Source organism: Vicugna pacos, chromosome 16 (genome assembly GCF_048564905.1).
Source record: "Vicugna pacos chromosome 16, VicPac4, whole genome shotgun sequence".
NCBI lineage: Eukaryota > Metazoa > Chordata > Mammalia > Artiodactyla > Camelidae > Vicugna > Vicugna pacos.
Window position 1 is genome coordinate 44,631,862 of NC_133002.1, and position 522,081 is coordinate 45,153,942.

The 522,081-nt window shown below is 38.5% G+C and overlaps 8 protein-coding genes, 1 long non-coding RNA gene and 2 other non-coding genes across 36 annotated transcripts; 7 read left to right on the plus strand and 4 right to left on the minus strand.

The window, feature by feature from the left end:
• Positions 1 to 3,199: 3,199 nt before the first annotated feature.
• On the minus strand, positions 3,200 to 87,030 carry EFCAB5 (EF-hand calcium binding domain 5). Of its 8 annotated transcripts, none has more exons than XM_031685351.2 (24): positions 86,916 to 87,030; positions 77,122 to 77,171; positions 76,665 to 76,727; positions 75,511 to 75,595; positions 66,707 to 67,274; positions 56,842 to 56,998; positions 56,272 to 56,320; positions 52,230 to 52,300; positions 43,738 to 43,893; positions 41,899 to 41,998; positions 35,756 to 36,709; positions 34,066 to 34,143; positions 33,874 to 33,966; positions 31,647 to 31,861; positions 30,271 to 30,427; positions 28,040 to 28,329; positions 26,162 to 26,331; positions 25,455 to 25,683; positions 23,722 to 23,874; positions 17,980 to 18,083; positions 15,880 to 16,133; positions 14,382 to 14,668; positions 13,928 to 14,024; positions 3,200 to 3,800 (listed from the first exon to the last, which is right to left on the minus strand). In XM_031685351.2, exons 2-24 carry the CDS (start codon positions 77,161 to 77,163, stop codon positions 3,607 to 3,609), a joined length of 4,566 nt encoding a protein of 1,521 aa, XP_031541211.1. In that variant the 5' UTR covers positions 77,164 to 77,171; positions 86,916 to 87,030; the 3' UTR covers positions 3,200 to 3,606. The 8 variants fall into 8 exon arrangements, 7 of the variants coding, with proteins under 7 accessions (XP_031541211.1, XP_072795220.1, XP_072795222.1 ...); XM_072939119.1 differs by lacking the exon at positions 86,916 to 87,030 and adding an exon at positions 86,294 to 86,383; XM_072939121.1 differs by lacking the exon at positions 86,916 to 87,030 and having other exon boundaries at positions 52,230 to 52,297; positions 77,122 to 77,282.
• On the plus strand, positions 5,907 to 31,912 carry LOC140686158 (uncharacterized). Of its 4 annotated transcripts, none has more exons than XR_012059726.1 (5): positions 5,907 to 6,317; positions 9,372 to 9,465; positions 9,932 to 9,995; positions 13,475 to 13,633; positions 31,690 to 31,912. It is a non-coding gene; the product is annotated as an uncharacterized lncRNA (long non-coding RNA). The 4 variants fall into 4 exon arrangements; XR_012059725.1 differs by lacking the exon at positions 31,690 to 31,912 and adding an exon at positions 15,910 to 16,336; XR_012059724.1 differs by lacking the exon at positions 13,475 to 13,633.
• Positions 86,706 to 303,784, plus strand: SSH2 (slingshot protein phosphatase 2). 4 transcript variants are annotated; one of them, XM_031685352.2, is made up of 16 exons: positions 86,779 to 86,934; positions 143,150 to 143,230; positions 176,375 to 176,418; positions 245,695 to 245,798; positions 250,987 to 251,051; positions 259,038 to 259,159; positions 263,598 to 263,666; positions 264,451 to 264,516; positions 267,832 to 268,026; positions 271,302 to 271,395; positions 271,531 to 271,659; positions 277,479 to 277,525; positions 281,728 to 281,874; positions 285,049 to 285,249; positions 293,757 to 294,591; positions 296,734 to 303,784. In XM_031685352.2, the coding sequence occupies exons 1-16, from the start codon at positions 86,872 to 86,874 to the stop codon at positions 298,819 to 298,821; spliced, it is 4,350 nt and encodes a 1,449-aa protein (XP_031541212.1). In that variant the 5' UTR covers positions 86,779 to 86,871; the 3' UTR covers positions 298,822 to 303,784. The 4 variants fall into 4 exon arrangements, with proteins under 4 accessions (XP_006214468.1, XP_031541212.1, XP_015103525.1 ...); XM_006214406.3 differs by lacking the exon at positions 143,150 to 143,230 and having other exon boundaries at positions 86,706 to 86,934; XM_015248039.3 differs by lacking the exons at positions 86,779 to 86,934; positions 143,150 to 143,230; positions 176,375 to 176,418 and adding an exon at positions 209,125 to 209,408.
• Positions 254,200 to 254,276, plus strand: LOC116283783 (small nucleolar RNA U2-19). Its single transcript, XR_004193490.1, has one exon. It is a non-coding gene; the product is annotated as a small nucleolar RNA U2-19 (small nucleolar RNA).
• Positions 254,426 to 254,495, plus strand: LOC116283782 (small nucleolar RNA U2-30). Its single transcript, XR_004193489.1, has one exon. It is a non-coding gene; the product is annotated as a small nucleolar RNA U2-30 (small nucleolar RNA).
• A 3,018-nt stretch (positions 303,785 to 306,802) lies between the features above and the next one.
• Positions 306,803 to 314,206, plus strand: CORO6 (coronin 6). 3 transcript variants are annotated; one of them, XM_006214402.4, is made up of 11 exons: positions 306,803 to 307,020; positions 308,176 to 308,436; positions 309,842 to 309,964; positions 310,436 to 310,565; positions 310,659 to 310,840; positions 311,920 to 312,039; positions 312,481 to 312,585; positions 312,677 to 312,822; positions 313,185 to 313,242; positions 313,346 to 313,576; positions 313,659 to 314,206. In XM_006214402.4, exons 2-11 carry the CDS (start codon positions 308,239 to 308,241, stop codon positions 313,782 to 313,784), a joined length of 1,419 nt encoding a protein of 472 aa, XP_006214464.1. In that variant the 5' UTR covers positions 306,803 to 307,020; positions 308,176 to 308,238; the 3' UTR covers positions 313,785 to 314,206. The 3 variants fall into 3 exon arrangements, with proteins under 3 accessions (XP_006214464.1, XP_015103524.1, XP_031541218.1); XM_015248038.3 differs by having other exon boundaries at positions 313,662 to 314,206; XM_031685358.2 differs by lacking the exons at positions 306,803 to 307,020; positions 308,176 to 308,436; positions 309,842 to 309,964; ... (1 more) ...; positions 310,659 to 310,840; positions 311,920 to 312,039 and adding an exon at positions 312,121 to 312,296 and having other exon boundaries at positions 313,662 to 314,206.
• A 563-nt stretch (positions 314,207 to 314,769) lies between these two features.
• On the minus strand, positions 314,770 to 331,420 carry ANKRD13B (ankyrin repeat domain 13B). Of its 5 annotated transcripts, none has more exons than XM_072939127.1 (15): positions 331,289 to 331,420; positions 321,476 to 321,611; positions 321,248 to 321,372; positions 321,115 to 321,160; positions 320,384 to 320,527; positions 320,101 to 320,290; positions 319,960 to 320,026; positions 318,811 to 318,892; positions 317,981 to 318,045; positions 317,619 to 317,749; positions 317,342 to 317,499; positions 317,064 to 317,216; positions 316,783 to 316,946; positions 316,627 to 316,703; positions 314,770 to 316,152 (listed from the first exon to the last, which is right to left on the minus strand). In XM_072939127.1, the coding sequence occupies exons 1-15, from the start codon at positions 331,400 to 331,402 to the stop codon at positions 315,915 to 315,917; spliced, it is 1,890 nt and encodes a 629-aa protein (XP_072795228.1). In that variant the 5' UTR covers positions 331,403 to 331,420; the 3' UTR covers positions 314,770 to 315,914. The 5 variants fall into 5 exon arrangements, 4 of the variants coding, with proteins under 4 accessions (XP_072795228.1, XP_072795227.1, XP_072795229.1 ...); XM_072939126.1 differs by having other exon boundaries at positions 315,775 to 316,152; positions 320,375 to 320,527; XR_012059723.1 differs by having other exon boundaries at positions 316,016 to 316,152; positions 317,342 to 317,444; positions 320,375 to 320,527.
• A 3,944-nt stretch (positions 331,421 to 335,364) lies between these two features.
• On the plus strand, positions 335,365 to 350,795 carry GIT1 (GIT ArfGAP 1). 4 transcript variants are annotated; one of them, XM_072939132.1, is made up of 21 exons: positions 335,365 to 335,686; positions 341,312 to 341,445; positions 341,905 to 342,017; positions 342,139 to 342,244; positions 342,740 to 342,957; positions 343,043 to 343,137; positions 343,474 to 343,516; positions 345,285 to 345,311; positions 345,505 to 345,553; positions 345,942 to 346,014; positions 346,590 to 346,687; positions 347,113 to 347,224; positions 347,345 to 347,478; positions 347,641 to 347,793; positions 347,929 to 348,159; positions 348,251 to 348,304; positions 348,486 to 348,572; positions 348,700 to 348,773; positions 348,860 to 349,042; positions 349,177 to 349,240; positions 349,403 to 350,795. In XM_072939132.1, the coding sequence occupies exons 1-21, from the start codon at positions 335,635 to 335,637 to the stop codon at positions 349,613 to 349,615; spliced, it is 2,313 nt and encodes a 770-aa protein (XP_072795233.1). In that variant the 5' UTR covers positions 335,365 to 335,634; the 3' UTR covers positions 349,616 to 350,795. The 4 variants fall into 4 exon arrangements, with proteins under 4 accessions (XP_072795233.1, XP_072795232.1, XP_072795234.1 ...); XM_072939131.1 differs by lacking the exon at positions 345,285 to 345,311 and having other exon boundaries at positions 335,366 to 335,686; XM_072939133.1 differs by lacking the exon at positions 343,043 to 343,137 and having other exon boundaries at positions 335,625 to 335,686.
• A 431-nt stretch (positions 350,796 to 351,226) lies between these two features.
• TP53I13 (tumor protein p53 inducible protein 13) lies at positions 351,227 to 355,121 on the minus strand. Of its 3 annotated transcripts, none has more exons than XM_072939137.1 (7): positions 354,884 to 355,121; positions 354,624 to 354,692; positions 354,379 to 354,420; positions 352,646 to 352,774; positions 352,404 to 352,511; positions 351,668 to 352,223; positions 351,227 to 351,584 (listed from the first exon to the last, which is right to left on the minus strand). In XM_072939137.1, the coding sequence occupies exons 1-7, from the start codon at positions 354,953 to 354,955 to the stop codon at positions 351,472 to 351,474; spliced, it is 1,089 nt and encodes a 362-aa protein (XP_072795238.1). In that variant the 5' UTR covers positions 354,956 to 355,121; the 3' UTR covers positions 351,227 to 351,471. The 3 variants fall into 3 exon arrangements, with proteins under 3 accessions (XP_072795238.1, XP_072795239.1, XP_072795237.1); XM_072939136.1 differs by having other exon boundaries at positions 351,228 to 351,584; positions 352,314 to 352,511; positions 354,884 to 355,116; XM_072939138.1 differs by lacking the exon at positions 352,404 to 352,511.
• A 378-nt stretch (positions 355,122 to 355,499) lies between these two features.
• ABHD15 (abhydrolase domain containing 15) lies at positions 355,500 to 361,796 on the plus strand. Its single transcript, XM_031685350.2, has 2 exons — positions 355,500 to 357,929; positions 359,929 to 361,796. Exons 1-2 carry the CDS (start codon positions 357,052 to 357,054, stop codon positions 360,452 to 360,454), a joined length of 1,404 nt encoding a protein of 467 aa, XP_031541210.1. The 5' UTR covers positions 355,500 to 357,051; the 3' UTR covers positions 360,455 to 361,796.
• A 5,137-nt stretch (positions 361,797 to 366,933) lies between these two features.
• TAOK1 (TAO kinase 1) lies at positions 366,934 to 486,823 on the minus strand. Of its 2 annotated transcripts, XM_072939139.1 has the most exons (21): positions 440,844 to 444,165; positions 440,375 to 440,428; positions 430,883 to 431,104; positions 423,660 to 423,731; positions 420,968 to 421,069; positions 419,392 to 419,437; positions 418,763 to 418,859; positions 416,683 to 416,796; positions 413,935 to 414,026; positions 407,363 to 407,456; positions 405,646 to 405,727; positions 402,850 to 403,017; positions 400,894 to 401,097; positions 398,886 to 399,020; positions 394,845 to 395,081; positions 393,022 to 393,150; positions 389,138 to 389,341; positions 387,050 to 387,289; positions 382,971 to 383,183; positions 381,862 to 382,044; positions 366,934 to 376,277 (listed from the first exon to the last, which is right to left on the minus strand). In XM_072939139.1, the coding sequence occupies exons 3-21, from the start codon at positions 431,012 to 431,014 to the stop codon at positions 375,816 to 375,818; spliced, it is 3,006 nt and encodes a 1,001-aa protein (XP_072795240.1). In that variant the 5' UTR covers positions 431,015 to 431,104; positions 440,375 to 440,428; positions 440,844 to 444,165; the 3' UTR covers positions 366,934 to 375,815. The 2 variants fall into 2 exon arrangements, with proteins under 2 accessions (XP_072795240.1, XP_006214459.1); XM_006214397.4 differs by lacking the exons at positions 440,375 to 440,428; positions 440,844 to 444,165 and adding an exon at positions 486,656 to 486,823.
• Between the last annotated feature and the right edge of the window lie 35,258 nt (positions 486,824 to 522,081).

Below are 522,081 nucleotides of genomic sequence, written 5' to 3' on the forward strand. Positions count from 1 at the left end.
CATTCGTAGACAATATGGGCATGACTTTTCCCATAAAACTTTCTCATAACAGGCAACTGGCCAAATTTAGCTTGTGGGCTCTTTATTAACTCTTGAGCTAAAAGAATTGAAAATAATTGGCACAGAAGCAAGGAAAATAGGGGTGAGGTGGAGCTAAGAAATGTTCTGGCCTTGACTGGTCTCGACTGCCCTTGTACGACAGCATGACTCTTTGAACTATGAGCATATCTTACTTTGCTTAAAATAAAAATAATCAGTAAAGGGTAAAAATATAGCCCCTTGCTTCGGCTGTCTGCCTCTTGCTGAAAGAGACTGAATAGGGAATTAGTTACATACAGTTATCCAGCTCCATATAATGTGAGCTGAATTGGTGTATTGAATTCTGTATTCTCCTTTTGTCTTTGGGATATTGTAATGAAGCTATTATGAGATTTTCCCAAAGCTAGAAGGCTGATTACTCAGATGGAGTATTGCAGAGTTCGAGTTCTTCAATCACTTGGCAGCGTTTGCAGTAAGGGTGGTAGCTGCAACAGTGAATCAGAAACATGCAGAAGCCTCCTATCATTTTGAACCTAGGTTTGGGAACTTTAATTGAAGATGCTATAAGGACAGAAGCAGAATAAACCAAGAAAAGATAGCATCATCACTGCCATACTCCTGATTTTCAATAAATATATATTAGAGTACTACATGACCTGTGACTGGTTGAATCCTCAGATGCAGAACCGGGGATACAAAAGGCTGCCTGTAAAGTTATACGTGGATTTTTGACTGCACACAGGATGGGCACCCCTAACTCCTGTGTTGTTCAAGGGTCAGCTGTACTCACTCTCTACACCTTTTCTCTACCTACAGGTTTTGCTAACTTGTAGTGTCTGGAAGGCAGTAGGCTTCAACTTGTTTTAAGGCATGTCATGACACTTTTGGCCTCTCCAAACACTTCTAGACGCCGCTCTATTGCTATTTCCCAGTTTGATTTGTCCATGTTTTTGGTACTTTTCCTATTAGGCCATTTCACAAATTAGTCTCCCTTTGGCAAGCAGATGACCCCAATTTAAACAGCTGTGGCTAGAGAGTCAGGGTTACATGGAACAAAACATGGCCATCAGTAGGCAGGATAGTTTGAGCTCAGGCAGTATATTGAGGAGAGATGAAATATGTTAATGACTAGGAGACAGAATACCCACCAAGGGTAATTACAATGCCTAAGGACAAAGAAATAGGCACTATTTAATTAATTGATCTTGTCTGTTGAGAGGTCTTTATAATAAGATCATGTAGGGGAGCGTAAGAACACAAAGTTAATGATGATTTAGGGTTGGGGTAGGTGGGAGTGACATTGCGTAAAACCTTATGTAAGAGAAATGAAAATTCCCTAAATTACCTGCAAAAGGTCTGAGTCAGTGGATTGGGGAAGTCTGTGGAAGTTAAGGGCAGCTGGTTGCTTGATCACATCTAGATTAGGAGGGAATGAGAAGTCAGTCACAAGAGACCACGTAGTTAAGATTCCTTTTATATAAAATATCAGAAACAGGCAGATTCAAAGAGAAAACAAGATTTGTAGTTGTCTAGGTCTGGGATAGGGGGAAACAGAGAGTGGCTGCTTAATGGGTATGGTGGTTCTCATGAGGGTGATGAAAATGTTCTGAAATTGATTGAAAAGTTTGCACAATTATGAATATACTAAAAACCATTGAATTGTACACATTAAGTATGTGAATTGTTTAGTATGTGAGTTACATTTTGATAAAGCTGTTAAAGGAGCCAACAGGAGATTTTCTGTGATTCCAGTAGTGTTGTCTTGAAACCTTATGTTGTTCCTGGACCATGGAAAGCCATAATTATAAAGGAAAGTGGTCTGGATGGTCTAGAGCATGCAGTGTCATTGTTACCTATAAGCTGTGGAGAAAGAGCCAATAAAAAATCCACTTGATCAAGTCTAAGCTTCTGAAGTATATGTAAATGTAAGCAAATCAGTTAATCTATTGAGTCAAATAAATAGATTTAAATATAAACCTACATCTAAATTTTTGTCAAGTGTGTATGACATCCTCTTTACCAAAAAAGGAAGCTCCTGGTGTTAAGGGATAGGATTTTACTTGAATGATAAATAAATTCAACTACTCTTGCCTTGATGGTTGCTTAATTTTAAAGTCATTTCCAAAAGGCTGATAGCATGGTTGTTAGCCTAGTAAAGTTTGGAAAGTGTTGATGAGATGTCCAGGGTGCTGGCAAGGGCAGTAAATCAGAAATCCAGACACCTCTTGGTACCTCATGGGTACCTCTTTCTAGTTGTTGTGACCCAGGTAACTCACTCTTTGAGCCTATTTCCTCATAAATAAAATGGGGATAAAATATCGAGGCTGCCCGAGTGTACAGGTCACAGGGAGGATCAAATGAGCTAGTATGGGAAAATACTTCAAACAAGTTAAAAAGTCATGCAAATATATAACCTTTGCTATCCAAGCTAGATGCCATTTAGTTAATAACTTAATTCCCATGATAATGTTTAAAAAGCTAGCATTCTGCAAACATTTCCCTTCCTTGCTGCCTAAAATGCCATTTGTATTCACAGTGGACTCCTTATAAAAGCTTGTTCTGAAGCCATCAGGATATGTGGCTATCAGTTTAATATCTTCAAGAACATTGTTCCTAGAAATGTTGCAGCAAATGCCCTGAAAAGCCCACTTCCAAATATGAAACAGGCTTATAGGTTAAAACTGGGCATGCAATCATCCAAGAGATGAGGACTGGTAATAACACTGCCATCTTATCAGAAAAGGTTAAAAAGGGACGTCCAATCTCAAATTATAAGATGTTTGGAACACATCACATTTTGTCAACCAAATAAAGAAAATGAAGTTTAATTTCCCAAAATTTTATTAAAAATGGACTCTGTCATCAGATATCTTATTGCAAAGATGAAATCTCACAACAGAACAGTAAAGTTTGCTGTAATAACAAGCATTAAATAAATATAAATTCTTTTGCAGTTCTTGAACTCAAGAGGATTTTGTTATTAAAAAAAAAAGGTGTTTTCTTTTTTCCATGAGTCATGGACAAACATTTTCCCACAGTAATTTGTATTCATTGAAATAACTTTTAAGTTGTTAAGGTAAGTTGGGGGTGGGAGTGGAGATGAGGAGGAGGAGTAGGTAGTGCTCATATGTCTTTGAAAAATTAGAAAAACAATTCCCAGTTCATTTCTTAAAGTCTTTATTGGTTGGTACTCTTTTGATGTAAAAACTGCCCCCTTTTCTCTCTAAATCCTCAGTTTTTTCTTCACTTTGTACCTTAAAAGAATTAAAATAACTCTACTTGACCAACCATAATGGTTCCATGACAGATAAAAAGCTAAAACTAAAAAAAAAGGAAATTTGAAAATATATCCTATAACATACATTTGGTTTTGGCTACCTTAACTGGATATTTTTCAGATAAAATTTCTCCTTTGGTAGCACTTTTGGCTTTAGAAAGTGCTGAGGTAAGTGTCTAGAATCAGAATATGTCTATGTGGCACTCCTTTCCAATTGAAAATGTTTTATTTTACAATTAACAAACAAAACTGAACATGACAAGAATAACTTAAATACAGTAGCAACTTCATTAGCATTTCCCTTGCAAACTTTCCCCTGGCATTTTTGCATACACATAGGAGTCAGTCTTGGATGGCAATGGGGGTGTAATAGCACTATTTATTTTTTTGTTTAGCTTCACGAGAGCTAAACAGACGTGTGCCCACTGGTATAGGTATTCGATGGCAGTATTACCAAATTTCCATACTTCGATTCGAGAGTGATCTGCACCAAGAAAAAAAGTTAGTGTGAATAGTTTTGTACTTTCATTACTAAAATACAAGTTCCAGTATCATGATGAAAGTTCGTTAGACATATTTTAGGTAAAAACAATAGCAGAATCTTGTTTAAATATGCAATTTCAGGAAAATGGATAAAATGGTATGTTCATATGATGGAATACCACACAGCTTTTAACAATTAAAGAACTAGGGCTACATCTACCATTGTGGATAAATCTCAAAAACATCGTTGAGCACAAAAAGTAAGTTGTAGAATAATATGTTCTTTTGAATACAATTAAAAACAATTAAAAACTTGCAAAATAATATTATATTATTACAACAAAGACCAGGTAGTTGGAACAATTAAAGATTACTTGTTTTTTAAAGAAAAAATTATATTATTTATGGATTCCATAAGCATGTAGTGAAAGTAAGAAATCATGCATGAAACCAATAAACACTAAATTCATAACAGTATTGGCTCTAGGGAGAAAGCAACGACAGTGGAACCAGGGAGGGGTATAGAAGTCTCAACTGGTCCTGTAATGTTTTCTTTCTCTAAAAAGGTCTGACTCGAGGGGGGACAATATAGCTCAAGTAGTAAAGCATATGCTTAGCATACGCAAGGTCCTAGGTCCAATCCTCAGCACCTTCTCTAAAAATAAAATGAGTAAACCTAATTACCTCCCCCTAAAATTTTTTAAAAATTAATTGAAAAAAAAGGTCTGACTCAAACACACGTAATGTTGAAGCTGGATATAGACTATGGCTCTGTAATGACCACACAGGTGTTAGCCTCTAACTTGTGTTTGAAATACTTCCCAATTAAAAATTACTTTCTAAACATCAGATCACTGCACACCATTGTTTCTTTTCTTAAACTTCAAACTATTTAACTGCCATTCATAAAAGTTACTTTCTCCGAGGAGTCAATGACTAATATTCAGATAGAATGGTCCAATGGAAAGAGAATCTACCTTAGAGTTGAACAGATCTGGGTTTTAATCTTAGCTCTAGTTTTGTGAGCTTGAGAAAGTACTTAATAGCTGAGTGTGTTTCTTCTTCCACAAAACAGGGCCAATACCTCAAAATTGTTATCAGGATTAATGAGAAAAGATATGCAAAAATCTGTCACAGGTTAGTTGCTCAAAAAAATATTAATTACCTTCCTTCTTTCAGGTGCCTCCTACCCTCAGGTCTATGTTTTACTCATTTTTGTTACTTCCTGTGTCTAACACAGTTCCTAACTCAATGAATGTTTGCTAATTTGAGTTAAATAAACCATTAAATCATACTTGTAATCGAATAAGAAGTTTTAAATATTGCCCTCTATCCAATGGCTCATTAACAACAATGACAAGTACGTCACTCATGGATATCTATTAGAAAGACAAAACAGAACATATTTTATTTCCTATCTTCAGTCAACATGAAGGAACAAGGTTTCCTGAATTAGGTTTGGCCTTTCTATGATTTGAAGGTATCACTACCACAAATGGTACAATGTGGGATAAGAAAGGCACATAAAATATAGAAAACATACTCAAGTCTCAATTTTTATTTGAAGCTGACTTTTAAACACATGGGTACAATATTCTAAAATTCTCTTTTAACACACACACAGAGGCACTGTCTTTCCTCTCAGTTGTGAGTGTTCAATAAATGTTGATTGAAACAAAATTAAATTATGGAATAATTAGGTTTTTCAAATACTAAAAATCTTTTCAGATTATAGCTCAGTAACAGTAGTGACAATTATGAATAAAAATAAAAACAGATGCTGGTCATGAGAGCACATTAAAAATGCCTGATACAGGGCTCATATTGTGAGTCATTCTAGAACAATTAACGTCATACTTAAAATGTTGAGGTGCGTTTGTTATAATTGATCCCTTTTTGTATTAATTAGCTTCCTGGAAGCTTTAAAAGATAATGATATAGGCTGCAAAGATTACTCTGATTATCATAATGTTCCAATGTTGTGAATTTAAATTAAATAAAAGTTCACCCTAGAACACTCTTAAAACTAGTCCTAATTTTCTGAGATATAACAGCTCTGCTGCTCCCCACAGCTTTTATTCTGTCCTTCCCAAATCCCCATTAAGAATTCTGTTGCACTGATACCTGGCAGTGTCCTTATCTGATATCCAAATGAACAGACCCCTATCTGCAGCCATTATTAAGCTAGCCATCTCCATGGTGATTCAAAGACATGGGGATGGGGAGCAAGGTCGCTCCGTTTCACAATCCCCTGTTGCTTATTTCCTGCCTTATTGTTGCTGGGGACAGCAGCTCCGAATCTGTCTGGTTGGCGGTTCCTGTTCCCCTGCCCTTTCCAGTGAGAGGTTGATGCCTTAACAACTGGCTCCAAAGATTCGTCTAAGGAAGCCTCCATCGCTCTTGTTGAGTTCCCATTAGCAACGGTTGAGCACTACTGCCCTCTTGTGGTGGAGAGATGCCAGATTTTTAGCAGTTTAGCAGACACCACCAGTTTGCACAGATTTAGTAATTCTTTCAAGTAGGTGCTTTTATTTCTTTTCTAACCATAAGCAATTATGCTTTTTTGCTTTTCCTTGGTAAATTTCATACTATATTATCTGAAGACATCTGAGTTTAAAAATTTCTGGGTCAACCTTTGAATCTGTTTACAAACCTGTTAATTCAGAAACATTTTATGGTGCTTTTTGTAGGTTCTAGTTTAATCAAACTCTTAATTACATAGAGAATTCATTCTGCTGAAAACATTGGGGTATTGTAGAATATTTCTAATTAAAATTCCATTTATGGAGCTCTGCTTTAACACTGGGTTAAGTGAAATCCTTTGGGAATTATAGACAATTAGAAAGATGTGCGAAGCAAAAAAAGAATGAAGTTCTTTAGCTTCAAGTCCAAAAATAAAGGTGTAACTGCTCCTTTCAACTAACAACTAACTCAAGATCAGCAAATAGTGGCCCAGTGGTGTGATGTAGAGAAGATGAGATACAGAGACCAAAACACTAAAACAGAAAGAAAGAGAAGAAACAACAGGGAGAAGAAAACTTCAAAAAATAATTATCATTAATACCCTCAGAGAGTTAAGACATTGCATTCGTGAAATATGAAGAGATGTTGTAGAAGGCAAATATTTAGAGAACAACAGCAACAAAAGCTCTCACCATCAAAATGTGCAGAAACAGAAATTCAACAGGATTAAGACATTGTGAGAATGTCTCAGAAAGTGAAACAAAAAGATAAAAAGGTAGAAAATAGGAGAGAAAATATAGGGATTTTGGAGGCTAAATCCTGGAGATCCAATGTCTGAATAACAGGAGACATCCCAAAGGGGGAACACAGAAAAGGGAGGCCAGGGCCACCACTAACCTGTAGGTCATCTTTGTGTAATGAGAAAAAGACACCTACCATGGATGAATGCACTTTGTGAGCACACAGCTTGCTGAGCAGAAAAAGGTGTGTGAAGAAAGAGATGCCTTTCTTCCAAGCAGATGTAGCCTTAAGCTGAGACACAGTTTAGTGAATGGAATCCTGGTTAGATTTCAGCCCTCACCACCCCCTCAGCAGGGCACCTTTGTTGCATAGCCATAAGTAGCAAACTTGAGGCCATGGAGGAAATCATCAAGGACTGAAAGATCTGAGTTTCACAGCTTAAAAAGCCCAGTGAATGCTCAGATCAATGGATGAAAATAGACCCACATCAAGACACGACATGAAGTTTCATAATCTTAGGGATAAAGGAGTGATTCTATAGCTTCTGTAGAAAAACAAAATAAAACAAAAAATGTCACATGTGCAGAATCAGAAAGACTTCAGACTTCTTTCCAACAATCTTGGAAGTTTCTAAGCTGCTTCTGACAATGGAGCCATTTCCTCAAGAACAGTTTCCATATTATCTAGCAGTTCCATTCCTAGTTATATGTCAAGACACAAAACTTGTACATAAAAACTTGTAAACAAATATTCATAGCAGCATTATTTTTATAACAGACAAAAACAGAAGCAACCCATGTGTCCATCAACTGATAAACAGATAAACAAAATATGGTATATCCATATGGTAGAATATTACTCGGTTATAGAAAAAGGAAGTACTGGTACATGCCAGGACATAGATGAACTCTGAAACATCATGCTAAGTGAAAGAAGCCACATACAAAAGGCCACCTACTGTATGATTCCATTTATTGAGTGCCCAGAACAGGCAAATCTATAGAGACTGAAAGTGGTTGCCAAGGGTTGGGGTGGGGAGGGGCGATGGGTACTAGTACGATTTTCTAAAGTGTGATGAAAATGTTCTAAAATTACATAGTGGGGATGACCACACAACCTGGTGAATATACTAAAAACCACTAAAAGGTAAACTTCAAAAGAATGAAATTTGTGGTATGTGAATTATCTCAATTTCCAAAAAAAAGAAAATGGGACAATGTCTTTAAAATTATATTTCCCGGCAAACTACAAATCAAATGTGAGGGTTGAATAAAGATATTTTCAGACATGAAAAGTCTCAAAAAATTTACCATTCATGTACTCTTTCTCAGTAAACTACTAGCGATATGCAACCTCAAAACACGGGAGTAGACCAAGAAAGAACAAACTAAGAGAACGGCCACGTAAATGCCCATGACAGCAGCTAAATGAATTTCAGGGAGGCAGCTAAGTAGCGGATCTGGGGTGGGGGAAGGCCAAAGATGGAAAATTAAGATCTCTAGAAGGGATGGCTTCAGGAAAAAAAGAAAGTGGAACTAAAAAAAAAGAAACCCGATAAAACTCACCTTTTGAAAAATTACATGGAGAGACAAATGGAAGGGGAAAAAATCATCCAGAAGTACAAAGAAAACTAAGCAATTTTAAAAATTAAAGGCAATTATTTACTTCAGGAAAAACAAAAAGTAAAAAAAGGAACAATCAAAATATGCTATAATGCTAAGCTGTGGATAATATTTGCATAGGCAAAATCATGTAAACACGGCATTTTGATTTAACTCCAAATTGTAATATAATTACATTGGGAGGATAGGGTGACAGAATAGTGATGTAACAGAACTAAACTTTCATCTATAATGAGGAAATCAATTGACAAGACTTAAAATTGATGACTCAAAAGATAGCTATAGTGTACAATACATGGACAGTCAAAAATGTCTAAAAGAATTGCTTCTGGTGAGATGAACTAGGGAGAGTAAGAAGAGAGAAAGGAGATGGGCTAGTGACTCTTGTTAGAAGGTTTATAGCTCTATTTGACCTTTTAAAGTACTTTAATAAAAATATGATATAACTTTCTTAATCATTTTGGGATAAAAGATTGTTTTAACCTCCTCTGAAATAAAAAAATGAGTGCTAAAGGAACTTGGAAAATATGTTTGCCTCAAATAGAAAAATGTTCTCATTGAACTGATTTTTAACAGCCCTTTATCAGATATCAAAGCAGCAGTGATGTTACCCTGACAAATAAAACCATTTTTCTTTTAATTCAATAAACACTGTTAGAAAATGTCAAAATTTTAAAAAAAAAGGACTGATAAGGAACAGAAAGAGGATGGCTAATTAATATTTTTCTTTCTTTTTTTACCCTCAGGTGACTTGAAAATGGAAGAGAAATGCATGGGAAATGGCCAAGCATCTAGGCTCCAGGTCTTTACCAAATCCTCAGTCTCCTGAACAGTGCGTGCGTGAGTACTTGTCTCATATCTTAACTAAAAGAGCCCTTAAAGAGGTTCTTGTCAGGACAAGGGAATCTATTCTGAAATGGAACGGACATTTCCACCTCTAGTCTAAAGTCCATGAGCAACTCATAAATGGCAAACTCTAGGCTCCCTCTTAAATTGAGATCTAATTGTGATAGCAGCTCTTTTCCTACAAGGAGGAACAAATCTTGGAAGAGACCACCGCCCAAGAATAACAGGTGCAAACAGGTGATAGAGAACTGTAACCAAATCCAAGCCAATTAATCCAATCCAAGTAATAGGACAAAACGATGTTCTTGGTATCTTGTTGTCCATTTCATTCTGACTGATTTAAAAGAACTAGACACATCCTTGCTGTTACAAATTCAGTTCAGTGTTGTATTTAAATTTGCTATTTCTAGATGGTTGGTAGAATCTTGTGAAAAGTTTTTGTTTGATCTTTTGCCTCTAGGTCTAAGAACGTTTCCTGGTAGACAACATCTCTCCAAACCCACTGGGAGGAGGACATGGGACAGGTATGGGGCACCCTGCAGAAAAACCAGGTTAAGCTGGCAGCAGAGGTCCAAAGTAGAGTTGGGGGGACCAGATCCTTGACAAGGTGGTCAGGTCATGGGTCTTCAGGTAGAAAAGGCCAACTACTGGGAGTACTTTAGGCAGAGTAACAGAGGGTAGTAGGCTACTGATGTGCTGTGCCCAGCTGTTTGGGATTGGTCACTGGAGTCAGTGGGTCCCCCACAGGGAAGTATTCACATGCAATGGCATAGTCTTGGGAAGCCAAGTCTGCTGGACAAAGGGGCCCAATGCTCCTTCAAAGATGGCTGCTTCAATATAAAGGTGGGACACAGCTGCCCGGAATTACACCAGAATATAAAATAATCCTTTCTAGAAATGTAAATCAAGACCACAATGAGATATCACAGCACACTGGTTAGAATGGCTATTATCAAAAAGACAAGAAATAACAAGTGTTGGTGAGGAGATGGAGAAAAGAGAACCCTTATGGTTCATTCCCTGGTTTTGGCACCAAAAAAAAAAAAAGAAGAAGAAGAAAGAACCCTTGTGCATGATTGGTGGGAATGTAAACTGGCACAGCCACTAAGGAAACCAGTATGGAGATTCCTCAAAACATTATAAATAGAACTACCATATGATCCAGCAATTCCACCTTGGGGTATTTATCTGAAGGAAATGAAATCACTGTCTTGAAGAGATATCTGCACCTCCATGTTCATGGCAGCATTACTTACAGTGGCCAAGACATGGGAACAACCTAAGTGTCCAGCAACAGACGAATGGATAATAAAATAAGGAAATCCTGCCATTTGCAACAACATAGATAAAACTCAAGGGCACTAGGCTAAGTGAAGTAAGTTAGATAGAGAAAGACAAATACTATATGATCTCACTTATATGAGAATCTGAAAAAAAACTGAACTTGTAGAAACAGAGAACTGATTGGTCATTGCCAGAGGAAGGGGTTGAAGGTTGGGGATTTGGGTGAAGATGGTTGAAAGGTTCAAACTTCCAGTTACAAGATAAATAAATTCTGGAGGTGTAATGTATAGCCTTGTGACTAGAGTTGAAAATACTGTATGGTATATTTGAAAGCTGCTAAGAGTAGTTACCAGAGTGGGAGGGGAGGGAGGAAGGGTAAAGTGGGTAAAGGGGGTCAACTGTATGGTGACAAACGGAAACTGAACTTTTAGTGGTGAGCATGTTTTAGTGTATATGGAAACAGAAATACAATGTGGTACACAGGAAACTTATATAATGTTATTAACCAATGTTCCCTCAATAAAAATAAATTTTAAAAAGAAACACTTAAAGGATGAGAATATGCCTATTTTTTTAAAGCCTATTGATGGCTAGCCCCACAAAATATAATCCCTCTGCCTACAGTAGAAAGGCTTTAAAAAAAAAAGTTGTTATCACAAGAAAAAAAAATTGTAATTATGTGAGGTGAGAGATGTTAACTAAACCTATTATGGGGATCATTTCACAATATATACATATACCAAATCATGTTGTACATCTTTAACTAATGCAATATTATATGTCATTATCTCAATAAAACTGGGAGGAAAAGTGTTTTCTAAATATTAAAAAAAAAACTTTCTAAAACTAGGATGAATTAGAGTGAGAGTTGGAAGCAGAAGCCCTAAGAAAGTGTGGACACATCACCAGCCCTTACTCCACCTTCTTGGCAAAATCTTTAGTTTGGAAGGCTTCATGGGTTAGGAGATATGCCAACAGTCCATCTCCATCCTGGGCAGAACCTACAGATATTGTTGGTGACATTTCTTGATGGGTGGAGTCATTGAGTAAGGGCCTTACTTGCAGGTAGAAGGCTTAGATAAACGTGGGCAACAGACCGCCCTGCCAGAAGACTCCTCTTTTTCTGGCACAAACAGAAAGTTGCTCCACAGAGCTCCCCGCTTTCTTTCCCTAGATGGAAAGCTTAGAATTTCCTGATACAATTATATCTGGAGGAGTGAGGGTTGGCATCTGGGTGGCCTCTGGACTTTCTTGATTGCTGCAAAGACTGTGATAATGCTAAAGGCTTGGTACTGGAGGTAGCCTAGGGGCTATTAGCGTCTGGCTGAATCCAGCTCTGTTAACTGCAGTTAGAATTCCTGCCACCTGAGGACACTGTTGGAAAAGAAAGTGATGGGGAGCATTGGTGATGAAAGGTGCTCAGGAATCAGCTAGCGCAGTTCAAAGTAGTAGTAAGCAGAGGAAATAGAAATCTGCATGTTTTCCTGAAGCCAAAGGGCTATGTATGACAACAGGAGGTAGTTCTGATAGGCAAATCAGAGGTAGAGCCTGAAGATATTCCCTTGAGGCATTGGTACAATGCCTGGGAAGATGCCTTTGTCTGGGAATGGGCTCATTAAGGGCTGAGAGCCAATTCCTGAACACACCTTCAAGGTGGAGAGGGGAGTGGCCTCTTCCTCCCTAACTCCTGTCTGACAGAGAAACTGGATTGGACACTGTGGATGCCTGAGTCCTTGCCAAGAAGGGGAGCATCAGTCTGAGGGAACAGAAGTGACCCTGGCAGCAGGGTGTGGCTGTAGGCTAAGGGGCTGGCAGGTTGGGTGGGAGCCAAAGTGAAGTAGGGGTTCAGGGAGAGTGCCAATCAGACAAGCTGGTTACACATGGGGCAGTGCTGGACCCATGGCAGGGATTAGATCTACTCCAAAGGGAAGAGAAGCAAATAGGCACTGACATAGAAAACATTTCTTCTGGATTTTCCAGTTCTCAGTGGACAAATATAGACCAAAAACAGTGTATACAAGTTTATAGTGAACAACAACTATTCATTTTTGTTGTTGCTGTTACTGTTGTCCTTAAGCAGCACCTTAGAAGTGAAACCTGTAACACCTATGACTCCAGAAGCCCCTGTGAATCAGCCCACAGCCATGAGGCTACACAGAAGCCATTCCAAAGAGGAATTCTACCTCTACTTGCATCACTCCTGGTTCACATTAACTCATGTTAACTTCTATATGAATCTCGTGTCTGGCACTCCCAAACTTCTGGGAGTGTCTCTCCTTCCTCACCCAGAGGCTCTCTCTCATCCTCCTGCCCTGGCTCACTGCTTCACACTTCCACTGTCTCAGACAACCTGAGGAGTGTGGTTGTCTTCTCCTGGGTAGCTTTTTCCTTTCTCTTGTCCCATGAATCTGGTTTTGAGCCTCTCTGCCTAACATATATGTCCCAGAAGTCCAGAAACCCTTCTGACTTGGTCCAGAGTCTCCAAAGAGAGTAGGAGGGGGATTGGGGGAAGGAGGGATAGGTTTAGTGAGCGATTTCTACAGAGCCATTTTCCCAATTAATGATTCATTTTTTATGAGTTAAAAACAAAAAAGATACCAACTTTAAGTTCATTCTTAACTGTTTCCTATGTACATGGCCTGAGGTTTCTGATGGGGTAACATACACACATGGAGGAATGTGTGCTTATGTATTTTTATTTACTCTTATATGTGACCAGTTCTCTGTGACCAAAGAGCTCATCACCTTCTCCAACCTGGAAGCCTCACTGCTGTTGATTCTTGCTGATGGTCCTCCCCCTAAAGTCTACATTACTACACTATAAAGAATCATCTATTATTTTCTTCAGTTCTTCATGGGAACTGTCTTTTTGCTTAAGGTACTTGTCTCCCAGCCTCACTGCAGCCCCTGTTCCCTTTTGCTTTTTAACGAATAATGAGCATGCAGTCAATAAGTGGGAGGGAGAGGTGCTTCTGAATTCTCATAGTGTGGCATAGACAGTCACTGTGGGACTGCAGTAGATTATACACAATGTCCTTCCTTTTAGAAGACTGTTCTCCCCTAAAAACTGAATCTATGAGCCACCTGCTTTATTCTAATAGTGTCTCCAGACTGCAATTGTGCTTTATTGCTGTTGGTATAGATTTTAGGCCATAATTAAGTGGAAATTTACCTTTGATATATTCATCAATGAGCTTTAAATTAACTTCCACGTGCCCAGCAGTTGGATCAAAGTCACAAATATTCTGGACCAAGTACCTGTCAATGCACTGTGAACAAAGAGCAAAAGTTACGGAATCATCAGCAAGTGGAAGTAGAGCGCCCAATCCACCAGTTCACACATTTCCATTTCTGTGCATTTAAAACCAATCTATGGTTCTAGAAGTCAGGATTCTGGTCACCCTTGGGGTGAGCGTGTGTGTATGAGGTAGGTGATGGAGAGGGTACAAAGGAGGACTTTGGGGATGCCACTAATGTTCTGTTTCTTAATCAGGTGCCTGCTACAAATGTTCATGGTATAAAAATTCTTGCTTTTGTATACTGAAGATTTGTGCAATTACAATTTGTACATCTAAATTTGTGTGGGTTATTCTTCAATGAAGAGAGTATTTTTTTTAAAAACTTACCAGCTTGCACTTTTCCCAATTTTCTAAATCACTTGATAATTCCAACTCTGGATGAAAGAACAAGATAATCCCCTTCAGGATGTCTTGTACTAGTTTTATGTTGGCTTCCAACTCCTGGGACTTGCTGTCTGGTGGAGACTTGGGCTCTTCCAGAGGATTGTAATCAAAGAGCAACAGTGACACAAAGTCCATGGAGGTAAGCAGCCGGAGGCATTCTTGTAGCTCTTGCAGCATGACTCGGAAGAAGAGGATGCCTGCCCGCTGGACTTCTCCCACATTTTCAATCTCTGGAATAATAGGATGACATCCCACATTGTTGTTCAGTACATGCTTTACTGTTTCACAGGATTCTGAGCATAATATAGTCAACCTTTTTCTTTCAGGAAAAAGAAGACCATATCCTATGGTTTTTAAACAATCTTAGTTTCTCTAGTCATGAAACCAAAAAGCAAAAATGGAATTACAGCCAGTGAAGTTCACAGGAAGAGGCTCTGAGGAAAGGCAAAAACTCTGGTTTTGGAGTTAGACCTTGGTTTGAATACCTACTTCCCCCCTTATTGGTTCTGTTGTCTCTCTGATCTTCCTTTTCCTTTTCTGTCAGAATAGAGATAATCCCTACTTCCCTGGTGAGCTATGGGAATTAAAGGAGACAGTATATGTAAAAGTGCTTAGTCCCAGGTCTTACACATACTGGATGCTCAAAAGACGTGAATTTTCTTTTCATTTTTTCTTCTTAGCCCACCCTGTGTAATGGCTAGAAACCTTTCAGCTTTTCCTACTGAATGTTACTCTTCTAATTTATTTATATTAACTCCATTCTAGGTAGTCAAAGGTTTCCATGCTTCCTTCTTCCTTCCCTTCTGCCCAAACTGATTTTGTGCTAAGGGTAGCCTTAGTGGATGTGGAATCACAAGGACTGGGGTCTGCTCTTGGCTTTGCACTGGCTTGCTCTTCGACCTTTACTTTGATGGGCCTTAGCGTCTTTATCTGTAAAATGAGATGTTCCAATGAGTTAATGCTGTGTAATAAAGTGGAAAAAGCACCCAAACTAAGGTGTAAAACCAGCCTTCACCACTTGTTAACCATGTGATTTGGTGCAAGTTGTTTTGTTTCTCTAAACTTCACTTTCCTCGTTTATAAAATGAAATATCACCCACCATTCACCTCATAGAATTATGGTAAGTACTAATTGAAATAACATATTTAAAGTGCTTGAAACATGATCCGGTATTTAATAAATGCTAGTTCTATATTGCCTTTATGAGTCCTTCCAGTTCTAAAACCATGATTCTAGCCAAGAAAATGGGATTCCTTACTCTGCTCTAATTTATGGACCATACTCAACAACTCAAGATGGCATGAAGGAAATCCTTCCACATAGAAAGATCTATATGTTGCAGCAATTCATTTTAGAAAATGCATCCTTCATTGCATTGTCTGTGACTTCCCCCAAACTCATTAAACCCATGAATTCAGATGGTCACCGCATTCACAATACCTAAGATATAGTTTTTCTTTATTTCTCCAGATAATTCGCCCAGTATTTCAAAGCAGGCAACTTGGATCACCTTCATCATTTTCTGCAGATCTTTAAACTCTCGATACAACAACATCTTACTCCTGCCAATGTTAAAATCAAGAATTCCCAAAGCTTCTCCTGTTCTCTCACGAAGTGGAACTACTATGTGGTTTTCTCCACAGACAGAGGCCAAAACAACTTCTGAACTGTCTGTGCACTTAAAGAGGAAATCTCTGAAACCAAAATCAAATAAGCATATGGATATAAAACAACAGCCTGTTCATAACATTCGACCCAAACATACTGAATCACCCTCTCTCGTGCCTCCCACCATACCAGCCCTTGCTGCTGTTTCCCCTGCCTGGGCCACTCCACCCACTGAATTCACTGGCTCTCTCCCTCGGCCCACTCTTCTTCCCCTAGAGAAGCCTTCCCTGACCACGTACTCCAGAGTGGCTGCACCTTAGTCACACTCGCTCATGCTACTCTGCCTTATTGTCTTCACTACACTTACACTCATCTGAAGGCATCTGCTTTTTGTTTACATATTGTCCAATAAGTATTGATTGGTTGAATACCTGAAGGAACAATGAGTGTGTTGGGTCAGGTTCCCTAGAAGGAGAGCCTGAGCCAGGGGTGCTCCATGCAAATGATTTACTGAGGGAGGGGAAACCTGTAAGGGTCTGAGGGAAGCAGGATGGAGAAGGGTGAGAAGCTAAGTAAGAATGTGATTTCAGGTGAAGTAGCCTGACCCCAAGGAGAGATTTGGAAGGCAAATTGTGCTACAGAATCTGCCCACCTTGAGGCAAGGGAGAAGGTTTTTTGGTCAGTCATTAGAGCGCTAAGCTTTTCTGGGGGGTGGGGGGTGGGGAGTATGTTTATATAATTCTCAGGTACCTCCTAGTGAGGGGCCCTCATTGCTCAAGGGCGCTTCTCCAGAGAAAGTTACAGTGTGAGTCATTAGCAGCAGTACCTGCAGCTGCTGGCAAAAGGTATATGGGGCTCTGGGCAGGGCGTCGACAGCATTTGCTTTAGTGAGGGACCTGAGGTTTTCATAGAAATGTAGTGGCTCCTTCTTTCTCTAGTGAGGTATAAACACATCTCTTTTATCTCTTTCCTCCTTTCCCTCTCTACATTGATATTGAGATGTCATTCCTTTGGGGCATTTGTAAAAATATTGGTGCTTTGCATAGGCTCGAAAAGCTCGCTTATAGCTCATAACATCAATCCTGCAATGACAGGGAATATTATGTCCTCCTTTTGCTATTCCTACCCCTCACTGCTGCTGAACCACCACTTTGTCTTTATGATAATCAGATTAATGGTGCATCACACTAAACCTTCTTGGGCAACAGAGTTCCTCAAAGGGCACCTGCTCTAAGTTATACACAGGAATCTGGGGTTATAACTTTGTGTTACAAGGGTGTTACAAGGACTCCAGTAAAACTTCTGACCAGCACAAGGAGTAATTATATGCAAAAGAGTGTTAAACTGAATGAACATTCTGGCATGAGGCCAAACTAAAATTTAATTAAAATAGATATTTAAATGTTAAGTTAGCCTCCTAAGTCTGTGATAGGTTAATGCCTACTCAACTCCACTGACCCTCTAAGAAGCAGTTAGTCTCTTTTGCAACAGGCGTAGTCTCAGTTAAGGTCCATTTTGCATATGCCCACAGGTTAAAAGTGTTCTCTGCATTCCACAGGTAAGAGGCATTCAAAGTAATCTAGAACTGGGTACTTATTAAAGGCAACATTCTCTGCCTCCTCCCCATCTTTGCCCCAGCCTGTCTTCTTTAAATAAAACATACATATTCACAGGCTAACATTAAGATGATGAGCTCTGATAAGTGATGTGGGTGCATTTTTCATAATCATGGTGGGTTTTTGTTAATTCCATGTGTATAAGAAAATTATAGAAAATAAAGAGTAAATTGAAATATGTTTTAAAAAGGACTTGAGGGGGAAAGGACCCATGCAAAGGTCTACGGGAATTTCTCCTTGAAACCCAATTAGAATGAGGGTGTGTACTAATAAGAGGCAGATGCTGGCAGTCAGACAAACCAGACATGGCTCATACCTGAAGATGCACGTCTTCCTAAAGATGGTAGGGGGATTCCTGTGGATTTCTGTTAGACCCAGGTGCCCTGTGACCATCATGTTGCGTAAGACATAGTCTGAGTCCTTGAAAAGAGGCAGATATTTCATTACAGAGAGAAGTATTAGACTTCATATTCTCATTAGAGCTTTTGCGGTCAAATAAATAGAAAAAACACATGAACTCTAGCTTTAAGTACAGTGATATTTTTCTTATTCCATACCAGTAAGGAGTGAAGTGTTCCACAAGAGAAAATTTTCAAAATACAAGATTCTTTTAAATGTATAAACTTTTTCTTATAATTGTGATAAAAATTGTGTGTGTACATTATTTTTCTCATGTTAAAGCACATTGTAGAACATTTGGCAAATACAGAAAAGCCCAAAGGAAATAAATATGATAAAAATTCTCCTGTGAGATCTTTGTCTTCACCGGTTCACCAAAAACTGTTCTTGTCAAGGTTACTAGTGACTGTCTCGTCAAATCCATTGGTCCATCGCTAATCCTCATCTTTCTCTAACTCTCGGCAGCATTTGATACAGAGAACAGCTCACTTCTTTTGTTTTTTTGTAGGTTCTTTTTTTTGTATTGAGGTATAGCTGACTTACAATATTATATTTATATTACTATACTTAAAAACATTATATATTGTACAACACAGTGATTCAGTGTTTGTCTTTTTCTGTCTGACTTATTTCACTAAGCATAGTACCTTCCTAGTCCACCAGGTTGTTGCAAATGGCAAAATTTAATTCTTTTTTATGGCTGAGTAGTATTACATTGTATGTATATACATCTTTTTTAATTCATTCATCTGTTGATGGGCACTTAGGTTCCTTCCATGCCTTGGCTATTGTAAATGATGCTGCTATGAACGTTGGGGTGCGTGTGTCTTTTCAAATTAGTGTTTTTGTTTTCTTCAGCTATATACTCAAGAGTGGAATTACTGGATCATATGGTAGTTCTATTTTTAGTTTTTTGAGGAATTTCCATAGGAGGTTTTTGAGGAACTTCCACAGTGGCTGCAGCAATTTACATTTCCACCAACAGTGCACAAGGGTTCCCTTTCCTCCACATCCTCACCAACATTTGTTATTTGTGGTCTTTTTGATGATACGGTAAGTCCTGGTTCTTTATCTGTTTTATATATAGTGGTATGTATCTGTTAATCCCAAATTCCTAATTTATCCCTCCTCCCTTCCTCTTTGGTAACCATAAAGTTTTTGTTTCTGTATCTGTGAGTCTATTTCTGGTTTGTAAATAAGTTCATTTGTATCATTTTTAAAAGTTATACATATAAGTGATATCATATGATATTTCTCTTTCTCTGTCTGACTTACTTCACTTAGTATGATAATCTTTATTTCCATCCATGTTGCTGCGAATAGCATTATTTCATTTTTTCTTATGGCTGAGTAATATTTCATTGTATATATGTACTACATCTTCTTTATCCATTCATCTGTTAATGGACATTTAGGTTGCTTCCATGTTTATTGTTAATAGTGCTGCTATGAACATTGGGGTGCATGTATCTTTTTGAATTAGAGTTTTCATCTTTTCCAGATATATGCCCAGGAGTGGGATTGCTGGATCATATAGTTAAGTCTATTTTAAGTTTTTAAAGGACTCTCCATACTGTTCTCCATAGTGGCTGCACCAACATTCCCACCCACAGTGTAGGAGGGTTCCCTTTTCTCCACATCCTCTCCAGCATTTATTATTTGTAGACTTTTTTTGTGTGTGTGGCTTTTTTAAAAAATTGAAGTATAGTTGATTTACAGTGTTGTGTCAATTTCTGGTGTACAGCATAGTGATTCAGTTATACAAATATATATATTCTTTTTCATTATAGACTATTACAAGATATTGAATATAGTTCCCTGTGCTATACAGTAGGACCTTGTTGTTTATCTATTTTATATCTAATAGTTTGTATCTGCTAATCCCAAACTTCTAATTTATCCCTTCCCCCTCCTTCCCCTTGTTTTTTATGTCTGTGAGTCTGTTTCTGTTTTGTAAATAAGTTCATTTGTGTAATTTTTTTAGATTCCATATATAAGTGATATCATATGATATTTGTCTTTCTCTGACTTACTTCACTTAGTATGATCGTCTCTAGATATTTGTGGACTTTTTGATCATGGCCATTCTGATTGGTTTGAGGAGATACCTCATTGTAGCTGTGATTCACATTTCTCTAATAATTAGCGATGTTGACCATCTTTTCACGTGGCCGTTGGCCATCTGTATGTCTTGGGCTCTGAAGGTGTTTTGGTGTCTTTTTAAAAAACAGCTTTATTGAGGTATAATTCATACATAAAGTGTATGTATTTAATATATACAACTTGATGAGTTTGGACTAATGAGTCTTGGTCAACATTTTTCTTTTTTGATAGAGGTTAGATTGTAAGAAAGTAATATTAACATATTTTGTAAAACACACTAAATTGTAGGAAAAAACAAATTCAATTGGGAGAATTAAAACGAAGGTGTTTATGCCCTCCTTTAAAAAAATTATTTGACTGAAAGGGAAACTGTGATTGTAGGATGTATAGGGGCTACATGGTGAATGGTGTTTGGAAGAACAACTGCTTTGTAATGTGAAGCTTTCTCTTGCCTCTATAACTCCACAACCTAAGTGTTCCACCTAATTCTATAGATGAAAAATGTTTTCAGCAGAGTATTTAGCAAACTGTAAAGATTATCTCAATTGGCAATTGGGCATCTAGCTTCTTTTGTAAATTATTTCTTCCATGGTTTGTTACTTGTTTTATACATGCTAGGTTGATACAGTTTTTAGAATTTCACCATGATTGTGTTTCTAGGTTTAAATCTTTAGCCAAAACCAAACAATTCTCCTGTTCCCCACCCCCCAAATTATGTAAATTGACCACTTCTGCTATAGCATGATATAAAAAATAAGGGTCTTATAATAATATGCCTGAAAATAAGCTTGCTTTTCATTTAATTTTATTTGGACCAAGAAACTATTAATTCAGCAAGTGCCTTAGCAATTATCCAGTAATGAGGTAAATATTCCTAGTTAAAGTTTCCTAGGAAACCATTAGCAGAAAGAGCTGCAACTATATTCCCCCATTTTTTCTGCTACTAGCTCATTATTTTTACCTCTTACCTTTTCAATATCTATTCATTCCCACCTTTCTTATTTCTTATCAGGATACAAAATGTTTTTCAAACTATAGGTCAAGGTCAATAGAATTTTGAGCCACAATGATTCCAAACACTTGGAGGGTCTCAGGGCTTGGACCTCAGAATTTTTTTTTCTATCCTCGTTCATTTCATTGGTCACCCCATCCAGTCTCATGATGTTTGTTTTATTTATGGTGGTTTTGGTAAAATATATATTATTATCATTTTAACCATTCATAAGTGTACAATTCAGTGGCATTAAATATATTCACAATGTTATATAACCAGTGGAATGGTTTTAAATACCACTTATTTACTAGCCTGGATTTCTCCTAAACTCTAAGGTCATATATCCAACTGCCTATTCACTAACTCCACTTAGATGTCTAACGGACATTTCAAATTAAGATTAAAAAAAAAGTTTAATGCTCTTGATTGGGTTGAGGAAGTCCTCTTCTACTCCTACTTTGTTTAGAGTTTTTTTGTTTGTTTGTTTTAATTGAAGTATAGTTGACTTACTTACAATGTTGTGTTAATTTCTGGTGTATAACATAGTGATTTATTTATATATATAAATTTTTAAAATTTGAAGATTTAAAAAATCTTTTTAATTTAGTAGGGAAATGGTTATCTTTTACTTAACTTTGTATTTATTTCATTATGAGAACAACTGAACATTTCTTCCCCATGTTTATTGACCATTTGCATGAGGGTTTTTTTTTTTAACAGAATTGAATTTTGCTTAGTTTTCTTTTGTATTTTAAAATCTTGTTGATTCTTATATAACAGTGTTAATCCTTTGTAGCTATGTGGCAATTTCCTCTCAGTCTGTCTTAAGCATTTAATTGTGTTTATAACATTAGTGCAAGAAAGTTTTACATTTTTATGTCATCAGTGTTTCAACCTTGCTTTATAGTTTCGACCTTTGTATAGAATCAGCCATCCCTCCCCAGATCATGGTTGTAAATTCCCTCTCATCCTTCATTTTCTTAGCTATTCTCATGCATTTATTCCTCCTCCAGATGAAGATTAAAATCATTTAGCCGATTAAAAACATGCTGAGATTTTTCTTGAAATTTTGTCAAACTTAAAAATAATTTTGGATCATACTGTATAGCACAGGGAACTATAGTCAATAACTTGTAGTAACTTATGGTAAAAAATATGAAAATGAATATATGTATGTTCCTGTATGACTGAAGCATTGTGCTGTGCACCAGAAGTTGACACAGCATTGTAGACTGACTATACTTCAATAAATATATAAATATATTTATATATAGAGAGAGACAAAAAATAGTTTTGATAAGATATTATATTTTTTAAAAGTGATCTTCTTATGAAAATTATCATGATATGAATTTTTACTTTATGAGAAAAATTTATGTCCCTTAGTAAAGTTTGTAGTTTGCTTCAGGTAGGACCTAAGGGTGGAGTGATGAAGTGGGGAGAACGGGCAGAGTAACAGAATTTTTGAAGTCCCTGAGGTAGGAAAAAAATGCTTTCTATTATGCTGGGTAAGATGTGAAACATTAACTGCAGTATTGTATACCAGTTCCAGGGGCACTTGGAGGCTTCCACTCCCACCCCACCCCCAGGAGCAGCATCCACAAATAGGCATTCTCCACCTCCTTGGCCTGGTCATCCCATCAGAGAGCTCTGTGATTCTGCCCTCTTTGGCCGAGGCTTCATCAGCTTGGTCATTCCACTGAGGGAGGGAACTGGGACCTGGAGGGAAGGAAGGAAAAGAAGCCTAGAAGGGGAGAGGCACCTGCAGGATGGCCAGGCAAGGGACTGGGAGACAATCAAGATGCTGCTACCACCTGATCAAGCACCATGAAGAATAGTTAAGCCTTGAAAGGAAGACACCTTTCCATCCATTCTCATCGTATGAAAAACCCTAACATTAAAATCAAGTGTAAAGAAACAAAATAAGCATTCAGCAAACACTCATCACATTGCAGATAAGGAGATTTTTTTTTCTTTTAATTGGTGTGATGTAATGTGTCCTTCTAAAACACGAGTGCCTCATCCTTTCCCACTTCACCTGTATGATTCTGGTGGGGGCTGCCAGTTACTGTAAACTTCTCACCCTGGCCAGGAGGGGCATATCTCAGGATAGATCAAAAAAGATTTCTCTTTCTTGGGTTTTTCCAAATTGGAACAAGAAGGAAAGATTCTTTTTTAGTTACTAAGGATCTGGCTTTCCCTGTAAGAAAAAAAAACCTGTCTTCAGCCTGAAGGACAAAACCAAAGTGCAGAGGGAAGCAAACATGAGAACCAGGGAGAGGAAGAATATGAGAGAGCCCTGGTTGTATTGAATCCCTGAATCTGGTCATCCTGGAAGCCAGCTTGACTCCTGCCCTTTCTTCATTTTGATCACATGAGTTAATCAACCCTCCCCATTTGCCTAAGACAGTTTGAGATGGATTTCTGCCACTTGCAACCAAAGAACTTGAGTTGGGGCCATAGCCTAATAGCTAACTTAACATGGTTTTTTAATACAAGCAAGACAAACGCATCTAGAAACTGTTTCCCTGGGGAAGTCTAACACTGCCCCACCTTGCCTACCTGCTCTGGGTTCGGCTCAATGAAGTATGTAGTGATGGCAGTGATACTGGATGTGATGTTGTAAAGCCAGCCGATGCCAGTGATCACAATATGCAGGATGTGCTCCCGGCTGTGGACATAGTGATAGGCAGTACTAAAGACATTGGCAACACCCTGTAGAGACAGAAAATTTTAATTGCCTTTTCTTTTTAAAATAGCAAAACAATTAGTAATACAGTAATTGGATTATTTTTTAATCAATGATAATTTACTTCCTACAAATTATTCATCAGTTCTCAGAAGGCAGTGTTCCAGACTCTATTACAAAAAAAGGATCATAATGAAACTAAAAGTTTAAGGAGAGATCTAACACAAGATCCATCTAACTTTATTATGTTTCCTGATAATCCTTCAGTGAAATTTGTGATATGTGCTATCAGAGAATAGTGTCCGAAGAGCAAGATAAACTTTGAAATGAGAAAAAAATATTCAAAAACCAAGAACTTATGCCAGCCTTGGACAGATGGGTAAGAGCTACCCCAATCTGATGCAATATTAATGCCTGCATCTCTACATGGTTACTGTCATCGGATTAGCACTACAGGTGTGCTGGGTTACAAGGCCTGAAACATGATAGAATATACCATTTTCTTATATGTATCAAGAGACCCCGTTCTGCAGAGAAGGGATGGGAAGTCCTTAGTACCCATGTGGTCTTTTTATCAAGAAACTTTAGGAACCACAATTCTTCAAAAATATCACTTTTTTTTAGGGCTCAAGGCATCTAAGTGTAACCCAGGAGCCTTTACCTCCCAGGGCCAGAGAGTCAATATATATTTCACTTTGACATATTCTCTAATAAGACCATATATAGTTCACCTACTGATAACTCCATGCTCTTCCATTTTACTCCTTAACATCTTCACATCATTCTTATGTCAGGTGAGAATTAACCTTATTATTAAAAAGATGTCCAGGGGAAAAGATTCTACCACTTTCCTCAGTTACACATCCAGTAAATGAGATGAGAAAAATTTAAATAATGGTAAATAAACATCAAGAGCTTACAGGTAGAACAAATGATAGCAGCTTCCTGATTGCTGCTACATCCAGACCATTGCTTCCATAAAAGTTTTCAATCTTCCTTCACTGAAATTTCTATTCATAAAATTAAATTTAAATGCTTGTAGAAATGGTCTAGTTATTTTATAGTCTTAAAAGTCCCTTTCCTTTTTGAAATCTTATTTGAAAACATGAATACTTGAGAAATATTTAGGCTTTTCCCTCATTCTTCATCCTCAAAAATTATAATACAGAAATCAAGAACTGTGGCAATGCATATCATATATAGCACGATTTGTGGAAAGAGCAAAAGATTTCTAGATACCACTATTAATAAAATGTAAATGTGTCCCTTCTAAAAGTTCGTTCCTACTTTTGGGGTTTTAGTGAGTAGTCTAATAGTTGGATTTTGGTTCTATAGCAGAAAATGCTGTTCCTATGGTTAATTCAATGGGACACATATTAACGATCTTCCCAGAGAGGCTGAGGCATAGATTTGCAACTGAGGCTCAGTCCGTCCATGTATAATGGGGAATCTCTCCAAAGACTGATACATACACACGGGGAACAGGAACAAGTATGATGACACTATCTATATACATAGCTTTACTATCATCTGGTTTCAGGTTTTGCTTTTTAAAAAGTATAGGAGAGGCCTTCCACTGATCTTGAAGAATTTTTCTATGCCTTACCTGATAGAATCTGATCTCATGAGGTAGAAAGATGTTTATTTTCTTGGGATCTCTTAAGGTGTCAACAGCCAAGACCCCAAATATCCTCATATGTGCATCTTGAAGAGGCAGCGCCAGGAATGACCCATTTTGATCATTCTTCTTGCGGGAATAGTTCCAAAAGAAGATGTTCCCATGGTGCTGAACTTGCGGGACATGTATTGGCTTCCCTTCATCCACTACTGTAAAGCTGAGGAATAGGATTATGAGGATGGGAGACAAGCACATGAGGAGGCTTTAGATTAAACCATGAACGACTCAATCCATTCATAATCATTAGTAGTATATGTCAGAGAAGTAGATTGAGATAAAATTACCAGTTTGGAGGCTCTGACTGGAGAGAAAGATTAAAAAAACAAGCTTAGTTCATAATAGAGAAAACATATATCAACAGGATGCAGGAAACATAACTTATAGAGAAGACAGAAATAATTGAGCTGATACTGTGAAGCAGAGTCCTGACGTGGACAATTAATGCCTACGAGTGAGCTCTAGAAGCAACCAGGTGAAATTCAAGACTGGATACCCATCACCTCCCACTCTAGCAGCTTTGGTGACCTAGGCATTTCTCTTTTGGGCAGCTAACTAGGATTTTGATACTAGTTTACTTCAGAAAAGGAATTATTTCTTTTAGAAGGGTGAAATCAACCTCTTCAAGAAATTCTTACCTGATCCCCTTCATGTCCCTGTAGAGCACTCTATTCAATACAAATGGAGCATCGTCTAAAGTACAAGCTACGTTCCTCAGCATAACATTCCCTCTATCAGGCAGTAGTAGGTTTTCTTCTAAGAGGGAGATGTGAGCACTGATCTTCTTATTTCCATGGGCTTCAGCATCCTATGGCAAAATGTTTCTGACCATTTATTTGCCCAGAGCCAAAGAGCTATTCTCTTAATCATGTCTCCCTTCATTAGCCAATTTATGCCTCTGACCCCAATAATTTCATTTTCCTGAATAACTAATGGAGATATTACCATTCATGGGCAGTGGGAAAAAGGCCAACACCACAGCTGTTCCTGAAACCTGAGTTTTAGTGAATGGAATAGATTTACTTTATATGCCAACCAGACTGATTTACTAAAAAACAAACAAACAAAAAAGAAAAAAACTCAAGTCTACTTAAATTTAGAGGTTTAAAACTTTAATCCTTTTGAACCATAGTCATGTTGTATGGGCTTCAGTTAAAAGTGCTTATTTTAGAGAGCTGAGGCGAGAAGATGACCTCATTTCATATTTCTTGACCATGATGTGAATGTGGGAAAAAATGCTCTCAAGAAATTCTTAACATAGTTTGGCTATGAATTTGAATTACATCATTTCAGGAAGGGATTACTTGGGGCCCCAGATTGCAGACTTTTTACGCAACTACTATTTTTAATTAAAATAGAATAACTGAAAAGTCTCTGTACCTAAAATATTTTGTTGGTAACATTAGGTGTTAACACATACATTAAGTATGCCCATAAATTGGGGACATTAGAGACACTTTCTCTGATATTTGTCTCTTTTTTTTAATTGATGTATAGTTTACAATGTTGTGTCAGTTTCTGGTGTACAGCATGTTTCAGTCATACATATACATATATTCGTTTTCATATTCTTTTTCATTATAGGTTACTATGAGATACTGAATATAGTTCCCTGTGCTATGTTTCCTCTTTCTGTATATTTGGATTTGCTTTTTGAGCTTTTTTTCCCCCCCTTCTGCCTTGATTCTTCCTTTTCTATGTAGATCAAGAGACTAACAAAAATGTAGTAAGATGTCTCTTAGGATACTGTAGATCTCTGAAGCAATTTGGAGCAATACCTCTTCTTGATTGGTCTCCTGTTCCTGGTCACATCATTTCCAACTACGTTGGAAAATCCAACCATTCAGGAGATGAGTCCTACAATCAAGTGTTGCTATTTAGCTGAGATGAATGACAGTTTCCGTGGATCAATGGAATATACAGAAGACAGAGGTACTGTTCCTGCCTGGGAGGAGCAGCAAGCTGGGAATGTATGAGTGGGCAGCAGAGCTGTGGACAGTGGTCCATCCAGGTCATGTCTTTTAAGTGACAAGATTCTGTAATAGTCTCAGCTTATTTCTAGGTAGTGCTATGAAATATATTACGTCATATTGAATTCTACTTTATAATGACTTTATGATTTAAATAGTTCCTTTTAAAACTGACTTTCAAAACATCATACAAGGGAAATGTAGCTTAAACAGCTTGTACATCTCCTTACTGGTATTTTTTTTTATGTCAGTTTATTGTCTGTTCCAGTCTTATTTGACTCTCAGCACAAATGAAATTAGAAATCCCAAGATGTAATTCTGTTTCTTATACCTTTCCTCTCTGCATCTACCTTGGCAACCTCCAATCATTCCAGTTGTGTTCTTTCCTAGGTTTGTGGTCATTGTAATGTATTGGAATGAATAAAACATCTATAGTAGTACTCAGCGATTTCTCAAGAGAATTTAGTGTATTCCTCCTTTGCAACAATTGAACATCACCTACTGTGAGGAAATTTTTTCTCTTATATGTCATTTTAGAAAACACACCTGGGTGAGGGCCTTAAAGGTCTCTGTATACACTGGCTCCAAGGATACTCCACTTGTCTCTGCAGAATATTGGATTTGGTGTAGCCATTTTTGTCTGGCACAGTTCCTCAGACTTTCAGCATGGTTCCTTTCTAAAGTATTCATCAGAAACTCCACAATGCTTTCCAGTACCTGATCTTCATTGCCCCTGAGTTCAGATACAACCAATTCTATGTATTTCTGAAACTGTTTTGAAGACAACTTCACTTCGTGACCAGGGTGTGGCTTTGGAAATTGGATGTGTAGTTTAGCTAAAAGACATAAATACAAAACCAAGAACTAATCAAAGTTCATTCATCTCTGGGGGAAATTTTTTATTTTCCTCTTACAGCAAATCGAAGTTCCTGACAACTACTTCCCATGGAAAACCATGTATATCAAAAGTATCTCTAAACCCAGTGGAGTATCTTTCACTAATTTCTTATGCTGAACTGAAGATGACTCCTATGTCACCTGCTTTTATTTTTTTATTTTTTAAAATTCTGCCACTCAGCTGGGTGAAACTCCAAGGTCAACTTCAACTCCTTTCTACCTTTTACCTTCCATATCCAATAGACCACTTAATCCTGTTAGTCTTTAGCAATCTATCTTGCGGCCACAAAAGACGTACACAACATATTTTGCTCTTCTATGCAACATTATGCTACCATCTCCACCCAAGTTGTTCCTGTAGCTGTGGCTTGTTCATTTCCCCCACTACAGACTACGTCCTTCTGTGAGTATGCCACTATTGACTCATCTATCCTCCCATCAGTGGGTATGCAGGTTCTCTCCAGTATTTTATGAACAGTGCTATGAGCATTTTTGTATATGTCTCCTGGAGTACATGTGCAAGCTTCTTTGACATTTATCATAAAATAATAAGTCAGAGAGTATGTGCCCTTCCCCTTTGAAATTCAGAATCTCTCCTTTTTCAAGAAGGCTTCCATCATGATTTCTCCTTCCCCTGAAAGACAATAGTATTCATTTATTTGACAATGAACAAATATTGCCTGGTACTTTTAGTCATCTTATCATATGAAAACTTCTCATTTCTGTAGTTCTGATTTTTAAAATTTTTGCTCCTTAGTATCCACTCATCCTTCTGGTGGTACTTGTATCCCAATATTTGCTTTAAGGAAACCACTCCACTCCCATCTTGGTTTATGTGTTTGAGTGGGGTTCCACTCAGGGGCAATGAAGATCACGTTCTAGATAATGTTCATGGTTCTAGAGGTGGAGCATGCATCTCAAGCTTAAGCCAGTTGGGACATTCTATACCACTAGCCAGAGGGTTGATTTAGCCCATACTAATGCTAGACTTTTTGCTTGAAAGATTACAAAGTGGACGTTTTTGTTTTTATTCCACTGGACTTGAATAAACCTCTGAGGGTATGAGACTGCGTCTGGTCATTGCAAAGGGAGAAGCTGTATGAAAATGAAGTCAAAACATAGAATACAGGAGGGCCACTGAAAGAGAGAGAGAGAGAAAGAAGTAGACACCTGCTCTAGTGTCAGTATTTGAACTCCCAAACCCAGTTGTGTCGTCAGCCAGCCCTGGACTTATCCATTGCACGAACCGGTAAAGAACATTTTTGCTTAACCACTTTGGGCTGGGTTTTCTATTACCTAGACTCAAAGGGTCCTAACTGATATAGTCTCCAATTGGATTAAAAGTATCTTGTGAGTTCCTCCTCTTCCATTTCTTCTTCTCCTTTCCTTTCCCTCTTGAACAATTTGGTCCTAAAGCTATTAGATGGGGCAGAGCAAAGGAAGCATCTATCTGCTCCTGGTCAAGGGAACCATGGTGACCCAGACCAGGGTATAAGAATCTAAGTAGGGTAAGGAAGGCATATGTGTAGTAAGTGGCTTGACATGGGTTGTCAGAGTCTGAGTAGCGTATGGAAGTCACCATGTGTAAGGGTGATCTTCAGCCCATGTGAATGAAGAGGCCCTGCAGAAAGGTGGTTTAACTTTATATATTTCACAATATATAAGTGTATCAAATCAACACATCATATACCTTAAACTTACAAGGTGTCACATGCCAATTATATCTCAATAAAGCCGAAAAAATTATAGCCACACTAGTAGGTGTGAAGTGGTATCTCATGGTTTTAAAACAACCAGTTTTTAACTGTATATATGCCATAATACTGGGAAACTTGAAGCCAAATTGTTACCACAACTTAAGAAAATTCTTATATTTTTACCTTTCTTCATAGATTCTTTTTCCATTCCCTCCTTGTATGTGTACAAGAGTTCATCAACTTCCTTCAGATCCAGGAAGCCTGAGCCATCACTGTCCCACTTCTGAAAAAGGGCTTTTAGGAGAAGTTCCCTTCGGACTCGGGAAGCATTTTGTCTAGCCTAGTATTCAAACAGGATAACAAAGCACGGAAGATATATTGTTCATTGCGCTAGCTGGCATCCTATGCTTAGTCCCCTCAAAGTGCAGCACTTTTTATAGAAACAGCTTTACTTTGGGATTAAGCATGATATTAATGGGAAAATGAAGCATTTAATTTTAATCCTTTAAATATCATTTCTTTGTTTCACCTCTAAGCGAAAAAGCAGGCATTCTCTGCATTGAACTAAGACACATTAATTTAGGAAGGGGGCTACACTCCTTAGAAATCTTTGATTCATTTCTTCCCACTCCCTTGCTGGTTTTTCAGGAATGTGATAAACACATGGAGATACACACATGTGATAAACACACTCTCTCTGGCTTTTTGATGGAATACATTTTGTAGTGATAGGGGATAAATGACAGTGTTCAAACAACAGAAAATGACTATGTTAAAAAATTCTTTTTTATATTTAACATTGACCTAGCTAGATATTAATTTCATTTACCTTTCAGATTTTTTACTAGATTAATTATGTCAACTAGATAGTAATTTAATTAATCTAGGTAGAATTCATTGCTAAAAGAAAGTGAACATATATCATTTGGTTAAGTGGAGGTGAATTGCAACTGAGGATGCAAAAGGGATATCAACTTTTGGTTAGGTTGAGAAGACTCATAAGATGGATGAGGTTACTGAATATGCCTAGTGAACCTACTTTATGTATTCCATATAAGAGTATATAAATAGTTTATATCAGCTAATGTATTTCCATTTATCTATCATCCAAGTAAGTAATAAGTTCTCAAGAAATAGGTACTACCTTGGTGCATGTGAATAAAAATACATATTCAAGCCACAATTGTACCCCCATGTATGTGCACTTATTAATGCACTAACGACAGACAGTGCACACACATACACACACGTCTTTGTACATACACATAATCTGCTCCTCAGAATCTGCTCTTCAATCTTCAGAAGAGCAAACACAAAGCTGTATAATAAACCATTTCCCGCCATCAGCAATTATGTTATTACAGGGGAATGCGTTCTCTCGAGTGTGAGTTTAGAACATTTGACGATAAAATGAAGAATTTAATGGCCATGCTCGTTGAAGTAAAGTGATGCGTTTGGTTGTATATTATTTAAGAAGAACTACACTAGGAGCAACTGAGATTCATAGATTTTTTTTATAAGTGACCTCACTTGTTTCACTAATAAATAATATTACTTACCTGTTCTAAGGCACTAATTTTCTCTTCTTTTGTTTCAACAAAGCCCTTCTTGAAAAAGGAGGTGAGGGCCTCGCTGACACTCAAGGGAGCATCTTCACCAACAAATGTCTCCAGAAGTTGCACAAACTGGAGCAGATTGAAGGAAACTCCATTGAAGGCACTCCTACCTTTTACTTCCTTGTAAGACTGAATATTTCGGATAATTGCGTGTAGGTCTATCAAGCAAGAAACATACATCAAACAGTAAAATAAATAATTTTATCAAAGCTCAGGAAAATTATATGAGTACTGATTGTAATGTACGTTTACTACTTTTTGTCCTGTCAGGAATCCATGCCCCCTTCATGAGGACAGCACCCTCCTTTTTTTCCTTTGGGAAAACATCTCTCCCCGCGTTGTCAGTTTAGATGTATCAGGTAGTACTGAGCCTCCCCTTGCTTCAGGGACAGCCATGTGATATAGGTCTGGCCAATGACTCATATATGACAGCAATGTAATCTACTATAGGCCAATGAGAATTCGCTCCAGAACTTTTGGGGGAACTACTAGGGGAGAATCACTCTTCTTGTACTCTGATTCCTGAACTAGTAGGATGTAGGCTTAGAGATGCTCTCCTGGACATCTTTGCCACAATATAGAGAAAACTACCTAAAACTGAAATTTACACAGAGAACAGGGCCAGAGGCAAAGTGACAGTGTCCCATTGCTAGTATTGAGCCTTGGATTCAGTTTTGCCTGAAGCCAGCTGCCGCTTGGACTTGCTAGTTAAATAAGTATGTAAATACCACCACTACAACCTCTTCTGCAGAGTCTTGACTAATATATTTATCTTAAAGCTCAATGTTATAACATGAAGCATATTTCATGAAAGAGCCCCAGTGATTTGTTTGATTTATTAACTAATTCAATTATTTGTGCCCTTATGCCTTCCATATGAGATCTGACTTGACTTAAAAATGATCATTCATGGGAGGAGGGTATAGTTCAGTGGTAAAGTGAGTGTTTGGCATGCACGAGGTCCTGGGTTCAATCCCCAGTACCTCCATTAAAAAATAACAACAAATAAATAAACCTAATTATCGCCTCCTGCAAATGATCATTCATGCAATTTTCAAAGTGGTGAAGCTAAAATGAAATAAAGAAATTAGGCCAGGAGAGTAGGAACATGAACTAGCAATCCACAAGAGCTTGACCAATAGCATGCAACTGCACCAAATATTTTGAGAATACAAAGGTCCTTATTCAACCCATGTTTAAACGAGAAAATATTTGCAGATAGAAAGAAAATAACCTTGATCTTATAAGTTCTACTACTTGATGAAAGGTGAAGTGATAAAATAGCATTGTAGTAAAATATGAGTACTTGTTGGAATAATTGTTATTTTTAAATACATGGTTTACTGAGAACTAAAAGCTACTCTTTGCTCTCTCTTTTGAGTAGATCTTTCTTTATAAGTCTTCAAAAACAAGATAGATCCTCACCTGCCTCACACATTTGGATGTGGAACCACCAGAGAGAGGAATAGCTGGAATGATTTCTTTTGTTCTAATATCTAATATCTGATTCCCTTTGTATACCTGGATCATAGCTTCAAAGTGGTTTCAGTGACAGCAAAAATTATTGTATACAGTTGGCCCTCCATATCTGCAGGTTCTGCATCCATGGATTCAACCAATCATGAATTGAAAATATTGAGAAAAAGATTTTCCAGAAAGTTCCAGAAAGCAAAACTTGAATTTGCCACTGCCTACAAGTATTTACATAGCATTCACATTGTATTGATAACTATTTACATAGTGTTTACACTGTATTAGCTATTACAAGTAATCTAGAGATGACTGAAAGTATATAAGAGGATGTACATAGGTTATATGCAAATTCTGCCCCATTTTATATAAGGGACTTGAGCATCCTTGAATGTTGGTATTTGTGGGGAAGTTTGGGGGGTAGTATCCATGGAGACAATCCTCTGCAGATACTGAGGGATGACAATATTAATGCATATGGTTTAGAGAGCATTCGTCAATAGCACTATATGTACAATACCACCAAAAACAGTCATCTTGAACATGTTTAGATCCATCAGCTCAGGGACAAAATAATGCAAGTATCACCCTGTCATTGTGTCTTGGGTAAAGTCCAGTCTTTATTATCGGGTACCACAGTAAATTAAATTCATCAATTGGAGTGCTATCTATTACTCCTAGTTTTGTTGTTAACATCTACCTGTGAACCTGGAGTTACCATAGATTAAGTTTGCTTGTTCCTCATCTTCACATTTAGCATACTTCGTGTTCCAGGTACAAGTCAGAAGTTCACCTATAAAATACACGTTCCATAATATAGCCAACTTAAATTAACTTTCACAATGTTTTTGCTCTAGAGCATGAATGAAAGGAGGATTAAATGAAGAGTCACCTGACCATGACTTTCCTTCTATTTTTTGGGATTTGGGTTCACAGGATTTGTCTTTCTGAACTTCCTTTTTTGCAGTTTCTAAAAGGCACAAAAGAAAATGTCTATTAATTGGACATTATATACTCTATTATATATACTAAAGTTAATAAATGAGAGAAATGCCTTGCATGTAGAACACCAAAAACTTTCTTTCAGGTACTTTCCTATATATATGTATAGTGTCATAATCAACCACAATGGTATCAGTTAATAACTTTAGTTGATCAGAACAGATCTGTGACAAAGGCTATTTGTTGTACCCAAATTTGGCCATGCAAAATGAGGGCTATATTTTCTATCCTCCCTAGCAGTTAGGTGTCACTGTATGCCTCAATTCTGCCCACTGAGCTGTGAAGGGAAGTGATGTGATGCCTGTCCTTTCTCCTTTCTCCTCACTTGCTGGTCAGAATGTGGACATGGTGGTGAGCTACCTTGGACCATGTGGTTGGAGGAAACACAAGATAGAAGGAGCTTGAGTCACTGCTGATTTCATGGGGCTGAGCTGTCATATACCTTTTGAATTTCATACAAAAGAAACCCCTATCTTGTAAGACATTGTTATTTCGTTCTGTTTTTGTTTGTTTTTTAGATACTATCATTTAAAAAATTTTTTAAAGAGTGACATTTATTTATTCAGGTTTTGTGTGTATGTATATGGGGGAGGTAATTAGGTTTATTTATTTCTTTATACGTAGAGGAGGTACTGGGGATTGAACCCAGGACCTGGTGCGTGCTAACCATGCACTCTACCACTTGAGCTATACCCTCCCCACTAGACATCATCATTTTGGATCACTTACATATAGCCAAAATTAAGTCCTCACTAATATAACATCTGATTGAATAGTAACATCACTAATTTTTTAACTGTATCCCTACTATGTACAGAGAGCCAGAAATTAGTAGCTTTGTTTTGTGGAGAAATAAATATAACGCTGAAAAAGTGAAAGATTTTAAATTATTGATGTAGAATCTAGAACACAGGTTATCTTATTGCTTAGGAATTTTAAATAAGAATTTTCTTTGGGACTGTGGAACTTTAGAATTAAAGAGTAGAGCTAAAAAAATTATGCCTAACTGATGCTCTAAGTAGCATTGAAAATTGGCTCTCTAAAAGATTAGAAATTCTTCAATAAAAAGGGCATAAATTGGCATAGGTAATTCAGAGGGAAAGTCTTCTGCAGAATAAATATTTGAAATGCAAGTTGCTTTCTGTCTTAAATATGACTCCCAGAGACTCTTCTAGAACATCTTATATACAAACGAAAAAAGTGAGATACTTTTAAAATTTGAAATCAAATAAATTTTTAAAAGTGGTTTCTAGTATCAGACACCACATTTAAAACAAAAGGACTTCTACTTCCCTTTCATAGTCCAATGAAAATTTCCACATGTAACAGTACCAGAGTTCTTCCTTACAAGTGGCTTCTAGTGTAAAAGGAATTCTAGGTAAATTGACAACAGAGACTTTCTGATTTGCATGTAATTGACTGCTCAAGGTCTAGACTCATGTTGAGTAGCAAAACAAGTCTGAAGTTTGCGTGACCTTATATGTCAGAAAAAGATCCTAATGGAAATAAATATTTTCTGAAAAGACTTTAAAAATCACTCTACAAAACAAGGGGCTGATGTAGGAAAAATGTGTTACTACCTGAAAGATGACTTTTTCTGTTTGATACTGAAATTTTCTCTTGCAGTTCAGAATTCATGAATAGATGCTCTTCATATATTTGTTCCTGAGTCCTTTCTTCCTGTGGAGGGACTTTAATGTCCTCAAAGGAAATATCCTCCCTAGATTTTTTACTTTCTATTAAGATACCACTTTTTCTTGATTGTGAAGTGGAGTCTATGTCCTGTTGTTTTTCTGGAATTGTCTCTCTGTGTGGTTGTTGTTCTGCAGTTGACCCTCTGCGTGGTCCTTGTCCTGTTACTGACTCTCTGCGTGGTCTCAGACCTGCACTTGACCCTCTGTGTGGTCCTTGTTCTATTACTGACTCTCTGCTTGGTCCCTGTTCCTCAGGTGACTCTCTGTGTGGTCCTTCTTGTTCTATTACTGATTCTCTGTGTGATCCTTGTCCTGTTGTTGACCTTTCATATTGTCCTTGTGCAATTATTGACTCTCTGTAAAGTCCTTGCTTTGCAGTTAATTCAGCATGGATTCCTTGCAATAGTCCTTGTTCTGGTATTGACTCACTATGTGGTGTTTGTTCTGTTATTAACTCAGTACCTGATCCTTGTTCTGGAGTTGACCCTGTGTAGGTTCCTTGTTTTGCTACTGATTCCTTGTACAGTTCTTGATCTCCAGTTGACTCTCTGTCTTGTTCTTGTTCTTTGGTTGAAATTCTGTCTGGTTCTTGTTCTACAGTTGTCCCTCTCTGCTGTTCTGGTGGGCTTTGTGGTAGTGTTGATTTTCTACGTTCATCATGTTTATGCTGATCTTCCAGATTTGCTAATAACTTACTTTGGGTTTTGCTAGCATGTTTGTTGGAAAGTAATATATTCATCTCTAAGAGCACGTTGTCAAAGTCTTCATAAATGTGTTTCTGATTATCCATGTCTCCCCAGAACTCAGGCAGGTCTATCTCTCCAAATTCAATGAATGGCCCTAATGCAGAAAACAAAAAATTTACCTAAACAACTGAGCTTATAATGCAGAATCAGAGCTAGTAAATTAATGTGAAAAAGCAATAGGCACAGTGATTGTAATACAGGCCTATTGCTTTGAATAAATATCAATTACCTTTCCCAGCAATGTGATAAAAAGCAAAAAGGCATCCAGAGGAACATAAAAGATGCTCACTACTATAAATTAGAAATAATCCCTTCCTAAAAGGTATGGTTATGGGAATGAACATGATTCTTTTGCTACTTGGGGAGTTCCTTAGACTGCCAAGGCAAATAGAATTTATCCTCTACTCTTGGCCCTCCAACAATAAGCATAGCATAGGGCTGAGGAAACAGACAAGCATCTTCCACCTCAACTATCTTTTCAATATCTGCAATGTCAAAATAAAAGCAAGTCTCTGAAAATCTTTTACTGAGTTATATTTTTCCAATATTCATTTTCTCTATGTTCCCTTTTCCCTGTTTCTTTCTTCTTCATTCCTCAATTCTTTTTCTCCATAACTTATGCGGACCCCTGGTTCAGAATTTTAGGGAAAGCATTTATGAGAATCCCACTGTTAAAGAGCAACAACAGGAAAATAACCCTGATGTTCAGGGTTATAGACAATGGAACTCATGCTACAAGACTGTCCCTCTTCTTCCCAAAACATTTAGTATTTAAGCTCTAAAACTGTGATTCCCACAATTTTCAGGAATCCTCTATGTACATTACCCATAGATTTTTAAGTATTAAGTAATACATTTTCACACAGTAGTAAATTACTGACATTCTTTGGAAAACCCATCCATTCAAAGGCTTTCTCTTTAAAAAAATAAAAATACAGCCCACAATCCTATTTGTTTTGGTAGTAATATACAAAAGATATTTTTACTGTGTAAGCACAATAAAGGTGTATAAGTAAAAATGCTTGAGAGAGAGAGGTGTTGCCAAGATGCCAGAGAAGGAAGACCCTGAGCTCACCTCCGCCCATGGGCATACCAAAATTACAACTATTTACAAAGCAACTGTTCATGAGAATGACCTGAGACTAGCAAAAAAAAAAAAAAAGATTTTCCACAACTGAAAACATAAAGAAGGAATCACAATGAGACAGGTGGGGAGGGGCAGAGATATGGTTAGGTCAAGACCCATAACCCCAGGGAGGCAACCCACAAAAAAGAGGGTAATTACAATTGCAGAGGTTCTCCCCAAGGAGCAAGGGGTCCAAGCCCGACATCAAGATCCCCAGCCTAGAGGTCCAGCACCAGGAAGATGAGTCTCCAGAAGATGAGCCCCCAGAACATCTGGCTTTGAAGGCCAGCAGGGCTTATAAATGGGAGAGGCAGAGGGCTATAGGAAGCAAGAGACTGAGCTCTTAATGGTCATGTGCAAAATCTCAACAGTCTAACACCCAATACAGATGCAGTAATTTGAAAGGAGCCTGGGTCAGACCTAGTTGCTAATCTGGAGAGGAAGGAGGCAATTGGGACTTCTTTTGGAACACAGATGCTGGTGGCAGCCATTTTAGAGAGCTTTCTCTACCAGAAAGACACTGGTGCTGCCAAGCATCATTTTGGAGTCCTCTCTTTAGCCTGTTACCACCAAAGGCTTACCCATTCCCCAGTGGGCCAGCACCAGCTCTGGGTAACCCCTGGGACCTGCAGCCAACTACATGGCGACCCAGCCCTGCCCATTAATGGGCTGGCACCAGTCCTGGGACCATATGGGCTGTGCAGCCAGCCATGCTAGGACCCAGTCCCAACCATCAGTGGGCCAGCACCAGCCCCAGAACCCCCTGGGCCATGCAGCCAGCCACACCAGGACCTAGCCCAACCCACCAGTGTGCCAGCAGCCACATCATGAGGCAGGGCCTGGCAGCCAATCAGGCCAGGGTTCTGCCCTGCCTACCAGCACACATTCAATAGTCAGCCCTGACATAAAGAAGGGCCCACACAGCCCACATAGAGCATATAGCTCTGGTAAACAGAGGCGAGTGTACTGCTGGGATGTCTTCTACATAAGTCCACTTCTCTAAGATCAGGAAACATAAAGTACCTACCTAATACATAGAAATAAGCACAGAGAATTAGGCAAATATACAATAAAAGTAGTAAATCAATCACTTACAAAGGTAGTAGGAAGGTTAAAAGACAAAAATAGTAAAATCATCTATATCCATAATGAGTAGTTAAAGGATACAAAAACATTAAACATGAGTGGGTGAGTAAAACTGAAGGTTGTTAGAACATGTTTGAACTTAAGGGATCATCAACTTAAAATAATCATGTATACATAAGTAGTTATATATGAACCTTAGGATAACCACAAACCAAAAATCTGTAATAGATATACATACACACAAAGAGAAAGAAATCTATAAAGTAAAGGTAATAATCAAAGATAGTGATAATCAAATTGCAAGAGAAGAGAGCCAAAAAAGAACTTCAAAAACAGCCAGAAAACAAATTTTTAAATGGCAGTAAATACATTCCAATGAATAATTACTTTAAAAGTAAATGGTCTAAATGAATCAAAAATCATACAATGACTGAACAAATATAAAAGCAAGACCTGTATCTATGCTACCTACATAATAAAGGCCATATATGACAAACCTACAGCTAACATCATGCTCAATGGTGAAAAGCTGTAAGCATTTCCTCAAAGATCAGGAACAAGACAAGAATGCCTACTCTCACTATTTTTGTTTAACATAGTATTGGAAGGCCTGGCTACAGCAATAAGACAAGAAAAAGAAATAAAAAGAATTTAAATTGGAAAGGAAGAAGTAAAACTGTCACTCTTTGCAGATGACATGATATTATATACAGAAAATCTTAAAGGCATCACAAAAAATCTAAGAACTAATAAATAAATTCAGTAAAGTTGCAAGATATAAAATTAATATACAGAAATCTGTTCCATTTCTGTACACTAACAATGAACTATCAGAAAGAGAAGTTAAGGGAACAATACCATTTACCACTGCATCAAATAGAATAAAATACCTGGGAATGAATCTAATAGGAAGGTAAAAGACTGGTACTTGGAAAACTATAAGACACTGATGAAATAAATTGCAGATGACACAAATGGAATGATATACTGTGTTCATAGACTGAAAGAATCAATATTGTTAAAATGATCATACCACCCAAGATGATCTACAGATTCAATGGAATCTCTGTTAAAACACTAATGACATTTTTCACAGAACTAGAACAAATAATTCTAAAATATTTCATGAAAACACAAAAGACTCTTATAGCCGAAACAATCTTGAGAAAGAACAAAGCTGGAGACATCACATACCCTGATTTCAAAATATTCTACAAAGCTACAGTAATCAAAACAGTATATTACTGGCATAAAAACAGAATGGAGATCAATGGAACAGAATAGAGAGACCGGAAATGAACCTACACTTTTATTGTCAATTACTCTACAAAAAAGAAGGCAAGACAGCCTCTTCAATAAATGGTTTTGGGAAAAATGGGCAGCTATATGCAAAAGAATCAAGCTGAATTACTCTCTCACACCATATACAAAAATGAACTAAAAATGGATTAAAGATTTAAATGTAAGACCTGAAAACATTAAACTCCTAGAAGAAAACATTGGCAGTATGCTCTTTGACATCTTTCTTAGGGGTATATTTTTGGACATGTCTCCTCAGGTAAGGTAAACAAAAGCAAAAATAAACAAATGGGACTACAGCAAACTAAAAGCTTTTGTACAGCAAAGGAGACTATCAACAAAACAAAAAGGCCTACTGAATGAGAGAAGATATTTACAAATGATATATCTGGTAAGGGGTTAATATCCAAAACAAAGAATTCATACAAACCAACATTAAAAAAACAACCTGATTAAAAAATGGACCTGAACAGACTTTTTTTTCCTAAGGAAGATGTACAGATGGCCCACAGACAGATGAAAGATGCTCAACATCACTAATCATCAGGGAAATGCAAATTGAAACTACAATGAGATACCACCTCACACCTGTCAGAATGTCTATCACCAAAAAGACAACAAATAATAAGTGTTGGCAAGAATGTGTAGAAAAGAGAACCCTCATGCACTATTGGCGATATTGTTAATTGGTGCAGCAGTTATGGAAAACAGTATGGAGATTCCTCTTTAAAAACAGAACTGCCATATGATCCAGCAATTTTACTTCTGGGTATTTACCTGAAGAAAACAAAAACAGTAATTTGGAAAGATATATGCACCTCAATATTCATTACAGCATGATTTATGATAGCCAAGATATGGAAGTAACCTAAGTGTTCATCAACAGACAAATGGATAAAGAAGATGCAATATATACATACACACACACACAGACACACACACACAGAGGAATATTACTCACCCATAATAAATGAAGTCCTGCCATTTGCAACAATATGGGGGTGATAAATAAGGCAGACAGAGAAAGACAAATACTGCATGATTTCACTTAAATGTGAAATCTAAAGTGCAAAACAAACAAGCAAAACAAAACAAAAACAGACTCACAGATACAGAGAACAAATGGGTCTTTGCTAGCAGGGAGGCAGTTGTGGCGTGGGTGAAACAGGTGAAGGGAATTAAAAGGTATAAGTCTCCAGTTATATAATAAATAAGTCATGGGAATGTAATATACAGAATAAGGAATATGGTCAATAGTATTGTAATAACTTTGAAGGGGGACAGATGGTTACTAGACTTATCATGGTGATTATGTCCTAATGAATGAAAATGTCAAATCATTATGAAGTACATCTGAAACTAACATAATATTGTACAACAATTATATTTCAATGAAAATGCTTCAGGAAAGGAAACATTTTTCTTAGAAATCTTAGAATTCCAAGTTGGACATTAAAACTGGAATTACCATTACCAACTTAATTTCCCAAATATCCAGACTGTCAATAAAGCACTCCTTCAACTGAGAATGAATTTAAAATTGAGTTCTAGAAGACTTCTGACCTAACAGCTTTTAGTATTGCACTATAGTGAAAAATACATCTAGATGTGATGAAGAGTGAATTTTGGGGAATGAAGAACTAAATGCAGCTATCATGATCTAAGGGAGATGTTATATGAAGGGATTCCATGGGGATAGAATGACCTCGTATTATTGTATCAGTGTCCTGCATCACACCAGCTTGAGCATACTCCCTCTGGGTGGCACTTACACTGTCTTGGGTTTCTGAGTAAACTTCGGAGCACTTCTGAACTTTGGTCATAGAATGTTTCCAGCAAGGCCAATGTCCTCTGCCGATCCAAAAACCCTACCTAAGCAGAAAGTTTGCAATTAGCTGTTATAGGAGATTTAAAATTTTTATGTAGATGGAATATTGAAGATATCATCATCACCACCAGCACCATAATCATGTAAATAAAAGCTGCAAATCAAAATCAGGAAAGCTGTATCTTTCCTTTAGGCTTATACTCTACTTCCCCTTCTGTGACATGTCAAAATGCCTTGCACTTAGTAGGTGCTTAAATATTTGTTGTTACTGACTCAATTGCTAAAATCAATATATGATGTTCAGTTCTTACCTAATCTGATCTGTGTATGGCACTTGGAATAATTAACTGCTCCCTACTTGTTCTTGTTTTGCATTGTTTTCATCTTGAGAAAAAATTTAATTATAGAAACATACAGAAAATGATAAAACTAACACTTGTGTTCCCAACACCCAGAAATGATGTTTGTTAACATTTTACATATGTATTTTAAATACTGATATCATAGTACATGTGTCCTTGCTTTTACTTACTCAACATTGAGATCTGATTCATGTATGTAAAGAAATATATTTTATTCCTTTTAACTGTTGTATGGTATTCTATAATATGAAAACATCCTAATTTTTAGAAACATCCCTCTATGGATGACCATATATACTATGTAAGATCCACTCAGATAAAGATACAAAACATTTTCACCATCGCAAGAAGGTTTCTTCATGGTTTCTATTAGTCAATAATTCCCCTGAATGTACTTATTACCCTGATATTTATCACTATAGATTAGTCTTCTTAAATTTCATATAATTGGAATTATATAATATATACCCTTTTACTTAAACATAAGATAGGACACCATAAATCTCCTAGAAGAGAATATAGGCAAAACATTTTCTGACATAAATCGTAGCAATGTATTCCTAGGTCAGTCTACCAAAGCAATAAAAATAAAAGCCAAAATAAACAAGTGGGACCTAATTATACTTACAAGTTTTTGCATAGAAAAGGAAAGTAGAAACAAAACAATAAGACCATCTATGGACTGGGAAAAAATATTTGCAAATGACATGACTGATAAGGGATTAAGTTTCAGAACATACAGCTTTTAAAATTCAGTAACAAAAAAACCGAACAACTGAATCAAAAAATGGGCAAAAGAGCTAAACAGACATTTCTCCAATGAAGACATACAGATGGTCAACAGGCATGTGAAAAAAATGTTCAGTATCACTAATTATTAGAGAAATGCAAATCAAAGCTACAATGATACCTCATTTACACTGGCCTTACACTGGTCAGAATGACCATCATTAAAAAATTCACAAATAATAAATGCTGAAGAGGATGTGGAGAAAAGGGAACCGTCCTACTCTGTTGGTCAGAATATAAATTGGTACAGCCACTATGCAGGACAGTATGGAGTTTTCTTAAAAACTAAAATATACTTACCATATTATCCAGTAATCATACTCCTGGACATAACATCCAGAGAAAACTATAATTCAAAAAGACACATGCACCCCAATGTTCACAGCAGCACTATTTACAATAGCCAAGACATGGAAACAAACTAAATGTAATTGATAACAAATCAAATCTGAATCTGATGATAACAAAATACAGTTTGTATTTTGTATGTCCTATTCTCCTCCTAGTAATTCATTTTCATTATCAATCCACAACAGATTGGATATTAAAAATGTCACCATCAACAATGGCCTAAAAACTGGTCCTTCACAACAAATAGTCTGGGAAGCACTGCTTTAAGGGTCTTACCCTACCTTCCCACGGTCACAATGCAGGAAGAGTTCAGCGAACATCTGCTTCCTCATGTCAGTTTTGATGACTTCCCTGAATTCTTCAGCATAGTGGCAAAGGTGCTTAAGGAGCTCCTCAAACATTTCACTTTTAAAGTCTGCAATGTGTGAAGAGATGAACTGCAGAGAAAAAAAGGATAAATAACCGATACGAAACTGTGCTATTTACTTGGATTTTTCCCAAGGATTCAGTAGATGTGCATGAAATTATTGGCTGCAACTTTCCCCCATATCATCTACTTGTCACTTAGATAAAGCATTTTCCTGTTAGGGCTATTCTACAGGCTATGCTGCAGAGAGAGGCGAACAGTACAGCCCCAACACCATACACCAGTAAGACCAGGTATTTTTGGAACAACTTTCCTCTAGATCACATCAGTGTTATACGGGGCAGTTTTTAACCTCACAGTATGAAATAGCAACAGTCATAAAATGTTGCCTTTAAATTAATAGTTCTAAAACTTGAATGTAGTATTTCTTTTGATGCATGTGATATGAACATGTGTTTTCCAAGACTGGCTACATTTAACTGTTGGAGTATAAGGGACAGAGGATGTGGGGTTTTTTTTTGTTTTTGTTGTCTTCTGATATTGCAATAAGCTATCCTTTGCCTATGATTTGTTTTTTCTTTTGAAAGTGTAGAGTCTGAAAATATCTATGCTTTTGGGCCATTTCTCTGGAGCCCTGTTGAACAGATTCCCAGAAGGGGGATTGCTTGCTTAGAAGGTAAATGTATCTGTATTTTTGATAGGTTTTGACATCAGGCTTGTACCCTTTTGCACTCCCACCACTAATGTATTAGTTTCTCCTTGGCCTCATAATCAGTGTGTATTGTCTTCTAGATTTCTGCTAATTTGATAGGTCAGGAACATTACAATCTTGATCTACGCGTGACTGGAAGTCTCTTGTGGTAAAGAGAAATGGATCAAGCACTGGAAGAGTTTCTGAGTGGACTCCTGTTTAAGTGGTAGCCCAACTCACAAGTCAATGATTCTTCCTCTGCCACAAGCACAGTGACAGTCAAATTTGTACTGAATGATTCTGCTTCCATAGCCAGAAATAATCAAACCACGGGAAGATACTTAACCTAAACAAAGCCATTCAGATTCTCGACACTGGGAATTAGGAATTAGGACTGGAGAATGACCAGTTGGTCTCTAAGAGGGGGTGGACCTGTGAACATAACCTTAAGATTAGTTGGGTGTCCAGAGTCCTCCATGTGAACTAAGGATGTAGAAAAATCTGTAAATAGAGACAGATGAAATGGAAAGCAGAGAGAGAAGAGTCTTGTTCTTCCATTCCCTCTTCTAGTCTTTTCCCGAAGTCAGACCATATTTCTGCCTTTGGTTTCTGCACATTTCATTTTCAGCTATGTTAGCTAAGGCTGGTTTCTGTTTCTTGCAATTAAGGAATAACGACCAATACGGTTTGTTTAAAATGTATCATTTTTTGGACATATTTCATTAACATTTGAAATGAAGATTACAGCTGATATTTCACTTCCTCATTAATACCATCTAGGCAAATTTAGGATATATTATGTAAGAGATACATTAGGCTTGAATCCATGCTAAGAATCATAAGTCATTATTCAACTGGCATAGAGATCAAAAGAAGAAAATTTAAAGCAGACCAAAGGAGCTTTTCTAAATATTTCATTTCCTTGGATACCTAAACCTCCTAATTGTCATTATTCTTGATGGATCAATGAGCACAATTAAGTTCTTATCTGTTACCTTGGGAAGCAGAATAGCATACTGGTTAAGAACTCACATTTTGGAGCTTGTCTGGGTTCAAATACCAGTTCCCATATTTACTAGCTGAGTAAACCTGGACAAGTCACTGGACTTCCCAATTCCTTAATTTGTGAAGTGGGTACCACAGTAGCTGTCTCAGCGGGTCATGGAGAGGATCCTGTGTATGTACAGAGCATAGGTGTTTCACGCAGTAAGTTCTCTGCAGTCATTGCTCTTGTCTCCTCTTGAGTTAGGTAAGAAAGTGACCAAGAAAGTTTTCTTTATAGAATAAAAATCCTCTCAGCTAACATACGTATTTAGAAGGAAAAACCCAATGAGATCAATGGTTCTCAAAGTGTGGTCCCTTGGGAGCTTGCTAGAAATGCAAATTTGGGCACCCTATTCTAAGCCTACTGAATCAGAAATTGTGGGGAGACCCAGAATCTATGTCTTTAAAAGCCCTCTGGGTGATTCTTACGCTTAAATTCACTAAAGTTTGAACCAGATGATCTGGGGCAACTGGTCCTAATTATTTCAGCATTCTAAGATCCTATTATTCAATCCTTTGTGACTTTTTGCTTAAACAGGAGGTACTTTTAAAAATTACTGATAAGGTAGAATTATTGAATAATTGACATTTTCTGGCAATACTGTGGCTCAATCCTTTAATGCTGAAATAAAAATTACTGATTCATGAAAAGACACATCTTGTTTTATATTAAGCTTTTGGGAATTGACCTCAAAGCCATATGAGTTCTCTGGCTGTGGAAATGCTATTAAATCAAGAATTAATTTAACTGTTTCTCCAGGAGACACTTTAACATTCTGGATTTATAGCCTATGGGTTTTCTGAGTGAGCATGTTCTGTAAGCGTGGGCTATAAGACTAAAAGACTACCAGTTGCCAACGGAACTACAAATCAAACTCCAGATAGAATAATTATAGCAGTTTGCCAGAATCTCTTGTAAAAACAGAAAAAGTGAAAACATATGGTAGGCTTTGTGTTTTCATATCCTCCCAAGGAATGAATCAATTAATATCTATAAACTCCGAAATAATTGCTTAGATTAATTTAAGAATATAATTAACTACTAATGTCCTTCAGTTTAATCACTTTGTGAGCTGTTAAACATTTGAACTGTACTTAATCAAATTGTCTGTATGTGCTAGTCCAAATGTAATGAATTATAGGCTTTTCCTTTCTGACTTGGAAACCAAACTGTTGAGAATGTGGTAAATGTCACATTTAACAGGTTGGTAACTACCATTAGATTCTATAGCCTTGGGATTCACACATATTTAATTCCCACTTGTCCTTGGTGAGCAGGCGATGGGTGGCCAGAGTTTCCTCAATGATCAGATGGGAGATAAGGTCAAAGAAAATGAACTCCTCAATTAGAGTGACCAGCTGCCTCATTTTGCCTGAAAGTCTCATGTACTGAGAAATCCTTCAGTCAGTTCCAGGTAAACCAGGATGGTTTTAAATCCTCTTCTCTGATCCATGCTAATGGTCTAATCCAAACCTCTGGAAGCATGCTGTGCTGTATCCTTCTTTATATAATAAACTGTCTCTGTAAGTATCTGCAACGGAAACTTTGCAGCCTTTGTGTCTTTGAAATCTTTTTATCTCCATCCCACTGGGACAAACATAAACTATATAAAGGTGTTATAATTCTGTGGTATGCATTCACCCATTCTTGATCCTTTTATTGTATTTAGATAATCACAAGATAAGGAATATCTAAATGTTTACTATAGATAACTGGGAATGGTGAACACAAATGACAATATGAGTCAAGATTCTGGTGCCCAGAATGAGCAGAACTGATAAGCAGGAAACACATCCCTGGAGAACAGTCCTTTAAAAGGATTCACTCTTGTCTGAGAAAACTATACTTTGTATTACTTTGGAGGCAAGAGTTTAGGGGACTAACTATGAAATAGGATCAGGGAAAAAACATCTATCAGTCCAGAGCCAATAGATAGCACCAGTAGAAACAGAAGTGTGTCAGTCTCTGAAGCCCCCAGAGTTGGGAAGGATGATCTGCATTGATAAGAGGTCAGACTCTTTCACCTCCTCACTCCAGGGTCTTTGGAGGCTCTCCTCTACCCGAGGCCATCCCTATCCTTCACTCCATGAACCCTTGTTACACTAAAGGTCTTGTATACAGTCATCACCAATGGTTTAGAGATAAGAAAGTTCCTTTCCCTGATAATGTGTGGTGATGCTCTCTTCTTCAAGGACCATTTTCCCCCACAGAAATAGTTACTCTTATTAAGAACTCCATTTCAGGAACTTTGAAACCAAACACCCCAGCCACTATGCAATATATTGCTTCTATTTGGAAATGGATTTCAATTTCCAAACAACCAATCATCTTACAGAAACTGTTTTTTGGAGACGGGATACAGCCATTTGTGGAACTACCATTTAAAAAATTATGGGCACTTTGACAACTCAGGGTAAACTCTGCCTTAAAAAGCACTAAGAAAGGGGTGGAGGAAGGAGAGATTAAGAGTTTGGGATTAACAGATACACATTTAAAAAAACAATACTAAGAAAAATTTAGACAGATTTACCTCTTAGACTTCTCTTGAAAAAGATTATTAGGAGATTCTTAATCAAAACAAAGGGAATTTGTGGAGTTCAAAGAGTCCAGGAAATTATAAAAGAACCCTCTTACCTAAAAAGTTAACTATATTTTCTATAACCACATTAATGATGTTTAGTTAAAACAAATATACCTGAAATGATTTTCTTCTCTTTTACTTGAAATAGCTTTCTTTCTTTCTTAATTTGCTTACATTTTGATCCTTCCACTCCCTGTAGGCTACTCTGGTTCCACCCGGTGTATGTATGCACATGGACATAAATGCCTGCATACACCCACCCACAGGCACACTCCCACACAACAATGTATTATTTGGTCCTTAAGGGTAAGAAATACAACTCTAATTTTCACATCTTTCCTAGCACAGAGAGCAAATAATATACCTTTAAGAGACTGGAAGCAAATATTCTAAAACAGTTATTTTTAGTCTTCATTTACTCAAATAAAACAGATAAAAAGTAAGAGAGAGGTTATAGTCAACAAAAAAGATCATCTGTTCATTTATCCATCAGAAAACAGACATGCTAGGAAAATAATATACATTTGGAGTATCTGTGACCATTCATTCTCTCCATTTGTCTTTTCTCTATATTAATCATTACTCAGTGACTCCACTTTCTCCAAACAGGCTCCATCCTGAATGCTAATCATACTGCTTTTTACAGAGGGGCAATTGCATGACATAGTATCTCCACTGGGTGGCACCTGTGTCTAATATGTTGACTTTAAACACGACATTTACAATTTCATTTTACTCCACTTTCATTAAATGAGTACTGACAAAATAGCCTAAAGCAAATCTCTTTAAAAGCAAGTATTCCATCCATGTTGTACACGTGAAACTTATAAACCGATGTTACCTCAATAAAAAAGAAAATTTTAAAAAACAAGTGTTCTAAACACAACTTCCATGTCATATGTCATGTTTTAATAATTTATTGATCAGGTAATTAAATATTTTCAATAAATTTTTGTATATAAGAAGTAGTTTCTTAGCTTCTTTTGATGTAACAGCTCTTCACTCTAATGAAAGTGCCTGAATATGTGCTGTTTGCATTTCAGGAAGAGAAATCGGGAAATGTCAGAAAAACTAATATTAATAGCCCAAATCATCCATTAAAACAAAAACGTATTCATACACACATACACACACATATAGATATTTACATCTGCAAAGGTATTATGTAGAACGTTAATGAGTTTGTATCAAGTATACATCACCCTCATCCATCTTCTCCTTTAATTATATGGACATACATACAAACATACACATATATACATATACATATCATATATAGATATATATGTTTATTCATATATGATATGTGTATATGTTTATATGTTTAATGTATATGCATATACTTGTTGAATTAATCAAATGAATGAAGGGAGAGAAAAGTAAAACTGATATCATTACTAAATCACAACATTCAATACCAGAAAATAATTAGGAAATGTCTATACTGTTTTGAGGTGAAAAGAAGATGTGACACAATTACAGTATACCCATTCAAGGTATAGTTTTAGAGGCAATATGCATGCATATTCAACATAAAAGAAGTTAGAAGATACAGTACCCTTGTGATCTTCCTGAAAAGATGACTTTACAGTGAAGTTAGCCAATTGAGAGATGAATCAAAATAAATAACTCAGAAATATCAAAGTCATTGTAAAAGGACAGAAAGTGAGCCTCAAATCCACTTGAATATTAGACTAAGATTAGTCAACTATGGGAACTGTAATTATAGAGAAGAAAGTGAATGGTGTAAATCTGGATAAAATAAAAATTTTAAAGTAACTAATTAAAATTGGGAAATACAAGAAAAAAGATACGAGGAAATGTTAACCTTCATCTTTTATAGTAGGATGTCAACTGTTGTTTCTATAACTGAAATATGTGATTTAAAAAAATAATGACTGCAAGCTTTTCTGATCTTTATCATATTGTCTTTTCCTAGAATGATTTTAGAATAACTTTTGGGCAGATATGTTCAATTTCAATAATTCCCTTATTTTTACTTCAATTTCTCTTTTTTTCTGTTGGAATCAAGTACAATTAAGTACTTTTTACTTTAAGTAATTAAATTTCTATAATAGAATTTATGATCATCTACATTGCTATATACTCATCTGTCTACTGAGACATAAAATGTAAAGCTGTTTTAAATGATGTTCACCTAAATGATGTTTATCAATGGTTATTTCTGGGTAAGAAATTTATGATGATTATTAAATCCCCTTCTTAGTACTTCTATGTCTTGTTTGAATTATTTTTTGAGCATGATAATTTTTATAAAACTGAAAATTTTTTCCTTAGAAAAATATTTCATGATGTTAACAAGAATTAATTCCAGGTTACAAGAATATATACATTGTTATTCTATTTTCATATTTATCTGTGTTTTAAAAAATCTTTACCCCATCACATTTTAAAAAGTTTTAAGATTATCATTTCTCATCTGAGTAAACATTCAGTAGCATTCCATAAAATTAAATGTAAGATTTTAACCCAAGAACTATTAGAGTATTTTTAAATTTCTAAGTAATTGGGCTTACATAATTTTAAAATTTATTATGTTCCAGTTTTATTACATAATAATAAGAGACTATAACATGTAAGATTTCTAGTTTTTGGAACTTATAAGGTTTTCTTGGTGGTCTATTTATGATAAATTTTGATCAATATTCCAGGAAAACTGGAACAGGGTCACTGTAGGGACTGAAGCTCTATGCATACTTATACAATGTCTTATTGATAATATTAACAAGTTCTTTATATTCTCATTTTTTTTTTGCCTCTTTGACTTATCAAATACTTTTTTTTAAAGTTTTATTTTTTCACATCATACATAAAAATTAACTCAAAGGATCAAAAATTTAAATAGATGTATATGTAAGAGTAAGCAGTTTAGGATTGGCTAGCTCAAAAAATCCCAGGGGAGAGGGCATAGCTCACGTGGTACAGTGCATGCTTAGCATGCACAAAATCCTGGGTTCAATCCCCAGTACCTCCACTGAAAAACCAAATAAAGTTAATTACCTCCCCACTGCAAAAAAAAAAATTATTAAAAAAAAAAATCCCTGCAGGCTTTGGGGCATAGGGGCAGTCCCTAGTTATATGGCACCTGGACTTGGGCTGACTTAGGGAAGAGGAAATGTTGACTTGGTGAGTGACATTTATATAAGGAGGTGGTTCAGAGCATGTGCTCTGGATCACAGAGGAGATACAAACAATTCTGGCCGTTAGTTGGCCCGGTGACTAATGGATGCCAAATAGACAAATATAGAATATAAGAAACCAGAACATAATTGAGACAGGATTGTCAAATTCTTATCTATCTGGTAATCATTTCAAGAAGGATTCCAGAAATCCTTCATACAGAACCTTGAAATTGTATATAATGCATAGACATCACCTTCAATGGAGCAAGGATGTAAGAGAGGAGAAGGAGAAAGTTATCTTGACTCAGTGACTCAGCAGAAAACAAGGGGAATTAGAGGAAAGACATGAGAGGAAAAAAAAACAGGCTACAGAAGACTTGGGACTCTGGTGCCATTAAATTGCTTCTTTTGTTCATTCCCTTACAATAGAATCATACTTTCTCAGGTGTAGACTTTGAAGCCAAGCTGCCTGAATACTAATTTCCCCAGCTCCACTAATTGTGAGACTTTGTACAAGTTATTTATCCTTTCTGTATCTCTGTATCTTCATCTATAAAAGTAGGAATAAGAATTGCTGAGATTATCTGAGCTAATATGTAGATAGCTTTGAACAGCACCTGGCCCATTGGAAATGCTTTGTAAGTTTTAGACCTCATTATTATTTGTATAATCAGATTTCACTGAATATGAGAAGGTGGTTTTTCTGATTTTACCCGAAGGTGTCAGTAGAAGTTCTTCACATACATCGTGAGTACCACTGATTGAAAGAAATTGCAAGATGCCTTTGATTAAAAGATGTAACCTTTCAGAAGGGTTAAAATATTTTAAAATGTACATCTTAGAATCAATAAAATAAATCACTATGCTTTCATTTAATTCTAAGTTAATGTATATGTGAAATTAACCAAAAGACAATTGAAACTAGCAAAATAATGTAACTTCTTACTTCTATAAATTCCATTTTGTTCAATCTTGGTTCCATTGAGTCGGTAATATCCAATTCTTTGCAGCATTCTTCTAATTATGGAATAAAGATTATTTGATAGTTTGGTTATAATACATTCATATTTTATATTCATTTTATAGTTTCCCCAAAAGAACATAAAATTCTTACTGTCCATCAATATTTGTAACAGAGTAAATGATGTTTAGTTAGATAACATTCTGATTACTACAAAATTATCATTTTGCCTGGCTTCTATTTAAGCAAGCAAACCAAACACTGAAAAGAACATGCCTACATTTTTAACAGCCATGTTAAGATAAAGCAGAAAAAAACAGGCACATCAGTAGTTATAAAAGACTAAAAATACCTGTGTTGCTTTATGTTAGCATTTATGCTAGCAAGTCCTAAAACAAAACACTTCTACAGACTTTCTTTCTGAATATTTATTTTGTCTTTAATATTTTTAGATTAAATTTTGTCTTCAATGTTTTATGTTAAATAAATAATATATGAATATGTTCTTCTGGTAAAATATTCAAATAATATAAAAAGATAAGCAGTAAAACTTGAAAATGTACCTTTTTCCCTACCTCCCACCAGCACTTTCACTCCCCTCTCCTCCAGAAGTAGCCACTGTCAATGGTTGGTTGTCACTCTTCCAGGAAACGTTCTATGCATTTTCATATGTGTGTATGTGTGTGTATACATTTTTTGTTTTTCTACACATAAAAATGATCATGTTGATCTGTAACTTGCTTTTTTCACATAACCATTCATCTTGCAGATCTTTTCAAGTAGGATTTGAAGCTCAGAGGGCAGGTTTGGGATGGAAATATGAATGAGAGCCAGCTAAAGTCATAGGTTTAAATAAGAAAACCCAGGGAGTGTGTAAAGTGATAATAGAGTCAAAAAGGAAACTCTGGAAAACAACATTTAAGGTACAAATAAAAGAAGAACAAAGAAATTAAAATGTTAAGAGGTGATCAAAAATAAAAGAAAAAATGAAGAGAAAGTGATATCACAAAAGCCAAGCAAAAAAGAATTTCATGGATAACAGAGTGATCAATAACAGTGAATGTGGCAGTTAGTTCAAATTTGATTTGAACTTCCATTTGATATGACAATTATATGATCCTACTGACCTTACCAAGACACAAACACATAAGTTGTATGAAAGCTCATAATAAAAGAATTAATACACCAGTTTCCTCTCCTACTTCCTACTTATTATGGGCTGGTACATAAAAAGATTCTTTAGTCACTCTTGATTTTTGTTAATAATTTATTATGAGATATCAGGTATCATCATAAGAGGACTGTATAAACTTTACTATAAGTTTACACATTAGATGCTCTTATCCCCATCCCAGAATTTCCCTCAAGCTCTGGAAGATTATACGAGCCAGACTCGTTTCTATCTACAACAGTTGTTATTAAGTATATGTGTCTGTCCCTTGGCTGGACTTGGAGCAACTTAAGGGCAAGAAATATGTTTTAGTCCTCTTTGCATCCTCTACCCCATCACAGTATCTGGAACTAAGTGAGGGCTCAACAAATATTGACAGAATGAAGGAATGGCACAGAAAATAAATACTATATAGTATAGGAGGTGAGAGGAGAAGAAATCATTGTCAATCAGAGTGTCTGAAATTTCTCTAATTTTATCACAGTCTCAAGTAGAGCTCTCTTAACTCATTCCTTCTGTACTTACATAAAATACTAAATGAATAAAAGAAGTTATTTCAAAGGTTCTCTGAAAGAGGAGTTGAGGTTGTGCTGTCTGTGGAGAATTAAAATTTTTAGATAGGCTGCAAACAGGTAAAAGGAGAAAAGGTTGTCAGCAAGGCCCAAATCATGTTTGGGGACCAGTGATTGGGAAGATAGGAAGCATATTTTATTTTTAAAGGTGAGAACATATTTCAGACATCTATAGTTATCAATGTAATAAAGTGGTCAAAATTCAATTGCTACTGTTGGTGGGAATGTAGATTAGTGCAGCCACTATGGATAACAGTATACAGGTTTCTTAAAAAAACAAAAATAAAGTTACCATATGACCCAGCAATCCCACTTCTGGGCATATACCCAGAGAAAACTCTAGTTCAAAAAGATACATGCCTCCCAATGTTCATAGCAGCACTATTGACAGTAGCCAAGACATGGAAGCAACTTAAATGTCCACTGACAGATGAATGGATAAAGAAGATGTAGTATACATAGTGGAATGTTACTCAGCCATAAAAAAGAATGAAATAATGCCATTTGCAACAAATGGATGGGGCTGGAGACTTTAGTATTAAATGAAGTAAGTCGGACAGAGAAGTTCAAATATCCTATATATCACTTATATGTGGAATCTTGAAAAAATGATACAAATGAACTTATTTATATACCAGAAATAGACTCACAGACATAGAAAACAAACTGTGGTTACCAAACGGGAAAATGGTGTGGGGAGGATAAATTTTGAATTTTGGGGTTTACAGGGTACTATACTCAATGATCTTGCAATAACCTATAATGGAAAAGAATCTGTAAAAGAATATATATATACATGTATAACTGAAACTAACACAACATTGTAAATCAACCATACATCAATAAAAATAAGTTCTAAAAAAGAAAAAATTCAATTGAAAGAATCAGTTGGGTATAAATTATGTAAATCTTATGACCCAAACTCTAGTTCTTATTCAACAAGTCATATTTTTTTGCTTAATCTCCTATAAAGAAACTTTTGAGAACAAAATCATCAAAACCTGTGGTTCTCCATAGGTGTAGTACTGTCTCCCGCTCCCCTCAGTGAGCATAGTGGAAATTGGCAGGTGAGTTTTTGTTGTTACAATGATGGGGAGCAGGAGGAGGGGCAGAATTCCTGCAATTCCTGCACAATAAAGACTTTCCCCCTCCTGCCAGACATTTAAGTAGGTGAAAAATTTGCTTAGAATAATTTTGAGTCTAGAATCTAATTCTACTTTACGTATAAACACAGACCATATTTTTGCTGTTGAATTTTCTTTTTTTTAACATTTTTTATTGATTTATAATCATTTTACAATGTTGTGTCAAATTCCAGTGTTCAGCACAATTTTTCAGTCATTCATGGACATATACACCCTCACTGTCACATTTTTTCTCTGTGATTTATCATAACATTTTGTGTATATCTCCCTGTGATATACAGTGTAATCTTGTTTATCTATTCTACAATTTTGAAATCCCAGTCTATCCCTTCCCACCCTCTACCCCCCTGGTAACCACAAGTCTGTATTCTCTGTCCGTGAGTCTATTTCTGTGCTGTTGAATTTTCTAAGAAAGTAACTACTAGGAAAATTTGACAGAAGATTGTACTTTGCTTCATGTTGGAACTTTACTGAGAGTTGTTCACCATTTTAATAAAGTGTATAATTGAAGGTAATATCCTAAATTGCCTCTGAACTCCAATGTAACACACCTGTATTAGTCTACATTTGTAGCTCTCCTGTTCATGGGGTTTCTACATATATATATAAATCTATTCATTTTGCCCATATTTCAAAATGGCAAATGCAAAGAAAATGGCAGATCGGATATAATTTTACTTTTCTTGTATCTAAACATTCATTATAAGTAGATACAAATGTCTGACTACTCCATATGTCTTTTAGTGAAGTTGTAACTGAGTTTTACATATTGAAATACAATACATATAATTGTTATGTCTTTCATTGTGCTTCTCCTTTATATCACAGTTATGACATATCTTTCTTTTAAAAGTCTGTGTATGCAAGCAATATTTTCTAGCAATTTGATAGAAAAATAAAGGGTTATTATAAAATATTTGTAATACAATGGGGCATTCAACTAAAAGAATTAAAAATCACTGATTGTTTCTCTGTTTTTCTACATTCTCCATCTGTTAAAAGCAAAAGAAATTAAGTACATCTATAAGAGCTTTGAATAATATTTACCTCAATATTAGCCATCTTAATTCAGCATCTCTCCCCATACCCCCCGAAAAAAGAGAGAGCAATATAAACGCTGCAGGAATGGGCAAGCTTACCAAGCTGGAAATCTGGATTTTGAAAAAATTCATGAAGAACATTCTGAATCTGAAAATCAAAGAAAAGAGGCCATATATTACTTCTCAATAACCACACATTAAGTTTTCAGACTAAAAGTCATCTACAGTCTTTCAACTTAAGTTCTGGGTAATTCTTCTAACCCACGGACAGAAATAGTAATTACAAATATTTAGTTTATAGAATATTTCAAAGTATATAAAATGCTTTTGCAATGTCCTCAGTGATTTCTAACCATTTTGTGTGAGAACTAGGATGCTAAGAGTGTCGCATTTTCACCTGCTCCAAGGACATTTCTAAGAACCCTCAGACACTGGGCATGATGGAGCTAAGGCACCTTTGGCAACTAACTTGACAATCCAAAGAATCCTTTATAAATCCTTTTTTTTTAACGTTCAAGAGACAATTGGCCAGACAGGTCAAGAATTGACTTACCTCAACAGGTAAATTTAGAAAATTTAGAGGGAGGCTTCTACCACTCTGCTCAGTATCGGGCAGTCAGCCTCTCATCACCCATCCCATCTACCCTCGAGAGATACCCTCTTCCTTACCACTGCCATAGGAATCATTCCTTTGGGGTCTAGAATCCACTCAGTGAACTGCTCCTGCAAAGCCTGTTTCCGTGTGTTGGCCACGTTGGCTTTGACTTTATTTAGGTGTTCTCTTTGTTCTCGTTTCTGTTTAACATTCTCCTTCATCTTGGATACTCTGAAGGATGTAGAAAAAGAATACATCTTGAGCTAAGACCACTGGATTTGATTCAGACTGTTAAAATGGCAGAACAAAAGAGTTCAGAGCCTCATCCAAACTTTGTACCTGTCTTTTCTCCACGAAATCTTTCTTGATTCAAGCCTGCTGTGATCCCTGCTTTCCCCAGCACTTATTGAATTCGGCATTAATCATAAACTGCTTTTTACTATTATTTGACTTTTTATAGAGGTAGGCCTTATTTTACTCAACTAAATACTATACTTAAAAAGTACTAAGAATAGCCCCAGAAGCTGCCACGTATACCCTAAAAGCAAGGTTGGATGCACTAAGGCCTAAATGTGGCAGACCTCTCTTTTCCTTGGACACAGAAATCATCTTGAAAGAACTCTGATTCCAAGTCTAGGGTGGGAAATTGGAATTTGCATTTATAACAAGTATCTAAGGTAATTCTGATGCTTTGGACCAAACTTTTGATTTCTACCTAGGAATGTTTATTGCCAATTTCCTTTATTCCTCTAGAGTCAAATACTTTTTACAGCCCCTGAGCATAACAATCACCCTTGTACTCAGAGTTGAATCACTAAGGTTAAAAATGGGGGGTAGGGTATAGCTCAGTGGCAGAGGTTGTGCTTAGGATGCATGAGGTCTTGGGTTCAATCCCCAGTACCTTCATTAACACAAATAAATGGATAAAAACTTAATTACCTCCCCACAACAAGAATTAAAAAAAATAATAAGGGGGAGGGTATAGCTTAAGTGGTAGAGCACATGCTCAGCATGCACAAGGTCCCAGCACCTCTTCTAAATATAGATAAATAAACCTAATTGCCTTCCCCTCAGAAAGCAAATAAGCAAACAAAAACAAAAACACCAAATCAAAACTTAAAAAAATTTTAATTGAGAGGAAAATTGTGATTTTAATTGTTTCTATGTTTATCACCACTATTAGGACTTTAAACCCCACAAACTGATTTTCAAATACATTTTCCAATAATGTTTGAGGCAGTCTTCATCCTTCAAAGAAGAAAGACTAAGGCAATCTGACAGATTTTGAAATGCAAAAGGATTTTCAGTAAGAACTGGTAAATTAGATACCTCTTATAATTCAAAAGAAACAACTAAAATCTAAGTAATTATTTTATGCCCATATTAAGGTCTCCAAAATTCTTAAAGAAAATAAGCTTTCAAAACTAACCTTTGAAGTTTGAAAATAAAAACAGGCAAGTTGTTCAATAGTACATAAAGGCCTGTTTCTGAACTGCTGAAAGATTAATTAGCATTTTAAAAGAAGTGCTAAGCTATTTACAATAGCCAAGACATGGAAACAACCTAAATGTCCATCGACAGATGACTGGATAAAGAAGTTGTGGATGGATGTGATGGAATACTACTCCGTCATGAAAAAGAATAAAATAATGTCATTTGCAGCAACATGGATGGAACTGGAGATCATTATTCTAAGTGAAGTAAGCCAGAAAGAAAAAAATACCATATCACCCATATGTGGAATCTTAAAAAAAAAAGACACAAATGAACTTATTTACAAAACAGAACAGACTCACAGACATAGAAATCAAACTTATGGTTACTGAGGGAAAGAGGGTGGGAAGGGATAAGTTCGGGATCTGCAGATACTAATTACTATATATAAAATAACTATACAACACGTTTCTTCTGTATAGGACAGGGAACTATATTCAATATCTTGTAGTAATCTATAATGAAAAAGAATAAGAAAATGAATATATATGTGTATATATTACTGAAATATTATGCTCTACACCAGAAATTGATGCAACAGTGTAAACTGACTATACTTCAATTAGAAAAAGACAATTTAAAAAAATAAAAAATAAAAAAATAAAAGAAATGCTAAGCTCCTCTGGTGACACTACTAAAGAGTCAAACCTCTACCACTTATCTCAGAGCCCTCAGTCCCTTTTTCCTTCTCCCTATCTCTCTGTCCTTCTCTCCCTTTTATCCTCTTTCTCTCCATACAGCACTCTCATTTTCTGTTTTCATTTCTGCATGACTCTCTATTCTGTGTGTGTCTATTCTAGCTTTTTCTCATTATTCATTCATTCATACTCACTTGCTAAGTCAGTTACTTATTCACTCATAGAAACATTTATTGAGCACCTACTATAGATTCTGCTATTATAAAGCTTAGGGTCCAACTCAGAACAGATAAGTAAATGACATTATGTAATAAGTACAAAGTGTCTCCATATTCTCATGTGGATTAACCAAAATGGACTAACAAAATTGGGTTTATGTCATATTTCCATCTGCCTGAAATGCTTTCCTCCCTCTCTTTGACTAGTTCCTCCACATCCTTCAGGTCTTAGATCAGGTATCATTTCCTCCCTCTTATTAAAGCCTACATTTAGAAACAAAACCTAGTTTTGTGCTTCAGGGCCACAGCACATGAGACTCCAAATATAATCCAAATGGATTTTTAATTGACTGTGTAACTCATTCAGGAAATAAATAAAATCTCTCTTTTGTGGTGTGCATTATCTCATTAGGACATCTAAATTAATCAACAGAATTCTTAACTTTGGGCAGTGTAGGGTAGACATAACCTGCAAGCAGATTCTAAATATAAGTCCAAATTTAAGGAGACTGGAAAGGATGAAAAACTACAGTGTGGTAAAATGCAAAAAAAATGTCAAAAAGTCTTCCCATTCCCTTATGCGTGTCTATTTGTAGGCAGTGTAACTTTTCAGCTCCTCCCATTAAGAACTGGAGTCTTATTTCTGTATCCCTGTGTCTGGCTGTGGCCATGTGACTTGCTTTGGCCAATGGACTAGTAGCAAACATGATACAAGCAGGAAGTTGAAAAGCGCTATCTATTATATCACAATAAGTCTTGGAGAAAAAAGGAAAAGTGCCTTAATCTTGGGGCTTGCCCTCTTTTACTGAACTTAAGAGCCCTTTCACGGCCACCTTGGAAATGAGCCTAGGCTAGCCCATTAGATGATGATCCAGTTATCTCCACTGCTTTTCCTAACAGTCAGCCAACTAACAGACAAGCAACTAAGGCCATCAATTGCCATTTTGCTGCAATGTATGAGTGAGTACAAGTGATACCATGTGGAGCAGAGATAAGCCACGAGTCCAGCCTAAAGTTAACAATTGACAAAATCATGAGCAAATAAATGATTGTTGATTTAAGCCAATAAGTTTTGAGGTATTTTGTTATGCAGTAAAGGTAATTAATAAAACAGTTTCTCCATCTTAACAACAAAAATTCTATCTTCTTTTGAAGCTATCAGTTATCGGATAGTTTAAAATGCATCAGTAGAATTATCTGGCAATCCTAGGAATTTCTGGACATCTTAGATAATCTTAGGTGTTAATGTTCCACAACCACCACATCTTGTCAGGCATTACGCCAGATATTGAGACCCAGCTAGAGCGAACTTGACTCAGGAACTCTACCTCTGTCTTTTTAACATTAGGAATGTTTCATGCTTCTGAAGCAGAACCAGAAACTCATTCAACATCAAGTTGAGGAGGGTGTGTGTGTATATATGCCATTAGGATAATGCCCAGGGAGATTATGATTTCTCAGTCTATAAGTACTCAAATTCCTAAGTACTTAATAATGAATATATATATATACAATAGAGTACAATTTAAAGATGAATATGAAACTAGTCCTTATATATACATTATTATTATGCTTCATGTTGAACAAAAGTAGAACTTGTTTAGAGCAAGTCCTACCACATACTTTTAGGTATAATAGTCATTCAAATACTATAAAAAAGCATTTCCTTTATCTAGCCCCTTACTTTTGGCATAATCTGTTTCACTGGATTGATAAAATATGATATTCAAAACAGACTGACAATACAGTTAATATTAATAACATAATATGTGGGAGAAGCACCTATGGGATTTCCTAGCATAATGTAAGCACACGGGTTTGGCTCAGTAAAGAGGTGGCAGCTGGTGTGGAGTATGAGCAGACAGACATCTGTCTAGAAAGTCACTGTCTCTTGGCAACTGAGGAAGACCAATATTAAGGATGAACATTCCCTCAGTCTTGCCAAGTCTTAGTGCTGGTGTCTTGTAAGGATGAGTTAAACATCCTTTTTTTTTAAATACCGAAAGTAAATACTTTGAAGTAAATCTTCGAACATTTTGCAGATACTATATTCCAAAAGAAATACACACAAGGACTTTGTCACATAAGTTCCTTGAACACTGAACACAAGTTAATTTTCAGGGAGTTACTATAGGTAAAATAAACATCTGTGTCTCTTTCCCTTTTAGTTTTTATTTGGTTTGTGTACCCATAATGCTTGAGCATTTATACTGACTTATTTTTCTTCTTCTTGTAGCTGTGGAAGTAATTTTCTGGAATATTTCTTTGTGATTCTCTTCACAGATTGAATGTTCTATTATTAGCCCTTAAAGCTAGTAGAGATGAGACACAGGAAAAATGCTGAAAAGATACCTTAAGGTGCAGCACAGGCCATATAGTGATTATGAAATAATCAACAGATATAGGGATAAGAGCTCATTACCTTACCACAATTGGGTATGCGTCACTATAACTGCCATACAGGAAAAGATCCAAGCTTTTGTCTTGGGTCTCTTAAATGTACTTCCTGGTTCATTTCAACTCATTCTAAGATCAGGACTGTGTATTAGAACTGGTGGAGAAAAGTGAGGAAATCTATAGTACAATAGGCCCTGCTTCTCTGCAATAGTGTGAAATTCTATCATTAATAGTCTTTTCCTTTAATCCTCTTAAAAATGTTTAATTCTTATGTTTAAAAATATCATGCAGTAAAATTAACCTTTTTCAGTGCTTTGTTATACAAATTTCAACACGTGTAATTATCACCATAGTCAGGCTGCTAAGAGTTTGTAATCCTATTTTAAGAGCAAATATTTTTCATTATCAATTCACAATAAGGCAGTAGTGACATAGAAGATCCATTCCCAAGAACTGGAAGGATCAAGAATTAGAGGGAAAAGATACTAAAAGAAAGATGTTAAAAGAAAAGAAAATATGAAGAAAAGCAAAATGACAAACCTAACTTCTTATCAGTTTTGTAAATTTACATGTAAGAATTAAAGTCCACTTCAATTCTATGCCTATCTTTCAGGAACCCTGAGGAAAAACAATAAAAGTATATTGCATACATAAAACTTATAAATAGCAGTGATATTTTATTTTTCAGATAAGTGGCTACTACTATAAAAATTGCTCCAAATCAGTAAGGAGTGCCTTCTCTATCTATTGTATTTAGACACAAAACAAAGATGAATCCCTTTTTGTCCAGGGAAGTAACAGATAAAATTTTTTCAGATCAGGTTGAGTCAAATGAACACTTTAACATTATCATCACAGGATAAAGTCTTGACAAATAAATTTTATTTGTCCTTTTTCTTGAACAAAAATAAGGAAAACTCTCATTCCTGAAATGAATGTACTTCACCAAAGCTCTCCAATGGATTGAGAACCCAAACAACAATATAGTTTAGATAATTTAAAAGCAGGGCTGTTTTTGTTAAGATTGCTGGGTATCTGAGCTTTAAGTCAACAGACATTGTACTGTTGTAAAGCATCCCTATGGTTTTTGAATATTCTACAAATGCCTACATCATATGTTGACATACTGATCTTGAATTTTTACCAGAAGGAGATGATTCTAATTCTGACAATCCAGGCAAAGAAAGCATCTTTGATTACTTTAACTCTTCCACGATATTCCTACAACAATATTGCTCCAATAGAAACTACGGTTCTTATTAAGCAAATACCCTAAATATTCAAACTCTCAGTTCAAGAAATATCAGTGAAATAAATTAATCCTCTTATGTCATGGGATTGGTTGACAGTAGAACCTAGACCAGAGTCCTAGTGGGCCCATTACTATTCTTCTTACAGATATTGATAAATTCCTAGAGTCTTATGTACTGGTTGAGATTTATATATTCCCTAACAGGAGGAAGGATCTGTCAATATATTGATTTACAGCCATGACATCAGTTCCCAAATTTTAAGAAATTTTATGGAAATAGATCTAAATGCAAAGCTAATTTCTTGCTCTGCAATAACAGATGGAGAATGGAAATATTCTTTAAGCTATTTATTAAATTTAATGACACTGCTCTCTGGTGCTGTTGGAACTTTTCACTATACTGAAACTCCCTTAATTTGGTTTCTCTAAATGATTGCTCCTGAAACTTTAGTGGCATAATAGCCTCTTTTGGAATCTGTTTTAAAGGCATTCCTAAAGGTTCTGAGTCAGAAGACCTGAGGAAGAAGCTAGGAATCTGCACATTTAACCAAGCACTCAGGTAATTCTGATGTCATCAGTAGGCAACCACACTCCAAGAAAGACTGTTTCAACTGAAAATAAAAATTCCATGTCCACACATAAAATAAAACAAGAGCTCTGTACATATCTCTTATCCAGATGGATATATGTACTAATTCCAAGGAATTATTATTCTAAAGCTTCTAATTAGTTGCTTACCCTATAGGAAAGACACTAAAACAAGTCACAAAGAATTTTAGGTTCTTTTATAAATTTTAGTATAAGCATCCATGCCAAAGTATATTCAAAGGAAAATAGGAATTCTCAGGAGGAAAATCAAAGTGTCCTATTTGGTTTTTAGATCTGGAAGAGACCTAATAGGTATTATTTAGACCAGGGGTCAGCAAACTACAACTTTGGGGCCAAATCTGGCCTGCTGCCTGGTTTTGTACAACTCAAAAACTAAAGTTGGTTGTTATATTTTGAAGCAGTTTTTAAAAACCAAGATAAGAATAATGTGTTGTGGTATGTAGAAATTCTATAAAATTCAAATTTTAGTACCCATAAATAAAATTTCATTGGAACACAGCCATACTTTTCATTTACATATTGTATATGGCTATTTTTGTACTACAACAGCAGAATCAAGTGTTGTGACTCAATTTTCTGGGCAAAATCGTTTAATTTTTATGTAATCAAATTTATCAATATTTTCATGATTTGAATCATGGTTAAAAAGGCTTTTCTCTGATTATAAAGGAAGCTAACCACTGGCTTCTAGTTTTTGTATGGTTTCATTTTTTTCACATATACATACTTAGTAGGATATATTCTAAGGATAAAAAAGCTGCAAGTAAATCTAAAATCTCATACAGTAATTCTGCTATTACTAGGCTCATTCTATTATTATTTTGAAGCTAATTTATGTTAATTATAAGATAAAACAAATAGGTAATCCTGTTAATGTTGTTAGGAACCAAGATTTTCAGTGTTAAAAAAAATCAAGGAATTAGTTAAAAATTCTGAAACATTATATTTGATATGAAATGATCAATATAAACCCATTATTTAAAAAAATATATTATCTGTGAGCCCTGAAAGAGCCTAGAAGAAAGACAATATTTTTGAGCATTCCTAGCTCCCAGATGAGTGATTCCCATTAAAAGGAACTAAAATCCTTTAAAAATTGCATGAAGTTTTCAAAGACTAAAGGAATAGTGTCAGAAAAACACAGGAGACAAAGTTAGGTCAAGTTGAGTATCAGAAAGAAAAAATGACTATAATGAATTAAAATACATTGAATATATATTAAAATCCATGTGTCTATAGTGATACTTAAACAAGAATATGTCCCAAAAGGGGAAACATCTTTCCTTTGTTGCCACTGTAGATGACTATTGATAAACAGATAGATAGAGATATAACCTATATAATATTCTGAAAATCTGTATTAAAAGGAAAGAATTAAAGATTTATTCTGTCTTACTAGTAAACATATTTCATTGTAACTAAATACACAGCAACCAAGTGGTATTTATTTCTGGAATTCCAAGATAGCTCAAAATTAGGAAATCTATTAATAAAATTCATTATTAATGGATCTAGGGTGAAAATCAAATGATCATCTCCACTCATTCCTGTGATAAAATATATCTTTCTCAGATCCAAATGGAGTAGTTATGGTACTAAGATTTATTTTTTTAAGAACTGTTCATGGTGAAGCAATAATACAAGAATCATTTCTACTAAAGTCATAAGCAAGACAAGGATGCCCACCTCACCACTATCATTTAACAGTCTATGGAGGTAACAGCCAATATAACTAGGTAAGAGAAAGATATTAGAAGTTTAAAATTGAAAGGAAGAAGGAAAACTATTATTTGCAGATAATATGGTTGTTTCCCTAGAAAACCCAAAAAAATCAACTAAAAATTTACTATAAACAGTAAGAGAACTCAGTAAGGTAGCAGAGTACAAAAATATACATAAATTAACAGCTTTCAAGTAGTCAAACTACAGCTAGCTAGTGAATATAATGGAAAAAGAAAGTCCCACTTACAATGGCAACAAAAAACAATAAAATAATTAATAGTAAATCTAACAAGAGATACAAACCTATATGAAAATCTTTAAGACAACATTGATGGATACAAAATAGATGAGCAAATAGAAAGATACGCATTCTTAGATAGAAATACTTATCATTTTTAAAGATACCGGTTTTCCCTAAGTTAATGAATAAATTTAATCTGATTTCAATAAAAATTCCTATAACATTTGTTTTGGTGTTCTCTACCCCCCTTTTTTTCTAGTAGATGAATCAATCCTAAAGTTCATGTTAAAAAGTAAACACACAAGAATAGAAAGTAGTGATTAGAAAAGAAGAAGAGCTATTAATGGGGACCAGAACACATTTGTTGAAGTATATTAAAAATTCTCAATAATTAAAGCAGTGTGGTACTGGCACATGAATAGGGTGATAGACCAATGGAATAGGATAGAAAAATCCATAAATACACTCCAAAATATACATGAATTTAGTAGTAAAAGTTTATCTCAAAACAGTGGGGCAAATACAGACTATTCAATAATTGTTATTGGATTCATTATGTAGCCATTTGGAAAAGGAAGAAATTAAATCCATATCTTATATCTTACACTAGAATAAATTTCAACTGGATCAATATTTTAAAAGAAAATCAAAATAATAATAATTCCAGAAGAAAATATGAGACAAGTATTTTAACATCTTGAAATGAAATGTAACAATGACTCAAAGCCTAGAAGCCACAAAATAAAGGTAGATAAATTCTACCTTATAGAAATAAAAAATCCTCTATATGATACAAGATAAAAACAGAGGAAAATATTTCTAACTCATTCACATGCTTTTGTATAAGAGAGAGAAAATCAAGAACCCATATTTGCATTTGCTTATGTATGTACAAAGAAACTCTGGAAGGATCTATTGAGAACTAAAAACAGTAGTTATAGCAGAGGTGGAGTAATGGGTGGAGAGAGGATAAAAATGGGAGAGAAAGTTTTCACTCTGTAAGTCTTTATACATTTTGGCTTTTGAACCAGATGAACATATTGCTTATCTGAAAAGTTAAATTTTAAAAAGTCCCTACTCCCAAATAGCTTACTTTCCAGTGCAGGAATATAGATAATAAACAAATAAAAACACACTTGGTATCCTAGTGAGATAATTAAATTCATGAATACAAGGAAATTTTTTAATATACTTTGTTAGTCTTCATAGTGCCTTGTAAATAGTGAAGCTCATAGTAGAAGCTCAATGAATACTTTTTGAATAACTATAGAATTACTTATTTTAAGTCCTGTTTGTATGATTATGTTATTGTTCTACTTGCTTTTCAATGTAAGGAGCTAGATCATCAGCTGAAAATATAAATCGTACCTGTTGTAGATAGTATTCGGAACATATATCTTCAGGTCTTCTGTGACATCTCTCATCACTCTCTGATAACCAGACATTCCTGAGTCTTTGATATAATTAGGATTGTTTCTCATTAAGTACTCCCCCAAATGATTAATTGGATCAAACTTGGTTGGAATATCAACTTCTGCCAAAATCTTCTTCTTTTCCACTTGCATTAATGTTTTTTCCACTCCAGGAACTAAGGTGGGTAGAAGTTTGTCAAGCAAATATGCACGAGTGTTCAGCGTCATGTTTTCAGTATTAAACCACTCTTTGGCCAAATTATCCTTGGGAAGGTTTTTTTCAGCCTTTTTTTCTAGTTCCTTCTTCAGATTTTCCTTATCTATGATTTTCTGCTGCATTGCCTGGGTTCTTGCCTGCAATCTTTCAAAAAGATTTTTCTTCCATGGTTGTTCTGGCTTTGCAGTTTGATCTAAATGGAAAATCACTTTTGCAGGTTTTCTATACACAGTATTCTTGGAGGCTCCAGTGTTAGAGTCCTTTATTGAACACCTTGAGATATCTGACTGCCCCTCCAGGTTTAATTCTGAGGGGACAAAAAGTGAAATGTAAGAAATACTAGAAGTAGATTTTAATCTATGTTACTTTAGGATATTATTGGAAAAAATTTTCACACCCATTTACATGGTGTCTGAACCCAGCTGAAAGCAACAGAAACTCAGACAACAGGAACTTTAACCATAAAGACATTTATTGTTTTCTTAATCAGAAGTCATTCAACCGCTCAGTATTTTCATTAAGTATCTAGCCTGTTTCTATTGTTCTTTACTCATTTCTTGTGCTTGTATGTTAGGATCACAAGATATTGCAGCTCCAGGCATCACTTCTTTACAGGAGAAAAGGATTGAGAACAAAGGGGCTGTCTCCTCCCAACATTGTTTTATTATCGAAGAGAAGATCCCAGACTTCTCACTCCAAGACTTTCCTTTACATTTTATTGGCTTTAATTTGGTTACATGCCTGCCCTAGCCCAAAAGCTGATAAAGGGAAAAGAGATTATTGGGAATAATTTTGACCAATCATAATTTATTCCTCTGTATCAGGGTTTAGACCAAGTTCTTTAATATCAAGTGATTCCCATCTGCTTCAAAACTGAGGTTCATTTGGCAGACAAAGGGGTGGGGAAATGTCTGCTGAGTAGGCAATGAAGAGAGTCTATCACACGTGTAAATATATCTAAATATATGTTTTCACACTCTCATTATTTCCAGCTTCTTTCATGTTGGAGATACTAGACCAAGATAGTGGACTGAGAATAGGCACCACATCCCCTCCCTATCTAAATTTCCAGAAATGACAGAAAAGGTTGTATATGTGTTTGTGTGTGTGTTTTAAAATGAACATAATAATGCTAACAATCATGAAGGCGGCCTTCATAGTCAGATATTTTGAGTCTCTGAAAAGTGTAAGGTAGGTGGGATTAGACTGACTGAAGAAACCATGAGACTAAAAACATACAGACAATCACTGTGAAATTTGGGAGCAGCTTTGAGGCACCCTAAGTTTAAAAAATGTAGATATGGGTAGCAGGCGAATGATTGACCTATTTGTGTATCTTCATCCCCGTTTGAGCTAATCGTCAGGCACCAGAGGCATTTATCCTTGCACTGAAACAGGGGGTTTTGGGCTAAAGAGGCAGCATAATGCCTCCACACACATAGAAAATGAATTACTGACAGACTTCACTGTCTGCATATCTTACCCCTCCTCCACAATCACTGGAAAGCCAAGCCTTCCATCTATAAGGAATTGCAAGGGACCCTGAATAGACAAAACAATCTTGTAAACATTAAACTTGGAGAATTCACTTTACCCAAAGTTCACTTACTACAAAGCTATAGTAATTAAAACAGTGTGGTACTGGCATATATACCAATGGCACAGAATAGAGAGAACAGAAATAAATCTTCATATTTATATACAACCAACCAATTTTCAACAAGGGTACTGAGTCCATTAAATGGGGAAAGGACAATGTTTTCAATAAATGATGCTGGGACAGCTAGGTAACCCATGCAAACGAACAAAGCTGGACCTTACACAATATATAAAAGTGAGTTCAAAGTGAATGAAAGACTTAAATTTAAGAGCTAAAACTATAAAACTCTCAGGTGAAAACTTGGGGAAAATCTTCATAATATTGGATTTGGGAATGACTTCATGGGATATGACACCAAAAACACAGGAAACAAAAGAAAAAAATAGGTAAATTGAACTTAATCAAAATTAGAAAGTTTTGTGCATCAAAAGACACTATCACAAAGTGAAAAGACAATCAACTGAATGAAAGAAAATGTTTGTAAATCATATATCTGACAAGGAATTAATATTTAGAATACACAAAGAACTTCTAAAACTCAAAAACAACAACAAATTACCCAATTGAAAAATGGGCAAAGAACTTCAATAGACATTTGTCCAAAGAAGATATACAAATGGCTGGTAAGCATATAAAAAATGCTCAACAACATTAGTCATTAGGGAAATGAAAATCAAACCCAAATTACGTTGAATCTAGGGGTCAATTCAGGGAACGCTACTATCTTAACAATAGTAAGTCTTCTAATTCATGAATAAGGTATATTGTTTCACTTATTTAGGTCATCTTTAATTTCTTTTGACAATGCTTTATAGTTTCAGCATAGAGGTTTTTGTTCATTTTTGGTTAGGTTTACTTTGAGATAATTCGTGTTTTTGATGCCATTAAAATTGTATTTTAAAAAATTTAATTTTCTAATTGTTGATTGCTAATATATAATAGAAGTATAATTGTTTTTGTATATTGACTTTGTATCCGAAAACCTTGCTAAATTTATATCGATTGCTTTGTTCACAATCGTGTCATCTGCAAAAAAAAATATTCCTACTTTTTCATTTACAATTTTTATTTTGTTTGTTTTATTGCACTGGCTAAAACCATGCATCTCTTAGGAGGAATTATCTGTTTTTAACTCACCTTTAGAAATTAACTTGCATTAATTTAGGGACTTTGTGTTGGTTAATACTGATTTCCCAGTGGTTAGAACAGTGTCAGAAACATAGTAAGCACTTAAATATTTAATAAATGAATAAATCTTGTGTTATAAAATATTATAGGCATTGGAATCAGAGATACCAGGGTTCAAATTCTAGCTCTAACATACAGTAGCCATGTTACTTATAGAACAAGTTAATCAACTTAGACTCAGTTTATACTTCTGTAAAATGAAAACAATAATTTTTTATACTTTGCAGGACAGTCATGATGAGAAAATTATGTATACATATAGCAAATATATCATAAAGAATTTATTATTATTATTGTTGTTGATGTTGATGATGTTGTTGTTGTTGTTGTTATTATTATTATTATATGAGATCACTCAGAGTGTCTAGAGTGAGAAGAGTACCAAGAAAGGAATCTTATGTAACATTTTAAAAGAATAGGCAGAAAAGGACAGTTACACGGGAGTTTGAGAGTGACTAGGGATTTGGGAAGAAAATAGGATAGGTTAGAATCACAGAAACTATAAGAAAAAGAGTTTTAAGAAGGATGTATTATTAGAAACCCTTTCAATCTTGAGCAATAGAAATTCATCTTACATAGAGCTTAAATTACAAATGCGATGCATTAGTTCATATAAATGTAATGTCCAGGAATACAACTGTTTTCAGGTAAAGCTGAAACCCATCTCTAGTCTCTGCTCTGTTGAAACAATTCTTAGGCAGTTTGTCCTCCACATGTTAATAAAAATGGTCACCAGCATCTTAGGAATTGCATAATCCTTATAAACATTGACATTAAAAAATCTACCATTAAAATTTCAGTTTAAGAAATCTAGGAAAGGTTTTAATTGACTTAGCATAAATTATATGCCTATTTCTGAACCATCCACGGCATTGAAGGGGTGGTGAGCATTCTGACTGGTCAGGTTTGGATCACCATCCATCCCTGGATCTAAAGGGGTGGGGTCAGCCCCACCTAAACCAAATGAATTAAGAAGGAAAGAAGGGTGGTTCCCAAAGAAATGCTGGGCTGACAAAAAGTATATATCACTACAGAGGAAGTGGTCAACAGTAGTAAATGCTGCAGAGAAATCAAATGACCTAAGAAGCAGGAAGTATACATTGGATTTAGTATGCAGTTGTTCTGCACTGACTTTAGGGAGAAGAAATTTCTGTGATGAGAATGGAACCTAAACTGCAGTGGGTTAAAGAGGGACTTGGAGGTAAAGCACAGGCTAGATAAGTGGATATTTCAAGGAGTGTGATTGTGAAGGGAAGGATTTTTCTTTAAAGATGGGATAGGCTTGATTATAGCGAGTGAGAGGCAAGAGTCAACTTAGAGAGGAAAACAGAAGCTACGGGAGAGATTAGATGTTGGTTCTCAGGGTCTGAGGAGATGTGAGGGATTAAGATCAAGAATATATATGAGACTTGGATAAGATGTTTCCTACAATATACTAAGGGCATTCCCTCTAACAGCCTCTATTTTTTGTGTAATAAAAAAATATTGCTAAAACTCAGGAATGGTGGGATCATGGGCTAATTATGCATGATAAACATTTGAAATAATTGTTGTGTGGGTGGAAAGAAGCAATCTACAAACACATAGATAGATTTCCAAATAATATGGACAGTCCATCTGAGACTGAAGATTGTATACTGTTGTTGCATCAGCATTCAAAATTGTATGATATTTTCCTAGCAAAACTGGGTAGCTTGACCCTAGGTTCCCAGGACCTAGCTAGTTCAAGGCTCTGAACAATAAGCAATCAGATGTTGTTGGTTTCTTTTCTCCACCCATGATTCCTGATGTGATTGGAATGAAAAATTCAATGAGAATCTTAAGGTTTTTTTCTCACATGGCCATGGAGATGAAGCAGTTTCAGGTCTATTCAAATATTATCCACTAGCCAATTTGTTTCTCTCCACAGAAAAAGAATACCCAGTTGAACCACAATAGGATCAGGGCCATGTACTGTTAAAATCTTTTGCTTCTTTCACTTTGTAGATGAAGGAGAAAACTAGGGATACAGTTTTCTGTAGATACAGAAATAGATACAGAAATTATTTTCATACTCATTAGTTTTAACGTAACTAGAAAGTAATTATTGAGTCATGCTTCAATCATTACCTATATATTAAAGCTTTTCATATACCCCTACTTTGATAAAAACACTATTCTGAATTTCATGTTTATCGCTTTTCTGCACTTATTTATTTTATATATAAGCAATATAATGTTGTTCTTGTTTTTAAATTTTACAAAAATTGTATCATACCATATGTATTCTGTGGCCTTTTAAATGCCTAATATTATGCTTTTGAAATTCATCTATATTGATAAGTGCAGTTCTATTTTGTTTTTCAGTTTCATAATATTTCATTATATGACTATATTGCAATGTATTTATTCATTCCCATTTGGGGGAGACTACCCATAAATATTTTTAAATTTTTTTACTTATTTAAAACTTTTCCTGAGCTTTATTGAGAACATCCTGAAGAATGCTTTTAAATCTTACCCAGATATTATCTATCTTTCTGCCCAAGAGAAAAATTAAGTAGTCTATTTTTAAAAACCCTTGAAAAGCCAACATTTCATCTAGATAATGTCTTAAATCCAACAGTGGATAGGTATTTGTCCACTCAAGTTTTGATTTCCTCTGTGGTTTATTCTCTTATTCCAATATGGGGTAAGTGAGGAGGGTAATACAATGTTATACCTTACCTCTCAGTTGGGTTTGCAAACAAGTTAATCACTTTTGGGGGAGTGGGGGAGGAGTGTTTCCATCCTGTTTTGTCACAATACTCACTATAATATCTGCAATACTTTTATTTCTATTTTACATAAGTGTGAAAGAGAACAATTCTTTTAAGTCTGCAGATTCTAATGTACTCTCTTTGCTTTTAACCCCTTCAGCATAACCAAAGTCAGGTACTCCTCTTCCTGCTTTAAGGGTAGTGCTACAGGTGCATAGCAACATAGTATCTAGCCATCTGCATGGTTCATTAGTAAACTTGCACATGAACTAGGACATTTTCTTATCTTTGCTGTAGGCTGCTAGTGCTCCTCTAGTGTACTTGACTATTACAGGTTGCTAAGCAATAAACCTAGTGTTCACATTGTCCCCACTGATAAGCAGAAAGGAAGTAGATGGGTGTTTGGTTATAACTCTAGTCAAATATTTCTCTCTTAGAGCCATAAAACCAAGGAAAGGAAAGGAGGCACAGCAATAGCAGGGTCAATAAATCAGGAATCCGAGCAAGCCTATCTGTAGCTGTCTTTTGATTGAGTGACCTCTGAATTCATAAATTACAGCACTGCCCCAAGGGAAAATTAATTCAGTGGTTCAACTGAATAGTTTCAAACAGGCACTGGTTTTTTTTAAGCAGGTCTGTGCTTGGACATTCCTAAACCTTTTACAGATAGATTGATTGATTTACATATTCACTAAATAAATAATTATTGATGTCATAGTGCCAGGCACTATGCTAAGTACTGGATCTCTTTTCCAGGATTGCCTTCCTAAACTTTTCATGGAATTAAGAGCCTTTCAAATTCTCTCCTAACATGCATACCTTCACCCCTGTATTAATCTACCTTCTAACATATGAAGTCTTATTCAGGCACTATGGGCACCATAAATGCTTTCAACTAAATAAGTAGGGACACAAAAGAAATTCTTTATTCATATTTTGAAAAGTCCAACCTTATAAGTGACTTTTACCATTTCCTGCACTTAGTGCATGGCCCACTGATGGGTATGGCCTCAGTACAACTCTATTTAAGGACATAAATAGGAATGAATTATAATCCACATTATAATAAGCTTTAGTCTACTCTTTCTTCACAAGATGGCATATAACATTAGAGAGACTGGCTGCTGATTAAACTGGTGAAAATTGACCCAGCAGGGCTACTCAACTAGATGTGTGATGTTCTCTGTAAACACAGTTGAAACTCATCTGGCTTGGTCTTATCAGGATTTCCTAACACTTGTACAGAATTTAGACAGACTACTGTGAAAGAAGGAGGAAAAGAAGCATTATTAAACACTACTGGAGTTAAAATTCAATAGCTATAGGAAAAGGCATTTTCCTACAAATTTTTTTAATCTTAGGGCTGGGTAATAAGAATAAAGCTGAGCATACTAACAGTACAAAAAAAATTTCTCAAAATGCAAGTTAAGTTCATAGCCTGAAAAATACAACAGCCAAGGAAAGAAATGAGGAATTCACATTGTACATTTAACCACAATATTTTCTATGCAAAGATATGTATCCTGGGAGCTGCCTGGCAGGATAACATCATTTTAATTTTGACAAGTATATAACAAGGATAAAGACACTTCCTTTGACATGTTGAAATTGGAATAACATTTCCTCTTCTCACTTGTTACACACACGCGCACACACACACACAAACATTTACAAACGGAGATTCAGAATATTAGGTTTAATAGTGACTGATCACTGACTAAATAAATACATCACATTGCATTTGATATCACAAGCAGCTGCAATATTTTCAGTATATGTCACATACTGGGATGAACAAACTTAAACAAACAAAACACACTTCCCTCTACCATACATTGGAAAGCAGTAAAAAACTGAAAGCACAAGAACAGAGAAGACCATAAACTCTTGATTTATATGTTTTCTAGAGAGGCAATAAATTACATGATGGAATACATGTGTGAAGATTTGTAGATGCAAATTTGGCCATAAACTGATTAAAGTGAACACCTAATTAAATTTATAACACATTACCCAGATCACAATTCTGTTTCACATATTTAAAATGAAAAAAAGAGTTCACTTATAAACCTAGCCCAGACAATTAAGGTAAAGGCAAAGTGTATTTATAGAGCAAGTGGTGAGGAGGGCAGGTAGGGAGGGGCTTGCCAAGGAACTTTTGAAAAATTAGTGAAGCTGTGAAAATAGTACAAAGTTTATAATAAAGGCAAAATAAGTGCTGGAAAGTTTGGTTCTTAATGTGTGTGTATTATAACACATATTAATCAGAAGAAATAATTATTTTAATTGGTTTAGAAGACAGAAAAACATTTTAGAGAAAAAGAAGGGTCTATAAGTTATAAATAGCATCTATATAGCAATTTATAGTTTAGAAAATACTTTAATAATTATTATTCTAGTTCAGCCTAGCACAGTCTAACACATACTAAACACTCGATAGCTGTAAACTAAATGGAAAGGAATTTCAATTGATTAAAATATAAATTGAAATTGTTAAATTTTAAATATTGTAAAAATTTCTATTGTATAGGATTTCACTAAGTATCTAAAGTCAGAAAAACTGTAGTAAAAGGCATGAATGTCTTGTCAATGTATTTGTTGATTCTGAACACATACATTTTCAACCTGCATAATTTATGTGGGATTCGGGTTAAGGATTGGGTTGAAGTCAAATAGAATAAATGTATGGTCAAGTACAGCAGTTCAAAGAGCAACAGAAGAACAACAGATAGGTCGAATCACTAGGGGGTCTTCATTTTACTTTTGTATTAATGAATTGTCTGCTATATGTCAGTCAGCTCTCTTAGATTCTCTTTAAGTGCAAGATAAATAGTCATAAAGTTGTCTCAAAAGTATCAATATAAGGTAAAGGGAATACATTTTAAACTATTTCCAAAATTGCATTTAAAATACCCTTGGAATTATATTTTTAAAAGGCAGACTCTTGAGGAATCCATCCTCAACTAAAACTTAGTAGTTTTACATTCTATTGTGTAGAAGAAAGGCTAGTTCTCTACCTTGGGATTTGCTTTTATTTGCTGCTGCTCCTGCCACATGGCTGCAGGTGCCTAATGCCGAACTGTCCAATATACTCTGTGAACTCTAAAAGGAAAAAACAAACACCAATTTTCTTTCACTGAAGTACAGTCAACTACAACATGTCAATTTCTGGTGTATAGCACAATGTTCCAGTCATGCATCTACATACATATATTTGTTAAGAAACACCAATTTTAAAATGAGTTGCTTTTCATCAAAGTTCCATCAACTCTCCAATTAAAGAATGCAGATAGATCCCTTCTAAAAGTTACCAAACATTCCTCTTTAATTTTGCTAGGATTTAATGCAGTACATTAGAATCAAATCAGTAATCACAGTCTATTTACTGCATTTACAAGACAAAATACATTGGCTCAACATATCACCAAATCTTCCTATTGCTAACAAGGTAATATGCTGAGAATACTATTCCAGATGTACATTAATCCTTGAATTATACAAAACTTTCTAGAAACATAATTTGAGACCACAATATAGTGAAATAAGATCTTTCAAAATGCTGCTGTTTTCTTTTACTATTAGAATCACCTTCCATGTTTGTGGTGGAAAGGAAAACATTTTCATCTGAATTGAGGAAAATAAAGGTTAGTTTTATGAAGAAATGGTGGCAAGATAGTTTTTTTGTACTCATGGTGACGTACTTTTAAAAGAATGATAACAGAAGGTTTTTAAGACACACATTAGTCAATTTAATAGTGAACCCATATAATTATTTTCAATTGCTTCCCTGTTCTATAAAATATTCTTCCTTGTTGAAATCCTGTATTTATTTAAACACCAAGTTACTTAAATGATTAATATGGAAATTATAGTTAAGTTCCCCTTAAAACTGGTGGTTATTGTACTTAGGGTATTAGTTCTGATTTTAGAAAGCAAACTTTATTTACCTGTATTTCATAATAGCTCTTCACAAATAAATTTACCTTTCTATGAAAGTTTCTTGCAACTGACTCAAATGAGTCAGCTTAATGATCAACACAAATTTGCCCTTTCCCATTTGCCATTTTGTTTATCTTTTTAAATACCTGCATCTTTTCTTTTTTTAATAAGAAAATTAATTTGTCCGGTTTACTCTCCAGCATTAATATCTGACTATTCATGAAAACTCTACCTTAATTGGTTCTTTCACTTCAGTCACTTCTTGTTTCCCTTCTTTGTCTTCTTTTCCATTTTCCTGAAATGAAATTAGTGTTAGTAAGTGTTATCTAAAAGGAGCTGGAAATAAAACTAACATTTTTATACTTTAGTATAGCAAGCTTTTGATATTAAAAAAATCAAATAATGAGTAAGCATCATAACAAATAAAATCACATAAAGTAGCTGTATTAACAAATTCAAACAGTAACAGACTTGTTATGTATAAAGAATGCCAAGCAACTAGAAGCAGGCCACTGTAACTCAACTATTAGTTGACACCATTTTTGTCAAAACTTGATGCAGAATATTTCAACTAAAAAAGAGAAATACTTCAATGATAGAATATGATATTGCACCTCAATTTTCCCCAAAATATTGAATCTCAAATCCTCCCATGATTAAATGGTTAGAAACTTATGTAGACAAGGTACCTGAGCAGGTTTGGGTTCCTCTTGAGATGCTGACTCACTCATCTAGACCCCTAAAAGATATCACCAAATGGTAGGGGAAAGTATTACCAGACCAGTATTAATAACAAAAGGAGAGAAAGAAAATATTAATAAACAACAAAAAATACGCTTGAAGATCAAAATCTGCCCTCCACCCCTACCCCATCCCAACATTCTACTGAATGGTTATAAGTTCTCAACTGCCAAACTTTTCAAACTGTACTACTGTTATTACTGTTGTTAGTGACCAAAGATAGATGGTGCTAGGCTAGTGCTCAGGGAGACAGGAAAACTCACCATAATAATCAAAACTATTAGCGTTAAAAAAAAAAAAAACCAAGCAGCATCAGTAATACAACTGAATTTTTTAAAACACTGTCATCCTCACTAATATTTGAAATTACAATCAAAGTGAGGTGAAACTTTCATGGCTACCTAAGTCATGTGAGAAAGACATTAGAATAATAACCTTGCTAAAATGTATCTTTTTGAGGGGGAGTTCTGAGAGGAGTATGATTTATCTGGCTTATTCATTCATATTAAGAAATTAAAATGGATACTTACCACCCCCCCACTTCATTGCAAATGACTATAGATTGTTTCAGATTATCAAAATCACTGCTATTCCAAAAATCATTTAAGAGTTTGTGTATATTTAGACTAGGCGCTATGTTAAAAGTAAATTTTATATTCATGGCCTCTGCCTCTAGGGGAGTTACAATCTAGGGACTCTTTAATTTGAAATGTTGTATTTATAATGTGCTGAAGTATTCACTTTTCTTTCAATCAACATATGTTCTAGCTGAATAAACCAAAAAGTACTGCCTTTGGAGACAACAGGTTTCAATACTTACAAAAATGCCTCAAAGCCTTTTTGAAGCTGTTCATAAATAATAAATAATATAAAATAGATTTCTTTGATAGGTTCCAATTGTACATTCTCACAGACTGCTTTCTTTGCTTATGGTGTCCATCTCGTGAAATTGCTAAAAGGCTTCCTCCCATTCCTTTTAAAAATTTGTTTTGTTTGGATGCACCCAGATAAATTCAACTCAATAAATCTTTACTGACTGTTTTTAAAAATTCAGTTGTATTACTGATGCTGGTTGGTTTTTTTTTTTTAATGCTAATGGTTTTGATTATTATGGTGAGTTTTCCTGTCTCCCTGAGCACTAGCCTAGCACCATCTATCTTTGGTCAGTAAGGCAGGCAGACACTGGGGTTAGATGGATAAGAACTGCTTTTGAAGAGTTCTTAGTTTAGTGAGGGAAAAAGGAATAAACAGATGCAATTACATCTGCAAGTGCAAAAGTAGAGGTACATATAAAATGTTAAGGAACACAGAAGAATAGCAATTAATTTTCCAAGGGAGGTTGGGGAATTTTTCACAGAAAAATAGATTTCCAAAATGGACTTTAAGGGACTAATGAGACTTTTTGTGTGTGAAAAGGAGGGGGCGGGGAAGAGTATGCGAGGCAGAAGGAACATTACATGCTGGGGTATGAAAGTTCAAAAAGTGTTTGAAGCATTCACAGCAGAGCATTGTTATATAAAAAGTGGCAGAAGATGAGGCTAAAAAGGTAACTTTTCAACCTGTAAAGAGTTATTCACACTAAATCAAGGAGTTTGAATTTTATTCTGTGCTTTTCAAGCATAGGACAGATGTGATCAAATTGGTGTTTTTCAGAAGTTAACTGTGCCAGCAAAGACAGGAAGTGTGAAAGACTGGAGGAGGGGAGAAAGGTAAATTTTGTACCTAAAGGCTGCACCTGAGTTGAATGCCTCTCTCTAGTCTAGGCTCTGCCAGACATTATCAGTACTTTAATCATATCCCTTCAGATTCATCTTTTCAAAGCATGTGAATGGTTTCTTACTATGGCCACCTGCAATTCTGTCTGAGGGCTTTCTGCTGGTTCAAATGCCAGGTCAGGAGTGCTTAGGAGTTAATTGCTTATAGGAGAAGCTCTCAGCCAATGATGGACAGGAAACTGCATATAGTCCCATGGGTGGTACATTGATGAGGTATGTTCTATACTATCTCCCAGAGTTCCCCAATGGGACTGACCCTCAGTTGCCCACAGCGAAACTAGCCCAATAATTCATTTGATACCTATCCAATAATAGAGGCTTACTTTACTTTCCTGTATTCCCTTACCATTGTTTCCTGGAATCACCTTCCAAATAAACTTGCACTAAACTCTTTGGATCAGGGTTTGTTCTCAGGGAATCCAAACTAAAACAGATAGGACTGGAAGAGGAATAGTTAAGGCTCACTGAGTGGGTTTTGTTTTTTGTTTTTCGTATTTAGAAGGTTGAATGGATGATTATGTCATTAAGTGAAATTTTTAAAAAGGAGAAAAAAACAGGTTTGAGGAATGATATGAATTTGAGTTTAGAGGTATTACATTTAAGAAACCTGTTCGATAGCATCCTGATTAGCAAGAGTGTAAGTCATATGTAAAAGAGTAGCCAATTATCCTTGAGGAAGGGATTTCCCAGCATAAGACAGAAATCATACATCATTCTGATTTCTCAGACTCACAGAGGATAAGAAATGCCCTTTACTTGGATTTCTTGTGAGTCTTGAATCCCTGGGTATTGACAGAAAGATATATTTGCATGAGGATGCTAGTGGGGCTCACCGATAAGAGTAGCCTGGAGAAGACAAAAAAGGGTGAAGATAAACCCTTGTTGATGAATACTTAAAAATAGGGCTGAGAAAGGAGAGCCAGTGAAAGATACTGATAACTACTGAGGAGCAGGAGACTCCTGCGGCTGTGCAGCTGCATGCTGCTCGCCTGACTCCCATTACCAGTGTCTACTGCTTTGCAGACACCCACAGCAAACCCCTGCAGCCCTACAACAGTCAAGGCCTCCACAGCTGCTGGAGGGCCAGGATTCAACCCTAACTGCTGTCATTGGCCTGCATGGTTCTGCTCACCTGCAGTTAACCCTATAGTTGTGCACCTGCAAGACACCAGCCCCAACTCCTGTCACTGACCTCCACTGCCAAGTACATGGCTGCAGCTAGCCTCTATAGTCACTCAAGGACACACTGACAGCCAGGGCTGCTGCAGCTGCTTGTGTGCCCCAAGTTGGCCCCAGTCCTTGCCACTGTGCCCCTGCAGGCAGCCCCTACAATTAGCCCTGCAGCCAAGCATGTGCACACCACTGGCTCAGGCCACCACCACTGGACTGGAGGTATCTTTGAAGGCTCCAACAACCCTACAGCCACTGTAACTGCCCACAGCTGTCACCAAAGATCATGCAGTTGTTCCTGTCATGGACCCCAACTGCCTGAGCCAACAAGACATCATGCCTCTCTCCCCATTCAGAGGTGCTACATGCCCTCACACTTTGCACCCTGCACCACTAGACACAGGGTCACAGCATGTTCCAGCATGTGCCCACCTGCAGGTGAAGGTCTTTCCATACCAAAGTCAGTCCATAAAGTCTGGAAAAGGTGACTGTTTCTTCAAATGCACAAACACCTACAAAAACTATAGGGATCACAAAGAATTAGGGAGACATGACACCTCCAAAGAAACACAATAAACTTCACTCTGTGGTGATTTTATCAGCTCTTGGACGTATAATTAGAATGGATACCTGGTAACTGGCAGAATTTCCATATTGGCTCTCTGATCCTGTAATAAGGACCGTTATTTATGAAGGGTCAAGTTGAAGCCCTTGGGAACAACCCCTCCCCACATACACACACACACAAGGAGAGTAAACAAAAATTGTAGCCTTGCTGGCAAGGCAGAATGGGGGATTACAGAGATTAGTGACACCAATGAAGATTTGAAAGAAGCAGGGGAGATGAAATCTATCTTGTGCCGATTAAACTTCCCTGTTTGGCCTGTGAAGAAGGCAGATGGATCTTGGAGAATGACTGTGGATTATTATGAATTTAATCAGGTGATGCCTCCAATTGCAGCTGTTCTTCCATATGTAGTAACTTTACTGGTGCAAATTAACACAGCCCCTGACACCTGGCATGTAGTTATTGACCCAGCAAATGCTTATTTCTCCAAACAAATTGGCAAGAAATATCATAAGCAATTTGCTTTTACTTGGCAGGGCCAACAATATAATTTCACAGTCTTGCCCCAGGGCTACATCAATTTTTCTGCTCTTTGTCATAATATAGTCCACAGGGATATTGAACCTCTTGGTCTTCCAATCAGCATTAAGTTGGTCCAGTACATTGATGGCATTATGCTGATTGGATCTGGGGTGCAGAAAGTAGCAAGGGCTTTAACTGTCTTCATGAGATATATGCAAAACCAGAGGATGGAAGATAAATTCCATTTCTGGTATCAATTTCCCCATCAGTCAAGTGCCAATTATTATTTTCTCAGCTCCAAACCCACCCTTTTGTACTTTTTTTTCTCATGCTGGAGCTGGACTGTGAAAACCACATATCTTTGCCTTGCTAGCTGGCTCTGTTAAGCTCTGCTAATTGGGGGCATCAGAGAGAGACCCCAAGGCTGAGGAAGGACAAGAGACTTGTTCCTTCCTGTCTACTTCATGACTGCTTCCCGTAGTGTTTTGGTTCAGTGTACTTCACTCCAGCAATGCTACTTTAGCCTGGCAGCAGCAGATGCTTTCCATAGCAACAGCTGAATCCAGTTTGCAGTTTCTCTACAGTTTTGAATTTTCGCTGACATCGGCCAACCAGTATTCCTGTGTAGAAGTCTAGGTCCCAGACTCCTGGGACCCATGGAGCAACCCCTCATACTCAGAGATACCAACACCAGCCGAGGAGCACATTCTCCTCAGAGATCTGAGTTTCAGCTCTGTGGGGTCACTCCTCTAAGTCTGTATGTTTTTCCCTTTGCTTCCTTTATTTAGGTTTTTTTCCAGCCCTTTAGGTAAAAACCATTGCTATCTCTGTCATACCTTAGATATCTCTTTTTAGCTTTTTAATCATCTACTTAATTTTATATCTAGTTAACAATTCTTATTAAATTATCTGTTCAAATAATGGGTGTGGTTTCTATCTCCTATCTGGACACAGATTCTTAAATGAAATTAGTAAAAGATTATTAAAATTTGAGAAAAATTACAATAAGGTAGAGGCAATACATGACTCAGTCATACTCCACTCACTCCTAGCTGTTATATATTCCATCTGTACTACTTGTTATATTACTTTGTAACTAGTCATTTCATATGTAAAGGACTGATTTATTCAGGGCAGAAACCGTGATTTCCCCCCTCCATTTAATAAGCTTAGCTATATAAACTATAGTCTTTCAAGTGACATACTTCATTTGGTGTCTGATGAATGAGTTACAGATGTACTCCAAGATAGTTATCTATTCAGTCCTAAGAATGGCCTGAAAGGGCTAGTGTAGTAGGTGCTTTTACATAATTCACTCCTGTCCAGAAGTAGTTTGACCTAAGGATTCTCAGAGAGTAGCCCAAAAGAATCAGAGTCTGATGATCCACCCTAATGTGCCCCATAGCCCCACAGAGGGCAAGCACAATGGAGGACTTGATTAATTAAAGCAAGTGTCCTTTAATAAAGGGGCAAAGCCAAGGAATAGTCTACCACCCAGGCATCACTTTCAGAAGCCAGTTGCAGTGTGTATTGCTGCTCATCAAAACCTTAAGCCTTGGAGCTGCTGGAGGAGTGCATGTTCCAGGTGCTCAAGGTGCAAGAGTCACAGCCTAAGGTGTGTCCAGGTAAGGCAGGGAGGCCTGCCAGATACTGCATATGGACTCTCCTCCCAATCTCTCTCTTCATATGTACATTGAATTCTTCTCTTTGTTTATGGCTGATGTGCCCTTTTAGTTACATCCAAGTTAGCTGCAGAATTATTGCTCTAATAACAGTCACACTCTGTAAATCAGAGCTTTGTCATTATTTTGTAAAATATATTTAATATAAAAAAGTTTGAGTGGACTCTAAATCCAGTCATACTTTCATAAGATATTGCCACATTACATTTGCCAGTGGGAAAAAGTAAGAGCGTTTAGAGTTAGATACAATTTATACTTGTGAATTTTGAGTTGTTGTGAGAACTTTTAAATTTCTCACCTATCTGTATGAACTAAGTTCTCATTAATAATGACTAAGTGATCACTGCTAAGCTGTCTTGTTCAGCAATTGCATGCTGCCATTTCAATCATAAAACCCTACATAGAAAATATTGTTTATAGAATCAATCTAAGGTTTTCTATTAGATTTTTGAGAGACTTGTACAAATTCAATATTTAATATTATCCTTAATATGTTTTTTCTCATTATAATTATATAAAGAAAATAACTTTTCTCATTAAGGCCCATATTGTTGCCTCCAAATCCCCTTTAACTTATCCCAGTGTGCTGAACAAATATCATCATCTCTATGGATGTCATGATACAAAAAAAGGTTGAGAAGCACTGCTTTAACTTTAGATCAGGATTCTTAACCTGGGGTTCCTTGATGGATTTCAGTGGGGATGAAATATGTAAGTGAATCTTTCTGGAGAGATGGTTAATAGTTTTCATCAGGTTCTTAAAGCTTCAATACCAGCTGACTGATCTCAAAAATTTCAAAAGTGCCCTCATAATTTCACACATGTAGAAGTGATGATACAAATTAAGGGTTAAATAAACTCCAATGGCACAACAGGCTTCCATTATCACAGGTGGGAAGAATAAAGGCACCATCAATAGAACTAGGAGAACTTTTCTCTTTGGCTCTCTTTTGGGAATCCTGCTGTTAGCCTCTCCTGGAATTCAACTAGCATATTTTGTGGATTCTAGGATCTTCCTTCATTTAGAAGTAGATATGTCTTCCCTCAGATCACCAGAAGACCAAGTAGGAACCAGGGTGCAGCCCAGGGAAGAAGAGGTATAAATGGGGCAGAGAGCATAGATTTCAAATGCTCACATGTGATACAGATCAGTTCACAATGTGCTATTTGGGACCTGCAGCCAAAGCCTGAAAGCCAATATCATAAAGTGTACCTTTGCCCAGAACTTCTCTGTTTCTAAAGCACTTTGTACATATCTAGACTTCCACATATGTATTTCCTTTGGGGCCTAGCAGATGTGAAGGTGACTGAAACAACAGTACCACTAAACCCTACTGTAATTATTTGATGTGTTTCCCCCCGCTAACAGGCTATGAGCTCCTGAGAGGTAGATAGACTTTTGTTTTTAAAACAGTGACTAGTATATATTACATGCTCTGTATTTTCTCAATCAATGGTGAATAAATTAATGAACATGCAACAAAGAGTTTCCTTAAAACATCATATACCAGGAAGATATTTCCCCCACAAATAAATTAACTTGCTGTTACAAAACTTATGTGAATTTGGGTACCCTATAATCTCAGTTTTGACCAGGATTTTACTACCTCAGATATGCTGAACAAAGATGTTTTATACCTACCTATAGATGAGACATGTCTTGATCAATAATCTACTTTTATTGTTAAGAAAAGCCATGGAATCATGTCTTTTTAGTTTTTTTTAATTCCATTTTTGCTTAATGTCATTTTCTACACATGGGATACACAACAAAAGCTGACTGAACTTGGAACAAACTTTAGAGAATAATAAAGTTATTTTAATTACACATGGGGCTTTACAGTTTCTACTACACTTCACAGTACATTATCTCATTTGATCACAGGAATCCTGTGAGTTACCGCTCCACTGTAGAAATGAAGACACTAAAGCTCAAAAAGTTTAAGCCATTTGCTCAAGGTTTTACAAAGCTGGAATTAGAAGTCAGGCCTCTGATTCCTAGGGTAGTGCTCTTTCCCACTATAAGGTTAATGGAATTCAGTCTCTCATCTTCCAAAAAAATTTAAGATTATATTGCTACACAAAAGTAGATAACAGTGCTGCTGTCCCTGAGTCAGTAAGAAAATTAACATATAAGTACATTACTAAAATCTATTGATTTGAAAAATACTTTTTTCTGGAATGAATCTTTGGTTTATAAAGCATGTTTCACTTAGTTCAGTTCATTCAGCTTTCAGCTATGTATATTTCTTGCCTACGCATATAGCTTCCTGTTTGATCTCCTAAGCTTTGGTTCAAAGTTCCTACCCCTGAACTTTGTCTTCTCTTTTCCTGTTTACTAAGTAGCTCTGGGAAAAACACAGTCAGATTGTTTAATCTGTGAACCACACATCTTTGTTTAATTTTGTCTCGCAGGCACTCTTGATCACCGCCAGGGGGCAAAAGCCTACCAGCTGGCTTCTCTGCAGTACATTCTACATAGGACTGTACAGTACAGGGACCCTCAGTGTCTGATTCTTGATGGAACCTCCCTGCTAATTACTTCAACCACAGGGCCCCAGGGAGAGAACAAAGGCTCAGCACAGAGGGCTCCAGTGGCATTTAACCATACAGCAGCCAGAAAGAGCTCATGACAGCTCTGTCAATATAAAAGAAGCAACAAGATCCAAGACAGTTTGAGTGACAAAAGAGGAGGCAGTGGGTTAATAACTGCAAACTCCTGAATGTGTGTTTTTACAGCTTTGATATGTATGATTGTATTTTGCAGCACACCCACTCAAACTGAGAAATAGCTTTGTCAATTCTCTTTCTCTGTGTAATCAAAGTGGTATTTGCATAGTGCGATCCCCCCCTCAACTTTTAATCTTGATTTTTTATTACATTCTCGGCTTATGTTCAGCTGATGATTTATCTTTCAGAAAACTATTTCTTTAAAATATTTAGTTGGCATGTCGCAGTCTATGAAATAATGAAATCTAGAGACAAAGGAGAAGAAACCCACCCCATTGAGCAAATCCTGCTTAGTCAAGAGAGTGTCTTCCCAGCAGGAAGCAAGTTGGAGGTAACTAGTAGGTTGGACCCTTACAACTCTTGTGAGCCCGGCTTTCTCGGCCTCCCAGGCTCACTCAGCCTCTCCGCACCTCAGGAATAATGAATGAGTCCTTAGACAGGGGCCAGGGTAAGAGAGGAAGCGCGAGGGTACCATGAAGACTTCCGAGGTATGAAATTTAAAATCTTTCTTCCTTTCGGAAAGTCTCATCATAAAACATGGACTTGGAGACAGAAGAGGGGGAAGGCTCAGAAAAAGCCCCCGACAGCCGGGTCAAAGGGAGGATCTACTAGCTCAGGAAGTCCCAGCCCCGTGCAGAGAGAGCTTTTGAAACCCCACAGCGCCTTTTCTCACCATAAAACGTTTGCCTCAGGATTTTCACCTCAGTCTCTTTTCACTGAGGTGGGTTAAGCTGTGCGCCTCACCTCAGAAAACGGTTGTCCCTCAGAAGTAGGGACTCCAGTGACCCCCGCCCCCCCAGCCCCGGAGCCCGGACCCCAACCCCACGCCACAGGCCCTGGCGTGGCCAAAAGCGCCATTCCAACGCCAAGGAGGAAAGCCGGGAGGGGGCGGCGGTCCAAGGCGCACACGCTCGGCCCGCTTCCGGCAACTCAAGGGTTACGGCGAGGCGGCGACGCGCGCGGAGGGGAGAGGCGGTTGCTGACAGGTGGCGCCTGCGCACTGGGAGCGCTCATTGTGCCCCGCAGCTGCCGAACCGCCCGCCCGCCCGCCCGCCAGCCGTCCGTTCGGCGAGTCAATCTGCGAGAGTCCGGTGGTGGGTGCGGAGTCTGTGGCCGTTCCCGCGGCCTCCTCCTCCTCCCGTTCCCCTCACCCCCACCCCACACCCCTTGCCCCATCCCGGCTCCGTCACCCTCCCGCCCCCCACACTCAGGACAAGAATGCCCTGCCCGGAACAGCCCAGCAGCGCCTAGATGGCTTTGGTCACGGTCCAGCGGTCGCCTACCCCCAGCACTACCTCCAGCCCCTGCGCCTCGGTGAGTGCCTCCCGGCGGCCGCTCCGCTCGCTTCTGTCACTGCGGCTCCGCTTTGCCTCAGCGGGTCCCGCCGAGCGCCACTGCGCACGCGCCGCGCCGCTTCCCAGGCCTTGGCACTCTGCTGCCGCGAACCCCCCACACCTCCCATCTTAAAAATGAGCTGCAGGAACCACAGGACGCTGATTTTGTCCCCATCACTCTGGGCACCTAGCGCCTCACAGTCCTCGCCCATAACCCCCCTGTGGCATGCCTTCCTCCGGCTTGAGCACTTCCTTTCGGGAATGAGTCATTCTTGCTTTTCACCCTCCCCCTTCCTTTACCCTCTGTTGCTGCAGGGAGAGGACCCTGGGACTCCTGCGTTGTCCCTTACACACACCCACAACCCCTTACTGGCACCCATTTCACGGAGCCGTTTACTATTCGCACACTGCACGCCCTTCTTCGGGCTCTCGGGTGTGTGCCTTCTCCCAGGACACTTGCTGTCTTTCTTGTGCTCTGTCCGTTCGGGCTTCATCGGACTGCTGAACAGTAGTTACTCGTGGGTTTCTTTCCTTCTCCTTTCCCCCAAAGGGTGGCCCTGGTCTCTCCTCCTTGAATCTCCTACCTTCCCTCTACGAGGTTCCTAAGCATCTGGCGCTGCTTGATGACCAGTGCCAATTCATTTACATCTTAGAGACATTTATGCCTTACACTCATTGCTCATGATCATTCTTGTTCTCGGGTCGTGTTTGTATGGCTCGTTACTTCAGATGCCTGTGCCAGTGAAGCGTGCTTCAGAAGGAAAATACCCAGTAACCAGCCTTTTCCTGCTGGGCCCGGCTTTGCCTTGGTTCCTCGCCCCACCCCACCCCCTCCTTTACACGCCATTCTTTTAGAATTTATTTCTGAAAATATTTTTTAAAATAAAATAACTGCACAGGGGGGCGAAATGGGATCTTTAAAAAAAAATCCAGATGTTTTAAAGGGAAATAGATTGAATGAAAATATGAGCTATTGGAAAAACCATTTTGAACTTCCTACAGAACTGTAATTTTAAAACTGTTGGTGGATTTTTAGTGGTTTCAACCCGCAAAAAAGGAATTCAGTCAACACTGTACCACCTTCCACTGTAAAAAAAAATCGAGTTACTCTTAATTTTTATATGTTAACTCAGGTGTGAGTTTTGATATCTTGAAAATATGCTGGTTTGTGATTTCAACATAGTTTCCTCAATTTCAAAATTTTGTTGTGTATAGTGGTGGTTTCCTTTTTTTTCCTGAGCTTTCTTTTGCACTTTGTATGACCAAATTGGCAGCTGTATCCTAATTCTAGAAATAATTATACTTCAGAGATTAACTTACTTGTGTTGGTCCAGAGAGCAGATCTAGCTAGGATTCTTGGATAGAAGTTCAAGGAGGCAGATTTCCAATCATTGTAAAGAAGAATTTTGTGACAGTGGAGTGGACTGCCTTGCAAAATAGTGAGTGCCTTTTACTGAAAGTTTCAAGTAAAGGCTGGAAAAGCTTTTTGCCTAGGAGGTGGTATAAAGAATTCCTGCAATTTGACACAACACTGTAAAATGATTATGAATCAATAAAAAATGTAAAAAAAAAAAAAGAATTCCTGCAATGGGGGATTTTTAAGCCTCTTTCCAACTCTTAAGATTATGTGATTTGAGAATAATTGCACTTAAAAGCTAGTAAAATATTTAAGGATCCTCTGAAGACAAATATTATAGGGATAGAAATTTAATATATGTTATTCTTATATATGGTACTTTATGCTAGTTTTTGGAAGGTCATCAACATACCATCGGATCATCTTAATTCACTCCACTAGTAAACCTTTTGAGGATAGTGGTTATCAGGCCTAATTTTGGATGAGAAGGCAACTGAAGGTTAGTTGAGTCATGCATATAAACTGGGAACCAGTATTACAGTGACATGATTTCCCTGGGCATTGTTGAAAACAGCTTATGTTGTAATAATAATGTATATGTGTGTGTGTGTGTGTGTGTATATATATATGTAGTTATCATACTGATTTTTTTTGAGGTGAATGATTAGTATACAGTAATACCATATCTACTTGATATGACTCAATTAGCCCAAACTTGGTTATTTTAGAATCTTGAGGTACGTTAATAGACACTTTTGACATAGGTAATTAAATTGATCGTGTGGTAAGCTCAGTTGTTGTGCTAAATGACTGATATTTCTCCATTGACTTGCTATAGTAGCCAGGTTATTTCAGTCATTTATATGTGGCCCTGGGAGCAAAAGAATCATAGGACTGGTGTGTGTGTATGTGTGAGAAACAGTCAGCATTGTTAGCATGTCTATGAGCCAGTTACCTTTCCCTTTAAACTGCCTTCCTATTCCACTTCACCGAGAGCTCATTCCAGCTGAATTACCTTGTGGTTCTTGTGTTCCAGTATTTGGCTACTGTCTGACTTGCATATATTTGCTGTTGCATCTCTTGCTGCATGAATAGGTTGAGTTGTTTGTTTTTGAAAAGAGCAGAAAGAATCTACAGAACTATGAAAGGAGAGATTTAATTTTGTGAGGTTGGAAATTTAGATTTTTTTAATTAATCATTTTAAGCATTCTATTATGCTTTTTTACTATAGGAGGTAAGACATTTTAATACTGTCAGTTCTTCTGTATTCTTTCATTAGAGATTAAAAAAATCTATTGATCATCTACTGGGTGTGAATGACTATTATAGTACTAAGATGTGTAAGATAATCACCCTGTCCATCAGGGTTATGTAATCTTGGGAGGGAGAGGGAGAGGAAAGGAAACAGGAGGAGGAACAAAGGTCAGGTGAGAGGGTAGAAAAGGAGAGTGAGGGGAATGTTACTGTTATGTACATGAACAGCCAGTTTGTAATGGCCGTAAGTATTGTCTGAATTCAAATTAAGATAAATTCACTAATAGCAATAGTAATACTAATGGTATCTAACATTTCTTGGGTCTACTTCTATGCCAGGCACCATGCTAAGTTCTTAACACGAATTATTTTATTTACTCTTCACAATATGCCTGAGGAAATTGCTATCATCCCCATCTTATGGATGAAACAGAGGCAAAGAGCTATTAAGGAATGTACCCAGTGACACTCAGCTGTTGAAGCTATAATTCAAACCCAAATGTGTCTAACTTTAGAATCTTCCATCTTTTTCCTTTCTGGTAGTCAAAGAGAAGTATATGTAGTTAATGCCTCTTAAACTAAGCCTTGAAGGATAGTTGAATTTTTATAGGCTGATATGGAAGCTGGGAAGTAGAGTATTCTAGGTGGAGAGAAGCTGTGTACACTAAGACTTTAGAGGCAGAAACATACAAGGCATATATCTGAAGGACCTAAATTGTGGTTGAGAAAGGATTTGTTTGGAAGGCTAGTAATGGATAAAGGTGAAGAGGCAGCTAGAGCTGCAAAAAGACTGCTGAACTTAGGAATTTGAACTTGATAGTGAAGGTAATGGAGAGTCCTTAGAGGTTTTTGAGTAGATATGATCGCAGTGATGTTTTAAGGAAATTAATTTAGCAATTGTGGGCTGGAGGGAATTGAGGGAGGAAGGCATGAGTGGAGCCAGCTAGAGACTTTTTTTTACAGTAGCCCAGGTGTGAGACAATAATGGCCTGGAAATGTGAAAGAAAGGAAAGAAAGGGACAGGTGTAAGTGATTGTGGAGAAAAACACAAAGGACCTGGAACTGACTGGATATAGTGGAGGAGGAATCAGAGACACCAACTCTTGGAATGTATTGTTCTTCCTAGATAATAGATGTTTCCTAATAAATTGGGGGCAATTTAAGAATTACCTTACCTTCTTTCTGGTATGAATCTTCTGAATGGATATCTATACTGATCCAGGGTAATGTAAACACAGTGAAATACCATAAAAATCTTTTACTTTTGTATAGTGCTTTACACTTTTCAGCGTGGTTTTGTGTTCATGGTCTAATTTAATTCTAGAATAGCCTCAAAAATTATGCAGGACAGATACCACGGTTAAAAGGCTTGCTAAAGGTTACAAAACTGGTTGGTATAAGAACTTGCACTAGAACTGAGTTTCTTAGCTCTGAGTACACATCTCTTTCCATGGTGTGATAGGAGAAACAGCATATGAGTTTCTGATCCTGAAAACTTGACTGCCAGTATAGTAGAGAAACCAACACTTGAGATACAATCAAGAACTCACACTGTCTTTGGAGTTCATTTATATACTGTCTGTTTTAACTGTCTGTCTTGACTGTCCAGGATGGAATCATGCAAGTCTGTACAAATCACAAAAAAGATAATATCCTTATTTGAAGCCTATTATCTCTTAGTTTACACAGAAATCTTATAAACTTGGATATTTAACTTCCTTACTCCTAGAAGATTACCAACAGCAAGATAGGAATGGAAAGTGGCAAGTGCTGCTAAAGGCAGCCTCCTTATAGTTCTGGGAAATGATAGCTGATGGTTTTACAGTAAGGGAGGAGGAAGAAAACCTACTAACAGCTGGCCTTAGAAAAAACTGAGTAGTTAGGGACTATTTAACGTATGGACAGATACCCCTCTAAAACCTAGTACTCCTTCAGAGCAATTATTATATGGTTATAATCATGACCCCAAATCATCATAGGGAAGCTTAATCTTGTTTTGTCTTGATTTAAGCAGTCAGGATTGAGTGAAGTATATTTTTAAATAGAGATCCATCCGATTCTCACCAAAGTTTTGATGTTTAAGATGCATATTTTAATTAATTGGGAAACTCATTTATATATATAAATATCTCATATCTGTATGTATCTTATATACATGTATCATTTCCTGATGATGTGGGATAAATAAGATATTATTGAATTATGTATATATTCAAATATGACCACACTTGTCTTCCTAGGCAGAGAAAATAAAACCATAGTAATTATGACATTGATTTATATAAAGTAATACTCAAAAGTTATACTTTTTAATTTTTTGAAGACAACTTTAGAAACTTCCTTAAACTATAGAAATAATACATGCCAACTGTAGGAAATTTGGAAAATATTGAAAAGCACAGAAGAGAGAATAAGAGATATGTGCTGTATAGCTGTGCATATATTTTACATAGCTGAAATGCTGCTGTATATATTAATTTTGTATAGTTTTTTAAAAGCTTGGTATATAATGTCATAGATGTTTTGCCAAATCACCTAAATAGCTGCATTGAGTAGTTATATTATAAACTCATTTAACCATTCCATTGTTGGTGAATATCTAAGTTTTTTCTAACTTTTGTTTTTGCTATTATAAATTACATCTCAGTGAACATCATTGTGCATAAATATTTGATGGCATTTTGGAACATTTAAGATTTCAAGAAATAGTTATTGGATCACAGAGTTTAAACAATTTTAAGACTCCTGTTACATATTTATACTTTCTAGGAAAGTTGTTTTCAGTTAACACTTATTCCAGCAAACAGTATAAGAATGCTCATTTCTCCTAGTTTTATTAACACTGGATAGTCTCATTTCATTGTTAATCATTGGTAATTTTTCAGGATAAACAGTAGAACCAAGTTGGCTTGATATGTGTATCATTAGACAAGTTGAATATTTTTCAGACATTTATTAGGCATTTCTGTTACCTTTTTAAAAAGATAACTTTACTGAAGTATAGTCTATAAACCCTAAAATAAAACTTCTAATAAGTGTACAATTCAGTGATTTTTAGTAAACTTATAGTATTGTACAACCTTCACTACAATCCTATATTTCCATTTTATAAGCTATTTGTTCATTCTTTTCAATCTGTATATCCTCTTGATACCTTATATTAATCCTTTATTATATTTATGAAAACTGTTTGCTTTTTAACTGTCTATATTGCTCTTAGAATAAAGTCTGCACTCCAGAGTTTTGCTCTCAAGACTTTTAGTGAACTAACCTTGCTTACCTCTTCAACCTTGTCTCTTCCCAAGTCCCTGCCTTGCACACTGCTCAGTCAAGCTGACATGCCACGCTCCCTTTGATCTCTAGGCTTTTGCACATGCTGTTCCCTTTACCTGGAACACTTCTCTTTCATCTCTTTCCCTGACTAATTCCTACTCATCCTTCAGGTCCCAGCTTAAATGTCACTTCTTCTGGGAAGCTTCCCTGACTCCACTCTCAGACTATGGTAGGTGCTCCTTCTATGTGCACCGTAGCACCCTATACTTACCCGTCGTGGCTCTTATCTCTTTATTTTACTTGATTGTTTGACTGCTTATCTCCCCAGCTAACCTTTAAGCCAGGGGCTGGGTATGTTTGCATATTTTTGAATTACCAGGGTCAAAAATACTGGACGTAGGGATCAATGGATGAGTTGATGGATATAGTCGTATTTAGCAGTTTTTTCCATTTTGAGTTCTTTCATTGTTTTTAAGCATTGTTCTGTTTCCAGAAGCCCACAAAGTATGACTACCCTTAAGAATTTTGATACATAGTGCTAAAGTGTCCTCCGTAAGGTTGAATCAAGCTTTGTTGTATAAACTGTATAAAAATGTCTGCTTCATTGTACCCTCATCAGCCCTGAGTATTGTCATCATTCATTTTCTTTATCATAAGATGCTCTTGTTTATTGAACATTTGCTGTGTACCAGACACTGTGCTAAGTACCATACATGCATTATATTGTTTAATTTTTACATCACTCCTGTGGTGTAGGTATTATTATTATGTCTAATTTACAAAGAAAATTGTGACTCAAAGAAGTAAAATGAGTTGCCTAGAATTATAGGTTTGGTGTCTGACACCAGAACCCTTCCTCTTAACCACTAGTATTTTGTTATTTTAATTTACATTTTTAAAATCAGATGTTAAACATTTTCCAAACATTTATCGTTATTTGTTTTATAGTCCCTGTTTTTTAACTCATTCATGTGATTAGTCCACTTTCTCCGTGGATAATTATTTTTGCCATACTGATTTATAAATGTTCTTTATATACTAAGTATATTAACCTTTTTCTGTTATGTTGCACTTTTTGCCTTGGTTTTCAGTTGTCATTTTGTTTTGTTAGTTTGTTTTTCATTCATTTTGATGTGCAGACATTTATAAAATTTTAATGCTGTCAATTCAAAGTTTGTGTGTGTGTGTTTCCATTGTTTTTCTACTTAGTTCAATTTTCCATCAATAGAGTAGAGAAATATTAACTATATTTTCTTGCTATTTTATAGTATATTTTTATATTTAACTTTAATCATCTGAAATTAATTTTACTACATGGTATGAGGTAAATATTAATTTTCTTCCAAATAGTGAACTTGTCCCAGTTCATTTTATAAAATGAAACTATAATGAAAATATAGAAAACTTTTTTCTAATGGTGTGTAATTTTACCAGTGGGAAATACTACATTGGAGTACAAACTAGAGTGTGTTCCAGTGTAATTCCAGCGCTAGACCCACAGGAATTTAGTTAATTTAGCACGTATTACTTAGTATTCATTGAACTGCTCTGACAGAAAAAGAAGTTTAAACTAATTTAGATTTTAAAATTTGACAGGTGTCTGGGAAGTCCAGAGAAAGAACAGGACTTTGGTACTCAAAAAATATCAAGTCTCTTGTCCTTTCTATATGCCTAAGTGAGATGGAGCAGATTTTAGACTAGGCCCAGCTTGAAAAAGGCACCATGCAGAGCCCACAGTGCCTTCCTATGTAGCACCATTAAATATGATTCCTGGTTCCAGCAGCTTAGAGCCTTGCTGTTTTTCCACTAAATGCCTGTTGTCCTGTTGGCTACACAGTGCCTAGCCCATTTGCATGTCTGTGTTTTTCATTTATTCATTCATTCAAAAAACATAGCTGCAGTAGGGAAACTATTTCCAAAAAAATATGTTATTGTTGATAAGACTCTTTACTCCATTTGAAATATGCCAGAGGTCAGGTGTACATAGGAGGAGAAACTTAAGGAATCTTGGTAATCAGCAAATATGTAATGAGTGCTATTTTGTGCAGGTAATGCCATGCATTTTCTCCCTCTGGTTCCCAGCACTGAGTCCTTTTCAGATACGTTTACCAACTGCCCTGCATTTTCTTGCCCAGCTGAGCAGTACAGCTGCTGTTCACAGTGTCCCTCATTTTCCTGTTTGTCAAGAGAAAGTCTGGTGATGTGATCTTGGCTCCAAAATGTAGTGAAAGGTCTCATGGTTCCCTAGATTTCCTGAAAGTGAAACATTTACTGTGTGGGGGAGAATATGCTTAGAAACAAATGGGAAAAGTAGTACTGTGCCTAGATTTTATGGAGCTGTTGGATTCAATTTAAAAAAGTAATTTAGTACCTTCTTGTTGCCTATGTTATACTTGATTCTGAAGGTATCCATTTACTTATTCCTTCATGCCAGGACTGGGGATCCAACAGCCAGTTAGTCGCTGGCCTCAGGAAGCTCAGAATAAAAGTGGAAAGGTTGGTATTAAATAAGTCATTAGAGTACAGTGTAGTAACAAATGATATATAAGCCTTGAGGAAGAGAAAGGTGGTGAGCAAGGACTTCTGAGTTAAGCCTTAAAGAGTGAGTGGAGTTGGTCATCAATCAGATGGTTAGGGGTGAGTAGCAGGAGGGAGGCAGGCATTTCTAAGCATAAACTTAAGGCACAGGGCTAGAAATGGCACATGTGTGCTGGAAACCAGAAGCAGTACAATGCTGATGCCATGTAAAGTGCAGAAAATGGGGCTGGAGAAGTAAAGATAATTTCTTCTAAATTGTAACATATGTGCACTTACTTTTACCATGTATGTATATATATATATAAAATTAAAGTGAATATTAAAATGAATTTGTTAAAATTTGTGATATGGGTGAGAAAGCTTAGAGTACAACTATATAGCTACCATGTTTTAAGTGTTTCCTGTGCCGTAGACACTGGGTTTGGTACTAACAGGCATCACAACAGCAATTTGAAGAAGTACTATTATTGTTTCCATTTTACAGATGAAGAAGCTGATTTTTCAGAGAGGTGTCTAGACTCCTGCAGCTAGTAGTGGCAGAGCTGGGATTTAAATTTTGGTTGTCACCCTGAGAGCAACTACTAGACTAAATTACCTTCTGTGTGTTAGAATTAGTCTTGGTGTTTGGTTTCTTCCTTTTTTTTTTTTTTTTTGACCATTTTGCTTCATATTTGCCATGCTTTCATTTAGTACTTGTGCTGCCAAAGCGAACACTGCCCTGCTTCAGTTTAAATCACCGCAATTTGAGTCATTTTGCTGCTTATGCTTTGGTACTTGATAAACTCAGTTCAGGAGAAGTTTGTTGAAAGTCTTCTCAAACGCTATGGGATGATATAAAGCATTATCCTTGCCTTAGAATATGCAGGTCAAATTCCTAGTGGGGGAAGGCAGCTAAAAACTAAACATGTGTTTAAAAAAAAACAAAAACAAAAAACCTAGTGTGGTGAGTACAATAGGAGAGGCACAATCCAAGTGTCAACGTGGGAAGAAGATATCACTTCTGTAGGGGATACTGGACAGGGAGAATGTGTAACAGACTAACTGGAAAAGATGGAGGAGCAAAAGATTTTTGCAGCTAAGAAAATGAAAGAAATGTTAATTACTTCTAAATGTTAATCTCTTTCAGTTCCATTCACAATTAGAAGCCGCTTTTTTTCTACAGGGTGATTATTGTAAGATATTGTTGTCTAAGGCATCATAGCCAGATACTGAAGCTTCTATCTTTGGAAAGTAAATACTACCTTACCCTTCACCTATTCTTCCCCTCCCACCTCCATATCATCCCCTACTTAAAAAAAAAAAAAACCCCAAAGCCAACAACCTCTTTTTTACCGCTTCATACAAGTGAATGTATGAAGTTATATTTATTAAAGTTTAAGGGAAGACAGTTCTGTGCAAATTAATTTTCAGAGCAATGGTTCTCCAATTTTTGCTTCAGACACTTTTATAGAAAGAGCAACAATTTGGGAGAACCCTTTCTTCACAATTACAATACTTAGAATGTCTCAGGCAAGAACTAAACCATAGGTTAGCATCTCATAACACATTATGTTAATTTATTAGGAAAGTTCATTGATTCTTTGGAGTTTAAGAAAGTGATTGTGGTTTATAAAAGTAGGAACTTCTAATGATTCTAATATAGACCACACGGGGGTGAGGAAGCCCTAAAAATATTTTCATTTCTCTCTTCTTAGGCCTTCAAAACTGCCTATAGCAACATGAAGCAGTCTAGCATAGTGGTTAAGAATGTAAGGTCTGAAAACAGCCTTCCTGAGTCTGAACCTTGGCTTTACAATTTACTAGACTTAGATAAATCACTTAAACTGTTCTGTGCTTCGGTTTGGCCATCTGTAAAATAGAGCTAATAATAGTACTTCTTTCACAGAAATTAGCATTAAATGACAGAATGCCTTAGCATCATGCCTGGCACCAAATAAGCATGTACTCATGAAGTATTAGTCATTTTTATAATGATTATGATTTAGGGTTGCTATTTGGTTATTAAGCAATTTTTCATTATAACACAAATTTGGTGGGGAGAATATTTGCTTTATGACAGTATAATTCAAGTGAATGGCCAATTTCAGGAGTTAGTTTCTCTTTTTTTCTTTAAATTTTTTTTAACTCAGTAATAGCTATATTTTTTAAATTGGGGAATCTCAGCTCTAGTTGCCAATCTCTATGACAAAGTATGTTGTGTATGATATTGTAATGACCCTGGAGCACCATACAGAATGATTAACACAACTATAATCTTAAAAACCTTTTTCCCTTATCAGTTTACTAGGCCATGCTTAGCAGCATATTAATCTACTGGATGCTTTGCTATATGGTAGCAAAGATCATTGCAAGTGGTCATCTCAGTTGGTATAGTCAAATCAAAAGCTGAATATGTTGGTGTTTTTAATGATCATGGTTGTGAATCGTGTGGCAGAACAGAACAGAAATTGACAGATTTGTTTAAAAATATGGAGAATCTGTGGATATTGAATGTATTCATGAGTTTAAATATATCTTCGTACAAGGAAATAAAAGGTGAGAAGAATGATCTGTCTAATCCAGCTATACCAAGCAGTTGGCAGTAGAAATTGAATGCAGCTTTTTGAAGGTGCATTTCCAAAGCAGCTGGATTAACTCACATATGGTATAACAAGAATGCTTTGGTTCAGACTTTGGTTGCATTTTGATTACAGTTTTTATTATTGAACTCTGCCAGAAAAGAGAGACAACTTATTTCTTCCTAGAGAGAGTACTGGAAAATATTATACTTAAATTTAAATTAAATTTAAAGCACAATATTTTGATTTGTTTTCTTGATCTGTTTTGTACAACTGCAACTTTCTCAACTCTGAGCATTTTTATGATAATTCTGTGGTTTTAATTAAACTTCAAAGGAAACTGTACTGGCTATAAAGGAAGTCTAGTTAGGCAAGGTGTGGCTGAAAAATCCAGGAACTCCACTTGCTTACAAAATATTCATGGAAGATACAGAATCTTGAAAATTAAATATAGGGCCCTTATGGGAAAGAAAATATCCTTAGAAGATTTCCACTTAAGCACCATTTTTGTAGAAAATAAGATTAAAAAAAACGAATTTTATTAAAATCAGGAAAGGTCTTCTTGTGTTTTTGAATTGTCTAATAGAAAACTATAGTTGTGCAAAACTCTAAAGGCACAAAGATGATTTGAACCTCTATGTTGCATGAACTTATTTAGAATACCAGTACATGGAAAGTTAGAAATAAGAGTTGTTGCTCGCCAAATTAGTCTTTGGTTTGTTTCTAGTCGTCCTTTCAGGTGATTCAAGGCACTTAGAAAAAGTTTGTGTTTTAACAGTTACCGGGCTTATGCTTTTTTTTCTGTAGATTTTTTTCACTTTATTGAATTGCATTAATTTGCAAACATTTAAGTCCCTACTGTGCATAAGACTTTATATCATTTAAGCTTCTGGTACAGTGTCCTCTTTTTTGTTTTTTAATTTGTTTTGTTTTGTTTTGTTTTGTTTTTTGGAGGGGAGGTAATTAGATTTAGTTATTTATTTTTTGGAGAAGGTACTGGGGATTGAATCCAGGACCTTGTGCATGCTAAGCATGCACTCTACCACTTGAGCTATACCCTCCCCGCAGTGTCCCCTTTATAAAACAAGTTGCCTTATCTTGAACCATGTGATCTAGAAAATTGGATGATTGAGGTTCTGTGTTTTATTCTTTCTTGGATTCTGCTGATTATACTGAAATCTCCTATTTGATTTTGTACTTTTAAATTTTGTATTCTCTTTGTGGCTCACAGTCCTGAAATAACCATAATAGGGATTCTGTAATTAGAAATAGCTTTTTGCAATGGTTGTGTGGACTCCAAAGTGAAACCTTTATAATACAGAATTGGATCATATATGGTCCAAAGATAAAGGAAAAATTATTGAAATGGACAGTTGCCTTTGGAAAATAGTTGAATATACAAAAGTGTTATTTGAAAATGTAAGCCTAATAAGCTAGCTATCTTTGACCCCTCCCTAAAATTGGAAAGTTCTCTTTTCTCATTTTGCTTTATGCCTGCTTAAGCATATTTATTTATTACTTACTTAAGCACTTTACTTATTACTTACTTTAAGCACTTTATTTATTACTGATTTTCTGACATACCATTTGGAATTTGCGAGCAGAATTTCTTCAAGATTGGTAGCCATGTGACAATGAATATATATATGTTCATGTATAACTGAAAAATTGTGCTCTACACTGGAATTTGACACAACATTGTAAAATGATTATAAATCAATAAAAATTTTAAAAAATAAATAAAAGATTAAAAATAGAAAAAAAAAGATTGGTAGCCATTGTGACAGTGATATTGAAATAATAACTTTTTTTTAATGCTGCTAAAACTTGATTATATTTCTGCGAAGAGAAAGTATTTTGTACACTGGCCCTCAGTATGCTTTTCTTCCCTGCCAAATCAGACCTAAAAGGACAACTTCCCTCTCTGGCTAATTTAATAATGATTTTATGTCTTAAGTACTTTTTCTTAAGGATGTAAACTATACTATAGTATAATAGTTAGATTGGTTTTAGGTTCTAGAGCCAAATTCTGGGTTAAAATCCTAGCTCTCTCCACCTAGGTGTAGCCTAGGTATAGGCTTAGGGCAAATCACCTTTTTAAGCTTCAGTTTCCTTACCTTACAGGATTATTGTTGGCTTTCATGAAATAACTAAATGAATGCTTAAAACAGTATCTGGACTATAGCATAGTGAATGTTCAGTAACTGCTAGTGAGTGCTAATGTTAAGTAGATTTAATTCTTTGCTTTTTGTATAGTATTACATAACAGTACTTAATTTTAAAAGATTATGGTAGCTTGGCTTCCAAAGCAAATTTATTATAGGTGATATATTTGAAGTCTTAACTGAATTGTGTCAAATATGTCTTACTGTCAGATGTGTCACTTTATGAGAAGTTGTACCTTGGATTGAAATTGGCACAATGATCTTTGTGATGGTAATGAAGTAATATTTAATGAAGTGCATTTGAAGAGAGGGAAAACTGTAGTTTGTGGTTATCTACATCTACCCTTAAAGCTATTAAAATTTTTTTAGATGAAGATGCAGTGAACTTTTTCACTAAGCATATGAGTCCAAAATTTAATGCTCAATGAGCACAAAAGGATGATATTTAAAGTAATTCAGCCCTTCATTTATATTATTTGTCCAAAGAACTGACAAGAAATAGTATTTGGCAATTGAAATGTGTGTTATTTCTTGAAACTGCTTCTAGTGAAAGTCTACATTATTTAGCTATCTTAAATGACAGCCTTTTTGAAATGTCCCACAACATCATCCCTCACCTGTGACATCTGAGGCTTTTTAAAAATTCTGGCTTGTAAGCTTTGGAAAGCAGAACCCTAAGCATTTTACCAGTAATGTGCAGTGGTGGCGCAAGCTCACCTTGCTGTTAAGATAACTGAATCACAACCCAGTATCTTGTTTGGGGGATTTGGGGTGCAGTGATTTTTATATGTCCTTGCTACTTCTATATAAGAAATCCAAGAGGTTTCTTGAACCTTTGATTGCTATTGAAATCTTGGGGTTTATTCATAAATATTGCTTCCTAGAGTCTCACAGAATTCCAGAACTAGAAAACTGACTACTCTTAACTCCTCATTTTATTGTTAAATAGTTTCCAGAGTTTGGTTCCAGGGATAAAGGTGAAAATAACTCATCTCTTGGGCAGTTTCAGGAAAGTTTTTGCTATAGTAAAAACCCTGTACTGCATCTTTAGTAGGAATTGATTGGAGGTTTTCTGAGATGCTAGGCATTCAAAGTGGCCACCTGGGTTCTAGGCAAGACATACACAGAGGTATGAAACAGAAGGTCACACATTTAAATGTGCTGGTGGGATTAGGCAGATGACTGAAATTGAAGCTAACCAAATGTGGCCTGTGGTTAATTGGAGACTATAAGCTCTATTGTCAGAGGCTGCCAATTGTGACCAAGTGAGGGTGTAAACCCAATGTTGTGGGAAAAGTCTTCTATTTCAAGAAATCTTAGTAATGCAGATTGTTATGTGAAATCTCTTGATTTTTAAATGTTGGCACCTGAATTGTCTGGAAATGGTTTTGGCTACAGGTAACAAAGACCAAGTTCAAACTATAAGAATATTTTTGGTTTGTCTAGCAGAAGTTCCACAGATACATAGTTCAGGGCTAACTCATTCAGCAGCTTAACAATTCCGTAAGGACCCAAGTTCTTTATATCTTTCTGTTCTGCCTTTAAATAGTGTATTGGATTTCCATTTTTATGTTTATCTCCAGGTAAAAAATGTCTGTTGTAGCTCCTGGCAGTACATCCATATTTGATGCATGAAGGGGACAGGTACAGTGCCAGCAGTTACTCTTACATTTAATTAGGAAAGCAGAAGTTTTCCTGGAAACCAACCTCCCCTGACCCCCACCATTCCTAGACAACTTCTCTTTTAAGTTTCTGGCCAGATCTTAGATTACATGGTTATCTAGCTGCAAGAGATCCTGGATATGTCAGTATATGACTTTCCATCTTAATCATTGAGTGGCAACAAGGGAGAAGGATGTTTGGGACAGCTATTGTCAGACTATGTCTATCATAACAGCTAATGAAATTTAAAGAAATGTATCTTGAGGGCTAAACAGAACATATTCATGGTGTAGATCTATCTTGTGGGTCACTCACTAGTTTGTGGACACTTTACCACAGTATTTTTTTCCCCATTTTAGTACTCTACTACACATTTTGGCTTCTATCAGTTATTTTATTAGATTTCCAGGGTAACCTTGTAGAAAAGAGATGAGATTTCTTTTTACAATGTAGAAAGAGTGTTTAACTTGAAATCAGAAAGCTTGCATTTAAGTCTTGGTATAAAGATTTCCTAGCAGTGTAATATTGAACAAGTTCGCTTAATCTTTCTAACCCTCTCATTCTTCATTTGGAAAATGGGCATATGTAACATAGTGGTTAAGTGCAGAGGCTTTGGAATCAGAAAGATCTAAGTTGGATCCTATCTCTGCCAACCAAGTTACATAATCTCTCTGCATGTTTATTCTTCTGTAAAATGAGGTTAATAGTTGTACATATGTCACAGAGTCTTTATGAGGACCAAACGAGATAGGTGAAGTCCCACCTTAGCAGGGTTCTAGAGTTAGCATATAAGGAAAAAATCAAATTATAGTTAAAGTTATCCTTGAGAAAATTTTCTTAAATCACCCATAAAGAACAATATTCAAGGTGCTGGGCATACAACTCTGTAAGAAACTGCCTGAGGGGGACATAGTTTCTCCCGTCTCATGCTCATTTTGTTGCATGCACTTGTTCAGTGCAGATAAAATTATGTACACCATAACATAATTTATATTTTCATTCATTCTATTCTGATCATATATAATCAAATTGCATAAGTTAAATGCATATTTGGTACAACTTCAGAGTTATTATTTGTGAGATGCTTAGCATAGAACCTAGCCATTTTAAGCTTTCAATATATGGTAGCTGTTATTTTTACCTTAGTTACAGCATGTGATGTTTGAGGACAAAGAAACTGAGATTGTCCAGGGCTCAGTTTGATTCCTGATGTGCACCATGCACCTATGGCGATTTTTTTTTCTGCCACATAAGCCAAAATTTATAACAGATGAGTGTGGCCAAGGGCATAATGTCACTATTTTAGGGATTAAGATGAGGGTTATGAGTTGTATTTCAAGGGAAAACTCTAACATAACTGCCTCCAAATTTATAGGCCAAAATTAACATAATCCCCCGAAATAGTATGCTAATGTTATTTTTTTTTTTATTGTTCACATTGTGAAGTATGTCATTTACACAGAAGAATATTTTGGGGTTTTTAATGCAAAATTTTTTTGCTTCATTTTAAATTTATGTTACAAAGATTTTAAAAGGACAAAATGATATTAGGTGGAATGCAAGTCAGGAAGCCCTAGTGATAAAACTCACCTGATAAAGCTACACTCAGGCATAAACAGCTATAGGTGATCTGTTTTACAGTGTTGACATATATGTCTATAAGATCTTACACCACTGACAAAAAGCACTTATTACATAGATAGTGGATATGATAATCTTTGTACACTTACTGTCTGCATAACATGCAGTTGTTACTTAAAATACTTTGGGATTTCAGTAACTTGAGTCAGACTGTGGTGCTTAAATATAATGAATCATATATAGAGAGTAAAGCATAAATATAGCTTAAGAAATTGCCATGTAGGAAGACAAATAGCGCCCCCTCCTTTTCTTAGAGGAAGTACTAATTTTGCAGGTTACAACAGGCAAGTGTGCAACCTCTGAACGTTTCTCTTAAGTATCCAAAATTTAAAAGTAAGAATAACAGTGATAGATAGGAAGACTCTAAGAGCAGTAATATGCTTCGTTCAAGTGCTGTCAGGTGTTTTCTGCTGAAGGTAAAGTTGTCTAAACTTGTACCTTATCACATGTTGCTTGGAATAGAGTTGTCTTGTTTTTAAACAAAGGAGGAAAATCTTGTTTTAAGGTGACTCATATACTGATGTAGTATGTTAGTAACGGGGTGGTGTTTCTCTGCTCAGTATGAGCACTGGTAATAACAGACACTGGCAGTTTTCCCGTAGAATTTAGCTCATTGGGAATTCTTAGGAATCTGTGTGTATAGGTAGGTACCTGGTTCCAGAAAGTTACTAGTTAGAATGGTTAAATATTACTACTATATGACCATGGGAATTTATGTGGCATTTATATGAGTTATAATTAGCTTATACTTTTAAGGCTTTAAATATCTAGCAGTCTCCCTTATCTGTGATTATTTTTCTTCTAATGTCCTTTGAGACCCATTCATCTATGATTGGATGATTTATCCATTTAAGGTTAATTAAATTCAGCCACTGAATCTTATTTTATGGGTTTTTAAAAAATCTTCCTGTGGTTATAGAACTAGGTCTTAATGGAAACTTGATTTTGGTATCTTTATAGCTGTACAGACATTGCCATGACACTGGGAAATCCTGTGTGCTAGTAAAAGGGAACAGGTATAGATAACTGGAAAGATACTTAGACATTTATTTTCCTACTTACAGAGATTTAGAGATTTTTATAATTTCCTGTTGGAGAAGTGTATTGAAACTTAAACTCAAGTCATTTTTATAGTAAGGGAGAGTATAGTTTTTAATAATAAATCTTCTAAAGCTAAGAGTGGTTTGGAGAAACTCTTCATGAGAAGCTTAGGGAAAGGATTGAAACATGATTGAGGTTTTGGCAGGCTTTGCCAAACCCTTAATGCACTTCGACTCTGATTGGCAGTCTTATCTTGGGAGAGAATTAAAAGAGTTTTTAAAAGCAGGAAAACATTTCAGGCAGATGTTGATGAAGAGTAGTCAATTTGGCTCTAGACTTTAGTTTTTTCTTTATTTATTTGGAAGATTTCAGTTAGTTAAGGAGTTCCAGGATTGGGGTAATAAGATTAATTATTTAGAAAAATAATAACAGAGCCTATACGTTCGAAAGACTGTTGTCTAATCCTTAAGGAAAGTGAACAATGTACTTAAGGAAATGATGCAACATTTGCTTAGCATCTTTGGAGCTCCTTTTTTGGCACTGCCTTCAGTTCTTTTAAATATCTCCAAAGGTGGCAAATTTTCCTTTGAAGGTGAGTTTGATTTTTGGAAATAGCCCAAAAATAACTTGTATCCATATCTGATGAATGTTAATTAACTAATCTAAAACATCTTAATTGAGTGTCTTTTGTATTTCAGACCCTAAGGGTATATAAGAAGGTTGAAAATAATCAGTCCCTGCCCTCAGAGCTGTGGGACAAGAAAAGGTGCATAACCCTGAGGCAGATGGCACATCAAAAGACTGTCTAAGGGATTTGGCAGGGAGATGCAGACCAGAGAAGGGGACTCTGAGCCGTGGAGCCCTATTCACAAAATTAATTATTTTAGTGAAACAAAGAAAGGAAATGAAAATACGCCTGCCTATAAGTTAGTGAGATGAATTTTTGTAAATCATGAACTGGCTTAAACACAAGTTTCCAAGCAGATTTTCCAAAAATGTTTCAAGTTGTGAGATATCATAGAACCTCTCAAGATGACCTTTTGAAAAGAACATTCTTTTAAAAGTACACATTCCATTGTATTAGTTAAAAAATAAACTGTCATTAGTTTGTTATTTTGTAAGCTTACATTGAATTCTGTTTTTATCTTGAGAGATATTCTCAAGAAGTATTCAACATGTAAATTTAACATAGAGATTGTCCATTGTTTCCTACCTCTCCTAGATGCCTCTGCCACTTATTTTTTACCCCTCTAAGGTTAAAGAAGACAGTCTCCTTTCACAGCAAATATGAGGGGAAGAGAGGGAGAAAGGTAGTAAAACTGAGGAGTATGTTGAGCTGATCCATCTCAGAGACAGAGTAGTTAAAATTAGATACTTTTTCCCCCTGAAGATGTTAAAGATGTTAAATGATAGAAACAACCTTCAGAGCAAAAAGAACAAATTATTTGAAATTGTTTTTAGGGAAACAGGAAGTGGCAGATAGATAAGGTGACCTTATAATTTATTCCAAACCAAGATAGTAATGAGAATGAAAGGGGTGCTAGTGATCATTTCATTGTGCAACAGATGTTACCTAGAATGTGTAAGTGGGACATATGGCCACCCTATGATAGAACTAGAATTTATCTTGATATTCATTGGGTGAGTTTTTACTAAGAGGGAAAATATTTTATTTGGAATTTGTTCCTATCAATATTCTTTTGAAATCACCTTATATAGGTCAGTTATTTCTTCTTTTGTTTTTTTCATAGAAATTTTCTGCATCTGAATATCTTTATAGCATTATATTGGGGTTATATGTTTAAGGATCAGCCTCCCCCATTAGACTGAGGCCAGGAGCGTGTTCTTTTTTGTAACGCTCTTAGTGCCTGGAATGTAATAAATATGTAATAAATACATATTAGTGAAAGAATGTTAATCTTATTTAATTATAGACTTCTTCATTATTAAAATAAGACAGTTCTGGGGCTGATAATTTTACCTAAGCAAATTGGATGAATTGCTTGTATTTCACAGTATTAAACAGGTTGAAAACAACTGTATAAATTTATAGGCTGTGTTTTATATCTGTTACAGAGAAAATTTAAAGGATAGGAATGAAATAATATATAATTAAACTCATGAAGAAGACCATTTGAAATTAACCATCAATAAAGTGGGTAGGAGTGGGGTTGAGTTGACTTTGTGGACAGAAGATAGAATGTGCAAAGACATGGCAGTATGATCATTTGTAGAAATATACATGATTTGATTTGACTGGAGTGGGGAGTATATGTCAGGGTAGGGCATGGAGAGAGGTGAAACTTAAAGGCCAGATCATGAGGAGCCTTCAGTGACATATTAGAAGGTTTAATTTTATCCTGAAAACCATGAGGAAATATTGAAGAATTTTAAGAGGAGGAGTAATGTGATCAGATTTTGCTTTTTAGAAAGATAGCCATCAGATGTTTTGGAGGGAAGCCAAGTCTACTTAGTTCCTAAATTTGTAAGCAGAGGGAAGGATAATAATTAAAAAGGAAGAGTCTAGAGTGTGGCTTCAGTGTTTCAGGTTTGGGCAGCTGGGTGGAGAGTAGTGCTGTTCACCGAGCTAGAGTATACGGGAATCAGTTTAGATGGTAGGGTGGGAGGTGGGTATCTTGAGTTTAAGGTATACATGAAACAATCAGGGGAAAGTCCCAAGTTGGATAGATCCATCTGCTACTCAGCAAAGAGATCTAGGCTGGAGACAAAATGTGATCATTTACTGAACTTTTGCTTAAATGTGTAAGTGTGTGAATACACTGTGGTAAAGACTTTATATATGTCACATCATTTAATCCTTATGAATTAGTTATCATTATTTTATAGATTATGAAACCAAGATCCAAGGTACACAAGCTAGTAAGTGGCAGAGTCACTTGTTTATTCTAAAGCTGTGTTGAAATGATGAGAATATGAATGAGATCATTTATGGTAAATGTATAAAGTGAGACAAGTAGAGGACTAAGGAGTGACCAAAGCGTGTGATGAGCGAAGCACTAAGAGTGAACTTTTGCGGAAGTTGGACTTTTGAGAGGCTTGAAGATCCCACAGATAAGACTGAGAAAGAACATCAAGAACAGTGTTACCCAAAACGTATTTCTCAATTAATTTGTCATATGAGATAGTTCTTTAAAAGGGAAGGAAGGGTTCTAGAGTCAAGTAAGTTTAGGAAACACTGCTGAGCCCATCTTGTAGAGTCATAATGCACATCAGTATTGATGTGAGAATTCCTGAGAAATCTGACCAATCCTGTAGTAAAGAAACCTGTTTAACTTTAATACCACATTTCCCAAATCTATTTGATCATGAACACTCCTCCCTTGCTTTTTTGCATACATTCCATTGACATCCCAGGACTGAAGAATCCAAGTGAGTGTGGCATCACAGACTCTAAGTAAAGAGGAAGTTTTAGGAAGGAACTGGTCACTGTTGGATCAGATGTCTCAGAGAGCTCAACAGAGCCAAGAGAAGAAAGTCAGTTAACTTTGGCAATTAGTAAGGCACCAGTGACCTATCTGAGAGCAGCAACAGTGGAGTAGGTGGTCAGAAGACCATTGTGTGCAGCAGGTTAGAAGATAAATGAATGTTGAGGAAGGGGAGATAGCAAGTACAGACTGTTCTTTCCAAAAGCTTGTCTCTGAAGGAAAGGAGAAAGTAACTAGAAAAGAGTGTGAGTGAAAGAAGGGCTCTTTTGTGTTATTTGGAAGAGACTTGAGAATATTTTTCTTATGAGGGGAAGGAGTCCTTAGGCAAGAAAGGGGTCAGTATATGGTAGGGAAAAGAGGATGATTCATGGAGTACGATTCTAAAGGAAATGAGAGGGAAAGGTTCCAGAGGATGTGGGAAGTTTTACACTGAGCTCTAATACAGTAATGCCCTTAGGAGCTTCTTTTCCAGGCAGGGTTGTTCTTTTGGGTCTACTTTCTATAGCCTTACTGAATCTTCTTCCTTATTATCATGATGTTGGCTGTCACCTCCTACTGTCATTCTGTAATCTAGTAGTTCTTCTAATTTGCTCTTTCATATATGCTTCCAACTAGAAAACCAGGAAATCAAGCTGTTCAGAGTTGAATAGGAAGTAAGAGTAAATAAACTGAAGGTCTAGAAAGCATGCTGCCCCATCCCCCCTTCCCCATGGGATGGAGTTCATAAGCTTTGGGACATGTCTTTTCTGTACTTAGAATCTTTTTTTAGGTGAGGTGATAGAGGGGAGTTACTTTGGAATTTCTACATTTTCCAGGTGAAATACCAGACAAGGGACTTCTAGAAGTTTTTTTTATTTATGCATATTTACTACTGAAAATGTCTACTAGTACTTTACTTATCCACTTTTTAAAATTCTGAAGACCATTTTCCTCATTACGAAAAGCTATGTATTGTTCATACAAAATCTCTTCAGTTTAAGGATGGTTTTTAATCAGAATCTAGGGAGGTGATGGGATGGGCAGGACATAAGATTCTGAAATATAACCATTAGAATGTTTGAGAGTAAGTATTCTCCAGTTAGTAGTACAAGATATTTGTGGTGTGGTCTATACTGAGGCCTTTTGATTTAAGTGGGTCACTATATAAGGACATAATCCTCCTCTGTGCTTTTATGGCTATTTTGGTTCTTTCTCTACAGCTCTATAGCCCTTTCATTCAAATGAGAAGTCTGGAAATTCTACAGTTACCTTTGGACTACTTTTCAAAAGTTGTAACTTTGGAGGCTTCCCCCCTCTTTTTCTGTAACTAGGGTATATGTTCAGCATTTTAGAATTTATTTAGAAATGTAGATTAAATCTGATGAGTTTCATCCAGATAGCATAGTACAGGGAAATGTTTGTATTAAATGTGCTTGCACATGTGGGAACTTAGCAAAGCAAATTCACAAACTTCATCTCTGTCCTATCATATCTCTCTTGATGGGGTTCAGGACTATTGTTAGCAGGCTCTTGGGTGATTCTGGTAGGCACTAAATGTATGAAAACTACTGGTGCAGGGTATCCAGCCTATGATTAAATCTGACCCAGCTTGGTTCTTCCATTGAGTGTTGGCAGAAGTATCTGTGGTTAGAACTTAAATCAGATGAGTTCATGTCCAGATGCTTTTCAGGGGATGATCTATTACAATATTTTTCAGACTTACTATTTTTAACAGCTTTATTGAAATATAATTCATACTATATAATCAATGCATTTAAAGCGTTCAGTGGTTTTCAGTATAGTCACTGATAGGTGCACCTATCACCACAGTGAATTTTTTAACCTCAGAAAGATTAAACCAATTTATCACCTCAGAAAGAAACCTCTTATCCTTTAGTTATCACCATCCTATCCCTTCCAGCCCTAAGCAATCACTAATCAACTTTCTGTCTCTGTAGATTTCCCTATTCTGGACTTTCATATGTGTAGAATCGTATAGTATGTTGTCTTTTGTGACTGGCTTCTTTCACTTAGAATAATATTTTCAAGGTTCATCCATATTGTGGCTTGTATCAGTACTTCACTCATTTTTATAGCAGAATGATATTCCAATATGTGGATATATCATGTTTTATTTATCCTTTCGTTCACTGATGGACATTTAGATTGTTTCCATCTTTTGGCTGTTATGGATAATGCTGCTGTAGACATTCATGTACAAGTTTCTATATGGACATATATTTTCATTTCTCTAGTGGAATTGCTAGGTCCTGTGGTAACTCTGTTTAATCATTTGAGTTACTTCCAGACAGTTTTCCAAAGCAATTGCACCATTTCACATTCCTTGTAAAGGAACTTAAGTGTGTGGGGGTTCCAATTACTCCACATCCATGTTAGCATTTATTATCTGACTTTTTGATTCTGGCCTTCTTTCTGAGTGTGAAGTGTTGTCTCATTGTGGTTTTGATCTGCATTTCCCTCGTGGCTAACAATGTTGAACATCTTTTCATGTGCTTCTTGGCCATTTGTATATCTTCTTTGGAGAGATGCCTATTCAGATACTTTGCCCATTTTAAAATTGGATTATTTGTCTTTTTATTATTGAGTTGTAAGAGTTCGTTATATATTCTAGACACAAATCCCTTGTCAGTATATGATTTGCAAATATTTTCTTACATTCTGTGGCTTGTCTTTTCACTTCCTTTGAAGCACAAAAGTTTTTAATTTTGATGACATCCAGTTTAATCTATTTTTCCTTTTGCCGCTCATGCTTTTAGTATCATATCTAAGAATCCTTTGCCAAACCATAGGTCATAAAGATTTACCCCTATGTTTTCTTCTTAGAGTTTTATAGTTTTTTTCCTCACGATTAGCTCTTTGATCCATTTTGAATTAATTTTTGTATATGGTGTGAGGTAAGGTCCAACTTAATTTGTTTGCAGGTGGCTATCTAGTTTTTTTAGCACCATTAGTTCGTTTTAAAAAAACTAGACTCAAGTTTTATATAAAATGCCATTCATCGTTTCAAATTAGAGTGATAGTAAATTACGTATAAAAATACATGAGTTATTTCAGTTTTCTTTCTTTATAGTAACTTTTCTACTGTTTATGTCATTAAGGTTGCTGTTGAAAATATAGAAATATAAACCATCAAAATATTTGATTTGTAAAAGTTACTAAGTTTTTACTTTGCATTCTTATGGATTGCACCCCAGAGGGTTGCCAATTTCCAAGTTGTCTCTGCTGTGGAACTAAGTATCATGTAGAAAGTTCCATCTCTGTTTTCTTGAATTTTGGTAAGAAAGGAATACACTTAATGTTTGATTCTCCTCAAAGTTCTTTCTAACCATTCCATGGGACCGTGAACATTCCCCAGTCCTAAGCTTGGATTTAAGCTTTTTCTTGCTGGTATCTGTCAGTTTCTATGGTGAGGTCAGTGCAGTCTCTGTCTTAGTTATTTCTTTCATTATCTTCATATATACTAGCCTGTTAAAAGCAATTCTACATTTGGTAAGATCATCCAGACTTTTATAAAAGGTAAAGAAAGAACTATTTTTCTTTACATTAAATTATGAAGCTGAAAATATTTCTTATCCTAAAATTAATATTTAGTAATAGCATCCCCCTAACCTCCATTTCAAAAGATCATTTAAAAATAATTCTAGTCCCTGTTCTATGATGACCAGAATGCTTCTTCTCTCCAAAGAGGAAGAATAACAATAACCAACATTTCCTAAGCGCTTACTCTGTGTTAGGCACTGTTCTGAGCTCTTTGTAGGTATGATCTGATTCAATCCTCCCAAAATCTTCTGAGGATAGGTTCTGTCATCATCTTCACTTTACAGATGAAGAAATTGAGGCACAGAAAAGGGGAAGAAAAGGATTAGAATCCAAGCAGTCTGTCTTCAGAGCCCATTGTCTTAATAGCTCATGCTGAAGATTGGCTTGCTTTATCCTTCCTATCTTAATCACCAGTCTTGAATTCCATCTCATTTTTGGTGGATCTGGGAAAGAGAATCTAGGAAATACACCTGATATTCCCTGTTTGTTTTTTCCCTACTGAAACTCAATCTTATTATCCATTAATCCTCATTAAATAATTCTATAATGATAATATTCCAAATGTACAAAAATTTCCATGCATGCTCCGAGACATTTTTATGCTATTAAATGTATTCTGTAGTAACAGTTTGCTTTTATAACATTAACTAATCACTATCCTGTGTATTATAATAAGTTGTTACCAAAATATCATCCATAGGGATATTATCAAGTGAAACAGGTGGTCCCAAAGTAACACAAGCTGTGTGATGTGGAAGAAATAACACTGGCCTGATAGGACAGCTGTTCATCTGCCTTTGCTACCGTTTAACTCTGTGACCCTAGCCAGTCTCTTCATCTATTTGACCCTCATTTTTCTGAGAAATAAGAGTTGAATCTCTAAGGTCCTGTCCAATTTTAGCATTCAAAGATACTATACACTCTTAGTAGAGTGTCCTCGGAACCATGGAATAGAAGTTGAAGGAATACTGTAATTGGGTTTTGTTCCTTTCATTTTATGGTCATTATTGGCAGGCATGCAGAACAGGCTGAGAGATAATGCTGTTAACTGACCTCTGGATCCATGGAGTAGAAACCTCTGTCCCTGCACAGGAAATGTGATTTACATGCTGTCTTGGAAATGTATTTTTAGATGCTCTTAGTGTTCTATTAAGGATCTACCCAGAGACTGTTCAAGGCTTAAATATATTCTCTAATGAATTAATATATTTCTGACTAAAATTAGATTTTTTAAAAACCTGTTTTTAAAATAATTCTTAAAAATGAACCTTTTGATACAGAGGTAAGAATAGGAAGGGAGATGGGGTTGAGGGATAATGCAGGATCCAGATTTAGTTTTGGCCTAGGAAACTGACAGTGGTTTCTAGAATATGCTTCCTTGCTTATTTTTAGTATACTGTGATCAATAAACCCATAGTAATAATAATAGTTACCACTAACAACCCTACTGCCTACTGTGCCTGGCAGCACTTTGACAAGAAGTCTGTAAGACCTATATGAAAGAAAACCTGAGTAAACAGAGATCTATGCATGTTCCTAAAAGAGAAGACAGTATTGCAGAGATGCCATTTCTACCCCAATTAGTTTATAGCTTCGATGCAGTCCCAGTCAGAATCCCAACAGGCTTTCACTTGGAACTTTATAAGCTTATTCTAAAAGTCATGTGGAAGAGAAAATGCTCAAGAATAGCAAGAGGCTTTTAAATGAGAGTGGTAGAGAAGATGTGCCCTAGCAGATATCAAAATGTATTACAGACCATTACTAAAGCAGTATAAATTAGTGGAACAGGTACAGATCTGTGTGTGTGTGTGTGTGTGCGTGCGCATCTGTGCATGCGTGTTATACACACACACACACACAGGGATTTACTACATGATAGAAATGATGTTTCAGATCAGTGGAGATAGGAAGAACTACAACCAGAGTTGGTAATTTGCTTTCCATATGGGGAAAAAAGTAAAGCTAGAGCCCCACATTAGACCAAATTCAAAAATAAATCCCAGATGGATTATAGGCCTAAACATTTTTAAATATTAGGAAGTTATTAGAGGAAAAATATAGGAAAGTATGTTTATGTTTCCTTGAGAAAGGAAAGTTCTTAAGTAGGTGACAAAACACAAAAGCTCTAAAAAATTTTTTTTGACTATATCAATGTATAAATTTTAGCATAATAAACAATGCCATAATTACAGTAGAAAACAAGTAATAACTGCGAAATCTTTGAAACATATATAGCAAATGCTTTGTGCTCCTGATACATAAAGAATACCTACAAATAATAGAAAATATACCTTAAAGGAAAAATAAACAAATTCATAAAAGAGGGAATAAAAATTACCCATTAGAAAATATGTTCAACTTCATTAGTAATTAGGAAAATTTAAAAATAAGAAAAAAATTCACCCATTGGGTTAGCAAAAATATTTAATGTGATAATATTTGGTCTGATGAAGGGATAGGGAAAGAAGAATTGTCATAAACTGTGGACGTATAATTTGATACAGCCACTTTGAAAGGCAGTTCGGTAGTATCCATTAAAATTTAAAATATCTGTACCTTATGACTCAGCAGTTCCCTTTCTTGTCATTATCTGTCTACCATAAAAAAGCATTATTACATGTATCATAAACATGTGCTGCAAGAATGATTACTGTAGTTTGCAAAAGCAAAATAAGACAAAACAAAACCAAAAAAACCTAACTATCCATTAATAGGGGAGTGTTTAAACAAACTCCAAAACAGTATGCAGTGCTTAATGAGAATGGGAAAAATCTGTGTATACTAACAGGGAAAGATCTTCCAAATAACATAATGAGTAAAGAAAGCAAATTATAGAACAGTAAATACAATATAATGCTATTTGTATAAAATAAAACATGATTTCTATTGCATAAACATACACACATCTGAAAATCTGGCTAATAGGTGCACTTACCTTGAAAGGAGACTGAGCCTGGGCTTTCTAAAGGGAACTTTAGGTTTGTTCCAGTAGTTGGAATTTTTTAAACAACATATTTTTGTCTCACTTGTTTAATTTAAAATAAACTAAAATTTTAAAATTACGATGGTAGTAAATCTTGATTTAAAAAAGCATATTTTAAAACACTTTTAAATGTATAATCATTTTTACTTCATAAAACATTTTTATATGTGTATGTCTAGGAGGTGGTACATAAAAACAGTGAATCTTAGAGAGGTAGTATAGCCCAGTGGTAGAGTGCTTAGTAATGTACAAGGTCCTGGGTGCGATCCCCAGTACCTCCATTAAAATAAATAAATAAATAAACCTAATTCCACCCCCTGAAAAAAAGTAATTAAAAAAAGCAGTGAATCTCTCTGGATGGTAGAATTATAAGTGGTTTTTAATACTTGATATGTTCTACATGCTTTTATATTTTAAATGTTTCTCTTTCACATTGAAGAACATATTTGTACAACATAAGATTTGTATAACAGAAGCAGTTTTCTAAAGAGAAAACAAAGAGGCCCTCTGATAAATGTTGAAACCTCTTTTAAAAATTCACTTGAATCATCATCTTTAAATTTGTATGAAAATTCCTCTTAATCAAGCCTAACATTTTCTGACGTTAGTATGAAAAGTGATGATAACCCACACAGGGACATGTGCTTTCTCCTTAAGGAAGCTGTAGAATTAGACTTAACCCTGATGAAAGGCATTGTTACATTTCCTCTTAATGAATTCCAGTTTCCTATCAGCAATTTTAACAGGTCAAATGAGGATATTTTTTGTATTGTTTTTTGAAAATGTGGTCAATGGAAATTCTCCATCACTGTTTATGATTATATTAGAGTGTGTGATGCCTTTTATTTATATTAGAGTGTGTGATTCTTACAGATGGAGAATGGTAATAATTTTACTTATTTTCTTAATTATAAGTTTCATCTCCTTCAGAATATGCACATGCTTCTAAAGGCGAAAGGTGTTTTTCCCTCTTGACATCAACTAGCTCTCTGATTCTCTGAGGACACAAGCTAAGTGTCCTACAATTCACTTCAATTCTGATACTAACTACCCAGAGTTAGCATCAGACTCCACAGGTTTAAGGACTTAGTCCCGCAGAACTGTTCTTACTTCAGACACGAGTTTCAAGTATTGGGGTCCCCAGGTTATTCGCACTTCTGTCCAGCTTGGCTACAAAGGCAGGGGTTCCCATAACCTCTCTCCAAGGGTTCAGTAATTTGCTAGCATGACTCATAGAACTCAGGAGAGCACTTTACTTACTGTTACCAGTTTATAATAAAGAATACAACTCAGGGACAGGCAAAAGGAAGAGATGCGGAGGACAAGCTATGGGATGAGGGACATGGAGCTTCCATGCCCTATACTGGTGTGTCGCCACCCAGCACCTTGATGTGTTCACCAACCCGAAAGTTCTCTGAACCCTGTCACTTAGGGGTTTTTATGGAGATTTTATTACCTAAGCATGATTGAGTTAATCATCATAGTCAATAATTTAATCAATCTCTAGCCCTCTCTCCTCTTCCTAGAGATTGGGTGGGGAGGTGGATAGGGCTGTAATTTCCCGGCTTCTAATCAAGGCCTGATCTTTCTGGACACTAGTTCCCATCCGGAAGCTATTTAGGGGCCCACCTGAGTCACTTCATTAGAACAAAAGATGCTTTCATCACCTTTATCACTCAGGAAATCACAAGGGTTTTTGAGAGCTCTGTTCCATTGCCTAGAACCAGGGACAAAGACCAAATATCTTTCTATGATACCATGGTGGGAAAGCCCAGTCTTTGGTTAATAAGACTTGGAAGTTAAGTGTCTGCTTGATAGAATAAAGGCAGTTTTGTGGTGGGCCTTCTTTCATAATTCCTGAAAGGTTGAGTAAGGCTTGATGAAATGAAGAAAGGGGAAGAATGGCAAAGGCATGGAATCCAAGGGCACTGAGATAAGTACAGAAAAAGTCAGTATTTTAGATAATAAAGCACTTGATGAGTAAGAGAGGGAGATGCTAGATTAGAGAGCTAAGTAGGCAAGGGCCGAGTGCTGCATGGCCTTGTATGCCTTGGTAAGAAACTTGGACTTAAACTTTAGCCTTTATTTTTCAAGCTTTATATCTTATTACAGTCACTTGGAAAGTATGTAAAATTGCAGATTAGCTCAGGAATATACATTTTTCATAACCATCCTTAGGTAATTCTGACATAGGAAAAACACTGCTTTTGGCAATGAAGAACATAAAGGGTTTTATTTACAGAAGCAAAGTCAGAATTGTGATTTAGACTAGTCTTTGCAGCAGTTAAGTCCTAGAACTAACAAAGGCCCCAAGTAAGGCAATGTGATTGGGATAGAGAATATGAGACAGTTAAGAGAAAAATACAAAAAGTAAAGTGATATAGGGGCTGGATGATGGATTGTAAGAGGTGAGGCAGAAGGAGAACCCTAAGTTGACTCTTGAAGATTTTGAGCTTGGTTGGCCTGAGTAGGTGGTGGGTGCCATTAACAAGGATACAAAAAGTAATGCTCTGTGGGAAGAATGAGTTCAGTTGTGGACATGTTGAGTGTGTAATTCTATGGAACATCTAAGCAGAAGGTTCCCATTAGGCAGTAGGATATCCAAGACGGCTTGGGGATGAAAATTTAGAAGCAATTAGTTTATAGGCTTTTGTTGAAACTCAGAGAGATGAGATCATTGAAGGAATGCCCGTGGAGATAGATGCCAAAGACAGAACCCTGAGAGCCCTCATGCTTAAGGGATAAAAGTAGAAAAGAAATATCTGAAAAAGACTGAGAAGCAACAACCAGAAAGCAGTTTGTGGGAAGACCAGTAGAGAATAGTATCAGAAATGGCAAAAGAGACTTTTGGGAAGGAGTGAATGGTCCAGTTTGGTCAAATGCAGCTGAGAAATTCAATAAGACAAAGAAAAGTGTCCTGAATGGAAGCCTCCAGTGACTTTGTCTAGAGTAGTTTTAGTGGAGAGGTAGGACAGAGAAACCTGATTATAGTAGGTTGAAGAGGAAATTCACCAAATGGAAACAGTGAATATAAACTACTCCTTTCCAGAAGTGTTCCTGTGAATGGAAGGAGAAAAATATTATGTGTAGGGTCAGATAAAAATTCCTATGAATAACTAATATTTAGATAATATAGTATGTAATGTATAATTAGGTTAATACTAATCTGTTGCCTTTAATTCTGTAAAGATTAGCAAAAATTTTTCTGAAACATGGTAGAAAAATACGTGTTCTGTTTCTTTTTATATTCTTCTTTTCTTCTTTTTACAGTCGTTCAACATGTAGTGGACACCCAATAAAATAGCAACTCACTTAGGATTTGGAAAATGATTGAAATACAGAGCTATAGCCTAAAATATAAAAGGTATTCATCATTCTGAGTTTACATTCCTTGAACTTATTGTCATTAAAAAATTAATACAAAACTCAGTTTTTAATAGGTGCTTTTTATTATACAAAAATTCAGATTGTCACTAAGCATAAGAATTTAATTTGGCCTCTAAGAAAAAAAAATTGTCCTTAATGATGACTTGGTAGACTTCCAGCTTGCGGCATGTTTATTCAAAAGCATGTGTTGTAAAGTTCTATGTGAAAGTAGAATGCTACATTGAGTATATAATGAGGGAAAAAAATTCCAGGCTTGTTCAGTCTCTAGCATCTTACTGCCGGTTATAAATCCTTGGTGATTTCAAATTTGTTCTGTTCATTCGATAGTGACGATAGTAGGAGAAAGAAACATGGCATATCAAGATAAATTTTCTAGAAAAAAGGCAAAAAACTTTTTAAAGAATTTCAATAAGTGTACCAAATTGCTCTCCAGAAAACTATATTAGTTTACACTTCTACCAGTAATGGCAATGAGTATTCCCCAAACATCATTTTCCAAAAATTAAAAATTATATTCTCATTTTAGGAAAAGAAAATTGTCATTGTCTAGCTATTCAGGTTATAGGCAAAGTTGATAAATATGTACCAACCTGTGTATGTCTTAGAAGCCTCTAGCCATTGAATTCTATAACTAAACTACTTTCTGTACATCTTAAGAAGCCAGTTACGCAGTCTGTTTCTCAGTGGAGGTGTTTAATTTTTTTTTTTTCCTTGAAACCTTTAAAAGTTTGAGTTCATTTTACAGTTTACAGTTTTTAGGAAATTTTCAAGTTCTAATTTCATCTCCCAGGTGTACTTTTGATAATTATTTTGTTATTAACAAAGAAATCGGGGAAATGGGTGCTACAGATGGTTTACAGTTCCCTAATTCCATTTAATATAAGAATTTTATTTCTCCTTTTCATTTAAAAACCATTCTACTATTCTTTGGCGGCCGGTTGACAATAAACTTATTTTATAGCTGCTCTAACTAAGGCCTGAGATATCGTCAGTACTTCGCATTTGTATAGATATGGCAGTGTATTATTAAATTCTAGTTTTTAGTCTTTAGTTCTTTAAAAAATCTTTATTGATTTAACACTTTATTCATTTTACATTCCATTCATGATCATTGACTATCCATTTGTATTTGAAGACATTAGTCACAACCTGGAATATATAATGGGCACATAGATACTACTCTCTATCTTTTAGACTCCCTATACCTAGCGAAATATATTCCTAACTGAAATATATTCACTTGTAGTTTGATATAAATTTTTTTTGAAAAGAAAGAATTGATCTATAGATGAATTGTTGTGGGATATTCTGTATGGTCCTCTGGGCTCAAGACTTAATAAAAAGACCCCTTTTGTTTTTCCAACCAAATTTTAAAACTGTTTGTTCTAGTTCTGTAAAAAAAATGCCATTGGTACTTTGATAGGGATTGCATTGAATCTGTAGATTGCCTGGATTAGTATGGTCATTTTAACAATATTAATTTTTCTAATCCATGAACACATTATGTCTTACTAACGTACTACCCCAGGCATCTGCAGGTTCAATGCAATTCCTATCAAAATACAAATGTCATTTTTCATAGAAATAGAACAAATTGTTCTAAAATTTGTGTAGAAACACAGACCTGGATTAGCCAAAACAATCTTGAAAAAGAAGAACAAGGCTGGAGGTATCACACTCCCTGGTTTCAAACTATACTATAAAGCTACAGTCATCAAAACAGAATGGTACAGGCACAAAAACAAACACATAGGTCAATGAAAAAGACTAGAGAGCCCATAAATGAACCCACACTTGTACAGGCAACTAATCTACAACAAAGAAGTTAAGAGTATACAATGGGGAAAAGAAAGCCTTTTCAATAAATGGTGTTGGAAAAACTGGACAGCTGCCTGCAAGAGAAACTGGACTACCCTCTCATACCATGCCAAGAGTAAGTTCAAAATGAAATAAAGATTTAAGTATAAGATCTGAAACCATTAAACTTCTAGAAGAAAACATAAGCATACTCTCTTTGACATTGGTCTTAGTAATATTTTTCTGGGTAAGTCTCCTCAGGCAAGGGAAAACAAAGCAAAATAAACAAAGATGACTGCATCAAATAGAAAACTTCTGCACGGGGAAGGAAACTGTCAACAAAGCAAAAAGACTACCTCCTGAATGGGAGAAGATATTTGCAAATAATATATCCAATAAGGGGTTAATATCCAAAGTATACAAGAACTCATCAACTCAACATCAGAAAAAAAGCAACCTGATTTAAAAATGAGCAGATGATCTGAATAGACTTTTTTCCGAAGAAGGCATACAGATGGTCAATAGGCATATGAAAAGTTGCTCAACATTACTAATCATCAGGGAAATGCAAATCAAAACCATAACAAGACTTCATCTCACACCTGTTGGAATGGCTTTTATGAAAAAGACAATAAATAACAAGTGTTGACAAGGATGTGGAAGAAAGGGAACCCTTATGCACTGTTGGTAGGAATGTAAATTGGTGCAGCCACTGTGGAAAACAGTATGGAGATTCCTCAAAAAATTAAAAATAGAACTACCATATGATCCAACAGTTCCACTCTTGGAACTAAAGGAAATGAAAACACTAATTCAGAAATATATATTTACCACTGTGTTCATTGCAGCATTATTTACAATAGCCAAGATGTGGAGGCAACTTAGTACCCATCAATAAATAAAGAAGATGTGGAATATATATACAATGGAATACTATTCAGCAATAAAAAATGAAATCTTGCCATTTGCTACATAGAGAGTGTTATGCTAAGTGAAGTAAGTCAAACAGGGAAAACAAATACTGTATAGTTTCACTTATATGTGGAATCTAAAAAACAAAACAAATGAACAAACATAACAAAACAAACAGTTATAGATAAAGAGAACAAACAGGTGGTTACCATTGGGGAGGTGGAAGGAAAGAAACAGATGAGGGAGATTAAGAGGTATAAACTTTCAGTTGTAAAATAAATGTCATAGGTATGAAATATACAGCATGGGGAATATAGTCAATAAGTAATATCATTGTATGGTGACATATTGTAACTAGACTTAACATGGTGATCATTTTGAAATGGGTAAGAAAAAATCACTATGTTGTGTAACAAGAACTAACATAGTGTTGTAAGTCAACTATGCTTCAGAAACAAACCAACCAACTCATAGAAAAAGAGGTAAGATTTGTGGTTATGAGAGATGGAGATGGAAGGAGGGGGAATTGGATGAAAGCAGTAAAAAAGCACCACAGACCTCCAGTAATAAGATAAATAAGTACTAGGGATGTAATGTACTACACAATAAATGTAATTAACACTGCTGTATGTTATATGAAAATTGTTAAGAGAATAAGTCCTAAGAATTCTCATCACACAAGTTTTTTCTATTTCTTTAATTTTGTATCTATATGAGATGATGAATGTTCACTAAACTTACTGTGATAATAGTTTCATGATGTATGTAAGTCAAATCATTATACTATACACCCTAAACTTATACAGTATTGTATGTGTATCTCAATAAAACTGGAAGGGAAAAAAAAAAAAACCTCTGAACTGAGCCAGGAATCCTAGGGTCTGTTACTAGTTAGCTTTGTAACCTTGAGCATATCACTTATCTATGTATTTTTATAAAATGTCCTACACAAAGAATATAATTTATATGAAAGTATTACTCAAATATGAGTTATATTATTAGGGAAAAGAAAAAAGCTTGACATTTGAGATTGAGATGGTAGAGAAATAACTTCCTTGATTAAATTCAGCATGTACTATTAGAGAAGGCAGCACAGTGTAAAGCAGGGTCAGAACTCCTTCTACCAGAGCCAGGCAGGTGGCATGAATATGTGAACTGGGACCATATAAGACCTAGATGGAGTTTATGACAAATCTCTGTGTATCTCTTGCTGTAAAAATTCAGATTAATAGAAAAAAAAAACTATGGGGGCTATACAGAGCAATTCCGTAGGCAAAATTCTTCTGATGAGTCTGGTTTTTGACCTCTGGTTTAAAGGAAAGAATGATAGACCAAAAATGGAAGTCCCAGGTCTGCCATTAATTAGCTGGACAATCTTCAGCAGGTGTTTAGATCTCTCTCAGCCTCATGTGTAAGTTGAACTAAATCCATCTGTAATGACTCTCCTGGTTTCTGAGAATTATTTCTTTTATGTTAAGAAGCTTATATTCTGATGGCAGCAAACAAATTCACCTGAGTGTATTTTCTATCTCACTGTTTCACCTCCTAGACAGTTGCAGTGTCTTACCTCTGTTGCTAGCTTAATAAGGGTTAAGACACAGATCTGAGGAGGCCATAAAACTCTCTGCTGCTTTGAGGAATTATCTTAGTTTTATTCATTTAATCGGCTAGAGAAAGTAACTATGGCTTATGCAAGGCTTATTATGGAGAAACTAGGAGAAAAAATGTAATGTGTAAAATGATTTTCTACTTTTTAAAATTCAGGAAAAGAAACTCCCTCTGAGAATATTACTCCTGTATAAGTATTAATTACTTCCCACAAAATCCCAGTCAAAGAAGAGGGTAATATTAGCTCCATTTTATAGTTTAGAAGTGGAAAGTATCTCAGCATTTATGAGATAAGTGGGCTGAGTTAACAGCAAAATCATGGACTCCAGGATGAAGCCTGGATTCCATTTAGCTTCTTTACAGTATTCAGCCTGCTACCTCCACCCAGACAGAATACACAAGTGCACTCTCCTCACATTTCCATATATATCCACATCCTCTGTGTGTCAAGGTCCGGTTTAAACACCCCTAGTCCACAAAGCTCTCCCTAATCCTTGAGCATAAAGTAACCTCTCCTTTCCACCTTGTAATTATTTTTCCCTTCCAGTACTAAACTGAAGACTACTTAGAGTGCAGTAGACTTTAATTCACCTTTATATATCATTTAGCAGAGTATCCTATGCAGTAGGCATTCAATGATGTTTGATGGCCGGCTAGTGAGATGAATGAAGAATGAATGACTAGAAGGCTTTTTATCCTAGCAACATGTGCATAACTATATTAAGTGCGGCCTTGTGTGTGGTTTGCATTTTATTTGTTTATTTCATTCTTAAGAACAAATTATTTTGTAGCATTAAGTTTTTTAAAACATCCTTCATCTTTCTAAAATTCTATTCTCTTATATCTTTAGGTGTCAAAATTTAGAATATCCAACATTATATTTATGGCATTGCTTTTACCAGCTTAATTTTCATGAGCCTTGACTGGGACTTGGAAACAATGCATCTTGTTTTGATGACTTTCTGATGGGCCAGAGACCTCAAGTGGATGTCACATGCTGTTTGAGCAGATCTAACAAAGAAAAAGACAGTTGATCCTCTTTGTTTCAAGTAGCCTCCTTCCCCTCCTCCCATTCTCTCCCCACTCCCCCCCCCTCCCTTAGGTTTATTTTGATTCTGGAAGTATTTATGAGCTTTCAGGACAAGTTATGATTTTTTTTCTAATATCCGCTTAATTGTGGTAGCACTTAGTAGATACTCAGTTAATATTGGAGTGAATGAAAAAATGAACAACAGAAATCACTGTAACAAAATGGAAACAGCATAAGCCTCTGAGTAAGAAAAACCTGATTTTTTTAATACTAATCTTGGATAAATTACTTACTGCGTCCCTGTGCTCTTGTCTGTAATATGGAGATATTAATATTTAAGATTTTCATTACTCTTAGTTTGAAATATTTCTCAACATACGTTCTGATTTTTTTGTTTTGAAAATATGGTCATCATATTTTAGTTCTTAGACTTTACACCATGGAATTTTAAAACTATATACTCCAGAGCATATTTTTAAAAAGAAAATGTACAGACATGAGGTTTAGAGGAAATTCATATAATTAGTCATCAATGTATACAATTTGTATAATTATGAAAAATAATAATACCAAGTGCTCTATTGTTAAAGTTTTCCTATGATTTACATAATAAAATCAACCAATCTTGAACCAGACTTTTTCAGTTGTTTACTTGCTGCTAGGAGCTTATTTTTCTGCCTATTCATAATTTGTGTAGCTTAGATAATTAATAATTTGAGATCATAAGTATCATATTGTACCATTAAAGTTTCTAGTTATAATCATAGTGTAATATATTTAGTAGGGTATGTCTAGATTTTTATCTCATTCTTTTTCATATGCCTTCAGTGATACTTATGACTAGTAACTCATTATTTAATATGGAATATCTACTATAGTAGAAATCTGGAAGAAATCTGAATGCTGAGTAAGCTAGTGTGATAGTATTTGCAGCCCAGTTTCTCTTGATCATCTCACTGTTTCCATATATTTCTCCAATTGCCTTATAAAAACTTCACTCATTGATTTATTAATTCTAAAAATGTATATTGAACACCACTATGTGTCACATACTGTACTAGGCAATAAGTGTGCATTGATGATGCAGACATAATTCCTTCTCTCATGAAGCTTACACTGTATAGTAGTGAAGATAGAATTAGTATGTACATAAGTTTGTCATTACAATTGTGATGATTCTATGACTGAAACACATAGGGAACAGTGCTAAAATTGGAGGTTAGGAGAGGCTTTTCTGAAGAAGTCATACTTAGGTTTGAAGAATGAGTAGGAGCCAGCCATAGGAAATTAAGGAAAAGAGTAGTCTAAGCAATGAGAATAGCACGTTCAAAGGCCTGGGGTGGAGAAAGTTAGGCATATTTGAGAATCTGAAGGAAGGCCAGTGTGGCTGGATCAACATACAGCAAGGCAGAATGAAAAAAACAAAAAACAAAACAAAACAACAAAAAAAACTAGAGACATAAGCAAAGGCCAGATCATGTAAGACTTTGTACACCACAGTAATTTGGAATTTTTTTTTCCAAATGGGATGGGGAAACCATAGCAGGGTTTTCAACATGGGAGTGACCATAATTTCTGCTTTAAAAAAATGGCTTTGGCAGCTGTGTGGAGAACAAATTGTAGAAGATAAGGGTGGAAGCAAGCAGGCCAGTAGTGAGGTTATTGCAGGTAAGACAAGATTTGGGTAGATTTGAGGTAGAACCTGCAGGGCTTAGAGGAATGAGGCAGAGGAGTAAGTTAAAGACCACACCAGCTTTCTGATTTTAGCAGCTTACAGGAGAGGTTTTGGCCTAGGGGTATAAATTTGGGAATCATCAGTGAACAGTTGATATTTAAAGTCCTGTGGCTTAACAAGATCATTTAGAAGAGAGAGTTAGAGAGAAAAGAGGACTTAAGATAATTTTATCTTTTGAGATTCCACAACATCCTAATTAACTTAATTTTCAGATCCAGTTAGATGTTTTCAGACAATTGTAGAGAATTCTGCATCTCTGTTCTCCTTTCACACTCATAGGCAATAAACACAACTATGAATTTTTTCATTAAAAATGTTAATCTGAAAACTCCTATTAATTATCTTTCTTTAATATCTGGAAATCAGCTGTTATTTTGAACATTTCTTTTCTAAGGGAGTATAGATGCAGAAAGTAGAAGGAACTGGGCCAAATACCAAGTCAAAAAAACTTTTCCTAGAAGCTTGTTTATAAATCAGTCAGTCTGTGTTTTTGTCAATAACTGCTTCTAAAAACAGAATGTTAAGGGGAACCTTCCCTTGAATTGGAGTTACAAGTAATTTAAAATTTGCTCTATTCAGGTCATATGCCCTATACCAATAGTAAATGTTGACATGTTTGCCTTGGGAGATAATGATGATAAAGTTGAACTTTTCTTCTTGATATGTAGCCTTTGCTTAAATTTTCTTATTTCCATGTGTTTGTTCTACATGTTTCTTTAGAGGTTTTCGAGCCAGTTGCACATTTAAAGTCTCTTTACTTAAAAAAAATTGTATTAAAAGCCATCCTAGCCAATTCTATTTCTCTTGGTTTTTTTAGGTAACCAATTAGTAAGTATGGATATTTTGTTTTGCTTGCACGTTGTCTTGCATGCTTGTTCCATTAACCCTGTAGCTCTAAAACTCACCAAAATTAATTCTTAAAATTCTTCTTTCAAACGTGAAGTATTTCAGAGTCTTACTACTTGTATCTCACCTGTGCCAAAAAAATACGTTTTAAGCTGCTAAGAATTTTCACCTGCCACTATAAGCCCTCCTTCAGTGCTCTGTATCACCATGTTAAGAGAGCACTACGCTAGTTGTTCCTGTATCCACCTAACCTTATGTAAATATCATTAAACCTTTTTGCTGGGGGAGGGAGGTTTGGCCTTTCTTTTCTAACGTAAGCTCTAGGCGTAGGAATACACACTGATTTTTATTGTTGCTATTGTATAGTTTCTAGGATGGAAGCCAAGTCTTCATGCTAATGTTGTACTGTCCGGTTATGTCCAGTGGGTACTAATAGTCACCAGTTCCTATTGTTGTATGCTGAAATAAACTTAAAGCTGTAAACTCTCAGTTTTCTAGAATCAGAGCTGGAATTAGTCTAAAACCAACATGCACATAATTCAAAAGAAATTGCTTTATCCTTCCATCACTTTGAAAACCAAAAAGCAAGTATGTCTAATGGACCACTGCTTTTCATCACTGTTTTTCTGTTTTTAAAAAATGAATCAGGCTCATTAAAGGATTTGGCTGAAATAAGAGTCTCCCTGTGTTTTAGTAAGATAACCATTTCAATGTGCTGTAATTTAACTATTACTTGTTGTTGGATATTTGAGTTGTAATATATATAATTCTGTATGGAATATCTTGTACATGAATCTTTATATACATCTCTGGTTATTTCTTTAAAATAAATTCTGGAATTTACTGAGTCCAAGATAGTGAACATTTTTAAGATCTTTGATAAAATATCATATTACTTTTCAGAAAAATTTACCATTTTACTCTCTCAGCTGTTGGTGTGTGAGAGTTCCTTTTTCTCTTTTTGTTAATAGCTTTTGGAAACATTTATTTATAGTCTCTTATCTTTGCCAGTCTAAAGGATGAAAATTATATCTTGTTTTATTTTACATTTTTGATTAACTAGTGAAGTAGGACATGTTTATCTTCTGATTTCTTTAAAAAAAATCAAGTGAGTCAGAAAGCACGACTGTAGATAGAATAATATACCTTTATTCCACATGAGTATAAAAAAGATTTGCTTAGAAATGGCTGCAAGAGAATGTATTTTCAAGTCTTACTGTCTTCAGAGACTACATGTAAACTTTCAATACCACTATGAACATCTCAGGCTCTAACCAGTGTTTAGTAGGATATTAACATTCTGAATCTAGTGTTTCGGAACATAAATTTGCCAGGTCTCTGAAAACACTGAAACACAAATCGAAAATTCAACAGTCCTTCATTGACTTGCTTATGATCTACCAATGGGCAAAATGCAGGCAAGACTGCCAGCTGCTCTGCATCTGCAAACATTTGTCCAGAACTAATTTTAATAGCAGATGTTGGAAATTTAAAAAAAAAATGCAGCCTCCCCTCTGAGAAAGTCAGACCTATCCCGTGACTTCTCAGATGCCCCATAACCCTGTTAACCAGAGTTTCATTCCTAAAATTCCATATATTGCTTCCCTTCCTTCTCATGTGAGAAGTTTTAGAAATGCTTAAGGGAATCTCTCAACTTCAGAAGGCCTTGGTACTGTTTTAGTTACCCCTCTATGCTGTGGTCATACTTAGAGGACTTTGTGTACAATTAGAGTTCACCCTTGAAAGATTCACTTTTGACCTCTGGGTATACACAGACTTAATTTATCTTATTTCCATCACAAGAAAACCTACTTCTCCATTTTGTATCGAGGTAAAAATTATAGATAATGAAGAGAAACTTTAAAACCATCTTTTTGTCTATCAAATGGACAAAGAAGGAATGGTAATTCCAGTAGGAATTTATTGAATCAGTGTCTGAATGATGCTATGTACAGGTCTGGGGTTTATAATATCAGTATTTCAGGTCTCCAAAGGAGCTCACACAGACCCAGATAGGTGTCTCTCTGACACTTGTCAGTATCCTCATTCACATGTCAGAGTTTAATCAAATCTGTTTTTCCCTGGGACTTGCTTACTACTAAAAGGCTAAGTAAATTCTTTCATTGTTAGCATTTGATTTATAAGTTTATTTCTTCTTTTATTTTTTAAACTGGGTAACATATTCCTAAGATTCAAAATTCAAGAAGTCATGAAAGGGTATATAGTGAAAAGTCTTCCTACTTCCGTCCCCTGGCCATTTATTACTCTTCTTCACATATAACTAATGTTATTCATTTTCTGTGTCTCTTTCTGGAAGTACTTTATGCATAGACAAGCAGATGTGTGTGTACGTGTGCGTGTGCATGCACGTGTGCCATTCCCCTCTTTAATACTAATGGTACCATACTATTTACAATATTCTGTGCCTTGCTTTTTTTCACTTAGTCTAGCTTAGAAATATTCCATATTAGTACATAAAAAGCTCCCTTGTTTTTATTATCCCTACATAGGATTCCATTGCATAGATGTATCTTAATTAATTTCCAGTGTCCAGGCTTTTGTTATAATAATAAATGCTACAATGAATAACATTAGAAAAATGTCATTTCACATAATTACAATAGATTTCTAGAAACAGAATTGCTGGGCCAAAGGGAAGGTATAGTTTTATTTTTAATAGACATAAAGTTAGGATGTGCCCCAAGGATTCAACCTTAAAAAACAAAATGGAAAGAAATAGAGGTCATAGTTAGCTGACCAGAGATTCTGATCTGTGTCACTGAGTTACATGTCTTTATTTTTTTTTAACATTTTTTATTGATTTATAATCATTTTACAAGAGTTACATGTCTTTAAATTATTTTTCTTTATGTAAGTAAAAATGGCAATGAAAATGCCAAATGATTATTTTCAGTAATGATTGCTTTTCAGTGATGGCCAATAGCTCTAATTCAGCACTTTAAATTATTTTCTTATTGCCACAGATAGTTCAGAGCAATTACATAATTCTAAGGAAGTTCATTTATTCAACTTGCTACCATGCTAAATACTGCTCTGCAGTTTTTAAAAAATGCATGATTGGCATTTTAAATACATTATGATTTTAAACTCATTCACAGTACACTAGGTATAAAAATTTATTAAATTCCTGCTCTATGGAGGCATTGTCCTTGCCCTCAAGAAGTTTACTACATTAGTAGTTAATTATCTGGGTAGAAGTTCAGAAAGGATTTTTTCATCTTTTAATGTTATATATCATGATCTGTACTTTATTTCTTTATTTATTTTCCCGTCAATAAATGGTACACCTAGCTAGCATCTTTTCATGTGCTTATTTGCTATCTTGGTCTGTTCAAATATTTTGCCTATTTTTTATTAAGATACTTGTCTTTATATATTCTCTATACAAGCAGTTTGTCAGACATATTTCACAAATATTTCTCCCAGTCTGTAGATTACTTTTTATTTTCTTAAGAATGTCTTTCAAAGAGCAAAAGTTTTTACTTTTTTTGAAATCCATTTTATAAATTTTTTCTTTTATGATTTGTGCTTTTTGTGTTGTTAAGAAATCTTTGCCTACTAACCTAATGCTGCAAAGATTTTCTCTTATATTTTCTGCTAGAAGTTACACCTATATTTTGGTAATCAATTATAGTTGTCATAACTTGTTTTCCCAATTGAGGAAATTAGGCTCAGAGAAGTTAAAACAATTTGTCCAAGGTTGTTTAGTCATTGGTTGTCGTTACGTCTTCTGATTCTAAATTCTGTACTTTTCCCACTGTACAAGTCTGTGTATATTATGTCAGAATATGTACATAGTAAGATCACAATGATTATCCTAAGGGTAATCATTTAGTTTGTCAGTTCCCAAGACCTTGCCTTTTCTCATTTCCTGCTGGGATTTACCATTTGTTTAGCACATCAATCAAAGGGCAAGCAAGGGAGGAATTGTTAAATTTGTTAATCAAATGTTGTTTTTTCAGTGCCTCATAAAAACCATTTTCTAATTACTTGGATTCAATCCATATTTTGATTTATGGACCACAGTATTAATAATAGAATGCATATTAAATAGTCAGCCAACAAATATTTACTGAGTGCATGTTATAAATGCTAGGCACTGTGTGCAGTTGCTAGGTATACAGAATGAGTGAATTGGGTATACACTTGATCTTTTTCCTCATGAAACTTGTAGTCTAGAGGAATAACGTTCAAATTCATATGACTGAGCTCCACCGTGAGAAATACATTTCACGTTATGACCTGGTAGGCTTATGGAGGTGCTGCACACACATACGTATCTAAAACAGAAGTTTCATGAAACAATTCTTCCTCTTCCTTCATGCAGTGTATTCTGATATTTTCTATTCTACTCAGTGAAAAAAAAAAGCCATGTTGCTGCAAACCACTAAATTGATTTCGCAAGCTGTTCACAGGTCTCTCAGCCTACAGTTTGGAAAAAAAAAAATGAGTAGGACTTGGTTGATTGCTGTATTTTGGGGAAACTTTCAAAGACTGGTTTATTGTCGAGGGTCTTGCTGGGAGAACATGAATACACTGTCTGCCTCTTGAGATTCCCAGCTGCCCTTTGGTCAAGTGGGACAGAAAGTATAACTACACTTTCCCCCTAAACACATCAAAACTTTCATAATTTCAAAGGAAGTGCCTACTTCCTTTGTAAGATTCTCTACTGCTAGAAATGACAATGCTTTTTCACTTGTTCACAGGATTACTAGGCCCATTATAGGTTTGGGAGTAAGTGGGAAATAACTAGCCAGGAAAATTTGTCAGACTCAGAGTCTAATGCTAAAACATACACAGAAAAGTAAAAAACTGTTTCAGTAAGAAAATTTTAAAGTCTCTTTCTTCGTTTGATTGTTTCAAATTGAGGAAACTGGGTATATTGAGTGGTATTACTTGGCTAGATGTAAATTATGAACAGTCCTCAGGGAATGGACTTTTATGAGCCCTAACCACAAGTGACCTTTTTGTCAAAATATAAAACTGTTTCTTATCCTTTAAGCAGACAATTTAGAACTTCAAAACATGAGAGAGATCTATCCATTTATCTTAGTTTGCAGTTATTTGAGGATTAGAGAAGAGAGGACATTGCTTCAGAAATTTGAAATTAGAGATTTTTTATCAGAGAAAATTTTATTCTGTGACACTTTTTAGTCTGATTTCTACTCAGATTGGACCTAAAAGTTGGGTTTTTGGTAGTGGGAACTTTTGTTTATTTAACCTCCAATGAGAATGTAACACTTTAGTAGGGTAATTTTTTTTTATTTGAATCTTTCTAGTCACCTTCCTTTGACAAACCAACAAGAGGTAATTAACATTGATCTGAGGACGTACAGAAAATATGGTCCAGATTTAAAGTTTCTGGAGGGTGTAGGGTTCCATTACTTTTCCTGATGGGCTGTTCCTCTTTCTAAGGGGGTCCCACATGGGCCTGGAGTTATTCCTTGTGCTGACTGATGTCCCATGCAAGAAATCCATACATAAGTTCCAGGTGTTTCTCTAGGATAAGGATAGCAGTTATCATAAATTCCTGTGGCTTGGGGGCATTGCCCTTTGATGTCTGGAATCTCTTTAGACACTTCCACTCTTATCCCTTTGCTCATTTCCTGGTATTGCTCAATTTGCAGTTAGCTCTAGGCTACTATTAGTTCTCTATAAAGTCCCACTTTTCCAGGTTATTTTTTATGATACTGGATGAGAGGGCTGAAAAGTCTGTCTGTTTTTCTCCCCATTAAGTGGGGCGGGGTGGACTCACAGGCCCATGGCCAATGTTTGATAGGTATTCTTCTTAGAATTCTCTGGTGGAAACTGAATTTTACCTGGTGATCACCTTGTCTCTTACCTGCATGGGAACTTCCCTCAAGGAGCTTGGCAATCTCACTATGGTCTCAGCCTCTGAAATGTGGGTGACTGAGGAGAAAAAGACAGACAAGGACGATTCTGCATTGGGTTTCTCTCATCTTTAAATAATTTTATGAATCTAAGGATCTTGAGGGATCTTGAGGATCTTAGTACCTCTGCCATACCCAAAACTGAGTGTGATTTTTTTTAGTGCATGTTGAGAGTTTGGATCAGGAAGGAGAACTCTGGAGAGGTATTTCAGGTACTATTATTTATAAATTGTATGCTACACATCTTTAAAAATTTTTTTATTCACCTGTAGATTATTTACAGTGTTTCAGGTGTACAGCAAAGTGATTCAGTTTTATATATACGTGTGTGTTTATTTACATATGTATTTTTCAGATTCTTTTCCATTATAGGATTACAAGATATTGAATATAGTTTCCTGTGCTATACAGTAGGTTCTTATTGTTTATCTATTTTGTATATAGTAGTGTGTATCTGTTAACCCCAAATTCCAAATTTATCCCTCTCTTCCTTGCCCCTTTGGTAACCATAAGTTTTTTTTATGTCTGTGAGTCTGTTTCTATTTTGTAAATAAGTTCATTTGTATTAATTTTTTAGATTCCACTTTAAGCAATAATCATATGATAATTGCTTTCTCCGCCTGACTTACTTCAGTTAGTGTGATAATCTCTAGGTCCATCCATGTTGCTGCAAATGGCATTATTTCATTCTTTTTTATGACTGAGTAGTAATCTATTGGAAGTATATACCACACCTTCTTTATCCATTCATCTCTCAGTGGACATTTAGGTTGCTTCCATGTCTTGGCTATTGTAAACAGTGCTGCTGTGAACATTGGGGTGCATGTGTCTTTTTGACTTAGAATTTTCTCTGGACATATGCCCAGGAGTAGGATTGCTGGATCATATGGTATCTCTATTTTTAGTTTTTTAAATAGAATTTCTTTGAAAGATTATATATGAGGTTTACAATCTTTCAGCTCCTTCTTGGCAGCTTCTTTCATCATAGTCCAGTTAATCAATTAGAATTCAGAAATGACCCTTCTGCAATGTGAAGAGATCTTGTGATCAGAAATATAGGAAATTAATTACAAATACAAAATTGTCACTCACTTTACTCCTAGTTCAACTTGTTAGCCCTTAATTTTAGGTATCTCTAGCCTTCTTTGATAGTCAACCTACATTCCTCCTCTAGTACTAGAGCTAAATCTTTCAGTTCTCTTATTTATTGCAGAAGGAAGCAAGCTCTTTACTTACTGGGAAATAGGCCTAATCCTTGATTCTAAGTAAAAACTGCTCTTTTCACAATCATCTGAAACCTGACTTGGTAATGTCTCAGGATTCTATCTCAGTAACAGCAATCTTTCTGCACTCATCTTTCTTTCCTGGCACACATCCCCAGACAATTGTCCAAGGGAGGCTTTCTTACTCAGTGTCTTCTTGTCTTCTAATTAGTTTCCTGAATTCCCCTACTTTCTCTAAAATAGCCTTCTCTTTGCTCTTCAAATCTGTGTTCCCCAAAGGAAAACAGAGCTTCACCCCTTTGCACATTCTACAGAAGCATGCAGTGGTCATATTACATGGCATACACATTAGCATGTCTAAAACCCAATTCACTCTCATAGCCCAAGTTCCAAATCAAGCTATACAAACAAATTTTAAAGGTATTTGTGTCAGGGGGTCGTTGGGGCGATTAACAGTTGTGTTTAAACCACAGATAGTTCTCACACATTGGTCTGAGGAGGAAAATAAAGAATTAGAATGCTAAGGTTTTAAAGACTGAAAAAAAATATGTAGGGTAATTTACCAAATATATGGGGGTGAACAAGAACCGTGTGCTTTCAGTAGATGTGGAGTTAAGCTTTCTGTACCTCCTTGTTTTGCTAGCCTGCTGTCAGCTCATGAAGTTGACAGAACTGAATTTTTTTTAAACTCCTACACAGAACAGGAGGGAAGTAAGCAGCTAACTTGTTAATAGCAGAATCCTAACCAAACCCAGAAAATAATAGAATATTTGGTTTGACTAAACTGAGACAAACCAGTCTCTCTACAGATTATACATCAATTTTGAGCCACTTAATTAGCAATAGAGACATAAATCCAGAATTTCTCTTTTGTATCTTGAGATTCCAGATCTTGAAGTTTTGAGTTGCAGCTACTATTTTATTTCCATTCTTTTTGTGGGTTTTCATGAAGATTGAGTACCTTCTACCAGCTTCTTTGCTTTTCTCTGTATTTATGAATTTGTTTATTACTTATTTATTAATTTGTTCTTAATTCTGTGAATGATTACTTTTTAGAATCCACCATGATACCTAGCTTAGTCGCCTTAAGTAAACATTCATTAAATATAGGTAATGCCCCTGTATAAACTGAATAACCTGTGCATATGAATGACTGCTTTTATATCTCACTGGCCACTTTCCTTACTCACCACTTTCCTTTTGTTGGTTTTGCTATCAAGAGTTAGTTTTGGAGTGATGTGATTCCGTCATTCTGGTTCTAAAGCCGTGATTTAATTGCTATCTAACGGATACAAATGTTTTAGACCAGTGGCTCTCAAACTTTAATGTGTATCAGAATCACTTGGAAGTCTTGTTAAAATCACATTTCTGGGCCCTCCTCCCATATTATCTAATTTGATATATCTAGAGTGGAACCTAAGAATTTGCATTTCTAACCATTCCACAAGTAAGGCTGCTGCTGGTGGTCTGGGGACCACACTTTGAGAATCACTGCTTAGGTTTTTTTCTCCTGTTTCAGAAACATGCCCGTGTAGGACAGATGGTCATATCAGAAAAAGAAAAGAGAAAAAAAAAGAAAGAAAGAAAGAAAAAAACCTCAAGGAGATGACAAGGTTTGGGGACTTTTTAAAAAATAGATTCAAATCATCTCTGTATGAGGGTGTGAATTTGCTGGTACAAGTAATGGCATTTGTATAGGATATGAGGTACTATCATAAGCAGATGTTCAAAAAATTACAAGCAAAACCTCTAAATCTGCAAAAAATCTATACATTAAATTATTATACTGTATGTCTTAAACTAATACAATGTTATATGTCGGTTGTATCTCAATAAAACCACAGGGAGATAAGACTGTGATCCATGTAACGGTTGGAGACAGTTCTACGAAGTTTATCATTAGGCTGAATTATGTGCTCTAGGCCAGGGTCAACAAACTTTCTGTTAAAAGTCTAACAGTAAATAGTTTAGGCTTTCCCAGCCATAAATGGTCTCTATTGCATGTTCTTCTTTGCCTTTTCTTTAAAAAAAAAAAAATCCTTTAAAAATGTGAAAACCAGGAGTGGGCCAAGATGGCTCACCTCTTCTCACAAGCACACAAAAGTCACAACTATGTGCAGAACAACCATTGATGAAAAAGACTGGAACCACAACAAGATGGGTTCCAAAGCCAGGTGGCTTTTGTTATTTCGAAACTAATAAATCCTTCAGTTTTGGAAACATTTTTTTTAAAATATGAAAACCATTCTTAGCTTGCTGGCCATATAAAAACAGGCTGTAGTTTGCCAGGCCCTGCCAAGGTTGTGAAGGCTTGGAGGAGAGGGAGATCAGTGAGGCTGAAGTCATCATTTTGAAGCTTCCTGAAATTCTGGGATTTAAGTGGTGCTTTGAAGGATGGCTAAGATTTAGATTGAGAGACCATATTCCTTCTGAAGGGAGAAGTGAATAGAAAAACAAGGCCATAAAAGAGCTGTGAATTACACACAAAGAGTGTAGAAAGCAGCAGTCCTTTGCAGATAAAATGGGCTAAGTGCAAGCCAGAGTTAGGGAGTCCTGTAGCATGACTACCTGGACAGCCTCAGCCACTGACAAGCCAACCTGCTAAGTAGCTCTGAGAATTGAAGATGCTCTTTTGGCTTAAAGCCTCCTCATTGACTTGGAGCCCAACAGAGGCAGTGTCTCATGTAACAATTGGCTCTTCAGTAGAAGCTGTTGCTACTATGACTAATCAAAGATCATGTGTTTAGGGTAGTGAAGACTATTGGTCTCTTAACCAAAACTATACACAAAGATTATAACTCATCTTCAATTTGTGTTATTGTTATTGGCAACAAGGAAGAATTGCAACAAGTAATGCTGTCACTTATTCATTGTACATTCATTGAATGCTTACTCTGTGCCAGGCCCTAGAGATACAACTTGAGAAGCTCACAGTCTAGAGGGAGAGAAACAATATATATTGAAATAATTGCAGTAGAGAGATAAGGGTTAGAAAACATATGTGCAGGGAACTATGGATGCTTAGAAGAAGGAACCACCAATTCGTTCTGATTTAAACTTTGAAGTTGACTCAGTCTAATCATTACTGTCCTTCAATGGCCATAGATTGTATCCTTAATACTAGCCAATTGTTTTGCAGATCTGTACCATTGATTACATGGAGGCCTGTGTGAAATACTGTGGTTGGATCAAATCCAATTTATCATCCAGAAAAGAACAATTTCAAACATTCTCCTTTTGCTACTAAGTGTTAAGAATCGTCTTTAAGGGCAAAATATATAGCTGTAGTGTTGCTTGGTCGCTTAATTTTGTGCTTCCCACTATACTGGTGTGAATATTGGGTTCTTAAACACAATTGTTTTCCCCAGTAAAACTTGCAGAAAAGAAGATTCTGTGGTAGGCAGAAGAATAATGACCCCCTAAAAGAGTCCTTGTCCTAATCCCCTGTGAACCTGTGAATATATTATGTTACATGGTAAAGGGGCAAATTAAGATTGGGTGGAATTCAGGTTGTTAATCAGATGACTTTAAAATGGGCAGATTATCATGGATTATCGGAGTAGGGGACACTGTCATTAAAAGAGGTAAAGGGAGACAGAGAAGAGATTGGATTGATATGATGTGAGAAACACTCAGCCTGCCTTTGCTAACTTTAAAGATGGAGGAAGGGGGCCATAAGCCAAGAAATGCAAGTGGCTGCTAGATGTTGGAAGAGGCAAGGAAACAGATTCTCCCTGTATTAGTTTGCGGGGGCTGCCATAACAAGTACCACAGACTGATGGTTTAAACAACAGAATTTTTTTTTTAACACTTCTGGAGGCTAAAAGTCAGAGATCAAGGTGTTGGCAGGGTTGATTTTCTGAGGCCTGCCTCCTTGGCTTGTAGATGTCTGTCTTCCTCTGTCTTCACGTGTATCTGTGTTCTGATCTTCTTCTCTTATAAGGACACCAGTTATATTGGATGAGGGCCCACCGTAATAACCTCATTTTAATTTAATTTCCTCACTTCCAGATACAGTCACATATGAGGTTCTAGGGGTTAGGACTTCAACATGTATTTTTTGGTGGGGGACACGATTCAATTTATAACACTCCCCTATAGCCTCCAAAAGGAACATGGGTCTGCCACCACTTTGATTTTAGGATTCCTAACCTCTAGAACTGTAAGGTAATAAATTTGTGTTGTTTAACCCATCAAGTTTGTGGTAATTTGATACACCAAATGAGAAAACTGCAATTACAAGTAATCTGAATCTAATAATAGGAGACTGATAAACTGAATTATGGAACTTCTATACAATGAACTATTGTGGAATGATCAAAAATCATGAAATAAATCATGGATGAATGGATAAACAAAATGTGGTAAATACATACAGTAGAATAGTATTCAGCCTTAAAAGGGAGGGAGATTCTGATACATGCTGCAACATGGATGAACCTTGAGAACATTATGCTAAGTGAAATAAGCCAGTTACAAAAAGACAAATACTATATAATTCCACTTATATGAGGGATCAAGAGTAATCAAACTAATAGAAACAGAAAGTAGAACAGTGGTTGCTAGGGGCTACGACAGAGGGAAATGAAAAAAAATGTAATGGGTATAGTAAGTTTTAGTTTTGCAAGATGAAAAAATTCCAGAGATTGATTGAACAACAGTGTGAATATACTTAACACCAATGAACTCTACACTTGAAAATGGTTAAGATGGTAAATTATGTTATTTTACCATAATTAAAAATTTGTAAACAGCAATAAGTTAAAAAGACAACAACAGAAAAATAGGCATGGTGTGCTTCCACTATATATTTTAGAGAAAGGATATACACACATGTATATATATGTATATATATATATATATATATATATACATACATTATATCTCAGAAAAGATACCCAATAAACTGGCATAATGATTACTTCTGGCAATGGGATTGTGGAGAACTAGGAGGTGTCGGGGACAGGGACAGGAGGAAAACTTAAATACTTTTTGACACCTTCTGAATCTTGTTTACCATGTGCATGTGTTACAATTGAAACAATGTTTTTCACCAAGCTCATAGACACAGAGAACAGATTGGTAGTTGCTAGGGGCAGGGGGTGAGCAGAATGGGTTGAAGGAAGTCAAAAGATACAAACTTCCAGTTATAAAATAGATGATGAATCATGGGGATGTAATTTTTTAAAAAGAAGAAAAAAGAAAGAAAGAATGATTTTTAAATGTGTAACTTGGTGTTAGGAACTGCAGAGAGAGTTTTCTCAATTGGGTCATCCTTAGGCTATGAAATTGCTGGATTCAATCCATTTATACCTAAATGCCAGATTTTAAGTGAGACATACTTCTTGCCTTAACCTTTAAAGATTAAAAGCTGTTAGACCCAAAGTGGTCATCAGGCCTTAGGGTATACATGTATTTTATTGTTTGATGTCTAATAGTGTATTTTCAAAGTCTCATGTTTCTTTAAGAACAACTGCTATGTATTCACTTACTTAGAACTCCTAAAAAAGTTGGGGGGAGAAAACACGCAGGAAAGAAGGAAAGATAGAAATGTAATAATATTTAATGTTTTCTGCTTCTGAAAATCACATAACCTGTAGGAAAAATAGAATTAAAGAGACAACAATAGCAACAGGTTTTGACTTCTGTGGGATTATTTCTTGAGACTTGTGCTTGCAAATTGTTAGGTAATTGCACAAGTTACAGATTTTAACACTCTTCAAAACATCCTTCTTAGTACATGAGGCTTTGCATCATACATTCCATATAAAAATTGCAACATTTTATTACTATAATTGTTGCTTAGAGGCTGTTGTTGTTATATATGGATGTTTTTTCCTCAGCAATTTTAGCCCCTGTTTTTCTCCAATGATACTGGGCCAAAGCGGCATATTTCCACAGAGCCATATCCTTATCTTTGTGGGTTTGCATCTCCATAAAAAACAGAAACTAAGAACTATTATTGGAACCTGTTCATTTATCTGTCCCTTTTTGTTTGAGTTTTACTATAGCTAATCCAGCACCAGGAAAAATGCTTAGTGCATAGTAGGGATACAGTTAAATGGTAATGAATGACCTGTTGTGAACTCAGTACTTCAGTGTTATATAGGGAATACAAATTTGTCTTGATTTAGAAGTGATTATACTTATAATTTTATAGAAGCGAATTTTCCTTAGATGGCAAAAGTTTCTTTGAAAGAGAATTTAACCCAAATGTGTAAGCCTCTTACATTTAGGGAGGAGATTATTATTACTATAGTAAATATTTTATTATTATTATTATTATTATTATTATTATTATTATTATTATTATTATTATTACTATTATTAACAGCAGTAGTATTACAAACATGAGTAGCTAAGTTATGGTAAGTGCTTTTTTAATATTATCTCTTATGCAGTTTTTCCAAAGACTCTATTGTGCTTATTTTTGGAATGAGGGAATTGAACTCAGAGAGATTAAGTAACATGTTCAACATCACAAGGCTCGTAAGTGGCAGAACCAAGATATGAACTCAATTTAGTTTAGTTAAGATTTGGGCTTGGTACTTACTTCCAGTGCAAGAATATAAGCTTAACTTTATCATCTTCAAAATTCCTACTGAAATTGGAATGAGATAAGGGCCTACCAACCTCAGAAGTACTATATCTAAAAGCCCCCCTAAGGAGTGAGTTTAAGGAAACCTCTTTCGTTCCTAGCTTACTAAAAATGTTTGAAACCAAAAATGACTGTTAATTTTATCAAATACCTTTTACCATCTAATTAGATAATCTTACGATTTTTCTCATTTGAGTTAATTATATGCTAAATTTATAGTGTTCCTAAACATTCATTCTTGGAATAAATCCTTCATAATGTTGATGGAAATAATCAATAATCTATAATAGGAATAGAAAAAAGTTTTATTTGAGCCAGACAGGACTATAGCGTGGGAGACAACTCTCAGATAACTCTGAGGAACTGCTCCGGAGAAGCATGGTTTTCAGCACAGTTTTATATCTTGTTAGAACAAAGAACTTCAAACAAGTCAGGGGTACATTCCTGCAAGGTTTAAGAAAAAAGAAAAAACATATCAGCACATACACAGCTAATCATTATGGCCTTGGCACCTAAGAAGAAAGTCTTATCATTGAAGGAGTACCAGCATTGGCATCCCAGGAGAGGAGAAATTTAACCTTTATTTTTAACATGGACATTCTTCACTTCTGGTCAGTGCACCTTCTTCTTTAATGATTAAAGCAGATGGACAATATATGTTTGATAGGCCACAAGCAGGCTGTTTTAGTTAGCATAAAATTCAAGTTAAATCATGTTTTAAATTAGAATGATTTCCCCATACCTCAATATGTGAAAGTTTCTTCCATTAATAGCCGTAAACAAGACAGTTCAACCTGTAGGACCCAGAATTGGAATTACCAAGTACCTCAAGAAGGCAGAGGAAAGAACTTGAAATGTCCTTTGTCTTCCTTTAGGATTCTTAGGATTTAATTTAGAACTAAGTATGTTGGTTGCAAGTAAATACTTGTTTCATGAACCAATTATTTTTAATGCTACTAGCACACTTAAACTGATACCTTGTATCACAATTATTTGAATTTCGATTAATAAGTATGCAATAAAGTCTTAAAATAACTTTAGGAATGCAAGTATCTTTTTTATTGAAATACAGTTTATTTATAATATTAGTTTCAAAAGTACAGCATGGTGATTCAGTATTTTTATAGATTATACTTCCTTTAAAGTTATTACAAGATAATGGCTATATTTCCCTGTGCTGTATGATATATCTTTGTTGCTTATCTATTTTATATATAGTAGTTTGTCCTAATCCCATGCTCCTATCTTGCCCCTCCTCTTCCCTCTCACCACTGATGTCCTCTAGTTTGTTTTCTATATCTGTGAGTCTGTTTCTGTTTTGTTATATACATTTGTTTTATTTTTTAGATTCCACATATAAGTGGTAACATAGAGTATTTGTCTTTCTCTGACTTAATTTCACTAAGCATAATACATTCTAGGTCTATCCATGTTGTTGCAAATGGCAGACTTTCATTCTTTTTTTATGTCTAATATTTCATTTTATATATAAGGACCTTTTTCTTCAAGATCATTTTGAAAGAGCTTGTGTAAACATGCTGAAATACTGACAAGAATGAAAACTTTAAAATCTTAACTAGCGTCATTTGGATTAATCAGTGTGTACTTTTCTCTCTTTTCTGTTTGTGTACCCTTTGGCAATGACAAGCCACTTTTGATATGCTTACTATTACCTATATCTTCATTGTTGTGATATGAGAATTTGGGAGAATTGAAAGCAGCTTTGGTTTCTACTGTATTCTTTCAAATATTTTGTTATTTATTAAGCCTTAAGCTTTTCTAACATGACTTTTAGAAGTCTTCAAGTATTTTGTAGACTGATTTTTTTTTTAAAAAGACAAAGGAGAGTGAATATTCTTGTTTTTTCTTCCTCCAAAATGCAAGGGAGTAAGGAATAAAGAGACTTTGAATTTGCAGGACTTAAAAAATGATTTTAAGTGTTTAGTTGTTTGTTTCTTTTCTGAAAGAGGAAAAGGGAGAGAACATGGACTATAGGACTTGGTTGTAAGGAAAAAAGCCAAAAGTAGGCAAAGGATGAGGGTAGGAAAAAAATAAGAAGGAAATAAACAAGGAAAATGCAGTTACCAGAAGTAGGAACTATGAACTTTACTTTCTTTAAGTTTATACAACCATAAAGTAGTTGTATATAATTAAGTTTCAGCCACTGGTAGTGAGAAGTTTTTTTTTGTTTAATAGCTTTACTGAGGTATAATTGATAAACAAAAAACTTCTCATAGTTAATGTATACAATTTGATGAGTTTGGACATATGCAGACACCCATGAAACTATCATTATACTCGAGGTAATAAACATATCTATTACATCCAGAAGTTTTCTTGTAAGCATTAAGGGTTTTGCTGTCGTTGGTTGGTTTTGTGGTAAGAATATTTAACATGAGATCTACCCTCTTAACAAAAATTTTAAATGCACTATGTTGATACAGTTGGCAGCGTGTTGTAGCAGATCTCTAGAACTTAATCATCTTGCATAACTGAAACTTTATACCCTTTAAACAACAACTCCCCATTTTCTCCTCCCCCCTCAGCCCCTGGCAACCACCATTCTACTCTGCTACTGTGAGCTGGATTGTTTTTGGATACCTTAAGTAAATGGGAATACACAGTGTTTGTCCTTCTGTTACTGGCTTACTTCATTCAGCATGATATCCTCCAGGCTCATCCATGTTGTCACATATGGCTGGATTTCCTTCTTTTTTAAGACTAAATAATATTCCATTGCATGTATATACCACATTTTCTTTATTCATTGGCTGTCAGTAGATATTTTGGTTGTTTCCTTATCTTGGTTATTGTGAATAATGCTAGCTCTCTGAGATCCTGATTTCAATTCTTTTGGATTTATACCCATAAGTGAGATAGGTGGATCATATGGTAGTGTGAAGTTTTGATGGCATAAGTATAGACATCTCTATGTAGTTTTGATGACATAAGTGTATACCTCTCTATGCTCAGTTTCCAGCAGCTGTTACTCAACAGCAAACAGTTAAATGGTACTTAATGGGTCAGAGTTGGAGCTTTTTCTCTTCTCATTTTTGTGTTGCTGTTATTCATAAGGGGAGAATACTCTTGTATTACCAGCTAATTGTTTCACTCCTTTGTCTCATTTTCCTTGTCTGTCTTCTAGATAGATTTTGAAAAAGAGATTAGAAAAGAAAGGTTTTAAGTTGTTTTCTGGCATCTGTCAGTGAAACTTGGGTAGGGCATGTTCTTTGGCTCTTATAAATACTTGTTAGCCGAGGGCTAAGGAGGCCAGGCTAGTGGTTAGATCCCTCAGTCATGTCCTATGTTATATTCTAAAACCTATCTCTAAACAGTCATCAAATGTATACCTTTGAATCTGAGGATAAGTGAAGACAAACCTACTCCATTCTGGGGAAAGTCCAGAGTATATACCATGAAGGGTTAGTAGCACCGTCTTTACAGAAAAAAAGACATCCCATTGCCCAAATTGAAAACCACAGAAAATGCTTCATCTAATCAAACACTCCTCAATCAATTTGCCTAACCAACTATCTTGTTGGCTTTATTCTCTCCAAAGCAGCCATTACTAATCAGAATTGCAGCTTCTCACTGATGAGCTAACATTGACAGTGATTTCTGCTGGCTTTTCCCCTCATGCTTGCAGCCCCCTTATCTGGATCTCTGAAATGATCTTGTTTGTGTTACAGAGCTCTCATTTGGAAGACAGTGAATCCGCAGCGTTACTTTGCTGTGAATGTGAAGAATCAGAAATCTTTAGTGATTCCAATGTACGTAGGTATTTGTCTTTATACAGCATTTGGTGATTCAAGAGAAAGCTTTGTGGATAAATTTGGCTCTTAAATGCAGCTGAGATAGAACCTATTATTTTATCTGTTAAGCCTCACTCAGCCAGGTAATCTGGGAAAGCAAATAAGTGACTTGGACTGAGTGCATATATGAATAGTATGGTATATTGTATGCATAGTAATCTCCACTCAAAGCATACCTATCAAAGTAGATAAATGTTGCCCCCTGGAACCTTGAGTGAGTCTCCTCCACTAAGAGATGAATTTTTCACATTTTTTTTCTGGGCTTTACCCTGTGACAACTGTTTGGTATTGGTGTTGCCGCTAGACCTTTATTCCCCATGTACAAAGACCTAACGTGTTCTGGCTTTTAATAACGTTAAGTCAAAGTAATGTTACAAATCCTAGACTAGAGAGTTAATCTAACTACATTTCATGAGATGTTATAAATTTTAGTGATGTCGTCTGACCCCCATTGTTGCTTAATTACTGCAAATTACCCTCAGAATCAGGCTGAAGTTAGAGAATGACTTAGGTTGACTTTACATATCTCTTCCGGTAGAATAACTGCCTTTGATAGCCAGGGCTAAAACTAGTTTCTACAAACCTTGATGATAAAATCTGGGTTCTGTCTATTTCAAAATGTTTATTGTGCACAGTAAATATTCTATAAATACTGTTGAAGTTTCATCAGTGGAGACTCTTATAGTATATCACCATAAGTACTACCTGCTGTTAAACTGTCTTTACTTCACCTTAATGGCGCATTGAAGGTGATCGCTATTTTAGGACCTCAGTCAACTATTACATTGGTTTATCTGGTTGTACTTCATTCAGCAATGACGAAGAGTCTGGAATGGCATTGTGACTCACCAATAGCTGGAGTGGTGCTCACTTCCCTTGTACTTGAGAACATTAACTGATGAACTCACATGAGCACTCATTTATTATCAACATTTTGCAGACAACAGACTAAGGGTGGAAAGGTTATATTCTTTCTCAGTGTCAAGTGATGAGCAGGGACAGCCCTCACTGAGCTCATTATCAGCAGGCAGCATCATCAGTGATGGAATGTGTACCAGTCTCCTTATATATAGGATCCTACAAGATTCATTCTGTTCACTCTGCAGTGGAGTCCTCTGGAGTTGGACTGGCTTATTGTTTTGACTGATTCTGTCTTAAAGAGACCAGTACATGGCAGTCCACATAAAGAATATTTTTATGAAGCTGAACACATTTTGGGAGAAGAGATGACTCTAGTTTTAATAGTTTTCTGTCTTAGAAAAAATTAGTTGGGTGTATATATTTGCAGATTACTCTGAATTGCTTGATATTATTGCCAGAATTTTTATTCATTTAAGTCAGGTTTGTTGTCTTTTCCTCTTCAGGAGGCAAAAGTGGTTACATGTAATTGGCTGGCTTTACCTGTCAAGGTATTGAATCCTCCTCCTGTTCTGTTTGCTAAAGGAGTATTTCCCACACTTATTACTCTTTTCTCACCTTCCTATTCCTACCCCTGCGTCAAAGGAGATTGAAAGCTCCCTCCCAGTTCTAAGGCTTAAACTTGAAAACAGAATTATTTGGAGAGCAAACTGATTAAAATCCTCACTTTGAATTTTCTTCAAAGGAAGTGGTATGGGATCTTGATAACTATTTGAAATAGAAGTTAACTGTTGTAATGAAGAGTAGAAAATAAATAGCTTTTTATCAATCTTGGGATAACAGAAATACGAATTTTGGTTAGCTATATTCATTCCTTCACTTATGCATGTATCTATTCATTCACCAAGCATTTATTGACTCTCATGTACAAATTACCAGGCCCAAGGCTGTGGGGGTTAGGCATAAAATATCAAATCTACCCTAAGAACTAACGTCCAGCTACAGGATAAATAAGGTCTGAGGATCAAATGTAAAACATAGTGACTATTATATTGATAACACTGTATTGTACAGTTGAAATTGCTGAAAGAGCGGAACTTAAATGTTCTTACCAAGGAAAGAAAGAAAAGGTAAATATGTGAGGTGATGGATGTGTTAATTAACCAGATGGGCGGAATCATTCACAATGTGTACATGTATCAAATCCCAATTATGTACACTTTAAATATCTTGCAATTTTATTTGTCAGTCATACCCCCAATAAAGCTGAAATTAAAAGAAAAAGAGTTTATTCTAGGAGAATGTATAATCTCCTTTTCAATAAATTAGTTTTACGGATATTCACGGAAAGCTAAAGAGAGGAGAAAATCATTCATATGCAATACATGGGGAGAAGAAATCTGTGGATGAGTGGAAAGAAATTTGGCTGGGGCAAAGAAGGGCCTTACATCTCCTGGGGCTTTCCCGGAAGAGAGGAGAGGAATGTAAAAGACCTCTGCCCCTCTCAGTCCTACTCAGCCTCTAGGGACCCAGATAAAGGGTAGAAGCGGCTGTTTGCTCCCTCTGCTATGCACAGGGTTATTGGAGGCTTCCACAATGGGAAGAGGGACTGTCTGCCCAAAAGCAGGGTGACCGTGGGACTGGGAGAGGTCACAGAGGAAGAAGACACTGGCCCTAACTGCAGGAGTTTCACTTTGGCTCCAGATAAGAAAGAATGTAGGCAGTGACTAGAGCAGGTTAAGGTACCAGTGGCTGCAGCAGCCAGCGAGACTCCTGAGGGTTCTCTCCATTTCCCGTCCCCAGACCTACTGCTGTCCTGCCTTGAAGCACAAGAGCTCTGCCTGAGCTGGGATTCCAACTGGGTGCTTGTAGGGGTTCAGCTAGAAACAGCTGCATTCTTACCATTATAGGACTATTTCTTCCCTAGCCTGTAGGTCCGGAAACTTTGTCGTATTACTTTACTTCGTAAGAATACAACTTATTTCTTTCTCCCCTTTCCCTGCTTTTCTGACCCCACCCCTGTCCTGCCAAACAGGAAGAGAGATGGATATAGATTTTTATGGTCTATTTCATTCCTTTGCTTGGATACTGTATCACTGTAGAGAATGCATTTTCCCTCTGGCAAAACAGATTTTATGTTTGAATAGCCCAGTGAAAGGGAGAGGTGGTTAGCCTTTTGCTATTAAAGAAAGGAAAAAAGGAAAAGCTACCCTCCAGAATCAAATGTGGAAAAGGCAGATGAAAAGAAAGGAAAATCTAAAAAGTACAAGTTATTTAGTTTAGAATAGTTTACATTTTTAAACTATAGGTTTGCATTCTCTTCTAGCGCAGGGAAGTGTCTCAAAATAGCAACATCCTTCTAGATGGCTACTTCTGTGGAGGTTTTCACATGTAGTCATTTTGTGGGGTAGGAGAATGGCTTTGGGAGAGAGAGAATAATTAATGTGGCAAATACTAAGTTCAAGATGAAGGATTTAAAACTTTTTAAAAGTTATTAGCATTAAGATATGTCCTAGTTCAACTGAGTAGCCAACCTATGGACTGAAGATAGAAAGGGCTTTAATCTTCAGGATTCTTCTGAAGCATCCTATTTTTCTTGTATGTTTTAAGTCTTAGAATATGATGTATGGGATGATCAAAACAATGAACGATTTGTTGACTTAGAAAGTAAAACTAGACTTAGAAGGAGAGAACTGCTATTGCCATTAAATCTACATTTGTAAATCTCTAGAGATTGTGAGCACAAACAAGATGCTTGTGGATAAACCTTCAAATGTAGTGACAACAAACTGGTTGGCTGGAAGGTGGTGATGGTATATGAGCCAACAGCATGTGCATCTGGTCATTTCTGATGATTTGTATTTACCCTCTTCCTTCTAGCTCTCTGTACTGTGTGTATTTTTTTATTTCTTTTTTAAGACTCACTTACAGAGACACCATTTCACTAGCCAGCATACACAAATATAAAAAGAATTTTAAAAGGAAAATTTGTTGCTAGGGGGATGTGGTTTTTATTATGAGTTTCAAATGGCCGGTTAGCCAACAGCAAAGAGCTGTCCCACCAGAGTTCAGGATTATTTGAATTGCTTCTGCTTCACTTCTACTGTGTAGTAAAGATATTGCTGATTAGGGCACCTGGTCAGAAAACAGGTTAGAAGTGTTGCTAGTAACGAAAACATAGTTTCACTATAAACAATATTCCTTTTTTTTCCCTTTGAAGGGGGTCTGATCCAAATGATTACACCAGTAGAAAACTCCTGTGATGTTAAAATTATCTTTCTTTGTTCAAGAATAAAGCATAACTCAACTATTTTATCCTAGAGTAACAAATGAGAAATAATTTTTGACTTTTCCTTTTTTAAAGTCTTACCCTCTTAAGTGACTTATTTGAAGAGAAATGAGATTTGTAGTAATCTTGAGTACAAAGGCTATTTTAAAAATTAACCTTGTAGGGGGAGGGTATAGCTCAGTGGTAGAATGTGTACTTAGCATGCACAAGGTCCTGGGTTCAATTCCTAGTACCTCTGTCTAATAAAAATAAATAAAATAATAACTAAATAAACCTAAGCCCTGCCCCCCAAAAAAGGCCAAAAAAAATTGCTGTGCCTTTAAAAAATAACTTTGTAATTTAACTCAGTGGTTCTCATGGTGACTGCACATTAATGTCATCTGGTAACCTTTTAAAATAATTTAATAACAGGATCTCACCTCAGTTCAGTTCAGTCAGGATCTCTGTGAGTGGGACCTAGGTATTAGTACATTTTAAATGCTCCCAGAATTATTCTAATGTGAATCAAGAGTTTAGAACCACTGTTTTAACTCTAGCTATGCTAATTTTTGCACCTTCAAATCAGAGTTCTAATCTACAACATTTGTAGCATTTTTCTTACTTGAAGAGAGAAAAAATGTGAGATTGACTAGAATCATAAGAGTTGACTGTGTACATTTGATAACCCAGATACAATGCAGTCAACTTCTAATCAGTGAAATTCCTTGGCTAGGCTTCTGTTAAAAGAGGAGCAAGATGCTGAAATTAGGTGAATCAAATTCTCAGTAAACCTATGTCAATGAAGGATAAAGTTTTCCATGAGGTTATTAAGACTTACTCTTCCTGTGTCAAGAAAGTAAAGTGAGGATTTATTAAGTGATAGGACACTCTCAAGGGGGGAGCAGGCAGACTCAGGTGAGTAGCTGCCAAATATTATAACTTTACTGAAATAAAGCCTACATACAGAAAAGTGTGCTTATTTTGCACTTTTGTGTACATTTTGAAATTTTACAAACTGAAGTTTTCACAAACACACATCAAGAAATTGTATAACCTGAACCTAGATCAACAAATGAAATATTGCTACTCCCCTCCACCAGTTCCTTCTTCCACCAGCAGCCCCTCCTTGCTTCCTTCCAATGACTGCTTACCCTCCCAGTCATCACCCTCCAGAGATAACCACTATCCTGACTTCTTGACCATATGATTTTGGTGTGGGCATCAGGCTATGCTCTTTAGATGACCTCTCTGACCTCCAGAATCAGGGCTCAGCATCATGTAACATTTAAAGAGCTCAGGCTCAAGGTTCTGACAGCCTGGGTCAGAGTCCTAACTCATAGTAAGTCACACTTACTGGCTGTGTGTGACTCCACTTCTCTAACCCTTACTTCCCTCATCTGTAAAATGGGGAATAATGGTACCTTCTCATAGAGTTGGTAGAATTAAATGAGGTAATATATGGACCTGGCACATTATCTGCGCTGAGAGCAGAGGCAGAGAAAGGATTCCCTGGTGTCACCATCTCTTCAACAGAGTCAGGATGATGCCACTGATGTCTGTGGGCATAATTAAGTTCATAGACCACCTCTGGAGAGAAGGAGGAGTTTCCTGCTAGGCATCCTGACCATCTTTCCTTTTCTTCACCATCCTTGATTTGACCTGTGGCATGACTAACTTGTAGCAACTCTAAAATATATTATTTAAATTCATAAAATGACTGTTGAAAGGGCAGAAACTTTCTCTTATACATCTTTATATTTGCCCCCGTGCCTAGCACAGTGATTTGCAAATTGCATGTAGTTCAGTGCCGTGGCTAACGAAATCTGAAAACAATACTTCCGGTACATCTTGCTTTCCTGTGCTGGATTTGTACTGGTCCTTCTTTTTACCAGAGACATATTTTTGAGACATCTGGCACAAGAGTATACAGAATGTAGCAGTTAAACTGTTGCAGGCAGAAACCAAGAACTTGGCCTAATTTACAAAATTAATCAAATACAAGCCCAACTAGCTGAGTTGTCCTGCTTCCATAATTTGAGGCAGGGCCTACTCAGGTGTACTTTCCCCTTATTTTCGTTTAGGAGAACAAGGTAAACAGGAGATGGCAGGACTTGTAGGTTTTTTCATTAACAAAATTGTACAGACTCTCTTTCAGATTATAGCTTGGAAATAATTTATCCTTTGGAAAGTTAACAAGATAATTTATTGGGTACTTTCTATTTGTCAGATATGCTAAGTGATTTTTATACAATGTAGTCTTGAATCCAAGACTTTTGAGGTTAAGTTCTATTAGTATTTCCCATTTAAAGCTGAGGAAACAAGAGACTTGCCTACCTAAGGTATGTGACCATGCTGGTCATGACATCCAAGTCTGCCTGACACTCTCTGCTTGAGCTCTTAACCTTAAGTAGAATATTGTTATTCTCATGCTAGTAGGTCAGGAACAAATGGAATAGTGGTTTTCTTTGGAGCAGAACAATCTGTGGAGCTTTTCAAAAATACAGACACTCAGATCTCACCTTTGGAAGTTTCTCATTCAGTGGGTCTTGGATGAGGCTCAACATCTTTATTCTTTACAGAGCCCATAGGAGGCTCTTCATGCAGCCAGTTAAAAATCATGGTTCTTAGAAATTCCCGGGGAGGAATTATATGGTTACAGACTTGGGGACATTTGAAGTCTGATTTTGGAATATTGTAAAGACACATTGTTGTTAGAAGTGTAGAGAAGAAGGAGGTAGCTTAATAATAGTCAAGTTTCATGTTTCAGGAGGTAAGATAGTATTTATTCACCAGAAATTGGATATATCACTGAGGTACTTTATAGCCAGATTAATTCTCCATTCTTTCTATGAATTTCTAGAGTACTGCCACTATTGCGCTAAAGCCGTCTTTCTCAACCCTGGTTTTCTCTCCCACATGTTTCAGTGCTTGGGGTGGAGTCCTGGTAAAGTTGCGATTTCAAAGCTATTAGGCTGAACTGCTAACCTTGGAGAGAGCAGTGGATGTCCCTGATTGAGACAGATGTCATGGGAGAGTTATAAACTGAACAGATTCTTAATCTCATTGGATATTGTCTTTTCAGTTCCTCCTAATGCCTTTTGTTTATGTTTTTGTAATCTCACAGTGTGCTTTGGCTGTAGGGAAGGGGTAGTAATTCTTCCTTTCACTTTACTATTAGGAATGTTGAGTTACAAAGGCCATGACTTTCTGAGAACTATAACTGAAATAATGGCAAATATTTGTTGAGCACTAACCATGTGCCTGGCTTACAGTAAATGTGTTTTTACAGGTATTATCTCATATTACATCTCTGATCTGAGTAGTGTTTTATTTATCCCTGTTTTAGAGATAAGAAAACTGAGCTCATTTGTTCTACAATTACTTGAGTCCACTCTGTGGCAGTCAAGTTAAGAAATGAGTCTCCGGTGATGAGCAAATCAAACCCTGCCCTTATGGAATTTACAGCCCATTGGGGAAGACACATAATAAAAAAAAAAATAAGAATTCAGTTACAGAATGTGATTGTGCTAAAAAAAAAAAAGAAGCACAAATGGGGAAAAATTAATAAAGAATAACAAGACAAAATAACCATTTAGATAAAGGATGATCAGGAAGGGTCTCTCTAACTTGGTAATATTTTAGTTCAAAATAGTTAAGGGATTCACTTAGTGTCAGACATCTAGAAGTGGTGAAATTCAAGTCTGATTCCTAAAGCTGTACTCACCATGCTATGCTGCCTGTCAGGCATGTGCTTGAAATCTACCCCAAGTTTGGGACTCTCCTCTCTGATTTGACCAGCATTCATACCATGACATTGTACCAAATTCCAGAAGGGGCATCATAAAATTCGTAAGTAAGAAATTATAACAGTAAGATAATTCTTTCAAAAGAAACCTGCTTCCTAAATTGCTTCGTTACAAAGAGCCCTAGGAGGCAGCAAAGAGAAGAGGGAGCAAAAAGTGTTGCGAGTAGTATGTGAATTTCAGCAAATGATAGATACAGCTCCAAAGAAGCTGAAAGTCTCGCTGTAAATGCACTAGGTACATTGGCTTGGGGAAGTACCCTTCTGGCATGCATAGTCTGGATGTTCCACTTTGGATCAACATCTTATTTCCTGGCCGTACTTGAACTTAAAGAACTTGAAGGGCCTGATCTAGGAGCCAAGCAGAAGGCTGCTCTGGAAGACGCTGACTAAGAAGTGTTAGATGGTTTGTGCTAGAACCTCACAGTGCTTAGAAAGAATGTGGGAGGAAGGGAAACTCTGCTTTGGGGAAGGGAAAGGACAGAGGGGAACAGTGAAATACAGCCTTGAATTTAAATGCTGGAGTCTTCTTCTGACTCAACTGCAATGCTTGATTTAACAAGTTACTTTCCTAGGATTTTCCAACAGAGCCTTCTGCATTGCCCTTTGCTCCAGAAGAATTTGTCCACTTAAATCTTTTTCCTCCCAGGAAATAACAGCAATTCCTAGGCTGGTCAGATTCTGTAGAAATGTGATGCAAATTTTTAGACTGTGGATTATGAGCCTAACTGTTTAGATTTAAGAGTCTTGTGCAGAGTCTTGTAAACTAAGTTAAGGATCTTAGTCTTTATTCCACAGACAATAAAAAGCCATTGAAGAATTTTCTGCTGGGGCATGAATAGGTTACCATTTTTTACAAGATCTTTGCAAATCAAAACCACAATGAGGTTTCACCTCACACCAGTCAGAATAGCCATCATCAAAAAGTCTACAAATAAATGCTGGAGAGGGTGTGGAGAAAAGAGAAACCTCCTACACCAATGGTGGGAATGTAAATTAGTGCAGCCACTATGGAGAACAGTATAGAGGTTCCTTAAAAAACTAAAACTAGAGTTACCATATGATCCAGCAGTCCACTCCTGGACATATATCCAGAAAAAATGAAAACTGTAATTTAAAAATGATACATGCCCCCCCAGTGTTCATAGCACTGTTTACAATAGCCAAGACATGGAAGCAACCTGAATGTCCATTGACAGATGAATGGATAAAGAAAATGTGGTATATTTACATACAATGGAATATTACTCATCCATAAAAAGGAGTGAAATAATGCCATTTGCAGCAACATGGATGGATCTAGAGATGATCGTACTGAGTGAAGTAAGTCAACAGAGAAAAACAAATATTATATGATATCACTGGTGGAATCTAAAAAAATGATACAGATGAACTTATTTACAAATAAGAAATAGACTCACAGACTTAGAAAACAAACTTATGGCTACCAAAGAGGTGAGGGGAGGGATAAATTAGGAGTTTGGGATTAACAGATATACACTACCATATACAAAATAGATAAACAACAAGGACCTACTTTATAGCACAGGGATCTATATTCAGTATCTTGTAATAACCTATAATGGAAAAGAATCTGAAAAATTATATATATATATATCTGTATATATAATTGAATCACTTTCTGTACACTGAAACATTGTAAATCAACTATACTTCAATAAAAAAATTAAAATTAATAAAAAATGAAAATATAAAAGATCTACCTGGCTTTACTATGAAGAATGGACTTCTGATATATTTATTTATTTTAGCCGTAGATGGTTGAGGCATCTTTTTTGTATGTGTGTGATTCAATTTAGTTAACTCATTCATTGGGAGATGGAGCTCTTAATTAGAGTGGAAGTTGACAGAAAGGCAGTATGGTGTGGTAGTGAAGAATGTGTAACCCTGGATAGATTACTTTCCTTCTCTAAGTCTCAATTTCTTCAAAGAATGGAGATAATAAATAGTGTATCTCCTCCATGGGGTTATTGTGGAGATTGAATGAGATAATGTCTGCAAAACATTTAGATTAAGGCCTGGCACATTGTAAGCCTATAATAAACGTTAGCCAGTATTACAGTCTAACAATCTTATGAAGGATTCAGGTGCTTCTCTGAGAACCACACATTCTTGGTGGCCCATGGAGTAGCTTTCCATCCAAAGGTCACACGTGGGCTTGTCTAGCCACCACCACTGGACTGAAGGAATCTAGCCTAGTCAACTGGTAGAGAAACATCACGGATATGGTTTAATTTTACAAAAGTAATTTGGAAATGAAAGTGGAAGCTGAGGAATGGGAGCTTGTTTTAACCCCAGCTATGGTTTTGCTTTGAAGCTGGCTTTTGAGAAGGTGCCAACACTTGCAGGAAACTCAACAGAATGTAGTCGTTGCTTGGAAACAGCTGTATCTCTTTGTTTCCCACAATGCTAGGTAACTGATGTGTGTAATTACGTTGCTGAGCAAAGCTTCAGGTTGATCAAGGTTAATTGTTGACAGTATTTGAAATGTTAATAATGTCTCCCCTAAAACTGCTTTTCCAAAATAAATGGTTCCAGCTCCACAAAAGGTTTAAATGCCACTGATTTCTTCATTCAGTGAGGTGTAATTCTAGGCCTGGAGACTAGAATCCTCCGGTTTAATATTTTCTAAGAAATTAGTACACAGAAAATGTGTTTTCTCTTCTACTTTAAAGTTTGCCACATTACCTTACAGAAATTCTCACTGACTGACTTTTGTTATCTTTAGCCTGTTCTCCAAAATTATACATTTCTGCCTTTGAGGTATTTTGTGGAACTAGGGAGAGGGACTAAATCATGGCATTTTTACCTAAGAGTCCTGGGGAGTTTGGGTAGGTGGGAATCTATTCTAAAAGTTTGCAGTGGATCAGATTCTGCTTGGAAAGTCTTGTGTGTGTAAATTTGTCTTATATCTTAAGAATTTAAGAGGGCAGGATTTTAAAGGAAGTTTAGCTGCCAAGTGCTACAAAGGGAAAAATTAAAAGTTTCTTATTCAGTCAATGAAAGTTCCCTGCAATCAAATTTACTTACTGAATTTGTCAGAGACTTCCTGTGGTGAGATGGTTCACTGATGGTGAATAATTCCATTTTTGAAATAAAAGTGAGCTTTGTGTCTTGTTCTTTCTCTTCTCTAACACGATGTCACCACCTGCATAGCTGTCTTTCCTATCACTCAGTGCTCCAAGGGAAGACCCACAGGCATCAGCTGAATTGCTCTGGCAGTGCAGAGGGTGTTGTTGAGGAAGGAATTGGCCAAAAATAGGACTTTACCCAGCTGTTGCAGGAATATGAACAGGGGTTCTACAATATGTAACTACCTTCTTTAAAATGACTAAGTAATGCATTATGTAGAATTACTACTAAAACATAAAGTGGTGTGAGCTAGAAAAATGTTTACATACAGATGCTGTAGCTGTGTTGGTTTTTTAATGTACTCATTCATTCTGTTTTTGTTTTTTCTTTCTCCTTCATTGTTTTATGTTTTTCCTGACCAGTTTCAAGAAGCTATATTGAGGAATGTACCAAGTCACAGTGTGTGTTACCTATAACTTACTAGGAACTAAACATTTTATTCCTGTAGCAATGTATTTACCGAAATTTTAGAAGAATGACAATGTGGGAAAACCAAGTTTATTTTATGTGTTGATTATTACTTAAACTAGGAGAAGGAACTTAATCCTTATTCTTCTTCATCAACCACTTAGTGTGTACCATACACTATTCTAGTGACTAAAGATGTGTCTGTGAACGAAACCAACAAGCACTGCCCTGTAAAGTTTGTAGTCTAATGCCTGTTACCATTTCACCTTCTCCCTCTGCCAAGGGAAGTGCTGGGTTCAAATCTAGCATGACTGCTTGTTGTCTCTAACCTTGGGAAGTCACTCTTGATTCTCTTACTTGTAAGCCTAGTAATCTTGTTATCATTCATTTGAGTATCTCACAAATCACCCATTGCATTGGTTCTGAAAGAGGAAATTTCCTTATTAATTGCTTGGATTTGTACTCAGGAGCTTTATGCAAAATAACTATAAGAAATGTTTTATCAGGATTTACCTATATATGTTCCCTAGTGTGTTTTTACAACTGCTCTGGCTTAACATCAGCAACAATTTATAGTATGTAAGCCAGAACCACATGAGTTTATGTTTATAGAATCTAATTTCACACATGTCATCAGAGTTGAAGGGAATGATGGAGGAAATAAAATAACAGAGCTCTCTGGGTAGAGTTCTCTGCTACTTTTTTGATATGGTTTGTTTTCCTTTTGGGAGCTTGTCTGCTCTGCTCCATGTGATTCTGGTGGAGGCTGACAATCTCTTGCCCCTGCTTTTCTACCAGAGGTCATATGCCCCGAGACCCGGATCAAGCTGGTCAAAGTACTTCTTTTCCCTGGATACCACGATTGGTCCCAGGTAGCACATGACCCAAGTGGGGCCAATCAGAGTCGTGTTGAGAGCTAGATGCTGGGGTAAAAAAGATTAAGTTCTTTTTTAGGACTCTCTGATTAAGAGGATGATATATGTTTGGTTTATTTGGTAGTCATCTTACCACCACATGAAGACAGTCTGCCTAAGAATAAGAAGAAAGCAGAGTCCAAGGAAAGAGGGAAAAGTAGAGACCTAGTAACATTAGTGTATTTCTGAATCCCTCTTGGATTTAGCAGTTACATGAACCTACCTTTTTTGTTTTTCTTAAGTCAGATTGCTTGTAGCTGAAAGCATCTTGTATAATACAGTATATCCTTATCTATTATTGTGTTTGCCAATATTTCTAATTCTCCTTATTCTAGATAATGGTAGGTTATACTTCCTTGGGAGATCAGCATGGTCATGTGACTGCTTTGGCAAATGAAATAATGTGACTTTTGCCTCTTCTAGATGGAAGACTTTAAGTCTTAAGAGCTGATGCATGATTCATTATATTTAATTCTCCCTGCCATGGTGACTAATCATGTCCCAGATTAGAGAGGGTAATGGAGCAGAATCGCCACCAACCTAAGATGGACATGGACATAAATGAGAAGCTTCTTATTTTAACCCACTAAGACTTTGATGCTGAATCTTATTGCAGCCCATCTGCCTGATACTTGTTCAGAGTATATTTTTCTATATTATAATTTTCTAAATAATTCAGGTGAAATCTTTTAGTATGTTATCTAAAAACACTAATGCCCACAGATGAGATTATTAAAATATTTAGTATTCATTGTTATTGTAGTTCAGTATTAAGCCACAAGACTAGAAGTAAACAGCAGTGTTTCCTGGTTTACTATACAGGAACTAAATCTGCTTTTAGGGCTATGACCTCTGACCAAATTATAGTTGCCTTGTTTCATATTATGTAGCAGGACAAAGTCTATAATGACAGGTGTTTAAAACTCAGACACTGTGTAAACATTGTAGCCTTACCCATGACAGTTCCTCTTATGTGGCAGGACAAGGATGGCATCTTCCTAACCAGGCCTTTCCATCTGAAAACAGAAAAGCCAGACAGGTAGGAGGAAATGGTTTAAGGACAGATTGAACAAAACCCTGATTTGCAGCATGTAGTATCAGTATGGAAGCCTTGAAATTAATAGAGCCTTTGGCAGATAACCACCACGGAGGGTGCCTGTAGTCTGTAAAGTGAGAGTATGATACAGGCAGCAGTGAGCTCTGTGGACATGAACATCCCCTTTGAGCCATGCTTCTGAGACAATGCCATTTGTTCGTGCCACAAAAAACATCCTCTTCCTCCCCACCCTGACCCCAAGTCCTGGACTTCAAAGGCAGATATATAAAATTTTTTCACTGGAATTTTAGGGAACATTTTGCTTTAAAAATATGTATGGATGTATAAATTATTGTAATCTTCAATATCTATCAGACTCTCCAGCCTGTGTGAGGGCAACATATTCTCATGGGCAGAGCATACTAGTGATCTATTATTTTAACCTTTCAGTGCTTTAATTTTTCTGCCTGTAAAATGGAAATAATTTTTTTCTTCTCTTACTTTTCCTTGACTGTGCACATAGGAAAATTTGGTTCATAAAATATTTGTCAGGAATTTTGGCTGAGAGTAATAGAAACTGGCTTAAATAGAAAAATAAAGGTTATTTGTTGTTGAAAATAAAGGTTATTTGTTGTTTCATGTAACAGCCAATCAGAGGATGCCATCCCCCTGCCCGTGGTTGGCTTAAGAATGAGCATGTGTCCAGTTCAGAGTAGTGAAATGAGAGAGCTAGCGGAGGATGGGCAGAGTTGGGGAGGAGGCTACTGAGACAGTTTCCCTTGTACTTAAGACATACAGGGAAAGAGCTGTTTTCTTCAGCTAACCGTTGTTGGGTTTATATGTAATGGACCTTGAATGTGGCAGTGATCTTGGGACCACGTTAGCCTAAGAGCAATGCTGACACAATCAGGACGGCAGAGCAGAAAGATGCAGAAAACTGCATTGCTGATAAAGTTCATCTACTGAATTAATCAAGATGATCTTTTACTTATTGTTTAAGTAATTTTGTGGTGGATTTTTCCCCCCAGAGCTATTACTTGAGACTGAAAAACACCCTGAGTAGTAAGTAGAGATATTGCGGGTTCCTCGGACAGAAAAGAAGCGTTTAGGGGGCTACTGGACCTAGTATAGTGTCTTGCACATAATTGAAGATCAGTAAATACTTGTTAGATAAATATGATTGCCTTTGTTTCTACTTATAATTGAAGCACTGAAAGGTAAAACACCTTTCTTCTCCTTCTCTAACAATTAAATACAAAAGCCGTCAGATGGATATCTTCAGGTGGGCACTAAGGCCCAGTGTGGGTGGGATATTGGAACCCACGTGGGGTGAGGAGGGCATCAACATGAAGGGGCAGCACAGTGTGGGGTGACAGAACCTGAAGAATGTGAGGAAGGCTAATACAGAGAGACGCTGGCCAAATGCAAGGTGTCAGATCCCGAGTGGGTTGTGAAAGGTACCTACTTAGAATATTCTGGACACTTTACTGTAATTTTGCAATCATACATGTTCAAAATACGCCTCTATTTCATTTTTTAATGAAAATGTCACAAATTAACATTGCTAATGCCCCTTTCTGAAATATGAAACTGTTGTTTAATATATCACATGAAACTCCTTGAAGGCACGTCTGTTTGATTAGAGCAACTTCACCTTCCCAACTAGTCAGCTTATTTTCTATAATGCAGAAATTTTATTAATTATAATCTGCATTTCATCTGTATAGAAAATATTTTTCATTTTAGTTTTCAGTGGAGTAGAACTAAACTATTTAATTTTCCCACAATGATACCATGGCACTTTTAAAAAGTTTCAAAGGAAACCTGATAGAAATTGTCCTTTGAGGGAAAAATATCAGTCTCACTGATCTCCCAAACTCTTTGATTTTATAAGCAGAAATCTCAGCTCACCATTAATATCAACACAACAGCATAATATGGTTGCAATAACTTTGCAGATGGGATTAGGTAGTCAAGATTAGCCCTTTTTATTAGCAATAAATATTTCTGACCTAGGTCCCACTGTGATCTTCAGGCAGAATTAGAGCCAGGTTCATTTTTCCAAAGCCAAGAGCTATATACTGTACATTAAATGTTCTTTTATGGGAATGAGGACTGGAGGAAGTTAGGATCAGAAGAGAGGTAAGTAAAAGAGTACCTGGCTCATATGAGGTCTTTCTTCAATGACTGTATGATACCATTTTAACTAAAGTTTTTCATATCTAGAAATATATACCACTTAAAATTTGCTTGATTTAATGAAGTTGAGGAAGTACAACACTTGATGTTAACTAATTGCCAATTTCAGGTGACTGAGCTGGAGGTCGCATATCACTGGAGATACTGAAGCGGCAGGGTAGTGCACAAGGAGGTAGCAACATTTTTGAAGTTAGAGGGCAAGATGCATTGAATGAGAGGACTTCGGTGATTATGGTTCTCTGATTATGTTAAGTTGGCCTTTGCCCTTACTTAGCTACAAATTTGACCCATGTTATTATTTAGCTCTTGTTTCCAGGCTCTTATCAGCATGAATTCCAAGGTTTATTAGATGTAACACATTTAGATATTCTTTTGGTTGGCTGGTTAGTTTTGCTTTGGTTTTTTTAAGTCCTTTTTGCTGTACAGTGGATCAGAATCTTCCCCCTCCATAGTTTTTCATTATTTTGAAGTCCAGTTTACTTATTTTTCCTTTCCTTACCTAGGAATATTTTTTTCATAATTTGTTTGCTCCAATGACTCACTCATTCAATAAATATTTATAGAGTATCTATTAAGTGCTTTACTCTTAATGAATTAGGATAAGATGTGATTACATGTAATTATAACTTAAGGAAGAAGATAAATATGAGAAGAAAGAACAGGACTTTTAGGAAAGGAGAGCTGATAACCAGTTGAGGGAGATCAGAGACTTTAGGATTTTGCATGATCTTTCTTCCTAAGAAGCAGGAACCAACGGCTTTATTAAAGAGAGTCAAAGCAAAATGTGTTCTTGACTGAGACATTTCCCTGGGACGTGGTGCTAAGAATAATTTGAAATGGTTTAGAATTCTGAATGGACTCTTTCAGACACTTGTGGATGGTAAAGGAGAAGACAAAAATGGAAGTGTCTGGAGTTCTCATGCTTGATCGTTCCCCTAAGTAGCAAAAGGAAAAATTGCTGCACACTCCAAGGACCCCCGGGAAGAGACAGGCAGCAAGGGGCTGAGTTTAATCTAATCTGAATTTCATAAGATTGAAATCTTTTAAAAATTTCTTGCTGGCTTTCCAATAGGCTTCTTTATAATTTAAAATCTAAAGTCTACATTAACGGGCTCTGGTTGATGTAGTCTCCAGGACAACACTCGTATCAGAAATTCAGTGGAAATGTTTTATTTAAATTTGTTTTATTCAGTAAATCAATGATGAGGAATTAAAGGAAGCCTTGAGGAGTAACTTCTAGAGGGAGTTAGGATTTTCACTGCAGACAGCACAGTAGCTGGGACCTGAGGCTTGCTGTTAGTGCGTATGTGTGATAGACACCAGTGGTACTATTTTATTTTCCAGCTATTGGTAGTTGTAGTTTTACTTTTGCTTATGTGATTGTTTGATTGCTTCCTTTATCAGGCTGAAGCAGGGACTGGATCTGTTTTACCCCCGACACCTAGCACAGTGCCTGGAGACTGGAGGGACTTAAGAGCTAGTTCTCAAATAAATGGGAATATAAGTTTGAAGGATCATGTCCCGTCTTTCTGTGTAGATTCATTCTGAAGAATATGAGTATTAAGAGTCATTTGGAATAGATTTTGCTTTTCTCACACAAGATTTTTAAAATGAAATATGGAACAAAAGTTGAGTACTTAAAACTTGTATACCCTTTGGTTTACATTTATTTTGCCTCTTTACATTATTCACAAAACTATTATTGTCATTGATCTTTATTTTAATCAATGTGAGGGCAAAAACTATGTCTTTTTAGTTTGCCCAACCACCAGGTATGAAAATGTTAAGGGACTCATTCATGTAAAATAGACTGTTTTCTAAAAGTAGACTTGCTTTACTTCACTAGAGAAGTGTTTTTTTTAATATTTCTTATATTTTACTTATGTGAAACTGTTTTAAACTCTTGACTTACATAGGCCAAGAAAAAAGTATTTATGAACCCAGCACTTATTAATTACTAAGTACCTATGCAATGCAACCGCTCCAAAGGCTGAGGACAGACCTGAATATATTACGTAGCTTTCATAATTGTCCCAGGTAATTGTCTATTAATGATTGCTTACTTCCCCTGGGATTGTGTATACTGCGTGTTCAATTCTGTGACTTCCCAAAGGTATGAGAATTGGAAATTATCACTTTATAAAAAGTCAGTTCCGTGGTACAATCTCTGGAATCTCTTGAGACTGACAGTGACTATGCACATATGTTCATAACATACACACAGATAGAATTATAAGCCACTATTGATTTTCTTCAAAGCTTAGTTTTTCTTTTTGTTGGTCTCTTAGGTCTTGTAGAAAACATAGCATGAAAGCATTTTGTGTGCCATCTCAATTCACTTTAATAGTTGGAGAGGTTTTTAAAAATAATCTACAGCATGTTTTGTAGCTACTATTTTATTCCACATAGTTTCAGTTGATTCTATTTAAGTTACATGAAGTAGCAGAGTGTAATGTTTCATTTTACCAATACTTACTTAGTAGCCTTAGTTGTTCTTTTCATGGGGTGTTCAAGGCATTGTTTATCAAGAAAGTTTGGTTTTAGGAAATTAGGCAAGTAATAAATATTTCCTGGTAGTTGCTCAGAGGAGTTTAGTGATCAGGGTATTGTCTGAGGAACGCCTTTTCATGTCTTACCTTTGCTTCCAGGAATTGCATTTTTATGGAGTTACTGGTCCCTTTTATTGGTTCTTTGAATTTATGCATACAATTAACTCCTTAATGGGACTGTACTGGTTTCTCAAGAAGAAACATTTAACTAATGATAATGAGGATAGATGTTTTCAAAGTAAAGCTTATTTACCTTAGAATCTGTAAATAGGGGAGCAGGCTTCCCAGCAGGTACTGTATGCTCATCTTGCCTTTGATTGTTTACCTTTTCCTCTCCTTTTTCTTCCCTAGTTCTGTTCAGTTTTGGAGTGTGGGATCTAGATCAAAGAATATATTACTAATAGATTACATAGGATAATTAGGAAAATAATATGACTATAGCATTATAGGCTTCCTGTAGTTGCCTTGTTTGACAGGTTCTAATGACCTTCAGCATCACTGATGAGGTGTATTCTGAACTCCCTGAGAACGGCAGAAGAAAAAGACTGAATTGAGAATTGGTTATAAAAGTTTCTTCTGTCTTATTTTTTTTAGGGGGGTAGGTAATTAGGTTTATTTGTTTACTTATTTTTAGAAGTACTGGGGATTGAACCCAGGACCTCGTACATGCTACACATGTGCTCTAGGGCTTGACCTGTATCCTCCCCCAGTTTATTCTGTCTTAGACTGCTAAATGGGGAGGCAGTAGCAGGGAAAATGCTTCAATATTTTACCAAAATTTAGAGTATAAATATTTTCTAAAGTTATCTCAAATATAAAAGTCAAAGAAGACCAACAAGAGAACTTCTTGAGGTTTGTGCAAAATGGAAGCGAAAGGTAGATAGGAAGGAACCTTAGGGAAGTAAAAGGGAGGGTGGAGGAGAAAATGAGGGAGGTACATGGAAAATAGTTAATAAAAAACAATAAATACTTAAAAGAAGGAGTAACTGAGAAGCTTCTGATGTTAATCTATAGATAATCTATACATTGAAAATATATGATGCTGCTTTTCAACAAGTTGGAGAGGAATTCGGATGACTGAGTACTTCCCTCTCAAAGATTTTATCTTTCTCTTAAGCAGTATTTTGTATTCATGCAGTTTTAGTTAGACTTACATTAGTGGGGGAGGTGCTATCCTGTTATGTTAGAGTTGGTGTGTTGTCAAGGTTAATGAGAACTGTGAGTGTAATTAAAATCTTCCTGCATTAAGTTGCCAGTTAATTTTTTTCTCTGTCATTTATTTCCATTAATAAAGTAAAGCAAGGAGTGTTTTAACTGTGGAAGACAATTTATAACTTCATATTTTTTTCCTTCATTTCAGTACCTATGTTTCACTTCAAGTAAGCTTGGAGGCTTTGGGTTTGTTTGTTTAACCCAAACTTTTGGATCAACTTTTTCTGACCTTTTGTTTTTCAGTCTTTTGTTTATGGAAGCCAAATAAAGTTAGGTGGCATACCTGTATGTAGATCTATGGATTAGATCAAGGAGTCAAAAGCATCTGATCTTCCCTTCATATTTATTAACCTACCATATCCCCCAGAATTTAAATTCTATCTTAATTTTTTAATATTAAGCCCAAGCCTAACATTAAAGTTACATACAGTGGTCCTCTGCAGTGGTCCTCGAACCTTTCCACCAGAAGTTTCTTTAATAGCAGAGGAGCGTGAATAGGGAACCCCTGGCAGTCTGGGTATATAAAATTTAAAGGAGCTTATTACAAGGCTGAAATGTATTTGAATTCTTCTGGTTTGGTTTAAATTTCATGCAAATGTTTATATATCTGTATCTGTTATAAAATATTACTTTGCATCAAGTAAAACTGATGCTTTGAGAATATGCCTCAGCTTTAAGATGCGTCAAGGAAGGCCTCTGGAGAAAGGAACATCTAAGCTATAATTTGAAGGATGAGAAGAAGTCGGCAAGCAAAGGGGGAATGAAGTGTATCCCAGACAGACGAAAGAGTATAGCAAAGTCTAAGAGACAAGATGGCCTGGCTTGTTGGAAATACTGCAGAAATTTTAGTATAGCAAAATTCACCTGCAGTTGAAATACCTACTGTCTGGAACTAAGTGTTCTGTCATTTTCCAGGGGAAAGAAAATGCTTGTGATACTGCCATTGGTCAGCAGTGGAAGAAAACTACTTCCAGTTAATGGCAGAAGGTCAACCTATTAAACAGAATTGCCCTTGCACCTTTAAGGAAAGACATTGTGTAAGAGAGCAAAACAGAAGTGTTTATAGTACTTTGCAGATCTATCTTAGCATCTAACAATGTGATGGAATTCTCAGCCCTTTTATTGAGATGTTAATATTCATGCTGTGTCCTAGTTAGTGAGACCTGAGGACTCACACCAACACCCCTCCCTGACAGCTCCTTAGCCTGCTGAGACAAATGAACATATAAGAACCTCTGTCTGGTGGCCTCACCTTGCTCTGACTTTAAAGGGATATGAATCCTTAAGACCAAGCACCTCCGCAGTTGACCAAAAGGAAAACCTAGATTGAAATCGTGGTCCAGATAGTAGACACATTGTTAGGCAATGACTTGAATGGTGCTTAGGATGTGCTGGGACGGGTGGGGAAGACTGAGATAAATTAGCCAGTGATGAGTGCTGCTGTTGGCATTCCAGGTATGTTTGTCATGTATAAGCCCGTGTGCCTGTCAGGTAGGCCAGATTCCCAAAGTATGACTTTTCCACTGGTCCATTTTGCAATTAAAGCACATTTGATACCACAGAAAGCTATTCTGTGAAAGATTTATCTGCTAACTAAAGGCTCTGTCCAAGGTTGAAGGCACTGAATAGTGGTCTTTAAGCAATGTTTGATATTTACTCTTAGTATTTTCTGCAGATGCAGTTTCTCCAGTTCCACTGCAGTGTAAGCTTTGACTTGTCTGCCCTCTAGTGGAGATCTGTGGTTAAATTAACCAGTGTCTTCTGACTAGGAAAAAAATACCTAATTTTTCTCAATTGGCTTGCCAAATTTTAGCTTCTATTTCCTTAAAGAATTTTTTATTACCAACAAAGCCACATATTTATAATTTTATTCTGTTTTATAAAATGCTGATAAATACCCTCCCTGGCTTCCGTCTAGGATCAGATCTAGACCCCTGTCCTCTGCAACTTACATTTGTAGATTACCTCAGGCAAGCCCTGGGTTTCAACTCAACTGGTCAGTTCACCGCCACCTCAGTGTGTCAGACGTATTCCTGCTGTTCCTTCCTTTTGCTGCTGTCTCAAATGCTCTGTCAGTCTCCGTGTCTCTTCAGATCTTCCTCTTCCTTCAAATTGGACTCAAAGCTTTCTTGTTCCGTGAACACTGTACCCACAGTGATAGCTCACTTCTGAACTCCGGCGAAGTGTACTTCCTGTGCCATACATGTATACTGTATTTGTTGGATCATTTATATCCAAATATAACAGTCATATCTCTTTGGGCAGATAAATTCTTTGAGCATGGTTCTGTCTTGTATTTCTCTGTGTCCCTGGTGGACTCTAGGAGCTCTTAATGAATATGTTGATTATTTATTTGCCATTCAAAGATATCCAGTGTTCTGACTCCTTTCCCCTGTTGATGGCTGAAAAGCTAATTGTCTAGCTTCAAATATAAATATTAACAAAATAGCAACACATCTCCCCCTAGTCAGAACTGACAGCAGTACATCCCATGTCTTAAATATTCTATTTTCTTTTTGGTCAGAACCATTGACTCCTTAGTTTGAAAATGACTGGAAATCTGAAAACAGTCATGCTGTTAGTTTAGTAATATTTGGTAAATAATCGAAGTTGCTTCATTACCCTTCTGCATGTGTTCTTTGACCTTATTTCTGAATAATGTTTCAACTAATAACTTTGGTTGATAAATATCCTCATTCTTTACATCCATGAACAATCCAAAGGTTTGATATTAAAATGCTCTTAATAAGCAGGTGTTACTTAGCCTTCCCTAGATGTTACTAGTGCCTTTTACAGTTTAAATTCCTTGTGGAAGAGTGATAATCATGTGATGCAGAGGACCGATAATAAAACCAATAGCCAGGCTAAGTATAGCTAGCAGAACACGCAAACAAGAGAACAGATTACACAGGGACTGTCTCCAAGTTGAAGCTAAGATCAGAGTCAAGAGTTTTAAACCAAAGTTAAGAGAACAGAAAAGATGTTGCTATAGGTAGATGTGATATTCAAAATATTTAGCGACTAGTATGGCACAGCTGTCAGCCAGCTTCTCAGATACAATAAGCAGGAGCAAGACCTGGAGGTCCTCTGCTGTGCCAAACATTAACCTGACTGTGACTGGATCATGAAACATTCAGAGGGGCTCTGGGAAGCCACCATTTACCATTCGGTGTTTCAATGTGTAAATAATTAGTACCATTGTATCATTATGTCCTGGCTGAACATAAGACCGGCCAAATGTCTATATTGAGGGTTCAGGCTACCATGAAGGAAGCGGACTAAGTGTAGGGTCTTCAGAGAATGGAATGTGGAATTTCACTTTAGTAGAAGGAAACAGAGTCTTGACAGGGAGATAAAGACAAGGTCTTAGGCTCCAGCAGTGTACCTGGAGTATTCCTTTAATGCAAGAGGAGCAGTTTGTTCTCGTAGAAAGTATATTCTACCTTACCAGACAGAATCCTGCCTCTGCTGTTTACTCTTAAGTTATTTTCAGCAAATTATCTCACTTCTATGAGGCAGTTTCTTCATCTGAAAAAGAAGTCTCAATCATACCTATGCTGCATTTATCCTAGGTTGGTTCAAATGAAATAATAGTCATGGAAAGACTTTAAATTATGGAGTGGCACAGAGGCAGAGTCTCATTATCTTATGATGAATGCTGCTTGCTCTCCACCCCATGTTTAAGCACTCGTCTCAGATTGACAAACCAAGGCTATGACCAGTACTTTAATGGAGACGAGGCACATAGTGTATTGAGTTAGCCTAAGGTGTAGTTCTAATTTTGCTACTTACTGGTTACAATACCTATGCAATGCTTATTAAGTCATCTAATGTCTGCTGGGCATCTTCTGTATGACTGTGGCTTTGCAAGCATAGTCCTGCCCTTACAGAGCTTACGGTCTAGGAAGGGAGACAATAGATCTTTCTGGAGAGCTGAGTTCCTATCATCACTGATCCCCCTGGTACCTAGCACAGCTACCTTGAGGGAGTAGTAGCTATGTGTACCCTGGGCTTTTTGATGTTTTTCCAAATCATTAAGACAAATGTCTTCAATCTTAACTGCTTTTCGGTTATCAAAAGCTTTTTAAATGTACAGATCCTTGGGCCTCACACCTCATGGTGTGTTGGTAAATGTTTAAATACCTGTTCTTTGGGGGTGCTTTGTAGCATTTGCTGATTTACCTGGTAAATACTCCTACCAAGGCCAATTTCAAGCTACCAATGTGAATCTCCCAAGGTTCGTAAAAATCTAATAGTTGGCTCCAGCACACCACTGGCTTCACTTCAGAGCTGAAGAGTAAAATTCTGTAGGCATGAGGCCTGGAGATTTTTGTAATTAAAAAAGTTCCTAGTGGGGCCAGAGTTAGGAACCATGACCTGTGAAGTTTCCATGGTGCATGCCTGTCAGGTGTGACAGGTTCAGAACATGATAAGACTTGTTGCTTTTTAAAACCAAAGGAGTTGTATCTCTGTGATAGAGAAGACAGTATAGCACCTCTGAAATTATGGCAAGTGGGTGGGTTAAGTTGCATATATTAAATAAAAAAATTTTAAGTGGAATAAGGATTGTAGACTAAAGCCATCCAGTGACAGCTCCACACCCAGAGCTCAGGTTTTCTGGTGGGCCGTGACTGCTCCGATACCTCTTAAACTAGCTGTTGACCAAGGACTCGGTGTTCTTCAATAGCAAAGTTCTTTCAGTCAAATTCTGATCAAGCCGGCTTTGTTGTCACTGAGGAAGTATCTCATCAATCATTCCAACTGTGACTCATACATATTTGTATATGAAAGGAGCTTAAAGGAAATACTTGAGAAAGAGTAAGTATCTCACAGAGGTTTTCTATTGCTTGAAATCTTGGGCAAGAAAGTTTATTTAGGGCTCCTTAAACTGTCAAAATGAGAGCATGCTGTGGCTTTGATTTCAGTCGTAAGTGTTGCACTGTTTTCTGGCTTCCTTATTTTCACTTTAATGCATCTTATATCTCTCTAAAATATGGCTAGATTGAATCTTTGTTTTGGTTCCTAATCCTAGCAAATACTACATGTCTCTAGACTTTAAAACAAAGTCAGATAAAATATTGGGATCCCTGATTTGATGGGGTCTGAACCTTTTACAAACCGGCTTCTCAGATGGTATTGACTCTGGTCCTGGACAGTAGTGTGTGTCTGTACTGCCACACTTGCAGGTCCTTTTTGATCTTCACCCTCCCAAATGGGAAGATACTTCCTCATAGACACCATCCTGGAAAATTATCCCTATGGCCTTCAGTCCATCTTGTACTGACATAATAATCAACTTCTTTATTCTCCTGGATATCTTTATGGCCCTCGTCTTTAGAAGTTCTACTTCATAAACTTTCTTTAACTGCTTTTTTCTTGTTCTGTTCATTTTGTCCACATATTTATTAGCTGGTCACCAGGGTTGGTAGGATTGATTAAAGATGGCTGCAAATTCTTTGCCGTTTCTCCCACCAAGAGGATCTAACACCCCTCTCCTTGAATCTGGGCTGGGCTTCTTTAATACACCAACTGAGCACAGCAGAAGTGATGCTGTGTCAAATCTGAGCCTAGCTCTTTGGAGTTCTCAGCCACCATGCAAAATGACCAACCCTGACCGGCCATAATGGACTTTGAGAAGGCCCAAGCCATAGACACTGTAGTTGACATTTCCAGTTGAGCCCCACTTTCTGGCGCTCCAGGATAAACATCAGACATGTGAGCAAAGCTGCTTGGACCCTCAATACTGGCCTATCTTCTAGCGAAATACCACCTGAGTAGCACTGAGTGACCCCTAGCAATGCCATGTGGAGCAGAAGAATCACCTAGCTAAATACTGCTTGAATTTCCTACCCATGAAATCATGAAATGTAATAAAGAGTAGTTTGTTACGAAGCAGTGGATAACCCAAACAGCTGGTTCCATCCCCATCTTCTTTGTCTCTTGTTTCTAGGAGAGAATCTAAACCTTCTCTTATTAGTAGCCAAGTGGCAAAATGGTGCCTTTACTTTCTCCTCAAGCCTGTGTTCACATTTGCTTCTTCCAAAAGCCAGAAGCAGGGCTTTTCCAAGTTCCTACTCTTAGAAAGACTACTAGATTACTTTTTCCAGTCTAACAGAAACCCCTAGTTTATTTCCAGGGGCAGAAGTGACTGATGGGTAATTTGAAGTCCAGTTAATGGATAATCCACAACCATTTTTTGTGACGTAGGACTAATATCATAATATTTCTACCCTTATGGACTCAGCATCAGTATTACTTGATAACCTTAACCCCCAACACCTGTACCTTTGCTCCAGGAATCTACAGCTGCTCACCATTCCCCAAACATAGCAGACTCTTAAAACTTTCTGTTCCTCTCACCAGCCCTTCTGCCTCAAATACTCTTCCTCCTATTTTCCATCTGACATAAATCCACTAATTCAAACCCAGCCTGAAAATTAACTTCTGTGAAGCATTTCCAAGCCCCAGTTAGTCACTTCCTCCTCTGTTGTTTCTGTAGCATTTTGTATATCTTCTGCTGTAAGGCAAATGACGTATTATTTTTGACTTATGGAACTCTCTCCCCCAATACAACGTGAACTGTCCAAGGATAAGGGCAGTTTTGCTTAATTTTAATCCCTGGTGCCTAGTATCTAACACATAATAGGTAGTCAGTTAATAATGAATAAGTGAATATATCAGTGAAAGGAAGTAAATGATTCTGTCTGCTTAACCAAAGGGAAAGGCTTAAGTATTACTTCCAGATCTTAGTCACAAGCCAACTCCTGAGCAACAAAAATCATTCTTTTAACCAACTAAGGATAAAACATAACTGCCATAGTCCTCACAAGCTGACAGTGCACAGCCAGTTAGCTCCAAGTGTTCACATGGTTTTAGTTAGCTGCCCTTATCACGCATTCATTCATCTCTTTATTGAGTTCCATCTGCACATGGGGCATTGTGCTAAACAGAGAGTAAGATGCAGAGGGAAAATAAGGCAGATTACAGTCTGATAATGGAACATAAAACAAGAACTCAGTGGTAGTGCCCTGGGAAACATGCATGGTAACTGTCAGGTTTGGAGGGAGGCAGACAGCCTATCAGTCAGGTGATAAAAGGAACAAAAACTACTGGCTTTTGAAACCAGGTTTGAAGATTGGGGAAGGGTATAGGAGAGGGGAAAGAGGCCTTCCAGGATGATGAAACAGCATGGACAAAGGAAGTTAATAGGTACTTTTGAAAAATGATGAATGAGTCCACTTGGATTGGAGGGTATGGAAAGTGTAAAGAATTTTGAACAATAAAGCTTGGGGAAGTATTATTTAACACCTACCTAGCCTGGTGTTTTTCAAAGCTGACAGTATTTCCTTCCTCCCAGCCTACTTCTCAGCAAATATGACTTGGGTGCTTACGGTTTTTCTAAACATCTTAGCGACCTACTTTTATGCTCAGATATTAAGTATATTAATAAGAATACATTAATCTTTAAATTCATACTTAATGGTTCCTAAATATCTGAAAATTATTTATTTCTTAATCGAAGTATAGATGATTTATAATATATTAGTTTCAAGTATGCCATGCAGGGATTCAGTATTTTTATGGATTATACTTCATTTAAAGTTATTATAAAATATAACTATTTCCCTGTGCTATACAGTATACCCTTTTTAAATTTTTTTCTTTTTTTTTTCTTTTTAAAATGGATTTAGTGGGATTGAGACCAGGATCTTGTGCATGCTATGCATGTGCTCTACCACTGAGATATACCCTCTCCCCTACAATATATCCTTTTGCTTATTATGCATACTGGTTTGTATCTCTTAATCCCATGCCCCTATCTTGTCCCTCTTCCTTTTAATCTCCCCACTAGTAACCACCAGTTCTTTATATCTGTGAGTCTATTTCTGTTTGTTATATAGCTTATTCTTCAGATTTCACATATAAGCAATAACATAGAGTATTTTTCTGTCTCTGCCTTATTTCACTAAGCATAATACCCTCTAGGTTCATCCATGTTGTTACAAATAGCTGAATTTCATTCTTCTTTATGGCTGAGTAATATTCCATTATATATGTATATCTTCTTCTATATATGTGTATAGATAGATAGATAGATAGATAGATAGATAGATAGATATGTATATATCTTCTTTATCCATTCATCTGTTGATGGACCCTTAGGTTGCTTCTGTATCTCGGCTATTGTAAATAATGCTGTGCTGCTGTAGACATTGGGGTGCATGCATCTTTTTGAATTAGTGTTTTCTGAATACCGTAAAATTAAATGCACATTCAAATCTCACACAATATTGTTATAGGCCAGATTTTTCTTAAAAACATCATGAAGTAATTATACTCTTTAAATAAAAACTATTTAATGGTAGGACTTTGGAATATAAAAAAAAGTCAACAAAGATGTATTTAGTCATTTAATTAATTAATTCTCCTTATACAGCAGAGATTTTTGTTTACTGTTTCTCTAAGAGTTATCTCTACATTTTTCTCCTGGTAATTTCTAACATTCTGAGCACATTGACTATTTGGCTTTTTTTTTTTTTAACTAACAGTGCATGAAGTTACTTGATAAGGTAGGTGGTTATATCTGGTCTGGTGTATGCACTTGTTACAGTAGAATGGTAAGCATTCTACTTTTGGCTACCATTTAAATGCCAGTATTCGAAATAACTGTATTACCTGATCCTTACTCTTATTGAATAAGCAATGTTTTATCTTTGCATTTGGGACTGTGAATTCCATTGAAATAAGCATAATTGAATGATTACTTCATTTTTTGAATCCATTTTACCTTAAAATGCTCTGACATTTTTTAAAAAGTCTTTTTTTCCAAGTAAGATGAAGGAGAAACAAATAATTCATTGGCCTGACTTGTAATATTAATCTAAAAAAGAAGAAAAAGAGTCATTTGGGGACCTTATGTTGGAAACAGTTCTCTGACTTGCTTTTTTGTGTGTACCAAGGGAATTTTCCACTCCTTTGGCACTATTTTAAAGTGTAGAAGTCATAGAAGACAAATGACAAAGGATATTATTTTATTATAAGCCATGAGAAAAGATATGCTTTCTTCTGCAGCTCCCTCTCAGGATATAGATACCAAAGGCAGATTCTTAGTTTAGAGGAAGTTGGTTATAGCAGGAATATAGACCTGAGTTCAAATCCTGACTCTACCATTTATTGGCTTTGTGACCTTTGGCAAGTCCCACAGGGTGCACATTAAATAAAATAGTATATAAAGTATCTGGCCCTTGTGATGTTAAAAAAAAATGTTAGTTCACCCCTGTAGTTGTAACTGTTTTTGGCTGTTTGTGCCCTCTAAAGAGTCAAAATAAAGAGTTTGCTTTTTATTTTTCCACATACTCTCATCCAAATTCTCATAAGCAGAAAAATCTACAAAAGAGCTGTAAGTAATTTGAATCATCCCTCTTTGGTGTGCTCATTTTATGTAGAGGGGAAGGGTGTTAAACTAGTAATAGCTCATAAATATATAAAAGGGTAATCAACATTACTAGTAATCAAGGCACAGCTAAGCAAGACCATGATAAAATACAGCGCTAGACTCGCAAAAAAAGAAAGAAAACATCTGATGATTCTAAGTGTTGGCTAGAGTTTAGAGCAGCTGAAACTCTCACACCTTCCTAGTGAGAGTTTAAATCAGGACAACCACTTTGGAAAATAATTTGGCACTATCTGGTAAATATGAACCTTTATTTTACTCTGTGACACTTCAGTTCTACTCCTAGGTATATGTATATCCTGTTGACACTCTTGCACGTGTAGACCAAAAGACATGCACAAGAATATTATACCAGCGTGGTTGATGTCACCAAAAATTGGAAACAATCCAGTATATCTGAGTGGAATGGGTAAACTTTCTTATATTCCTATAATGCAATCTTTTACCCCAGCAAAAATGGACTAATTATAGCTATGTGTAATAAGTAGAATAATCTTATTGGCATAATACTTAGTTTTAAAAAAGCATACTAGGATGACTATATATAGTATAATACAATTTTTGAAACCTCTAAACAATCAAAACTAAATAATGTACTGTTTAACAATGTAGACATCATGTAATTTTTTTTAAAACAGTGGAATAAAAGAGGTTAGAACCAATAGGTAAATTAAAATGAAATTCTAAAAAATATTCAAATAATATGAAAGAAGGCAGAAAAGGAGAAATAGAAGAATATAGATATAGGGGACAAACAGAAAATAAATAATAACATGATAGACCCAAATCAAATTGTATCTGTAATTACATTAAATATTAATGGGCTAACCACTGCAATTAAAAGGCAAAGACTGTCATAATGGTAAAATAAAGTAAGATCCAATTATATTCTGTCTGTAAGAGACATTCTTTAAAATATAAAGAGATTGGAAAATATACCTTGCAAACATTGAACGTAAGTCTGGACTAGCTATATTAACATCAGATAAAATAGATTTCAAGACAAAATGTCTTACTAGAAGATAAAGCAATCTTGAAAAAGAAGAATCAAGTTAGGGGATTTATATTTCCTTCAAAACTTGCTGTAAACTACAGTAATAAAGTAGTAAAGTGCTGGCAGAAAGAATGCAAATAGATCAATGGAACAGAATAAAGAACTCAGAAGCAGACCTCACTTACACTGTCATTTGATTTTTTACAAAGGAGCCAAGTTATCCAGTGGGGAAAGGAAAGGCTTTTCGTCAAATGGTGCTTGAAAACTGGATATCCATGTGGGAAAAAATGAACTTCCACCCCATCTCACAGCAGATAAAAATATTTATTCAGGATACATCATAGGCTTTAAATATAAAACCATCCAGCCTTTTTAAGAAAATATGGTAGAATATCTTTGTCACCAAAGGATAGGCAAAGGTTTCCAAGGACACAGAAAACAGTAACCATCGAAGAAAAAAATTGCAGATTGGACTTGTTACAGCTCTCATACATTGTCAATAAGCATTTAAAGTGGTACAAGCACTTTGGAAAAGGGCCTGACAATTTCCTATAAAACTACACATGCATTTATCCCATGACCCAAGAGAAACAAAAACATACGTCCACCAAAAAAACAAAAAACAAAAAAAAGGTGTTCATGTAACAATTTTCTTCATAAAACTCAAACATCCTAGGCATATATATCAATAAGAGATGAATAAACAAACTGTGATATATTCGTTTAATGGAATCCTTAGGAATAAAAAGGAATGAGCTCCTGTTATGTGCAACAACATGGATAAATTTCAGAAACATTATGCTATGTGAAAGAAACCTCACACAAAAGAGTGCATACTGTAAGATTCTATTTATATGAACAAGGGAATCATTTGAATGGAATCATATGCTTTATACTATTATTGATGGAAAAATGTAGTGGAAGAAAAATCAGAACAGTGGTTGCCTCTTGGAGTGGGTAGTGCCAAGTATTGCATGAGAAGGGGCATAAGAAAGATTTTTGAGGTGATAGAGATGTTCCATTTCTTGATAGAAGTTTGGGTTCCACAGATAAATACATTTGTCAAAACTCACTGAAGATTTATGCATTTATTTCCTTGCATATAAATTTTACTTCAAAAGAAAAAAAACTGTAATACTGAAATGCATTCTAATGAATTATATGCATTTAAGGGCCAGTGCAGTGATGTCAATAACCTACTTCTAAGTGCATGAAAAAACTAAGGTGGACTGATGGATGGGCAGAGAGAGGAACAGATGAGCGATAAAGCAAGTATAGAAAATGTTAATGGTGGAATCCACATGATGGATATTCAGGTTCACGATAAGTTTTCCAACTTTTCTGTATGTTTGAAATGTTTTTTATAGTATGTTTTTTATAGTACAGTGAAAGCAAGAAAATTATAAACTTAAAATTCAAGATAGCAGCCACATCTTGGGAGGAGGATAGGAATGGGTGATAGGAAGTAAGCACACAGGTTGATGCAAAGGTATTGGTACTATTCCAGCCTTAAGGTATTAAAGTTCACAAGGTATTCATTTTACTATTATGCCTCATAAGTTACATGTATTTTAAATACATCTTTTTTAAGATAATTTTTCATACAATTAAAAATATAAGAAGAGTACATCAGAAGTAGAGATCTATTAACTGGTAATAACAGCAATGAAGCATTATTTGTTAAATGAGATTCCAGGAAATCATTTCTATTTATTATCTTTTCTTTGGGCCCCAAAATCTAACATTTACATTTGTTCATGAGTCTTTTCATTTTCATTGTTGCAAACTTTCCATGTTCTGACCATTGACTCTAGAGACAGTCAGTTCTTTTGCTTTTAATGCTTTTCTTTTCATTCCCTAAAGGGCATACTTCTGAACCTAAACCTTCCCCTACAGACAAAGAATATAATATACCATGACACTTACCCTGTCCCCCCTCTGAGGGTAGAATCTTTGCTGTCATCTTCCCTTTGTGGAAAATAATAGACATGCCTGAAATCAATAATGAAGATAAAATGGGAATAAAAGTTACAGAGCTGGCCATGGCTGCCCAGGAATGGAGACAAGATGATGTAGAGGTGAACAGGGATAGTTCCATAAACTCAAAAATTTATCAGCAGACAGTACCCATATTGTTTGAGATTCTTTTTCTCCTATTTTTGTGTTTGCCAAATAGGCAAAAAGTGGCCAGAGTGCAAGTATAAAATGTCAGAAAGCAATTGTTTTTTAAAAGTTAGTGCCTCAGTATCATTGATTCTCTCATCTTTATTCTCTTTTCCTTCATGTAATTTTCTTGTCTCTGTGAAGATCTGTGTAGTATCTTAACATAAAATAATTCCTAACCTAAGCCAGGGAGGGGTAAATGATATGCTTTTGTAATGTGTTGGGAGGCAGTATTTTATCAGTTTTAATTCTAGCTCCCTTCACCACATGAGTTTCCTTGACCAACTTACTTCTTTCCTTTTTGGGAATTTCAGTTTCTATAAAATACTCATATTTCATTGAGCCTAAATTGCCATAAGTATAACACCGTCAACTATTTTATGTGCCGTTAAGAAAAATAAATATTGCAATTAAACTATGATTTTAAGTTTTTTAGTCACATTGATTGCAGATCTATACTAAGGTGTGTATGTATTAGAGACAGTGAAAACTATAAACATCAACCTTCTTAATTTAGCATCAACCTTCTTAGTTTATAACCTGTAACCTTTATAACCTTGTTAAAGCATCAGCCTTCTTGGTTTATAAGGAATAAGCAGGACACTGTTAAGCAAGGCATCTGGCATGTTATAAATACTCAGTAAGTAGTAGTCTTTAAGGTGGTGGTGATTTAATCATGACCACTTTGTAAAGTGGTATTCATTGTTTAGGTTGTTCTTTGAGGATAATCTCAATGGGATTTGATGGTAGTCAGAATGCCCACTCATTTTAATGTGAAGTAATGTAACAGTATAATAATATCTTCAGTTGATTTTCAGAGGTAATTCTTTTAATTATGAACACTTTGTTATTAAAAAAAAAAAAAACTTGTTTGTAGACTGGTGTTGAAGCTTCTTCTGGGAATGTATTCTACTGATAAATAGCAACTCCCTGAGTTAGCTGAAGTCATTTTCTTACAGAGAGAATTTAGTTCAAGTACACAGCATCAGTGAGACATTATTACATGTAAAGTGTAGTAAAATTGCATTGTTGATACCGTAATGTGAGACCTCAGGTTTTAAATTATTTTTTCTCATTTTCCTGTCTATACAGGAGGCAGACAGTGGGGAGGAGGAATGCCGGTCACAGCCCAGGAGGTATGTTTGTTTATTACTTCCTATAGCATTTTTATAGTTCATGTTTTCTCTCTAATTATTTCTCAGTCTTGTCAGATTAGTTTATCCTGGCTTTCTGAGATGCTTAATTGGTCTCTCAAAATAAAATTGCTTTAAGAATCCAGTTACTGACTCAGAAAGATTTTAAATGATAGATTTCATTATGTTGTACACCTGAATCTACTATAATGTATGTCAATTATACCTCAATAAATAATTTAATTTAATTCAATTTAATGGTAGATTTCTTTCTTTCTTTCTTTCTTTCTTTTTTTTTTTTTTTTTTGTAATGCAGAAAGGCTAGTATTGGCCCAGCTTTGACCCAAGTCTCTGGAACTATCTTGGGTAGTAAAAAGCAAAATTTCCTTACTTTTTAGGAAAATGTCCACTAACAAACATTTCAGCCTTCAGTTTTGTACTTATGTTTGCCATTCATTTTGATAGGTTTTGGCAGTTTTTACATATTGGTTAATGTTTCACTTCCTAAATACAAATGATATACTGAGTAACTTACCCAATCTTTTAAAATACAATAACACATTTTTCCTCCTTCTCACGAAATAGTGGACATGTTATAAGGATACCAGAACCTGCTGCCATTAAAAGAAGAAAATTATGAGAGCCATCTAGGAAGTAATATAGTAACATTTCTGTTATCTTCTTTAAAAAGATTTTTTAAATCAACTCCCTCCCTCAAGAGGTTGTCCTGATAAGTTCTAGATGGTCATTTACGTGTTACCAAACTTGTGTCCTCTGAACCCAATCACATGAGCTATCCTAGATGGTGCAGGCTAAAGGGGATGCTTCCTTCATGATAAATTGTCAGGCATTTGTTGATGTGTACTTCACTCTTATAAACCACAACTTATGATAAAAATAGTTCCTTTTCAGGCGGAGGCCATAGCTCAAGTGGTAGAACACATGCTTAGCATGCATGAAGTCCTGGGTTCAATCCCCAGCACCTCCTCTAAAAATAAATAAATAATTAAGCCTAATTACCTCCCCCCACCAAAAAAAAAATCGTTTTCATCAGTAGTCAGTAGAGATTATTGGCAATATTTTTCCTGTCTTATCACAAAAATTTAGGCTCAAAGATTAATTTCTCACTGTCTCTTAGGGAAGATCTGACAGTGAAGTGTCATTCTTTTGTGTAGGGCTAAGAAATAGAAACCTAGAAAAAATTTTAGCTGAATGCTTACCAGAGGCATCATAACCTTATTCCCATTAGAATGAAAAAGGATTCCCAAGGGTTCTTAAATTTTCCTGTAGGCCAGATTTAAAGATCTCTGAGTTAATTTCTTTATGTACTGACTTGGCATCTACTAGGATAATTGTGCCCCCCAAATTACATAATGATGAGGCAATGCAGGCCTGTTCTCTTATTCACCAGCACTGAATCGTCAAGCCATTAAGAACCATAACAGTCCCTATTATTAAAGTTGTTGGCAATAAATCATTACTGCGATTAGCAGAGGATTTTTGTAGGCTTCTTGTATTCACAAGAAAGGGATCATTTATAGAAATAAGAAGTGAAGAAAAACCTAGTAGCACCCATTTTAAAAAACCAAACTTGCTAGCTTGTGTAATTTCTTACATTCAGTGTGTTTCCAGGCCATTTCTAAATCTAATTGCTTTAGTCGGACTCTAAGTAAAGTAACTTCTCTTAAGTGTCAGTTGAATGCCTCTTGTACCCAGATGGTATGCATGAGGTTGATTTTTGTGTTTGGCTGCTACAGATGGTTCTGGCATTCTCCATCACTTACCGTAGAATAAACCACCATTGAGTTAATATCTTTTCATTGAGCGTGCCTGTACTTATCAGTTTTTGGGGTCAACTGTGGTTTGTAATAGGGAGTTGAATAGTAAGCAGCATACCATTGAAACTAATGCCAAGTCCAGATAATAAAAAAGATGTATTAGTCTCTTATTTTAGCCAAATGTCATTTATTGGGAAAGCCATGAGTTAAAAGTAATCTTTTGTATACTTAGCCCAAACTATAATGCCTTTAAAAATCAATGTTCACAGGCAACAACAACAAAATGGATAAATTAGACTACATAAAAATTTAAACCTTCTGTGCATCAAAGGACACAATCAACAGAGTGAAAAGGCAACCCACAGAATGGGAGAAGATATTTGCAAATCATATAGCTAATAAGGGGTTAATATCCAGAATCTATAAAGGACTCTTACAACTCAGCAACAATAAAGCAAACAACCTGTCTTAGTCAGCTTGGGCTACTATAAAAAATACCAGACTGAGTAGTTTAAAAAACAGAAATTTATTTCCCATAGTTCTGGAGGCTGGGAGTCCAAGATCAATGTGCTGGCAGATTTGGTTCCTGTTGAAAACAGTCTTCCTGGCTTGTGGGCAGATGCCTTCTTGCTGTGTCCTCACATGGCTATAAGAGAGAGGGTGCTCTGGTCTCTTCCTCTTCTTATATGTACACTAATCCTAATGGGGGTCAAACCCTCATAATATCATCTAACCCTGATTATCTCCCAAAGGCACCCATCTCCAAATACCATTACATTGGACATTAGGGCTTCAACATACAGATTTGGGGGGCACATAAACATTCAATCCATAACATTTCACCTGTGGCTCCCAAAATTCATGTCCTTCCCACATACAAAATATATTCATTCCATCCCAACAGCCCCAAAGTAGTAACTCATTCTAGCATCAACTCTAAAGTACATAGTCTCGCCTAAATATAAGGGATGGGCGAGGCTTTAGGTAGAATTCCTCTTCAGCTATGAACCTGTGGGATCAGATAAATGATGCACTTTAAAATACAGTGGTAGTACAGGCATAGGATAGACATTCCCTTTCCAAAAGGGAGAAATAGGAAAGAAAGAAAATGTGACAGCTCCCAAGTTCAAAACTTAGTGAGGCAAATTCCATTAGCTCTTAAGTCTCAAGAATAATCCTCTTTGGCTTGATGCTATGCCTCCTGAACCCAGTGGGGCAGTGGTCCTGCTGTCAGATCCCTCTGGAGTGGTAGTGTCATCCCCAGGGCTCAGCTGAGCACCCTGCACCTTTGGCTCCTTTGGAGCACCATCCATGCAGTGTTCTGCAAGGGCCCACCTACATGGCACTCTGCTGGGTGATGGTGCCTCCCATTGAAACCAAAGTAGAGGCATCCTTACCTGTCGGCCCTTGCACTCTAGGCATGGTGAGAGTAGCAGCTCCGATGATCTCTGAATCTTTTGGGGGGTCCTCTTCCCTTTTCTTGAAGGGTAATTCATGTTTGTACCTCCCTTCATTCTGTCTCATTTTCTTTGCTTCCTTAAGTCCCAGATGGCAGTATTTCTGCTGGTGTAATCCCATCTCTATTTTTGGCTTCTGTTGAGATTGCTGAATAGGTCTGTGGTTCACACCCATATTGATCTCCTTACTAAATGGTTGGTCACCACACCCTTTGCGTTCTCTTTTAAACATGCTTTCTCATTTTTTGCTATATGGACAGGCTGAGAATTTTCAAATCTTTGACTTCTGTTTCTTTTTTACTTAACAATTCCTTCTTCAATTCATTTCTCTCCTGTACTTTATTATAAGCTCCCAGGAAGAACTAAGCCACTCATTCAATTCTTTGCTTAAAAATCTCCTGAGCTAAATATCCAGTTTCATCAGTCAGAAGTTCTATTTTCCATAAGACGCTAGAACATGAACACAGTTCAGCCTAGTTAATTGTTACTTTGTAACAAGTATTGCCTTTTCTCTGTTATCCGATAACACGTTCCTCATTTCTGTCTGAGACCTCATTAGAATGGCCTTTACCACCCATATTTCTACCAACATTCTGTTCATTATTATTTATATTCTCTAAGGAGATGTAGGACTTTCCTTTTTTCTTTCTGAGCTCTCACCAGAATTGCCTTTAACCCTCCCTTCTTGGCAATCTCAGCTTTTTGTAGCCTGCACCTCAAAACTGTTTTAAGAAATAGAATGCTGATATTAATATTTCATGGAGAAGCCTAATGTTTATTTTCCTTTAACATTTTTTATTGATTTATAATCATTTTACAATGTTGTGTCAAATTCCAGTGCAGAGCACAATTTTTCAGTTATACATGAACGTATATATATTCATTGTCACATTTTTTTCTCTGTGAGCTACCATAAGATCTTGTATATATTTGCCTGTGCTATACACTATAATCTTGTTTATCTATTCTACAATTTTGAAATCCCAGTCTATCTCTTCCTACCCCCTGCCCCCTTGGCAACGACAAGTTTGTATTCTATGTCTGTGAGTCTATTTCTTTTTTTTTTTTTAACATTTTTTATTGATTTATAATCATTTTACAATGTTGTGTCAAATTCCAGTGTTCACAATTTTTCAGTCATACATGGACATATACACACTCATTGTCACATTTTTTTCTCTGTGAGCTACCATAAGATTTTGTGTATATTTCCCTGTGCTATACAGTATAATCTTGTTTATCTGTTCTACAATTTTGAAACCCCAGTCTGTCCCTTCCCACCCTCCGCCTCCGTGGCAACCACAAGTCTATATTCTATGTCTATGAGTCTATTTCTCTCCTGTATTTATGCTTTGGGGTTTTTTTGTTTGTTTGTTTGTTTTTGTTTTTGTTTTTTAGATTCCACATATGAGCGATCTCATATGGTATTTTTCTTTCTCTTTCTGGCTTACTTCACTTAGAATGACATTCTCCAGGAGCATCCATGTTGCTGCAAATGGTGTTATGTTGTCAGTTTTTATGGCTGAGTAGTATTCCATTGTATAATATACCACATCTTCTTTATCCAGTCATCTGTTGATGGACATTAAGGCTGTTTCCATGTCTTGGCTATTGTAAAGAATGCTGCTATGAACATTGGGGTGTGGGTATCATCCTGAAGTAGGGTTCCTTCTGGATATATACCCAGGAGTGGGATTCCTGGGTCATATGGTAAGTCTATTCCTAGTCTTTTGAGGAATCTCCGTACTGTTTTCCACAGTGGCTGCACCAAACTGCATTCCCACTAGCAGTGAAGGAGGGTTCCCTTTTCTCCACAGCCTCTCCAGCATTTGTCATTTGTGGATTTTTGAATGATGGCCGTTCTGACTGGTGTGAGGTGATACCTCATTGTAGTTTTGATTTGCATTTCTCTGATAATTAGTGATATTGAGCCTAATATTTATTGAACTTAAAATATGTGCGTGATTGATTGATTGATTTACAAAACTAGACCTTTCCATGTGTTAAAAACTGGTGCTAACTGATGACAGTGAAGATATACATCTCCTGCTGTTGGCCTTTCTGAAGTCTGAATCTCTACCTCCCGCCACCGTGTGGCTTACTCTTCTGATCCAGAGAACTTTCAGCTGTTTATACACATTTTGTTGTGGCCACCAGGAGGTGTAGTGAGCTATCCTCTCATCCTCTTGAGTCCTGCCACTGTTTGGAGTAGATCCTTTAAATTGGTAAGTGCACACTTGGAAAGGCTCTTTTCCTAGCCACTCAACAGGAGTTAGAATTTTCATTTCACTGAAAGTATTCTTTGTTTCTGAAGGATGTATTCCCAGACTCTCTTATTTTGTATTTATCTGAGATGTTCTGCTTCTGGTAACTACAGCAGGCATTCCTCTTAAATCTGATTTGAAAAGCAAACTAATTATTGCAGCCATAATGAAATTAAATATGTCTTTTAAAGCTAAGTAAATAATTTTACTTTTCTCCCCTAGATGTTATTCTGCATGGTATTAAAAAAAATCAAAAGTAGTTTCCTCTCAATTCTTGACTTTGTCAAACTAAGTTTTTGAAAAGTTGTTTTCTTACATTATAAAAATCCAGAGACTAATAAAATGTGAAATACCTATCACTGCTGGGAGAGGATTCTGGGAAGATAGTGGAGTAGGAAGCACCAGCAATCTGTCTCTCCACCTAGACAACAATTGCACTGGCAGAATCTGTCTAATGTCAACTATTTTGGAACTCTGGAGTCTGTTCAAGGCTTGCAGCTTCCAGGGGAAGATTTGGAGGGTAAATTGTGGCCAGTTTCAGCTCCTAGCTCTTAGCAGCTATCCATCCCTCACCCTCAGCCACATGACAGGCAGCTGTGCATGTATTCCTGGAGCAGCTTGCACACAACTTATGGAAGGTGGGGTGGGTAAAAAGGACCCTATCCCCCAGATATTAAGGATCTGTGATATGATAGCTGAGTGCTGCTTCTGATCACAGAGGTGTAGACAAAGAAGCAGGTAGCTAGTATTGTTGCACAACCCCCTCCCATTGTTGCAAGCCCTTCTCTCCCCTGCTGAAGTGACTTTTAGGGATTTAAAGAGCTGGCACCCTTTTTTCCTCCCCCTTCACTTTTTTTTTTTCACCTTTCAAGAGCTAGACATTAAAGACAAGGACTTGAAAAACAGCTTCTTTTGGGAGAAATTAGAATGTTTTGACACATGCCTAGGGAAAGGCTCAGAAAAGATTTTATGTTTACATCTCAGACTGATCCTTGGCAGAGAGATAGCCTGCAACAATCAAAAACACAAAAACAGTAACAAAAAACAGTAAACCCTGAGGACAGTGGAGAATCTGATTTCCAAAGTTACCACATCATTAGATTGAAATGTCCTGTGTTCAACAAAAAATCACAAGGCATACATAGAAACAGTAAAATATGACCCATTCAGAAGAAAAAAATAAATCAAAAAGACCTAATTGCAGGTATACAGAGACTTTAAAATAGCTATCTTAAAGATAATCAAAGAATTAAGGGAAAATGTGGAGGAAGTTAAGAAAACAATGTGTGGATAAAATGGAAATATCAATAAAGAGAAAACCTAAAAAGAAACCAAAAAAGAACTTCTGGAGCTAAAAAATACAATAACTAAGATGAAAAATTTACTAGATAGATTCAAAGGCAGGTTTGAGCAGGCAGGAGGAAGCATCATTAAACTTGAAGATAAGACAATGGAAATTATCAAGTCTGAGGAACAGAAAGAAACAAGACTGAAGAAAAAGAAGCAGAGCCTCAGTGACTTATGGGACATCATGAAGAGGACCAACAGATGCATCATGGGAGTCCCAGAAGGAAGAAAGAGAAAGAGTCAGAGAGAATATTTTAAGAAATAATGGCTGAAAACTTCCCAAATTTGGCAGGAGACATAAATATAAATATCCAAGAGGCTCTACAAACTCCAAGATGAACTCAAAGAGACCCACACTGAGACACATTATAATCAAACTTTCAAAAGACAAAGAAAGAAAATGTTTAAAAACAAAAAAAGACAAAGAATCTTGAAAGAATCAAGAAAGAAGTGCATCATTACATACAAGGGATCCCCAAGTAGATTATCAGATTTCCTATCAGAAACTTTGGAGATTAGAAGATAGTTGGCCAATATATTCAAAGTGCTAAAAGAAAAAAAAAAAGGTCAATCAAGAATCCTATAATCCTATATCTGAAAACTGCCCTTCAAAAGTGAAAGAGGAATTAAGGTATTCCAGATAAATAAAAGCTGAGGGAATCTGCGACCACTAGACCTGCCCTGCAGGAAATATGCAAGAGCATCCTGCAAGGTGAAATGAAAGGACACCAGGCTTACTTAGTAACTCAAAGACATATGGAGGAATAAAGATCTCAATAAAGGTATACACATGGGAAATTATAAAAGGTAGTATTATTGTACATTGGTTTCTAACTGCACTTTTTGTCTTCTACATGATTTAAGAGACTAATACATTTAAACAATAAAAAATAATTATTCATGTAAAAGCTAATATGACTGTAACTTTGGTTTCTAACTCCAAATCTTGTTTTCTGCATGATTTAAGAGACTAATGCATTTAAAAGAATTATTAGTTTATGTTTTGGGACACACAATGAATAAAGATGCTGTGACATCAGCAACTGAAAGGAGTGGATACAGAGCTTTAAAGGAACAGAGTTTTTGTATGTTATTGAAGCTAACCTGGTATAAATCGAATTTAGAGTGTTATAACTATAGTTTGTTAAATGTGATACCATGGTAACTACAAAGAAATTGACTTAGAAGCACAGGGAACTATATTCAATTTCCTGTAATAAGCTATAACAGAAAAGAATCTGAATGTGTGTGTGTGTGTGTGTGTATAACTGAACCACTTTGCTGTACCCCTGAAACTAATATTGTAAGTCAACTACACTTCAGTAAAAAAATAAAGTAAAAGAAATAAGCTATAGAATATATACAAAAGAAAATGAGAAAGGAATTTAAACATTTCACTACAAAAACTCAACACAAAAGAGGACAGTAATGCAGGAAATAAGGGACAAAAAAGCTTTAAGGCATATGTAAAATAAATAGCACAATGAGAAAAATGAGTCCCTTATCAGTAATTACTTTAAATGTAATCCTTTAAACTCTTCAGTCAAAAGACAGAGATTGGCATAAGGGATAAAAACACATGACCCAACTATAAGGGTCTGAGATCCAAAGACACAACCAAGTTGAAAGGGAAAGGATATCAAAAGCTATTCTATGCATATAGTAACCAAAAAAACCCATGTTTGTCTATATTAATTATCAGATAAAATAGACTTCAGACCAAAAAGGTTATGAGAGACAAAGAGGGATGTTCTATATTAACAAAAGTTTCAATACAGCAAGAAGATAAAACAGTTATAAACATTCATGTACCTAATGACAGACCATCAAAATGTATGAAGCAAAAGCTGACAGATTTGAAGGGAGAAATAGATAGTTCTATAATAATAGCTGGAGATTTCAATACCATGCTGAAAATAATGGATAGAACAATCAGACAAAAGATAAGTAAAGAAATAAGACTTAACACAATAAACCAACTAGATCTAAAATACATACACAGAACACTATTCAACAACAGTAGAATACACATTTTCCTCAAGTGCACATGAGACATTTTCCAAGATGGACCACATGTTAGGTCATGAATTAAGTCCTGGTAGATTTTAAAAGATATATCTCATGCAAAATGTCTTCTAGGATTACAATGGAATGAAGTTAGAAATCAGTAACAAAAGGAAGACTGGAAAATTCACAAAATTATGGAAAATTAATCAATACACTTTTAAACAACCAGTGCATCAGAGAAAAAAATTACAAGGAAAAATAGAAAATATTTTAGAGTCAAATGAAAACAACATAGCATACTAAAAGTTATAGGACACAGCAAAAGCAGTGCTAAGGAGGAAATTTATAGCTAACAATGCTTACGTTAAAAAATAAGAAAGATCTCAAATCAACAAACCAACCTTATACCTTAAGGAACTAGAAAAAGAAGAACAAACTAAACCTAAAGCTAATAGAAGGAAGGAAGTAATAAAGATCAGAGCAGAGATAAATGAAATAGAGAATAGAAAGTCAATAGAAATAATCAATGAAACAAAAAGTTGGTTATTCAAAAAGACCAACAAAACTGACAAACCTTTAGCTTGATGGACTAGAGAAAAATGAGAAAAGACTAAAATTGCTAAAATCAGAAATAAAAGTGGGGACATTGCTACTGATTCTACCGAAATAAAAAGGTTTATAAGAGCATACTATGAACAATTGTACACCAACAAATTTGATAACCTAGATGAAATGGACAAATTCCTAGAAACATGAAACCTGCCAATATCAAACCATGAAGAAATAGAAAATCTGAATAGATCTATAACTAGAAAGAAGATTGAGTCAGGGATCAAAAATCTCCCAAAAAAGAAAAACTTTTCTCTAGTAAATGCTACCAAGCATTTAAAGAGCTAATACTAATCTTAGTCAAACTTCAAAAAAATTAAAGAGGTCAGAACACTTCTTAACTCATTCTATGAAACCAACATTACCCTGATACCAAAGCCAAAAATACTATAAGAAAAGATTACTTTAAACCAATATCCCTTATGTACATTGGTGCAGAAATCCTCAGCAAAATACTAGCAAACAGGATTCAGCACCATATTGAAAGGATTATACTCTATGACCAAGTAGCTGTTATTCTTGGAATGCAAGGATGGTTCACATACAAAAATCAATCAATGTAATGTGCCACATCAACAGAATGAAGGGAAGAACTAATGATCATCTCAGTTGATACAGAAAAAGCATTTGACAAAATTCAACACCCTTTGATGTGTTGAATGCTGAAAGACTGGAAGCTTTACCTCTAAGATCAGGAACAAGGCAAGGATGCTCATTTTTTACCGTTTCTTTTCATCTTTTCTTTTCATTGAATCTGTAGATTGCTTTGGGTACTATTGTCATTTTAACAATATTAAATCTTATAATCCATGAGCATGGGATGTGTTTTCATTTATTAATGTCTTCTTTCACTTCTTTAGGACTGAAAGTTCTAGCCAGAGCAATTAGGCAAGAAAAAGAAATAAAAGTCATCCAAATTGGAAAGCAAGTAGTAATATTATTCTGCTTGCAGATGAGATAATTTTATATTCAGAAAACCCTAAATAGTCCACACACACAAAAAAAAAATCCTGTTAGAACTAACAAATAAATTTAGCAAAGTGGAAGGATACAAAGTCAACACACACATAGATCATTTGCATTTCTATATACAAACAATGAACAGTCTAAAAAGGAATTACAAAAACAGTTCTATTTACAATAGCCTCAAAAAGAAAAATACTTAGGAATTAACTTAACCCTAAGTTAAGTTAGTAGAAGAGTTAGTAAAAGATTTTGTAAATGAAAACTACAAATCGTTACTGAAAGAAGTGAAAGAAGACATAAATAAATGAAAACACGTCCCATGCTCATGGATTATAAGACGTAATATTGTTAAAATGACAATAGTACCCAAAGCAATCCACAGATTCAATGCAATCCCTATCAAAATCCCAATGACTGTTTTTTGCAGAAATAGAAAAACCCATTCTAAATTTCATATGGAATCTCATGGGACCCCCCAAAAAACAAAACAATCTTGAAGAAACTTCCTGGCTTAAAAACTTACTAAAAAGCTACAATAATCAAAATACTGTGGTGTTGGCATAAAGACAGATATATAGGCCAAGGGAATAGTATAGAGAGCCCGGAAATAACCCTCACATATATGGTCAAATGAGTTTTGATCATCAGAGTACCTTGCCTGATTCAGCTGGGAAAGGATAGTCCTTTCAACAAATGGTTCTAGGAAAACTGGATGTACACAAGCAAAAGAGTGATGCCGAACCTTTACCTAACACTGTACACAAAAAGGCACTCAACCTGGATCAAGGGCCTAAATATAAGACCTAAAGCAATACAAATCTTAGAAAGAAATAGGACAAAAGCTTTATGACATTGGGTTTGGCAATGATTTATTGGATATGACACCAAAGACACAGGTAATAAAAGAAAAATTAGACAAAATACACTTAATGAAAATTTTAAAAAATTGTGCATAAAAAGACATCATCAACAGAGTAAAAAGGCAACCCACAGAATGGGAGAAAATATTTGCAAATCGTATATCTGATAAGAGATTAATATCCAAAATACATAGAGAACTCCTAAAACTCAACAACAAAAATACAAACAGCCTAATTCCAAAATGAGCAAATAGATATTTGAATTGATATCTATTGATGAATAGATATTTCTCTAAAGAAGATATATAAATGTCCAATAAGCAAGAATGAAAAGATGCTCAACATCACTAATCAATAGAGAATTGCGAAAGTATAGTAAGATGCCACCTCACACCTCTTAGGATGTTACTGTTAAAAAACATAAAACAACAAGTGTTGGTGAGGATGTGGAGAAATTGGAACCCTTATGCACTCTTGGTTGGAATATAAAATGGTAAAGCTGCTGTGGAAAACAGTAACAAAAAATTAAAAATAGAATTATCATATGATCTAGTAACACTACTTCAGGGTATTAAAAGACTTGAAAGAATGGTTTTGAAGAGATATTTCTACACCGATGTTTATAACACCACATTATTCACAGGAACTAAGATATAGAAGCAACCCATCCATCAGGGGATGAATGGATGAGCAAAATGGTGTATATACATACAATGGAATATTATTCAACTTCTAAAAAGGAAGGAAGTTCTGCAATATGCTGCAACATGGATGAATCTTGAGGATAGTGTGCACAGTGAAATAAGATACTCACAAAAAGGCCAAACCATATGACTCCATTTATATGAAGTACATAGAATAGTCAGAATCATAAAGACAGAAAGTAGAATGGTAGTTGCCAGGGGCTAGGGCAAGGGGAAATGTAGAGTTATTGTTTAATGGGTATGGAATTTTAGTTTTACCCGATGAAAAGAATTATGGGGATGGATGGCAACAGTGGGGATGGATGGCAACAGTGGCATCTGGCATGGAGACCCTCCAGATCAATTAGTAGCTGATTGTAGAAAGAACTGTTTACACTAAAATGCATTTTTCTAAAGACAAGGATTGGAAGATTTTCTTTCCATTCTTATCCTTTGTAAAATTAATGTAGATGCCAGGGAATCATGCTTTTTCAGTACTCCATTATACTACATATTGTCTTATTAGGTTGTCCTTGACTAATACTTTTCTAAAAAAAAAAACTTTATTGAGGAAAAATTGGCAAATACACAATAACATTTTATAGGTAAAGCTTGAGTCTTTAAATAGGAAGGTCTAGTGGTTAAAAGTGTATAATTGTGCCTCCAGCAAAATTAATAGTTCTCAATAATTAACAAATATTTACGTGTTAACTACTAAATGAAGGGGACATCTCCCTATAAGAACTAGATAGCTGCTGTAAGTTATAAGATCTAATGATTAAATAACTGATGATAGCAATGAATTTTTAATTTTAACCACAATCCAATTCGAGGTTTCTGTATGTTTTTGAATTTAAAAAAAAAAAGTCTACTTTCAGTAATTGCAAAGTGCCATACTGCTATTCTTTTTTAAGTTTATTCTTTGAAAAAGGCTGCAAGAGAGAGCTAAAAGCCATAGCTACTTCCATCATCTCCAGTACCCTAAAAGTCGGTACAGTACCTCCATGGCACCCACAGGACAATCCAGATGTACTTCTTCAGCTATGTGGGCTGCAACTTCTTGCATCAATCTGTCCATCCTATCAAGGTCCAAAAAACCCAGACCTCAGAGATTATGAAGCCAATGTCATAAGGCTGGTGGACAGAACAACTATTGGTTCTCGAGTGGAAATAAACCAAATTAGTGCACTCTTTTATTATCAACTAGGCCTTCGTGTGGTGAGTTTATAGAACACAACTGGAGTGTCCATCACAGTAGTGGCTGTTATCTCCAAAGCCTTCTTTTCTTGGCTCTTTATGACTACAGCCCTCTACTGAAACAGTTTGAGACTGATGGTGAATTCTTTGAGCTAAAGACTGCAATGGGGATGCCTCCTAGAGATGACAAAGTATTTTTCTTTTGACTTGTAAGGAAGGTCTTGAGACCTATTCAGCTGACAGATCCTAGATAAATCAAAAGTATTGCAGGAAAAGTATTCTCCAAAGATGTGTCATCTTAGATAAGTGACTAAATTGTGGTACTCTTTAAGAAGCATCTTCAACAACTTCTTACTTTATTTATGCAGACCATGTGAAAGGGGCCAACCCTAGGAAGTCTCTGGGCTTTGGGCTATCACTTTTTGCTGAGACCATGGAAAGAACCTTCCTCAGTGCTGAACTGGGCTTCAACTCTCAGGGCCAGGGGGCAGCAGTGCTCCAGAGCATCTCAGCAGAAACTGTGCCCAGCTGCTGCTGGAAGGAGTCTATACAGGTGCATGTGTGGCTTCTACTAACCAGAGCCTGACCCTAGAGGCTGCTTATGCCCCAAAGTCCTGCTAGGCCTGCTATCTTTCCCTGACCATAGACTTTTTGAGGCTTTTGAAGAGCTTTTTCCAGATTGTGTTTAAAATAAAAAACAAAGCCCTGTTGTGAAGAACTCAAAGGCAGAGATAAAGTATTGATGACTTGTTTTGACATTGGCTTTACTAATTTAGCGAGACCGTCAAGAGGTGTGTTATCTCAGGATAAGGCCCTACCTACAGAAAAAACAACGCAGCCCAGGAAACCCCAGGAATGAGTTTGAATGCATACATCCAGGACAGAAGAGCCACTATGTTAAGGACTTTCTTTCCTTTCCATCAACAAAAAAATCGGAATGTACAAACAAAAGACAACTATATATCCAAAAAAAGATACATTTACAGAATAGTTTCACTCACTCATGGAAAAGTTTTAGTGAACTTGCTGTTAATCCTACTGTAAAACTGTATTGAATTTTGCAAGCCTGTTGTATATTAATTTGGTAAATAAAATTAGCAATGAAAAGTTCATAGAGATCTCTCTCTAAAGAAGCACTTCATCATTTTTCACTCTTGTTTGTCTCCGCCATATCCTGTCAACTCCCATGCGCTCCTCATTTTTGCATTTCCAAGATCCAGGCCAACCCCTGGCAACTCTTAGGTATGCATTATATAATTGCTAATTACTGAGTAAATGAATGATAAATGTATGAGTTGAAACTAAGGAAGTTTGTATAAAAACATTCATCTTGCAGCTTTAAAAGTAATTCATGACTGGATGAGTAACTTTTTATAGTGCTGTTACCTTCTCCCAAAATGATTTTCCCAAGTGAATAAAGGTATAAGTAACTTCATTTAAAAAAAAAAAAAGTAGCCTACAAATAAGAACCAAAGATTTGCCCACCCTTCTTCGCCACTTCTCTACACTCCCACTCCAATTCCCAAAATGAGAATCTCACCTTCCTCTAGAAAATTTTCAGGGAACTTTTAAAAATTAATGAAGTTAATAGACTTTCTTTCTTATTCACTGTAAGTTATTTGTTTTGGATGAAAGGATAAGAGGCTATTAGGAAAGGTTTATTCTGAACACTTAATTCAGAACTGCTGAGTTCAATATAAGGTCAAATTTTTTTCTTCCCTTCTGATATTCTTTTGCTTATAGATTTAAACAGTATAAACTGTAGGAACTCCTCATATACATAATTTTTCTTACCATGAAATATATATGCAAATACATATATGTATGCATACATACACAGGGTACGCACACATGTATGTATTTCAGGGTAAGAAAAACTATATGTATGTATTTATGTATCACTTGTGTGTGTTTGTTTTAAACATATGTTAAAGGAAATAGTCACTACAGAAAGATTTCCTATTATGACCCAAATGAACTCTCAAATTGCCATCATAATCCAATTTCATATCACTCCAACATTCATATTTAATTATCTCAGAAGATGATGAGTAAGCCATCTGATGGAGAATTTTTTACAAAATGAAATTTAAAAACATTTACTAGAACTAATGTGTTGAGTATTCGTATTATTTGTAGAACATTAGTCTTTAGAAAGGATAATTCAAAATGCTTGTCATATTTTCATCAGTTGCTTAGAGGACAAGATTTCTGAAAAACAAATTAAAGGGAAAACTTACCCCAGAGCAGCATCTGTTTTTCAAATTGTAGTATAATAGGAAATCTGTATAAATGTATATAAATTATAAGCATACAAATAGTTTTATTATGCCTATGTACTGGCAGAGAATTGAACTACATTATTTTTTCTACCTTTGTTGTAATAATATTTCTATAGGTAAAAATTCCATTCTGTTTGAGCCTTCCTTTCTGTCTGTAAAATGAGAATAGCATCTGCCCATGTATCCTGTAGGATTGTTGAAAATGTAAATAAAATAGTTTATGGGAAAGTTTTAACAAGTATTAAGCAACAAATATTAAGGCAAGATGTAAAGTGATGGTACTTTCACTAGTATTTTCTAAATTCTTTTCCATTTTGATTACACAAACTCACAGCCTAATTTGTCTAATTCTATGCTATTAGACACCTTTTACATCTATATACCATTAATATCATTACCAAAGAAAAACAGGAAGAGAAATTGTCAGACTTCAGCTATCAGAAAAGTTCTTATCTAGTACAAACCTAGTACTGAATTAGAAATGAGAGCTTCCCATCTCTGAGTCAGTAGGTCAAATCTGATTCAACCTGGATGGTTACCTAAAGTCACAGCCATTGGATGCTGTTTAGAAAACCCTGATTAAAGGTACTGATAATCTTGCTCCATTCATCACTGAATATTTATTAAGCAAAGACTCATCTACTTGCTTCTCTGACTCACTGCTATTCCACCATCCGGAAGCAAAAAGAATATATTTATAAACATAACTGACACACTATTCTGGTATTAATAATTCACTGGGAATTTCCCAAAGCCAAGCAGCCACTTGGAGAGAGAAGAAAGGGCTTGTTATCGATTAGGGCTTGCCCAGCCCTAAAATAGCTGTTCTGCTGAAACAACGAACAAAAGATTAGGAAATTTAGAAACTGTTTAAAGCACATAATTGGTTATAAGCCACCTTTGCTTACAACAATCCTTACTCTTCAGTGGAAAAATTCTCACCTTGTGCTCCAACAGGACTCTCTGCTTCCCTTTCACAGCCCTTCCAACATTGTTGTTACACACTACCTGTTGTCTATTCTTGTCACTCACAACTGAGTGAGGGCAGAGACAATCTCTGTCTTGTTCACGACTGTGTCCTTAAATTCTGGCACATAATTTTCTGTAGAAGGAACAAATAAAGAACCATACTTTTCACACATTTTTCAAGCTTTGGGAAAAGATACTTAACCTCTTTGAGCCTATTTCCTCAACTCCATAATAAAAAACAAGAATATTTTAGTTTTTCATTAAGATTTGAGATACACAGGTTAAGCCCCTATCACAATAAGAGTCACTCAACAAGTAGTAACATTATTATTATTACTATTATTCCTTTTTATGAGCTTTTATAAAACTAAAACCATAATTTTATGTCCGTAAAAAACAAATCTTCACAGTAAGTATTTCAGAAATCTTCAAAATCACTATAGCCTAGTTTTTCATCCTTTTCTGAAAAAAAAGAAAGAAGAAAAAAAAAAGCAGTCGATACATAAGGTTAAAGCCCTTTTCAGATAAGTTTAAATATACCTGGCAGGCCAATATGTTTTGTTTGTTTTGTTTTGCATACCTGCCCCTTCTAACAGCTGGAACATGTAATCAATGAAACCATTTCAGTGTTCAACTGAATTAAATGGCGATTGTCTTAGGTAGGTCGGTATGTGAATTCTGCAGAATACCAAGTAACTTTATTATAAGCAAACCAAACTCCAAGCTTTCTATTAAAAGGATCATCTATAACATACGTACCTTGCACATGCACACTGTCTCACATGGTGCTGCTGCATCTTCAGCCACATAAAATATGTATAATTCATATCCTCTGGAACAGGAAAATACAAGCCCTGTGGATGATAGGAAAGGCATTTTGATGACAATTGCAAATAATTACATACAAAATTATGCCAATAGGAAGTCCATGTGTTTTACTATTTTTAATTTGGAGATTTTATCTGTGATTGAAAAGAGGCAACTGTTATTGTTGCTGTTTTTTTAAAATAATCTGTTGGTCAGAAGTCACAGAGGAAATTCCAAGTTCCTTAACTGTGTGTGATAAAGTAACTACACAGGAGTTTAATTTTTAGAGTACCAGATTCCACCATGTAAATCTCATCAACTGGATTATCCCCTAACCCTCCCCCCCACCCCCAGTTTTTGTTTTTTATATCATATAATTTGGGGGGTATATTAAACTTTAAATGCCATTTAGCTTGCAGGCAGTGATATCCTGTGGGAGTTTGGGAACTGGCCTGTAATCGAGAAGATCAGAATTACTTAACAGCATGGCAATAATAATGTAAACTAAGATATTGGTTGAGTTTGCCAAGGAAGAGGGTTAGCCATTATTTTAACAGTTACCTCTGATTGATCATCTGCTCTGAGGCACCAAAAAAAAAAAAAAAAAGGCAGAAAATGAGCCTATACAGATCTCTTCAGATAAAGGATGTAAATTGTCCTTCACACACACACATACACACACACACAGAATTACATTTCTCTGTCATTCTAGAAAAATCCTTCTGAGCCAACTTGATATGAATCTTTTAGTTTCAAGTATATGAACAAATTTCAGAAGGTTTTGAATCTGCAGAGCTTTCTAATGGTCTTATTTGTATCTGTATCTTTGGTGAAATATTCCTATCTCTTGGAGTTTAAACTCTTTAAATATTGTATCCTTTAAGTTAAAAATGCTTGCAGACCAAGATCAATTATTGTAACAATGTTTTACTTTGTTATTGGTTAAATGTATATTTTACCTCTCTCTATTGGCTTGTTTTCCTCATCTTATAAACATGGTTAGGTCTTCATCAGACTAAAAGAAATTAAAATATAATTTTAAAATACTATTCTAAAACCTTGCTTTCACTTCAAACTACAAGTTTGTTTTGATTTCTTGAAAGGACACTGTTTACTGCTTCCTTTGTCAAACTCCCATTCACTCTTCAACCCATGAAATCTGACTTTTTGCCCCCTCCACCGCTCAAACTGCTGCTCTTGTTAAGTCTACCAGTGAATAATTTTTGATCCCCATCATAAATGCCAGTATTGACCACTCTTCTCTGCAGTTTTCACCTCTTTTGGCTTTCTTTTCTTCATTCTTTGCTGGTTCTCCTTATACCCTCTGCCCAGAGTCTCCCAAATGGTTTTACCAGCAGTTCTTCCCCTGTTCATTTCTTAAAAGTTAATTTTCCCCAGGAAACTATCTTTGCTTTTGTTTTACTTTATAGAATAGAATGTTCAACCTTTTGGGAAACATGGAGTTGTTTGAAAAGCTGGTTAAAATACTAGAACTTTTCCTAAGAAAAATGTGTGCATACTACTTAATTTTGCACACAATTCCAAGGAAGCTTGTGGCTTCTCGTTTCCTGCTCTGTATATTTTCCCTTGGTGACCTTGTCCACCCCATTCGTCATGCCCATATGCCAAGAACTTTCAAATCTATATATCTACTTCTGATCTCTTTTTGAGCTTTAAACCCTTATTTGTAACTGCCTACAATCTCTTGTATGTCCTAACTTTGTGTTCATTGTATTAATCAAATTTATTTATCTTCCAAAGTTTCTTCTTTCTTCGTCTTATTAATGACTCTACCATCCACTTAGTAGTTTAAGCTAGAAACTTCATATTCATCCTTGATTCTTCCCCACATATTTAATCAGTCCCTAAACCTATCACTTCTATCTTCTGTACCTCTTACTGATGAAAGAACAAATAAGGGAAAGGATATAGACTGAAACAAGGAATCACTACATTTTAAATTAGTAGGGGGAAAAATTTCTTGAATAAACACCCAAGTAGGAGTAGTAAGCATCAAGTTTAATTAAGGTGGATTTGGACAGACATCCTTTTATTCTGTGGTGATTCTGTAGGCTTTATCATCTGGGTATTCTTTTTCCAATTGGCAAAACCTATTTTAATCAGATTTTAAAAGGCTGCATAATATAATATAGAGTTTATTTCAGTATAAGATTTATGTTAATAACTTAATAAAGGACTTTAATTCTGTATTTATAGAATCACTAAGGGCAGAAGGGGTTGCATAAAATAGAGATATGTGTTTTTATCTCAGACTTTTCCCTTTCTCTTCATCTCTTCATCCCTCTCTGCCTCATCCTTAATCTAGACCTCTTCTTGCTTGAATTATTGCTAACATGCTCTCTCTGCATCTAACTGATCCTCATGCCAATACATTCTCCACCTACTCTCAGAGATGACTCAGATTTATTCATGTCACTTTCCAACTTAAAGTCTCCCATTATTGTCTGTTGCCTACAGAGTGGTATAGAATTTGGTATGACATTTTAAAAACGTTAAAAACTGACCTCAGTCCAACTTTTAAGCCTTACCCCTGCCACTCAACCTTTATTCAGGTCTTAAAGAACTATCTGCCCTTCCCTGAACATGCCCTTTATCCTCTCAAAATTAACTTATGTTTGCCTGCAAGTACCCAATTAATACTTTATACTCATTACCTCATTTAATCCTTATCACAGTCCCAGGGAATTATTTATTTTTACCCATTTTACAAACAAGGAAGCTGAGACACAGAGATTAGAGACTTGCCCAAATCATACAACACAGAACTCAAATTCTAACTAGTATATACTCTTGACTCTATAGCTTTTCCTACCCTCTTCTGGAATGCCTTTTCCCATCCCTTTTCTGTCTGGTAACAGTCCATTCATCCTTTAAGCCTATCCGTTATGATCTACCATGGAGAGTTTCATTTTTCATTCATTTACCTTGTAAACTTATTGAGCACTTTTTGAGTATTGGTTAAGAACCTGGATTTTAGAATTAGATGAGACATGGGATTGTCCTAATTATCTTATCTGCTAATGTCTAGTTTTATGTATGTGTGTATGTATTATGTATATGTGTATGAATGTATGTATGTATATAATTCATACCTATCATGCATGCTTTGTCTTTAATTTCATGTTTTGGTTTCTTTAGAGTGAGAACTTACAGTCAGTTGTGAAGAGAGTATAGAGTTCTAGATACTTAGAACTTTCCTTCAGTCTTTTTCAATTCTCTTAGCCATACCTAATTCAACAGCAATTTTTGCAGGAAATATCCTTTATTTAGGTTTTTCAGAAGCATCCAAGTTCATTTTCATAGAAGTAATTAACAACCTTTTGTTTTTGTATTCATACATAATTGGTTTATATAATGTTTAATTAAATTACAATTATAATTGCAATAGGAACCAACAGTTTTTAAAACAAATTCAAATATTCTTGATAACCATACAACTTACCTGGTGAAAGCAAAAGTGGACCGGCATTCTAGAGAAGAGTAACCCATTAGGCAGGAACATCTCTGCTACTATGGCAGAGTGCTTTACAGAGAGGATGGAGACTCAGTTAATCCAGAAGTCCTTTCAAAGTGGAAACTGGCTTCACAATTCTCACAGAATTGCTGTGATGATGAAATGAGATATAATTCATTTACATGATTTGGCATAATGCTCAACACACAATAAATGCTCAATAAATTATTTACTATTTCTAAGAACATTTATAACCCTAATAACCTTTATAGAAGGAGTCTTGAATAAAGCCTTAACCAGACAGCTTTGGGTGATGATGAGAGTAAGGAAGGAATAGGCTTTTTTTTTTAATTTTTGTTTTCTTTATCGTCATTTATTTATTTTTAGGGGGGAGATGATTAGGTTTACTAGTCTATTTTTTTTAGAGGAGATAATGGGGATTGAACCCAGGACCTCGTGCATGCTAAGCATGTGCTCTACCGCTTGCGCTATACCCTCCCCCCAGGAATAGACTTTTTAAAGTTAAGTGAACAACACCTCCAAGTGCAAACCTGTAAAAACATGCCATTCAGAGAGAACAGTGGATAGTTTGGTGGACTGAGGGCCATTTTTTTCATATCTCTCATCTGTCTCCCCTGCTTTACTAGGAGGTGTTTAGTATGTAATTATATGTTCTCATACTTCTTTGAATACTAGCAGTAATATGGTGCCTGGTAAAACTGGCATTCAGTTTTTTGGTGTGCCACTCTTCACCCGTCTATAAAATATGAACAATAAGTATAGTGTATGTCCAAACATAATATTTAGGACTTTGAAAGCCCTGTTTTGAAGGGTCAGTATGAGAAATTTAATGTTCTGTTTGCTAGAGGTTTTTTTTTATTATTATTACAGGATTTTTCACTAGATTCTTAGTACTTATCATTCCAGTACTTATTATGCCCATGTACAAGTGTAAGCAGAAATTCTTTCATAGTTAATGCTTTAATTTGACTGACTAAAGCTCTCTTTCCTCTGAGATTTAAAAAAAAAACAAGGTTCTTGAGGGAAAACATGGGTATTCCCACTCCCCCCCCCTTTTTTTTGATGCAGAGCAAAATCTGAACTCTCTTCAGAGATGTGAACTTAATGTTTGATGGAACACATCCATCATTCAAGCAGTGTCACTCTATATAGTCTGATATCAATATAGCCCTTTCAGATGGGGTGACTAGAGAACTAAGATGCCTTTAGACAGGAACTGCATCTTTACAAAAAAGATTTATAGCCACAAAGGCAGGTATTTGTGTGCTTCCATTTTTTTTTAATCTAGTGATAGAATTTCTTCTTAAAAGAAGTAACTTTTAAATGTGTATTTAGATGCCACTTTGGATTACATTCAACTGTAAGGAGTTTCAGAATGGAGGGTGGAAGAGCTATGTTTTTGTTACAGTTTAACTGACTGTTTAATCAACCACTTCTGTTCCAGTAAAATCTAGAATAAATTACACCTGGTAATATTTTAAGATGAAAGTAACTTTCTTTAATTGTAATTCATTCAGTGTTAGCTAAATCTGTCATAAGGCTTTCACTGTAAGCTCATAATTTATTTTCTGTAATATGAAAAGAAATATAATTTAAAGTGGTTTTCAGCAATCAAAAAATTTCACTAAGGATTTTATTTTTGACAGTCATTTATTATATTTTTATTTGCTCAATTTTTAAAAATCAGCTTATACATATTTTTAAATTTCAGTTTTAAATTAAATATAGTTTTAGTAAGTAAACAAATTTTCTTTAATTTTTTTTGTTAAGAATTGTGTTAATGCAGTAATATTTGATTGCCCAAAATGGAATTGCTGTTTTTAACCCAACACAATCCTCTTCTTTGAAGGACTTTTCTTTTGGAAGGTAGTATGCTGTAATTGAAACAGTTGGCAGTCAAGCTTAGTTCTCTCAAACTAGCTTACTTTGCCTATAAAATTCTGAAAATATCAACCCCAAGGAGTTAAATTATTATTAAATTAGACCACTAAGGTAAAGCACTTTACAAACAAATAATAAATAATGTAATTTCTGGTGATCTATTCATTTTTAAATGCCACTGAAACAAAAAGATTTTTAGTCCGTTGTTCTCAGTTATGTGGAAAGAGCACTGGTACGGGAGTTAGGAGACCTATGTTTGTATTGGTTGCATGACTGTAGACAAGTACATTCAGTCTTTGAGACTCAATTTCCTCGTCCTTAAGAAAAATTAGTATGCTTATTGTGAGGCAAAAATAATAACAAATGTGAAAATACTTCAAACAGTAGGCAAAGTACTACTGTGTAATATTATATCACAGTGGTATTTTATCAATAGTGAAGGTCTTTTGTACTAGTTCTCAAGATATACTTATAGCAGAGCATTTTCCTGAGATAAGAGAAGTTAATTTAGAAGGTTTGTCAGGGAAACTAGAAAAATCTTTTAAAAAAATCTTTTAAAAGTCTTTCTCTTCTAATTTTTTAATATACTTATTTTTTACGGGTGCTTATCAACCATAAATAGTTTTCCATCTTTGGACTTAAATCATGATGAGAAAAAGGGATTATAAACAAATCATTTTATGAAATCTCCTGAAAAGGATGGAAAAATCAAAGCTGAAATTACTGCTTTACAGGAAGCAACTATGTGAAGATAAACCTTAGAAGAACTGGTCTTTTCTCTTTTTATTTGTTACATACCATAAAGTAAGAGCTTAAATAGTAATTAGACTATCAAGCCTAATTATTGTTTTCTGTAAGTATACTAGGGCCTTAAGTATCTGAAACCAGTTGATATCACTGAGATTTTTAGACAAAATATGAACTAGAGGTTTTGGGTATTTTTTCTAACACTTTATTATTTTTTAAAAATGTAAACAAGCAGGCAAGTTGAAAGAATTGTGCAGTAAACACCCAAATACACACCCCCTGGACTCACAATTAAGTTTGCTATATTGGCTTTATCCTATATCTACTCATCTATCCATCCCTGGGCTAGAAGTCTTTAAACAGGAAAAAGGTTTATTTGTTTGTATGTATTTTATATAGTAATCTTAAGAAAAATTCTTAGAAGTTCAATGCTTCACAAGCTATCATTTCTGAATGAGTTTTATATTAAAGAAAAATATGCCACATGCATAATATAAACACATGAATGGAAGGAAAGATGAACACCAAACTCAGGAGAGTAGTTACATGTATAGAGAAAAGGGAAAGGACAGCGGGTAGGAGGGCTTCAACTAATGTTTTATTTCTTAAAATTTGAAGAGTAAAATGTTAAGAACGTGATCATACTGTCTTTGGATTATTTGGCTGGTCTTCTTTTTTTCATCCTCTCTGTTCTTTGCTGTATGTTTGAAACATTTCACAATTAAAAAGTGAAAGAAAAGTTGCTACCTAGTCTTCTTTTCCCCTGGCAAAGTATTTTTCACTTCACTGAAGATCCATTGTCCAATTGGCCTTCCAGCTGAGGTGGATTGAATAGAATCTGGCAATACCATATCTTTTCTCACTTAGTTGATGTACTAGCTGAAGAATGATACAAAGTGCCCCCCTTCTAGTAGGAGTTGAGGAGTGCATCCTTTTTGATTTTGCCTAACCCAGAGAGAAAAACAACTTCCTTATTTTATTTAAATTCCTTTAAGATATTTGACATGGTTGTTGAAAATTGTGTGTAAATGTGTAATTTTGCATGTTCACCTGATTTCAGAGAAGAGAGACACAGAAATATGGCCAGGGAAGCTGATACATGAAAGCTTGGAGAGATAATGATGCTGCTCAGCCAGGGCCTGGAAACTTGATCAGTCTCAACAAACCGCATGGTACTAAATTGCTTGTGAAAGGGCTGAATCAATCCTGCTGCGATTTGAACTTTTGGCTCCTGAAAGTCTAGGGCAGGCTTGAAAATAAAAATAAAACCCTTACATACTGGACTGTATTCCAGGGCCTCTACTGTATTCTCTGTACAAGAGGCATCTACCCAAAGAGCAAGAGGCAGCAGAAAGATGAGGCAGTGAAAAGGAGTCTTAGGGACTTCTCCCTGTATCAGGTGTGAGGGAGGGAGCTCCCAGCGGGAGAGAACCTGTGTCATTAACATACTGATTCCCTCAGAAAATGTTTATGTAGAGCCCTGTGAAGAACGTAGTGAGATGTGAGGTAAAGGATCAGCCACCCAAAATATATTTAATGCTTATGATTTGCCTAGCACTGTGCTAGGCTCTGTGATGTTTACAAAAGAGTTACTGTGTGTGGTTTGCTTCAGCACAGAGATAAATTATGTGGCATAAAATAGAGAATAAGACCTTGAGTAACAATTACAAATTCTAAGGGAGTTAGAAAAGTGCCATAGCATACTATAAACCAGGAATTGACCATTGGACTTAATCAGAAAGCCTAAATCCAAATCCTAACTCTGACAGTTGCTATGTAAACTTGGGCAGGTCCCTTAATTTTTGAGCCTCAATTTCCTCATCTATGAAATTAAGCTGATAATCTAGCTAGCTCTGTTTACCCATACACAGGATTGCAATCAGAATCAAATGAGGATGGATGTGAAAACACTATAGAGTTTTTAATTAATGAAAGACCTGAGAATTGACCTGGGCCTTGAAAAATATGTTATACATGGATAATCAGAAAGGCTGGATAAAAGTGGTCTCAGAGAGGAAATAATTTGAACAGAGAGGAGAGTGAAACTTGGATATAAGAGGACAGAATAGAAACCACCTAATTATAGCAAGGATGTGTTTTGGGAGAATGGGTAAAAAATAGACTCTGTTGGAGAAGGGATGGAGTTGAGGGTAAAATGCCATAATGACTGAATTATAGTAGGATTTAAATTATGGAGCATCTAAAGGCTAGAAGGAAGAATTTGGACTTGATCTGAAAGGGAGTAAGGAACTATTTGGAGATTTTCAGTAGGGAATTATTTTGTGTTTAGAAAGTGAGTGTTTAACTCTTACTCATTTTGATAATCTGCACCTAACAAAGTGCTTGGCCTACAGGTGTTCAGTATTAGCCCAGTTGAAGTCAGTTAATCTGTCAATAGAATGTTGACACATTGAATTGGACACATCTGAGCCTAGAGTTGAAGCTTCTTGTCACCAGCATATTAGTCTGGTTCATCTTTTTCTTTAGCTGTAACAAGGAATGATAATACCTGCCCAGCTAGTGGGTTTATTTAAAACATCAGATGAGATAATGATACTATCATTATCCACAAATACATTAAATGTCTCCTTCATATAAGATGCTGTGTTTAAAAAAAAAAAAGACTAGGGAAACAAAAAAATCTATACATATAAGTGCTTTGAGAAATGTCTTGTGATGAATATTAGTTTGAAATCCACAGTTCTAAGGGATCTGGTAGCAAGTGGATGGTATACAACAGCCAGAAGATCATCTTACTGCTATATTTAGTCCTGGGTTAGGTCCCTATTATTGTCAGGGCCTGTTCTAGCTAGGATCAAGTAGAGGAGAAAACACCAGGTGTGGCAAGGCAGGTAGGTATTTAAGGTCCCCAGGAGTTCTTCCTGTTGGCAGTAGACCTTTTTAGATTTAACCTGTTCTATAGTGAACCTACGTCATCCTGGAGACAGTGTAGAATACTGGTTAAGAAAATAGGTTCTGAATGGCTGAGTTTAAAATACTGCTGTATTACCTTAGCCAAATCATTTAACCTCTGAGCCTCATATGAGAATCATAGGATTGTTTGTGAGAATTAGGTGAGATATTGCATGTAAATTCCTAATAGAGGATCTGGTACACAGTGAATGTCAGCACAATAAATACCAGTTATTGTCTTTATTTTCAAGAACTTCTCAGCTCCTCTCGACTCCATTTTTTGTTACTCCCAAATTTATTTCCCATTTTTCTATCTCTGTCCTACCTCATTCCAGGATATTGAGCCAAATGTGGCCTAATACTATCATTCATCTAAAATACCTGGTTCAGCATTAGCATTAGCATCCACCAAAATCTTAAAATAACTTCTGAATTAAAAATTGTCTTTGAAATAGTTTAAGTACTGTATATATTTTGTTATACTCCAAGTAATTTTTTTTGAAATCAGTTATCTATAATATAATTCATAATATTTTTCTTTATAATTTAGCGTATTTTTCTAGCTTCCTTAAGCATGTTTTACTTTTCTCATATGCATACACATATTGACATATATACATGCATACATATATGTATTTAGTTTTTAATGAAGTATGTGAAAGATGTGTAGAAGAGAATCTTGGGCCCTGAGCTAATTTAATAGATCACAGTGTGGGAGAAGACACAAAGATTCTATGGGAAAATAAAAAACTAAAACCCTTTAGGGGGGCAATTTGATAATATCTATTAATTCCTAAGATGTTTAACTGCCAATTCTGCCTCTAGGTATCCATCCAACAAATATATTCACATGTATGCACAAAGATTGTGTGAAAGCATGCTCATAATGATACTGTATATAATGGTAAAGACTGGAAACAAATGTCCATCAGTAGAGGATAATTTAATAAATTATATACAATTGTAAAATAGAATACTATGCACTCCTTTAAAAGAATGAGGTAAATCTGTATAAACATGGAAAAGTGTCCAGGATATAGTGATAATTGGCGGGGGTGGAGGAGGGAGGAGAGATAGGATAAAAAGCAGAATAATATGTATAATGTAATTCTATGCTTGTGCACATGTGTGTTTCTTAAAGAGCAGCTACAATATATCAGTGTTTCCTTATGCAAGGAAAATTTCTGGAAATATTAACAAGCATCCCTGGGACTAGGATGATGGGGATGAGAAAAATGACTTTTATTTTACCTTTCTGACTTCTGCCAAAAAAGAAAAAGAGTAGTTTTAAGCATGTGTTTAAAGAAATTTCTTTTAATCTTTAAAGAATAGACTGGGGATTAAATGGTTAAATGTTTTGTAAAGTGTGTTGGATGTGAAAAGTGATCTATAAATGCCTATTATTTTTACTAAACAATAGAGTGTGGGGCTTTTGTAACCTGAAGAAAGCAGCATTTCAGCATCTCTTCCTACTAGAGCATATGGTGGTTAAGACATGGGGGATGAATGCCTTAGATTTGCCTCTCATGGAGTTGATATGCATATCTTTTCAGTATTCCCCATTGCTCTTATGGTAGAAAGTTCCATAGAAAGAATTGGAAGGGCTCAGTGACATTGTTTGATCCAGTGTTTAAAAACTATTGTCAGATATTCTTTTAAACAAAACTGTTAGCCACATGGTGATTGCAAAACACGATTGCTCTTAAGAGCTTTTGTTTACAGAGTTTGGTTTATTGTATGAAGAGTGCCTTTGACTGAGTGTAGCAAGATACCTCTTGGTGCTGTCTGGGCAACAAGTTTGAAATTAGGGGTATTATCTTGAGAGTTTTATCCTAGCATTTTACAGATTAACAGGAGACAGAATGTTGTGCTACTCTAGGTAACAGGCTCTTTGTTTTGTAACTCTTTAAAAAGTGTTGGTTTTCTCCCTTTTGACACCCAGGAGATTAATTTACTGTTTATTTCTCTAGATCAAGCCCTTAGAGAAAACAGAAAAATACAAATAGGTCTTCTGATTGGTATAATCATTTTTCTTATGACTAGATATTTAAAAAATAAAGTTATCTGTTAATAATATTATTTCAAGTCTTTAAAAAAAGCAACAAAATTCTACTAAGCACAGAGATCTCACATTACTGGAAGATGGCAATATTGAGTTAATGTAATTAACTGTCTGGCAAACAATAATAGTAAAGACTTCTTGAATGAATTGGTGGTATATAGGGGAAATTTATATGTATTTTAATTTTCATTCATTCACCAAGTTTTCATCCCAAATACAAACAAATACTACTAGCTTTCTGTTATTGGAGGCTGATTGGCCAATTTATGGATGATAATAATAATAAAAATTTGGTGCTGTCCTGTTCACAAAGCACTTAATATATCTTAATAAACCTTTGAGATAAGCATTACCAGCTCTACTTTAAGATTAAAGAAACTAGGGCTGGGACAGATTAAGGTTTGCCATGGACAAAGTAGCTAGAATCTAGGACTTCTGATATCAGATTCGTTGCCATTTTAATGTTGCCCACTGTGGCTATTTTTCAGATTGGTGGGGAAAAACATAGAGGATTATCTCTAGTCCAACATTTTCATTTTCTCAGTGAATCAGCTAAAGTGCACAATAGACTTTAAGATTGCCAGACTTCAGAGTCCCCTTGCTCCCAACACACACACACACACTTTTCTTAATGACCTAAAAAAAAGTACATAGGTCTTATCCCTAGTAAAAGTTTTACCTCAGAGAAACAGCCAAAAGGTAAGATACATGGAAGAGTTAGAGAAGCAAAAAAAATTTTTTAATAAAAACGTTTAAATTTAGTACAGTCATGCACTCTGATCTAAGACTCCTCATCAGAGACTCCAGCTCTCTGATTTTATTCCTGAAGGGCAATCTCCTCAACCTTTCTCTTAGCTGTCTTAAGCTTTAGTGCCATTAAGGCCAAAGAGTAGATTTTTGTGCCAGACACTCTTTTCAGTACTTTATATGTATTAACTTAATTAATCCTCACAATAACTTCATAAATTAGGTAATAATACAGAGCCAGAGATTAAGCAGCTATTTAAAATTCATAGCTAATGGTAGTGTTAGGATTCAAACCCAGCCAATTAATTCCAAGGCCAGAATTTTTTTACTGTTGGGCTGTACTGCTTTGAACTAAATGACTGTTTACCTTAAGTGGATTAAGTTTATTTCTCAGGATCTCCAGATTGGATGAAATTCCTCTCCTGAGGTTCTGGACTCTCCCAAAAACAGATCTTGGGACATTTCTTTAGGGTTTATTATCCCATTTTACAGAGGAAGTTAAGTGATTTGACCAAAATCTCAGTTTATTAAGTAGAATTTAGGTCCTCTGGTTTCTAGCCCAGCTTTTGGTACTATAAATTAACACTGTTTTCTTTTAGTATTGTCAGTTCAAGTGATCCACCCATGTTGAAATTTTGTTAGAATAACAAAATCATCTTCATATCCTTTACTCACATTTCAGGGTCTGTCCTGGACCACAGTAATGTCAGTACACGAGCCTCTGATACTACATGGTTTTACAATGTTTATACCTTATGGAGGGACACATGGAGATAGTAATGGAGATATCTTTTACAGATACAAGAGACATCTATTTAAATATTTTTTAATGTATTAACATACGAATCTACAAAAAATTTAATTTGGTCATAGCCACATATTTCTAAGCCTTGAAATGTTTAGCAAATGACATGACAAAATTCATTTCAAATCTACAAATCTACTAACTCAAGCAAGAATGTAAAGAAATGCAGCAATTTTTCTTCAGGGCCTTTGTGCAGATTTTTTTTTTTTTTTTTTTTTTTTTTAGAGAAAGCCTCTTCTGACTTCATGTGGAGTTGAAAACTCGCATAGTTTATTTCATGCTGGTCAATTTAATTTGGAATCATTTCTGAATTTCTAGATGCTTGGATATAGAGAGCTTGCTCCCTAGAGCCTTGTTTCCTGACAGTGGAGAGTAAAGGATTAAATTGAGCTGAAACTAAATTGATTGACATTTTGACACACTGCAGATTGTGAAAAGAAAAGGAATTTGTTCAACTTTTTAAAACAGATAGTAGTAGAAATAACTATTGCCTCAAAGGCACCCCAGTCTGCAAAGATTTTTTGTTGTTGTTAAAAACCAAGAGGCATGTTCTAGCACTTCCCAATTTTCTATATTACAGCTCAAAATGAGAATTTAACTTTGAAAAGCTTTTGAAAAGGCCTGGATGGGGGTGTTAAAATAGTCTCCTTCATTCGTTGAACAGGCACTGACAGAGGTCTTTTGAGGGGAAACAAAGGGCTGTGCATTTCTGGGGTGTCACTATAGGAGCCTATTTATAAAAGACAAGTAAACATATTTATAAAATCTTTATCTCTAGGGTTTTTAAATGCCAGAGATATGAAGTATTGAAGTGAGTAAGATTTATTTCCCACTGACTTCTTTTTCCAACAGATACAGGTGATTACCATTGTCATCATCTTTCCTAAATGGCATCATTTAGTGTTGACTTCAATAAAATCCTATCTGCTGTGTCATGAAAGGAACTGGACTCACCTTAGCAATACTGTTCTAAACAGCCTGCTGCCTTTTCTTTCTTTTTTTTTTTTTTCTTCTTTTTATTTTTTTGGATCACTGCAGGAGGCTGTAATAAATTACAGCCTGGAAGAAGTTTCAAACTGGCAAGTTTGCCAGATATTTAAAGCAATTTATTTTGGGGTGTATCAGCAGATTTTTTTTCTTACACTTCCATTTGGGTGCCTGCTGACACAGCCTGAATAAATCTTTCAAAATTTTTCCTTCCTAGAGATGGATGAAGATGATGATGCACTGGATTCCAAGGTCCAGACCTTTCATTAACTCTTCACTTACTAACTAGTTCCTTCCTATTACTAAATCTGTAGGAAATTTAGATTCTTTTCCAGAATGAGTTTGCAGTATTTCAAGTCCCTCAGAGCCTTGGCAACAACTTTAAGTTTAATGAAGGATCAACTAACTAAAGAGTGATTCTGGTTTTAGATATAGAATTTATAGTTTAGATTATTTCATTACTAGTATTTTGAAAATTGCCAAACTTCCCAATAGGAAAACATCTGAAAATTTATATAAAACAAAGACATTTCTTCTTGATTCTAGCATATGTTGAATGGTAAAGTGAGTTCTTCCTAATTTTAGTCTCTTTTCTCTTATAATTCTCCTCTAATTTCTCTTAAAATCTTTTTTCATGATCTCTTGTAATAGTGAAGTTGCTTTTTAAAATTATTTTTGGCTCTGGAATTCCTAAGCCAACTTTATATTGATACATATTCTAGTCAAGTATCCAGAAAAGCTAAAAATAGTGATGCCTGAAAATATTGTTCTGATGGGCAAGAGATAAGGGAGCTATCTTTTATTGAGTGCCTGCACCAGGCCAGCCTTTTTTGTAAGCCACTGCTACATAGTGTGTAGGAGAGAGGCAGACAGAAGAGATTCTCATTTTACAAAGAGCTGATCCCTGGTCAGGTTAAAGGCACTGCTCAGTGAGTTGTTAGGAAAATCATAAAGGCTTAAACTCATGAAAGCATCAGGGAATAGGATTTGATGGGGAAAGCCCTAGATCAGGAGTCTAAAACCAGAGTTCCCATCTAGGTGACGTCACTTACAAACGAGGTCATCTGGTTAGAACCTGAATGTTTCCCCATCTGCAAAGTGAGGATAAAATCTTTAGCCCATCTTCCTCGCTAGATTCTTTGGCACAATAGTTCTCAACCATGGCTGCACACTGGAATAACCCTGGGAGCTTTGGAAAATACTGACGTCTAGATCCCAGCCTTAAGGGATTCTGATTTGATTGGTCTAGGGTGCAGCCAGACATTGGGATTTTTTAAAAATCTCTGCAGGTGACTCATATGTGCAGTTAAGGCTGTGACTCCTTGGTTTGAAGGATGGTTAAGAAAGCCCTTTTAACTTTATTTACAAGGGTTAGCAGATGTTACCAACAATGTAGCTAGACCTTTTTCCCATCATAAAACAAACTCTTTTGCTGTAAAAAAAAATCCAAGTAATCTGAATTTTCCCAGCCCTTAGCACATAGGACGCCGTTGTTAAGTATTTGTTGCATTTGTGAACACACGGCCTGGGTTTGAGGTTCATGTATAAAGCCAATTAAGAGGCAGGACCTTTCTGATGAAACATTCCCAAGAAATGCGAGCTTTTCTTGCCCACCACCGTATCGCTTCATTCCTTCATCCTAGCCGAGGAGTCTTGGGGGAACCCATGCTCCCCAGGGCCGGACGCCCGCGGCGGGACCCATCGGGTGCCGGAGCCTCCGGGGCGGGGCACCGGCAGGACCCTCCCGCCGGTTCCGTCAGCCCCGCCCCGCCCAGCCCCGGACGCGGGTTGGGGCGGGCTGCTGGCGGCGCCCGGCCGCCGGGACTCCACAGCCGAGCCTCAGGGCTGCGGCGGCTGCCTCCGCGCGACCCGGCGGGCCCAGTTCGGCCGCCGGGCACCCGCGCTGCCCGCGCCTCCAGTCCGGCGGAACCCAACGCGAGCGCCTCGTGCCCAAACCAGGCAGGGGCCAGGATGCGGAGCTGTGCACCTTGAGCCGGCCCCATGACCCTCAGCACGTTGGCCCGCGAGAGGAAGGCGCCCCCCGTCTGCACCTGCAGCCTCGGTGGTCCCGACATGATCCCCTACTTCTCCGCCGACGCGGTCATCTCGCAGAACGCCATCAACCAGCTGTGAGTGCGCCGCGCGCCCTCCCGCCCTCCGCGAACGCCCGGAAAGTTTGCTCTTCAGCAGCCGCTTTCCCCAGCAGCTGGGAGCAAGCAAGCGAGGGAGGGCGAAATCGCACTCTGCGTGCTTGGAGGTCTTGGGGCGTCCGGGGGCATAGTGGAGTGGAGGCGCAGAGTAATTTTTGGAGGCAGAAAATGTCCTGGGGGTGGGGAGGCGGACAGAAGAATCCTTTCCGAGAGTTTCTGGTAAACTGAGAGAATCTGAAAGTGGGGTCGTCCCTAGGAAGTTGTCTGTGGTGACGGAGTGACAGCCGTGTGGCACTCGGGAGACCCAGCCTGAAAGGCGGTCAGTAGCCTCTGGACCGCCAGCCGGAAAAGCCAGGACTCCCTTGCCGGTCCTGGTGGTGATCAAGCTCCCGTGTTTGTTGTTTTGTTTTCTTGTTTCAGATAAGTTTGCGTGTGATCATGGGTTTCTGTTGCAAGCTCTGCACACAAAGAAAGGCAGTCCATTCTTCACACCCTCTGGTTGTAGTCTGGAATTATTTCAGAAGACTGGATTTCAGTAGTTTAGCTCACTTTCTTTTTTTGTCTCCGCCTGTAGTAGTACGTGCTTACAACCCAAGCCTGCGTGCACACCTTTAATCTCTAAAGTGCAAGATTCAGTTGCATCTTTAAATCATCACTGTTTTTGCGGTCTCTATAGTTTTTGTCCCTCCCTTCCATTGTGGTTTAGCTATTTCTGAGAACTGTGTGCTGAAGCTTGTGGTTAATCTCACCTCACAGTTATAAAGGTCAAAACAGAGGAACTCCCATCTATTCAAGTTGAATTCTTAAACTAGTTGAGTGGTTTAGGGTTACTTTTAGATAGCAACAGTTTGGTCCTCGTAGTATATTAGCACTCATTCAGAGTAACTTCAGGAAGTCACCTACTTCTGTTTTCCCAGACTCCTGGTACATAAGCAACCTCTGTCTCCCTCCCAGGTCAGCCCTGAACAACTTTTTAATTTAATGTCCAACAACTGAAACTTTCCATTATCCCTGATTAAAGGTCCCAAAAATAGCATGTAAAGTAATTTATAGATAATCTTAAATCTACTTTATGATTTTAATTAACAGTTTACTCTCTTACCAAATCAAATTAAACTCATTTGCATTTCAACTTTTTTCCTTTGTGTTAATTACTGGTGGAGTGCCTAAAAAATAGCCCCCCCAAAAAAAGTGATTTTACTGCTCTATATTGTAAACTCTACAGAATTAAATCAACCACTTACTTGCATTTTCTCTTTTTAAAGAAATGGAGTGAATAATCTGCAACTGGATAACCAATCTCAAAATAATGATGTTAACAATACTTTGAAAATAAAAAAGGTAGTTGAAGCAACCCACATTTCCATCAGTGGATACATGGATAAACAGAATGTGGCATATAATACAACCAAATATTATTCAGCCTTAAAAAGGAAGGAAATTCTGACACATGCTACAACATGGAGCAACTTTGAAGACATTATTCAAAGTGAAATAAGCTAGTGACAAACTACAAATACTGTGTGATTCCACTTGTGTGAGGTACCTAGAGTAGTCTGGTTGCCAGGGGTTGGTGGAGGGGAATGAGAGATTTGTGTTTAATAGGTACAGAGTTTCATTTAAGGAAGAAGAAAAAGTTATGCGGATTGATGGTGGTGATGGTTGCACAACAGTGTGAATGCATTTAATGGCAATGAACCATACATACACTTAAAAATGGTTAAAATAGCAAATTTTATGTTACATATATTTAACTACAGTTTAAAAAGATTAAACAAAATTTAAAAGGCAGAGCTTCTAAGCTTTGTGGAGGAAAGGAGTTTGACTCTTGCTTCTTGGTGTAGTCAAGCAAGTACAGATTTCTTTTCCTACTAAATAGTGTCTTTGGGTAAGTCATTTGACTTAAGTTTCTTAAACTGTAAAATGAGGATATGTGGTTCTTACCCCAGAGGATCATAAGAGATTATACATGTGGGAACAATTTACAAACTATAAATGCCTACTCAAAAAAAGAAAATGAGTTAATTGAAATTAAACAGTAGCTAATAGCTGCCATTTATTGACCACTTGTCACTGTGCTTAGAGTTCAACGTATATTGTTATCTCGTTTAATCATCACAGCAACCTTATGAATTAATTTGTTCTATTTACATATATGAAGCTAAGACTTAGAGAAGTTAAGTAATTGCTCAAGGTCATATAGCTAGTAAATGACAAAACTGTCCTTAGACTCCAGATCTGTTTCCTAGGCCAGTGCTCTTGACCACTGTAAAAATGATATTCTGGCTTAGTTGCAAGGTCACTTTTTGAGACTTACAGTCTTAGGAATTATCTTTAACTGCTGACATTGTCACCTTAGTAGTGAGAAACATATTTGCTACACTAAGAGTTCTGCTGCTAAGGTAGACAGCCTTTAAAGAATTTGCAGAATATTTCTCTTTCTTTTTTGTCTCTTGCCACTTTTTTTTTTCTTGGGAGAGCCTTACTAATAGTCACTTCTTCTGAAGTGTATTTTTTAGTATTGCTTTAGCGATCATGTTTATTTAGCATTTATAGTGTTGCCAAGTTCATTTAAGGGTCATCCTGAATAAAACCCTAAACTTTAACTTAAGCATTTTTGGTGCCTAATGCACAAGTTCTTAATTTGGAGTTCTTGGTTACTGAAGCCATAACTTGGCCTCAGAAGGTCAATGAACTCCTTGAGATCATATGAAAATGTTGGATATATAAATATATTTTTTAAAATCAGATTCTCAAAGTAATGTGATCTCATAAAAGGTTAAGAATTTCCTTCCTAAAGGGAAGTATTGTTTCTAAGGCCTGATACTATAAAAACTTAACTGATGTGAGCATTTCCCTGTGGTGCCAGATGTGTAAATAGGAGTGATGAGAGGGAGCAACTAAAAGATAAAGATTTAAAGTCCTTAAGTGTGGAGAGGAGGGGGTACCTTGACACCTAAATACACTTAGTGCAGTGGTTCTCTTGTCCTTGCTGAGGACCCACTCATAAGAGTTTTTTTCCTTTTCTCTTTTGCTACCTCAGATTTGCTCTGGATTTAGAAACTAAGTAAATCATGTAGCAAATCCTATGAGAATTGCATCAGAGTAAAAAGACCACAGTCTTTTGAGATCCTAGGGGCTCTCCTATGGAGAGAGTTAATGACCTTCATAAGATAGCCTTTGGATACCTATTTTGATGATTTTCATTCTAATTTCTTGACTTTAAGCTGTGTTATATATATATAGATGAAATAGAGAATAGATTGCTATTATTGTATTTTATTGGGAATTATATCATTATTAGAGTAAGGTCTCTCCTTGCCGTCACATAAAACTCACCAAATATAGTTATTTTTTACATATTCAGTGAAGAACATTAAGAAGTGCTTGAATTTACTCCATAAAAAAAGAATAGTTACTGTCATAAGTGTTAATCCTACTGGAAAAAAAATGTGAGTGACCCAGAGCATCATCTGATCAAACTTCAGGAGTCTTGGATCAGACTGCTCAAATGATCATGAAAAGTTCCATACCCTTTAAGATTCTACACATGCTTTTTAATACAATAAAAATATGAACTTCTGAAAAATAGGGGAGCCTATGTACTTTTCAGAGAGTCAGCATTCAATCCCTGAGAAGTGAAGTTGCCAAGCAAAGGACGAAGACTTTTCTAGTGTTATTGTTATATGCCAAACAAATAGCTTATTGAGAAATAGGTGACTGTCTTTGTGTCCTGAAAAATTCAGGGAATGATCAAGAATTAGTAGATAAAATGCTGGCAAAGGCTACCATTAAAACAGTGTTTCCGTTATGGAAACCTCTGATCAAAAGTCTTGGAACTTAGATGCTTGAGACATTGCTTGATTTGTTAATAAGGTTACCTAAATCTTTTTATCCTTGACCTAAAAAACTTGTATTTATTTACTTGGTTCCATATATTAATTGGATTTCCTAGCTTCACATCAGTGCTTTCTGAAGCTCAGGCTCAGTAACAGAGGAGCACATTGAGATGATTATCCAAGGTGTACCTTTTCATGAAATTGAAAGGTAGAAATAGTTTTATTTTTGTGTGTTTAATAGCGGTAGTACTAATGCTCTTTCAGCTCTACTCTGTAGTTTCACGTGCTCATCCCTGAACTTAAGCTTGTGCCAGAATCACCTAGATGGCTTATTAAAACACAGACTGCTGCCCACACCCCTAGGGTTTCTGATTCTATAGGTCTGGAGTGGGAGTAGAGAATTTGAATGTTTAACAAGTTCCTAGAGGATGCTGATAATGCTGGCCTAGGGATCCCACCTGGGGGATCACTACCTAAAAGTATTCCTCTGAGGCAGCTTGGGCAGTCATTATCCACGTTTTGTAGAGTAAAACTAAAAAAATCGAAACAGTGAAGTGATTTGCACAGGGGTTACATGATTTGTTACTGGTAGAATTGAAACTAGAACCAGCATTTCCTGTCCCCAAATATAGAGCTCTTAACAATGCTGCACTCAAAGTTCTGATACATATATCTTTGCATATATGTGGGCACATTTCTTTAGATAAAATTCTAGCAGTGGAATTTGTGGATCTGATGATATGTATACATTAAAATTTTGATACATGCTGCCAAATTGCTTTGCAATTTGCTTTGTCTATTTGCTCTTACCAGCTATAAATAAGAGAATATATTTCTCTATGTCTTCACCAACGCTGATAATATTAATAATGATATTAAATAGTAATTAATTTTTTCCTGAGCTCTCACTCTATGGCAGGTATTGTTTTGAAAACTATGCATATTAACTCACTCTCTCTTCTTAACAATTTTGATTTCGGTATTACTCTCAATTACAGATGAGAGACACAGAGATGTTAAGTAACTTGTCTAAGATTACACAGCCAGGGTGCAGAGGCATTCTCATTCCAGGGCCCCTGCTCTTAAACATTTCTCTTTTTACAGTGCCTTTATTGTAGATGTTTAGCATTCTTTTGTGTCTTTATTGGTCTTGCTCATTTTTCTTCTGATTTGCATGTTTGTGCTTCTGACCATTTTTCCATTGGTATTTGTTTTTTCTTTCTGATGGAGTACTCTGTATATTCTGAAATGTGCGAAAAATACCTGTTCCCAGCCTATTGCTTGTCTTGTAACTTCGCATCTTGTATAAAAGCTTTTAATTTTTATGTAGTAAAATCTGTCAGTAATTTCTCTTATGATTTCAGTTTTGTATCTGGCTTTTAAAAACCCTTCCCACCCACTCCTAGGATTATGAAAGTACTCTTGTGTATTTTTCTAGTATGTCTACACTTTTAGAAATTTCACTCTTTAAAACTTTTGGAATTTATCTTTGCAGGCATACCTTGGATATAATGCAGACTCAGTTCTAGACTACCACGATAAAGTGAATATGGCAATAAAGCAAGTCACACAGATTTTTTCGTTACATATAAAAGTTATGTTTACAGAACAGTCTACTAAGTGTCTACAATAGCATTATGACTAAAGTAATAATGTACATACCTTAATTTTAAAATGCTTTATTGCTTAAAGAATGCTAGCCATCATCTCTTACCTTCAGCAAGTCTTGATCTTTTTGGTGGTGGAGGGTTTGAAATACTGTGAGAATTACCAAAATGTAACACAGACACACAAAGCGGGCAAATGCTGTTGAAAAAATGGTGCCAATAGACTTGCCTGACTCGGGGTTGCCACATACTTTAAACTTGTTTTTTTTTTTTTTTGAGTGGTATCTGCAAAGCATGATAGAGTGAAGCACAACAAAACGAGGAATGCCTGTATTTACTGTGTGAGGCAAGGCTCTGACTTTACCTTTCTTCAGATGGACACACTCAGTTATTCCAGTACCATTTACTTAGTCCGTTCTCATTTCACTGATGTGAAATGCTCTCCCTAGGATATATTAAGTCCTGTTGATACATTTTCTTTCACATACCAATACCACACTGATATACTTAATATAGATTTAGTGGACATTTTGATATCTTGTATCATGAGGCATACCTCAGTGTTTTGTTTTGTTTTGTTTTTTTAAAATATCTTACCTACTCTTATTTTCCAGGTAAGTCTTAGAAAGCTTGTCAATTTCAACTTTTAAAACTCCTTTTGGGATTTTTATTGAAATTGTACCAAATTAATTTTGGAGAGAATTAACAGCTTTACAAAATGAGCCTTCCCAGTGAGGAATGTGATCTGTATATCTATTTATTCACTGTTTTTAAAACGTCCTTCATTTAAATTTTACACATTACCTCATAGAGTAATTACACATTTCTTATTAGGTATATTTATGGGTGTTTTATAAAAATTTTTGTTGCTCTTGTGAACAAACTCTTCTTTCCCATGATGTTTTCTAATTAGTCACCGTAGATGTGCAGCAAAACTGCTTCTATATCAGACCACCTTGCTGAACTCTGGGCCTAATATCTAATAGATTACTTAGTTGATTTTCTTAACTTTTCTGGGTGGATGATTACATCATCTATGAGTTTTACCTCTTGAGTATAACTCTTCATTGCTTTGCCTAGGGCTTTAGTATAACGTTAGAGTGGCAATGCTCGTGGTCTTGTTTTCCGTTGTAAAGGAATGCTTCTTATGTTTTGTAAATAGATGCGTTGTGTGCCATAGGTTCTGGCAAAGATCACTTATCAAGTTGAGGGCATTTCCCACTATTCCTAATTTACAAATATTTTTAAATTAGATACAGTTACTGAGTTTTATTGAATGCTTTTTAGACATCTGTTGGAATAACAGTATTTTCCCCCTTTCCTGGTAACATCGTGACATGCTGAGTTGCAAAAGTTGAGTCATCCTTTCACACTGTGTGCACTGTTAACATTGCTGGAATTGGTTTACTAATATTTTTAGATTTTCTCATTCAAATATTTGTTGGCTCTTTGGTGCTATCTTTGTCCAGCTTATGTCTGATTTGTAAAATGATTTAGCTATAGCCTTCCATCTTTTTCTAGCTCTGAAACAGTTCTTTAGCAGAAATGCTGCACTTTAATAGCCTGAAACCAAGAAGTCCTACTCCAAGTGTTACAATTTTATGCAATTGTTTTGCCTTTCAATTTTTAAATTTTCTTCTTCTTATTGAATAAGGGTGTTCTTCATCCATGATACTTTAAAAAATCTGGATATGTCTCTTACAGAAATGGGCAAGCATAATTAGAATAGTTGATAATTCAGTGATTGAAACCAGGCATTCATTTATGACTAAGAGCTTTTTTTTTCTCTCTTTGGTGGGTAAACAGGCTAATAATTTTAAAAGGCATGAGATGTCTCTTTGACTTTAAATCAATTCTGGTTTTGTGTTTGTTCCTGATCCTTGAATAGATAATAAAGCCTTAAAAAGTAAAAATGTTTTTAAGGGTGATCAAATAAGCTTACATCAAGGGAATCAATCTTTTAGGTGTTACAGTCTTCAGATATGAAGGAGAAATTAATGATCCATTGTCAGAGTAAAAGGTACATTTGTGTTTTCATTAGTGTTGATAACTTTGTGTGGCTTTATCCACACTTGTGCTTCTTTGGAATCAGTAGAGCAGAAATTGGCTTGGAACAGAGTGTGGGGAAAAAGCTCTCAACTTTGGCCTTATTGGAAACAAGTTAACTGAAGAGTATATCTGCATAATGAAGATGAACAGGAATGGTGAGGTTGTGATGCACTTAAGTCAAGATTTCTTTGATAAATCTGTAGTGAATTTTTTCCCTAAATTACCATTCTTTGGATTGTGTGCTCGCTCACCTGTAATCACTCCTGAAATTGGGCAATTTCTTTAGTCTTACACTGAGAAACCACTGCCCAAAGCCAAATAATTAAGGATGTTGTCATCCTCTGTCTCCAAGAGCTCTTGGACCTTGGGGTAATAGAGGGGCGAAACAGCTTGCTCATATCTCCTCTTGGGTTTCTCCAGTAAATGTGAGTCTCCTTAATTACCATTTGTGAAATTGCCTTGGGGCTAAAGAAGAGTGGTGTAGATGCTATCACATAATGTTTCTCAATTTCTAAGGTGAAAGCAAAAATAATAATAATAATAATAATAATAATAATAATAATAATAATAATAATAATAATAATAATAATAATAATAATCAGTACCCCTACTACTTTCAGATAAAGTTAGAGTTAGCTTTACATTGTTAGAACGATGCAGAATGTTGCTGCCACTAACATAATTAAGTTTAACTTGAAGAAACGTGCTAATAAAAACATAGAGGCCTTTTTAGGTGTTCCTGTGATTTGGAAAGGGTTTAGCAAATGATTTATAAATAGATTACTAGTACCGCACACCACAGGGCAAATTTGGGCTTACTTCCTTTTTGCAGGTTGTGCAGATTGAGCAACTCTTGTTTTCTGCATTTATCTGTTTTTAGAGGGGTGTGGCCCTTCTTTGAGTAACCTGGGGGATTTGGCATTAGTTTATGTCTGTTAAAGCAATAGAATCCAGATGTTTGAATTACTCTCAAATAAAGAGAAACCTCAGTGTTAACCTGTTCTAAAGTAGGGTTTTTTTAAGTTGTAAAGTCAGTTTTCCAGATGGAGAAGACATCAGTCTTTTTTTTTTTTTTTGATGATGATGATGATAAATGGTTCAAATTGTTGCTTATATTTTTGGGAGAATAATATCTGCCTTATTTCAGGGGACTGTGGAGATCAAATGAGATAGTTAATGAGAAAGAACAATAAAAATTTTAGTTATGATTACATTACTTTTATCATCGATACTGAATGTTTATTGACAAAGATTCACGTGGATTTCCATGATTCATAATAGGATGTTTCAAGCCCTAAGGATTCTAGCTGTGGCCTTTATGTTGCTTGTCTTCTGCGGTGTCTGCATTCTTAAGAGTTTATACCACAGACAGGCCTGTTTACAACCCAGGAACCTTCAACACTTCAACAAAAGGCTGATATGAGATTTATGAGCATCTTGTCTGGGCGTCTCATCTCTGTTGTTCTTTGAGTTTTGTGTCATAAAAGCCAGTTGATCTCCATGAGGATTAAATTGAATGAGAGTGTTTGTGATTTTTCTTCACCGATTTAAAGTAAGTATCGCTTTTAACAGAACCCTCTTAAGAGAGATGCCATTTCTTTGGGACTCTCCTCTGTCCCACGTACCTTTAAATTACTGTGTTTTTCCAAAAGTTAATTTACCCAATTCTCATGAACACCAAAAATTTTAATTTCCTATTATAATATCAGCTTTATTTTTGTGGAGAAATTTAGTTTGAAAAGTTGGGACATGTGTGAATTCTTAATGTAAATTTTTTCTTCCTAGGAGATGAGTGAAATAGATTCAGACAGTGTGTGAAACTGAACTTTTTGAATGTCCCTTTGACCAGATATGGTATAGATCATTCTATCAACCCCACCCCCGTGTTGCTCATCCCTCCCCAATAAAATCTCACATTTAATTCTTAAAGTATCCCATTCCTTAAATATTCTCTGTAAAAATTCTTAAACGGTTTCTTGGGTCACATATTCGGTATCTTACTTGCCGTTTGTTCTTGTGGCTAATGGTAATAACAGTATGGTGTTTGGAATGAAACTGTCCTGAATTCCAGTCAGTTTCACCACCTAAAGCTGTGCAACCTTAAACGTATTCTGTAACCACCATCAGCTTTGTTTCCTCATCAGTAAAATGGAGTTTATAGTGCCTATTAATATTAATTAAATGTAGTTAATTTAATTAAATGTAATGTTTGTAAAGTACTGCAAAGAGTAAGCACTCAGTAAATGGTAGCTCATATTTTTGCTCTTTTGACATGAGCCAAAGTATAGGAGAAGAAATTAGAATCAGAGTGGCATGACAATATGAAGGTAAAAATTCCATTATTTGCATAATTGTCATATCCCGGGCAAAAGGTGGGAGATACAAAGAAATACAAGCCATGGTTCCTGAAGTCAGAATGCTCAGTCTGTTGTGAGATATAAAACAGATCAATAACAGGATAGATAAGAACACAATTTAGCACATGCTGAGTGCCAGATGAATGGTGCAGTTGGTGCTTTAGGTAGAGAACAAAAAGTTATTGTAAATGAGCCAATTAGTAAAGACTTTATGGTAGAATTTGAGCTGGAACTCTGACCTTTATTTCTGGCCCTCTTAAATGTCTTGGTTTATATAAGCAGAGGTAAAGGGTACTTGAGTGGTGAGAGAAAAGGAAAACTAATGTGGCAGATGTTGTGGTCTTATTACAAATATCTACTTTTCAGTGAATGACTGCTATTACTCATATGGTAAGAAGGAGAATCTAGAAAGATTTTTGTGTAGACTGGTAATGTTCTTAAGAAAATAGCTCTGAGCATATTTTGGATATATCACATGGGCAACGTTTTAATCGAATTTTTATCTGACTACACAGCACTGTAACCAGCATTTGCAGACTTGACAGCTTATTTAGGAAGGGTGCCAATTAAACGAGGCTGTTGTTATTGAATCAGTACCAGTGGCTGGAAATACAATGTGAAATCCCCATAGGCAGCGTAAGAACAGAAATCATTAAACTATCTACTAGTGGCTTTATGGTTAAGAAAGAAGGAAAGAAAGGAAGAAAGGAGCACGTTCAAGTAATCCAAAGCAAAACCTCATTCTCTGCTTCCTCCAAATGCTTAACTCTAAGTATTATTACATCAGCACCATGTGCTAGGCAAGGTGGTTTCCTTAGCACAGAGGGCTTGTAATATTTACAGTGGAGTAAGCTGTAAGGAGAAAGGTGTGCTGATTGCTGGTTTTCCTTGTTCTTAATGGCTTGGCTACCAGTTTATTGGACTGGTTGTCAGTTAAAGGCTCATCTTATTTAGCATTTTATAAGCAATGTACAGCTCCTTAGTTTAAACACACATGGAAACCATCCTAGTAGACAGGGGGATCTTTAAGCCTGTAATTATACATCAATTAATAAAGACTAAAAGCTATATAAATGCCATGTTACACCAAGCCTGAATGATAGGTTAATGATGATTGATTCAAAGAAGAGTTACTGCAACTACTAAAAATTTAGCAGATTGTGCCTTATACTCTGCTGCGCTGAGTGAAATGGTAAACTAAGACTGTTTATTTACATTTAGTGATTCTAACTAAATGAATTTAAACCCAGTGTAATTTTTTTTCAAAGTTAAAGAAAAACTGACAATGTAGTTTGGCTAGTGACTGTCTCTCTAACCTAAAGATTGAAAGCTGCTGTTGTTTTCGTCATACTTTATTACTTGCCTCCTTGGAAGTATATACTTAACTATGTCTGTTTAGAACTTCCTTAGTCCTGGCTGTTTATGACTTGGGACCTGTTCACTGCTGTGGCTCTTCTGTGGTCAGTCTCAGTTGTGATAATAGTCCGCTGTGCTCACACTCCTGGAATTCTTTGTTTTGTTACCATTTTAGACACTTGGAGAAATTCTCAGCAAGGTCATTATGCCCTGTTTGTCAGAAAATGATAATGTTATAAGAAAGTTTATTATACTTTTTTTTAATGCTAACATCTAGTCTCTTCCTCAACTAAAATCAAAATCAGCAAATAAACATTGAATACCAATGCTCTTCTTGATGGCAATCTTAGAAATCAGTTTGGGAGAAATTTCCAAATGGAGAATCTCTTTTGCTTTAAAAACCTGTCTACCATTAAAACAAAACAAAACAAAACAAAACCTGTCTACCTTATACACAGTAAAGGTGATAATATCTAATTCTTTACAACCCACTTAGCTTAAAAGTGAACTTGTCCTGGGTGAGTGATTTTTTTTTTTTTAATTGGAACTGGCCTTACTGGTACTTAAAATCAACAAAGCACAAAGTATTGGTTATTTTTTTAATATTGCAGATAATGCATGTTTATTATAGAAAAACCAGAAAGCATTGAGGCATTCCTCCTCTCCCCAAAAAGCATTACTCTTTTCTTGTCTCCCAAAGATACTTACTGTTAATACCACCCAGGCATTTTCTGTGTGTATATATATATTTTTAAAAATAGGATTGTCCTCTATCTTCTGTTTTGTAATCTGATTTTTTTTTTTTTCGCTTAGCATATTGGGAACATCCTGCCATTGTCCTCCAATGTGTTTCTTTCATATCCTTTTTGAGAGTTGTTTGTTTTCCATAGAACTGAATTCTGCCCTATTGTTGCACATTTTGATTGTGTTCAGTTTTTTGCAGTTATAAACAAAGCCTTATTGAATGAATATCCTTGTACCTAAATCCTTGTACATGTCCCTAAAGGAAATACCCTAAAGCTCAATTCTGGGGTTGCTAGACCAAAGGGTATACATATTTCTAGAGCTTTTGATAGAGCAGTTTGCTCACCAGAAATGTTGTACCAGTCTATATTCCCACTAGCAATTTTAGTAATTCATTTTCATATTGTTCTTAAAATAATAAAAAGTAAAATCAAGGTAGATACAACTTTATCCTTCTATTCATCAATTGAATCAATTGGAGACCCAGGAAAGTTGATCCTCATTTGTCTTTCCTATCAGGAATTGCTTTCCTACCCAAGTATTGATGGAAAATATTTTAATTTATAAGCTATTTGAGTAGAACTTATGGAAAGATGAAGTAATAGTACATTGGTAAGGTGAAGAAACTAATTATCTTGAGATGTTGAATATGTATATAGTGTTTGTGAGTTGAAGTTTGCTCCCTGTGTTTTTATTTTATTTTAATATCATCACCATTTTTGACTTAGAGAATTTCAGAGCCAAAAGATAACAGACTTATCTAGGGTCCTGCAGCAAATTACCCTTGAACAATATTTCTTTATTTTTCATTTCAGAAGTGTTACACGTCATTAAGACTTCCCTAAGTACTATCTTACTAAGGATGCTGAAAATTAAAAAGATAATCAAATACATTAGTTTGTTAATGCTTATAACTATACTTAAAAAGTTAGAATTTCCTCATCCTGTTTATAGGAAGCAGTGGGTGTGTTTCTCAAAGTTGAGGAGATAAACTTTTTAGAGAAAAAGTCTTTTAAATTTTTGAAACAAAAGTTTTCATCTTTGAGGCTGTTTGAGTACTGAATATAGAAGATAGGAGAAGAGTGTGTGTGTTTCTTAAAGCTCTTAAAGAATTTACTTTGAATGTCACTAGCAGACCTCAATAGTATCCAGAGGGGCCTCTGGCAGACTTAAAGAAAACAGGATAGAGAAAGGAGTGTTAGAGTGCAGACCACAGTTGCATGCTGGATTCAGTGGTATTGGTTGCCTGCCTCTGTTTGAAACTGAGCTGCTTCCCTAATGAGGGTGTGTGTTTAAATCACGGGCGGAGAAAGTGTTTTCAGGTGAAGTTTCACTTTTGTAGTGGCAGCAGTCCTGGACATACTGCTGGAACACAGAGGATGAGTTCAGCACCTTCTCTTCAGATGATATCTCTGTGCAGAGCTCATCTCTTTTACATAGCAAGCCTTTGTTCACTGGAGAGTGGACCTCTGTGGATCAGCCAGTCCAGCTACTGTCAGAGACGGAAGGTGACTGATAAGGGCTCCAAAGGTTAAAATGGACCATTGTGGGGCCAATTTGGCTTTAAGGGGAAAAGGTATCTTTTTGGCCTGGAGGCATCAAAAACTGAATTGCCTCCTGGGAAATGTTCAGTTCATCAGTTTCAGCCTTTCAGCTTCAATCAAAGAAAAGCCACCAGCTATCCCTCAGTCCACTGGAGCAGGAAAGAAACAAAATGTAATTTAAAGGGTCTGATTTAATTGAACTGGATTGTGTTAGGAATTTCATTTAAGAGATGATCTCTGCGTACTGTGAGATAGCAGATATCAAATCAAAAATTAAAGATAATCCACTATCACTAGGGTCTTTTTTTGGGTTTCAGAATGAAAGCTCAACTAGATGAGATTCAGGTATTTTATTTGCTAGCGTCATCTTTTGGCCTGTTATTAGGATGTGATGGAGCACAAAAATAGGAGAAGCAAATAATATTTGCATTTCTAATTTGGGCTACTGCTTTTTAATTAAATTGGCTTTTACTAAGTATTTTGCTAACCTCAGAATTCATGTACTACAAATATGTGATAACCAACCTGATTAAAAGTCTCTTTGTTAGTGACTATCCTTTAAGTTAGCAGTGGTCCATGTATACAGAGTCACTGAGGTTGTAACTATCATCCTGTCCTCTAATCTAATGGAAAGATTGCGAGCAGAACCAGCTACATAATTAGCAGGGCCCATTGCAAAACGAAAATGTAGGGACCCTCATTCAAAAAGCATTAAGAATTTCAAGACAGCAACAGCAGAGCATTGAACCAAGTGCAAGGCCCTTCCAAGCACTGACCCTGTGCAGCTACACAGATCGCATACCCATGAAGCAGGCCCTGATTGTGAGACATGAAATTAAATAGTCTCTAAGTTAACCATAACTTTGCTACTTATTCATGTATGTCTGTCTGAACCTCTGTTTTCTCTTTCCATTCTATATCTTCCTATTCTTTTTTCCTGTTCTATTCTATCCTCTGACCGAAGTTAGAGATCCTGCAGCAAGAAATGCAAGTATGTATACTTCTGCCTGTAGTCCATGTGAGCACACTCGGGAATAATACTTCCTTTAATTTGGCTGGTGGAACAAACAAGATTAGGATTTTCTTTAAGGAAAGGCAATTAATTGATTTAACTAAAAATACACATTCTGTGTTAAAGGTTAAAAAGTGCTTTCATTATTAATGTGACATTTGATTCAAACAGTTACACTTTTGAGGCAGCATTTCCCCACCTCATTTTATAGATAAGAAAAGTAAGCCTCTGAGAAGTTAAGGGATTTTCTCAAGGTCAGGTAGGTGAAGTTCAGGTCCATCCCTTCTAATGCTGTGCTTTCTCAGTATTATATTCTGCCTCTACAGTTTTGCAAGACCAAGGATTAGGTGACAGAATAACTTGCTTTCTAAAGATTGATCCATTTTACAGAATTTTTTGCCAGCTTTCCAAGAATAACTGCTGGGATATAATTATTAATATTTGCAACAAGTTTTCACTTCTATTATTTCCTGTAACCCTTGCAGATAATCCTTTCTAGTAATATTTTAGGATCATTTTAAAGAAAAGAGACTGAAGTTCAAAGAGATTAAATGATTTATTCAAGTTATTTAATTAATAAGTGCAAGAGCAGTGACTGAAATCCAAGTTTTCTTTCTTTATATTTCATTCTTGTGTACTATATTATATTTGCCTCTAATTAATTTTGTATTTCCGCTTGGTAAATATCTGTTTTTTCCTGTATTGATCACCTGCAATGTTTTAGGCACTGGAAATGCACCAGCGAGTGACCCAAAAAGACCAAGTCTCAGCCCTTAGAACTTACAGCCCAGAATGTAAATAAATTATTGTAAATAATCAGCTAATGATATGGCTATTAAAAAAAAGAAAAGAAAAGAAAAGATAAAGCAGGGCAAAAAGATGGAAAGTAAGCTGGGAGAAGGAAGTGCTACTTTAGAGAAAATGGTCAGGAAACTGATAAATTGTTTGAGCCACAGAAACCGAAGTATAGACATCTGGTGTAAATGTATAAATCAATTTTTAGGTATAACAAATAATCTAAACTAGGTGAGGCCACTGCATTTACGGACATACTAACAATGGATGAGGACTGTTAACTCTTCTAAATAGCCTTTTCATAACAATTACACCTTGCATTGACTCTCTTCTCCCATATAGCATGGATTATGAAATCATCAGATCAAAAAAGGCTTTAAATCCAGTCTTTTCCTTCATGCTCAATCACTTACCATAGAAAGCAATGCTTAAAATATTGGTGATTTTGGATTCCTCACACTGTTAAAATTTTCTAAGTACTTTAATGGCATGGTACATGAAATGGCATGCTCTGGGTAGCTGTAAAAAATTTCTAGAGTAGTCAACAGGTTTAAGAAATGTAAAACCTCATTTGCTGGTCAGATATGACTTTGATGACTATCAAAATCATGTCTATAGCCCCTTAACTGTCCTGAAATTCTATTATATCAAGTGCTGCAGGGCTTCAGTAAGTGAACTTTCACCTACTGCTTGGGAATCTTTACAAACATGTTTATTGTAGAGGGATTTTCAGAAATGAGGAGAGAAGGAAGCAGCATTATGGGACAGGTAAGAGGGTCTTTTCTTAGAATTTGCCTGTTGTGTTCTTTAGCATGGCTTCAAGAGTCCAAAGTATTAATAGAAGACTCTTAGAAAGTCCCTGACGTTATATATTCACTTGAGTTTTTTTGGTTTCGAAGTTAAATCCAATCATCAATCCTTCAGTGTTTGGCTCTTGTTAAAGCTGACTTGTTATCTGCTAAAAAAATGAGGGTGTGATATTGGGGGTGGAGGGGAGCTGTTAATTCCCAGCTGCACATAGTCTCTTTAGGGCAATTACCAGATTCCTTTAATCCAGAGTTTTAGAAGAGAAAATTCATGAATACAATGAAATCATATGCAAAGTGGGTCTATATATGATTGGTACATTTATTTTTCTGCAGGAAAAAGCTGTAACTTTTCATCAGATTCTCAAGAGAATGTAATGACCTTCCTTCCCACCCCAAATTAAGAATTTGGAATAGGCTGTTTTAGGCATTTGACTTAGAAATTAAGTAAAGTCTTTAAGCTGTTTGACCTCACCAGTGAGATTCACTTATTCATTTTTAAACAGTCACTCATGATTTCCCCACAATGAAAGATTTGGAGCTATCGTTTTCTCTCTATTGAGAAGGATTATGCAGCCTTTTGAATTCTTTCTCTCTCTCATAATCTTGGAGTAGATATTCAAAGAATGGTATTTGCTTAAGGAAAACTTGGAATATTACTGTAAAGCCTGTATGTTTGTATTCCTCAGCAAATAGTCACAACCGATGTGGTGAGTGAAAAGAGAAGCAATATTGGGGTAAAGTATTTCTGGTGCTTTGAACTATATCCAGGAAGGCAAAAATGACTTAAAGATGTTACTTTGAAGTAAAAGTTGTGAGAAGAATTAGGAGAATTTCTAAATACATTTAATCCAGATTGTTATTAAATTAATTATAAAGAGCTTGTTAAGAGGTTTGGGGACCACAGCCCTGGCTTAGATATTTAGTGGAATGAGTGTGCTATTTAACTGTTTTGTGCACTGAGGGTCAAGAATTCTCCAATCCATTAAGCCATTCTTTTCTATTAAGACCAATTTCTACAACCTACAATGCATAGTTACACATTTTTAGAAGTGTGAGCGATCAAGTTTTATGTGCCAATTTTGCTTTCTTGCAATCTTCACCTTATTTATTTAGGCCTTAATCCAATGTATCTCTGCTCTGGTAAAAAAAAAAAAGAAAAAGAAAAAGAAAAAAATCTGGGTTTGGCATATAAAGCCTTCACCATTTTTTTCCTTCTAGAGGATTATTTCAGGTTTTCAGTGTTAATTGAGAATATTTAGACATAGTCATTTTTTCATTAAGTAAGGTTTTGATGCAGAGGAAACAGAGAATAAAGTTTTTAAAAATTCACCCTATTTAAAATATTGATCTATTTATGTAGCTTTTAGTTTAGAAGTAAATATTGGAAAATGAATATACAGCTATAGTATATAAACTGTGTGTTTAGTTATTCTCTCTTTGCTGACTATTCTTTCAATATGTCACTGTAGAAATGTTAAAATGTATATGAAGAGAAAAAACAACACTCAAAATGTTGCCTTTTTAGCATTAACCATTAAACAAAAAAATGTAAGCCTCTTCAGTGACACTAAAAAAACTTTGGGACGACATCCAACATCTGCTTATCTTTCCTGCTATGGAAATGTTCATAATTGCAATATGCAATTTCCTTTGAATGAAGATAAACAGATTTCTATTTGTCATACTTATGTTTCAGAAGTATGTTTACTGAATTCTTCAAATGTATTTAATTTTTTTCCCCTGACAGTTGAGGAGGTACCAAAACCATCTGATTGTCATTGGGGTTTTCTTAGCTTTCTCTTGAGGCTAGTGTGTTTTTCTTTAAGATATTTTCCTCAGACTTTCTTTTGATTCCAGATTTGGGGGCCCCTAATATGGGACATATATCCACCCAACCGAGTTCCCCCATTATCTGCATTACCATGTCCTTGACTCAGTTCAATGCAATCTTTATTATAAAATCCATGTTCCATAAGCTTTTTTGTTTTTTAGTACACAAGTCAGTTTTGTCCCTATTTGGTTCTTCCTTTGCTAGATAATGGGTCCAAGAGGCTGTCAGCCAGGCACTTCTGGAGGACTCTACCAGTCAGACCCTGGTATATTTGATATCATGCTGATTCTCGAGTTGAAAACCTATTTGTTCCAGTTCCCAGGAGACCAAACTGCTGAACATTTTAGTTTGTTGACCTAGGCTGCTCTTTGTCTCTGGCTAAGGCATGGCAGGCAGTCCTGGCAAGTGAGTTACGAAAGAGCTTCACTGCTTTGCTTTAGTCATGACTGCGCTGGAGTTGTGTATGGTAGGTAGAGATTATTCTGTGCATACTAGGGAGTATAATCTATTCAGAATAAAATAAAATTGAGCATTGGTTGTTTTGTTGGTTGCCAAGGAGTGCTTCTGTACATTTTTTTGTTAGTGTCTTTCCCTCTCCGCAATAACCTGACTGTTGTGATCCTAAGTCTAGGACTGAGTCTCCTATCTTTAATGAGTTATGCATACCTTGTCTAAATATAGCGAGGTGTAGACTTGGCTAACAGGGAAAGAGACAGTAGAATGACCTTAGCTGGTCTTCATTACTAGTGTTACAATTATATTTAAAGAAATAGGGACAGTATTCTATTCTAGTTCATATAGATGGAGACACTTTTTCCAGCTGCTCAGCTTCCTTGGGTAAAAAGTTTTGTGCACTAAAGCAAAAAATTGTTTTAAAAACTAAAGTGAATCACTTCAGAAAGAAGCCAAGAGTTCATTCCATTTGAAAACATGCTTACAGGGTGGTTTCTTTTTCTATTTCATTGACCAGAAGTTAACATGTATTTAGAATTTAAGAGGTAAAGCCTAAGCTTCATGTACTTTAGAATAATAACTTGCGTTCATATAATCATGGTACTTGCTACTTGTTAGAATACTTGCACAAATTGTTGTTGACTGAGAAGAATGGATATTTGATCCCTAAGCATGTGAGACAGGGTGGATATAACTAACCCTGTTTTACAGATGGAGAAACTCAGTTAAAGAGAGGTAAAAATTGACTTTTTAGAGAGTGAAATGAATCAGTAATATGGCCAGTGCAGGTGATTTCAGTAGACACCACCCTTTGGGTCAGGCGGCCAACTTTCACCCTCTTTTATGAGTATAAAACTACCCAGGCAGCCTTTCCATCTCTTTTTTAATTGATCAACACTGGGGTGGGGGAGGGATGGGAGTCTATTTGCAGAAAAATTTTCTAGTGGAAGCTGGAATCCAGTGAACAAATTAACCATTTGGTTACTGAATAGAAACCTATAGGATCTAACATCACATTTGCAGAGGTATCCAGCCCACTGTGACATAACCTTTAGGGGCATTCTTTGAGCATTCTCTCTTCTACTGTGAAAAACCTAGTTGATATTTTTGGTTGTTCAATACCATAGAAATACATTGATCTCATCTTGAGCTAATGGGTTGCTTTTAAGGTTTCTAGTAGTAATCTCCTAAAAATCACAAAATTTAAATTTATGATACTGTCTGAGGAAATTGAGATCCAGTTGTCTCACACCGTATTATACAGTTCATCAGTGACAGAGCAAGAACTCTAGGTCACCTGACTTTCAGTTCCATGCTTTTTCCTCTCTACATGTTTCCCTGCAGCAGGTGAGATACTAACCTTCTCTTCTGTAAATAGGGAATCTGCCTAAAGTGCTAAAACTGACTCTAAAGCGTCCAGCCTTCAGTCAAGGGGATTAGAAAACCCTGGTCAGTTTAGTTTTGGCCAACTGTGCAACTCCTGCCTCCCTCAAGTCGATGAAAACGTGATCTGAGAACGTGAAGTCTATTCGTAGACAGGTTTGATACAGCCACCTCATCACATTTTTCATCATAATTCACTCTAACATCTTGTTTATGGTTATGATCCCGCTTATAGAAGAGAAATAACAAGCAGAGTCAGTTGCCTGTTAATAACATGGCAACTTTACTGTGATTTAGGAATATTCCCCAGATTTACTACAGTCCTTTCCTCTGGGTAGCCTTTAGTTCATCTTTAAGATAAGTTCTTTTTAAATTCTCCAGCAGCTGTGTTTACACAACTACTGATTTTAGAAGTGGGGAAATTGTCTATGAGAATTGTCTTCTCATAGTCTTTAATAATGGGTGATTTAATTTAGCTGAGACAGCCAAAGAAATTTAGCATTACCAACTTAGTATTACTTCTTAGCATTACTTCTTCACTGGTGTCCTATTCTAATATGGTACAGATGAATTTGTAAAATTCACTTGCCTTCTTTTGATTGAAGTTGGCTTCAGGTTTCTGATTCATGTTTTGCTTGTTACTCTGTTCAGACAACTAACCTTGTTTTTCTCTATGATTGGTTTAAAATGGTGGTTTCAGAACTTAGCTGCATTATCTCTCACTTAACTTGAGCCCTGACTATATCATCAGTATATTGTCATATCCGTTGAATATGGGATTAGGAAGGAGGGAAGTCCTTTGTGTAAAAGCATTCTCCTCAGCTGTTCTTCCTTGATGCTGGAAGTTTGGTGCCTGGCAGGAAATGATATAGACATGTGTGATAACAAAGTGACATGAGGAAGAATTGCCTGTAAGATTCCCTGGCTTGTCTAGGATGATAGGCTGTCTGGATGGCAGATAGATTAAGGCAAATTTGATCTCCAAATCTGAGATAAAGTTCAGGAGGAAGTTGAGATGGTGGGGGAAGAGGGGAACCTATTTTGAGAAAAGTTAGGACAAAAGCAGGTGGTATGAAAGTTAATAGTGATGTAAACAGACTTTTTTTTTTACCCTTCTAGATAAGAGTTTGTAAAGCTTTGGGATTTGTTAAAGGATCTGTCTGAAGAATCAGGCGGTGCAAAGAAAAAGACATTCTTTGATTGTAAGGAATTGACCCATATCAAATCTTTTTCTCTCTTAGATTTTTTCCTACAATTTGAATTTCCTTATGGAGTAAATTTTGCGTCTGTACCAGAAAGTAAACTCAACAAATATCCCTAAGATACTCATCTTCTCTTTATTCTCATTAGCTCAGATCAGTCCACCTTGCTCTCTTTCTTGCCTGAGACACTGTAGTAACATCTATCTGTCTATTTCTAAATCTCAACCCCTTCCAATCCATTATCCATACTGTAGTTGGAGGAATCTTTATGGAATTGCAGGCTTTGGATCTCTGTTATCCTCAGGGTAAAGTCCAAATTCTTTAGTAAGTCATATAATACCCTTCAGATCTATGACGTACTTTTCTCTCCCCATATTTATTACAGCCCTACCTCTTATTCCTTCACCATGCAGTAAGATTATATTAGCAGTTGGATAGCTTTATCCTAACAATTTATGTAAACCTACAGATTTTTAGCTCCATTGTCACGTTAGCAGTAAGGGGAGTTTATATAGGACCCAAAAGAGGCTTCTATGCCTAAACAAGAGGTTTCTAAAATCTTTTTTAGTCAACTCACCCACAAGGCAGATGTAGGACAGTAACCCATACAGCACACTCAACTTCCCAGAAAAGGGAAGTTCAAGACAGAACACCAGGTAGAACTTTGTAAGAACTTGGCAAGTAAATCGAAAGTTCTTTTGAGAGTACAAGTTCCCTGATTGCATCAGGCATGATTGAAGGCGGCAAACAAGAACAAGTAAGGCAACCTCTCCCTGCGGTCTTTACTGCAGACATAGAGGCTCACACACACTATGTACATGCAAACACCAGAGAAGAGATTTTACGGTGACTTTTATACTTTATTGTGCTTGAGTCTTCAGCATCATTTCTATTGTCATTTTCAAATCACATTTATTGAATACTCTGTACATGGTGTTAGACTGGGCACTATATAAAGCACTGTGAATGCACCCTCCCTTCACTGCCTTACGTGGAAAAGCAAATAGTATAGACCTAGAAATATCCATCTCATTTAAACAGAAGTAAAGTTAGCATACACCAAAGCAAGGTGGAAGGACAAATGAACAAGTGTATTATCTTTGCTTTTACATGAATTTTTCCGTACATGATGAGCATTTTTATTTGGAATTGGAACATGAAGGCGGGAGTAGGGCAGCTTGCTTCCCATCAGGATTTTTTTCCCCCATCAGGTTTTTACACAGTAGGTTGTGCCCCATCTCTTCTACCACAGAGCTCTCTGCAAAGAGCTGGCTGGTACTTCTGGCAGAGAACCTCAGTCACTTGAGTGGAGGCGTGTGGGCAGCTTGAGTCCTTGTTTGAGTAGTAGACATTGCTGATGGCAAAGCATTTTGGGCAGAGAGGTGGTTTATAAATGAGGAACTTAATCTAAGAAACTGTGTTTCTTAGCCCTAAGGTTCCAGTTGTTGGTTTCTTCATAGCTTGCTTTCTCTCAGACCCCACCCATCACTTTGGAGATCTTGTTGACGACAGCTTTACTTTTGCAAGTCTCATACAAAGGCAGATGTCTCTGAAAATGTGGCTTACGCAAAACATCTGTGTGCCTGACTCTGTTCCCACGGTGTGTTTTCCTGTCCTGCCCACTGACCCCCTCCTCCTTGCTTTTTTCTGGGTCCTTTTTAAAAATTGAAAACACAGTATAACAATCATTAAAAAGAAATTTGCAAAAAGAGAAAAAAATCACCCACACTGCCACCATCCTTATTAGTACTTATTAATACATTTCCAGCCCTGCCATATTACCTTCCCATTCTTTATGTGCATAGCTTTTGCCTGGTGTGTCCTTTCTCTTAAGCAGAAGTTCAGATACTTTGTCATTCAGCTGCTTCCCTGTTTGTTTGCTTCCTGATCCTGGCATCATCTTTTGGGTTTTGGTCTTGAGTTACCGAAAAGGCATTGCAGGTTATCAGCATTTTGTCAGTGAGTCCTCCTCCTTTTATTTTCCTTTCCTAGATCCAAGTATTCTGGTTTTTAGAGTACAGCTGAGATCCAGCCTTTATTTTTAAAAGTAAGATGTACATGTGTGTAGGATTTTTAATTTTCTTAATATTTAAAAACTGGTGCTTTAAAGTACTTTCAAGATACATTGCTGTGCCCACTCCAGGGCAGCCTCATTTAGAAGGGAAAAAAAAATCTGCAAGGTAGAAATATTGATTTGCTGCATAAAATATACTTACTAAAATGTTAAGATAAGGATATAAAAATAGAAATGAATATATATATTTCTTTACCATGGTACATGAAAGGAAAGGAAATACATAGGAAAAGTAAAAGCAAGGCAAATAGTAAACATAAATTAGTCCATATATCAGTATTTATAGTAAATATAAATAAATATCAATTCATACAGCCCCCTAAAAAATAAAAAAAAACTACACTGTTAAGAATATTTTTAGCCATCTTCCTTTTAGAAACCGTGGTCTCCTGTACTTAGGTATTTAAAGGGTAGACCTCTGTGTGTAGGGTCCCCAGAGGACTAAGGAAGTCTGCAAGACTTAAATACAGCCTCGCTAGCTGTGTATTGCCATGTGAGAAGATAAAAGATACTCCTCAGGATTGCAGCTTTCCTTCTAATCATTGTGTGAAAAATTTGCCTTTGGCAGTTAAAATCATTTCCTTTTGTTCTTTATGTTTTGCTATGTCCTGAATTGCTACCTGGGGTAGTTTCAGGACCCAGCTCACCAGTACCTGAAAACGCCTTGACAGCAGGTGTGGGATTGTTCTCCAGCATCTGTTCCTCCACTGAAGCAGATATGTGATGATTTACCTTTCTTTCCTCCAACACATTTAAAACACACATGAAATTTAAATTTACTCTTGGGTCATTTTGATTTGAATATTTTCCCCTTTTTCCAAATCCTAACTAAAATGTTTGGAATTCTCATTGCTTCACATTGCACACTAGAGTATTGCTAAATACTGCCGTGTGATCTCTTTGTCCCTAGCCCTCTGATTTCTTATGAATGCTACCTGAAAAATAGGAGAGAAAGTGCTGTGGGTCATTGCTTTTTCATAAATGTATCTAAAAATGTGCATTTAGTGAATTTGAAAAATAAACTATTAAACATTAGATCAGGCATCAGGAAAGCTCAGTAAATTAAATTTGCAAGAAACTGTGGGGTAAATTTTTCATCTATATTGGTGGTGCAATTCTGTGATGATTCTGTAAGAGGGAAGACAGTAGGAAACAAGGACATCAGGTTGGTTAAAAACCATGAGCTGATTAAGGCCTGTAACTGCCTGCCACTTAACTTTCTCTTCCCTTTTCTTTGACAGCTCCTTAAATTGTCCTTTGAACTTTGCCTTTTGCTATTAGTTTTTCTTTTCTCTTCCTTCTCATCCACTTCCTGCTCCTGCTCCTTCTTCATAGTCACTAGCATTACTATTTTACAAAAGTTAACTGCTTTTGTAATTGTCAGAACCCAAGCACTGGCAACAGTGTTCCACTTGGATTTCATTGCACATTAGTATAGGGCCAAGAGGATCTGTAACATGCATTAAAATTACAAAAATAAGGATTTGCCCAAGGACTTTTAAAAGTCACACAGTGCCGTGATAGTAAAGAAAACCAGGCAGTAGGTTTAAAAGAGAGTCAGCATTCTTTGCCATACCTTTCTCTGTTCCTCTTTGTTTGATTGTTTGAGAATTAGTATCTTTAAGGGACTTTTAAGAGTGCATGTTGGCAAATTAGTTATTTTCTTAGCTTAATAAGGTAGAGAAAACTATAGAAGAAATCAAGATTAGACAAGGAAAGTAGATAGACTAATGTTTTACAGATTGGGTTAAATTTTTGTGGCTAGTATATTTTGAGGATTACTTGTAAGGCTGCAGTAAAGTAGCAGTGAACTAATTCAATTTAAAACAAAAAGCAAAACAGAAAACCTCGGTTTTTCTGATATGTGAGAATTCTTTCTTAGAATCCTGTGGGTACCTTCGTGGGCAGGCTACAGTGGGACTGCATTGTACAAAACAGGCGAAGAAGTCAGACTGCTAAAGGAGCCATGGAGCGGAGTTTCAAAACACAAAACAACTTGCAAATAGGCCAGAATGTGATCCCAGCCTTGTCATGCTGATTGTGTAATTGGTAAGCTTAGGCAAGTTACCCTCAAAACCTTTGTTTCTTCATCTGTGAAATGGAAAGAATAACTTCTGCTGGTGGAGTTACTGCGAGATAGTAATTGTAAAGCACCACCACCATGTCTGGTGGGTACACAACAAATGATAATTACAACATCTTTAAGTTTACTTCGTAGTGCTCAGAGCCAGCGCCTTACCACTTCCACCATCACACAGTTCTCAAAGAGAACATTTTGATGGCCATGCCATTGTACCAGAAAGTTTGTGAAATAAATGTAAAGTTGTCACCATTATTATCAACAAACAACAGCTCTTCAGTAGACAGCTGATTGCATGGTCTGGGGCTGTGGTGATAAATCTGAGCTGGAGAACCAACTTGGGAGTTGAGGTAGCCAGGCCTCCATGATATTCCCAGTGATTCTTGCCTCCCAGTTTGTACTGTGTAGTTTCCTCCTACATTGAATAGGGCTGACCTGTATAACTAATAGGATGTTGCAGAAATTATAATGTGTTTCTTCCAAGGTTAAGTCATGAAACACTGCACTTCTGCCTTGTTCACTCTGGGATTACTTACTGAGGAGAAAGATATGTCATAAGGTCACTCAGGTAAGCCACTGAAGGAATTGGCAGAGAACTGAGGCTTTCTGTCAGTAGCCACGTAAGGGAGCAATCTTGAAAGCAAGTTATCCAGCCCCAGTGTAGGCTTTAGATGACTGCATTCTCATAAGAGACCCTGAGCCAGAACCACCCAGCGAGGCTGCTCCTGGATTCTTAACCCACAGATACTGTACAAGATAATAAATGTTTTTTGTTGTTTTAGGCTTCTAAGTTTTAGGGTAATTTGTTATCTATCAGTAGATAATTAGTCAGGAGTCATCCCTTATAGCATAGGGTGGCCGTGAGAGTAGATGAAGTCATCCAGAAGGGTACATAGGAAGCAAGAAGAGGAATGATGAGGAAATCATAGAAGACAACATATTTAAGAGGTTTGCAAAAGAATAGGAGGCCACAAATGAAATTATGAAGAAATAGTCAGAAACATAGGAGGAATATTAAGAAAGTGAGAGTATTACTAAGAAGGTGAAAGAGAGGGAGAGATAAATTAGGAGGTCGGGATTTGCAGATACTACTATATATAAAACAGGTAAACAACAAGAACCTACTGTACAGCACAGGGAACTATATTCAATATCTTGTAATAACTATAATGAAAAAGAATATGAAGAGAGAGAGATGTAACTGAATCACCTTGCTATACACCAGAAACTAACACAACATTGTAAATTGACTATACTTCAATAAACCAACTGTAAATAAATAAAACTCAAAAAAAAAAAAAGATGTACCGAGTGGATTCAGTGTCTTTTCTAAGTGGAGGAAGTTCTCAAAAAGGAGAGAGTGACTTGCTAGTGCACATCAAGGCTCCAGGTGCTAAATGAAGAGCAGAAACTGGTGTTAAGCTAGGACCAAAGGATCTTTGTCCTTTGGATTTATCACTTGGGAAATCATTGGCAAACTTAGGAAGAAGTTTCAGAGGTGGATAAGAACAAGAAGGCAGTGGGTAGGAAAAAATGACTGGCAAGGGAAGAAAATGGGGACAACAAGTGTAGACTCCCTCGTAAAGAATTTCATAATAAAGGAAGAGAACTTAGAAGGGAACACAAGATCAAGTAAGGGTTCTGTTTTAAGGATGTGAAAGAACAGACCTGAACATATTTCTGGACTGAGGAGGAGCAGTCACTAGAGAGAAGGGTGACTAACAGAAAACTCGCAAACACGGGAATGGGGTCAAGGACACGGGTAAAAGAACTGACTTCTGACAGCTGGATGCATCATTCTCTCAAACTGTAGAAAGGAGATAGGTCTATAGATGAGGGGAAGTAATTGAGAGAAATCATACCCACTAGCCTTCTTTGTGTTGAGGCTGTAGAAGACCAGGTTAACTATGGAGAGTTGAAGGAAGGAGGAACTGCGATGGGACTTGAGGAGAGATGGGAGGGTTTGGATTAGGCAGGGAAGGGAATGGGGCTGGGGCTGTCTGGAGGTGTTAACTATCCAGCTGAGTCAACTCAGTGTTGTTGCTGTCATCTCTGTCATCTCTTTCACCGAGACCATGGGGGTGCGGTGGCATCCAGAGGCATGGTTTCATAATCTCCTTAAGCACTGGGCTGCCTTTCTTTCACTTATTCAACATGTATTTATTGCACATCCACTTAGTGTCAGGCACTGTGCTAGACAGTAGAGAGAGAACATTAAATAAGGCGGTTGTTCCGACTCAAGGAGCTTGCTGCTCGTACAAATAATAATAAATAAATCATCAAATAATACTGTCACTTTAAGCTGTAGTTAATATTATGAAGGGAATTTAGGAACAAAGACAACAGATTGTAGGGAAACTAGTTAGGAAATAGGTCATGGGACTACGTTGGTTAGGGAAGGAGGAAACGCCAAAAAAGAGGCTGATGGTTTGGAAAAAAAACTGAGGACTCAAGGGACTGGAGTTTCTATCAGGTTGAAGAGAGTAAACACCTGAGGGTCACAAGAGAGGGGGTTATAGTCAGAAAGTGGGAGTTTGGTTTCTGAAATCAAGTCTGTGGAAATCTGGTGCCTTCCAAAGGGACTCTGGGAATTAGAAGTCTAAATGGAGTCCAGGTGAAGGTCTTTGAAGATCAGGGGGATGAGAAATGTGGGGGCAAAGCTGTTGGACATTCATCTATGTGAACAATGGGATCTCTTAAGATTGTAGTAGAAATCAGGGTGAAAAGAGAAAATCGAGCAAGATAAGGAGTAAATTAAAGATAGTGACAAGGATGTCAGAAGGTGACAGAAGTGAAGAATAGATGGCCTGAGACTCATAAGAGGCTTTGCGTATGGGTGAAAAAGAAATGGTCTGAAAGCAGGGGTTGACATTTTGGCAAAATGCTTAAAAACCCAACTTGCATTCCTTCTGCAGGTGTGTTTTAAATACCTGGAAAGGCATTTGTTGAATCATGCAAATGAGGTGATATTTTAAAAGCTGAACAGTTTTTCTGAGTTAATCTCCTTTTTGTTTTGTTTATTACCACCAACTATTTGAAATTCGGTGGTAAGTAATGTTAGTCATGTCTCTTCATGATCAGTACAAACAGCATTTTTAATACTGAGAAAGAACTCTTTAGGTCGTTTACTTTTAGGTCCAGATAACTTTTAAGCTTTACTTTTTTGAAAGAAAAGTTTTAAGTGTAGAGTTCAGGGCCACGGGACTGAGAAGTTTTATTAATTCAGCCTGTAAAGGAAATGGACTCCTTTCAGCTGAGGCGATTTCTCCCCTGTCGTCAGGAGGACTAGGGTCAGTTGTGTTGGGAAGCGCCTAAAACCAGCTCCTTTCATAGTTGGGGGGGAGGAGGTTGTTTGTTTTTATTTTTCTGAGGATGGGTGGGTGGGGTATTTGGAGAGGAGGCTGAGACTTGCTAGGGCAGCTGCAGAGACTAGAAGGCAGCAGTGGTGTCATGAGAGCATCTGGCCTCTGAATCTTAGCTCAAACTCAGCAGTGTTTGGGGGCCAGACTGCTAATTTAATTCCAGTAGTGGTGGCTACCTGGAGGAACTGGAGAGTGTGGGTGATCTTCTAAAAGGTATTCAAAAATTAAAATGATTTTACATCTGTGCTGGTCTCACAAAATGTGCTGAATTAGGCCTCCCTACTACCAGTTGGAGCCATGACCTAGACCTTCTTTGAGGGCCCTCCAGCTTCCACTTTTTATTATTTGGTAGTTCTTTTAAGACCCAAACCAAAAGCTAAACACTGTAAACCCCTGAAAGGAGGTCAAGTAGGTATGTGACCAGTGTCTAGAAAGAAGCATGGTTGGTCTCAGAGAAGACTGCAGAGGAACCAAGGGCTGGGCAGGCATCCACATCTTTTCCTGTGTGAACTTTCTTGCCCTCCTGCCTAGGCCTCATCGTCTTTCTAACTTCGTGTTTTAGGCATCTAGTTTTTTGATATTTTCTTAAAGCATTGTTTGATATGCAACAGACATACTAAAGGAAAAAGAAGCAACTTTAAAAAACAGCATGAAAGTATTTGCCTCATGGGAGTATGTCTAAATCTTGCCCCTACTCAGACCTGAACTTTGTCTTCAGGATACTATGAAGAATAGAACAAATATCACACCAGGCTTTGTCATGAAATCCTGCCTTTGTTCTCTTTAAATGAACTGACCAGATGTGTTTTAACTGCTGGTTGCTTCAGATTATTAGGTCAGCAAATATGTCCTGTTACGGTAACCTCTAACTTAAGATAAAGGGTTAAAATGCCACCCTGAGTTTCAGATGACATGGACCTTAGTCTGTGCTCCACTACTATCTAGCTGAGTGACTTGGGGCAAGTCATTCCATTCTCTGAACTTCAGAGGATATGTTAGATTCTCTGTTGCAAGATCAGAAATGAATTTTAACAATCTTAAACAAAATATTTGTTAGAAGGATATCAGAGCTTACCAAATGGATGAAAAAGCTACAAGACCAAACAGAGAACCGGCAGAAGCCAAGGACATTCAAGGAAAGCCAGGGATAGACCATTCTATTACCTTACCACTCTCCCCATGGTAAATGTGACCATTCCCCACTATCCCTACTCCCTTGGTCACTTGCCTGAGATTCAGGGGGTAGTTTCCAACTGTCCAGGCCTAAACCACATGCCAGCTTCCTGCAAGGTCTCTTGCAGTTCCAGAGTTACAGGGCCACCAAGACTGAGCACATCTGGGGAGATTCCCCAGAAGGAGACCAGGGTGAATGTTCCAAATGAACAAAAGGAATTTTCTGGGGATTTTTTTTTCCCTCCCAATTTGTAGTCTATTGGGAAAGTACCAGGAAAATTAGTCCTGATGGAATTTGTCTTTCAGCCTTGAACAAACAGACCTGTTTCATTTTCCTTCTTAGATTGTAAACAAGTAGGAAAGGGGAAAAAATAGCTACATCTAAGGGTAGTTGTGCTGGACATTGTGCAACAGAATTTAAATGAAAGATTAGCTGAAACTAAAATGGTCTTACAGTTGTAGTTAATGAGTAAGAAAGGGAACACTAAGCTCCTCCCCACTTTGCCAGTGATTGGTTTACTAATGTACCCCAGCCTCTGCTTGTCTGTGGATAGAGAAATAATCCTCTGCTAGCATTCATAGGCACGGGTCTGGGAGTTTATGCCCTGGGGGAGAGGGTCCCAGCTATCCATTGCCATTCTAATATTGCCACTTGAATGTATGGCCATGGGTGGCAGGGATGGATTGGGGGAATGTTTAGTTACAGAGGATAGTACATACGTCTGGGTTTGGATTTGCTCCCATCGTAATCTAAATCCCTTTAGGATTAAGGAGTCCACCTTTTCTCACTACCTGGAAGTGTGCTTTTGAATTTTGCAGCCATGTTTCGTATATCAAGGCACAGTGACTTTGTCCTTCCTATTTTTGGGATTTGGCCAGGACTTTTTCAGTAGGCACTAGTATTGATAGCTCTGTAGTCTTTTGGCCTCTAGTCTGATATTTGAAACTTTTTGTTATGAAACTCTCTTTCTATGTGAGGTAGTGACACTAAGTGGGGACACGAATTCCTTTCCACTTAATGGGATTGACAGAGCTGCCCTAGTACCTTGAATCTGAAGATTAGACAACTAAATAAGCAGAGAAAGTTTATCAGGAGAGAGTGTTGTTATGAAGGTGGAATTTTATTTAAAGGTTTCCCATAAATGAATATTCTTCAAGATAAAAAATATAACAGTTCAGAGGGGGAGGGTATAGCTAAAGTGGTAGAGTACGTGCTTAGCATACATAAGGTCCTGGGTTCAATCCCCAGTACCTCCTCCAAAAATAAATAAATAAGTAAACTTAATTACCTCCCTCCCCCAAAATAAATTTTTATAATTTTAAAAATAAATAAAAATTTTTAAAATGTAACAGTTCAAATTATGTGTAATTTGAATTTTACATAAATGCCAAGTAGCTCACTTTGTGCAGTTATATTATGTACAATCAATATTACACAATAATTTACCTGTAAGTTTTGGCTTCAGGCAGAAATGCCAAACAAACTCAAGAATTTGGCATTACAAACATTATAAACATGAAAATCTACTTTCTTCATTTTATGTAATACTTTTATAAAAGTATTACACCTAGTTTCTGAAACTTGATTTCCCACAGTAAATGATTCATTTCTTCATGTGTGTTACATGTAAAACAGAAGAATGTCCAACTAACATGTAGCAGTTTGGCCAGGTGTGTCGTTGCTTTGTTTTGCTTCCTTGGCCTTCCTGCTGGTCATGGATGATCACCCTGGCCACATTCCTCAAAGATTATTCTAACTTCAGAGCAGTTAAGTATTTTCTTCCCTTAGTTGACCTTTTCCTCTACACTTTGCCTGAGAAGAAACTGCCAGTTAACAGATTTCATGCTTTAGAAAGTGCTTTTGATCAGAGGGGTTGGCACAGAGTGCTTCCCGAAATTATTTAAAGCAGAGTACTCTTTTCCTCCATTATTGAGACTAAAACACTCCTGTCATTCCCAGTTCTTTTTCCTGCTGTCCAGCCCATCTGGATTCATCTCTCGGCCAGATGTTCTTCATTCCCCTCAGTAAAGTCTTTCTGTTTATGGCCTTGATAGAGGGAACAAAAAAGGAGTGAGACGGGTTGAGATCTGAATAGTCCTTTTCTTTGCGGTCTGATTCAGTCCTTTTCTGTCACTCCTGTCTCTCCTCTTAAATTCTATTCTGTTGAAAAGTTCTATAGGGAAGACATTGCATTTCATCTTCCATAAACTATATCATAAAACTAGAACAGCATAGTAGAGAGTGATTCAGAGCACGAACTTTCTAGTCAGGCCTTGGTTTGAATCCTCGCTCAGAGGATTGCTAGCTAGCTTGTATGATCTTAGACAGATAATTTACAATCTCTGAGCCCCTCAGTCTCTTACATGTAAATTAGGGGAAAAAATAGTACCTACTTTATAGGATGTTGTGAAGATTAAATGAAATAATGTGAAGTGCTTAGCTCAGTGCCTGGTGTACAGCTGGCATCTGCTCAAGTTAGCTATTATTAGCTCATTTCACATGTTAAACTAGGGATAACTTTCCGTTTGTTGAACAAGTGATCTTTCGGCAAGAGAGGAGTTGATGTTCAGTTGTATTCTGAGAAAGACTGGGGAACTTCACTGTCACTGTGTTAGAAAGATGACCCTATAAGTGTCATTTCCTTATCAAGCAGCTAATTACTCTCCATCTTTAGATCCAGAGAGTGTTCTTTATCTTGTGTTTTCCTTAATATGGGGATTCTTAGGTCCTTTGGGGTTTGTTTTTAACCTGGGCATCTGCAGTCACATACAGATGGCTCCTTAGAATTTACGGGAACAGTCTTCTTCCTGGGCCAGACTCTAGAGAGCTGGTCAGTTCAGAAAACGTGTAAAAGTTTTCACCTGCCTTTCTAAATTTTAAATTAGAGGCCAACTCTATGTTGATTGAGTCTTTAGACAGTTGCTTCAGAAAAACTAATATTTACATAAATGAATCTCTTGCTATTCTAGCAAGATATACTAAGCCTTTACCTTACACTAAAGTACAGGTGATAAAGTTTACATATTATTTTTCTTCATATGCAAATAAAGCATTTAATTTTCAAGTTGAATTTGGTCCTCCCAAACTCTGGTGGTTGTGATTTTTATTTTATTTTTTCACTTCCATGCCACCGTGCTGCTATGCCATCTTTGATGATATTTATAGAGCTTTGACTTTTTTGCAGTGATGAAAAGGGATTTTTGTAATTAGCCACGCTTTTCATTCTTGATCCCCTTGTGACCAAGAGGTTATGCCACTTTTGTGATAACTGGGGAGTCATAATCTGAGGTCACAGAATAAAGAGGATTGAGTGTACCACCCAGAGTGTGTCTGCCATGACTCTCTGGGGGCCTGCACTCCACCTAGTAGGGAAGTCTCCTGACCCAGCTGGATCTGCTGTGCATTTTGTTCTATCAGAAAATTTTATTGAGATTTGCATAAATGATTCAAGTAGAAAGGCATCTTTTCCCTTATACCATATGTGAGTTTGACCCCTGGTCTTTCTTTTACAATCAGGAATTTTCCAGGTAGCTTTGAGTTAACCAAGGGCCCTTGTCCTTCGCACCAACCCTCCCCTTGTGAAATCACTACATACTTTTTAAAGAACACACACTTAAATATGCTTTAAAGCATAAGCAACAAATGTATCTAAGAACAATATTACAGCACTCTAAAACCCAGAAAGTTCATGTATTTGTCAAAGAGAAACTACCTTTTTCTCACAAAAGGAATAACTGAAGTAAGCCCTCAACAAATAGACTTCTTTTGTAGATGTAAAGACCACTTTGTTTACTGGAAACCAAAGTGCCCACAGCTGTAACTTTCTTGGTGATAGGTAGACTATTTCGCCTTTATTTTTTAAGTATTTTCATTTAGTAAAGCAGACAGTTGCTGTGTTGGCAGAAGCGTGAATTTCATTTCCTGTCTGTGGTGTACCCCACTCATCCTGTCTCTCAGACATTTTGTCTTAGGTTGTTCCCGTAATGTGAGTGAAACACAGTGACCCACAGCAGGGTGACACGTGCGTACCACGAATGTAACAAGAGACCAGACTTGTGCAACAGGCCACAAGAGCACAACACTTTATTTAAAGATGAAAACAAAACAGGGGCAGCCCCTCCCAGCCAGCATGCAGACTTAAAGTGGCCTCTGTGGATTCTTATGTGTGTTTTTAGGAGACATGTTCCAGTCTGTTTGGCAAGTTACCTCAAAGGTCTGTCAGCTTCACGTCACATGATTAAAGGATAAATCTGAGTCAAGGACTGACAGCAGTGCAGAGAATGTTTAGTTCCGATTGCCAATTAATGTATTGTCAAACATTTGTATTTTACAGTTCAGTAATCTGCTACGTATATTGAATTCTATAACAGTAATTTTTTTTTAACCTGTGAGATGACAGAATTTCTGTTTTCTTGTCCTAAACTACAATTCCTGCTACAGTGATGGGTCAGATAAAATAGTGTGGGAAAAACTCTGGGATGAATTCATTCATCCATCAAATATCTATCAATCACCTAATATGTGCTTGGCACTATTTACAGTGTTATAGATACAATGCTGAGCAAAATTCAGTCTTGTTCTTCGTGCAGCTTATATTCTATTATAGGGAGATAACCCCATCAAGTATGCAAGTGAATAAATATAATTTTAGTGTATGGTAAATATCCCAAAGGAAACAAAACAGAACAACAGGATAGAGTATGATTGGGATGGGGAAAGAGGTGGACAGGCCAAGAGGAAAGTGTCCCAGGTAGAAAACAAAAACACAAAGGCCCTGAGAAGGGGCCTGAAATAAAGAATAAACAGAAAGAAGGCCAGTGCAACGAGGTAATAGTAAATAAAGGGGGAGATGGTATAAGACCAGAGAAGTAACCTCCTACCAGATGTTACAGGGCCTCAAAGTCCAAGCTAAGGACTTCAGCTTTCATTTATACATACAAAGAAAAGCTGTTGAATAGTTTTAAGCAGAGAAGTGATATTATATGCTATATAACTCTATATTTTAGAGCACTCTGGTTGCTGTTTGGTAAGTGGATAGTAGCAATGCCAAAGTATTTGCAGACAGACCAGTTTAGAGGTTTTTTGCTGATATAATGTCTGGGATTAGTTTCACTTCAGGGACAATGCAAAAGAGATGAAAATACAGGAGAAACAAGATTGGCCATGAATTAAAGCTGAAACTTAGGAGAACATCAGAGTTCATTACATTTTTTCCCTCTACTTTTGTGTATGTTTGAAATTTTCTGTAATAAAATGCTTTTAAAATCTTATTTTATTTGGGGGGGAGGTTATTAGGCTTATTTATCTATTTATTTATTTTTAATTTAATGGAGGTACTGGGGATCAAACCCATGACCTCATGCATGCTAAGTATGCACTCTACCTCTGAGCTATTCCCTCCTTCCAAAAAAAAAAAATTCTTAATAGTAGTCTTTGTGAAAAACAGTGGTGTCATGGACCATAGTCAGAGTGGTAATGGAGATAAGTAGGCAGATTCAAGATATATTTGAAAGTAAATCTCATAGGTCTTGCTGATGGATTAGATATATATTGTTGGAGGGAAATAGAAAAACCAGTGACGACGGTTATATGTTTGTCCTGAACAACTTGGGTGGATGAGGCTAAGGATTAGGTAGTACTGAAGAGCATATTCACAATCTTTGAACCCTTCATTATGTGTTTCTAAACTTTGCCATTAGTGATTTAAAAATTCTATCCTTTTTGGTTTCTGTCGATAACCGTAAAAGGCTTAGTCTGTTGATATTATGTGATAGACATAATTTCTGTTTTCTCTGGATATCCACTAGTAATTGTATTTTGAATAGCCTGTATCCTGAGCAGTAATTCTCCATATCTGTTGAGCCATCATTCACATGAAAGATGGTGTTAACCTGGAGGGCAAACTCCGTGGGTTAAACACATTTCCTGGGCACTACTCCTTTTCAGTGCATGTGGAAATGCAAGTTTGTGAAAGTAAAATTTTGAGCAACACTTTAGTGTGATGTGTGTGTATTTTATAAATAAATCTTTTTTGCAAGCTTTGGATCTATTATTGGTAGCTAAGTATAGCAACATATTTCACATCTGATTAGAACTCTGTTGAAATGCCATTATTGACAACCATAGATCTATTATTAGATCTATCACTTATTAAATTAATATTTATTAAGGGCACCACCCTAAGAAGCTTCTTATTATTGTTGACTCCTCACAACAACCTCATTTATTTACCTGTTTTATAGATAAAGAAATTTAGGCCCCCTCAAAATTCACTCAGGTAAGAAGTAGCAGAGCCAGGATTCAAACCCAGGCAGTCTGGTTCCGGAGGCTTTACCCTTTTGTTTCCAGAGCCTTCACTCTTAATTGCTACCATGTAATGTGTATAGAATATTATAAGCTATTTCAGACAAATTATCTATAGTAGACAGGACTGTGTGAGTAACCAGAGTCCCTTTTGATTTTATTTTTACTTTATCACATGAGGTTGGAACTTTAGAAGAGGGAAGAGAAGATAATCCCAAAGGGGTCTCTATCTAACTCTTTGATTTTATTGATTCATTTGTTTGTTTAGTTATTTTTCCTTTTTCCTTACAGCATCAGCGAGAGCTTTCTAACTGTCAAAGGTGCTGCGCTTTTTCTACCACGAGGAAATGGCTCATCCACACCAAGAATCAGCCACAGACGCAACAAGCATGCAGGTAAAGTTCCACATATTCCGTTCCTTTCTTAGTTTCTTTGCCTTTTGTTTTGTTCTAAAAGGCTAACTAGCTCATCCCCATTTCTCCAAGAGTTCTGTAGTAGTGAAAAAAAAGTATTGTACTATGCTGTGATCACTTTTCTTTCATCCTCACAGACGATTTTTCTGGCACTTAACAGAATGTCTTATACAGGTAGTAGATGTTTGATAAATTTTTGTTGGAAAAATAAGGTACAAATATACTCTAATGAAGTCATGTGAGTTCCCGATTAAGGTTTTGATAATCAGCTAAAAGATGGTCACATGTTCCCTCAGATCCTATGCAAAATCACCTAACCAAAGATTATGTTTCTTTTTTCTGTCTGCTCTCTAGTGATGTTATGAGAAGAAGGATATGGTATATTACTAACATAAATAAATTCAGTGTCACTATTGTGATAACGAATTATATCACATGTTGAAATACTAGTTCTTAAATGCCAGAGTCTAGTTCTTGATTGTCACACTAAAAAGACTGGAAAATTTAAATCAGAGGACTTTTGTAGACACAAGGAGTCATCAAATAAATGTTCACTTAGGAATGGGTATAATACTCTGATTATGAAATAACCTGCTAATAATATTCTGTACCTAATTCCAACGTGAGGCTTTTTTCACTGCAGATCGAAGCAACTCTCAGACACCGGCTGGGTGTCCTATAGCTCAACTCAGTTCTGACACTGTCTACCTAGAAATAGCATCAGATTTCCCAGGTTAAGGGCTCAGTAGTATAAGACCATCCCCTCTCCCCCGACATCAGATGCCAATGACAAGTCCAGGTTGTCTGTAGATTAGAGGTTCCAGTGCCCCTTTCCTTCGGTTTGTTTAATGTGCTAGAGCAGCTCACAGAACTCAGAGAAACATTTTATTTACTGGATTACTGGTTTATTATAAAAGGATATACAACTCAAGAACAGCCAGATGGAAGAGATGCTTAGGGCAAGGTATGTGGGAAGGGGTATGGAGTGTCTGTGCCCTCCCCGAGTGTGCTCCCTCCCAAAATCTCCACATGTTCACCAATCTGGGAGCACTCTGAACCCTGTCCTTTGGGGATTTTATGGAAGCTTCCTTGAATTAGCATGGTTAATTTAAATTATTGTCTTTTGGCAGTCAGTTCACCCTCCAGCTCCTCTCCCCTCCCCAGAGAAGAAAGTTCCAACCCTCTGATTACATGGTTGGTTCCTCTGGCAACCAGCCCCCATCCTTAGGTGCTGTCCTAGAGTCAGGTCATTAATATAACAAAAGACACTTTCATTGCTCTCATCACTTGAGAAATTCCAAGGGTTTTAAGAGCTCTGTGCCAGGAACTGGACAAAGACCAAATATATATTTCTTATTATAAATCACAATATCACACCCACTAACAGTAGTATATGCATTTATATTTCCATAGATAATATGGATTTCTCTAAAGTCAGGTGCATCTGTACTGATGAGGTTAAGAAAGAACTGGAGAAAGTATGTCTAGGGAAAGAGATCTCCAGGTATAGGACAGCTGCAGTTTGGGAAGATAATCAGCCTTATGCCTCTCTTCTAACAGTAAGCCTAATTTGTGTCATTTTGGGGAAAAAATAAAAGTCAACCTGAGGACAGTAATTAGAGAAATCCTGATCAATTCTATGCAAAGAGTGTTTGCTTGTTGTTCAAAATGTACCACTTTGATGATGTGTGTTACCTCCAAGAATGGAAGAATTTGGAATTACTAGGAAGAAAACAAAGAAGACTGTAAACCTTGAGTGTGTGGGTGAAAGCCAGAAATACTGGATCCCATTGAGCCAGTAGTTGAGTTTAGCTCCAGTCCAGATAATCTTAGCTATTTTAGTGGCTGCCCTACTTTTTGTTTGGGCCTTCATCTAGTTGCAAATGTAGCAGCTCAGAATTATAATCCATCTCATTGGACGTTTTTATCCTCCTACCAAAACTCTCCAGCTGTGGAAAATTTATTAAAGAATCAGAGGGAAAAGCTCTTTTGAAAATTATGCTCTGGATTACATTTTCTAAAAACCTTCCTCTTCAGTGCCAACCACCAAGGTTGAGGGGACAGTTCCCCCCAAAATTTGAATGCACAGAGGAAGTAGACCAGCTGAGCTTTGTGTTTCTGTTTGGTGCGGGTATTTATCACTTACAGTAAAAAGAAGACAAAATATTGATTTAACTCCAGCTTGTCTAAATGAGATGTTAGGCAGATTGCTCTGTGGTGTGTGACGGTTAAGTGGGGTCAGTGGTTTTTAAAGCTCCTAGCCCTGGCTGGTCTTTTTCTTTGGTCAGACTTCCACACTCTGCTGCCACCCAGGTTTCTACTTGACCTTGTTCACTTAGCTTTCTCTATACCAAAAAGAAAAGTAGGTTTAGCACAAACTGAATGGACTTGATTCGTGATCCAGACCAGCAGAGAAGAGGCAGCATGAGTATAAATGCAGCTAGCTAACAGGGGAGGTGGGTATAGCTCAGTGGTAGAGTGTGTGCCTAGCATGCACATGGCCCTGAGTTCAATCCCCAGGACCTCCATTATGGGAAAATATACAAATAGAAATCTAATCATCTCCCCCAAAATAAAAAAATAAATAAATGCAGCTAACAAAGCTAGGTCTTCACATAAGCTGGAGTTCCCTTGGCTCAGCTGGCAGGAACTGAAAGATGATGGCAGAATTGAGAACAAACCAAGGACTTAACTCTAACTGTATTTTCTTATGCATGTTTCTTGAACTAGTTAGAGTTTTATCTGGGCTTCATTAAAAAATACCCAGGTGCTTTTTTGTAATCAAAAAGTGATATTATGCATGAATGTCTGCTAACATTTTAAAAGGAAACAAGAAAAGTTTTTAAAATCAAACTGAAATCTAAAACTTAACTACTAGCAGTGAAGTAGTGGGGGAAAAAAATGTTGGGGAAGGATCTTAATGGTACGGGTATATTGCCTCTATTAGTCTCTTCGAAGACCGGTAGGAAATACCCAGTTTGCTCATGGCAATTCTTTTCACCACTAACAAAGCTTACCGAGCGTCCACATACCCAACTTTCATAAGAAGTCTTACTGCAGGGGTAGGGCTCCCTGGCTTTTGTCGGACCTTCTAAGAAGCCATCTGGATCTCTGAACCAGTTGTGCTTGGAGTGGGGACTCAGGATTACTGTTGGCCCAGAAATGGTTCTCCTCTAGAAATTCTCCATCCTAAAAATCCTTTTCTCAGGTTATTTGTCCTGATTAAATGAAAGGAACTCTAATTTTTAAAAAACCTCAGCTGCTTACCTCAGTTGTAATTTGTAACTGTAGTCACTCTTCATTGTTTATACCTAACACTTTGTCTCCTCACACTGGTTCTTTTTTTTTTTTTTGACAGCTTTATTGACATATAGTTCAAATACCATATGATTCACCAATTTATCCATTTAACTTGTACATACATTTCAGTGAATTATTTAGTATATTCAGAGTTGTGCAACCTTCATCGCAATCTAATTTTAGAACATTTTCGTCACCCCCAGAAGAAACCCAGTCCCCATTACCAGTCACTCCCTCTATCCCTGACCTTCCCTCCTAGTCCTAAACAATCACTCGTCTACTTTCTGTCTCTATACATTTGCCTGTTCCGGGTGTTTCATGTAAGTGAAACCATATAAGCAATCTTTTGAGACAGGCACCTTTCACTTGAGACATGGCCCCTTTAAAGGCTCATCCATTTATACTGTTATGTTATGCAGCAGTACTTTATTCCTTTTTAAGACCAAATAATATTCCAGTATATGGATCACATTTTATTTACCCATTCATCAGTTGGTAGACATTTGAGTTTTTTCCATTTAGGGGCTAGTATAAATAATGCTGCTATGAACATTTGTGTGCAAGTTTTTGTGTAGACATGTTTTCATTTCTCTTGGATTAATGACTATGAACCTGCACTGGTTCTTGCACATGAGACTTAGATTCTCTCTCTGGGTTTGAAGAATAGCAGAATGGACCTCACCAAACATAATGATTCCTCTTTTTAATTTTGAAAGTTGAAAGATTCTGCAATAATGGAATTGGTTAGAAACTAGCAGTAAAATGGAAAAGAAAAAAAAAGGGAAGAAAACTATTCTTGAAGAGAAGGGAAAAAAGCAAAGACTTCCCAACTTGCTGACCTTGTAGACAAGCACACTTGTTTGCCAGCCTACTTCTTCCTCTCTCCACTTCTTGCACATATCAGTATTTCATCGTATAATTAACAACTATGAAGTTACCTAGAGGAAAATTATGAATGTGGATTCCAAGACCAAAGTGAGAACAGGTTACACTAGCGTCCATGATTATGCGACTATGTCAGTCACTTTAGATTCCTGAGAAAGGGCTGGACCTGCCTGAATGGGCAGGAATGAAGTTTTATTTGTTCCCTGATTGTCATCATCATGACAGCACATTATCTAATTATCTCCCACTAGCCAAAGCTTCAGATTTCCTCGTACAGAATAGGGAATATGAGGAAGTCTATAATAGTTTAAAACAAGGAAATTTCAACTTAGTTTTATAGATGTATAAAAACAAGTGAAGACTGAAGTAATGATTGGCCACTTTAAAGCACCGAATAATATGTTCACTAGAATATATACACCTTGGATTCTGCTATATTTAATTACTGTCATTTTAATATCAGCTACTAATATGAAAATCATTTTAAGCTGTTGACACTATTCTAGGGGGAATCTAAAAACCTTCTTAGATTAAGTGCAACTGAAGATTACAGTTACAGAAATGGGAAAAGCAAAATGGTTAGCTTCTTGAAAGTGAGGGATAATTCTAACACTGCATACCATACATGCCATTTTCAAGATTCCCTTGATGCTACCTCTGCTGGGCCTGAAAGCACAGCCAGTGCTGCCTCTGCCCAGCAGATTCACCATCGCTCTCAACATCGGTCAGTACAAAACTGTGATTGGTTTCAAGTGCACCTGCCGTAGGAAAAACATAAAGCAAAGTTTAATGTAGTATAGACTTAAAAGTGAATGTACAGAAATGCAATCTGCCATTCATAGTAAGACCCTCACTCAATTTCTATGTCTAATTAGAGTCCTTTAGTGAACCAGAACCTTTTACACAAGTTATTAGGGCAGAAGGAATCCTCTCTGTTGATATTACAATGGAGAATAATTATTCTTTGTTTTATAAATTTCACTAGGTGATCTCCAACAGCATCTCCAAGCAATGTTCATATTACTCCGCCCAGAAGACAACATCAGGCTGGTAAGTTAGTGATATTATAACTCTCTTCCTCGAAAGACATTATTAAACAGTTATTTCTTTATGTCCCAACACACTGCTGAGAACTATGTGGAATAGAAAAGAAGAATGGCATGTCCCCATCATCAAAGAACTTAGAATGTATTTGGGGATGTGGCTAATCTGAAGTGATATGAAATAATTTGATGGTTCAAGACTTGATGAGTGCCAGTTTGTAGGTTATTGACCATAATACCAACTCAAATTCAGAAAAAAAGAAAACTTGGAGACTTGACCCTGTTGAGGAAGAGCTCGAGCAGGGTCTTGAAAGATGCTGAGATTTAGATTGGCAGATAGAAAGAAGACGGTCATTCTAGATGAGGGCATGACTGACGCAAAAGCACACATAAGAAGAACAAGGAGGGAGTAAAGTGGCCAAGGATTATGCTGGTCTCAGAGTCAGGAGACGTGGGCTTAGAGACAGTCATGTGATGTTGGACAAGTTCCTTAGCCTGTCTTTGCCTGCCTACCTATCTCTTTTCTACCTCTCACAGTTGAGAGAATCAAATGGACATTAAAGCATATTGAAGAATGTAAAATGCTGCCTAAATGTGGGAATTATTGTTACTGTAGGGAAGGTAAAATACAAGGAAACAAGGCAGACAAATAGGGACTTAATGCTCCAAACTAGAGATCTCACACTAGCGGCCCATAGGCCAGAGATGTTTTGTTTAGACTACACAGTGGTGGTGGTGGTGGTGGTTTTAAATCTGAGCCAGAATTTTAAAGTTGGGTGATTTCACATAAAAATCCTGACTTGAGGCTCTTCTTCAAAAACCAAAAATTCTGGGAGTACCTTATTCTTACAGAGCAAAACTTGGCTAGACTTGGTGGAGAGAGGGCATTGGCGTGGCCTGGGTTCCTAATTTACTGTAATCCCTATGTATCCTGTTGTCTCCTGCATGCTAAAGCCAAATGTCACCATCTGTCATCACTACTTCACTATTTTATAGTAGAAAATCTCATAAAAGTAGGAAGACGAAAGTGAGATGAGTATGTTTCTTTGTGAAAAGTGAGAAGTATTTCTACCAATTTAGTGGTCACACGGCTACTTCACTCATTGACATTCCCTATCTGACCCTTTAGGATTTGAGATGGTACCTCTGCCTCTTCAGTAACCAGTAGTGAAGCATTTCAGGTTTTTGAGCTAACGAATTACATTTTAGAAAATATTTAAGAAAGATTCCTCAGAAGCTAACACAGAATAGAGGGGAAGAGGCAGCACTCTTAAATCAGGAAGCCTGCTGGGTAGTTATTGCCTTAATTCAGGTGTGTGATGATGGGCCCTACTGGGCTAAGGTGATTAACTTGGAAACTGTCCTTAATGTATCTGTGGAAATCCAAATAGTTGATCTCTACTTTCTGTTCAGGAAGAGAATGAGTAGGATACAAGAATGACTGTGGAAAGTTGGTGATCAGGCCTCTGAACTGTGTGGTAATTACTGATTCATCATTCATTTAATCCTTCTCTCTGTTTAAATTCTCTCATTTTTTTTCTCTTGAATGCTGCCTCTGTGGCCTTCCTGACATGGCCACTAATTTTTGTTGAAAAACTCATTATGAAATTTAAAGGAATTGAAATAAGATACCCTTCCATAGTTCTTTTATACCCTAGTCCTAAAGTAGCATACACTTATATAAATCTTGTCTGTATTTCTTAGTATACTTCTATCTTAAACACTTCTTTGTAAGTGAAAAAAGTGGGATGCTGTTCTTACAGCATTAATATTCTAAAGCAGTGATGTTCAAACTTTACAGTATGTCAGAATCACCTGCAGATCTTTGTTAAACTGCCACTTGCTGGACTCTAACTGAAGGGTTTGATTTGGAGAGGGTGAGGCAGTGATAATTTACATTTTTAGCAAGTTTCCAAGTGATGCTGATGCTGCTGGTCCAGGAGTCACACTTTGAGAACAGCGCCTCTCAAAACCCATAGTAATGGTCACTTGCACATTCTAGATGTCCAGTAGAAATAGTTCCCCCAAAACTGTGTGGTTTGGTAGAGCTAAAGCTAAGGTCTGTCACTCACTTTATCTTTTTCTTGTTGATAAACGTCCAGAGTTTGGATTGGACCTCTAAATGTTCAAGTAATATTAACCACAAGAGACTTAGGAGAACATAAAGGAGCAGTTAGGAAGGCAGAATTGGCAGTTAAATTTTTTCTTTCCTGCTAAAACATGCAGCTTCAGCTGCTTTACATTTATAAAATATAAATTCAAAAAAGTAACTGATGCCTTTGAATTAATTCAGAGTTCAAGTGACAAGCCATTTTACAGTTGTTTTGAATTGTTACAAACACATAGTCATTATGTTTCAGATTATTGAGTGAGTCATCTTCAAGAAAATGAGTGAATACATTGTGTGACTTTGAACAAATTAGCACTTTTCTAACTGAAAGGAGCATTTGTAAACTCAAAGCAAAGCCTTTTGTTTTGAGTTAAATTTGGAATGCTGAAACTCTTATCCTGGGGATTGTGCATAAGGTTAAAAGTTTGATAGTCAACTGAAAGCCCTGTCTTTATTTTTTTTAATAGCCCAACAACAAATAGAGGCACTAAATCCCACATTTTGCTTTAGCATTGAAAATAGGACTAAACGAATTTTTCCTCCAGGGAAGCTCTGCATTGCAAAAACAGTCTTGAGCATTAACTTTAGTTCTTAGGAAAACCATGGCTGATAAAATGAGGACAGTGGTTTTACAGCACTCTTGCACATTATCAAAGGCCCATTTAATTTAAAAAAAAAAAAAGACTGGGAAATTAAGAACTTTCCTAAAACTTAATGTAACTTCAACTAATGTTCTTAACTGGGTGAGGTGCTGGTAAGGTACTAAGAGATGTTTTTGAGTAATTTGCAGGAGAGTGTAAGAAAATGAGGAGTTCTTTGGTTTTGTTATAGTACATTGGTTGTTTGGTTTTTTTTTTCCAAAAAGAAAGTGGGTTTATTTTTTTTTTGAAATAGTACAGAAAGGCATAAAGAATAAAGTAAAACTTACTCTGTATCCTATACTCCAGAAAAACCATTCTTACTATTTGGATAAGTATCCTTCTAGTCTTGTGTGTGTGTTTAAGAATACGTGTCCAATTCTCTGAGATCTGCTCTTACCAAAGTGGATCAGTGATGAAAATAGCCAAATCTGAGCATAAAACCTTGCCTTCTACCTAATGCATGGTATCTGTAGTTCTGAGAAGCAAAAGCATAATTTAAAACAGTAAGGGCTCCTGTGTAGGGTGTGTGCTTGTAAAGGTGTCAGTGGATCACTGAAGACTTGTCAGTGGTTGAATGAGATTGGGGGTGGGGGGACGGGGTTGTATGTGTATGAAAGGCTAGTCAATTCTGAGCAATGTTGAAAAGGTTTTACCACTGACCTTTATAACTATGAAGGTCTCGACACCAGATCTGAGCCCAGAAAGGAGAGGAGAAAAAAAAGTCTGTCATGTAAGAGTGTCTTTTTCTTCTTTTTTTCTTTTTCCTTTTTTAACAAAAATAAGATAAAAAATATAAATGTTGTTTTATAAGCTGCTTCTGTCATACTTTATTGTATGTATCCTTCTGTATCAGTAAATGAATCTGTTTTTAATGGCTACACAGATATAAGCCATAGGGTTTTTTTATTTTTTAAGAATTTCGTAGAGATTAAAAATGGTAATAAAATCCAGAGACTCCCTCAAGCTCTGTTTCTTTTGAAGACAGTGTTCTTTAGGTTATTAATGTCACATCTGAAGTCCATTTTAATTTTAGATAATGACTTTGCTTTGTTCTTTTGGCTAGAATTTAATATTTACATTCTTTTGAAACCTTTCTCTCTGATGGGCTGGGTGAGCTGCCTGTCTAGACGTTGGACCTTTATAATGTGACTTCCCTGAGCATAAACATTGCGTGCAGGGGCCTGATGTGAGACTCTTGGTGGAAAGAAATTAAAGACAAAGGTGCAGTGTAGACTTAAGAAGGAGTATTTCCTGATGTTGGATGATGCCGAGGAGAGAAGTTATTATATCAGACAGTGTTTGTGAACCACTCATAATGAGATTTAAGCATTTAAGTACAGAAAGTTTTAACATCATTCTTTGATAGGTGAGTTTTGCAAACAGGTTGGGTTTTTCTCTTTCAGAAGTAAAGCTGAGGCAGGAGATGACTTCTCAGGCCTACGTCAGTCCTAGGATTGCTGGGTCCAGTTCACCTGAAACTTGTGTTAGGATTCCAAAGTTAGCAATCGATGGGGTTTCTTGGACTAATTTTCTCAGTTCCTAGTGCTGCCAAGTTTTAAAACCCAAAATATTATTTTATTTGGACAATTAAAATAAACTTCAGTAGTGTCCTTTTCAGTGAGAACTTCAGTTAATCAAATTCATCTGAATCATTGTCTTAGTCCAGTCATCTCTTCCATGTAAGTTCTGCAAACTGAGGAAACAGAAATTGCTGCCAATTCTGATATTAAGGTATTATGAACAAGCTACCATTTTAAATTATATTTCTCTGATTGGCTTAATGAATTAAATTCAATTGTTAGCTTTTGTTCATCTTCTCCCCAACAAATGAGTAAAATAAACCTCAAATCAGCGTGAGTTGTAAATTTTTCTTTATGCTGTGGCTCTTACATTTTTATTTAGTTCCCTAATCTAGAATCTTGACAGAATTTTGAAGCCTCAGGTCCATCCCCTGGCATTGCAAAAATTTTTCTGTAAAAAAGAATATCATCTTGTCCTTAGGACATAGGTGTTAAATTAATATCTTGGCTCCTGACCCCCTGATTAAAGCTCAACTTCCCTTAAGTAAAAATTTAGTCATAACTATAGATACTATTTAGAGGTCCACGATCAAATCCAAGACCTCTAAAGTGCTATTCTCCATCTAAAAAGCTTAAAATTGAATGAATCTGAGATGTGCCAGTTACTCAAGCCTAAGTCAGTGTGAGATGACTGGGGCCTTTCCTATTAGGTTTTAGATCTTCTGTTATGATTAAATTAAGCAAGGGAGGGCCAGATGTTTAAAATGCTCTTTATATGATAAGAGAGAGAGACAGACAGACAGACAGACACATCTCATCTCTCTTTTAAAAGAGAGACAACTAATGTTTGCACTGAATATCACAAAGAAACTCTTGCTGCCCACCTGTGCTCACCTGCTAATTAGGCCTGATACCTTGCCTGATAGGTAATATTTATGGAGGGACTTGTTTTGTTTTATCAGCTTCAGCTTAGCCAGTCAGTCACCACTCGTTGATGTAGAAATTGTAGACAAATGATCAGAAGCACAGTTTGGTGGTTCCCATGCCATTTGTATGTGAGTCTTGCCAGACAAGCTTTGACAGAGGAGAAAATATCCTCTAACATATGTATTCAGGAAATTGACCAGTTAGCTCAGAGCTTGCCAAAGCAAGCCCAAGTTTAGTTAGGCAGTAGTATCTAAGATCTTGTTTATGAGAAATTCTAGTTTACCTGCACCAGGTTTCTGGTTAGTTTGGTATTTTGTGGAGTATTTCTGGAATCATAGAGTCAGGTCTGTCATGTGCATTTACTGTTATCCATAGCTCTACGTGTATAATGCTTGGTCCCAGCCCACTAGGGCTAGGCCTTCGTCTATTTAAATATTAGTTCTTCGTAGCTTCTCACAAGTGAATTTGGTTTGAAATGCTCTATCACTTCATGGAATGTAGGAGTAAGCAGCCCAGCTTGTGTACTTGGCATCAGAATGGTGGGCATTACAGTCTTGTTGTATCAGCCCTTATTATAAACAGGCTTTAATGTAGTCACTTCTGCCATTTGTGCTTCCATGTAGCTTTTCCTAGGAGTATCAGAATAGAGACAAAACAAGATAGCCATGGGAGTCTCATCTCTGCCTCGCTAAATGGGTCATTTGAGCTCTGTAACTGTCTTTTTTTCTTCTGTCTGACTGCTTTTGGAACAGTCACAGAGTTAAGGGAAAGGAGACTCTAAGAAGAACCGCACTGAAAGAATTCCAAATAGAAATTTCTGTCAAATTTGTGGCAGGTGTCTTGAGCCAATTGATGGGATTAGAGCTCATTCTCTTCTGAGATAAGGAATGTGGGGGTGTGGGAGTATTTTATACAGAGGCAATTGCCTCCAGTGCACATTTTCCTGGCTTTTTATTGACAAAAAAGAAGAGTAGTCTAGACTGTACACTCCATGAGGGCAGGAATCAGCTGTCTCTCCAATCGTTGAATCTGATCATTGAATCCCCATTGCTGCTCTGATCATATACACTGTAGATACATAGTAAATATTGGAATGAATGTTGACTAGAAGCCATTTTACTTTACTTTTAAGGTTTATGAAGTATCTTTTTGAGCTTCTTATTAAAAAAATTCCCAAACATATAAAGTAGAAAATATATCTGCATGAACTCATTACCCAACTTCAATAACCATCAACATTTTGTCAGACTTCTTTCATTTGTTCCCTACCCCTGCTTTTCTTCCTTTGTTGGAATATTTTTAAGTTCAGTTTATTGAGGTACGATTGATATACAAAAAATTGTACATATCTAATGTCTACAACTTGGTGAGTTTGGAGATAAGTGTATACCTGTGAAACCATTGCCATAAACATTCATCACCTATAATTGTTTCCTTCAACCCTAACTTCTCCTTCCTCCTCCTCTCATTATTATTATTAGAACAATTAACAGAAGATCTACCCTCTTAGCAAATTTTTAATGGATTTTATTTTTTAGAGCAGTTATAGGTTCACAGCAAAACTGAGCAGAAGGTAGAGAAATTTCCCATATATATCCTCTATCCCCACTCATGCAGAGCCTCCCCCATTATCACCATCTCCCACCAGAGTTGAACATTTGTTACAGTTGATTCTGACACATCATTATTCTCAAAGTCCATAGTTCACATTAGGGCTCACTCTTGGGTGTTGTACATTTTGTGGGTATGAGGTATAATGACATGAATCCACCACTCTAGTATCATACAGAGTATTTTACTGCCTTAAAAATCTTTGGTGCTCCCCTAACCCCTGGTAACTACTGATCTTTTTACTGGCTACATAGTTTTGCCTTTTCCAGGATGTCATAAAGTTGAAATACAGTATCTAGCCTCTCCATATTGGCTTCTTTCACTTAGTAATATGTATTAAAGACTTCTCCATGTCTTTTTATGGCTTGATAGCCCATTTCTTTTTAGCACCAAATATCATTCCGTTATCTGGATGTCCTGCAGTTTATCCATTCATCTACTGAAGGACATCTTGGTTGCTTCCCATTGTTGAAATATTTTAAAGTAAAACTTGGGCACCATGTCATCTCATATCAGATACTTAGGAAAAAGGCATAACCACTGTACTGTTATTACACTAACAGTAAATCCTTAATGTCATCTAAGACCATGTCCATAGTCGAATTTTCTGAAGGCCCTTTTAAAATATCATGAATAAGCAACAAATGAAAACTTTTTGACAAAAATAATATGTTTCTTATATTTGAAACTAAAGAAGAAAATCTTGTAGTGTATAATCTGTAAAAATTCAATAGGGCATGCTCCTCTTAAACATTAAAATTTGCTTCATATTATAATTGTCTGTGGGACTTGGATCTGTGGGTCCAATGCTTACATTCATATACCTCACGTTCTACTCTTTGATCTTTAGAACAGGTCCTGAAATTATTATTATAAATTATGTCGATGGCAAACATTTATTGGGCATTTAGTATATACCAAACACTGTACTTGGAAAGCATTATTTCTTATGATTCTTACAGCCCAATGGAATAGGTATTATTATATCTCTCTCCAGTTAATTCAGTAACTTACTGAAGGTTTTACATTTACTGAAAGTTAATACATGAGTTGGGGTTTGAATTTAGATCTCATACTGGCTCTGTTGTCTCTCTCAGTATGCTTTAAGATGCTGATGTAAAAAGAGTTTGAGTGATCTAAAGTTGACCTTCTAAACTTCTTAATTTCTTACTATCTTTGTCCAGGCTGTAAGACTAGAAAGTACTTACCAGAATCGAACACGCTATATGGTAGTGGTTTCAACCAATGGGAGACAAGACACTGAAGAAAGCATCGTCCTGGGAATGGATTTCTCCTCTAATGACAGGTATGGTACCACAAAAGGGAGACTGAGAAAACCGCTTTTTAAATAATATATTTCAGCTACCTTTTGAGTTATCACAGAAATGTCTAGTTCCACTCTGAAAGTTCAATGCATAAAAATGGAGAACATCAGAGGTATCTTAGCCACACAGTCTTGAGAAACAAAAATATTTAATGAATGTTTTTGGTTGTGTGTTCCTAATTTACCACAATTCCTTACCTTCTTCCTCTCATCTTTAGGTGGTAATCATAAAATGCAAATGGTTTAAACTTACATCTCCAGGGGGAAAAAGAAGCTACCTTTTCTTTGCAGTCCACTTTATTTTAAGCAATAATGATTCACTTTGGTGGCTCTGGGGCATACAGCCTTTCTGATGGATCCTGGGTTCGAAGAGAGCCCACTTTATTTCCAGTCTCTTATGTTTACCCATGGCCTTACACCTTGCTTTTGTCAAATGTTGTACTTCCTTTTTTCTTCCTCTGAGTTTAAAAAAAGTGGGGGAAATTATTCTTTAAACTCAAACCAGAACCTTTTATAATCATTTATTTACCTTTGGCCCCACTATACATCCTAAGATTAAAGATACCATACCACACAGAACCTGGCTTTTTCGTACCCCAAAGGTTTGTTGCTTTCCCATTTTTTCTGAAGAAACCTTGGGAAGACTTTGGAATGTGGCTGCTAAGCAGATCTTTGCACTCTGGATAATAAGCCTCAGGAAATCCTGCCAGATGTCTCAAAGCGTTGACTTCCTGGTTCAGGACTAGAATGCAATTGTGGAGTAGCTAGGGGTGTGACCCAGGCCTGGGAGGATTTAGCCACAAAGAGAAGAGGAGACTGGGAATGATTCTAATTGTCCTGGTGTTGGAAAGGAAAAAAGAAATCACATTGTCACTGGAAAGATTTCCAAACTAGTGTTTACCTGAGCTTGTACATAGCAGTCAACCTAAAAATGATTTGCAGGTTTACCAGGATCACAAGGCCAGAGTTGTTACCTTGTGTACCACTCACAGCCTTTAATTGTATGCTCTGAAATTACACAGGCCTGTAAACCACATTTAGGAAGCTTTTTCTCCTGCATGGTTTTAACCTCTGTTGTTAGCTAAGCAACAGATCCTTTAGTAAGCATTTATCCGTTAAGAACACCTACCTTGCCTACATTCATTCAAATACTAATTCATTCATTAGTATTTTAAGTCCTCTGATTTGGGTTTTTCTCTCTCTAGATCTATGCTGTCCAGTCTGGTAGCCACTAATCCCATTGTAACTATTTAAATAAACTTAAATTTAATTAAGATAAAATTTCAGTTCCTCAGCCACAACTAGCCACATTTTAAGTACTCTGCCATCTGTAGCTTGTGGGATCCCTACAGGACAGTGCACTTACAGAACATTTCCATCGTTGCAGAAAGTTCAGGTGGGCAGTGCTGCTCTCAATCTTACTTCCTCTGTTTGGGTCTCCCTGACTCCTCCTTTGGAAATGCCATAAAACAGGAACTGGAGCTACATGGAAACTTCACTTGAGTCTTCCCCTAGAGAGAGAAGGCAACAACTTCAGATTCCCCTGACCCAGAGTGTGAGAAATCAGATGTCTAATCTTATCTTCCTTTCACTTTGTCCTGAATGTTCTCAGAAATCATAAAGAATGTTTATTAATGTGGGTGCCCAGTAATTTATCCTCAGTAAACTGCATCTGTCTTTACCTGAGTCATATCTGACTAACAAAAGAAAATTTTCATTTACGGAAGAGCAAAATATGGTGAGAAAAGCCATAGAAACAGTTCTAATGCTGTTTGGTAAAACTAATGCTATGAGTTCCCCTACATCCTCTCTTTGAGTGAGCTTGAACAATAAGAGAGATACTGCCCACTTCAGAATACTGTTGCTCAGATAATCTAGTATCATTTCTATTTCAGTTGCTGTTGAGGGAATCTGTGTCATTTTCTATCTGAAAATATAAAAAGTTAATTTTTCAAAACAGTATTAAACCAAAGTAGAATCCATATTGTTTAGAACATACTCTTCCCAAGTAATTCTCAAGATATATTATAGCCAATTTATTAACCTATTTACAAGTTCTTTGACTATTACATTATATTTTAAATAATAAGTTTTAGTCTAAAGTGTAACCTTGGTTTTCAAATTGCATTGGATATATATTTCAAGTTCTAAAATAATAGACCTTTATGGTATTGTTTTATAATTTTTTGTACCCCCAGCACCTTATAATTTCTGATACATAGAAGCACCTCAATAAATATTTTTGAGTGGGTTGAGTATCTATTAAAATAAGTAACTATACTTTAATGAAGAAAATCTCATGAGACTCAAGGTAAACAGGATAAAAATACAAAGTGTGCCTAATTCCGGCCCCTCTTTCCTTTTGTGTGAAAAAGTTACTTCTTAATGTAAAGAAGCATTCTGACCTAAATACAAGCTGAAAATGTGATGTTTGGTTCCTGCACATCATTGTCACTTGTCCAAAGTTTAACTGGTGTCTGGTCACAAGCTCCACACTCTTTTGGACCTTTTGTATCTTCTTCTGTAGTTACTTAATTTCTAGATTTGTCACTAAGCTATCAACCCTTCATATTATACCCAAATTATACTTGTTGCTAGGACCTGGCTAAGCTCTCACTTAAAAAAAAAAAGACAAAAACCAAAAATCTACTCTAAAAATAACTCACTCCGCCTTGGGAAGCCATTTTCAAAACAGGTTTTCTTGTGCTCACCTCATCTCTACTCCACGAAATTAGTGGTGGAGCTGTCTACCTGCCTCCTGGGCTCTGATGGCTATTCCAGAGTTCAGGCCCAAGGTTACAATGTGGGTAAGCCGTTCCATTCTTGATTTGAGTCCCCTGAACTCTGGAATCGCTAGTGGAGTGGTGAGTTGAACACAGGCCACCAGGTACAGTGCAGAGCCCTAGATACAGCCCAACTAAGGCCTGGCCTCTGTTGGCGCTGCAGTGACTCCAACAATGAGAGTTTGACATTCCTGTGTTGTTCTTAATGCATTTTCATAATGTCACCCACCCCTACCCTGACAAAATCACTTTCAGTTGTAGTAGAGGACCCACCACAGATTCATACTCAACATTTATGTATTGTTTCACTTTAAATAACTTGTATTATAACCCTATGAGGGTTAGGTTTCATTATAGTATTTTAAAGTGAAGAAATTAAGGCTGAGTGCAAGATTAAATAACTTGTCAAAAGGAGTTGGAATGCTGAAAGAGATCAAATCCAGATCTTTTGACGTCATGTAACTGCTCAATAAGTGGTAATCATTATACTTTAGGCACTACTGTACGTATTTTTTGGTGTGGCATCTAATTTAATCTTCAAAACAGCGCAATAAAGGAGGTATTTTTATTTTTACAGATGAGGAAACTGGAGCACAGTGCAATTAAGTAATTTGCCTAAAATTGTACAGTTAAGGCCAGAGCCCCGGTTCCAGAGCCCATCTGACTCCAGAGCGTGTGCTCTTAACCACGTTTCTCTGTTCCACCTCCCGGGTCTGAGGTTTTTTCCCACTATGCCATGCTGTTTTTCTAGATACATTGGCAGGGAGAGGGTGTAGGAGCCTTTGGGAGACTGGATGGAGGGGACAGATAGTTTTTGGCAGCCTTAAGGGGAGAAAATGGCAGAGGTCTGAGGTGGATTACAGTTGTCCAAAGAAGTGGCGTGATCGAGACACAACTGAGGGCCCATGGCGACCTATCCCAGCCTGTTCCACTAACTGAAGGCGAGTCTCCTCCCTGGGCTAGGGTGTAATATAAATAGTATTTTACTAAACCATACTGGAGCTCCCCTTTTGTCGGTTGTTGACCTTTTCACTCTGTATTTCAGCAGTGCTGGTTCAGTGCCCAGTCACCAAGCACTGTTTTATGTAAGTTGTAATGTGTCTATTTTGTCTCTCTAACTTGATCACAAGCCATTAAAAAGTACTTTTCCCTTTTAGACTGTTGAGTGTGTTCTGCTGTTCAATAAATCTGTGTAAACCTCTGAATTAGAATTGAGCAAACCACATAGTCAGAGGTCTTCAGTAACCAGCAATAGTTCTTGGCATTAGAAATAATTCTTGAAGTTGAATTGGGTGCTGTGACCTTGGGCTGAGGCCTGCCAATTGCAAGTCAGCGATCACCTGGATTTTTTAGGCAGTGGTCATTTGCAAGACAGTAATACCGGAAGCTCAGTCAATAAATTTTCCTTGTTAAATATATAAGGACCTGACTGACATCCAATGCTTAAAACATACATTGAATTAATAGTAATGTGATAAAAAATTTCTTCACTCTAACCTTTTCACTCTGGCATAAATTCACTTACGCTAGAATTTAGAGTTTAGGGATTTATCCTTTGCGTTGAAAGAATTAATAAACAAAGAACTGCTTCCTAGAATAACAGGAAGTAACTTATGGACTGTCTTTTTATCCTGCAGTAGCACTTGCACCATGGGCTTAGTCCTGCCCCTCTGGAGTGACACCCTAATTCATTTGGATGGTGATGGGTAAGAGCTTTCTCTTTTTATTCTCCTACAGAGAGCCGAGGAGTGGGGTTCCATCTTAGTGCCCATTCATTCAGCTGAATGGGAGGCCCATTGTGCCGAACTGAACTGTCATGTCAGCAGCTCAGTGAGTCCTTTTAAACTCCCGTTTTGTAAAGTAGAGTAAAAATACAACTTGCCAGGGCCTCTCACTTCTGTTCTTCTGTGCTGACTATGGTAAGAATCCAAACAAAGAAGAACGAGTTTGTTGGCTCAGTCTTTAATCTGAGCATGTGGGGCTGTTGCAATGCTCTCCCAGAGGATGATATGTTCTGTTTCAAATAACCTCTTGCTGCCTCTGCCAGCTGTCAGCCTACAGTATAACCCATTGCTGTGCCAGTTCCTTCCACTGACCCTCCACCCCCACCTCTTGGTGTTTTTAGAATGTGTCCCCAAGAGACCAAGATGTTTGCTCCAGTTTATGAAACCAGGGTCAGGTTTGCTAAGAACCCACGAGGCTGCCAAATAGAAATATACAGCAGAACAGTTTGTTCGTAACTACAGCTGGGAAACTGTATGTAATTCCCTAACTCTGATGTGGGAGTCCATTCATTTTGTTTGGCAAATAAAATCAGACAATTTGTTGAAGCTTCTCAGTCATGGCCTATACTCTTTTTAACTTCTACATGAAGTGCCTGATGATACCTTCTACTGAGCCAGCAGTTGCTAGCCTGGGAAACAACCTTGAAAACTCACAACTGAAATAACCTCTCATTTGTGGATTTTTGTCTCATTCTGTTTTCCTTAGTGGGTTCAGCGTATCAACAGATAACAGAGTTCACATATTCAAACCTGTATCTGTGCAGGCAATGTGGTAAGAAGACTTTTAATATTTCCATGAAAGTTTTTTTAATATGTTGTTGGGATAGTATTTTGTGAGAAGCAGTACTTGAAATGGTACCATTCTTTAGGAAAATGCTATATGATCTCTTCGGGTATTTATAGGATTTTATATTACCTTTTTGTGTGGTTGTCATAGTTATAGATGACCTAGAAGTTCAATTTTCAAATTATCACAGTGGAAGGCCTTGAGCAGTGGTGAACAAGTGAATTTCAAAGGTGTTCTTAGACTCTGGAAGATACTTAATGGATCGCATAGCCAGTTGGAACTGAGTTTTATAGGGACACAGTAACTAAGTTAGTTGGTAGCAGTCTAGAGCCAAGTCTAGAACATCATACGACTATGCATTAGATTTCAGTTTCTTAAGGTAATCAGGGATAGCATTGATGGAGTTACATTATACATACATAAGTTTCCATTTAAATTGTTGGCAACTGTTTGCAAGACTATTTGCATAATGCAAATAAAGCCTGGAAAAAAATCATAGTTGTCAATAACCATCAGCTGGTTTTACTGACACTTTTGGGTTACTTACTACATGTGTGAGGCATTGAGCCTAGTACTTTACATGGATTAATGTCTAATCATCACCAACTCCCCAAAGTGGTATGATTAGCTCCTTATTACAGATGAGAAAACTGATGTTTTGGAGAGGTTACATAACTGGCCTGAAGAGTATCTCTTACATTTAGACAGAATAGACTCCTGTTCTCGTTCTAGATTATCTAAAAAAATGATCCAATATAACCAAGGAATGATGTGACTCTAAGATTCAGAGTCATCCCCTAGTCGGGGATTTAAATTTCAATTCCTCCTTCAGTCGCCTGCTCTGTAGTGGAAGTCCCCATGAAGAGCAGAATGGACAGAATGCAAACCAAACAAGAAATAAAGGAGCCTGAAAAAGACTCCAGGGAGATAATTTACCCCTGCATAACAGGATTGATAGGCGTGAGGTGAGTGGCGTCCTAAAACAGAGTCAACTGAACAATTAACAGTCTTATCATTTCATGCTCTCATTGAGGTAGGACAGAGTTTCAGACCATGTGTTCCGACCAGATTTTTAGATTTAGCTCATATTTCACAGATAAATTTCTCATGGAAAATGTATGAACCTCTTTTAACTAAGGTTCAGTTAAAAGCAGCTGACCTGGACCAAGTAAAACCAAACAGTCTAACTCCCATAAATGCAGTGTTTTCAGTTATATTTTGGGGAGGAATACAAAGCAATCTTAATCCTCAGGACAGTGAGGATTCAAGTAATTCAAGCTTTGATGTTTTAAAGTAGACTGACTAGTCCTAGCTCGGTTAGCTTATGGCAGAATGAACTTTTTTGGTGTACCACATGGGGAGTAGTGAACTGAAGATCACAGGAAAAAAAAAAAGTAGATGATCTATGGATCAAAGCAGCATTTAGACCAGGTGTTTCCTCACAGGAAGGTAGTTCCTGCAGCCACCCTTTTCTGTATGTATGCAGCTGAAGTATTGGGTGGCTGTGCCTTGAGTGTGTTTAGAGTAACTTGCACCAGACACTTGTAGCATATGCTTTTGAAGCACGTGTTTCCTGAATGAAGAAAACATGTGTTTGAATATCCTATACATTGCATGAAGCTTGCCCTTACCTTTGAATCTGTGTAAAAAACTTAATTTCACTGAGAATTCTCTGAGAAGTTGGCTGTTTTAAATAAAAGGAAGTACTTTAAAAGATTCTGCAACTTTATTTTTAAGGGGAAATCTGTTTCCCTGTAAAATGGACTTCCATGTTTTTCTCCTATCAAATGATAATGATTTTTTAAATTTATATCCTTCGGGGTTGACAAGAGCACAGGGAATAGCACTGTCATATACTTATTGGAAAATCAACTAGAGCAACCTTTCTGTAGAATGATTTGCCAATATGCCTTGTAATTTTGTATACCCTTTGACATAGTAATTCTGCCTCTTAAGAATTTATCCTAGGGTAATAATCAAGGGTGTGTGCAAATTTTTAACTATAAGAATGTTTGTCAGTGTCCTAATAGTGGTAAAAAATGGAAAGCAGTTTAAATGTCTGAAAAATAGCAATCAATTAAATTATGGTACATCCATGTTACTAATTATCATGCAACTATTAAAAATAATTTGGTTGAAGAATATATATTGACATGGAAAGATATTGATGTCAAGGTGTAACGTAAACAAACAAGTAAAATGGTATGCAGAATGTGGTCATGTCTTTTATTTTAGATCTGTGCGTAGACAAAGACTGGAAAGCTCTATACGAAAACCTTAACAATGATTATTTCTGGGTGGTCAGATTACAGGATATTCCTGCCTTTTACGTGAGGTCCTTAAATTTTCTAAGATGAGCATGATCACATTTGTTATGAAAGAAAAAAACAGTAAAAAGACATTTTTAAGGAAAAGATGTAAATAGATTGGCCACAGAATTCTCTCATACTGTCCTTTTCCCTTAGGAAGGAGACGTTAATTTATCGCTAACAAAACATTTCATTCAACAGATTTTAACTGTGCTCCAGCTTTGAGCTAGAAGGCATTCCTTTAGGCACTTGAGATGCATCAGTAAACAAAAACACAGAAAGATTCCTGCTCTTGTGTAACTAACTCCCTAGCATTAGCTCTAGCTTTTCCCAAGTATATAACCAAAAAGGTACTTTTCAGTTTTGTTTACCCTATTTGAGTTCCTGAGTTCAGAGTCAGAGATTTAATTAGTCTCAGTATAACCAGAGCTGTTCTTAGAAAGTAGCTCAAGTGTATGGATGAATGGTTTAAAGAGAGTGGGAGACTAAGGCAGCAAGAATGACAGATGTCATTAAATCATTACATCCTAGACATTAAAGGACTTTCCACAAGGCTTAGGGGCATCTATCTATGTGATCTTTGTGGATCCTCTAAGAATCATAGGAAATGTAGGCTCTAACATGACTCTGTGCGAAGGGAAGCAAATCTTTACATAGTAAATGTAGATCATTAGTTCTCTAGTGATACTAGCCACAGCGTGGTTCCAGCTATAGGGCTGTGAGCTCCATGGGTACCCAGACCTATTTTTCACTGATAGGTTGTCCATCCTCCTGCTCCCCGCTGCCCCCACCTCTTTCACCAAGAAATGTCTAGTTGATCGCTATGAAGAGATAATATAATCAGAGAACTTTGAATTCCAGGGAGTAGATTCTCCAGAGGCCAGATTCTGTAGGATTTTAAAATTGGAAGAGTTTGGGGTACACATGGATTATTGGATAGTTTTTTGGTACGTCCAGTTCTACAGTGCTCACTTCCCAGCCTGTCTTTCAGGTCTGCGCTACAGAGTTTACACAAGGCTTGTGAAGTGGCCAGAATGCATAACTACTACCCTGGCAGCCTGTTTCTCACCTGGGTGAGTTATTATGAGAGCCATATCAACTCAGATCAGTCCTCAGTCAATGAGTGGAATGCTATGCAGGATGTGCAGTCCCACCGGCCTGACTCTCCAGCTCTCTTCACGGACATGTAAGTCAGTTTGCTGAGGATCATGGAAGTCTTCTCTGTTTTGTCCTGCGGGATCATAAGCAGCATGTTCCTCCCTAATCACTCCTCTTGGGGAATTAATCTTACCCAGTGCTGTTAGCATTGTCTGCACTACACATCTGCCACGCTGAGAACCCTGTTCTTTCTGTTGTGTACAAAGGCCTGACGAGTTTCACTCCTGGGGACAACAGAGTCCCCGCAGTTCAAAACTGCAATACCGTAGAATCCGACTAATTCAGATTCTGCTAGTTTGAAATTTGAGTTTAAAGGACTAATTTATTATCTGTTGAGAAGTATTTGGTTAGCAAATTAATGACATAGAGAAGCTATTAGAGAGATGTTTCTAATACTTAAGAAAACAAGATATTTTGAGGCAATTTGAAAGAATGATCAGATTGTTACGCTAATTTTTAACTGATTTCTGGTCAAATTTTTTTTTTAATGTTTTATAATTTATGTCTTACTCAGCACCACATTTGCCTTGTTCGGTCTGTACGATTTTTGTTAAATCTCCCTGGTGTACTGCAAGTTGGATAAAGGCCTAAGGTGGAGCTGATGTTTATTTCCTTTTTAGGTCTACGTGTTAAAACTTATGTGGCTATTTTGGAAATTTTTTTCATACTTAGTTCCTGCTTTGGAAATTGATCAGGATGTTTATTTTGCTCTGAATTGATCTTTCTGCACTTCCAAGGTCTTCTACATCTGGAAAAGAAGAGTGGCCACTTACTAAATGACCTCACAGACCTTCACCTTCAGATTCCTAAAGTGATACCAAAATGGTTCATTATTTTTTTAAAGGCCTAATTTATATAATAAATGCTTTTTACTAGAAAAGGTGAAATGTCCAAGAATTGTGTGAGTGAAACAGTCAGAAAAGCAATGGAACACCTTTTTTGCATAGGGTTTTATTGGTACTAGGGCCGATTAGTACTAGTACCTCTGGTCCTTTCAAGATTCCCCAGTAACTAAAAAGGTAAGAATTAGTATGATTTTTCAGAATCGCAGGCAGTATTACTGATTTCATGCTTTACAACTGGTTGATGGATATCAGAGGAATGGATGTCTCATCTGGCTCATAAATGAACATTCTGAATCAGACTTATGTGGAAGAGAAAATGCTTCTCATTTTTCCTGATTTTATTAGAGAAAATTTGGAAATTACAGCACCAAAAAAGAAAGAAAGAAAATGAAATTGCCCATTATCTCTCTGTTTCCCTAAGCAAAATAATAATAATAATGATAATAATGATGTAAAATGTAGTCCCTAGCAAATGATAAAGGCTCATTAAATGTTAATTTTTAGCGTGTACGATATAACCACAATTTTAAGATATATTTAATAAATAAATTTGTCTGTTGATAGAAAAAGAGACTGAGAGCTGTAGACTAGAGTATTAATAATTATCTCTGATAGAGGGAGTTTCAGTTATTTTTATTTTCTTTGTGTATTTATATATTTTCCAGATTTTTTTTCTAGTGAAATCTTGGGAGAAAGTGTATCTGTGTTGTAGTGCCTTTGCATTACCTCTTCTTCCCTAAGTTGATGAAACTGAAAAAGGAATGCTAAGAATACAGGAGGAATGTGTGCCAAAATGGACTTAAGTAACCTACTGTGCATAAAGTTTATATTTTGAAATCCAAGGAAGCTGGAGAAGGGAACATAGGTGTGTGGTGCCTCCAGTGTACATCAGATGTTGTGCCAGGCACTTCACATGGCATCTCATTCAATTCTCATGAGAACATCATGAGGCAGATAGTATTACCATCCTCATTTTATAGAAAAGGAAACAAGCTCAGAGAAGGGAGGGAATTTGTTCAAGGTCATACCACTAGTAAGTAGCAGGACTGGAATTAAAACCCAGGTGTCTCTGCTCCCAAACCACTCTGCCGCTAACAAGTGTGAAGAATTTGGAGAAAGACTGCTTTAGTGAATTGAACTCAAACACACAGGTCCAAAAATTTGTTTTTACCAGTATTTCTTTTTAATAAAAGACTGAAACATACAGCTTTCTACCAGTTAGCTATGGCTAGGAAAAATGCTAGGGAGCATGGTTAAAAATTTTAATTCTAGTCAAGACAGGGATGTCTTGGCTGATTGACAGGGAAATGGCACAGGCATTAGCTGTACTCTGCAGGGTTCGTGAGAAAGTAACAGCCCAAGTGGTGGGGAGCCCCAAGGTTGTGGGGTCAGAGCATCCATCTTTGGAGATTATACTGAAGCTATTTTTGCATCCAGTGATAAGGCTGTAGGCAGCAAGGGCAGGCAGGATGCCTGAAGGCTTAGTCCATTTCCATCTCCAAATAAGGAGATACAGAGCAGATACCTTTCTTGAGTAGGTAGGAGGGAAAGATGAGACAGAAAGTGCTCTCTGTTAGCCTCACTCAAATTCTGCATAGTATGAAATAATGCTTTTAGAAAGAAGCGTGTAGTTGCATTGGACAAATACTTTTTAGTAGAGAATCAGCTTCCTAGTTTGATTTCATATTGAAGTTACAAGGGTAATTTTTATCTTGAGGAGAGACAACCAAGGGAAGCAACATAATCCTCCAGGTAGAGTGTTAGGCTGGGGTCAGAGTTCTGGTTCTCCTGCCAGTATGTGTGATGGTTGGTGTGTCATTTAACCTTCTTTTTATTTCACTTTTCTGTAAAATGGGGATAATAATTTCACAGATATTGTAAGAGCTTTTGTAAAAAAAAAAACATTTTGAATGGAGTACTCTGCATAGTTAATCCTTAGCACCCATTTGGAAGAGAATTTGCTTCACTGAGGAAGGCAGAAGTCACTCTTCCCTCTTTCCTATTTTGTAGAACCATAGCAACAAATGATCACTATTAGGTGGCGTTTTTAAGCTATGCAAGACCCATGCCCATAGTCGGTCACACAACTGGTCTACCCAGCTTGGTATTCTGACTCAGCAAGTGGAACTCATGGGTATTTGACGGGAAATGGTACTCCATTAAAGTATTACACTCAGTATAGCCTATTGGTCTTCACTCCTTCGTAGATTTATATACGTGAATATATTTATGGGCTTTTAGACATGTGCAGCCTCTTCAAGTGAGAATTTCTGCATGCTTACATGCTATACATTCTGAAAAGAAACTTTTTAAAATATAATTTTCTTTTTTCCATGCCTCCAGGATATAATTTTGAGGGTAATAAAGGGAAGGCCTACCAATTTGGAAACATAATCAAATAGCACATTCATTAACTTAGTCAAATTCGTGCCTAAGAAAATCACTTCTCTCTTGTCAGACCAACTGAACGTGAGCGAACAGAAAGGCTGATTAAAACCAAATTAAGGGAGATTATGATGCAGAAGGATTTGGAGAATATCACATCCAAAGAGGTAAGAGACCTTGAGTCCTCATTGTACCAAGGCTAGAAGCAGAGTAGCAGTAGGTCTGGGGCTTGAAATGGTAAGCGATTGAAAGTCACAGAGGCACTTTACAGAGATCAGTACAACATGTCATCTTTGTTTCAGATACGAACTGAGTTGGAAATGCAGATGGTGTGCAACTTGCGAGAATTCAAGGAATTTATAGATAATGAAATGATAGTGATCCTTGGTCAGATGGATAGCCCTACCCAGATATTTGAGCACGTGTTCTTGGTAAGTCTTAGGGCCACTTTCAGGGGGTGTGCTGAAGCTAGTCCATATCACCTCATGGTGGGCAATTGTCAAATTTTATTTATTTAAATCAAGTATAACTTAACATTAAAAACAAAAATAATAAAAACTCAAACCTCATCACATCCTAATTATTTTACTACCTTTTACTATTTTCTGGGCTCTGAAGCTTATTTACACCTGTTACATGGTGGAAATATTATATAATCCTGTGTGTCTGTTCATCTCTTCCCACTTCTTCATTCAGTGACATCAAGCTGGTGGATTAAAATTGACCATGGTGGAGAAATTTACACCAAGGAAATTGGCAAATGCTACAGATCAGGCCTTTTTTCCTCATGGGTTTTTAAATATCTCATCTGTTCTTCATAATAGTCAAAGTCAAAAACAGACCAGTTTTATACAGCATATCCAAATAGGAATGATTGTTTGAGGTCACTCTTTAACATCTGCCATATGTGTCTAAGGTCCAATATATCAGAGGAGAGCGGATAAGAACTACTTATAACAGAGACTATTGGATTTTTAAAACATTTGGAACCTTGTAGCTACATTTCAAGTCCCTCAATTACTTTTTGATTACCAAATCTTCAGTGACTTAAAATTGTTCTTCATGGTTCCTGAACATTCAGTGACTTGTAATTAGCCCAGGGAGACCTCTCTGACAGATAGATTAGGAAGGCTTCTAAATCCTAAGATCCATTTTTCTCCCAAACGTTAAAGAGTTCTGGTTTTCATCTGCACGTGGTAATGGGAACAAGAATAATTAAAATCAGTGGGGAGCACCAAAACCTTGTTTTTGTTTCCAGTTCCCACATACTTTGACCAAAAAATGCTAACAAGAAACTAAATCTATTGGTTTGAATTTCACTTCCTTTCTCTGGTAAGGATATTTGTGAACTGTGAAATGATTAGAAGCTGGGAAACAGAAGAGAAGGGGAATAAATGCACAGGAACTGACTAAACTGGCTCATCTCACCCTGAATGTAAGAGGTTATTTCACCAAGCAATCAGACTTCATGCCATTGAAGGCCTGTGCCCTGAATTTACTTGTTGACACTCCGGAGTATGTGTGCTTGTCAAGTGATTCATGGTGGTGTATAACTATGAAATTACTCATGAAAATCTGGGAGGGGAGCTTCTTTTCCATTACTTTAACTTGACCAATGTGTGTTGCCATTTCTGGATGTAGATCATACGGCAAAACTGTCATTGACCTTTCCATTTGTATAGCACCTGGCTTTGTTGTCTTGTGTGGATAATTCCATGAGTGTTTAAGTATTCCCTCCTCTTGTATCCTTGGAAAGAATTTTTGTGTTGTTTATAGAAAACTTATGAGTCATTCATTCAAATGGACCCTGCCCCCCAGCTGTCTCCATGTAACATGACTAACTTTTTATGAAGGGCATGTGCCTGTAGCCAGAAATAATTCATGTTAAAAAGTGATCAAAGCTGTAAACTTGGAAGTTGCTTTCCCATTGAGCTTGGATTTTAATACCTAAAAGGATGAATATCAAATTCAGTCACTGTCGATTTAATTTCAGACGTACTTCCCGGTATCTCTGATGCCATCTCTCAAGAACTACCTTCTCCTTACCTCTTCCTCAAATGGTACTCTTTTAAGACATAGGAACAAATTTTAATAGTACTCTAAACAGAAAGAACAGTCTGGTTCTCCCCCAAACTAGTCCCTAATCAATAGAAGTGTGTTTGAGAATTTGTACCAGTAAACTTATTTCATGATTATTGGCATAGTCTTCTCTCCTGGGTTTTTCTCCAGTTACAAAAATAATTTGTGTTCATTGTAGAAAATTTAGACAATTTTAGAAGACGATAAATGACATTTAATCATCACGAAGAGAGAGAAGCACTGTTAGCTTTCATTATGTAATATTGTCTTCCAGTCTTTTTTTGTCTTTAACATGTATCTATGTACATATTTTTTTAAAAAGGAAAACTTATTTAGCTTCAGATATAATTTTGTTTTCTCAAGAATGGACATGTTCTTTGCATTGTGAATATTTTTCTTATTTGGGAAAAAAACTTCCCAGTTGGAGAATCCTGAAATTTCACTCTTATCTAACAGAATAAGTGCATGAACAGGTTGTCTAAACATCTTATTGTACTTCTTCCTTGACGGCTTCCTCCCTTTGTTTGTACCACCATATCCTGTGTCCAAACCCCTATCTCTTCTCCACTGAGTCTGTGCTCTGCTGGCTTTCCCAACAAATTGACACGGAAAAAGAGGTCTTACCCAAGCTGCGAGTGGTGGTGTTAATTTTCTGCAAAGTCATTTCATCTTGTACATAGCTGCCATGCCTGCAGCACAAGCAGAATCCTGTGAAGAGAGGCAGCAGGATTTCTCCCCTCCCTTTGGAAGAATGCTCGGCTCTGCAGCACACTGCACAGAGATGTTTATTTGGAAAGATGTCCAGCGGATATGGAGAAGAAAAGTATGGAGCATAATTTAAAGAAAATCTGCAGTGAGGAGACAGGATTGATTGGTTGGAAGCCAGGGTATTTCCAGAAAAAGAAGTTCTTCCACACCCTTAAGAGTATACTACTCTCTGAGCTGCAAGCCTTTGCCCAACCAAATCTCAATATCAACAGCTCTCCTGGAGGCTGTCCGATTTGGCTGAGAAAATGCTAGATGTGAACAGAGATCCTTTGCAGAAAGGCAAGCAGCTTTCTTAGTTAAACAAGGGAAACACAGGAATATTGGATAGAAGACAACCAATAATGAGAATTTTACTGCTGACTGTTAACCTTTTTCAAGATTTGACATTACAAATCCTTTTAGTTTTCTTTTCAAAGAAAAGTTGTCTCATATTCATAATTTTTGCCCCTCAACTGGAGATATGTAGTATAAACTTTTCAGAAAGAAGAAAGTTAATAGAGCTTGTGCCTGGTTGCCATAGTAACATGACTCACAACATTAAATCTGTAGGTACAGTATGACGAAGAAGATTTGGACAGGGATAACAGTCCTTGAAGATTATGTCAAGTTGTATTGATCTTAGCAGAACCCCCAGTACAGTTTTCCTTCTTTGCCGTAAATGTGCTCTCCTTGTCCATTTTGCTTAGAACATTTGGACCCCAACAAGGCTATTTCCTGAGGCTGACATTTGAAAAGACATCAATTACTTGGGTCTTTGAGTCAGAGTACCATGTAGGCAAACCAGAGTGAAAGATGAAAGTGAACTTACTTTAAAATGTATTACGATTTTAAGATTTCATATTACATTTCTGTACAATTAAAATATGCTTTGCTTAATTACATAGAACTTAGTGGAAACCTCCATGGAATTATGTTATTGTAAGCCTGAGAAGCATGGAAAAAAAAAAAGATTGAGTCTGTGAAGGACCCCAGGGGGCTAATATGCATGGCATTTGTATTGAGGACAGAAAAGTAATTACACAATGTTGATTCCAGTTCTTTCGGGTTGAACCTGAAGCAGCTGTACGCACAGCCCAGGTCATTACGTGGGCTTCACTGAGTCAGTAGTTGATGTTTTTAATTTATTTTGTTTCTAGGTATGTGTCATTTCAGATTGTCAGATTGAAGTTTCTCTGGACAGGTAGATGAAAACCATGGACTTTCCCATCACGTCACAGTTATTTCCATCTAGCTGGACAGAATTCTGCAGAGGATTTAGATTTCTAAATTAAGAAGTGAGGTGGTCACATTTCCCTGGCTCCCGTTTAGCCACTCAACTCTTATTGCTTGGCTCCTGTCTCCTTGAAATCCTTTTTATAGTTCTTGCCTCTTTCTTTGGTGTGGGAGCTAGTTTTCTTAAGGTTGAGCACAGAGCATTCAGAACCTCTTATCTTTTTTGAAAGCAAGTCTGGTGAGCCATGGTCTGTAGAAAAGATCAGTTGTCTATCATTTACTGACCTTTTCCTAAATGAACTTCAGTACAACATCCTTAAGATCACCTAGATAGTGGCCAAATTACAGATCACTTGTAATGTGAAATAATGCTTGTGTAACACTTGACAATTTTCAGAGTGCTTCATTTACTTATCTCATTTGATCATTTATTCAACAAGCATTTGTTGATCCTCTTTACTGTGGCAGGCAAGAGGCATGATATTTGTGCGGTCTGATCTTATTCCATAAGAAGGGAGTGATGACCATATCAGATAGATGCTCATTGAAGGCCAGTGGAGTAAGGATACAGAGGGAACCCCTGGATTAGACGTTTAGAAGAGGTCATTGATAACACATTAACAAGCGTGATGGGGCCAGAAGCCACAGGCACTGTGGGTTGAGATATATGGGAAATGAGGAATTACAGAAAGTGAGTATTAGATTGTATTTCTATGAATCTTGGCCATGAAGGGAAGGGGAAAGGGATAGTGTCTAGAGAAGAATTTAGGTTGGAGAGAGGGTTTTTCCATTTTAATATGAGAGAAACTGTGTGTGTGTGTGTTTGGGGTTTCATGTTTCTTTGTTTTTTTGGGGGGGTTTGTTTGTTTATTTGGTGGGGGGGTGGCTTATAAACAATAGAAACTTATTTCAGTTCTGGAGTCTGGAAGTCTGAGACGAGCATTCCTACTTAGTCAGGTGAGGGCCCTCTTCCAAATCACGGACTTCTCTCTGTATTGTTACATGGCAAAAGGAATGGGGAGAAAGTTTATGTTTCTAGCTTGAGGGGAAGGTGCCCATTAGATCTATAGGACTAGGGTGGGAGAAGTGTTTCATTTTATAGATTAGGAAAGTGAAGGCAGAGAAGTTAAGGAGTTTGCCCAGTGCCTCCACAGTAGCAGGAGGAGTTGGAACTTGAACTCAAGTCTTCTAATGCTAAATTCCATTTAATGCATAATTCTGAAATAGGTAAATTCTTATTTTTAAATGTTTACCTTTTCAAAAGACATGAACAGATAGCTCAAAGATAGAAAATGGACCTGAAACATTGAGAAGTTGCTCACTTTTAAGAGAAATGCAGATTAAAATTACACTGAGATAACATTTCACACCTATCAGTTTGGAAAAGATTCAAAAGCTTAACCACACATTTTGTTGGCAAGGCTGTGGGGAAAGTGGCACTGTCATGCAGAATGGGTTTGAGGATGTACTGTAAAGAAAGCAAAGAACAAAAAAAGTAGCATAGTACTTTTGTGTAAGTGAGAAGTGGTAATAAGTATGTATTTGCTTATATTTTTTTCAAAATAGAACATAGGTGGAATAAGCCAGAAACTAATGAGAATGGTTACCCATGGGGATTGAGGAGACGGGGGTGGGAGGGAGACTTCAAGTTTACTTTTTAATAAATTTTTGACTTAAAACCTTATGCAAGTTTTGTATATTTGAAAAAAATGGAAAAAGCACACCCTAAAATCAAATATAAACAGTATTATGCTCAAGTTATGATAAAAGTTTAGATATACATTTAGTGAACCAAAATGTATATCAAATTGATAACCTCACAGAAAGAAATTAATTCAAACAGCTTAAGCATAATACTCTGTTTGTACCCCTGAATGGGGTATAATAAGGAAAAAATGCAAAGAAAATTTGAACTTAATAGGTTTCTTGTTGGTTGTGGTATTGGTATAATAATGTAAAAACTATTTTGTAAGTAGAGCAAATGAGTTATTTGGAACCAGAGTTTTCACCGTGGAGTGGGAAGGGTGGAGGAGAGAAATGATGGAGGAGAGGCAAGAAAGAAAGGAAGAAACTTGGTAAATGTTAATGGCCTTTTTGAAAACTCTGCTTATTCCCTCACAGGACTTCTTTTCAAGGATTGTATTTGGTTTATTTGCTACTACTCCCTAACGTTGTCTTTTTGGTTCCACAGGGCTCGGAGTGGAATGCCTCTAACTTAGAGGATTTACAGAACCGGGGGTAAGCACACAGAGCAATTGCTGACACCCTCATGTGACAAAAGCCAATGTTTTATCTTTACATTTTCCAGTCAAGGAGGTGTCAGTGAGTAACTTAAAGCTTAAGAGTTGTTTCCAGTTGATTCTTATTGGCTGTAATCTAATAAAAATTAAAACAGCTACTCTCCCACTGTTTCATCCCCCCACCTCTGAAGAAAGAGCAGCTGCTTCAGTGGAAAGGCTTTTAAAACAAACGTGCAAGCCTTTCATGCTGTTTAAAACCAAATCCAGTTATTGATTTTTTTTAAACTTTTTTCTAGAGCAGTTTAGGATTCACAGCAAAATTGAGGGAAAGGTGCGGAGATTTCCCACATGCCCCGACACATGCATAGCCTCCCCCACTATCAGCATCCGCACCGGAGTGGTGCATTTGTTACAACTGTTGAGCCTACACTGACACATCATAATCACCTGACGTCCATCCTGTGTTACAGTTCACTGTTAGTGTTGTCCATTCTGTGGCTCTGTACAAATGTATGATGACCATATCTCTACTGTTATGACATCATACAGAATATTTTCACTGCCCTAAGAGTCCTCTGTGCTCTGCACATTTATTCCCTACCCTCACCCCCTGGCAACTATTGATCTTTTTACTGTCTCTGTAGTCTTTGGTTCCTATTCCACATTTATTGAGCATCTTCTCTGGGCCAAGCACAGTACTAGATGTTAGGGATCCAAAGAAAAATAAGACTCAGTCCCTGTCCTTTTACAGTAAGGTACTTGAAGACTAAGTAGGTTACAAATGTAAAATGGACAGTGTAAAACTGAACAAGAAGGCCTACCTTGTATTAAGAAATGTGTTCTTTCCTAAACAGCGTGGTTATTGAGTTTGATTGTTGCAATTGAGACCACAGTGAACATTCAGCAAGCAAAGAACTGCCATTCTTCCCATTTCACTTCTTAGCTATCGCCTAAATCTCATTGAATTTGGCCGTAGGAGGTCAAATCATCCCAGTAAGAGAAGAGAAAATCATGTCTGGAAATCGGCCGTGCTAACTCTTCATTGTGGACAGAGATAAGACCTACTGAGACTCAGGCAGAGATGGCTCCCTGGCTGGTTGCTGCCTGTTTTCTCAGCTACACGTCAGCCTTCTGGTTATCTTTAACATGATTAGATGCATACTCCCTACTTTTCCAACAGAAGAAAGAAAGCCAAATGATTATACAGAGAGATCTGGGGTGGGAAGGGATCTGGTTACTTAAAGATAGGAAAATAAATAGAACTTGGAAAATTTAAGTTGAGAACGATTGAATTGAGAGTTCGTGAAAGCAAAGACTGCATCTTAGTTTTGTGTGAAACATACCTAGCTCAGAGCTTTATACCAAAAGGGTGCTCAGTAAATGTGAAGGAATGATAGAAAAACTTTTGTGACCTGTAGGAAACTAGCACCTGATACAGTATTTAATATGAAATCTGAGATTTGACAGAGCAGTGCCTGCCAGATGTATCAGAATCACTTCATACATACATACACTTTGACTTTTGACTTATATCTCCAGATGAAGATGAGACCTATTCATCTCATTTGCTACTTACAAGGTTATTTTTAAATTCTAAAATAGAGATGTATCTATTTGTCTTTAAAAGACAAGTATGGTTAGATACTCAAACATGTACTCTTGTTTCTTAAAATCACTGGTTCTTACATTTTAGAGGATGAAGAATTACAGTTCAGGGATCTGTGCATAAAACATGTACATTGCCCCCTGTGGATGATTTAAGGGGTTTTCAAGTGTAATTTTGACAAGAAGGTCATTTTTGCCCAAACTGCTGACTCTAGAACTCCCAAGTAAAGTGCTGCTCTTTATAGAGATGGCAAAGAATTTTCAAAGAGTACCATTTCCAATTGGTAGCGGCTGCCTAGAGTTCTGTAATGAAAAGGATTGGGAAACTCTGTCCTGCTGTAACCCATTAGTGAAGTATGGGATTGGGGATGGAAAGGTTGTTCATTTTTATTTTAAATAAAATAAGAGAAGCGTACTTGCTTTTTTTTCCTGACAGTTTTAAGATATTCACATACTATAGAGTTCACCCTTTTAAAATGTGTATATTCACAGAGTTGTGCAATAATCAGTTTATAACATTTTTTCAATTCCAAAATAAAGCCTTTAGCAGCCACCCCCATTTCCCTTCCTCCCTTCAGCTCCTAGAAACTACTAATCTACTTTCTGTCTCTATAGATTTGCCTATTCCGGGCATTTCATTTATGTGGAATCACACAATATGTAGTCCTTTAAGAGTGGTTTATTTCACTTAACATATTTTCAAGGTTTATCAGTGTTGTAGCATGTATTAGTACTTCATTCCTTTTTGTTGCCAAATAATATTCCATTGTATGGATTTATATATGCCACATTTTATCTATCCATTCATCAGTTGATGGACATCTGGGTCATTTCTACTTTTTTTTCTTGTTTTTATTGAAGTATAGTCAGTTTACAATATTGTGTCAATTTCTGGTATACAGCACAATGCTTCAGTCATTCATGAATATACATATATTCTTTTTCATCATAAGCTACAAGATATCAAATACAGTTCCCTGTGCTATACAATATAAACTTGTTTATCTATTTTATATATACCAGTCAGTATCTGCAAATCTGAACTCCCAATTGATCCCTTCCCACCTCCTTCCCCTCTGGTAACCATAAGTTTGTTTTCTATGCCTGTGAGTCTGTTTCTGTTTTTTAAGTAAGTTTGTCTTTTTTTTTTTTTTTTAGATACTACATATGACTGATATCATATGGTATTTTTCTTTCTCTTTCTGGCTTACTTCACTTAAAATGACATTCTCCAGGGCCATCCATGTTGCTGCAAATGGCATATTTTTATTATTTTTATGGCTGAGTAGCATTCCATTGTATAAATATACCACAACTTCTTTATCCAGTCATCTGCCAATGGACATTTAGATTGTTTCCATGTCTTGGCTATTTGTTTCTACTTTCTGTTTACTGTGAATACTGTTACTACTATTCATGTACAGATCTTTGGGTGGACATACATTTTCATTTCTCTGGGGCTTATACCTAGGAGAGGAATTACTGGGTCATATGGTAACCTTTGGGGGAGCTGCTAGACTGTTTTCCACACTTGCATGTTGCTTGCTTTTTAAATTAAAAGAAAGAAATCCTTTCTAATAATGGACTTTGATGCTAAGTTAAAACAGATTCAGATCACGTCCCAAGAAAATTTTGGTTGCTTGACCTTAACCACAGAATTGATTAGCTATGGCTCTCCCTTTTTGTAATCATTTCTCTGACTTCAGAGATTGAGTTTGTAGAACCCCATGTGTGATTCTGAGAAGGAAGCAGCTTCTACAGAGAGAAATGAGTGAGGCTGTGTTGTGTTGTTAGAGTAAACTCCAGTGATATCAAAGTCCACACGGCATTGAGAAAAATTAATCCTTTGGCAAATTAAACTCAAGCACTTACTGAGATTGCACAGTGAAAGAGATAGCAGAAGAAATTTTTGATGCAGAAACCCTTTTCTGCAAGCCTGGGAGAACTCTCAGACACATCTGCTGCCATAGCAGCCAGGAATGCAGCCTAGAGAGTCAAGAGAATTTTAAGTCCAACTTTCCTCTGACCCTCCCAGCTCTGGCCTCATTTGCCTTTCACATAGTTTAAAGAGAGAAATAGAGCAAAAGCTGACGATCTGGCATTTTAAAAGATAGGAGGAAATGTTTCCTTCTTCTGTTGGGTTTTTTTCCCTTGAGGTACATGTTAATCGTCTGATTTAACACAAATGACTTTCAGAGAATAAATTTTTTTGCTGGTAATTTTTAATGACTAAAGAGAAACTCAGATTGTGGGCCTTGGGTTGATTCTTTGGAGTAAAATGCAAGGCATATTTTCAAAAGGCTCTCAAAGATGAAATTGTACAACTATACAAAAACTGAAGACAGAATTTAGATGTTGAAATTGGCAAACAACTTTTGTCTCAGTAGCTCCCTGGTGCCCAGGTATGCCCAGGGCCCTGTTACACAGTTTCTGTACTAAATAAGTACAGCCTCTTAGAATTTTTTCAGCTTTCTCCAATATCTTAGGATTTAATTTCAGCCTCGGGAGTAAACAAGTTTTAAATAAGAAAAACAGTGCTGGGAATTGGATTTCACCTGGGCAGTAGAGCTCATGTTCTCCTTGGTTCCTTCGCAGGGTCCGGTATATCTTGAATGTCACTCGAGAGATAGATAACTTCTTCCCAGGAGTCTTTGAGTATCATAACATCCGGGTATACGATGAAGAGGCAACAGATCTCCTGGCTTACTGGAATGACACTTACAAATTCATCTCTAAAGCAAAGTGAGTAATGGTCCCGCACACACATTCTGACCCCTGTCCCTTGTGCACCACACGTGGCTGGGGCCTGAAAGTTGTATGTAACTTACTGATCATACTCAGGGAGAAGGAAGTAACAGGGAAAAGGAGACAGGTTTCTTAATCCCGGAGAAAAGATCAGTGACTGAACACTTTTCCTTTAAGTAGATGAAGCCCCTGGAAGAAGATGATCTCATGTTGGCTATTTTCATTGAGCACAAAATTAGAGAAAATAAACTTAAGCTGCAGCAAAAGGAATAGAAATGAGAGAAGGGAGAAATTCTGAATTAGAGAAGAAGTTGTGAATGAGAGAAGGGAGAGTTCTTATGTTGCCAACAGGGACATTTAAGTAATATAATAGAAATCATTCCAAGCGGGCAGAACAGTGGGTCCTCCTCTCTGAAGACAAGGAGAGAAACATAGTGAGCTTTGGAAATCTTTTCCATTCTTTTCCTTTACTTTTATGATACTCTAAATAGTGAAGTTTTTCTGTGGCTCTTCTGTTGTTGTCTAGCTTAAATTAATTGGTCCTTTTAGTGAAGCAATTCAATAGTATTAATTTAATGTTTAATATTAATATGTCAACACTGATTTTTTCTTTAAGTCCCTGGGGGTTTCCTTTCCAGTCCTATTTATTCCTTCAATAAAGGAAACCATAAATGAGCATGTTGGCCACGCTCCCCCTTCAAGTGGGACCACACTCAGATCCTCCCTGGCAGATGAGAAGCACTTCTGTTTTTAAAGTCCTCCTTCAAGAATGATGCCACATCTTGCCTAAGGAGCTTCATGGACAGGAAGTTCTTCCTCTTAGTTCCCCTGAATCCTCATACTCCAGCTTTGAGCCCATTTTTTCAGTCACTAGCCAGTACCTGAAAGACTGTTTTGTATTGTTGAAGCTTATTATTAGATTATTCCTAATGATACCACTCATGGCATACATATTCTTTCATGTAATATTTTCCAAAACCCAGAGTGACATACACTGTCATCCTTCTGTACAGAGAACAGACTGCAGAAATGAGGTTCAGAGAGGTTACGTAAAAAGTGGTGAAGGTAGGACTTGAACCTAAGATCATGTTTCATTTCAGAGTTTATCAAGTATATAGGAATAGTCTAGTTCCTTAAGGAAAGGGAAAAGACGAGGCAAGTTGTCAGAGTCACAACCAAAAAGGCTAGAGTTTGAGGTGAGGCCCAAGTCCCAGTGAAAAGAAAGGCTAATTTCAGCAGGGCTGGGTTTAGGGGGAGATGCATGAAGCACCCACATTACATTTACCAAGAGACACCAACTCTCAGTTTCCTGCAAGTGTAAGTTGACATCTGAGAGCAGGTGAGTTTAGGATTCCTAATGTGATGCCAGGCTTAATCTGGACAGTCTAGTGCTTGAATTGGGGTAGGGGTGGGCATTGAAACTGAAAGTTGAATTAGGTGAGCACTATCTCCTGATCCTTCATTACCTGTGTTAGAAGCCATCCACTGAAAAAAAACCAGTTCAAAATGAAGAAATGTTTTCATAGGAGTGGATTTCATAGTTGTATTTTTCCTAAGATTGTCCAAGTTTGAGCACCTTCCATGCTTGCAGGCATAGACCTGAAATTTGATGTATTAAAGTTGTCAGAGCTTGATGGGAAAATACAGAGCACATGTCTGAACTTCCATCTGAGTCACTGTGCATTGGCTTCCCAACTATAGTCTGAATGAAAACTATGTGGTGCCATAAGCTAAACAGATATTTCCTAGTCATTTGGGATAATCCAAGCACACAGACGCACACCCGCACCAACCATAACAGGACACTAAAATTTCACATCTAATTGACAGGTTAACTTTCTTTTCCTTTTGAAACTATTTCAGTTATTCCAGACCATTGTCTGCATTCCCGCAGCTTATCTGGCCCACTCATTTTGGCACTTAACCTCATGGCACCTTGCATTGGTTCTTAACTCTTTCATGTGTCTCTATCTCCAGCAGAAGTCTTACAAGCTTCTGGAAGGGAGCTTGTCTTTTGTAATACAGTGAGTGAGTAAATGAATAGATTTCCCCTGTTAGGCTGACACGTGCAATTTTTAATTTATTGGAATAGCCACTTGGGAAGGATCCCAGCCCGTGTACACTAATGATAAGGATAACTGTTCTTTTTTTCTAGTTTTGAAAATATTGTTCCTACTTAAGCTGACATCTCTAAGCAGCAGATGCAAAAGTTTGTTCATACGTTTAGCAAATCTTTAAAGGCTTACTCTGTGCCAGACACTGTGTTATTAACAGAATTAGAAAACTGAATAATAATTCATATCCAAGGTAATAAGCTCTGGCATGAGGGGTTTTGTTTTGTTTGCTTGTTAGTGTCACTTTGTGGTAACTTTGTTTTCTCTTTCTTCCACTCCGTTAAAAAAAAAAAAAAAACAGCTAGTGACTCATTCCACCCTCATTGCTAAGAAAGCCATGTGGTTTATCACATGGCCCCATCCAGCTCTACAGGCTGTATAGCCTGTCCCTAGACAGAACACGAGGGTTGGTGTTGTGAAAAGTAATATCCAGGGCTATGTCTGATTAAAGAGGGTTAGTTTCATTTGGTTTGTGCTTTCCTCCAGGGATAGAGCTCTTACTGGAACTTGAACTGGAAGCAACTCAGAACATTTGGATAAATTAGAGGAATCACTCCCATACCTGTGCCAGCCATGAAACATGCCCCTGGAGTTGAGGGGACTGGCCTCCAACCACACACAAAATGGGGTCCAGTCTCTAAACTGAAAATTCTCTTTCTGTGCTGTGTGACCAACTGTCATTGCAGTTACTGTTTTGAATTTTAATTGTCCACTTCTCCCAGTGAATCCTACCCTTTAGAGAAAAACTGTTACTTATCTTTGCATCCTGGACCTCGCACATTGTCTTACACATGGTAAATGCCTGGTAAATGTTTGCCAAATGAATTAAAGAGGCTTCATATAAACACTGAGTATTGTTTGAATGCTCCAGAATTGCCTGCCCTCCCTGCGCATTTGATTAGAGGCGCACACAGTTGTACTAAGGTGGGATGGATTGCAGAGCGAGACATTGGAAGGGCAAGACAGGAGAGATGTGGACACATTTAGAACCTGGCTTTTATAGTGTAAAGTATACTCACTATTGTGTTTTCTTCTTTACTTCAATGCCCCAAACTAGGAAACATGGCTCTAAATGCCTCGTGCACTGCAAAATGGGGGTGAGTCGCTCAGCCTCCACTGTGATTGCCTATGCAATGAAGGAGTACGGCTGGAATCTGGACCGAGCCTATGACTACGTGAAGGAAAGACGGACAGTGACCAAGCCCAACCCCAGCTTCATGAGACAGCTGGAAGAGTACCAGGGGATCTTGCTGGCAAGGTGAGTCCTTAAGTGACTTTCTCAGACTTTCCCTCCTTCATGCTCCCCAAAGCACAGTGAACTGTCCTTCTCTGCGGCTAGTTCTCAGTCTCATTTGAATGTGTGATATGTTTTGGAAATTGAAATCTCTATCAATCTAGTTTTTTTTTAAAAAAAAATCAGTACTAATATTTAAGATTAGCATGGAAGATGAGGCATTTAATTTAAAGTCATTTAAACTGAAGGGTGGAAATACTCTTTCCTTATTTCAGTTCTCAACTAGGTGCAGATTTTAATACATACTTCTCAAAATCTTCTAAGGCCAGATGCAGCTGCCTTATCAAAATGAACACTGATTGCTCCCTAGGTAATGCTAGGCATAGCTGAAATTCTTAGAAATCTTTTGGCCCATTCTTTAAAAAATTGACAGTACCTCCTGCCCCTTTGAGCGTTTGTTTTTTTTTTTCAGTGCTGAGTTTCACTGAGCTTTTTCCAGTAATTTTGGTTGTATGATTAATCAGCAGAATTGGGATATATATATAACCCATTTGAGGTATAAAGGTGCTTCCCAGAAATAGCACTCTTGTTTTCTTTTTTTTTAAGATTTTATATATATTATATATATATATATATATATATGTTTGATTTTTTATATATGCTTTGCAGAAATGCAGAAAATTATAAAAGAGAGAAATCATTTATAAAGTCAGTACCCATGGACAGCAGTTGGCATTATCTTACCTCGTTCTCCAAGTCTCCCTCTTATCACATACACTCACGGGTATTTTTCACAAAACCTGTTCCTCAGCTTTACCTCTTCACCCAGTACTAAGTCTTTTTTTTTTTTTTTAACCGTAGCAGCGTTTACTGAGCACTTACGCTGCACTTAACCACCACTGTTCCTTTTTCCCCCAGATTTATTGAGATATAATTGACATACAACATTGTGTAAGTTTAAAGTGTCCGGTGTGCTGATTTCATACATCTACACACTGTAAATTCATTGACACCATAGCATTAGCTAACTCATAATTACCCCCTTTTTCGTGGTGAGAATATTGAAGATCACTCTTAGCAACACTCCAGTATGTCATACAGTATTACCATCATGCTGAACACTAGATGCCCAGAACTTGATAATCTCGTATCTGGACGTTTGTACCCTTTGACTAACATCTCCCCATTCAACCCCGCCCCCCAGCCCCCTGGTAGCCTCCAGTCTACTCTCCATTTCTCTGAGTTTGGCTTCTTCGGATTTCACATGAAAGTGATGCCATTACAGTATTTGTCTTTCTCTGTCTACCTAGTCTAGTCTTGAACATCTTCCTGCATCAGTAAGAACTGGCTGTTTCAACAGTCACTTGGTAATTGGTTATAAAGAGTAATTAACTTCCCTACATTATTTATTACACCTTTGGTGGTAAAAGCTGATCTCAGGAAAGATTCAGATAGTAAACTGATTTGAAGATCGGTTTCCTGAGATGGCACGTGCTGAAGTTCTGTGGAGTGCTGTATTTTGCTTTGTTTTTCCACGTAGGCATGTTCTACGTGGAACATGTAGGGTGAAGGCACAGCTGCCTAGAAGTAGTTGGGGCTGATGCCAGAGTTTGACTCCAGTGAGTCTCATGACTTGGTCTTGACTCTTGAATCTGGGCTGTGTTTCCCCTGAACAAAGTGTTAAATAGCCTTCCAGCCTATCCAGGCAAAGGGACCACCCTCCCACCCCCAGAGTACTGTGAAAATGTGGCCACAGCATAGCATTATGGTTTCCACTAAAAAAACCCTCCCATTTACTCAGTACTTGGCATGATTTCATCTGAGCCATGCTCTTAGGAGGCTGGGAGGATACTGAAGTCTCCTCAACTTTAAAAGAATTTATAGGTCTTCGGGGCCAGATTTTGATGACATTTTAGATTAGATCAGAAGGTAGGACAAAGCAGTTCTTTTTGGCACAAGAAAGAGGCATCGGAGGGTCGAATGAGACATAAATATTGTATATCCCCAGGCACACGCATGACGGATATTAGGCAGTGTCCTCACGTGACCCACTGAGAGGAAGGATACTATGTGTCCTGCCAATTTCAGTATTTATTCTGGAATCCCAGGCTACTGCAAGCTGTTGGATTGGGTTTTTTTAGTGTATGTGGTTTTTCTTAGATGTTAAAGGAATTTCAGAAAAATCTCAGATGAGGAGAACAAGGGCAGCATAAACCCACAAGTCACCCTGCATCTTCCCTCTCCGTCCTGCCTTCCTGGGCTTGATTCCTGAAGGGAGGGGCACGTCCTGGAGAGTGAGAAAACCACAGAATCTGAGTCAGGAGATCTGGTTTCCGTTCCTGGTTCACCCCCTTGCTGCAGCTTCGAGAAGTTAATTCATAGTTCTGCTCCTCACCTGACCCCGTCTGTAAAGTGAAAATCGGGAGACCTACTTCACAGGGTCATTGTAAATAAATGTGTGTATAATGTACATGATGTTCTGTTGTTCAGATGCGATTCTCATCATCTCCCTCCAAGGCTACCCAGAAAACACACATATGCATGTGCCATTCATTTCCTCCTCCTTCCGTAATCACTGCCTCCCACCACCCATAGACACACTCACTGCATTAGCAACTGGAATGGAAGTGCCCTGAAATTCTCTGTATTGTGATGTTTCCTGGATTTTAAGAACTAAAGGCTACTACTGGGGGTATATCACTTAGGCTGCTTTCCGCTGCAGGTAATAATAGAGTGTCTCCACCAACTGGGGTCTCGACAAGAAGTAGCGTACTCCAGTTAGGATTATATGAGGACGGCCTTATACAGGGGCCATTGACAAAGCTGTGGGATTCTAGTGGAATCAAGGGACTTCTATCAGCAGAGCTGTTTGGTAGTAGCTCCAAGGCCCAGAGAGGGAGGGAGCAGTTACTAGAAACTGGAAGGAGACTCCTGGAGAAAAGGCACCTTCAGAGAGGAGCAGAAGCCTTCAGTCAAGGGACGCAGCCAGCCAAAGTGATCCTGCAGGGCAGGTGCTGGGGGAAAATGACCTGCCTTCACTCTCCTCCCTCCAGTCTCCTGCTGGGGCTCCCCACTAGCCAGACCCTATGGAAGTCAGGAGACAAGTTGATGTGGTTCACAGATCAGTCTCCAGGGCAGAGAGCAGGGTGGAGAGGCTGACGAGTGGGTCTGTAGGAGCAAACAGAAGATGCCTGGTCCAACATCCAGCTGTAGGTAGTTTAAGAAGTTGGACCATTTAACATCTCATAACAAGAAGCACAGAAGTAGACTCTGCAATAGCTCAGTGATGTAATAAGGGGGACATTGGTGCTCTCCATCTTCCTGCTCTACCTTTGTTAGTTAATGGCTTGGTCCTTGAATTTTCCTCATGATTGCCAGATGTCTGCCATATTTCTAGGCATGTACATATAAATTCCACAGCATCTGGCTGAATGAATGGGCATTCAGTTAGAGGGGGAGACCTTTCCCAGTAGCTCCCCAGTAGACTGCCCCCCGGCCCCCGGACTCACTTACCAAGACTGGGTCATATTCCTAAAACGAATCACTGGAAAAACAGAATTTCCTAGATGGGCCAAAACAAATTCATATTCACCTTCTGGTGCTAGGGAGGTGCCACATTCCCTGAACCCATGGGGCAGTAAGCACCCAAATCAAATCAGGCCTCTGCCAAGAAGGAAGAAGTAGGCGTGCCTCTTGGGTGTACAGCCACTCGGGTCTGCAGTCTAGGATGTGTTGTCAGGAAACGGCACTAGTAGGCTACCTGCTAAGCTAGCTGCCGAGTGAATTGGGCCTGGCAGACTCTTGCCCAGCCCTAGGCACTGCTCCAGGGTGTGTCTGCTCAGAAGAGCAAAGAAGCAGCCCCAGATTCCTGTGACTGTCTGAAGCCCTGTCAAGCCTTGCAGCTTAGGTAACCAGGAGAGGAGAGTCCTTAGAAAATTCCCACTCATTCTCTTTGCAAAGAAATTCCATTTCCTATCCAGGTGCTTAGATCTTGTATTTCATATCTTCTCCCAGGAAGCACATGTGGTGGTTTTCCCAGAGAGAGAGAACTCTGATCGCAGCAATTTCAAGCCCCATTGATTGTCCGGAGTGGCACTGGGTGCTTAGTTTGAGATGGCAGCTTGGTGTTTGAGGGTGTTAGCTTGGTGCTTTGACCTCTTGGCAGAAGAAAAGTTTACCAAAGCGATACCAGGCCCCTGTAGTGGTTTTTGAATTGATTACAGTCTCTTAATCAGAATGTGAGGGTATGGGCCAAACAGTGACAGCCCCTCTGAGATACACGGGACTTTTTGCATCTTTTATATGTCTTTAAGAACCTGGGAAAGGCTAATATTTAATATTCTCCTTTAGACCTAAAAGTGAGGGCATCATAAAGCCACTGACACTGTTCACATCTAATTTTCTTTTTTCTGTTTTTGTAGCTGGGGGATGGGAGTGAGGCAGGAGAAGGGGTGTGTGTGTGTGTGTGTGTGTGTGTGTGTGTGTGTGTGTGTGTGTGTTGAAACCCTCCATTAAACTGCCAGCAGCCCTGTTTGTTATTCTGCACTCTAATCATTTAGGTTTCTGGCAGATTTATATTCCATTAGACGAGCTCAGATTTCAGGCATTTGCAAGCTGGACCATGTGTCTGAGATATTATGTTCCAGTGTATAAGGGACAAGGAAGAAAATATTGGTGGTGGCCAAGGAGAGTTCGTGACACATGTCCTGTTAGATGTTAGATTCTTTGAACATTCCTGTCACCAGGGCCAGAGGAGACAGAGTTGTCTTTTGCCCTGGCTTTGCTGGTGGAGACATTGAAATCTAGTTAGCTGGTGCACAGTGGTCAGCCAGCAGGAGGGAACCCAAGAATGAGAGGACATAGGCTCCTGGTCAGGTGACAACCAATCACAATTATGGTTTAAAGGATTTTCAGTGAAATAATATTAAAGCATTTAGGACCATGCACCGCACAGAAAATGCTCAGCTGATGCTTTTTCTCTTCCTTCTCCTTCCTACAAGCTGCCTATTGCTCTAAGAAGTAACCATAAACAGTCTGATTTTACTATAACTGATACTTCATTTTCAGTAGTATTTTCCTCTATATAATTTTCTCAGAGTTGGTACTTTACCAAACATACACCAATAAGAAAGCGGAGGCAGGAGAATGGGATATCATATGTATCCTGTCATTGAGATTTCCTTCTTGTTCATCTACTAAGTAAAAGGCCAAATTCTTGCCCAGGATGGCCCAGTCATCTCACATGTGTCAGTGTGTTTGTATGAATCCAAATTCAGGTCAGAGGCCACTCAAGGGGGAAAAGAACCTGAGACTCGGTTGCATCATTCAGGCCACAAACCAATTCTGCAGTTCTTTTTGGCAACTTATTTACTTGCTGCCTACCTGGACTAGGTGGAGGGAGTCAGCTGAATAAAAAACATTAACAGTTTAAAATAACAAATATGGGGGGCGGATATAGCTCAGTGGTAGAGCGCCTGCTTAGCGTGCACGAGGTCCTGAGTTCAATCCCCAGCACCTCCGTTAAAAATAAATAAATAAATGAACAAACATTATTACCCCCCATTAATAAAAAAGTTAAAAAAAAAACAAATATGATCTAATGTCTTACATCTATCCCTACCAGTGATGGAGCATTGGAATAAATTGGCTTAGGAAAAAGCTTCACTGGGAAACAGTTTGATGTTACTGAGTAAAACTAGTGATGCACACATGCCCTGTGATGCACCTTTTCCATTCCCATATATATAACACCTTTGGGAAGGCAAAGTGTGTGCCAGGCATAAGCATGTCCACGGTAATATTGTTTGTAACAGCAGAACTGTTCATCAACAGGGTGGGAAAATATACTGTGGCATATTCATTACACTCTATAAAATCACAGCTGTACATCGATGAATCTTAAAAACGTATTAGGCAGAAGAAGTTGTAGAAGAAGGCATCCAGTATGATTCCATTTATATAAAATTCAAAACAAGCAAACTAAGCTGTAAATCATTAGAACAAAACATGTGATGACACTATAAAGAAAAGGAGGAATGAAGAGCCCAAAAATCAGGACAGAGGTTACTAACCTCTGAGCTGGGAGGAGAAGGTGATCAGGAAGCGGCACGTGGGGTAGCAGTGCTTCAAAGGCCATGGCGATGAATACCTTGACTGTATCAGAAAGCTGCCTGCCACCCTCCCCTGCGGGCCCGATTGCAAAAATGAAAAAGGCAGCAGAATCAGATTTATTTTTGGATTGGGGTTTTTCTTTCTCCTTTACAAGTAGGTGTCAGTTTAATTCCAGAGCCCTGACCCAATATTTTCTGATGATTATCTTCTCCAGGAAGAGAAGGAAATCCCTGCTGGGGAAAGCAGCTATGATGTCAGGCACTTCCTCTGAAACATGCACTGTTCGTGCCTATTAGCGTAACTTCAGTCTCTCATTCCCTCTTGATCAGTGATTTATAAGCAGCTTTTAAAAAACATACTTTGGAGGGTTCTTGGAATCATGAAAACATTCCATCTGCCTGTTGACTGAGAAGATAAACTGTTCTTACATTATTAGAAGGGTGAGAACAGCTATTCTGTGAGTTATCTTCTTAGTGATGTGCATCACAGGAATAGTCCTGCACTCGTGGCTGGGAGGAGTTGTTGCAGGTTTGAACATCCTCATGATAGGTGAGGGATAGAAACTGGAGAACACAGTCATATTTAGGTCAGGATACATGGTGTCAAGATCTAAGAGGAAAAGCTTCAAAGGGGAGGTATACTGGCATCTGTTGGCCACAAGGTACAGTTTAGGCCCCACCTATCCAACCAGTCTGCTCGCCTGTCCTCACAGCCACGCGCTCCTTTGGGATCTGTGATATGTTGTCTCCTCCTAGGGGTGGCTGGAGTTTGTGCAGCTTGGAAAGGGTGAAAACCCCACCTTACACCCAGCTAATTGATTATAGTTTGTCTTCATAAACAAATGACCCGCTCCCCACCCGGAAAAGCTCCCTTCAGCTGGACAGGCCTGAGTCAGAGAGAGCCCTACCCCAGCAGCAGACAGGCAGGGGGAGCTGAGAGCAGGTGCAGAGCTGAGAACAAACAGGAGTTCACATTAGTGCAGGCGCATGACTCGGCAGAGATTCACAGGCCCGGAGGCAGGTGTGGCCCTGCGCCCAGGGTTAGTTGTTTTGGGTCGTTTCCCATTCCACCCTGCGGCGAGGTAGCTCTTCATCAGCTTGTAAGTCATGGAAACCGCACCCCCAAACGCCACATTTAGTGACCTGTTCCCTGGGCAGGTGCCTGCCCAACCACAGGGCCTCCTTTCTCTTTTTGATTGGAGCTTTGGGAACGGTGCTTCCTTGTTAGAGAGTGTAGTTTGGAATGAAATCTCATCAGACCTTCTCTCATAAAATCAACCAAAGGATGACTGTATGTGTGTGGTCTTTTTGGCCCACCTGCTTTTCCAGGTGTCACTTTAGTTTGATGGTTTTTATCCACAGATCCTTATGTGAAAGGGGCCTGTACTTCCCCTCTTCCATTCTGTTACCAGCCTTTTTCTCCAGATTTACTAGCCTCATCTTTGCTTTCTAACTCTAAAAAGATGACCACTCTCCTCGCACTTCCACATCAGTGATTAATCCAAATCAGCTCTTTATCCCAATTATGAGGACTTAATCATGGATTCCAGTAGAGTATTTCTCTTTGTATTACTTGGATGCTGTTTTTAGTTTTCCACCCAGTTACTAATATTAAACATGATCTTTTTTTTTTAATTCAAAAATCACAGAAATACTACAGAGTGTAGAAAGTAAAGCCCTCCCCAAGAATAGAAACCCTGTCTTCCTTGAAAGAAACACTGTTAGCAGCTTGGTGGTCTTCCAGACATTTTCCTACACTGACTCTAATGTGGGAATTGACCAGTCTAAATGTGTTCAACATGCTTTTTCACTTAATAGTATATACATTGGACGTCATTCCACTAAAATACCTATTTTTAATAGCCTCATAGCATATAGGTGTATGGACCGTATTTAAATAAACTTTCTTGGTGTCCGGTTATTTTTAGTACCTCAGCATTACAGTAGAGATACTTATATTGCTTTGTGCACTTACATAGTAGCATTTGTCCAAGTAAAATTCTTAAAGGGAAAATTGTTGGTTAAAAGGTTAAATTTTGAAAGCTATTGCCAAATTTCATTCTTAAAAATTGTACAGTTCACACTCCTACCAACTGTGTATTATTTAGGGCTTGTTTGGCCAAACCATCAGCAGCACTGGCTGTTAGCAACCATTTTTGCTCTTATAGGTCTGCTGGGTAAAAAAATCAGATCTTGTGTTCATTTGTTTTTGTTGTGATGTTGTTTTGCTCTTTTTTTGTTTGTTCTTTGCCACTAGTGAAATTGAGCATCTTTTCAGATGTTTATTGCCCTACTTTTGTGGGGCATCAGCAAAGCATTTTGCAAGTTACGATTTAAGTTTATCTGGGAGTGGTTTCCAGGGAGGGTGTGGATTGTTTTCACAAAGCCGAGTAAAGCATTTCCTACGTATGTCCTCCACAGCAAACAGCGGCATAACAAGCTCTGGAGATCTCATTCCGATAGCGACCTCTCGGACCACCACGAACCTATCTGCAAACCAGGGCTAGACCTCAACAAGAAGGAGATCACCACCTCAGCAGACCAGATCGCCGAGGTGAAGACCATGGAGAGTCACCCACCTGTACCTCCCGTCTTTGTGGAACATGTCGTCCCACAAGAGGAAAATCAGAAAGGCCTGTGTACCAAAGAGAGAATGATCTGCTTGGAGTTTACATCTAGGGAATTTCACGCCGGACAGATAGAAGATGAATTAAACCTAAATGACATCAATGGATGCTCATCAGGGTGTTGTCTCAATGAATCAAAATTCCCTCTTGACAACTGCCATGCATCCAAAGCCTTAATCCAGCCTGGACAGGACCCAGAAATGGCCAACAAGTTCCCAGACTTAACAGTGGAAGATTTGGAGACAGACGCACTGAAAGCAGACATGAACGTCCACCTACTGCCTATGGATGAACTGACATCCCGCCTAAAAGATCTCCCCATGTCCCCTGATCCTGAGTCACCAAGCCCTCAACCCAGTTGCCAGGCTGAAGTCTCAGATTTCAGTACAGATCGCATTGACTTTTTTAGTGCCCTAGAGAAGTTTGTAGAGCTTTCCCAAGAAACCCGGTCCCGATCTTTTTCTCACTCACGAATGGAAGAACTAGGTGGAGGAAGGAGTGAGAGCTGTCGACTGTCCGTGGTGGAAATCGCCCCTTCCGAAGCGACAGCTGATGACCAGAGAAGCAGCTCTTTGAGTAATACCCCCCATGCGTCTGAAGAGTCATCAATAGATGAGGAACAGTCAAAGGTAAAAACTACCTTTATAGTTCTGTGTGTATTGAAGTTCTCTTTGAAGACAAAATATTTGGGACTCTGCTATGTTTACTTCATTTTTGATGTTGCTAAAAGATTTAGGAAGGCAATATGGGAGAGACAGTCTGGCCAAGAATTTCTTTTGAAGACTTAGGACTTAAATATTTTTTAAAAAATCAGTTGCCTTTCAAGGAATTTATCTTTCCAGGCTTTTGGTGTCATTGGAAGCACTTTTGAGAAGGGATGAGGGAAGAAGGGGATAGCCAGAACAAATGCCCTGCCTGAACAAGGAGCCCTCTGGACCTCTGCAGTTTAGATCAAATCTCCCAGCAGTGAAGTGCCAGGGACTTGTCTGCTGCCTGAGTGAGACCTGTCTCTCTCTGAGAAGATGGGTTTGTTTGGGAAATTCTTTCTGCCTCCGAAAATTCAGACTAGACATGTGTTAATAGTTGTTGGAGTAGCAGCTGATGCCCATGAGTTCTTGCTGTTAGTAATGTTTCTGAATTGTTCCTCATCTCAGACCCTGCAGTATTCAGGAATCAAGGGATGGTTTGAGGAAGTGATTTGAGAGCAGACAGAATCCCAAGATCCTTCTCAGTGGCATATGAGTTCTTATGAGCCATCTCAGACTCAGGAAAGAGTTACTGTATATCATCAATTCTAAGATGCACGCTTATTCTCATTTTGACTTCTGAAATTGGGATGTATCTTAAAAACAGTAGTTTCTGAGACAGTATCATCCAGTAATTGGGAAGTAAATGGTGACAGATTTACTCTAACATAAATGAAATAATTTAATGATTTCAGTGGACCAGACTTGATTCTTGACATCTCCTATGTCTTTCTACTTACATTCACCTCCATGTCTGTTACTCACTGTTCTCTCTCTTCCTAACCACCCCAGGGCAGTTGTTGCCTCTGCTTCTGTCTTCTCTCCCGCAAAAGCTATGCCTCTGTCTTGCTTCTACTGGGAAATCAAAATGTTGAGCTCTCCTTCGGACTAATGGATGTAGTAGCTCTGACAGAAATAGCTTTTCTGCAAAATTTCTGGTCACATAAGCACTCTCTTCGTAGTCCATGCACACACTGGGTCTGCTGTGACTTCTCTCCCAGTCTTGGCCTCTACCTGATGTCCCAGCAGACTTCCCCCAAAGGTATAACTGACCATGTTAGTCTGTACTAGCTCTGACATTTGAAGGAGAAAGACCAAAACAATTCCTAGGGAAATAATGTACTCTGAAGGTTTATAAAAATGTTACCAAAGTAGATTGATGGTCATAATGATGTTACTTTAAGACGTGTCCAAGGGCAGTTTTCAGATTTTGAGATTCTTATTTCTTTTACAGTAGGACTTGATTTTGCATTGGCTGGTTTTCTTTGGCCTTGTTCTAAATCCATCTGGGAATTCATAACTAGTGGAACAGTAAAATGTCAGAGTCACAGTTTCTCAGTTTGCACAAGCACGTGGTTGCATAAGCCAAGGAAGGAGCCATGTAAAACTCAGGGAACTGTACAGTCAGATGCAGGGTGCCATCATAAGCTGGGATGCTGCTGCTGGGAGCAGCAGTGGGAGGACGTGGACGGAGGCTGGTGAGACAGAGGACAGAAGAGAACAGTGCGTCTCCAAGTCAGACGTCCGTCTTCCTCTATCACTGAGCATGTTCCAGATGGCCACCAAGCCCTTCAGTGGGACTCCTCCCCTTGAACTAGGTTAGGATAAACTGGAAGTTGATAGGCTAGAGAGGAAATGTTTCATTTACCCCAGTATGGCCTAAATCCTGAAGGCTCGTGGTTTTAAGAAAATGAAGAGTATAGGAGCCTCCAAGGCTACTTGCTATTTACTTTTGGAGCAAGATATTGGATTAGAATCCTATTTGAGTAAACAGAGCAAAAGTTTAGTACACAGTGACATAGTCTGTGACTAATTCTGGATCTTTGCCTTTGACAAGTCCATTTCTTTTTTCTTGTATGACAGAACAGAGTACAATCCCAGGCAGAGGACAGTCCCAGCCACACCATGACTCATGTCCTCGTAGCCAGAAGGTTCTCCTGACTCAGGGGATTAGTAAGCCAAAAGTCTGGCATTTTCAATTAGCTGCCAGTTTGCCATAACCATCTCACTATTTTCTCTGCCTAGGCAATCTCCGAACTGGTCAGCCCAGACATCTTCATGCAGTCTCACTCAGAAAATGCAATTTCGGTCAAAGAAATCGTCACTGAGATTGAATCCATCAGTCAAGGAGCTGGACAGATTCAAGTGAAAGGTGACATGCTGTCCAATCCATGCCACACACCAAAGAAGCACATTGGCCATGAGCTGCCCCTTGAGAGGGCCCAAGCCACAGAGAACAAACCTGGAAATCTGGAGCAGAGTGAAGGTTCCTGCACAGCCCAGCCTGATCTAGCCAAAGACTCAGGGAAGTGGGACCCAGAAGGGTGCCCAGTGGCACACTCATCCACCACAGAGCTGGAAGAAGAGGAACCAGCTGAGGGGGAACAAGAGCTCTGGGGCCCAGGGATGCCCCCAGGTGCCAAGTGGTACCCCGGGTCTGTGAGGCGAGCCACCTTGGAGTTTGAGGAGCGCTTGCGGCAGGAGCAAGAGCACCATGGCACTACCCCTGTCTGTACCCCATTGTCCACTCGCAAGAATTCGAAGAACGATTCTTCTGTGGCAGACGTGGCTCCAAAAGGGAAGAGTGGTGAAGCCAGCCTGGAGCATTCATTCGTCCCCAAGGAACCAGAGATGAGCAAGGGCAAAGGGAAGTGCAGTGGGTCTGAGGCTGGCTCCCTAGCCCATTCTGAGCAACAGGCCATCATACCAGCACCCGAGCTGCTGGATTCTCACCCATCGCCAGCTCCTCAGGAGGGCCCAGGATCAGGTCCTAGAACACGGCAGGGAGGGGTCCTGAAGGAGCAGAGGGCCGTGGTCTCATGCCAGGGATCTGAGACACCAGCAGTCCCTCTGCCCCTTCCCAAGAAGATAGAAATCATTGAGTACACCCCCACAGTGACGTCACCCGATCACACTGGGCCTGGGGGTGAAACAGCCACCAGTGAGAAGAGTGGGGAGCAAGGACTGAGGAAAGTGAAAGTGGAGAAGTCCATCACTGTCCTCTGTGCACTGGATGAAAATCTGAACAGGACCCTGAGCCCCGACCAGGTTTCTCTGCACCCCAAAGTGCTACCTCTGCCTCCTTCCTCTCCTGAGCATGCTGGGCCCACCGACCCGACCCCCGCCCTGAGCAGCCCTGGAGACTGGGGCAACAGCCCGGCAGCTGCCCTGGAGACAGCAGCGCCTTTTGTCAGTCGCACAACCCATGTACCGTCTGCCAGCTTGGATTACCTGCATCCCCAGACTGTGGTTCACCTGGAAGGCTTCACAGAACAAAGCAGCACCACAGACAACGAGCCCTCTGCAGAGCAGGGCAGCTGGGAAGAAAGTCGGGAGGGCCCCCTCTCTGGGGACAGTGAAGTGCCACCTGAGGGCTCCCAGTTAAGCAGTGAAGACCTGACTTTAATTAGCAAACTTGGGGACAATATTGGGGAGCAACAAGAAAAACTGGACCCATCACCCATAGCCTGTCAACTCCCGCACAGCTCCAGTAGTGACAGTAGGAGGGGTCTCAGTGACAGCCCCAGTGTAGTGAAGGAGCACGCTCAAGAAGTCGAGTCCCAAGTGACTTCCCAGGTAGGGCTCGCCAAGCCACCCGAGATGAGGCGTTCAGCTTCCCTCGCCAAGTTGGGTTACTTGGACCTCTGTAAAGACTGTTTACCGGAGAGGGAGCCTGTCTGCTCTGAGTCCCCTCATCTCAGACTGCTTCAGCCTTTCCTCAGAACGGACTCAGGCATGCATGCCATGGAGGCCCAGGAGCCCCCAGAAAACCCAGATGCCCCCCAGAACCAGGAGCCCACCAAGTATTTTGTCGAGCAACTCAAAACAACAGAGTGTATTGCGCAGAGCAAGCCAGTGGAGAGGCCCCTCGTACAGTATGCCAAAGAATTTGGTTACAGTCAGCAGTGTTTGCTCCCCAGGGCAGGACCCGAATTGACTAGTTCTGAAGGAGGCCTGCCTTTGCTGCAGACCCAGGGACTGCCGTGTGCTGGCCCAGCTCCAGGGCTGGCTGTGGCGCCCCGTCAGCAGCACGGCAGAACTCACCCCCTTCGCAGACTGAAAAGAGCAAATGAGAAAAAACGGACAAGCAACCCCTTCTATAATACCATGTGATTCTGAGCCTATACATGTGACTTTCTAAAAGAAATGTTTGTGAAAGGGGCAGGTGTAATATGTAAGGAACATGCACTTTATTGGTTAATTTTATAATATTTTGGTCATTTTACTGTTCCTGGCGCATGCAGGGTTTGGTTTTTTCCCTCTGTGTGTATGTGTGTGTGTGTGAGAGAGTTTGATTTGGACGGCAAGACCATTTTATCATTTTTCATTTTTGGAAAATTCAAACCTCAAAAAATACTCATTTTCAAAGAACACCTTTATCAAAGGCAAATTGCTGTTTTTCAATCAACTGCCACCTGCTCCTCATTTTGCCCTCTGAGAAAAGGCATACTTGCTTGATCAAGGAAGGAAGCAGATGGGGATGGTGGGGATCAAGCTGGAAATTGGAAATGCCGCCCCAGGCCTGTGTGATGATGGTTTGGTCTCCAGACCTGATGCATCGGATTCGCTGAAGGGGGCCGCCCAACATCAGCATGCTCTCAGCCTTGGTCCCCAGCCCCAGCCCTTTGGAGTTCCCGAATGGGGCACATTCTACTTTGCTTTCAAAGAGGGTCCTCCAGAATCCATTTCTTCTGCCACTCCGGAGTGTGTCATTACAGAAAGACATGATAATGTCTGGCCTTGTAAACTTATCAAGCAAATAGTTTTTCCCCCAAGCAAGTCATTTTTAATTAGATTAAAAGTGAACCCCAGATGAAATCCTAGAGGTCCTCTGTAGAGGGAAACATAAGAGGAGGAGGTGAAATCGGGGGTGGAGAGGCGGCCGCCCAGTTATCTTCCGGATGGGTGGGCTCCACACAGGTGGCCGTCCTGGCCCCCTTCCAGGAAATGTGCTCTGCTGCCTCCTCCCAACTAAAACACAAATAGGGACAAGTTTGAAAAACAGCAATTGAAAGTCAGTGTGTTCTTGTAAAATGAATACATAATGTAGGGTTTTAACCCTTCCATTACTTGAATAACTGTGGGCCTTCTGAGTTTAATGGCCATATTTTTTTCCAATTTATTTTCCTCCCTCAAACTGTTTCTCCCAGTGCTGCCTTTTTTTTTAATTTCATAGATATTTGAGTTGTTACATTACATATGTATAACCTCCATTGAATGCAAAGTTTTCTTTTCGATATTACCACTGTTAACACTTGACATAAGTTTTTTTTTCTTTTCCTGAAAGATTTGTCATTTCTCTCATTTATACACAGTATTTATGTACATAGCGTCACTTTCTGACACTGTTTTGTTGTTAATGTTGTAGAGTCTTTCTGAGTTATCCATTGTAAGGAGGAGTAAAGCTGCAACTGGAAAACATGCAGGCACCACAGAAACAAAACTGATGGGTGTTGGTAGGAACCTGCAGAGTATATTAATGGTGGTTCTAATTGTTTAAATAGAGACATCTCATCACCAGCTCCTGCCGAATTACGCGTTAGTAACTTCCTCCTCAAAGAAGGTTCCCATTAGATCGCAGTTTGACTGAAGGCTGATTTCTCTTTGAGACTGAAATCCCAGAATGTTCTTTGCCAGTAGCCGAACCACAGCCAGGGAGTGTCATGTGTGAGTGTTCCTGCTGCCCAGGGTGGAAGCTCCTAGTGGATTAGGCTGAAAGGCTGCAGGGAGGCCTCGGCCAAGGGCAGGCGCCCTTAAGACTCCATTTAGGTTGCTGTTGCTTTGCTGCTGTTGTGGAGATCCTTAACACAGGAGCACCTGCCATAGACAAGCCTATTTCAGCTTCTTACAGAAAACATATTTAGCCTGGAATGGAACGCCCTCTGCAGCTCATCAAAACTGAATAGGTTTGTTTTGCAGATTTGCTTCCTGTTTGCTTTGGTTGATGTCCACGTTGCTCAGAGATTGACCGAGCACAGGTTTTTGGTTCATCACAGCACTGAGAGGAAAAGACAAATGCAGAGACTGTCAAGGTGATGTCAGAGGCCAGAGTTTGGTGAGGACAGGTAGTAGGGTGACCCAAAGGAGACAGAAAAGGTGGACTGAGGCCACTCAGAGGTGCTCAGGAGGAGCTGTGAGTCCAGCTGCTGTGTGGAGGCCATGGTTTGGTCTGACATCACTGCCAAGAGGCAAATTGGACAGAGACCTCCTGTTATAAGTGTCTTTATGGTGGAGTAATTATATGTACCTGTGCTGTCCCTAGTTTCCTTAAATGTTCAAATGTGTCACCCACATTTGTGAGTTCTGGAAATTTAATGTGTTGTAAAGCATTTTCCTAGGTGGCATGTTCCAGTGTGAGGAGGCTTGCAAGAGAGGTTATGGATTTTCAGGGCTCATCCATCTAAACTGCTCTGTCTTGCTGAGGCAGTTCCATCACCAATCTGATGGGGAAAGGACAGGAAACTGTGGGCGGGGTGGCAAGAGGAGGATTTGCATGGATGTTAAGAGAGTGGTGTCCACTCATGTTATCCCTTGAGATGGTGACATCCCTCATATTAAGAAGTACAAGCAGGGTCAACAGAATTGCACGATTCTGTCTTCTCCCCGCCACTGTGTTTAATGCTCACTTCTCACTGCATTAAATAACAACAAAGATGGGGCAAGTGGGGGGAACCCTCTAATGCTGTGAAGAAAAACAAAAACTTTTTTTAATAGAGGAAACTGTCTTGCTCTGCCTTTTTTTAAATTATTTTTTATCACTTAATTTACCTGCCTAAACAAATACCCTGTACACAAGGCCTGCAGTTCAGCCACGCCGTGGGGGTTTGCCAGCTCTCAGACTCCCACAACCGAGTGTTCTTGTGCTGTTTATGTAGCTGAGCGCTGTCCGGGGAAAGTGCATGATGGGCTATCAAAGACTTTTCAAACTTTATTCTCTTCAGACTTTTTGATAATCTCAGGTGGCCTATTTCCCTTTTCTGTTCATGGAAAACCCAGACCCGAAACAGCAGGTCTGGTAGGTTGACAGAGATGAGGAGGAAAAGTTTTGACCTCTTGCTGAGTGCCTCTCTTTATTTTGGAAACCACCATAGTCTGACTCAAAATTACTCTGGAGGGGTGTGTGTGTGTGTGTGTGTACGTGTGTGTGTGTGTGTGTAAAAAGTAACATTGTGATGCCTGGGTTAAAAGCCCCAGGAGCACACATATTTTGCGCTGTAATCTGGATGGTTACCTGGTCAGTAGGAAGGAGAGAAACCCCTCTTGATTTTAGAAACGCTTAGGAGTAGCGTGTGCTGTGGTAGACGTGCAGTACTATAGTTTAGTCATGCTCATCTGTCCCCATTTTGGTTGCCTTTCAGATTCTGAATGTTTGGAGTCATTCCTAACATCTCAGCCTCTTCAGGCTCTTTATCTAGCATTTTCCTGGGTCTGTGTCTTTATCCCAACTGGTATTTCCTCTTTCTCATTTTGGAAACTACCAAGAGCCCCAAGGACAGCCTGAGGGTGACAGCCCAGGCTCTGAGGTCCCCTCCTGCTGAAGGGCCACAGGCAGATGCTGTTGGACAGACCTGAAGCTTCCGAGACATAGCAGCTCACAAAAATCTTCACTTGATCCATCTGAGGATTTCAGGTCTGAAGTGATCTAGCCATGTTTGGTAAAGATGTTTTTATGGGAGTTGGTGGGTTGTTTTTTTTTTTTTTTAAGAAAGCAAGCATTATGCAAAAAGGGTCACTTTCAAGGGCATTTAAAAATTTTTAAATCAAGCCACTGTTTGGCTTTTTTTGAACAACTGTGGATACTTTGTTTACATTGTGAGTATTAAAACGTGGATCATCTTGATGGCCGCTCAGTCTCCTCCTTCTCCAGGAACCCAGCTCTGGCTGTCCTGTGAGTCCTCACGCAGAGCAGGGTCATTATGGTCAGCCCTCATGGGTAAGTGGGGGACACCTGGAGCTGACTTCCAGCTGTGGCCTGCACTCCCATCCAATACTCTGTGTGGAAATAGTTGTCACTTCCTCAGTGATGGTGTGTCTTATAGTGATGGTTGTAATGGTGAATGGCTAGTGTCATTTTAAATTTTGTTTTGCTTTTTGATGGTAAAGGAGATGAAATTTTAGCTCTTTCAGCACCAATCCAACTTAAAAGTGTCTTGGACTTTGTTTTCCCTTCCAAACTAAAAGATCAAGGCATGTGTTAGGCATAAATGTATTTGCTGCCTCAACTTATCTGACGCCTGTATTAGGAAAAAGCCTGCCTGCCACCAAAGCAGGAAGCTGCACACTCCTAACCCTTCTCCAGGGCTTGGGGTCCCTTGATGCCATGGAGAGCTACTGCAAGGTGCTTCTGTACTTTTCCAGCCTGGAAGTGGAGGGTGACTGGGCCTGGCTCCTGCTATGAAAAGAGAACCAGCCTCATTTTCTCAGTGCCCCAGAGATCTAGGACAGGATTTCTAAACTGGAATCATCCCTCATCAGCTTGAAGATGCCCCAAGGGGTGTATGACTAGTGCTGCCATCTGTGTCCTCACAGCAACACTGCTGGCAGCGTCCTGTGTACACACGGAGAGCTAATACCCAGGGCTTAACTCGAGCTGATGACCCAGTCTGAAAGCTGGGTAGCTGGCCCTGAAATGCTTCCCAATCAATAAGCCCATGGGGAATCGTTTGGTTTTTATATTTTATTGGAATTTGGTTTGCTTGGCATATCTTAAGGTGCCTTTTCTTTTTTTTCCTACTTTATTTTGTAGGACTTGCTCTAAACATGGAAAACAAGTCCAAAAGACTCTCCCACTGACTGTTACCTTTGCCCCAGGCACCCCAAACTTTTATGCTCATTTTATTAAATAAAGCAGGTGCTTCCTGTAATCTCTGGGACCTTTTTGAGGCATTTGAAGCAGAATATAAAGAGTGGTCTCATCTCCTTCCTTAATCTTCCTGGTGGTTGGGATGTTCCACTTGTATCATAGATTTTTTTATTACTGATGTGCTCCGCTGTTTTTAAATGTGAACTTGTGCGCACATGTGCAGATTCAACGTTCTTGTTACAGACTGAATAAATTTTTATTTTGAAGATGAAACGTGTACTTGATCGAGTGTAACAAAAGCGGGGGAGGCGGTCCTGAGACGGTGGAGGGATTGAAAGAGAACACCAGTGATAAACACGAAGCAGTTCTCATTGATTGATCTCCCTCCCTTATGAGACAGCTGAGCTCTGGGAGAAAATACAGCTTTGTACCTCCCACAGAATAAAGAGTGGATGGGAAATGGGATCACTGAAGATTATTTCAGTGTGGCTCCAATCAGGCGATCTTGCTGGGAACTTGCCCAAAGAGGCTCTTGCCAAAGCCAACACCTGAATGTTAGGAGAATGAATAAGCAAAAGGCCCAAAATTCATCCGCCATCTGTGGCACAAAGTGACTGCTCTGGGACAGCTGCTGTGACCTCTCTGGACATTAGTGAGAGAGCTCACAAGCTTTCAGCATAAGGCACCTCTGCTCACTGAAAGATTTCTAGAAATGGGGCATGACTTTACAAAGAAGTAAAAGCTTTAACCTTCTCCCATCATTAGCGAATCATTTGATGTCAGTGATAGAGAAAGAGATGGGGCCAAAGGACAGTTCTCTACAACAGGCTGGGGGTCGAGGGCCAGTTCTCCCCTTCTCCCACCCTCCATAGACACATCATGAGATGTTTAGTGGAGCCATTTGTCACACATAAAGCAGCACTACTGTCTAGGGAAAGCTCAGTTTCCAAATTGCTTCATTTCCAGAGAAACCACTGCCTTGAACTAAAATTAAGTCAGCCTGCTCTCATTTGAAATCATCCCTATCCAGTGGGACAGGTACACCCCTGGTGTCTGGCTGGAGTGCCAGAGTGTATGATGGTGAAGGCAAGGTCATTTCACAAAATATTCTAGGGGCGCTTGGAGTCTCTGACCCTAATCAGTCCTGGCTTTCGAGCCAAAATAAACCAACCAAATCACGTCTAAGTTGCCTGGCTACCTCTTCCAGAAGGTAGCTTTATGAAAGATGAAATCCATGCCTGCCTTCTACAGATTGCCGTTCAGATGGGTAACAGTCAAATGGGTAACAGCAAGGGAATGTAGCAAGTCTAAGTAGCTTTTTCCCCTGATTGGCTCTTTGTGTCTTGATTCTGCCCACCCAGAGCTCTGCTAGGCCTTGGCAGTCAGAAGGAGGAAGGCTAAAGGGCAGGGCTGAGCCATGCCAGCTCTAAGCAATATGTGAATTCCCACTCCTGGGTCTGGAGAGCACCCCCCCCCTTCCCAGGTAATGGATGGAAGGTAGAATGGATTGAAGGATTCCTGCTTGCTAGTCCCAGACCCTCCCATCTAGAGTGGAGTACCTAGCTCTCTTTTAAAAAGGAGAAAAGAAGAGAGGGAAGAAAAAAAATGCCATTTCAGGGTAGGAGACAACATGTCAAAACTCTTCTCTGCCAACAAGTGATGCAGAATTGGAAAGAACCTTAGCCAACCCTCTTCATTTTATAGCCCAGAGAGCTGCAAAAATTGGGTGATTGAGCAATGGCTGGAACTACAGTTTTCTAATTAGTTCAGGCATCCTTTCCTCTGTGCCACAAGGTGTAACGCTCACAGTATGAGCACTTGTGAGATAACGTGTCACTGTCCTTCAATGAGAAATGCATAGTGCTGAAAAGATTGACCCAGACACCAGATCACTTGGGTAGGAATCTCAGCTTCACTTCCCACCATCTGAATGATGCATATGCTATTTAACTTCTTTGTGCCTCAGTTTCCTCCTCTATTAAATAAGGGTAATAATATTACCCATCTCAGAAGGCTGTTATCAGAATGGAACAGTGTCTGACACATAACAAGTGTGAGCTATTGTTACTAAGGAGCAACTGAGTCACTCAGGTCTTTTCCTCCTAATCATGTGGAATCTTTACATAAAAGGGAGATTCCTCATCTACCCTTATGGCCCCTTGATGCCATTAATTATTTCTGGAGCACCTGTAACTGTTCTATTCCCCACAAGCCACTGAATACTTGGACCCTTACTGAGAAACAAAAGTCTTTTGGGGGCCTTCGAGGGTCCCACCACCTTCCCTCCCTTTACCCCCAATGCTGATCTCTGCCCTCCGAGAAGCTGTGTTCCATTGATTCCCAGGTGTGTCCTGGAGAGTGGGAAGTAATAACTGGTCTCTTTCTGCTCTCCAGGGCCTTATGATCCAAAGGAAGAAATCGAAGCAGTGGGTGGATGCTGGATAGGCAGCAGCTACGGGGGCTAATTGTTCTTCACTGGCTGTATTTTGATCAGATTCCTTTTTATCTCCTCCTTAACCTTGGTCAATCCGTGGTAGGGGGTGGAGACTTCCTTGGAACACAGTTGGGCACCAGATCAAACAAAGCCCTCAATGCTTCAGGAGTCAGGCTGGGTGTCCAAAGTTTGGCCAAAGACCTGTTCCAGCCAGCCACTTCCCCTTGAACCTGGTGTTCCCAGGCAGTCAAAGTGGGTTCATTCCCACCCACCCCACCCCCGGTCTTTAGGCTGCTTTCTGCCCTGCTCCATGGGTTCCTCTCTAACTAGGTGAAATGCCTGGTAGAGAGACAGCGTTTTAGGTTCTCAAGTGGTCGCTATCGCTATTAATAATAAAAACAGTAACATTCACAGCCCCGTGCCTGGTACCCTCGCAGCTGCCCTGGGCCAGCCTAGGCCCTCATCCAAGGGCCCCCAGAGCCACTTCGGGACCTCTCCGCAAGGGTGTCTGGACGTGATTTCCCGTAGCCGCGGCCCGACGGGATGTGCTAAATTGGGAGTGCGATTGCAGCAGGAATGCAGCGAGACGGCACCTGATCTTGCGCGGCCGCCGGCTCTAAGAGGAGAGCGCCCCTTCGTCGGCTCCCTGTCTCAGCGCCCAGTTCTGGGAACCTGCGCCTCCGCAGCCCACATGGGAGGGGCGGGGCACGGAGAAGGAGCTCACACCCGCAAAATTACTGTTGACGCTTCTTGGAGGCCAGCAGACTCGCCGCGCGGAGTCTACGGAGCTCGACTTTCCCGCCGCTGGGGGGGGCGGGGCCTTGTGGCCCCGCCCCTGCCCCAGGCCCCGCCTCCGCAGGTTGATGGCAGCGGCAGCTGGGACTGCAGCGGCGCTGGGCCCCGAGAGTCGCAGGCAGCGGCCGGAGCGCGCAGCCGAACACCCGGGCCCCAGACGCCGCGGACACCCGGAGAGGCAGTTCCGGTGCCCTGACGCCTCCCTCGGCCCCCAGCGCACCCCCAACCCCCTCCGCAGAGAAGTCGCAGCGTGAGCTCCCCTCGGCCCGCTCAGGACCAGGTACCCCCCCCCCACCGCCGCCACCGCAGCCAGCCGAGCGGGCGGGGTGTCTGGAGGGGACAGAGGTCTGCGCACCCCGCTCCGCCGCCAGATTCGGTCCCGGGCGGGGCGGACTTGGTGTCTATATTTGGCCGGACAGCGGCCCGCAGGGCGCAGACACCTCGTCTCGCAAGAACGCAGTGCTGGGGCAGGAGGCCGGAGGAGGGTGCGGGGAGGCTGGGCCTCAGGCTGGGGGGCCGCAGAAGCGGCTTGAAGGGCACAGGGATGCCCGGGGCTGGGGAGGGACAGCAGTCAGTGGCTGGGGCTTTGGAAGAGCACAGTGTGTCCCCTGGGAAAGAGCTTAGCACAGGCCCCTAAAGGGAGAAAAGGCACCTCATCCTCCCCACTCCACTCCTGAAAATCTGGCTCTAGCCCAGGGGTCGAGGACCCCACCCGGGGAGAGTTTAGTAGGAGAGAGGATCCAGAAGAGAAGTGGGACTGAAGTATGGTAGGCAAAATCCAGAACACCAAGGTTAGGACCTCTTAAGCCAGTACATAGAGGAGTGGGAGGAGGAGAGATCCACCTTCCACTGTTTCCCAGCAACAACATGAGAGGAAACTGATGAAAACAGTAGCAGGAAGGACTCAGGTTAGCTGACAGGAGGAACTTCTCCTTGGCAAATTTGTAGAAAAAGGCAAAACCCCATCTGCCTACACTATGACAGAAATGCCGAGTTTAGGATCTTGGAGGACTAAAGTCCTAGCCCCATAGCTGGCCTTGACCCAAGGCCTCTGATTCTAGACAAGGTGCCTCTCCTCTGCTGGCATCTGGGAGATAAACCGCTTCCATTAAGAGATGCTCATCCAAGGCTGGCAGTGGGAAGGCAGCCTGGCATTGAGGCTCCTCCCAAAAGCACTTCAACTTCCAGGAAGCTCCCAGGCCCAGTCAAGCTCCACTGTCCCCCAAGCCTGGTTCTCTAAGGGGAAGTCAGGTCCCAAATACTAGCCTCTTGAATTAATCAGCACTTTATAGGTGACAGAGAACTTTCCCACACTTTTATTCACCTTGGAGAAAGCTCCCTGCTTCTAGGACCAGACTCTGCATTAATTTATACCTGACTCCTGGCCAGATAACCCTTCTCACTTGCCACCCCCAACTCTTCCCCCCTCCCACAGCTCACAGGAGTAAGGACCAAAGGCATTTCTGGGCACTGAGATCCTCCACCTCTGCCCCCAGCTATGAGTCGGCGTGTGGTTCGGCAGAGCAAATTTCGCCATGTGTTTGGACAGGCAGCAAAGGCTGACCAGGCCTACGAGGACATCCGAGTGTCCAAGGTCACATGGGACAGCTCCTTCTGTGCCGTCAACCCCAAATTCCTGGCCATTATTGTGGAGGCTGGGGGTGGAGGTGCCTTCATCGTCCTGCCTCTGGCCAAGGTGAGGGATAAGGGGAAGGAAGCAGGTGGAGGACACTGGCTGTGACTCCTGGGGACTCTGGACAGCAGCCTGTGTTCTCACTTAGTTCCATTCTTCAGTCAGAAGAGCAGTCCCATGGATTGACTGCTCTCTGTTCCCCAAGTCCTCAGGGACCAATTGGGAGGCTCCCTCACCCCTCCCTGAGTAGCAGCATCATAGTGGCCCACACACTCACAGCCCACCCCTTCTCCATGCAGCAGCCTGTTCCTAGCAGGGACCAGGAGGGGGTCATGGAGATAGTTGGGAAGCAGTGGAGTCAGCACCTGGCCAAGATTCTGTTCCTATTGCTCCTAATGCCACATCCCTTCATTTTTTGGTATCAAGATCTTTGTACCCAGCCCTGGGTGACCATTTGATTGTCACATCCCAGAACACACACTGAGGACAAACTCAGGCTCTATCCAAAGAGTCCCTGGCCACCTCCCCATTCTGGTTCTTGCAGTAAGGTAGAATAAGAGCAAAGGGCAGGGGACATGACATATAAGGCCATAGTGCTCTCTACTCCAGGGATGGGAGCCAAGCAATGACCACCTTTACTGAGTAGCCTCAAGCCCCTCAGCCATCTCTGCCCTCAGGATGGCCACTCCAAGGCATGACCTTGACCTGGATTCAGGCCCCTATACCTTGTTAGGGGAGGCCCCACAGGTGGCAAGGTCAGGATGAGGCCTGACAATAGCCAGTGACTCACTCCAGGACAACGCAGACACCATCCCCAGGGCTCAAATTTCAGCTGGAGCCACTTCCTCCCCAGTACAACTGCCACTCCAATGCCACACAGCCACCCCTCTCTCCTACCGCCTGGCCTGGGCTGATGCCAGCCCCTGCAAAGGCCTTGGAGCCCCCACAAACATACCATAAAGACCAAAAATAGATGGGTCCCAGCTCAGGTTGGGAGATAGCAGGCACCAGGAATGCCTGTTGCTTGTGGTTCCAAGGCAAAGCCAGTGACAAGGGGGAGATCTGTCAAGTGTGACTAGGAAAGGGCTGCATATTACCTTACCTTGACTACTCCACCAGGGTCTTCCCATAGACATTTCACTTGGGGGAACAGGCCCAAGAACAGCCTCCTCCAAGCAGGTGTTTTGGGAAGAGCACTGGACTGAGAGGTCAAGTCTTGGCTCTACCAGTATCTAGCTGTGTGTCCTTGGTTATCTTACCTCTCTGAATCTGATTCCTTGATATTAAATGACTTCAACTCTGCCTTTAGTGAAGTACTAGATGTAGACTGGATGGGGATGAAGAAGCACAGAGGAGGGTCTGCAAAGAGAAAACAGATAATAGAGAATTGAGATGTAAACAAGTCCACTCCCCACCCCCAGAAAACACAAGGACAGTGGCCCCACATCTCCCTCTCTGACCTCTGCAGACAGGGCGAGTGGATAAGAACTACCCACTGGTCACTGGGCACACTGCCCCTGTACTGGACATCGACTGGTGCCCACACAATGACAACGTCATTGCCAGTGCCTCAGATGACACCACTATCATGGTAGGAGCCAGGTGGCTGCTGCTGGGTGCTTGGGCAGGGGAAGCAGGGTGGGCTGCCTCACCTGTGCTGGGGAAGGTGGCAAGGGAGGTGCTGAGTCCCAGGGCCTTACCCTGCCCAGCTTCTAGGTTGTTTATAGCTACATGCCCAACCCCTCCCAGGATGCACTGCTTAGGACTAATTATAGCCATGGCCACCTTGGGACCTAAAGAGCAGGGGGGTAGTGCTCTGAAGTCTCCCTTCTGGGTGAGTAGGGAAGTCTCTGGAGAGCTGGCAGTGCCCCCTCCTGGCTCCTAGCTGCTTCTACCCCAGGCAGGCACCATTACATCTTGTCCTGCATTTGACCCTTACCACTGAAGCGAACCAGTAGGGTTGGAGGGTTGGTGGGAAGGAGGATGGGGGAAGCATGGGAGAAGCAGAGAGACAAAGCGGGCTCCTCATCCCACCCACTCTATGCCTTTTCCTTCCACCCAGGTGTGGCAGATTCCAGACTATACCCCTATGCGCAACATTACGGAACCCATCATCACACTCGAGGGCCACTCCAAACGTGTGGGCATCCTCTCCTGGCACCCCACTGCCCGGAATGTCCTGCTCAGTGCAGGTCTGGAGGCCTAGGGAGGGGCCCCTACCATAGATCTGGATGGGGAGTGGCAAAGGCAGGGCCCAGGTAACGGTGCCTGGCCATTCTGGGCAGGTGGTGACAATGTGATCATCATCTGGAACGTGGGCACTGGGGAGGTGCTCCTGAGTCTAGACGACATGCACCCGGACGTCATCCACAGCGTGTGCTGGAACAGCAACGGTAGCCTGCTAGCCACCACCTGCAAGGACAAGACCCTGCGCATCATCGACCCCCGCAAGGGCCAGGTGGTGGCGGTGAGTACCTGGGGTAGCCAGTTCCCAGCCCCTACCCCAAGGGGCAGCTGTCAGGCCTCTGCACTTGCAATCCTCTGAGCCTCCGGTCCCAGCTCTCCCCTCCTCCACCTCAACCCCAGACTCAGCCCCCTGCCCTCTAAGTAAGCCCTCACCCGCAATTCTCGGCCCCGCTTCTGTTCCCTCCCCTGCATCTCAGAAGTTCAGAGAAGGGCCGCTCGATTTGTGACTAACGGTGGGGAAAGCTGCTAACTATCCTCCCACCAGACCTGCATGAACCTGAGCTCCCGGACCCCTCTCCTCCCGGTCGGCACCTAGAGCCATCTTCCAGGGTCTGACCCTGACACTGGCTCACGGGCAGGCCCCTTTTCACCCTAGCTGACCCGCTGGGAAGGGGTTTGCGGGTAACCCTCGCATTATTTGTCCCAGCTGAGTATCCCTCCCCGGGGGCAGCACTTGCCTCACCAGCCTGAATCTAACGCGGGGCACGGGATGCGCTTGGCACGTGCACGTCTGCGCGGAGTGCGCGCGTCGAGCACGGCCGGGGCAGAGCGGGGCGGCGGGCGCTCTAACCCACTAACCCCGCGAGCAGGAGCGAGCCCGGCCTCACGAGGGCACCCGCCCGCTGCGGGCGGTCTTCACCGCAGACGGGAAGCTACTCAGCACCGGCTTCAGCAGGATGAGTGAGCGACAACTCGCGCTCTGGGACCCGGTAGGCCAGGCCGCGCCGGGCGCGCGCGCTCGCTCCTTCGCTGGGTCAGCCGGGAGCACCCTCTCAGGCCGCGGCCGGCGCCCAAGAGAGCTGAAGCGGAGCGGGGAGCTCCCATCTGGGAAGAACCTCGCTGCGTGCCGGGGGAGCCTGCTCTGAGGGCGCTTAAGGGCTCGGGATCTGCTGAGAGACGTGCGCGCCCAGCGCTCTCCAGGCCTGAGACCAGCCAAAGGCCCCCAGGAAACTGCCCCTTTCGCCTCCACCCCCTGTCCTCGCCCCCCACACCCAAGTCAGCAAGTTGGTTGCTTGGCCCTCCAGGCTCCCCAGGGCAGGCAGCTGGATGACGCCTCTCCCTGTCTCCCCCACCCCCCAGGAGAGGTTTGCGGCCCACGAGGGAATGAGGCCCATGCGGGCGGTCTTCACGCGCCAGGGTCATATCTTCACCACGGGCTTCACCCGCATGAGCCAGCGAGAGCTGGGCCTGTGGGACCCGGTAACGCAGCTGGACGCTTGGGGTGTGTGCCCCGGGGACTGGCATCACGGGAGAGGGGCCAGGTGCCCCCACCCGCAGGGCATGCCCACCTGGACAGGGCTGGAGGCTGCTGCCCCCTTTGCAGCGCCTGCCATCCCCACACCCACCCCTCTGCCCAGTTTTGCTGCGTCGCCTGAAGGAGCCCACGCTGGCGCCCCCACCTGGTGATGCCGTGTCCCTGGGGGTGGTTTGCGGTGACTGCATGTGGTGGCGCGGGGGTATAGGTGCAGGGGACTGGGAGTGAGAGTCCAGGGTCGGGGCTTGCAGCTCCGTTCACCAGAGCTGCCTTGGGAACGCGCGTGTGGGTTTGGGGACTGACAGGAAGCATAAAGGGGCTTCAGGGGATCCAGAAGTGTCACAGAGGGCGGGACAGTGCTGGTCACGCCTCCTGTGCTCGGGCAGAACAACTTCGAGGAGCCAGTGGCACTGCAGGAGATGGACACTAGCAACGGCGTCCTATTGCCCTTCTACGATCCCGACTCCAGCATCATCTACCTGTGTGGCAAGGTGCTCGCGGGCGGGAGGGAAGAACAGGGGGGCTGGACGAAGATGTGGGAGACCCCCAACCAGGGCATCTCTGAACCGACTGGTTTTACAGGGCGACAGCAGCATTCGGTACTTTGAGATTACCGAGGAACCACCTTTTGTGCACTACCTGAACACGTTCAGCAGCAAGGAGCCGCAGAGGGGTATGGGCTTCATGCCCAAACGGGGACTGGATGTCAGCAAGTGCGAGATCGCGAGGTCAGCAGCCTTGCCCTTGCCGCTTGCCTGCCTCTGTCCCCACGTACCATCTGGAAAGACCTGGGGGCTTCCCCAATACTGTAACCTTTGGAAAAGAGTGGGTTTGAGCAGGTCAAACAGGCTTGTTTCCAGTGCCAGCCCCCCACCCCACTCTTGCACTAACTAGTTTGACATTCTCTGAACTTGTTTCCTCATCTGTAAATGATGATTAAACACCACACCAGAGGTGTTTTACCAGCTGAATGTGTTTAAAGTGCAAAGTATGGTAGGTGCTCAGCAAGTTTTGGCCTCTAAACTCTTGGCCCCAGTAGAAGTTAAGGGGATGGGAGCCTGCGGGAGTGCTGAACCCCACTTCCTTATAGGTTCTACAAGTTGCACGAAAGAAAGTGTGAACCCATCATCATGACTGTGCCCCGCAAGGTGAGTGGCCCTGAGAGGGGTTGGGCAGGGCTTTGAGGCGGAAGGGAGAGAAGTAGGCCGGGAACCCTGCTAACGCTCCTTCTCCTGTCCCCCGACCCCGCAGTCAGACCTGTTCCAGGATGACCTCTACCCAGACACGCCGGGACCCGAGCCGGCCCTGGAAGCGGACGAATGGCTATCGGGCCAGGACGCCGAACCCGTGCTCATCTCGTTGAGAGATGGTTACGTGCCCCCCAAGCACCGCGAGCTCCGGGTCACCAAGCGCAACATCCTGGACGTGCGCCCACCCTCTGGCCCTCGCCGCAGCCAGTCGGCCAGCGACGCCCCCTTGTCGGTAAGGTCCCTCCCGGCTCCACCCAGGCTCCATCTCCCTACGCCCCCAGCCCAACACCGCCTCTTCTGTCCCCTGCACCCAGCAGCAGCACACCCTAGAGACGCTGCTGGAGGAGATCAAGGCCCTGCGGGAGCAGGTGCAAGCCCAGGAGCAGCGCATCACAGCTTTGGAGAACATGCTCTGTGAGCTGGTGGACGACACAGACTAGCGCAGCGCGCCCGGAAAGCTCCAAGCCGGGAGGGCAAAGCCGGGCCAAGCGCATTCACTCGGCCCCGCCCCGGCTTTGGGTCCGGAACTCTGCCCCCCCAGGGCCGGGGCCGGGAACTGGGAAGGGAACTCCGACCCTCGCGGGAGCCCAGGGCAGAGGAAGCGTTGCGGAGACTCGCGTCCATCAGGCTCCCACCAGGCTGCTTGCCTTGTCCGGGACTCAACAGGAGCTGGTCTTGGGAGGCCCGGAGTGACAGGGCCCTCAGCAATGGTGCTGCTGTTCCCCGCCCGGGGCAAGGGAAGTGCTTAGTATTAGCGCGATGCTTGGGGATGTTGGGGAGCTTGGGCTTGATCTCAAAGGGGTAGCGATTCGACGGGTCTCCCCAGACTGGTTGGGGAAAATTACAACGCTTCTCCCTCTAATCAGCTCACTTGACTCCACCACCCTGAGTGGTAAACCGAATGGGCGTCACCCCAGTTCTACAGACATACACAAACGTTGGCTGTAGAGCCGGACCCACGGGCTACACCCAGCAGTCTATGGCAGAGGGCTCTCTTCCTTCTTCCCACTCGCAGGGGAGAGGGCAGCTTCCTCCAGGCACTCCGGCAGGAGAACCAACCAGAAAACTGGCATGAGGAAGCAGGTTCACCTCTTCCAGACACACATGCACGCACCCACGCATGCGCATTGTCCCCAACCCTCTGCTGTGGCCTTGAATCTAGGAGGAAAACAAGATGGACTGAAAGAAACATTTAATCAAGTGCTCAGTCTGTGCCTCCTGCATGGGTGGGGGTGGGGGTGTGAGACCCCTCCAGCCACTGCAAGTGCCACCCTCAAACTCCTGGGGGACCTGACAAATGCAGCCCTGGGCTCAGGACCCACCAGATATCCTATTACCTTAGGGCCCTCCCCACACTGACGTTCAGAAGGAACCCCCAACCCACAGGTGGGGGATCTTCCCTAGTAAAGGCAGGTAGGAAAAGCCTCGGGTTTGAAGCCTCTTTTATTTGTGCCTCAGAATCAGTCTGGTGCCCCTGGCATCAGGGAAGGGGGTGAGAGGAACAGCTTCTCTTTGTTCTTTTCTTCCGTCTCTTTTGTGTCCCTTTTGAGCCTCACTGGCTGAGCCAGGAAGGCCAGTCCGAGAGAACTCGGACAAGGGTGTGCGGTGGGCCCCTGCCCCTGGCGGGGTCTGTGCTTCTCTGGGTGGGTGGGGTGGGGCAGGGGGAGAGCCGGGGGTTAGCACCATTGGATGAAGGGTTTTGGAGTCAGCCCCTGGGTGGGGTGAAGTGGGACGCACAACCACAGAGGGCTAGCAGCAGCTGGTGGGAAGGGGTGGGTGGTGGTGCCAGGGCCCTGGGAGACCCCTCTGTGTCCAGTATAGTGTTTGCCCCATGCCCACTTTGCCCCCACCGTTCGCCAAGACACCACGAGGGAGCCAGGCCTTGCCCAGGTTGGGGGGCTACCTTGGGCACCCTCCCTGATCACAAAAACGTGCCTTGGGGATAGGGACTCCAACCTCTGGCCGCCCAAGGAGAAGCTGGGACCACCCTGAGAGACCCGGGAGAGGTGTGGGGGCTGGGGGAGCCGGGCACCCCGCTAAGTGCACTTGACGCTGAAATGCCGGGGTGGGGGAGGGGCTGGGCCCTTGACGTGCTGGTTTGTATCTGGGATAAAGCAGCAACACAGCACGTGGGGAGCTCAGCTGCCCCCCAGGGGTGAAGAGCGGAGATGCAAAGGCTTCACGGGCAGTGTCCTGGAGTGGGGTCAGTGAGCAGAAAGGAGGACTGGCCAGAAGGAGCAAGAGATGGGGACACTGCTCCTCTAAGGACCGGCTCCCCCTCAGGACCGCCTGGCTCCGCCCTTGGATGGGTCGAGCCCAGGGAAGAGGGGTAGGGGTCAGGATACAGCAAAGCAGGGGGACCGGGCCGTGCCAGCTGCCTCCAGGGCTCTAACCCGGAAAGGTACCCCGCGGCCAGGCCGAATCCCTCCCTGTCTGGTGCCGAGCGCGCCGCTACACTCCCGAGGCCGCGGCTCTGGTCTCCAGACGCAGCTCGGCGAGCGCGCGCGCGGGGCAACCCTAGCTCCGGGACAGGTCCCGCGGGGCATGGCCAAGGGGCCCGGCAGTGGGCGCTACTGCTCCGTGAGTGAGAGCCGCAGGATGCGCTCAAGCTCCTCCTCCTCCTGGCGCGCGCGCCGCCGCCGCTCCTCCTGCTCCTGCGCAGACAGCTCCATGGCCAGCCGCAGCTGCTCGTCGTAGCTCCGGAACACGTGGCCGCGTGGGCCTGGGCGCGGGCTGGGCCGAGGGCTGGGGACCGACGCCAGGGCGGCGGGGGGAGCGGACTGGCGCTGTGGCGTGGACGGAGCACTCCTGAGGTCAGGTAAGATACGTCCTGAGCTTCGAGCACACCTGCCCATAAGCGGGGCTGGAGACAGCGTGGAAGCTCCCGGAAAGCGCAGGCCTCGCCACCCTCCAGTAGAGGCGATGAGCCTTGCGTCACCTCCTTGGTTCCCTCCCACCCGGTTGGGGCAGATGCCTGCTCCTACCATGCCTATCCTCTCATTCTTCTAGAACCTCAGCCCCAACGTCCTGTCTGGTGAGGGTCTCAAGGCCGTGAGGCCTGGACCCTGCTTCTGGCCGAGTTTCCAGCAAAAGGATGGCAGTGGTAGAAGCCATCTTGATACCAGTAGGGACCCTCGTGAGGGTACCATGGTTACTTGGGCCAAGACTTCTCAGCCATCAGTATTCTCACGCACTGTGACTGGATCCTGGGGGTTTTCTGCGCCTTGGTGGTGGTGGGGGAGGATAGGCGTCTCCAAACCCTTTGGGTGGGCAGGTACTGACCTGTCCTGTCGTCGACCCTCGTAGGACATGGGGTGAGTGCCCGGCTTGCTGTTGGTTAGTGCCTCCCAGATGGTGACCTGGGAGCGGGAGGGGAGTGGGTCATTTAGTTGTGGCGGCACTGCAGTCCGGTGGCCCAGTGCGGGCGCGGAGACGCACCTGGTCATACTCACTGCCCGCCTCAAGCAGGCTCTGCTGGATGGCGAACTGCAGTAGGTCGTCATCGTCGTCGCGGGTGGCTGCCTCTCGCTGGCCGCCCAGCACGCTGTAGCCCCGTGGGGCCTCGAACAACGCGGGGGAGATCTCGCAGCCGCGGCACGAGGCTGGGGGCGCCCAGCTGGGGATCAGAGTGGACCCGACCCCCCCATCCCCCCACTCCCAGGGAAGCGCTGGATAGAGAGGGGAAGTGAGGGTGGCCTCAGGGCGGTGCCAGGTCTCACTTGTGGAACTGGAGCTGCTGATGCTGGAGGAGTCGCTGCCCGGGGAAGGAGTCTCGCTGCTGGGGCTGCCTCGCACCAACGGCACCGGCTCATCACAGCCATTGAGGTTTCCAAAGGTGATGCGTGCATTGAGGATGTGGAAGATCGGGATTTCTGAGGATGAGAAAACCATCAGGCGCCACCACCCATTCCCTCACACCTTAGGTACCCCTTTCTTCGCCTCATCTAAGCCCCACCATCCCAACAGCAGATGAGGGGAAATGGGGGTGGGGCCTCACCAATCTTGACTGGGAAGCCGGGAGGCAGGCGCAGGGTAATGAAATCCCGGAGCTTGGCGAAAAGTGCATTGCTGACAGCCATGAGGTCAATGATGGGGGCCACCTGCTCACACAGGGACAGGGGATGCTCCTCACACAGCCACAGCTTGGCCTTGAACCTGCCCCCCAGATCCCAAGGGGTGAGGGACACTGTAGAAGCCATGGCCTCCCAGCACCTTCTGGAGCCCCTGCCCTCCGAGCCCTGCCCACCCCTCCCCAGCACCAACAGGGGCCTCACTTCTGTGTCTTGGTGGTCAGTTCCATGGGGCGGCCCATGTCACGGTTGCCAAGCTCAAAGTTGGGGTTGAAGTACTCTTCTGCGGTGATGGCAGTGGGGTTGGCTTGGCTCAGAGTCTGAGTGATCAGGGTCTGTACCACATGGGGAGGGGCCCGTAAGTCCTTCTCAGTCCCTGATGCCAAGCCAGCCACTTGGTATTACAGGCCCCGGAACTGTCCCCCCACCACTGTGGAACTGACAGGGCCTTGGGCATTGTGAAAAGAATGGAGGTCCACACAAGCTGTGCTAAGGGTACCTCCCAGACCTCCTCTTGATCCCCATCCACACCCTTCCACACAGGGGTATCCCTGGCACACACTCACCCCGTTTTGGGGGCCCCCATGCTGCTCAGCAATTCCCAGGAAGGACTGCAGAGGTGTTTTACAGCCTACAAGAAACATGGCATCTCAGAGGACACTGTGGCCCTCAGAAGTGACAGCACCCAAGACCCCGGAGGGAAGGAGGATTGCTCACCCACACCACATGCCCAGGCACCTTCACCCGAAGGTGACTGAGGACTGCAAAGGGCAGGGGCAGGATTACCATAAGCATAGCTGGAATTAAAGTAAGCCTAGGGCTCAGGAGAAACTTCTGAAAATGTCACTCTCCAGGTTGGTGACACTGGCCAAAAAATACCTGCCTTTGGTGAGCAGTTTTGGGGTATGCATGTGTACGTGTGTGTTTTCCTTCAGGCACTTCCATATTACCTTTATTTTGTCCCCCTGTGAGTTGGGAATTATGTCTTTCCACTTTAGACAGCCCAGAGAGTAAGGTGTAGTATCAGTGGGCACAGAGAGAGATTCAGTGGCAGGGCCCCTGACTTTCTGCCCAGGGTTATGTCCCACTAGACTAGAATGGTCAATAGACTGCATCCATGATGTCCCTCCACACACACAAATCCAATGCGGGTGTTACTAATCAGTTGTAGTATTCCTTCCCCTTTAGCCCAAATGTGGCCTTAGCATCTTCTTAGCAGCACTCTAAGCAGCCATTACCAATCATTAGGATTTGGCTCTTGAATTGAAACCTGTTTGCCTGAATAAGCTATCTTGGCTTCTGCTAGGATGTCAGAGGAAGTACTGATGGAGGAATACAAGTGGGAGCTGGTTCCTCACACCTTCCCACACCTTCCCATCGACTTCTGCCCCATTACCTTTGACCTTGCCCTTGTGCTGTTCTGAAAGATGCTCTGTCCGTGTCCGGGTGATGAGCTCCACATTGGATGCCCCATATACCTGGAGACAGATGAAGAAAGGACTCAAAGCTTTGGTACCCCTACCCTTGTCCCCAAGGGCATTAGAAACACTTTCTGTAAGGAAGGTGCTGAGGGAAGGGGGTGCTGTTTGTTCCAATCTCCAGGCCTTTGGGCAAACAAGTATATGAAGTTGTTCATTCATTCTCTTATTCATTCAACAAACATTTTGTGAGGAGACTTTATGTGCCAGGCACTGAGGCAGGCATCAGGGACATACTGCTGAACAAGCATGGCCAGACTTGATCCCTGCCCTCTTGAGGCTCACAATCTAGCTGAAGAGACAAGAAGAAAGTGGAGAGTAAGAACACAATGTGACACATGTTCTAGTAGGGGGAGCATAGAGCTGTGGGTACAAAAAGCAGAGGCCATAACCCAGCCTATGAATCAGGGAAGGCTTCCAGGAGGAAACAACAACACAGAACCTTGCAGCATTTATTAGCCCCTTCACTCATTACTGGCCCCAGATGGCCCCATATGGGTGATGTAGGGATCCCAGAGTGACCAACAGTCTTCTTAAGGGTGAAGGCCTGGCTCTGGAGTCAGGCAGCCAGGGCCTGAACCTCCACCCTAGGCAATCTTGTACTAGCTATGTAACCTCTTCAAGCCTCCATTTCCTCATCATAAAATGGGCTGATATCCTACTTTATAGAGTTGTTGTGAAGGTTAAATGGGACACCGTGGAAAGGACTCAATAAACATCTGTAAAATGGGAATAATAATAGCACCTACCCAAAAGGGTTGTGAGGATTAAATGAGTATGTGTGTGATACACACACATATATACATAGATGTGTGTGCATGTGCATATGTACACACATACATATACATACATTTGAAATGTCAGAACAGCACCTTGAGCATGAACATAATAGGTGCTCAGTAAACTCCAGCCATTCTCATCAGTTGCCTCTTAGTCTCATGCCCTTCCCTCCACACTGCATTGCCTCTGCATTTCCAAGGCTGAGAAAGCTTGGTCAGGAAACCCCTCCCCAGCTCGCCGTAGGCAAGAGGGTGGCAGGGTCTGGCGTCTGGGAGCTGTGGCCTCACCTTGGCCTCATACCCATTCACCATCTCCGTCTTCTCGCTGCGCCAGCCCAGGATGCCGGTCTTGTTCCTGGGGAAGCAGAATGGTCCAGGTGAGGGGGCACCACAGGCTGGCTCCAGGCTTCCAAGGCCGTGCCCACTTACCTCTCAAAAGAGATGTTCTTGGTGTCGAGCTGCGTGGTGACGACGGGCGCGGTGAGCCGGCTCAGCACCTGCTCCTCAGTGGGCTGGGCAGCTGCCAGCAGCAGCTCACGGTCCTGCCCGGCCAGTGCCAGGGTCTCCGTGTACACCACCCGGCGGTCATGGTCAATCTCCATGACCACAGCACTGGTGTCTGCCAGCCGCAGAATAACACAGGGGGGCAGTCAGCGGTTGTGTGGGGCTGTCCCCAGCCTCCCGACTCTGCCCCACCACCCACCTGCCTGACCTTGGCCCCTGAAGACAAAGCTACGGTTCCCTCGCTGCCATGTCATGTGGTCAAAGCCCAGGAGTGTGGTGTCTACCCGCAGGTTCTGCCCACTCTTCCACACTTTGTAGGTGTCACTGGGGCAGATCTTAGACACCAGGGGCACTAGGTGGGAGAGAAGGTCAGAGGTAGCTTCAGTTTGCCTGCCCCACCCAACCTGGGCCACCTCAGGACATGGGGGTCAGGGTAAGGGATGTGGCTGAGAAAAAAGGGTGGGAGAGCAGACCCTTCCCCAACTCCCTACACACAAATGTAGACCACAGTCACTCAGATGTGAGCAACCTGAGGTTGAGGACAGGCATGTCTGAGCTGTGACCACGTCCCTAGTATCCACTATTTAATTCATTCACTCAATCTTTCATCCAATCTTCCAACAAACATTTATTAAACACCTGCTGTGTGCCAGGCACTGTTTCATACACTGGGGATACAAGATTGAACAAGACAGGACACCTGCCTTCTTGGAACTTACCTTCTAGCACAGGGTGACAGGTAACAAACAAATGAGCCAATCATTGCAAAGTGAAGGAAATAATAGTAATGAATTGAGGCAGTGTGGAAAGGACTCAGGAATGGGTAGTACTGAGCTGAGAACCAAAAGGTGAGAGGGAGCCACGGGAAGAGTGCACCAGGCAGAGGAGCAGCAAGCGCAAAGCCCCTGAGGTGGGAGAGGCCCCGTCAGCCCCTCTTACCCCAGCTAGTGAACTCCCATTTCATCTCCACGTAGAAGTCCTGGGCCTGAGGGGTGAAAAGGAGAGTGGCTAAGCCTGCAGTAGAGCTAGGGTTCAAGGGCTACAGTGGGGAGGCTGAGGGGCTGGGCCTCACCTTGCGCAGCTTCTCCAGGAGCACGGGGATACCCGCCAGCCGCTTCACCACCCGTTGGTAGTCGCGATACCGCAGCACAAGCTGCACTAGCTCCAGGTCCCGGGTGCTCACAGCCTCCTGAAGTACTGCAGGGAGGGGGAGGCAATGTCACAGGGCAGGACCCTGCCTGAGGCTCCCTTCAGCCAACTAGAGGTGAGGATATGATGCTGGGGATATTGGTGTGCCCACCTGTCCAGCCACTGCGATTCTCCCTGCCCACGTCTGCACCGTGTGCCAGGAGTACTCGGGCACACTCAAGGTGCCCCAGGGTGGTGGCCAGGTGCAGGGGAGTCCGCCCACGGGGATCCAGTTGCTCAATGTCCACCTGGAGAAGGAGGTGAAGACATCACCCTAGTCACTTCTAAGGCAGCCCATCTGAGCCCAACAGCCTCTGAGCAGGCAGCAACCACCTGGCCATCCTGCCTTGCCTATCTCAGAAAGCAATGGGAAAGACAGATACAGTCAGCTGGGGTCAGGTGAGTAGAAGGGCTTGCAGGACAGGGAAGGAAGTAACTCTAAGAAAGGGAGGGACTTCCTCCTTTCCTGTTCACCCAGGTCCCCTGACTCTTCCGAGGCCCAGTAGGATGCCTGCAAAGAATAAGCCTCAGGCTCTAGAGAGGCTATTGGCCACGGAGGGCACCTGAGGTAGAATTTACCCTAGGGGTCCAAGACCACACCTTCAGAAAGGGCCCCTAATTTAGATCATTGACATTATCACTGAGTGAGGTTTAGCAAACAGTTGCAGTAATACATTGATGGAAATGAAAGAATACGTTCATGGTACAACTTCAAACCCATGTCCTGTGCCTGTGTTAACATTTTTTATAAATTCTATTATTGTTCTGTGAATAGCATGATTATATTGCATTAGATTTTTGTTGGGTGATAAATGCATATGTATCTTAAACATAAATATTTTTATATATTTCAAGAGGGTAAGACTTCTTGTTAAATACACTGAACTGACCACATGCATGTAACTCTTCCTCTCCTCCCCAAAACTTGATTAAAACACCAGTAAAAAGTTTCTACTTCAACATGAAGAGATAACTGAAATTACCCTCCTACCAGAAACAGAGAAAACTACTGCTTCAAAATGTATGAAATAACTGTTTTTGAACACTAGGCAAAAAGAAGTTCAGGGCTGTGATCCCTGAAGTAAGAAAAACAAACAAGGTGGGCTCTATGATTGCCTAGATTTCTACCTGGAGGAGTATTCCAGACTGCAATTCAGGGAGGGGAATTTCCAGCAGAGTATGGTGGTCTCACTGAGGAGCTGAGGAGACAGAGACAGGAGTTCAGGGAGGCTGAGATAGGTAGAAGTTTCAGGGCAGAGTTCCAGAAAGAAGTGAGCTATGCAAAAACAAAACAAACAAAAAAAACCCTCCAGAAATCTATATGTGGTCCCTTTAAAGTCTTCGCCCAATCCTAAATGTCACGTATAGAGTGAAACTCAACAAAACCAGGCAGAAAAGGAGCAATAGGCTGATAAATTCTCAGAGCTCACCCATGACAGGGAGACATTCAAGCTCCAACCTGCTAGAGTGGAGACTCCTTGTTGATTACCCAGGATATTCAGTAAAGACCTGAGAAGGGTTATGCCTTAGGAGTAGGGCTAACCTAACCCTAGAGAAAAGGCTCACCCAGACCTAATATAATAAAGATTAAAAATAAGCTCAAAAGGATCAAAGGATTACTTGATTTGCAAGTAACTTAACTTAGTCCGCCAGAACAAAGCCTAACACACTTTAAAGGAAGACAAAGAAATTCCGATGCTTAACATCGCAACATTTACAACATCCAACATCCAGTTAAAAACTACTAGACATGCATAGAAGTAGGAAAATATGACCCATAATCAGGAGAAAAATCACTTAATAGAAACATTCAGAAATAATAAAGATGAATGGGTCCATATGCTCAAGAGTTTAAAGAAAAACATGAACACAACATTCACAGTGAAAGAAATGGGAAATAAGTACAATATCTGAAATGAAACATTCACTGGATAGAATTAACAGTAAATTAGACGCTACAGAATGAAAAAAATCAGTGAATTTGAAGCCACGGCAATAGAATTATACAAACTGAGATGCACAGAGGAGAAAAAAGTAATCAAAAACATTCAAACAGCCTCTGCAATGTGTGAGACATTATAAGGCATTCTAACATATTTGTAATTGAAGTCCCACAGGATAGGATAAGAATGTGGAGGAATAAGACAAATTTAAAGAAATAGCCCCCAAATTTTGAAATTTGATTAAAAAAAACTATTGTTGGGGGAGGGTTTAACTCAGTGGTAGAGTGCATGCTTAGCATGCACAAGGTCCTGGGTTCAATCCCTGGTAGCTCTGTTAAAAAATAAATAAATAAACCTAATTACCTCCCCCTCCAAAAACAAACCCCAAAAAACCAAAAAAACTATTGTAGTGAGTTGAATGGTGGAGCCACAACAAAATATGTCTACATTCTAACTGCTAGAACCTGTGAATGTGGCTTGCTTTGGAAGGATCTTGGCAGATGTAACTAAGTTAAGGATCTCAAAATGAGATCAGCCTGGATTATCCAGGTAGGTCCTAAATCCAATTATGTGTCTTTATAAGATACACAGAGGAGAGATACACAGAGAAAAGTTCCAAGTGAAGATGGAGGAGAGACTGAAGTTAAGCAGCCATAAGCAGAGGAATGCTTGGAGCCACCAGAAGCTGGAAGAGTCAAGGAAGGATTCTCCCCTAGAGCATTTGGAGGGAGTGGAGATGACACCTTGACTTTCGACTTTTGGAAGTTTCCAACCTCCAAAATGATGAGAGAATAAAATTTTGTTGCTTTAACCCACATAGTCTGTGTAATTTGTTGCAGAAACTAATATAATAGTAAATCCACAAAACCAAAAAACTGAATGAAGTCCAATTAAGACAAACACCAGAAAACCTACGGACTATTGTAATCAAATATTGAAAACTAGCAATAAAAAGAAAATCTTAAAAGCATTTTGAGGAATGAGACACAGTATGTATAGAGGGACAAATATAGAAAATACTACATACTTTTCATCAGAAACCATGCAAGCTAGAAGGCAAGAGAATGAAATCTTTCAAGTCCCAGGGGGAAATTGTCAACCTAGAATTCTATATGCTGTGAAAAATATACTTCAAAAATGAAAAGGAGAAGTAAAGACTTGTGGACAAACAAGAGCTAAGAGAATTTCTCACCAGAAGACGTCCAAGAAATGTTAAATGAAGTTATTCAAGTGGAAAGAAAATGATAGCATATGGAGACGTAGATCTATACAAAGGAATCAAGATTGCCTCAAATGGCAAATGTGTGGGTAAGTATAAGAATGCCAATAGAGTATTTAAAACCCACAAGAAAATGGCTGGGGCATCACAACTGACTTAGGGAAGCAGAGGGTACCAGACCCCAAGCATTCACAGAAGGGGAGTCCAGTGACTAGCAAGCCAGATCTCCCCTTAGAACCCTTGAAAGGTGCAGAACATGCAGGCAATGGGAACAGCAGAGGTGGAAGTAAGGCTTAGAACTGAATACAGGGGGTCTGGTTAAAATTCAAAATCCCCGGCCCCCTCCCCAATCTTGTATAGCTGGGAGATGATCCCCTTCCCCTCCGCAGGATGCCAGGGGTTTATTTTCTATAGAAATTGAACCTGAGATGCATTGGACTCAGGGACATTGGTCTGAGGATGAGGTCATGGGGCTAAAAACAGATGAACGGTGAGAGCCCAGTCCCTTCCCTGCCTTAGGTCCTGAAACACTGGCAGCCAGACTGCACACAACACTGCCCCATCCTGCCCCTAGCAGGAGATTGGAGAATCCTTCCTTGGAGAAACTAGACCTCTGAATACAGGCATCTGGAGATCCTATAATACGCAGGCCAGTCATCTTACAACAGCACCCATGCATTAATAAGCTCCACGCCGCGATCTTTAAATGCCCCAAGAGCCAAGAGTGCTGGACACTTGAGGAAAGCTGCCAACATGAAAGAGACCAAAACATACAAATAGATGCTAAAAACCCAGAGGAAACAGCGGTCAGTGCAGGAAATAGGAGAAAACTTCTTAGGGGGTTGTAGGGGACAGTAACTTACATCCTCAGAAAAACATGAAAAGGAAATTGACTCCATGAAACAAAATAGGACATTCTGACCTTCCGTGACTTCTCTTTTTTCCCCATGCTTTCTTCACTCTAGCATTCCTGGACAGCTTCACCTGCCCCAGTTCTCCCATCATGGTAAACTGTACCTCAGTTCACTCCCTTTCCAGGTCAGAAACTTAGAGACTTTTTCCTCTCTTCCTCTTCTCTTATCTTCCATACCTAATCCATCAGCAAAACCTGACCTTATAGGCTCTACCATCAAAACAGATCCCAGAGTCTTCTTAGTTTTCTCCGCCTTCAGGATACCCTTCTGGTCCCAGCCACCCTATCTCTCACCTGGTGGTCAAATTCCTCCCACTCCCCTCTTGGCTCCTTAGGTCTGTTCTCCAAGAGGCCTCAGGGCAGGTGCTGTCATCCTGTGAAATGTTCCTCAGGTCCTGATGCCCTGTAGCTCAAAACCTCTCCGTGGCTTCCCATCCTCTTTAGAATAGAATCCAACAGCCCTAGACTTCTCTTTGAACTCACATGCTCTCCCCTCTCTCCTGCAAGCTCTCCCCTGGAGCACTCTCCTCCTACAGTCTTTTCTAGATAGCCACAAATGTTCCCCCCACCCCCGCACTTCATTCAGGCCACCGCTCAAATGTCACCTCCTTAGAAAGGTTGGCCTTGACAACCCCTCTCAAATGACAGTTGCTATTTATCTACCTCTTGTCCCTTCTCCTGCTCTAGTTCTCTTCCAGCACAAGTTGCTTGTTTATTTTTTCATTGTCTCCCTCACCTCGACTGTAAGCCCCACAAAGGAAGCGTCTGTCTGTTTTGTTTGCTGCTATCTTCCCAGTCCCTGGACGGTGCCTGGCACATAATATATATTTATGAAACAAATGCATAGATGACTGTTTTGAAGGGACATGGGGAAGGAAAGCAAAGCAATACAGTACAAAGCTGATAAGCCAGTAAATGTCTGTAGAAGTATATTGTTTACAGTTATGGAGGCAAATAACAGAAGAGCCTAAAGAGTTCAAAGTGGTTGCCTCTGAGGGATGAGAATAAGAGGTGGGGGAGGCAGAGTGAGGACTGCCGTCTTCTAGCAACAGCTGAGTATTTTAAACATGAGTAGAAACTCCTTTGTCAAAGTAAAACATTTTAAATAATTTAAGTTATTTATATAATTTTATAACCCTGTGTTGGTATTTCTTCATTTTTAAACATACTAAGAGCCTCAAAATAATCCAGAAAACTTCCTGGCCCCTGTAGCCCTCTGAGCTGTAGCTTGGAGCTGTGAGCAGCCCCCTGCAGCTCCTCTGCACCAGCTCCCCACAGAGGAGGGGAGCACTATTTTCTCTTTGCCTATTATGGGTTAGGCTGGGCCCCCGGGGTCTGACCTGGATGGGGTCCTGAGTCCTGGGGTGGGAGTGGTGCAGGGTCCACAGACCCTGAGCTGGCAGGGCCACATGGGATGTCAGAAGGTGGCCTTCCCTTGGGGGGGCAGCGAGCCATCCGTGCCTCCCACCGGCCCTGCCCCAGATGCCGCTGCTGCTAACAAGGCCCCAGGGAGCCAGCAGGGCACCCCGCCTGGTCCCAGGGCTCCAGATGCTGCCTCTCTCCCCCTCAGGTACCTCAGCTCCAGGCTCCAGAGAGAGGCTGGCACTGCGTGTGGGCGGGGGTGCCCTCCCCACCCTGACTCCTCAGCTCTACCCTACCCATGGTCCCCAGGGCACCGTTGTTTTCCAGGGCCGACTTGAGCCCTGCATATACTCAGTCTGGCCCCAAATAAGTTCTCTCCACCCGTCAAAGCAGGGCCTGCAGTGGAGGCGGCACTTTGCCCTGGGCCCAGGTGGGAGAATTCATTAATTTCCTGGGCAAAGGCCTGCAGCCATTTAATTGCTGGGATGAAAAGGTTTCCCATGAAACTCAATACCCAGCCCTCCCCACTAAGAGAACGGAAACTCCTCAGCTGGAGTCAAAAGCAGGGGTCTTTTGCACTTAGGAGCTGGGTCTCCCTGGGCAGAGAACCTCCCTGCTCCCACTCAGGCGCACGCCAACACATGCGCGTGCGCACACACATGCACAGGTACCATAAGGACATACACTTGTACTCCTGCCTCCACACTCACAGTACACGTGACATCTAAGTTTACAAGCACATGTGTGCCAAGCTGCCCTCCGGCTCTGCAGGCCTCTACTCATGTGTAACACATGTGTTTGCCAGCGCACTTGCATGTGCACACCCCTTGAACTCACAAGCACTAGCAGGGTATTTTTCAAAGCTGTTTAGCATTAGCAGAGTCCTTTTGTTAGGTAAAATCTTGTAAGAACACAGCAAATATACAGGCTAAACACAGGTGCCGGAGAAGTTAGGTGAGGGGCCCAGAGCTTGGGGCCTTCCTGCTCTGCCTTCATCCCCTTTCCCTGCCCCACTCCATCCCCCAGCCCCAGGGAGGACAGCCTGTCAGGTATGGCCACTGCTTCTCTGCTCTCTGGATGAGCTCACTCAAGGGGGATGGAGGCAGGTCTGGATGAGCTCACTCAAGGGGGATGGAGGCAGGATGCTTCCTCAAGTTGAGTTGGGCTGATGGGGGCAGCACCTGCTGACTCTCCCTCCACCCGGGCCCCTCCATCCTGCCCCACGCAGCCCCTCCCCCCTCATCCCAGATACATTGATTTTTGGTTTCTGGGGTTTGTGGCTCCCTCTCCTGAGATTCCCAGCTCTCCAGCTGTGGTGATGGCCTACACCCAGGCCTGCCCCCTTTGAGGGGAGAGGGGACCCAACAGGGACAGAGGGGCAACCTCTGTCTGAGCACAGGGCCCACTGTAATCAAATGCTCATCACAATCCCATCTTGCCCACCTCTAGGTCAGAAGGATGAACAGGGGAAAGCAGGAAGGAAGACCATGGTGGAGGCAGCCCCAGGAAGAAAGAAAATGTTTCCCAAGACCACAGTCTGGCCCCTTCCAGAGTGCCTGCTGCAGGAGAAGAATCCTGCTCTCCTCAGCCCTCCCACAGGGAGCTATTCAGTCTAAACCTCCACCTCCCACCCCCAGGGAACACCAGAGATGCGTGAGTCCAGAACCAAGGCTGTGCCCAGCCGTCTGGACCCTGGGGCCTCACACCAGCCAAGGGGGAACAGGCACATCCACTGCCCTACAACCCCCTGCTCCCTCCCAACCTGGCAGAGCAGGTGTGTGGCAGGAAGCACTGCTGGGTGTCAGCTAGCGGTGATCATGGACCCTTCCCTTCACCAAAAAACACCCGCTGAGCACCTTCCCTCTCTCTGCCACTCCCTGCTTCCGGCCCCTGTGAACCTGCTCTGAACCCTGCCGTGTCATCCCCCTCCTCCTTGGCCAGCATTGCCAAGCCTGCCCATGGGAGGGCCTCTGCGGGGCTTTCTTGGAGTGAAGAAGAGGCAGCTATGCCAAGTGAAGACCAGGGAAACCCAGCTGCTGTGTGCTTGAGGAAAGCCTGGCTGTTTTCTGTGACAGTAAGTACCAGGAGGATGAGAAATCAGGGACCCCCAGCTGAGATGCCTAGGGGTCTACAGGGTTTCATTTGGACGTTAGGTGACTGCCCCTAGGCCCATCACCTACAGGAAATGGCTGGGTTGGGCACCCTCTGCTCTCCCTGGGAGCCCGAGGCCCTGAGGACTAAGCAGTGCACATCTGGATACCAGCATCACCCTGCATCGGTCCTAAAATCAGGAATACAGCCAGGGGGCTCTCCCTCCCAGACTGATGACATTCCCCTTTTTGGCACTCCTGGAGCAAAGGGGAGGATAAGTCTGACTCCTTTGTGGTTGAACCAACAAACCAGTGCCCTATACTCACCCCCTGGCCCTAGCCTAGGTCAGGGCATGTAGTGTCTGTTTAAAGAAGACACAAACTCACCAGGGTGGGGGAATGAGTGGGTGGGGATGGGGTGAACGTGGTGCCTGGTTTCTGTGGCAGCCTGAGGGGAGCAAAGAGGGACACGCTTAGTGGTCCAGACCACCCCTACCTGCAGCGGGTTCCCAGCCCAACCTCACTCCAGCAAGATGGCTGCTGACTTGAAGACTATCATTCAGAGAGGCCTGAGTGAAAGAACTTTTTCTTCTAGGGCATTCTGCCCCTCTCCAGTCTCTGTGAAAAAGAACCACCAAGCCTCCCAGTTGCAAGGGAGTGCAACTGAGGTATTCTGGACATTCAGCCACTAGCCTTCTGCCTAATAATCCTTCACCCAACCATCAACTATCCCATCAGGAAGCTCCTTTCAGATCATACCTAAATTCCTTCAGCTGTAACCTCCGTCAGAGCCTTGACTTCTTTCGCCCTCAGGGGAGGAAAGCAGAGAAGAGCCAGAGGAGGTGGCCTGTCTGTCTTATCATCCTGCACGTCACACTGTACTTCCCTGTTCACACTTGCTTCACCAGAACAGGGTCTCCTGGGGGGCACAGGCTGTGCCTGGTTTGTTCATCTTTGTTCCCCAGGACCTACCACTGTGGCCTTGCTTCCTTTACCAGACCCCAATGGCCACAAACCATTTCCTTTATAAACAGAGATGTGGTCTGAGAAGCAACCTGGAGCATCCGTGTAGAAGCAAAGGTAGAATAGAAGTGGACACCCCAACCAGCCTAAAGGCTTGAAGGCTCAGGTCACCCCAACACTTCCTGGGACTGCTATACAGAGCTGGATGCCGTCCTGGTCTGAGGGCTCAGTGGTAGACTTCAGAGACACTCTGACCCTCACTTCATCGCCATCTGGCAATGCCCTGCTCTTCACCTCACTCTTCCCTTGCAAAGCAGACAGCTCCTCAAACTGAACTTCCTGTGACTCAGGAAGTGGCCCTCAAAAGGCACATTCCCAAAGGAGGTTTTCAACTCCTGAGCAAACCACTCCCAGCCCATAGCCCCAGAGTCTCAGATCCAGGCCAAGCCTGCAGGCCTCAGCCAGAGGCAAATCAGGGCAGGCTGGGCCCAGCTCTGGCTCCTGCCTCCCCACCCTGGAGGGTGAGTTGTCTGGAGGGAGTTGCCATGAGAGCTTACCTGTGACCTGGAGGCCAAGGGCAGAGTTGGGAACTACCTGTGGCCTGTGCCTGCCTTGGTCCTGAAGAATGGCCAGGAGACCCCATCCCTTACCTTATCTTCTTGGAGGCCACCGCCCAGTCAAAGCTGGCTGACTTACCCATTCTCACTGACTAGAGGAACCAGGGGGCCCACTGGGTGCAAAATCTCAAATCCTTCCGGGGGCCAGTGGCCCCCTAGCTTCCTCAGCGCCTAGAAGCCAGGTCCCAGCACCAGAGTGCAGGAGAGCGTCTTTCAGCACTTGGACAAGGCCCTTCGCCCAGGAGGGTCTCTCTCCCCACTCTACATCCCTGAACCCAGCGTGCTGGGGTCTGAGGGATCCAGGAGCTCTGCCCAGTCTGAGGAAACAGAATAGCGTTCGCCTTAAGAGTAGAGGGCACTGGGTGGGGCTGGGATGTCTGGGAATGTCAAAGCCTATTTTCTGATCCTTGACCTGTGGCCCCTCTTCCTACGCAGGCCTTGCCCACCTCCGCACACTCCCGCGGGAGGTGTCGCTGCTGGGCTGAGTCGGGCGGATTCTCCCACCGCGTGGAACACAGACGGAGCCGAAAGCCCCTTCCCAAAGCCCTCACTGCCCTGGCGAAAGAGGGGCACGATGTCACCAATCCCAAACTGGGAGGGTCCGAAGCACGTGTGGGCCGCCTGTCCAGGACAGAGGGGAGCGGGCGGGGGCTGCTCCCATCACCCTCTCCAGTCCACAGCACAAAAGCGGCGGCTGCGAACAAAGAAGCGCTGCAAACTCGCCTGGGAGGCGGGACAGCCCGCGCCGCGCCCCCTCCCCACGCCGGGCGGGCGTGCCCGTCGGTGGGGTCCCGGCAGCACCCCGACGGCGCTCTTACCTGGCCGGCGCGGACTTCTTTCTCCAGCTCGCGGTGGCGGTTGTGCCACACGAGGTAGTGCAGGGGATACTTCCCCTCTGGCCCCTTCCTGGCGGAGGCGTTGGCAGGGATCATCGCCCGCTCCTCATGCCGGGGCCGCGGCGCCCGGCCCGGGAGGAGGGACGGCGCCAGAGCCGGGGCCCGGGGCCGCGGGGCTGGGGGCCAGCGCTGCCTGCTCGCAGGGCTGCGGCTTGGGCATGTGCGAGCGGCGCCGGCGGGCGGGGGTGGCGCGCTCGGCGCGGTGCGGGCGGTGCGGGCCGCGGGCGTCCTCGCGAGGCGGCGGCGGCGGGTGGCGCGGAGAGGCCCCCACCCGCCCGGGGAGGGCGCGGGCACTCGGCGGCGCGGCGCGGACTCGCGCCTCGCCTCCCACACCCCCGCACACAAAGGCGCCGTTCGGCGGAGGGAGCAGGCGCCCGCAGCGGGCGCGGGGGCGCACGGGGCGCGGGCCCCGGGGACGCCGCCGCCGCCGCAGGGACGCGCGCCCACAGCCCCTGGCGCCCCGCAACTGCATAGCCCGGCCCTCAACACGAGCGGCCGGCGAGGGATGCGGGGATGCGGGGGAGAGGGGAGGGGGACGCGGGTGCCCGGGCAGAGCTGGTTATAAATCGGCCCCGCGGCATCATGGGGCTTGTAGTCTGCCTCGTGGAACTGGGGGTGGCGAGAGGACGGAGAGGGTCCCGCACTGTCCCCCGATCCATCGAGAGGGTAGGGAAAGAGTCAAGCCTGGCCAGAACGGAGGCAGTGTCCTGAGGCCAGGTGGATTAGGGCGCACCCCCTCCCGCTGGCATTTTGCCTTTTGCTGGGGAAGGAGGGGGCTACAGGCCTTGCTCAAGCATTAGGGGGCACGGGAAGGTGTGGCCTTCAGGATTGAGTTTAGGTCCCAGCGGAACGTGGGCAGGGATCCAGATCACAAGAAAAGAGTAACTGATGGAAAGATCCTGGGAAAGGTGCAGGACTTTAGTGCCAAGGGTCATTGGAGCAACCAGGAATCTGGCACCTGAAATACTACGTAGGAGTCTTCCTTGCCCTCTTATAAAATTAAGCTTTATCTTCCACAGTTGACATTAGAAGGGGAATGTCCATTAAGGCAGAGGACAGCCCCCTCCCCCCAGACGCTGTCCTCTGCAAGGACCAGAGAGGGGCTGGGCAGAAAAAGCAGCAGGTGGCAGCTCCCCACCTCCACCCCATGTGGTCCCTTCAGGAGAGGGAGTGACTGATTCCAGAGACTCTCCTTCCTGAATAACCCCAGGGCAGGGAGGTCTTTCCAGAAGGGTTCCAGCTGACGCTGTGGTAAGAGTGGAATTGGCCTCTGGGGCTGGCTATTGCAACGGCTGTTAGGACCTAGAGGCTTGACCCAGTCCCTGGAGGCAGCAGGTCAAATTCCTCCTCACCAACTGCCTGACCTTAAGCAAATTGCTTAAATTTTCTGGTTTCTCAGACCACTCACCTCCAAAATGTGACTATAAATACTACTTCCTGGGGTAAGCTAAAGATAATGACTGCCCTGGAAATGGTGCATCCCTCCCCTATCCAGGAGGACTGGGACAGGTGGTAGGACCAGGCACAGTGCCTTCTTGAGCCCACCTTAGAACAAGACAGGAACAAGGGATTCCATACCAGCCCTACAATCCAAGAAGCGTTTGTGTGGGAGGTGCTAGCAAAAGCTTGCAAACTCTCCGCGCCTCTCTCAGGTTTCTTTGTGTGGTCTTCTTTCCTTCCTCCTCCACACCCAATGGTGCCAGGCCCGGGCGGGAAAGGCTGAGGGAGGAGTAGACTGCCTCGCCCCTTTCTCCAGGCTGGGAGGAGCTAGTTGGCGTCTCCAGGGTCGGGGACCGCTGCCCACCTCTGCCACGAGGGGTCAGTAGAGTGTCGTGGCTGCAGCCGAAGTTGGGGAGGGGGCCGGAGCGGGGGAAGGACGGCTAGGAGTGGCCGGGAGAATGCCTGTACATTTTTCATTAAATTGTTTTTAGAACCTTGTTGTGATTTCTTTTTAACTGTCCTGCTTCCTGAGGTGGCGAGGTCTCCAAAAGGAAATTCCGAAACCCTTTATCTCTAGCCCCAGACCCAGAAACTCTGATCTCCGTGGCGGGGCTAGGGGCTTCGGGAACAAAGTTTGGAGAATGGATCCGTGCTTGGGCCACTCCCAGGTAGTCCCTGGGCCAACCAGGAGATGGGGCTAGTGGGATGCGGGGGGTGGGGGTGGACAGGGTGACTCATCCTTATTCCCCAGAAAAGGCTCTAGGAGGCGGGGAGGTCCTCCTGGAACGGGGGGCCTATACCCTGGGCAGCCGGAGCTTCTCTTTTTGCCAGACGGCCCTGGACTCTAAACCCAGGTCGCTTTTTCTCCGGCCTGCGCGCTCCAGCTGCCACGTGCTCGAGACGCGCCCACACAGCAGAGAAACAAAGACAGCCAAGCGATGGGGCTGCCAGCACCCGCCTCGACATTTAATAAATGAAATTCCATAGCTGGGGGTCGATTGGGGGTGAACGCGCGGCCACCGTTCTTGGTCTGTGCGCCCGGTAAGGGCAGACAAGCCGCTCCTCCCATTGCCAGTGATGGGGCCACCAAATCCCCGGTCTGACTCCTCGGTGGGGGTGCAGCACGGGGCGGCAGGTGGTTACCCCCACCCCTCTGTTCCCTGCGAGGTGTCTTTGCTCTTAGAGGCCCTGCCAGCTGAGCGGCTGGCTATGGGGGGAGGGGAGGCCTGTAAGATTTTTTTTAAAGGTGCGATTATAAATATATCCCGTGGATCGCGATTTCAAACAAACTTGTCAATCTAGGGTGCAGCGAAAGGCGATGGAGGCAGCTTTGCATGTATTTCGGGTGGTGTGACTCATGAGCATTACTTGTCTCCCCCTAGGGAAGCAGCCTGCCCACCCACAAGTCACTGCTTCTCTGGCACCGCTGGGACAAAATCAACCAATTCCAGCACCCCTGTCCAAGGACTCCCCTCCTCTCTCCCCTGGTTACTGAGCAGGACTTCCTGCTGCTGGGGAGTCCTCCCCTAATCTGGGGAAACCTCCCTTAATCGTGTCACCACTGAGCTGCCCCCCCACCCCCCCACCCCTGCCTGGTCCTAAGCACTCCCACCCTCTCCCCAGAGCAGAGCGCTCTGGCCTTTTGCTGCTGCAGGGATGGGGGTTGGGTGCACGCGGGGCACACGTGTATGGGGGAGCATGCTCAGTGCAGGGGTGCACCCACGTGCGGCTTGCCCCTCCTCTCCCTGTCCCCCCTCCACTTCCAACCAGTCTCCACGTGAAGTCCAGGAAGAAAGGCCACGACAGAACCGGTCCGTGTATGTTATATCCACATGCCCTGAACACACACACCCCTCTGGTGGCTCAGAAACACCGTTGATGCATACAAGACCGATGCCAAGTGGATATTACTGCACCCAGGCACAGTGGTCACTCCTCAGGAGGTCTTCAAAAACTCCCAAAATTCTTTCCTCTCTGAATGAAAGCATGGAGGAGGGATCGATGTATATTTAGCCAGGAGGCAGGGGGATACACTGCATGACCTCTTTGGCACTGGGCGTCCATATTGTTGGCGGTGTGCGTAGTCAGCAAGAGTGTGACCAAACACACACCTGGACACACAGATGTGGACACACAGGGGACCAGGACGCACATCTCACCCACACGGGGACGGGCGGGTACCCCTGAACCACAGCCCCTCAATGAGGAGGGGGGCCTGGGCCTCCAGCTCCTTACTCTCTTCTCTGATCTCCAGGGGTCACTGTCCCTGAGCCCGAGAGATCTCTGGGTCACCCTTCTCTCGAAAGAGGAGGGGATGGAGCTGTGAGGTTAACTCAAACCGTCTCGGGGCCAGGGGTGCGCCGGGGCCGAGGCAAGGGCCGTTGGCGGCGATGTCTGGTAAGGCCTGGCGATGGCCGTGGCCCCTTTAAGCACCCCCGCCCCCTCTCCCCCGCGCTCCCGGCTTCCTTTCTCCGGGAGGTGCGGCCGGCAGGGCCCGGCGGCGGGGCGGGTGTGTAGGCTGCCCCTCCCCCGGTGGGCCGGGCCTGCGTCGCTTCCTGCAGGAGCGGCCCGGAGCCGCGCAGGGGGCGGAGAGAGCGAGCGGCGAGCGGCGGCGGGGCGGCGCGGGGCGGAGGGCGCCCGAGGGCGAGCGGGCGGGCGGGCACGGCGGGTTCCGGGCCAGCCCCGAGGGCGGACGGTTGGCCGGGCGCGCGGAGCCTAGCCGGGGCCTTGCCGGAGCCGGGCCGGGCAGCAGGGGCCGCCGCCGCCCGAGCCCGCCGCCCGCGCCCCCCACGCTGGCCCAGAGGGCTGCGGCCGCGTCGCCGCTGAGGATGTCCCGGAAGGGGCCGCGAGCGGAGGTGTGTGCGGACTGCAGCGCCCCGGGTAAGCGGGGCCGGACCGGGGGCGGGACCATGCACGGAGGCACCGCCGGGCGGGCGCCGGGGCCTGGCGGGAGCGCCGTGCGGGGCCGGAGGGCGGGGCGGGGCTGGGGGCTGCGGCCTCCGGCCTCGGCCCCCGCCCGGACCACTGCGGAGTCGCGTCCTTGGCGGGAGGGCCGTCTGAGGGGCCCTCGTTTCCTCGCGTCCGTGGACGAGCGAGGAAGGACGTTCCCGGCGCCGCCTCCCACCCCTCAGTCTGAGGGAGGCGGGCAGCTCTCTGCCTCCCCCCTCCATCTCAGTATCCAAACGGAAGCGCCAGCCTGGGGTGGCAGGAGGGCTGTGGCGGAGGCCGGCCCGGTTTAGGAGGTGGGGGCGAGAGTGGTTTTGTGTCATCTCAGTGCCACCCCCGCGTCTTGCACCTGCTGCTTGCATGGTCTGCCCGCCCGCTGGGGTGGCGGAGGGCAGGGGGCAGAGAACTGGGCAGATGGGCCCGGGGACCTGGATACTGTTTCCTCAGGAGCAGATGAGGGGGTGGCTACTCCTAGGATTCCCTGCACCTTGTTCCCAAAGCTAGGGCTCCTGGCAGGGCCTGGTATTAAGGGCTAGTATGAGCCTGGGCATCTTCCCCTGAGGCATCCCTCGGCCTGGTGACTGGGAAAAACTAGACTCAGCTTTTCCTGTGTCCCAGTATGGCCTGCTTGGGAAGGTGGGCTTGGCATGCCTCAGCTTGGGCCCAGACCCCTCCTTGTCTTCTAGTCCAGTCTGGCCAGAAATGGGTAGAGAGCAGTGCTGAGGGGGGCCTAGATTCCCAGGATCCACCTGGCTTCCTGGCCTGCCTCCTGGCTGAATTTACCATGGTGTTTCCCTTCTCCTTCCCAGCAGAGTCAGGTCCAGGCTGATGTGAAACCCCCCTGACTTGCTAAGGAAGTGAGGAGCAGTGACCTGGAGAGGCTGCTCCCTTCTGATGTGGGAGGACACTGCCAGTGATGGGGCTTAACAACTGGCCTGGGGAAGGAAGCCCTGGCCCTTGTCCCTCCTGTCTTTAGGAAAGGAACTCTCTCTCTGGGAGACCTTTGGGAGGGCTCAAGGGGTCCGTGAACTCCCGGGGGACTGTAGGCACAATTAAGTGAGAGTGTAGGGTGGTGTTTTGTGGACCCATAACTTCCAGCCACCCTTTGGACAGGTCCAGGCCCCCAACAGGTGAGACCCACAGATAATCTAGTGGTTCCAGTAGCTCTGAGCTAGAGTGTGTGGGAACTCTGGGTGCCTGGCAGAGGCATGGAGGTCTGAGTGGTTATGACCCTGAGGCCTCCTTTCAGGGCATGTCATGGTCTAGAGGGCCCTAAAGAAGCTACCTCGGCAGGTGGAGGTGATACGTGTCCCACCACTGATTAGTTAGAAACTAGTTATCTCCTTCCCCCAACCATAGGCAGGTCTGGGGATGGAAGGACTAAGAGGAAAACTTGCCTTCTATATGTCTGCTCCAGGCTGTTCTGCACCTTTGCTGGGTGGGCGTAGCAGTGGAGGGAGGGCAAGTCGGGATGGGAGGGGGTGCTTAGCAGACACTTTATCAGGGGATTTTAAGTGTTGCCTTTGTTTCTAGCTTAGTCTGTGACTCATGATAAGACTTTCCTCACTCTGGGTCCCAGTTTCCTCAACCCTGACGCAAAGAAGTTGGAGTAGAAATGGTTTTTGAGGACCGTCCCATCTGGAAGTCTGTGGTCCTGATTCTGTGCCAGGGGGACTTGGGGCAGAATTAGCAAGGCAGTTGGCCTTTCTCTATTGCATCTGACTGTTCGGCTGAAGCCTCCAGATGCCCAGTGGGCATGGGGAGGAATGCTATGTATCTGATGTGTGAGCTGCGTAGCCCCTATCCCCAGTCCTCATCCCACAGAGACATTTGTGCCCCAGGTACCTCCTTCCCCCTGATCCAGAATATGGGTTGGGAAGAGGCAGGTGGTGAGAAGGTGAGGTGGGTAGGGTGTTGACAAAGTCTAACTCTGCACCACGCCCCAGCACCTAGCATGGTGTCTGGCACATAGCAGGCACCCCCGCCAAGTGTGTATGGCTATTTATCAGGACCCCAGCTGGCTACTTTGGGCTACCCCGTACACCTGCTCTATGAGGCATGGAATGGCATTCTCAGTCTAGGATCTGTAGCAACCCAGGTAAGAGGCTTGAGGGAAACCAGCAGTCTGGAGCCCAGGCCCAGAGCAACCTTCTTAGTGTATCCTCCTCACTGTGATAGGAGCCCTGTATTCCCAGCCCTAGGAGTGGGGTTGTGGCCTCTTTGTGGCTGGTTAATTTGTGAGCTCATGGAGGTGAGAGGCAGGAGGTGAGAGGCAAGAGGTGAGATGCAGTCTGACTTCAAAGGCCCTGTCCTCCCTCTGCTCCCAGACCTTGGCACACAGGGGACAAGTGTGAGTACATTGTGAGGCAGATGGACATGACATGGCTGCTCTGGCAACTGGTACCATCTCGTCAGACACCATCTGTGTCCCTGCCTGCCTTGGGAATCCAGGAGAGGCGCAGGGGTCAGGGAACCCTGGAGAATGTGTGTTTCCTCCTTCCTGCCCCTCCATTCACCCCATCACACAGTCCTGGCCCAGCTCTCAGGGGTCTTCTCCTCACACCGTGTGCCTCCTTCTCAGCCTTCCCACTTTGGCAGCCCCAGGCACAGGAGTGATGCCCATCCTGCAGGAACCCTGAGTGAGCAAGGCTGGCCATCAGCTAGGGACATTTAGGAACCTGCAGGCTCATTTGTTTCTGCATAATGTAGATTGTGAGGTGGGGTGAACGGTGGGCTTTCTTCTTCTCTCACTGAGGTATAACTTGCAGCAAAGTGCCTCTACCCACTGTTCAGCCTGATGAGCTCTCACCTGTGTGCATACATACACCTGTGTAACCACCACTCTGCTCAAGAGGTAGAGCGTTTCCATCACTCTTGAGGGCTTTATTGTGTCCCCTCTTAGCCAACGCCCCCACCAACAACAGCCGCCAATCTGACCCCTATCCCCGTGGGTTACTCTTACCTCCTTTCAAGAGGGTGGGCCTCTCTTGTCCAGTGAGGATCTTGTCCCTAGGTCAGAAGAGGCTGGCTGCTGGCTGCTGGCTGCTGGCCCTAGAGGCCACTAGTGGCTTTGGGTGGTGACATGAATTCACGTTCATATAGGCCTCCATGGTGCTGGCACTGGTTAACATTATCCCAAGGACCCCTCCTGCCACTTGCCCACACATACCAGATCCCCTACCCTGACTGAGGCAGAAGCCTGGGGGTGGGTTGGCAGGAGACTGAGGAGGTGACCATATCCCCTAACCCTTATGTTCCCTGTCCCTTCTGCCCTGAGTTTGGTCCAAGGAGCCTCTTGGGGGCAAGGGTCCCTTAACCTCAAACCACAATAGCCATTTGACTTTCAGAAACCCTTCCTGGCCCTTCTGTGTAGGAACTGACCTACATGGGACCTGGGGCTCCTGCTTGGGTAGGCCCAGGCCCCTTGGGCATAGAGAGCCTATAGGTTAGGGTGGGCTTCCCACCTGTGTCATCCAGAACTGAGCTGGCACCAGTGTGCCCCAGACCAGGACAATGTTCCCTGCCCATCCTTCCTATTTCAGGTCGCTGTGGAAGAGAGGGAGGACCCCTCTTCCAAGCTGGGAGAGTGCCGAGCAGAACCTTTGACTACACTCCCCAGATCCTGGTCTTTTGGTCACTGCCACCTTCAGGGACTTATTGTGTCTGGTCTGGCCCTGGATGTCTGGCCAGATCTGTCTTCCCAGGCCTGGCTTCGTTAGAGCCACAGGCCTGGGGTGGAGGCCTCAGGGCGGCCCATTTGTGATCCTGGCCTGGGCGGCTCCCTACTGACAGGAAACCCCACCATTTCAACAAGAGGAATTTAGGCCGCGTCATTTCCAGCTTCCTGCCTGGGCTGCCAGGAGGTGGCTGACAGGCAGACCCCTGACCCAGTGGTGTTTGGGAGTGGGGGGAGTGAGTTTTCCATGCCTGGGGTGCCTTACCGTCTGGGGAAAGTCAGCACTAAAGTTTGCTCTAGGGCTCCCTCTCTTGGCACAGGTGGTGGGTCCCTTCCTCACGGGCCCCTAGAATCACCCCCAGAAAGGTGTATGGGGGGTACCATGTACATCCCTCTGTTGCCCTGTTTTGGGGGATCCCTAAAGAAGCCCAGACCTTAAGAGCTGAGCCCCCATTTCACTTCCTGTTTCCACACCATTGGAGGAGACATTTGACTTGGGCAGCGTTGAAGCCGTGTCCTGACTCAATCTCTTCATGAATCTCTGGGGAACTTTGATGGAAGTCCTTGCGGGGAAGGGTCTCGGAAATGCCTTATGGTTGGAGGGGCTCTCATTATCCTAAGCCTGTCCCTCCCTGGGGGGGGTACTTCTGGACTCCTTGAGCATTATGGAGCAAGGCAGAGAGCCAGCCCACTCCCCCCTCACCCCAGGACAGGGCTTCCTGAGATGGGGCGGGAGCCTGGGCAGAGCAGTGTCCTGGGAGAGAGGCTCCCTGCCCCCACACTCCAGCGACACACAATGGCTGCTTTCTCCCCCGTGACCTTTCCGCAGCCTGAGCTGTGTGCAGCTGTCTCCTCCCTCTCTTCCAAGGGGCCTGGGATGGGTAGCATCTCCCCTGCCCTTGAGAAGGACCCTAGAAGCTCCCCTCCTACTCTGGCACCCCTTCTTGCTTCCAAAGCTCACTTTTCCCCAAGGAGTGGAGAGTGGCTTCCAGGGCCCTCACCCACTTGGGGGTGCCCCCTTTGGAGCTGCAACAGCAGCAGGTGTGGACAAGGCATGATCTCCAGCATCTTAAGTGCCTGGGTTCACATCCTAGCAATGCCACTCATTAGCAATGTGACTTTGAGGAAGCACCGTAACTTCTCTGAGCCACTGTTTCCTCATTGTTAAGGCAGAGTAGCATCTCCCACCTTGCCTGACAGTTGCAATCGGCTCTATACTTGAGGCATCCAGCTGGTACACAGTGGGTACTCAGTCAGTGTTAGTTCCTGTGCTTTCTCCATCCTCCTTAAGAGGAGCTCCAGCTCACTCCATCAGTGATGGTGGCAGGAGGCTTGATCATGAAAAGGCCTCTTGCCTGCCAGCATGAGGGCAGAGGCAGGAGCCCCTGGAGGGGCGCGATGGGTCAGGCAGGTGGACCAGAAGTTCCAAAAAGCCTGGTTACAGGAGAGATGTGGCACTGACCCAGACACAGGAGGAGCGCCTAGGGATGTGTAGCAGGCGGCATCGCGGGTGCATCCCCTAGGGGACTCCCACTCCCTGGGGAAGGGCTAGGGTGGCAGGCTTGTTCCCCGGGGAGAAGCTGTGGGACTGGTAGCGGTGGCTGCAAGACGGGAAGCTGTTCCCACCGAGTAGGCCCTGGGGACCACACCTCCCTAGAGGGGCAGAGACTCTTGTAGGAAAGGGCTTGACTCTATCAGTTGGCCACTGGCTGCAAGCCTTTGGGGAGTCCCTGCCACCACCGGAGCTCAGCTTCCTCATCGATGGGCCAGCTCCCTGAGCCTTGAGCAGCTGAGTGAGAGAATGTGCGTGGAGTACTAAACATAGTGCAGGTCAGGGCAGGTGCTCAGGAGGCCTCACCATTGTCTCACCCTAACCCCGGCAGACCCCGGCTGGGCCTCCATCAGCAGGGGTGTGCTGGTGTGCGACGAGTGCTGCAGTGTGCACCGGAGCCTGGGACGCCATATCTCCATCGTCAAGCACCTCCGCCACAGCGCCTGGCCCCCCACCCTGCTGCAGGTATGGGCTGGGCTGGGCGGTTCTTCCTTCCCCACAGAGTGTACGGAGTCGGGGTGCTTTTTCCCAGTACCCTCATACACAGCTGTCTGGATCCTGCAGCTTCCAGGGGGCAGCACCCACCTGGGGCAGAGCCTGACCCTGTCTCTTTCCACCTGCCTGCCTACACAGAGAGGAGGCTTCCAGGACTGGGGTCATACACACCTGGGCTCTCACCCCAGCTCTGCCACCTGCTAGCTTGGCCATGTGGCATTGAGTGAATCACTTAACTTCTCTGAGCCTTGGCATGCTCACCATGTCATGCAAAGTGCTAAACAGGACCCACACCCTTAGGTGGCCTGCCTGGATGGAGGCGACGGCATCAGGCATACAGCAGGCCCACTGGTACTGTGTCCAGCCCGGCCCTCGGAGGTGTCCCCCTGTGCTCAGCAGGCACGCTCACTTGGCACCTCTTTCCCACAGATGGTGCACACGCTCGCCAGCAATGGGGCCAACTCCATCTGGGAGCATTCCCTGCTGGACCCTGCACAGGTGCAGAGCGGCCGGCGCAAAGCCAACCCTCAAGACAAAGTCCAGTGAGTCGGGCTCGAGGGGTGGTGGCTGGGGTTGTGTGGCTGAGGACCTGGGCCCGGGAGGGGGCCAGAGGCCTGGCCTCTCCTGCTCTGCTCCCCATTTCCTCCTGTGTGCTCTACGCAGCCCCATCAAGTCAGAGTTCATCAGGGCCAAGTACCAGATGCTGGCTTTTGTGCACAAGCTGCCTTGCCGGGATGATGATGGAGTCACCGCTAAAGACCTCAGCAAGGTTTGTGGGGCCCCGTAGTGAGAGGGGTGGGCTTCTCCTCTTCTCGCACACTACACCATCACCACTGACCTCAGGCCCCCAAGGGAGATAGGTCAGGGGGGAACAGTGGGCACGGTGGAGGAACAATATTGCATGGTCAGGCCACACGTGATCAAGGCCCCTCAGCTCCCATGTGGACACGCAAGGTGAAAATCCCCCAGCTGCCACTTGAAAGCTGGAAAACTCTGGGCAGTTTCTGAGCCTCTCAGAGCCTCAGTTTCCTCATCTAGAACATAGGAGAGAAATAGCATCTACTTCATAGATAGTATCTATTCTAAGCAGAGCACTCTGCCTGTGCTGGGTGGTGCCTGACTGCAGCTATGGTTAATTGGCATGAACTCCCTGACAACCCAACTTGGAGCTGGTAGGAGTCCCAGGAGTGGCCTGGACTAGGTGCCACTGGGAGTGGGGAGCACCCCACACACACACATTTGTTGTAAACTCTGCTCCTCGCAGCAACTGCACTCAAGTGTGCGGACAGGCAACTTGGAGACATGTCTGCGCCTGCTGTCCCTGGGTGCCCAGGCCAACTTCTTCCACCCAGAGAAGGGCACCACACCTCTGCACGTGGCTGCCAAGGCAGGGCAGACGCTGCAGGCTGAACTTCTCGTCGTGTATGGGGCTGACCCTGGCTCCCCTGATGTTAATGGCCGCACACCCATTGACTATGCCAGGTGAGGGTTGGTTGAAAGGTGAGGCTTGGGTGGGAGTGGGGAGTGGGTTGTGGCTTCCTGGCTGAGCCGTGCCCCCTCCCCACAGGCAGGCGGGGCACCATGAGCTGGCGGAAAGGCTAGTCGAGTGCCAGTATGAGCTCACTGACCGGTTAGCCTTCTATCTCTGTGGACGCAAGCCGGGTGAGCAGAGTGTGGGGCCGGCCTGCCTGGGCCAGGCAGGTGGGACCCAGACACACCCCAGCAGCAGGTGCCATGGTGACAAAGCTGGCTGGGGAACAGTGTTGCTAGGCAACTGGCTCCTGTGAAATTGCTGCAGGCTCTGGGCTGCAGCATGTTGGGGTAGGGGGTGGGGTGGGCATAACTTGCAGCCAGCTCCCAGGGCTCTTGGGGGTGTCCTGCCCTCCTCCCCTTCCTCTGACACTTCTGGGTAACAAGCCCTGCTCTGGGCAATGAGGTGGGCTCCCAGCTGCTAAGGCCACCCAGCACCAGTGACTTGGCATTTTTATTTTTGGTCAGATCACAAGAATGGGCATTACATCATCCCACAGATGGCTGACAGGTGAGTACCCACCTGATACCCCTTCCCAGAGGCTGCTGGATGCCATGTGGGTGCCCGACCCCCAGAGCCCCCACCCCTCTTTTCTCCAGGCTTTAGGGGCCTAGGACCCCACCTCCAGCCCCCTTAAGGGGCTGGAAGCTTAAGCATATCACAGCCCAGCCCTTACTCCCTAGAGCTGGGCCCTAAAGCAGGTAAGAAATGTTGGCTCAGCACGTGGCTGACACAGCCTAACTCCCATGGCTTTGAAGTAGACAGGGCCTGAGTACAAGGAACAACCCCCTTATGAGCAGTGGATTCCTGGGTTCTGTTCCCAGTGACAGTGATCCCAGTGTAAAATCTTTAGACAAACCTTTGCTTTTCAGTAAGAAGGTTCTCGGCCCCAGAGAGTTGACTAACTTTGGGACTCTGGCCAGGCCTCTGTGATGTGCTCAGAAATTGCGCAGGGGCTTGGAGACAGAGCATGGGCTCAATTGAGGTGTTTCTGCCTTTTATCTGGGAGTCCCCCGGGCGCCCAGGCTGTGGGGGATGCTCACCGAGCTCACACGATGGATGCTGGCTCCACCTGGTGGCTGCCTGTGACAGCCAAGCTGTGCCTGCTGGCCTGGATCTGGAGAGAGGAGGCTCACTCCTTCTCCAAAGGCCAGTGTGGACAAGTGGGAATGGTCAGGCCTGGGCACCTCGGTCCCTGAAACCCTAGACCTTCTCTGCTCTGAGACTCTAAGACTGCCTCTTGCTTCTCTAGTCTTACTCTTCCTGGTGTGTGTCCAGGGGTGTGTGTGTGGTAAACACATACGGGCATGTTCTCAATGAAATGTTAACCAGGCATCTCCCCAGTGCCAGCTGTTCCTGGCATTGGGACACAGAGGGAACTCACTCGTGACTTTTGCCCTTAAGGAAGTCACAGTCTAGAGGGGGAGGCACCCTAGTCCACTGTAGTCCAGTGTGGGCAATGCAGCCAGATGTCAGAAATGCTGCACCAGGAACTGCAGGCAGGGCGTGTTCCTGGAGCATCTGAGAGGCAGGGAATCCCAGGAGCAAGACTGGAAGTGAGACAGTGGCCAATCCTGAGGGCCCCAACAAGAGCTGTGACCATCCTGAGAGCAGAGACGTTCCAAGCATAAGTGGAATCGCCTCTGCCACTTACTGGCTGTGTAACTTCAGGCAGGCTCCTTAACCTGAGCCTTAGTCACCTCTCCTGGAAATAAGGGTGACTGTACCTGTCTTTCCACGCTGTTTAGAGGATTTTAAAAGATAATGCATGCAAAGTATGTAGCATATCTTTAAAGTGAGCTTTTTATTGAAGTGTGATTTAAGTAATGCCATACATAACCTGTTACTGAAGAGTTTTTAAGGCCAGGAGTATTGTAGCCAATGTGTCAAAAATATCACCCTGGTTTCCGGGTAGAAAAAGGATCATAGGGGCAACACTGGAAGTGGGAAGATGGATGAAGAAACTGTTGCAAAAGCCCAGGCAGGAGGAAATGATGGCAGAACCTGGGAAAAGGTTTGCTTAGGCTTGAGGGTAAGGGAGGTTGCAGGTGTCTCCCAGGAGCTGACCCTGGTCCTGGGTGAGTAGGTCACTGAGAGAAGGGGCAAGCTGGCCAAGGAGCAGGTTGTGGCGAAGACAAGTTTGGCTTTGTACACCTTGGGTCTGGTGTGTGCACGGAGATGGGTCTGAGCTTGACGTGGGAAGGCGTGTGCTGCCCTGCTCCTGGGTAATTGCTGCCTCTGTCCTGTTCTTCCCTCTGCTGCCTTCCTCTGGACTTAGATCTCGGCAAAAGTGCATGTCTCAGAGGTATATGGTGCCTGCGTGGGAGTAGGCTCTGGAGGTTGGGTGGGGCAGGGAGGCACCTGGTTTGCGGCATCTGGGGTGTCGTCTCCCTGGGATCCCTGCATGTTTGGGAGGTCACAACAGGGTTTGAGAGCCTGGCTGCCTCTCATGTCTGGCCTCTCCCCTCTACCCTATTCCCATTCTCCTCCTTCCACAGCCTGGACCTGTCAGAGTTGGCCAAAGCTGCCAAGAAGAAGCTGCAGGCGGTGAGTCTGCTCAGTTAGACCCCTGATGCTTGGAGCTGCCCCCATCTCTGACCCCCCGACCCCTGGGATTGCACTCCCTTCCTCTGACTTCTTGCCCTTTTCCAAGTCTTTGACCTGCCCCTTACTTTAGGCTCCCCAGTCATGTGTCCTTCACTTCCCCACCCTTTGTCTTTGATGCTAGCTATGGTGTCCCTCTGTCCTCTCCCTCCTTGGAGCTTGGCAGACAGACCCCTACCCCAGTTTCCAGTTCTGAGACTGGGGGGAGGCTGGGCGACACAAAGGACACACAAGTTGTTTCCCACCCTTTGTGACATCCCAGTGAGCTGGCCTGGTCGGCATTGGGGGCCAGTTGATGAGACAAAGCCTGGATCCCCTTTTCTGCCTCCAGCTCAGCAACCGGCTTTTTGAGGAACTTGCCATGGATGTGTATGACGAGGTGGATCGAAGAGAAAATGATGCTGGTGAGCCAGGAGGTCATCCAAGCCTTGGGTGGATGGGACAGAGCACCTGCCTACAGGGGAGGGTCTGGGACCTGGTGTGGCTCTTGGGTCCTTTTACCAGGACAAAGGGGTGCCTGGGATTGGTCTGCTCGGCAGGCTTGCACATAAGCCCCTGCCGGCTGGCTGTGAGCCCAGCGGGGCAGTGTGTGCTGAGCTGGAGGCAGCCAGCCTGCTCCTCTCCCCACCCTCTGGACTGGGGCTCCTCTCTGCCCTGGCTGCCTGCCTCCCACTTTGGCTCTCTCTCCAGTCCTGCTCCGCCCACTGTGTCCCTCCTTCCTGGCCACAGCCAGATTCCAGCCCAAGCTCCTGGCTGGAGGGAGTCGCCTTGTTCTGTTTGTCAGTCCCCAGCGGGCCTCGCCCAGCCTTGCCCTGACCCAGCCTTGCTTCCCGTGTCTGAAGACCACCCCTGTTCTGATCACCAGTGCGGACTTGGTGGGCATGGGGAGGAGCTAGGAAGGCTGTGCTCTGCACTTGCCCACCTCCGCCCCGTGGGCCTGGCCACTGTGGGTGATCTGCTCTCTGCCCCTCCCCCACAGTGTGGCTGGCGACCCAAAACCACAGCACCCTGGTGACGGAGCGCAGTGCTGTGCCCTTCCTGCCTGTTAACCCTGAATACTCAGCCACACGGAATCAGGTGAGGAGACTGGACTGGATGGGGGGCCTGGGAGATCTCCTCCCCTCCTGGGGTCACCAGCTCAGGGGGCCCTGCCCTGCCCTTCCTAGCTGGCTATTATCTGGGCCAGCATGGCCTGCTTTTCCCCATTCCTGGCCAAGGCCTCTCTCCGGCCCACTGGCTCTGGGCTTCGGGAATGGGGAAGAGGCTGTTCTTCTGAGCACTTGGTGAGCAGCCTCTGAGAGATGCTCCAGCCTCTTCCTGAGAGCTCTCCTAGGCACCCCAAATCTTTGTCATCCTTTACCCTTTGGCCTGGTGAGCTGGGCTGGGCTGCTCTAACTGTGGTTAAGTCAGCTCTTAGAGGGCGGCGTTGCTGCTTTGTCTCCACCCCTGTGTGTCAGCCGTAAGGGTCCCCTCATGCCAGCCTGGCCCTTTCTGTCTCCCAGGGGCGACAGAAGTTGGCCCGCTTTAATGCCCGAGAGTTTGCCACCTTGATCATCGACATTCTCAGTGAGGCCAAGCGAAGACAGCAGGGCAAGAGCCTGAGCAGCCCCACAGGTGGGAGGGGAGGGGATGGGGGTGCGGGCGGTGGGTGCTGTTCCAGGATATTGTCTTTCATGGCTCCCTTCCGGGGGTGGCTGTATGGCTGAGCCCTGAGAGACAGGCCTGTGCCCTCAGACAACCTCGAGCTGTCTGCACGGAGCCAGAGTGACCTGGACGACCAGCACGACTACGACAGTGTGGCCTCGGACGAGGACACTGACCAGGAGCCCCTGCGCAGCGCCGGTGCCACCCGGAACAACCGTGCTCGGGTCTGAGCCCTGCCCCTCCCTGGCCTCTATCAAGGCCCTGCTCTATCCTCTTGTACCCTGGGGCCTCAGAGACAAAGGGGCTGGTCACAGCCTCTAGAATGGCCTTTAAAGGCGTTCATCCCCAGCCCCTGAGGGCTGATGGGCTCATGTCTCCCTCTACAGAGCATGGACTCCTCAGACCTGTCCGACGGGGCCGTGACGCTGCAGGAGTACCTAGAGCTGAAGAAGGCCCTGGCAACCTCCGAGGCAAAGGTGCAGCAGCTCATGAAGGTCAACAGCAGCTTGAGTGATGAGCTCCGGAGGCTGCAGAGGGAGGTGAGGGCTGCAGCCTGGGTGGGAGTGGTGGTGGGGACCTCCCAGTGCCCCACGCTGGGGAGGCACACCCCTTCCTAGAGGTGGTGGTGCTATTTGGACTCTCCGAAGTTTCTGACTCCACTCTGCACCTCTCAGATCCACAAACTGCAGGCAGAGAACTTGCAGATCCGGCAGCCACCGGGGCCAGTGCCCACACCCCCACTCCCCAGCGAACGGGCAGAGCACACGCCCATGGGGCCTGGCGGGAGCACCCACCGCAGGGACCGCCAGGCCTTCTCCATGTATGAACCGGGCTCTGCCCTGAAGCCTTTTGGGGGCCCACCTGGGGATGAGCTCGCCACCCGGCTCCAGCCTTTCCACAGCACCGTGAGCTGCCTACTGGTCTTGGGGGGGTGGGGGAATGGCATTGGGACCACCACAGGGCCCACCGTGATGCCCCCTGTGCTGCCCTCCCCAGGAGCTGGAGGATGATGCCATCTATTCAGTGCACGTCCCTGCTGGCCTTTACCGGGTAAGCAGGGCCTGGGGAAGGTGGGTCCATTCCCACAAATAGGTTCTGAGCCCCAGTGGGTGCCAGGCCCTGTGATGGACAGTGGGCGCAGGGATGACTAGACACACATGGTCCCAGCCTCACCACAGGGAAGCCAGAAGGTGGGAGGAGGAGACTGACTCCAGCCCTGCCTGGGTTTCAGATCCGGAAGGGGGTGTCGGCCTCAGCTGTGCCCTTCACTCCCTCCTCCCCACTGCTGTCATGCTCCCAGGAAGGAAGCCGCCACACGGTAAAGTTGAGCCCTGGGGATGAAGGGCTGGACTGAACTGAGACGTGTGCTTGGGAAGGTGATGGGGGGGGGCTTTGTGGGTCCATGAATGTGCACTCACCTTCCTCCTGTTCCCTGCACCCTCTAGAGCAAGCTTTCCCGCCACGGCAGCGGCGCTGACAGTGACTACGAAAACACGCAAAGTGGGGACCCGCTGCTGGGGTGAGCACCCAGGGGAAGGGGGCTGAGTGGCCCCAGAGTGCCTTTAAGGTTGTAGGCAAGGGCCTGATGGCTCTCTCTAACCCTAGCCTGGAAGGGAAGAGGTTTCTAGAGCTGGGCAAGGAGGAGGACTTCCACCCGGAGTTGGAAAACCTGGATGGAGACCTTGACCCAGGGCTTCCCAGCACAGAGGATGTCATCCTGAAGACCGAGCAGGTCACCAAGAACATTCAGGAGTTATTGCGGGCTGCCCAGGAATTCAAGCATGACAGGTATGGCGGAGGCCACAGGCTCATATGGGCTTCTGGGGTGTTGCAGAGGGTGAGAAAGGGACCAGTGTGCCATTCTCTCTGGGAACCTTCCTTGAGAGCCCACTTCCTAATCTGCCATCCTCTCCCCTCCACAGCTTTGTGCCCTGTTCAGAGAAGATCCACCTGGCTGTGACTGAGATGGCCTCTCTCTTCCCAAAGGTATAGGGGCCAGAGATGGGAGCAGGACTAAGGGAAGGGTGCCTGGGGTGGGCAGGGGTGGAGAATCTGACTGCTACCTGGGTGGAGACGTGGACCCACTGGGCCATGATCATGGCTCGTGGTTTTAAGTCCAAGGCCCAGCTCCCTCTGCCCTTCCCCCAGAGGCCAGCCCTGGAGCCCGTGCGCAGCTCTCTGCGGCTGCTCAACGCCAGCGCCTACCGGCTGCAGAGCGAATGCCGGAAGACAGTGCCCCCAGAGCCTGGCGCCCCTGTGGACTTCCAGCTGCTGACTCAGCAGGTGATCCAGTGCGCCTATGACATCGCCAAGGCTGCGAAGCAGCTGGTCACCATCACCACCCGAGAGAAGAAGCAGTGACCACTCTCCCTGCACCCTCACCTGCACCCTGGGACCTCACTGGCCATGGGAGCTGGGCCACTCCAGACACTAATCCCCACCCCAACAGAGCCGCTGGCACAAGTGCCCTTAGTGCTGCCACTCTCCCCTGGCAGCCAGGCGCCCTGGTGCCCGTCCCCCTTGAGCCCCCAAGGATGGGGAGGTGGGGTGGCAGGAGCTTCTGTCCCCCACATTCCATGCACCTCCCCCTGTACATAGCATCCCCTCCCCTTCTAGTGTGCAGGGGCATGCAAGGCATCACTCCCAGCCCCTTGCCCTCCAGGGCACCCTCAGCAAAGGGTCGGGTGGGGACACTCCAAGTGGGGTGGTTCCCCTACATGCACCCCACCCCCATGAGCCAGTCCAGCCCTACTGGGGGCTTGAGTGGGGGCATCCCCCCCTGTACATAATACCTGTGGATGTCCCCACCCTGTAGCCACCAGCCCCCTGCTGCTCTCCTTTAATGCCAAACGGCCCCAGCCTAGGGCACAGGCCCCAACCTGTGTTCCAGGGGCCCCCAGCAGCAAACACTGGAAAATCTTTTTTTTTTCCTCTCCTCTCTTCCACCCCTTAATTTTAACGTTGTGGTAACTGAGTGTCCCTGCGTGCCTGCGTGTGAGTGTGCGGGGCGGCAGTGCCGTTCCGGAGGCCTGGCCCATCTGGAGTTGTGTGAGGGGTGAGGGGACCAGAGCAGCGGGACCAGTGTTGGGGGTCAGCCCCCCTCCCCCATCCTGCCAGGGTAACCGGGGTCCTGCCTGCTGCCTCCCCTCATCACTCCCCCCCACTCATACCCTTTCTCTATGAACTTAAAAGCAAAAACCACTTCGCACCATCTCTCTGCTCCTCCCTTGTGGAGGGGGAATGTGCTGGCTGGGGCAGGGAACTGAGCACCGGAGCCTGGGGCTGGCTCCCCGGGGTCCCCGACTCACTGAGAGCCCCCTCCCTGTAACCTCTGAGAGGCCAGCAGCACCTGCGGTATCTGGGTCCCTGGAGCCTGGTCTGCAGCCTGGGAAGGCTGAGAGGCAGACGGCAGCGCCAACCAGCTCCTCTCCCCATCCCACCTCTGTCCCAGGGGCCAGGCTCTACCTGTGTGGTGGTGGGTGGGCTGATTGTCAAGATGTGTGTCATGTACATTTGTATCAAAAATAAATAAGTGACCATGTGTTGTCTCTGATGCTTAGGGAACTTTGGTGGGGGCCAGGGAGGGGGGATGCCAGACCTGAAAGGGAGAAAGACCAACCTGGCAAAAGTATGAAGCAAGTGAAGACCACGACTGCTCCAGTCCCTGTCCTTGAGGGAAGGGAAGCCCCTGTGTTGTCTTTTAGAGAAGGAGTCCTGGAAATAACAATGTTTCAGTAACTACCACCACCATTCCCCTACCAGGAGCAACCCATGGTGGTGGGAGGCGGGGTCTACCACGCTCCTAAAACCCAGCCTCTCAGGCCAGGTTGGCAACAGGAGGCAAGTCAATGGGTGCCCAACTTGATTTTATAAACCCCCTACCTCAGACACAACCTAAATGGCATAGGACAGTGTCCCAGGTGGGAGCCAGTGTGTCTGTGGCAGATGCCCAAGCTCAACTCCAGGATCTACTAAAATAATTTAATAGGAAAAACATGGGAGTCTTGACAATGGAGGTTAAAACAGCTCCTTTTTCTCCCCACCCCACCCCCATTTCAGCTAACCACACACCAAGGACGAGCCCCTTTGCAGCGCTTAGGCAGGACTGCTCCATCTGGCCACCAGGGGGCGGCCCTGCGCGCGGTCCACGTGGCAGAGGTCGCGGCCTCGGGCGGGAGGAGGAGCCCGGCCTGCCACAGTGGCAGGCCTGGAGCAGGTCACTCGGAGCTGTCCCCATCCGGGCCGCTGTCCGGTGTGGGCGGTAGGAGGGGTCTCCTGCGTGAGCGTTTGACCCGGCGAGGGGGCAACAGCAGCCTCCGCTTCAGTACGGCTACAGACAGGGTGGGGAGCGATCAGGCGCAGGGAAGCCATGTGGGGATGGGCCTGGGTGGATGAGGAGGGGGCACTTCTCACCAGCCACTGTGTCCCGGCTGTCCACTGTGGGCTCCCAGTAGATGCTCTCCCCACGTCGGAAGTTTCGGTGCAGCCGTGTGCAGAGCGTGGCCAGGGTGAGCAGCACCAACAGGAAGGTCAGGGCCATGGCAGCCCAGGCAGCCTCCTCTGTGCGGGGGGTGGGGCCCCGGGCTGCCTGAGGAGGCGCTGCTGCCCGAGGGGCTGCAGAAGCCTGATTTGGACAGGCACAGCCCCCTGGGCTGCTTTGCCCTTTGGGCACCTGAGCCTCTATCCTGGAGCTGGCATTGCCTCCAGGCTCTCCAGGCAGCAAGGGGACTGTGGGCACAGATGGGGCATTTCCCCCTTCACTTTGGGGTCCTAACATGGGCTGTTTGGCCTTCAAGCTCCATGGGGATACAGAGGGGAACCTCAGCGCTGAGGGGGTGGGCTGGAGACCCAGGGCAGCACGAAGCCCACGCCTCTTGGCACCACTAGGAAAGAACTGCCTAGGGCCTCTTGATACCACCTCTGTGCCTGGGGGCCGCCAGCTTCGCAGAGCAAAGGCCAAAGCTGGGGCCTACGAAGAGAAGAGACAGCAGTCACCCTTTCTCTGCCCAGATAACCCAATGACCCCACCACTTACCAAGCCTGGGCCAGCACCCCTCACCTGCACACACCCTCTCCAGCACAGCCTCCCTCTGCCCGGCAGTGACACCAAGGAACAGGGCCCAGAAAAACTGTCAGAGCGAAACCGTGCCTTCTTCCTCTGCTTCCTCTGCCGCCTTCTCTTCAGCCAGTGGGCAGCCCAGGCTGGCTCCACCCATGCCATCTCCAGCACCACCCCCCATGCTGCCAGCACCAGGGGCTAGGAAAGGAGATAACTGTTAGTGCTAAGATGGTGAGGAACAAGCAAGAGGAAGCCCCTGAATTTCCCTTGCCCTGCACATGGGGCTGCAGCCTCTGCCAGTGCCAGACAACCACCTTTCATCAACCACTTACCCGATCCTGAGTGAGGCTGGAGTCAGGCACCAGTGAGGGCTGGGCCACACAAATATGGGCTAGGAGAGCAAGCTGCAACTTCAGCCAGGGGTGGACACAAGGGTGGTAGAGGAAGTTGACATCCTCAGCCTGTAGGAAAGGCGTGGAAATATTAAGCCAGGGTCCCTCGCTGAGAATCCCAAGTTCTCCCATCCTGGAGGGCCAGCTTAAAGGGCTCCCAGGATGGCCAGATGCTCCTTCCACTTCAGGGCTCAGGAAAGGATAAAGGGATACTGGTGTGCACTCTCTCTTGCCTCCAAGTGTTCCTTTCATCCCTCCTCTCCAGCAATGCTCACAACTTTCATGACAGCAGGCGTGGTTAACCCCGTCAGACTCAGACGACATTCTTTAGCTTTATTCCTCTGGACCTGCCACAATGGCTCTACAGGTCCCCGCTCTAGAGGGTAAGCACCCCTCAACTAGAGACCAGGTCTTCTGTGTATTGACCTTATCTACATATTTAATCTCCCAAAGCATCCAAATACAGGGAACATAGGCAGCAGGAGCACAATCTCAGGATGGAAACACTTCATCAATTATTAATTATTCTTTGATTGAGCTGACCTGACACAGCTCTTGTGCCAGGTGCTGGAGGAGATGCCAAAAGAGAACACCTGGACTCAGCTTGCAGGGAATGTAAAGGAAACTCAGGGAAACAGAATTAATGCAAATGAAAGCGCAAACTAACAAAATTCAAAGTGATTAGTTGTTAAAGTATAAAAGGTAATGATAAACATTACACAAATTCGGAGAAGGTGACAGATGAGGGCTGATATGATTAGGAAAAGTCTCAAAGGAGAGCTGACTCCTGCACTGGGCTTTGAAGATGGAAGGGGATGGATGGCAGGAGGGCCCAGAGCTGCCTCCTTCAAGTCAGGACAGGCCAGGGGTGGAGAATAAGCGGGAACAGTGGTACAGCCATGGGAATAAGCCTAGCACTCATATGTGTGGTGAGCAGACCAATATGATTGGAGAGGAACCAAAGATTTGGAGAGGTTGGACGAGGTTTACTTAACTAGGTAGAGCCTGAAAAACCAGACAGGGAAGTATGGCCATGATAAAGTGGAAAATAAGGAGCCACTGGTTTCTGAACAGTGGAATGAAAGGGCTGCTTGGGGAAAGGAATCAGGTAGGTTGCATGAGCTCTTTTGGCTTGGAGCTATTACAAGGAGCAAAAAAAGTTAGATATTTTAAAAGGAAAACCCTAGGGACGGAGAAGCTATCTGACCACTGGCAATGAAAACAGGCAGCCACACAAGGTGAACCCACAGTTTGGTTGGTAACCTGAGGTACCTACACTCCTTACAGCTTCCTATTTTCCTAAGTGCTGTCCCACAGTATTTGTTTACTCCTAATGGGGACAGACATTACTAATAACCTCCCTTACACAAAACTGGGCTCCAGAGAAGTCAGGAGACTTCCAAAGTCACACAGCAGAGCTGGAGAATAGGTTGTTTTTTCCTGCTACCTTCAGAGTTCCTCTTGCAGCCTCCTGCCCATACAGCCAGCTACTCAACAGCATTCCTGACACAGCACTGCACAGGACAAAAGACTATGGCTTACTGTCCTGGGACTAAGAACATTGCTTCTTCCCCAGGGAAGTGGTAAAGAACTGTGCCGGTGAGCAGAAAAAGCCTACAAGGAGCTCGCTATTTTCAGTGCAGACACCAGGGATGCCTCCTACTTGTACTTACCTGCCGCGGGCTCATCCGTGTGTAGGTTACTCTTGGTGATACCTATACATGGGGGTAGAAGACAGCTTAGAGCCCCTGGGGAACTCATTGGGAGCGGAGAGAGACAGCAGGCCCACAGCATCACGTTGGGATGGAGGCGCTGGTGATTTGAGGACCGGAGGAACTGGCAGAGGTGCAGACGGTAGCTGGGTGGGACTGGGCTACCCCTGCACACCCCTCTCTCCCACCGCCCTCCAGGCCCCTACCTGTGGGGGCAGAGGCCACAAGCCCTCGGAACAACGGGTTCCCGCCTCCTCTGCCGGCTCAGCCACCACCTGTAGGCTCAAGGCGCAGAAGAGCTGGGGCGTTTGGCCTTGGCGAGGGCCCGGCCCTCTCCCTCCCAGGCCCAGCCCGCCGGGGGAGAACTCCTAGTCCCATCTCCGCACGCTACTCCTTTCAGGACGAACTTTCGGCAAAGAGCTTTGAGATCCCGGGCCGAAGGCTTCTCGAGAGCGGGTCGCCTTACCTCACTGGGACCCAGGAGCCCCGCCAGCGCTGCCAGGAGCAGCAGCTGGGGCGGAGGCGGAGGAGGCGCCATCCCGGCCCGACCCAGCCCAGCCCGCAGCCCGCAGCCCGCAGCCCGGCAAGCGAGGGAGCGAGCGCCGCCTCGCCCTGCCCCCGCGCCCTCGCGCCGCCCGCGTGCCCACGTAGACCAGGGCTCGCGCGCGCGCCGTCCCACCCCCTCCTCAGACCGCGCGCTCCGAATCCCCAGGCGCGCGCGCCCCTCGCCTCGCCCCGCCCCGCAGCTCAGGGTCGCTCCCGCCGCGTCCCCGCCCCGCCCCAGTGCCCGCCCACAGCCCCAGATCCTGCGCGCACGCGTCCTCAACCCCGAGCCGGAAAAGTTGTGTGAGAGCCGGTGTCCTGCGCACTGCGTTGGGAGGCAGGCGGGACCACCTCCTTCGCCCTGGCACTGGTCCCAGCGGGTCTCCGCGGCCTGCAGGGCGCAGCTGCAGCGCATGGGTGGGATCGTGGAGCCGGGAGAAGGGAGGGAAATGAGATCCCTGTGAACCGTATGGCCCAGACGGAAGATGGGTCCGCCCCTTCGGCAAACCTGCTTCAGACTCATCGATGTGACCTGCAAATTGAAGAGGGGCAGAATCACGAAGTCCGAGCTGTGGAAAGAAGAAGGTCGCCGCTCTAAAGGGTCCCCTTCAGCTCATCCCACTCCTGCTCTCGCAAATAGCGCCCGAACCTGGAGGAGCCTTGGAAGGTCTCATCAGGCTTCCACCCTCCCCAGGCCCAGAAATCCCGGAAAACTGGAGCCGGGCTGGGGGCTGCTTTGCTCCCCACGTCAGCCTCCGCTCTCGTGGTTAGCTCAGCGGTGGTCAGCGGGGTCCCAGGAGACCTTGGTCACCGTGAGGTAGAGGAAGCACAGGCCTCACCCCCAGCAGAGAGCGAAAGCCGGACATCCCCTGAAGCGAGGCGCCTACTCTCCTGCCTTCTCCCCGCTGCCCTTCTTTTTGGCCCAGCTCAGAATTTTGAGGAAAGATGGGAAAACAAGTGGAGGGTGAAGATTGAGATGCATAACCCAAAACTTTGAAATAGAGCAAAAACGTCTCCCACATGATTTACATGGGGGGATTTATCCTTCTCTCGTTCCCCAGTAATTGCCAGTTACTGAATTGATGGACTGTGATTTATTCCCTGACATGGCCAGGTCGCCCCTGGAAGGGCACCTGAGTACTTCTTTTCCACCACCTTATCGTCGGAGGTTTGGGGCTGTTTCTTTTAGGGAAGTGCTTCCTGGGGAGCGGTGTTGATTTCCTCTACCTGAAGCCAGGTTCCAGGGGAGTCCCACACTCCCAGGGGGATCGGGACAGCGTACTGATGCAGGAAAGGGAATGAGTATTCCCTGGCTCTCTAGCCTCCCGCTGCAAACCCGCCGTCGGGGCACGACGCCTGTGCTGGCTCTCGCTGGCCGAGCCGGACCCCTGCCTGACCAGGTTACTGGACAGTTGGGGATGCCCGCGGAGCCAAGACAAACATGGAGGTCAGAGAGCACAGCCGAGTTCGGGGACGGAGACGCGGTTGGTGGCTCCAGCTGCAGTTGCAAGGCGCCCGGCGGAAGCCCGGGAGCCCACGCCGGGAGCTGCGGTTTATTCACGTCTTCCTTTTGCTACTTCTCTATAGCGGCTCCTGAGGGCGCAGCGACGCAGGGTCTCCCCGGCAGCTACACACCCTACACACCCCACGGGGTGGAGGGACGGGGACAGAGGACTCTGAGACTCATCGTCGTCCCCCAAGCCTCAGTCTCCGAGTCTCCCCCACTTCTCTGCTGCCCACACCCCACTCCTCGGCTCGCTGCCCTCCCCACTCCCTTCCCGCTCGCCAGCGCATCCTCGCTCCCTCTCCGTGGCCTCGGCTCCTTTCACCTTCTGCTCCCGCTTGTCGCAATCGCTGTACAAAGGGCCGGGGGCGGGAATGGGGGGCGGGTGAGGGGAGCCGGGTCCGAACTGGCTGCCTCTGCGGGGCCGCGGCCAATCCGGAGCGCGGCCCCCCCGCCCCGCCCCCCAGCGCGGAAAGGCCCTGGGCAGCCGCCGGGGCCGGGCGGAGCCGCGGGCAGAGCCGGGAGCTCGCGGAGGGTACGTCCCCGCACTGCCGCCCACCGCTCGCTGGGGACTCTCCCGCCTCGCGATGCCGCCGTGGGGCGCCGCCCTCGTAATGTTGGCCGCTCTCGCTCTGCTTGGCCTTCTCGCCCCGTGGCTGCGGCGCCCCGGGAGGCTCGCCGTCGGAGCGAGGACCTTGCCGGGGGCCGGGGGCCAGGGCCACAAAGAGGAGGTGTATGGCCGAAGCCCCGCAGATCAGTTAAGCGACGGGCGTGAGCCGCTGCCGGGAGGATGCAGGCTTATCTGTAAGCCGTCGGCGCTGGCCCAGTGCCTGTTGCGCGCCTTTCGACGCTCGGCGGCGCTGGAACCCGGCCCGCGGTCCTGGCTCTCCGGACCCCACCTGCAGACCCTCTGTCACTTCGTGCTGCCAGTGGGGCCGGGGCCTGAGCTGGCCCGGGAGTACCTGCAGTTGGCGGACGACGGGCTGGTGGCCCTGGACTGGGTCGTGGGACCTTGTGCCCGGAGCCATCGGGTCACCAACGCCGGGGGCCTCCCGGCAGTGCTGCTGGTGATCCCCAATGCGTGGGGACGGCTCACCCGCAACGTCCTCGGCTTCTGCCTGCTGGCCCTGGAACGCGGCTACTACCCGGTCATCTTCCACCGTCGAGGCCACCACGACTGCCCGCTGGTCAGCCCTCGGCTGCAGCCTTTCGGGGACCCGTCCGACCTCAAGGAGGCCATCACTTACATCCGCTTCCGACACCCCGCGGCTCCGCTGTTCGCGGTGAGCGAAGGCTCAGGCTCGGCGCTGCTGCTGTCTTACCTGGGTGAGTGTGGCTCCTCCAGCTACGTGACCGGCGCCGCCTGCATCTCGCCCGTGCTACGATGCCGCGAGTGGTTTGAGGCCGGACTGCCCTGGCCCTACGAGCGGGGCTTTCTGCTCCACCAGAAGATCGCCCTCAGCAGGTGGGTAACGGAAGCTGCAGATTGGCAGGGAGGGGATTAGAGGTTTGGGGCTCACGGAGAAACAGCTCTGCCTGGTACTGAATCAAACAGGTTTAGAGCAATTGGGGCAAAGTTCTCACACGTTTTTCTGACGCGTCCAAGCCCTCTAGTCTGGACAGAATAAAGGAAGTAGGTTTGAAAGCCACAGACGACTCAGTCAGCTTCATTAACTAGAGCAGGGACTCCTGCCCTGGGGCCCTCTGGCCTCACTTCAGCCCCACTGTATCCTAGCAACCTGAGCACTTGACCCACCAGAAGCAAAGGCAGCACCTGACATGTACATCACTTAGTCCATAGCTTGTGAAGTCAGCAAAGAGGGCTCTGGAAGCAGTCGCTTACTGATGATCTGTCCAGAATATTTCCTTATGGTCTCTGAGCTTGGAGGTGACAGAAATAAAAAATTTGGTGGTATTTGTTAAAATTCTTTAGATCTGACAAATGCTTTCATATTCCTAGGTATGTACTCAATATTTAATGCAAAAACTTAAAGAATACTTAAATATAATTTTTAAAATTTTCTTAGAAGGTAGTAACCTACCATCAGGGTGAAAGGGGAGACTTTTCCACTGAGAAGGCCTAAGTGACACTCCCACAGCAAATAACCAGGCCTCAGCTTACACTGTTGTTTTCCTAGGAGATGGCAGAATGAGGTCAAAGACATAATAGCAACAGTGTGGTGTGGCAGAAAGACCTGGGATGTGGGGTCAGACCCACTTGGGTTCAAATCCTGAATTTCCAGCAACTTAACCCCTTTGAGCCTCACATCCTTCTCCAGTTAAGTGGAGTTAGTAATACAAGATGGTTATAAGCATAATAGGAGTTAAAGAAAATGAGGGGCCTGGCATTAGCCTGGCAGCAATACATGGTAGCAACTGTGATTTTCTTTCCTTGCCCCATTTTGCTTCTTGTTCTGAAAAGGTCAGCCCTGAACTCAACAACAGACCATGTGCTTCCATGGCAACCCAGAGCTGCCAGAACAGTCCAGGGGCAAGATGCTCTCACATGGCTTAATTGCCAATTTCCATCCCCAAATGACCACCATCACTGTTGACCCTGGGTACCAGCTGGAGGATCAGGTGAGGGAAGTGGAGAGGAAACCTGGGCCTTTAGGAACTGCCCTGCCTATGAAAATTTGGGATTGTCACCTTGGGACAAACCTTTTTGAATGTTTGCAGAAGGCATCTATCCAAATTCAGCTGGCTAAGTCTGGATTAATCCAAACAAAGTTCTGAGCTGCCCATCCTGGCCTCCTTGTCAATGTTCCAGGACCTCTCCATGGAGGTGGAAATGGCAATAATGTCCCTCTTTTCCAGAGCAGTTGCTCTCAGGTTCCTATTTGGAAACTCACCCTGTAAATTCAGTACACTCCCAGTCACTTCCTCTGCCACTCAGCCCTCTCTAGGAATACCTGCCCTGATGATCAAGGTCACACTCCTTTGTTATCATCTGGACAGCATATTAACTTTCAAAGAACAAACTAACTACTACAACTTAAAGTAAAATGTCACTTTGCTGGCTTGAGCCAGTGGGTTCTTCTAAGAGGGGTTCAGGAGGTAACAGTTCATTGCAAGTTCCCTATAGAGGGTCAGAAGTTGGAGTCAAAAGGAGAGCTGTCACTGTAGCTCAGCAGCTGGAAAGTCAAATGCCCCGGGGCTGGACAGATAATGCCATGAATGACAGGCCTGGTAGGAACTGTAACACAGGAAGGAGGGAGGAAATACCTTGATTGTTACCATGGGGAATGTTAGCCCATTTCACCAGATCTCCTTATTTCCCCCAAGAAGCCAGATAGCTGCATTTAACTGATGACAATGAAATGGAAGTTTTAAAATAGACTGTATGGCCAAAGAAAGCCTCTGACTCGGGCCTGTGGGTTGCCACTCTGTGACTTCTGCTGTCAATTTTTTCCCTAATTCTTCCCTCCCTTTCCTACCTTCTCCATTCAACTTATTGCTGCCAGGTATGCCACCGCCCTGGAGGACACAGTGGACATCGGAAAACTGTTCAGGAGCCGTTCCCTGCGAGAGTTTGAGGAGACCCTCTTCTGCCACACCAAGAGTTTCCCCATCAGCTGGGACACCTATTGGGACCACAATGACCCCCTCCGGGATGTGGACGAGGCAGCCGTACCTGTGCTGTGTATCTGTAGTGCTGATGATCCCGTGTGCGGGCCCCCAAACCACTTTCTGCCAACTGAACTCTTTCACAGCAACCCCTATTTCTTCCTCCTGCTCAGCCACCATGGAGGCCACTGTGGCTTCCTGCGCCAAGAGCCCTTGCCAGCCTGGAGCCACGAAGTCATCTTGGAGTATTTCCGGGCCTTGACTGAGTTCTTCCGAATGGAAGAGAAGATGAAAGGGCTGAGCAGGCGTCGAGCTTCTTGCCTAGGGGGCCGGCGCCGCTGGGGAACCCTGCCAAAGCGGGAGGTCTCTCCCTCTTCCTATCTGGAGGAGATCTTTAGCTGGAAGAGGTCATATACAAGGTGAGACATAACCCGAGAACTATCCCCAAGCCCTGCAAGGGAGAACAGAGCTGGTCATGGCTGAATGCTGAGAATGTGGTGAGGACTGAACGCGGCTGGCAGCTCCAGCTGACTCAGCTCCTTCACTCTTAAACTGGTCTGTGGAAAGAGATGGAACTTCCAGCAAGCTGGTGTTCACTTTCCCCTGAGCAGAACTCCTGCCTGGGCCCTGTTCTATACATTTCAGCTCATCGTGTTTCAGCAACTGCCCGTTTCCGGTCACTGTTTCCTGTCACCAGCCTCATAAGTCAAAGAATAGCACCATTTAAGTCCCTGGACTCAGGAGAAGATGCTCACTCACTAGCAAAGACTACAGAGAAGATGAAGATGAGTTTTTGTGAGCCATTGGGCAGGTCTGTCCCACATAAGTAATCAGCTCTATGACCCTGATTCTCAAGCTGGAACCACTTGATGTAGTGGGGACAGGATGTTTGTGTCTTGGTCCCACTTCCCTCTTTTTTTTCCTGCTGTCGTGGTGCTCTGCTGACTTCATGTGGTGGCAACTATGGAAGCAGCTCACAGAGCCGTGTGGCTACATCAGTCTTGCTTGACTATGAGAAAGGCCCAGAGACAGTAAGTGCTGTGCTGAGACTGGGTTGGTGAGGGTGACAAGGTTGAGAGTGTGAATGCCTGTGTCTGGAATACTAAGGTCCAGTGTTTTGGACAAGTTCTGCCAGTCCTGATTGGGAGTGGGGCTGATCTGGGGCTTTAGGCTAGAACCTCAAGACTCACTGGAGAGAGTCCAAGGATGATTTATTAACAGGAAGTCCTTGCAAGCAGAGTCTGCTTGACTATGGCTCAAGGAGCCAGACTCTCAGACACTCTAGCTGCTCCCTCCAGGAACATTTTAGGGGATTACTCCAAAGAATTCTAGTAAGAGTTGTTTTTTCCCTGGGATGTGGGCTTTCTCTAAGTGGTAAAAATATAAACCTCATATCTTAAGTGTTTTTTGGTTCATTGCCCTCGTTTCTGACACTACTTTAGCTTTTCCCTCTCCAGAGCCTGGAGGGACATCTGGGACCAGAGAAAAACAAACAAAATTTCCAGGAGATTGGCTAGAGCTACCTCAATGATTTACTGATATTTCACAATACCATGCTTTTTCTGCTCAATTATTCAAAAGGACATCCATGTAGACACAGAAAAATCTTCCTCCTGGATCTGGCCACTCAGTGACTTGGCTCTTTGGTTTTATGAGGACTAATGCTGAAGGTCAGAATAAAATAAGGCATTGTACAGATAGATCCACAAAACATGGGTTTGGATTAGGCCATTACACAATACAATAGGACATCCAGTTACCAAAAAAAAAAAAAAAAAAAGCTTTGCCAGTAGCTTTATTTTAATTTGTCATCAAGAAAGAGGGTAACTGTTTTGACAGGAAGCTCCATCCTGGCAATTTTAAGGAGGAGAGATGTTTACCAAAAGCCATATCCCAAGGCTTGGTATGAAATTCCCGGGGCCATGATTTTCAGGTTTGTATAATCTTAGCTCATCCTTGTTCTTCTAGATCAAATAAGAAGAAACTTTGAACTATACAAGAATCTGAACTGAAATGCAGACAACACTCAATTGTCTAAGGCACATTATTCTGTCATGAAAAAATTACTTCCCTCCTTCCCCACTTCTTGTTTCTCCTCCTCCACATTTTTTAAAAAATTGAAGTACAGTTAATTACAATGTGTCAGTCTCTGGTGTACAGCACAATGTCCCATTCATGCACATACATACATACATACATACATTCTTTTTCATATATTTTTCCATTAGAGGTTATTACAAGCTATTGAACCTAGTTCCCTGTGCTATACAAAAGAAACTCACATTTTTCATCTAAAATTCTTTCAACCATTTGTAAGCAGGAGAAATAACAAGGGAGTGAACCCTAAAGAAGCTGTTCTACTTCTGGTTAACAGCTGTGGTATGAATCTTGGTGAAGAAGAATTACTGACATCTGGCCACCCCTCTCCCCTAGCATCTGGTACAGTGGAGATTTCGGTTAATTAGGTTCTGCAGTCCCAGATGCAAGATCCTACAATCATTCAGAGCTCACGGCAAAATGGGAAGCAGTCTAGTGTTTTTTTAACACCCCATCCCCCACCCTTCCCAGGGTTAATGGGCCTCTAAGGGCTAAAATGTAGATTGTTTCTCTAGGCCAGATACCTCAGACTCTGGTTCTTTAAGATAATAGTTTTTGGAGAAATTGTGGTTCCTTTTTTATAGGAAAGAAAGCTTGTGGTGGTGAGGTAGGAGAAAATACATACATTATTTTATACATACATCGTTTTTTTTTTTTTCACCTATAGTCTTAAAGCTCTCAGAACAGCAGAATAGCCCTAATCCAGGCTCCATTGATTCCCTTGGATCCACAGCCTTAATGACCTAACCCTTAAGTATTTGTCCTCCATGCCCCTTGTGCCTGTGCCAGATATACTCAGCTGATCTCAGGAAGCTCCTTCTCTCTCATCTTCTCATCACCATTTAATGAAAGCTCATTTTTGCCAAGAAAGTGTAGTCCCTGTCCAAGCAGGTTTGGGTGACCCTGTCTTTCAGTCTACCGATGAAGGAATCACCCAAATTGGCTCTGCTTTGGTTAACGGCTAATTATATGAAACCAGCTGGAGGAACCCCAGGCACACATTCTGAGAGATTGCATGGCCCTTGAACAAACTGACAAGTTACAAGTTTGAGGAAGCAAGAAATAAACAACAAACAAAAACCAAAGAAATACCACTGAGTTGGGAACTTTCCAGGTAGTGAATCTTTACAATCCTCTCAGGCCTCATTCACTTGCTTGCCTCCCTTTTGATCTCTTCATTATTTATAAATACCTTCAAATGGTAAAAGGAAAAACAAAGACAAAAACAGAAACAACCCAATGACAATAAAGGTAGCATTATCTCAGAAGGAGAAACTGAGTTCTGTGTCTCCACCCACTGGATCAGAATACAGGAAGCAGACAGCTGCTTCTGAAGGTTTCTTTGAGTTTTACTAAGCTCTGACCTCTGATACCAAAGCCTGTGCTAAGCTATAACTTAATTCTCTCAAAGATTTAGTATTTTATGTATTTATAGATGGGTCTCTAAGGTAGCTTGGCCAGAGATGACAATATGAAAAACATAGCATCAAATCCTCATTTTGAGAAGACATCATCTCTATTTTCAGTGAAGACATCTTTGCTAAGACTTGAGTACTGTTAGAAAAGAGGTCTACACAGGAAGTGTCATCTTGGCTTTATAAATAACCTCAAAACCACGTCAGAGTCAGAAGGTCCTCTGTGCTCATCTTCCACCCAGACTGCAAGATCCTTTGTCAGTCACTCTTAGTAATGTCAAGGTTTCTTCCTTTAGAACTAAACTTTAGTATAAATTTCCCTCCCTGTTTAAACAAGCAGATACACTTGGCCACTGTGGCAAAACGTGCCAAATGATATCAATGAGCATTAGTGACTCTACAGCCAAGCCACAAAGGATGACATCAGAAAGTTCTCATGAGTTATCTTAGTTTGCAGAGCTAAAATTGAGGAGTTTTACCTAGGGAGTGCCCAGAGATGGAAGGAATGCCTCAGGAAACAGGAAGTCTCACATCATTGGAGGGATATGCAGGCTAGACTGCCACTTGGCACACATCATGGAGGGGATGTGCTGAGAAATAAAGGTGGTCTAGATTAGATATAATGTCTCTTTTCATCCGAGAGTGGGTAAACTGAAATAACACTAATGAGCTCAGTGGGTTGTAAAGACTTCGGTTGGTTTAGGGGCTTGTGGGTCAGATCACAGACCTGATCCAAATTCTGGGAGTTGGGACATGACATAAAAATTTTAATGAAAATAACTGTGCCAAAGTGATAGGGTTTTAAGACATCCAAATAATTATGCTCTAAAGTATCCAGGAAGGCAAAAGTTTGAAGGAAAAGTGGAGTATCATTGAAACAAACAATAAAAGATACTAACACATCAAAAACAAATGTATCCAGCTCCTCCAGCCTTCCTGTGTATGTAATAAGGTAATACCTTGCTCTGGTGTCTATCGCAGTGTGGTTGAACAAAAATTTCTCTCCAACTTGTTTGCCTCTGAATAATAAATTGGTCTCCCTGCAACAATGGAATGTCATTATTTTTTTAAATCTCCAGAGACAAATGAGCTGTTTGTCTTCTTAAGTCCTCTATCTATTGAGCCATGCTTACCTACCTGTGAAGTTAACACGGCCTCACTGCACATTCTTTATTTGCTGGTCATTGCTTCACTTCTATACATCTAACCTTGTGTGCTCTAACACTAACCACTGGCAGCTCTGTTTAATCAACAACCAGGCCGCCTGCTCTAGACTAATAATTTCCCAAAGGCTCAAAATTCCCTGATGATCAATGGTACCTACATAGAGATATTTTCCAGTGGGCAATTAGTAATTTGTGTGTTGGACAGAGTACTGAAGTAGTTTGGAGAAGTGGGTTCTAGTTTCTACTTCAGATCTGTGACTCCTATGACTTTGGGGAAGTTATTTTATGAGTTGTTTCATATGAAAAGACTGAGACTATGAATAGGCCTTAATTTAGGTCTGTCAGGATAGAATGAAATAATAAAAGCAGGTGGATCCTAACTATTCAAGTCCATTTAACTCCTCAACCAGAGCTCAAAGACCTCTATCATGAGGCAGCATCTGCTTTCAGATCAGAATCTTATTTTCCAGTTCTTAAAAAGCCAAGAAATTGCAGTTATTAATTCCACTGCAAACTTGGGAAAGGCCTGGAAAAGCAGCACCTTAGAGTCTCAAACACTGGGGTGCTGGGTTGCCCAATTGAGGGCAAACCCTCTCCACCCCTTTCCCAAACACACACACACACACTCTCTCTCTGATAACTGTGTTATGGCCAATAGGTTTCACATGGCTTCATTTGCTCCAGCCAAAAACCATCCACTTCCCTATTTCTTATAAGTGACAGTCGATACAGATGTGACTTTTAAGATCTCACAGAAAGTACTAATGGGGCTAAAGACCAGAACCCAAACCAGTGCTCTTCATGCCGTACTTTGCCTTTTCCTAGTCAATCACTGGCTGAGATGACAGTAAATAATGTTCACTTTAGACTCCATAAAGTAAAGGACATCAACAAAAGGAGAATGTTTTCAGAGCCGCTGGAGTGCACAACTCCACGGGGGAGCATACACATTAATCTATAAATGGCACCCCAAAAGTTTACTGCATAGCCTGCATAGCCTTAACACCCTCGGCAGCCTTGTCTCCCTCTTCTCCTTAAGAACAAGCATCTGAAAATATAAGCAATTAGTCACTAACTGTCTGGGACATGTACAGGGAAACCGTGGTTCTGCAACTGGCATCGAGACGTAGCACTACCTTATAACCACTGGGGCTGCAGAGCTAGCTGACCACCAGCTGGCCACTTTTTTATGTTCAAATTTCTTTTATAGTCAGGTAGGATAGCTTTAAACTCTAAGCATAACTCAGAGCATCTTTGGTGTGTTTAGTCAATGACATTTGTTTTGGGCTGTTGACATGGCTAGAAGCACATGTTTTATAACACTTTTCTTCCACTGTAGTTTGAAGAGCCCAATTGTGGGGATAAAGCAGAAAATAAATCTTGTTTTTTAAACCCTTTTTGAGTTCCTACAAATTCAAGGTGGGATGTTGGCAATGTTGGAGATAGAACACTTGGAATCTAATCTTGGTTCTGCTACATAGTTGTTCAACTCAGGCAAATTAAACACTATATAAATGTTAATGTCAAAACAGCTCAATATCAACATTCTAGGAGTTTAAAAGCCATGTTAAAAAGTTAAGAGCCATTTTCCTGATAACCTATTCAATAAAGTAGATCATCTCAATTCTACTTTTTAAAATGACACTTAAAATGATTTTCTAATTAAAAAGACATATAAACCCAGCCCATGTCACCCCCCTCCCTCCAAATTAGCCTTCTGACAAAATAAGTCATTTTAATACTGTTTCAGACAACAGGACTGGATTAGAAATTCTACTCCACACAGGGCTAAAATGTGATGATTTTCAAACCTGGAAGATAAACCCAGATAAAATCACCTGGGCAATTCTGAAGCTTTGTACAAGGTCCAAGACTACATATACCTACGTGTCTACGTGTGTGGGAGGAGATATAGTTGTACAGACCACAATATATTCTACATAAAACTTAAGAACCTACATCAAATCGTTAGAACCTACAGTAGAATTATCTCACACCCACAACACAATAAGCCACTTCACTGTCTGGGCAAACAGAACCTGAGGGAACTAGACCAGAGGGTTTTTGTCTACATTAGGCAGCTCTTTCTTACCCGTATCTTACTCATTTTTGTTAACCCTAAAATTCAGCACAGTGCCTCAGATTCAGTAATTATCCAACAGACAGTCACTGAAGTGAAATATACTTTATGCGAGTACAATTACTTAAAAAAACTGAGCAGACACTCTGTGTACTAAAATTACTTTATTACAGTTGATTTTTTTTAAACATTTCCTTTGCTATGATACAAAGGATACTTACAAACAAAATATTACATATGACCTTGTTTTCGCTCTTATGTTCTGACAACTTGGTAACAGCTTTAAATGCACAATCTATACAATTAATACAGGTTATATATGAACTATAAGGTATGTTGAACCAGAAGAATACTGACAATATACTGTACAATAAGCCTTACCAGTTAGTGCTGCGGACCATTTCTACCAAAAGGAAAATGCACATCTGTACAGTCACCTTTACCAGCTGGTGCTGACAGTGAGGGAGAGGCTTCTACTCCTTTGCAACCCTTGATAAGCCTCCACTGTGGGCATCTGTTTGGTCCAAAAATTGAGAGGACTGTGTATATTTAAAATTAGTCATTGGTAAAGTGGTAGAACATCACTTTCAACATGATAATCTCTCACCAAAAAAATCAGTCGTAGTTTCAAAAGACTACAGGTCCTTCGTCCACCACGAAAACCCTACAGGCTCAAGGGCGTTGGGAGATGAGAAGATGAAGGCTGCCAAAAAAGGAGGCAAGAAATCAAGCCAAAAATCTAGGTCTTGCAAAATCATCATTTGTCCCTTCACCAAAGGGAACTAGAAATGTACAAATTCATTGATGAACCTCAATGATAACTTATCAGTTAGCTGATAACCCTCATTTTATCTGGACCCCTGACTTGTGGGAATAATTGAAAGAGATTGTGAATATATACCACTTTTAGAAAAAAACCTCTTGCTTATTTAAAATATTCCCTTTAGCCACCAAAGCTGGTCCTGGGCTATTACAGGTGTGCATTCATCTCTTAATGGTCTACTCAGAAATGATAAGGTTACAGCTTTTTTTCTTTTCTTTTTTCTTTTTTTAAATAAAAAAGCAACTGACTGAAGCATTTTTCTTTCTTTAGGTAAATAGCAAAAATAAAAAATAAAAACAAACCCTTGTATTTGCATAAATAATGCAAATGGAGCGATATGGCCTTTAAGGTAAGGGGTTAGTAGAAAGGAAGAAAGAAGTGAAGAAAATCCAGAGAAAATGATGTATTAATTTTTAAAAATTTCTACATGTGCAAAAAAATCATGCTGGTTGAGGAAAACAAAAGTAAATGAGTATATAAAACTAAAAACATAAATAATATGTTTGGGATGACTGGTAAAAGCAGAAACCAACCTGGGTTACAAAAAGGATTATACATTCAAGATGCTCTTAAACCCAGTGGGATAACTTATGTTAAAACTGTGTTAATAGTTACGTTAAAAATCTCAAGTTTGTTTTTAAATCTTCACAATACAAGCAAAGCTGTTTTAAAATATACACTATACATATTTCTCATAGTCTCTCCAACCTCATTAATGCGCATTAGGCTGTCTTTTTCATATACTAAAACAAGGGGGTTCTGAAAGCTAAATTGCTCAGAGTAACCCATCCATTATTTAAATGTTTACGTTTTAAATGGGTTAAAAATTTTAGCAGACTTACATAAATAGAATTTAGCAACACAAGTGTTAATTTAAAAAACTCTAAAGCATTTACTGATTATAAGGTTGGAACAGTCTGGGGAAATTATGTGCACTATACTTCAAAATGTTATTTACATTAGACCATCGCTTTTGTAAAATTTTCCCTAAAAGATAAAAAGAAAAAAATTTGGAGAATTAATCCATTCTAACCTAGCAGAGAAGGATAATAAAAGGTGAAACAATAACAAAATTATCTCCTAATAGAAACCCCACATATCCCTCTCCGCTTGGATTTTGCCCTATGAAACCACCTGCAACTCCTAATAGGCTCATATATCAAGTGTTAAGATAATGTGGTAAAATACTTTGTTCAGATAAATTACTGGCCTTGAGTGGACTTCAAAAAAAAAAATTTCCCACTTGTGTCTCTGGCTTGGATTATTTTAGGACACATGTATGTAATTAATTGGAAGGGCACTCTAAGTAGGCACAATTCCCATTTAATGTGGAATAAATGGTATGACATAAAATGCTGTCGGGGAGAAGGGGTGGTGGTTTCTTTGATATCATGAAATGCAAGAAAGCACATTTGGAATGGGCACCAAAAAAGAGCTTTCTGCCAACACACCAAGGGCAGCCAACAACTTAATAAACTAAATATATTTGTGTATGACAAAAAAGGGGCTAGAAGGGTGCCGATATTTCCCCCCAGGTTTGTCTGATATGTGCTAAACAGTCACATGGCCAACTGGAATTTGCAAACATTAAGCCGTTCCATCCTTTTTAATCACATAATTCACTTCATGACCATGTGTAGTTTATAGAAACAATAATGTTCATGCTGAGGCAATGTATTTGAGGGCTCAGAAAAAGCAAAATGTGCCACCGAGAGAAACCTGTTCCCATACAACTGGTCTTCATGCTTTCAAGTGGCTCTAGTATACCTTTGATGCTAAGCCAAGCCATGCAAAAGCAAAGAGTACACACTTTTCATTAACACTGGTATCTCATTTCTAAACTCCACTGACCTCAGAGTTGCCATAGAAACATATAACATGAGTAATGAAAGCATACAAATGAAGGTTCATGGATTTCAAAAATGCATTTCCCTCATCTATATTCACCAGCTTTTAATACCTTAGGCTAAAAGGCATATCAAGAGATAATGACAAAGGAACACACATAATTCTGGAAATACGGAAAAAGGTCCAGAAATGGGATCACTGTGCCAGCAATAAGCATAGTTCATTTCATTTGAAAATTCAGCTAGAGAGCCCAATAAACAGTTCCAAGCCATAAAGTTATCACCTGCAATAATTTACATACACATTAAAACTCTTGCACTTTATAGACAAAACACACTTCTGTAAACATGGCCACTGGGGGAGGGAGGCTCCCTACCTCATTCATGACTGAGGACATGTAACCATTATATTAAATAAAATGACTTCGCTTCAAAAGATTTTTAAACCTGACCAATGATTAAGTTTAATTTCCCCCTGTTTAACAACATTTAAGCATTAATTCTAAAAAATGTCACCTAGGATGGTTTCAGGGTTAGATGCTAGGACCACAACTGGCAATGACAGCAACTCCTCTCTAGCTGGCACAGACTTATAAACTTTAGTACAAAAACAAAAAAATACAGAAACTAGGTCAATTTGTTAGCTACATATTTACAGATAATTACATGATTTTTTCACCCATAATTGCTAAAAACTATGAGTGAAAAGGAAAACTGTGCAGGTTGAATTACCCGTACTTTGGGGGGAATTCTTGGGTATCAAGATACCCTTTTCATTCATTCACAAGTCTCATCTTCTCTACTTTTTCATGGCAAACTACCTACAGATGTCCAGATTGGTATATCCAGTGGGCATCCTGTTTCAGAGAGGATTAACCTTTTTCTCTAAAGTAAAATCTCTTGTATATTTAAAAACAAAACAACCCCAACACAATCAAGTGCAAGCACATACACACACAATCTCTGAAACCTCAGAAAGTTATGATTGCTGGGTAACAGTTAACAGTGATGGTGACATAGTAAATGGCTTCCCCAGTTTTAATTCTCTGCCTTTATTTTCTTTAAAGAGTATCTATTTTGGGGTGGGTGGAAAGAAGTGCAAGTTTAAGAAACCCACAACAGGCAGATAAGGTGCATACTAATTTACTTATTTCTCATGATCTGAAGACTAACATTAGGCCAAAATGGATTCTCTTCCCTTGCATGAGTGAAATTTTGAAAATCTGAGTATAAACGAGGGAAAAATTAGTCAATGTGACTTTAAAGGGGGCTACCAGAATTCAGTAGAAAATATAAATGCACAATAAAGGAAGAGTTCTCAGCTTCACTTTTTCTAGACAGTGTTTAATAAAACTTCTTTACAAATTAATAGTCATTTCCAATGTAGACTTACTGTAGTAATTTCATAAAAGTGCAGACAACATAACCAGACACACAGCAAAACAGACTTCAATCAGTAGTCCTGGCATAAAGAGGCAAGTCTGCTAAGTGTACAGCATACTCTTCATCCTTTAAGTAATCTGAGGATGGAGAATTTCCAGTTCTTAACAACTAAGTTCTTAACAACTAAGAGTGACTGAGTACCTTTTCAAAGGCAATGCTACAATCTGGTTGGGGGCACTATCATGTTAGATAAGGGAAAACAGAGAATTTGTTTCTCTTTGATAATAATCTGTATTTTGGTAAGGAGCTCCAAGATGACAGCCTAAGTTTTGGATTTGTTCCTTAGAGAAGGCAGTTTTCTAAGAAACAAAAGCCCCCTCTTCCATCCTTACAGGAGATTCACACTTATACCCTTAAATATATTATCTTCTGACTTGAATACACACTAGACACTTCACATTGTAAGCATGGGACAAAACACAGGACCATATAAACCTCCTAGTAAAGGGTTGCTGTGTTGGACCAAATCTGTGCTTGAATGGTGGTGGCTCCGAAGGGGTGGAAGGTGCATGAAGAACTATCAGCAAGCAAGAAGCAGCAGCTAAAGGGAGAAAGCCCCACGCCAACACCAAATCCTTCTCTCCCAGTGGCCATTTCCTGTTGATCTTTACAGTTTATAAGAACCTTAGATGCCTTAGCAGTAATTCCTTTCTTGGCTGTTTTGGTCCTTGGCAAAAATTTGTAATTGTTAGTATTAATGGAGTAAAAAAAGTAAGCTCAATGGCACCATTACTAAGAAATATGTATGGAGTGCACATGAAGATTATGTGATCTATTGGTTTCTTTTCACCTCTGCAGAGGAATCACCACCAGTGTTTTTAATTTCCATGGTTCATTTTTCTCTGCATCACTTATCTTTCACGGCATTATTTGACACAAACACAGAAACACTAACAGGCTCCTCCCCAAGCACTATTTTACTGCATTGCAACTTATGGTTCCACATTTTACTTAACTTTCTTTCCAACCATACAAGTGCTAAGAGGGGATTAAAAAGAAGATTGCATCTAATGATCACCTTCTCATAAATATCAACCCAGAATACTCATTCTTAAGAAACACACGCATTCTTGCCTTAACTGAGGACTGAAATAACTAAACAAATTAACAGAACCTTAAGTGCCCTGATGGAAATGTACAGTATGAGTTACATCCATCTATCTATCTATACACACATATAGACACTCATATGTATATACAATATATACATACAAATGATAACAGCTATACCAAAAATGTGCATATTTAACACAGTTTTTAAAAAAGCCAGTAGATCATGGTATAATACAATTTATTTCCACTAGTGAATGGCACAAATGGAGAAATGCAAAGGAGGTGTTTCAAGTACGATAAAGTCATTTTTCACAGGTGAAAATAAACAGTATTATTCCAGTGTCCAACACAATGTATTCTATAAAAGTTTAAAATGCCAGACATTTAGTACTTAAAGAAATAGAAAGTTACTAAAGTCTGCTTAATGGTCTGGAAAAGACACTCATAGAGTTTTCAATTTTTGAAAAGGGGGTGAGGAAAAACAGCTGGGAGTGGGAGGAAGTATCAAGGACAGTTTCTTTAGTGTACTGAATGATGTTTACCTGTTGTCCAGGCAGCTGAATATTGTAATAACTATGCTAAGAAGTTCAATTTACCCATAAATCCTTGGCCTAGAGTACCAAGCATATAATATCTGTGGGTGTAGCTTCAAATAAAAAACTATTCATCTCTAGGCACAGAAATGATTAGAAAGAATGGCAGCTCTGAATAAAAAATAATATAAACACATTTTCCAGCTGACTATCTATATACTGAAAATACTTCCAGATACTTTAATTTGGGTTAGAGCTGACTTTACGCGGAGAAAAAAATATGTGCCAAAGGAAGGGAATCCAATTAGGAACAATGTATTTCCAGGTATGAGGTTTTGCATTTTTTAAATGCTAACTTAAAAAAAGGGAGAAAGGGAGAGAGAGTGAACACAAGAAACTTTTTACTGCCAAGCTCTGGATACCAGACATAGCATTTACGACTTTCTGACATGCCGGACAGATTTCCCATACTTTTATTTTCTTAAACACATATATATCAAGTGAACACCAACACTGGGGGGAGGTAGAAGTAATTTGATCAAATGTTGACATCTGTACACTGATTCAGAAGTGCCTGCTTCCTTCTTTAGAATCTCTCAAAACATTTCAAATTTTCCTGCTATAAGCTTTACTCTTTGATGATTCCTACCATGTATGAGATTCCTCAGAAGTCAGATCTTGCAAACACACACAAACCAATTACTTTGAACCATTTTTGCAAACTATATATATTTTAATTAAAATTAACTTAATGGGATAGTCCAGGTATAGTCATGACCTACATGTAAAACTGGTTGCCACACAATCAGATACAAAGCCCTACTGGATAGACATGTGAGTCAGTATTCAATCACAATTTTACAAGTACATATGATCTGCATGAACTCAGTAACTCAATTTGACTAATTTAAGTCCACGAGTGGACTTTAACATGTATCACTGGTAGTATTTTTTTAAAGAGTTTTAAATGTAAAACTGATCTGCACTCCTATTCCACCCCTCCAATAGTACAGAGGGGCTAGATTCAAAAAGAATTTTTAGAAGGTATCAATTCATATTTTTGGACATTTTATTCATTCTAAAGTTCTTTCCTATCATTTTCCTCCAAATAGGTAGATATCTCAATATGTCTGAAATACTATATAATAAATACATGAATGCAAAAAATATACTGAGAAAATTTAAAAATCCCCTTTCATTAGATAGACAAGTAAGTGCATATCATGTTCACCTTAGAACTGGTGATCTCGAGCATGGCCAACAGAACAATGTACCAGAGTGCTACAAAACCCTGACTAAAACTGTGTGTGAATTCTACTGTGAACTTGATTTTAAAAAGACTTACATTAAAATATTAATTTTTCTTCTAGTTACCTTTAAATGAATGTCAGAAACTCCTAAAGGGGGGGACTCACGGGGGTTAGACTGACATACCTGGGGAAGACTTAAATTTGGTTGAGAAAATCAGGATTTCAACAGTGACAGATTACTGTTTGGTCATTAATCTGGTCTAATTAAAGAGTATCACTGAGAGAGACTTAAGAGAATTCTACCTTGGAGTCCTCTGACTATATGAAAAAAGCAGGATCCAGAGTTAGCAGCAAGGGTTCTTCAAGACACCTGGGGAGGGGGCAGGATAATAACTTGTAAGAAACTCTCATCTGTCACTGAAAAGAACAATTTTTTCCTTCGAGTCATACAGCTTCCTACCCACCCCACCTTCAACTCAATTTCCACATTAGCAGTGGAATACCAAGTAACATCTAACTTTCAGCATTGGGTTGATCCTTCATTATAAAACAAAACAAAACAAAACACATCCCTCTGTGGGAAAAAAAAAGTTAGCTTTTGTCAAGAGATTCCCTGACTACTATAACTTATTATATTTTTAAATTTGCCAAACTTGCTAGTTCTTTTTCAGTAGTACTTTAGCACTGAGGCTAGAGACTTCCAGAAGTGGTGTTTCCTATTGTGTGATGTTAACATGATGCCAAATGGTCACTAAGTCTCAAGGAACTAGAAGTTTGTAAAGTATTGCAGCAACAAAAACAGCAATTAAAAGAAAAAAAAAAAAAAGAGGACCTGCACGTGCAGCAAAATCTACAGTGGTGATGAGGATTAGTCAGCAGCTGGTAAAGTCATTGGCTCAGTGACTCCTGGTTCACTATGGCAACTAAACATTAAATAATTGGCTATTCTACTTGTAAACAGGAAATCCCGTAAGCCAAAAGAGAGTAATCAAATTATGTTTATGTAGTGTGGTGAGAATTCCAATAGATGGCAGTTTGCAAATATGGCATCATTCAAATACCTCTGGCATTTGATTTATATTGGCTATATGTCTTTGTTCTTATACAAAGTAAAAGTACTGTTTGGGGTCTTGGGAGTTATAGAGCTTAGCTAGGATGAGATATCACAGTATAAGCAATAAAACGTCAGGATATATAGGGTTCATGTCCTCATTCTGCTGCTGAACATACCCACCATATGAACTTTCAGGGGCCTCTCTCACCCTTCCGGTCTTCCCCTTTAAAGGCTCACAGGTTCGTTGATGCAATTCCCACACAACTTGTGATCTCCTTAAGCACCTCCATCTCACCATGCCATAAAGAAGGCACAATTGAATAGACCAAAAAAAAAACCAAAATTCACTGACAGATCTATGCAGCATTCAGAAAAAGAATTAAGTTGTTTTCTACTCTCTGAAAAAGTCAATGCAACCCTTTAGTGTTTGTGGATTTCTGTGTTCTTTTTTACTCCAAATGAGGCTGAGAAGTCAGACCAATTTAATAAAGAAAGTACATTGGTAAGGGGATACAGATGTGTTTCCAATGCAACTTGTTTCAGTATATGCTGCCTGCTATGAGTGGCTTATAAGAACTTGGGGTATGGAGAAAGGCTTTAGATCTCTTCACAAACTTCTTAGGATCTAATTGTCCAACAGTGATGACTCAAGTCACATCACTGCATTCTATTTTTGCAGTGTTCAGAAAATACCCCCTCTCTAGCCAATTTCTTTTAGCTATGCATGATATGTGTGTGTGTGTGTGTGTGTATATGTATACACACATACATATCAATTCCCATTTTCAAAATTTCTCCAAAAGTTAAAAACAAAAAAACAAAAAACAAAACCCGGCAGCCAAATACTATGACATCCCAGTTAGTAAACACAAAACAGAACACTTTACAAAAATGAATAAAATATACCATATGCACTCAGCTTCCACACTGTAGTACCCAAGTGAGGAGGCTGCTGTGACGATGTCTGTAGGCAGTTTCTTTTGGCAGACAGCTCCAGCGGAATTGCCACTCTCAATTATTAAGTTATGTATAAGACATATGTGACCCATTGGATATTTGTGAAGTGACACTCGTGCTTCTGCTCATGCCCTGCTCCGTCCGTCCCCCAGAAGCTGTCCGCCTCAGAGCCTGAGGGCTATTGCGGACTCCCATACTGCTACCTCGGGGTACCCCTTGCATCGGCCCTGACGGGTGACCCCATGGCTGGGGTCCACCCTGCATTGGATGGCCCCAAGCTTGTGGTGGGCCACCCATGGGATGACCCCAGTGAGGTCCTGAACCCCCAGTAGGATTGTGAGACCAACCAGAAGCTCCCGGGTAGCTGTGGCTGAATGCCTCAGGGGACAGATTAGAAAGGACCATGTTACTAAAACCTAGTCTCATGCTTTCAGAGTCAAAAGCTTCAATTTCTCTGGCTTGACGTTCCAGCAGGCTTCGTATTCGTTCTGTGCGTTCATTCTGCAAAGCCAACATTTCTTCTTCAATCTGTTGGGGGGGGGGAAACAAAAAGAAAGCTGATTTATTTTTAAAAATCTATAAACTAAAGAAGTTAATAATTACTCAGCTTTGAACTGAATCATAAAGTTCACTCTGGCTATTTTATGGATGTACATTTAAAAATCAAAAAGATGTACTATAGGAATCATAATTTGTATTTCTAAAATGTGTAAAATCAAATTCTTCAAAGAAAAGGCAATAATCTTAATTGAAACAAAAAATCAAGGCAATTATCATCAATGACTATTTAATCCATTAGGCAAAGCATTGAATAAAAAATAAAATGGGTGAAGGGAAACTTGTCTTATCAGACATACCAAAAAGTCACTCTAATAAAATAAATATGGTATTGGTGTAGGAACAGATCATTCACGAAACAGAAGTAGAATGAAGATCTCAGTTTGCAGGTTTTTGACGCAAGACAAAAGCAGTAATTAACTCACTGGGAAAAAGATGGATTTTTAATAACACAGGCACAACTGGCCAGCCATCCGCAAGGAAATAAAAATGGAACCCTATCTTACACTGCATTCCAGATAGACCAAATCCTTAAATGGAAAAGCAAGCAAATAATCAAGAACCACAAAGTTTTCATTAAAAAATTAGGAGATTATGTATCTAGAAATTAGCAACTGGAAAAGTGGAAGGTATTACAAATAAATGTAGTTGACTATACATAATTTATTAATGTAAAACATTTCATAATAAGTAAAGTTAATAGGCTAAAAAAAGTTGATGGAGAACTTTTCTTTGGATGATCAAATTGACAATTGCCTGTTAAGGATTAATTGACTTAGAAGATAATTAACTAAAGCTGTATGAGGACCTTGTTTGGGCCCCAATCCAAATAAGCCAACTTTAGATATTTTTAAGATAAAAGGGGAAATGTAGGCAAGGACTGAGTATTAGGCAATACTTAAAATTTATTATTAATTTTATTAAATATCAAGATGGAACTACGCTTATTTTAAATTAAAAAAGTCCTTATTTATGTTTAGGAGTAAAATGCTGTGCTGAAATTTGCTTTAAAATATTCCACTCTCCTTCCTTCTACCCCCTCCAAAAAGCTGTGTATGTGTGCAGCAGGGGAATAGATAAGAAAAAATTAGCAAAATCAAAAAGATGTACTCTATGCAGAATATTGATAACTGTTGAAGCTGGGTGATGAGTACCTGGGATTTCACTGTACTCATTCTTCCTATTTTTGTGTATGTTTGAAATTTTTCTTGAAAAAAAGTTAAAAAAAGGAAATAATGAGAATTTGTAAAAAAAAAAAAAGCATTAACTAATCAGACATCAGGATATTTGAGGACTTAAGCCAATAGTCTTTGCTATCTGCAGATATCTAGCTCAATAAATGTTTACATTTTATGTATCAATTTTTAAGTGCCCTCAAAAAAACCCCCATAGTTTAGCATGGGAAACACATGAAAATAAAAAATTACAACAGAATGTGGTTAAGATGTAATAACAGATTTATAAGGTATAGCAGAAATACAAAGGGATGAAGTGATTCGCTCTATAGGGGAAGGAGAGGGCAAAGAAGCCTTCTTAGAGGAGGTGGCAGAAACTGGTTTCTGAAGGAAGAATACAAGTTTACCAGAAAGACGTGGGGAGGGAAAGATATTTTCAGCAGAGAGAACATACGCAGAGACACAGAAAAATGGTAAAATAAGAAGTGTCTGAAGAATTACAAGTCAACCAGATAGAGACTCAAGTAAGAGTCTGAAAATTATTGAAAGTTCTAAATACTAAATAAAATGTTATAAAGGTTGAGAGAGGGCCATTCATTTAGAAGGCTGAAGGAGAACTTAGATTAAACATCAATGCTTCTTGTGAGGGAAAGACATCAAAATGTTAAATGTGGTGATTCCAAGCAGAGAAATTAAGGACATTTCAATTTATACTTATGTTTCTCTGTATGTGCCAGGTTTTTTTAAAAAAAGGGTTGTGTATTTGTAAAATAATTTTTCTACTAATATCTATATATAAAAGACCTAATTCTTTTGAATTAAACTTATGTATCTCTAAGGATTCAAAGAACTTCAAAATTTTAAAATATTTCATATGTAAGAATTTAAAAAATCCATTTACTTAAAGCACTTATTTTAATTTGAGGGATCTAATAAATGATAGGAAAGCACTTAGCATGTAACTGATCTGAATTCCTTGTATATAATCTGGAGGAAACTCATGATAAAAATATTAAGCACATTAATGCTTATCAACCTTTTATCCAGTAAATACTTCTTTAATTTTGTTTGCTGATTAGTTCTGTCATTTAAGAAATGCAGAATATTTTACAATTAAATAAAAACAAAACCTACGATTTATGACAGATTACACTAACCCCCGTTTCTTTTAAAATACATTATTTATTACCACAAATTAGAAAGGTGGTTTCACTGGGTGGATAAAACTTCCCATAATTAAGACTTTTGAGAAGTTCTTTCAAACTATCTTTAAAATCAAATGTGGCATTTTCGTGTGAATATTTTCAGATCCACAAAGAAAAAGGCTGTAAGATGTTCCAATCATTAATTCTAATGTTGTTCATACTAAGTGAAATATTGAGAGAAAATTAATTGAAATGATAAAACTAAAAATGAAAACATTTATATTTTTGGAAATACTACCACTTTCCATGTGTGTATAAAATTCAGATGGATTCTAACATTTACAGTTGTCATTTTGCTGAAATTTTAATGTAAATGAAATATGAGAAAAGTTGTAATAAGAACTCATGTGAGTCAAGTGAGGCTTACTTTACTTTGTTGGTGTCTCAACCTAAAGGAGCAAATCTTGGTTTATTTGGGCACTTAAAGCAACCTTCAAAGAAAATTATTATTCATCTTGAAACAACTAACATTCATTCTGGCCCGTCTCTGTTTATTTTCAGATGACTGTTATTTGTACAACCAATAAGCACAAAGTGTAGAAAATACAGCTGTAACGATTTTTCAGTTTCTGCAGAGAGGGTACATGGCCTTGGTAGCTGCCAACTGACCCCAAACTGCTTTAAAATCATGTACTTCATTTGAAATGTAAATTTTAGCCCTGAAAATCAAGTAGCAACTCAAAGCACTAGAGATTTGTCACCCTACTGTACCTCTACTATTTGTAATACTAAATAATCTTATGCAATTCCCCATCAAAGTAATATAAACCACAATAAAAAACAGAAAAATGAACCAATCTATTAGATTAATATAGCCACTACTAGCATTGCTTCAATTCACTTCATTTTTTGTATATATGTATTTTTATTGAAGTATAGCCAGTTTACAGTGTTGTGTCAATTCACTTGAAGTGTAATTTGTCTTTTTTATTTTATTCAACACATCATAAGCATTTTTCAATACTAATATTGTCTTTGTAGCCATCATTTAAATGGCTGAGTAAGGTGTTATTAAGTGGCTTGGCCATAATTAATAATTACTTAACTATATCTCTATTTTAGATGGTTATGTATTTTAAACCACCATAAAACATGCTATAATTACCATATTTACACATTTTGTTCTTCCTATATTTGGATTTCTTTCCTTGGAATAAATTCTTCAAGTCTTATTAAATACTTAACATTTCCAAAGCTCAATATATACTTCCAAATTGCTTCCCAAAATGCATTAATAATGTATGAGAGAACCACTCCACCTTCACCAATGTATATCAGTTGTATGCTCACATTTTACTAGGCTTTGTAGAACATGTAGGCTTTGGTTCACGTATTGAAACAAGACTGTACCTAAGATACTAATTAGCACCGTCTAACTGAACCACTAGATGGAGCTAAAAATATAAATACATAGTCATATCTCAGTATCCTTGGGAAAACGGTTCCAGGACCCTTCCTCGGACACCAAAATCTGAAGATGCTCAAGTCTCTCACATAAATTAGCATACTATTTGTAAATAAGCCACATATGAGCCTCCCATACTTTAAATCATCTCTAAACTACTTATTATACCCTATTCAATATAAATACTATGTAAATAGTTTCTGGGGGATGTGGCAAATTGCAGTTTTGCTTTTTGGAACTTCCTGAAATTTTTTTTTCCCAAATATTTTCAATCAGAGGTTAGCTGAATCCATGGATGCAGAACCCACAGGTATGGGGGAGCCCACTGCAACAGTACCAATATTTCTTCTACAACACTATTCCTGAAATACTATAGCGAGTTTTCATTTTAGTGATAGTTTTTTGAAGCATAAAAGACAGAACTTTAGATTGAACTTTAATAAGCTGGAATCAGATTTATGAAATCTGTTCATGGAACAAACTAGAGTTTTCTCAAAATTTATATGTGTTTCTATCTTTCCCATCTTGAATGAGAAACATAATTGAGATAATTTTTAGAGGCAAGAACCTCTCAAAGAAGCCAGTAATGAGAGCTGTGCCAGAGAAAGAGTAACACCTTATTTTGGTGGGTTTTTTAAGAATATAGTTTTTAATTTAATAAGGCATTTTATTTTTATCACAAGAACTGCAGAAAATAGAAGAAAATCTATGGGACAATGGTCCAGAAACCATGACAACTTTTAATAAGTTAGGCAAGTATTAACTTAAAAAGGACCAACGGACCTAAGATTATACCAGCTATCGGGGACCTACGGCTCAGGAATTCCAGAACATAGCTCTGAATCCTGGATACAATTTATTAAAATATTTTTTTTTTATTTTTAAGGAGGGGAGGTAATTAAGTTATTATTATTTATTTATTTTAATGGAGGTACTGGGGATTGGACCCAGGACCTCATGTATGCTTGCATGCATTCCACCACTGACCTATACCCTCCCCTAATCTGAATCCTGAATACAACTGATATACTACTACTTCTCATGATAAACACCTTTTCTCTCTTTATCTTTCAAAATCTAAAAATCTTCTGCCCATCAGCCTTTCCCTAAAACACACACACACACACACACACACACACACACACACACACACACCCCTGTAATGACTTAAAGGAAGGAAATGAATTTGGGGATTCTGGTTCTATTCTCTAATATACCTGACAAAGAATTTTTAAAAAAAGATAATCTAAAAGTAACATTTGCAACCTGACTTCACTTATGTAGAACTGGTTTTTACCTTCTGTCCCCTAGTACTCTTCCATCAATCTATACAGTTCTAGGAACAGGATATATGAGTAAAGTATATACTCCAGATCCTGTGCCCTCGCCTCTCTCAGCCAGTTACTAAAGTTCTTCTTCACTATCTGAGTTTTTTTCCAATCTCTTTAGGTAGGACTAGGTACACAAAACGTGAAGAACCATGGAGCCAAGAGCTATTCTCTCCCAATTCAACTGTCTTCACATAACTCCGTATCATTCCTCTAGCACTTACTACTTAATTATATTCACCTGATGTCTAGAATTCATCAATTATAAGGCTCATTACTGAATCAATAATTTTAAAGAAAAACATTACCAAAACCAGAATTAAGGAAATATGGTATTGTGAAAATAATTAATGCTACCTCTGTCAATATGAAAATGTATATATAAAATGGTTCTTATAAAAGTAAATACTAGCACAATTACTTTTCCTCTATAACTTTTACCTTTTGCTCTAAGAGTGCCCTGCGGAGGGAGACCCTCTGTTCAAGCTCGCGAAGCTCTCGATCATGTTGTGCCTCAGCTTGCATCTTGATTTTGCTCTGATACGCATTTAACAGCTCCAGTTCCTGCTGTAGCTGCATCTTCAAAACCTGGCACTCTGCTTCTTGTGCTTCATCCAAACGCAGCTGAAAGAGAGGAAAATAAAAAGATATATTCTACTGTAAGCTATCTATTCATGACCTACAGAAAGGTATGAGAGAAGACAGACTCCTTTTTTGAAGAGTAGACAATTGTTCACATTTGTATCTTAGAGTAAGCATATCTGAAAAAGGAAGGCACAGTAACCAATGATGGTATTACGAAGATAAAGCTATCATAAGCTATTTGGAGGATGCCTGAAGAATCATATTTTTCTCAAGAAAAATCTAGAATCTGATTAGGTGGTGAAACTTTGAATCTCTTCTCCACAATGGATATAACTTCACAAGGACCAGCAAACTACAGCCTCCAAGCCAAATCTGAGTGGCTGTTTTAATTAATTAACTAATTAATTAATTAATTAATCCACTAGTTAAGAATGGTTTTTACATTTAAAATAATACATAAGCACTTTATATAAGTAACCACATAATATCCTCAATTTTGCATCCTGGCCTCCAACAACTAAAATATTTACTATCTGAGCATTTAAGAAAAAGTTTGCAAAACTATACAGAAAATATTTTGTATTTGCACTCACTAAAATGTGACCATTTGGATTACCAATACGGTACTACTTTTTGCCCATTGCTTAATAAAGCTGCTGCTCTAATCCTCATATATGCTATATATGCTTTATATATACAATATAGGATACGTGCTAAACACCTGAGAGGCACTGGCAGAGAGCTTATTTAGAACCTTATGTCTAAATGTATCAGTGAGAATTCTATATACATCATGACTGCTTCCAAGCAATGCTGAGAACAAGAAAAGTACAGACCACCACCACTTATTTCCCAAGCTGTAGGAGAGCTGTATTTCCAACTAGTATTTTAACTACTGGGATTTCATTCAGGTGGTGGAAGGAAAGGGACACTAAATTTGTTTTGCCTAAATAACACAAACTCACAGCTTGTGTGGAGAGCATTTCATTAATGCTGTGGTCATACTGTTCAGCCAAGATGGCTAATTTCCGGGTCTGCTCCTCCTTGAGCCGCTTCAGAACAGCTTTGTGCTCACTCTTTGGTGTAGTCTCCAGGAGGTGATTTCTTAATGCTTTGTACTGTCTGGTTTGGATTTTGCAGGTGTCCTGAAACTGCTTTTTTATTTGGAGTTCTTTAGACTGGGGAGGGAAAAAAAAACAGATGCATATAATTTTTAATGTGGTATTTGGTATACTTTATGCTTCTATGAAAATAAGGCTAGTAGGACAAAGGGAGGAAAAATAAAAAGGTCAGATCATAAGGTTGCAGGTATAGTACTTTTGTACTTGGTTATTAGGTCAAACTATTGGATTCTATGTATTTTTATTTCATAAACACTAGTTTAACACATTAAAATATCAAGAACTTCATTTTTCATAGGACTTCAAGTAATACTCATTATTTTGCTAGTAAATTTAGTTATGAGTAAACATTAAAGTTAGCTTTGATCACTCTGCACATTGATGACAGAATATTAAATTTCTTCTCATGCATTCAGTAGATATAAAAGTAGTTTATTGTCCAGACAATATTTTATTAGATCTCTGAGAGAAAAAATAAGCATATTTACTGTTCCTTATCTGAGACATCTTGCTCCAATTTCTTTCAATGATAATCTCAACTCCAACTACATAGTCTATGATAGACCCTACAAAAGTAGGGTATTAGTAGTTGACTATATATTGTTATTATAATTATCTTTTCTTTAAGGGAATAAAACATGTAAAGACATATTTATTAAGGTTTTACTCTTTAACACCACAAGCAAAAATCTATAAGTCAGTCAAGTCAACCTATCCTTCAAAGGTCAAACAAAAGTTACGGGGCAAAGGAAGGGACAACCATTATTGGTGTGATGATAACAGATGTGAACTAACAAAAATTTATGAGATAAAACAATTTTAAGTTCAGAGACAAAAGAGGTTTGGATTTAGTTTTTGGTTAATCACAGGTTAGTTATTCTATGAACTCAGGCTTTAACAAAATTTGATGAGATGTATTTCTGTAAGGTATACTGGTCAAGCCTATAAGTGAGAATTTACTCATGTACTATACTAAGGGTACAGTTGAAAATTTTTTCCCTTAATATAAAACTACAAGATACTGATTGGTTGATTTAGTGTGCAACAAATGCATAGATGACCAAAATAACACACTTGTCAAGGAAGTAGTTGTTCGTCCTCCTGCCACCCCGCCAATACTACATCAAATATACCCTTTTCCATATTTTACACCAACCAAGGCACTGGTTATCATCATATATCTTTATCCTATGAAGGGTCAAGAAACGTCTAGCCAGAAACAGAAACTCTTAGTTTAGTTATGCTTAGTGGCACTACTCTTAAATACTGTCCTTGGTTAACAAAATTCTTTCAAGTTAGCCAGGAATGGGACAATAACATTTAGACATTCTCTTATTCCTCTGTGTAACAGCCTCCATTCTCTTAGAAGTTTTTATTTTTAAAGTATTGTGCCAAGAAAACTGTAATCATTCCATAACACTAGCCTAATGAAAAAAAAAAACCTCTTTGAAAAAAACTTTTTCAACAAGAATACTTGCACCAAGAATAAACTATCCTTCAATGCCTGACTCACATTAGAGCAAGGTGAATGTTAAGTTACAGTTGTTTCTACTCACTTAACACTGACAAAACATCATTTGGATGGCAGATGAGGGAAGAGCAGAGTAGGCAATATCCAACCCATTCCCTTAGACATGGTACCCCAATCCCCCCAAATCCTAGTCAACTTACATAAATGCTAAAACTGAAGTCCCCATACTCCCCTTTAAAGTCTTAGAGAAAGCTGTAAGAAGCAATTATTATTTAGGTAAATAAAAATGAGATAACTTGGTGTTAAAATCAAATCAGTTTTGTTCTACTTGAGTAAGTAGAAAGAAACATATAACTAAGAGGAACATGGTGATTTTCTTCCCTACTAGAACAGTGGGGAGGGTACCACTCAGTGGTATAGAGAGCATGCTTAGCATGCATGAGGTCCTGGCTTCAATTCCCAGCACCTCCATTAAAAATAATAAACAAACAAACCTAATTACCCTCCCCAAAAAGGAAAAAAAAAAAGCCTTTAAAAAAAAAATAACAGAATTCTCTCCTTCATGGAAAATATTGAGCTCCTTTGTCATCAGAAGGAACATTCTATTCCAAGTCTGACTATGACTCTGAAACATTATTACTTTTCTTCACTTTTTCTATACTATGTATGAAAATCACACTAGTGTTTACAAGCTTTCAAACTGAAAGGGCAACAGAAAACAGAAAGTAATGGTTAAACATCAAACAACTCTATGCCAAGCCCTACAGAAATGCAATCATATCAGTTTTACAGTACGACTACAGAAAACTAACAAGCTTTCAGTTTGTTTTACTTCTGGGTACTGCTGACTTTAAGATCATAATTAATTTCACAGACATGTTAATTAAAAAATCTTTTGGTGGGAAACTGTCTACTCTGTAGCCAAAAGAGTATATACCTCTCCACTACAAAAACAAAATAAATTGGAAAAACCATTATGAATTACAATTTTCTAAAGGTTATGTGAGTGGTTAACATAAGCTACTCTGTAAATGTTAATCACCTGTTCTGAAAACAGGAAAGTGAAATTTTACTTAGGTTTACAAGGAAGGGGTAAAACAACTTGGCTTCTATACTTTGTTCAGGACAGCTTATTTGAATGGAGTCAAGCAGGAATTGAAGATACCAACGGGTGTGGTATAGCTTCTAGATTTTGACACAGATTATTCCTGTGAATGAATTTCACTTCTCTCCAGGGCAGTTATTCAGGCAAAACCAAGAGCTGTTTTATAGTTTAATTATTAAATACTTTAAAAAAGAGAGTAGGGTTTTAAAAGGAAGTACTGTGGGACCTGGGCCTTACTGGATATAAATAAAAGTTTAAAATGTGCAGATACGTACTGATTAATTTAGGTACTAATATGGATGACAGCCTATACAGTAAGCAGTTTTTATTTTGTTCATGAAGATTCATAGGATTATGCTCTTTCAAATATTTATTACAAGTTATAAAACTGGATATTTCTTGGAATTGTTAACTCTGGTTAAATTTGGTGGCAGAGGCTGGATGAGGTGGCCAGAGGGACATGGGGAAGGGGGAAACCTTTAACTTTATAATATACTTTGGTGTCTTTTGATTTCATACCATGTGAATGAATTCCTCTATACAAAGCAAATACAAAAGTTCCTTGGTATTATGTATCATCAACACTTGTCTCTCCTTATTTATTTAGAGGCAGGCATATAACAACTTGCTCCATTTTGACATGTTAATTAAAAAATATATACCCCAACTATCCATGTCATGGTCTCACTTAACATTACCAAACACATAAAGAAAATAAGCAGAATGAGAGTAACACTGTGATGATTCCACCATTCCTCTTAAGATAAGTACAAAGAGGGGAGGGAGAGGGGGTTAAAAGGCATTTTTCATTCCACTGGCTTCTGTACTGATTAGGAACTTACCATCTTTTTTGGATACAAATCACATTGAGAGCAAATAAGATTCCAAAATTGTATTACTTGGAACACTAGAGAGAAGCCAACAGGTTAGCATGTTAACACATAGACTGTAATATCATCAGCGGACATTTGGGTACATTAAAATAAGAATTCTGATTCTTATTTATGGCACTCCCCATAGTTAAAATTTTTGAGGGTGTGGGGAATCGCTCAGTGGTAGAGTGTGTGCTTAGCATGCAGGAGGTCCTGGGTTCAATCCCTAGTATCTCCATTAAAAAAAAAAAATTCGAAAAATGAAAAAAAAATTTGGGAGGGTCATCTACTGAGAAATACAAGAGCAGAAAGTGTGTAGCTACAGAAACGCCACATTAAAACTAATCAAACATGCTTAAAATGAAAAGAAAAAAGTTGATTCAAATTCTTTATGATGGACATTTGTCTTAGACTTTTGCTGCTGGATGCCTTTCATCTCTTTTCCCATTTGTCAAGAAGCTTAGGCTAAAGTTACCTTCAGACTCTTAGGTTGTTGTCGAACCTCCATGACATGCTTTCGCCTTAATTCTCGTTCTCTTCGCTTATTATATTCCAGCTGGTTAGTGAGCTCAGTTTGATGCTGCAATCTGATCAACTCACAGCGCATCTTCTGAATTGTGTTGAGGTGGCGGAACTCCAGTTCTTGCATGGATTCATGCTGTCGCAGCAGCATGGCATGCTCTAAGTCCTTTTGAGTCTGCCTCTTATTTAATTCCTAATCCGTAACACAAAAGACAAAGGTATAATTCATTGCTGTACAATGCCAGGGAAAAAAAAGTCCTAAGAAACAGACTAGCCAGGAAATAGATGTAATCCTCTAATTCAATAATGACTGCATAGTAAATTTTATGATCTTTACTGTAGTAAATGAGCAATTAGCCCAAATTTCCTTATTCTACTCATTTACTATTCATTTATACTATTTCATGCAATAAGACATATCAAATCTATCTTAAGAGGCTTAATGTCCCTTCTTTCTTTCCTTCCTTTACTGCTTCCTAATTTTGTATCTGAAGAGGACTCCTAAGCATCCTTTGAATTTCTTCAGAGTATCCTATTCAACTCTACTTACATGCAGTATACCAGTATGGTGTAGTGGATAAGAACATGAAACTCTAGAGCTAGACTGCCTGTGTTCTAAATCCTGGCTCTGCTACTTACGAGCACTAAGTCCTTCAGTTAGTTACTTACACATGTTACTTAAACTGAAACTGTGTTTCAGTTTCATTACTTTTTAAATGGAGATAATAACATAGTTATTTCATATATTTAATGTGAGGATGAAATTAGTTCATAAATGTAAAGTTCTCAGAATAATACCTAGCACATGATGCTCAATAAATGTTATAATTCTTTTTTTTCAGATTACAAAGAACAAGTGTACAACACACACACACACGCACGCACAATGTGCAAGTCAAACCTGCCCCCTCTGCCTCTGCAAATCCCTTCTCCAAAGGCCAACAGTTCGGTGCAAATGCTTCCTAACCTTCCCCATGCTTATTATGAAACATCTATTATACAAAACCGTATAGTTTTGAAACTGAGTAATACACATTCTAGACATGTAAAGTGTTTTCCTTATCTAAGAATATAATGGACATAGATCTAGATCAGATCAGTATACACAGATCTTTTTTTTGGTAAGTTTCATAGTAAATATCTGCTTTGAAATACCAGTTTTCCCTTTTTGTTGCTTTATAAGCAAATTTTCATTAAATGTCTATGCATGATGCATCATATAGTCATGTTATTATTTCTTTATAAGAGTTCTAGAATTGGGTTTGATGGGTAAAGAGCATATGTGCTCCAAAAAGGCAGTATCAATTTAAACTCTTATCAACATTGCACATTTCTTCATGCCACTATTTCAATGTTGCCAATCTTTTAAAATGTTCTTATCTAATTGACGAAACTGTTTTAATCTGAATTTCTTTAATTAGTAGTGAATTTGAACAACTATGCTATATCTGAAGCTTATATTTTAAGCCACTTTTGGAACAAATTCATCTGTGCTCACAGGTGTACCTAATAATGAGAATATTGTTTTCACTGGAGAGTTTCTACATTTGCCCAATTAATGATTATAAAAATGTGTTAAATGGTAACACACACTTCATGGCACCCATTTCAGATCAAAAGACAAATTATCCAATTAACTTTATCATATTTAAAAATTAACACTTCTCTTATTTACAGATTTAATATTTATTTAATAAATATTCATTAAATAACTACTATGGGCCAGATACTACGGATATAAAAACCTGAGCAAAACCCATGACTTCATAAAATGTACATTCTAGTCAGGTGGAGAGCCATCCTCCTAAAAAGTGTGTGCATGTAAGAGAAAGTGCAAAGAACATTTAAGTAAGAAGGATTTCATGATCAGGAAAGGCATTTCTGAGGAGGTGACATCTGAGGAGAGACATGAAGGCAGAAAGCAAGTCATGTAGATAATCTGGGGAAGCAGGATGCACGCTGAGGGAAGTACAAGTGCAAAGGCCCTGAGGCTGGGATGTGACTGACATATTTACAGAAAAGATTCTCATCTCAAACATACCTCCCTAACAAGGTCCTGCTCTAAGTTATGGCGCCCAAGTAACATTCTTCTCTTGAAGCGGCGGCATTCCAGCTCTAGGTATTGTCTCTGACGCCGAAGAAGATTAGCCTCCTCTTCTGCTTGGAAATGTTGTATATTCTCCTTCTGCTTTGAAAGCCACTCCTGTTTTTCCTTTTTTGGAGTGCTCTGGTTTTCATTCAGCTCCTGGCAACATATAAAACAACTCATTTCAAAATACATACAAAAAATTAACTATATGAATGTACCAACCTTTATCTGGTACATTTAGATAAAAGTACTTAATCTGCGTCCTTTCTAATGCTCAAGATAGGGCAATGACCTTAAGGAGGTAGGTAATATCTTCCTTTTCTTGAGTTACCCGTGAAATAGGACAGGAAAAGAGAAATGCACACTAGAAAACATGCATACCTTTTAGCTTTACACAGACACATTTATGATTAATAGCTTTAAAAGCACACAATATTGTTCAATCCCCAGTACTTTCATTAAAAACTAAATATATCTAATTATACCCCCCACACAAAAAAATAATTAAATAAAAAAAGTTTTTAAATTAATGTACATTTAGGCTATGAAAGTGTAGAGTAACAGAATCAATTACAATGCAGTTGCCACCCTAAGTGCAAAATAAAACAGCTCATATAGCTGAAGTCCCTCCCTTGTCACTATCTTCCTGTCATTTTTATCATTTCCATGCATGTTTTTATACTTTTACCACATACTTATCTAAAAACATAGTATAGGTTTGTCTATTAACTTTCAATGATACATGCTCTTCCACATCTTGTTTTTTGTTCTACATTGTTGTTTTGAGATTTATCCATGTTGAAATATGTATGTATATTCAGTTAATTCATTTTGCTGCATGTCATTAATTCCAACATGCATAATTTTCCCCACATTTTGACATCTTTGAAATTGTGATGCATCTTAAAGTCAGTGTCTTACCCTTATAATAAGTATTTTTAATTTTTTGTTATATAAATATATGATTATTGAATAAGCCAAAGTTACTGTGTGTGAAAAATTGTATGAAAAAGCCACACTACTATATCAATTCCTTTTCTGACAATTAGGTTATTTCAAAATTTTGTCACTACATACAGTGAAGCAGTGAGCATTATTTTACCTGTTTCATTGTACTTACGTGTTAGAGTTTCTCTAGGCAGTATATGTACGTGGGAGAAGGCTTGCTAGATTATAGACTACATCCCTTTTCAGCCTTGCTTTCTAAAGTGATAGTACATCTATGTAGTCTGTAAGACTCCGTTTCCCTACTCCTCTTCAACATTGGATATTGTCCTATTTTTTGTCAGCCTGATAGGTTTAAAATGGTATTTTACTGGAGTTATAATTAGTATTTCCTTATTACTAGTGAAGTTGAGAATATTAAAAAAAAATCTTTTGGCTTGTATTTCCTTACCTGTGAATTGCCTGCTTATACCATCTACCTATTTTTCTACTGTGTTCTGCCAAACACAATATGACTTTTTTGATCTTTTATCAGTTACGTATATTGCCAATATCTTCTGTGGCTTATCTTTATTTCTGGTATCATTTGATAAATAAAAAAATTTTATATTTTAATAAAGTCATATTTTTCAATTGGAAAAAAAAGCACACAATATTGGTAAATGAAGTGTAATATATCTTTCTTTAAATCCTTCCCAAGAAGGGACAGAAGGCACTTTTCTCAGGTAAAGATAATTTATGTGAATTAAACTATGGGCTAAAATTCAGCTATGTGTCACTTCTTGGTTTTTGACATGTTAAATATTAAGTTTCTGGCAAAATTATGAATGGACTCAATATAAAAAAACTGGAAATTAAATGAAAAATCAACAAAATCTTGGGAGAATAGAGATATCCTTTATGAATGCATTTAATGTTTTGCATAAATAACTACTGAATAAATCAAAACCAGTGCTTCTCTACAGCATTTAAAATATTGTCTTACAAAGGGTGGGGGTATAGCTCAGGTGGTAGAGAGCATGCTGAGCATATAAGGGGTACTTGGTTCGATCCCCAGTACCTCCATTAAAAAAAAAGAAATGAAAATGAAAATACTACTTTACAAATGAAAATGCATTTATATTGGGCAAGATGACAACATACTGACGATGCACTCAATGAGGCAAACTCTAGGATGATAATTAATACTAATATATTTTCCACCTAGAAAGCCATAAACACTGCACAGGATAAAAACTAGCTATCTTTTCTAGGTATAAGATAATTTTTCAGAGTTTACTAACCTTACAGTCCTTCCCCTGTTTTTCAAGAAAGAGATCAATTCTTCATAACTTTAGTTCGTAAGATATTCAAACACATCAAAAAAAAATCCTCACATAAGCTAATAGGTTTTAATTTAAGGATATATACACACACACACACACACACACTATGGGAAGAGATGGATAACACAGGCACACACATAAAGAGTCATCTGGGTATTTTTTGCAAAATCTTTTGCCAAGGACCTTTTCCACCAAGACTCTAGTATGTCCCTTCCTCTATGCTAAAAATTATTATTTTAAATGAACATGCACACATAAACACATACAAATCTGGCTTCTAAAGGAAAATGAGTTTATTAGTTGGACTACATGTTCTATGCCTCAACGATTATCTAAAGCAATATATCTATAAAATTAAAATCTCACTTCACTGGGAAAAGATCTGTAAACTGAATTTTATTGAATATTTATTTACTGTGAGGAATTCTATTTAAAATCTCTTCAAACCCAAACCCAAAGTGCCAGTGTAGAGTTTGGCTTTTGTATTAGTCATGGGAACGTACTGCAGGTTACATCCTTTAGAATTAGAAAAATCTTGTCAATGAACCTCAGTTAGCAGAGTAAATATAGCAAGTTTTTATGCCAACAAAATGTCCATAGTCAGACTTACATATCTGATTATAAGGCAAATTCCTACACAAACAAAAGCATTACTATCAAAGAGATTACTATTATTTTATTAAAATCAATTAATTTAACTGTGCACTAATAATTAATTACATGGACTAAAAATTTCAATTAGTCTGTAAAAGGGAGGGTCTACATTAAGACATCATTTTTCTGTCCTGACTACTATTGCAGTTTACCTTTCAGAAACTGCCCTGGAACAAACAAAACTTTCTTCAAAGTTGGACATTTGCTTTTAAAAGAAGTTCAACTCACAGTGAAAAAGAATATGAAAATGAATATACGTTTATTCACATATAATTGAAGAATTCTGCTGTATACCAGAAATTGACACAACATTGTAAACTGACTATATAACTCAATTTAATAAAATAAAATAAAAATAAAAAAATAAAAATAAAAGAAGTTCAAGAAAGCAGCACATAGAGGGGAAATAAATATGAAATAATGTAGTCATAAAAAATGATCAGCATGTTCTCCTATTAAAGAAAATATGATAAGCAAATACGCCTCTTATTTTTACTATATGTTAAAACTAGAATAAGAACAAATTATTGTAATCTTCTGAACCTAAAGTAAAAAGGTATGATCTACTTTTAAAACACAGAAATGTGTCGCTTCTTTTCACAGCTCAAATATTTTATTTCTAGTGAGTCAGTTATTTAATAAGTACATAGGAAAGCTATTATAAATAAAATAATTTGTATTTTTAAGAGATGATTCTTTTTAGATCCTATTCACGAGGATCTTGGTCTGCAGAAGAGGAATTGATTATAATTAATGTCTTTATTCAAACTGATATGTGTTTAGTGGCCACAAACAGTGAAAGAAAAATTTATCCTAATGGTTCTTTCAATTGATAAACATCAATGTATATTTGATTTATTCTAATGTTTCTATGAGTTGATCAACATCAATAAATTTTTTCAAAATATGTACCTCCTTAAGCTGTTCTTTTCGAAGTTTATATTCTCTTTTCTGGGACTCCAAAAAGCTGTTCAGTTCTTTCTTCTGTTGGGCCTGAATATGTTGCTGAAATTTTTTCTCCTCATTGGCCATCACTTTAGCCTACAGGAAATTTAAAAAGTGGATCAAATTAGTTCAGTAGACAGATTCAAAGCAGCACCTTAATATACACCACTAAGGATATTTTCCCCTCTGAGAACATAAAATCAACATAAGCATTACCAAAAGAAGAATACCCAGCAAATTATTAGTAAGTATCACTCAGCATCCTTATTATTTGAATTTCAGAGAACCAGTAAATGGAACTCATCTTTAAAATGCTGGTCTTTTACAGAGTCAAATGTTTTCAGTTTTTTTCCCACTTAACAACATGTCCTCCCCCAATAAAATAAAATAAGAACAAATTTATCCACAAATGTAATTAAATCATGACCTTATATCTCTATTGACTCATATATTAAATAATGTAATACATTCATCCTCAAATTAAACCATGACCTTTAATTTATGTATTAAATAATATGAAAATGTTAAACAGTATCATATTATTTTATTTGATTATATATGCAATACATATTCATTGTAGATCATTTAGGAAATATAGACAAACACAAAGGAAATATTTACATGATTTTAGCACCCAGAGATAACCAATATAAACATTTTGGTGCATATCCTTCCTCATTTTTTTCCATGCATACATACATTTTAAATAAATCTGTAATCATATTGTACATCCTGTTTCTTAAATTGCTCTTCTAAATATGTTAGTATCTACATCTTTCCAAATTATTAAAAATACTTCGCAGAACCCCATAAGATTCTAAATATCTATACATTCTTTCACCAAATTGTTTCAAAATCAAATATTTATCTACTCCATAAATTATTTTGCCAAATTGTCCACTATTATGAGAAAACAGTTCTTTTCGGGAGGGGAAGAGTAAACAAGGTAGCTATGATAAATAATGCCTCAACTTGGACTAGTCAGACATATTTCTAGAAATTATGTAAATTTACTGAGAACCTTATATTTTACTTAACAAAGTGGACTATCAAAATTTAACTCATGGACATGAAAAACATAAGAAGAAAAGGTTTCACATAACAAGAATCCTAAAAAAAAAAGTACCTTTATCATACAGTAGAATACTTATTTGTTAATAAATAAATGGGCTAAATACTAATCTGGGGGGAAGGTACAGCTCAAGTGGTAGAGCGCATGCTTAGCATGCATGAGGTTCTGGGTTCTAATCCCCAGTACCTCCTCTAAAAATAAGTCTAATTATCTTCCCCACAGAAAAATTTAAAAAATAAAACATTAAAAAAAAAACTAATCCGAATCTCTCTTAATTTATAATCGTTAACATTTTCTGTATATATTACAGTAATCTTCAGTTATTCTCTGATATTAAAATGCTGCTATAAATTTAAGAAAGGTTTCCAAAAAATACACAGCAAAGAGAATCATGAGTGATTTTTTGAGATGTAAATCACCTACTGATAGGTGATTTATCAAACTCCTCAGATAACCAGGGCACCTAGAGTCTAGAATGATTGCATGACTTACCCACTGTGACACTATAAAACTATCAAGTGTCAGAAAATAATCTCATGTCTATTGATTCCCAGACTCAGTACTTGGTATTATACATGTTGTGTAAATGCTTCTCCCTTTCCCCAGCTGATCTGCTTAGTTCTGGGGAACAGATATCCTAACATCAAAATGCCATCTTGGTTAATTCTGAGATGGTTACAAACTAGAATAAATAAATTAATAATACTCAGTCAGCTACCTCTTTTTCCATTGCAGCCTGATGTTTCTTGACAAGTTTCTCCATTTCTGCAGCAAAATTGTTACGCTGTGTTTCAAGATCTTTGTCTAATCTGAGGCGATGTTCGTCCATCTCAGCCTTTAGTTTATTTTCCAGAGTCATCAGCTGCTTTTGATGTTGCCGCCTCATTCTCTTATAGCCAGACATCTGTTCTCTAAGCTCAGAGTCCTGCTCATGTTCTTGCATTTGTCTCGTAACCTAGGCACACAAACAATGGAGAGAAAAGAATAAAATAAAGCAAAACATTTTTATTTCAAAAGCATTTTAGACCATTCTACTATTAACGAAGTAGGAATCAATGTAAGATGTTCCAGTGAGCAGTTTCCAATTAAATTTCCAGCAGGTTTTTTTTTTTTTTTTTTAAAGAAACAGGCAAGCTGGTTCTAAAATTTATACGGGAACGTAAAGGACCTAGAATAGCTAAAACAATCTCAAGGGGAAAAAAAAGTTGGAAAAAGCACATTTCAAAACAGTGTGGTATTTGCAGAAGGATAAGCTGAATAGATCAAAGGAACAGAATAAAATCTAGAAATAGACCCACACATACCTAGTCAATTGATTTTCCACCAAAAAGTCAAGTTAACTCAAAGAGGAAAGAAATGTGTTAGCATCAAATTCTGTTTAAACAACTGGTTCTCTGTATATAAAGGCAAAAACAAAACCCTTCACCCCTGTCACCCTATATACAAAAATTAGTTTTAAAAGAATCTTTTGATATCAACATAAACCCCAGAATTATAAAGCAGAAAAAAATACAGAATGTCTTCATGACTCTAGGGTAGGCAAAAATTTCTTGGGGAGGACACAAAAATCACTGACTATTTTATATATTTTATATATATATGATTTTTTAATTGAGGTGAAATTCATATAATATAGAACTAATCATTTCAAAGTTAACAACTCAGTAGTATTTAGCATAAACACAATGTTAGACAACCATCTATGTAGTTACAAAACATTTCCATCACTTCAGGAGAAAACCCTGTACCTGTTAAGCAGTTGCTCCCCATTCTCCCATTCTGGAAACACCAATCTGTTTTTTGTCTCCATGGATTTACTTACTCTGGATATTCCATATGAATAGTCATATAATATATCACCTTTTGTCTCTGGCTTCTTTTATTTAGCATGTTTCTAAAGTGTTATACAGCATGTATTAGTACTTAATTCCTTTTTACAGCTAAATAATATTCCATTGTTTGCATATACCAAATTTGTTTATCCATTCATCCACTGGTGAACATCTGTGTTGTTTCCACCTTGTAAATAGTGATGCTGTGAACATGTGTGTACATGTACTTGTTTGAGTACCTGTTTTCAATTTTTTTGGATATATACCTAGGGGCAGAATTGCTGGGTCATGTGGAGATTCTATGTTTAACTTTTTGAGGCATCATTAACAGTTTTTCACAGCAGCTGAACCATTTTTACATTCCTATAAGTAATATACAGAAGTTTTAATTCCTCTGCACTCTCCAACACTTGCTTGTGTGTGTGTGTGTGTGTGTGTGTGTGTGTGTGTGTGTGTGTACATAGCCATCCTAGTGGGTGTGAGGTGGCACCTCACTGTGGTTTTGATTTGCATTTCCCTAATAACTAGTGATGCTGAGCACTTTTCATGTGTTTGTTAGCCACTTGCATATCTTCTTTGCAGAAATGTCTATTCAAGTCCTTTACCTGTGTTTAATTTGAGTTAAATAGGAATTTAAAACTAAAAATTTTTAACCTCTTATCAAGACAACAATAAGAAAAAGACCAGGTAAATCATAGATGAAGAAAAAAATATTTGCAAGATATATGTAAGATATAATACTTGTATCCAGACTGTATAAAGCACTCCTACAAATCAATATTAAAAATATGAATATCTGAACAAGAAACAAGGCAAAAGATTTTAAGAGACACTTCAGTAAAAAAGTGACAATAATCACATGAAAAGGTCCTTATTATGGTGACATCTTTAGTCACGGTGAAATCCCCCCCACAAAAACCCCAAACAGAAAACCCCACCCACTATGACATTCCACTTGACATCCACTAGCTAGAATGGCTAACATAAAACAGGCTGACAACACCAAATGTTGGAGAGGATATGGTCCAAATGGAACTCCTATACACTGCAGATGGGCATGTGAAATGGTACGGCAATTTTGGAAAAAAGTTTGACAGCTTCCTAGTAAGTTAAACAGATACATACCCCAGGACCCTGCAATTCTACTTTTAAGTATTTATTAACCCAAAAGAAATTAAAACAGAGGGGAGGGTATAGCTTAGTGGTAGAGGGCATGTCTAGCATGCATGAGATCCTAGGTTCAATCCTTAGAATCTCCATTTAATAAACAAACAAATAAACAAACCTAACACCCCCCCCAGCCCACCTCCCAAACACACAAAAGAAATTAAAACATAATGTTCATATAAAGACTTGTATAAGAACGTTTATACCAACCTTACGTGTAATAGCCCCAAATGGGAATCAAACCAAGTGTTCATCAATAGAAGAATGGATTAAAAAATCGTGGTATATTCACACAATGGAAAACTATTTACAGTAATAAAAAAGAATGAACTTTGATGAACACTATAGAGATGGATCTCAAAAATATTAAGCTAATCAAAATAAGCCAGACACAAAAGAGTACATTTTGTGCGATTCCATTTATATGAAACCCCAAAACATTATCAACAGTGAAGAAACAAAGTGGTGGTCATGAAAGTATAGAACTGACTGAAGAGGGGTATAAGGGAACTTTCTGGGATGATAAGACACTTTAATCTTGCTTTTTTAAGATAATGATTAACATAGTGTTGTGTATCACTGTAAAAATACTTCAAATTGAATACCTAAGATTTATGCATTTTTATCATATGAAAGAAACCCAAGGCAGAATTTAGATTGAGTTACAGTATATGATAATTATATTATAGCTATGCTTATCTTTGAACACAAATCTACCTACTCTGTTTTATTTGAACTAAATTGAATTACTATGTTTAAAGATACGAATCTTAAGTTTCAAAACCTATTACCTTGAGTATCCTTAATTAATATGAGGGGGCCAAATGAGACAGAAGACTTGCCTGGGAAACATTTAACACATGCCAAATCTCAGAGATGTTTTTCCATGAGTTGGCCCCTATCCAGGTATTTATTAAAATAGTCATGAAAAAATTAAGCAATCTTTGCCACTTGCTCTGTTCACAGAGTTATTACATGTTGCAGAATAGTAGGAATGACTTGACTTACAGTGGGGGGGTTGTGTTTTAGGGCCACATGCTATTCAGATTCATGGGCCACAGCATGGGATTTATAAAATCTGCTTATGTAGTTGATAACTCATATAATCCCCATATACCTTTTTCTTTCTTTCATATTTTCTAACAGCCTACTTATCTTTTGATATCTTAATGTAATTTCTTTTTATCCCTAGTATCCTTTATTATGTTTAGATCCTATATATCAGACTGATCAGGGTTATAAGTACTCCACTATAACAACATCCTTATAGTGGGCAAAGAATCCATTTTTATTATTTGGGAAATCAGAAGAACTACATTTTGAGTGTATCAAACAGGATTACTTCCTATTTCCCAAACATTCCCCCTCATTTTGGTTATCCTGTCAATTCTTAGGAAGAAATAATATTTTTCCTTTCCTCCTGTGCTTAAAACCAACTAATTATCAAAGGCTCAAACAATTTGTTTCATAAATACTTCCTTTATGCCGTGAATCAAAAATAATCTGAATTCCTATTTAGCACCTTTTGCCCTCTTTTAGCATTTAATGTACTCTAACATACTATTTGAGTATACATCTTGAAGACATTATTAGTTTAACATCTCCCAGAGTGCTTTGTATAATAACTTTCTCATAGGAGGCAGTTAAAATGTTAATGTTTTGCAAAATAAACCCCAAATACAAAAAAAAAAGATAAAATTGTATTTGAGTATAGATGTCAAGGTCCAACATGAAAATTTCTAATTCAGGGTAGTACATACCAGTGATGCAGTCCGTATAGTAGCAAAGTGTTCTCGATTACGGTAGTGTGATTTATGACGAGATACTTGGGGTGGAGATTGTGGATCCGATGCCCTTGTTCTAGGGTCTCCCTCTTCTCTGTAATTTTCTTCCTCCTAGGCAAAGAAAGAGACAATATTGAGATGAACAAACACAGTTCACTTGAACTTTTAAAGACAACTTGATCAATAAATCTCAAAAATATAACTTTAAAAAGCAAAAAAAGAAATTGGGAATGCAGACATTTTATTTTCAATGTAATTTGAATCAGGAGACATTATTGTCTCAATGTATAAAATAGCACATCGATTCAGGATATGGAAACATATAAGGCTAGATTTATATACTACTCATTAAATGCAAAATTGAAAAGCTTTAATATAACTTAAAAATGATGATAAAACATGCAGTCAGTATTTTAAACAGCAATAATAAAATTAATTACTCTAAGGCTCTTGGGTTTTGGAAGTAATAACATAGCTTTAAAAACTTTTGTTAATACTTCTACCATTTGCCCAAGATAGGTAAACAAAAGACAGTTATAAATATTTTAAGAACTGATGTCTTGCCTTATATATACTTTAGTTCATTAACTGAAGAGGAAGTCAATTAGCAACCAACTAATTGTGGGAATAATCATTTTAATGGCTGATCCTGTTGCCTAAGAATATAAAAATTAAACATGATTTTTTTCCCTGAATAACACTACTACTTAACTAAATCATTCCTTAAAGCTATGTGTGTTATGTTAAAATATATGTAATATAAAATTTGCCATTTTAACCATTTGTGTATAATTCAGTGGTGTTAATTATATTCTTAATGCTGTGTAATCTATTTCCATCCATTTCCAAAATTTTTTTTATTACCCCAAATGGAAATTCTGTATCCATTAACAAAAACTCTCCATTTCATCCTCCACTCAGCCCCTGGTAACCTCTAATCTACATTCTGTCTCTATGAATTTGCTTATCCTAGATATTTCATATGAGTGGAATCATACAATATTTGTCTTCTCACATCTGGCTTGTATCACTGAGCATGTTTTCAAGGTTCACTCATGTTGCAGCATGTATCAAAATTTCATTCCTCTTTATAGCTGAATAATACCCACTATATGTATATTACACAGTTTATTTATCCATTCATCTGTTGAGGAACATGTGGATTGGTTCCACCTTTTAGCTACTGTGCCTAACAACTTTTTAAGTAACACTACATGCTGCAAAGTTAAAAGGGAAGCAGTCTTATTAATTGCTAAAAGGAGTTGTCTGATCTTCAAATATTTTCAGGAAAATTTAAAATTTTGTACTCGAAAGTACAATGTACAAACACCCTTACTTCCTAAACCCAGAATTCATATTTTTCCATAATGACACTAAGTTTTAAAGACGTATACATTACGGATAATGCAAATCACTTTTGATCACCAGCCGTCCTAATCCACTCTCCCACTCTTCAAAGGCAACCATTATATTATAATGAGTGTCATGAGTATACTTACTATTTTTAAATACTTTATCTTCTAAGTAACTCCACATAATAAATATATATATAGTATTTCTGTATTTCTTTCTTCTAAGATTTAAAAAATATTCTTTTTGTATTCTCAAAACATTTGTCTCCCAAATGCAGTGGGAATTAAAAGGCTACTGCCATTTTAAAATAAAACCTATGGCCACTCTCCCTTCTGAGTGAGAGGGCCTGCACTCTGTCTATGGAGTGTGTACCTACTTTTACGTTGAGCTAAGCACCCAACCCTACATCTTGTGGCCTTTCACTTGCCTTCTGAGACAGCCTGCACTCTGTCTATGGAGTACATATTTCTCTGAATAAAACTACTTTTACTCAAAGAAAAAAAAAAAGTTATCTAGAACTGGTCCAAATTGCTGAAATAGCAAAGGAAAAAAAAATCTCCTCGTAAACTAGTCAGATGAAAAAAATATTTACCAAAGCTGAATTTTTTATCACTGAAATCCAAATACTCACAGGTTTTAAATGAATGACAGAACTATTAGACATCACTGTGTGGTCTCCCTCCATCATGTCTAGCTCACTCTTGTCATCCGAGGCATCTGGAAGACTGTTAACACTACTGCTTTGGCTACTGGCACTGATGGACATACTGGGAATAGACTGATTACTTCCAACACTATTCACTGTTCCTGTCCGTCCAACACCATGATCTTGTTCCTAAGGAAAAAGAGCATAGATTCAAGTATCTGTATCTCTTTCAATTTCTTAAATATAAGCATCTAGCACACTGCTTGGCACATAGTCTTTAGAAAGTTAGAGGTCTATCATGAGAAATTCTCTTTATATGTCAAGACCACTCAGTTGACCAACTGTTAGTTTACAGAAAAACAAATAAAAAAGATCAACAAGTAGTTAACAAAAACCCAACCAAGTGTGTGAAAAAGTCAGTTCATCAGTTTTGGGTTATTTCCATAGATTAGTATATAATTTTCTCTAAATTGTTTGACATTTTTTGAAATTCATTTTTACCACACATCTCATGGGATATACAGAAATTCCTCTCATTTCTCAATGATTCCCATGGTTAAAACAAGCTCCAACCTTTTTAAAAAAAAAAAATCCTATAAGCAACCTCTTTGAGTTGTTTCTTCTGTTGAAGACTTTTGTAAGTGTATTTTTCTTTCTTCCTTAAAATATAGTCTCTAGCCTATCCTTCTACCACCAAATAACTTAATATTAATTCCTATTTTTCTGTATATAAAAAATTATGCATTATATATATATTTAATCACAATCACAAGAATGTTTTTCTGAAGTAACCAGGCAAGCCATGGTACCTGGGTACCAACATTACAGCAGTCTTACCATACCAAAACTCTATGAGATATGCAGAATTTAATAATACAGACATACGGTATACATATATATAGAAACTTTTCTTATATTCCTAGCCTAATAGAGATGCTGTTGAAGATGAGAATTTTATTAATTTCACAATTTTACTTTATTCACAACTTCATTTCATACATCTAAAACAGCCCCAAATTCTGAATGACTGTCTTAAGAACTAAAAAAAAAACAAAAGACAAAAAAAACCAAAACTGTAGATTAAGAGAATCTTACATCTCATTAATTATGTTCATTAACTATGTTCATGTCATTAATTATGTAGTGCTATTAAAAAGAAAAGTAACTACTGCTCCTAGTTTCAGAATGCAAAGTGATCTCTCTCACTGGAAAACAGTAAAGAACAAAAAGCCAGGAACAAAGAAGAAAACTGAAAATATTTAAAGTAAAAATTACAGTTTTAGAGGTATATTTCCATGTGAGAAAGTTCTGTAACATTTCTATTGCAAGTTTGTATTTCTATTCTCCCTAAAGGGCAACATGGAAAGAATTTGGCCCTGAGAGTGAGAGATACTAGAATTTGAACCCATATGCTTCTACCAACAATGAGTCAGTTAACCACTGAGCCTTGCTTTACTCATTTGTAAAATGAGTATTTCATAACTATGTAGATGGAATGAAACTATGCAGAACTGAAAAGAATCAAATATCCCTGGTGCCAGAGTAGAATGCTTTGTAACTTTCTAATGACTTGTGAGTGAGCACTGTCAACTCTCAGAGTATGTAATTTCAAGTATTTTCAAAAGCATGTCCCATGGAACTGGACAATCAGGAGAAAAAGAAAAGTTCAGTGCCCAAGAAATTTAAGAAGGAATAGATTAAACAAAGTTGAACAAGTTAACAAGATTTTGCAGAGCTTTACTATATGCCAATGTGCACTGCAAAGGGGTTGGGTTTAAAAAAATGCAAAACCATTTTCCCACCTGGGATCTTACAGGACCAGTGTTAAGAAAACACAATCTGGTAATCACTGATGTAAAAGATTTGTGATGTAAAAGACAAGTTGCATAGTAAGAAGCCAATGAAGAGAGCTCAATATTTGAGTCATTTCTAAATTATTACCTCTTCTTCTTCCTGTGCTTCTACTGCTGGTCCATTATGTGCCTCCTGGAAAAGGAGTTTCTTCATCTTTCGATACTGCAGATTGTCCAGCTCTCTTACTGCATCCTTTGTCCTCTGAATAAGATCTATTAACACTGTTTCAGGGCGCTCCCGAAGAACAAACATGTGCTGGATAAGAGAAGGTAAAAATCAGGTTGAAATCTATGTATTTTTTCAGTTAGTACAAATGTACCCCCTTCTTAGATCCAAGAGTTACTATCCTAAAAAATCATGATAGACAAAGCATATCATCTATAGCTACCTCATTCTATTACACTTCTGACTTCTTACACTTACAAAATTGTCATTTACGTATAATCACTCTGTGCCTATATATAACTACCCTGGAACATTTTATAAAAATTTTGGACTTCTAAAAACACAGAGTTGAAAAAATAAAAGGGTTTAATTAAACACTAAGACATTAAATTTTAAAATTGTAGAATAGATAAACAAGATTACACTGTATAGCACAGGGAAATATACACAAAATGTTATAACTCACAGAGAAAAAAATGTGACAATGAGTGTGTATATGTCCATGAATGACTGAAAAATTGTGCTGAACACTGGAATTTGACACAACATTGTAAAATGATTATAAATCAATAAAAAAAGTTAAAATAAATAAATAACTTTCCAAAAAAAAAATTAAATCCAACTAGAGCCCTAAACAAAGGCTAAATAAAGGTTTACATATTCTTAGAGCTACTGATTTCACAGAAAAGGCAAGTCAGTTCCAAGTTCTATTAGGTTTCAACAGAAATGCATTCACTGATGATGAATTATGTAATGTAAACCTGGATATTATGGGTTCCTTTATATGCTGCATAAACAATATTCTTCATAAAACACTAGCAGTTGATTAAAAGCCATTATATTATTAGTGACTTTAACCACTAAAGTTTAATAAAGTTTAACATTATCATATTATAGAAAAGTAGAAAGAACAATTCCACTATTAGAATTATCACTTAATTTTGATACGTTTCTTCTCAGAAATTTTCTATGTATAGATTTTGTTTTGTAGATACAGTCAGCATACAGACTGCAAAAAGACACCTTCTGCCCTTGAATTCATGAGATGCCTCTATAATACTTTTACCTTCTTTGTTAGCCAAAATTATTTCTTCTCTATGTAAAAAGTTCTAACTACATGATATATGATTCTAATTTCACTGTCATAAGTATTGTTATTTCAAACCCATAAACATAAGCCTACAGATTATTTCATTAAATGCTTATGCCAAATTATTTAACCATTACCTTAATTCTGGACAGTTATTTCCAATTTTTAATTCTGAGATAAGCAGTTTCATATGTTTAAAAAAAAAACCTTTTTTCTATTAATCTTTTTCTTTACTAGGGGCTGTGATAGAAATGCCATTATGCCAAAAGGAAAGAAGCACTTCATAGATATTTCCTATCATTTCCAATAAGGTTGTGCCAATACACACTATCAACCAGGTAAATGAATACTATAAACAGACTTAGGACCTAATCAACAAATACCTGGGCCTGGTGGGCTGGTTGTAGCAAAAGAGCTTCTTTCACTTATATTAGGCAAGTTTAAGAGGCCAGTCACATTATTCCTTTTTCCTGAGCCTTAGCTTGGTATGGATGTACCAATATTTATAATATTTAGTCTTCTTACTCCCTCAAAATATATCTCATATTTCTAAGTTTGATAGTTTTCTACATATAGATCTTGCTTATTTTTCACTAACATAATTCATAGCTATACTAAACTTTTTTGTTGCTATTATGAGTATCTATTTATTCAAGCTTTCATTTCTCAGAGTATGAGTAAAATGCCTAAAACTCTTCAAGCATTACTAAAACTTTATACTGCTCTTCTACATGTTTAAGTTGCAAATAATACCATCAAATGTATGTTAAGATTCTTTCAATTTCTTTGTATCTTTAATTGACATGTCAGTGAAAATGAAGTGATCACTCTGAAATTCTAAAATATTCATGTAAAAATAGTCTACTTAAATCTTATAGTGAAAAATCAACAAGATTCTTTAGGATCACAGACAGAATCAAATTCTACTTACTACCGCTTTATCTAGATGTTTTAAGAACTATATTAAGTTTAACAATACTATTATTGCTATTAATAAGACAGTCAAGTGCCAAATGAAATAATAAATTTTTGAGAAAAGGAAGCATATACCAATCATGTATTTAAATTAGGCAACCAAACCTAGCGAAAACGGAATAGAATTTACCCCATTTTACAAATATTTTCATTGCTAAGTTAAAAAATGCATTTCCAAAAAGGAAATAAAAATATGATATCCATTTTAGCAGTTTCTTTTAAAATCTTTTCTTCAACAATATTTATGTAAATATATTATAGTCATTTCTCTTTCTTTCATATTATTTTAATATAGGACAGAAAGTAGATAAAATATGGTAGACATAGAAATTAGATCCAAAGTTAAACTATGTTTTACCAACTTTGAAATAAGACATTGTGCTATGTGAATTAAAATCTGTAATTATAACTCATGAATATATTCTTGCACATATAAAAATTTAGCCATTTGGTACTATTTTGATTATTTAACTACACATTCAATTTTGAAAAAATAAATGAAAAAATTTAGGATCTAAGAAAAGTTCCAAGGGAGAACAGTATATAAAATTAGTATTTTACTAAAAACTAGAACATACTTAATACTGATTCAGAGTAATACACATTCTTTAAAATAATTTCTTAGGGGTAGAAAACAGCGTAATTGAACTGACCTTTAAAAGTTCCTCTGATGTAGGGCGATCTTGAGGGATTTTCTGGAGGCAAGAATCTACAAAGTTGCGAAAATAATCAGACCTATTGTAAAGGAAAGTATCATGTGAACATATTGCTATTTCCTTTAAAAATACATCTACAAAATAAGGCATGGGCCTACGGTGGGAGGGGGGATGGAAAAGAAATGATTTAAAAAAAAAGCAGATACAATATACTGTATATTTCACATTATCTAAAGCAACCAATGAATTCTTACCATTTTCCAAAGATAAATTTGCATAGATTATTTTAAAATCCTGCTCCCACATATTTAAATATCACAACTTATTCTACAGTGAGGCAAAATTGGAAAAGCCAATCTTATTCTTTTTTGTAGCTGAATCTAAGGTAACATTCTTATTATTTTTTTTTTCCTTTTCTCTAAGCCACCTCCTTTTCTTCTTTGCCCCTTGGATCATCTTCTGTATTAGCATGATTCAGAACATTGCTCTATTTGCTTTCGAGGGAGCATTTTTTTATACCTAAGTATCTGGTGTCCTTGAGTAAATGGATAAAATTTCCATTAAACCCAGAAAACCAAGATATTTCTAAACCACATTAGAAATCTGCAACACCTTATTATTATATAGTGTTATTAATGAGAGTTCAGTGAGTAAGGCAGTAAGTAATAATTACTTCAACAATGTTTGTCTTTAATATTCAAATAAGATTTTAAGTTCCTTGTAGGCAAGAAAGGAATTTTTTTGAACCCCCAAAGTATCAAACAATGTGAAGACAGTCTGTGTTCATTGTATTTAACACTTGTATGTACGATAATCCCAAACTCTGTGCCAAAAGATTCCTTCTATGTGTATCTACATAAGTACTAAGATCTGTGAACATGCCTTAACTATGTAATCTCAAAAAAATGGGTGTCGGGGTATAGCTCAGTGGCAGAGCACATGCTTAGCATGCATGAGGTCCTGGGTTCAATACCCAGTATTAAAAAAAAAAAAGTATTGCTAATTTATGCATTTACTTTTGAATTTTAAAATATTTATTAAATATGTTAGATATTCCTCCAGAATTTTTCAAATGCTAGGCACTCCTGAGGAATTAATTTCCCACTAAAATTTTCTAACACTGATAAAAATCTTGGCTTTCAAAACTGTCAATCTATTCTCCATAGACTTTTTACATGAATGAACTTAATCTTATTAAATCAAGGAAACACTGAGAGAAAAACATCAGAGAATTCTGAATAATAAATACCATTATAATTAGAATGATTCAAAAATTATGAATTATCTGGTAATTCTGATAAATCAAACTATTTATCTTTGTTTTATACCATATAAAATTAAACCATTCCTCAATAAAAATACAGACTGTGGCAATCTATATTTTAGTTATAAAATATTAATGTTTAAGTCATGCTATTTATTATATAATCAGGTTACATGTGTTCCTAATGTTCAAAAAAATAAATAAAACTATAAATTTTTGTAAAAAGCAAATACTTCTTGCTTCCATGTGGCATCATCTATCCTTTATTTCGGAACTGAGTTACACATATGCTAAAAGCAGACAAAATAGGATGAACATGATAGAACCTATTTTAATATCTTTTCCGGTAATACATTTTACTCTAATTGATATGAAATAATTTTTGATAACATTATGAAAAAGCATTTAATTTATACAATTCTGAGTAATGTATCTCTTAGCAATACTCACCATTCATTAGACTGTAATGTAGGGGATTCATTTTGAGCTATGTGATATAAGGCACTCATTGCATTCATATTAAATAAAGGAGGCTTCCTTTCCGCTGTAAAAGAAAGAAAACTTTCCTGTTAAAACATGTACCTATTATACAGGGACACACAAGTATTGTTAATTACCTATTATACAGGGACACACAAGTATTGTTAATTTTTTTTAAATTTTATTTTGAAATAACTTCAAACTTAGCAAAAAAATTGCAAGTAGAGTTCAAAGAACATTTTCAAGCGAGTCAATGTAAATTGATGACCTGATGCCCTACTATTTCTAAATACCATAGTGTATATTTCCTAGAACATATTCTACTAAAGAACCGTAATATATCCATTAAGTCAGGCCATTAATATTGATACATGACCATTATCTAATCCTCAAACCCCAATGAAGTTTCAAATGTCCCAATAATGTCTTTATTGGGATGTCCTTTGATCATTTGCATCCTTCAAGGAAATTGTCCATTTTATCTAAGTTGTTAAACTCACTAACATAAAATTGTTCGTATTTCCCTATAATCCTTTAATATCTAGAAAATCTATAGTGACATAGCCTCTTATTCCTGAAACTTGTAATCTGTGTCTTTTTTCTTGATCAATTTGACTAGAGGTTTATCCATTTTACTAATTTTCTCAAAGATCGTTTTTGTTTCATTGATTTTCTCTATTGTTTTCCTGCTTTAACTGATTTCTGCTTTGATATTTTTATTCTTTCTTCTGCTTATTTTGGATTGAATTTTCTCTTCTTTTTCCAGTCTCCTAAGGTGACAGCTGAAGTCATGACTTTGACAATTTTGAAGTACATAAGACTTGAATGTCCCTCTCTTTGGGTTTGTGCTAATGATTAAACTTGGGTTATGTAACTTTGGCAGGAATATCATATAAGTAAATTTTTCTCATTGTATTCTATGAGATGATGCATGACTTCAAAAGGTTCCATTACTGATAGGGTTCACTTTGATCACTTAAGGTGGTGTCTGCCAGACTTCTTCACAGTAGTTTCTCTTTTTTCTTTTGTAATTAATAAATATTGTGTGAGAAGGTAGTTTAAGTCTATATAAATATCCTGTTTTTCATAAAACTTTCATTTTACTCTCTTATTGTATGGATTTGTAGATTTCTATTTTATTTAATAAGTTATGATTTGCCACTATCATTTATTTTGACTCAAATTGGTTCAAATTGCCTCACTTGATCAGGAAGAACTTTTTTATGACAGCTCTATCTTTCTGACATGGCCCCATCATTTCTTGATCACTTCCTTGCTTTCTGGCACACTAAGATGTTCTAGGCTCATCTTGTACTTTCCCTACTCAAGGTGCTATGGCAATAGGTTTGCTCACTGTTACTACTGAAGTGTCACTGTTCTTACATCCTCTCAGTGGACAGTTACAAAATACATACATGTATATAATATATTTATATACATACATGCACATTAAACATCTGGGTTTACTGAAAACAACTGAGTTCACTATAGTATTGCAAATCCAATCCAATACCATAGTATTTATTCTAGCTTTTATTCTCTTTCCATTATTTGTAGCACCCTTTTTGACAATGAAAAACCTCACTCTCATTATCCTTAATATATTTTCTTATTTGATAAATTCCCCCTATATGCAATCAGTTGATTTTTCTGTATGATGTTAAGATTTTCATTCTTTTGCATGTGGTTGTTCAGTTTTCCCAACACCATTTATTGAGAAGACTATACTTTTCACATAATATATTCTTGCTCCTTTGTTGTAAATTAATTGACCATATATTTATATGTGGTTTTATTTCTGGGCTCTCTATTCTGTTCCAGTGATCTTCTGATTTATGGTAATAATATACTGTTTTGATTACTACAGGTTTTCCAATATAGTTTGAAAACAGGAAGCATGATACCTCTAGCTTTGTTCTTTTTTCTCAAGACTGCTTTGGCTGTTCAAGGTCTTTCATAGTTCTATATAAATTTTAGGATTGTTCATACTATTTCTGTGAAAAATGTCATTGGATTTTGATGGGGATGGCACTGAATCTGTAGATTGCTTTGGGTAGTGTGGACATTTTAACAATATTCATTCTTCCAATACATGAGCACAAAATATCTTCCCATTTATTTGTATCCTTTTCAATTTCTTTTATCACAGTCTTAGAGTTTTCAGTGTATAGGTCTTTTACCTTCTTGGTTAAATTTATTCCCAGGTATTTTACTCTTTTTGATGTGATTGTAAATGAGAATGTTTTATTTTTTTTTCTTATAGTTTGTTATTATTGTACAGAAATACAACTAATTTTTGTATACTGATTTTGTATCATGTAACTTTACTGAATTTGTTTATTTGTTCTAACAGTTCGTTGTGAAGTCTTTAGGGATTTCTGTGTATAATACCATGACATCGACAAGTAGTGACAGTTTTATTCCTTCCTTTTTGATTTGGATGCCTTTTATTTCCTTTTCTCGACTAATTGGACTTCTAATACTATGCTGAATAAAAGTAGCAAGAGTGGCCATCCTTGTCTTATTCCTGACTTCAGAAGAATAGCTTTTAGCTTTTAATTGTTGAGTATGATGTTAGCTTTGGGCTTGTCATATATGTTGAGGTATGTTCCCTCTGTACGCACTTTGTTGAGAGTTTTTATCATAAATGGATGTTGAATTTTGTCAAAAGCTTTTTCTGTATCTGTTGAGATGATCACATGATTTTTATCCTTCATTTTCTTAATGTGGATGATCACTCCAATTATGGATTTCCACCATCTTTGCATCTTTGGAAAAAATCCCACTTGATCATAATGTATGGTCCTTTTAATGTGTTATTGAATTTAGTTTGTTGGTATTTTGTTGAGGATTTTGCAATATATGTTCATCACATATATTGGACTATAATTTTCTTTCCTTGTCATGTCCTTATCTGATTTTGATATCAGTGTTAATGCTGGCCTTGTAAAATGGGAAGTGTTTCCGCTTCTGTTTTTTGGAAAGGTTTGAGAAGAATTGGTATTAATTGTTCTTTAAATGTTTGGTAGAATTCACTAGTGAAGCCATTGGGTCCTGAACTTCTGTCTGTTGGGAGGTTTTTGATTACTGATTTAATCTTCTTACTAATAATCAATCTGTTTAGATTTTCTATTTCTTCATGATTCAGTCTTGGTATGGTCTGTTTCTAGGAATTCATCCATTTCTGTTAGGTTGTCCAATTTGTTGATGTATAATTGTTCATAGTAGTCTCTTATAATTCTTTGGGTATTTCTGTGGTATCAGATATAATACCTTCTTTTTCATTTCTTAGAGTCCTCTTTTTGCATGGAAAGACTAGCTAAAAGTTTGTCTATTTTGTTCATCTTAAAAAAAAGCTCTTAGTTTCATTGCTCTTTTCTATTGTCTTTTTAATCTCTAATTCACTTATTTCTGCTCTGATCTTTGTTATTTCCTTCCTTCTACTAACTTGAGGCTTAGTTTGTTTTTCTTTTACTAATTCCTCAAGGTGTAAAGTTAGGTTGCTTATTTGAGATTGTTTTCATTTTTAAATGTAGGCATTTATCACTATGATTTTCCCTCTTAGGACTGCTTTTGCTGCATCCCATACGTTTTAGTATGTTGTATTTCTATTTTCATTTGTCTTGAGATTTTTTTTTAGTATTTTAAAAATTTCTTCTTTGACCAATTCATTATTCAGTAGCACACCATTTAATCTCCATATATTTGTGAATATTCCAGTTTTCTTTTTATAATTGATTTTAAATTGTATATGATTGTGGTCAGAAAAGAAGCCTGAAATGATTTTAATCTTAAATTAAGACTTGTTTTGTGGCCTAATGTAAGATCTATCCTAGAGAATACTCTATATGCACTTAAGAAAGATGTACATTCTGTGCTTTGGGACGAAATGCTCTGTGTGTGTCTGTTAAGTACACTTGGTCTAATGTGTCATTTCAGGACAATGCTGTGTATGGACTTTTCTGTCTGGATGAATGTGGGGTACTGAAATCCTCTACTATTATTGTATTGCTGTCAATTTCTTCCTCTAGGTCTGTTAATATTGTTTTATATATTTAAGTTTTCCTATGTTGGGTACATAAATATTTACTAATGTTATGTCCTCTTGTTGGACTGACCTATTTATTATTATGTACCACCCTTCTTTGTCTATTACAGTCTCTGTTTTAAAGTCTATTTTGTATGATAATATATAGCTACCCCAGCTTTCTTTTGGTTTCCATTTACATGAAACATCTTTTTGCACTCCTCACTTACAGTCTCTGTGTGTCCTTACATCTAAAATCAGTCTCTTGTAGGCATCAAATAGATGGGTTTTGTTTTTATATCCATTCAGCTATTCCATGTCTTTTGATTGGAGAATTCAGTCCACTTACAATTAAAGTAATTATTGATAAGTATATGCATTTACTGCCATTTTGTTAATTGCTTCCTGGCTGTTTTGTAATTCTTTTGTTCCTTTCTCTTTCTCTCTTCCTTTGTGATTTGATGACTATCTTCAGTGTTATGTTTGGATTCCTTGCTCTATCTCTTTTGTGTATCTACTACAGGTTTTTGCTTTGTGGTTAACATGAGGCATATAAAAGACATACTTGTAACAGCCTATGCAATGCATAATTGAAAAATCATGCTTCTAGACCTGTACTAAGAGGGTACCCACTAGTCACATGTGACTATTTAAATGTAAACTTATTTAAATGAAATAAATTTTAAATTCAGTTCCTCAGCTGAAATGGCCACATTTCAGTACCAAAAAGATAGAAGATACAGAACATTTCTATCACTTCAGACAGTTTTATTCACCAGGGCTCCTCTAGACCTTTCCTTGGAACCTGAATCAGCCTTAAAATATAGTTCCTGACTTAGAACTTGGTAATTCAAAACATCTGTAAGTAAAAATTTTAAAAGTGACTTTGAAAGACTATTTATAAAAGTTGAAGATTCCAAATATATGCCTAAAAGTCTAGGAATTTCTTTGAACATCTCACTCATTTGAAATTATCCAAACTCAGTCACATCTTCTAAAGCTGATTTATGATAAAAACTCTCACTGTGAAGTAATTCTGTTTTATGAACTATAATTAAAAGAAGTTAGAAGGTCTTGAAATGTAAGCCATTTCACAGAAACTGCAGGATTTTGACAGATATCTTTCTGAGCAGCAATTAGCCAATGAACACTTTCTAATCAAATAAATATTAAAATATATCAGTGATATCTAACAGAACCATTAACACAACTTCACTATCACGAAGAGGCATCATTCATGCATCCACCAGTGTAAGAATGTAAAAATATACCATGAGCAGAATTTATTAACTAGCTTTTTAATATTTATACTCAAGTTTCTTAAGAAATTAACTAGGGTCTACCAATAGGAAGAAGAATCAAGAGAAAGAACAGAATTTAAGGCACTTAAAGACATTTTCAAATGGAAGAAACATTTCACAAATCTCAACTGAGATCAAGAAATCAGAGGAAAATGGCATTATGGTAATCTCTAAATCTTTGTTTGCTGCTGTTGTCCATGTTGTCCAACTTTAAAATAAATACAATGGTACAGAGCTTGAAGGGAACAGTTTATGTACAATTTCCAGCAAAAGTAATCACATTTAAAGATAACATTATTTTGGAAAAATATTAGACTGCAAGGTAGACACAGTCTGGTTATAATGGAAATTTTTTTTTATAATGGAAATTTTAATATTCATTTACTGTGTAATAATAAGCAAGCCTTTACTTTTATTTTACCTCAATTTCCCTATCTACTTGTTTTAGGAAACTACTGACAAACCCAAGTTCACAACAATTTGTTAAAATTACACACAGATTTTACATTTAATGTGTTACTTTCAATCCTTGGTCATTTCTAGAATGGGTCAATTAAATATCCTTGGTTTAAAATAAAGTTTAATGGAATGTTCTTGTAAGAAGGAAAAAGGAAAAGATACTGAGCTGGTTGGGGAAAGCTTGGGAGACCAAAAGCAAGAAGATAGCCATCATCTTCAATTACAGTGACAGTTCAATTATTGACCTAGCTCACCTACATTGGGAATGTTACCAAAATTATGATGGTCCACTGCTTAAGCACAGTTTCATTTATGGGCAACAGAAAAAAATGTGTGCATAAAATCAAACTGCTACAATATATATGAAGCCTGATATTTAATTCTCATATCTAACTCAAAAGTAGTTAGCATCCTAGGTAAAGGCAAGTAATTCATGAATGCTTTTCAGACCTTCTATAGATGGCAAATCTAGTAATCATACACATATCCTAGGTGTTCAACAAATATTCATTAATATTAGACAGATACCTCAAACTTAATACCACTGTGGAAATTATTTTATACCTAATTTAACAGAGCAAATATAATATACATATATATATATATAATTTACCATATAACCAAAGTAAAAACTTTGATAGATTTATTGCTCCCCTTAGTAACTAATGCAGAAAATAAAAAGCTGTAATTTGGTCCAGAAATTGAGGTAAAACACTGTTCAAAACTTACTACATAGTAATAAAGAACATTCTTACCTAGTTCAATGCATGTAATTCCAAGAGACCATACATCTACTTTGCCATCATACTGTCCTTCGTCCATGGCTAAAATTACTTCTGGGGCCATCCTAAAAAAATGTCATTTAAATTAAAGTGAAAAAAAAAAGGTATGCTATTCTTTAAAAATGTTATGACCTTCTACATGGAAAATAGCTGGGAAAATTCTAGACAATACATCCGCACATAAGAATTTTTATAATGTGAAATAAATGCATTACAGGTTGTAAGATAAATATTTACCATTGCATATACAGTGTGACACTCATAATCTATCATGATCATCTAACAGCATCCTAAAGGAAGGATGCCCTAGAGCAAGGTTGTATTCTGCACCTGTTCAAGTTTACAGATTCTAATATTGTACATCCTTCAGGCTGATGATTCTCAAACATACTAGTCTCAGGATCCCATTACAAAAATCTAATTTTTGCTTAAAAGATGGAATTTTACCATTGACACTGAATACCATTCGTTGTTTTCCTTGAAATGACAAACTCACTCCTTTGTTTCAGAAAATATGTTCCACAATATCCAAAGCTGAATAACCACAGTCTGTCAGTCTTTTTTTCAAAAAAGAATAGTGTTCCATGATAAAAATGACTGGGGCAGCTCACAGCTAAAACAATCACACAATTATCAACTTTATGGGTACCTTGGTTATAAAATAAAACACTAATTCATGTCTTCAACTAGAGTCTAATGTTCTTGATGGTACTTTACCTTTTACTTCATTTGTATTTGGAGTTAAACACTGTTTTAACTGTTCTACATGTCTATCTGTGTTTATATATTATATAATTACATAAAATATTTTATATTATATTATTTTATAATTATATAATTATAATTATGTTATAAATAATATACAATAAATATAATCAATCAATTAATAATATAATTAATTTGTAAAATACATTATAATTATATAATTATTACATAATATAATATTACCAACAGCAGCAGTGTGTGTGTGCGCGCGCGAGTGCCCATGTTTGTGTAAAGACATAAAAATATGAACTTATTAGTTCCTGTGTTCCAAGTATACCATATACAAATTAACAAATGCATAAACTTTCAATTCTCAATAGCACAGTGTTTCCAATGTGTTCTTTATGGTGTTGAAGTAAGTTTGGGAAATCACCAAATTAAGCAAAATTAAACAATTTGTTTTTTACTGCAAAATTTTTGAGGGCCTTTTTAATATCTAATACTCATCACTAATGTCTCAAGATCAGACACACTAAAAAATATTATTCACTCACAGAACCCTTTTTCATAGAGGGGAAAGAACTGTCTAAACTAGGGTTTCACGTAAGAAATTCTTGGTCATCTAGAGCAGTGGTCTTTAAATTTTTTTAATTAATTTATCTTCAATGAATTTACAAAAATTATGTATTCCCTGTACACTTTTGAGCTGATGTGTAAATTTAATAAATTCAATAGTCAAAAAGGACATAATGCATAGTGTGTGTGTATATAGATACACATACACACACTGTATACTATATATGTACTTTAAAGAAATTTAAAACTTGGAGTTGCAGAATTAGTTCACTCAATTTATTAAAAACACTGCCATATAATCTAATTAGCAAATCCAGTCTTCATGGTCACACCAACTGTCAAATTAGAGTCACTTTCTGTCAGAGTAGTCGGAATTCATTTTTCAATGCAAATAACATGCTAATGTGTCCCCATGACAACCATCTCAGTTATGAATTGTACACTAGAAAAAAAAAGAGGAGGGAAGATAATTGGATAAAGAAAAAGCAAGGCATAAAAGGAATGGAAGAGACATAATGGGAAAAGTGAAGTCCTTGGATTTGCCAAGAGTTTGCATTCTGACTCTTCAGTATTTCTGATGCTATATATTCTTAAATTGTCCTTCCAGCAGTGCTTTCAGTCTTTTATATCCCAGAGCAAAGCATCATTCTAATATTTAGGGTGGGTTAGAAGACTTTTTTTTATGAAGCATGAGAAGGGAGATTTGAAAGGCAGGTGGGAAAGAAGATGTAGTAGACCTAAGACACCACTCTCAGCATAGAGAGAAAGAAGACACATTTGAAAGTTGAAGATTTGGAAAATTATTGCCTTTAAACTTGTGACATTAATAACGAATGATGTATGGAAACAATTAGATGATGTCTAGAATCTGTTTCAAAATAACTGATGGGGGAGAGGAACAGAGGGAGAAGAGTGAGTGCACAGGGCAGGATTGGCCATGGGGATAATGTTGCTGGGCTAAGTGATTGGTATGGAAGGCTTCATTATACTTTTGACTAGTTTTATGTACATTTTAAATTCTCCATAATAAAAGCCAAAAACAAAATAATACAAAAACTCCAATCAACTACCAGTTTTCAGGTACTTTTAGCCTGAAGATCAATGACAAATAGTAACTATAAATCTAAAGAAAACATACAAACTTCCACTTAGCATTTCTATTTTCTCCCAACTTGAATTTTTATTGAATGCTTTCACTCTCACACCATATCTACATATGATGCAGATAATAAGAAGGAAAATGTAGGAGGAACAAATTAAAAAATAGGGGCTGTACAAGGAGCACTCCGAATCTAATTTGAAACTAACTGTAATGCTTAAAGTTAAAATGTCCAAAATAGCATTATATTTCTAGGAAAAAGATAAGACATCTTAAAAAAGGACAATCACACACTGCCTATTTTAATTATGAGGATCAAATCCAGATAGGATTATTCTTACCAATATGGCGTTCCCACGAAAGAATTGGCAGGAGATGCCATGGAAGCAGATCCAAAGTCAGCAAGTTTAACCTGGCCTGGTTCTGTCAGTAGGATATTTCCTGCTTTGATATCTCTGAGTTTAAGAAATACAGAAAATTATTTCTTTCTTTCAATAGATTGTATAGGAAAATGGTAAAAATTTAAAAAAAGTCTGTAAGATAGGGAAGGAAAAATAAAAATTGAGTCTTAGGATAATCTCTCATTGGGACGAGAATTAACATTCAAATTAGAAAACAAAAAATACACAATTCATCTACAGTAACAATTTTCTAAAAGAGAAGACAAAATAGCAGTAAACACAAAAGACAAAATAAGGTAATTGGAGTATATAGTCTATATCTGAGTTCCTGTTTATTGGTACAAATAATGGTTTAAAAATTAAATTTAAATAGTTGACCATTCCTTCATAATTGTAAGATTTCTGAGTCCCTCACTTAATGTTAAAAAAAAGAAGAGTTTCATGCCCCCAGTTTAAAAAACAGATTATTCAAATAATTTCCAAACTTTAGCATAGTTTCCTAATTAAACGGGAAATGAAAACTGAAACATATGGATGCTGTAATATCAATGATTCCAGAAAATTATGGATATTTATATAATGGGGTTGTATGTCCAATGGGCACCATAACATACACTTAAATTTTCAAAAAAACAAAAACAAAAACAAAAACAAAAAACTAAGTTCTCAAGCACTTTCAATTCTTACTATAGTATTTTTTGTAATGGATATAATACTAAATTAATCTATTTTCCTTCTATTTGTTTTTTTAAAAATGAAGAAGTACTTTGAAATTGAGAAGACCCTGGTCCTAATTCTGAATCTTCCATTCACTTATTTCTAGTATGTTGATGGATTTCTTTTAGACCTTACCATCCTATGTGTGTGTGTGACTAAGCAAAAATATATAGTTTAATATGTATTGCCTGATTCACATATATATATAAAATTTTACAATGCTAATTTTCTTCTCAAGCAGGCAAAATCAATACAAATGCTAAAAATCTATTACAGAATGGCTTAATTAAAGTTACTATTCATTATCAAGGATCATCAAAGATTAATACTTTAAAGCATAGAGTCTTAAGTAGCTTTTACTTATCCACATGATGGAATCAATGTAATAAATCTGGTATTATCAGTTACCAGGAAGACAGAAGATTTAAGAATTTCTAGTTCAAATCTATCTGGCTTTGTAAACTTCAGGAAATTAGTCACAAATTGGGGCATTAGTTTCTTCATCAGTAAAATTAAAAAAGTAAAACTACATAATCCTTAATATCCTTTCCACCCCCCAATTAAATGATTCTACAATTAAATTTCTACTAGAAATCTGTAAGTGCACATACAGGCATGCCTCAGAGATATTGTGGGTTCAGTTCCAGACCACCCTAATAAAGGGAGTATCGCAATAAAGCGAACCATACAAATTTTTTGATTTCTCAGTGCATGTAAAAGTTACATTTACACTATACTGTAGGCTATAAAATATGCAATAGCAGCATGTCTAAACAACACCTTAATTTAAAAATATTTTACTGCTAAAAAATCCCTAAACAACCACAATGGTAACATCAAAGATCACTGATCTCAGATTGCCATAACAAGCAGAATGATGAGAAAGGTTGAAATACTGTGAGATTAACCAAATTGTGAAAGAAACACAAAGTTAGTAATGCTGTTGGAAAAATGGCACCAAAAGATTTGCTTGACATAGGGTTGCCACAAGCCTTCAATTTATAAAAAAACAAGATATCTGCAAAGTTCAATAAAGCAAAGCACAATAAAATGAGGTATGCCTGTCCTTCAGAAAGCCCAGAAGCACATGCAGACAAAGATAAAAATTATCCTCAACAAAGACATCAAGTGTACTAGAGTGTTCTTTTTAACGCGGACAATCTAAAAAATAGGGGTTTATAACATTCTGAAATGTTCTTATTTGGCTATAACCAACAAAAATTCCAGGGTTAATAAGTTCCACGGTTGATAAATGCAACAAGTCATTTGCTTGTTAATACATAATGATTCTCAAAGCGCTTACCTATGGATCATGGTATGAGAATGTAAGTAGGCTAATCCTTGGAGAGCACCATGTGTAATTGCTGCTATTTCCACTTCTTGTAATGGCTTTTTGTGAACTTAAAATAAAAAAGTTATTTGAAAATAATTATTATATAGAACATTTTTGTTTAAAAAAATACATCTTTAATATATGGGGCAATTTCCAAGACAAGAAGACATTTACTTCCCAAGATAATAAAACAAGTCTATTGAACTTTATAACTAGTATACAGCTGTCCCTAGCTGTTACAGTCCACAGTCAATTTTCCTCTAAGCTAACATTAAACAATTATTCGGTGATTATAAAAACAAAAGTAACAAAAGAAAAGTTCTTCCTTTATTCTCACACACCTCCCTTCTGAACAGAAGGAACAGATCAAGCTGAATGACAAATGCAGAAAAATGATTAAGTCATAAAGAAAGAAAAATCACCTTTTTAATTCTATTACACAATATTTAATAAAGGTAGTATATACTATGCTGAGAATGTAGAAAAGGTTAAAGGTTTTTATTCTTTCTGGAAAATTTGTACATTTAAGAAATCTCTTACTGAATTCTCATTTTATTTTGCTACTACTTCTTTTTTCCTAATAATTAAAGGAAACCTACCTTCCAGTAAATCTGAAGCAGATCCTAAACAATATTCCATTACAAGCTATATGGAAGAAAAATCATAAAAGCATTAAAATATATTATTAAAAAGATTCTATTTGAGATAAAATAAATTCACCAAGGAGATCAAGAAGACAGTTTGAAGTAAAACAAACCCTAGTCATCATTTACCTTAAAAAAATGAGTATTTATGTATTTAGTAATTTGTTTAATGCACATATAAAGTTAAGCTAATAATACACCAATCTTTTATAATGCCAACATATAATCACATGTACAAGATCTGTATTTCATATATAATTACCACTAAAATTATAAAGGAATACATATATTCTGTTACTACTAATCTGTAGTAGCAATACTGATAATTGCCAGGAAGCAGAAAACTGTTCTCTGGAACTACATATATAAAGCTTAGGTTACAGTTTAACTGTTTCTTTTAAATCAAACACAGAGCACTTCGTATGTGCCAGCTAATACATATAAATATACATATATATATGAATGTGTGTATATATGTACATGTATATGTGTGTGTGTGTGTGTGTGTGTATATATATATACACACAAACTAATTTAATCTTCACAACCAGCTTAAGAAGTAGGCCCTATTATTATCCTTATTTTACAAATGGAGAAATTTGAGAGACAGAGGTAATACATTCAATGTCACTGATTTTTTGCTAACCACAGCCTCATATTTAGGAGTACCACCACCAGCAAAATTAAACTGGATAAAATGCATCAAACATTACAAATCAAAGTTTAGTATATTATAATGATAATTAGCTCTGGCTTATTAATTATTCAAAATAAGGGATCATTCCTATTTAAAGAAAATTTAGCCTTTCTCTTAAAAGATACAGTTATTATGCCTATACCACTATAGTATTACTACTCTGTCACCTCATGGTAACAATGAGGCAAAATTAATCTGCACTTCTTGTAATAAAGTGCCTCAATTCTCTACTGTTAGTATTATTCAGCCAAAGAATCACAATCAGTTCAAATTTCACCAGGATTCATCAGGACTTCACTAAGTTCTTTGTGGTTAAATAGATTACAGTATATTTATGTCAAAAAGATTTTCTAACTTTCAGGGAACTATATTCAATATCTTGTAATAACCTATAACAGAAAAGACTGTGTGTATGTATAACAGAATCACTTTACTGTATACCTGAAACTAATGTAACATTGTAAATCAACTGTACTTCAATTAAAAAAAAAAAGGAGGAATGGGGAAAAAAAGATATGCTAATTTTCATCCTTGAGTAAGGACTGTTTCCACAATGGCTGACAAACCACTTGAAGAATGATACTACTGAAAAATGTCAGAGAACATTTTAGCAGGTACATAAAGGTCAGTTAAATCTCTGGAGTAAACTTATAAAACTTCTATTATCTCTTATTGCATAGGAGTTCTAGAAAGAGCTGGTCTTCCCCTTAGTATGAATTAACATTTCAATGTGTTTTTGCATGGCCTCACACAACCATTTGGAGACATTGTTGAAATAATAAATTCTAAACGAAAACCAACTAAAATTACAGCAAGGGGAGAGCATATACCTACCCATGCTGTGTGCTCACGTAAATAGCAGCCTTTGTATTCTATACTGTTGGGATGTTTTATTCTTTGTAGAAACTTGACTTCCTTAATAATATCCTGCCATTTCTGTAGAGAGGGGAGAAAAAAAGAATACAGGAAAGAATTACAAATAACTACTTTTCCTTAGAAAGTTATGTAACAAAAAAGTAATTACTAGATTAAGAAAGGTTACTGAGAACATACAACTTTATTGTAATATTTAGATTAAGTATCAAAGTAAAAAATTTTTTAATTATGTGCATTCAAGGTAGGTCAAATTTTAGTTTGGTAAAACTTATCATCAGTGAGTCTTACTAAAATTTTACGACCACACACCAAACATGTTGATGAAAACTATATACCATATTTGGTGATTTTTCTTCAAAAGTTTAACTTCCCTTTCTTATTTGCAGCTTTTTGATGAATAATTTACATACTATAAAGTTCATCTATTGTGTTGTGGCTTACATTTTCTACTGAATGTTGAGGTTTTGTCTGCTTTCTAAATTCAGATGAAGATTTAAATCTCTAATGCACACTTTCTAAAATAAAATGCTAGTGAATAGTTAGCTATTATAAGGGAAAAGTCACAGAAAAAACAAGCAGTATGAAAACATATTTCTACATATTTTACTAAGAGCCTACCTCATTGGTACCTACCAGGAAATAGAGATAAACCTCTGGCCATAAGATACTGTGCAACAACCTTAGACACTTAGGCCATGTCCTAAACATAGTTACCTTTAAGAAGCAACCAGAGAACTCTAAAAATACAGGTCCTTGGGTTCATACCTAGAGAGTCTAGAGGCTTAACAGGTGTGGATGAGAACTAGAAATATTTTTTGTTCGTTTTATTTTTTTTAAGATCTACTACTGACTTGGCCCATAAATCTAAAGGCAGGGGAACTAGCATAAAAGAAAATTTTAGAAAATGTTCTGTACTAGAGTGTAAGATCATGTATCTCCTATGTTATTTCCATAGCCCTCAACAATATACAGTAAAATATGCTCAAAATGTTTTCTATAAAATGCTAAATTCAGGAAATGTTTTACAGCCTTTAAATTTCAAATTTGAATGATCTGGGAGGCAAAATCTCAAAACAAAAACTCTATATTTTTCAATGTAAAAAATTTTCATGAAGGACATTAATATGAGATGTGAAAAGATGATGCCCTAATCATTTAACAGATGATGCCCTAATCTTAGAACAGAAACTTTCTGTTCTAAGTGTGACTAATCAAACAAACTCCAACATCGTACAAATCTACCTATGAAAGCTAGTTCTAAAGTTGTGCTACAGAATGGCAAATAAAATAAGAATAATCCTCCAAGAAATTGAGTTTTTTAGGTATCAAAATGATGGAAAGTGATATAATCATAATAATGCTACCATACTCACAGTATGATCATCACAAAAACAAGATATATCATAAAATAAAGATTCCCAAAAAAGTAGAAAATCAAAATCTTTAAAAATTAAAGACTAATCTGGCAATTTCAACTCTGGGCATATACCTAAAACTACTGAAAGCAAAGACTCAAAAAAATATGTATTTGTATAACCCATGTTTATACCAGCATTACTCACAACAACCAAGGGGTAGAAGAAACCTAAGCATCATCAACAGATGAATGAATGGATAAACAAAATGTGGTGCTTCATGTACACCGCCCTCAAAGAGGAACACTACTCAGCTGTTAAAAGGATGGAAATTCTGACACATACTGCAGCATGAACTTTGAGGACAATATGCTAAGTGTAATAAGCCAGTCACAAAAGGACAAATACTGCATGATTTCACTTACATGAGATACTTAAAGTAGTCAAATTCACAGAGACAGAAAGTAGAATAGTGATTTCCAGGGGCTGAGGGAGGAGGGAATGGGGAGTAATTGTTTAATGGGAAAAGAATTTTAGTTTTTCAAAGTGAAAAGAGTTATGGAGGTGAATGGTGATGATGGTTGCAAAACAATGTGAATGTCTTTAATGTTACTGAACTGCATACTTAAAAATGGTTAAGATGGTAAATTCTGTAATATATATTTTTCCACAATTAAAAATAATTACATTAAAACATTAAAGATTAACAGATCCTAGATTTTAAAAGTAGACTATTTCACAAAATAAATTTATGTACTTAAATAAAATAAATATACCGAAAAGCACTAACCACAATAGTAGTAAACTAAAATATACTCAGTGTAGTATCAATAATTTTATTTTTTGGTTTTTCAGACTAGATATATACTGCCTATTGATTAAACTTTGTTTAAAACAGCCCTTAAACAATTTCTAAACCATTAATCAAAAAATTATATCAATATAATTTACCATTAAATGCATCTTATTCTAGTTTACTTTTTTAGAAACTGATAATCTTTTTATGATAAAGATAGAGAAATATATTATACCACAGTTAAAAAAATCAAAAGCAGGGAGCACAAATTGGGAGGCTTTTGAGATGCCAGCAATATGCTATTTATAAAGCTCTAGGTGATGCAAGTTAAATGGGTAAACTGAGTTCGTAAAAGAAAATACAGAGATGTACACTTAGTACTTGTAAACTTCTCTCTATGTATATTATACTTTTTTGAAAAAACTTTTTTTTAACTCTCAATTAGAAATAGTATGTTTTTTTCCTAACACGTCAGTAAGAATGCATATATTTCACCTACCTCAGTGGACTGCTTTCCACTATAAGACATTTTCTTGATAGCCACAACTTCATTGGTGCGCACATCTCGTGCCTGAGAAACAAAGAAAGGACTAATGTAAAAATCAACAGATGAAATCTGGGTAACACTTTCTCTGAGAATAAAAGCATTTATAAGCTACCATGTCAACAACGACATCAAAACTGCCTTTAAAAACCATTTAGGGTTTAGCTCAAGTGATGGAGTGCATGCTTAGCATGCATGGGGTCCTGGGTTCAATCCCCAGTACCATCTCTAAAAATAAATAAATAAACCTAATCTCCCCCCAACAAAAAAATCCATTAAAAAAAATACTCAGTGACTATAAACTTATCAAATTATTTAGGAGCTTGTACTTTGCAAAGGAAAACAAAGCTGGATTTATCTTTGAGAGATCTACTTGAGAGGAAAAACAGAAATTTGAATAGCACTATAAACAAAGAGACAAAACTAGTATATACAAGCCTATGCTAATCAGCTTTGAAATCTCAATGAGATGGACAATTTCCTAGGAAGGAAAAAATTACTAAAACCGATCTAAAGAAGAAAATGTGATTAAAACAAACAATGGTGGCAGACTGAAAAGAATACCAATGAATTATCTTAAAAACACTTGAGTGGAAAATAGTTTTACCAGGTGAACTTTCCAGGATATGAGAGGAAAAAAAGGAAAGCTATCCCATTAATTTTATAAAGGCAGTATAACCCAAAAATGAAAACCTCACAAACAAAACAAAATAACAAATTGTAATGCAGATTTACTCCTATGTTTTCTTCTAAGAGTTTTACAGTTTTAACTGTGACTTTTAGGTCTTTGGTCCATTTTGAGTAATGTATTAACATTAGAGAAACTGATTGAAAATTATAGAGGAAAACACTTTAATTGTGAAATCTTTTACAAATCTAAAATTATTTTAAAATAGGAAGTTAAAATTAAAAGTGACTATAACTTATTAAAATCCAAACTTATTAGTAATGATAATTAAAATTAAATGACAAATTAAAATAAGACATAATTTTTGCCTACTCATGTCTAAAAAAAGCAAAAATAAAAATGTTTAATCATCATAAACATATCCTCCCTACCCCACCTCAGGATTACATATTGTGCTTAGTTTTGTCTTGTTATTCTCCTCTAATCTAGAGCAATTCCACAACCCTTCTTTGTCTTTCATGATACTGGTATTTTTGAAGAATATACAGTGGTATTTTAGAGAATGTTACTAAATTTGTGCCTGTCTGACATTTCTTCAAGATTAGATCCTGGTTATACATCCTAGCCAAAATACTACAAGAGTGATAATTGTGTTCTTCCCAAGGTATCATATCTGAAGGCACAAAATGTGTCTGTTCTTCATTGGTGTTACTAATTTTCATCACCCACTCAAGGTGTTATCTGTTTTTTTCCCAATGTGTATAGTTATAGTTACTATTTCCTACTTTGTATCTAACAAATAATCTGTGGAGAGATACTTCAAAACTACATAAACACCATGCTCGTCAAAATTTTCCCTCAGACTTAACAAACATTGAAGATTCTAGCCCCAAATAATCTTCACTATGATGACTACAAAATGCTGATTTTTCCAAAATGTTCTTGTTCCATTTAGTAAGGAATTCAAGATCTGATTGCTAAGTGTGCTCATTACTAAGTGTACAGTGTCAGTGCAACTAGAATCTTGCAGCATACAGAGCTATCACATATATGATACTTATATGATATAATTATTTTATATTAATACCAATAATGTCCATCCAATCCCACAGGGTTTTCCTCCTTACCATTCCCACTTCCATATTTCTTTTCATATTTTCATGGTTAGGATGCTGACTCCAAATAATATCAACATTACTCAACCTAGAGCTTCAGAACTCTCATATCCATACCAGTATGAAAGAAATCTATTAAGAAGAGTTCAAGATTTGCCTATATATAGTTTCTTTCTCCCAATTAGACTGAGGGTATATAGTTAAAATACTATGTACAAAAGTTACTCATATTAGTCCTATATTCCACCCCACAATGTGGTTATGTCTGACTTACACTTGGGTTCACTGTTTCTGTTTGTCTTCAAATTCAGTGACACCCTCCATACATAATGATTTAATTTTTTAAATATATAAAATATTTATTATCCAAACAGTTATATGCAAACAAGTATCATTCCATCCTCTATCTCTTCCATTCTATTCCCACGACTATTACCACTTTATACCTTGAACTATTGGTTGTATGGAGGTATGATTTGCCTAGTTTCATAAAACTACACATTTAACATCTATACATTTATTGTCTATAAATTAAACTAAATAAAATCAATTAAAAATACTATCAGCATATATTGAATGACTAAAATTTGTCAGGGATTTTCTCAAAGGGGGTTCTTTTATTGGGCCCATTTCTAAGATTCTGTGTATATTTTTCCTTTACTCTGTATTTCTCCACACTAGTGTATGGAGAAGAAATGTACAAGCATAAACTCAGACAAAACTGTAATAAAGAAAAAGGATTGTTTTTGAAATATGTTTTCTGGGTCCCTCTTCTCTATTTTGTGCCTAATCCAGAAATTAAATGTGAGCAACATCTAACACACATACAGCATGTGTACACAAAAAGATTCTACAAATTATATATCTAAATGTTAACAGTAGTTGTCCTTGGGTAGAGAAATTATAGATGGAGTTTTTATGACATTATTTTTGTCTACAGTTTACAAATGGAGTATAAACCGTAAGTTCAAATTGTTAAGAATCTGAAACACATTGTCTCTAGGGCGGTAATATTTTAAATTGTAGTTTATTCCTAAGGTGCCCATAAAAAAAAAAAAGACTGAATCCATAATGCTGACAAGATACTAAACAACTATGTAATACTTGTTGCTTAAGAGGGGGGGTAACAATTTTTATACAAAAAAGAAGTAAATGAGTGGAGTTTTTCCCTATAGATTAAGAAAAGGATATTTAGAGATGTTTTATGGCTTGAGAATAGTATATTACTGGCTCAGTTTTAAAGTCACAATTTTTAAAATAATAAAATATATTCCTTAATGTTATTTATAAAGTGTACATTAATTTCCTGAAAAAAAAGTCAACAGAAATTAATTACATCCCCCCACCTTTTGGGAAAAAAGTCCCTTTCTGGTTTCTAGAGAATTTAAACATTTTTTTTACTTTGCAGTTTTAGAATTAGGGAAATGCTGCAAAAATAGTAGAGTTACCATATAACCTTCATGCAACTTTGCCTCATGTTAAAATCTTGCATAATACAGTACAACTACCAAAACTAAGAAATTAACATTGGTAAAATTATTAACCACTAAACGATAGGCTTTATTTGAATTTCACTAATTTTTCCACTAATAACCGTTTTCTGTTCTGGGATCCTACACTCCATTTGGTTATTATGCTGCCTTTCTCTCCTCCAATCTGAGACAGTTTCTAAATCTTTCCTTGTCCTTCATAACTTTGAAACTTCTGAAGAGTACAGGTTATTTTACATAATGTTCCCCAACTTGAATCTGTCTGGTATTTCCTCATAATTAGATTAAGTTTATGCATTTTTTAATAAGAATGCCACAGAAATGATGTGTCCTGCAGTGTAATGTCAGAAAAGGGATACATGATGTCAGTATTTCAGGTGATATTAACCTTTACCACTTGGTTAAGATAGTCTCTGCCAGGTTTCTGCAGTAATTTTTCCATTTTAATTAATAAATATCTTTGGGGCTTTACTTGAGATTATACATATACACATACATATACATATATCCTGATTCTTCTCAAACTTTTACCCACTAATTTTAGCATCTATTAGTGGATCATGGTTGAAACAATCATTTACCTTAATCCTTTTACATTTAATAAAAAGAATTTTTACTTTCTCTCTATATATGTATCTCTGTGTGTGTGTATGTATGTGTGAGAGAGAAGGAGGAGTTCCCATTAATATACCTTCAATTTCAATCCAACACACTACAGGCTTATTTCTAGCCTTCCTCATTTTCTAACACGTAACTTCTTTCTTGGACATTAAGAAAACTGCTTCTCATTATCTACAATACATTCACATATTTATTCAAATCTGCTGTACATATACATTAGTTTTAGAATTGCCAAACCATATCCCTGTGAGAAACAAAGTAAGTAACTAACTACAGTTCTTTTTTGTCTTTAGCCTTATAGAGTATTCAGCCAAAATACCATTTTCAAAATAATTTAAGATTAGTTCTTTTCTTGTGTGTTTATATTATTCATTTATAGTTCAGTTATGTTCATTTGTTACAGTCTGTAGTCCATTTGGGTTTCCCCCATATAACATCTGTTTTGTTTTTTAATGAACATTAATGAACATTTAACGAACTTCTGTAAAATTCACCCACTGTGGCGTACACACTGAAGTAGTTTGCAATTTTTGGCAGTTATGAATATAACTACCGTAAATGTTAACATAGGTTTTTTGTGTGAACCTGAGTTTTCATTTCTCAGGGATTAAGATCTAGGAGTGGAAATACTGGGTCATATAATTATATGTTTAACTTTATTTAAAAACTGCCAAACTGTTTTCCAGAGTGGCAAGACCATTTCTGCATGCCTATCAGCAATAAATAAGATTTCCAATTGCTCTGTATACCCACTAGCATTTGGTATTGCCTGTATTTCTTCTTACCTTTATTTTTAAGTCATTCTAATAATCATGTAGTGGCATCAAATTGTGTTCTTAATTTGTATTTCCCTAAGGATACTGAACATTTTAACTGATCATCTGTAATTTTTTGGTGATATGTCTGTTTAGACTCTTGCTCAATTTTAATTTTTATTGGGTTGTTGTCTTGCTGTTGAATTTTGAGAACCCTTTATATAGCCCAGATACAAATTTCTGTCAGATATATGACTTACAAATATTTTCTGCCAGATTGTGGCTTTCCTTTTCATTCTCTTAACAGTATCTTTCAGAGAACAAAAAAAAAATTAATTTTATTAAGTTCCATTTACAAACTTTGTCTTTTATGGAAAATGCTTTGTGTCACGTCTATGAACTCTGCATAATCCAAGGAAGCAAATATTTTTCTCCTATATTTTATCCTAGAAGCTTTATAGTATTATGCCTTACATTTAGCACTATAATCCATTTTGCATAAATTTTTGTATAAGGTTGTGAGTCAAAGCTTATTTTTATGCATATGAATATCCAGTTGCTCTGGCACCATTTGGTGAAAAGACTTCCCTTTCTCCACTGAATGGTCTTTACACCTTTCTCAAAAATCAGTTAACTATATTGGTCCAGACTTCACAATTTTTATCTATTTATCCTTTTAACAATATCATACTATCTTGATTACCGCAAGTTTAAAGTACGTTTTTGAAATCAGATGGTGTGAGTCCTTTAATTTGTTCTTTTTCTCAAAATTGTTTTGGCTATTCTAGTTCCTTTGCCTTTCCAGAAAAACTTTAGAATATGCTTGTATCTCTTAAAAAAAAAAAAAAGGCTACTGTGATTTTAATTGGGATTGCATTGAATCTATACATCAATTTGGAGAGAACTGACAACATAATAATACTTAGTCTTTCAATCCATCAACACAATATATCTTTTCACTTATTCAGGTTTTTAAAATTTTTTTTCATCAATGTTTTATGGTTTTCAGCATACAGATCTTGTACTTTTTTTTTTGGTTTACATTTAAGTATTCATTTTGGGGGTAAAATAAGCAGTACTTTCAGAACAGAGCAAATTTCAGATGTTCACTGCTGATACATGAAATACAGATTTTTGCATATTGATCTTGCATCCTACAACCATGCTAAACTCCTATAAATCCCAGGAATCATTTCGTAGACTGGAATTTTCCAAAGTAAACAGTCATGTTGTGTGTAACATGGTAAATATGTGGGTAAACTTAAAAACTATTTTTCTCTTATATTCTTAAATATACATGACTGCTTAAAGCAATTTAATGGGCAAAGGATTTGAACAGATATTTCTCCAAGAAAGATACACAAATGGTCAATAAGCACATGAAAAGATGCTCAACATTATTAGTTATTAGAGAAATGCAAATCAAAATCACAAGATACTACTTCAGACCTAGTAGCATGGTTACTATCAAAGTAAGAGACAATTAACAGGAGTTCACAAAGAATGACTGGAACACTGGTATATTGCTGGTGGGAATGGAAATGATGCACCCACTATGGTGTAGTTTGGCAGCTCCTCAAAAAGTTAAATATAGAATTACTATGTGACCCCGTATTTTCATTCCTGGGTACATGCTCAGATTTGAAAAGAGGGACTCAAACAGATACTTATACACCAATGTTCACCATAAGCATTTATTTACAATAGCCAAAAGGTAGACACAATCTAGTGTCCAACAACAGATGAATGGATAAACAAACCATGGTATATACAAATAATGGAATATAATTCAGCTATAAAAGGGAATGTAGTACTGATATGTGCTACAACATGAAAGACCCACCAAGTGATTATGCCATATGTTGTGCTAAATGGAATAAGCTATACATAAAAGTACAAATATTGTATGATTCCATTCATATGAAATATCTAGGCTAGGCAAATTCACAGCGACAAAAAGTAGATCAGAGGTTACCATGGGCTGGGTAGAGAAGGAAATGAGGAGTTACTGCTAACAGATACAGAGCTTCTATTCGGAGTGATGAAAAAGTTTTGAAAATATAGTGGTAATGGTTGTACAACATTGAGAGTGTAATTAATGCCACAAATTATACACTTAAAAATGGTTAAAATAGCAAATTTGGTAATTATTTTTAGCACAAAATATACACATACACATAAGAAAAAAAGACTGGTACATATTCTTTGGTGCCAAGTAATAATCCTAGATTTCTATAACACTAAAACTGACTCTATATGGAGCTTTACAGAAGTCAGTGTAATGCAATATTTAATTCTATAGCAATTCAAGTCATATGACTCCTAAAAACAGTGTGCTAAAAGTCCTAAACAACATTAAGTCAAAGCAAAATATTATTTCTCATTTTTTCAATAATTCAAGAAGCTCAATAAATAAAACTATCTATTTTCATATTATACACACACAACCCTATGCGAGTCACTATAAAGTGGACTACAGCCTATCTCTCTTTTTATTATTGTTTTTCATTTTGTAAGGACTGAATTTTAAGTAAATACTGGTCACTGACATTAAGCCTTTAACACTTACAAAATACACTGCTCCAAAGCTTCCATGGCCAATTTCTCTGAGATCTGTGAAGAGCTTCTCTGGATCTTCTTTGAAGAAGAGCTCTGCAATTTCAGGGTCCTTCAGGCTGCCCGCGCGGTTAGTTGATGGCATCCTGCTGGGCAATCAGCTGTCTGATTCTAATTTTATACTGCTATCCCAATCCTTGGTTCATCTGTATGAATGAAGCCACGTTGGCATAAACTAGAGAAATAAGAACAGGACAATGTCAGGAAAAGCAAAAGCTGCTAAGAAAAATTAGTATAAGATCATTTTCTGACAGTATAGGCACAATTATCTCAGGTCTAGAATTTCACTGAGAAGGAAGTATGATCTACTAGAACAGCAGTTCCCAAATATGGCTCATCAACACAATCATCATGGCACTTTAAAACAAAACAAAACAACCCTACTATACATAGAATGCAAGTATTCCTATACATATACTTTTAAAAATTAAATAAATCTTTATATCTTGGAAGGCTTATCTAATCCTTAACTAATTCTGATGCAGTGAGCCCATTCACAGAAGAGATAATAGAACACACTGACTATTAAAAAACATGCATGACAACTTAAGGTGTACCAATATTAGGTTTCTAACAACAGGAAGATTCCCATCTACTAATGATTTTCAAGTCTAAGAAAATACACAAAGGATTTAACCCCCCAGTAAGCTGTCTTTCTTTTCCTTTCAGATACCATATGCCAGTGTTTAATCAACTCTAATACAGACATTCCGAAGAAAAATGCAATGGGAGAAAGTACGGAATTTAACTCAGGCAACTGCTTATCCCATAAACCTTATTCACATTAAAATATGGCCTTTATCAAATCTCCTTCATAAGATAAGTAGACACTACAGATAACCGTAAATTCTCTAGGTTCTGCTATCAATTCATCTGTATCACATTATTCAATTTAAAAAATGGCTGTTATAATTGAGAAGCTTCGAAACCCAGGTTCTGGAATGATACTGTCTGGATATAAATCCTAGCAACATTACTTTTAAGTTGTGAACTGAGTAGCCTTATTTTTCTAATTTGTAAAATGAAAATAATACCCTACCTTATATAGCGGTTGTGAAGGTTAAATGAGTTTATAATTTTAAGCATAATTTCAGGCATAGTAAGCACAACATTAAATGTTAGCTATTTTAACCTGCATAAAGTCACCAGTTTAAAAAATCCTCCAAAATTGACTTCATTAGACTCTCTAGCCAATTCTCTCCCCTTTATACAACTTTAAGCTGTTTCATTTTTCGTGAAGTCAACTGAACTTCAATTTGAATTTTAATTACTGCTAGAAAACTTCCTTGTAACTACATGAAACATTTTTTACCTCCTTAAATTAACCTTCCACTACAATAAAAACATTTAAATTGTTAATGTGTATTCCATTTCTAACATACTTTCAAAGCTGCCCCATATACTTTCACCAATTTCCCTGCTCTGCAAATTCCCTGTAAGTTTCAATTACAGTTCTTCCAATAATATGTGACCATAGGCAAGTCACTTAACTTCTCATTCCTAAAATGAGAATGAACTAAATTCCATAAAAAGTATTACTATTCAATTAATTTATTTAAAAAAAAATCTTCAGTGTTACTTAAGACCTTATTTAAGAACTTTACATAATCAAGTTATAGCACCCTGATTGCAAGAATTATTTTACATTAAAATTTTCTAAACAGTTTCATGATTTGCATCTTATCTGCCTAACAAGTTCCTATTCAAAATCTTTTGAGATTTAGATCAAATGGAATAATGTTTGTAAAATTTTAACTCAAAGTAGGAAGAGACGGTCACTTTCCCCTCATGCTCTTAAACATCCAGAGCACTTACTATATTATATTGCAACTATTTATCTCTCTCTCCCAGTCTCATTCACCTTTATATTACCTGTCTACATCCTATACCTTATCTCCTACAATTAATATTATATAAATATTTGTTGAACTAAAATACACTTAATTCTTCTCTCTGTAACATCCCTAAAAATGAATTCATTTCAATACTCACTTAACAAACAGTACATATGCATATGATATAGGCAAAATATTAAAGTTCATAGTAGAGACACAGAGTGAATTGATAAGGACAGCATTCTCCAGAAAGGAAGTGAAGGAATTCAAACATCCGCTCTACCAAATTCCAAATGATAACTCAAAACTACTGCCATCACTAGAATATTAAAATAGGACAAGTATATCTGTAATATAAAAAAAATCCAGAAACAAACCCATGTACGTGTATCTTGGAATTCAGCATACAATTAAAGGAGAAGAAATAAATGTTGAGAAAACTGAGAATCCATTTGGAAAAAATTATATCCCCATCACAAACATTACATAAACATTATTGCTAAGTAGCTTAACCAGTCTTCTCAAATCAATGAGGGGAAAAAAAAAGATATTTGATAAAAATAACTGTTGTTGGGAGACACTAATAGCTATTTGGAAAAAAATAACAACTGTTTCTCAAACTAAATGATGTTTACATATGGGTCAGAAATGCAAATATTAAAAAAATGAAACTATACAAGTACTAGTAGGAAATATGAGGAAGTTCCTCTGTAATCAAGGAATGAGAAAACTTTCCTAACTATGATCCAAATCCAACACAAAAAGAAAAAAAAATAAATTTAATAATGTAAAAAGAAAACTTGGGAGGAGGAGTCATGGTAAAAGAAACTCCAAATAAAAAGAACAAATGATAAACTTGGAAAAAGATGTTTGAAACTTATATTTACAAGGGGTTAATATTCCTAATATGTAAATAATTTCAAAGAAAAAAGACAATAATCTGACATTCTTACATTCCTAATACACAGCTTCTAAAAACAGCACACAAACACACACACAAATACCACCACCACCAACAACCCAGCAGGGATATTTTACAGAAGGACCAAAAAAAAAAAAAAGGAAACAACCATTAGTATATAAAAATATGTTTAACTTCACTCAAAGTATAAGAAATGCAAATTAAAACTACATTAAGATTTTATCTTGTACCTATCAGAATGGCAAAAATTCACCATACATTGATGGTGGGGTAGGAGAGAAATATGTACTCTCATCTGTTAGTAGTGGTAATGCAAAAATAGTACAAAACCTATGGAGAAAAATCTAGCAAAATCAAATACATACTTTCCATTTCACACAAAAATCCCACTTTAAGGAATCCATATCATAAATACTTATACACAATATAAGAAATAATAAATGTATAAAGTGAGGAAATGGAACTCACATTGCTGATGGGAGTATGAAATGGTACAACTATTTTGGAAAACTTTCAACAGATGCTTATCAAGTTAAACATGTACTATGATGGAGTAATTTCTTAACTAGTTATCACTTACTACAAGAAATGAAAACAGAAGCGCACACAAAGATTTGTACACAGAAGCTTTATTCATAATAGCCCCAAAATGCAAATAATAAAAAATATCTATCAACAAATGAGTGTAAAATAAAATTGTGGTATATTCGTACAATGAAATTCTCTTTTCAGCAATAAAAAAGAATAAACTACTGATCCATGCTGAAACCCAGATGAATATCAAAAGCATTATGCTCAGCGAAAGAAGCCAGAAGCAAAACAGTACATACTCCATGATTCTCCTGATAAATCTTCAAATAGGCAAAACTAGTATACAGTGATAGACGCATAGTTGCTTGGGGCCAGGTAAGGGAAGAAGAGGGGAACTAACTACAAAACGGCTCACAGGAACTTTTGGGGGTGACAGAATGTAGTAGTGAATTACTCCTGTCAAAACTCGGAATGTATTATAATGGATGCATTTTGACCACAAGCTTTCCTCTTCTCACAACAGCAAAACCACAACTGATTGCTAAACAACTATCAAAAAAAAAAAAAAGACTGGAACCTAGCAAAAAAGATCTTCTTCAATTGGAAACATAAAGAGGGAACCACAGCAGGACAGTAAAAGGGGCGTGCACACAATATAATCAGGCCCCATACCCTACTCCACCTGGTGGGCAACCCACAAGCTGAAGGATAATTAAGTTGCAGAGCCCCTCCCACAGAAGTCAGAGTTCTGAGCCCCAAGTCAGGCTCTCCAGGCCAGGGTTCTGGCTTTGGGAGAAGGAGACCCCAGGACATCTCGTTTTGAAGGCCAGTGGGGCTTAACTCCAGGAGCCCCAGGAGACTGGGGAAAACAGAGACTTCATTCTCTTGGGAAGCGTACACAGAATCTCTCATTCACCAGGTCCAAGGGCAGAGGCAGTGATTTCATAGGAACCTGGGCCAGACCTGCCTACTGGTTTTGGAAGGTCTTCTGGGGAGGAAGGGGACAGGTGCAGCTCATCCTGGAGAGACAAAAACTGGTGGCGGACATTCCAGAAGTGTTCGTCTACATGAGCTTTCCTGGAGGCTGACATCTTGATTGGATCATTTAAAACCTAGCCCCACCCAACAGCCTGTAGGCTTAAGGGCTGGGAAGTCTCAGGTCAAACAACAAACACCCAACAGTAGACTTCCTAAGCCACAAATACCTTTAGATACAGCCCTACCCACTAGAGGTCAAGCTTTACACAGCAGTGGGCAGGCACTGACTCCTCCTGCCAGTAAACCTGCAAAAGCCTCTAGTCCAGCCTCGTCCACTAGGGGACAGAAATAAGAAAACAACAATCCCAAAGTCTGTGGAAGGAATCTACTCTACACTGGGACCACCTGGACCATGGCCCTTGGGTGACAAGAGAGGACTGTACTGCTGGGACACATGGGATGTCTCCCACAGAGGGCCACTTCTCTAAGGTTGAGAAAAGTAACTAACTTTACTAAAAATACAAATAGAAAGATACACAATATGAGGTGGCAGAGGAATATCTTCCAGGCCAAGGCATAAGATAAAATCCCAGAAAAGATAAGTGATGAGGAGATAGACAATTTATCAGAGAAAGAGTTTAAAGTAACGATGGCAAAGATGTTCGAAGAACTCAAGAGGAGTACAGATGAACAAAGTGAAGATTTTAGCAAAGACTTGGAAAATATAAAGAACACCCAAACAGAATTGAAGAATAAAATCACTGAAACGAGTAACACAGAGAAGGAATCAAGAATAGATTAAATGAGACAGAAGAACAGATCAGTGAGCTAGTAGACAAATTAGTGGAAATCACTACTGCAGAACAGAAAAAAGAAAAAAGAATGAAAGGAAATGAGTTTAAGAGAACTCTGGAATAACATGATTCACACTAACAATCGCATTATAGGGTTCCCATAAAGAGAGAAAGAAAGGACCTGAGAAAAATTTTGAAGAGACAATAACAGAAAACTTCCCCAACTTGGGAAAGGAAACAGTCACCCAAGTCCAGAAGGTGCAAGGAGTTTCACACAGGATCAACCCAAAGAGGAACACACCAAGGCACTTAATATTCAAACTGACAAAACTTAAGGATAAGGAGAAAATATTAAAATCAGCAAGAGAAAAGCAATAAATAACATACAAGGGAACTCCCATAAGGTTATCAGCTGATTGTTCAGCAAAAACTCTACAGGCCAGAAGGGAGTGGCAAGATATATTTAAAGTCATGAAAGGGAAAAACTTACAACCAAGAATACTCTAGCCAGCAAGGCTCTCGTTCAGATTTGATGGAGAAATCAAAAGCTTCAGAGATAAACAAAAGCTAAAAGAATTCAGCACCACAAAACTCCCTTTACAACAAATGTTGAAGGAACTTCTCTAGTCATCAAACCATAAGAAAAGACAACAAAAAGAAGAGAAGAAGAAAAAAAAAAGACCTACAACAGGGTCTCTCACGGTTCCATATAAATTTTGAAATTGTTCTAGTTCTGTGAGAAATGTCATGAGTATTTTGACAAGGGTTGCACTGGATCTATAGATTGCTTTGGTTAGGATGGCCATTTTGATAATGTTGATTCTTCAAATCCAAGAGCACACAAAAAAGAGAAAATTGATGCATTTTACTGTATGTATATTATACCTCAATTAAATTAACAACTTTAAAAAATTAAATGGCTTAAAATCTAAGATATAAATATGTAAATACTTACACATAGCAAATTTATAAACAAGGTATGGAAGGATGTACATTGAAATATTAATATTTTCTGATAAAGTAAATAGGTCTGTGAAGAGCATGACCTGTTAGCCTAGCTACCTATATTATCTGAATTTTTATAACAACCTACTTTAATTATTTTGAGAAATTTTATAATATGTATCAACATTCTGCAAACAAGTAATACAAATGATTGGGGTGAGAAGTCAAAACTTGAAAAATAATGGATATGACTATGAGTTTTCAAATTTTCTTCCTTTGATCAAGCATGACCTGAGTTACAGAACTATGTTCAGAGTGCCGACAAGAAAACCCTTAAGAACGAAATCTCCACCTGTCCAAAGGATCAGGAAAAGGGAATCCTATATTCTGGAGACTGCGAGTGGAAATGCTGGTTTTTGTTTTTTGGGTTTTTTCGGTCCTTTCTTCTTTCCTCAGCCATAGAATTCAACTGCCCCAGCAACAGAAAAACCAGATGAGAAAACGAATCTCTCTCGCCAGAAAAATGGGAAAACAGGGTCCCTGACATCCAAATGTTATGAGGGGAATTCCCATTATTTTTTTTCCTCCTCTCGCTTCCTTCTTCACTTCACCTAAGGGCAGCCCCAGTTAGGGGGAACTGTACAATGCAGAGATCTAAAAGCTGTGTAGGATGCTGACTGTTAACAGGTATTTTCACATGTTTGACTTGTTTCTTGATAAAGTTACTAGGACATTAGAGAAAGGTACACTTAATACAAATGAATGGAATAAACAACTAAATGAGACTTAAGAATTGGCCTTTTGTTTTAAATATTTAATTTGTTCCTCTCAACCCTGTTAATAAAAAAAGCTGTGAGAGATATCTGTCTTTCTAGAACTGAGAATAAGGCCACTGGAAACTGAAGAGTATGGAGGAATTCTTGGAGAGGAAAGACATGGAAAAGAGATCTCCTAAATCTGTGTGTAAACCAACACAAAAAATGATTTATGTTTGTGCAAAACAGACTCAAAGAAGTACAGCAAAGGCTATGCAAAAGAGAATCCATTTACAATACATAAACCACTGCCCAAGTCCCAGACTATCACTGAGACGCACAGTGCAGGGCAAATCCAAAAAGCCCAGGGAAGGTTTTGAAAACAGAACTGGTATTAGAACCACCACCCAGAAAGTGAGACAGAACTTGCCATACAAATTGTCTGGTATCTGCTGAAACAAAATCAATATTCTCATGATAACAGGATATGAACAGGATCAGAAATGACAATATTCAAAATGTTTGGAATAAAATACAAAATTACTCTACGTACAAAAACAAACAAAACACACACAACTGGAAAAATGTGATAAATTATCAAGGGAAAAGACCTATTTTGAGATACTCATGTTGGAATTATCACATAAAGACTATTATAATAATAAATAAGGTTATAGTTAACACTCTTGAAACAAATGAAAAGACAAGTTCTTAGCAGAGAAATATAAACTATAAAAAAAGAATCACATGGAAAGTTTAGAAATTAAAAGTACAATATCAGATTTTTTTAAAAAAAATTCATTGAATGGACTCAGCAATAGAACAGAGATGACAGACGAAAGAGTAAACCTGGAGAGCAAATGAAATTATCTAAAATAAAGAAAAGAGAAGGAAAAAAGGTTGAAAGAAATGAATGGAGCCTTAGTGACTCATGGGACAATGTCAAATTGTCTAAGCTTCCCATCATTGGCATTATGCAAGGAGAGGAAAAACAAACAGGTAGAGAAAAAAAAATCGGGTTAATGGCAGAAAACTTCCTAGTTTTGACAAAAGACATAAATTTAGATTCAAGAAATTCAGCAAATGACAAAAAGGAAAACTTAAAGAAAATCAGGCCTAGATTATAGTCAAAATGCTAAAATACAAAAACAAAAATATGAATGGCTACAGATTTTCATAAAAAATAACAAAGTCCACAGAAAGTGGAATAATATCTTCAAGGTGATAAAAGGAAAGAACTGCTGACCCAGAACTGATTCTTAGGAGAGGGAAAATTAAGAGACTCTGTTCCCAATAGATATGCTCTAAAAGAAATGCAAAATATTAAATAAAAGAAATCCGGAGTGACTATATTAACATCAGACAAAACAGACTTCAAAGCTAGGAAAATCACAAGGGATAAGGAGGGACATTACATAATAACATGATTCCATTATTAAATCCTAAATTTATATTCACCTGACAAAAGAGCTTCAAATACATGAAGCAAAATTGATACAACTGAAAAGAGAAATAAGACAAGTCTAAAACTACCCTGGGAGACTCCAACACTCCTCTCAGAAATTTAAAGATAAAGCAGTCTGAAAATATACGGAACACTTCTGAATACCACTATCAACCAACATGACTTATTGACATTTCCAGAATACTCCACCTGACGGAATATACATTCTTTTCAAGTGCACTACGATATTTACACCAAGACAGATCATATTCTGGTCCATAAAACAAATCTTAGTAAGTGTGAAAATTTTCAATTTATATAAAATATGTAATCTGACCATCATGTAATTAAGCTTAAAATCAGTAAATAGTAACAAAAAATAACCTTTAAAAAATGCACAAAATTTGGAAATTAAACAACATATTTCCAAGTAACACATGGGTCAATAAAGAAATTTCAAGGGAAATTAGAAAAAAATACGAATTGACTGAAAATAAAAATACAACATAAAATTTGTAGGATACAGCTAATGCAGTGCTTACAAAGAATTTTAAAACACTGAATCTGTATAATTAGAAAAATGAGAAAGATCTCAAATCAAAAACCTAAGCTTCCATCTTAAGGATCTAGAAAGAGAAAAGCAAATAAACCCGAAATTAAATATAAAGAAGAAAACACTAAGGAACAGAGCAGAAATCAATGAAATTAAAAACCCAAAAAGCCAACAGACAAAAATCAATAAAACCAAAAGCTGGTTCTTTGGGAGGGGAAAAAAAAACAACAGTAAAACTGAAAAAAATCTCTGCCAAACTAAAGAAAGCAAGAGCAGATACAAATTACCAAAAACAGAAATCAAAGAGGGGGTATTACTATAAACCTTAAGACATTAAAAGGATGAGGAAATACAATGAACAGCTCTAAGCTGATAAATTTGACAATACAGACGAAATATACAAATTACTTGAGATATAAATTACCAAAACTCAGTGAAGACATAGATAATCTGAACATTCGTATTTATATTAAAGAAGTTAAATTCATAGTTCATAATATTTTCCACATAGAAAACTCCAGTCCAGTGAAACTAAGCAGTTTCACTATCAAATTCTATCTAATGTTAAAGAAATAACATTACAGGACTTCCGGGCAAGATGGCGGAGTAGAAGGACGCTTGTAAGTCACCCTCTCCCACAAATACACCAAGACCCACATCTACAGACCCACTCAGCCAACCAGAGCACCTGTGGAACTCCAACAGATCATCGCCCTCTTCAAAAGATAAAGACGCCAAAAATCTGGTAGGAGAAAAGGAAAAAAGAAAGAACAAAAGGCAAAGCAGCGCGGGACGGGTCCCGCGGGGAGGGAGCGGCAAAGGAGGACTGGAGCTCGCTCGCTGGGTCTCCCCTCCAACTGAGAGGCCAGCGGGACGGAGGGGGAGCCTCCGAGGCTCGGATCTGTACAGAGCAGCCCTTGTCTGACAGAACTAAGTTAAACGGACACAGAGCGTCCCCCCGACACCCAGCCTGAGACGCGGGCCGGCAGCGGCGGGCAGGGCCAGGCTGCACAAGCCGGGCGGAGGACGGGGGCGGCTGCACGGAGGCAGCTCCGGGGGACTGCAAGGGGCTGGGCGCTGTGGGTGTACAGGACAGAACAACCTGGGCCCTCCATAAAACAGCAAGGTTGATGTGCTCTCGGGGGAAGGGTGCATACCCCCATCTCTGAAAACCCGCGGAAACTTTTCAGGGGAAGAGGCGAAACCTGCGTCCGCACAGAAGGGCTTAGCAGCCTCAAGGGCCAGACTGAGACGGGCCTACAGCCCGGGGCAGATAGGATCCTTCCATTCTGGTCCCCCAGAGAATTTGCTCCACAAAGACAAACAAGCAGCTGGGTCTTGGCTCGGAGCAGGGACGAGGCTGCCCCTCGGTCTTCCCCGAGCCCACCCGCGGAGCGCAACGAGGGTGAAGCGCCGACCAGGGCGGAGCGCGACCAGGGCGGAGCAAAGGCCAGGGCAGAGCGCCGGCGCAGAGCGCACAGCCGCACATAGCAGCGGAGCTACCGGTGGCGCAGGCAGGGGGAGAGCGGCCCCCCCGCCTGTCGGGCAGGAACACAAACCCTGACCGAGGTGCTGGGAGGGGGCACGACCCGCCCTTCTGCCTGGCCAGTCTGCAACATCTGACTGCGGCATCTGGAGGGGCAGTGACCCGCCCGCCCGCAGCAGAGGAGAGCTGCATGTGACCCCGTGTTAGGAGGAGGCGCGATCTGCTTGCCGACAGGTGCTGGGAGCAGCACAGAAGAGGGCGCCAACGGAGGGCCTCTGAAAACAAGCTGAGCTTCCAAAACAGGACGAAGACAGAAGGACTTCACATTAAAAGCACACAGACTCCAGGAGAACACCGACAACCCCCCTTTTTTTTTAATCTGTTTTTACCTGTTCTATTTTCAATTACTCTCTTAATTTTTACTTCTTAATTCATTTCTATTTCTCTTGGGTTTTGATGTCCTGTTATTGATTAGACACAGGCTTCAAACACATATATTCATCTCCCCACCCCCCCTTTTTTTTTAAAAGTTTTAAAAGGACGTCTCCACCCGATTAATACTCTGCTTCAACCCGCTCTTCTATTATTCATTATACATTGTTATCAAACCTTCTTTCTCCCTTCTTTTAAAAATCTTTCTCTATTTTTTTCTTTTTTTTTCTTTTTTCTTTTTTTCCCCTAAGTTCTATTCCTAAATAGGCATGAGATAGATAAAATCCTTAAGATCCAAAATAGACAACTGATACTCCATAAACCACAGTGCCAGAGAGGTATGAGCAAGATGAAGAAGCAGAGAAATCTTTCCCAATTAAAAGAACAAGAGGAATCCCCTCAAAGAAAGCTCAATGAAATAGACATCGATAGCCTACTAGATGAAGATTTCAAAAAAGGAGTGATCAAATTGCTGAAGGAATTAAAAGAGATAATGCTTAGAGAAATAAAATATGTCAAAAATGAAATTGAAGCTATAAAGAAGAGCCAAGCAAAATGGGAAAACTCATTGACAGAGATGAGGAATGATCTAACAGCTGTGCAACGCCGACTAGTTAATACAGAGGAACGAATTAGTGACCTAGAAGACAGGGCAACAGAAAGCACCCATTCAGAAGAACTCCAAGATAAGCAAATAAAAAATAATGATAATAGCATAAGGGACCTATGGGATAATATAAAGCGTCCCAATCTTCGCATAATAGGGGTCCCAGAAGGGGAAGAAGGATCAAAGGGGATTGAAAAGGTTTTTGAAGAAATCATGACTGAAAACTTCCCAACCTTAAAGAAGGAATCAGATATACAAGTACAGGAAGCTCAGAGGGTCCCAAACAGGAAGAACCCAAATAGACCCACACCAAGACATATCATAATCAAGATGGCCAGAGTCAAGGATAAAGAAATGATTCTAAAGGCAGCAAGAGAAAAGCAAAGAGTGAACTACAAGGGAACCCCCATAAGGCTCTCAGCTGATTTCTCTACACAAACACTACAGGCCAGAAGGGAGTGGCAAGATATATTCAAAGCCCTGAATGAAAAAAAGATGCAGCCTAGGATACTTTATCCAGCAAGGCTATCCTTTAGGATAGAAGGAGAAATAAAGAGTTTCACAGACAAAAAAAAAGCTGCAGGAGTTTAGCAACACTAAACCCATGCTAAAAGAAATATTGAAAGGGCTATTCTAAATAGAAAAGCAGCAGGATGCTACACAAATGAGAAACATACAACTGGAAAGGTGATAACTCATGAATTACAAATAAAGAAAACACGAAATTATAAAAGAAGACATACAAATCACTGAGAGTGGGAGAGGGAGGCAGGGAAATATAGAATTTTTTTTCTTTCTTTTTAAAAATTTTTTTAACAGTAGGATGGGTTTGAGATCATGTTATTATCAGTTTATTAAAAACGGGTATAGGTTAATAGATTTACAAAAAAGGGTAACCACAAGTCAAAAATTTACAAGGGAGTCACAAAAATTAAATAAAATCCATGATAATACAAAGGAAAATTACCAAACCACAAAAGGAAGAAGAAAGGAACAAAGAGGATATACCAATTCAACTGCAAAGATAAGTTCAAAATGGCAATAAATACACATCTATCATTAATTACTGTAAATGTTAATGGACTAAATGCTCCAGTCAAAAGACATAGAGTGGCAGAGTGGATAATAAAGCAAGAACCTTCAATATGCTGCATACAAGAGACCCACTTTAGGGAGAAGGACACATATAGATTGAGAGTGAAAGGATGGAAAAGGATATTCCATGCAAATGGAAAAGCCAAAAAAGCAGGTGTTGCAGTACTGATTTCGGACAAAATAGACTTTAAAACAAAGGCCATAAAGAAAGATAAAGAGGGACATTTTATAATGATTAAAGGAGTGATACAAGATGAAGACATTACACTCGTTAATATATATGCACCCAATATAGGAGCACCTAAATACATACAAGAATTACTAACAGAGATAAAGGGCGATATTGATGGGAATACAATCATAGTTGGAGATTTTAACACTGCATTAACATCACTAGACAGATCTTCCAGACAGAAAATAAACAAGGCAACAGAGAAATTAAATACTACAATAGAAAAACTAGATTTGGTGGATATTTTCAGAGCATTACACCCCCCAAAAATAGAATATACATTCTTTTCAAGTGCACATGGAACATTTTCCAGGATCGATCATGTACTTGGACACAAAAGAAACCTCAACAAATTTAAGAAGACAGAAATTATCTCAAGCATCTTTACTGACCACAATGCCATGAAACTGGAAATCAACAACAGAGAAACAAAGGAGAAAAAAAGAAAAGCATGGAGATTAAACAATATGTTATTGAAAAAACAATGGATCAATGAGGAAATCAAAGCTGAAATTAAAAAATACCTTGAGACAAATGATAATGAAAGCACAACCACTCAAAACCTATGGGACACAGCAAAGGAGTGCTAAGAGGGAAGTTTATAGCGATACAGGCCTTCCTCAAAAAAGAAGAACAATCTCAAATAAACAAGTTAACCCACCACCTGAATCAATTAGAAAAAGAAGAACAAAAAGCCCCAAAAAGCAGCAGAAGGAAGGAAATAATAAAGATCAGAGAGGAATTAAATACAATAGAGATTAACAAGACCATAGAAAAAATCAACCAAACCAAAAGCTGGTTTTTTGAAAAAGTAAATAAAATCGACAAACCTCTGGCCAAACTCACAAAGAAGAAAAAAGAGAGAGCACAAATTAGCAAAATAAGAAAGGAAAATGGAGAAATTACAACAAACAAAATAGAAATACAGAATATCATACGAGAATATTATGAAAAACTCTATGGAACTAAACTGGATAACCTAGAGGAGATGGACAAGTTTCTGGAAACATACTGTCCACCAAAACTGAATCAAGAAGAAACTGAACACTTGAACAATCCGATCACTAGAAAGGAAACAGAAATAGCAATTAAAAACCTCCCTACAAATAAAAGTCCAGGACCGGATGGCTTCACCGGGGAATTCTACCAAACATACAAAGAAGAACTCATACCAGTCCTTCTCAAACTCTTCCAGACGATTGAAAAGGAGGGAACACTCCCAAACTCATTCTATGAAGCCACCATCACCCTGATACCAAAACCAGGCAAAGACACTACAAAAAAAGAGAATTATAGGCCAATATCACTGATGAACATAGACGCCAAAATCCTCACCAAAATTTTAGCAAATAGAATCCAACAACACATAAAAAAGATTATACATCATGACCAAGTGGGGTTCATCCCAGGGACACAAGGCTGGTTCAACATACGCAAATCAATGTAATACATCACATCAACAAGAGAAAGGACAAAAACCACATGATCATCTCAATCGATGCAGAAAAAGCATTTGATAAAATTCAACACCCATTTATGATAAAAACTCTCGCCAAAGTGGGTATAGAGGGAACATATCTCAACATAATAAAAGCTATATAGGACAAACCTATAGCCAGCATAGTTCTCAACGGTGAAAAACTCAAAAGCTTCCCACTAAAATCTGGGACAAGACAAGGATGCCCACTATCACCACTCCTATTCAATATAGTCCTGGAAGTCCTAGCCACAGCAATCAGGCAAGAGAAAGAAATAAAAGGGATCCAAATTGGAAAAGAAGAGGTAAAAGTGTCATTATATGCTGACGACATGTTACTATATATAGAAAACCCTAAAAGGTCCACAAAAAAGCTACTAGAGCTGATCGAAGAATTCAGCAAGGTAGCAGGTTACAAAATTAATGTTCAAAAATCAGTTGCCTTTCTTTACACTAACGATAAATCAACAGAAAAAGAAAGTAAAGAAACAATCCCCTTTAAAATAGCACCCAAAGTAATAAAATATCTGGGAATAAATCTAACCAAGGAGGCGAAAGAATTATACACAGAAAACTATAAACCACTGATGAAGGAAATTAAAGAAGACTTTAAAAAATGGAAAGATATTCCATGCTCTTGGATTGGAAGAATCAATATTGTTAAAATGGTCACACTGCCCAAGGCAATTTACAGATTTAATGCAATCCCTATCCAATTACCCAGGAGATATTTCACAGAACTAGAACAAATCATAATAAAATTTATATGGAACCATCAAAGACCTAGAATTGCTAAAGCATTACTGAAGAGAAAGAAAGAGGCTGGAGGAATAACTCTCCCAGACTTCAGACAATACTAAAGAGCTACAGTCATCAGGACAGCATGGTATTGGTACCAAAACAGACATACAGACCAATGGGACAGAATAGAGAGCCCAGAAATGAACCCACAAACTTTTGGTCAACTCATCTTCGACAAAGGAGGCAAGAATATACAATGGAATAAAGACAGTCTCTTCAGCAAATGGTGTTGGGAAAACTGGACAGCAGCATGTAAAACAATGAAGCTAGAACACACCCTTACACCATATACAAAAATCAACTCAAAATGGATTAAAGACTTAAACATAAGACAAGATACAATAAACCTCCTAGAGGAAAACATAGGCAAAACATTATCTGACATACATTTCAAAAATTTTCTCCTAGAAGAAATAAAAGCAAGAATAAACAAATGGGACCTAATGAAACTTACAAGCTTCTGCACAGCAAAGGAAACCAGAAATAAAACAAGAAGAAAACCTACGGAATGGGAGAAAATTTTTGCAAGTGAAACCGGCAAAGGCTTGATCTCCAAAATATATAAGCAGCTCATACGACTCAATAAGAAAAAAATAAACAACCCAATCCAAAAATGGGCAGAAGACCTAAACAAGCAACTCTCCAAGACATACAAATGATCAAAAAGCACATGAAAAAATGTTCAATATCACTAATTATCAGAGAAATGCAAATCAAAACTACAATGAGGTATCACCTCACACCAGTCAGAATGGCCGTCATTCAAAAATCCAAAAATGACAAATGCTGGAGAGGCTGTGGAGAAAGGGGAACCCTCCTACACTGCTGGTGGGAATGCAGTTTGGTGCAGCCACTATGGAAACCAGTGTGGAGATTCCTCAAAAGACTAGGAATAGACTTACCATATGACCCAGGAATCCCACTCCTGGGCTTGTACCCAGAAGGAAATCTACTTCAGGATGACACCTGCACCCCAATGTTCATAGCAGCACTATTTACAATAGCCAAAACATGGAAACAACCTAAATGTCCATCAACAGGTGACTGGATAAAGAAGATGTGGTATATTTATACAATGGAATACTACTCAGCCATAAAAACCGACAACATAATGCCATTTGCAGCAACATGGATGATCCTAGAGAATGTCATTCTAAGTGAAGTAAGCCAGAAAGAGAAAGAAAAATACCATATGAGATCGCTCATATGTGGAATCTAAAAAACAAAAACAAACAAAAACAAAGCATAAATACAGGACAGAAATAGACTCATGGACAGAGAATACAGACTTGTGGTTACCGGGGGGGGGGGGGGGTAGAGGGTGGGAAGGGATAGACTGGGATTTCAAAATTGTAGAATAGATAAACAAGATTACACTGTATAGCACAGGGAAATATACACAAAAATGTTATGATAAATCACAGAGAAAAAAATGTGACAATGAGTGTGTATATGTCCATGAATGAGTGAAAAATTGGGCTGAACACTGGAATTTGACACAACACTGGAATTTGACACAACACTGTAAAATGATTATGAATCAATAAAAAATGTAAAAAAAAAAGAAATAACGTTACAGAAATAAAGAAATTGGTAATTCTACATAATTCTACATAAGCTATTCAAACTTACAGAAGAGAACACCTCAGAATAATCCTATGAGGCCATCACTATCCAATCAAAATCAGACATGAATATTAGAAAGAAATGAAAAACGGAAAGAAAAAAAAAACACAGGAGGAAATCTTCATAACCTTACGTTAGTCGGAGTTCTTAGATTTGGCACCAAAAGCATAATCTATAAAAGATCATTTGGACTTCATCAAAATTTAAAACTTTTACTCTTGCAAAAGACACTTTTAAAAGAAAAGAATGAAGTCAAAAGCCAAAGACTAGGAAAACTTTTTTTCAAATTATATATCTGAAGAAGGATTTGTATCCAAAATATGTAAAGAACTCTCAAAACTCAACAATGGAGTACAGATATGCACACTTGAATGATAAAACTATAAAGAAACTCCCTGATATTGTCACTACAAATGTCAGGATAGTGGTTACTTTAGGGAAAAGGAGTTATGATTGGGGTGAGACATATGCAGGAACTTGTGGAATGGCCAGCAAAATTTTATTTCTTGTCTTAGGTAGTGGTTACAGGGAATTTTATTTATAATAACTCTTTAAACTATGTATTTGTGAATTCTCTGTATCTGTGTTTGAGTTTATAATAAAAACAAAAACTATATACACAGAATACAGTTAACCCTTGAACAACATGGGGTTAGTGGTGGCAACGCCTGTGCAGTCAAAAATTCAGTTTAACTTTTGACTCTCCCCCAAATTAAGCTACTAGTAGCCTAAGAGAACCTGAATTGATAACATAAAGTCAATTAATACATATTTTGTATGTATATATATATATTATATACTGTATTCTGACAATAAAGTAAGTTACAGAAAAGAAAATGTTAAGAAAATCATAAGGAAATACATTGACAGTACATACATGTATTTACTGAAAAAAAAATCTGCATATAAGTGGACTCATGCAGTTCAAATCCATGTTGTTTAAGGCTCAGCTGTAATTTTTGCAAAGAGGGCAATACAACAAAGTTTTATGAATTATTTTTAGGTAGTTATGGTCAGTATTTGAAAACATTCATAAGTCCATAGCTTCCTTATGTCCCAAAATTTCAACAATAATCATATATTTGATTTGTACAACCAAGAAAAAAGATAAAGAAAAAATCCAATAACATTTGTGCATTTTGTTTGGATTGTTAGAAGACAGAAAAGATGAAAATAAAATGTATAAAAATATAAGAACTCCAACAAAGTTAGAAATCTCTGAAATAACACCATTACACTTTCAGGCTAGAGTTAATAGTATCCACTGTGTAACTGCTTCTTTTCTATACAGCCTCAAATTCCCAAAAACAATACTTTATTTTAAAAATTAGTACCATCTTGGTGCCCTGGTGCCTGCACCCATTCAGAGTCATTAATGTAAAACTAACAAAGGTACTTAATTTCAGTCTTGTCGATTTAAAAAGCTGTCATGAAAAACTGTAGGAAAAGAAATAGCACAGAATTTTCACAGCAACTCAAATCATAAACCATAATTTCTGCTGAACATGAGTATTAGGTACATGAATATCCAAAGTACAGGACTAACACAACTTCATAAACTACAGATTATATCTTAAAAGATATAAATATCTGTAAAAAGTTCTTAAAGGTACTATGAGACTGCACATATAATCTTCTTTAAAAAAAAAACAAAATAGGCTATTAGGTTACATTTTAAAGGTATCTAATCTGTTCTTAGGGGAAAATTTTATTGTAACTTAACACATCCTTCCTACTAAAAGAGAACAGTAAAAAGAAATCAGCAATCAATCTACAGCAAATGAGATCTAATATGGTTTTGGTTCCACAAAAATAAGACAAGAGAAGCCTATCATTTATTAGGCTATTGAGGACTGAATGTAAAAGACATACACAATTTTTGTGGGTGATAACATTTTGTTCAATCTAAAACATAAATCTCTAAAAAAGCTGATGAATCTAAAATAAAAACTAAAATAAGAAGCCCAATATACTTTAAAATCTCAGACCAAAATAAGATTTTCAGAATTAAGTAACTGTTCCATATTTGCAACACACAGTCAAATAATTGACAATAACATCAGTCAAAGCAACAGAAAGAAGATGGGGGAAGGGTACTGATAATCACAGCCTACTCAGTATTATTGGGAAATGCTCCTTGGATGAATGGTGATGATGTCATGGTATTCCATCTTTGAAGAACCTTCAGATTTTCACAAAAAAGACATTGTTGGTCTTAAGCAACTGCTTCAATACCATAATGCCCTTTCCCCTGTATCTGTTACATAAAGGTTTCAGGCTTAGAAAACAGCCAACTTAGTCAAATGTTCGATCAGTTTAGAGAAAGAAAAATTGTCTCTTTATGCAGAATCAGCAGAGACAGATTATGCTTTTACTATAACTCCTCAACAGAAACACACACACACACATCACTATATCAATAACTAGAATCATAAATACAACTGAGAAATGTTATCAGTAAGATAAATCTGACATTACAGGAACTCACATCAGGCTTAATCTACACAGAACTGATTTGATGCTTGGTGCTTCAGTCTATGTTCAACTAAGAACATTACTACCAACCTTACAGAAATAAAAAGGGTTATGTAAGAATGGTACAACCGAAACATTAGATAATCTAGATGAAATGGTCAAATTCCTAAAAATCACAAAAACTACAAAAAACTGACTCTCTAGAATATCTCAACAGATTTATAACAAATAAAGAGGCTGAGTCAGTAATTGAAAAAGTTTCAACAACAAAACCACCCAGGACCAGATGGCTTCACTGGTGACTTTCATCAAGTATTTAAAGAACTAATACCAACTCATTCTATGAGGCCAGTATTACCCTGATACAAAGCTAGATAAAGGCATCACAAGAAAAGAAAATTACAGACTAATATCCCTTATGACTATAGATACAAAATTTTCAACAAAATATACCATGACCAAATGAGATTTACTCTAGGAATGCAAGGGCAGTTCAACATACGAAAATAAATCAATGTAACAGAATATACGAATAAAATGAAAGAAAAAACACATGATCATCTCAATAGAAGCAGAAAAAGCATGTGACAAAATCCAACACCCTTTCATGAGAAGAACACTCAAACCAGGAAAATAATGAAATTTCCTCAACCCAATAAGAGACATTAAAAACTCACAGGTATGATTATAGTTAATGGTGAAAGATGGAAAAATTTTCCCCCAAAATTAGGAACAAGACAAGATGTGGCTCTCAGTATTTCTATTCAACATTGTACTAGAAGTTCAAGTCAGGGCAATTAGACAAGAAGAAGAAAAAAAGGCTTCCAGACTGGAAAAGAAGAAATAAAATTATCTCTATCCAAAATGACATAACATTATACACAGAAAAACCTAAAGAACCCACAAAAACTATTCGAACTAATAAATAAGTTCAGCAAAGTATCAGGATATATCAACACACAAATAGCAGTTGTACTTCGACACACTAGCAACGAATATTCTGAAAATGAAATTAAGACAACAATTCCATTCACAGTGTCATTAAAATACATAACTAAGTACTTAGGAATAAATTTAATCAAAGAAGTACAAGACTTAGAAAATGACAAACCATTGTTGAAGGAAATTAAAAACCTAAATAAGTGGAACACCATGTGTTCATGAACTGGAACACAAAATATTACAAAAATGGTAATACTACTTAAAATAATAGTTCAAAGCAATCTCTATCAGTTTCCAAGCTGTCATTTTGTAGAAATGAACAAGTTCCTCCTAAAATCCATGTGTAACTGCAAGGGACACAGAATAATCAAAATAATCTCTAAAAAGAAGAACAAAATCAAAAGCATTTCAATTTCAAAGCATACAACAAAACTACAGTAATCAAGACAGTGTGGTACTGGAATAAGAATAGACATATATACAAATAGAACAGAATTGAGAGTCCCTATTTATAGTCAAATGTATGGGACAAAAAAAACCTATACCTTTATGGTGACATTATTTTCAGCAAAGCTGTCAAAACCACCCAATGGGAAAAGAAATCTTTTCAACAAGTGTTGGTGAGACAACTGGATATCTACATGCAAAAGAATGAATTTGGACCTCTACTTCATACCACATATAAAATTTACATCAAAATGGACCCAAAAAACCAAGAGCTAAAACTATAAAACTCTTAGAAGGAAACAAGTGAAAATGTGCAAGGTCTTGTCAACAGTTTTTCAGCTATGTCATCAAAAGAACACACAAAGAAAAAACAAAATGAACTTCATCAAAATTTTAAAACTTTTGTGCATCAATGGACACCCATCAAGAGAGGAAAGACAACCCACAGAATGGGGGAACATTTGCAAATAACATATTTTATAAGGGTCTAGTATCCAAAACACATAAAGAACTCTTAATTGGGTAAGCCCAATTAAATAACCCAATTAAAAATGCACAAAGTATTTGAATGGCCATTTCTCTAAAGAAGATACACAAATGTCAATAAGCACATGAAAAAAATCTCAGTATCATTATTAATTAAGGAAATTGAAACCAAAACTACAATGAGATAACACACCACACCCACTAGGACAGTTATAATCAAAGAGGCAGAAAATAACAGGTGTTGCGGAGGATGTAGAGAAATTGGAACCTTCACATATTGTTGGTGGGAATGCAAAATTGTATGGCCACTGTGGAAAACAGTTTGGCAGTTCCTCAAAAAGCTAAACATAGAATTACCATATGACCCCACAATTCCACTCAGCAAATCCATCCTGCATTTCCTACCAGGATAATGGCATCACTATTCTTTGTGCCCCTGAGGCCAGAAACTAGATGTGACCTTTTAATTTCTTCTCTTTCCCCTTTTTTCTCCTTTAACATCAATCTAATAAACTGATAAATCCAACAGACTTGAATCTCCTCCTCTATCCATTAGAGATAGCCTAGTTCAGGCCTTAATCATATCTTACTTAGACTAATGCAATAACCTCTATCTGGACTCTAGTTTCAAGTTTCTTTCTCTCCAGTTCATCTTTCACACTGTTTCTCTAATTTTTCCATCAATATTTACTACGCACAAATTAAGGCAGGAAACTCTTAAGGAAAAAAATTGCAAAATTACTGCTCACTTCTTTAAACTCAAATAATACAATAATACAAAGTTCAAATCAGTACATAAAGCAGTGAAGAACTCCGTAATCAGGCTGAATTCTCCCTTTCTAGTCTTTTAGTGTATCTAGCCCATCAAAAGCCTCCATGACATCTGAAATACTGTCTACATTCTTAGCCAACCTATCCTATTTCAAAGCCGACTTCAATTTGATACCAGTGATTCCTCTTCCTTTATATATTTTCATTTTATATCTATATTTAATATGTATTTTTAATATATTAGTTGTTTACACGCCTTATGTTCCCACGCTGTATTATAAGGTTCTGAACCTCCTCCCCAGAACATAACAGTTTCACATGGCCAATCCAAAAAAAAAAAAAAAAGTTTGTTAATTACTATTTAAATACCCTAACATTTCACTTATTTCTAAGTCTCTTTACACATGTTTATGTAGAGGTAGGTATTTTTTAAACTCACTCCAATTATAAAAGCAGGTAATTCATTTTTTCATAAATAAAATAATTTTAATAAGCATACAACAATTATTTCCATGCAAATTCCAAGAGAACTTCAAATCTATCTGCTTTCTACATAATATTACCCATCATAATTGCTTGAATTACACTAAGCATGTACTCTAAGACAAAATTTTTCTCTAGGTTAAAACTTAAATTTCTGATTACTTTCCCAAGATCAAACCTACTATTAAATTATTTTGCTTATAAATATAGCCAGGTCCAAGGAATTACATTAATGTAAAACTAAAATCTATATAATAGGATTTCCATAATTAATTTTGCAAAGGAGAGAATGGCAAGTCAAATATTATATCCTACTTGTATAAAGCCAGTTCTGCTATAACATTTATTTTGAAAACAATTCTATCGTATAATACAAATCATCCATTTACTTATGTGCAGTTTCATCCCTGAGGAACACTAGATGAATGAAGAAAACTGCATTCAGTTGAACCAAGTATATTAACTATGTTTTCTTATTTTCTGTATTTTCAATGTTCTGGCTCTTTCAGAGCTAGTCAAGTCTTAAGCAAACAACTAATCTGAGAACATACATTTCATATATAAACCAATCAATCCAATATTTATACTCCTATCTCCTTTACCTACCTCTTACACTCCAGGCCAATCTCCCCCTGCCTTTATCGCTCTAGGGCCAGGTACCAGACCCTCAGGACAGCCCCTACACCCAGAGACGACTGAATTATTAAAAGTAGCCAATCCTAAACCTCTTTAACCTGCCTTGCCCATGTCTTCCCACAGAAACCAAAATAAAGGCTCTTGCCATATTTTCTTCCTTGCTCTTTCTGCCTGCTGACCAACTTGGTGCTTCCCTGTGTGGCCCTTCATAGCATGGTATGCCACCTCCCCTTGGGAACTGTAACAAACTACCTTTTCAGTGGCAGCTGCCCCCTGAACTGCTGGCCTCATCATACCTGAATAAAAATAAAACCTATATTTTAAAACACCAAGTCACGTAAGAATATACAACACACACACACAGACACACACATACACACTCCTTAAACATGTATTAGCTATCTTAGTTCACTGTATGTGTTATGCATATTCAGCCACATCTGGTGTTAAAATTTTCTGATTGTAGATAACCCATCTTTCATTACTTCATAGTAACTCCCACTAAATCCAAATTCACAAATAAACTTAAGGTTTCTTTCCAGGCAAAGTGCCATATTTATTGTAGTATTTATTAATCATTTAACATGTGTAAAACTCTACTACTGTTTTTATTAGGTTCCTATCTATTTTTATGCGCCACTGAAGTTTCTGAGAGTCATGTTCCTAATCCCATTTTCCCCATAAGCCCTGTGGGTTTTACTACATAATTTAGCATAACATGGTGATTTTTAGGAACACACATGCTGTGTTAACAGCAGAACTAACCATATTTGTATCTAAGGTTTAGTATTACTTTCTAAGAGATACAAAAACTAGGTAAACTGTGTATTTTTCCTTCTAATAATATTGTAAATTCCTTAATAATAAGATACCAATTACATACTTCTCTGGGATATATCAATAAATTTAATTTGCTACTTAACCCAAATAACTGTTTTAAATACCATCTAATCAGGTTCACTGAAGTATAATTTATATTCAATAAAATCCACAAATTTTAAGTATAGTCTGATCACTTTGATGTAAGTATATACAATCTTGATATCACTACCACAATCAAGAGTACTTACATCACCCTGAAAAGTTTCTAATGCCCTTGACCCAGTTTTTGTCATTACAGTTTTCCTTTTCTAGAACTTCATATAAATGAAATCATACCTTATAGTCTTTGGTGGCTGGCTTTTTTCACTCAGTACAATGCCTTTTAGATTTGTCCATGTTATTGCTAAGAAGCATTCAACTGTATGCAAGTAACACATATATAAATTTGTTTATCCCTTCATCAGTTGGTGTTCATTTGAGTTATTTCCATGAATAAAGCTGTTATGAATATTTATTTGTATCTGTCTTTTGTGAGCACATGTGTTTTCATTTATTTTAGGTATATTCCTAGGATAGGGATTGCTGGTAAACATACGTTTAACTTTCTGAGTATAATTTGGCCATAACGCTTTGCTTTCCCGCCAGTAATAAATGTTGTTCCACATCCTCACCAACACATAGAACTTGCTGGTGAGTTTTTTCCTTTTAAGATGAACTAAATAAAATGTTCTCTAGTTTTCCATATAATTGACCTGACAAACCACTGAAGTTAATCAGATGTCAAATACTGCTAAAATGTCATCAAAGATAAAAAATAGTGAACCTACAATAATTTACAACTTAACTCTACTCCAAGGTTACAGAAATAGAATTTGGAACTTAAAGGAACCATGTAAGTAAATCCTATACTTTCAGCTGAGGAGATAAAGGTGAGTAAAATTACTCAGTCAATAATAATTATTATTACATTGAGGAGGAGAGAGAAAAGGAGCAGAAATAGAAGTAGTAGCCATAGTGCTAGGCATTGTTCCAAGCACTTTACATCTAATAATTTACATGATTTGCATAATTACACGGTGACATCTATTCTGCTAGTGTCCCCATTTTACAAATAGCGAAACTGAGACACAAAAATTAACTTACCAAAGTTACATAGCTTGTAAGTGGTAGAGCTTTCAATCCCAGGTTCCATGGTCCTTATTAACCACTGCCTTGTATACAGAAAATCAGGATTCTAGGTCTCTCTAGCTATTTTCTCATTAGACACGGAATCTCTATAAGAAACTTCCCTAACTTCAATGGACCACTTAAAATACAAAATAACCTATCTACAACATAAAATTTATATTGAAATTACTACATATTTGTCTACTTTCACAGGTTTTAAATTCTATGGGCAGTTTTGAAAGTTTGTTCAGGAAAGTATTAAATAATACCTTTATCCTTTTGGAGAATTTACAGATCACAACTTATAAAACCAAGTTCAAAACAGTTTATAAGATATCTTAATACTGAAAAATTCATTAAAGTTCTTAAATTGAGATCTCTACAGGAGCTAGTCAGGTATCATAAATTAGCAAAATATATAAGGTGTCAGAAACACATTAGGAACATCCATGCCTCTCCTAAAAGAAACCATTCCCAAATGGGTCCAGTCAACTACTGCAAAGTAGAACTACATAAAACACTGCAAGGCCAGAAAGAGAAAGAAAAATACTATATAACACCACTTATATGTGGAATCTAAAAAAAAAAAAAAAAAAGACAAATGAACTTATTTACAAAACAGAAACAGACTCACAGACACAGAAACAAACTCAGAATTACCGGGGTGAGGGGAAGGGAGTGAGAAGGGATTAACTAGGAGTTCAAGATTTGCAGATATTAATATACATAAAATAAACAAGTTTATACTATATAGCACAGGGAGTTATATTCAGTATCTTATAGTAACTTACGGTGAAAAAGAATATGAAAATGAATATATGTATATTCCTATATGACTGAAGTATTGTGCTGTACACCAGAAATTGACACATTGTAAACTGACTATAGTTCAATAAAAATATTTCAAAAACAAAACCAAAAACACTGCGAGACTTTCCTTACTTACTAGAAATGATATCCTAGGAGGAATACATCAGTTTACTGAAGTCTTCTGTTCAACAGAAACTTCAGTTTCTGAAAATTACATTTCTACGAGTTATATATTATATATTAAATCCTAAAACTTAAATAAATCCTTGTTAGCAGTTTGCCATTTTTTTTCTTTTCCATTCAAGTAGATTGTGGGAGAAATGCTTATATTTGTAAGCTGTAACGTATATAACTATGTAATTTAACATACAACAGATAAAATCTCTAAATGAATTTAATCAATTCTATAGAAAGCAAATCTTCCCATTATAGTTTGCTACAACAAATAATAATAGTTTTAAATATATGTACAATACAAAAAACATATTCTTAGAACTAGAGATATTTAGGTATCCACTATGAGAAAAGTATCATTAGGGGGAGTAACACAAAGTAGAATAAGATGAGATTCACACAGTCCGTTTCCTCATAAACCTTAACATTTTGAGTGAGAAAGGGCCCTGGGTACAAGCAACTATGATAAATCATTACAGATGTGATTTATGCCTTGAGGGATAAAGAGAGTTGTAACAGTTTAGAAAAGACAGTCTTTCTTCTAGATGAGGAGTGAACAGAAAAAGGATACATGGCAGGTACAATACACACACTTGCAAAAGAACACAAGAATTTTAAGACATACCCTTCCCCTCAACAAATGGGCAGGCATCCCACATGGAGAAAAATCATAAACAAAAATTCAGAGGGAAAAAGAAAAAGAACAGCCAGATTATCACAGAGAAGAACACTAATATCATAGATGCTTACATATACAAAACTATCTCTGGAAAAATCATTTTGAAAGCTGGTACAAGAGTTTGCTTCTGAGAAGGGATCCAAGTCGAGACTACGACACTGTTGTATAATAAAGAATTTGACTGGCTTTTTCTCTTGGTTCCTGGGAGTTGAAACTCTAAAACTTTATAATTTCCCAAATAATAAGAGTGTCTTTGTTATTCAGGAGGCCAATCTGCTATGGATGAATCAGTCAAACACATCTACATGTAGAAACTAAAAAAACTCAGTGAGTTTCCTGGTTGGTACGGTGATGCTTCCTGACTCCTCCATAGGGAAAGGAAGATGGAAGCTCTCATTTAGAACCCTCCCAGATTTGAACCTAATGCATCTACATTTGGCTGGTCCTAATTTGTAACAGTAACTATAATACTTTCCTGGGTTCTGTGACTTGTCAAACAAATTATCAAACCTGAGAGGAGTCTTGAGAAGCCCCTGGATTTGTAGCCAGTTAGAAGTATGAGTGATCTAGGGACCCCAGAACTTGCAGCTGACTTGAAGTGAGAGCAGTGTTGTGGGGACAATGCCCTTAAACCTGTGGAATTTGATGCTAGCTTCAGATAGTCAGCATTGCAATTACATCGTAGTATTTCAGATGAAGGGAGAAACACTTTACACCATCCACCTAATGACCTAAATCAGTTGTTTCAGAAGTTACAAAATGAAATAACAAAACAAAACAAAAGGTTACAAAATGACCTTTTTCTGGTTTTACCACTCTTTCTATATTTCTTAAGTAGTAATTCAACTTTTTTATACTTTTAAATTTTTATTTACTACAAGATGGCTACCAGGACAAAGTAGACAATATCTGAAAGTACATTATAAAACTATAAAAACCTTATATAACTATTGGTAATAGTAAAGGAAATTAGACTAAAATTATCAGGTCATTTCAAATGTATTTTGTGACATGTACAAATTTGCTTTACAAAGACTATCTCTGAAAAGATTCTTGGACACTGATAGCACTGGTTGTCTCTGAGGAAGAGGCCTCAAGAGCCTGAGACACAAAAATGGGAGGATTTCCACTAGTATTTTTTGAATGTTGAATGTTCAACCTATTTTAAAAATTAAAGTAAGAAAAGTTCATTTTGTGGCCAAAGCATTTATATGAAACTTAGTACCAAATAAACAAAGTTTAAATTTCATTATATTTCCATAATTTGCAACTTTCATAGGCATTAATCTCTCTGGTATTCCTCAGTCCTCACCAGAGATTCTGAGAACTAAGAAAGTACTTCACATCACCATTAAGAATTATTTACAGTACTTGATAAGTATCTAAATGCTGACTGATAAGACAAGAGCCTCTCTTTCCAGTTGTTTTCCTTTAATAAGATCATATGGGGAGGGGAAGGGTATAGCTCAAGTGGTAGAGCCCATGCTTAGCATGCAAGACATCCTGGGTTCAATCACCAGTACATCCTCTAAAAATACATAAACCTAATTACTCCCCACATCCTGCCATATTTTTTAAATAATTAAATAATATAAGAATAAATAAATAAATATTTTAAAAAGATCATATGGCACCTCTACTTTTCCACTCTTTCATTGTTTAATAATGTAACCACTATATTGGCTTTATTCCTTTGAAAACTATGTAAGTTTAAAAAGCTAAAACTCAAAACGTTCTTAGAAACAATGAACAGAATATATACGTAAATTTTTAAAAAATATGTGCTGTAAAAAAAAAAAGAAGAAATGAGCTATCAAGCCATGAAAGACATGGAAGAAACTTAAAAGACATATTACTAAATGAAAGAAGCTAGTCTGAAAAGGTTACAAACTGTATGATTCCAACCAAATGACATTCTGGCAAAGGCAAAGCTACAGAAACAATACAAAGATCGAGGTTTCCAGGGGTTTGGGGAGAGGGAGGGAGGGAGGAATGAACAGATGGAGCACAAGGGATTTTTAGGGCAATGAAATTATTCTGTATGATACTACAGTGGTGGCTACATGTCATTATGCATTTGTCAAAACCCATAGAATGCACAACATCAAGAGTGAACCTTAAAAAAAAAACAAACCTTAAAAAAAAAAGTGAACCTTAATGTAAACTATGGACTTTGGTTGATAATAATGTGTCCATGTTGGTTCATCAATTATACCAAATATGCCACACTGATGAGGGATGTTGAGGGTAGAGGAGTATAAATCTGTGGGTGAGGAGGGCTATGTGCAAACTCTCTGTATTTTCTGCTCAATTCTGCTGTGAACCTGAAACTGCTCTAAAAAATAGTCAAACAAACAAACAAATCAAGCAAGCAAGCAAGCAGGCAAGCAGGCAAGCAGGCAACCACTATTAAAGAGGGGGAAAAGCAAGCTACAGCAGTGTTATAATAATACAAAACTCCTTTACTGTCTCTCTCTTTTGGAAGGGTATAGACCAAAATGTTGATAGCTGTCATCAACAGTGCTAGGGTTTATAGAAGACTTATTTTCTTCATTTTGTTTATCAGTATTTTCTAGTTTATTTTGCTTATAAACAAATGTAGTTCATATGAATTTTTTAATGCAAATAAAGAACAAAAGAATTGCAATTATTCCTGAAAGTGTCAGAAACTTGAATGTGAGGCAGGGATGAGGCAGGAATTTTTAAGTTTAATATCATAACTCAAAATCTTTAACTGTTACAACTTTGCAAAGGATAACTTTTTTGTTTAGTTTTCAAAATTCCATACATACACTGAAAAATATTATTCTAAAAAATTATGGATGTATATTCATGTATGGCTGAAACACTGTGCTATACACCAGAAATTGACACAACATTATAAACTGACTATACTTCAATTAAAAAAAAATACTGGGTCAAAGATTTGGGGTGGGGCCTGGAAAGACTGCCAAACAACTTAGATATCTAACTACAACTCCACACTATAATTCAGATAGCTAAACTCCACACCAACAAATTTGACAATCTCCCACAGATGACTTTCTGTCAAATAGAAATTAGCTGCAAAACAACTAAGTTTAATTCTTCAAAATGTCATGAAAGACAAAGAGACCAGGGAAATGTTCCAGAGATTAAAGTACATTAAAGAGATATGGCAAATAAATGCAATGTATTATTCTGGATTGGGGTGGGGGGATCCAGCTTTAAAACATATTATTTGGCAAATTAGAATAACCTGAATATAGACTATATATTTAATAAGAGTACTGTATTATTAAATTTCCTGGCTGTGGCAATTTTATTGTGTTTTGTTGGAGAATGTCCTTGTTATCAGGCAGTACATGCTTTAGTATTTACAGTGATGTTTGCAACTAACTCAAACAGTTCAGGGAAAAAAAAAGTGGATGTATATGTAATAGAGCCATAGATATTAGATGTTAACAGTTGGTGAATTGTCATAGAAAGTACAATGGGTAGTACAAACCAGTCTTGCAACTTTTAAACTTCTCAACCAATTTTACATTTTTTAAAATAAAAAGCTGAGACGGGGAGAAAACTGGAAACTTGAAAGTTCAACAGTTTAAAATAATTACTAAAACTCACTCAAGAGGTAGGAAAACCATAAGAGTATAAACAGAAAGAGTGACAAAGAATTACTTCCAACAGTTTCATTAGTGAGTACATCCAAACTTCAAAGCAGAAAGGTAGGAAAACTTTTAAATTTTTGACACTCGCATAACCCTAATAATGGGAAAAAAAGAACAAAACAAGAAAAATCCACCAACAAATTTTACTTTGAATTCACATAAAGATGGTATTTTCAATGGGATATTCAATAAATAATATTTTTCCAATATTCAAATTTGGTATTGCAGATATGAATGCTGTCCATTCTTTCAATACCTCTTTCTCTTGATACCTATGGAAGACATAGCTAATCCACCATACCATTCTTTGATGTCTAGATGCAGTTTCATAGTCCTTAACAGTAGTTCTTCACATTTCAGTAGAACTGAAGTTGAATATAAAACCTATTTCCCATTTTTAGGTTTTCTACTTCAAAAGCTAAATTAGATTCCTATACTTTATACAGCATATCCCAAAATTAATGAGAAATATACTGATGAGTTTGATCAAAAATAAAAACTGGAAAAAATGATACGGATATTTTTATTATATCATAATAAAGACTAAAGATAAAAATAAATAAGAAAAGACTAAAGAGAAAAATAAATAAACGCCAACAACAAAAAAAGAATAGCTAACGTCTCTGTAAGTTTTAAAACATGAAGTTTCTCCAAAACTTCTGAAAATTAACAGGTATCAAATTGCTAAAAATATTTTCAAACTAGTTTATATAAACAAAAATAAAGGATATCAATAAAGAAGTCATACAAATAAGTAAGAAAATAACATCAATAAAATAGGCATTTCTCAAAAGAAGGAATACACTGAGTAAGCTAACTCCATACCAATAAAACTACACCATAAAAACATGCATGAAAACAAACGATTTTTTAGAAAATTGAAATTTCAAGGTTTTTTTTTTCTTTTAATGGCAACACCTAGGGTTCTTAAAGGTATTTCCTTATACATACATAAGAACGTATGAGAAATAAGAAAGTATTCACGTTTCTGGAAAGCAATGCAGGACTAGGTATATCAAGAACCTTAAAAATATCCCTGCCCTTTGACTCAATTCTACCTCTAACAGTTAAAGAAAATCATGAGAAATATGTTCATAATAACATTAAATGATCTAAAGATCTATCACTAGAGAGATGACTAAATGAATCTATTCAATGAACTTCTATAAGGCCATTTATCCTCTTAAAGGATAAAAGTAGCTCCTACGCAGAGATGTTATGAGGATTAAGATTTTATACATAATATAACTTAGCAATGTACCTGGCACAAAGCAAACAATAATGCTCACTTTTATTATCCCCATATTACAGAGTTAAACTCAAGATTGAAAGAAATTAAGTGATTTGTTAAAAATTACATAGCTAATAGGTTGTGACAGAATAGAAATAAGAACTCAGGAAGTTTAATTCTAGAATCTCCATTCTTAACTACTACACTATATACTGCCTACACATTAAAAATACAGAGAAAAAACAGTAAAGGAAATATACCAAAACAATAATATCTCTAGGTGGTAAAATCAGGGATGGTTTTTCTCTTCCAAACGTCCTACACCTATACGTGAATTACTTTTAAAACTAACATTTTCCAGAGAACTTTAAATCATCAGTAACACAAATGCCAATATTACAACATCTAGACGTTATTAAGATCTGCATTAAAAGCTTAGTCTTATTAGATCAGTATCACAATACTTTCAAGAATGGCAACATATTTTCTGATAAAGGGGAACCAATGATCTAAACTCAATAATAAAACCTATTAACCTTAGGATAGTTTTTAACTTATTGAAGAAATATTAATCATAACTCTTTTTCAAGAAAATTTAAAAATAATTAAAATATGCCCAAATGTATAAAGTAATACAATGGTGATTTGTCAGTGCAGCAGCAAATGAATATGATGGGGAAATAAAGGAAAAAACACTTTCCTCCTGGTGTAACTATTCCCATTATAGATCTAGAGCAACTTGAATAAGTGTAGTTTAAGTAAATCAGGAATAATTCCTTTGCTACCAAAAGAAAGGAAATATTTAACTTTAATATTCAAAATAGATTGTTTTTAAACTGTTATTTGAGGTTTAGATTAGCCCTTTTTGCCCGCTTTTCACTAGATTTCTTCTTGGTTCGGTCATTCTCCAAAGAAGAACTGTCCTTGTTGCTCTTTAGACTGAAGAATCTTTTCATATCCTTTTATTAGCTCTAACAACTGAGAGTCAAACACTATTTACACTATTTTTTATTACCAGTAATTTAAGAGCTAACAACTATGATAAAGCCCTGGAAAAGGTATATTATTAGGAACAAAAGAATGGGCATGCCCATTTATTTACTGCACAGAAAGTTCAAAGTTACTTTATGTATTTGACATCTCCACTTGAATATCTCAAAGACACTTCTAACCCAACACAATCTAGTTCTTTCTGTGCGCCCTATATAAAATAAAGTGAACTAACTTAATGTATCCAATTCAGCAATTCAGAAACCTAAGGGTTATTTTTTGACACTTTCCTTTCCTTCGCTCATAACCCAATCCATCACCGTGTCTTGTAGATTTGTCATTCTACATCTTTCTCAACTTGGCCCACTTTCCTCCATCTCCACAATCACCACTTTATTCTATCCAGGCTTTTACTTTATCTCACTTGGGCTACTGACTATAACAAACTTCCAAAGAGTGCCACTGCATCCGCTCTTGGCCCCCTCAAATCCATGTGGCCTACTACAACGAGAATGACCTTTCAAAATGCAAATGTGATTATGTCATTCCCTCTATTTAAGTGCTCAATGTCTTTACACTGTACTTTGGTTGAAACAAAAATCCTTAACGTGTCATTCAAGAAACTGCATGATCTGATCCTCTCTACCTTTTAGCCTCATCTCCTTGCAACTTCTACACTCTGATGACACAGGCCTCTCAGTTTATCACCATGCTCCTCTTTCTACAGAGCCTTGAATACACAGTGACTGAAAACACAGGTTCTGAAAACATATTATCTAAGCCCCCAAACTGTATCTGCCAGCATACTTACTGTTGGCAGTTAACTTGTTAGGCAGGTAACTCTCTGGCCTTTCCCATCTCTAAAATAGGGGAAATAATAATAGTCATGTCATGGGGACTTTGTGAGGATTAAATAAAGAATGTACAGAAAACATAGTGCTCATAATCAGTAGGCACTTCATGCCAAACTCCTCCTTTTCAATTTTTGGTTATCATCTCCACTAAGAAACATTCCAACCCAGTTCTTCTTCTAGGCACAATTAATTGGTGTGATACTTCCATAAAATTTGCTTATACTCAATTAGCATTTACATCATCTCACTATAATGAATTATTTGTTTACGTATCTATCTCACACCACCACTACAGGAGTTCTTTAAAGGTAGAGGCTACCTTATTTCTGAATCTTATGTACCTAACACAATGTCTCTCATAGACAGTAGGCATTCAAGAAGTGTCAAAGTAAACACAGAAATTATACAGGTGAACAATGAAAAATATGGTTTCAAGAGCAGGTATTTGTGACAGTATATATAAAATTTTCTAGTGCATTCATATTTTGTCAAAGTGCAGTCCACAGCCACATGCAAGAGAATTGTCTAGTGTGCTGAGTTGCTAGATCAGAATAATGAAAGGTAGCCCAACCATTAAAAGTAAATTTAAGTAACAAAATTAATAATATAAGGTCAGTCAAATACTATTCTTCAAGGTCCTTAAAAATAATGGTTATTTAATTGAACTTATTATTGAATCAAAGTTGGTTATTTATAAGCCAAGACTATTAGTAGGCTGTGTTCAAAAATTTCTAAACAGAAGAATCTGCAGGATAAAATACAACTGTTAGGATTATTTCCACTATGATATTCTCCCTAACACAGATCTACCTTAGAAGGGGAAAGGGGCAACAACGTTAAATATAAACAATTTAGTCTAAACCAAATCATGCTCAAACTTGAGAAGAACTAATAAGCAACTATACGAAGTACCCTGGATTACTTGAGAAAAGACATTATCTGCTCTCAACTATCTTTATTATAAATTCCATTATATGAAGATCCACCTTCAAGTTACATTTCTAAGCTTTGTGCCCTTCTTAGTAGTTCCAAAAGAAAAGGCAGATACCCCAGTTTAACAATACATGTTTTAGAGGGGAGGGAATAGCTCAGAGACAGAGTGCATGCTTAGCATGCACAAGGTCCTGAGTTCAATCCTCAGTACCTCCATTAAATAAATAAATAAATGAAAACCTAATTACTTCCCCCCACCAAAAAAATTTTAAAATAAGGATTAATTAAAAAAAATAATATTTATGTTTTATGACTCTCCTTTCAATCATCACACAACTGAACAGACAACTTGCTAACTAATATTTGGAAATAAAAGGAGTTGACAAACCCTGTTTTGTCATTTTTATTCAAATGGAAGAAAAAGCTCTTGTAAGTTCTCCCAAATCTCAATATATAGTTTTTTTTTAATACTAAAGCAAAATTGTATGATAAAAATTGATTTTTTTAACCATCAACAAGATATATGGATTAGATCTCAGAATCTCTTTCAAAATAAAAATAGGGCACACTGTGTAACGGATAAAAACAGATCCAGAACATCAGAGCTATAAAAAGTACCTCAGATACCCTTTAAATCAATATTTATGTTATAGATGAGGACCTGAAGGGCTGAGTGGCTTGCCTAAAGTCACAATTAATAACAGAACTAGAATTAAAAATCTGTATTTACTACACCCAAGGTAGTATCCTGAACTGGACAGTAAGAAGGACATTAGTGGAAAATCTGGATAAATCTGGAGTAAAATCAGTAATTCAGTTAATAGTTCTGTATCAATGCTAACTTCTTAGTTTCAACAAATAAACCATCATTATTTAAAATGTGAACATTAGAGGAAGTTGGGTGAAAGGTTTGTGAAAACTCTGTATTATTTTTGTAATTTTTTGTAAGTCTAAAATTATAAAAAATAAAAAGCTTATCTTAAAAAGTCTAAACGTAAAGTTAATTTCTAATCCAATGTGCTTCCCTTCTGTTTCCATAAAAATCCTGGGACATAAAAGCATTAAGTTCTAAAAACAAGTATACAGAGTACATAATACTTAGTAACAAAATACAGCACCTCCCTAAAGCATTTTCCAACTAAGAACAATCAAAAGAAATCTTCTGTTTTTCTGTTTAATAATGAAGGGAATTACCACTCATTGAGTTCTTATATCCCAAGCATTTTGCTTATTTTACTGAATTCTCACAAATGTCCTAAAATAATTATCAACCCAAACTACACCTGAGGCTCAGAGAAGTTAAGTAATTTACTCAAATAGCTAGAAAGTAACAGGGTCAGGTTTCCACTATATGTCATCAACTTTCTCCCAGTCACTTAGGTACTTTATAGTCATCTATGTATTTGGAAGAGTACAAAATAATTTGTTACTAAATTTTACAGATTCCACCTCTACAGTGTTTTTCACATCAAAAGGGGCCTTCACTGCCAATCACACAGCCACTATCTTTTAGTTAGGTCTGTTAACTCAAGTCTGTTCTACAAAAACAAAGCCTCCTAAGTGAGCATTCTAATCTCTAGTCTTTCCCCCTTAATCCATTAAGATGTACACCTATAGTTGTTTGCGGGACTCCCAGCATCTACTTCCACTTCTTAGTAATGGTACTGATTTCCTTTTGGGAAATTTCCTATGCTCTGCCTAGGCAGGGCTATCTATAAAGATGCCTAATTCTTCCCCTCAAAAATTAATGGACATCAACCAAGCTAAGCCAATAAACTGTTTTCAGGGATTCTGAATCTTGAGGAAAGTGACACAAGTTGGGGGGAGGGGGAACGGTGACACTCATTCTAGTGGCATCCTGATTAGACTGCCAATTCATTCCTGATGTCAAGAGCTTCGGCCTTTCTTTTGAGTCTATGAGCAATTTAATAGCCTCATAGTAAATTTCTTTTCTCCGTAAGATAGTTTGCAAACAAAGACCTTAATGGATACAGCATTCCTGACTCATTTAGGCATCTCTAAAGCATCATTCCATCTTCAGGCTCAAAAATTGTAAATGGCCCACAACTTTCCACTACAATCTTCTACAGACTGACTTTACTGGGTTCTCCCCATTTGAATCCAAGCTACATTTCTAAACTTATTTCTCACCAACGGCATCACATATATTTATTAGTGCTATTCTCTCCAGTTGGAAATGCTAGCCATCGAACACTTTATCTGCCTATAAATTTTATCCACATCTCCAAATCTATTTCAATTGCTCCCCTGTATGTAAATTCTTATCAATTTCACCAACTCACTACACTAGGATATTGCAGGAAAAAAGTCCTCACGCAACTTCGTATCTGTTTTATTATATATTCTGCATTAACTTATTCATATATGGGTTACATTCTTCCACTGACCCCACTAACTCTTCCAAAAGGCAAAAGACAGAGTAGAAATATGTCAAGTATGTGCTTTCACAATTCAATCAATAATGATGTCAGAATATTGGCCATAATATTGATAAAATTTAAACCAGTCAAATTGTTTTTTGAAACAGTGTATGCAAATTTGGGACTGGTGTCAGCTTCTGAGCAATGACAGAATAACTGGGACAGGATTTACCTTCCTGTCATAAAACACCTGAAAAACTAGAAACATACAAAATTCATTTTTGGACACTGAAACAAGAGGCAACACATAATTATAATCTCTGAGAGAAGTGAAACAAACAAGGTAAATTTTATGGTTACTGGCTTTCTACCTGGAAACACTTTCTAGAATGCAGTACGGGGAAAGGAATTTCAAGTAAAGCATGGCAGTTTCTCTGACCTAAGAAGACAAAGATCAGAGTTCAGGAAGAATGAACCAACTGAAATAGAGAAAATGGGCTTTCTAGGGAAAGAATTTCAAAGCTATTTAAGAAGATGCCTTCATAAGGCCAGGCAAAGAACACCGTTAGGGAGCTGAATTTCCAGAAGTCATACAAGGCTGGGAAATGTCTGAGTTCCAACTCAACCACAGGACAGACCTTGTCCAATACCTGGAGCATTCAGTAGAGATTTAGCCCTAGCATAAAGACTAATCTAAATTCACCTTAATGAAGCTCTAAGACAGCCCTGAAATGATCAAGCTGATCCATAAGTAACTTAACTGTCAATCAAAACAGAGTGTAACATTCTTTAAAGATAGATCAAAAAACAAAAATCAGCATACAAAAAAAATGCTGACAAACAAAACAAGAAATATTACCAAAAAATAGCAGGAAAATCAGCCAACAAAAAAAGACCTCATATGAAAGAGAAATTACAGAAAAGAACATTAAATTAATTATTCTAAATATCTTCAAGTATTTAAATAAAAGCACATATATATATTTTTTAATGAGGGGAAAAAAGCGTAAGAGGAAATAGAAAACAGAATTTCAAAAGATGAAAAATACAATTCAGAAATAAAAAATGTATAGGCATATCTCATTTTGTTGCACTTTGCTTTCTTGTGAATCACAGATACCGCCTTTTTTTTTTAACAACTTAAAAGGTTTGTGGCAAGTATATTAAAGCCTTTTTTAACATTGTTTATTGAGTTATAGTCATTTTACAATGTTGTGTCAAATTCCAGTGTAGAGCACAATTTTTCAGTTATAAGTGAACATACATATATTCATTGTCATTTTTTTTCGCTGTGAGCTACTATTAAAGCCATTTTTCCAACAGCATTTACTCACTTCATATCTCTGTGTCACATTTTGGTAATTCTTGCACTTTATCAAACCTTTTCACTATTATATTTGTTATGTGTTCTGTGATCTTTGATGTTACTCTTGTAGTTGTTTTGGGATGCGACGAACCACACCCATATAAGAGCAAATTTAATCAATAAATGTGTGTTCTAACTGCTCCACCAAGGGGGCTGCCCCCCCATCTCCATCTCCTCATGCCTCCCTATTCCCTGAGACACAACAGTATCGAAATTAGGCCGATTAATAACCCTACAGTGGCCTCTAAGCGCTCAAGAGAATTGAACACTTTAAATCAAAAGCCAGAAATGATTAGGCTTAGTGAGGAAATCATGTTAAAAGCCAAGATAGGCCAAAATTAGGCCTCTTGCGCCAAACAGTTTGCCAAGCTGTGAATATAAAGGAAAAGTTCTTGAAGGAAATAAAAAGTGCTACTTCAGTGAACACACAAATAATGGTAAGAAAGTGAAGCAGCCTTACTGCTGATGTGGTGAAAGTTTCAGTGGTATGGATAGAAGATCAAACTAGGCAAAACATTATCTTAAGCCAAAGACTAATCCAGAGCAAGGCCCTAACTCTCTTCAACTCTGAAGGCCAAGAAGGGAGGAAGCTGCAGAAGAAAAGTCTGAAGCTAGCTGAGGCTGGTTCATGAGGCTTAAGGAAAGAAGCTGTCTCCACGACATAAAAGAGCAAGGTGAAGCAGCAAGTGCTGATAGAGAAGTTGCAGCTAGTTACCCAGGTCTATCCACGATAATTAATGAAAGTGGCTACACTGAACAACAGATTTTCAATGTAGACAGAACAGCTTTATATTTGAAGATGTCACAGCCAGAGAGGTGAAGTCTCCCTGTCTGGATTCAAAGCTTCAAAGGACAGGCTGATTCTCTTGTTAGGGATTAATGCAACTGATGGCTTTAAGATGAAGCCATATGCTCATTTACCATTCCAAAAATCCTAGGGCCCTTAAGAATTATGCTAAATCTGCTCTGCCTCTGCTCTATAAATGGAATAACAAAGCCTGGATGACAATACATCTGTTTACACACATGGTTTACTGAATTTTTTAAGCCCACTGTTGAGACCTACTACTCAGAAAAAAAATTCCCTTTCAAAATACGACTGCTCATTGATAATGCACCTGGTCACCCCAAGAGCTCTGATGGAGGTTTACAATAATATTAATGCTGTTTTCATACCTGCTAACACAACATCCATTCTGCAGCCCATGGATCAAGGAGTCATTCTGACTTTCAAGACATCTTATTTAAGAAATACATTTCATAAGGCTATAGCTGCCATAGATAGTGATTCCTCTGATAGATCTGGGCAAAGTCAACTGAAAACTTTCTGGAAAGGATTCACCATTATAGATGCCATTAAGAACATTCGAGATTCATGGAAATATTAACAGGAATTTGGAAGAAGTTGATTCCAACCCTCATGGATTACTCTGAGGGGTTCAAGACTTCAGTAGAGAAAGTACCTGCAGACATGGTGGAAGTAGCCAAAAAACAAAAACAAAAACAAAACTAGAATTAGAAGTGGAGCCTGAAGATGTGACTGAATGTCTGCAACCTCATTATAAAATTTTCATGGATGAGGAGTTGTTTCTCATGGATTAACAAAGAAAGTGGTTTCTTGAGATGAAATCTACTCCTGGTGAGGATGCTAAGACTGCTGAAATGACAACAAAGGATTTAGATAATACGTAAATTTGATAAAGCAGTGGCAGGGTTTGAGAGGATCGGGACTCTAATTTTGAAAGTTCTACTGTGGGTAACAATGCTATCAAACACCAACACATACAACAGAAAAGTTGACCATGATTTTAAAAAAGTTGATATTTTGGCGTCTTCCCATGAACCATGATGTTCTTAATGACATGAAGAATGAAAATTCTTTGCGGAAGGTTTTCAATTGACTTCACCCAGATCCGTCATAGGAATCACTATCTATGGCAGCTATGGTAGCACAAGTGATCCTGTGCTGTATCTTAACTGTGGTGGCTGTCAGACTAATCTACACATGTGGTAAAACTGCACAAAACTAAATATACATACAAACTCACAAAGTAAAACTGGTGAAATCTGAATAAGGCCAAGTAGGTTGTATCAATGGCAATTTCCTGGTTGTAATAATGTACTGTGGGTATGCAAGACACATATACAGGGTTTCTCTACAATATTTTTTTAATTGCATGTGAATCTAAATTTGTATCAGACAAAAGTTTTTTTTTTTAACTTAGGTGAAATACTTTTTCTGACAAAATCTGTGAGAATTCATTAACAGCAGATCTGCACTACAAGGAATGTTAAAACAAGTTCTTCAAGTACAAAGAAAATGATACTGAATAGAAACTGGGATCTACACAAATGAACAGCAAGCAACAGAAATGGTAAATATACAGTATAAATATAGAAGACTTTAAAATAATTTTTAATTACCTTTAAAATATAAGGGCTGTTTAAGTGAAAATAACAGTGTAAACTGGGTTTTTAACATACATACAAGAACCACGTATGACAACAACACACAGGATTAGAGGGGAAAATAGAAAAAAGCCATTGTAAGGTTCTTACATTATACGTGAAGTGTTATAATATTATTTGAAAGTAAATGTAGTCAGTTTAAAAGGCCTATTGTAACCTTAGAATAAGTACTTAAAAAATATATATGGCTTATTAAGACAATAGTGGAGATAAAATTAAGCAAGCAAACACACTCAATCCAAACAAAGGTGAAGGAAGAGCACAAAATAAACAACCAAAAGATGAAACAAACAGAAAACAAACAGCAAGAAGGAACACTGAAACTGAACCATATTGCTATTTTCATTAAATGTAAATGGTCTAAGAACACTACAAATAAAAGCACAGACAGAACGAATCTAAAAGCAAGACCTTTTTAAAAATGGCATTTTAAAAAAGCTCTGAACAAGAAACTCACTTTAAATATAAAGATAAAAATAACTTAAAAGTAGGATAGAAAAAGATACACCATAGAAACACTAAAGTTAAGAATACTGGAGTAGCCCCTAGGTATACACCCAAAAGAATTGAAAGCAGGAGCTCAAAGAGATACTTGTACACCAACATTCACAGCAGCATTATTCACAATAGCCAAAAGGTGGAAACAACATAAACGACTATCAGCAGATTAATGGGTAAACATCTGATATACATAAAATGGAGTATTATTCAGCCTTTTAAAAAGGAATGAAACTGAGACATGCGACAATGTGAATGAGCCATGAAAATATTATGTTAAGTGAAATAAGCCAGACACAAAAGATAAATCTGTATGATCCCATTTATATGAGGTAACTAGAATCGGCAAATTCACAGACAAAAAGTAGAATAGTTACCAGGGGCTGCAGGAAGATGGAAACAGGAGTTTCTGTTTAATGGATACATAGTTTCTGTTTAGAATGATAAAAAAAAAAAGTTCTGGAGATAAATAGTGACTATAATTATAAAACACTGTGAATATACTTAATGCTACTGAACTGAGTACTTAAAAATGGTACATTTTGTGTTATGTGTATGTTACCACAATTTTCAAAACAAGTTTAAAGAATGCTGGAGTGGCTACATTACCAAAAGACCTTCCAGAACAAGGACTATTACTAAAGATAAAAGGGGATATCTCACAATGAGAAAAGGAAAATTCATCAAGAATATATACAGGAGGTAGATCACATGCTTAGCACACATGAGGTCCTGGGTTCAATCCCCAGTACCTCCATTAAAAAAACAAACTTAATTACCTGGCCCTCCAAAAACAGAGTAGAAATTTTTTTTTAATTAAAAAAAAATACAACAATCCTAAATGTGTATGCACCTAATAATACACATTCAAAATATATGACGCAAAACTGAAAAGAAAAATAGATGATTATAACATTTCAACATTCCTCTCTATAATTAAGAAAACAAGTACAGAAAACCAGTAGGTATACAGAAACTTACACTCAAACTAGCTCATCTTAATTCACATTTAAAAGCACTCCATCACCAAATGCAGAATACACATTCTTCTTAAGCCTCATGAAACATTAACCAATCTAGACTATACAATGGATGATAAAACAAGTCTTGGTAAATATAAAAGAATTTAATTCATACAGAGTATGTTCCCTGACTACACAGAATTAAACTAGAAATTAAATTAGGAACATTGCTAAATATTTAGACATTAAACAACGTATTTCTAAATAACACATGGTTGGTCAAAGAGGAGGACACAAAAGAAATTAGAAAATAATATGAATAAAAGTGAAAACATGATTATTTTTCCCCATTAAATCTAATGGGCACTGTGAATCTTACAGACATGACTCTCTCCTTACTTTGAAGAAAAGCAAAAAAGAACAAATTCTCAATCAATTTTTCAATCATGAATATCATGAAAATATTTTAAGAAAATAATTCTCATGTTAAGTGTTATTACCAAAAACAAACAAATGAAAAACACACAAAAGAACATAAGGAAAATTTTGGAGGTGAAGGACATTTTCATTGTGGTAATGGTATCACAGATGTATGCTTACATCCAAATTCATCAAAATGTATCCACTAAATATGTATAATTTGTATAGCAAATATACTTCAATAAAGCTTAAAAAACAGTGAATATCATGAATACTTTCCAAGTGCTTTACTAGAGGATTCATCTTACTATCCTACCTTTATTTTCACCTGCTTATTTTTATTGTCTATTTAAGGTATATGTTTTTCTGTCAGTCACCTGAAATCAAGTAATTTAATATGTATAACTTCAAATTTTGTGCTTCTTAATGCACAAAATCAAATGGGAATCTTTCAATGCTAAGTCAGAGGGCAATATTCAAATATTTGAAGTGAGAAAAGCCCTAAAATTACTTAATCTGCATTGAAATCTGTAGCTGTATATAATGTTATAAGGGCTCTTAAACTCTTTCAAAGTTTAAACTAGTATCACTGTATCTCCTCTTTTTAATTACCTATGGTATTTTATATTTGTACCAAACAGTTAGCACTTAACTACATAGTAACACCAAATATTTTATATCTCCAAAAATTTTTCTTGGTAACTTAAGCATTCCTCTTTGAGGATCAAGTTTTTTTTATATTTATACAAAGAAAATATGCAAAAGGCCTATAAGCAAATAAAAAGATGTTCAGGATCATTAGTTACTAGGGAAAGGCAAATCAAAACCACAAAGAGGCAGCACTTCATACTAGCATGGCTTATAAGAATAATAAAAAAATTTTTAATGAAAAATAATGACTATTGGAATGGATGTGAAGAAACTGGAACTCTTGTGCATTCAGCCACTGTGGAAAGTAGTCGGCAGTTCCTCAAAGTTCAACAAAGAATTACCATATGATCTAGCAATTTCACTCCTAGATATATACATACTCACAAGAACTGAAAACAGGTACTCTAAAAAGTACATGTATATACATCTTCACAGCAGCACTATTCACAATAGCCAAAAGGTAAAAACAGCCCAAATGTCCAACAACAGCTGAATGGATAAACAATTATAGAATATAGATACAACAGAATACTGTTCAGGCATGAAAAGGAATGAAGTACTAAATGTGGATGAACCTCCAAAACATAATGTTAGTGAAAGAAGCCAGATACACCAGTTTCACGATTTAATTTATATGAAATATCCAGAATTGGTAAAACCACAGAGACAGAATACAAATTGGTGGTTACCTGAGGCAGGTGAAAAAGAAGAGTAGTAGCTACTTTTAATGGGTAAACAGTTTGAGTCTGGGTAAGAAAAATGCTTTGAAACTTAGAGATGGTAGTTGCACAATACTGTGAATGTACTAAATGCCACTGAATTGCTCACTGTAAAATTATTAATTTAATGTTATGTGAATTTCACCTCATTTTTTTAAAAGTTTATTTTAACCATCTGTGATAGAAATACTTCCTAACTGTATTAGAATCTTCCATACAGTCTTGTTTCCCTTTTTATAAAGCAAAGCATGCTGAACATAATATTTTCCTGTTGACTCAGGATCATCATTGTGAATAACAATGACTATATGAGTAAGTCACCCCTCTTGTGTCTTAATTATCTCTGACCCTCAGTTGTCTAATCTGTGAAATGTCGTATTTTGGCTGGTTATGGGATATTTAACAATTTTTAAGCCACAGATAGCTTTGAAATTCCAATTAAGTTATAGATTCTTACCCTAGAAAAATGCACATTTGCACACACGTATATGGCAAACTACATATAACCTCCGAAAGTTCACAGACCTACTGTAACCCACACAAGCAATTCCTACGAGTTCAGCATTAAGGAGGGAGTAATGATGCCTGATTACATTATCTCTGATCCTTTCAGTTCTAAATTTCACATTCTACTGCAGTCTAATACCCTGGAATAGCCTCAAGACCTACAAAGGTTCTTGAAGCTGTGTTTTTTACTTTGCATACAGGGGTTTTTTTGTTTGTTTTGGGGGGATCTTCCTGTTCTTTTTTCCCCCATTTTTAAAAAACTTGAAGTCTAGTTGATTTACAATGTATTAGTTTCTGGTGTATAGCATAGTGATTCAGTTATACATATACATTCTTTTTCTTTTTTTGTGTGTGTGTGGTTTTATAAACAGCTGTCCTAGTTCACTATTAAGCTAGTTCACTATCAAGATCTCTATTATGACTACTAGTTGCTCTTCAACACTTAAGAAAACTTGAACTTTAAAAATTCAATTAGATTTTATTCAAAAATTAGTATTATGTATTCTACTCTAGGCATCATAAGGGAGTAACAGAAAACAACCGCAGTCCCACTAAAGTTAAGACAATTAAGTAACTACAAAAAAGGAAAGTATCTATTAAGTACTAAACTGGGATACTGATAATAAGCCAAAAATAACTTAGAGAAGAACAAGGACAGTATAAGCTGGAATAGTTGGGGACAATTTCATAGAACAACACCTGAATGGACAGGGAGAATAGGAGAGATGAAACCAAAAAGGCACTAAAGGGTTATGACAAACATAGGCAGAGCAGGTATAATAAAGTCTGTGTGTTGGGCACAAATGGGAAATAATGCTGCCTAGACATGGAAGGGCCAAACACAAACAACCTTAAAATTAAACAAAATAATTATCTGTACCAGTGAACAAAATAAAAAAAGACAACCTACAGAACAGGAAAAAAAATACCTGCAAATCATGATAAGGGGTCAATATTCAAAATACATTTTTAAAAATTCATACAACTCAAGAGCAAAAAACTGTATAACCCAATTTAAAAATGGACAGAGGATATGAATAGATATTTTTCCAAAGAAGATAAACAAATGGCCAACAGGCACATGAAAAGGTGTTCAACATCACTAATCATTAGGGAAATACAAGTCAAAACCACAATGAGATACCACCTCACATCTGTTAGAACGACTATTATCAGAAAAAGAAGTCAGTGTTGGCAACGATGTGTAGAAAAGGGAACCCTTAAACACTACTAGTAGGAATGTAAATTAAGGCAACCACTATGGAAAACAGTACAGATGTCCGTCAAAAAAATTAAAAATAAAACTACCATATGATCTAGCAATTCTACTTCTTGGTTTTCACCCAAAGAAAATGAAAACACTGAAAGATATGTGCACCCCCAAGTTCACTGCAGCATTGTTTATAATAGCTAAGATATGGAAACAATATTAAGTATCCATCAATGGGTGAATGGATGAAGAAAATGTGAGATACATACATACATAAATACACATACACATACAATGGAGTATTATTCAGCCATAAAAAGAAAATCCTGCCATTTGCAACACAATGAATGGACCCTAAGTGAAATAAGTCAGACAGAGAAAGATAAATACCATGTGATCTCACTTACATGTGGAATTTGAAAAAAGAAAAGGAAAAAGAAAAAAAAAATGCTGCAGATACTGAGAACAGACTGATGGTTGCCAGAGGCAGGAGCTGGGGTGAGCAAAATGGGTGAAGTGGGTCAAAAGGTAAAACTTCCAGTTATAAAATAAATGCCATACATATGTAACGTACAGCAGGATGAGTGTAGTTAATAAAAATGTATTGCATAATACATTTTTGTATTTTGCAATTAATACAATGTGGTGATCATTTTGTAATATATATAGCTACCAAATCATTATGTTGTACACCTGAAACTAGTATGTCAATTAAAAAAATTTTAAAGACTTATTTGTAAAAATAAGCTATGATAATGAAGTCAAAACAGATGTGGGAGGAATGGCTATTGAGGGAAAAGGGACAAGGGAAACTTCTGGAACCGAACCTTCTTAGTCTGAGTGTAAAATTGAGTCTGTAAAACTTAATTCATGCACTTTACTGTTTGTATATTTTACTGCAATTGGAAAAAAAGACATCCAAAGAGTTGCAAAACAATACAGTAGCTTTGTAGATCTGAACAGGTAACACAAGAGTGGTGTGCGTAGGTTTGAACAGATAACAGCAATAGGTAAGAGGAACTGAAATGGGAGAGGAAAAGATAGTCTTTTAAGTAATTTAGAATTAAGGTAATCATACTAGCTAACACTCATAGAACATAATATGCCAGGTAGTGTTCTAAGAGCTTTACATATAATAATGCATCTGATCTTCTGAACAACCCTATGTGATAGGTATTATTATCCCCGTTTTACAGATGATGAAGCCAAGGCCCAAGTTAAGTACACAGCAATGACAATATCCATGAAAATAAACTTTTTCACCACTCACACTATATACCCATGAATATACAACAAAACTAAAATCAAAACAAACTAAAAGTGGCAATCTCAAACTACCAACAAAAACAAGGACTAAAACAGTACTTTATAGGGATGGAGTGCATTTAGCAGCAACATTCCTTGTCCTCATCCTGTAACTTCAATGTCAGTACCATCCTCTCACCAATTTCAGTCAGCATTCCCACCTCACAATAAACCTTACTCAGCAAGGACATTATATGCATAATCACCTTTACATCCCCTACTCCTAAAATAAGGCTTCACAAGGTAAAAAGAAGCTTCTCACAAGAATGTTAAAGGTCTCTGAAAAAGAGAACAAAGGATGAAATATATTTCAAAGGAAGAAATGCCATGACTTCACAACCTACTGAATGAATATAGGTAAGGAGAGAGATTAGAATCAAAACAATCTGAAAGTTTCTAGCTTTTAAGACTTTAGAAAGGTTATTAACATAAACAAAATTAAATGTCCATACAAGGCTTGTACACAAATGTTTATAGCAGCTTTACTCAAAGCAGCCAAAAACTGATGATTCAAATATCAATCAACAAGTGAATGAATAATGGTATATCCAAACACAGGAATACTTCTAAGTAATACAAGAAAAGACCTACTGATACACGCAACAACATGGATAAATATTACAGACATTATGCCAAGACAAAGAAGTCAAACACAAAACACATACTGTGTGATTCCATTTGTATAAAATTCTAGAGAAGACAAATCTAATTCACATCAGTGGCTGCCTAAGAATAAGACTGAAGTGAGACTGATTGCTTGGTAATTTTAGAGAGAAATAAATTCTACATCTTCACTAGGGTGATGGATACAGCCATTGATCTGCACACTAAAAAATGTATGTATTTTACTGCAAGTAAATTACACCTTGGTAAAGTTGACTCTAAAAAACATTTTATTAGCACTGAAACTGGTGGGTAAATAAGGAGAACCTTTTGCAAGAAGAAATGAAAAAGATGAGTTCATTTTAGGTATGTTGAACCAGATGTGTCTAAGATATCCAAGAAAGTACAAGACATCTTAGATAAGCAGCTAGATATATAGGATTGGGTTGGGAGAGGCAATGGAAAGTGAAGAGGGGAGAGAAAGAGGACCAGAGAGAAACGAAAGTATCAAGTGCTAAGAGACATCTACAGTTAGGGGCAGTCAGAAAGAAGCACCAGTAAAACAAAAATTTTAAGAAGGAAGGAGATGATAAATAGTGTTAAGTATTACAAAGAAGCAGCAGACATAAAGGACCACACATGATTTTACTCTCCTTGTGAGTTCTAAACCTGTCTTTCATGAACACCTTTTTTCTGTAACACTTAACATAGTATTTTGCAAACAGGGAGAGTCTTCCTCTGAACTCAAAGTCATGTTCCCTGAAAATCTATCTAAGAAACAAACCGATGTTTTAGGCACTTAAGATATTAAAAAAGAAAACAGGGTCAGGAGGACTGAGGTCACAAGCAAACTTAAGCTTTTTTTTAATTAAAAAAGATTTTTTTTTACTTTTTTTGCACACACTAAATTACTAAGAAAATTCAAAAAATATTTATACATCCTAAATTAGCTATGTGCACCATACAGCTAATTTGCTAACTATATATTTTTCGTATCTCTCATCCTCCCAGTTTTGATGAAGTGCTTGTAAATGTGTATTGCTCTTCTGCAGACATACACACTAAAAGGTTCCCCCTTCCAAATCTAATTACTTATTCAAATGCCAGCTATCTTTGAAAGGATACACAAGAAATCTTGGTTACCCACAGGAATGGGTACGGGGTGGGTAGGGAACAGGCATGGGAGGGTAACTTACTTTTCACTGTATATCTTTTTGTATCTTTTGAATTTTATATCATGTATTGTTATAACTTATTCTCAATAATTTAACTTTTCTCCATTATTTAAGGCCTTTCTGATTTTAAGGCAAAAGCTGCTCATTTTCCAAACACCAACCATGCTCCCAGGATGTAAGCATCGGTTGGATGACGGAAATGTTCTGACTAACTTATTTCTCACGGGCCTTCCCCACTATGGAGAGTCTTAGCTCTGCCCATTAATTTCATGTCAAAGTACTGTCAGCCTCTCAAAACTAAGCTCTTTCCTTCCAACAGAGGTAAAAAGACAGTTTTACAGATCAGGTTTACTTGTTTTCTTTAATCTTTCCTTAAGTTTTCTTACAAAAATCTTTACTCCTGACTCAGCCTTCTACTTGACTTTTTTATTCCCAACAGCCTGACTTCCTCTTATTCTAACTACCCACACCCTCATGACAAGAAACTCACATAAATCTCACTAAGAAAGAGTAATAGAGAAGTAAATCACATGTACTAGCATTTCACATACAAAGAACTGATGAAAGATTCTCACACTCAAAAATTTATAATGAATAGCTTTAACAGAATAGGTTCAGTGGAGTGATACAGGCAGAAATCAGATAGGAGGTGGTTAAAAAACAGAAAGAAAATTAGCAACATTTGATTTGTGAATGTTCAAACTGCAATGAAATAGTCTACACTTGTGAAATTTCAAAAAAATCTTGGAAAAAACACTTTTTTACAAGAAGAATACCACTGCTAATTCATTTAAGTCTAATTAACAATATTAAGTCTAAATAAATGTTTGATTGACTGATCAAAAAGTTTTTCTTCTCCCTCTACCCTACCACCAAGTAGGTTCTACTCAAAAAAATACAGTACAACTATCTCCGGCTTTACAGACATACTCCTGGCTCCATCACTTACTGGCTCTGTGATCTTAAGTTATTTAACTTCATGAGCATCAGTTTCCCCCCTACAAAATGGGACTGCCATTTACCTTCCAGGGAAGTTGTAAAAAGTTGAAAAATATATATATATCTTAATTAGTACTTGGCACACAGTAAATGCTCAATAAATGGTGGCTTTTGTTACTATTAAATTTCTTACTACAAATTTCAACATAATTTACTTTTTAAATGACTAAATAAGCTGTAACTCAATATATGACATATATTTACCATAGCTGAAATATTTCAGTTCTCCTCTTCAGGACACATAGTAGGACTGCACTTTCTTACACTCTCTGTGAAATTTCTTAACACCATATGATTTGCTTTGACCAATGAACAATAAGCCTTTAAAATGACATGACCTTCTTCTAGGTAGACACTTTAAGAGCCAGGCAGTTATAAACAACAGTCTCCTTCCCATTGCCAAGGTGATCACAGAACCATGTGTTCTGTCATCAGTCTGACACCCTGCATAGTGAAACAAACAGAATCCCCCAACAAGTCACACTATGCATACATCATGTCAAGCAATAAACATTTGTTTTGTTAAAAGCCACTGAAATCTTTGAATTGTCTGTTACCACAACATAACCTGGTCTCTCCTGACTGATACACAACCAAAGCCAAGCATCATCTACAATTTACACAGCATGAGATTACTTAAACATTTGGTATTAAACACTATGAAACATACCATACAGAGCTTCTGTGCAACAATGAAGAATAAAGTTTCCTTATCAAATACAATTATAGGTTAATAAGTTATTTTAGTATTTAAAAATCAAGGATATGGATGCTTTCGGCAAAGAGACAAAGCTTTTCCAATCTTGAGTGACACTAAATTCCCAAGTATATAAAAAAAGGAAAAACCCTGGCCTTGTTTAGTAATGCTGTTCATCAACTTTTTCTGAAACTTTTCAGTCTCAGTGGGAATAAATTGAAAGAAATCAATTCAAAATACAAACTAGAGACTCATAACTACAACCATAAGTGAACTAAAAATAAAAACATCAACCAAAACATAAGGATACCACTAGATGTAATGCACTGAAACACATTGAAATTTTTAAAAATATACTTAATATACATATTTAATACATTTAAATAGCCACATAATAAATCTTATTAAAATACAATTGCAATTTTTTAAAATTAAATCTACATATATGCCCCAAATTGAAATAAAAGATATTTTCTTAATACGCTCCAAATAAAGTTTTCTTTTTTAAAAATAAATTCTGCAATTCATGAGAAACTTCACTTAAGACACACAGGATGTTCCCCAATTTGAAAACCTCAGAAATTATCATCATACCCAAAACTGCTGGTATCCTGTCAGGATATATTAGATGGAGTCCTCAGTACCCTATAAGCTTTGAGACCTAAGAAAGGTAAATATGTGCAATGTAACTACCAAAGAGACTAGAGACTAGAATAAGGAAAGACTGAAAGTAGAGTTGAAGGAAAAAGAAAAAACAAGCTTCAGCAACATGAGTCAGAAGTAAAAAGTATGAGTTCAAAAAGAAATTTCAAAAAGAATTTAACTGGGTATACTGAATTTTTAACATAAAAATACAGCCTCCCAAAAAGTTTCCCTTTATAATGCTTACCCGCACTTACACAACACACTCTGATATTTCCCATTATTTTTCATTAAAAAAAAACTGGCATTGTAACCCACCTAAACTGAATTCACAAGCCACTAATGGGTCACAATCTAAAGTTCGAAAAGCACTGGCTTAGAGGCACTGACAACCACAGAAAGGTCCTTGGTTTCCTCCGAATATCCAGCTTGAGAAAATTATTTAGGAAGCGGAAAAAATGAGAAGACAGAATTCTCCAGGGCAGGGACCATGCCTTATTGGCACATAATAATCATTTAGCATTTGCTGAATTAATATACTGTGGAATATAAAGCACTTTCAAGGTGAAGGTATATGTACAAAAGATACCTACAAAAAGAAAAAAGAAAAAACTTAGGAGAGCAAGAGTATTTTGGATTCTCTCAAAGTCAGGGATGGTGAAAAGAGCTCCAGGAGGAGGAAGTGTGATACCAAAAGACTAAACAAATGAAGTACCAAAGGGAAAGGAAATTTTGTTCTTTAGGACAGGTTTTATATTCAGCAAAGGAAAAAGAAAGTCTCTTGTAGAACTACACTGCAGTCTATTATAGATACAAAAGTATGTAAGCTACCCTTGGTTAGAAATTCCAACCACTTCTATCAAAAATACTATGTTGCGCTCCAAATGTATAAATCCAACTTCAAATCAAAATTATGGAATGCAATTCATTCTCAAATACTAGACTCCCTATCTTCATTTGTAAACATTTATTAAGCCGTTAATGTGTGATAGCCGCTTAATAAATGAGTGCTTACTATGTATAAGGCAAGACATTAAGTACTTAACAAGGGTTATGCCATTTAAACCTAACAACATTATAAAGTAGGCACTATCTTCATTTTATAGTCGGGGAAAGTGGGCCTTAAAAAGTTACATAAAGAAATTATACACTAATAAATGGTGAAATTAAGATATATTAAGTGCCAGTTTTATTACTGGTGGCTGCAGGTCAGAATATTTTGTTCTATTCCATTATTTTATTTGTTGATGCTTTTCTAGGAAACTAAACTTTGCATGTCTTTGTAAATGAAGTAATTCATCTATTTCTAAATCCACACATTATCATACTGAATAATTTTATCAAAAGGAAAAATCAACCCCTTCTCAGTTTTAAAGGTAAGTTAGAGGCCAATGAAATGTATTATGTTTATATAACAATATCACTGACACTGGAATTTTTAACAGCCTATATTATCTATTATGCTAAGTACTTAGTAACCTGAATTTTATTAATATTATTTACATATCAAGTACTTTATATTGTGAAAAACCTTTCCACCTGTTATGGGTCACTTAATTTTGTTACTAGGTAAGAAGATGCAGCCTTAGACTGTATTTTAGAACAAAAAGTCTGCTTCTAGCACAAATAGAAGAAACAGATACAGAAATAACTGTTACCAAATGTTGACAGATACGTCCCAATTGAAAATAACTGTTTCTAGTCCCTCCACACAACTTTGAATTCATGAGGAATTTTAAAGAAGGTATAAGACATATTTAATGATATTAAATATCAATTTTTATCATTAAAAATTTAAATATTTTAATCCAACAATGGAAATATAATGGAATGAAATAATACAGGTTTGTATCTTTTTCACTTACATTTTACAATTTGAAATCCTGAAGAATATAAAAAAAAATACAGCCATAAACAAATACAGAAACTTAAAGGCAGACGAATATATGTTGTCACTGTTTAATGGAACAATCTCAATTTTATGCAAGGCTTGACTACAGAATTGACAGTTTTTAGAAGAGAATCATTCATATATGATTCTGAACTGAAGAGCAGCCCTTAAATTACACATACAAGAAAGCTCCTAATTTCTAAAAGGTTAAATCAGTATGATTGCAATTATTATAACAGACTACTGATAACCAAAGAGACACTGGAGAAAATTAACTGATTTTAAGATACAAAGTGGTCAAATGAAAAACACAGAATTTATCTCCAGGTAATGTGAATAACAGATAATCTCAACTCTAATTTCAATGTCAGTTGGCCCCCTAGATAACTTCTGGATTTACTAAGTATTCATATCAACTAAGTACTAGCAAATTCTTAAAATAAATTACATTTTTTATGAGTTAGTTAAAAGTATCCAGTCCTTCTGGTATTCTGTAAGTAACAGTTTGTTTCTTACTAGTGGGCTGGCATCGTAAGATGAGACCAAACATCATGTATATGCCTTGATATACAGAAAGCTTATTTTATAATTAACAATTAATTGCCATATTTACAATTCTCACAAAATCTGTATAATAGAAAATACAGTAATTATCTTCTATTCAGTTCACTCACACTTTTGGTGCTGTACACTGTTGTATTTCTTTTAAACCTCTCAGTTTAAATCAGTTTGAGAAACTATTTTTTAATTTTCAAGGAAGTTTAGTTACTGTCAAGATAATCTTAGACTATCCAAGCCTTTAAATCCAACTGATTCTTAGAAATTCTTCAATCTATAAAACATAAGAATTTTAACCAAATTAACAAATCAGATACCAGAATGCCAAAAATTAAGTCATTAAAAGGGAATCCAGAGAAAGAGTCAGTTGTGAAAGAACAGGAAGTGATTTACACTGCCATTTTGTAGATGAACTATTAGAAACACAAGAGGTACCAAACTAATCTGGAATCAACCAACTCCAGCTAACGGCTCTCAGTACTCTGACAGTGGCATCAGAAGTTTGTTGAAATAACCCTTAGCAGTTTTTCCTTAATAATGAATTTCTCTAATTGTTCATGAATAAAGTTTTACCACTTTTAGCAGAACTCCAACTACTTTAAAGGGTTTTTATTCTAAAGAGCACCTCTTAGTTCGAGCATACTGAAATACAGAAGTAGTTTAACCTATATCCTTTGAAACCCTTATTGATAAATCCTCTCTACCTGCATCTGCCCAAGACAAAAACAGTCACTTTTTTAACAGACAGTCTGCTTGGGTTAATACATGCTAGTATATATGAATTACTTATCAACAAACCATAACATACAGAATTAGACTTTATAGCATAATTTGCCATATAGGGGAAAATTACACACAACATGCAGCTTGGTGCAAAGAAATAAAGATTCAAATGAGAAGTGCTGTTTAAGTTAAAATAAATTCAGATAAAAATCAAAAGGGAATAAGGAAAGCAAGAATTCCATTTGCTGAGGAAAAATAACAATAAAATTGATTTAAGATACCATTAATGTGTCCCCGTATCAAAATCATGAAAAAAGGTAACAGAAACTAAATTAGCGCTCAACACTACTGCCACTAACAACTTTAAACATTAAAACAGGTTTCAAAATGCAACAAACACACCAAAAAAGCTCTGATCGACAACATAAAATGTAAATGGCATTTGGAGTTATTTAAAAATAAGTCATCCATTAAGTAAAACTTAAACAGCAAATACAGCTTGTTAGTAAAATGTCAAGACATGATCTCTGTACTTAGTCACCTTCAGAACACTTCGTGAAAAAGTTAGTTATATTAATATTCATATATGGAACATTTTGAAATCACTTCAGTAAATCTAAATACTTAAAGAAAAAAGCATCAACTGTAGACTTCAAAACTACTCTTAGGTCACAAAAAAAACTTGGCAACATACTTTCAGAATGTTAAAAAAATTTTTTAATTTATTCATACTCTACTAAACAAAAACAACAAGTACTACTGTAAATCAGATAACATGATTTGTTTTAAATAAATATGATACGAAGAAAAAGAAGTGGAAAAATGATTTACTGAGTACAGAATATAGACACTAACACAGCATAATGAGGCAAATCAATGTTTAACATTTTTTCATTATATTAAGAAACAAAGTATTTGCTACAGAAAGGTTTGTAACCTAATTATTTTCAGAAAATTCCAATTTCAATGTTATACAAAATTATATTAACCCTCAAAATTCAAAGCTCAGGTAAATGAAGGGGTACAAAATTATTTTATTTAAATCCTAACGAAAACCCAACATGAATACGCTCATATACACACAAAAAAGTCAATCCAGTGTTTGAAATAGAGACAGCTAGAGAGAGATCATAACTGTTCTAACATGGCAGAGTCCCTCTTGAGAGGCCATATCCCCCAACAATAACAGATATACTTCCCAGGGATAGATCTCAGGGGAAGAGTATTAAACCAGTACTGTTATCGATTTAAAACCAAAGGAAAGGGGGTAACCTTTCCAAGGGAAGCGCCATTACTTCCCTCTCCTGCTCCCCCTCCCTTCACTGTATACACGGGCCTGTGTATGAAGAAACTGCCTTGGACTTCTGCAGCATTGCAGCAGACTAAAGGATGGGGAAGGGGGAAGGGTAGGGGGAGAGAAACGCTTCCATCACCCCTACATAAGAGGGGTATAGATTTCCTGAGAGGGGGTGCGGAATCCACCCAGCAGACTACCCAGAGCAGTGTCCCTTCCCAAGAATATACAGACACTACAAAGGAGGAGAGGGAGGAGCAGAGGGATCTGAAGGGAAAGGGACCTCGCGCCTTTAAATCGGGGTGCATTATCAACCCAGTCTCCCTAGGAGGGCCACACCTTCCTCGAGACAACCCCTTCCACCACCCCTTCCGGTGACCCTCAGGAAAGAGGAATGTAATTGCTCATGCCCCTCGAAACAGGAGGGCGCCCAGCTCGCCAGCTTCTTCACCCCACCCACAGACTCACAGACCCTCCTTGTCTTCCTCTCCCTACCCCCACCCCCATCTCCCTTCTTCCGCGCAGCGGCCCAAGTGGGCCGAATTTCCCCGCCCCCTCCATGTCTCCCTTTTCCAAAGCAGAGGTGCCCTTACCCTTTCGCCGACTGGTCTGGGGCGGAGTAGACAGCCGCAGCCCCCTGCAGCGCCCGGGTAGCTGCTACGCTGGAGGGCGAGGAGTGAGGAGGAGGAGGGGGCCAGGCGACAGACCGCCGCCCCCCCCCCGGGGCCCCAGCAAGCCGCCCAGCCCAAGCTCTGCGACAAGGGGCGGGGGGGGGGGGGCGAGGGGACGACCGGGGTCGAGGAGGCGCCCTCAGCGCTTGGGCTCAGTTAAGATGGCGCGGGGAAGTGCCGGGAGCCTCCGCCGCCGCCGCCGCCGCCGCCTCGGGGGAACCGGCCCGGGCCTCGGCCGCCTCCCGTCCTCACACAGCCGAGGCCCTCTCGGTCCCCCGCCGCGGCCCCTCGGCGGGCGGGCCCACGCACAGCTCTCCGCCACCACCACCACCCCTGGGAAGGGGGCGCTCACAAAGAGAAGAGAGGCCGCGGGCCGGCCGGCCGGCGGCGGGGCGGGGTCCCCAGGGGCCGGAGGCCTCAGAGGTTCGCGGGTGCCTGGCGCTCTCGGCCCGCGAAGGGCGCAGGCAAACGGGACCCCTCCTCTCTCTTTAGACAGGCGGCGGCACGGACTCACTCTCTTTGCCACCCTCCCTCTCTCTCTCCGAGCCCTGAAGCCACAGAGCCCGGCCGCTGCCCAGACTACCCCCCTTCCCCGACACCACTCCCCTCCTCCCGACAGTCATCCCAGTCTCCAATCTCGCGAGATTTCCCGCCTGACAGGCCCGACCCTGCGCGAGACTAGAGAGCGTACGCGTGCGCGCCTTCGCGGGAGCGCGCGAATAATTTCCCTGCACGGATTCTCACGTGTGGCCACGAGTCACAGCCTCTGACCAGCCCGATCTCTCTCAGCTGGCTGATCCCAGGCGTCAGATACATTCATTTCACCCTGAAATCTAGGAAAGAAGAGCTTTTCTGCTCTCCTTGTTTTGTTTTTCCCACTCCCAAAACATCCGCCCCTCACTAACCCTGAGAATGGGAAGTTTGCCCTGACATGTTAAATATCCCATTCTTACACACCTCAGTTCAACATCCCCGTGGGATTCAGAGGTAAACTGGTCAGCTTAATCAGTATATAATGGAGTTTTTGAGATTCTAAAAACTTATAATAATTTTTGTAACTGTAATTAGAGTTGGAAATACAGCTCTAAATCATCCTATATGTTAGTGATGGTAGGAAAGGGACCAATTCTTGAGAAGTTTTTGTGGCTTCTTTGAATAGGTTGAGTGACAACGTTTTTGAAACAAGAGCGGTAAACAGAGTAAGGATTCCTAAGGGTCCTAATGAAGGGGAGAGAGAGTGTAGTAAAAATAATTTTTTAAGGGAAAATCCCTTCAGTGAACTACAAAGAGAGCAATTTTATTCAAGAACCAAAAGATGTGCCTATGGTACAGTCATAAAAAAAATCTTATTTTTTCAATCAATGAAACAACTGTAATAAATAGATCTGATGTGTGGGACTTATGAGTGAAAATGTAGTCCAGAACAGTTACTGGAAGTTAGAGTAGACTAGTAAAGTACCCTCGCTGTGATCAGAAAAGGCAAGCTAACTGCTTCAGTGGGATATACATATAACTTGTTTAAATGTTACCTCTCCTAGTAAGGGTCCTTGCTTTGTAAGTCAGTCAGTCATTCCTCTTTTCACCTATATTGTCAACCACTCAAATGGCACCTTCTCCTCAGCATAAAAAAAAAAAAAGCCCTAGTTTCCCCTTCTTGGGGACCAGAGGTGCGGGATAAAGATTAGGATCTTCCCTCTTCTCTCCTTCACAGACAAGTTCTTGAACAAGTTGTCTATCTTCCCACCTCAACTGAAAATTAAGAATTTGATCTTGCTAAGGTCAAGAGTGACCTCCTGTTTGCTGTGTCTAGTGGAGTCATTTTAATCCCTTCCATTTTGAGATCTACAATGTTTGACATAGTGGATACTCTTCTGTCTTGTGTTCCTCTTTGGCTTTTTCAGCATCACTCAAGACTAGTTTTCCTTCTACCTTCCTGTTCCTGGAGCCCATCTTCTTCCACCCACTCCTTAAATGATGCCCCTCCAGTCATGAGCGCATCTTCTGAAGGTGTTACAGCAAGAATGTTCTCTTCAAGTTATTTCATACATTTGAGAATGGAAAGAGATGCAGCCTTTCCCATAGTATTAGTTCTTTTTTCTTTTTCTTTTCTTTTTTTTTTTTTTGGTGGGGGAAGGTAATTATGTTTGTTTATCTTTAGAGGAGGTACTGGGGATTGAACCCAGGACCTTGTGTATGAGAAGCATGCACTCTACCACTGAGCTAAACCCTCCCCCTCCATAGTATTAGTTCTTAATTTCTTATAGAAAATACAAACACAAAAAAGGAGTTGGATAGAATAATAAACCTTCATGTGTTCATCACCCAGCTTCAGTTATGACCACACTTTTATCGTCGTTTCACCTATTCTCCCACAGCCTTTTTCCCCCAATGTACTTTTAAGTAAATTTCTTATAAACCACCATAACATTTCACCTGTTAATATGTACTTTAATTGTATCTCTAACAAATACTTTTGTTGTAACTACAACAATGATATCATTATCGCATCTTTACAATACTTCCTTAATATCATTTAATATCCAATGCACATTCAGTTTTTCTCATTTCCAAAATATCTTTTTGTTTTATCTTAATCAGGATCTGAACAAATTTTCCAGCTTGCATTTGATTAATAAATACTCAAGTCTCTCCTTTTTTCGTTCTTTTCTGTATGCAGTTTATTTGCTGAAGAAATTAGATTATATAGCCTATAGAATTTTCCAAATCCTGAACTTGGCCAGTTGCATCCTCATGATGTCATTTCACATTTGCTTCAATGCCTGTGTTTCTTATAAACTGGTAGTTAAATCTAAAGGTGTTGTATAAGTGGTGTTTTTATAATATTTTGTATCTGCTACTACTTCATTCTCACACTTACCTCCACCTCTACCACAAATTGTAGTCATCCCCCCTGCAATGCCTCTGTTTCCTCAGCACATAGGGCATCTTAAGAGAGCCTGACTGTCATTATTATTATTATTCCAAATCTGGGCCTTTGATCTGGTACTGATAGTCCTCCCTCCTCAAATGCTTCAAATTTCGCACACACCCTTAAACTTGGGCTTATTCCAACGTCAGATTTGTTCAACAGGAAAGTATCATTAGTAGGTACTGCAAAACATATCAGTTATTTAATTTCTAAAAATTTCCCCCCCCAAAAAGAGAATTACACTCATCGATGGTAGGAAAATAAAAATCAGTGCTCAGAATGGTTGGAGATATTGCACTTTCTGTGGATTTAACTCCTGAACATTTCTTGGATTGGTCCTGTCTTCATCCCCACTGCCTCTGCTGTGGTGGTTCATACCTCAATTTCTCACCCGAGCTACTGTAATTGCCTTTTAACTACTCTCTTTGCCACCCCCCAGGGTGACCCATTTTCTGTATTGAAGTAAATGGCTTTAATCTTCCTAAAATGCAATTTCTAAAAGCTGAATGTATCACTTCTCTGCTTAAAACTCTTCCATGTCTCCCCAAAGCCTTCTAGATAAAATCCAAACAAAATCCCTACATCCCTCTCTAGCCTTATTTAGGATATTCCCACCATCCTGAACTATTAGTCACTCTTCTACTAATTGCTAATATACTGTCTTCAGGATGTAGCATTGCATTCTGCTGCCTGAAATGCCTTTTCTAGTTGGCTAACCACCCTTCAAGATTTAGCTCAAGTGTCATCTCCCTGAGAGACCTTCTCATGTCTCAATTACGTATTCTTTTGAACCTATAAATTGGAGTCAGAAAGCTGTGGGAGATAAATGGGTACCAACCATGATTTGACCTTGATAGAAAAGTTACTAAAGCAGTGACAAAACCAAGAATAAGCTCTTTCCATACATTGTCTTAGTCTTCACAACAAACTTGTAATGTACTATTACTACTACCTCCATTTTATAGTTAAGGAAACCAGGGTTCAGAGAGGTTTTGTTATTTCCCCCAAATCACACAACTAATAAGTAAGTGGTGAGCTGGAATTTGAACCCGGCTATGAATGAACCCAAGACATCCTCTCTTTCCACCATATTGTACTCCTGGCACCAATGCAGCCAAGACCAGCTTGATGCCATGTACACATTTCTAGTGTGTTAAGAGATGCCTGACCATGTGTAATGTCAGTGTATTTGTTGTTGCACGTGTATATGTGTGTGAAAAGATAGCTTGTTAATGTGTGGGTGGGTGCACTGACTGTTATGGTATCTATCTAATGAAACTATCTTTTCAATATTGTACTCATCAAAAGACCAAATCATGTTCAAATCAACTTAACAAATACTTGAATTCCTACTGTGTGTCAGGCTTAAATAAAGTATAGATGGGGCAAATGGAACTAACATTTCTGGGGTTACTCTGTGCAAGAAATGTATGAAGCAAGTGTTTTACATTCATTGTTCCCTTGATCTTCCCAACACACTGAAAGAAGGATGGTGATGATGAAAATGATTCCCATTACAGAGGAAAAAAGCTCAGAAAAGTTAAGTAACTTTGTGCAACATTATTCAACTAGTAAGTGCACATAGGGCATTACTAGTAAGTAATTTGAGCTAAAATTAAGAGTACTGGTTCAGTCTGAATTTTGAGCCCTTTTTTCAGTGCCTCACAGTCTCCTTCCTCAAACCCTTCCCCATGCTAAGAATGCAGATATCCTATTAGAGAGTAAGATCTGCATGTAGAAAACATTTAAATAACATTGCAAAGCAACTTTTGAGCAAATGATGCACTGAATTAGACCTTAATTTTACTTTTCCAGACCTCAGTTTTCTAATTGCAATAGACTAAAATGATCCCTAGTCCTTTTTGTTCAAAAATCTATAATTACAGGAATGACATAAGCAATATGTACAGATAACTTGAATTCCAAAGTGTGTGTGTATGTGCGTGCATGCGTGCATGCGTGCACATATTTAGAAACAGAACGAGAAAACTCTTCTTTGGGTGTCCTACCAGGCTTCTATTAAAATGTGAGGGAACTTCATTGGTCTTCATTGGTCATGGTGATATCTCCACCCAGCATTAACTGGTATACAAATGTTTAGGAATTACATTGTGATCGCTTGTGGAAATCTTTATTTCCCCCAGTTGAAGGCAAAAACCAGTAAAGCTGAATGTGTGAGAAGGTAGTTGGTGAGGAGGATGTGTCTTAGAATTTCTAGTTTACAAACCAGGGATGAGGCACTCCATGAAACTGATAATCATCAAATAAATAAATAAATATGTTACTGGAAGCTAGCTCATTTAGTACATCCTGGGCTATCAGTGCATCTGTAGGTTTTGTCCTGAGGAACCAGGACCAATCAAGTAAGGCAGGTTTAAATCTGGTTGTCATACCTCACTCAGGGATGTGTCTTCAAAAGGCTGCCTGATATAACCATGGTTTCATGGGGCTGGAAAGTAAATCTCATCATGTACAGAGTTGTTGCTTGAGCTCTGCCTTCCCACATAATCAGGTTCATTTTGTGAACATCTTTTAAAAATGCCCTGAATGTGGAGGCAGCAGGTTCTTCCATGTTAACCCGCAGAAATAGATAAACACTGGGCCAGGGACCCCTAAGGATGGAAGAATATAATTCAGTTCAAAGAAAGTCCTGCCCTAGAAACCTTTCAGTCTCAGGTGTCTATCAGATAAGCATCTGCAGCAAGCCATGAATAAATTAAAGCCGCTGCACCAGAGCCCAAAAGAAATCAAGCCCTGAAGATATCAGCTGGTGGATGTGAAGGTCTTATAGTCACAGTTAAAAACATTGACTGTGGAGTCCCACCTCCATCACTTACTTGTGTCTGTGAATATGTTAATTTGTGCCAGTTTCATAACCAGGCTGAATGTTCCTTTCCTTATCTGTAAAATGGGATTAACTACCTTCCTTACAGGGTTGTGGGAAGATTTAAATAAGATAACATGTAAAGTACTTAACCCATGGGAAATGTTTTAGTGTTAGCTCTTATTGCGTATGTGTCAGGAGGTAAATATTCATCACACTGCTCTGACACTACCCTCTGGCAGGCACCCATGATCGGTGTATCACGATTGTCTGGGACATCTGTAAATGTGGGATGGGTTGGACAGCATGTTTGTGGACTGAGAGGGTTTTGGAATGTATCTTCTGGACCAGTTGGTGATTTTGTCATGCCCTTGTCTTTGGCTGACATCTGCCAGGATTAAAAACAAAAACACGAATTCCTACCAGAATTGTGCACGTAGGATATGAAACAAACAGCTGGCAATCAAAACATAAAATATGTTGATATTTTATTGGCCTAGGATTGTCTTTGGGCCTCCTCTTCAGCCTTTTCTTTGCTAGGAAGTAATACTATACTAGTAAGTTTTTGGTTGAAAGTGACAATTCAAATCAGGTTAAGGCGAAAAAAAAAAAAGGAAATTTATTAGACCCTGTAACTAAAAGGTCCAGTGCCTCAGGAATTAAAAGAATTTTGTTAGGTGTTTACCTCTTTTTGTCTCCTTCCCCTTTTTCGGTCTCTCCACACACCATACGCAACTCTCAATTGCTTGGCTATTTTTCTCTATAGACTGAATTTTGTTATAAGGTTGTCTGTTTTCGTACTGTGGCAGAGGGGTGGGGGTGGGTGCAACTGGGGGCCTGGGTGCTTCCCACTGCTGTTACCTAGTTTATACCCGAATACTGAAGGCTGCCATTGATACTGTCTACACACAGGAAATGAATTAGATTTCTAATATTGGTTTTAACTAGATGCTTCCTTTACTGATATGACACTGTATTCTGATCACTGGTGATAGGATTCCCTGTCCCAAAGTTTAGGTTTATACAACCACTTAAGCTTGCCTGCTATGTGGCCTTTCCTGCATAACCTGCTTTCTCTCACCTGTTGCCCAAAATGCCTGAGCAGGGGACAGAGGTCAAGTCTAGGGATTAAAGATGCCATATAAATAGTTATCATGAAACTCATCCTTTATTTCTCCTCTTCATAAATATTTTCAACACAAAAATGTTACAATATTGTAACTACAGAAATTAAAGTCATTTGAGACTTTGTGCAGATGAGCAGATCAGAATTTGGGCATATGAACCATAGACAGTTTCTCCATGAGAGATGTGAGCAGGCTTCACATAGATCATATTAAGATGAACTTCTGTCTTAGTAGTTTATGCATGCAGCAGAGGGATGCTGGATCAGGGGGCCTGGAGTGAGGGGAATGGCCACGGAATTCCAGATTTACATCATCCCAGTTTAGTGACCCCAACAGCAAAGGAAAGCTTCTCAGTCTCACTTAAGAGTATATAAAATCCAAAGGAACATCTCTGATTTGCCCAGATTGGACCCTGTGTCATTGGCCCTTCTGTGGGCTAGTCACTTCATTAAAGGATGAGACATTTTGGTTGCCCTAGCTGGGATTGTGTGTCCACCCTGTGGCAAAAAGCTTAGTGTAACAGCTCCACAAAACTACACAGAATGATGGAGAGGAAATTCCTTACAGGACTGTAGGGTAATTTTGTGCCAGAAGAAGAGGGAAAAATTCTGGACAGACAAAAACAACAGATGTTCACTACAAGAAGAATAAAACTGCTGGTGAGGCCAAACGATATGGTTTTGTGGGAACACTAGCTAGAGTACAATATAATGGCACTTACTGTGGCCAGGTACGAGAAAGCAACCATCACCTAGATACAAAGAAATTTCATGTCTGTGACCTCTTTTAAGCTTCACCATAACTCTGAGAAACAGGCAGGGTATACTCATTTTACAGAATGCACTTTCGAGAATCAAGCGGCACAGAGAAGCACAGCAGAAAACACATATTTCATAAGACAGGGCCAGGTGTAAATCCGCTATGTACATCAGTTTGGGAGGCAGGTGCCTTCCAGACATTCTCAGAACCTTAGGCAATCCTGAAAATATCTGGCATGTGCAGATACCCAGAAAATGCCCGTCATCCAGATACATACTGCCAAGGTGACTGCAACTTCCTGGGAACTCCAGCATACGTATGCATCTTTTCCTAGAGTTCTCTTTCACATTAACCTCTGTAGTTGCTATTCTTCTGTACACTCCAGGATAACAGCTTTCATTCACTCATTTTTGTTTCCATCTTCTACACCTAACCCAATTTCTGACACATAGACAACCCACAGTAAGTGTTTATGGAATAATGACTTGAAAGATAGTACTGAATGTCAGTTATGTGCATTATGCTAAGGCTCTATGGATTTAAGGATGAATGAAATACCATTCCTGTTCTTAAGATCACAGCCTAATGGGACAGGCCAACAAATAAACAGACCTAAGTCATTTAAGACTCTTTGGCTGTGAGTAACAGGGAAACAGACCCAAAATAGTTGAAGAAAAATAGGAATATTTTGACTCACACAAGCTAAAAAGGCCACAGTTAGGGTTGGTTTCAGGCAGAGATAGTTCAGGGCTCAAATGCTCTTGTTTCATCTCTAGGATTTTCGTCATGTTACCTTTGGTCTGGGACTTCACAGCGAGAGGCATCAGCAATTCCAGTACTTACATCTTTTCAAGGCAATGGAGTGTAGTGGTTCAGAGTGAAAGCTAATTTGACACCTGGCCTCACCACACACTGGCTATGAGCCCACTAACAAGTTAATCAAAACACTGTGCCTCAGTTCCACCATTTGTAAAAAGGAAATAATAATTGTACCTACCCAGTATAGTTATTGTGAGGAGTAAAGAAGATAAATTTAGTGTTCAGACCTCTCCTGGCATAGAATAAGCACTCAGTGAGTGTTAACTATTTCATTATTCTTGCTATCATTATTGTCATTAAATTTCCGGAAAAAATATAAGAATTTCCTGAAAATGCCAGAGAAAGTCTTAATGCCTTTCATTGGCTCTAACTGGATCATGTGCCCATCCCTGAGCCAGACCCAGGGGAACGTCATACACTGCACACACTGAGGGCTGAGGCCTGATAAATACGCTCCATCTCTGGAGTACAGAGAAGAGTCAACTTCACATGAACCACATAGACTATGAATAGAAGACAGACTTGTTCCCAGCAATGGAGGTACCACTCCTAGAAAGGGAGGCAATGGATGCTACTAGATAGCAAAAACAAGAGAAGAGCAGCACAACAGATTTGATGGTACAGTCTGGTCAGCACTATGATCAAGGCAAGTATGTGAGACTCTCTGAGGAGCTTCTGACCCATACTGGGAAGAAGTGATTTCATTTCATCAATGACCTAGTTCCCCCAAACCAAAAGGGGTTGTGGTCAAATATACATAACAAAAGTTACCATTTGAAGCATTTAAAAATGCACACTTCAGTGGCATCAAGTACATTCACATTGTTGTACAACCATCACCACATCTCCCAAACTTTCTTCATCTTCCAAAACTGGAATTCTGTACCTATTAAACAACAACCCACTTATCCCGCCCCTGCCTCCGTAGCTCCTGGTAATCTCTAGTCTACTTTCTGTCTCTATGAATTTGAGTTACCTTGTATAAGTGGAATCATAGTATTTGTCTTTTTGTCACTGGCTTATTTTAGTTAGCATAATGTCTTTAAGTTTCATTTGTGTGCTAGCATGTGTCAGAATTTCATTCCTTTTTAAGGCTGAATCCATGTATGTATGTATCATATTTTATTTAGGCATTCATCTGTCAATGAGCATTTGGGCTGTTTCCACCTTTTGGCTGCTGTGAATAATGCTTTTATGAACATAGTATAGAAATATCTGTTTGAGTCCCTGCTTTCAATTTGGGGGAGTGTACAGGGATCAAGCTCTTTAAGAACAAAAGATAAAGCAATTTTATTAACTAATTTTTTTCTCTCATCTTGATAGGCTATGTTAAATTCCTGTACTCCCATGCCATCTCTGTCTTTGACAACTCCCACTCTATTATCCAATCATATGCCCTTACTGCTGAGGACATACATGAATACAGAAGTTTTCCCCATCACCACCACCGGACCCAATAGTCTGCCTGGGAATTGGATGATGTACTGAGAAAGCTAGCCTTCCACTCACATCACACTCTTTGAATGATAGGAGGAGCTTAGGATTGAGAAACTTTGGTTCCTGGGGAGGGAACATACCAGCTGTGAAAAGCCCACAGTTGTAAATTGTCAGATGGTGACTGCCTATGAAACCTGTCAAGATTCCTGACAGCTCAGCTGAGAACCTAATTATCAGCTATAAAGAGAGACAGGAAAAACGTGTTGTCAGAGAGCGCCTGGTCAGTGAGAATGAGGTACAGTATCCTGGCCTCGTCATCATCCTCCTTCTTGTTTCAACTAGAGCAAAGCACATTAGTATAATTGACATTACACATGTTTATTATCTGGAACAAAGGAACCATATCAAACCACAACCCTGTGTTAGCTGAGTCTTTGGTAATCATATAAATTGAACAGTGGCTTTTGACCTAATTGGGCAAAGACTTTTAGTATTCTCAGTGCTAAGGATAATACCAAACCATACTTAACTTTTCTCCTGGAATTTATACAAACTTCAACCAATCCCCCTCATTTCCTGAACTAAAGAGTAGTAGTGATCATTTGTTCCAGTGAAGCCTAGAGACGGATAATAACTTACTTAAAGTCACACAGTCCAATCAGCAACCCAACATCTTATCTTCCAAGGAAAATAAATTAGTATCAACCATGCTGCAGCAGCAACGTGAGGAAACCAGCAGTCTTCACCAAGAATTTCTAAATTGGGAAAAAGCAACATTAGCAAACTCACACACTAGCTTTTACAAAGTCTTGATCCTCTAGTCTTGCAAAAACACTCACACACGCTTCCCACTAGTCTTTCTTTCTTCAACTACATCAGCAGCACCTGAGCACTGATGCTCACTTTCTCAATGGGAAAAAAATTTTTTTTTCAGATTCTTGAAAATCAGGGACCTGGTATTTACAGCAGCAGGAGAAGGGGGAAAGAGGGAGAGTTAAGATTTACTGGGCACATATATTATGTTCCAGTTACTATGTTTTACCTCTGTCCAAACTGTAAATCAGTTGGCAAAGTGGATGCTGTTATGCACATCTTCAGATGCCATATCTGAAGCTCAGAGAGGTTAGGTAAATTGCCCAAGATGACACAGCTAGTAAATGGCAGAACAGATTTTTTTTAAAATGTATTATTTATTGCCTAGAACAAGGTTTAGAACCCACTTCTTTCTTGCTTCAAAGCTTGTGCTCTTTGTAATGCATTATGCTAAGTAGAAAAGAAACTAAAGGGACTCCCAAGAAATAAAGCTGATAAATCCACTTTTAGTGCATTTGATTTTCTTATACATGTATGGATTACAATTGCCTTGGGTTAAATAGAAGACATTCAGCAAAATACTCCATCAGACTCAAAGATGCTGTAGAGTATAGAGAACTGGGATGGAATATTGGAACAAGGAAAGGAAAAGAAGCGGACGAGAAGAAAAACCAGGAAGGGAAAATGCCTAGGAAATGTATTGGGTAGCAGGAGGTTGACATTGTTCTCAGAGGCCTTCCACCACGATCCAAAGAGCGGAGCAGAAGCTGTTACTCCTTTTTTGCTCCATTCACCATTTATTTTCTCTTCTCCTATAAAAGGATTAGCAGGATGGGCTCAGTGGGAAAGGAGGCCCCTGTGGGATCCTGTTACCAGCCATCTGTGTTCTGTTCTTTACTTTCGAACAAGACGGCTCCAAAACTCTGAACTGGAGAGGGAATTGGAGCTGCATACAGATCAGCAGAGCTGTTGCTAACAGCTCTGACGCCTGCAGGATGACTCAACCCTCTGTGCCTGGCAGAGTCAGCTGTGGTCCCCTGGAGCCTCCTACTCTTGGGAGAAAATCAGAGATGTGGGTAAGTGGCTTGGAGAAAGGATCAGATCCTTCATCTTGGGTAGGAATTCAGGCTGGAAGGATAGGTAGGGGCATCTTCATTTAAAAGTACCAGCTGATGATGGGGGAGGGATTAAAGGTGACAGTGAGGAAAGCGCAACTCTTTATACGTTTTAGCTGCCCTGCAAGAAGAATATACTGTCTAGAGGATGGCAGTCAGCAAAAGCCATATGGCTGTGTCACCAGGAATTCAGCCCAAACACAAATGGCACTCACTTCCTGGGTACATTTTACTCAGGTACAGGCGTCTCCTGCTGTTCCCTCACTTTCCGAAGAATCTAAAGACTCTTCCTGTTCTTACACAGCAGCATCAATATTTAAGAACATTCTCATGATGAACAGTTGCTACTGTCAGATCTCTCCCCTGGCTACTCACTCAGATCTCTGAGATATAGGCAATTAGGAGGAAGTTACTTACGTATTTGGCCAGGAGGCATCTGGATTTACCCTACACCAATACATACACCCCCTGCCCCACTACAACCCCGAACAACCTCAGCCTTCCTCAAAGAGTTTTCCTTTCAATTGGCTCCTTAAGATTCACCAATAAATAACCCTTGAAATTTGGCAACTCAAAAGAAATGGTTGAAGCTGCCAACATAGGCATCTGCAATACCTCCCTAAACTCAGACTCCTTTGAAAACAATAGCATAATGTGGAATCGCCACTCTATCCACCCTCCCCACCACACCAAATACATTCCCTCAATGGTAGGTTTTATGGACAGACTCAGTTCTTGGAATAGCTGAGAAAGTGGCTGTTTGGTCCCAGAAGAAAGGTTTCCATATTCTAATACAATTCTTTAGACACTAACCTAGAAATCTGTCCAACCTACCAAGTATTAGCATCTCTAAGGGTCCATGGAGTTAAAAAAATACATCTGTACATTCCCTTTACTTATACTTCATTTTTCTACGCCGGTAGGAAGAATTTGGATTTTTGTTATTTCAGGGCTAGAACTGCTGGCTAGTTTCTCACAAAAGGTGAGGGGACTCCTGATGTCCTCATATAATACACATGAAAGTGCTTTGAACCCTGTAAAAGAGTGTTCAAATATTCATTTTAACTACTGTTCCCTGCCCACATTCCCCTTCAGTTCAAGGCCATATTACGTATGACTGGGACCAAACCTCCTGGCTTGAATTCTTTCTCTACCCTTTAGTTGCACTTTTGGCAAGTCTTTCTCTGTGCCTCCCTTTCCCCATCCTTGAAATGGAGAAAATAGTAGTACCCCTCTTCGGAGAGCTTTCTTGAAGATTAAATAAATTATATAAAGTACTTTGATCAGTACCTGGTTTTATATATCAAGTATGACTCTGGACAGAGTGTGTTGCTAAGACACACAGAGCAAGGTACCCTGTCCTCAAAGAGCTCAAAGTCTGATATTCACATGGTTGAGACAGAAAAACCAATAATTACAGGTAATGTGACAAGTACATCTCTAAAGGAAGAGAGAGAACAGAGAAGAGGGCCAGAAATTCAGCCTTGAAGGATGTCTGGTTTTCCTAAAACAGAAATGGCTTATCAGTCAGGCATTCTGGGTTGCAAAGGACAGCTCACTCTGTTTAGCGCAACAATGTTATTTTAATGATAAATGTCACAAGAAACCCAGGAAAACTAATAGCCCAAATGATCAAGAAACAGCATTTTAGGTATTTTTATCCTTATGCTCAATCGTTAGCATGATTTAGCTGTTCTCCTCCTGGCATGGCCTCTCTTACCAACTGGTTCCTTATTCTTTGCTTTGTATTTGTGTTCTCTGCCCCATAGTTTCTTTTCTTTCTTTCTTTTTTTTTTTTTTACATTTATAGTCATTTTACAATGTTGTGTCAAATTCCAGTGTAGAGCACAATTTTGCAATTATACATGAACATACATATATTCATTGTCACTTTTTTTTTCACCGTGAGCTACCACAAGATCTTGTTGCCCCATAATTTCTATATCCTCACAGCTATAACTTGCCTTGACTCCTCATGACTTTGAGTTTATCTTCTGGTTTTTCTTCTTGTATCATTTTAGTTCTTGTTCCTGTCATTAATAGCTACATTCTCTCCTTTTTCCAATTCATTTTTAGAGAGTGAAAGAGAATCTGATTGACCTAGTCCTTTTTATCTTTTTTTTCATGCCAGGTATGTTATAAGTTGCTGGCCAGGTTCTAGATTGTCCACCATTGCATCAGATGCCAAATCTGGTCCAGTCAGCCAAGGCACAAGTACCTCTCTGAACTGTACATGAACTGTGGATACCTAGGGCTGCCTCTTCAACAGACGCCATAGATGGGATGGTTTCCCTTGGAAAGGAAATATGGATGTAGCTGTCATGAAGTTCTGTTTAGAACCAAAAAAAAAAAAAAAAGAAATAACATATACAAAGAGCCTGAAAAAGAGAAGTGCAGTAGGTCTAGAGATGATTCAACACATTTATTTTTTGAGGCATTGCTAAATGCCAGGAGTGGATAACAAATACCATGAAAAATGATATATACAATGCTATGGGAACCCATTGTAGGGCCACCTGAACCAGACGGGTGTGTCAAGAAAGCCTTTTTAAAGAAAACAAATTCTACCCTGGGACCAGAAAGAGGAATAGGAATAAAGAGGAGCATAGCACATTCCAGGATCTGAAAGTGGTTTAATGAGGCTGTCAGAAAATGAGAGGATAATGAGAGGCAGGCAGGGGCTACATCATTCAAGACCTAATAATTGTGATTACAATTTATTGAACACAGAACTGAACATTATGCTAAGCATTTTATATGTATGTACTGGCTTATTTAATCTTCCCGACAACTCTATGATGTAGGAATAATTGTTGTTCACATTTTTTAGATGAAGAAACCAAGACAGTGAGAGTTAGTAACTTTCTTATGATCACTTAACTAACTAGTGCCCAAACTGCCAAATTATACTTACTTTCTGGATCCTATTAAGAATTAGAGAATTTATTTTAAGAGCAGTGGGAAGCCATTGAGGGATTTTAAGAAAATTTGCTTTTCAGAAAGATCACTCTGGTTGCAGAGTATAAAATAGGTTACAGGGAACAGAGGAGGACACAGGGAGACGCTTTGGGTTCCTATTGCAGACCGGGTGAGACATGGTAGTAGGGTGGACCAGGGCGATAAGAGTGACACTGATGTATTCATTCGTTACTTTGATCAATACATATTTAATAAGTTTCTACTAAGAGTGCAAAGTACCAAGGATATGAAGATGAACAAGGTAGATGTGGTCCTGCCCTCACAGATTTTATCTGAGAGATAGAAGTCAGAAACTAGTGGAGTTGAATGTGAGAGTGATGGCAAAGAGGGAGTCAGGGGTGATTTGGTGGCTTGTGGTTGGCTCCAACACCCTTGCCCTTTCCACCTCACTACTTCCCCTGAGGTTGTGTATGTTCAGTATGAGGAGCAGAGGGCTAACCGGTGAAGTTAGGAAGACCAAAGACAATTAAGGAACAGTTTTACATGCCATTCTCATCAGCTCAGTCTTTACTCTGGAGACTTTAGGGAGCCATTGAAAATGTGTAAGCAGGGAAATGGTTTGACCAGATATATGTGTTAGTAAGATCAAGATTTATCCTTTCTGAAACTTAGAATTCCTCCAGGGCTTTATAACCAGCTTGAAAAGGTGATGAATCTCAAATCTTCTTTTCATATTCTGCCCTCTAGTGGCAAGAGGAAAACCAGCAAGTCCCAACTCTACAGGTTTACAAGGAACAGCCTTAGCTTTGATTTGCCCCAAATGTCACGCATGGCTCTTGTACCTCTGAGCAAGTTCTGTGGCTCAGACAGTCTTCAGCAGAGACCATCCATTTATTCTGGGATTTCCCAGTTCCATGGACACAGGTCTGTCTCCAATTATAGACAGCTATCTTCTGAGAACACTCACCAGCCTGGTTCCCAACCTCCACCCCTACCTCCACACTCTTCCTCTCTTTAATGCCCTTGCAATGCAGATCTAAGTAGGCAGGCAAAGGAGGCAGCAAGAGCTAGCATTGGTGCCCTCAGGTGGGAACCTAGTGAAGTGCAACCTAGCACGTTGCATTTTTCCTGAAACCACTCCCTCTCGGAAAGTCAGTTCTTTAAACTTGACATCTTGTTGAGCATTCGCTTCATTTACATCCGAATTACAAACAGAGTGCCCCCTTCTACTCTCGGGCTCAAATTTAAGGAAGCAATTGTGGTAGAGGAAAAAGCAGGAGCTCCCCCGCTCAGCATTGTCATCATTACTGTTACTAGGGGCAGACTTGGAAAACAACTTTTCAAAGGCTTGAAAATAGACAGTGGGGCAGGTATAGGGTAAGTCTCTTCAAAAACATCTCCTGCTTTCCTTGAAAAGAGTTGTTCTCTTTCTCTCAAACCTTAATCCTTGTCCCTTTGCCCCAGAGTCCTCGTGCCTCTAAGATGGAGTTCTGATAATGTCTGTCATAATGAGAGCATCATATCTAAGTCTTTGGATCTTGGCAATAAATACTGGAATCACTTCTCAAAAATCCAGATTGATTTTAATGCCCTCTGGCAATGTTCCTTTGGCATCCTTGCCAATGCTAATGAACTTGGGCCACAGTCCCCTCCACTCATTGACTCAGCACTTAGTGGCAAAGTGACCCTTTAAATCTCGTCTCAGCTAAGATAGCTCCTCTACCTGCTAAAAGGATGATTTCATGAATTAAACACTGCTGCTGTTTTTCTGATTTTGCACATACACACCACCCACAGACAATTTATTCGTGAATTTCTTTTAAAGCCTAAGGCTTTAAGATTTCTGACCGACAGATCCCTCCCCTATTCAAGCCCTTTATTCACCCAGGAATTTGTGATGGAAATAGTACTGCTGGCTAGAGTAGAGCGGCATACCAGTACTGCTGAGAGCTGAGTGGCCGTTGCCATGGGGGCGAGGGTGTCTGTATAGAATTGCCTATACAAGGTGGTAGGGTTGAGGGCTGCTTAGACTGGGAGGATTCTAGAACTGAGCCAGCTCCCTCATTTTACTGATGAGGAAATTGAGGCCCAAAGACTTAGTTAAATGACTTATTGAAGGTCCTATGGCAAGTTAGGGACAGAGTTGTACTCTTTGCAATAAGTCACCCTTTTCATTAAAACACTCATGCTGGTGACAGGGTGCTCCTCCACCCCTTTCCACTAATGCCACTGAGCTATTCCAGCACCACCCATTCCAGATAGAAGTGCCAGAAAATGTGGGGCTGGCAACAGTGGGTATGTAAGTGTCCTTGCATATGTTTGCATCAAATTATAGGTGTACACCTGTGGGTGACTAAACTAAACTGGTATTTATATAGCTCTCTGATTACTGGAATTCTTTAAACCTGTTTCCTCATGAGTGATATTCAGATAAGAAATAGTACCTATCTCAAAGGATTAAATGAGATAAGGTATTTAAAGTACTTAAGCACAGTAGCTGGCATATATTAAGTGTTGGGTATTATATTGTTTCTATTGAATCTTTCTGCAGTGGAATGTATCAGGGATTGACTTTAAGGGACTGGGTTAAATGCCTTAATTTTTTCATTTAATTTTAACAGTAACCCTTTGAAGTAGGTTTCTTCATTTTCTTTGTAGCACAGATGAGAAAGCTAGGCCTAGAGAGGTTGAGTAACTTGCATAAAGACACAGGGCTAGGAAATGGCCGAGCAAGAATCAAAACCTGATCTGCCTAGGGTTGGGGGATAGCTCAAGTGGTAGAGCACATGCTTAGCATGCACAAGGTCCTGGGTTCAATCCCCTGTATCTCCATTAAAATAAACAAGTAAAAAGCCTAATTACCTCCCCCCAATAAAATTAAGTTTAAAAAAAAGCAGGTCTGTTAAACGTCAATGCCCTCAATTTTAATAATTAGGTTATGCTACCTCTCCTATAAAAAAGCAGAAAATCAACTGGTCTATCCTAGTGTCTATGAGTTTGTTTGCTAGAATTATAAATCCAGATACTTTGTATACATATTACATGTGGAATGGGCTGGCTCATCCATATAAACACAGTTTAATTAAACCCACTGAAATTGTAAGCAAAGAATTTGTTTTCACTCCCCTTAATTACAATTCTTTCTTGAGACCCTACTTAGCCATTTTGTACAAGAGACAATTTCCCAATGACTGAAAGCCATTTTATTCAATATCCTATTGTTTTAAAACTCCTAGTTGGTCCTGGTAAGACCTATGTAAAAAATATCAGTCTCATTGTAATCATGTCCCCAAATGCTTGAGATCCTGCTCGTGTAGATCCTGTCTTTTCTTAAAAATCTCTTTGAGCATAAGAGACAGAAATTAAACATCTTTCTTTAATAGATATTCCCACATTCTTACTAAAAAAAATACCAGTTTTAGGATCTTCCAGATTCTAACCCAAGTTTTTCTTGTGGTCACACCATTCAGTTTCTGTCAGATCAATTCTAATTAGACCTTAGTTGTTCTTGGCTGTTCCCTTTTCCTTCTCTCTCTTTTCTCCCTCAGTGGTTTCATCCACTCCTATACCTTCAACTATCCTTGCTAGATAGAGAACTACCACATCAATTGTATTCATTCAGTAAATATTAATTAATTTCTTGCTGTGTGCTACAACCTGGATCTCACTGGTCCAGTCCAGATGTTTGTGGAACATCTTCAATGTGAGGTATTTGACAGCCCTGTTAAAGTAGCTCTGGGCAAAAAAATATCTTGGCTTCTCTGTACTCCATCTTGGTGTTACCTTTCTGACCTTTCTTATCCTTATGTTAGCTGTCCATGGTCTGTGGAATTCTCTAAACTGACTCCACAAATCTTATCTCAGTCCAACTTGGAGCTATGCTAGAAATAACTAATACATATCACCCTAAAGTCGACAAAACCTAAACCTGCATCATCACCTTCTTCACCGCTCTGTGCTCTTAATTTCCTTCAGTATTTCATTTGATAGAAGCGTTGTTCCTCTAAAAATTTCCCTAGGCCTCCTGATTGCTCTGATACAATCCACCCTACCTACCCCACCCCCCCATTTAGTAACCAATGTTACAATGCAAATCCGGTCACGTTACTCCCCTGCTTAAAATTGGTCTACACATTCCCATTGCTTTTAGAATATAATTCAGATTCCTTACGGGGGCCTAGAAGAAACCCTGAATGACCTGGCCTCTACTCACATGTCTCTTCTCACTCTATGCCACTCTCTCCTGCTGTGGTCCAGCCACACTAGCCTCCTTTCGATTCCTGGAACATGCAAAACTCTTGCCATAAGCTTTAGCAAAAGCTCTCTTCCCTCTGCTCTTGTCATGGTCTGTTTCTCACCCTTTGAGTCTTGGTCTGAGGCTATTCCCCTCTCCAACCTGGCCTTCATCTTAAACATTCTTTTTCATGAGACCATTTGTTTCTTCATAAAATTTGTCTCAACAATAACGTTACCTATTTTTAGAATATACCTATTTGTTGTCTGCCTGCCCCAGCTAGGTTGGAGGCTCCACAAGCACAGGGGCCATGTCCATGAGCTCATCCATGCGTAGCCTACATGTAGCAGATTGCCTGGCAGGTAATAAACTCTCATAAAGGGTAGCTGCTGTCTTTATTCCTAGTGAACTCCCTTTCTCATTCTGTATAATGGCTATCTCAGAGCTTTACCACTCTCTTTAAACTATGTCTTCTAATCTCTACCTCCTTTAAAAATAACCAGAAACTACCATCCTATGCTCATTTTCTATAATTTCCTGTGATGCCTTACATTTGAGTGACACTGAACCACTCAACATGCCATCACACTCCAGCCCATCATTCACATTATTCCTCTGCTAGAAATACCCTCTCTCCACTCCCATCCCTTGTTATCATCTTGTCCTTAAAGCCCAGCACAAATGGCAATTCCCTTTCCAGTTTTTCCTAATAATCTATAATTAACTGCTCCCTTATAAGCATTCTCAAAATCTTTCACAATATTTTTATATGGAAGTTCTCAGTTTTGTTAGGGGGGAGGGTATAGCTCAATGATAAAGTGCATGCTTAGCATGCATGAGGTCCTGGGTTCAATCCCCAGTACCTCCATTAAAAATAAATAAATAGCAGGGGGTGGGAAGGGACAGACTGGGATTTCAAAATGTAGAATAGATAAACAAGATTATACTGTATAGCACAGGGAAATATATATAAGATCTTATGGCAGCTCACAGAAAAAAAAATGTGACTATATATATATGTTCATGTATAACTGAAAAATTGTGCTCTACACTGGAATTTGACACATTCTAAAATGATTATAACTCAGTAAAACAATGTAAAAATAAATAAACAAATGAAACATTATAAACAAACAAATAAATAATGATGGGGATATTGTGCTGTATACCAGAGATAGACATATTGTAATTGACTGTACTTCAACTAAAAATAAATAAATAAATAAACAAATAAACAAACCTAATTACTTCCGCCCTCCAAAAAAAAAAAGTTCTCACTCTTTATCTGTATTATTTGTGTCAGTCTCTTACCCTGGAAGGTGAGTTCTTTGGGATAAAGAATTTATTTTCTTCTTTAAATCCCCACCACCCCGCACAGTTCTTGATGCATGGTGTACAGTTGATATATAATAATCAAATTAATAAATCCAGAACAGATTATTTCTAAAAGAAATTCAAAGTTTGTTCCAGAAACTAGTAATAAGAGACCTGATAGGACTTTGAGAAAAGGCAAGTCCTATGTTAACCATGCCTCAGATGTATCTTTTCTTCAGAAGTCACAGAAATCCTCAAAGAAGTCTCTCTTTGGATTTTCTTCCTATTTGGGAAAATAGAGAAATCCAAGAATAACATGAAAACTGGGGGAAATCAGGGCCCCTTGGGCTGCCCAGTAGGGCTTTAAGAAGTTGGGTGCTCATTACTTAGGAAAAATGTGAATGCTACCTCTTTCCAACTCTCCTTTATTCTGTAATGAGGAACTAGGCCTACCCCAAGATATTAATTGGTCTAGCACATAGGCATTGATATTTTTTAAAAGCTCCTTAGATGATTAATTTGCAGCCAGGATGGCGAACCAATTCCTAGAATGGTATTACGGACTGAGTGTTTGTGTCCCCCTCAAAATTCATATGTTGAGGTCCTAACCTCCAGTGTGATGGGATTTGGAAGTGGAACCGTTGGGAGGTAATTAGGTTTAGATAAAGTCACATGGGTGGGGCCAGCATGTTGGAATTAGTGTCCTTATAAGAAGAGGAAGGGACCAGAATTTTCCCTTTAACCCTCAAGTAAGGATACAATAAGAAAGTAGCCATCTGCAAGCCAGGAAGATAGCCCTCACCAAGAACCTGACCAGTCTGATCTTGGACTTCCCATCCTCCAGAACTGTGAGAAATCCATGTCTGTTGTTTAAGCCAGTCAGTCTATGTATTTTGTTATAACCGCCCAAGCTGGCTAAGACAATTGACAATCCACTGGGATTTCATATAGATGTTGTGCTGACACAACAGTGATTCAACAAATAATCATTATCATACAAAGTATTTTGGAATACTGCCTGGCACATAGAAAATGCTCAATAAATGTTAGCTATTAGTATTAGCATCATCATTACCATTATCAAGCAGATAACTAGGGGTTGTTACATACTTTACTTGCTTTAATTTTCAGTAAAGAATTAAAGGTGGTTTAACTTTCTGATAAAGAGATTAAAATTTAGGAGATTAAGTGGTTTGACCAAGGTTTCAGAGTCAGGATTGAAATTATGTCTTTCATTGCACCAGGTTAATGACAGGAGAAACAGCTTCCTGTTTACAGTTATTAAGAATAACAACTGCCAAGACTAATATTACTATTCATGCTTACTTTGTTTCCTTGGCCACCATCCACTTTTGTTTTCCAGATAAAGTTCTCCAAGCAAGGCTTAAATAAGAGTCAGTATGGGCTAAAACCAGATAAAAGTGGGCAGAATATTTAGACCTAAAAGCCTAATGATTTCATTGTGTGTGTGTGTGTGTGCTTTAGTAAATGGAACTACTGGGGATTGAACCCAGGGCCTCTTGCATGGTAAGTATGTGCTGTACCACTAAGCTATACCCCCTAACCCTATGGTTTAACTTTGGAACAATTTATTTACAGCACAGAGCCTCCAGCTCTTAGGCTATCCCCCAGGCTTGAAGAGATCAGATTGCTAAAAACAGCCTTTCTCTAGAGGTTCATTTCTTATCTAGTATGTGTGTCCTTCTACTCTTGATTTCTACAACTGTTCATTTCCTTAAAACTCAGAGGATAATGCCTGGAAATGGGTCCAGAGAGGGAAAAGTTGAAGAGAAGTGCTATTGCTGACATTATCCCAATATCCCTAGGAACTCAGGTCAGTCCAGGACAATTTTGTGCCCTGATTATTTTACTTGAGTCCAAAATTGGATCAGGTTTTTGACAGTCTGACTTCCTTGAGGTAAGAGAGAAACCTAGAGATGGGCCAGATTCCTACCAGGAAGCCCCACATTTCACTTGGTTAATATTCTTTCTTAAGGAACCAAATCAAAGGTGTCTCTTTTGTGACATCACAATCACATTTTCCTCTGTGGTCCCCCATTGGAACTACCTTTATTACAGCACTCATCATTTTATTAGAATTATTTGATTAACTATCACTTAACTTCATCTTGCTATGAACAATTAGAAGACTCATATCTTACTTATCTGCATTATCTAACAATAGCAATTACATAGTGGGTGATACATTGTATATGCTCAATAAATGTTAGTTAAACAAATTATGAGGGAAGCTATAGTTCAAATGGTAGAGCGCATGCTTAGCATGCACAAATTCATGGGTTCAATCCCCAGTACCTCCTCTAAAAATAAATAAATACGTAAAAGTAATTACCTCCCCCCCAACAAAAAAATTTTTTTAATTAAAAAAAATTGATGCATACATGGATAGTAGGCCTTTGGGTCTCATTTAAGCCTGAAGTGATTATACAATTGCAAAGGATATACTTTTGCATTATTTGGGTCTGTATCTGTACCTCATGATAGATGATTGACTAGATGATAAACTTTAATTTGCTCTCTTCATCTTTGTATCTTCCACAGCATCGATTTTTGAGAAATATAGGTAAAGGATCTATTCTGCTTAGAAATTTAGAATTCATATGTTTTAACTGGGGCAAAGTTCATCCATAAACTTAATAAACATGTATTGGATTCTCACTATATGCAAAATATGATGACAGATAGGATGTATAAACAGTTGGGCCAGGATGAGTCTTATATGGGATGGAAAGCTGGAACTGGATTTTTAAAAACTGTAAATTTGGGATCATAAAACAACAGGGCATTTTAGGTTATAGAAAGATGATGATTAGGTTACATAAACATTTTTGATAAAATGTATCAAAAGCATAGAGGCAAGAATGAATATGGCACATTTGGGAGGCATTAAACTCGTAGTCATGGGTTCTCACCAAAGAAGATATCTGAATGGTTAACAAGTGCAGGAAAAGATACTCGACATTATTAGTCATTAAGGAAATACCAATTAAAACCACAATGAGATACCACTTCACATCCACTAGGATGGTTATAATCAAGAAGACTGATAATGCCAAGTGTTGACTAGGATGTGGAGAAATTGAAACCTTCATACATTGTTGGTGGGAATGTAAAATGATACAGCGACTTTGGGAAATAGTTGGAGAGTTTCTTAAAATGTTCAGCATAAACTTACTGAGTCAGAATGAGTCTTACTGAGTATGAGTCAGAAATTTCACTCCTAAGAATCACCCAAAAGAAATAACAATATATATATCCACTCAGAAATTTGTACATGAATGTTCATAACAGCATTACTCATAATAGCCCCAAAGTGGAAATCACCCAAATGTGCATCAGCTGGTGAACGGATACAAAACAAAACATGGTATGTCTATGCAACAGATAATGTTCAGCAATAAGAAGGAATGAATTGGGAGGAGGATATAGCTTAGTGGTAGAGTACATGCTTAACATGCACGAGGTCCTGGGTTCAATCCCCAGTACCTCATCTAAAACATAAATAAATGAATAAACCTAACCACCTCCCCTCTCAAAAACAAAGAAACAAACAAAAAAACTCAATGATTCAGGTAAATGTTTTTCCTCAAGACAACCATCAATCCTTCTTCCATATGCACACTTCCTGTTGTGTCCTGCAAAATAAAGACACATATACCAAGAGGTCAGGGTTTAATAAAATTCACAGTTTTTACTGCTTCATCATTTATTCTTCAGCAAAATTGCACTTATTTAAAAAATTGCAAGCAGATGATGGTAAAGAATACCATGAGTACTAGCATGGTTGGTGCTACCCACCTTGATTTGTGCAAAGGCCGCAGCAGTTTTACTCACCATTGCTTTTGCAGAGTTAGTGCACATGTCAACATAATGAGAAAGGCAAATAATACCTTGGTTTTATTATGCATACAAGCTACTCCTTCTATCTTAAATGTCCCCGGATCACACTTTGAGTATCACTGCTGTAGAACGTACCCAAAGTACATTCTGAAGGTCAGCAACAGTGGCATTGCCTGGAAGTTTGTTAGAAATGGAGAATCTCAGGCCTCAGATATACTGAATCAGTATCTGCGTTTTAACAAAGTCATTAGGTGTTTTGTATTCATATTAACGTTACACATTTGAATCACCAGGTGAGCTTTTAAAACATAGCCATGTCTGGGCTCCTCAAGACAAATTAAATCAGGATACTTGGAGTCCCTGACATTGGAATTTTTTTAAAGGTCCCTAGGTGATTCTAATGTGAAGTTAAACCTGAGAACTACTGCTCTAGACTTTCCCCCCAGGAAAATGTATTTACACATGGACATATTTTTTTCTTTTTCTAAGACTTTACTTTTTAGAGCAGTTTTAGGTTGGCAGCAAAATTGAGAGGAAGACATAGAGACTTCCTATATACTCCCTGCCCCCAAACATGCAATGCCTTCCTAGTTATGGACATCCCCCACCATAGTGGTACATTTGTGGCAATTGGTGAGTCTACATTGACATGTCATAATCCTTCAAAGTGATACAATATTTTTGCATACAATTTCAGAGAACTTAGAGTACCCTACATGTTGTCCATTAAATGGATTAAGAACTTTCACACTAGATCCCTTAAATAAAAGAACCATAGGTCAAATAAAGCCAGGAGAGAGTTGCTTATCTTCTGGGCATCATCATCATCATTATCCTTTGCCTTAACTGAACTGTACATGGCTGTATGTTCTCAGCTTTTATTATAGGCACTATAAGAAATAGCCCTTCAAAATTTATCGCCATGCTTACTATAAAGAGGATGCTCTTGTAGGTGACATTGTTCACAAGGTTTGCAATCAGAGAAAGCACAGCAGAAATTTATGTCAAGTTTTATCTTCAGGAAGGGCAGTGATTATCCTAAGTAACCACACTGTTTTCGCCTATGAACACTGAAAATATTGTTGCAACTGATTGTATTCTCATCTCTGTTTGATGGCTGCCAGGGAGCTACAGATCAAAATTGTTTTTGCCCTTATTAGCAAGTGTATATAAAGCCTCATGGTATGCACTTTTTGAGATTTCCTCACTCTTGGCTTCATTTTACTTTCCTACCATTATATTCCCTTTGCTTTACCTTTCTTATATGGAATATATTTTGTCTTCTTATTTGTTTTTGGAACTTTCTAAGCCACCTTAAGGCCTTCTTGTTTGCAAGGAAGCAAACTATAGATGAATGAATGAATGAATGAAAGAATGAAATTAAAAATAAGACAATTCTGTAAAGCTTAATCCTGGAATCTTCAATCTTCATTAAAGGCAAAACTAGTCATTTTTCTTACATCAGCTTTTAGATAAGATACTCTAAATATATTCAATAGTCATGAAGTAAAAGTTTATTAAGCATCTACTGTCTGTCAGGCTCTAAACTGGGCAGGTCATTAGGAAGAGAAGGAGCCCATTTGTCTTTTTTAATAGAGAAGTTAAATACAAAAAAAAAAAAAAAAGAGGACAGACAAGTCCTCCAAGTAGGAATAGAAAAAAGTTATTGATGGCTTTAAAAGTTTTATAGTCTTTGACCAGGTAAATCTACTTCTGAAAATTATCCTAAGAAAATAATTTAACAGAAGAATAAAAAAGTATATGTGTGAAGATGCATTATCTTTATAATAGTGAAAGTAGGTTTTTAAGCAATGGTGTTACATAGACAATAATAAATAGTACTCCTCGGAGAGGTGTGATGATTAAATGAGATAATGCATGAAAATTATTTAATGTAGTAAAAGGTGCAAAGTAAGTGCTTAATAAAAGGTGGTGGTTAGCATATACAATCAACAAACATTTGACAAGGAGCCAAAAACACTCAATGGGGAAAGGATAGTTACTTCAATAAATGGTGCTGTGAAAACTGAATATTCACATGCAAAAGAATGAAATTGGACCACTACCTCACACCAATCACAAAAACTAACTCGAAATGGATTAAGAACTCAAATATAATACCTGAAACCCTAAAATGCCTAGGAGAAAACATAGGGGAAAAGCTCCTCGATGGTGGTCTTGGCAATAATTTTTCAGACATGATACCAAAAGCGCAAGCAACAAAAATAAAAATAAACAAATGGGACTCCACTTGTAGAGGGACTACATCAAATGAAAAAGCTTCTGCACAGCAAACAATCAACAAATTAAGAGGCAATTTACAGAACAGGAGAAAATATTTGCAAACCATATATCAGACAAGGGGTTAATATTTAAAATCTATAAGGAACATATAAAACTCAGTAGCAAAACCCAAATAATTCAATTTTAAAATGGGCAGAGAACATGAATAGATATTTTACCAAAGAAGACAAATGGCAAACAAATTCACAGAAAACTGCTCACCATCACTGATCATCAGAAAAATGCAAATCAAAACCGCAATGAGATACCACCTCACACTTGTTACAATGAGTATTATAAAAAAAAAGAAAATAAATAACAAGGATTGACAAAGATGTGGAGAAAAGAGAATCCTTGGTAAGAATGTAAATTGGTGCAGCCACCATGGAAAATGGTATGGAGGTTCCTCAAAAGATTAAAAGTAGAACTATCGTATGATCCAGCAATTCACTTTTGGGTATTTATCCAAAGAAAATGAAATCACTATCTCCTATCTGCCCCAGCCCTCATACTCATTGGCATTATTCACAATAGCCAAGGCATGGGAACAACCTAAACATCCATTGGTAGAAGAATGGATAAAGAAAATGTGGTGTGTATATGTACATATATAATGGAATGTTATTCAGCTATAGAAAGAGAAAAAAATCCTGCAATTTGCAGCGACATAGATGGACCTTGAGGGCATTATGTGAAATAAGTCAGACAGAGGAAGAAAAATACCGTATGATCTCACGTATATGTGAAATCTAAAAAAGCTGAGCTCATAGAAACAGAGTAGATTGGTGGCTGCCAGGGACTGGATAGTGTGAGAAATGAATGAAGGTGGTCAAAGGATACAAACTTCCAGTTATAAGGGCAATAATTTCTGGGGAATCTAATATACAGTATGCACTAGTTAACAATACTATATTGTACAGCATGTGCATGCATAGTTAACAATACTATATTGTACACTTGAACGTTGCTAAGAGAATAAATCTTAAGTGTTCTCTCCACAACAACAAAATAGTAATTATGTGAGGTGAAGGATGTGTTAACTAACCTTGTTGTGGTAAACATTTTGTAATCTATATGTGAATCAAACCATCACTCTGTACACCTTAAAATACACAATGTTATATGTTAGTTATATCTCAGTAAAGCTGAGGGGAAAAAGGTGGCTGTTCTTAACGCTAAGAACTAATACACCTCTGCAGCGCTGATCTCCCTCCCTCTTCAGTCCCCCATACTTACACTTAACAAAGACCTAGACACTTGAAAAGCTACCATGGCTCTCTCTCAGACAGTTGAAGGGTGTTTTTGTTTTTCGGGGTTTTTTTTCCCTCTATAAGGTTGTAGTAGTTTGAGACAACTGTATTTAAATTTTCATGGACACATGGACTATCCTTAGTCTGTGAATGAGTCAGGAGGTATCTGGAAATTTACACCCGCTGGGGACAGTCTTTAACAATGATGTGATATAAATGCTCCAGCTCCTGTGCCCTGATCAGGGCAAATCTAAAGGTGATTTACACTGTCTCCAGACTTGTCCAGTGAGATGGAGCCAGTGACACCCTCTCTGAGACTTTGCTTGTTATCTTACCCTGTCTCACTTTTTTTCATATAAACTTCTTAAATAAACTATTTTCACCAGAAAAAAAAAAAAAGCTATGTTAGGAAGGCAGGAGAACCATACCCAATTTCAGCTTCCCCATCTCTCAGGTAAGTCCCTAACACCTCAATTCCCCAACTTTCATATATTCATTTTCTTAGAAGTAGAACCAATAATACTTGTTAACAGATTTCTTAGGAGATGAAAGGTCAGAGAAAGAAAAGAATCAAGAATGACTCAGGGGTTTAGAGGGTGTAACTCTGTGGTAGAGCCCATGCACAAGGTCCTGGGTTCAATACCCAGTACCCACGTTTAAAAAATAAAAAAAAAGACTCAGGCTTTTAGTACCTGAATGGATGGTAGTATCATTTACTAAAAAGAGGAAAGCTAAGGGAAAAATCAGTTTTGGAAGAAAATCAAGAATGATAGAGAATAAAAGAGGGTTCTGGATTAAATCTCAAGGAATAACAGTGTGCTAGGTATTTGATGTGGTTTTAAAATAGATCCAAAAATCTTTGAGGGGGGAGGTATAGCTCATGCTTAGTATGTACTAGATCCTGGGTTCAATCCCCAGTACCTCCTCTAAAAAATCTGACTAAATAAATAAACCCAATTACCTCCCTTTGCCCCTTCCCCCCTCCAAAAAAATTCTTTAATACTGCTCTCTTCAAGAGATTGTGCTTAATCCCATTCCCCTTGAGTGTGGGCTGGATTTAGTGACTGGATTCTGTTCTAGTGAACAGAATATAGCAGAAGTGATGGTATATGACTTCAGAGATGTTATAGCTTCCTCCTTGCTCACTCTGGAGGAGGCAGCTGCCTCGTTGTAAAGTGGCACACGCTCACAACAGCCCTTTGGAGACGTTCACATGCCTTGGAACTGAGGCCTTCTGCCATCAGCCATATGAATGAGCCCTCTTGGAAGCAGATCCTACAGCCTTCAAAGGACTATAGCCCTACTGACATCTCGATCTCAACTTCCTGTGAGACCCTGAGCCAGCTAAACAACTCACACCCGTGTTCTTCACCCTTAGAAAATGTGAAATAATAAATGATTGTTGTTTTCAACAGTTAAATTTTGGGGTAATTTGTGGTACAACAAAAAAATTAATAAAATACTTATCCTACATTTTTCTTTACTTTTACAGCATTTCAGGTAAGTGGTATTATTTATGCCCATTTTACTAAAGAGAGAACTAAGGTTCAAAAACATTAAATGATTTGCCCAGGAGACTCTTAGCTAGTAATTTTTGGAGGAGATGGTAATTTATGGAACTAGAATTTGAAATCAAACTAGTAACAAACCCCCATGTTTTCTGTGTGTGTGTGCACGGGGTGTGTGTGTACACTGTGTGTGTGTGTGTGTGTGTGTGTGAGTGTTCTCTTTCCTTTACTTCACCCTCTCATCTTTCCCTCTATATCCTCTTCTTTGTGCAATTTTAACTCTCCCTCTGTGGATAACCCCACATCTTTGTATTTCATTTCTCTCTTGAATTCTAGTCTTCTGTTTCGATTTTCTTGAGATCTTAACCCATTTCAAACTGAAAACATTGGTTCCTTATCCAGCACCTCCAGGTCGATCCCAAGAAAAAGTTCATCCTTCTGACTTCCCTTTTTCTGACCAATGACACCATGATTCTAGTTACCCTTACTCAAAACTCCGACATCATTGCTTTTTCCTTTACTCTTTAAAAACTAAATTAATGGTACATGCTATTGCAGAAAATGTAGACAAGCAATATATTTTTAAAATTTAAAATTATCTGTAAACAGAGTATGAATAACCATAAATAAGGAACTTGTGAAATAAGTCATGAAATTAGTATAACATCCATACAGTGGAATCTCACACAGCCATTACAATGTTTTTAAAAGAGGAGGCAAAATTAAAATTTTATGTTACAGATAAATTCAGCTTTTTAAATTATTGGTAATACTTACAGAGAAATCCTCTTTTCCATAGATGTAGATAGAAAAATAAAAGAAATGGTTATATTCACATGTTCACAGACTTGCTTCTCTTAAGTTCTTTCGCTTGGAGAATGGCAGTACCATCCACACAGTTGCTGAAGCCGGAAAGTTGAGTTATCTTCAAGTACTCTTCAACTCTCACTGCTGCAGCCAACAGGCAACTTCTTCCATAGCTCCTTGTTTTCTTCCATAGCTCAACAGATTCTTTGTGCCTCTTGCCTAAACAACCACAACAGCATTGTAGATCTCCAGGACCTTAGAATCTCCCTATTCTAACCCATCTTCCACATTACCGTCATAGTTATCAACCCTGGACTGGATAATAACAGGTAATTTTTCTGCTGTTTGCTTCTTAAGACCTACAGGAGAAAGTTAGACTATGTAAGAGATTCTGAAAATGCCATGCATTTACTTATGCGTAGTGTAACTGTTTTTTTCTTCTCTGCCTGGCAAATTCCATTTCATCTTTTAACACAGCTCAAATGTCACTTCCTCTCTGGTTCTGCCAGCATTACTCTATCTTTCTTTATGCTTCCAAAAGCACTTTGTATATACCTCTTTAATGACACATAATGTTATACTACCCAGCTTAATAATGCTTATTTAAGACTTATCTATATCCCACTTTTTAAGCCTCTTTTTTACTTCTTTATTTCCAGTTTTTGCATAAAAGAAGCACAGTACTGTATGAGAAGTCAGAAATCCATTTTATATCAATTTTAGCAAATATTTTAATATACCACTTAAAGTATCTATGTTTATATTTGAATTAAGTTTGGGTGAAAGTAAAGTACAGAAAATAGAAAGAAATCCCTTATCCTCTGCAACTATTTAATTGACTTTGGGATAGAGTCATTTTGTTTTATTAAGAAAAATTATTATTGAATAGAGTTTTAAAATCTATATTTATAACATGGAATTTTTTGGATGATTTTCCAATAAAGTGTGGAGTGATGGTGCGTCAAAAGACTATCAAGCATTCTACAAGTTACAGTTTAAAATGGTATCTTTCTATACCTAGTTACAATACAGGCTTTTGTATTAAGAAACACAATTATTGTAATTTTGTATGCTAGAACTTACCTGGGTAAGATAGGACTCTTAGGTTGCAAATGGTAGAAAATCCAACCAAAACTGGCTAAACAAAAACAAACAAAAAGGTTTATTGACTCACATACCATTCAAACACTTTCTTGCTTCTGATGGAGCTTGATCCAGGATTCAAACCATGTCTACTTCCTTGGTGATGACTCCATTCTCAGGCAGGCTGTCCTTTCTTGGCGCCAAGCTGGCTGCTAACAGGTTCTGGAGTTATATGCTTCTGTCTAGTAGAAAACACTTCCCCAATAGCTGGAGCAAAGGTCCTAAAATTTAGTCTTACTATCCTTGAATATCTTATCTTGGATCATATACCCATTCCTGGATCAATCCAGGAGTTGAGGTAGTTAAGGGGATATGAGGTATGGTAATTGGTTTAAATTATCCAAGAGTTGCATATGTGGAGAAGGAGGAAAGTGAAAGTGAAAGAGAAAAGTATTGTATCAGCCATTCTTTTAAAATATGCTTTCCACGGGAAAAATTTCATAATCATCAACCACAATATTTATGGAGCTCCTAATTTTATAAACAGCTTGAAGTTCATCAGACCTGTGTTAATTGCCTCTGCTTGCTTATTATAGGAAATTTATTAAGAAAAAAAAGATAATCAATAATTGTCTTGATATTTCTTGGTGAAGTATAAATTTATTTCTCTTAAAATTTTTTATTCTTGTAATTTTCTTCAGTGTTTGTGTTTCATTGTTTGTAACGTCCATTTCTGCAAGTAGGAATTTCATCTCATACAAGTTGAATACTGGGAGTGCTGTTTGTCGATTTCAGGGCAGTATCTTGAACTTGGTTGGGTTTAGAATAAGGATGGCTTTATCAACCTTGGCGTGGAGACACTCAGGATTTTTGAGCATATAAAGAATGTCCCAGTTATCTATCTGCAATGGTATGCCAGAGATTTCTCCAGCCAGAGTTGGGTGCATGGATTGAACCAGAGGAACCAGCTTTTCCACCAAGATCTTCTGAATAGTAACTGTTGCCAACACAGATACATTTAACATATTTTGATGTTGCATACAAACAGGGATAGCCTTCTGGGTGGATACTCGTCTTCCTACTTTAACTTTTAAAGGGATGCAAACACCTGTAACACCTGCAACTTTTTTGAATCTTTGATTTGGGCATGGTCCTGAGGCAGATATTTGAGGATGAATAGCCATGATCTGGGTTGTTGCACTGGTCATCTGATAGATTGAGTTGACTCCTGGAATTTGTGGTGGTCTGAAGTGCTGAATGATGGTGAAAATTAAAATGGTATAGCCATTGTGGAAAACAGTGGCAGTTTCTCAAAAAAGTTAAGTCTAATTATCATATGATCCAGAAATTCCACTTTTAGATATATACCCAAAAGTATTGAAAGCAGTAACTCTAACAGATATTTGTACACCCACGTTCATAGCATTACTCACAATACCCAAAAGTGGAAACAACACAAATTTCCATTAACAGGTGAATGGATAAACAAAATGTAGTGTATATACATACAATGGAATATTATTCCCCCTTCGAAAAGAATGAAATTCTGGCAAATGTTGCAACATAGATGAACTTGAAGACATTATGCTAAATGAAGTAAGCCAGTCACAAAAGGACAAATATTACATAATTCCACTTATATGAGATACCCAGGGTAGGCAAATTCATAGAGACAAAAAATATAATAGAGGCTCCTAGGTGCCAGGGGAGCAGAGAAAGGAGTTATTATTTAAGGGATAGAGAGTTTCAGTTTGGGATGATGAAAAACTTCTGGAAATGGATATTGGTGATGGTTCTACAATATTGTGAGTGTGCTTAATTCCACTGAATTTCACACCTAAAATGGTTAAAATGGCAAATTTAGTGTTATATATATTTTACCACTACAATTTTTTTAATTAGCACAGAGTTAAAAAAAATAACCTGGCATCTTCTGTAGATGTGTCAATCATTGTCTTCTCATTCAGATCCCATTTTTAATGAACATATCTTTCCTATGTCTCTTTGAAGAGATGGCAACCTGAAGCAAACTAGACCAATCAGATTCCCTCTCCCAGGAATTTGGAATTGAGAAGCTAAGAGATTGAGGCAATTAGTAGGTAATGGGTGCTTGAACAAAAAGGTACTGTAGACCATGGTAAAACCAAAACCATGTGCAGGCTACAGTTTGGTATATGCACAGAAACTTACCTGCAGAGAAAATGGAGACAGTAGACCAAGCAGTACTATAAGAAGTGGAGGAAGAGCCTAGTTTATCACTGCATGGGTTGTCTTGTTCTGAGCTGGTAATATTTAATTTCATGTGATAGTATTTGTCTTATGCTTCTTTGATATGAATCTGTTCACTCATCTTCATTACCACTACTATTACCTCATCATCTTTCACCTGGATTGTTCCCGTAGTCTGCTTATTGATCTCCTTGCTTCAACTATTGCCCCATCCATTTGCCATGATACAGTCAGAGGGAGCCTTAGAAACATAAATTACATCATGTTACATTTCTGCTTAAAACCCCTAATGACCTCTATTGCTTTAAAATGAAACCTAAGCTTCCTTATTTGACTTCAAGCAACTATTTGATTGGGTCCTTGCCTGTCTCTCCAATCACATCATATTTCACTCCCCTCCACACTCATTATCTTCAACCACTATAGTCTATTTGTGTGTGTGTGTGCTGTAGTCTACCTTCCTACCTAGAATACACTTCACTAGTTTTGAAGGTTTATTTCTGTCTTGTCTTTCAGGTTTCATCTCATCTCACAAGCTTAAAGAGGCATTTCTTTAACAGTGGTTCTCAGCTGGGGGTGATTTTGCCGCCAGGGATTTGGCAATGTTTAGAGACATTTTTGATTGTCACAACTGGAGGGGTTGTATGTTACTGGATAGGGGCCAGAGATGTTACTAAACATCTTAGTATACACAGGATAGCCCCATGCAGGAAGGAATTATCCATTCCAAAATGACAATTGTGCAGAGGTTGATAAAACCTACAAATAACACTTCATAAATAACACCCTATTTAAAGTGGCTCTATTTCATTACCCTCTTTACTTCCTTCACAGCACTTATCACAATCTGAATTTATCTTGTTTTTTGTTAATACTCTGCATGTCTCATTAAAGTATAAGCTTCATTAAGTCAAGTTCCTCATTTGCCTCGTTCACTGGTGATTGAATGAATGAGTGAATTTCATGCATCTGTAATTACAATATCCTTTTCCCACTATTTAAAGTTTTATTTTACAAGTTAATTTATTTCCAATAAACACTTACTTTTATTCATTACTTCAACCATTATTTTTCTGAGCACCAACTATGTGCCAAGCAATGAGGTAGGTGCTGGATATATAATACGGAACAGGACATGGCCGTTGGTCTTAAAGACCTTACAAGTCAAAGTTGGTTAGAAAGAGATACATATAAGTAAAAATGCTATTCATAGTTTGGGATGTTATAGGGAATCAAGTAGAATGTATGTTCTCTGCTCTCAAAGGGCTTTAATCTATTCTTGGGGGAAGGGGAAGAGTATGAAAGATGCACACAAACAAATACCAGAAAAGAAGACAAATAAGAAAGCAAAAAATCCATTAGCTAGGGAAATCAGAGAAGGCTTTGCAGAAGAGGTGTTATTTGATTTGAGACATATAGGAAGAGAAATGAGATTTAGATAAAATAGAAGGAGGAAATGGAGAGAATGGGAGAGGGCATTCCAGGCAGAGAGAATGACAAGAGCCAAGACACAGAAGTGTGGATGCCAGGAACAAGCAGACGTGTTTGGCTAAAACACAGGAGGCCAGTGAGAGCTTAGGCTGGAAAGGGAGACTGGGTCCAAACTGGGTCAGTTGAATATGGATACAAATGACCCAAATCTTGCCCACATTTCCTACAATTTAGAGCAGCATTTTCCCCATATACACTGGGAAGGGAAGCTTAGAGAAATTTGGTGACTCACAAGTCATTAGAAGACCTTTATTGTTTTGACCGTCAGAGTTTGGGGGAGGTTCCTGGCTCACCATACCTCCATGATGATAGTCACGGAGGGACAGTTTCTGATGTATAGCACAGACACTTACTGTCTCAGAGTATGGACAAATAATGTGTTGCCAGATTTTATTTTTGGTGAGGGCAGATAAAAAGTCTCAAAAAGGAGTACTTTTTCTTTTGTTCCAAGGTGTGATAAGAATGAGTGTTTACTAATAAAGGGAGGATAAGGAAATAGGAGGGGAACCAAATAATGGAAAGAACAGCTCAGTTTGTTTGAGAAAC

What these genes read in the sequence shown, in the direction of transcription:
- ABHD15 (XM_031685350.2), top strand. Translation starts at nt 357,052, where the DNA reads ATGCCGCCGTGGGGCGCCGCCCTCGTAATGTTGGCCGCTCTCGCTCTG. An exon ending in CAGAAGATCGCCCTCAGCAG is followed by an intron (nt 357,930 to 359,928) that starts GTGGGTAACGGA and finishes TATTGCTGCCAG; the next exon opens with GTATGCCACCGCCCTGGAGG.
- CORO6 (XM_006214402.4), top strand. Translation starts at nt 308,239, where the DNA reads ATGAGTCGGCGTGTGGTTCGGCAGAGCAAATTTCGCCATGTGTTTGGA. An exon ending in TCATCTACCTGTGTGGCAAG is followed by an intron (nt 312,586 to 312,676) that starts GTGCTCGCGGGC and finishes CTGGTTTTACAG; the next exon opens with GGCGACAGCAGCATTCGGTA. An exon ending in AGCAAGTGCGAGATCGCGAG is followed by an intron (nt 312,823 to 313,184) that starts GTCAGCAGCCTT and finishes ACTTCCTTATAG; the next exon opens with GTTCTACAAGTTGCACGAAA.
- ANKRD13B (XM_072939126.1), bottom strand. Translation starts at nt 331,402, where the DNA reads ATGATCCCTGCCAACGCCTCCGCCAGGAAGGGGCCAGAGGGGAAGTAT. An exon ending in CAGGGGCCAAGGTCAGGCAG is followed by an intron (nt 320,291 to 320,374) that starts GTGGGTGGTGGG and finishes TGCGGCTGGCAG; the next exon opens with ACACCAGTGCTGTGGTCATG. An exon ending in GAGGGTCGACGACAGGACAG is followed by an intron (nt 316,153 to 316,626) that starts GTCAGTACCTGC and finishes ACCTGACCTCAG; the next exon opens with GAGTGCTCCGTCCACGCCAC.
- TAOK1 (XM_006214397.4), bottom strand. Translation starts at nt 431,014, where the DNA reads ATGCCATCAACTAACCGCGCGGGCAGCCTGAAGGACCCTGAAATTGCA. An exon ending in GAAAAGAACAGCTTAAGGAG is followed by an intron (nt 389,342 to 393,021) that starts GTACATATTTTG and finishes ATATGTTGCCAG; the next exon opens with GAGCTGAATGAAAACCAGAG. An exon ending in AACAACCTAAGAGTCTGAAG is followed by an intron (nt 383,184 to 387,049) that starts GTAACTTTAGCC and finishes TTCCCTCCCCAG; the next exon opens with TCTAAAGAACTCCAAATAAA.
- SSH2 (XM_031685352.2), top strand. Translation starts at nt 86,872, where the DNA reads ATGGCTTTGGTCACGGTCCAGCGGTCGCCTACCCCCAGCACTACCTCC. An exon ending in TGCCGGTCACAGCCCAGGAG is followed by an intron (nt 176,419 to 245,694) that starts GTATGTTTGTTT and finishes TTTTCCTTACAG; the next exon opens with CATCAGCGAGAGCTTTCTAA. An exon ending in CAGAAGACAACATCAGGCTG is followed by an intron (nt 251,052 to 259,037) that starts GTAAGTTAGTGA and finishes ATCTTTGTCCAG; the next exon opens with GCTGTAAGACTAGAAAGTAC.
- TP53I13 (XM_072939136.1), bottom strand. Translation starts at nt 354,955, where the DNA reads ATGGCGCCTCCTCCGCCTCCGCCCCAGCTGCTGCTCCTGGCAGCGCTG. An exon ending in CCAGCCTCACTCAGGATCGG is followed by an intron (nt 352,512 to 352,645) that starts GTAAGTGGTTGA and finishes CTCCTTTCCTAG; the next exon opens with CCCCTGGTGCTGGCAGCATG. An exon ending in CAGCCGGGACACAGTGGCTG is followed by an intron (nt 351,585 to 351,667) that starts GTGAGAAGTGCC and finishes CCCTGTCTGTAG; the next exon opens with CCGTACTGAAGCGGAGGCTG.
- GIT1 (XM_072939132.1), top strand. Translation starts at nt 335,635, where the DNA reads ATGTCCCGGAAGGGGCCGCGAGCGGAGGTGTGTGCGGACTGCAGCGCC. An exon ending in CCCGGAACAACCGTGCTCGG is followed by an intron (nt 347,479 to 347,640) that starts GTCTGAGCCCTG and finishes CTCCCTCTACAG; the next exon opens with AGCATGGACTCCTCAGACCT. An exon ending in TCCCTGCTGGCCTTTACCGG is followed by an intron (nt 348,305 to 348,485) that starts GTAAGCAGGGCC and finishes CCTGGGTTTCAG; the next exon opens with ATCCGGAAGGGGGTGTCGGC.
- EFCAB5 (XM_031685351.2), bottom strand. Translation starts at nt 77,163, where the DNA reads ATGAGTGAGTCAGCATCTCAAGAGGAACCCAAACCTGCTCAG. An exon ending in CCTTTAAGGCCCTCACCCAG is followed by an intron (nt 26,332 to 28,039) that starts GTGTGTTTTCTA and finishes ATTTTGCCATAG; the next exon opens with GATGCTGAAGCCCATGGAAA. An exon ending in ATGAGATCAGATTCTATCAG is followed by an intron (nt 23,875 to 25,454) that starts GTAAGGCATAGA and finishes CTGTCTCTACAG; the next exon opens with GGTGTTGCCAATGTCTTTAG.